At 36.0% G+C, this 487,587-nt stretch overlaps 1 protein-coding gene, 2 long non-coding RNA genes and 2 pseudogenes across 4 annotated transcripts, besides 11 other annotated features; 2 read left to right on the forward strand and 3 right to left on the reverse strand.

Moving 5' to 3' along the window:
• Positions 35,575 to 36,086: an enhancer, noted in NCBI's record as "H3K27ac-H3K4me1 hESC enhancer chr3:81373681-81374192 (GRCh37/hg19 assembly coordinates)". NCBI's record gives its function as "activates a minimal SCP1, AML or CMV promoter by ChIP-STARR-seq in naive H9 embryonic stem cells {active_cell/tissue: H9 hESC(naive)}" and the evidence as "EXISTENCE:reporter gene assay evidence [ECO:0000049][PMID:30033119]".
• On the reverse strand, positions 200,748 to 472,690 carry GBE1 (1,4-alpha-glucan branching enzyme 1). 2 transcript variants are annotated; one of them, NM_000158.4, is made up of 16 exons: positions 472,420 to 472,690; positions 416,489 to 416,658; positions 381,883 to 381,998; positions 360,841 to 360,966; positions 359,901 to 360,036; positions 357,437 to 357,527; positions 353,826 to 354,035; positions 304,953 to 305,068; positions 302,082 to 302,209; positions 297,137 to 297,235; positions 292,210 to 292,320; positions 288,970 to 289,141; positions 247,956 to 248,140; positions 246,240 to 246,370; positions 210,155 to 210,272; positions 200,748 to 201,508 (listed from the first exon to the last, which is right to left on the reverse strand). In NM_000158.4, the coding sequence occupies exons 1-16, from the start codon at positions 472,560 to 472,562 to the stop codon at positions 201,452 to 201,454; spliced, it is 2,109 nt and encodes a 702-aa protein (NP_000149.4). In that variant the 5' UTR covers positions 472,563 to 472,690; the 3' UTR covers positions 200,748 to 201,451. The 2 variants fall into 2 exon arrangements, 1 of the variants encoding a protein (NP_000149.4); XR_007095662.1 differs by lacking the exons at positions 200,748 to 201,508; positions 210,155 to 210,272 and adding an exon at positions 224,595 to 229,319 and having other exon boundaries at positions 244,611 to 246,370.
• Positions 201,789 to 201,838: a silencer, noted in NCBI's record as "silent region_14538". NCBI's record gives its function as "represses an Ori minimal core promoter by ATAC-STARR-seq in GM12878 lymphoblastoid cells {active_cell/tissue: GM12878}" and the evidence as "EXISTENCE:reporter gene assay evidence [ECO:0000049][PMID:35858748]".
• RNU2-28P (RNA, U2 small nuclear 28, pseudogene) lies at positions 220,521 to 220,709 on the forward strand (annotated as a pseudogene).
• Positions 259,013 to 260,025, forward strand: LOC124906198 (uncharacterized). The gene is made up of 3 exons (XR_007096260.1): positions 259,013 to 259,087; positions 259,180 to 259,230; positions 259,940 to 260,025. It is a non-coding gene; the product is annotated as an uncharacterized LOC124906198 (long non-coding RNA).
• Positions 323,291 to 323,851, reverse strand: SETP6 (SET pseudogene 6; annotated as a pseudogene).
• Positions 374,611 to 375,110: an enhancer, noted in NCBI's record as "H3K4me1 hESC enhancer chr3:81712717-81713216 (GRCh37/hg19 assembly coordinates)". NCBI's record gives its function as "activates a minimal SCP1, AML or CMV promoter by ChIP-STARR-seq in primed H9 embryonic stem cells {active_cell/tissue: H9 hESC(primed)}" and the evidence as "EXISTENCE:reporter gene assay evidence [ECO:0000049][PMID:30033119]".
• Positions 424,103 to 424,397: a silencer, noted in NCBI's record as "tiled region #13148; HepG2 Repressive non-DNase unmatched - State 15:Elon". NCBI's record gives its function as "represses a minimal TATA promoter and a strong SV40 promoter by Sharpr-MPRA in HepG2 cells {active_cell/tissue: HepG2}" and the evidence as "EXISTENCE:reporter gene assay evidence [ECO:0000049][PMID:27701403]".
• LOC124909490 (uncharacterized) lies at positions 461,211 to 464,869 on the reverse strand. The gene is made up of 2 exons (XR_007096259.1): positions 464,244 to 464,869; positions 461,211 to 462,517 (listed from the first exon to the last, which is right to left on the reverse strand). It is a non-coding gene; the product is annotated as an uncharacterized LOC124909490 (long non-coding RNA).
• Positions 469,363 to 469,657: a silencer, noted in NCBI's record as "tiled region #3128; HepG2 Repressive DNase matched - State 8:EnhW". NCBI's record gives its function as "represses a minimal TATA promoter and a strong SV40 promoter by Sharpr-MPRA in HepG2 cells {active_cell/tissue: HepG2}" and the evidence as "EXISTENCE:reporter gene assay evidence [ECO:0000049][PMID:27701403]".
• Positions 471,969 to 472,138: an enhancer, noted in NCBI's record as "active region_20107". NCBI's record gives its function as "activates an Ori minimal core promoter by ATAC-STARR-seq in GM12878 lymphoblastoid cells {active_cell/tissue: GM12878}" and the evidence as "EXISTENCE:reporter gene assay evidence [ECO:0000049][PMID:35858748]".
• Positions 472,239 to 472,318: a silencer, noted in NCBI's record as "silent region_14539". NCBI's record gives its function as "represses an Ori minimal core promoter by ATAC-STARR-seq in GM12878 lymphoblastoid cells {active_cell/tissue: GM12878}" and the evidence as "EXISTENCE:reporter gene assay evidence [ECO:0000049][PMID:35858748]".
• Positions 472,479 to 472,768: an enhancer, noted in NCBI's record as "active region_20108". NCBI's record gives its function as "activates an Ori minimal core promoter by ATAC-STARR-seq in GM12878 lymphoblastoid cells {active_cell/tissue: GM12878}" and the evidence as "EXISTENCE:reporter gene assay evidence [ECO:0000049][PMID:35858748]".
• Positions 472,479 to 473,163: a biological region, named in NCBI's record as "H3K27ac hESC enhancer GRCh37_chr3:81810661-81811269".
• Positions 472,555 to 473,163: an enhancer, noted in NCBI's record as "H3K27ac hESC enhancer chr3:81810661-81811269 (GRCh37/hg19 assembly coordinates)". NCBI's record gives its function as "activates a minimal SCP1, AML or CMV promoter by ChIP-STARR-seq in naive and primed H9 embryonic stem cells {active_cell/tissue: H9 hESC(naive and primed)}" and the evidence as "EXISTENCE:reporter gene assay evidence [ECO:0000049][PMID:30033119]".
• Positions 472,819 to 472,918: a silencer, noted in NCBI's record as "silent region_14540". NCBI's record gives its function as "represses an Ori minimal core promoter by ATAC-STARR-seq in GM12878 lymphoblastoid cells {active_cell/tissue: GM12878}" and the evidence as "EXISTENCE:reporter gene assay evidence [ECO:0000049][PMID:35858748]".

Genomic DNA, 487,587 nt, shown 5'->3' on the forward strand with positions numbered 1-487,587 from the left:
GCACTCCAGCCTGGGGACAGAGCAAGACTCCATCTCAATAAATAAATAAATAAATAAATAAATAAATAAATAAAAATAAACTTTAAAGTCAAAATTAGACCTAATTAATGGGCTGCAGAAATGCAAGCAGGCATAAAAACATTATTCTCCTTGTACAACTCCAGACTGCTGGGTGACCAGGTACATTGTCAATGAGTGATAATATTTTTAAAGAAAAAATTTTTTTAGCAGTAGATCTCAACAGTGGACTACAATAGTTAGTAAACCATGCTGTAAAACAGATGTCCTGTCATCCAGGTTTTGTTGTTCCATTTATACAGCTTAGGCAGAATAGATTTACCATAATTCTTAAATGCCCTTAAATTTTCAGAATGGTAAGTGAGCATTGGCTTTAACTTACAGTCACCAACTGTTTTAACCCCTAACAAGACAGTCAGCCTGTTCTTTGAACCTTTGAAGCCAGGCATTGACTTCTCCTCTCTAGCTATGAAAATTCTAGATGGCATCTTCTTCCAATATATGGTTATTTCATCTACATTGAAAATCTGTTGTTCAGCGAAGCCACTTCATCAGTTATCTTAGCTAGATCTTCTGGATAGCTTTCTACAGCTTCTGAATCAGTATATGCAGTTTCACTTTGCATTTTTACCTTATGAAGATGGCTCTTCCCTTAGATCTCATGAACTAACCTCGGCTAACTTCAAACTTTTCTTCTGTAGCTTCTTTATCTCTCTCAGCCTTCACAGAATTAAAGAGAGTTAGGGCCTGGCTCTGGATTATGCTTTGGTATAAGGAATGTTGTGGTCAGTTTGATCTATCCACAGCACTAAAACTTTTTCTATATCAGCAACAAGACTGTTTCACATTCTTATCATCTGTCTATTCACTGGAGTGGCACTTTTCATTTCCTTTAAGAACTTTTCCTTTGCATTCCCAACTTGGCTGACTGCCTCAAAATGCCTAGCTTTTTGCCTATCTCAGCTTTCAACAAGCCTTTCTCACTAAGCTTAATCGTTTCTAGCATTTGATTTAAAGTGAGAGACATGTGATCCTGTTTCACGTAAATACTTACAGGCTATTGCAGGGTTATACGAACTGGCCTAATTTCAATATTGTTGTGTTTCAGGGAAAAGGGAAGTCTGAGGAGAAGGAGAGAGAGGGTAGAAGAGCCAGTCAGTGGAGCAGTTAGAACACACACATTTATTGATTAAGTTATCCATCTTATAGGAGTGGTTTTTGGTGCAGTGCCCCAAAACAATTACAGTGGTAACATCGAACATCACTGACCACATCAAATTAATGTCAGTAAATTATTGAATAGTGATTGTGGAGATGAGGAAATGTTTGAGAGGTAAATTATTGTATAATTACTTAATAAATAAATTCATTAGTTAGCAAGTGAAAAAAATGATGACCACAGATCACTATAACAGATGTAATAATAATAAAAAGTTTGAAATATTGAAAGAATTATCAAAATGTGACACAGAGACATGAAGTGAGTGCATGACCTGCTGTTGGAAAAATGGCGCCAGTAGACTTGCTCCACACAAGATTGCCACAAACTTTGAATTGGGAAGAAAAAAAAAAAGCAATACCTGTGAAGTTCACTAAAGCTAAGGGCAATCAAATGAGGAATGCCTGTAGCTGAAGATAAATTCCATGATTTCTTAACAGATTGAGTATACGGAAGAAGTAGGAAAAGGTAAAAGAGAGAAGCACAGAGACACTAAATGTATAAGTAATTATTCATTTAGTTTTGTAAGTGTCCTGGTTTGCATTTCAGGAAAAAGAACAAAATCTATCAATCGACATTTTTGTGCCTATTACAATTGTCCCTCAGTATACTTGGTGTATCGGTTCCAGGACTACCTGTTTATACCCAAATCCAGGCACATTCAAGTCCTGCAGCTGGCCCTGCAGAACCTTCATATGTGAAAAGTTGGCCCTCTGTATACACGTGTTTTAGATCCTACAAATATTGTATTTTAGATCAGAGCTTGTTTGAAAACAGTTTGTGTATAAGTGGACTCTTGCAGTTCCAACCCATGCTGTTCAAGTGCTGACTGTACTCTCAAGCTAGTTCACATTTTCTAATTTAATCCTCAAAACGATGCCTTGAGGAAAAATAATAATGACAGAAGATGCAGAGAGAGGGCACTGAAGCTTGTCCAAGTTTACAAATAGGGTCTCCATGCAAGTGTTCACAATTTTCATCTTTTAATTTCAAAACCAGTGATTTTCCCCCCTACTTTTACCCACATATAATAATAAATTTTAGGGTTTAATTCATTTTCTTGTATTATATTTTCATCCTATAGTTCTCCATTTTAACCCTAAAATTACAGAAATATTTCCTGTGGCTGAAAGAAATTAGTTAGAAACTCTTAGGTATTTTAAGTAAGAAGAATGCTACATGCAAAAAGTAAAGTCTGAAGAATGTATTTCAACCTTGAAAAAAAAACCCTCAGACTCAGTCTGCAGTAAAGTTCATTCAACATTAAGAAGCAGAAGCTATTTAAAGAGTTTAATGCAGAACACGGTAGAAAAGATGCCCATTGCCAAGTCCTTCACGGCTCACCATAAATGTGAACAGCAAAGTGCTATCCATTTTAAAAATCAATCAAGGTGATGCAGTGCTTAAAATGCAATTGATTTTGGCTAATTTGCAAGTAGAAAGGTTTAGAACTTGAATAATTTCTTTCCCACTTTAGCTGGTTCAACAGCCTACTCAATGAGTTGCCTAATTATTAGTCTTGTTTTTTTTTTTTTTTTCATTTATTTACTTTAGACAATTCCTGAGTGAGACAACTTTTGATTTATTTCAACTGGCTTTGGGTAGATGAAAGAGACCACAAACCAAACCAAACCAAAACAAAACAAAACAAAAAGCCACCAGGCAGGCCAAGCACGATGAAGAAAAACTTCAAATGCAAGAACTATAATTTTCAAACTGTGAGTTTGGAATTCTTAAAAAGCAAAAACCATTAAGTGACTCCATTTCAGCTACCTATTAGTGATCAGGTTGAAAAACAATGAGAAAAAATGGAAAGAAAATCACTGCAAATTCCATTGGGGTAGATTAGAAAGATGTTAAATTACTCTTTTTATCTGCCTTCTCTGATTAGGAAGCCTAAAGAGCTTACCACCTTTCCAAGGAGTCAGCATGTCACTTTAATGTTTTGCTGCTGTTGTTTGGTTGATTGCTGTATATATATATATATACATATATATATATATATATATATATATATATATATACATATATATATATATATATATATATATATATATATATATATATATATATATATATGTATTCTTGCTCTGTCACCCAGGCTGGAGTGCAGTGGTGTGATCTTGGCTCACTGCAACCTCCACCTACTAGGCTCAAGTGATCTTCCCACTTCAGCCTCTCAAGTAGTGGGGACCACAGGCACACATCACCATGTTGGGTTTGTTTGTTTGTTTGTTTTTTGTATTTTTAGTAGACACAGGGTCTTGCCATGTTGGCCAGGCTGGTCTCAAACTCCTAAACTCAAGTAATCTGCCCACCTCAGCCTCCCAAAGTGCTGGAATTACAAGAGTGAGTCACTGTGCCCGGCCTTTAGTGTTCTTTTAAATAGCATTCATAATCTTTTAAAATATGTTTTACAAATGAAACATTGTGTTTGAGTGACATGATGGGGAAGGAGCCTGCAGTCCACAACGTCTCTGGCTTCCTTTCTTGCATTTTCTCAGAATTACTCTTACAAGAGGAGAGACAGGGACATTCTAAAACTGACAAAAATAATCAACTATGATAAATATTCCTGTGCACCCAACCAAAATGTATTGCATACCTGTGTGCACCAAAGAGAGAAATACACAAATACAGAGATGAGACCCTATGCAAACATGCACACTGGTAAACATAAACAGTTGCAGATTTGAATATTTGTATCAGTTAGGAAAATGAGAACTCAGTAAAACTTTTCAGCAAAGTAAGTGGTTCAAAATACCTGCTGTTTTCAGAAATGCCTAATTAATCAGGAATCTTTTTCTCAAATTGTATATTATGGAAAGTAATTGCCCTACTTTCTTTTGATAAAATTATTGGTTTATCTGAATACAGTTACTTTAAAATATGCTTGTGATAGGCAAGTGTGTATCTTACTTTTCAATTTAATGAGGTTTTACTGAATATTCACACAATTATTAAAATATTTTCATAGACTTGTACTTAGTTATCTTATAGCTAAAGTTCTAGCAGCATTTAAATATTTTTTTAGAAATTTTAAAACCTGGTGAATTGTTAACAATTTTCATGCTGAAAGACTGTCTGTCAAACTGAAATAGCAACACAATGCAAGCCATTTTGTGACTCAGTTCTTGATTGCAGACAGCTGAGATTCAATAGCTAAAGGGGGAATTGAGGACACCATCCAGACGTCTGTAATAATTTCCCTCCTTTTTTTCCCCAAACTTGAATGCTGCATCAGTGTGTCTGCGTATTTCTTGTCTCTATAATTAAACAGGAGAGCAGAACTGATACACATCTTGATCATAAAAATTTACCCGCTCACTAGAAGACTCATGAACATACCAGCATAGTTATCTGGTCAGAAAACTTTGCTTATCATAATTCTCAAGGCCCTGGTTCTGACACCTACAAATGAACGTCTAAAGCTACTGTGGCTCATCATGATAACCTCAAAGGTATCCTGGAGACATGAAGCACCTTCAGGATGAGAGGAGATGCAGCGAATATTAGGACCAATGGAACCTTCTTCAAAGCCTGGTCTCCTCTGAGGTTCACATTCCTTATGGACACGTACACATGTAAATATATATACATATACATTCATACATGCATGCATATGTAATTTTTTGTGATGAATCAAGTAATGTACCTTAACATAGATACAATTCTGCAGCACTAGGCTATGTTTTCTGAAAGATAAGTAATATACTAAATAGGATTCTGCAACATAGCTGAATTCATGGCCTAGACTAAAGAGTTACAGGCTTTTCTTGAATCTTAAAACAATTCACGCAAATACACACATACACACCAAAGCATCACACACTAGCCAGCACATGAACACACACAGCCAACACTCCAGAGTTTTGTTCACGTCTATCACCTTGATGCCTTTATTCATGCTCAAACAGTTTTCATTCTGATCAATACTGCCCAACGCTGCTTTGTGACTCTTAACTCAGGGCATCAAAGCTGGCATTTGATAGGTCCTCTTAGCATTCTAGCCAAGGGGTCTTTTTTCTTTTTCCATTTGGCTTTCAGTGTCCAGGGCAATCTCCTGTTTAGAGGAAGCAATCCCATTCCAAGTCCCTGACCCTGGAAAGGAACACATATACTACTGCTATTTCATGTTATTTTCAGGTTTAACTACCAACGAAAATTCTGAGGCTTCTTTGAGAATCCTCCCAATTTCTCCTGCAACATGTCATCTTCCACTGGGTTCCATTTCCTTCTTCTGCCCAGTAAATGTTTCCAAACCTCCATTCAGTACATCGGTAGTACCTGAATTCCCCACCCACAAGCCAAATCCTGTTGTCTAACTATGTAGAACACACAGCAGTATGCAGTTATGGCCTTCTATCTGAAAGCATGGAACTGATTGACAGGTGAAAAACCTGGGTACAGAATGATTACAGAATAATTCTAACTTTTCAAGTAATTACCTCGTGCCATTTTTGTCATTTCCCAACTGCTCCAACCCTGCCCAACAATATGTGTGGGAGATTCTCTACCAGCACCATCAGCTTCAGTTAATCTAATGCCTGGCAAGGAGTTAGGAGTCTATCCCTAGTGGGTAGAGGTTGAACATACTTTAGTGCTCCACCAATTTAGGATAATGACTGGGTGAATTCTAGATCCTCTTAAGCATTCAGTTGGAATTGAACTTGGCTGGTCTTTGTCATTCTCACAGTCAGGCATATAAATAAATAAATGTGGTCATCTATTGATCCAGATAGAAACATTCACTATACATCACTATTTCTAAGAAGCTCAACAAAGTTGACCTCTAATGTATGAATATCAAAAAGCAATCCCATTAGAAAGGGTACACTTCTACATCCACTGCCAGGTCAATGCTTCTAACTACAGCATTTTCCAGTCTGACCTTATTTTAAAGGCTGTTACTGATGTTCCCACACCTTTCATGGCCAAGCCCATACGGACTATTTATTCTCTATTCAAGGAGCATGGATACATAATAAACAAAGTAATACACATATCAGCCCTCATGGAGTACATGCTTATGAAAAACAGAGACACTAGAATAAATTTAAAAAAACAATATTTAAGGTATTATGGTAATGAATGTTATGAAAAAATATAATATTGGATAAGAAAAGAGAACACACATCAATGCACTGTTTTAATATACTCCCTGGTGATGTGATATTTGAGCCCAGGCTTGGGTGAAATGAGACATTCAAATATGTGGAAAAATGTTCTAGGAAGAAAGACCTGCAAGAAAAAAGACCCAGAGATATATGGGCCATATGGGAACAGAGCTCTCAGAACTTACTCTCATCCTTAGTTATTTGGGACTTTGTGACACTTAGACAGAATCCAATTGGTTTCACCAAAATTTTCTATAAAATTTTATTTTTAAAAAAATAGATTTTTTCCTTCTTTCCTTCCGATGGCATGCTCATCGCTCAGTTCTTTATAACATCTTACAAAGAAGGGTCTCCAGGGTGTGCTAGAGTTCATTATTGGACTCCAAAACTCCCAGTCATTCTCCAATCCAGTTCATTCTATTGTTACAAAAATTATCTTACAAAAACAAAGATGGTAGAAAGATACAGTCCAGAACACAATGCTACTTCTGAGTTCTGGCCTTAGAAGCACTCCATAATTTCACACTTGCCTCCCTCTGCAGGCTAAACTACTGAGGTATATTTAAAGTGTCAACTTGTCTAAGTAGTGACTATATCCCCTTTTCAAGAATCTCCTTGCCTGTATGACTCCAAGTTACAATTTGCCACAAGAGAATTCTATTCATCATTTGGAAGGCAAAGTAAAGATACAGTCATTCTTCTCCAAAGATCATGTCAGTAGGATATGAGAATAAACAGACACAGAAGTGCTGGCAGGCTCCACCTTATCCTTGATCTCCCTGTTCCACAGTTAGCTTTTTCCCAACTGCTGGCTCTGCTGATAGAATCTCTAACCCCTCATGATACATAAAGGCCGCCCACTTCCCCAGCTCTCCTCCATGGTGCACAGCATCAGCTGGAGGGACCTGCTTTTCCAGATCCTTTTGCAAGTTATAATTTGCCACCCACATCAGTGATTCAGAAGTCTTAGGAATTGACATTTTTCTGATTCTACATCTCCCCTTTTCAAACTTTCCCTTCCTCCTGTGGTTGGGTCAGGTCTTTTTCCTATAATAAATCCCTTATTCCACAATACTCAGCTACTCAGTGATTCACCATCTTTATTAAATGCAGACTCATTCAGCCTCTCTCTCTCTCTCCCTCTCTTATCTCTCTCTCTCTCTCTCTTTCTCTCTCTGTCTCTCTGTCTCTCTCTCTCTCACACACACACACTTACTTCTAAAACACTTTTATGTACACTTCTATTGAAGCACATATTCTTGCCCTGTGAGTGAGAAAAGGTTAACACTTTATTAACTTTTGACTTCTTTTTTTCCCTTCTAAATGTGACTGTGGAAATTGGTAGTCATGTAGGAAATGCAATTCCAGTACCACTTGCCTAGTGAGCAAATACGGTCTGTTCTGCTCCCACATGTACACTTCTCTAACACTGATTACCTTATACATAATCAAGACTAGAAAATAATGGAAGTTCACATGCAGGTTTTTCTAGGGAAAGGAGCCAGAATAGCCAGAGTACAATTGTAAGTTTCATCAGAAGAGGAAAAACTCCTTAGTTCAGCTGCTATACTGATAGAAGCACTTTCAGCTGTACTTCACGAGAGTAAAAATGAGTACCTGTGGCCGGGCGCGGTGGCTCACGCCTGTAATCCCAGCACTTTGGGAGGCCAAGGCGGGCGGATCACGAGGTCAGGAGATCGAGACCATCCCGGCTAAAACGGTGAAACCCCGTCTCTACTAAAAATACAAAAAATTAGCCGGGCATAGTGGCGGGCGCCTGTAGTCCCAGCTACTTGGGAGGCTGAGGCAGGAGAATGGCGTGGACCCGGGAGGCGGAGCTTGCAGTGAGCCGAGATCCCGCCACTGCACTCCAGCCTGGGCGACAGAGCGAGACTCCGTCTCAAAAAAAAAAAAAAAAAAAAAAATGAGTACCTGTGTGCAGGGCTCTCCCCAGAGATGTTTGCTGCCAGTTTTGCACAGCCTCCAGCTTGTGGCACGTTTCTCTTGATCCTGTGACCCCTAAATGGGAGCTCCGCTGGCTCAGAGCACAACTTGCTCTGCATCATCCCAGTACCCGCAAGCCAGGATATACAACCTATTGTTCTGGCAATTTTAAAAAAATTATCCTCTGTGGCCATCACCAATCACACTCATCTGCCTGCTTTGTCATTTGTGTTATATTTCCACATACAAATTAATATTTTATTTAAAACTTTAGTAACAAAGTTAAATAGGTTTTGAATCCCTGCCCATTTCTATTTCCAATAAGCCGTGTTATTTTTAGTGTGCAGTTTTGAAGAAAAAAAGATTATCCAATAACACACACATTGTTATGCCAGAAATATCTAGGCATGACTTTATCTCTTTACATGAATCTATAGGACAGTAATATTGATATTTGTTAACACAATAAAATTATGTGTTTTTATGAGTATACATATGTCTATGTATACGTTTATCTTATGTATTGATTTAAATACCTCTTATGTGTGTGAATCTTTGCCTCAAGTTATGGAAAAAATATTGAATAAAGTTGACAAAGTGAAAGTGAGAATTGACACTTGTCAAAGTAAAATTGACAAAGGAAAGTTCTGAAGCATAGCTAATTAAAGCTAAATTGTAAAGTAAAGTAAACTTGACAAAGTGTAAGTTCTATTAAAGCATAGTCTATTAAAGTGTGCTTTAATAGAACTTACAGTTTGCAAGAGAGACATACCATTGAAATTAAATACAATCCTATTTGCATAATAGTAGAAGTTGGAGATTTTTCCAGAAATCTGCTCTTGAGGGGACCTAACCTGTTCTAGTGGTCAGGAAGATTCTCCTGAAGAAAACAGTATTTATGATAAGATCTGAAAGGTGAGGAGGTCTTCAGAAGAATGAAGTAATGGTGAAAGACAAACAACATGTATGAAGGTGGTGAAGTAAGAGATGATGTAAAAATTCAAAGAACTAGAAGAAATCAGAATTTGAAACTTTGAGTTGAGGGGAAATATTCCCGGGGATGTGGTAAGAAGATACAAGTAGGACAAAGGTCCCAGACAGTCTTGCTAGTGACTGTAAGGAGTTGGAACTTTATCCTGATGGCAATAAAGAATTACTGAGAAATCTTAAGGAAGGGATTGTCTAAATCAGAATATGCTATTAAAAGATTACTGTCTTTATAGTAGATGAATTGCAGATACAAAATACTATAGTATGTAAGACATTTAGAAGCTATTACAGAAATTTAAAAAAAACAGTCTGATCAAGGACAAGAGAAATGGGGTTAGAAGAAAGTGGCCTTGTAGATGGAAGATTCAATAGGTCTTGGCAATTCATTTACTGTCATTAGTGGATAGGGAGTTAAGGCCTTCGGTGGAATCATCAATTACCCTTAGGTATATTTGTTTGAGTAACTGGAAGAATGAAGCAACTTAATGAAATGGGAAATCATGGAAAAGGAATAAATAGAAGGTAAAAAGGAAAAAAATGAATTCGAATTATAGATGTGCTCTATAAGCCTAAAGGGGAAATTTGTCCTGCAAGTATATATCTGGGTATTACAAGTATATTGATGGTATTTGGATCTCGAGAGTAGATGCCATTGCCCAATGAGAGTGTATGAAGTGAGAAAAGAATTCCTAAATTGAAATACCCACAATTAGGAAGTAACTCCAGGGGAATGAGCCTGCAAAGAATGTGAAAATGTAGGAAAATGAAAGGAGCATAACACCACAAAAGCTAAATGAATTATGTATTTTAAAGGTGAAAAATTAATCATTGTGGTTTAAAAAATTATGAATTCTCAGAACCCATTATGTGTAGTTTCATTGTCTAGATAGTGCATTGTAATTTCAATGAGATTGGCTTCAATAGAGGGGTGTGGTAGAGGTCACAATACACAACAGAGGTGTCAATAAAGATTGACACGGAAGCCAAAAATTGCAAAAGGAATAGAAGGTGACTTGAAAATTTGACTGTGAAAAGGAGACAATAGATAAGGCAATAGGGCAGGGTGGCATGGAAGATGAGGAAGGTTTTTCAGACACGATGCTATGTTTGTGTCTTCATGGCCATACGCTTGCCTTTGCTTCCTCATGACTTTTTTTTTCTTTTTTTCGGACTCTTGTTCTATTGCCCAGGCTAGAGTGCAGTGGTGCAATCTCAGCTCACTGCAACCTACGACTCCCTGGTTCAAGTGATTCTCATGCCTCAGCCTCCCGAGTAGCTGGGATTACAGGTGCCTGCCACCACGCCCAGCTAATTTTTTTTTGTATTTTTAGTAGAGACAGGATTTTGCCATATTGGCCAAGCTGGTCTCAAATTACTGACCTCAGGTAATCTGTCTGCCTAGGCCTCCCAAAGTGCTGGGATAACAAGCGTGAGCCAGACATTTTTTCTTGGAGTAGCAATATCAAATTACTAGGACATGACTCTCCTCTCCCATGTTTCTTTTGCTTTCAACTTTGGTTCCAGATCTCAACAGCCTCTGAAACCAATGTTACTGCTCTAGTAGATTTTTGTAATGCCTGCCCCTTCCATTGTTATTTCCTAGGTTGCCACATGTATCACAGTTTTTGTCACTTCTATACCACCCAGACTTCTTGATACTCACTGATATTTCTCTTCTGCCTTCTTTGCTACTGCCACCACTGTCATTAAGAGGTTTTTTAGCAGTCTTTTAGTACCCTCCTCCAACACGCAAAAAAATACAGATAGGCTCTTGAGTTTGTTATAGAAATTCTATTTTGGAACTTGTAATGGTTGATTAATTATGAAGTTTTATACTTAAAATTACCGGTGCTACAAAATGTGAACCTGAAGTCCAGCATAAAATTTCAACATCTCAACATTCTTCTACCTTGTGGTAACTTTTCTTGCTCTATGAAGAAATGTACCTGACCAAATCCAGGCTCACTTACAGGAACCATTGGCCTCATCCTCACCTACCAGTTTCTAAATGCTCTTAACCTTTCCTCCCAAGATCACAAGTGTGCCTGTTGATACTTAATTGTGTCCAAGGAAGGCACAGAAATTCGGTATCATCATTCCTAACTAACCACCACACAGTCATTTATCCTCTTGCAGATGAAAAACATATTGTTGACATCCTCCCCCAAGTTAACTGCCCCCTCAAATGAACCTTGGAAACGTGCTTTAAAGGAAACCAAGAGTAAACATCACTTGAAAAAGAGCAGTGTGAAATGTGCAGCATGTTTCTCAACATCTCATCATAGCAAAGAGTAATCATCAAAGGGAAACCAGTCAAGGTTAAAAGCAGCACTGAAAACTGATTCATTTGGTAAACAAGAATAGGTGTAATTATCACAAAAGCAAACTTTGCTAAGGGGATAACTGTCAGAGCTCTTGCAGTAAAAGGTCTCTTTACCATTTTAATCCGACAGGCTGAGAGTTCCCTAGTGAAAACAATTCTCAATAAAATCACAAATGTAGCTCCAGCATTCTTTTAAACGGTCGTGTCAGCCACGGCTACCAAAACAAGCTTAACATTTACAGTTCGAATGACACTCGTAGATTGGCTGATAACACAGATTATGAAAAATCCTTTAGCACTATGTTTTTATGTATTGGTCAATACTCTATCAGCAGCCACACTGTGAAAAGTTGTGTTTATTTGCTTACTGAAAGTCAGATGGGCCTGACCCTTGAAAGAAACCAAAATCAAATTTCAGTGTGGGATATAATCATGTATCCAGAACCTTTAAAAACAGGAGTGAACTTTCAGGGGACTCCAGGTGACTCTTGGCTCTATTCTGTAAAGGAACCCTTATGGCATTTTTGAATCACTACTGTAATATTTCTCATGGGTTTTCAAGCAAAACCCTCATTTGGAAAAGATGGTAATTGAATTCAAGAAAGGAGAAGTAACTTGTTCTAGGTCACACAAAATAATAATAAGCCTGACTCAAACCCTGGACTTTTGACACTCAGGCCACTGCTCTTTTTATTATTCTAGGATATCTTGCTATCTGTTGGAACTTGATGTGATGAAAGTCATATCCTAGCTCAGCACTATTCAATATGATATCCACAGGCCACATGTGGTCCCTGGGCAGTGGAAATGTTGTTAATGTGATTGAATTAAAATGGAAAATTTAATTGTTTTTAATCTTAATTAATTTACATTTGAGTTGCCATGCCTAAATCTAGATAGTAGCTACCACATTAGACAGTGCAGTAGGAGTATGCAGTAGTCAGCCTACTCAGTGTCCCGGCTATCTGTCTCTCCCTGTTCCCAGTTAAGCTGACACAGGAATGGAGAGGATATGAGATTTGACTGTTGACTCTTTGAAACAGTGGCAATGACTTGTGTTTCCCTTTATTTCATATAGATTCCAACACCTGGCTTTATACGAAGTAGGCACAAAACAAAAATCTGTTGATGCTATGTATATATTTGCTTTAACAAATGCCATGGGTAGAAAAGAGCACAGCTTAGAAATTGCTTCCCAGCCGGGCGCAGTGGCTCACGCCTGTAATCCCAGCACTTTGGGAGGCCAAAGTGGGCGGATTACCTGAGGTCAGGAATTCAAGATCAGCCTGGCCAACATGGTGAAATCCTGTCTCTACTAAAAACACAAAAATTTGCCGGGGATGGTGGCAGTTGCCTGTAATCCCAGCTACTCAGGAGGCTGAGGCAGGAGAATTTCTTGAACCCGGGAGGCAGAGGTTGCAATGAGCTGAGATCATGCCACTGCACCCCAGCCTTGGCTGCAGAGCAAGACTCCATCTCAAAAAAAAAAAAAAAAAAAAAAAAAAGAAAAGAGAAGAGAAAAGAAAAGAGAAGAGAAAAAGAAAAAGAAATTACTTTCCTAAAATTGTCCTACTTGTGCCTTCCAGCAGAGGGCACCCATACACAGTTGTATGATCTGGACACAATTCCCATGTAATACAACTGTCAGTGGTGTTCACCGCCTCCACTGCCCACATGGTGAAAACATGTCCCCTCTTTATAATAAGCCATTTATCTCTGTCTAGAGAAGAAACTTGGCAAGGTCAGTTCACTTTTTTGAAATGAAAAAAAAATAATGGACAGCATTATTGATTTGACTTTCCAGATGGCTATTTAAATGGTAAGTGTAAGCTCTCCATTATTAAAAACAGAAAGAAAACTGACAGGAAAGTTAAAACCAGACTACAACCACAGACTGGCCTTTAATTATCACTTGCTTTTATTGTAAATTTTTTTTTCATATTTCTTATGTAGCTCTCCCCTGAAGTCCCCTCAAAAACAAATGGAATCAGCTGTTGCTGCAGTGTAACCATGTTTTCCTGTTTATTTTATTTTTGTTTGTTAGTTTGATTTGTTTCCAGAAAAGCAGAGCCATTGATGCCATATGTTATCAAATAAATACCCTTTTTCCAGGGGAGGTCTTTTTATTTTCTTATTTTTTTAAATAAGTAAATTCTTAAAGATTTAAGGAAATAGATGGCTTAGAACAACTACCATCAGTCAAAAACTCTTGTTAAATAAATCTCAAGGGAGCTACTTTACAAATCCTTGCAATGCATGTCAAATTCCATCGACTTCTTAAGAGGCCAAAAGGTCCTTTGACAGGGGCTCAGAATGGTTTCATCTCCTTAAGCTGTCCTCTTTGAAGCAAACAGTTTTGATGCTCTGAAAACCAACATTTATATCTATTGCTCCAGTCCCCAAGGATCATAATTTATTTGAACTGAAGAATCAATGATGTTACCTACGTGGTTTATTTAAAGACAATTTTGTTGTTTCTATGTAACCTTAGTGCTGTCTCAGGAATTCTTTTAACTCAAATGATGATTTTACTTCATATATTTAGCTTTCTGTCTGTTCTGATATTCTAAATTCAAGAAAAGTGGCTAATTGTTAATTGGAATTTGTCCCTAACAACTGAACCTTATGCTGTATGCCATCGGTAACGGCCTTTGAGGAACGTTATTAAAACCAAGGTAACGTATGCCCATACACGAGGGCTAAGGGAAATGCATGGCGATTGTAAATATTTATAATAGGCCTAATCTGGTGGTACTGAGCAATCATTCAATTAATAAATCATGAATGGAAAAATATACCTGTGTAAATATTGTCTTCTGTATTTAAAGGCTACGCTTTTGCTTGTTGCAATAGCAGTGAGTTTCACAATGTTGCATTTGGAGATGATCTTAAATCACAGTGGCAATTACTGAGACTTTTAGAGTCTGTAGTCAGCAGTACCATAATTTTCATTTAATAGGCTTAAGAATTGGCCTGTCATCCATCCTTCAGAGCCTTCAACTGAATGATATAAGCCCAAGATACTACCCTTTAGATCTCAGGAACAGCCATGAAGAGAATATATATATACCAAGATTTGGGGGATTCTAAGATTATACTTAACACAATTTCTAAAAAAGGGCTAACCCTACCGAGCTTTCCAAATCCCCAAGGCCCAATTATATTTCTTTGCTTCAGCATCACTTTTCAGATGTTTTCCCCACTGCTGGTGAACACAGATAACATTGGGGTCACTGGTGATGAGAATTTTTGAAAAACAGGTAATTAAATATTAAGCTACTTGTAACTTATTAGTGATCACAATCATCATTTTCTGAAAATGTTAGTATTGTTCACAAAATCATGTAATCTTAGAGTTGAAAAGTCTTCAGGTGTAAAATAGTCTAAAGTATTTGCTGCAGTTTAATCTTTCTTCCATATTTAAGTTCTTCAACTATTTTAAAAGAGCCACCATACCTGCCCCTAGAATTTTCTCTCCTCCAAGCTAAATATCCCTGGTTTCTTTCTACTGTTTTAAATATGTGGTTCCCCTACCCTCAACCTCCATCCAACCTCAGTCACCTTTCAAATCTAATAGGCCTTCAGATGTATTAGATTTTAAAAACAGGCACATAACACCTGAATCATAATAAGCTTACAGTCACATTGGAATCTTGAGTCTTTTTGCATGTGCTTCACACAAGAAGCTATAGCTTCTAGAATCTCATTTTGATTAGATTTTTTGAACTAAGAGCAGTTTTTCATAGTTCTCATTACAAAATACAGATTATCTGTTGTTTCAAATGCTTTTATCTTTTTGTCTCTTAATTTGAGTCAATGATGTCAGAAGAATATTTAAGGTATGTGTATCTAAAGCAACAAAAACATGTTCATAGTAAGACATTATGAGAGAAAAGGGAAAAAAATAGACCAAATACTTTTATTTACTCTTCTCTGTAGGTTAGTAGAGATTTATGGATTCCAGTAAATACAGTTATGTAGTCAGAAGCTCTTTTACATAAAGATATATTCAAGCTGAAGTTTTCACTGACTGTAAAAACATTGAAGAATGATTTTAATACATTTAAAGTCTTACTTAGCATAACTAAAGTTTTATTTTTAGGAAAATGTAAAACTAATTACTTTTAGTAAGAGTATTGGTTAAAAAAACCTGGAAAATTAATTTAGTTTACAATGAGATCCAACAAGTAGTTTTGAGACCTATGATTTTTCTACTGTATTAAAAATCACTAACAACCATTATAATTTATTATAATATTTTAGAGAATTTTTCACAAGTTATCAAATTTTTAAAAAGCTTTTAAGAATTTACATGTATGTATATACCACAAAGATTGTGTCTAATCAAAATGATTACATATTTAAAGTCATTCATGTTCATTAAAGTAATCAATATTTTAAGAAATCTAAGCGGCCGGACGCGGTGGCTCACGCCTGTAATCCCAGCATTTTGAAAGGCCGAGGCAGGCAGATCAAAAGGGCAAGAGATTGAGACCATCCTGGCTAACACGGTGAAACCCCGTCTCTACTAAAAAATACAAAAAAAAAAAAAATTAGCCGGGCGTGGTGGCGGGCGCCTGTAGTCCCAGCTACTCGGGAGGCTGAGGCAGGAGAATGGCGTGAACCCGGGAGGCGGAGCTTGCAGTGAGCGGAGATCGCGCCACTGAACTCCAGCCTGGGCGACAGAGCGAGACTCCGTCTCAAAAAAAAAAAAAGAAAAAAAAAAGAAATCTAAGCATACAAACACAGTATTTGTCAATTTAATATTAGAAAAAACATATAACTATTTTAACTAGTACACATTTTTAATAAAACTGAAGAAAATGTTCTGATGAGAAAGAACATTAAAATAATGCTTACGGTTGAATTTGTTTTGTAAATATCTCAAAATCAGAAGATTTTGAACTTAATTTTGTTAAATATCATTTTACGAATTAATATCTAAAGATATCTCTTAAGCTAAAAATCCAAGGTTATTTTATTCCTTGAATGCATGTTTCACTCTACTATTTGTCACTAGAAACTTTCATCATAGTTCATTGATTTACTTATCCCTAACTCAAAATTGTGCTAGATGCTGACATGTCACTAAACTTTCAATGGATAACTGTCTTTAATTCCCCAATGGAAACGTGATCTATGAGGAATAGATTCAAAGTTTGCAAATTAACATATGTTTTTGGGGAATGTGTGGTGTTTTGTCAAACAGCAATACTTCCTTTGAAAACCCAGTGATAGTTGCTCTTCCTTCTCGTTTCAAATCTGCTCTATTCAAGTTTATATAATTTATGCAATGCTATTTGCAATATCCAGCTGCCTTGTAGTTCTATATATTTAAGCAATATAAGGAAATTTTCAGCAGCATTTTTACTTTTAGAAGTGCTACATTGCACATAAAGGCCTCATGTTTCAAAGTATTATAAATCACTAAACAGTCCTCCTATTTGGGTTGCGTTTGGAGGCAAATAATATTTTTAATGCATAAGCTATTTTCAGATACTATATTTTGTATTGATTAAATTGGAAAATAATCAGGCTTAAGCAAAATAATTCCTTCTAATCATTTTAAGTGATGTGGTAAAACATTTCACATGAGCTGGAAGTTCATTCTGAAGCAAAAGAAAGGTTAGCAAACCATCTAGTCAGTTTTACATACAAGTATAGAAAAAGACAGTCATACAAAACCATGCAGGTAGAAACAAACATAATTTGTTCTCTCTCTTCTGGGGCTTACCAGCTTACACCATATTGCTAACAAATTATATAAAATTGCAATCAGGTATGTTTTCCAGCTTCTCACCTATCCATAGGATCATAATAATTATTGCAATTTTTAAGCGTAGAATTGCAAAGACTACCTCAGGGGATCATACAGTTGTACAGCATCAATCAATAATTTGTAAGCATGTACATAAACTATTTTTTTAAATCAATATTTAGAAATTTATGAATCATATAGTAAGCCAAAAGGACAATATTACACAAGCTACAAATTTTTAACTACAGATATTGTATCAATTCTACTTGTGTAGGATTTTCCAAGGATTAGTGTAGTCTTTAAATATGGTCAACATATAACATTGAGATTCAGCCTGAAACCCCTCAAAACTTCAACCTACATGGTATCTTTCTAGACACAGATGTATGTCTGAACCTTAACACCTAGAACCCAGTGTCACAATGCTATATACCTAGTTCTTATCACCCAAATGTCTAATTCTCCTCATTTGGTTTACTGGCAGAAAATAAGTCTATCCCTAAATTAAGTAATAAATTTGTCTAGATCATTCTTATTTCAGATTGCAAAACAGTGTATTATTCTATTTTGAAAAATATACTTGTGTGTGTGTATGTGTGTGTGTGTGTGTCTGTGTGTGTGTGTAATTAGAACCTATTCTGGTTTTGGTTCTTGGGACTCCTGATAATTTTACTTTCTGTATTTTCCATCTTCCCCACTTGAGCCATGCATTATAATATAAATGAACAATAAAAGTTATTACTAACCCAATAATATAATAATAACCCTACTAAGTATCAGCAATGAACATATTCGATCTAAAAAAGTCCTGTCTTTCCCCTGCCTACATTCCTATACTAGCTGATAAATTTTTTGAAATGTTAAATTGCATCATAAAATATTTCCCTTCTATGTGTTCATATGCATAGAAATGCAGAGAAAAAGAGAGAACTCATGTGACGCATTATAAAAAATAAAATTATCTGTCCTGCAATACAGCATTATGGTTGCACAGCAACCATAAATCTGTCTTTAAACTACCTAGGTAACATCATTGATTCTTTAGGTCCTTAGGGACCAAGAGCATTAGATATAAGTATTAGTGTTCAAAGCTTCAAAAGTGTTTGCTTCAGAAATGACAGCTTCTACAGATGAAACAATTCTGAGTCCCTGTCTAAAGACCCTTGGCCTTTTAGGAAGTAGGCAGATATTTGATATGCATGGCAGGGTTTTGTAAAGTGGTTGTCTCAAGTGATATATAAATTAACCTTTTGCTAGATTTCTCCTGAGAGGGTGTGGACTTGGCAGCTGGGATTCAAGATCAGAGCCCCGTACTTAAAAAGATAACTCGATCATAAAGAGCATGAGACAGAGTGAAACCAAACTCTTTCAGCAGTGCACAGAGTTGGACATAGAAACATTAAAGCCAGTAACAATTGCCAAGGGACAGGGTACTGAGAGAGTTATCCAAAAGACAGGACATTAGCCCTTGATTGTTTCTTAAAAAGTAGGCAAAACTTAGATTTAGAAAATATCCCTCATTTTATATATTTATTTATTTAAGGAGACAGTCGCACTTTATTGCCCAGGCTGGAGTGCAGTGGCATGATCTTGGCTCACTGCAATCTCCGCCTCCTGGGTTCAAGTGATTTTCCTGCCTCAGCCTCCTGAGTAGCTGGGATTACAGTCAACTGCCAACACACCCAGCTAATTTTTGTACCTCATTTTAAGTCGAACATGTTGTATTCCAGAGTGGCTGGGCTACTGGTGTTTGTATTCAGTTGATCGGGTCATAGTATTATCTTATTCCATCAACATTTGATGTTTGTGAAATACAATTTCATGGAGCATAAAATTTCCTTTTTATAGGTTTTAGGTCTTAAACAAAGAAGCCATTGATGGAATGGAGATGGTTTTCACAAGATCTTGATCTACCAATATTAGGGCAAGACTTGGGAACAGACTAGAACCAGAATATCATGACATGTATATTAAACCAATATCGAGAATAGATAAAAATAAAAAAAACCTTGTTACAAACTGAATGTTTTATCTCCTCAAGATTCATATTTTGAAATCCTAACCCCCAATGTGATGGTATTAGGAAGTGGGGCTTTGGAAAGGAAATTAAGTCATGAGTGGGGAATCTTCATGAGTAGGGTTAGTACACTTACAGGAAAATACCAGAGAGTTAACTCACTCTTTTCCTACAATGTGAGGATACAGAAGTCAGCAGCTTATAACTTAGGAGAAATTCTTCAGCAGATTCCTACCACACTGTCATACTGATATCAGACTCCTAGCCCTCAGAACTGTGAGAAATAAATTTATATTCATTATAAGCCACCCAATTATGGTACTTTGTTATAGAAACCCAAACTGACTAAGACAAACACCTTGTCTGCTTTTCCCGTTCAGTGAGGTACTCAGAGCACACTGAATGCCCCAGCCACCTTTGACTCTCCTATCCCTCAATCTAGCATACTAAATGAGATAATCCTTTCAATTCCATGTTTAAATGCTGTTCAAATTCATTGTGCCTCTCTTCCAAAGCCTAGTTAGTAACCTCAAAAAATAATCTCCAAATTTTAGTAAGCTATACTGTCTCTACCATTCCTAATTTATCTTAAATAATTTTAGCATATAGTTCACTTCCCAAAATCCATATTTTACCTGCCCCTTCACTGAAAATTATTCTCCAATTCTTACAGGATAACATCTAAATTACCATTGGACTTTTAGTTTTATCTCTTATTCTTACCCACAAACAATCTCTGATTAGGAGTGAGCTTGTCATATTTTAATAACAGAAAGGAGGCCACAAACTGAGCGAATGAAGATAAACTACATAAGAAATAATGTCAAATAGGTGAAAGAGGAGCACATGTATGTCACCGAAGGCCGTGGGAAGGTATGGATTTAGTGTGAGTGTAATGGGAAGTCATTTTAGGCATTTGACTAAGGAGTGATTTGACTTGACAAGACAAGACAGGATCACCTTAGCTGCTTTGTGGCAAGCAGAAAGCAGGTGGGGAGAAGAGGGCAAAGGGATAGAGGAACAAGAGTGGAAAAAGGGGAACTTAGTAGGAATTATTATAAATTTACAAGGGAGATGGTGGTGGTGGTGGTGGATTGGTCAAAGTAGTAGTAAATGAGACAATTAGAAATGGTCAGATTTTGGAGATAGTTTTGAGTTAGAAATGCAGAATTTGCTAATGGATTGGTTGTGGTATTTGATAAAGAAAGATGAATTAAGGATGACTCTGAGTTGTTTGGCCTGAAAAATTAGAAGCATTTAGTTGCCATTTACTGATTGATATAGTGCAGATAATGTCAAGGATAAGTTTGGGAGGAAGATCAGATATTGGATATATTGTATCTGAGATATCTATTAGATATTACGCCTATTAGGTATTTAATTGGAGCTATTGATAGACACTTAATGTCTTATTTCAAAGGGTAGAAAAAAACTAGAATTATAAATATGAAACTATATTTAATGCCATGAAATTGAATGATACTACCAAGGAAGCAAATATAGATACAGATGAGAAGAAGTCCAAAAATCTGATCTCTGGGGCAATTCAATTCTACAGATTAGAATGATAAGAAAAAAATGAGCAAAGGAAACTAAGACAGAGAAGCATGTGAGGTAGAGCTAAGGCAACTTAAAGATGTTACAAGAAAGGGTGGCCAACTGTGTTTAAAGTAGGATGAAAATTGGACATGTATTTAGACATGAAAGTCATTGCCAATCTTGCAGCAATGATTTTGGTGAAGTGGTAGGGACAAAAGACAGATTAGAAGGATTTAAGAGAACCTGGGAACAGAGGACTTATAGAAAGACCATATTTTAAAAAAAGAAGCTTTAGTTGAATTTTGCTGCAAGGAAGAACAGATAAATGTGGAGCAGTAAAAAGGGGAAGATTTTTAAGATAACAGACATTATAGTATATCTGTATACTAATGGGAAAGATCCAACAAAAAGAAGAAAAATCATAACATAGGAGGATTTCTGGAGTAATGAACTTAGATACGTGAGAGAAAATAATATCTAGTGTTCAGAAAAAGGGATAGGAATTAAAGCATAAAGACTTCATCCATCATAACAGTGGCAAAGCAGAATATGTGTGAATTAATGTGTATTCGATAGGAAGATGAATGGTAAAGGTTTATTACAATACTCTAGGCAGATGAATGGTAAAGGTTTATTACAATACTCTTGCAATTGTTTCTATTTCCCAGTGAACTGGGAAATAAGATCATGTGCTTAAAGTAAGAGAGGAGAGTAGGGGTTGAGGTTTATAAAAAGAGGAAAGGGCATAAAACAGTCACATGGGAGAATAAATATTTATTCAAGAGTACTAGGGACCCACTTCAGGTTTGTGGTCAGAGAACTAAAAGGAGAGCAGGTAGATCGCTGGGAGTTTTCATACAGATCTGTTCAGCCTCAAGAGTTTAGGAATTAAGAAGGTAGATAATTAAACAGAATGGAAATTTTGTCTGATATTATGACAAAGTGAGATAGAGGCAGGGAGTTGAAAATGTGTGCAAGGGAGTGATTATGACAAGGGATAATGAAATTTAAATTACATGAGAAAAGATATGAGGAAAAGACTATTGCAGATAAATAGCAGACAGAAAAAAGAAAAATAAGATGTGGTAGACCACTTGAAAACTGGAATTACATGGGAGTTGGAAGTTTTCATAAGGACAAGTTCTAGCATATGGCCATGGTAATGAGTGCATGAGGAAAAGTAGAGGAAAACAAATCACTGGAAAAGAATTCAAATGAAGGTCTACATCATTGAAATAGTATCTATGTGTATAGTGGAATCACAAGGACTGTATGATTTCTGTATATTGGAAAGAATGACATGTAGCCCGAAGGAAGAAAAAGAAAAGAAGGGGGAGGAGGAAGAAAAGGAGGAAGGCAAGGCAAGGCAAGGCAAGGCAAAGGAAGAGAATGGAAGGGAAGGGAAGGGAGGAAGGAAAGGAAGGAAGGAAGGGAGGAAGGGAAGGAAGGAAAGGAAGGAAAGAAGAAGAGAGAGGAGAAAGAGAAAGAAAGAAATAGAAAAAAGGAAGAAAGAGAGAAAGAGAGAGAGAAAGAAAGAGAGAAAGAGAGAGAAAGAAAGAAAGAGAAAGAAGGAAGGAAAGAAAGAAAGAAAAAGAAAGAAAGAAGGAAAGAAAGAAAGGAAGGAAGGAAGGAGGGAAGGAGGGAAGGAAGAAGGGAAAGGGAAAGGGAAAAGGAAAGGAAGGGAAGGGAAAGGAAATGAAAGGAAAGGAAAGGAAAAGAAAAAAGAAAAAGGGAGGGAGGAAGGGAGGGAGGAAGATAGGAAAGAAGGGAGAGATGGGAAGAGTGTTGGAGTGTTTGGGGGATTAAAGTTGGTGCAGACAGTGGGAGGAGTGTGACAGAAGGTGTTTTGTCATGAGATTAAATGCTAGGAAATTTGTAACAGAAAGAATAAGAGCAAATGTCCCAATAGAAAAATAGTGTGGGAAATGTACAACATAATTCTAAATTTTGCCATAGTCACATTAATGAAGGAAAAAATAAACAAGTAAAATTAAGTTTAAAATATATATTTTATTTAATCCAATTTATCCAATCCAACAAGCGGTCAATATGAAAACATATTAATGAAACATATTACATTTGGTTTTGTGCAGTCTTTGAAATCCAGTGTATATTTTTCCCAGATAGCACACCTTAATTCACGTTAGCCACATTTCAAGTGCTTAATAGACACATGTAGCTAGTGGCCACCACATGTGACAGTAAAGATCTACGGCTATTAATTACATAAGGTTTGAGGTGGAGAAATCAGTTTCCAGGAAACCACCGATTAAGAATTTCTGAAGAAATAATGTCATCAGGGAGAAAAGTCAGACTTCTTTTAGATAAAAAAGATGAAAGAAACATTTAAAAAAGTGGAGGAGAAAACAGGACATTTTGCTGCTGAATGTCTGTGAGTGCCAGAGGACACATAGGAGGATTTTCAGGTCTTAAGAAAGGTGGCAGATGGTTAAGAAAAGAGGGTGAGCAGAGCTATATGAGGATTTGACTCTGCATGAGGACGATGACCCAAGAGTTTTGCGTGTGCAGGGGTGGCCAATAAAACCAAGAGTAAAATGAAATTTTGTCCTGGTTACCATGCAGAGAGTGATGGTAAAGGTAGGAGCCGTGGGGTAGGAGTAGGGGAAGAAGGGAGAGTATTGCCAGTTAAGTTCAGAATTTCAATGTCCTTCTTTACCCGAGCTGTTCAATGCTGAGGAGAAAGCTAGAAGACAATTTATCCAAACTTATCTGGGACTCCTAGCGAACTCCTGAATTAGAAAAACTTCTTTTGTTTTTTTCTGATTCTGAAGGTAGAAGACAGAGGTGAAGGGCAGGATTCTGCTCATTTTAATAGTTTCCTGCAATGTATTACTTGTAATGTATTATGTCCTACCTTGGAAGAACATGACCCAAGGCAGGACTTACAGAAATGCTAGATTGGGCTAGGTGCGGTGGCTCACGCCTATAATCCCAGCACTTTAGGAGGCTGAGGCAGGTGGATCACAAGGTTGGGAGTTCGAGACCAGCCTGACCAACATGGTGAAGCCCTGTCTCTACTAAAAATACAAAAATTAGCCGGGCATGGTGGCACATGCCTGTAATCCCAGCTACTCAGGAGGCTGAGGCAGGAGAATCGCTTGAACCTGGGAGGCAGAGGTTGCAGTGAGCCAAGATCGCTCCACTGCGCTCCAGCCTGGGCAGCCGAACAAGACTCCATCACAAAAAAAAAAAAAAGAGAGAGAGAGAGAAAAGAAATGCTAGATTGACATTTTCCTAAGTTTTCTGCCAATGCTGTTTATAAAAATAACACACGTTATTTCAAGCCCACCAGATTTTCTGAAGAAACAAAAATAATAATAGGTGCTTGCACTGACAGGAGTGGTTGACTCCAAGGAGAAGCTCTTAATCACCATAACTGAATGAATACCTTGATAATACCTTACCTTTGTATGGGTACAGGAATAGATATAAATAGGCTTAAACCTGAGATTGCTAACAGAATGGTATATCTGGGAAATTGATCCTAAAGATATAGTTTCACTCAAAAATGAACACATTAGAGCTGTTACCAGTCACTCTTGCCTGTTGAGCCAGCAGATAAAAAGCCAGAGCTGTTAGAAAAAAATAAAAGTGAGGGAGGAGTATTAGAAAAATGTAATGGTTTAGAAAGCAAATGGAACTTCTCAAAAGACCCTCTAGAATCCTCACCTGAATCAGGTGATCTTGGTGGCAGCAGGGCACCGTCAGGATGAAAGTCAGAAGGCTCCAGAAGGAATTGCTGCTATAGATTATGCTCTGTGTCACTGACTGCTAGTCTAAGTCATTTACTTACACTAAGGAGTTTGGGCTTTTTTTCTATACTTGCTGGAATTCTGTGACAACCCTCCTAAGCTGCTCTATAGTTTTTAAAAATTGTATCCGTGAACATTCTCACTTCATCTATTATTAGTCAAGGCTTCTTGGGTTGTACGTTAGTCCAGTCTCATGCTGCTTATTAGACATACTCGAAACTGGGTAAATTATAAAGGAAAGAGTTTTAACTGACTCATAGTTCCACATGACTGAGGAGGCCTCAGGAAATTTACAATCATGGCAGAAGTGGAAGCAAACATGTCCTTCTTCACATGGCAGCAGCAAGGAGAAGTACTGAGCAAAACAGGAAAAGCCCCTTATAAAACCATCAGATCTCGTGAAAACTCACTCCTATCATGAGAACAGCATGGAGGTAACTGACCCCATGATTCAGTTACCTCCCACCAGGTCCCTCCCATAGCACGTGGAGATTATGGGAATTATAATTCAAGATGAGATTTGCGGGGGGACACGGCCAAACCATATCAGGTTGCAAACAAAGAATCCGATTCAAGCTGATGTTGGCCAGAAAGAGATTACTATACAGAAGTTTCACGTGAAACCCAAGGACAGTGGGATTTCTAAGCATCAGAAAGGCATGGAAAACTATCTGAACTCTCACTCATGCCTCATCTCTCTAAGTTTGATGAATTATTCTGTTTCTCCTTAAATCTTATTGTCTTCTTTTTCTCTGCTCCATATGGTGGGTTTGGGGTTGTGTTTGGGGTTCTGTAAGTCCAGGTATAAGTATTTGGAGACAGCAAAACTATCCGTCACTCTTTCACCCTCAATTCCAGCTATCCAATAATAGAAGCCCAATTGGCTTAGCTAGGGTCAGTGGCTTACCTTAGTCCAGTGAATCGTGGCTGAGGGATGGTGCACTAAGGGGCAGACATACAAAATGGTTTAGGCCATACCATTAAGCAGATGGTCCAAATAAGATGGCCACAACAACCTCTGAACAAACCAGAGGGATCAGGCTTATCATTCTCATCCGGTATTTTAGAAAACTGAGACTGATTTCTCCAAGGGCACAAAGCTATTAAATGGAATCAGAACAATTGCCTCTGATTCCACATTCAAAGTCTGACATCTTCACCACCTGACTAAACTGATATATTGCCTCACCTTCACATATTTTAAACCGAACTAAAGAATTAGCCTTCAAAATTCAAATATAGATGAAATTGATGATTATTTTAGGAAGATATATTTCATTCATTGAAGTTTTAAAGCTGATATCCTTTCACCAGAATCTAAGTTGTATAAAAATGCAGATTTTTTCCCTTAAGTTTTATGTTGTCAATTGTCACATTATATGTGAGGATAGCTCATTTTTTAAATATACCAATGCTCTATCTTCAGGGTGGTGTGAGAATCAGTACATTTCATAAAAATTTGAGTGATGAACTACATATTCTTTCTTCTTCATTCCTAGGACACACTAGCAAAGAAAAACAGTAGGGAGTCCCCATTACTGTCTCCTTTCTATTTATTACTAGAAGTCAGTGGCATTGCTTTCATTTAATTTATGTTCAGGCTGTGGGAAAAGTTGTCATTAGTTACTGCAGACAAAAATAACAGCAATAGTGGAAGTCACCTTGATAATTCCACTTAAACTGTCATTTACCTTCAAAACAACTGGGATTTCATAAAATCCCATGAGATGTTTTGTTCAGGATTGTAATATTTTACAATAAAATGTTTGTAGGAATAATACATTTTAAAAATATAAACAGTAACAATTTTTTTACAGAATATCAGATGGACAATATCTAATACTTTTAATATGCTAGTTATAATACTGTTCTTAGCATTTGTATAATTTTTATTTTTAGAAATATCTAAAACATGTCCTTTTCGGTTATTTTTGCTTTTTCTTAATATAATTTCCATGTAAGCTCAAGTAGAGAATACAGACACCGTTCAGTCTGTAACAAAAACTTTCTCTCAGCAAGTCTACAATGTGCTAAACAAAAGTATGTACTAAGCCATCCTTTACATAGCACTGCATGTGAGTCAATATTCTGACCAATAAATAACCAAAGACAAAGAAGTACATCAGAAGATCCTCTATTCTTTTTTTTTTTTTTTTTTTTTTTTTTTTTTTTTTTTTGAGACGGAGTCTCGCTCTGTCGCCCAGGCTGGAGTGCAGTGGCGCGATCTCAGCTCACTGCAAGCTCCGCCTCCCGGGTTCACGCCATTCTCCTGCTTCAGCCTCCCGAGCAGCTGGGACTACAGGTGCCCGCCACCACACTCGGCTAATTTTTTGTATTTTTTTTAGTAGAGACAGGGTTTCACCGTGTTAGCCAGGATGGTCTCGATCTCCTGACCTCGTGATCTGCCTGCCTCGGCCTCCCAAAGTGCTGGGATTACAGGCGTGAGCCACCTCGCCTGGCCCAGAAGATCCTCTATTCTTATTCACTTTTCTTAAAACTCATAGAAAAGGCATTCTAGATTCTGGAGGTATGCATATGTCCACCCAACCCGTGGTCACTGGAGAAAACTGTCTCCCTTGTCACTTCTCTTCTCTCCCTTCTCAAATATTCTTTAGTAAGCGGCCTCTGCATGTTGCACCTTTGTCATTTATAATCACATTTTAATCCTGTTTATATAAATCTGGTTCTAGATGGAAACTGGGAAAGAGTTTGGGAGTAAGGTGAAGACCAGAGAAGGGATTTCAAACTCTAAGAGATGTGTTGATATATGACAGGGGGATATATACAGGATATTAGTGCTTTCACATGGTTAAACCTCACTTTAGACTTTCCTTTAGTGTTGTACATAGTCTCTGATCTATTTGCCCTAAAAATGTTTCTTTCTCTTCCCTGTATATGAAATTAGATGAGAGGTTGACAGAAGCTCAAAGCAGATATAGTACTGAATTAAATGACTGTTCCTGAGAGTAAAGAGAGAGAGAGAGAAAGAGAGAGAAATAGGCAGTTTTTGCATGGAAATCCACACCTGATTTCCCTCACTCACATGTCCACTGGTGTTTTCTATTTAAACTTATTTTCTCGGTCCTGGACCATCACAAGCCAGCATAGTCAATTGAATATACCTATACACACACACACACACACACACACACACACACACACACAAGCCACACAGTATTCAGGCGTCTGTGAATATAGGCTTTGTAGAACTGAAATAAATTATCTATACATTTCATGTTGTTGAATCAGTTTAATGTTTCTAGGCAGATCTACACTCCCACATTGATAGATAAGAGATTCTACATGAAAATCCCAAGTAAATTCTCCTAGGATTAAAAAAAAAAAGTTAGGAAAGAAAGAAATTCAGAATATCTGTCTTCAATCTTCTCATTTTACATATAAGAAATAAGACCCTGAGAGGTGATTTGGCCAAGGTCTCATCACACGTAGAGTGCGTTTTGAGGGGTTGTGCAGGGAGGGATAGGAAGCTTGATTACAGACTCAGAATGAGTCAACAGGCGACATAGCTACCTCAGAAGCTCGTTTAAATGATAGAATACATTATTCAACAAAGGCTGCCTTACTTTATTTTAGGTAGGTATATATCAGGCCTAGGCAGGGTAGCAGCAGGGACAGAGGAAGGGGATGAGACTAGGATTACTACCACAAGAATGAATGTCCTTTTAGCCAAATGCTTTGGAGCATCAAAAATGATTGCAGCTCTTCCTCTTCTTCTCTCATTTGGCAGAGAGGGAGTTGGGTATACGACTATTCCATCACTCCAGCTTGAAATTAGCCACCCGAGGGCATCACCTTTGCCATCTTGAAGTTATTAAAAGTATCAGGTATGTTCCTTCAATACCTATTTTACTGAGATATTTTTAACATGAATGGATGTCAAATTTTATTGAAAGCCTTTTCTGCATCTGTTGAGATAATCATGTGGTTTTTGTCTTAGTTCTGTTTATGTGATGAATTACATTTGATTTGTGTATGTTGAACGAACCTTGCATCCTGTGTATGAAACCAACTTGACCATGGTGGATAAGCTTTTTGATGTGCTGCTGGATTCAGTTTGCTAGTATTTTGTTGAGGATTTTTGCATCGATGTTCATCAAAGATATTGGCCTGAAGTTTTTTATGTTGTTGTTGAATCTCTGCCAGGTTTTGGCATCAGGATGATGCTTGCCTCATAGAATGTGTTAGGAAAGAGTTTCTCCTCCTCAATTCTCTGGAATAATTTCAGTAGGAGTTGTACCAGCACTTCTTCGTAAATCTGGTAGAATTTAGCTGTGAATTCATCTGGTCCTGGGCTATTTTTGCATGGTCGGCTACTTATTACTGCCTCAATTTCAGAACTCATTATTGGTAATAAACCTGCACTTGTACCTTCTGAAATTAAAAGTTAAAAAAATTAAAAATACTTTAAAAATAATAAAAATGTGATGATGAGCCTTAAAAAGCTTTAAATTATAGAACTAAGGCTAAACAACTATGGTAACAGTGAAAGAATATATATGCTAAAAACAAAGACAACATACAAATGGTAATATTACCAGTGATAGGAGAAAGACAGGTTAAAAAGAACATTCTTGAGGTTGATAAATAAATTACTGGAGCTATCAATGTGTTAATTTCAAGGCATAAAAATCCACTCTAAGAACCTAGAAATATTTAAAATAAGTACCCAAAGGGTCCCCAGGGCAAGTAGGGGTGATGGAGTTTGAAGTAAGCTTAAGGATATCTCTCTATCTTTTATAATGATTATATGTCTTTTAAGTGTTCAAATGTTACATTCATTGACATATATTTCTAGTGAGAAAAGTAAAATTTTAAAAAGAGACAAATACATATATGTACTTATGAGAAAACTGCTATAAAATGTATTTCTGTGAAGAAAGGAATTGGTAGATGGTGTAGGAAAGATACTTTTATAACGTGCTCCTTGCAATTTTACATCATGTAGTGAATTATTTTGAATTAAGAAATAACTGGTAAATCAAAGCTTTCTAGTTGAGATTCCTCTGGAAGGTAAAGGGCAGTTGTACCAGATGTTTTAGTCTTCATAAAGTAATATGATTACCAAGAGATAAATTCTCAATATTTATATTTTGATAAAAAGAAATCTAACAAAAGAACCTATTTAAAGAAGAAGATTAGGAGGAAGAAGAGGATGAGGAGGTGAGGGGAAAGATATTTCTACTTTTCAAATCAAATCATGTCTTGAGAGATTTTCACCACTGGTAACTACCCAGGTGTGACATTTTCAGAGGTTCATCCCTACTTGATACTGCTAAGATTTGAATATCTAGTTCCAAGTCAAGCAATGTGATTCTAGGCAAGGACTGGGGGGTTGTTTTATTTTGTTTTGTTTTGTGTTTTGGTATAAATCGTCTTCAGACAGTCAGCTTGTGTGGGAAATATTTTCAATTGAATGTTACTTTTTGTCTAAATACCCTCCACAATAGTGGGTCAGAGGAGCTATCTACTTGATATCCTAAGAACTATATACCCAGCTTATCCATATTTAGTCCCAAGTTATCCTGCATCCCTCTCAACACAATGGGCATGATTTCTCAGGCAAAACTGACGCTGCACACATGGTAGGATCCTGTGCTCACTTTCCCCTCTCTCTGTCCCTCTCTGTATGTGCACCTACATCTCCACCTATAGGTACACACACGCTCAGCTCTTCATTAATTAGTCATTGTTTTGCTCCCCCAAGAACGGATGACTTATTCTTTAGAAAAGGCTTCATTCAGTCCACCTCTTCGAAAGGACTCACTTCTCAACACTGCGGTTTATCGTTCTGAATTTTCCCACCGTGGATCTTTTTCTTCCGTCTATGACAGAAGGGATGCTTTTAGGGTTAAATAATACACAGCTGCCCACACTACCCACCCAGGACCCCAGTCCTTCTCTCCTAAATAGTCTGCACAAACTGTCCAGAGATGGTATCACAGACCTGGAATTAACACCAAAGCAACATAATTTTGGTACCTCTGTACTAAGCCAAGACTGATAATAAATGCTGTAATTAGAGACTACAAGAGCTTCTCAGCACAGCCTCACAAAAACCAATCTAACACTGTGAGGACACTGAGAAACGATTATCACTCCACACCTAAAAGTGTGTTTTCTCTCCATTCTTTTTGCACTTATTCAGCGTTGCTAATGTTAGAACTAAAGCATCTGCTTTCTGTTTGTTCGTTTTTTTGTTTGAGATGGAGTCTCACTCTGTTGCGGAGGTTGGAGTGCACTGGCATGATCTCGGCTCACTGCAACCTCCGCCTCCCAGGTTCAAATGATTCTCCTGCCTCAGCCTCCCGAGTAGCCAGGACTACAGTCACGCACCACCACGCCCAGCTAATTTTTGTAGTTTTAGTAGAGACAGGGTTTCCTCATGTTGACCAGGTTGGTCTCCAACTCTGGACCTCAGGTAATCTGCCCACCTCGGCCTCCTACAGTGCTGGGATTACAGGCGTGAGCCACCGTGCCCCGCCAAAGCATCCTCTTTAAGTGTGTTGTATGTTATGTGGCCATAAGATAGGCTTATTTTAGTGACGAGCACAAAATTAATTTCTCAAGATCTGCCTTGTGTGTATCCAACCCCCAACACACAAACACATATTCATGTGCATGTATACACACACACACACACACACACACACACACAGAGTTACAAGCTAGCATCAGTGGATAATATCAAAAGCTCCTGGAGTCAGAAAAAGTTAACAGAGTAAATCCACTTGTTTTGGGGTTACAGAAGCTTGGATTTTCCCCACCTCTTTCTAAATGGTTCTAAGGGACAATAGTTCTTTTCCCTGGGGCTTGTGGGGGAAGGTTAATTCTCAATAGGTGCTTTGAAACCTTAGGCTCCCTTTAATTACGTGGCTTCTGCTGTTCCCGATATTTCTTAATAAAAGAGAAACCCTAATAAGAATATATATGGGCTGATTCACAAAAAAATGTAACTAAACAGTACTTCATCTATAGGTCAAATCCTATAATGACAAAAACTAACATTTTCCATAAAACAAAAATACCCCACCTGATTATCCTTTATTTCAGAAAATATTTCATCAAAACTGTAAGATAAAGACCACAGCCATACTCTTGCAGAGTTCACCGCAATTGAACCTGATTTATTATGAGTCTGTGAATATCTTTATTCACAAAAGCTATTCACAAGCAATCCTCTGTTTTCTGTATTGACAGTTTCTCTATCAGGAATAGATGACACCAAAATTATCATTCTCTTTGTGTGGTTCCAAAACACATAAAACTCATTGTTTTTAACCAAGCCATTTCACTTTCCAATTCACAGACTCTTATTTGCTATGAGTCCCATTAGTCATTAGTATAAATTAGAATGGGTCTACAATTGTAATGACCCATGCCTTATTAACCTCCTCCCTTTATCAAGCACTGTGATTTAAGAGATATCAGTTCAGCCTACACAGGCTGCAAAATTAACATCAGCCACTCTGGAAATAATCATGGAAGAAAGCATTTAACAACATAAAAAGAAATCCTTAGCTATATAGGACCATTATTAATTTATAAGCTTAAAACTTATGGCAAATAAAAGAGTAGAGATCTATATGCAAATATGTGAGCATCTATCCAAGAATATGCCACTTCAGTTGTGTTGCATTTAGTTACTTCAAACACTGAATGCTTAAGCATGGAAAAGATCTGGTAATAGGTTTTAAATGGAGGTAGCATGGCTTAATGGACTAAGCTCTAGGACTTAATGGAATCAAGGAGTGAATTTTAAAAGCTGGTCTGCCACTAACAGGTTATATAAACTTTAGGAGTCACTTAAATTTTTACTAGCTTCAGCCTCATTACTTCTAATCAGTAACATCTGAAGTACTGTCTGCCAAAACCCACCCTGTTATCAGTTAAAAACATATTCAGATATGTGTGTGTTTCTATATGTGTCCACGTACTTATATTTTTACATAGGTATCTTCTCTTTACATATAGGCTTAATTTCAGTTATTGATAAAGGAGAATTTACTTTTTACTCTTTTTACCTTTCACACATCACTCTTCTAAATCCCTGGCTGCTGATGAAAGATAAAATCCTCCCTCTTCACCATTGTAAACTTTATATTGCTTGTGTATTTATACTGGAAATGGCACAAAAAGTTTAACTGTATTTTGACATTCTACTAGTCACATTTCCTGGTATACTAATGATTAGTATAGAAAGACCACCGGGGACTGAACATAATCATTAGGCAAGTTGTAATCATCCCATTCTTGCATGGTTACTTTTTAATCATATGTAGGGAAAGTGAGGGACTGCCTTACTTCTCTGACCCTGCAATTTATGCTAACATTAGTCATGTCAGCCATTGCTCCTGTCAATAGATGTCCTAGAGCAAACTAACAAAAGATGGAAATTGTAGAAAGAGGGAATGTAGATATCATGGATGAGATACCTTCTTGTTTATTTATCATTGATCCTCAAAATAAAAAAAAAAATCTAATATGTCAGTAGCACCCCTTCTTGTATTGTTACTTGTTTTCTGAAGTATGAAATCTCAAGGGAAGGGCCATGAACTGGCCTAAACACCCCTCTGCTACTCACTACTTCACATATTCAGCAAGACTGCTGATGTAGAGTGGGCCAAAACAGGAGGACATCTATCTGCATCTATTGGAAGAACAGACACATGGCCAAGTTGATATTACCATAATACAAAATATAACAAATCACCTTTTTACCATTTTCAAAGATCTAGGCACATTTTATCCTCATACTAACTCTACTGAGAAAGTTACTGTCATTAAATGATATTTTACAGTAAGAAAACTGAGGCAGAGAAAGGATAAGTTACCTTTTTAAGATCATATGCTAGAAAGTGGCGCAATGTGAACTTAAATTCTTGTAGTCTATCCAGAAGTGTGCCGTAGGAACTCAGATGAGAGCCTGCTGGCTGGAGCAATCCTGCTGCAATTGGTAATAAAACATATTTATTCTCAGAAAATAAAATCTTGGCTTTCCAAATGTCTCTTTAGTTGTGATATAGGTCTAAGTCAATCTATAAAACCTACCTTGCCTAGGCAGTATTATCTCATGGATTTATGTTTTAGTAGTGTGAGTAAATGCATGTCTTATGTAAAATAAGAAATTTTGAGGGAAAGGAAAGAGATGGAAGCTAGTATTCATTATTTATCTCTAAAGGCACTATGCAACATACATTAGTAAATCTTTAAAGTAACTCTAATATATAGGGATTGTCAAATTCATTTTTTCTGACAAGGAATTTAAAGCTCTAAAAGGTGTATCAACTCTCAAAGATTATCCTGATTGAAATTCAAACCTACATTTTTAAAATTTAAAAATATGTATGCTCTTTTTACCACATAAACACCATAGGCACAACCTCATTCCTTCCCTATTTCCAGTCCCACCATACATAGTTGGAGTTATTTATTAATTTTAAACTCAAGTTTTGTTTCATTTTGTAACTTCAATGGAATTATAGTGAAGGACTAATTTCACTGCTTAAGATGTAGTATCTCAAATCTCTAGTTATAAAGAAGGCTAAGCTAAGGGTTAAGGATCAAAAAGAGTTCATTTGACCATATAATCCCTGTCATTTATTAAAACAGATTGCATAAATTGCACTCAATAAGACAAAGGCTTATGATTATTTGATTTGTAACAACAAAACACATTCACTTGAAAACACTCAAGGTTGGCTCAGGCTCTGGCAGAATTATGTGCAGGTATCACAGCTAATCCTTTGAAAGAAATACAAACTGATGGCAAAACCCCTTAAAAGGAAGAAAGGAAGGAAGGAAAAGGAAGTAAGGAAGGAAGGAAAAAGGGAAGAAAGGAAGGAAAAAGGGAAGGAAAGAAGGAATTAAGGAAGAAAAAAGGGAAGAAAGGAGGAAAGGAGGAAGGGAGGGAGAGTTTGTTCAGGGAGAAGGAAATATACATATTGATCAAATTAGTCTTGAAATCTAGTATTTAATTTATAAAATAGTTCATGTTCCAGAAAACCACAGGAAATGAATGAATGTAAATGGTTAATACAAATATAACCCCCATTAATAAAGAACAGCATCAAACCTCAGGAAAGTCATTCTTTCAACTGTGTTTGAGTAAGGTGAACCCTCGAAGTTTTTATCCTTAATAATATTAAGTTTTCTAAGCACCAGCAGTGCTTAATAGGAGTATACTGGGAAGTGACTGGAAAGATCCATCAACAGCTGGATATGCACAGTGTCATCAACCTCAATTCAGACAGCTTGAAAGAAAACCTCTTGGAATTTTACACTGGTGACCATGAATCAGAGACAATGCCTTTAGTTCAGTGACAAGCATTAAGTTATGACCCTAAATCCTAAATTTGAAGGCTCGAATAGAAGATACCCTTGCTTCAGTAGAACCTGGCTCACCAAAAGGCTCACCCATATGGAGGTCTGAAACCTCAATTTTGTCCAGATTATACGCAGAAATTCCTCAAATCTCATATAATATTCATTCGCTGTAATGGAAACCATGCAGGTTCCTAGAAACTGTCAAGCCAGAATCTGAGCACAGAGTCAAATCTGGCAAAATAAGCTCCATTTGAGATTCATAATTCAAAATTAGAATACATGCAGCCTGTAGGCTAATTGTACCTTTGTGCAATCCAAGTTGATGCAGGGATGTCCGTGGAGCAGGTACATTGACCCAGAGTTGATACATGTGCCAAAGGTTTCTAGATAAAAATATGGGACAATGTCCTTGAGGTACATTATGGGAATGTGGATTATGGTAACTGGTGAATTAGCACATCCCTTGCCTTTTTTTTTCTGATAAAGCTTCTTTCTGGCAAATACCACTCAACATATTGTCAAGGAACAGACACCAGGCTGCTCATTGCAGAGAAGCTGCTAGGATAATTGATATCACATAAATGTAGGTTGGACCTTCTTGCAAAGGATACAGCTATCAGAGACAACGTAGTGTGGCAGAAGACATGTTGGGCTAGGAGAACAGAGACGTGGATCTATACTCCAGTATGCCATAAACTGACCTATTTATTCATAGGTAAAATGAGCCAGATTGGGGATGTTAATTTATTAACATAACACTTTCTAGAAACAAAACATGACAATATACATGTGTAGGTGCACACACAGGTGCGCACACAAACAGAGGTATTAGAATCGTTACTTTAATTCTATAGAGATCCTTAGGTAACTGGAAGCCATTTGCAGTTACTAAAATTCCTTTCAACTTTGTTATCACAAAATGTTGCATTTTTAACAATAAGAAACTATTTCTTTCCATTTGACTTATGAGAGAAAATAAAATAAGTAGGAACACCTACCTGTTGAAACACAATCCTGATGAGATCTATTGTTTTTACCAAGCAATGAACATGGGGAATGTGATTCAGGAGTCAAGCCTTATGACAAGGAAGAAAGAACGAAGAGAAAATAGTAAATGAGACTTAAAAGCAAAAGAACACAATCGCTTGCAGATAATGTCAACATCTCTTTCTAGGAGAAGCCAAGTCAAATATATCCCTCATATAGAGTCACCTCCTTTGGTTTGTCAGGAGGGAGAGGAGAGGGTGTTCTCTGTTCTGAGTGGGTCACTGAGTTACTAACCAGCTGAAATCCCTTCACCTGAAATTAGAGTTCCATATTTTCCCTGTGCAAAAACAAAGACTTAGATGTTATGGTTAATAGCTATATAAGCAATGAGACTACCTGCAAGATTCACTACTATTTTTATAGATTTAGGAGATACAGTGCACTTTTGTTACAACGACATACTGTGTAGTGTTGAAGTCTGGGCTTTTAGTGTAAACAATCACCCCAATAAGGTACATTTTACCTATTAGGTAATTCTTCATTCCTCACATCCTTCTCAACCTCCCACCCTTCTGAGTCTCCAATATCTTTTATTGCACTCTTTATGTTCATGCGTACACATTACTTAGCTCCTACCTATAAATGAGAGCATCCAGTATTTGACTTTCTGAGTTATTTCACTTATGATAATGGCTTCCAGTTCCACCCATGTTACTGCAAAAGACATAATTTCAAAAAAGATCAACACATTACAACACAGTTTTTCCTAGAAAGGTAAAAATAACACACTCCTTTGGCATTATTAGAAACCTCAAAATGAGAGGTCATTAAAAACCCACTTTTGTTATATACAAATAATAGAAATTACGAGGCTGCCCTAGAGATGTGAGACCCAAGAAATAGGATATACAAAATAGCAGAATGATAAACATAATAACAGGATAAATCCTGAGAACACAAAATAATTGCAATTGTGATGGGAGATATATGAAATTAGAAAGAGAAATATGCAAATTTAGAATAATTTTAATAGCAAAAGGTAACTAATTACAAAAGAAATACATAAATTTTACCCTTGATTCTGCCAGATTCTGACAAAACTTGGATGGAGTACATAATATTATCTCATGAAAAATTATTTAAGCTAAACTTTCACCCTTGGCCTATGTGTTGATCTTTTTACTAACAAGCAAAGTTTTTAAAATTGAATTCCCATATAAAATTTACTACTATTTGTAGCATGTGAAAAGCTCATTAAAAGTAGGTAAAGTTATTTACTCAAGGCACATACCTTAGAATTATCTATTAATATATTCTCATTAGTACACTGACACTCCCATTTATGTACAAGGAAACTAAGCCAAAAATTTCAGTTCATTTAATACAGCATATGGTATATGTGATGTCAAAAGAAAGGCATTCAAGGCCAGGCGCGGTGGCTCACGCCTGTCATCTCAGCACTTTGGGCGGCCGAGGCAGGTGGGTCACATGAGGTCAGGAGTTCAAGACCAGCCTGACCAACATGGAGAAACCCCGTCTCTACTAAAAATACAAAATTACTTGGGTGTGGTGACACATGCCTGTAATCCCAGCTACTTGGGAGGAAGAGGCAGGAGAATTGCTTGAACCTGGGAGGCGGAAGTTGCAGCGACCTGAGATGGGGCCACTGCACTCCAGCCTGGTAACAGAGTGAGACTCCGTTAAAAAAAAATAAAAAGAAAAAACAGAGAGAGAAGGAAAGAAAGAAGCAAAGAAAGAGAGAGAGAGAAAGAAAGGCATTCCTGTCATTTACAACAACATGGATGGAACTAGAAATCATTATGTTAAGTGAAATAAGCCAGGCACAGAAAGACAAGCATTGCATGTTCTCACTTGTTTGTTACATCTAAAACTCAAAACAAGTGAACTCATGAACATAGAGAGTAGGGTGGTTAACAGAGGCTGAGAAGGATAGTGGGAGCCTGAGGGGAGGTGGGGATGGTTAATTGGTACAAAAAATAGAAAGAATGAATAAGATCTACTATTTGATAGCAGAATAGGGTGAATTCTATTCAATAATAACTTAATTGTACATTTTAAAATAACTGAAAGGATGTAATTGGATTGTTTTTAACACAAAATATAAATACTTGCGGACACAACCCATTCTTCATCCTGCGATTATTTCACATTGCATGCTTGTATCAAAGCATCTTGTGTATCCCACAAATATGTACACCTACTATGTAACCAAGACAATCTTTAAAAATAGAAAAATGAATAAATAAATAAATAAATTTTAACATAGGGAAAAAGAGAAAGGCATTCCAGAGAAGGTAAAACACGAACTGAATGTTGGAAAACATGTAAGAGGTAACCCAGCCAAAGGGACAGGGCAGAAGGAAGCCTTTCTAGGCACATGGAGCTGTTTATAGTCTTTTGCACAGAACATGAGGGAGTGTGTGTGTGTGTGTGTGTGTGTGTGTGTGTGTGTGTGATGATATAAATCAGAGGTTGAAATGTTGTTGGAGAACAAATATTAAGGCATAGCAACAGAAGCAGCATGGAGAGACAGGCTGGATCTGTGTCATGAAGTATCAGGGTCATGCTTGGAAATGTATACAGTTTTCTGCAGACCACTGAGGAAACATTCAAAGATTTTAAACAAGAATATTTTTATTTGTAAAATAATCTTTCCAGCTAAACCACTGAAAATGGTTTAGAAGGGAATAATTCTGAAATCAGGGAATTCCATTATAAGGTTATTTTCCATAAACAAGATATTAATGAGAACCTGATTCAGGCAGGTGCAGAAGAAGTGACAGACTTGAAATATATGGAGGAATTGAAATCAATAGGACTTAGGAATCATTTCACGTGGCAGAGAGGGAGAAAACAAATATTATTGACAAGAATTTTATTTTTGTCACTAAGTAGAAGAGCAAATTGCAGGGCAAAAGAACACCAAGAAAGTTACAAGTTTAATGTAGAAGAAAAAAATGGTGCATCCAAGTTTTAGACACATGAGATAGGTAGTTATGTGTCTGGAGACTATGAGATAGGCTGGGCATGGATGTACAGGTGTGAGATTTACACGCATATAGAGAGTTATTAATCCATCAGAGTAAATGTGATCACTTAAAAGAGAAGGAAGAGAAGAGATCTATCTCTTGGGACTTTAATGAATACCAGTATTCCAAAATACAAACAAAGAGAAGTATATAAGAAAAGAAATTGAGACTAAAAGGCATACTGAGAATATAGGGGAATAACTGAGAGAGAGGAGAGATTGAGAGAAAGAGAGACTTAGATCATGGAAGCCAAAGGATTGCATGCCTGTATCAAAACACCTTATGTACCCAATAAATATATGCACCTACCATGTGCCCACAAAAATATACATTAAAAGAAAATTAAAAACCAAAGAAACAATGAACTTTGAAAAAGAGAAAATGGACCAATTTCCGAGAAAGGGCAAACAAAATAAGGAAAATTGAAAGTGCTTTGGATTTATAAACAAGGGAGCTATTTCCAGTCTTTAACCTAAGAAGTTTTGATACACAAGCCAGAATAGAGAGAGTTTAAAAATACATAAGACATTTAAAAGTGGAGACAATGAGTTTATATTTCTCTCTCAAGAAGTCTGAAGGAATTGGCAGTTGGTAGAAGGCTGAGCCAAGGCCAGCAAAGGGTTCTGGAGGCTCATTACGCACCCCCCTTTTAGAAACATTGTAGTTTTGAATGAGCTCAGTGATCTCAAAGAAACCTCACACAAGGTTTCTTACACAACCTGCTGAGCTCTAGAGGTTTTCTCATTCTTACAGTGCCAGGAAACTCTTATTCTCACATATCTAATCAACTGTTTCTTGTGTACAATTTCATACAACTATGCAAAGCTGAATGAGAGCATCATCTCTCTCTGCAACTCCTTGACATGTGCTTACCTGTGCTGTAAGGCTGCTTTGCTTGTAAATTCATGTAATAAACTTTTCGTTACAAGTATACGGTATGGCGAGGCACCAGTGGTGTGTGTCTGCTTCCCTTTGCAAATTATGGATGACCGCAATTAAAATATTCCACTTACTCTACTGCTATGATATTTTGAAAAGAACACAATTACCTAGGCCATCATGACAGGAGGAAATTTTTCCTCCTGGGAGCAGCAGCACATCATTTGGAGGACCACCAACTAGGTGGTCATGGCCTATCAGGACCTCGAATAGATCAGGGCACAAGATAATTAGGAGTCAAAATCCAAAGAGCACTGGATGTGTTGTTAAGGCTTCCAAGAGTCAATGAGAAGGAAGCCTGGCTCTACAATTCCTTAGAAGAACCCACCAATGTAAATGTGAACAGCTATGTTTGCTGTGATTATGGTTGCCGATGGGCCAGCTAAAATTTCAGAAGCAAGACATGCTGTGGACTGTGGCTGCTCCAATAAGGCAGGAGCCTGAAAGGTACCTAAGAATATTATAGAGCTAAACCCATGCTAGAGGCCCCAGGGACCATGCCTATGGGGCAAAAATGGAAGTGGGGAGCCTTTCTAGAGGTGTTTTCCTGTGGAATGGAAAGACTAGCAAGTTAGACAATAGGCCGAAGGAAAATCTAGACTGGATTTAGAAGTGTCAAGGAAGGGATAAACAGAAATAAAAACTGAGGATGGGGCCAGGAATCCTGCTCTTCGAAGGGGGAGAACCAAATGCTCCTGGGTTTGCTATTTATATCAGAGCTTCCATAGCTATTATTCCGGTTTGTTGGTTGATTCATTGGTTCGTTGGTAGGTAGTTTGCTGTTATTTTGTCAGCCTGTATAATTGGCATGTGCATTTGGAGCATGAAGGTGATTGGCTATGCTGGTAGGACGTTGCCTTTGTGACCCCAGCTAGGGAACTTAAAAGGGTCAGCCAACAGCATGACCAAGAACAATCCTAAACTGTAGTTGTTGGGGAAACCAGCCCCACACCACCCAGCAGGTACCCCAAGTCCAGTGGAGAGAAAGGAGTTAGAAAGAGACAGAAGAAGCATTTAAAAGGCAGGTCCAGGGGACCGGAGAGTCGGAGGCTTGCTCATGGCCCAGAGCTCTCGGGCTCCACCCAATTTATTGGTTTACAAGCTCTTTGTTCTTAGGGCAGATGGGAAGGGGAGGAAGGGATGAGGGAAAGGATTAATCAGTGAAGGAGAACTCGTGAGTCATTCGATAAGATGTATAGCAGTGGCGGTTTCTGTGAATTTCCTTGAGCAAAGGCGTGTGTCTAAATTACTTAAGATCATTAACTTATCAGGACTGAAATGGGTGGGAGCGGGTTTCAGGATGAGCCAAGATGTTTGATTATACTCCCTGCTTCAAGGGAGTGTTATCTCCCCCAGCAACCTGTGGAATGCCGCTGAGCGGTTACGCTCTGGGGGCATAAAGACATGAAGGCAATAAGGAGACTTTTCTCCTCAGAGGCCGCCCATGGCTCCCCATGGGTGTCTCACACAGGGCAGACCAACTCAACTGGCACCCCAGAAACTCTCTTTCCCACAGTAGTCTTTCTGGAGTCTCAACTGAATAATTAGTATATTCATTGAGACTTCTCTACTTGCCCATTTAAATCTCCAGCATCTCCCATCATCATTCAACTTCCAGAATCTTGTCTCCTCTCACAGCCACCAGTAGTTGTTCTCTTCCAAGACTTTTAGGTTTTTAAAACATGTATGACAATTCAGTGGTGGAGGGTACCTCCGTGCTAGTTCCTGGACTATTCTCTATGGTAACATGTGCGGATAAATACAGCTGCCTGGGAAGCCTCAAGCTGATCTGTGCTTTTCTCCATCCAAAGAGACTACTGACATCTACTTAGGCTCCACTTTTTAAACCACAGCTTGAAAAGTGGCTCCAGGCAGAATGCAGTGACTGTGAAGCTAACTTTCTGAGTTATCGTTAAGAATCACAGTACGGTCTTGGAATGTTGTCCAATGTCTAAAATACATGCTTTATATAATTTGTCTAGTTTCATAATCTTTGTGGAATAGAGTAAACCTTCTATTTGGTCATTTCTAGAATCAAACATTACAAAATTTTTAACAGCTACCACTCAATCACCTTCCCTAAACACTCACTAGGGATTTAGATAATATGTGAAAAGTTTTTAAAATGCAAGAAAGAAATAGAAAGAATTTTTATTAAAGAAAAGTGTAACCCAATAATTATTTTGTTTCAATCTTAATTATCAGTATTTAAAATATAATTAATATTTAATACTATTGCACTTTTGACTTTAACGTTTATTTTACTCTTGTGAAATGCCACAGAACAGAGAAGGAAGTGTATTTCAGGGTCTTCTCAAAGATGCATATGGCCTATTTTTAAAGAACAGGTACACACAACTGATATAAGGAAACAACAAGACAGGAAAAGATATAAAGTAAGATGTGGTAGCTGACGAAGGAAGACATGAAACCTAAGCTCCCAAATAGAATGTAATGTTTATATGTAATGAAATTGCTGTTTCATCTTGTCTCATTGCTAGAATGTCCTCTTTTATCATCCGATAGAGGAACAAGCTGGGGAGAACAGACTGTATTTAAGTCCACTCTGTATTAATCCTGAGTGAAAGCAAGGAGTAAAAAAAACTACCAAAGCACTTCTCAAAGTATGTTCCACAAAGTGCACTGTGCTCTTCCTGGAAAAGTTCATATATGGTCACAAAAAACTTAATAAATCTTGAAGACAATGAGAAATTCTACATTAAAATGACCTGATTAATTTGGCTTAATGTAGCCTTTCACAAAATTGCTTAACTACACAGAAAAATGTATGCAATCGTATCTACTAATATGATCTATGTTATTATATGGTTATGATGACTTGAAATGAGTAATCTTTGGAACACAATTTGAGAACTCCTGAGTTATTTTATTTCAAAATGTTTAAATGAGAGAAAAGGAAAGCCTGCAGACAACATGATGCAGTTTTTTTCCTGAGTCAAATTGATCAGTGGTGCTATTGAAAGATCCCATAACATGGTCTTCAAGACTAGAAAAATAATACACGTTTGACCCAATAACCATACAACTCAGGAGGAGACACATGAAAACTATGTTTAGGCAGATGGAAACATGAGTCGCAGAGTAACTTAGAAGTCAGTGTATATCAGAGAAAACAAAGTCAGGAGATATTATTCCACTGTTCAAAATACAAAGGTCAACAGACAAAAAGACAAATTGCAGTATTCTGGGTGAGATAGAGGAGCAGGCCTATTACTCAGCAATGTTACAGAAGGTGTATCTGTGCTAATGGAAAAGTCAGAAACAGGGTGGTGAAAAGAGCAATGTAATAGCAACATCATCAGCCCAGCTAGGCCTTTTATTAGAAAAAGAAAAATAGAATAGACACTTAAAGAAAAGACTGATAGAAGCCAACATTCCACTCAAAAAGGATTTTATAGCACACACCACAACGATCAGACACATTTCTACCAGCAGCAGAAGATAGCCAGCCATAAGAATATTAAAAGGTACTTGTAATAAAAATAGAAAAAAAAGTTTCTTTTTAAGAACCTGTATATCAAACAGTAAATCTATCTAGTAAACATGAAAAACACTGATGATTAAATAGGAGTGAAATCAGTATTATGTATACATGTAAATTATTTGCAAACCTGTATTGTTTAGCCAATTAACTCATAGATCATTCTCATTCATTCATTTATTATTTATTGACCAATAATATATAATTCTGATGTAATTCTCATTTAGATTGATGTTTAAATGGACATATTTAAACTTGAGTGAAGTCAATGTTATGATTTTGGTGCCTAAATATAAATTAACTTTGTGTCTAAGAGACGACAGCTTACCAGATAACCGGCCTTTACTTAGATATTTGTGTTTCATACTGTACCATCAAACATATGATGATGTTGATCCATCGTCAATAAAGGATGGGTTTCAAAGTATTTGCGAGCTGGGTTCTTTTTGCTGATTTTTGGTTTTATACGTTTGGAATATGGTAGATATGATCAAGTTGTATTATTAAAAAACAGATTCATGTCCTAATTATTAGTACAGTGTTCTAAAACAATGATGAACCAACAAGAGAGTTATCTTCATAGAGAAAATCTATACTTTCTAAGTAACATGTGTTCGGGGTTTTTTGTTTTTTTAGTTACACCTGTTATGAAATAGAGAAGAAGATGTTATGCTTGCATTTTAAAAAATTTCAATCTGGATAAATGTATCTAAAATATTCATAAAATTAAGCTTTTTCAGTATAAAAAACATGGTTTCCTAAATTGTTTACAGAGTGACTATAAGCTGATGGAGATATTTTGAGCACAAGGTGCAGCCGAATTTTAAATAACTTCCTCTTACTCCTCATCAGTATCTATATGATTTCTAATCATTCCTGTACACATCAGCTGTGATGAGGATGAATCCAGGTGTGATGAACATGTTCTTGTTATTCTGAAGGATGTTTATTTTTATTTATACCATTGTGTTCAGGCTGCTCAAGCACTGTTTAGAAGAAGTAGGCATGCAGAGCTTCCAAGTCAATCCTTATGCTAGCTGCATTTTTGGAGTGGATGTAGGCTCTCTTCTCTTTTGGATATAGATTTCCAGTTGGTATAGTATGAGTGATGCTAGGATACTAATTCTGAAATTGCCTTTAGTTCTACTGTGGTATAAAAAAAGTGTTGTCTATATAGTGGATCTATCTGAAATTTTAAAACTCTTTAGAAAATCTGAGAAAAAAGAAAACAGAAATTTCCCAATATCAACTTCCGTTAAAGAAAAACTTTCCAAGCCAGATGTCTGTCTGTAGAGTTGTATGTCAAGAACTTTGCATAATTATAGGTAATTATGCAAACCTTCTTGGAACACATATTCCATTTATTTTGTTGTTGTTGTTGTTGTTGTTCCTGAGATTAGAAACTTGTCAAAAAGGGCATTTTTACTTATCAATCTAACAGTAGATCCAAAAACCTTAGCATAATATAGGCTTTTTTTCTTAAGCATTTATTTGCCGACTAAACAAGCGATTCCTGTTTATTTCTACACGATAATAATTTTGAAGCTCAATCCACCCACAAGTCTAATGCTTCATATTTGCTGCTATGCAAACAGGAAAACTAAACAAGAGCCAACTAGAGAAACAAAGCTTAATGTTAGGAGCCCACCTGATCACACCCAGCAAATGGTTATATTTGGCTGATACTTATTAAAGCTGCATATTTGAGTCTATTAAGATGCATTTCATTACCTCTGACAAATGCAAATAGGCTTTCAACCTTTTCAGAGCAGCAGGATTTATTGTACAGTTGAAAGAATGATTGCATCTGCCTGTGGGCTTGGTGTAGTCTAATTTCATAATATATACACAAACAAGATTTGTTCTCGGAGTAACACTGCGACAATTTCAGAGCTGTAAGTCAGGTTCTTGATGAGCTCCTGAAAATATTTGTTTAGTATTCTGAATAATACATATAATTTACAGTGTTATCCTGAGATAACGAGGAAATGTTATTTCAAATAACAGCTTACTTGGTAAACATGGTTTTCAGTGAGATACTTCCCAGCTATCATGAGAAACCATACATTTATTTTAGGTAAGCTCATATCTATAACTCATGTGCCAAGAAAATTATGAATACTGCAGTGAATTGGCTGACATTCTGCCAAATAAGATTTAACTAGCAGCATCAAAAATACAAATGGATTAATGCAAATTAATTGCTTTGAAAATGCTTTATTGCACTGATAAAAACTACATTTTACTTGAAGTACAATGGGCAAACTATAACTCTTAAAAGCCACCAGAAAAGTATAATAAAAAAATTTGAAATAATTGTAATATAAAGTATTAAAAATATGTCCACTTTCAAAGTTTAGCTTACAAAAAAATGTTATTTCCACATGTCAATTTTTTACTTGAATTTTTAAATTTTTATTTTTTCAAATTTAATTATACTTTCCCACAAAGAATGAGATACACCTTGAATGTCCTGGTACACTTTACTTCAACAGTTAACTTAAATTTAGGTAGCTGGAGTACTGGTTCTCCTATTATTTAAAAAAAAAATTTATTTATCAAATCTGCATTTGCTTTTTCCTCTGCTCATTTGAATTTTGTATGAAGTTAGAAGATTTCAAAATTGATTTCTAATTATTTGTTTCTCTGTTTGCTTCTAGGGAACTGTAATGAATCCTTAAAGGTGTAAACATATTAGTCCACAAAATATAGACAGATGATAGATATAGACAGATAGATATACATATATGTGTATGTATATATGTATATTCTTATATAAATATAAGTTATATATAGTAGTAATCACAATAAATAGATATTCTTTTCCACACACATCTATCTTAGGCAATGTTTGCTGGAGTCTTGTAGACGTGAAAAATGCAACATAACTGCTTGTATTAGTAGGTTCTATTTCCTTGTCATTGTTTTAATAAATCAATTTTTTTCTGATCAATCTTCTAATGTGAGAATGATAGAGATGTTTTAAAATAAGAAATTAATCTAGTTAACTGAAAGAAAAACAGGTTGAAAAGTTCCAGGACACACATTCTGAATTAAGGCACAATTCCATATCAATGTTTTTTAGTTGTAAGTCATTGTTTATAGTATTAAATATATTAAAAATATGTGACCACCTTAAATTCCCCTAAAGATAAAAGCTTTAGCTCTTCATTGTAAACTTTGGAACTACATCAATTTTATTTTATGTAAAAACAAAATTTATACCAGGTTTTGTTCTTTATCATTTAGATATGTGTTATTATTAAATAAATATATTTCAAAGGAATATAGGAAATGAACAAGGGAACTGAATTATAATAAATTAAAAAATAAAAAAAGCATCAATAAGAGACATTTGTATAGTACAATGAGCAAATATACACACACACTACCAAATGACGTCAATGTTTTTTCTCTGACTTCTAGATAAATACTTTACTGACAATAAGAAAGAAAATCCAGTTCCTTTCATGGTACTACCAACAAGAGTGGAAAAGTGAATTAGATAACCTGAATCTGCCTCCCAGTGACAAAGTTCATATCTTTAAATAGCCCCCATCTCTTTCTTCCTCATCCACTTGACCACGCCTGTATCTGCCACCACATGCATGCATAAATTTCTCATTACCACCCACGGTATTCAGTGTAAAGAAAAAGTACTTTCCATAAAACAACAGCTCCTGGATACTGACACTTGTCTGCTCAGTATGTATCTCTTCTCTATAGAATAAAATGCAGGCAAGATCTAGAAAGCTTCAGGCCTTTTAAGTCCTCAATCTTACTGATTAGCAACAGGATAGGAGAGGTAAACTCCGTCTTCAACGTGCTCCAATCTCTAATTGAATCACAGGCAATTAAATATGTTCTCTTAAAATTGGCATTAGTTAATAAAAATTATTTCAAAAATATGAAAATGACTATTGTGATCCTTGAGTCTCATAACTAACGAAGCCGAATGTGTCATTCATGCAGCTGCCACACACTAGGTGTTCTCCATTTTCTAGGTATGTATCAGAGAACATAAAAGAAGATCCCTGCTCTTATTCAGCAATAATATTGTGGGGTGGGGGGAATAAAAATTATAAGAAAATAAACAAGATAATTTTAGCCTCCTTAGTCTAGATTAGTCAGAGTAAAGTTTCTATATTATCCCAGTCATCAAATATTTACTAAACGTCTATAAAACACTGGACACCGTTCCGGTAGTTGTGAATAAACAGAAAGACCTCAGTTCTCATGCACTTAACATTCTAATGGTAGAGGATAGACGATACATTAAATAAGCAGGTAAAACACAAAGTATGTTAGATGCTAATAAGTACTGTAGCAAGAAAATAACCAAGGAGAGTGCATAGAGAATGCCAAACCAATGGGGAAGGGAGTGTCAGGTTTTCATTTCAATTCAGATAGTCAAGAAATTACTCTCTCTCTGAATCAGGTGAGCAAAGTTCTGAATGAGGTGAGATAGCCAGGGCTGAGAATCACCATGGGGCAAAATATTATTGATGCCTTGCTTGTTTCAAAAACAGTAGGAAAGCAAGCATGCTTAGAATTAGTACTCAGGAAGAATCACAGCAAGAGAAGAGCTGAGACAGATAAAGACCTATGTTAGAGGGAGTATACTGATGGTGCAGTACCTTATAGGCTTACAGAATCTTGCAGTATCTTATAAAACCCTGTAGACCATTCTAAGGGCTTTGAATTTTAATCCTAGTGAAGTGGGAAGCATTTGGGCTGATATGGTTCGGCTCTGCGTCCCCACCCAAATCTCATCTCAAATTGGAACCCCCATGTCTCCAGGGAGGGACCTGGTGGGAGGTGATTGGATCATCAGGGTGATTTCCCCCATGCTGTTCTTGTGATAAAGAGTGAATTCTCTTGAGATCTGATGGCTTAAAAGTGGAAGATTCCCTGCACTCACCCTCTCTCCTGCCGCTGTGAAAGAAGGTGCTTTCCTCTCCTTCGCCTTCCACCATGATTGTAAGTTTCTTGAGGCCTCCCCAGCCATGCAGAACCGTGAGTCAATTAAACCTCTTTTGTTTATAAATTACCCAGTCTCAGGTAGTATCTTCATAGCAGTGTGAAAACGGACTAATATGTGAGCATTTTGAGGAGATTTCATGTGACCTGATGTATTAACAGGGAAGAGGATAACAAGACCGATTAGGGTAGTATGGCAAGTAGCTGGAGGAGAGAGGAGCATGAGCAGTATTATTATAGCAGAGGAAGTGGTGAAGAATCACTGGAATTTGAAGATACAGTCTATAGGGTTTATTGGTGATTAGAGCTAGTGTGTGAGAGAAAGAGAAGAAACAAGATTTTTGACCTGAGCCAGGGGAATAATGGAGTTGTTACTAACTGAGATGGAGAATCAGGGAAGGAACTGCTTTTGGAGGAAAGACCAAGAGTTCTATGGACACATAAGTTGTAAGACATCTATTAGGCATCTAGGATATCTAAGTATGAAGATGAACATAGAAATCTGGGGTTCAGGGGAAAGCTCCAAGTTGGAGATTTATATTTGGAAACAATTATATTTAAAAGTATAAGAATTGATGAGGAAAGTATGACAGTCACATGGAACTATGCCTCAGGGAATTTCTAATGAGAATATTCTCAGATATTTACAACGGATGTAACACAGAGTTAAGTCTTTAATACATATTAGCTGTTATTGTTTTTTAGGATTCTGCTTTACGTGCAGTTTCTTTTTATTCATAATAACCAGAGTAAGTAAATACCCATAGTCTCAAGCCTGACCAAAATATATTACTACCCATGTAGCTGAAGTTATATGTCACAGATTATAAGCAAGTTTCAGAACACAGGTGGAAATAAAAGGCAACATTCCTAAGATAGCAGGAGGGTGAAATGCTTAACAGACACTGGATTCGTGGAGATTTAGCCATAGAGCATCCCTTTCTGATAATAAGTAAATGTGCCATCAGATTGTGCCCCACAAATAGGTTTATATTGCTCTATATTGGGATAATTCAGAGTCAAACTCAGAAGTAACTTGGTTGGCATGTAAAAGTCATAAAATATTAAACTTGGCCATATTCTAAAAGGAAAGTGAAAAGAAAGACTAGCAGAAAATATAAAAATGTGTTGGGGTTGTGCTCTATGATTTTTTACTTTATGTTTGCCACTCAAGAAATTCTTCTAATTAAGCAAGAATAAGACACATGAGCATTTTCAGTTATTTCAAAATACAATTTTTTATATTGCTTTAAATCATAACCTTATTGAGCTCTAATTAAAAATAAGAGGCGATAGTAAGAGTAACAAGTGTTTCTGCAATCACATTACACTGATTTTAAAGAATGAGCTTTATGAGTAGCAAGAGATTCAGAGTGATTTCAGTCCCATCCCCAAGGAAACCCTGATAAAATCTATGGTAACATTTGCTGGTCTTTCCACATTTTTGCTTTTATGTTTCAATCATCAAATTCGGCAAAACAGATTAGTCACTCGCAAAAACTCATTTTTCAGTCAATATCCATTGTGTTTTTCTTGTATTTTTTTCTCATTTGAATCACTGTTAAATTGTGTAGCAAAATGAAAATTAGTATTTTCTTGGTCAATCATATTTCTATCCAAGTTCCAAGATGCAAAGCATAAACACTGAAGTGGTCAGTTAGGAATAATCCCTCATGAGCCATTGCTCCATCAGCATATTTGCACTTGAAGTTCCATTAGCAAACATTACTCAGAGTATCACATTATAAAATATGTTACACAGACACCTACACCTTAACAGATACTGGAAGGCTGCATCTATTATGTCACCTAGTGGATAAAAAGAAAATAGCAAGACTACACCCTATATATTTGGGGGCAGCACTCAGATCTTAAAGTATTTCTTGAGTTTACAGTACCTGACTAGAAAAATTGTAGAAGCAATTGGATAATAGATGTAGTGACTTCTGGTTCTCAGGAGAAAGGGGTCATAACTTAAACATAAAGTTATCTCCAGAAGTGAGAGAAAAGTTGAGGATCTGGTGATAAGACGTAAGCAGGATTTTGATTGTTTTTCATAAAAGCTAATCCAAGTCCTGTCCAAAGAGAAATATGGTATAGATACTACTGGCACATATCATGCAAGCTACTTCAAACTTCTCTATATATGTGAGTTGATATAACTGATGAGACTATCATTTTTGCTTTCAACAGCTATAGAATTATTATTTCCCTCAGAAATGAGGAAGTAAAGCCAAATCCTAATACAGCAAAATCATGACCAGACATGTGTTTTAAGGGTTTTGAAAATCAGCTTGTAAGGCAATTTTATAGATTATTCAAAAGTCTAATTACTCTCAGGAACACAAATGATTGAAATACTTTTCTACAAGAGATGAGAAGCTACCTAATCATTGTCAAACCTAAACTTAATTGATAGTCACAATTTTAAACCTCAAGGCCTTACTATTGGTTAAGGGTTTATATTTTTATTGAGTATATTTTAATGGAACTTGACTCTCCAAATTTTGACTGAAACTTGTTTTTCCTGACACAAGTATGTGACCTAGATATGTAGCTTACAACTCGCATAGCACAATCCTCAGAACTGACAGATACATTATGCAGTTTAATTTTTCTTTTTAAATAAAAAAGATTGGCTCTTGTTGGAAAGTTTTACTTACTGGAGAAACAACCAGCAAATTCAAAAAAGAAAAGAAAGCTCACATATCCTTACAATTCCAAAAGAAGAAAGATGCCCATATTCTAATCAATTTACGTGAACTTCTCACTTCATCCCACTGATGAATAGTTACACAGCTGAAAAACAGGCATAAAATCTGTCAACAATTGTAACATGACTAGTTAAGGAGAACTGCTGCTAGTTCCACTTACACTGATCTGAAGCATAAATATAGTTAGCTTGGGCAAGCTTGTCAACCAGGTCATCTGCCTTAGGCATGAACCTAGCGTACAGCAGTTTTGATGATTCTTTACTAGATTCCAACTGTTAAGCAACTCTAATGCTATTTTTCTTAGGTATTGGTGTAATTGTCCCTGACTGAGAAGTGACTTAGTTTCTTTGTGTTCCATGTATCTGTAACTTGTTGCCCAAGGGACTTGTCCCAGCCTTCACTCATGTCATGTTCCATTAGCTATGATTAACTAGGAGTAGATTTAAATAGCCTAAAATGTTTTTTTTTCTAAAAATGGAAAAAGTAAAGGAATTGAATTTTCAATTATTCATAAAGGTTTTTCAGGTGAGTGAATATGTGTATGGGCTCACGTGCATGTACAAATGGGTTAGCACCTGTTGTTTTCTTCTTTAACCTGTACTGGTAAAAATAGACATAAGATAGTGATAGGCACTTCAATATTTTCATTAGCCTTGGATTCCCCAGTTGGCCAGCAATAAGACTTACTCTAATTTTTTGGTATGTAATAAAGCCTAACATATACTACTATAAGAAGGAATCAAAAATTAACATTAAGGCAATAATATTGAGACTCTGCAATATTTACAAAGATTTTCATCATGACATTTTTATAATAGTAATGAATTGATAATGATTATTAAGCATCTCTTAAATATTTAAAATATGAAAAAAGGTCTAAACTCATTTAAATGGAAAAGTTTTCATTATATTTTGTTAAATTAAAAAGTAGATTACAAAGTCCATGTATGATATAATTGTGTTTGGAGGGAGAGTACTAAATATTCATAAGCAGATATGTAGGCATAGAAAATTACCTCAAGAGATATACTTTAAAACGGTAATCACCATTATTCCTTGATAAAAAGATTTCAAGTCAAGTTTTGTTTCTTCTTTATTACTTGTTATGTAGACAAATTTGTGGTATATCCATACAATGAAATGCTACTCAGCAGTACTAAAGAACTAATGGTACATATAACAACATGAATGAATCTCAAAATAATTATACTAACTGTTATTCTAGTCAGCCTGAATTGTCCATCTACAGATCAGTAACCAAATATATATCTAAAAGGTGTGTCATCTAGGAGCTTTAGTGAAGGTGAAAAATAATTAATTTCCCATCTTCAGAAATAAGCCATCTAATTGCACATTTTGCATGATGGAAACAAAATGTTATGTACTGCTGAGCTAGACTGAGAGGCCTGGTACAAAACTGGCATGTTCCTTAGAGTCAACATGAGTTGACTATTATCTAAAGACATCCTTGGTCTCTTCAAAATTATGTATGCTATGGTTCAAGACTGAGCATTATATTGGAAGGGAAAAAAATGACAAGTAGAATGAATTAACATTCTGTTTATTATTCTACTGTTAAAACAATAATTTATTAATTTTCTGTAAGATCATATGCTGTAATTACAGAAAAAAAACATTCAAATGTTGCCTTAGCTTTGATTCATTCTATTAAATACAAGATGCATGAAATTAAACCATTACAACATTGTGAATTTCCCGGTTTTGATAACTGTACGATGGCATGAAGTTGTTAATGTTAGAAGCATGTAAATTCTGCATTATTTTACACCATTTCTGTGAGTCTAAAATTGTCAAAATTTAAAAAATAAAATAAAATTAAGTCAAAATTAAAAGTTTAAAAAATAATAATTATGCTGAATTAAAGAAGCCAGACATTATACAGCATTATGCTACATAATCCATTTATGTGAAACTTATAAAAAGTGCAATCTATAGAAACGAAAAACAAATAGTTGGTTGTCTGAGGCTGGATGCAATCAGAAATTGACTGCAAGGGGCATAAGGGAACTTCTTAGTGATAATAAAAAATGTTCAAAACCTGTATTGTCATAATCATTGCATGACTGTATATGTTACTAAAACTCATTAAATTGTACACTTAGAATGAGTGCATTTTATGGAATATATCTGCATCCAATAAAGATTAAGAAAAGAAATGTGGCCGGGCGCGGTGCCTCACGCCCATAATCCCAGCACTTCAGGAGGCCGAGGCGGGCGGATCACGAGGTCAGGAGATCGAGACCACGGTGAAACCCCGTCGCTACTAAAAAAATACAAAAAATTAGCCGGGCGTGGTGGCCGGCGCCTGTAGTCCCATCTACTCGGGAGGCTGAGGCAGGAGAATGGCATGAACCCAGGAGGCGGAGTTTGCAGTGAGCCAAGATCGCGCCACTGCACTCCAGCCTGGGCGACACAGCAAGACTCCGTCTCAAAAAAAAAAAAAAGAAAAAGAAAAAGAAAAGAAATGTATGTAGATATGTGTATACACCTATGCAAAGATGTACATATAGGAATTTCATTGTAAAATTGATCATAAGAGAGGAGAAAAAAAAAACTGTGAAGACACCAAAATATCCCAAACCAATACATCGAGTAAGTTATTATTCAGTCATGTAATTAAACAATGTACAGCTGTGACAAGAAAGAGAAAGAACATATATGTGTGCAGATAAAGAAATATTTCTAAGATGTAAAATAACAAAACAGAACACAAAACAGTATGTATATTAAGGTACACTTTCTAAAAGGAGAAAATACCATAACTTGTATATTTTTCATGAGTATAAAAATATCTGAAATCACACAAAAATTAACAGACGGGCTGAAGGAATGGAAAACAGAAAATGAAATTATTACTTTCACTTTAAGCTCCTCTATTTAATTTTAATCTTATATATGTGAAGCTGATGATTATCCCCCAGTACCTACTTTCCCCTTCTTTCTGCCAATTTGCCCATTTCTAACAAGGATCATAGCTGCCCAGCTAAAGACTGTATTTCTCAGCCTGTCTTGCAATTAGGAAGGACTATACAACTAAATTCTTACAATGCAAAGTGAGCCAAAAGCAAAGCATGCAATTTCCTGGGCATTTTTCTTATAATAAAATTGCTTGACTTGTACCTCCTTATCTTTATTTTTCCTTCCAACAGGCTGTAGGATGGACGTTAGCCAGCTTTGGCCATGCAAATGAGAACAGCACCTAGGTGACAGTGCATTCTAGAGCTGAGCTATCTACTTTTTTTTTTTTTTTAGACGGAGTCTCACTCTGTTGCCCAGACTGGACTGTAGTGATGCAATCTCGCCGCACTGCAACCTCCGCCTCCCGGGTTCAAGTGATTCTCCTGTCTCAGCCTCCCGAGTAGCTGGGATTACAGGCGTGAACCACTGCACCCGGTCTGAGCTATTTTCTATCTCCTAACCTTAAAATTGTTATCTGAAAGATAAATGCCTGTTTCATGTAAGCTCTTGAATTTTGAGATCTTTTTATGGCAGCTTGGCCTATACCCTAACAATGACAGCACATGTTCTATTTTAAATAAAATTTATATTTTTAAAATTCAAGATCAAGAAAACACATATATTTAAAGTAAGATAATCAATGTATAAATCCCATTACTTATTCATTCACTGCTGATATTTCAATAGCATTTAAAACTTTCATTTTAGAAAGGTGCAGTAATTTACCAGTTGATATTTCTAACTTTTAATCTATAAATCCCAAATATTTCTTAACATTCTTGTGTAAAATAAAATGACCCATTGTTATGTCCAAAGGAAAAAGCCAGTTCTTTTCATCTTGTTTCAGAGATTTCTTTTATATTCACTTTTCTTCATTTTCCTAGACAACCCTCTCACAAGACTATATTTCATTTTGACAGCTATGATACTGTCACTTGTTTACTTCTCATCAGATAATGGACTTTGGTATCTGATTAGCTTTACTTTATTCTTGAAAGAAAAATGTCATCCTGAGGCTAACATACTTACTGATAGCTGTCAGTACAGTAACCTTTAGCACCTTCCCCAAAATACTCTAACAACTTTCACAAAGCATACTGCAAACAAAACTAGCTGTATTCAAAAACTGACATTTATAATTTGAAAAAGGTTTCTAATAATTATGGTCCAAAAATCTATAAAACTTTTAATTTGCAGGAAACTTGCATGGCTTATCAATCACTTTCATGATCAGGCACTGCACAAGGACTCATAGCTAGTGTCACTATCAAAATGATGAGTATGGTATGATTTATTTGTCCAATTCTTCTAAAAGGGAAAATACTTTTTATCTTGAAACTTATTCTGTACAGTGACTTCAGAGTTTTCAACATTAGCATTAGGAAACAGACAACTGACTGTTTCTAAAACTCAGTAATGTGTAACCAGATACACCATGACTAATAATAGGGTTAAGGACATGCTACCTCAAACTATGGCACCTTGGCCTTCGAGTAAACAGCAGAAGCAAGGACCCTACTCTCATTTTCTCCTACACTGCCGTCATGCAGAGTGTCATTGCTGAATTCTCTGAATATTGCTTGAAGAAAATATTCATTCCAGAAATATCACACTTATATCCAAAGGAAAATACACAAAGATGCCAAGAAGAATCTAAACAAAAAGGCCTGAGTTACCCCAGTTTATTACCATTAGATCACACTTCCTTTTGTGCAATCGTATTTCTTCATGACTTCCTAATCTTCATTAAAGCTAAGCATCAAAATACAATTTTTTTTCTCTTTCCTTGAGACTTTATTCTGGAAGGCTCTCATGTCACATAAAATTTATGATTAAATAAATGTGTATAAATGTGTATGGTGTGTATGCTTTTCTTTTGTTAATCTGTATTTTGTTATAGAGGCCTCTGCCATGAACCTTACAATGGGCAAGACATTTCTCCCTTACACTACGACTAATCCTACATTTTAAATGTGTTTATTTGTGCAGGATACTATATCTGGAAGTATTTTTTTTCCCTGAGCCATTGCTACTCTTATTTTGTCATCAATTTTACCATAAACTGACATAATTATGAAAAATTTTTCTGTTTATTAAAAAACAAATAAAACAGTATCTTACCCTAAAGTGCTGGTTTAGAGAGTTGGGTCTCTTCATGCTTGAATGAACCCGCCTAGTCTACACAATCATTTTGGCTTTGACGTGTTGAGTTTATTATTATATGAACTTTACTGGTGTTGAGGTTATTTTAGAACTTTCATAAATAACTAAAAATTATCTCTTGGCGAAAAGGGACCCTCCAAAGATGGGCCAACCCTAGTATGTGTTAGGTAATGAAGAAAAATAGACGAAGACTATTGCACAACCGATAGAGTTCCATCTCTATCGATCTTACTCTGATTTTGAGTTGACACCCAGAATAAGGGGAAGGTGGATGGAGATGGATGGGAAAGGATAGATGTGAGAGACACTGAGCAATAGAATCCATAATGACATATGACCTATTGGATATGAGTAATGATAATAGGAAGAGGTCAAGGAAGGCTATAAGGCCTTAGGTTTGACCAAGTTAGATAATGGGGAAATGTAAAATAAATTTAATGAATGAAAATAAAAGCCACATCTACCAAAGTTCAATGTAAAGTAGGCAAGGGCAGCAGGACTAAGTCAGTGGTTCAGTAAAGTTGAGAATATTGTCAGTTATAGACATTCAAACTCTTATGTTTGATTTACTTGGAATAAAGAGAGAATTAGCATTCTTATAGAAGGCAACTTACAGATTCCTGCTTTGAGACCCAGATTTGTCTGTGTTAGAATTAACAACAGTGGCAGGCTGGGCATGGTGGCTCACGCCTGTAATCCCAGAACTTTGGCAGGCCGAGGTGGACAGATACTTGAAGTCAGGAGTTCACGACCAGCCTGGCCAACATGGTGAAACCCCATCTCTACCAAAAACACAAAATTAGCTGGGCATGGTGGTGCGCACCTGTAATCCTGCTACTTGGGAGGCTGAGGCAGGAGAATCGCTTGAACTCAAGAGGTGGAAATTAGTATTCTGCATCAATTTTTAAAACCTAGTTCAAAAAAAAAAGATACTTAAGCAACTTTTGTTTGGCAAATAATTACTTGATGCTTTAGACCTAGATTTGAGCTCAAGTTTCTCTCAAGGGGAGTTATAATTATTCAAGAACCCTAAGATGGTAGAGATCAAATCGATTATTCTAAGAAAAGTAGCAGCATTGAACCATTGCTTTCAAATAAGCTTATAACGCTTTTATTTAGAGATATATAGAAGAAAAATAATTGGAAGAAATAGGATTTATGAGGAAAATTATGCTCTGCTCCTTACCCAATGTAAGTCCACTGCCTTAAGTCAGCTGAAAAGCTTGCCTCAGGCTTGTGAAGACCTAAGTATGGAGATTCAAAGGGTTTAGAAACATTTATAACAATTTTAAAATGTGTTTTGGAAACAATAACAAACTGGTCTGTATAAGTTCATATTTGCAGTGTTGCTGTTGTTGGTTTTTGTTGGTTTGTTTGTTTTGCAATGTTGGATTACAGCTAAATAGAAACTTTCAAAAACAGTCTTCCACCACAGGAAGTTTTTTTAGAAGCACTGTTAGAAAACAAATGACACGTCTAGCCAGGCACGGTGGCTCACACCTGTAATCCCAGCACTTTGGGAGGCCGAGGCGGGAGGGTCACCTGAGGTCGGGAGTCAAGACCAGCCTGACCAACATGGAGAAACCCCATCTCTGCTAAAAATACAAAATTAGCCAGGCATGGTGGCACATGCTTGTAATCCCAGCTGCTCGGGAGGCTGAGGCAGGAGAATCGCTTGAACCTGGGAGACAGAGGTTGCGGTGAGCCGAGATCGCGTCATTGCACTCCAGCCCGGGCAACAAAAGTGAAACTCTTGTCTCAAAAAATAAATAAATAAATAAATAAATAAATAAATAAATAAATAAAATAACATGTACATAAACATGGGGGGCATTCTAAGCTTTTTGTAAAGCAAAGTATTGTACAGGTTGCAGAAACTCAAAGTCTAGTTTCATTGAAGTATAATGTATCTAAAAGTTTAAAGAGAGAGAAGGTGTAAATTAACTTAGGAAGTCTTGAGTGCTATAGTTTAATTAGTAAGTAGTCCCAGAAATCTTTCCTAATCTTTAGGCAAGAAAAGGTTATTACTGAAAATGAGACCATAATGTAGATAAATATGCTAGTTCTAGTTGCAATTTTTTTGTGAAGACGCAGTTCTAAGTAGTGATCTTTCCTTCCTTCTCTTCTCACTCTCCCACCACCAGCACAAAGCTTGAAGGAACAACCAATAACAAATAGTCTGTTATATTCTGGTACATTTCCCTATATAGCCAATGACTTATAAAAAAATTATTACTTCAAACCCAAGTTTCACCAAACATCTCAGAAAATGAGGTTTTGAATAGCTCCCCATCAGGTATTAAATATAAGCTCAAGTCATCCCATTACTTTTTCATACCAGAGAAACATTGACCCCCATTCCTCTTCCTTATTGCTGAAAAACAACTTATTAATATGAAATTTTGGAAAAAAGGCTTATAATCTTGTCCTGGGAGGATTTATTCTGGTTTATTAAGATGTACTATATTTGACTGATGGGGGGAAAAAAACTACCAAGAAGGAAGGAGAAAAAACTTTTCAGGAAACCAGATTCCTAAACACTCATGATTTATCAGTTGAGGCCCTTAGCATAAATCTCATTCAAGTGAATAATTTGGTACGATGTAAACTTCAAAAATATGCTCTATGATATATTAGCTGAACTCAGATCTTTCCTTTACTCTTAGTCAAAAATACCTATTAGAGAATATGTAAGCTATAATGAAGCAGATGTCATTTAAAGAGCTAATTCAATAGTCCCCAATATTCATTTATTTTTCTTTTGTTCTAACTGTGATAACATTCATTACAGTGATGTTGCATCAAAGAATACAAATAGAAGGCTTCTTTAGAAGCAATCATGAAGTTTCCTACCTGAGTTACTCCTTATATTGTGAAGGATTAAAAGGAAAAAAATCTAATCCTGTATCTTTGCTAACCAATGGTTTTAATTATAATCTCAAAAGTCATGCCTTCAACTGAAAATGAATTTGCAAGAGACTCAGCACAGATATTATTTTGAAAAACTACAAAAACAAAACCAAAAATACTTCTGTATTGACGCTAATAAAAGATATTTTTTAAAAGTTGGTATGATAACTTGTATAAAGTTATAAAATGAATATGTGGCAAATATTTTATTTAATTCATTAGTGAGAGTACCAGTAAGATGTTACTATTGGTTCATAGAATTCAAAGTGTTTACATGTATACAGACAATCAAGAATGCTGAAATAAATTTGCAAATGAATGTAAATCTGATGAATATCCACATGGCAATAATCACTTGCGTTCTACTGGACAAAATTTAATAATTTGCATAGACAAGAATTATTTGTGTTACTAAATAGTTCAAAGAAGATGAAAGGTACAAGGCCAAATAGAACCAGATCACCAGGAAAGGTGTGTTACGCAGGACACTCAATACTTTTTGGGTTTTGTCCATTTCTATGCCATTCACAAATTTTCCCTACAAGGCTGTCAACTGGAACCGTCTGTTTTTGTATGTTGTGTACTATTGCTGTTCTTGTTGTTATTCTTTTCCCAGTGTATCCTAACACAAGAAGAGACAGATAGTTAAGCTTCCTTAAAAGTGGAATGTCCATACAATTGATTTTCAAAAAGCTTAGATGCAAGACATTTGAGAAGGGGATACATCAGGTCACCTGACTCTGTGCCTAACATCTTTTGATGACATGTATAAGCAGCCATGCGCTCTATGTATAGGTTTCTTTGCATTCTCTATATGAAAAAAATGCATTTTTTTAATCCACTATCATTAATTGGTGCTTAAAAGCGCATGTTTGTTTCAGGAAATCTGCTTGACAGTCTATGGTGGCAGAAGAAAAATTCCATAGACACTTTGCTCCACCAGTAGAGTGTAGAGTAAGCATATAGCCTTTCAGATTAGGAACTGAGTGAGCATCTAGCCTTTCAGTAAATGGGAGTGCTAGAAAGCAGTGGGATGTTAAACCAGCAAATGGCTTCTGTGGCGGTGGCCCATGCCTTACTGTGGCTACTCTGTCTTACACTGTCAATTTAAAGCTCTGACCAAACACAACTTAAAGGTGATTGGTGCCCTCTGAAAAGGAGCTACTCGTTTCCAGAAAGGCCCTATTAAGCAGGCATCAGTGTTTCCTGGAAACTTGAAAGGGATATCACAAGCCTGAGGGTCCTTGGTCCTTCTAGCTTACTCCTCTGAGCCTTCTTGGTTGATTAAGTCTGAGGTTCTTGTGTGAGGTGCTTTGGGGCAGTCCACACTGTGAGGTTGGCAACACAACACTTCTTTTTGTGATTAACCTCCCCAGGGCTCTCAGCTCAAAACCTTGCACTTGAACTCACTTCACTTAAAATTCTACAAAAGCCAGAACCCCTGAGGTCTCATTGGCTTCTAATGAAATTTGTCTTTTCTGCCAAAAATTTATCTTCTTTAACAGAAGCCTATTTCCTCCCACCCATCCTCCCTTTCGGAAACTGTCCAGCTGTGGGTCAGACCTCATATGCTCTTCTTCTGATACCCAAGATAAATCTGACTTTGTGCATACCATCATTCTGATTCAAATAATTACACGCTTGGTTTAGTAGGGGGTGCCAGCCACAAATGTGATAATTTCTTCTTCCTGCAGCCTCACACAAAGAGGTAATTTGTTCCATGCCCCCAGCAACAGGTGAATGGCACAAAACATGAGCAATGCATGCATGGAGAGAAAGCCACGTTTTATGGATAAAATGGGTGACAGAGAAATGATCCATGTGCACAATTACTAAATTTGCATTAATCATTTTGGGATGGATGCTTTCATTGTATGAGTCTTGGGAAATTTGGCAGAGGAAAGCTGTTGCCTAGAGAATAAAAATAGCTTTATTCTTGCCGTCATAAGCCTGAGCACTGGGGGATTCAATTCCCTTGCCAACTTCTTGAAACTCCAGCCCAAGGCATTGGAGTGTCACTTAAAGCTCTGCACTTCTTAATCAAATCCCAAGTTTTTCATTTCCCAATACTTAGGTTTTATTCGCTCTCCAACAACAGTATCAAATGAGCTTGGTTTTCATTTTACAATTATGTTCTTTTTCTAAACTGGTATGAAAAAAAGTTAAAAGGTATCCCAGAGGTAAATATAAAGAAGGTGAAATATAGTTATTAGTGTTGGTTTTTTTGGAAGAAAAGCTTTTATGTTTCTTACAAACCATTCATTCTAGTTCATAAATTGGCAGGAAGAAATGGTCACTCACTTGAATGTCATCAAAACTGATGCTTAAGCCAGGTGAAAGTGAAATAAAATCTATGCCAGCAAGCTTGTATGAAGAAAAATATATATTTCCAGCTGTACTACAACTAAATATAAGCATTAAAGGGCTTAGAGGAGAAAAAATGGAAACATTATGGTTGGTGAGTTAGGGAACAAATCAGTATTTACATAGTCATATGAATGAAGGTTACTATGGTTAACCCTCTCTTCCATTAATTATACCTAAATTGTATATCTTTTTTTTTTTTTACTTGGGGTATAGTTCTTTCCATGCTCACAAACTCAGACTGTCGTTTGTGAACATCTTCTCCATCACTCCTACAAGCTAACAGCCTCTTCTTGCCTTATCACGACCTCTCTTCCCTGCCCACACACACATACTTCTTTAAGGCTTTTTTTTTTTTTTTTTTTTTTTTTTACCTCCACCTCCTGTATTTGCTTGTATCATGTTTGTGAGCACTGGCATAAATCCTTTCCATTGGACCCAGTCTTTTTCCGTAGACATTCTCCTAAAAAAAAAGAAAGTTAAACTTTTTCCATTTGAGGCCACCCTCACTTGCAAACTGAACTTTGGTTCTTCTTTGTTCTGCCTGCCAATAACATCTAGAGTAGGCCAAGGAGATGTAGGGGTATGCCGACAGCATTTATTACCCCTTTCAACTCCAATGTGTTCCTTCCTCTATATCATTCCCCTCTTTTAAAACTTTTTTTCCCTATGAAACTAGCAAAGACAAGAAATATGTCCTGGTAGAAGGGATGGTAAAGAGGGGGAATGCTAATATTTTACAGAAGAAGTTAGACCTTATCTCCAGTAGGTAGAATAATGGGTTTTAGCCAACCTAAAAGTCATAGCTAAGGCCCACAGATGAAGGCACCCAGTTGAGTTCAGCAAAGCTGCCTGCCCAACCAGAGAAGGATGCAGATGAATGATGGAACCCGGTCATAACCAGAAGAACTGCCAAGCTAAGTCTCATCTAAATTGCCAAACTGCAGAATTAGGAATTAAATTCTTATGGCTGTAATTTACTAAATATTAAGGTGATGTTGCACAGCAATCGATAAATAATACGACATTTGCATCACTACCATATTACTCCACAGGAAGAGTTTGCATCCCTGGATCCTTGCATAGCTACTTCTTGCATGCATGGAATGTCTTCACAAGCAAGTTGGTAATCTTTGCTAGTTTAGCTCTCAAACTGTTCATCTGTAAAAAGAAGGTGTTTGCCAAGTGCAATGGCTCATGTCATAATCTCAGTGCTTTGGGAGGCCAAAATAGGATAAACATTTGAGGCCAGGACTTTAAGACCAGCCTGGGCAACATAGTGAGACCCCATCTCTAAAATATATATATATTAAAAATGAAGGTACTACCATGTGATATACAACACCACATTCAGCTCCATGACTCTAAGAATAAAAAGAAAAAAGGATTTTTAAAAATCCTTTTCTTTAAAAATAGAGCATGGCTGGTAGATGCACCAAAGATTACTACTTCTTATTTAACCGGATGAGTAAATTTTAGCAACTTTTAAAATGAAATTAATCTCTGAGTTGAATATATACATTTATTTCACACTTGCTTTTCTCATTATTTACCACCACAGCAAAAGAAACTGAAGGATGTGGTATAGTAACAAAAATAAACAGTGAACAATAGAAAAAGAAGGAGTGTTTGAATTATCAAGTAATGAGCCCCATTACTAACCCCTAATTAAAAACACACACACAGAGCACAGTAGTCTCTGTTTCTATATAATATAGATTTAATAACTTTGTCTTTATATTAAAAAAATCTAGTAAGTTACTGTGATAGTTAATACTGAGTGTCAACTTGATTGAAGGATACAAAGTACTGATCCTGGGTGTGTCTGTGAGGGTGTTGCTGAAGATCAACTTTTGACTCAGTGGGCTGGGGAAGGTAGACCCACCTTTAATTGGGTGGGCACCATCTATTCAGCTGCCAGCGAATATAAAGCCGACCGAAAAACGTGAAAAGGAGAGACTTGCCTAGTCTCCCAGCCTACATCTTTCTCCCCTGCTGAATGCTTCCTGCCCTCAAACATCGGACTCCAAGTTGTTCAGTTTTAAGACTCGGACGGGCTCTTCTTGCTCCTCAGCTTGCAGAAGGCCTATTGTGGAACCTTGAGATCATGCAAGTTAATACTTAATAAACTCCTCATATATATATGTGTGTGTGTGTGTGTGTATGTGTGTGTGTGTATATCTATATATCCTATTAGTTCTGTCCCTTTATAAAACCTTGACTAATACAGTTACTTTACGCTTTCTGAAGTAGGGTTAATCACAACAACTAAATTTAATAGATGCTTTATTTTAAATGCAAGATAAACATAAATTTTGTGTGTATTGTCAATTTATTTCCTCTCAGCTCCAAATTTGCATGTCTTGACTCTTACTTTGTGATGTTGAAGCTGGACTCTGACGTCAGTTTCCTCAAGGCAGCTGACACAATGTTAGGCTTTGTCAATAGAGGGTGCTGGAGGGATGTTGAAAGACAAAATAGAGGCAGGAGCTTCTCTTCCTGGTTCAGAAGTTTCATCTGGCCAGGTGCCATGGCTCAGGCCTGTAATCCCAGAACTTTGGGAGGCCGAGGCTGGCAGATCACCTGAGGTCAGGAGTACGAGACCAGCCAGGCCAACATGGTGAAACACTGTCTCTACTAAAAATTAAAAAATGAGCTAGGTGTGGTGGTGCACCTGTAATCCCAGCTACTTAGGAGGCTGAGGCAGGAGAATCACATGAACCTGTGAGGCAGAGGTTGCAGTGAGCTCAGATCCTGCGCCACTGCATTCCAGCCTGGGCGAGAGAGCGAGACTCCATCTAAAAAAAAAAAAAAAAAAAGGGTTCTTGGTTCTTGGTACAGCTCTCAGTAGTTGGGTATGCAATTGACCCAGCGCAGTCACTCTCTGGCTAGTTCCTAGACCACAGAGGTAGGATACACAATGAATGCCACAGTGGTGTACCTGATCCTATGGGTCAACTCAGTCTGCTGACTCTGCAGCCAGTCCCTGTGCTCCCAGCTGGCTGCTTTCTATGAATGAACTCCAGCTTTTAGTGTTTATATTAACCAAGTTACCCAATAAGCAATAAGTACTATCATATTGTTTTGATCACGTTTGACTAGCAGTCAACTATTACATCAAAAAATACATAAAAATTAACAATTCATATATGCTTTCTAAAGTTTCAAAAATAAACTTCAAAGTGGACAGTATAACTGCTCTATCAAATAATAAGCAAATTAAGAGAGCTACATCCAGTCTGACTTTTTTTTTCAGGAGAATATAAGTTCATTTACTATAGTCGAAAGATAGTAACATTATTCTCAATATGTAAAATATCAGTTATGGTTTTCAGAAGGTAACAATCTGAAATAATATCAGTACTGTAAACACTTATACAGTCTTATAAATGTCATGGAATTTTACTAAAGAGGACTAAATTCTCTAGAAATTCATTGTGGATGTGGGCCAGCAGCAGTTGCAATTTGGCTCATAGTTTTTATCAGACCAGGTTCCCCAGAAGCAGATTCTAAGAAGAGGATTCTTTTGCTAGTGATGTAGTAAAATTGTATTTCCAGAAGATGGCTAAGAATGGAGATGGAGGGATGATGGAATTCGAAGAAACATATGATAGAGAGGAAGCAAACAAACGGTGCTACTGCAGACAATGTCCCAGAAGGGTGATATCAGCCTGCTACCACAGAACTCTGGCATATGAATCATGAGCTTGGTTGTCATAATCTCATAAGTTCAGTAATTGGCTAAGGGCAATTGAGCAGAGCAACAGTGTGTGCTACTTAGCAAAGGAAAATAATTCTTCTGTCTTTCTCGGTGTCTTTATTTCAGATGCTTGTCAGAACTATTCTGAACAACATAGAACAGAGACAAGATTTGGAATCAAATAACTTATCAAAAGATCAGGCACGGTGTAAAATAGTGATGATCGGAGATGGATTTAGCAGTACAATGGCACTCTCCAAGTCAAGATCCCTTTCTCACAAAATAAACAGCCATGTTCGGAAGAAACAGAGTGAATCATGAAACTCAGATATTACATTAAGTTCTGTTTAAGTATAATAATTGGAGGCTATAAAGGTGGAGGGGTTTTCCAGGGACCTCTTGGGCCTCTTTTTCTTAACCGTCTCACCTTATGTATTTGTTTGAGACTCCAGGCTGAATGCAAATATTTAGGTATGTTTTCCAATTTTGGTTCAGAACATTTCTCTTTGATTCTATGCAGCCTGAATCTCAATCATGTCAATCCTCTGACAAAGTTGTAAACAATGCAAGTAAAAGAGTAGACAATAAACTGCTGAGCCAGAGAATAATAGCAGGGAAACAGGGATTTTTAAAAGGCTGCAGCTAAAAAGAAATTTGGCAACTGATAAAATTATGAAATGAAAAATCTGAATTTTACTGTCTCATAAATGAAATATAAGGACAAGCAAGATGGCTTCAGCATAGTTTAATATGACTAGGTAGGGATAGTTAAGAATTAGAGAGCACCAGTATCTGTATTTATGCCAGGTAATGAAACATCAGTCATATCCAGAAAGTGTATTTACCTGAAAATAAATCTCAGTTAGCTTAAAATTACATTCTAAGAAGTTAGGATATACAACGAACGCCAAGAATGATGTGTTACAATGTCAAATCGTTTTGTTTCTGCCAGATTTTACCCTGCATAAGGTAAATAATATATATTTACAGTTTCATCTTTGGCAAAAAAAAAAATGAAAATGAAAATCAGATTTCACTCCTTTTCAAGAGAATTCAGGATATACCAAGACTAATCAGGTAAGTCAAACAAATCAGGAAAAGCAGTCTCAGGTTCACAAAGGTAAAATTAAAGAAACATTAATGACCTAGGAAACAAGGAGAGTAGTTGAAATAAGAGAAACAGCAAATAGAAATTAAGTTATACTATAAAGAGACATTTATTTATTCTTTTTCTCTCTTTCCCCTTCTTCTTCCTCTCTCTTTCCTAATGAGGAATGAACTACATACAATAAAGTGTATTAAGTGTACTAATTTTTAGCATACAGCTCAACAATTGAATTTTTACACACGCACACATACACACACACACACACAGGCCATTTTCAGCATCCAGACACCCAGTAAATTTCACCAGATATAATGATTATTCTGATCTCTATCACCATACATAAGTTTTGTCTACTTTTTAACTACTTGTAACTTGAAGCATACGTATGTATTATTTGGGTCTGGCTTTTTTATAACCCAGGATTATATATTTAAAATCATCCATGTTGTTGCATGTACCAGAAATTTATTATTTTTTATTGCAGTGTGTGTTAAATTGTGTGGATATGCCACATTTTAACCATTTTAATTAGGAAGAAATTACAAATTGTTTCTTTTTGGGGGCTAATATGAATACTGCAATAAATATTTTTGTAAATGCCTATTAACATACATAAGACTCATTTCTGTATGGTATAATCAGGAGTAAGATTGGCAGGACAGCGGGGATGAAACTTGGATTTATACATACAGACAAACAGGTTTCCAAAGGGGCTGCTTTAATCTATACTTCCACCAGCAAAGTATCAGTGTTCTAAATATTTCACATTCTTTCTGGCATTGGTATTTCTCTCCAATTTTTTTAACCATTCTTATGGATTTAAGTGGTATAACTTTGTGTTTTTGTGTTTATGATTTGAATTTCCATTATGACTAATGATATTAACTGCCTTCTCATGTTTATTGGCTTTTTCTTTTTCGAGACAGAGTCTCACTCTGTCACCTAGGCTGGAGTGCAGTAGCACGATCTCAGCTCACCGCAACCACCACCTCCCAGGTTTAAATGATTCTCATGCCTCGGCCTCCCAAGTAGCTGGGATTACAGGCATGTGCACCCTGCCCAGCTAAATTTTTTGGTATTTTTAGTAGAGATGGGGTTTCATTACATTGGCCAGGCTGGTCTAAAACTTCTGGCCTCAAGTCATCCACTCACTTCAGCCTCCCAAAGTGCTGGGACTACAAGCATTAGCCACCACACTGGTGGCTATTTGATATCTCTTTTATGAAGTGCCTGTTCATAATTTTTGCTCATGTTTAAGCTGTATTGTCCAACTCTTTTCATGATTTGTTTATCCTGACTTGGCTAAGGGATGCCCAGACAATACATCAAACATTATTTCTGGGGGTGTCTGGTAGGGTATTTCTGGAAGAGATCACCTTTTGACCTGGTGAAATGAGGAAAGCAGATGGCCCTCCCCGATGTGGGCAGGCATTCCCCCACCACCATCCATTGAAGGCCTCAGTAAAACTATTCATAAAAGCCTGAGGATGGGCCAATTTACCCTGTGCTTCAGATGATACATCCATCTTCTCATTCCCTCAGACATGGATGCTTGTGTTTCTTAAGCTTCTGGACTCAGGCTATGACTTACACCACAGGCCCTCTAATTGCCAGGCCTTCGTAGTCAGACTAAATTACACCAATACCTTGGTTATCCACCTTGAAGAGAGCAGATCATTGAGACTTCTTAGGCTTCATTACTGAGTTAGCCAATTTTGGTATGCTATTTCACACTTTCAATAATTTTTTTGGAAGAATAGATGTATTTAATTTTAATGAGGTCTAATTTTCTTTTATGGATGGTAATTTTATTGCCCTATTTAAGAAAGTATTGCCTCTGAAGAAATCATGAAGATATACCTCTATTATTTCTTGCAGGTAGTTCTTTATAGCAATGTGAGAATTAATATAATAGAAAATTGGTACCGTGACTGTGGTATTTCTGTAAAGATACCTGAAAAATGTAAAAGCAACTTTGGAACTGGGTAACAAGAAGAGGATGGAAAAGTATGGAGGGCTTAGAAGAAGACAGGAAAAAGAGGAAAGTTTGGAACTTCCTAGACAATGATGAATGGTTGTGACCAAAATGCTGATAGTAATACAGACAGTGAAGTCCAGGCTGAGGTTGTCTCAGTTGCAGATGAGGAAATCACTGAGAACTGAAGATCACTCTTACTTTTGCAAAGAGACTGGCAGCATTGTGCCATTTCTCTAGAGATCTGTGGAACTTTGAACTTGAGATAGATTACTTTGGGTATCTGGCAGAAGAAATGTCTAAGCAGCAAAGTGTTCAACAGGTGACCTGGCTTGTCCTTAAAGCATACAGTTATACGTGCTCACAAAGAGATGGTTTGAAATTGGAACTTATATTTAAAAGGGAAGCAGAGGAAAAAGTTTGGAAAATTTTTAGCCTGACCATGTGGTAGAAAAGAAAAACTCATTTTCCGGGGAGGAATTCAAACCTGCTGCAGAAATTTAAATGATTAAAGCGGAGCTGAATTTCAATAGCCAAGACAATGGTGGAAAAATGCCTCCAAGGCATTTCAGAGTTTTGTAGCAGCCCCTCCCATCACAGGCCTGGAGGCCTAGAAGGAAAAATGGTTTCATGGGCCAGGCCCAGGGCTCCACTACTCTGTGTAGCCCCGGGACATGGTGTCCTGCATCCAGCCACTCCAGGTTCAGCTGTGGCTAAAAGGGGCCAAGGTACAGCTCAGGCTGCTGCTCCAGAGAGTGCAAGCCAGAAGCTGCAAAGCCTTCCACATGGTGTTAAGCCTGTGGGTACAGAGAGGACAAGATTTGAGGCTTGGGAGCCTCCATGTAGATTTCAGAGGATGTATGGTAACAACTGGATGTCCAGGTAGAAGTCTGCTGCAGAGGTAAAACCCCCATGGAGAACCTCCTCTAAGACAGTGCAGAGAGGAAATGTGAGGTTGGAGCACTCACACTTAGTACCCACTGGGGCACTGCCTACTGAAGCTATGAGTAGAGGGCCACCATTCTCCAGACCCCAGCATGAAGCTGTAAGGTCCACTTACAGCTTACACTATGCACCTAGAATGGCCACAGGCACTCAACACCAGCCCATGAAAGCAGCCACAGGGGCCGTACCCTTCAAAGCCACAGGGTGGAGATGCCCAAGGCCTTGTGAGCCCACCCTTTGCATCAGTGTGGCCTAGATTTGAAACATGGAGTCAAAAGATTATTTTGGAGCTTTAAGATTTAATGACTGCCCTACTGGGTTTCAGACTGGCATGGGTCCTGTAGTCCCTTTGTTTGGATGAATTTCTCCCACTTGGAATAAGAGCATTTACCCAATGCCTGTACCCCCCATTGTATCTTGGAAGTAACTAACTTGCTTTTGATTTTACAGGCTCATAGGCAGAAGGGACTTTCCTTGTCTGATGAGACTTTGAACTTGTACTTCTAAGTTAATGCTAGAATGAGTCAAGATTTTGCAGGACTGTTCATAAGGCATGACTGTGTTTTGAAATGTGAGAAGGACATGAGATTTTGGAGGGGCCAGGGCGGAATGATATGGTTTGGCTCTGTGTCCCCACCCAAATCTCATGTTGAATTGTAATTCCCAATGTTAGAGGTGAAGCTTAGTGGGAGGTGATTGCATCATGAAGGTGGTTTCTAATGGTTTACCACCAACCCCCTAGTGCTGTTTTGTGATTGAGTTCTCACAAGACGTATGGTGGCTTACACTTATAATCCCAACACACTGGGGGGCCAAGGTGGGAGGATCACTTGTGGCCAGGAGTTCCAGACCAGCCTGCACAAAATGTTTAGAACCTGCCTCTATAAAAAATATAGAGGCTGGTCTGGAATTCCTGGCCTCAAGTGATCCTCCCACCTTGGCCTCCAGTGTGTTGGGATTATAAGTGTAAGCCACCATACCTGATGCATATGAGCTTTAATATCCTGACAAGAGAAATAAGTATCTCATTGCCATTTTCTCAAAAGTAGGATAGCTTCATTTATGCTACTGAAATAAACATGGAATTAGGGTAGAAAATTGGATTTTTTTCTTTTTTTGTCCTTGTTCCCTTTCAACTCCTCACTTGACTGTGTATTAAAAAGGCATAAACCTTCATTTTATATTCAATATATATTAAACTTTACAGAATATGCCGGGCTGCTGGGATTCAAAAAGGTTCTTAAAACATCTAAGAACTTCCTACTGAATATTTAAACTTAACACTTTAAAATTTAATGTTTCTTAAATTATTTTGAGTGATTTTTAAAATATAAAATTATTATAATATATGAAAATGTATATGTATTAGTAAGAGGAGCTATATGAAATATTAATTTATTTTACTCTTATGTTTATCCTTTTCAGGACCTAAAGAACAAACTATAAAATACTGAAACACACCATGCAAATATACGCACATTACTCTGCTAAATATCGGAACCAAAGTAATCTATTTAGAGAAAAGGTTGGTATAATCCAATAAAAGAGATTTTTGGAATATAATAATAATTAGGCTAATAATAATAATGATGTAACAATTATTAAAATGATGAGGATAACAATAAAAACATCTGAAATCCATTGAAAGCTAAGCACATATATATTTTTTAAATTGTATCTGTACTGAACTTGTACAGGCTTGTTTCGTGCCCTTATTCCCTAAACAATACAGTCCAACAATTATTTACATGATATATTAGTTCATTCTCACACTGCTATAAATACCTGTAACTGGGTATTTTATAAGGAAAAGAGGTTTAATTGACTCACAGCTCCATAGGATGGACAGGAAGCATGGCTGGGGAGACCTCAGGAAACTTTCAATCATGGTGGAAGTTGAAGGGGAAGCAGACAAGTCTCACATGCCCCCTAGGAGGAAAAGAGAGAGAAGGGAACGTGCTACATGCTTTCAAACAACCAGATATCATGACAACTCTATCATGAGAAACATAAGGGGTAATTCCACTCCCACGATTCAATCCCCTCCCACCAAGCTCCTCCTTCAATACTGAAGATTATAATTAGACATGAGATTTGGGTGGGGACACACAGCCAAACCATATCACATGGCATTTACATTGTATTAAGTATTGTAAGTAATCTAGAGATGACTTAAAATATAAAGGAGGGGCCAAGAGCCGTGACTTACGCCTATAATCTCAGTATTTTGGGAAGCCAATGAGAGAAAATTACTTGAGGCCAGGAACTTGAGACCAGCCCCTAGAAAAAATTTAAAAATTTAAAAAATTAGCCAGGTATGTGGCACATACCTGTAGTCATAGCTACCTAAGAGGCTAAAGAAGGAAGATTGCTGGAACTCAGGATTTTCAGGCTTCAGTGAATAATGGTCATGCCACTGTACTCTAGCATCGGTGACAGAGAACCTGTCTCTAAAATATTTTCTTTTTAATTAAAGATTTAAAAAATAAGGCATACAGGGAGATGGGCATGGTTTATATGCAAATGCTACACTATTTTTTATGAGATGATAATCCACAAGTTTTGGTATCTGAGGGTGTTGTAGAATCAATCTGCCAGGATACTAAGGGACAACTGTGCCAGTATTTTATGTTGGTTCATTTATTTTTCCTACAAACCTTAAAGGTTATGTGTTATATAATTATTATATCTTTTTTGTATAAAAAGGAAAACTCAAGCACAGAAAGGTTAAGAAAGGTGTTCAGAGTCACATAGATACTTAATGTTACAACCAGGATCTAAACTAAGGATCTTACAGTATATAAGAATGACTTCACATGCCTATACTCTTAACCATCACTCTATATTACCACTATTGTTTTCTAACTTGTATCCATTGTTTTTAACCAGTAAATAAATAAAAAATACTAGCCAATGACATCTCCTGTTTGATGATTTCTCATAGAGAAGACGGTTTAAAAATTGTGTGTGTGTGTGTGTGTGTGTGTGTGTGTGTGTGTGTGGTGTTATTACAATAACCTGACCCTTATCAACTGGGTTTATAAAATCAAACATTGAACTCTACTTAGGGCTTTAAGAGCCTATTCTTCATCTTTTCTAAGCTTGGAAATAAATTTTTTTTTTCTCTTTTCCTTACAGGGGTGAGAGGTGGCCTTTTTACTAATCTCCAAGAGTGCTTGTGAATTAATTCAAACCTGGTAAAATCTTTCACTTGAAGGAATCAAGGTTGTTATGTTACGGGACCCTCCGTTAAAGAAACAGAGGCTTTGAAGGTACTGCCCTGTCTTCACAAGTTATTTATTCTTGGGAAGAGAACATCAAAACTGCTCCAATTCCTTTCAGAAAAAGTGCTTATTTTATATGTTTTATTTTGAGAACCAATCTGCCAAAATTACTTTAATCTTCTGAATCATTCTTAAAAACTTTAAAGAATTAAATTCTCAAATATTCTCTTTGAATAAGAAAAGAAAATGAGGTGACAGTTCAATGCGCCATCAAGGAACCCTTCAAATAGGACACTCAGGGAGACAAATGAGAAACATTGTATAATTAAAACTTTACTGATCTTTTAAAATTTGGTCCTTTAACTTCTATCAGTTTACAGATTTTCATTTAAAAATGAACATAACCAAAGAATTGAAATAAGATTTTTCAAAAAGACAATCAGTTGAAACCATATTTAAACAAATTTCCCAAGCTCTGGGGCGGCTACTTTTCAGTGTGAATTATTTATTTTATTTTTCCTTTGAATGATGTAAAAGTTTCCACATGCCTACTTTGAAATTGTGAGAAAAACACGAATGCTTCTGCTTTATGCTAAATGAAACAAAAAGGTAACTACAGACTTTCATTTTTAATACTACATATTCCCTTACAGTTATGTCAAGTGTTTTCTGCAATAAATTATATTCCTTCCAAAACTGAAAAGTACTACCATCTCTTGGGTATTCATGAAAGTTGCATAAACGATTAAAGTGCTCGTTGTAATAACTCCCAATATGTTAAATATAAACTTGTTGAGCTCTCATCCCAGTTAGCAAGAAGGCACAATGCAAAACCTGTGTTGAGACTTTCCCATCTTTTTCAATCAGCCTGTAAAATAAAGTGAAATGATTTCACCAGTTTCAACTAAACACTTCCAAGTAAATCAGAGTATAAAAGGATCGTTTTTAATCCCAAGACATTTTCAGGTCATGTAAAAAATGTTTGTCAAATATAATTGTTCTCTGTCCCTTTTTAAACATCATGGTATTTGGCTTTGAAATGTATTTGACTATACCAAAATTGACAGTACACAGCAATTTATATGTAGATTCCAAAATGGGAGTACAAAGACCCAGGACCTCAAAGAGAGCCTGCAAAATATAATTATAAACTGGAATAGAGAGTATCCTCAGTTTCTGCAATCTACCTAGAAATAGTACTAACTAGGAATATAGTATAGAATATTGTAAATATTCAAAAAACTACTCCTGGAAATGCACTTGTATTTCTAAGCTGCCTTTTCCCACTAAGGAAGCAATCACTGCACTTCAGGCAAAAATTATGTATAGAAAAATAATACTCCTGTATTATGTGTGCTGTACAAATACACTACACACACACACACTCATACATACACACACTTGTTTCTCTGTATTCGCAAGGAATTGCTTTCAGGACCCCCCTCCCCCCGCCCAGATACAAAAATCTGCAGATGCTCATGTCCTTTACATAAAATGATGTATGTAGTACTTGCATATACCTACATAGTTCAGATCGTATCTAAATTACCTATAATACCTAATACAATGTAAATGGTATCTAGATAGTACTGCATTTTTTATTTGTACTATTTTTATTGTTGCATTATGTTGTATTAATTTTTTGAATGTTTTTGATCATGTTTTACAGATCTGGAACCCACAGGTATGAAGGGTAAAACTGTATAAATGTAAAATTTAGGACTCAGAACAAAATTATTTGTGATTATTATTATTGTGATTGTTATTATTATTAAAATTATTGTGATTATTAATCTCATCTCCAGATGGGGAATCCAAGGCTCAGTAATAATAAATTGTCTAAAGTAATGTAATTAGTAAATGTTAGACCTGGATGCAAAGTTAATCCTTTACAGTTGAATTCTATGCACTTTCCAGTATACCAGTGAAGAAAAACTATCTTAGACTTACTAGTTTTAAAGACATGTTGATGCAAAGAGGCAACTCAGAAGATTTCTGAAATCGAGTTAAATATTTAATACTAAAATGTCACACTGAGGGGTTGCCACTGCTGAAATGTCCTTGTAAAAGCCACCTTTTTCTATATCCTCACCAATCAGACCTGCAGTCTAAAGTGATTGCACAGAAAGGTGAATGAGGTAAATCAATTCTTAAAACAAACCACAGGTGAAACTATACAAATGACTACTTTCAAAGGTTAATTATCTCTCCTGGGGAAAGACTAGAATCCCAGAAGGAATTTGGAAACCCTAATATATCCTGGATTAAGTTCATGCCTTCTGAAATTGCAGTGATTTTCTCCACCCAAAGATAAGCTAAATGGAAGAACACCAGAGGAAACAACAATAGAAACCGGATTTACCAATTTTTTAAAAAATAAAAAGATTGACTCTGCAAGCCTTTTACTTAATCATCTCCCATTGACAAACGTAAAGCTCTTAAAGTGTTGCAATGGGAGTCATGTTCAAAGATTTACAGATAAGCCTTGGTTTAAAGGCATAGCATATATTTCACATCATTCATAGTCTTCACTGTCAGAAGTTGTATTCTCATCTATTAGATCATCAGCTGGATGATATTTATTGCTCAGAAGTCAATCATTCTTCAGCCATTGTTCCCTTTAGAACACTTACAAACATCTTTCCTAGCTAGCCAAAAAGAAAGAGAGCTAAGAGATTTGAAAAAAAAAAATACTGGAGTAGCAATGTATTTGAAATTATACCAACAGTTTGACAATTCATAAATTTGTGTGAAATGATTCCAGTAGTGTCCAAGATGAAGTAAGTTTACTATAGCTTATAGCTTGCCATGATAATAACTAAAACTTTGGACGGAATACAAAAAGAAACAATGCAAAGACTTTAAAAAATAGACTGTAACAGACAGATTGGGTAGGAAGTCAAAAATTGAATAAAGTCCAGTATGGAAGCAAGTTAGTAGGGTTTTTTCCTCCTTTATCTCTGACATTTGATCTGAAAGCAAGCCGAGACCAAGAACTGCACAGAGAGCATGGGTAGCACATTCTCTTAACGAAATCGTATTTTTAAACAAAGGAAATGGGAAAAGGAAATTCTTCAGCTACAGAATGCAGAAGAAAGCTGGTGGGTTGTTTTTTCTTTATTTTATTTGGCTTTTGTTCCTTCCCAAAACCTGCTTTGAGTTCAGCCCAGTTGTTCTGTTACAGTAGCATAGACACCTAAAACTTGAAGGGAAATGTATCACTCATATTGCTGGTGAAAATGCAAAATAGTACAAACACTCTGGAAAGCAGTACAGCAGTTTCCCATAAAATTAAATATGTGCTTACCACAGAACTCAACATTTTCACTCTTGAGTAAATATCCTATCAAAATGAAAACATGTTTACACAAAAACTTGTAGAGGAATATTTATAGTATCTTTATTCACAATGGCCCCAAATTAGAATTCAAATATCCTTCAAAATAAAAAGTGTGGTATATCCATGTTAAGAATACCACTCAGCAATAAAAAAGGAAAAGGGTAGTAATAAATGCAACAAGCTGGATGGATCTCAAGGGAATCATGCTGAGTGAAAAAGCCAATCTCGGATTGTCACAAACTGTATGGTTCCACTTATGTAACATTTCTTCAATGACAAATTACAGAAATAGCGAATAGATTAGTGGTTGATAGAGGCTGGAAAGCAGGGGACAGTAGGGCAGGTGAAGGTGGCTATGATTTTTAAAGGGGTAGATTACAGATTCTTGTGATGGAATTGCTGTATATCTTGAGTGTTATGGTAGTCATATAAATCTACACATGTGAAAAAAATTGCATAAAAGAAATGGACACACACACAAATTAGTGCATGTAAAACAGGCGAAATCTGAAGAAGATAGGTAGATTATATCAATTTCCTAATTGTGATAATGTACTATAGTTATGCAAGATGTTACTATGGGGAAAAACTAAGGAAATAGGAAATGGTGTATGGGATCTCTCTATTATTTCTTACACATTCATGTTAACGTACAATTAGATCAAAATTTTTTTAAAAAGTAACGTCTGGGAAAAAATCCTGTATAGGTATATATAGGTAATTTCTTGGTTAGCATTGCCTTTACTGTATTCCATATGTTTGGGTAGTTGTGTTTTCATTTTTATTTGTCTCTGACTATTTTCTAGACTTGTGATTTCTTCTTCGAACCACTGGTTGTTGAAAAGTATGTTGGTTAATTTCCATGTACCTGTGTATTTCCAGCTTTTTCCTGTTATTTATTTTTAGATTAGTTCTACTGCAGTCAAACAACATAGTGTATATGATTTCAGTCTTTTTAAAAACATATTGAAACTTGTCCCATGGCCTATCGTTTATCTTTAGCATTTGAAGTTGTTTTCCTGTGACAGCATACATTTTATCCAATGTGACCATATCTATCTCTTAATTGGTGTGTTTCAAGCATTTACATTTATTATTACAAGCCAGTCCTCCAATGTATATGGAATCGGGCATAGCTGAAATAATCTTGAAAAAGAACAAAGCTGGGGGACTCACGCATCCTTAGTTCAAAACTTACTATGAAGCTACAAGAATCAAAACAGTATGGCACTGACATAAGGATAAACATATAAATAGATAGATTTGAGAGTCCAGAAATAACCTCTTACATCTATGACTAATTGAGTTTTTACATAAAAATGTGCATTTAATAACATCTACAATACATTAAGTTGAACTTACAGAAATAAAAAGTAAAACATTTGGAAATTAATCTGAGAATACAGACAGATCTATAGGAAACAAACTATAAACACAAAACCCAACAAGTTTGGTGGTGAAAAGAATCAATATTTAAAACTCAATTTATATTCTAATGACTCTAATTAGGTTAACTGCATCATACAATGGTCCATATTTTTCTTCTATGACTTGTATAATATTTATACTTTGAACAAATGTGAACCTAAAGGAGCCAATCATTCAAGATGGAGCCCAGGTGGCTAAATGAGCCTCAATTTTAAATAGATGCAAGTGGCCATTTGTTGACTAGACATCACACATGTATTCTTTCTCTGAAAAGAATTCTTTGAAAATCCAGACCTCTGTTTAACTTTGGAACTTCAATGCTGACCTTTACCAACCACTCAGGCCTGAGTTTTATCAACCAATCAGGGCTTAGCTGTATAAACCAACCATTCAGAACTAAGCACGTTTGAATTCTTTATTTGAATAAACAGACCTCATCGGGAACGTAGGAAGGAACTTTTGCTACAAAAACCGAATCCTCCCTTTGTTCTCTGGAACATGCACCTTCATCTTACATCAAAGGCTGCATCTCTGGTTTGCAAATTGTTCAAGGGAATAAAATCCCTTTCCTCCAAATTCCTTTTCAGAGAACTATTGTTCACAATACTGAGCAGAAAGTCTCTGGGTTTAACCAACAAGTAATTTTCCGTTCATGTTTCTTTGCAGTGGAGGTTTATTCATCCTTCCCCGGATGGACTGGAAAATTGGCAGTGCCCAGGTTCATCACAGGACAGATACTCAGGACATGCTGATCTCGGAGAGTTGAAGGAACAAAAAAACTGGATACAGTGGCTCCTCAGCAGAAACACATGGGTGTAAGGATTTGGGATCCATCTTCAGTTTAGGAAAATAATTTTTTTTCCATGTTCGTATACAAGAAAATCCCCATTTGCTGTAACGTGGGGTCCACACGGGAGATAGGCCTTGTGCTGGCAAAGAAGTAGCCTCCTGCCCTCAAACTCAGAGTCCAGGATAGACACTCTGAAGTGTAATCTTTCCTTGTTGATCAAGAGATTTTTTGCAAATTGCCAGCTCCCATTCTTCACCTGTTCCCATACCCACCTCCCAATCATGGTCACCAGAGGTAAAAGGAGGAGAGCCCAAGACACAAACTGTGAAGTCGAATCTCCCAGCAAGCTCTTGCTGATTCTATTTGATATGCTTACATTGGATGCTCCAGAGGTCATCAGAAATAATAAAGAAGTTATGGGTCGTGTCAACATCCAAGGTCACGTCCACTTGGAACTTCAGCATTCTAGGATTCATCTGTAGAAAAGCTCTCAGCTGGGGCTCCATTTCCTTGATATTGGGAATCTGCTTTCATAGCTGCCAGTTGGACCTGATGTCATTTTTCTGAGAAACCACTATGCAAAAGAAGAACAATAAACCTTTTCCATGAGGCTCTTTCTGCAGTGAATTGACACTGTTGAGGCAGAAGATGCATACACGTTTCAGGTTCATTGGTTTCTCAAGATAGTTTCAGGTACATTGGTTTCTCAGGATACGTTGACCAGATGGGAAATCTTCTTAAAGCTTGTAAGAGTTTGTCCATGTCCACTCTTCTGTGCTAGAATCTCTTCTATACTCTATTTACTTCCACCAGTAGTTTAGGTCTTGTGGGGAAGAGACACAGGAGAGCCTTTTATTGATGAGACTCCTTCCTGTCTCTTTAGCCACACCCTGCCATGCCTCTTTCTCCTAATCAGATTTTGATTTTTAATTATATCAGATAATTAGGGCTTATATTGTATTTTTTATTGATATATCATAGCTGTACATATTTTCAAAGTGCATGTAATATTTTCATACATATATACAATGTGCAATGATCAAACAGGGTAATTGTGATATCTGTCACTTAAAACATTTTTCTTTGTGTTGAGAACATTACAATTCTCTGCATCCACTTAAAAATATACAAATTATTGTTAATTATAACTTCCCTATTGTGATAATTTATTTTTAACAAATTTTCAAAGTTTATTTAATGAGGCAAGCATAGTGACTTCAATTGATGATACTGGGCCAACTGGATTTCCCCATGTAAAAGAATGAATGTGGATTCTCACCTCACCTCAAGACATATATAACATGTTATTACTAATGTAAGTGTAAAAACTAAAACCATAAAACTCTTAGAATAAAACATAAGAGTAAATCCTCATGACCTAGGTTTGGGCCATGAATTCTTAGATACGCCACTGAAAGCACAAGCAAAAACAACAAAAATAGATAAACTGGACTTCATCAAAATTAAAAATGTTTTTGTATTAAAGATTAAGAAGGTAAAAATACTAACCAAAGAATGGGAGAAAAAAATTGCAAATTACATATCTGGTAAGAGTTTCATATTCATTATAGGTAAGGAACTCCTACAAAACAATGAAAAACACAAAATCCATTAAAGTATGGTCAAGGAGCTTGAATAAACATTTCTCAAAAGAAGTTATACAAATGGCCAATAAGCACATGAAAAGGTGCTCGACATCATTAGTCATTAGTGAAATGTAAATCAAAACCATAATGAGATACCCATTTGATTCTTACTGGAATAGATATAGTTTAAAAAAAAAAAAACAAAGTGTTAGTAAAACTGTAGAGGAATTGGACCTTTGTACATTGCTAGTACATTAAAAAAATTGTTAAGAGGGTAGATCTTATGTTAAGTGTACTTACCACAATTTAAAAAAAAAAAGAATGTAATATGGTATAGCCACTGTGGAAAACAGTTTGCTGGTTCCTAGAAAAGATATTCAAAATAGCCAAAAAAAATAAAGTATCAAAATGTGTATCAACAGATGGATGGATAAACAAAATGTGATAAATAACATACAATGAAATATTACTCAGTCATAAAAATGAAGTTTTGATACACACTACAACATACATGAACATTGAAAACATTATGCTAAGTAAAATAGACCTTACACAAAAGGACAAATATGGTATAATTCCATTTATATGAACTATCTAGAATAGTCAAATTCCTAGATGCTTCAATAATTTCCAGAGAGGCTTCCTTCATTGTGTGATATTATTTTTGTTTTACTGGGACCATTTTCTTACAATATGAAAATCTTTCCAAATTATATGTTTCATTCTGGGGAGTCTTGGCCATCTTCCCAGTTTATAATTTACAGAAAGTGCACCCAACATATAGCAATTATGAAAATTGAACAAGAATATTATTATTAAGTAGCTCATCAAGTCAAAGGAATTTCATGATTTTCTAATGGAATGGGTTGGCTCAATCTCTAACTATCGACAGGCCAAGCCTATCATCACATTTAGACCTCTACTTTGCCTCATGTTCAGTTCTGTTCCTGTTAAAGGACAATGACCATTGGTCCTCTGACCCTTGCCATTAATCATTTTAGAAGTTATGCCACTAAAATTTTTAATAATTTCCATAAGATTGAAGAAGTGCTCTTTTTTTTTTGCACAATGATAAAACTCCAGCTATCTTCTTTATTCTGTTTCTTCTTGAAGATTCATGAGCCACATTAACTGTAACTATTTCTGATTTTCCATATTAGGAGTAATCATTTTTCTCCCAATGTATTTTTAATAAGTCCAATAGTGAGGAGTATTACAATTTCAATCCTTTCAAAGTGTCTAAAGCGAATAGTGGCCATGCCTGTCATAACTGTCTCTAGGACTTTGAGTTCTTTACCTGACTAGAGGTTCAGCTACTTGCAACTTCCAAGACGCTACCTTTTCTCAGGAAATTGTTCTATATTCCATCTTCCGATTCCACTAACTTCTCCTGCCTGTTCTCTGCAGCACAGCTTTCACTACTGATGTAAAATTCCTCTGCAATTGCCCCCTTGGACTTAATGTTTCCAAACTCGCAGGATATGCAAAAGTTTAGAACCAACATAATATATTCTTTATTTACTGTGATTCCTAATCACTCAAAACCAAAAATCAAACTTTTATAACTAAGAATTGCATTGAAGTCATAAATGTTCCTTTCAATACCATACAGAAACATCAATCATCGTTGGTCTCACAATAACCATACAAAATGAGATTTGGAGTTGCAGGTGTGACCTTGGTTGTTCTGTAGTAAGTATGTCGTATTTATTGAAATCCCATTGGAAAGAAAACTCATGTCTATCCCTTTCCATTAAGTAAGATCCTTTTATTTGAAACATTGTTCACCGAACTAAAACTCTATGCATAGTGATTTATTGTACTTCATGTATGGGTTTTTGCAGTTATGATCTAACGGTAATAGAAGCAGAGTTATCAACATGCACTAAAGGCCTTGTAATATTTTCCTCTGTCTTCTGAGGCATAGGCCTATTACAATGTATTTACGTCTTACATTTGAAATCTTTTAAGTTATGCATTACATATTCATAGGTTTTAAATTATCTGCATCTACTTGAAATAATGTAGACAAATCTTATGGTCCCTTTTGGGTTCTTAATAGATCTTCCTCCTCCCTACCATTGGGATTTAAACAAAGGTCTATAGCTAAAAATAATGTCTACCTTTATGTTCTGTCTGCATATGTCATTCATGGACACACATATACCACACCACTCTAAGTGTAAATGTAAAATAAAATAAGGTTTATTGGGGAAACTCACAAGCAGAGATGCAGCAGAGTACATGACTCTTCCATCCTCTTGATGGCAAGTAGAGAGGCATGCTTGGGTAGAGCACAGCTGGAGAGCCTCTGAGCTTAGCTTCTGGTATCAGGCTGTTGTACTAATTCAAAAGTGTTGTGCCAGCCACTTGGTAAACCACCAAAAGTGTGTAGGTGTTTGTGAGGGGGATTTGGGAGGAGGATGAGCCTCAAAACCATCCAAAGTTTTTTCTCCTCGGTCAATCCCGTGGCCCTTGGTTGTTCATTAAATGTGAGCCTTCCTACTAGCTCTAATGGATCCTGAGTGAGAGTCATTCTTGCATAGTTGTCTGGGAGGTCTCCTGCTGCCTGGATAGTAAGTCACTGCTTGAAACAATTGTAAAAGATCATTTTGGCCTTTGCATCCATATGTGATATGGGAAATTTACACCCACCACACACTTTCTGGTGTCAGAGATATTAATGCCTGAGGTCTGTCATCCCTTTTTGATTAAAAGCCAGGCTTTATATCTACTTTTAAGGAAACAAACAAAAAAAGTCCTGCAGGGACTCAGGAATCATTCTTATTAAAAACAACTTCTGGGGGTAAAAAAAAATAGTTGTAGAACCATAAGAGGCAATGTCACTATCTAGATTCATGTCTCTTCAGGCATCCCCAGACCGAGCGACATACACCACCCATCCACCCACCCAGGTCATACGCTGCCCATCCACCCACCCAGGTCATACGCTGCCCATCCACCCACCAAGGTCATATACTGCCCATCCACCCACCAAGACGATACACCACCCATCCACTTACCAAGGGTCATAAACCACCCATCCACCCACCAAGGTCATACACCTCCCATCCACTTACTAAGGACCATAAACCACCCATCCACCCACCCAGGTCATACGCTGCCCAACCACCCACCAAGATGATACACCACCCATCCACTTACCAAGGATCATAAACCACCCATCCACCCACCAAGGTCATACACTACCCATCCACCCTCCAAAGTCATAAACCATACATCCATGTACCGTTGTAAAAGCAAACATAAATTTTAAAAATATTAAAGATGGCCAAACTGCTCAAACTCTCCTGGCTTATTACCCTATGACTCCTGGATATACTGTTGCTCAGCTAAGATAGAGGAGATAGGGCAGTATACAACTTTTACAGAGCAGGAGGCAGCCAGTTCAGCTAACCTTTTAGATGTTATTAATGGAGAGGCTAGAATGGGTGGAAAATACAGGATTCTATTAATGTCAAGATATTTTCCATTGGTCATCCTAGTCAAATATGGTGGCTTTATTACTATGATGAGTGCAAACCTGGGTACAACAAGCAGGAGTAGAGACGATGGCCACATATGTCTGTTTGGATTTTTCAGCACAAACTGCAATTCTCTGCATCAGCCTCCTGAGTAGCTGTGACTACAGGTGCCCGCCACAATGCCCAGTTAATTTTTCTATTTTTAGTAAAGACGGGGTTTCACCATCTTGGCCAGGCTGGTCTTGAACTCCTTACCTTGTGATCCACCCGCCTCAGCCTCCCAAAGTGCTGGGAGTACAGGCATGAGCCACCACACCATGCCCAAATTATTTCTTTTAAATGTGGTCACATCACATGGACAGGTATACATGTAACACTAAGACTGAGTTCATGATTGAGTTGTTTCAATGAGAGGTAGCTGCTAAAGGCAGCACTTTCTTGCCTTTAATAGTCTAGTCATGAGTGACTCAAAGCCAGACCATATATTAATGTACCATGTCTATAATAACTATACCATGTATCTATATAGATTTTTATTTCAGTCAAGTATAATAATGTACCATGCATCTATATAGATTTTTATTTCAGTCAATTTCAGATGGGCTACTCCATGATCAAGATGACAAAAGTTAAGTTCATTGTGTAGAACCACCAATGCTGTGAGTTATCAACAATTTACCATCACTATGTATGGCAGATTGTGGTGGCATTGCATGGGATTTATCCACCTTGGAGAAAAGTTATTTCTTTTTTTTTAATCAGTGACTCATGCCTTTTCTAAGGTGGAAAATCTTATTGGCAAAACTCCTACTGTACTAAGGGTTTCAGTGAACAATATTTCAAATTTGGGTAAAGGTGTATGTGGGCCAATTTATGAGAAATGAGTAGGGAGCTGCCCGTTCATAAAGCTAATTAAGACTCAGAAACCAAGCCTAGCTGTTGATTGGTTGTATCATGTCCATTTTTCAATAGATTATTTTTGGGCTTAACTTACCTTAAAATTCTTACATAGTTTTTGGTTTGGTAAGAATGCTTTGCAGGAAAAAGTCACAAATCTTCCTTTAGTGAAAATGATTTGCCTTCAATAGGGCCCAATCACAGGCTAACAGCCGTTGATAAACATCGGAATAAAGTTCTCAAATCCAAAAACCCAGAAGCCACTGAACACTGGTGGAGGTTATTATTGTTTGTGTTTGTTTGTTTGTTTGTTTGTTTTTGGTAAGGCTCTAAATAGCTATGAGATTGGTCTCAGGAATAAGGAATTTGGGCCCTGAAGTAATTGATAGCCCAAGAATAGGGTTTGTCTTACTGATTAAGGAGGCTTTTCAAGGTTGTGGCCTGCCCATCAAGTTTGGACAGTAACCTGCAGCCTTGGGATAGAGATTGTAGTAACATGCACAAGTATAGAATTCATTTTCTCCGATATCAAAAGAGGTCAAACAATTGATGGGCCTCCTTCTTTCCAGGGGGAGACAGAAAGGCCATCAAATTTAACTTAATAGACTGAATTGTCTCTAAGGATTGAAGTCTAGTTAGCTCCCAAGTGTGCCAGTCTGAGTCTATCCACATTTAAGGTCCTATTCATATTTAGTCACTTGGGCTTAGATGCTATGTCATGCAATGAGAAGAGGTTTTTCTTTTTCATTGGCGACAACTATCAAAATAATATCCATATCCTGGAATGTTTAGACCTCATCTATTAGTCCACAATGTATTCAGATTTGTCCAGCTTCACTTGCCAGGGAAGCTTGGACAAAAAAAACATATTGTGTTGCTTGTCAAGTAAAGAGAAACCGATGTGGATGTTTTATTAAAGGGGTATGGAAAAGACAGCATTAGCAATACCCAAGGTTATATATAAAATATCATTGGAGATGGCTATTTATTCAGTCATTGTAATGAGATGCTGCATTACAACAACAGTTTCTTGTTTGTAAGCCTCAATAGTCCACAGTGAATCTCCAAGTACCAGTGACTTTTAATGACTTTCACTGGCCAGAATACGAGGTTGTTTTTATAGCACCCTTGCCTCCAATGATGCTTGGATGAGGAGAGTACCTTTTTTTTTTTTAAACATCTTGTCAGAGGTGACATTGTTTCAGCGTTACAACCATTGACACCTTTTAAGCTATTAAGCAGTTCTGAGCCATGCATTCAGCTACTAAAGAAGCCACCAACAACAGTCACAATGAATACATCTGATCAGTAGGTCCATGCACCCACTCACTCAGAACATTCATATGAATCAAAATGCAGGATAACAGAGAAGAACAAGCACAGTTCAGAGCCCCTTCCCTTTCCAGGATCCTCCTCCAAGAAAATGATCAGTAGCCAAATGAAATGTGATTTAATCAAAATTTCCTTAAATCAAACAGTTCAGGTTTTCACTTCAATTCATTGAGTTGTCTGCATTTTTCACGGAAGAGGCAGCCAAATACTTTCCAGGCATTCATGTCAATCAATCTGGATGCATTTCTGAGCAGCTTCTGTTCTTGGCTTATACCTAGTATTTTCATTCTCTATAAAAAGTCTCGACCTTCCCTCCACCAGAGTGTTGCTAGTTTTTGTAACATTTAAAAATATCTTTTAGTTCCCCTCATCCTCAGCCACTGCCCTCAGTGTAGCTCCTCTCTATAATTGTATCAGCCATCCGTCTTTAATCAATTTGCAATGAATGGGATTCTTCCCACTCCCAGCCTACCACCCTTCGCTAGCATCTCAACGCTCCTGGACCCTGCCTTCTTCCTGCTAGTTACCTACAGCAGCGTCATTATGTTGTGTTGTATCTTTCCCGGGAAATCCTCACTCTGAGATTTCAGATTGTGGATTTTGCTGCCACCTCCCAATCACTGCATAGATCTAAACAGACACTACAAAGAACCTACTGCCTTTCATACTTGGCACACATTATGGTTAACTCATCCAATCTGAGTCTACAGAATATTAAGTCATCAGCCCTTCCACTTTTCTGTCCCAGAGAAGGAATATAGTTGAACTCTGCTGATTCCAAGAACATAAAGCCCAAAATAGAGTCTCATGTTCCTTCATGGTTGCCTGTTATTATGCAAAAGAGTCATTGACCCACCACTGCAAATGTAAGATAAAAGTTTCTGGGGGAAAACTTGATGGCAGGGAGAGAGAGGAGGTGGGAGAATTGCAGGCCATTTGTGTTTAATTGGCTTTACCCAATTAAAGAAAAAGTAAACTTTCTTGTATCTTCATAAGAGGTAATAGTTTTACAACTTGGAGCAAGGTATTTTCTGCTTAAGTTAGGATTCAGCTTTCCCAGAGAGAGTGGGAAATAGAAGCAGTTCTATTTTCTTTTTTGATGATTACATTTCAAAGGGGTGGCTCCCAGGTCCTTGAGAAAGATATTCCTGGGTTGTAAAAATGGCAAGAAGCTTTAAAAAGATTTAGATCTGAAAGGAGAAGAAAACGAAATTACAATTACAATTTTCTAAAGTAAATGCTCTAAGAAAAGGGAGGTGGGGGCCTAGAGTTAAGAAGAAGCTTGTCTAAAATTAAGCTGAGGGAAATGTTAAGGACTTCTTGGTCACCAGGTGTCCTTCCTGGACCTAACAATCATCAACTTGGGGAGCTATGAATGAAAGGAGACTAGCTCCAGCTCTAAACTATTCAAATAAACATCTATTATTCAGACAGACACTATAGACGGAGCCAGTGACACTAAGCGTAGGAAATAAAATGAGTAAAGAAAAAAGAAACTAAGGAACGGGGATCCAAAAATTACCTTCTTTGGATAGACAATGCAATGTGAGTCAAGCAAGGGACCCAAATATCAACATGACCTCTTCCTGATTCAGGCCCCTACATTCTTCCACCAGCCATTGCAAACTTCATCAATGGCAGGTGTTTAAAGATGCTGGCATCAAAGTAGTTTCTCTTCCCAGGGATGTAATGATTCACCACCCAACAGCTGCATTTCCTTTGACTGGAATGTCCTTGACTTGAAAACCTCTTTGAAACACACTGGAACTGATTCATCTGCTTTATGCTGACAAAGTCCTCAATTAACTGAGTCTCACACATTTTCTACAATGCTACCAAGTAATAGAAACTGATGCTTTCCTCTGAGGCCAGCCAGGAGTCAAGCACAAGTCAAAGGGGCATTTGGATGGAGTAGCCAGAATTACTGGGAAAACAAAATTAGCAGATGGGCACATGAAGTCAAGCAGAAAGGGAGTAAGACATGCCAACTGCCACCCTCTTTTTTATGGCACTCATCATTACCAGTTAAATCAGTGGACACTGTAGTCATTTTTTTTTTACCATAAATGTATTAAAAACATTTAGTTTTACCTTATCAAAAATTGAACATTTAATAACTTGTCTTTCTCCTCAACTGACTCTCAGTGCTGCCATTTAGCTTTTTAAACCTTGGAAATAATCCCATCATCCATTTCTGTAAAAGTTTTAGTGGCTCTTCTCAACTTCAGAATAAAGTCAACACCAAACCCCTTAACCTAGCAAAGAAGATTTAAAAAGCTCAAACATGTTTCTTCCCAATTCCTCACTGGTGGGGACTTCATGTACTTGTGGACATATGAAAGGCAATCACTAGAATTGTGCTGTACAGTAAACACATCCAACAAATTTCTTCCAACCATTTCCAAATGGAGCTGCCTTCCCACTCACAAACTGTTACTATATTGTTATTTGAAGCCAAAAAAACAGTTTTCACAGTTGGGGGTCTAAGTCTCTCATATGATCACCCAACGAGCAGAATGTAACCCCTTTAGGACATGGATATGTTACATTCATTTTTATTGTCCACACTACCTATAAGACAGAGCCTGGCTCAAAGTTGATCCTCAGTGAAAATGTACCAAATGATTGAAATTAATTAATTATAAATAAATGAGTGGATAAATGACCATGAAACGACCACTTGGAAATAACTTACAGCTCTGAAAAGAGAAATGTAAATATGTACTAGAAGAGATGAAAGTTGTGGTGTTACCCTAGATTAATTAGGCTGGACCACTGAATTCATCAACCACAGATTTACCCTACACAAAAACACTATATAGGATACATGGCAAAAATGGCATGAGGATTCTTTTATCTTATTCATCAACTTCTCTGGTAAGTAGGAGAAGGCATTCTGTTTCCTGAAATTACTTTACTTCAGAATCTTTTTCAGTCTCTAGTATTGATTGATCTTCATCAATTTTAGCCTTGAAATGATGAAAAGGGTAAAACATAAACAAAGAGCCGCCTCCACAATTTAGGTGGAGAACATTCATCAGCGTGAACCGCTCTAACTTAAAAGCAGTGAGGAAGAGTAGTCTCTCAATGCCGAAGTATAGTTCTCAGCTTTAATGAAAAAGAGACAATTAGAACAAAGGCACTTGCTCTCTTCAAGTCACAATTCATCAAGCTGTCAAAGACAATAAAATGCTACATACCTAATCTTTCCTGTTAACCATAATGTAGGCAATGCAATTACATTGTTGCAGCAAATTGGCAAGAATTAGAGGAAGAATTAATGTAAAAACCCTGTGAAATTTTCTGTTCCAGTAAATGGTGTCATTCATATTTAAAAATCTGGTAAAGAAATATTAAGTATAAAGTGAATTAGCAATAAATACTTCTTATTAGGCCAATTTTCTTTCTCAGCAGTTTTAGAGACATATTTTTAAGTATATAAGCAAGGAAAAAATCAATTAGCACCACAAAATTCACTATTAAAATTAAAACCTAATGATAATTAAAACCTAGGTGAAATGGAAAGTAGTAACACACTTTATAATACATGGAAATGAGAGAGGACAGATAAATTTAATTTCAAAAGTAGTCAGAATGCTTTGAGTACACTTTTTCCATAAATGGTGGTTCCACATGCACGCAGAACAGGAAATTATAGATGACTATGAAATTATATTGTTAAATGTAAAAAGCATTCTAAATGACCTCTGTTTGCAAAACTCAGTTCTGTAAGGAACACAGAAAAATAAAACAAGGTTCCACTCTCTAAAGGCACAGTTATTAATTAAGGACCTATAAATGCTAGGCCTAGGGATTAAAAAGATGAGGACAGGGCCAGGCGCAGTGATTCATGCCTGTAATCCCAGCACTTTGGGAGGCTGAGGCGAGGGGATAACCTGAGGTCAGGAGTTCGAGACCAGCCTGACCAACATGGAGAAACCCGTCTCTGCCAAAAATACAAAATTATTTGGTCATGGTGGCACATGCCTGAAATCCCAGCTACTCAGGAGGCTGAGGCAGGAGAATTGCTTGAACCCAGGAGGCGGAGGTCGCGGTGAGCCAAGATTGTGCCATTGCACTCCAGCCTGGGCAACAAGAGCCAAACTCTGTCAAAAAAAAAAAGGAGGGGTCAGTTATAACCCAGATGAGCCCCAAATTCTCTGAGGATGTATGAATAAATCGTTGCAATTTTTAGCCTTCCTTTCATGTATGGCAAGAAATGAAAGACATTTATTTTCACATTTGATCTAATCCTGCCTTATATTTTCTTCTTGGTGCATAGCAGTGATGAGCCTCGTTCTCCAGGTTTATTTGACATTGTCATTTAAATTTATTCATTACGCAATTAATTCAAAGATTAACCCCCATCATTGCTGTTTCTCCTGGTTGCACCTTTCCCACCTCATCCCCCACAACCCCCACAAGAAACCAATGCCTGTTTAGAGACATGGGCTGTATTGCTGAATCTAAAGGACTCTAGTGATGCGGACACTCTCTGAACCGCATTGTGTCCAATGGATTCTGGCTTCACTTGCTGAAGGTTCAGCAAACTGATTTCTCCTTTGCTATTTCATTACTACTTTGATTCTTGCTGCCATTTGGGTTCTCTCTGTGTTCTCATGACCTTGGCCATGTGTGTACTTTGCCCCACCAGATCAAGCCTCCCCTTTCATTTCCCTCCATGGCAAGCTTATCAGCCAGCAGTATCAGCCACTTGCATCCTGCCAAAACCATGAAATAAGATCTATCTACCCTTTCCACATGCACCAAAACCACCACTAGCTCTAGCACTTTTTTTACTCTTACTTTCTCTGTCTCTCTTTCTCTTGCTCTCACTTTCTGTCTCTTTCTCTCTCCTTGCTTAAGTAGAACACATGTCTATTTCTACTCAGATATATCCACATCATGTTGAATTTTCATTTTTGAGTTCCAAATAGAAAGTAGAACAAAATCATTTCTTCCCTTTTTTGCTTTTCTTCAATAAAACAGTCTTATCTCTCTCTCTCTCTCTCTCATGTATTCTGTAATTCCCCTCCTTCTCTAGACAAAAAGAAGAGCTTTTTGATTATGTTTTCAGTTAGCAGATACATACCACATGCTATATTATTATTACGTTTCTTCCAGGGATTATAAAGCCACATACTTTAGGTCTTATTATAGACAGGTTTCAAGGAGAGGAAACACTTCTTTCTGGTGAGCAAAACATTTACAGAAGTTTATCATAAGAATTGTCGCTATTAGACTCATGATCTTATTACAAGTATGGCATAAGAAGAAAATGTAATGCTGTGAAAACATAAATAAGAGATTGGATTAATTTAGGAGACTGAAGAAGTTTCAGAAAAACCTGAGCATTTGATTAAAATAGTAAGGATGAGCAGAATTTCCAAACATTGAAAAGACATATTAAAAATCGAAGATCCATTTGTATCTATAGACATACCTGTATTGACCAACAAAACATAAAAGTTGGATGGTACAGCTGCCTGCCAAGATCCCAGCCCCCAAATATATTGTGTCCTGCCCAAGAGCCAATGCTACTGCTGCCGCCACTGCTGCCTACACTGGGCCAGGATGGAGAAGGGAGGCTGAGCATGCTCGTGTACCCTGAGGACAAGTATCACCACTGGTGCTATGGGTTGCTGTGCCAGTGAGTCATGGGCAGGGTATGTGCCCCCACAGCTGCCTGTCTGTGCTGCTTCCACTGAGAATGACCCTGCCCTCACCAGTGGCAGGCCTTCAGAGCAGCTGCCACTCTCCCTACCTGAGCACTCAACCAGCAGCCTAAGGACAACCTGCCCCTGCCTAAACAATCAGCACCTGAATGAACTACCAAGGGGCCTGACGATAAGTCCATTGGCCTGGTCCCATCTGCCTAGTACATGAGCATGACACCTATGGGCCTGGAAATAGCCCAGACCAGCCCACAACCACTGGCACTTGAGCAACTTTCCCAGAGTATAAGGTTGGGCCAATGCAACTTGTGGATACCACCAAAGCTGGCACCCGCTTAGATGTGCCACCAGCAGGCCACGGGACTTGTCCCCCAACCTGATACAGCCACTCCAACACCAGCTCGGACAGCTTGGGTTCCAGTGGGTTGCACCACCACTGGTACTGCCATCACCCACATTATGTACATTGCCCAGGAGCCCAAGATCACCCACCCACATGCCCAGCCCACTGCTGCCACTACTAGTATTTAAGCAAGCCACCTGGAGGCACAAGAATTGGTTCACCTGGACCTGTTAGCACTGGATCCAGTAAAGGATCCTGTCCTTCATGCTTGGGGCTGAAAGACAGGCATGCTGAGCTCACCACTGCCACCACAGGGGCCCAAAGACTAGGCCATCTGGAATTCCAGTCCCCAGCAAAACTTCCTCTCAGCCTCCACTAATAACTGCACTCTAAGCTACCAAAGAAATAGCAGATACCACTGATGCTGTTTACAGATAGAAAAGAGAATATACCACTGCATACAGCCAAAACTAAACCCAAAGTGCACTATCCAATCAACATCATAGATATATCTTCAGGAAAAAGTCCTCCCTAGATAGAATATTTTAAAAATTGGAAGAAGTGATTGTTACATCAGATGTGCAGATATAAATATAAGGACACAGGAAACATGAAAGTGCAAGAAAATATGACATCTCTAAAGGAACAATAATTCTTCAGCAACAGATCCCAATTAAAAATATTTGCAAAATCCCAGATAGAGAATTCAAAATACTCATTTTTAAAAAGGACTGCAAGATATAAAATAATTCTGAAACATAATACAAAAAAATCAGAAAAACCACCCAGGGTAGGAAAGAGATTTTATCAAAGAAATAAATTTAAATTAAAAAAGAAAACACCCACAGGAATTCTGGAACTGAAGAATTCATGGAATGAAATGAAAAATTCATTTTAAACATTTAACAATAGAGGGTATCAAGCAGAAGAAAGAACCTCAGAATTTGAAAGTAGGTCATTTGAGATAACACATTGAGATTAAAAATAAAGAAAAAAACAAATGAAAGAGAATGAGCAAAGCCTTAGTGACATTTGGGACAACATAAAGTGACAAAATATTCCAAGTATCAGTGTCCTTTAAGTCAAAGAGAGAATGAAAGGATTATAAGACCTATTTAATGAAATAATCAACAAAAACTTCCTGAGTCTCGCAAAAGAATTTGGCATTCAGACACAGGAGGCTTGGGGACCCCTAAGTAGGTACAGTGCAAAAAAGATCTTCTCCATGGTACATTATAGTCAAACTGTTTAAAGTCAAAGACAAAGATAAGATTCTGAAAAACAGAAAGAGGTAAGTATCTAGTCATCTACAAAGGAACTGCCATTGGACCAACAATTGGTTTCTCAGAAGAAACCTTACAGGCCTTACAGGAGATAATAGGATGGCATAATGAAAGTAATGAAAGAAAAAAGAATTGCCACACGAAGACACTACATACAGCAAAATTATTCTTTATAATGAAGAAGAAATTACATCCTTGCCAGACAAGCAAAAACTGAGAAGATACATTATCACTAGACTAGCCCTACAAGAAATGCTCAAAGGAGTCCTAAACCTGGAAGCTAAAGTGTGACATTACCATCATGAAAACACAAAAAACTATAAAACTCACTGGTAAATCAAACACACAAATGAGAAAGAGAAAGAATTCTAGTGGCACCACTATGTAAAACCATCACACTATAATAACAAATCATAAACTTTAGAAAAAAGAACAAAGAATATACAAAACACCCAGAAAACCATTAGCAATATGACAGGAACATAACCTCACATATCAATAATAATTTTTAATATAAACAAACTAAATTATTTACTCAAAATATATAGACTGGCTGAATAGAATTTTTTTTAAAAAAAGATCCAACTATATGCTGCATACAAGAAATGTACTTTACTATGAAGACACTTAGAGATCAAGTAAAGGGATGGAAAAATATATTCCATGCAAATGGAAACCAAAAGCAAGCAGGAGTAGCTATATTTAAATTAGATAAAACAGACTGTATGTAAAAAACAATTTAAAAAGACAAAGAAGATCATTATATAATGATAAAGGGATAAATTCAGCAAGAGGATATAACAAATCTAAATATATATGCACTCAACCCTGGAGCACTCAGATTTATAAAGCAAATATTACTGCATCTAAAGAGAGAATCCAATAAACCAATAATAGCAGAGAACTTCAACACTCCACTCTAAACCTTAGAAAGATCATCTAGTCAAAAAATCAACAAAGAGACACAGGTTTAAAACTGGACTTTAGACCAAAGGGACCTAATCGATATTTACAGAACATTTTATACAAGGCTGAAGAATACACATTTTTCTCATCAGCACATGGAACATTCCCCAGGATAGACTATATTTTAGGCTACAAAACAAGTCTCAACAAATTTTCAAAAATTAAAATCATATCAAGTATCTTCTCAGATGACAATTAAAAAAACTAGAAATCAATACAAAGTAGAACTTTGAAAACTGTACAAATTCATGGAAATTAAACAACATGCTCTTGAATGACCACTGGGTCAATAAAGAAATTAAGATGGAAATAAAAATTTCTTGAAACAAAAAAAAAATAACATACTGGTAAGAATATGTAGAAAAGGGAATTAGTGCATTGATGGTAGGTAGGTACATAAGTCAACCAGTATGGAAAACAGTATGAAGACTTCTCAAAAATCTTAAAACAGAGCTACCATATGATCCAGCAATCCCACTACTGAATATTTGTCCAAAGGAAAAGAAATCTGCATATCAAACAGATACCTGTGTATTTATCACAGCACTATTCACAATAGCAAAAATATGCCATCAACATAAATGTCCAAAACCAGGTATAGGACCTAATAGACCAAGTGGTTAAATGCCCCAAAACAAGCAAGGTTAAGTGCCCAACCAAGCCGAGTCAGTTTTGCCACATCAGAGCTCCAATTAGGAAAACCTTGGTTTCTGACATGTGAAATGGAGCAGCTATCCAAAGAGAGTTGAGGCAGAACCTAGTGAGAAAAGGGTTATGCTATAGTAGATGCGAAGATGTGCCACTCAGATCATTCTTAAATGAAAGATCTTCTGTGAAGAGTGTGCTCAGCACACTATCCAACTGTCAGTCTCTTCAAGGTTTGTCTCAACTGTAAAGAGCAGCCTAGTCTGGATCACACTCTTCCCAGGGCAGCCCACATGCAGTTACTGAAGGAGGAGGGGGTGTAAAGTTTAGACAGTTCAGCCTCATGTAAAACACTCTAACAAATTTGTTCCAGAGCCATCTGCTGAATTGCTGGAAGCTTTGTCAAGTCCGTTCCACTGTTTTCTTTGTCCAAACCAGTCTCCTCTCTTTTGCTTTAATGGGTGTTCAGTACACATATTGAATCCCAAACTCCAATGCATTTTTCTGATGATGCCAAGCTACAACTCCAATAGCTCACAAAGAAAACTATAGTTCAGGGATTAAAATGCAATTAGAAAGTATTTGCTTTGTTGTCTATAGATTAAACTTAATGAAATATTTGATAAGGAAATATATTTGAGATGATTTCTTACATATCTAAGAAACAGAATTTTTGGCATCTACAAAAATCCAATTCTTTTGAGTGCTAAAACAAAAATATTGCCTTTTAATCTTCCATTTCAATTGTCCTTTGGTGTATTTCTATGTCTTTAGTTCAGGCTTAATATACTGCTCATTCCTAGTCTGAAAATCAGCAAAATATATGGATTCTCTGTTGTATTTGAGCTAAGTGGAAAAAAGTTCATATTTATAAAGTAGATAATGCATAAGAATTGACTGAGATACAGTATCTGTTTATAAATCATCCAATTATTATTTATAATCATCATCTCTAAATATCTTATTGAGGTTCAACAAATGAAGCCATAAAATAGAACAATATTGCAAAGGGGGTGAGCATAGAATGAAAAGAGAAGAAATCTATGGTTTTTCATCATTAAAACATCAGGGAGGCCGGGCACAGTGGCTCATGCCTGTAATCCTAGCACTTTGGGAGGCCAAGGCGGGCAGATCACCTGAGGTCAGGAGTTTGAGACCACCCTGGCCAACATGGTGAAACCCCGTCTCTCTACTAAAAATACAAAAATTAGCTGGGCGTGGTGGCAGGCACCTGCAATCCTGGCTACTAGGGAGGCTGAGGCAGGAAAATCACTTGAACCCGGGAGGTGGAGGTTGCAGTGAACCGAAATCACGTGAAACTGAGGATGAGTAGCCAACGAAGAAAGGATGAACCAATAGAGAACGTACGTCATAAGCCAAGTGAACGAAATGCTTATAAAGGAAGGACTAGTCAATTATGTAAAATCCTGTGAGATGTAAACTAAGATGAGAATTACAACAGGTAATTGGATTTTGCAATGTAGAGGCCATTGGTGGCCTTCACAGAGCATTTTTTATGGTATAATGGGGTTAACATATTAACTGGAGCAGAAAAGAAAAGATAAATTAATGTATCTGTAAACATCTCTTTTTTGGATTTTTGTTATAAAAACAGGACGGAGAAATGGGAAAGTTTGCTGAGCATAAAATAAGGGAAAACACTTTCTTAAAAAAGATGGATGGAAAGATGCAATAAATAAACTAAGTTCCCTTGCAACTTCAAGATTCAGCATTCTAATAGTATGAAGAACAGCAATGCAATGCACTATGCTGCCTTGCTAGGTCATTTCTTTTTTTCATAAAGAAATTTTACCAAAGACTTTAATACATAAATGTAATTTTTAAAGATTCCTATTTTTCAGTCAAGTACTTTAAATTATGATCCGCTCTCTTAAACACCTGCTCACTTGTAATGTTCTTCAAAACAGCTCATTGTTAAACACCCAAGTTAACAATCTCTTAACAGGTTAAACACTAGCACTTAACTCCTAAAGTATATTAGCTACAAATTGAACATTAAGTAGAAAGCACTCAAGGCTATTTAAGGCTTTAGTGCCTTCTTATAAAGGTATGATATTTGCAATCAGGTATGGTTTTCATTAGCTATTATGGAAATAAACCACAGAATAAAGTTTCTAATTGGTATTATAGGAAAATGTGTCTCTGTAATCTGAGCATTTTGGGGGATAGAGGTGGGAGGATTGCTTGAGGCCAGGAGTTCAAGACCAGCCTAAGCAACATAGTGAGACCCCTGTCTCTCCACAAAATAACAAAAATAAGCTGGGCATGGTGGTGCACACCTGTGGTCTCAGCTACTCAGGGAGGCTGAGGCAGAAGGATCACTGGAGCCCAGGAGGTTGAGGCTATAGTGAGTTATGATCACACCACTACACTCCAGCCTGGGTAACAAAAGACCCTGTCTCAAAAAAAAAAAAAAAAAAAAAGGAAAAGAAAGAAAAAAAAAGAAAAAAGAAAAGAAAATATTTCTCCTTAGTCAAGAGCTGAATCTAAGCAAAGTTTTAGGTTAAAGTAAATAGATCCCTTGCCCTTTCAGCCAATTTATTTATGTCTCTCTCTGGTTATTTGGCCAGGAATATGCAGGGACCCTGGAATGCAGATTATATTTAATTGGCCATCCTTATCAGTGCTTGTTTGCTTTGGGAAGCAGGTGGGCGCCTGAGCACCTACTGCCAGAATTAAGTACACATCTAACTATTCCTTTGGCTCCTGGCAATAACTGCATTACCACTCACCTTTCCAATTCCCCACCCTGCCGCCCAGAGATGAGTTCTAACTGCCCAGGGCTCAAGGTGAAGAGATTGAAGCTGAGGCAAAGAGTTATCCCAATTTCCGGTGAATTTGTATTGTTAACAATTTAACTTTTCAAAGGATTTTGGAGTAAAGCAATCAACTCTCTGCTAGAGCTGGTCAGGACACACGGCTGAGATTGCTGAATCAATATGTGGAAACCTGACTGACAACTTAGGTAATTTGATGCAGGATTTGGGACAACAACTGGAGATAAATTACTTAACACAGTTGGGAACCAAAATTGTGTTCAGAAAGGGAGACGTGTTTTCCTCAGAAGAGTGAGGAGAATTGTACTGACAGGAAAGTGATGGGCGCAAGCAAAACTCTTACAAACATTATTCCATATGCAACTGTAAACGTTCTGGTGAATATCTTTGAATTGTCTTTGTAGGGGGTGGGGAAGTATTGTGAAATATATGTAAATCAACAGTGATATGAACATCTTCTGTTTAAAGAATGTAACTATAGAAGAGTTACATACCGAATTGTAAGAAAATGCTTATTTTGTGGAGAGAAAACTGCAGCATACAAAAAATATATTTTTTTCCTTTCTGAATCATAATGAAATCCTTTTAGAATTCATTTTGACTTATAACTAATCTGTGTAAAAGTTCTTTTATTAAAGTTTGTTTGAATTTTTAACAAGCTTGTATTTGTGTACTAAAGGAAGGTTCTCCCTCTTCACACCCCCACCCTCACCCACTAACCTAACATCCCCCTGTAATGTGATATATTCAGTATTTGCAATAACCAAGATGAATAGATCTGGCCACTTGGTCAACCCTGAATGTGTGAGGTGAAGAGGAAGGAAAGGAGAATGCAGAAAAGGGCAAGCTCAATTATTTTTTCACTGTCACAGTTACTGCCAACTCAGAGAAGATGCTTTCTTTTTCACATTTGTAAGCAAACAAATGTCAGAAAGTTTGCTGCATTTCTGCATTGCTTCAGTGAAGACTTAAAAGAGAGTAAGTTAAGTGCCTTCTGAGATGTAGCAGAGATTTGTTTGAGGTTTTTCAAATTTAATTTCCCTTTCTGATAGGATCCTAATATCGTTTCGAGGAATAATCTCCTCCAGTAAGGTTTCCTGCTTCCATATTTAAGGGATGATGACATGCGACCTGAGTTAGGCCAGTCAGATGCTTCCTCTTGAGCAGAAGGATAAAGAGACCAGAAATGACTGGAATTTCATTCTAGCAGCTGTAACCCACTCCGATTTTTACTCTTCCAAGACTCTTGTGTTTTTTGCTTTCTAGCTTTTGGGACTACCTGACCTGCTTGTTTCTTGTTGTTGTTTTTTGTTTGTTTTCGTTTTTTGTTTGAGACGGGGTCTTGCTCTGTCGCCCATGCTGGAGTGCAGTGGTGTGATCTCAGCTCACTGCAACCTCCGCCCCCAGGTTCAAGTGATTCTCATCCTCATTCTCCCGAGTAGCTGAGATGACAGATGTGCACCACCACACTTGGCTAATTTTTGTATTTTTAGCAGAGACGGGGTTTCACCATGTTGGCCAGGCTAGTCTCGAACTCCCGGCCTCACGTGATCTGCCTGCCTCGGGCTTCCAAAGTGCTGGGATTACAGGCATGAGCCACAATGCCTGGCCCCTGCCTGTTTCTAAGACCTATGCTCATGCCCAGCATTCCATGAATTCTGCAATCCTCCATTATTTTTCCAATAAATTTCCTTTTATGTAATTCACTCAGAGTTGATTTCTGTTATTTACAATCAAAGATCTCAAAACTCATACAGAGGATCATAGTTGACTGGCCCTGATGCTGGCAATTTCATCACAGTTCTCCAGGAACATATTTGTGTGTGTGTATGTGTATGTATGAGAAACCTCAATGGTAGCTCTCCAACACTTGTGTTACCTTTTGACCACTTCAGTTAATGTCTTTGGCAACATGTGCATATCATTATGGTAGCAAAACTGAATCATTTTCTTTGCTTCCTTTCTTTGTGAAATTGATCAAAAAGAGTACAGTTACAAATACCAAATACCAAGGAATTATCCTAAGACCTTCCTGTACTTCACTGCCTTTATCCAATACTTCACCAAGTCTTAGTGATTATAGCTTCTAAATATCTCTCTAGTCTACCTGCAGGGTCCCACCTCCACCATCGCTGCTCTGGATGATGGCTGTTTCTCTCCTGAGCAACTGCAAGAGCTGCCTGATAGCTCTGCTCATAATTACTTGTGTTCCTTACCATTCTGTTCCTCACATATGGCCACCAGAACAATCTTAATGGAATGATAATTTATACGTCTCACACCCTGTTTTTAACACTTTAGTAGCTTCCAGAGGCCCTAAGGCGGTGTCCAAAATCATTAGGTGCCCTCTAAGCCAAGTAGTCTGAGATCCCTCACTTAGATCCTTATTTCACATAACATCTGTAGTCCATCCACACCGTCTTTCACCTTCAGCAAGGAGCTATGATTCCTTTCTTTGCAGGGCCTCTTTAGCTACTTCTACACATTTTGCTTTATAGTTCCCTCTTTACTTTTTTCTAATTAAATCTTAAGCATCCTTCAGATATCAGCTAAATATCATGTCCCCAGAAATCACTTCCCACTCTTACTGACAAGATAAAATCCCCCTAGTATACTCTCTTTAGAACAATAAGAATTTATTGACACCAGTTATCCCAGTTGTATTTGTACTGTAGGATTCTTTGATTAAACAACACTCCTTTCCACTTCCCAACAATAGAGTACAACTTATGTAAGGGCAGGGACTGAATCAATCATTTTCATCATAACCCACCCAGATTGTCACTCTTCCAAGAATCCTGTTGTACTTCTTCCTTTACAGCTTTTGGGACTAGCGAAGTCCCAAAAGAACTAAGTTTAGTGTCTGACACTGGTGTTTGGTACTTGGTGATGAGTGAATAAGGTCAGTCTTTCTCAGGAAAATATGAATTCCTTGAGAACAGGAAATAAATGTCTAACACAGGTACTCAAAAATACAGTAGTTAATATATCTTCTACTTGGATTCAGTAAGGAAATTTTTCACCCTGACCACTGACAAAAGTTCTAAACATTTTCTTTATTATTCAAAGTCTTGTGTACATTTTGGACACAATCTGACTTCCCATAATTTTAAAAAACAAATTTAATATCAGACTCTCATCACTTAATCAGGGTCAACAAGCCAGCCATGGTAGCCAATAGTTTTTCTTAAACAGTCCATGATACTATTTTTCTTTCAACAGGGAACATTTTAGAAAATCTGAAATTATCAACTTTAGTAAAATGATTAACTTTTCCTCTAACAGACAGACTACTTTATTTTAAATGTTTCTTAATAAATTCTTAAGATATTTAAGGAAAATCCTAAATTATGTAACAACCCTACCTCAGTTAACTCTCAGACATGTGCCTTTGATTTTCTGGTGGCAATTCAGAATTATAGATTTAGACTAAAATCTCAGTCCCTACATCCACAATCCTCCCAAGGACCCCTGTGTTTGATGAGCCTCACTTGATCTGCTCTCATTTTCCAAGATTTGCCCTGGTCCTCTGATGCTAATGAGTGTTGGCAATTGTTTCTGACTGAACATTAGCCACTTTCCTTTGTAAATAGCAGTGGCTTCATCTGTAGACAGGCAAGTCTCCTTCTCTGGTAATATTAGTCCTCACTGAATTTCAGAAAGATTCAAAACCAGAAAACATTTAAGTAAACCAAAAGACCTTAAAATATTCATATGATGCTTAAAGCCAGGGAATATGTTTGTATTCTGTATGTTACATAGTAGGCTTTTAATTCATATTTGTGGGATTAATAAAGAATCTGTGAACTACGTCATGACTCCCACTTATTGTCAATTCAAACCTGCTCCACAGAACTATTTCCCAACACCTGGATGAAAGAGAATGCTGACTTTTTTTCCCCCACAACTCTTAGATAATAAAATATGCTATCAACAACCAATTTTAAAGAGCTAAACATATTTTGGGGTTCCATAGTCATTATAGCTTATCTATCACAGCTTACACTGATATCCCCCACCTGTCATAATTGCATTAGAGGGTATCTTCCTGGAGCTACTTTGGGTCAGCAGGAGTCAGACCTCCAGATGATGGGCACATTCTTAGGGACATTCAGTAGGCATTCAGGAAAATGAACCTTGGAACATTTGGCTGTGCTTTTCTATAGGAAATCTGGGAACTTTACTGGTTAATATCCACATGGCAGTAAGGGCAGATAACCCATTTGTAAATTGAGTTTTAGCTTTGCTTTTATCAGCAAGAAGTATGTGTAAACAGCATCTGCCCTCATTTTGTGTTGCTATAACTAGAATACCTGTGACTGAGTAATTTATAAAGAACAGAGGTTTATTTTTAACAATTCTGGAGGCTAGAAGTCCAAGATCAAGGAGGCCATATCTGGTGAGGGTATTCTTGCTGTGTTTTCCCATGGTGGAACGTGGAAGGGTAAGAAAGGAGAGACAGACAGACAGACAGACAGACAGACAGACAGAGAGAGCACACATTAACCCAAGAGATTGAACTCACAGCTTACAGCCCTTTTATAATCAGCCCTAATCCATTCATGAGGGAGGGCCCCTCATGATCTAAACACCTCCTGCTAGGCCCCACCTTCCAACACTGTTGCATTGGGAACTAAGTTTCCAACACATGCTTTTGAGGGACACATTTAAACTATAGCAGTATCTTTCAAGAGTGAATTAAAAATGACATTCTTCCCTAGTTCTTTATCAGTGCTGGACTGGACCCAGTGAAAAAGACTAGGAAAAACTTTTACATTAACTAGTTTTATAATTCATTGTACTAATTTTATAATTCATTGTCATTCAAGATTAAGCAACAAGCAACACAGACACTCTGTGGCATAGGCCTCAACAGGCACTGATAAGAAATGTGGAAATGGGGTTACAGCTGTCTCCCACAAATAGAGGGCCTTCTCCCCTATTGGAAGGGGATGACTGGCAGCCTGGGGCTTTTTCATCCTGGAAATCACAAAATCTATGATTTCACAGCCCTATATTTATTTTTGTTCCTTGCTACCCTAGATAAGGAAAGTAGATGAATAAAGTGTTCAGAAGGAAGATTCACAGTTCCAAGTAGCAAGAAAGAAGTAGTAGTTTTCTCTTAGTAGATGTGCCTTTTTTTTTTTTCTTAAGACAGAAGATATTTACCACAGAGACTGGAGTATTTTATAAGGCTACGGTTTTAGCATTGACAGCCATATTGTGACATTTGTACCTGAAGGAAACCAAAACAAAGATAAGAAAGTCAAAAATATACAGAATATTTAGTTCCTCATTAAAGTTTCAACTCCAGACAAAATTGTTCCCAGATCTATTCAATAATGTGAGCCAATATTGTTCCTTTTTTACGTACTGAAGCTTTAATTGGTATATTAGTCCATTTTCCTGCTGCTGATAAAGACATACTCAAGACAGGGTAATTTATAAAGAAAAACAGGTTTACTGGACTCTCAGTTCTACACGGCTGGGGAGGCTTTGCAATCATGGCGGAAGGCGAAACTCACATCTTACACGGCAGCAGGCAAGAGAGAAAAATGAGAGCCGAGCGAAAAGGGAAACCCCTTATAAAAGCATCAGATCTCATGAGACTTATTTACTACCATGAGGAGAGTATGGGGCAAACCGTCCCCGTGATTCAATTATCTCCCACCAGGTCCCTCCAACAACAGGTGGGAATTATGGGAGCTGTAATTCAAGATGAGATTCCGGTGGAGATACAGTCAAACCACATCGATTGGTCTTTTAGTTCTATGCATAACCGACTTATGATCAGCCATGAATGCCCAAGGGAGACATTTTCCAGTTGGCTAACTGCTGCCTAGTACATAGGTTTTACAGATATCTTACCCTCAACTCCAAAGACACAAACCCTCTGCCAGGCACAGTGGCTCATACCTGTTATCCCAGCACTTTGGGAGACTGAGGCAGGCAGATCACTTGAACCCAGGTGTTCAAGACAAGCCTAGGCAATATAGTGAGGCCCTGTCTCTTAATACATTTTTTTTAAAAGACACAAACCCACTCATGAGGAAAGCTAAATAGTGCTACCTCTTCCAAGAACTCAAAGAAGGCCACTAGAGGGAAAGCGTAACAGGAAGGAATCTTCCGCCCCTCTCCCTTTACTTCCAAACCCTGATGGTGAGGAGGTCTTTTGATCCTGCAGTTTGATTATTTTGAAAGATGTAGGCCTCCTACGTCTTTCAAACCACAGACACGAGGAATCATTTCTGTCAGTTCTCAGGTTATGCCTGAATCTATCCGGGATTTTCTTCATGACCTTGACATTAAAGCTCCCAGACAGGATGATGTCAAGGCCCTAAGATTCCAGCGAAGAGGACACAAACCACTGGATAAGATGTAGAAGAAGCCAGGGCATTGGGGACAGGGAGAGGTAGAAAACAATAACAGGTAGCAGAGGAGGAGATGGCTTCAAAGTGAGCATCTTATCTAGGCACCCCTGGAAAGGTGACAATGTGAAAAGGAAAGAGTGTTTTATATCAACTACCTGTCTCCATGTGCACCTTGTTTTGTGAAAAATAAGACTGTTTTCCCTTTGCTGACGAATTGTTCCTGCAAAGCCTTTCAAATTGTACCAAAAATACCAGAGCTGTTAGAAAACAAATGGTCCTGGAACTTGTTTAAATGTTTCTTTTCCATTCTTTCAGTCTTGAATCCTATATCTGGCTCCCTTTGGGGGTGACTCTGCCTCTTTATAATAAATCAAGTACTACATGTAAAGACTGTATATGTCATTCTTTCTAGTAAAGGCTTAAAGTGGGGAAAAAAAAAATACCCGTTGCAGTTTTTGGTGTTTACATTCTCCAGGTGTCCATCATAAAATCTGTGCTGGAATCTATACTTAGTCTAGCTTATGAAGGACCCACTTCTCTATGTTTTGGGCAAATTTCCTCTCATTCGTCTGCTTGTATAATACTTCCTTTCCACCCCTCCCTGCCTTTCATAATTGCTATGCAATGGGATTTTACTTAGAAGCTAAACTAAGTCATCAATATTTTATTGCTGGTTTTAACTACAATAATTATAATTAAAATAACTATATATATAATGTACATTAACAGCTCAACATTTTACAGAAAGGTTCTAAAGAAGCTTCTTTCCAAGGAGCAGTGAAAATTTAAATTACTTTCAAATACAGTTTCTACTGATTCCCAAAAACCTGGAATGGGAAGAAAGGAAATGGGAATATATTGTCTGTCCTGTGTCTAGAGGGCAATTGTTTTTTCCCCACTTGCCAAGAAGAGAAGTGAACTGGAAGAATGTGCTTACCCAAAGCTACCATGAGTATGCAAATGCCTTTGGAATGTTTCCAATGATTTTAACCAAATATTCAAACCATAACAAGTATTCCCTGTGGCATCGTTGAAGCATGCTGCAGTTACACATTATAAATGGAAGCCAAATCACACACTTGTGTAAAATGACTGGTATAGCAGAAAAACAAGTTATGTATTTAATAAGCAATCTCAACCTTGTAATGTAGTGAAACCCACTTGTAATTTCTTTCATATTTGTTTTTTTCCTTCTGCACACACTGTTCATTTTTAAAGCTCTCTACAAGGCTTTTATAAAAATCAACTTAGCCAATATGCCATCACTCCAATTTTCTTTGCCCATTCCTTTGAAACACTGTACCCCATTCACGAATATTTGTCATATCAAAATGCATGAAATGCAGTTGTACGGCATTCCTGAAAGCATGGTTTTTATTCATGAAATATGTATGTTAAAGAAAGAAGCCCTCAATATGTGTTTATACTCCATATAGGTATGCTTCCTATTTTTTCAACCTGTGGGACACTTTTACAAACAAAAGCCATTCATTCGTAGCTTGTCTACCAAATGAAGGCTGTTATAATTTCTCATACTGGCATTTACTGCCCCGTGATTCTGATTGCCTTAATAAAGTGGCATCATGGGCATTATTGCCGATTAAACATAAGGCTATTGTTAAACATTCAAATACTGGGTATGGCAGTCAATTCCAAAACAGCCTAACCTGAAATCTTGCCAGAAAATAGAAACTGTCCATTCAAAGATGAAACTGTCTATTGTTGCCTTCAGCAGACCCTTTACTAGTTGGGTTCCCTCTCTACTAAATTACTTTATGGATTCCCGTGACATTTCACATTTCTTTAATTAGATAATTATCTAACTCCATTTGAACTATTTGTAAATGTGTTTTCATGCATCCAACTCCTCAGAATGTATTGTATCGTTTAACAGGCATCCAAACACACTGTCCTGTACCAGACAGGTTTAAATATTATACTGATAATTTCCCCATGAGATAATGTTACATGAAATTTTTCTTTAATCAATGTTGATTGAAAAGAAAACAAGACAGTATTTTACCAGTGAGGGCATATTGGCTTAGGTATTCATTGCATTTTAGATCTATTTTTAACCTTGGCTTTATGTTTGAGCCAAAAAAATCATCAACATCCTGAGGATTTTTCTCCCCTTTTGCTGATTAGCTATAGAATGAGGAGAAGCACCTGACGGGGCCACATTAAGAAGGATGCTAAGCGGTTTATAAGTCTCAGTAATTAATGACTATTTTTATCACAAAGAATATAGACTGGCTTCTTCCATCTATCTGAAACTCAATGTGAGCCCTTATAAGCCTCAATGCAGCATAATTGGTGCAATAGAGCTGAAAATGAGATGGAGGATATAATGCAGCTTCAGTAATCCTGCCTTTAGCTAAATGGAACAGTAGAAGCCCCTGGCAGCCTCCAATGTGGCTCCCACTAACATTTAAAGCCAGCCAGCTGTCTACAGTTCCTTGTGAAGCACACATCACTGTTTATATCCTTAAATAGAGTTCAAATGTTCTAAATAATTATATTTATGAGAGTGATTTACTGTGGTAAACAATTTGTTTCTCAGCCTTTTGGCTGTAATTGGATATTTTCTCCAATTAGGAACCATCATGGACTGTGTACTTGTATCAGTTTTTATTCTGACCACTGTGTGCTTACAATGTGCTCTCAAACCTCTTGGGATGAACAAATGGGTTTTGCTTTCTCAGTATTGTTATTTAAAAAACCACTCTCTTGTAAATCATAATATGCTAATAATATGTCTGGGGACTCAATTGGGAAAATGAAAAAAGCTTCACACTCACGAAAGCATGCTAAGTGTGACCACAATAAGTGCTGGGCAATGTGTGTGTTTTAGATTTGTGACTGTCCCTTCAATAGCCTGGATAGCATCCCGTCAATAACCTGGATAGCATTTCATTGTCTAAACCACCCACAATCACAAATAAGCTCCTGACAGGTTTATACCACATGGCTGAAACACACACACAAACACACACACTCACACACACACAAGAGACGGGGATGGGAATTTCTTCTAGGAGATTCTGAGACTAGTCAGGGTTATTTTCAGCAGCCTGTTTGAACAGCATGTAAGCATTTCACTCATGTTCTTCCTCAGAGTACCAGCACCACCCACCATAAAAATAAAAGACTGGTTTCTTTAAAAGAAGGCTATGTCTGAAGATCCACTAGCCGTATCTTCCATGAGTATTATATAACAGCTGCATGCCACCTCTCTCGAAAGTTAGAAAGCCTTTCTGAAAAATTCTCTTGAGATATGCTAAATATCCAGAAATCAAAAAAATCATTGAAGAAACCAAATAGAATCAGATTAATCCGGGGCATGGTTAGTGTCATCTTAAGGGGTCCATGGTGGTCTTAGTGGTCTTAGCTAACCAGCATCACCAGGGGGCGACTTCCCCTTACATCTGATTCACTTTCAGAGTCTCAGGCACAGTCTGGTGTTCAGGCCGCTTATGCTGGCAGAACCTTTTCAAGACAGATGGTGGGAGCAGACCAGGGCACTGGGCCAGAAGCAGCCACAGGTCAGATGACCGCCAGTCACAGAAGAGTCTCCGTCTGGAAACCATTATCAAATTTGGAGGATTTTACTCCCTTTCTGACACCTGTATTCAGCCTGGGTCAGTTACTAGGTATTTCTTTCACAAACGGAGTTTAAGCTATTCTAGTAAGTGTGAATTTTATTTTAAGCTCCATGAAAGTTGCATTTGTGCTCAGGTGACCTTGTCTACAATACAAACAGGTCACACTGACCACATCGTTATAGAAAGCCCATAATCCTTGGGCCAGGGCTGGAAGTCTTTAGGCCAGGTTACATCATATTGCTAAGTGACACATAGTGTAGGCCCTGAGAGATATATTAGTGGGCCTTAAGGGTATCATTAATCTTAAGGCTATGATATGTCTCTTATAGTATACTACAGTTAGATTTAACATCACAATATGGATAAATCAAATGAGATAGAGAAACCAGTTGTAATTCAAATCTTTCAAGAATGACTGTAAATGATGAAATCTTATGCTTGAATAGGAGTCCAAAACACTATCTATTGCATTACATTACATGTGACAAGGGGCTTTCAACATCAGTTACAATCTTCTAATATTGTTTATTATCTACTTCATATAGTCTTTAGTAGGGGTAAAAAATTTCGTGGGATTCATAGATGAAGGTTCAAGAATGACTCCAACTGTTAAACAAATAGCAAAATGAAACAAAAGTAAAATTAGAATTCACTCATTGCAAGCAGGACACTAACCATAACAAAACAGATTAGGTATTAACTATTATTTTCTTTTGACTATTCTTACAAAGCTTAATATTTTGCTAATTGAAATTATACATTTTCCTGAAATCTAGATTTGGACAAACAATATTTTATTCCTCCTAAACATAAAGCTGAATAGTATTAAGATCCAGAGTTATAGCATATAGGCAATATTACACAGGTGATGTAGCATAGTGGTTAAGGGTGTTGGACTCTGGAGTTAGATCTCCTGGGAGTAATTTATAATTCTTGCAATTACTAGCTGTGTGATCTTAGGAAAGTTGCTCATTTTATCTGTAAAATGGGGATAATAGTGAAATGAGCAAATTAGTTGATGCATAGAAATACTTAGAATGGTACAAATGTGTAGGAATAACTCAACAAGCATTAGCTATTGTTACCTTTGCAAAAAAAGGTATTGCTAAATATTTCTGTGTTTGTGTAAATGTGTATATATGCACATGTGTGTATACTTTGTATGTGTGTGCATATGTGTGTGTGTATATATATATATATATGCTCACACACCCCCCCATTGCAAATCACATTTTACATATATTATTTGATCATCAACCAACAAACTTGCACGATAGTAAGGATCAATATTATTTAGTAAATGATTAAATAGAAACCCAAATATGTATGTTACTTTCCCAAGTTCTCATACTCAAAGTAATGGGGGCAGCAGTATTGGCATCCTTTCATTCCGACATGTACTTCAAAGTACTTTCACTTAAACCCTGTCAGTGGCTTTATTTTTTTTTAATTTCCTTAAGTTTTTGAGGAACAGGTGGTGTTTTAAGTTATTTAGTGGTGATTTGTGAGATTTTGGCACACCCATCACCTGAGCAGTATACACTGTACCCAATTCCAAACCCTGTCACTTGCTCCCTAAGGGTAGTGATTATTTTGGTAAGAGTGATTCTGGTGGTGACAAAGTACAAGTGAATGTTGGAACAAGCAGTTAGGAGGGGGAAGATTAAATTTCCCTGAAGCAAGTCAGAGAAACCAGAGTTCCCCTTCCCCAAGGTGGGTCATAGAAACAAGAACACCTCTTTCCCAAAGACAACCATAAAAACTACACGTTTGACTTTAACTTTTTCCTACCTTTGTGTTTAGGAGCTGGCTATAAAACAATTATCTGACCCACTCTTGTTTGATAGGTCATTAGACCCTCATTTTAGAGGGGTTCTGGTCTATACATGGGAAGAAGGAATGCTACAACAGAGAGGCCAGTACAGACAGGCTTCTCTGGGTTTATTCACTCAGTCAATTAGTATTAAATCATATCCCTTGTCCAATCACATTTCTACATGGTCCATTCTTCATTCAACCTAAGCATAAAAATGGATAGTTTTCCCTGTGTCTTTTTATCTTCATTTGGCTTCTGTGTCACACAAAACTTCAGTTAAATGAAGTTGTTGGGCTATTCTCTTGTTAATCTGTCTTTTCTTATAGGAGTGTCAACCATGACTCTTATGATGGTAAGCAAAGCTGTCACACCCTTTTCACTCCTCCACTATCAAACACTGTTTATGCCAAAAATAGATTTTATTGTTTTTTCTCCAATGTCATGAGACATTTTCAAAATACTAATTTTTTTCAGTTTGGTACCCCTGCATCCGATTTAAAGTTATTTCCTCACCAGATAACCTTGGCTACATCTGACACAGGTGCATTTTCTATAGGATTATCATAGTATTACATGGTTCTATTGCTACAATGCTATTGCGTTAAAATAATAATGCACCCCAGATAGGATTCTACATTATATATCTTTTAAGGCAAGGAAATAAAATCATTTTCTCAACCACTCTGGAATAGAAGATGCTCATACATTTATTGTTATTTGTGTTTAGAATACCTATACATCTAGGTTGAGTTTTCTCTATTCCCTTTTCAGTCTCACATGTTATATTAAAATACTTTTCACTTTTGTGAGTCTGGTTATTACAGAATTAGAATCAACGAGTGTTAATGAAAGCAAATATCTACCCAATAACAGAGGATTAAAAAACCAAAAAATTATATAGTGGTCCTTGATTGATGTATATACACATATGTCTTATCAGATCAGGTGCTCTTTGATACTGGGAATGTTTAGAAGAAGCAACACATTTATCTATCACCAATATTGTAGTGAGGATTCCCAACTCAGACAAAATATTAGACAAAGGAACCGCCGAGATTCCATGATTCCAAGGAAGCTCTCAGTAGATCTGTCTCATTATGGGCTAAAAACTTTTCAAGAAAATAAATAATAATTTTTGGTATATTTTCCATTTGATGTTTGAGGGTGAAGTTATTGGATCATAACTGTAAAGGCAATGGCCATGGCCTCTGGAGTTCTATGGACTTGGCTATGAATGTCCGCTCTGATATTTATTAGTTATGCAGAATTGGGAAATTTACTTAACCTCTATAAAACTCATTTGTAATTGGTAAAATGAGATTAACATAACACCTATTAGATAGGGTTAATGTAAATACTGAAACAACATTTTTAATGCTGATACAAATCTCAGCATAAAGTGAGTGCAAATTACATTGTTGCTATTATAACACATAAAGCAGTAGAAATAAAAGTTTTAAAGAGCTGTATTAGCCAGGCGCGATGGCTCATGACTGTAAACCCAGCACTCTGGGAGGCCAAGGTGGGCAGATTACCTGAGATCAAGAGTTCGAGACCAGCCTGGCTAACATGGTGAAAACCTGTCTTTACTAAAAATACAAAAATTAGCCAGGTATGGTGGCACACAACTGTAATCCCAGCTACTCAGGAGGCTGAGGCAGGAGAATCACTTGAACCTGGGAGGCAGAGGTTGCAGTGAGCCAAAATCGTGCCACTGCACTCACTCCAGCCTGGGCAACAGAGTGAGATGCTGCCTCGGGAAAAAAAAAAAAAGGTATATTAGTGAGATTGTTTGTAAAAGTCATAAAATGCAATTGTGCCATAGTTGTGTATAAAAATTATTCACTTATATCTGAAATGATTAAATCATTTTTATCAGATTAACATATTCATTTTTGTGTTTCAGTTATGACTTCTTAATCTGTTAATATTTCTTTCCTTGTTTATGGAATACAACTCATTTATCTTGACATCCTCTGAAATAACTTTAAAATGAATCAAGCAATGTGTTTTTCTTGTTTGGCAGTTTTACCTTTTTGAGCTATAAATTCAGAGATCATTACCTTTTGGTGGAGGATCTGAAGGAAGTAGGGTAGGCAGGGAAGGGGAAATAGAAGTGTTAACTGGGAAGAAATGTGTTTAGTGTTGAGTATAGAAAGAAATGTTAGCATATACAAAATGAAGATGCTTAAAAAAAATGCAAGGAGAAAATAAGCATTAAGACCCCAAACACTAGATAGAAAACTAAACAAACTGGGAACCCAACAAAAATAGCATAAAGGAACTTACTGGATATTTGGTTTAGGCTGGGGATTGTGATCTTTTGAAATGTGAATTTTAAATCCATTCACTATTATATTTGGGTCATAGAATCTTAGCATTAAGCTACCCACTCAGCCCCTCTGCCTACATCAAGATGGAGTGCTCTGTGGAGACTGATGAACGCCGGCCTCACAGTGGGTTACACAGAACATTCGCCTTGAACCTAAACCACTGTAGGAGTTACTTGTTTGAAGAAAAGCTACTTAATCTCAATTTTACAAATTACCATCAGATAACAGTTATTTTTTATTTACGTAAGCAGTAAACAATAACAACTTATTATATTTATAATTTTTTCATTGATCTTATTAGTCAGCCACTGTTGAAAAGAAGGGAGATAATCAGTGTCTCCAGAGAGCAGTTACCTAGTGTCCTCTATTAAAGAAAGTGAACTCCACTTAACCAGAATACAAACTCAGATTCATAACATTTTTACATTCTTAAAAATTCATTTCTTTCAGAGTTTAAGTCACCACATGTTAACAAAATGGAAATAATTTGTTCTCTCTGATTTATATTTCACTGAATTCCTTCAGTAGTCCATTGCTGATACCCACTGGCTTGCATAACCCAAATGTCCAACAATGATAAACTGGATTAAGAAAATGTGGCACATATACACCATGGAATACTATGCAGCCATAAAAAATGATGAGTTCATGTCCTTTGTAGGGACATGGATGAAGCTGGAAACCATCATTCTCAGCAAACTATCGCAAGGACAAAAAACCAAACACCACATGTTCTCACTCACAGGTGGGAATTGAACAATGAGAACACATGGACACAGGAAGGGGAACATCACACAGCAGGGCCTGTTTTGGGGTGGGGGGAGGGGGGAGGGCTAGCATTAGGAGATATACCTAATGTTAAATGACGAGTTGATGGGTGCAGAACACCAACATGGCACATGTATACATATGTAACAAACCTGCACGTTGTGCACATGTACCCTAAAACTTAAAGTATAATAAAAAATAAAAAAATACAAAATAAAGTGAGCTCCACTTAACCAGAATACAAACTCAGATTCATCTTTTTTACATTCTTAAAAATTCATTTCTTTCTGAGTTTCAGTCACCAAATGTTAACAAAATGGAAATAATTTGTTCTCTCTGATCCTATATTTCACTGAATTCCTTCAGTAGTCCATTGCTGATACCCACTGGCTTGCATACCTCTTAAGCTCTTCAACTCTGTTCACCCACACTGGTGCCTGAAGTTTGTGGATTTTAAAATAAAAATAACAATAATTCAAGTTTTTTCCTACGCCCCTCCCACTAAAGATGTTTCTGGCTCTGCTGCTAAGTTTGTTCCTTTATCTCAAACAATAAGAGACGTTCCAAGTCCAAGCAGATCTTCGCATTATTGTGATACATAATTATGGGAAGGTAAGAGAAAGAAATTGCACTAGAACGTAAAATATTAGGGAAGATATTTTTCAGGAAATTTGGATGTTGAGCTTTGGTAATGGGCTTACTAGAGGCAGATAGGAGAGGAAGTATTACGGTGGACCTTATATCTTCTTCATGGAGCTTGAGACATGTAATCAACTCACTTCTTTTCTCTATTTCTCTCTTTTTTTTGTCTCTCTTTCTCTTTTTCTTTTTCTTAATACATAAGGCTTTATTTTCTACATGTCTTTTATTGTATAAATTCAAGGTGTACAACATGATGTTTTGAAATATACATATATATACACATAGATGTATACATACACTATATATACCTACATATGTGTGTATATATACATATATGTGTGTATGCATATATATACATATATACACACTATATATACATACACTATATATGTAGGTGTCTGTGCGTATATATATACACACATATATATACATACACTATATATACCCGTGTGTGTGTGTATATATATGTGTGTGTATGTACATATATGTGTGTGTGTGTATACACACACGGGTATATATAGTGTATGCATATATAGTGTGTACATATGCACACACACATATATACACACATATATATGTAGATATATATATAGATATATGTATATAAAATGAGTACTACAGGTAAACAATTTAACATGTCCTTCATCTCATATAGTCATCCTTTCTGTGGCAAGAGCACCTAAAATACACTCTTGAAAAATTTCCAGTATATAATACAATATTATTAACTATAGTCCTCATGCTGTACTTTAGATCTCTAGATTTATTCACCCTACATAACTGTACATTTTTACTCTTTGACATATATCTTCCAATTCTCATCCCCCTTTCTTCTCAACTCCCCACCTCACCTCTGATAATCACCATTTTATTATGTTTCTAAGTATTCAACTTTTTTAAAGATTCCACATATAAGAGAGATCATGTAGTATTTTCTTTTTTTATTATTATACTTTAAGTTTTAGGGTACATGTGCACAACGTGCAGGTTTGTTACATATGTATACATGTGCCATGTTGGTGTGCTGCACCCAGTAACTCGTCATTTAACATTAGGTATATCTCCTAATGCTATCACTCCCCTCTCCCCACTTCCCCCACCCCACAACAGGTCCCTGTGTGTGATGTTCCCCTTCCTGTGTCCATGTGTTCTCATTGTTCAATTCCCACCTATGAGTGAGAACACGCCGTGTTTGGTTTTTTGTTCTTGCGATAGTTCGTGGAGAATGATGGTTTCCAGCTTCATCCATGTCCCTACAAAGGACATGAACTCATCCTTTTTTATGGCTGCATAGTATTCCATGGTGTATATGTGCCAAATTTTCTTAATCCAGTCTATCATTGTTGGACATTTGGGTTGGTTCCAAGTCTTTGCTATTGTGAATAATGCCGCAATAAACATACGTGTGCATGTGTCTTTATAGCAGCATGATTTATAGTCCTTTGGGTATATACCCAGTAATGGGATGGCTGGGTCAAATGGTATTTCTAGTTCTAGATCCCTGAGGAATCACCACACTGACTTCCACAATCACTGAACTAGTTTACAGTCCCACCAACAGTGTAAAAGTGTTCCTATTTCTCCACATCCTCTCTAGCACCTGTTGTTTCCTGACTTTTTAATGATTGCCATTCTAACTGGTGTGAGATGGTATCTCATTGTGGTTTTGATTTGCATTTCTCTGATGGCCAGTGATGATGAGCATTTTTTCATGTGTCTTTTGGCTGCATAAATGTCTTCTTTTGAGAAGTGTCTGTTCATGTCCTTCGCTCACTTGTTGATGGGATTGTTTGTGTTTTTCTTGTAAATTTGTTTGAGTTCGTTGTAGATTCTGGATATTAGCCCTTTGTCAGATGAGTAGACTGCAAAAATCTTCTCCCATTATATAGGTTGCCTGTTCACTCTGATGGTAGTTTCTTTTGCTGTGCAGAAGCTCTTTAGTTTAATTAGATTCCATTTGTCAATTTTGGCTTTTGTTGCCATTGCTTTTGGTATTTTAGACATGAAGTCCTTGCCCATGCCTATGTCCTGAATGGTATTGCCTAGCTTTTCTTCTAGGGTTTTTATGGTTTTAGGTCTAACATTTAAGTCTTTAATCCATCTTGAATTAATTTTTCTGTGTCTAGTTTATTTCACTTAGCAAAATGTCCCTCAGGTTTACCCATATTGTCACAAATGGCAAGATCTCTTTTTTAAAGCTGAATATTCAGTTGTGTATCTATACACTGAGATATATATGTATATGTACACTGTGATTTCTTTATGCAGCCAACTGTTGACAGACATTTAGATTTCTTCCCATACCTTGACCATGGTGAATAATGCTGCAATGAATATGAGAGTGCAGATTTCTCTATGATTTCATTTCCCTCATATATCTACCACCAAATTAATTTATTTTGATATTTCCTTTTAGTGGCCAGTCTTTGTTTTTCTTTGTCCATGACAAGGCTAAAGACTGCTTACTTGAATCATGACTATATTATTTATACAACAACTGGTTTCTAATGCCAGTATATTGAATACTATTATGTGTATGGGATGCATAGTAGGGGTTAGTGGAGAAGATTCATAGCCAAAATCTATCATATTGGAGCAATAGCAAAAAAAGAATCAAAATTGTTTAGAAAATATATTAAAAATTTAAATATGTAAATGAGAAACTGTACCAGTCAGCAACAATACAAAACTTGTGAAAATGATACAAATCCAAGAGAGAAGCAATAAGACACTGCATAAGATGTTTACATCCATACAATTTAAAAATAAAGAGAACCATAAAGAACGTAGAAGATGAACATGTTTGTGACATTTTCAGTAAAGACTTCCCAATGCAGACTCCACTCCCCTTGACTGTGACAATGGTACCCATCTGTGAGGTAATGCTTTATAACATTGCTTCAAAATTCAGTGTATAGTACAGGTTGAATCACGTGGGGTCTATTTAGATCCACCGCTGCAGGTTAGGTTTTGAAATGAGATAGTAGGGATTTGTGTTGTAGACAAAAATGAAAGTTCATTATGAAAAGATTTTGAGTTAAGTACAGGGAGGCCAAGTTGCATCTGTAAGTTCAACTGAGCTCCAAGGCACTGTGCACAATTTTCTTTGCCCACTGACTCTGGTCATAGCAGTACTCAAAATAAATCATGAGGTTGTATACCCATGAAGTTTTTCCTGACCTACTGTTTGGCATCTCTGCCTGGAAGGAAAATCGAAGAAATGAGAAATGGAGAGATTTATCTCTTCTGAGGCCTTTAGAAGTAGTCTAGGATGAGAGCAATTGGTGCATCTTAACTTTTCTATCACCTAAAATGGCAATGAGAATAGAAACAGACAATACTCCATACTCTTCACATATACCATCTCCTTTAACCCCTGCAACAATCAAATGCAATATGCATTGTGTTTTATATTTTATGAATAAAGAAACTGTGACTTTCAGGAGTATGTGCTCCAAATCACTCAGCTAGTTTAAGGCCAGGATTGAACTAGGTCTAACAGAGTGCTTTCTTTTTCTTTTTCTTTTTCATATTTCTTATTGAACTACCTCCTTTCGGACTGCTTTTCTTGCAATGCTTTACCGTCTATAAGAATATATTTCCCTAGACTTTATACTCCTTTGTGTCAAAACTGTTGTAAAAACAAGGGCAACAGTAGCATTGTTAACATAATATGCCCCAGACTAACTCTCTAAAAGAAAATCTAAAACTTTGATTGATATAAAACAAATTAACCTAACAATTAGGGTTTTGTCCCAAATGCAAATAGTCAGAAAACTTAAACCCTTATTTTTTTCCCCAAGATTACAATACTATTAACGAACATCCTAAACTAATGCAGGTTTTCTAAGTGACTTGGAAACGAATAAAATATTAAGGTGTCTTGATCTTGAATACAGCATCAGTGTTACATATATTTTATTGTGTGATAATACCTGGAACAATTTTCAATTTATTTATGATGCATATTGTTACTCTCAGCCAATTCCCTAATCATGATTTGTAAAGGAAAGTTTAATAGAATTGTCTTTGTTCAAAGCTACAGGGTGGATTGGCTCCTTTGCTGCTTTTCTGTACTAACATACCCACTTTTAAAGTCCTAGAAAATATAGTAGATCATGAGAAGAGAAACGTTTCTTCTACCAGGGTTAAAATGTTTCCAAATATAAATCTAAGTAGAATATGCATAAATATTTAAATGCTCCTTGGCCTATTACTATCCTTGTGTTCATAGTATGAGATTCATCTATGAAAGAAATCAAGGCGTGAATTTAAATTCTCTACAAGGATAATTACCCGTTGCATCTAATTTTAAGGGTAAGTTTTTAAAGAAACTGGGGCCATCTCATAGGGGACAGACATTAGCAAAAATCAAGGTATGGCCTGTCGTGTCATATCTTAAGAGTAATACCTTTATGAACACCCTTGTGGTTTTTTTCACTTGCTTTCTTGCCACATTAACCAACAAGTTCCCACAGTATTGATTGAGAACTGATATCTACTTGCATGCAGATTCTTACTGTGAAAAGTTATGTGGTCATGATTCTGAAATAATCCTGGTAGGTGAATGTGGATATACCAGTATTCTCTGGTGATGTTTTAAGAGATTCTGAAAGGGTCTGAACTCACAGGCTTTTAAAGAATTTCGAGTCTGTATCTACTCCTGGATGCTGACTGCCACCTTCAATTTCTTTACTTTACAGGACTAATCTCCTTTTAAGGAAGGGCATTAACTTACCAAAAAGGAAATGGTGTGCTTGTAATGACAAATGAACGTGACTCTTCTCTTCTATTTGATAGAAGGGCACTTGTTCTGTTTAAATTGTGTATTCTTTTGTAAACAGACTCTCCAGCCCTCCAGCTAGAGGAATCAATGCCCTGTGCAGATGGTGCCAGACCTTTACTTAGAAATGCATGTACTTCATTTATATTAAAGTTTTGATATTTAACCCTCTGTCTTTACTTTAAATCAGGGCCCTAGGGCAAGGACAAATGTTTTCATCTTTTTAAATTTAAAAATTTGTTTCACACTATAGAAGGGAAATTAAATCTCAGAATGATTTGAGTCTGTGAGCATAAAAATAGCCCTCTAGCATAGTATGCATTTAACAAGCGTCATAATCTGAGGATCAGTGTCTCAAAATGAGAATGAGAATCAAAAGAATTAGAGGAAAAAAGTTGTGTCTGTAGAAAGACATATATAAAGCCCTGTGAATATAAAAACCAAGCCAACCTAATTAAAATTCAAGCTTTTTAAAATATATCTCTATACCAATTCCTCCAACACACATACAAATATACACATAAAAAATACAATACAATCTAAAATTATGCTATTTAGAATTTTTTAAAAGTAATTATAGGACTTAACTCATATAGCAGCTAGAAAATTATCACACGTTGTAGCTACTGCCACCATAAGAATTGATTTCAATTCAGCCTTTAATGAGATCAGCAATTTCTATTCATTTTCATGGGCACCTACTCCTATAATGAAAAGGATTAATTTGAAGTTACTAGAAATGCATCACCTAGCTCATGTTGGAAGGTTGCTAGTCTGTGGGCCATAAATATAAATTTTTCAAGTACTAGGTTGACTATGTTTCATTAAAACTGATGATGTTTTAGTATTTTATATGCAGAGTCATGCACAGGTTGTGTAAAGCAGGGTTTTAATATAGAATGTATTTGAGGAGAAAAAGCTGTCATAGAAAGGTGATCGTCTGTTACTCACAGAGGCACTAGTGAGCACGCAGGAACACTTCCTTTGTGGAGTAAGTGCAGAATAATCTCTGAATCACAGAGATTATCTCTTCACGATAAAATAGGCCCAGAAAACATAGCCCCATCTCTAAAATAGACAGTTTAAAGTCAGAAGAAGGCCTCTATGCCATGGCTACTCTTTGAAGCCAATGATATTGATTTATGCTGTTTCTCCCTAAGTAAAAATCATAACGGTTGGAGGTCAGGGTTATAGGTTTGAGAGAAAGTAATATACACATTGTGAACTAGGCTACTACTTTGTCCCATGTGAGTTGGCCCCTGACTGTAAGCGAAGATTTCCCCGTAGTCCTTCTCCAACTCCATAACAAATGCTGTTCAAATGGACGATTTTGACAATGGCAGCCTACTGTCAAACTCAATGTGAGGCATGCTGCAGAATTTTCAGCAGGCCCACAAAGCACAAGTCCATTCAATTTCCTGAAAAATCAGCCATAAGCGATACTCCCTGGGTAATGTAAATTATGCACATATAATGACCAAGCAAATAATTTAATCCCAATTTGATCAATTCACCGAGGAAGAAAAAAAAAAGATAGCCAATTTGGTTTCACACAGAAACGCGAGCAATTCGTCTCCTGGACATTTCACATTTCAATTAGGAGTGTTATAGACAGGTTTTTCAGATTTCTATTTTATGTTAAAGGAAGAGTTCATTAGAATTTTGAGACTCAATCATTAAAAAGGCTCAAAATACCAAGAATTATTTGTAAAATGGTGATACTCTAATTTTTAAAAGTGAAAATCATGCACAAAATGGTTAAATGTATATTTCTTTGAAAATTATTTTCAAAAGCTGTACTGAATCTTAACATAGTACTCGTCATTTTGCCAGTGGAATAATAACATATAATGAGTCTCAGCCTTGCTGCAGAAATCTCACTTTGGGATCAGTATCCTCTGTGACATCCATGAACCAAGATAAGACAAGATTACCAATAATGATGTCCTGGACAGCAATCTGCCATAATGCACTGAAGTCCAGCCAGGGTTATTGTTCTCCCTGAGCCAGACGGGTGAGAAGGGGGATGCGTAAATGATGTATGAATCCTTGTGTTGTACCTAACAGAGGCAGGGTGTTTATCTTCCAAAATATGTGTAAGACTCCTGTCACTTAGACATATAACACTCCAGGAAGACAAAAGGAAGAGGAAAAAAAGGAAGTTTTTTTAAAAAGTAACTTTCAAGCCATTGTGCGAGGGAGAAGAAGAAGAAATGACTGCCAAGTTTGAGTAGTTCTAGCGAATGTGCTTATGTAAAATAAAAACCACAAATTAATTCAGTGAAGAGAAGAGAACAAAAAACTCTAACTTAGTTATTTCCAAAATTCAGCCCAAACCACTGGCTGATATTTTTTATTTTCAAGTTTTCACCTGGTTTGTTAGTGTCATCCTAATCAAAGCCATAATTGATAGAATATTATGTGCAAAGGAAAAATGTCCTTCTTTTCTTAATGTCCAAACATGTATGGATCTTGACTTCTAAAAGAAACATTTATTCTACCTCTTACTTAGCACAGTCCTTTTAATTAGTGACCATGACAATTTAGAATCTTTAGAGATTGAAGGGCCTATAAAATTCATCTCATAGAATTCTGCTGTTTGAAAGAATTTGAACTAATATTTAGATAACATATTGTGCCATAATATCTAACTCTATCTCAATCTAGAGTTGAGAGAACGGCACAATATAATATCTAAATGTAACTTTAAAAATAAATTATTTTTGCCCATGATATACAATGCATAAGGTAGATAAACTTTTTCTCAGTTAATGATTGTGTACATTCTTACACGTGCAAACAGTAGCCCAATCAGCATTTATGACCTCTATATGTCCAGTTCATTTAAGTGGCTCAGGATAATGTATGTAGTGATAAGATCTGGATTTGATGTTAGACCTAGTTTCCTAAAACTTTGCCCCTAGCTCCTAGGACTATAAGTTCAGGCAACTAGTTTATCACTCTGCCCCTTAGCTTCCATCATAAAATGGGATAAATAATTCATAGGGTGGCTCTAAAGATTAAGTAAAGTAATATATGTAAAGTGGCTAGTGCATTGCAAGCACTCAATAAACATTAAATGTCACTATATTTTTATTTCTACAGGCACAAAATATTTTAGCGAATGAATCAGTAAAAATCAACTTTTCCTAAATTTTGACTGTGAAGCACGTGTTAGTCACAGTTTGAAAAACATGGGACAGAAGATCAGAAGAAACTGAAGATCCAGATACTGTTACTCACTATAGCTGAATTTCCATTTGTGATTAAACTTCAACTTCCTAATAATTGACAACATAACATACTAGGATAATAGGTAATAATATTTGTTGTGCATATCTCCACATGTAAAGACTGGTTATTTCTGTTTTCAAGGCACCAACGTGTTTATATTGTACTTTACAATTAGTTAGAATCCTTAGATCAGTTCCTAGTTAATATGTGAATGTAGGAGAAAAACTTGATCGATTGCCATCCTAAATAGCTCACTTTCTTATACAGTTAGTCACTGCTTTAGCAAATGTATTTTGAACACCTACTATGTGCCAAACACAGGCTAGTGCTAGTAGGAGAGACAACAAAGTTAATAAAACAAGATAGGGTTTACAATTGACACATATATTCTCTCACACACATTTGTAATCAATTGAAAAACAAATACTGAACAAGATTATGAGCTACAGAATCCAGTGAGATTTTGACAGTAGATACAAAGGAGAAGGGAATTGTTAAGAAAAGTCACGTGAACAAATAACAGAGAATAGAAACATGAGGTCTGGTTTATTATTTCCCTCTTTATCTGTCAAAATCCTACTCTTCCTTTAAGGCCTAATACAAATTGTAAACTGACTTCTAATTTTCCCCCATACTCTTAATTTTTGTCTTCCCATATTGCCTTTTTTTTTTTTTTTTTTTTTGCCTTAGTAAGTTAAGTGTTTATCTAAATTAGGAACAATGACTTGGCAAGACTTACTTCCCTAGGACCTGACATGGTGCCTCTCCTCATATATTAGAATTCAATAAAAAGTTCTCATCCTAAAATATAGGAATTGAGGAAAAATAAGAAGTCAAGGTTGCTGCTGGAATTTAAATTTATGTATAGAAAGAGCACAGAAATGTGGAGTCCCGGAATAAAGGGGTAGTTTAAGTTGCTTTGGAAGAAGAACATTCATTGTGATTTTTCTTTTGATGGCAGCCTAACATCTGAGCAGAGGAGGTTCTGACCAATGTTTTCACATATAGGATTAGAATTTTAAAAGAGGCCATGATTTTAGAAAGAGATATAAGACTCATAACTGTGTGTAAAAAAGATGAGGAGTGCTCTAATTAAAAAACAAACAAAAAAACAAAAAAAGCCCTAAGGAACAACTCTACTTGGGGAAGAAAAGGAAGTTATTAGAACAGAAAATTGAGAAAAATTAGAAAGAGAACTAAGACAGCTTATTGTCAGAGGACTCCAGGGACAAAATGAAAGGAAAGGAGAGAGATCGAGGAAAGCTGAGAAAGAACTGTTAGATTTGTGACATAAGGGATCACTGGGTACCATAAAACATTATTTGGGAGCTGAATGGAAGTCAGTTTATCCAAAGAACGTTTATTTCTCATGTTGCATACACTTACACCTATGAACATCATCATATCACTGAATAGAATCCATACAAAGTAGTACGAGATATCAATGGCTTTATGAAGGGCAAAAAGCAAGTGCTTATTTGAAGCTATTTCAATATATAACTGTGATTTCCACGTAGTGGCCTCATTTTAATAGTACATTAAATAATTTTGCACTTATTTATGACTTTACAACATGAATTATTTAAAGCCTATCATTAACATTTCTAGAAGTTAGGAAATTTATACCTACTATCACAATTAAACTACAGCAGGAAGTCATTCTTGATGCAAGAATAAGAAGCCCACATACTATTCGAGAATCAGTGGTTACTATTTTCATGAAGAAAAGTAGATGTATTATAAAATACAGTAGGAGGAGAATCAGACTACCCAAAGGTAATTTAGCTTGCAGGTAGTATGAATGCTTTGTATTTTGGAAATTATGTATAGGTTTGGAGGGTTAAAGAAAAACATGAAGAAATGAATATAGATGACCAGCTTCCCAGAGAAACTGCCTGATTCAGTTTGCAGAAAGTATGTAATTACAAATGATGAGCTAGTTGAGCTAGTCTTAAAAAGACAATAAACGCATACTGAGGATGAAATTTCTCTCTATATTATTATATAATGAGAAAAGAAAACATTTGCTGTTGTAATATGGAAGTAAATACACTTTCATGTTGGAATTAAGTTGGTTATCTAGATTCATACTCTGTGAAACCATGTAGAAGTCAGTATATTATCCACTTCCTTTTGGAGTATAGATATTCATCCAACCATCCAGTAATTTATCCATTTAAAAAATAATTGAATGCTTATTATATGTCAAGCACTGTGATAGGCACTGATCACACGATCACAAATAAGACTTATCCCTTGCTCTCAAGAACTGAAAACCTAGTAGCATTCTGTATATATTTCAAAAATCAAAGAAAATTTATAGAGTGACTTTAAAAATCCAATACATATACTATTGAACACCACGTAAAGGTCTCATCATATGTTAACACCAGTTAAAGGTCTCATCAGCTTGACATCTATTCACTCTATGGTATTATTCATATCTGATATCCATATATCATATCTGGTATCCAAAACTTTTGGACTTACATCCAAACAAAGAGGGGAGGGGTAATTAACATGTTATTGGTTTTAGGTTAATAGAAAATTTCTAAAGAATGCACGTAACAAATTATTACATAAGTTCTCACTATAATCAATTTTTTTTTTTTGAGACGGAGTCTCACTCTGCCACCCAGGATGGAGTGCAGTGGTGTGATCTCAGCTCACTGAAATCTCCACCTCCTGGGTTCAAGGGATTCTCCTGCCTCAGCCTCCCAAGTAGCTGGGATTACTGGTGCCCGCCACCATGCCTGGCTACATTTTCTGTATTTTTTTTTTTTTTTTTTTTAGTAGAGAGAGGGTTTCGCCATGTTGGACAGACTGGTCTCAAACTCCTGACCTCAGGTGATCCACCTGCTTAAGCCTCCCAAAGTGCTGGGATTAATAGGCGTGAGCCACCATGCCCGGCCCAGATTTTTTCTTTTTTTTTATAGATGCATTCAATGATATTTTTTATTTCAATGTTCCACAAGACAATATTATAATACTTTTTAAAAATATTAAGTTTAGGCTACTATTATTCATTAAAAAACGTGCGTTAAAAGGCTGTTTTTGCCAACTTTCTTCTTTTGGTAAACTTTAACTTTCACATTAAGACATTGAAGATGAAAAACTGTTGGAAAAAAATCTTCAAATGTACAAAGTCATTTATTTTTCTTGGCAATTAAAAATACAGAGCAATTTAAAATGAATACACATTAAGTTAGTGTTTTATCCCTACTATACAATTGTTATTATATAAGGAACTGCTCTATTCAGTTAAAACCTAATGAATACCATCAACTTTTCCTAGCTTACTTTCCTCATCAGATTTAGTACATAAACATAATTTTGTTACCCTTTTGAATATGCTTAGAAAAATGACAATATAATAGTTCACATAAAGCCCTTTAAAATCTCATGTACAAGTAAATAACGAGAGCACTCTTCTTAGGAAGACCCTCTTGACAGAGAGAGTCAATACTAAGCAGGTTACATAAACAGAAAAAACAACCACAATTTTTAGTACCAGAACCATTACCAACTTGCATGAAGTCCAGCTGTCACATTTTTAAATGGTTTGAATTTGAAAATAGATGCCATGGCACAGAATTTCAAATTTCATGATTAAATCAGGTAACTAATGATAGTTAAGAATTATATCCTGAAAACAGAGGAACCTAATATAAGGCTTAATTTCAGATGTGAGTGTATGAGAGTATTTTATGGCATACACACCAGACCTTCATTTTATTTATCAGATTCATTTTTTCCTTTGCTAGACACTTAAACCACTAATGCTGCTATTCAAATTTGTAGTTTGAAATTGTTCAATTACTCTTAAAATTAAATCAGTTTTCTTTTGTATGTTTCACTTTTGGGTAAAAACTGTCCCCCTTTCACCACTGTTAATATTTAGAATAAGTTTTCCTCCCCAAATCAACTATTTATTATATTCTAAAAGGAAAAATATGACCACCATTAGGCAGACTTCAGAAGTGAATCTAGAGTCAAACATGATTTGAAAAGTGGAGTTCTAAAAATGTTTTGCATAAAAGCTGTATCCCACCGGAATGAATGTGAAGCCATAACACTTCATTATTTTGAACAAACAATACCCATTTAGTGCATAAGAAAAATTAGTTTTATAGTTATACCTTATAACTCTTAAAAGTCTCAGAACATAGCTGAGTGAGGAGCTTTAAGTGCCAGCAACGCCAATTTTTTTCTATTAATCAACCTACTAGCCATCTAATTTGCATTGGATAGAAGGCGTTTTGCTCTGTCAGCCACAGACCACAATTCCAAAGATGCAGGGATAGAGCATAAGGGTGTTACATACCAACTGCTTATATAGATGGATATCATTTTGCTACATTGAAACAGAAAAAGATTGTTTTGCCTCTAGGTTGAAAAAGGACAATAAGAAGGGATCATCCAAATTACAAAAAGACAATTCACAAGAAGCAAAACTACCTTACACACGCACATATGTCAATTATCCTATAGACACTAATGTATTTGATGTGCCACATAATGCCACCCAAGCTCTTGGAGATCACCAAATGTGGTATTTAAACTCAGTCTGTTCTTAGGTGAATATTTCACTTAAAAGTACAAGTTTCATTGGATAAAAATAAGAGCTTGAAACTTCATAGCCCCAAGGCCCTGTTCTTTGCTTGCTTCTTAAGCACAATACTTTTCCCCAGGTGATGGATAGAAAGTACAAAAGGGACTCATGAGTGGGGTAGCACGTCCCTGGAAAAGAATGAGATATGAAAGTTTGAAAATTGAGTTTCCTGTTGAAAAGGTGGCGTTCTTTAATTCTCAGTGATTCTGGCTACTGGTAAATGTTTTCACTTGGAATGTACATCCTTGAATATTACATTGTCAAGATGCCTAGAAAATGGGTTCTGAACAAAGCCATTTTTCTACCATTATATACTAATAAAACAAAGTAAAACAAACGTATTTATACACTCTCTGCTTTATAAAACTACCACGATATCAGTTTAGCCTACGGAATTTTTATGAGAACCTTTTCATGTTGTACTCACTTACACGAGACCACTTAATCATCCCATTTAGTCCCCAGTCATTAGCAGGCTTACTGACTTAACTTGATTACAACATAAAATTTAAAATAACAATTTATCAAAAACAAATGACGAAGAAAATTCTTTGGAAGGTTTTCTCTTATAAATCTCTGTGCAAAATGTGGAAGACCTGATATACTCAGTTATTTGTCATAAAAGAGATATACAATTCAAATTATGACTTCTCTCTTTCATTGTTACTCTTCTGTTTTATCCCAGTAGTGGACTTAATAAAATAGCCATCTTATTTAGCTACCTCCTCCACTTTAGCTTTAAATACAATTGTTGGTCAAGTTTCATTGACTCGTTCTTTTCTCATCTCCTTCACAATTCTCAAAGCTACCACCCAAGTCAAGGCCCTCCTTGTCTGACACCTGGATAAGGACAAAATATGTTGAGTATTTACTTCAACTTTCGTATCCTTTTGATACCCACAATGCACCACAGCACTTTCAGATGAATCTTCCTCAAACATTGTTTTCCTCAGTTCATTCTCCTGCTTAAGAATAAATAAAGTGGCCGGGCGCGGGGGCTCACGCCTGTAATCCCAGCACTTTGGGAGGCCGAGGCGGGTGGATCACGAGGTCGGGAGATCGAGACCATCCTGGCTAACACGGTGAAACCCCTTCTCTACTAAAAATACAAAAAATTAGCCGGGCGTGGTGGCGGGCGCCTGTAGTCCCAGCTATTCAGGAGACTGAGGCAGGAGAATGGCGTGAACCCGGGAGGCGGAGCTTGCAGTGAGCCGAGATCGCGCCACTGCTCTCCAGCCTGGGCGACAGAGCGAGACTCTGTCTCAAAAAAAAAAAAAAAAAAAAAAAAAAAGAAGAAGAAATACAGCAATCTAGTGATAACATCATTTATCGAAATGCCTCTTCTTATTCCAAGTCTTCCTTAATCTCCTTCCACCCAATCTTATAGTATAGTCTCTTCTAATCTGTTTTTAAGTAGCTAGTGGTTTGAATGTATAATTCCTTAAGATCAGCATAAATCATATAGCTTAAAGCAGGGATCTGGAAACTATGGCCTGTGGACGAAATCTGGCCTATCACTTGTTTTTATATGTCCTTATGGGCTGAAAAAAAAAGTCAAAAGAATAATATTTTGTGATGTGTAAAAATTATTTAAAATTCAAATATATATATAAATCATGCACCATCGATTGATTTTTATATATAAATACACACATATATCTTTTTTCTTCCTTATTTAGTAATGTATATCAGCCATGTTACATTCTACTATAATGAGCTATTATAAAGATGAATCTCTTTTTAGCAAAATTAGGAAAAGTATTTTCAGGCCGGGCGCGGTGGCTCATGCCTGTAATCCCTGCACTTTGGGAGGCCAAGGTGGGCAGACCACCTAAGGTCGGGAGTTCGAGATCAACCTGGCCAACATGGTGAAACGCCGTCTCTAGTAAAAATACAAAAATTAGCCGGGCATGGTGGCGGGCACCTGAAATCCCAGCTACGTGGGTGGCTAACGCAGGAGAATCACTTGAGCCCAGGAGGCAGGCTCACTTGCAGTGAGCCAAGATTGCACCACTGCACTCCAGCCTGGGCGATAGAGCAAGACTCCGTCTCAAAAAAAAAAAAAAAAATATATATATATATATATATATATATATATATTCATTAAAACCTGCTAATATTTCAGATTTAGTGAAACATAACAGAAGAAATGGGAACGGGAAGAGGAAACATATACATAGAGCAAAAGATGAATTTAGTGAGCGAGAAAGGTAAAAGAGAGCAAAAGGGAACAGTTTATAGAGACATAGATGGAGAAAAACCGAATTGGAATTGTTAAGGGCATATAGGAGCAGTATTCCCACATCTAGCCACCTCCTCCCCTGTTGCTTCTTCTCCTTATTAAAACAAAAACAAAAACATTACTTTTTGGCTCTTATTTGTAAGATTTAATTATTCATCTCAGTTAACCCTCACAGCAACCCTAATTAAGACAATAATACTATTGTAAGTTATAGATGAGGAATAAAACTGAAAGATAGTGACCAAGAGATGGACCTGTAATCCTAACTCTGGTACAATGCTAACAACGGTTATTCTAACACCGCCTTGCTTTTATTCTTCTTCAATATTATCCTTCTTACGAGTGTATATTTAGATCTTTAGAAAATAACACATTTCAACAATTACTGTAGAATGCTGTCATTTGAAACTCTGCTTGCCTCTTACACTTAAAGGCCTCAAGATCTTGTAAAATGCAGGGGTTGATTTTTACTTAAGAGTCTCTTGTCAGAGAGAGTAATAGAGATTTTTGTTGACATGAGGAAATAAACTACAATGGTAGGTTTCAAGGCTATTGACTGGTGAATAAATATCATTCTAACAGTGAACACTTATTGGCCTCTTACTAGGTTTCAGTCATCCTTTCCTCACAATAATCCTGAAGGGTATATACAGTTATTATCCCTATTTGCATCACAGATCATCGCATCACAGAAAGGTTTAAAGTAACTTGCCGAAAGTTATAGAGCTAGGTGGGTGGGGGAGCTGGAATGTGAACCTCAATGATCCAACTCCAAAGCCATGCAATTAACCGCTATGCTAGGCTAAGAACATTTTTTAAGCACCTAAATGTATGAGACTTATGAGCAGCTAAACATATTAAATTTGTGGATTCCATTTTCAAAAGACAACAAATTCCCTTCGCTTGCAGAGGCAACAATTTGAACTTACAAGACTGTTGAAATATATAAAATGCTACCTTTGAAGACAAAGCAGCAGAGCATCCCACCCAGCAAACACACATATATATGCACACATATACATGTACAAAAGAACACACAGATAATTACAATCACAGTGGTAAGATGCACGCCTGTAGTCAGAAAAACCGCACACTGCGTTATGATGCTTATCAACACCTACCAGTAAATAGAAACTCTTCCTATGATAAACTGCATGTTTTGACTGTAGAGGAGTTGCTTTAAGTTCAAGAAGTGTCTTTTCTTCAGGCAACGCTCACAACCAGCTCTCCTCATCATAAGATCTTGGTACTGTTAATATAAAATGGTTGCTATCATTAGCGGCTGTGAATAGTGTATAATGAACACACAGCCTCGGGTAGCCATGGTTCACGTAGTCCCCAAACACTGATGAGCACAGAGATTGAGCTATCTTCTCAACCTTATTACTGTTTTTAAGTCGATTCCAGATATAAGAGGTCCCTGGAATGAAGAGGAGGAACCTCACTGCTGCTGGCACAACGTTTGTCAGTAAATTGCCTTGGGTATTTTATCAACACAGTGCACTGCATTTCCCAGGAACTACGCTATTTTCAAAAACAAATGCTAAAATTATATTGTAATATTTAGACATTCTTTTCCTAGAGGTCAGTGTAAGGACACCAAGTACATTATACCATTACATAAGATGCTTAACGACAAAGGTACATGTTATCGCTATGAGATAATTTTATAGGAATTTCTCATTTGTAAGAAACACTCTTTCCTCCCATTTAGGGATTCTGACACCAGAACACATCTTAACATCCTGAAATCACATGTAAATGTGTACATTTAATCAGGTGATATCCTCCCCCAAACATTGATTTTAATTCAAAGGTACATCTTAAAAGAGGGTCTCTTAAAATGGAAGAAGTGAAATAATCTAATACTGGTATGGCATAGATGTAGTTTTTAAAAATTAAAAAGCACTTTTTCAGTGTTTTCCACTCCTGTTAAGACATAACATGTTTGCCCAGATCACATGGAATGCTCACCACCTCCTCTTGACAAAGCATGAATAATGGCAGCAACCGCACATCTTGTCTGTCTTGCTGCCAAAACAATCACCCTGTGATGTAGTGAGAATTAAAAGTTCAAAACCTTCAACTCAGTTGATTGGGAAGTTTTCATTTGAAGTAAATTCTATTGTGGCCCCATAACCTACATTTTAAAGCACATTAAACAAGGCTATTTTAGCCTTGATGAGCTGACAACTGTAAAACATTCATAATAACACAATTGCAGTCTTGATAAATGCTTCCACTGTGTAATCTATTATAGCAATGATCTACGCATTACAACTACTTCTTAAAGTACCAAAAACATCACAAGATCACATTGTTTACATAAACATACACATGCATGTATATTACATATCTATCTAAGGATGTAATACAAGCCCTTAAATCTCAGCTTTAGATTGATGCCCTTCACTTTTATTATCAGGGAATTTTTCCTTCCATACTGTTATAATTATTTAATATGAATAACTTTATTTTTTCATCCATCAAACAGCAATACTCACCAAGAACCCTAAAACAATCAGTCTTGATAGTGAAGAAAATATTTATCATCATATGCACACTATACACATTATCAACTTCTAATGTATTGTTCTTTTTCTCAAATAGTAAGAAAAAAATGTAAACTGGATTGCCTAAAAGATTTCTTAGAGCTACCAGAATGATTATGTAAGAAAAAAGTAGAAGCAACCTTGCGTTCTTTTAAGATTAAAGGTCCAAAATTTGCAATGTCAAGTGTAGATTCAGTAATAAGTGAAATGTTCTCTTTTTATCTTAATCTTCATTTAATACATTAAACTTATACATATCAGGACATTAGGTTATAGAAAATGTTTCTAAAAGTACTTTCCAAAGTATACCCCTATAGACCTCTAGATGGCAAGCTTTAGTAAATTTTTATGACTGGCCTAAATTCAGTTTCTTAGCAATTCTGTGTAATCCACCTATTGAAATGATTTTCAGTTTAATAAGCTACTCAGATATATATGTGCTTTTAAGGAACAAAGCATTAAAAAGTGAATTACATTTTTTTCTAAAATTTAATCTTTTTCTTTGTGATTACCTAATTGTAAAAAGATGGTGTTCCAGTGACTTCTAGCAGTGTCTCTTTGGTATGCTGGATGTTCTGGAAAAGTTTTGCCTAATTAATGATTTCAGCTAGCTTCTAAAACGAACTATTCCTTTATAATGATAAAGATTAGTTACAGCTTTTGTTATAGGAATTTTGCAGATCTCGAAGGATAATAATAAGAGTCCTTTGAGAAATATAAAGTAGAAGATAGGTGCGTGAGTCTGTCATTAGAATCTTCTCCACCTCAAACATGTCCTTTACAAAACAAATATCTTACATGGCCAATTTCCAAAGAATACATGTTTTTATAATACATCACACATATCTGTTTAATTCTATAATCACTGCTATTCCTTTAATCAAAGTTAGTTATATTTATTTTCAATGCTAATTATATTCAAGGGTTATCATGGATGAACTGAAATAAAATTAGTAGGAGATGATAATTAAAATAAGTGCAAGTGGCATCAAAATGGACAAGCTCACTTTGTGTGTAACATTATTAGCAATGATGTTGAAGAATAAAATCCAGTCATAGCTGGGTACATATGTTAAAGTTGTAATGAGGACTTGAACGATCTCCTAAAGTTAACACTGCTGTGAGAAACTCCTAGCATACCTAATATTGCAGAACCCTCTATTCTGAAAGATGATTCCTCCCCCATATACATGATAACTATGGGGACAATATTTTATCGTGATATAATACTGGCTACGGACTACAACTGGGTATCTGACCCAATTGGCATAAGCATTTGACAAAAGCTGGACAATGTTCTTTTCAAATTCCAGCCTTTGTGACCAGGCTGGGTCGCTGACCCAATATGGACCAATAAGAGTCTTTTCTAAAGATTTATAAAACTGTGAAAAAGGAGAACAAGTATGTCTCCAGTGGCTGAGGCCTCTCTCCAGCGACTGAAGCTGTAATATATATACATTTTATGAGTTAGTGGCAACCATATTTTCCTCCTGTGGGGGTTGGAGAAGTTGAGGAAAGTGAATGAAAGACAAAGAGAAATATTAAAGCAGGTGGATGGAGTTTCTTGGGAATTTGGCTCCTGATTTCAGTTATTTCTGAGGCTGAGCCTTCTTACCTTCCCAACTGTGAGAGAGCCTAGCAGCCACTTATTAAGTTACCAATTTACTTAAGCTTGGACAAGTTCTATTTTGAACACTTAAAACCAATAGAATCTTAACTAATGCTCTTTGTTCTTTTTTAGTTGTGTTTTGAAGGAAAATCATTTTAGAGCTAAATTAAGTTGCTAGGTTTCTAATTCTTAGTTATACAAATACTGACAGTGAACACATCTTTTAAAAATATGACAGATGTGAGATATATACCTTCTTATAAAATCCAAGCACTTTAATTATTAATGGGCAATAAATAAAATAGCACCTTTAACTTAAGAGACTTCCATGCAAAAACAACAACGTTGTGCCATAGAAATGTAAGGAGAACCCAAATAAAGAGAGATGAGATTTTCTTTAATTTACAATTATAAATATAAATCAGTTCTTTTGGAAAATATGTGCATTTTTCATCTAAGAAATATACAAAGATTGATCAAATAGTGCAGGTTAAACTACAATGAAATATAAAAGGAAAGTGGCTTGAGTTCGGCTTTCTAATTCATAAGCTGGATGCTCTTTCAAAACTCCTTATAACTCAGAGTCACATTCTTTTCAGACATTAGACTTCCTCTTTTTCAATGCAAAACCTTGAGTGTTACTTTGCAAATGCTTCTTAGATGCTCACAAAATTTCTTTTAATTTTGGATGGTAACAACTGCCGATGGTTTTTACTAGGAGTTCCTTAAGCCCTGCAACATAGAGAAAACCTGCCTGAGAACAAAGTCAATTCACGAGACGTGAAACAGGTGAAGAGAGAGGCAGTGTCATGAGGATATCACTTGAGCGCATGGATCCACTCATGCCTGAAGCCAGTCCTGCATTTTGTCTTTACGTTTACGTGAGCTAATAATTTTCTATTTCCCCAAAACTAGCTTGTATATGATTTTATTAGGAACCAAAGTAGGCTTGACAAATACAGAATCAAACCCTACTATCTGACTCATGCTTTTCAATGAAATCTCATTCTTCATGGTTGCAAAGGGCAGAATTCACAAATAGAAGAAAAGAAAAAAACGAATTGTCTTTAAACAATTAATATAGATGTATTAGTCCACTCTCACACTGCTATAAAGAACTGCCTGAGACTGGGTAATTTATAAAGGAAAGAGGTTTAATTGACTCACAGTTCCACATGGCTGGGAAGCCTCAGGAAACTTAAAATCATGGAAGAGGAAGAAAATATGTCCCTCTTCACATGATGGCGAGAAGAAGTGCTGAGCAAAAGGGGAGAAGCCCTGTATAAAACCATCAGATCTCATGAGAACTCACTATCACAAGAACATCACCATGGGGTTAACCACCCATATGATTCAATTGTCTCCACCTGGTCCCTCCCTCAACACCTGGGGATTATGGGAACTACAATTCAAGATGAGATTTGAGTGGGGACAGAGCCAAACCATATCAATAGATGTGTAGAGGAAACCTTAATATATTGATGTCTGGATGGAATCACATACATAGAAGCAGCACACATTTCCACAGATCACATACAGAGATGATTGTGTTCAAAATGTTATGGGCATACAGTGATTGACAGAATAAAGTTTTTGGACATCTTGATAAACTTAAAGAAAAAGTAGATTAAAACTTAAAACATAAAATATCAAAGAGATTTATCTTTTGCAACATAAGATTAGAGTCCCACCTAACAGCTCTTCAAGTGAAAAATACAGAGAAGTTTTAGATTACAGCAGAGATGTTCAGAATAATTAATGTGACTTAAGTGAAGTATACATTAATAACATTTTGACTTTTTTTCCTCGGTTTCCTTGCTCTGTAATGTGCTAAACTCCAGGTACCAAAATATTCATAAATTTAATCTTTGCAGAAAAGTATAATTGAAAGATTATATTAAGCATACTTAGGTAAAAACTGGCTAGAAAAAGAAATACCTCTGGGAAAAGTAAAAAGGAGACACGGGCCAGAGACCTGAACCAAACTTCTTGACCTATCAATTCCAAGACACTGTCTTGGATACATTGCCTCATATCTCTAAGTCTCAGCTTCCTCATCCCTAAAATTGGATTGATATAATAGATAATTGTGTGCTGTCTCCCCGGCAGACTTTCCTAGAAACTATCCACCAACCATATAAGATCTGCAACACTCCAACTACACTTGGTTGTTGCGGGTAAAGAAACATGATCCTGATTCGTATATCAGGCCCTTCACTGAAATTCGTGAACCAGAGAGGGCAGAGGGTCTTCAATAGTCAAAGCTGGAAGATGACATCTAAGAAGCTGCTCTTGATGATAGTTATTACCAAACAAAGAAAGGACACCCGCAATAAGAAAGATGCTGATAGAGAGATACAGTTAAGAAATAGTGAGTCATGTTCTGATATTCAAGTCTTTGTGAGCCCATCTGCAATACCTGTTACTTGGTTTTCCAACCTTTCCTAGGCAGCACTCTTCCTTTCCTTCATCTTATAAGTTGGTATCTATCACGTTCTACCAAGAAAATTCCTAATCAGATTATCGAATTTCACATAAGTTTTTTTTAGAAATAAAATATGAATGTAACAAGACTTTAAAAACTGTAAAATACTACCCAAATATAAGACAGTGTTACTGTGGTTATTATCTCTAACTAACTCCAAATGTTGGAGGGACTGTCACATTAAAAAAAAAGTATTTCTTATTATTAGCAGTTTCAAATGGCAACATCAGGGAAAATGGTTTGGTGAAATTTAAAGGAAAGAGGATTTAAGCTCTGTGTAAGAAAGGAAGTTTTAAAAACTGGAGTTTTCTAGTTTTTTAGTGTTCAATTTTAAGATTGTATGGCACTAGGTCTCCATGATTCGTTCCAAAGGCTGAATTCCTTCTAATTTACAAAAATATTTCTTCAGCTTTATTTTTCTTTAGACAAAAAGCCACCTTTTCAAGTTCTATATCACCTTTGTTTTAATATAGAAGTGCACACAGCATACATTATTGATAGATGCACATACATACATATTACATACATTTTAATTTACTCTAAATTTATTTATCTAATATACATATATAGTTTCTAAACCAGTGTTTCTTAAAATGGTAAAATCAATGATTGATTGCTTTTTTTTTTTTTTTCCAGCAACTACTTCCCCTTCTTGAGGCAAGAGCAAACAATCATGATTTGAGGGGATCATCCAACCCTATTCTTTGGCCATGTTTTGCAGGTGAAGGTGAATCCTGGGCTGGAATTGTTCAGGTATAGAGGATACAACCTCCATTAAGCCCATTTATGTACTGAATTTCCTGCTGATAGAAATTGCTACAGAGACAGACACAAAACCTAAACTAGACCAATTAATGCAAATTCAGAAAGTTGCTCTGGACCAATTAAAGGGGCCATCAGGAACTTTGCTGGGAATTCTGGGACCAAGATTCATTTTCTCCTGTTGTAACCATTTGGCCTTGAGATCTACAGGCAGCTTTTATGTGACCATTGGGGAAACAATGGCAGAGTAAGGGCTAATATCTTAGAAATGCAGTAAAGAAATGAACCCAACTGGGTCCTTGGTGACCAGGTTGAGTCACTAGATTAAACCTAATGTCAATCCTGACAAAGGTAACGCTTATATTCCCATTATGTGTTTAAGATAGTTTGAGTTTAGTTGTCTTTAACTTGTAACTGAAAGCATCCTAAATAATGCAAGTGAGCAGATTAAAGGACAGGATTGCTCCACTCATTTGTTTGTTTTATTTTAGACATGGGATCTCACTATGGTGCCCAGGCTGGAGTGCAATGATTATTCACAGGTGTGATGATAACACACTGTAGCCTTGAGCACCTGGCCTCAAGTGATCCTTCCACCTCAGCCTGCCTAGTAGCTTGGAAAACAGGCAAGTGCCACCATGCTCAGCTCATAAAGTTCCACTACTATATTTTTTCAACCTTTACATATCTGTGCACTCACACATTTTACTCTAGTGACAACATTCACAAAATCCACCATAGCAAGGGGTGAGATGGAAAATTTTTTTAAATAAATATTTAAAAGTTTACGTAAAATATTTACTGACCTGTCCATGAACTATGAATTGCCTGCTAAACTGACTGAAGAAAATTCTGAAAAGTCTGAAACTCTAGGTAAAATTATGTAATACATAACATTTGGCTTCAGAACCGTGTTCATCCCCTATCACTCTCAATCAACATCCTCCCCTCCAAAAAAGACATATACAGAGTATTTATCTTTGCCCATCAGTAGCCAGCACATGTTAGGAATACTTTATGAAATCCGACATTTTTTTTCTCTGCAAGATCTTCATCTGGAAAAGCACTGGAGTGGGGAAGGATTTTTATTTTCTAATTCCCAGAGTTATCTACACTCTGAGAGTAGATGCCTATGTATACTGATAGAAGATACACTCCTGTAACAAAAGTTTATAAGGACAATTGTAACAGAATATAGTACAAACTACTGTAGTAGATCTGAATCTCACAGACCACCAACTCAGGTATAAAATTTTTTTTAAAAAAAAAAAGGAACTTTCTTTTTCCATCACTTAGTTTAATTTCTACCTTCATTCCTCATTCTGTCCCATGACAAAAAACTGACTATATTTTTGCTTACTCTCTGCCTTCTAAAATTATCTTCCAGGAGCAGGGGAGAGGAGGTTGTAGATGCTGAAACTAATTTTTAAAATATTTCCAGGAGGCCGGGTGTGGTGGCTCATGCCTGTAATCCCAGCACTTCGGGAGGCTGAGGTGGGTGGATCACCAGAGGTCAGGAGTTCAGGACCAGCTTAACCAACATAGCGAAACTCCGTCTCTACTAAAAATACAAAAGTTACCTGGGTGCTAATTGAGTGCTAATTGAGAATTCTCAGTTAATCTTATTGGTACATCTAACTGAAGCTTTGTCTTAACCTAACATTCTATTTAAAGCCTCACTTTACCAAAATAGTAGGGGAGTTTGGATAGACTTGGAAGGACAATGCTCAGGAAAGTGAGTAATGCCTGAAATCTCCAACATCAGTGATTAGAAGACAGGAAACAGAAAATCCGCTGTATGCTAATGGATGATTCAGAAAAGGGGACAGAAAGGAAGGAATGGTTTTCAAAGAGAATGTCTGAAGACCTTAATTTGCATATAGTTTCCAGAAAACAGGTTTGATAAAGCAAGAATAGAAGATAATGAGCTGGGACATTTTCTCCTCTCCTGCAAGTCTGTGCAACCTCATCAAGATCAAACATAACCTGGCCTGGCTAGAAGTCAATTGGTAAAATAAATTATCAAAAATATAATTAAGTAAGCAGAGAGGCCTGGGCAAGCTTCTTGGACTTTCTCATATCAAAGCTGTAAAAATGGAGCTTTTTGGGGTCATTCCATCAAAATCACTAACAAAGCCTACATCTGGCTTGACTCTGAGCAAAGATCACTCCTCGGAATCAATTAGGGTAATTACAAACTAATGGTGCACAAGGGCACATCTGTGGTTAATTGAGTAACACAAGTTAATCAACCTTTCTGAGTAACAAGTATGTAGAAAATCAAAATCCCTGGTGTCCATTTGTGCTTTCTCTTAAGCCCTGCTACTTAAAATCTGGTCTGGATCTTTTATGGATATGAAAGAGAAAATGTTTGAAGGAGGAGAATGAACAAGACAGGATGATTTTTCTGGCATAAGAGGCCATTAGAGGGGTCCACTTCCTATCACCACTAAACATTTTCTGTCTCAGAAGACTGTCTTTGTGCTCTAGTAAGACAGCAAAACAAAATTAATCAATCAAAAGCAGCTAATCTAGAAAGTATATTGGTCAGTAAGCTAAATATGAGTTTTGATCCAAAACCCTAGCTCTTGGAAGTTTTTACAAGTATGCTAATTTATTATCACTCCCCTGCTGAAGATACATTCTAAAAACTAAGTTTAAAAAATAATACTTAAACGTTAACTTAGGTGAGCACTCCCTTTTGTTTCCAGGATATTTCAGGAGGCATGGTCCATAGAGTTCTTGCTAATGTAAGAGAGCAGAAAATGCAACTCATGATGGAATCCAGCCATCTCCAAACATGACATTTCAGAGTCACTCTCCAATGTGTCTGATTTCCTTGAGGACAGCTTTGTTACAGAAATAATAGCCAAAAACTATTTCTACTGGCCATGGGGGAGGGAAGCTAAGAGCTAATTACGAGTTTGGGTTAAACCATCAAAGTGTATAGATTTTTACCCAGCAACACAATTTCTAACCTAAACTACTTGGGGAGTGAGCTCCTGGTGCCTATGGAAAGTCCACCTTCTAATTGTTATTTAAAGCACTGGGCAAATAAGCCAGAACTATTTTAAAGAACCCAAACAGCTCACATCCTTCACCTGCTGGGTATGCTGCTAACAAATTGGCATTAGCACACACCTTCCTCTGAATGGAAGAGAACAAAGAAAAAGAACAAATGAGATATAAAACAGAAAACAAAAATGCCCTAGGGTTGTTCTGAACTCCGACAGCTCAGCCTAGGTGAATGGTGCTTCATCAGCACAGTGGGAAGTTCCCAAACACACAGGTCCCATGCCCTAGAAAATGCCTCTGATGTGGCTCTCTAATCAAATTAAACAAGAATTTTAAAGAGAGGATGAAAAAAAAAAGTGGCATGTCTTTGTAGGAAGAATATTACTTGCCCTGCCCGCTCTGGAATCAGCACTCTGGCACCACATAACTGTTTGGAGTGTTCTCTTCCAGCAAAGCAGGACTGGAATTATTTACGATTTCATCGTGTCACATAACATGAGGCTACGATGCATAATAATCCACAAAAAGACACCTCAGGTGACACAGATGGTAGCACCAATTGTTTAAGAAAAAAATCCTGATCACAAGCTTTGCATTAAAACTGCTCTGAAAAATGAAATCATCATAAGAAGAAAATAGAACTTTGATTGAATAATAATTCTAAGTAAATGTCAATTTTCCCCATATCCAGATTCATCCTTGCCATTAAAGATGGCTTCTGAATAAAATAAGAAGGAGATCCTTTCTTGTTTCACATGCATAGAGATTAAGCACTGTATGGTCTTTTAAGAATCAAGACTTCCTGCAGGGTATAGAAGGGGTCATATTTTAGAAAATCGGGGTACATGTATATGCAGCTTATAAACATGCCATCATACTCTTCATATATGCACTGTTTCTAAGTGTTCAGTCTCTCAGATATGTGGGAAACAGAGGCCAACAAGCTAATACAGAAACAGGGATGAGAAGATGCTGACTTCAGCTTAAGGATATTTTCTCATTTTTTTCATGGCCTACATGTAAGGGTTAGCATACATAAAAATAACAGATACATAGAGCATTTGAACAACCTTTTCTGAAATGTTGATGGTTGCAATCTCATGCTGAGAATGTCATTTGTATAACCTTAATATTTAAGATGTCTCTGCCACTCTTTAGTTTCGTGCCCTTTATATTCAACAATACACAGATGACAGTGAAAATATCAAATACAGCTGTCATGTTTGATACATAATAACCCTGGGTCCTTCTAAACCCTGGGTTCAGATGGATATAACCTTGCGTTCACTGCTACAGGCTTCCTGGGCAGGTCTTATCTCTGGGTCTGGCCCTGCCCTTTGCAAACCCATCGTAGCCTCTCTGTTATTCTTTTTCTGTCTGTCTGCTTCTAGAGAGCTAAGCCAAAGTTTTCTCTTTTGTGAGTTTTTTTAGGTTTTGTTGCCTGCCGTTCCCAGTCTGCCCCCTCTCTCATACTATCCATAAGCTATTTCAGCATCTTGCTGTCTTCCCTCCCTCGTGCGTGACTTGCCTTGTGAAGCTCACTTACAGCTCTACATTCTCCACACAAGTTGACAGTCTGAGCTGTAGGGTTTCATTTTTAGTGAGCGTTGTGGTACTTGATGTCCCTTTGATGTAAATAGAGCCCTGAAGTTTCTGGGGGAAAAATGGAGCCTTGTGAGTAATGGTAGAAGGCTTAAAGGAGATTAATGAACTAGTCCCACCCAGGAATTCTTCCCCAAATGTACCCAGAGTGAAAAGTTGGCATCCATGACCTGTTCAATTGATTCATTTTTCACCACGTTGAAGGGCAGTCTTGGAAAGGGGAATAATGCTTAATAACCCCAATGGATTTCCAAGCTATTTTTGTACCCCCAAGCACAGCCAGGGCCTCTTTTCTCACCTATTGCCATCAATAATTATTTGTCAGAAAGCTTACAAGGCAGCAGAATGTCCCATGTACAGACAGCTTTCATTTCTGCATCTCAAAATAATATCTTTAGTATTGTGAGTGGTCATCATGGTGTAAGGTGGGACTGTTATTTCAGTCTTCTTCCACATGAAGTCTCTCTCCTATATGTCTCTGGTGTGTATGGCTGGCTCCATACTCCCACTGAGTTATCATGTATGAAAATGGTTCCCGAGAGCTTTAAAGATATCCATAATTTTTTTAGCTGAAAGGGCTTTCCCCAGAGGCTAAATTTATAATCTAATAACATCATTTTTCATCTCCCTAAACAGGCTTTCAGAAAAAGATGTTTCTGAAGCCAAATCTGCAAGTTATGCATACTTCCACACCATTAGTAAAGGAGAATGGCTCTAACACAACTCCTGAGTTGTCATCTACAAGGCCATGTCCTCATGTACTAGCTTTGACTCATAATGAATTATACTCACATCCATATCTATTTAGTAGCACCACAATTCTGGCTTGCTAATAACTGGAAATATGTCAATGCAGAGTTCTGAGAGATCTATACAGACTATTCATATTATTCCTTGCATTTCTCTCCTATCAAGCGGATAGTGTTTTTACAGCAGGGAAAAACAACAAATGACTCTGGAACAGTAATTTAGCAGTGCTCAGTTACTGACTGAAAGCAGCTCATTCAGGGATTGTGCCAGTGCTGAAGAGAGATGAGAACTCCTGATGACTGCTGCAGTCAGCATTTTGACTCTTCTTTACAGATGGTGATGATGGTCTTCCTACATCCTGAGGCACATCGCCGATGCTTTATGGGAAGAATTCTTCCAGATGTCTATGAAATGATTTTCTTATTTAGGAATCCTTGGCAAGGATGTGGTAAAGTCCAAGGGCTTCACTGTGTTTTACTTTGCCTGCCTTGTCAAATTCCGTCAAAGTTGAATATTATCATGCTTTGCAACTTCTTGAGTATTCTGTATCATAGAGAGCCTCATGCATAATGGTAGAAGACTTTAAGGAGATTGATAAATTATTACTACAAAAATATTCCTTCTCCAAAGGCCCTCATGGTGAAGGGGCAGAATGCTTGCTCTTTCCATAACTTGATTTATAAGAGACTGCACAGTACCAATTAATGGCAACCCAAAAGATGTAAGTGAACGCATGTAAAAGCCAGAAATCACAAAAATGCAGTAGGTTCTAAGGTTAGTCTAAGGTTCCTTAACCCTTGAGGGTCTGTCAGGACTGATCTACCTGTAAGGAATTGCTCTCTGGATAACTTTGAGAGGAAGTGAACTTGGGCAAGGCAATTTCGGAGTGAGGACATTTGCTTTGCCATGAATAGGCTTCACCTTCTCAGCTCCTAAGTTTTCATATTTTGGTAGAGGATATCATGTGTGTCTATCTCTGAAAATTTCTGTCATCATTACTTTTATAATGTGCTGAACGATTTAGGATTCTGCCTAGTTCTGACTTTAAAAGAACCCTAATATTGAACAAAAATGATAAAACATTAATATTTTAACAATCCTTCATAGATATATAGAACCATACATTATGGTATAGATAAACATAGCAGAACATTCACCAAGGGACAGAGTAATGGGTAAGTTTATTAAACAAGATCCTATTTGCACATAAAAACAGTAAGTAAAAATTCTTAAGCCTTTATTCCATGCCAGGCATGGTTCAAAGTATTCTACATGTATTCACACATTTAATAACCATAACAAAACTTATGAGGTATAGGCTATTTTCCACATTAATAGGTAAGAAAACTGAGCCAAATTGTAGGTTAGTATTTTGATCAAGATCAAACTGTTAGTAAATGGAAAAGATGGGGTTAAAAGCCAAGCAGTCTAGCTTTGGAGCATGCTACCTGAACCATTATTTTATACTGCCTGTGGTCAACATAGGCAGTATAAAATAGCAAAGCAGTATAACTGCTTTGCTTTAATAGAGGTATTGCTGAACTAAGTTTACCAGTGACCATGGGTGCTACCAGCTATATTGTGGCAATAATGCTGCTTAATAGACTACCCAAAACTTCAGTGGCATGTAAAAATTAGCATTGGTTCTTAACATCACTGATCATCGGAGAACTACAAATCAAAACCACAATGAGATACCATCTCATGCCAGTCAGAATGGCAGTTATTAAAAAGTCAGGAAACAATAGATGCTGATGAGGCTGTGGAGAAATAGGAACGCTTTTATGATGTTGGTGGGAGTGTAAACTAGTTCAACCACTGTGGAAGACAATATGGCAATTCCTCAAGGATCTAGAACCAGAAATACTATTTGACCCAGCAATCCCCTTACTGGGTATATACCCAAAGGAATATAAGTCATTCTACTATAAAGACACATGCACATGTATGTTTATTGCAGCACTATTTACAATAGCAAAGACATTGAACTAACCTAAATGCCCATCAATGATAGACTAGATAAAGAAAATGTTGTACATATACACCATGGAACACTATGCAGCCATAAAAAGGAATGAGATCATGTCCTTTGCAGGGACGTGGATGAAGCTGGAAGCCATCATCCTCAGCAAACTAACACAGGAACAGAAAACCAAACACCGCATGTTCTCGCTCATAAGTGGGAGTGAATATTGAGAACACATGGGCTCAGAGAGGGGAACATCATACACCAGGGCTTGTTGGGGGTGGGGGGGTAGGGGGAGGGAACTTAGAGGATGGGTCAATAGGTAAAAAAAAGAAAAAAAGAAAAAAATGAGCATGAGCATTTATTTATCATGCATCAGTGAGACGTGGCTGATCTATACTAGGCTTGGCTGGCTTTGGCTGAGCTCATTCATCCTCTGCGGAGTGGTTCTGCTCCATATGCCTCACCACCATTTTTTGCTTGAATCTTGTTTGCCAACGTTCTATTGCCTAATGCAAGCCACATGGTAGAGGTCAAGAGTCAGAGTTGAAGGGCTCTATGAAAGGTATATGGCAATGAGTATGGGTACAGGAAGAAGTAAAGAATTGGGTGGTTATTTCAATCGAGTTTAATTGGTTACAAGGAAAGTGAATTGGGTTGGGAGCTAAATTTTATTCTACTCCATTCATTTTTTTTTCAGTAAACCCCCTTCAGTTTCATATATAAGCACCATCTTTACATCTTAGGGATACCAAGATAAAATTCAGGGTTGCTTCTTCAAAAAGACTTGCAATCTTATGGGTAAGATAAACAAGTCAACAGTTACAACACACCATAGTATTGCAGATAGCATTATGAGAGCAAAAAGCAGAGTTCCAAAAAAAGGTTGTATTTAAGCTGAGGAAAAGCGAAAGGTTTGGAATGACTCCCTCAAGACATTGTTTGTGCTGAATCCTGAAGTGTAGATGGTTTAGATTAGAGACTGAGAATAGCAAATGTGCCTAAAACATTTATTAGATGCAGCAGGATGTCAAGAGATGAAGATATGAAAGTCAGACCATAAAGGGATGTGTATATCACTCTAAACAGCCCAAAATATATCCTAAAGGCAATGGGAGGCTATGAAAGATTTTAAGCAAATGACCAAATTTTGTATAAAAAGTATACACAATGACTGACAATTTTCTGATGCATACTTAAATAAGAAGGTAAGTGGTATTATACAGAGGAAAGCCTTCTTAAATATGTCTTCATTTTTATATCCCCAAAGACTCTTTCTTTTTGATGTCTCAGAGTAGCATCAACCCCTGAAGGACTGATTCACATTTAATAATCAATAACATGTGAGATATATACCAAAGGGTTGATTTACTTGTATGCACTGAGAAATATCACTTTCACACAAACCACAAATATTTGAGTCAGAAAGGTTGGTACATTGACTCTCAGTGGCCAAATTATGTGGTCATGCAGTGATCATAATAAAAGCCTGTTTTATTAATTTACTGTGAAATATTATGGGACAAGAACCACGAAATAGAAGGGAGGCAGACTTGGGAATCTGATTTCTTGATGAGCGTGAAATCAAAATAATGACAAGTAGATAAATTAAATGTTTAATGGTAACAGGCAAGGATATCCGAGGTTTTCATCTCACTATAGAGTTGGTCTTTTCATTCAGATTAGAAAAACTTGAGAATTCCTGGCTCCAAATCCAAGATCTAGCCTTGCCAGTGGGACATAAATAACTTGATGTCCAATGACAAGGGTACCCTCTCCATTTCATGATCATTACCATTTCCTCAAATACATGGCCCCTTTGACTTTAGTTCCATGGCTGACTGATGCCCCTTCTGTGCGGCACCCTTTATCTTTAAATATGTTAATACTTCTACCAGAAGTCATTTGGCCTACCCTAAGTCTACTGATCTATAATCTAATATTGATTTTATCATTTATTTCCAAGACAGACAATTATTTCCTTCATTGTAAAATTCCTAGTGGGCTCCTTATCGTAGTCCCTTAAAATTTAAAAACACGGACACTAGAATGAGCTGTCTACAACTATTATATAAACATACACATGCAGTCAAGTGAAAAAAAAAGAAAACAGACATTTTTGGTTATTTAATGATGGTACTCCTCCAGTGAGTTTTGACCTGCAATAAAAGCACATATTTCCTCTAAGTTTTTTAGACCAATATATCCATGAAAACATGCCTTTAATACTTATGAAATTTTAACTTCAAGTCTTTCTAATTATAAAGGGCAACAGATCCTTTCAGTTAATCTTTGAAACAGAAAAATAAAGAATTTGTTTTTTCTCTGATTTCCCATTGTTTTTTCTTGTGTTCTTTATACCATAATCAAAATATTTGAGTGAAATAGAATGTTTTGTTTATGGGTGACTGTCTTTTGTTAATGTTGAGAAACCCTTCTGACACCTAAATAATACTTTGATTACAGTATTCCTGTTTTCTGGTAACAAATTAAGAAACGGAAATCATTACTCTCCAAATTACACACTGATATTGGGTGTATATGGCTTTAACTATGTTGAGGCAACATAGCAATTAAAATTAGGTATTGCATGCACCCACGATATATGAGTTAGGCAGAAAGTCAGAAAAAGTTAACACCCGTGTAGAAATATTGCTACTTTGGTTTCATTTCTGTTTTTTGTTGTGTTTTACATCTGAGTTAGGGATTGAAAGATGCAAGATTACTGTTTTTAACAGAATGCTTTTTTTTACAAGTAGTAGAAACAACTCAAACAAGCTTAATTAATATAGATAATTTATTGCTTTTGAGATTGAGAAGAATTTCAGGTAGTGCTTTAATCACAGATCAAAAGAAATTCTCAGGACGTGTCTTTATTCTTTTTGCATTTCTCAACTTCTCTTCTTGGGTGTTTGCTTCATTTCTTGGAGGCTTCTCTCTCTTCATTCAAGATGAATGGCAGTGGCTCCCCCAAATCACACTTCTGCATTGCCATGAAGCAAAAGCAAAGAAGGACATTTCTAGCACAGTCTCCAACTACATGCTCTGAGATTCACTCTGATCAAACCAGCTAAACAACAGGCCATCTGGGAACAAATATGGCTAGGGAGCCCACGTGCCATGACTGTTCCTAGCAAACATGTTCAGTTTCCTGTAGCACACGGTTGTCATGGGAGCAGGAAGGAGATGTTCATTAAAATCAGAGTAGTGTACCAAGAGAAAGGGAATAAATTTAGAGGTAAATAAATGACCTTACACTCCGCTTTTAATATCAAATATATGCATTAAAAATATTTCTGCCCAGAAATAAATCCATGCATTTGTGGTCAGTTGATTTTCAACAAAGGTGCCAAGAACACACACAAAACATATACAGTCTCTTCAATAAACGGCGCTGGGAAAACTGGATATGCACTTCCAGAAAAATAAAACTAGACTTCTTCTCTCACACCATATAAAAAATCAACTGAAAGTGGATTAAAGACTTAAACAGAGAACCTGAAACTATAAAACTGCTGGAAGAAAACATAGAGGAAAGTTCTATTTGTCTGAGAAATGACTTTTTATATGACTCCGAAAGCACAAACAACAAAAAGAAAAATAGATAAATGAGATTATGAAAAATAGTTTCTGCCCAGAAAAGGAAACAATCAGCAGAGTGAAAAGATAACTTATGGAACAGGAGAAAGTATTTGCACACCATACACCTGATAAGGCATTAATACCCAAAATATATAAGAAACTCAAACAACTCAATAGAAAGAAAATAAATAAAGTGATTTAAAAATGGGCAAAGGACCAAGATAGATATTTCTCAAGAGAAGAAATATAATGGGCAAGAAATATATTTAAAAATTCTTGACATTACTTAGCACCAGAGAAATGCAAATTAAAACCACAATGAGATATCACTTCACAACTATTTGAATGGCTGTTATAAAAAAGATGAAAGATAACAAGTGCTGTCAAGGATTGGAGTAAAGGTGACCCTTGTACACTGTTGGTGGGAATGTACATTTGTACGGTCATTATGGAAAACAGTAAGGAAGTCCCTCAAGAAATTAAAAATAGAGCTATAGTATGATCCAGCAAATCCACTACTGGGTATATATCAAAAGAAATGAAATCAGCATGTTGAAGAGATACCTGCATTTCTAGGTTTATTGCAACATTATTTATAATCACAAAGATAAGGAATCTACCTAAGTGTCCATCAATGGATGAATGAATAAAGAAAATGTGATATATAAATATAATGGAATACTCTTCAATCTTAAAAAGAAGGAAATCTTGTCATTTTTGGCAACATGGATGATCCTGGGGATTAAGTGAAATAAACCAGGCACAGAAAAACAATTACTGAATTTCTTCACTTATGTGTGAAATTTCAAAACGTTAAACTCATAGAATGGTGGTTACCAGGGGCTGGTGTGGAGGTGTAGGGGCTTGGAAGATTTTGATCTGAGGACAATTTTGGTTAGATAGGAAGAAAAAGTTCAAGAGATCCACTGTAAAACATGGTGACTATAGTTAATAACAACATATTGCATTTCGAAAATTGTATTTTTCTATTCTCACCATTAAAAAAATGACATTTGTGATGTAATGCATATGTTAATGACTAGAGTGAGCCATTCAACAATGTATACATATTTCAAAACATCACGTTGTACACAATAAATACATACAGTTTTTATTTGTCAATTAATAAAATATTTTTAAATTCCTATTCACAGTTAATATATTTAGGTAATATGAATAGGATACACACACCAAAAATATAATTTTAGTAGAGTTTTCAATTTAAAAAATCCCATTAATCTAGTATAAAAGGATTAACTAGATTGAAATTGTTAATATATACTTTCACCCACAACAGAATGCCATAACCACTGCTTTGGGCCCTTAGGATATCTCAGAAGTACCACTGCTAATCAAAAGCAATTGAGACTGCTAAGTTCAGCTTCTCTTTCTAGGAAGCCACAAGCTCACAAACTCCCTGTCCAGTTTGCTGTCTTCTGTCATTGCCCTTCTCCATAACAGTAATATGGTGAATAATAAGGAGCCAGAAAGAGCATGAACACATTACCAACAAGGAACAAATGGCTTACCCAGCTCCAGGGTGCTGAGCTTGCAACCCACTTGCGATATTGGGTCATTTAGAAACTAGAAAGCAAATAACACACGCAAATTGGAACATATATTTCTGCATTGTAATGTTCTCTGCCCGTGTGGTGTTTTCTCCATATTTTAACTTGTTTTATATTGGCTTTATTGAGAGATTTACATCTTACTTTTTTTCTAAAGAGCTACTAGTTATCCTTTGGTAGCAACTAAACCAAATATCTGAATCTCCTTCTCCAGGGGTCTTTAAATCTGTTGTATTTTTATATGTTTCTATTTTCCAGGAAGCATTTATTCTATTTCAAGTGGTGTAGAAACCTCACTGGCTTTTGCAAAAGTAAATATTTTATCCCCTTTCAAGATGAATTGCAATTTTCTACCAGCCTTGAGCGGTGAGAAAATTTAAAAATGTCCACCTTACAGCATCTAGATTTCGATGAACTGAACTACCAAATTGTTCTGTGCATTTAATAAATTGTTCATTGGCAATGAATATTTCTCTAGTCAAGGTTGGTGTTACAGGAATTTAAGATACAGAAGCTCAGCAATAAAATGTATATATAACCAATGGCCTTGGAAAAGAATTGATTGAATGTGGGTTTAAAATAAGGTTTTATACAATCTTATGAGTGTTTTAATGAATTATTAGGTATTTTATTATAACAAAAATTTAACTTTTATGCTAAATAGCCAAGGAAAGATATATTTGCTTCAGATTAATATTTCTATATAATGGAACTTAACTCACTTTCAAGAGCTCCTTTTTAAATGATTACCAGCTTGTACATAATAAAGGGGGAAAAACATATCGTGAGTTACAGTTAACTATTTGAACTAATAAAATATTCTATTGCTTAATCACGACATAAAACTCCTTATCTGTAAGTATTTGTTGTAATCCTAGTTGGCTTCACAGGAATTGTTGATATTAAAAATACTTAATTTTATATATAAGGTGAATAGTTGATATAAAGAAAATGCAATAAATGTAAAAGAAGCTTCATAGTACATTTTCGTAATAAATATTCAAATACTTTAGTTTTTCCTCTATGTCCTTCCAACTAAAACTGCTCTCAATATTTCTAACTCAAAATAGAAGGCATTGCCTCTTGCCTAGACTTTCTGACTTTACCTATTGATGAGGCAATGGTGTGACCCTCATTTTTCTCCTGCAGGAATGAGAGTCTCATTTCCCAGTTGCTGAATTACTGCTGGCAACTTTCAACTGAGTCTGCCTCAAAATTTCTTGAAGCCAAGGCTCCAAAATTTGAGGTGTATTGGGTGAGCTTAAAGCTCAGATGGCTGTACCCCCAGACTTCTGATTTAGTAAATCTGGGGTGGAGCCCAATATTCTGCCTTTCTAACAAGCACCAAGGTGATGCCAATGCTACTATTCTGGGAAGCTCACTTTGGAAACCAGGGTCTTAAGCTGAAGAGAGCTGCTCATCCAAGGTGACACTTCCCATCTGGCGCAGCTCAGATCCACTGTGGGTACATAAGCCAGGCCTCCTTGCCTCAAAGGGATAAAGCGAAAGGACTATCTCAGCTCCAGATCTCCCACTGAGACTGGCTGAGCCATTTGTTATCATTGTTTGGCATTTCAACAATTCTCTCTGTCCAATCCTATTTCCATTCTCCCCCTTCTAGGTTTTGATCCTGTGGGTGCAACGAGACCCAAATCAATCTGATTAAAACATTTATCTAATATTTTAATGGCTGATCAGCATTTGTAGAAAGCCATCCAAACTTGTGTCTATATTTTGTATTCTTCCCAATCCTAGGCTGATAAACTTCTCAGCTTCTACTGGCTGTGGAATGCTGCTACAGAAATGAGTACAAATTCATAATGTGCTGATCAAAATGAGCCCCACATGGGTGATACCAGAGTCCCTGTCCAGGTAGATTTCTCTCCTGCTCTTCACACTAATACCTTTTCAATTTTCTTCCTACTTCCTATTCCACCATTTCTTGACATACTGTCAGAAGATGGCCAGTTCATCTCTAGTTACCTAGTTACACAAACCAGATGCCAAAGTCATTACCCACCTCTTCTTTCCCCTTATTCTCCAAACCTCACCCAATATCAATTTCTGTTGATTCTACCTAGAAAATCTCTCTCCAATGTTTCTACATCTCTTCTTTCTAACTGTCCATTTAAACCCTAGTGCAGACAAATAACATTCATCACTTAGATAACATTCAAGCCTTCCTAACTAGATCCAGGTATTTGTTACCACTAATCTATTCTGTACTTTGGCAATGTCTCTAAAACAATAATCTGATTTTCTTTCTTCCTTTTAATGCATTCCTTTTATCCTCTTCTACTACAAATGTGCCCATGACCCACACAAATAGATCTCTGGATAAAGTTCAAAATTCTCAATTTAACGCCTGGTGTGGTGGCTCACGCCTGTAATCCCAGCACTTTGGGAGGCTGAGGCAGGTGGATCACTTGAGGTCAAGAGATCGAGACCATCCTGGCTAACACAGTGAAACCCCTAAAAATACAAAATTATTTAGTCTCTACTAAAAATACAAAATTAGCCAGGCATGGTGGCGCATGCCTGTAATACCAGCTATTTGGGAGGCTGAGGCAGGAGAATCACTTGAACCTGGGAGGCGGAGGTTGTAGTGAGCCGAGACCGTACCATTGCACTCTAGCCTGGGCAACAAGAGTGAAACTCCATCTCAAAAAAAAAAATCTCAATTTAGATTACAATCCTGCTCATGATCCACTCCTTCTTCTATCTCTTATCTTATCTTATATCTCCACATTCAACACAATATGCTCCCATTATGCTAAACAACTGGAAGTTTCTGAGCCTTTGCATAAGCCACTCATTCAGAAAAATGTCCCTGGGTTACCCAGACTAAGACAACAAACAAACGATTTTATGGAAAGACACTTTAAAGTTTTATTTTCCCTGATAATAAATTAGATCCTGAGTGGCTGGTCATAAAATCCCCAGCTGAGAAACACTGTCTTAGATACAATCCTTTCATATAAAAGCAAAGGCAAAGAATTAGAGCATTTGGGGGGCTGGAATGGACTTTAAATAAAAGCAAGGCCAACTCCCTTATTTTCCAAATAAAGAAAATGTTTACTCAGAGAAGCTAAATGGACTTGTCTGATGGATAGTAAAAGAGTTAGAACAAGATCAGAATGAGTGCGGGTAAAGTTGAAGGAAATCTGTAAAGTATCAAAGAACAAAAAAAAAAAAAAAAGGTGCTTATGGAGGTGTCACCATTAATTTTGAAACTCAACACAAATAAACCCAAAGTGTGTATGCTGGAGAGGGGGACAAACTAGGAGCACAGAATCCCACACTGATTTCCAAGGTTATCATCTTTCAGAAGGCATTGTTGCCAGAGTTTCTTTATTGAGGGCAACAGATATTTAGAATGAGGGGATTTACATATATCTTCATCTCTTTGAGTGTGCCAGTTGTAACTCTAATAGCTCATGTCTCAGGAAGAAAAGTATTTTATATTATTAACTGGTATACCCATGTGGAGCAAACATTCTCATCCACAACTAAATAATAAAAAATGCCACAAGCAACCTCTAATATTTTCTACTCTGTTTTATTATATTCTAAATAATTAAGAAAAGGACTGGTTATGATCTGCTTAACTGTTTTCTCAGTCCAATAGTGGGGTGTAAGCAATAGTTTGAAAAATAATGTGCTTGATTTCTCATTATTTGACCTCTGAATTTGCGGTCTTCTTTGTGTTCTTTTGTCCATAACATCAACGATGCTTTTTCAATAGCGCCAATATATTTTGCCTTCTTGGTAAATTGCATTGGTCAATTAAGATTAAGCCATATAGCAGGAAAAGAGAATATAATGTTTCTTACTCAGCTGAGACTGCCATAACAAAATACCATAAAGGAGGTGGTTTAAACAACAGATATTTTTCTTTTTCACAGTTCTGGAGTCTGGAGTCAGATCAGTGTGCCAACATGGTCTGGTTGTGAGAGCCCTCATCCTCGCTTGCAGGTGGCCTCCTTCTCACTGTGTCCTCCCATGGCAAAGAGAGAGTGAGAGAGAGAAAACTTCCTGGTGTCTCTCCTTATAAGGGCACTGAGTTCCTCCTGAGCACCCCACTTTCGTGACTGTAAATAAACGTATTCATCTTCTCAAAGCCCCATTTCCAAATACCATTAAACTGGGGGTTAAGGCTTTAACATATGAATTTTAGGGGGAACACAACAGTTCATGGCATAAGGTCAACCAGCATACTTCCATATGCAAAGGGCCTTCCAGTCCTGGAGGAGAAAAGGACCTGGAGAAAGAGGAATTGAAAGGTAGCAAGTAGTGTTTCATCCTTGAAATCAAAATTCGAGGAGAGGTTGTTAGAAATACCTTTATAAATGGAGGAGAGTTTATTCCTTATTTTCATGTTAAAGTTTATACAATTTCAAAAACCCTTGGAGAAGCAGCTTGACAACATAAGGTAGCTGCCACAAAGTATTAATGATGACATGATGTGATTTGGCAGAGAACAGATCCTGACATGGTGACCTCTCATGCTCCACAGCCAGGGAAAACGTGAAAGAAATTCAAAAGTTTTTACATGACACTCATTGGGTGTTTGGTAGCTAGCTCAAAGTCAGACACTTTGATATCCCAGTGTCATGAATCCTGGCAATAACGGAAGTGTGTGTCCTGGGTAACAGAAGGAGATTTTCTTGCACAGACAAAGGACATTTATACACTACACAGAAGACGTAACAAGGACAGAAGCCAAGGCCTGAAAGTAGGCAAGATTGATGACATCTCAACTGGAGGTACCCAGAAGCCAATAGATAAGGACAACATAACATTATGTATGTTCTCATGGTGCCCAAACATCACCCAGAGACAGAAGTAAAAGAGAATGGAGAGTGATATGATTTGGATATGTGTTCCCTCTAAATTTCATGTTGAGATGTGATTTCCAAATGTTGCAGGTGGGGCCTAGTGGGAGGTGTTGGATCATGAGGGTGAATCTCTCATGAATGGCTTGGCACCATCGACGTGGTACTGAGTGAGTTCTTTCTATGTTAGACCCCAGGAGAGATGGTTGTTTAAAAGAGCTTGGCACCTCCTCCCTTTCTCTCTTGCTGCTTCTCGTCATGTGACTGGCTGGCTCGCCTTCACCTTGCACCATGATTGTAAGCTTCCTGAGGCCTTCACCAGGAGCAGATGCTGGCACCATGCTTCCTGTACAGCTTGCAGAACCATGACCCAAATAAATTTCTTTTCTTTATAAATTAGCCAGTCTCAGGTATAGCAGAGACAAAGTCTCAAGTCCAGGTATTTAGCACAGAGATATTGAGAAAGGCAGAAAGAAATTGTTGTTAAACTATAATAGGCTGCAATATATTTAATTACCAAGTTTGTAACTTAAAATGTGACACTGTTATACTTCAGTTTTCTTTTCTTTTCTTTCTTTTTTTTTTTTTTGACGGAGTCTCACTCTGTCGCCCAGGCTGGAGCACAGTGGTGAGATCTCGGCTCACTGCAAGCTCCACCTCCTGGGTTCACGCCATTCTCCTGCCTCAGCCTCCCGAGTAGCTGGGACTACAGGCACCCGCCACCACGCCCGGCTAATTTTTTGTATTTTTTAGTAGAGACTGGGTTTCACCATGTTAGCTGGGATGGTCTCGATCTCCTGACCTCATGATCCTCCAACCTCAGCCTCCCAAAGTGCTGGGACTACAGGCGTGAGCCACTGCGCCCAGCCCTGTTTTCTTTATATACTCCCTCTCCATTAAAATATTTTGTCCTGTCACTATAATTTAAGAAATGTATAAGGTGATTTCTAAAAATATAACACAGGTTTTCATAAGGCGCTTGGGTCAAAAACTATGTGATTTTTGTGCTAATATATTTAAAACCAAGTAATTAACTCTTCCCCTTACTCTAAAGATGATAATAGACTGATCTATATGCCACATGTCGATATCACACTTGTTGCACAAAGTTTCACACAGTTATTTATTTATTTGAGACAGTGTCCGGCTTTGTCACCCAGGCTGGAGTGCAGTGGCACAATCTTGGCTCACGGCAACCTCTGCCCTCCTGGGCTCATGTGATCCTCCTACCTCAGCCTCCCAAGTAGCTGGGATCACAGGCATGCACCACCATGCCTGGCCTTTTTTTGTGTTTTGTTTTGTTTTGTTTTGTTTTGTTTTGTTTTGTTTTGTTTTTTAGTAGTGACGGGGGTCTCACCATGTTGCCTAGGCTGGTATCGAACTCCTGAGCTCAAGCGATCCACCCGCCTCAGCCTCTCAAAGTGCAGGGATGACAGACGTCAGCCACCCTACCCAGCCACAGTTCTCATTTATAAAACGAGTGTTCTTCGTACTGTTTTATATAAATACTACACTTTCCTTGGAGTCCTCCAAAGTATGTGAAAAGAAACATGTATAGCAAAGGCTAAGTCTGAGATAAACCGTCATTTCTGGATAAATCTGTAACTAAGAACAGGATAACCTTCATTTAGCCACGGAGAATTGTAATACCATAATACTATAATTGTCGTGCTATGCTTAGCTATTTTTAACTGATTGTTGACTTTTACTGTGTGCCTACCATATACTCATCACTGAGCTAAGTAGGCTCTGAGAATACAGACTTAACCGGGCAAATTTTTGCCCTATCAAACCTGGTTGCCTAATTCATGAAAGAAAATTAAACATTTACAAAAAACAATGCCAGCTGTGGCATGTTTCTTATGTTATAGAGCAGCGGGGAGGGTCTTTTTAGTTGTGCAAGGGGGCTGCATAGGGGAAATTGTGAGGGATAAAAGACAGTTCCCCAGGTGGCCTTGGACTGCCCCAGTTCTCCCTCCTTTCTCACTTATAGTTCTCAGGAGTATCTGTAGAATGTGTTGTGAATGTAATATCATGAGACAGACAGGGATTGGCAAGCCCTGGTTCCGTTCCAGTCTCCCCTACTAGAAACAGGATGTCCTTCAGGCTTTATAGCTCAATGAGCCCTGCGGCCCAGGACATAAAACCCAGGGTGGGCTGCTTTCCTGGGTCCCTTGGCTGCGGTGCAAGTGGGGCACGTGCAGATCAGACTCCATCTGCACTAGACAGCTTTCTTGAACCTTGGGGAGTGGCTTTTGAATCTTAGTTTTCTGTCATCTTTGCTGCCTATCTCTAAGTAATAAACCCACTTCAAGTAACTTGTATGTGACTGTTCTGTCTCACCAGACTCTGACCGCTTGGTAACCAGTGCACAGTGAATGTGCTTCACAGTAATAACTGGACTCGATCTTAACTTATAAATAGGAATTTGTTTGTTTTTTAAATATTCCTTTCTTACACTGAAGAGGCGTGACTGAATCTGGTAGAAATATTAGAATGGAGCAAATTGGTGCCACAAAACATATTTGAGATTTAATTTTGAGGTTTTACTCATGATTTCATATGCTGGGCACTAAAATAAGTCACTTAAACATAACTTTTAAAAGCCAGGCAGTGGTTGTTTATTTTGAGGAAATCGCAATATATACCTGTAAATATGGACAGATACCAATGGTCCTAACATTATCAGAATTGTTACTGTTGGCTTGGAAGAAAATATTTCAGAAAAGAGTAAACATTGAAATGATATAATGAATAACTTTTTCTCCCAACTAAATATAACCACAATGAATCACATAGCAATTCAAATATTTTTTTACTTCAGAATATTTGGACAGGTCTGAACATGAGGCAACTTGGAAAATCCCTTGATAATTCAAAAATTGACTCGTCATGTTGAGGGGATGAGATTACAAATGCATGAAACCCTGACCTAGATTAGACCAGTCAGATTCACTCTCTCAAGAATTTTAAATTCCAACAGATTCCAAGTGCTGGACTCTAAATAACTTGTAAAATAGGACTGGAACAACCATGGTTACCTATCAGCTTTGTTGTTAGGCAAGCAGTGAAAGCTCAACTGCAGAAGAGTCAAGTGCTGAGGAAAGTAGGATTAAAAGTCATGTGGAACCAAGAGAGGCAGGGAGAGATCGCGATAATTTGATTGTGTTGGTTTCTGGGTTGCCTTGATTGCCTTGTTTGGGTGCTCTCAATTTCAGTCCCTCACAGGGCCTGGCTGCCCTTCTTGTCCTTGGATTTTATGGGATCCACCAAGATTGCTCCGGGCACTGACTAGATAATTGTGAATGAGTTTTGTTACATCCAAGCAAATGATAAACACACTTGTACTAAAAAAAAAAAAAGAGAGAGAGAGAAGGCAGCCTAAGACCAAGTAAGAAAAGGCTAAATGTTGTGCAGCACAATATATACATGTTTATCACAGTGCTTACTTACTTCTTGACTCCATTGAATGAAAACAATAGAATATAAATCAATTCATATGCTGCCTTCATATTCCCCTGGGGTACACAGTAGTACTAAAATCATATCTAATTTAGCTGAGTGAGGTGGCTCCATAATTTCATCTATGATATTCAGTTGAGAGAAAAAGCTATTCATTTTATCATTTCAATGTTTACTCTTTTCTGAAATAGATTAATTTAAATTGCTCAGGGTGATCTTGGAATATCATTTGACATTATGATTTTTTTCCAGTCTGCAAAAAGGTTTAAAAAAAACAGTAGCTGTTAGCCATTTATTTCCAAATGTCCAGATATATTGGATGTCAGATTGATTTTTCTGATAATTATCCAGATGTTGAACATATGTAGAGTAAATGTTAAAAATAGAATAAGCGACTGCCACTCAATAAGTCATAGGTTAGGGCAGCATTCCGAATAGAAAAATCTTTGAAGAGGCAAAGTGTCCTTAATGACATCAATGACATTTTTCCATTGAATGGCTGCCCTCACCATCTTATTCTATTATGCAGTAACTTTATAGAGGCTTTCCTTGCCAGTGGCCCCCTCTAAATTCCTTTTCTTATTAACTTTTCAGAAATTCTTCTGCACAAAAGGGATTGACAGTTGCTCACTGTAAGGTCTCCCAGGAGAACTGTCATTTTAAGCCTTTAATTAAACAGAGCAATCTTTTACTTTAGGATTTTGCAAAACGTAGTCAATAGAAAAGGGAACGTTTGAGGAACAAAGAAGTTTCCTTGATTCTCTTATATCCTACCAGGTAGGTGACTGTTCTATCCATTATCCTTAGCAAATCAGGCCTTGCTTGGCAAAAGAAGTATTAAGTAAAGATAATTCCAAAACTTATTCAGTCTTATCATTATAATCATTATCATTGCTATTCTACTTTATGAATCATCTTTTTTCTTTGAAATCTTACATATTTTCCCCCAAAGAGAAGAAAACAAAAAAGTAAAATGAACTAAAAGAAGCATTAAACATATTCTATCCAGGAGATATGTTAGCAACAGCAACTTTTATGAACACATGTAAAATAAAATAATTACACAATAATGTACATACACTTATTCAAACATTCTCTGCAAGTTTTCATGAAACTTACAATATACAAGTCCTTAAGGCAAATAATGTTGGCAGAATGCTGGAGTGGTGAATAGATCGCCTATCTGCCACATCAAGATAGATTGCCTATCTATGGGATCTCATTGGGGGTGGCACCGCAGATGGACTCTAGTCCATGATTAAGTTAGGAGAGGACCTAGTGCTCCCTAAACTAAGGCGGTAGAAGTGGTAGGTCACGCCATTAGTTAATACACCAAATAGCTGTAGCCATAAGGGTCAGACTCCTGACCATGACAGGGAGAGGATCAGTGCTTCTTAATCATGCATCTTAAAACTAAACTAGGCCGGGCGCGGTGGCTCACTCTTGTAATCCCAACACTTTGGGAGACCAAGGCGGGCGGATCACGAGGTCAGGAGATCAAGACCATCCTGGCTAACACAGTGAGACCCCGCTCTACTAAAAATACAAAAAATTAGCTGGGCGTGGTGGCAGGCACCTGTAGTCCCAGCTACTTGGGAGGCTGAGGCAGGAGAATGGCGTGAACCCGGGAGGCGGAGCTTGCAGTAAGCCGAGATCGCACCACTGCACTCCAGCATGGGGGACAGAGCGAGACTCCGTCGCAAAAAAAAAAAAAAAAAAAAAGCTAAACTAAACTAAGGCAGCAGAAGTGGTAGGTCATGCCATTAGTTAATAGACCGAATAGCTGTAGCCATAAGGGTCAGACTCCTGACCATGACAGAGAGAGGATCAGTGCTTCTTAATCATGCAACTTAAAAATCACACAGCGTTAAGAGCTGAGATCTCTCTCCCAAGTCAGATATCTGTCCTAGCCAAAGTGCAATGGACCACACCAAAGCCCACATCTGCTGCTTCTATTACTTTGTGAATCTTCTCTGAAGAACTCTTCCCCCAGTAAGATGAGCATGTATGAGGTCTGGCAATTTGCCTTTGTTTTTATGAAAATATAAAAATATAACATACAATGAAATAATGTAATAGATGTATACCTATATTGATTTATCAAATACTTACTATTCATTAATCTTTCAACAAATAATTTTTGAGACTAAGTCTGTGCCAGAAACTGTGTATGTACAATATATACACAGCATTGGGGTACAAGATAAAGGTCAAGACTGGGCTTTGAAATTAGGATTACTGAGTTAGAATTGCAATGTTGCTTGTGATTGGTAGTGTGAGTTGAGCAAGTTCTACTCTCTGATTCACATTTTTGTTCCACAAAATAGATACATTTGCAAGGTTGTCATGGTGATTAATGAAAACGTATGAATAGTACTTAATATAAATATGACAACTATAGAATTCCACTTTGGTCAATATATTATCACACTTTTCTTTGACAAAGAATCCTGATAATCAGGACACATAAAAGAATTCTTAATTTCAAAAATGCAAATGATTAAGCAATAAGTTAGAAGAATATTAGAACCAGATTCAAAAAAAACAAACTTCTTAGTAAAACACGGGGGTGTCCCTTATTAAAATAGTCTGTTTAAGCATGGATGAATAAAACTTCCACAGTATCTGTAAATATCTTAGTCCAAAATTCACACCGATAATCATTAATTATTAGGCCATTTATCAGTGGGAAAAGATATCAGTTCTCAGTGACTAAAAACAAAATAGAGGAAAAAAAAAAGGCTTCTCAAGAAATCTCCTCCCATACAATTTCATAGAACACATCTAATAAGTCAGTTGTGTAGGCGGGTTGCTAGGGAATGCTGTAGTTTAAACTACTTATGTGATAGCTTTGAAAACATGAGTCCATGTAGAAATTAAATTTTAAGAATTAATGGTGAAATCCAGCCACAAGCACACATTTTGAAGACAGTACATAATGTCACAGATTGTACGGAATATCCCACTGGTAAGCTGTAATAACCAGGTGACTTTGGTATGATAGAGATACCCATGATAAGGCTGAGAGGATGTTATTAATAGAATAGCCTTTGCCATATCTCGCTGTAGATGCAGTTTAAAGTTCCTTTAATTTAAGCAAATAAGCCAAAAGCTTCTAGTTCAGAGCTCTGAACACAAGGATTATGCCAGGGATGTTATGTAATAAGTTAACTAAACTGGTTTGTTCCTCAGGATTTTATTCCTTTTCCTATACATTCCTGAGGAATTTACTTCCCTTCCATAACCCACCCTCAATAATGGAATAGCATAAAGTTGCTTTGAAGTATATGCAAGGGAAAGCATGAGAAAAACATGCATTTTTAAGAAAAAAAAACAAATGAATTACCCTGGTTTCCTATTTTATGAGTTGAACTTACTGCAAAAACAAGACAAATACTTTTCTAGTACGCTCTTTGGGGAAGAAATTTAAAAATTTGAATATGTAGAATACATCATCCTCAACTAAGTACTAAATGTAGAAGAATAAATGAATGAAGGAATGAATGTTTCCCAAGTATTAGATGCTTTAAATACATGATTCTATTTCCTATCCATCATAACTCCATTTTAAAGAGAATGAAGCTGATACACAATGACTCTTACTCCAGAAGGCAGAGATGGGATGCCAGAATTCTAGATAGAGCCATATCCTCAATCATCTTTTCAATGGGTGTGGGTTGAAATTAAAGGACAAATTGAGAAGATACATAAAATGTATTAATACAATCTATTCATGAAGGAAAGAAGATTACTAAAACATATTGCCTGTTACTGAGACAGAGTAAAGAAAAATGATCCACTAAGTAGCTTCTAACCTGATTGGTGGAAAATAGAACAGGATGGCAATAATTGAACTTCTATATGAATGTGCATAGGCTGTACTCGTAAAGGTATTAGGTATTACTTTTAAAACCAATGAGCTTCACCTTGAGGCATTGTCATCTATTCGGCTTCCCTCCTTAGCTGAAGATAGTTCAATAAGTTACTTTTTCCTACATTGAAATAAATTTTATAAAAAGGAAAACTTTTTTTCAATTAAAATCTATAATAATGAATGAATTTTACTGTGCTTCTGTAGTTCCACCATCACTTCTAGGGTATACAATTAAATTGCCTGAAGATGGAAAAAAATATGCTCCAGGGAGTCATTCAGTATTGGCTAAAGAAACACACTATGTTTTAATGTTTCTTTCACTGTTGTTGATTTCATCATGTGTTTCGAAAATGCTAACATCGAGCCCTTGGAAATCCCGACTTCTCAGTTTCTTTCTTGAATTCTATGGGACTGCAGAATAATTTAAGCTTTTCATCTGAGTTAGAATCTGTATTTCTGCAGTTCATCAACCTCATCTGTCACGTATATGTCACTGAAATTAGAAAAACCTTAGAAGGCAGAAAAAAATTAAAAACAAATTAATGTGGGAAGGTGATATAAATCAAGTGGTGAAGCCAAGAGTGAATTATCAAAAGATCTTTCATCAGAAGTGAATACATTTTCCTTTCTCTCAAGAGGAGCCCATTATGTGTTTTTGTTTGCACTATTGTACTTGAAGTGGCATATTAAAGGAATAGATTTATTAGGATTTAGAATGTGTTTCACTCTGATAGGAAAGAATGGTGGTCCTTTAAATTTCATTTGAAAAGACTTAAACCTTGAAAGTCGACACAGGCCCTGGCTAGTAATGAATGCTATGAAAAACAAATACTGTTTTTAACTTAAAACACATGCCTGAATCATCCCCCATAAGAAAAGAAAATATCACAACAAGACCAGCTTACAATTAACATTATTTATTCTATCTAAAATCCTTATAGTTTATTCAGTCAAATATGAGAGTTTGACATTTTTTAGCAAATTCATACTCTGTTTACTGAGAGGGAAAAGAAACAATTAAAACAAGGATTGCTTACATTTTCTCAGCTTGTTTCTCCTCTGAGTTAAACTAACTGGCTTTACCAGTGGGTTTTGAAAGACTCATCTATGTCAAACAGAAATCTCAATAAGGGGTTTGGGATTGCCAAACAATGAGGGAAGATCAAAGATAGATAGAAATTCAACTATAAAGAAAAATGTGTTTTTTAATAGCTCACCAATCACATCTGCTTTTTTAATCAGAGAAACATAACTTTCAATATTGTAGTTTTTTGGAAGAGTGTGTGTGTCTGTGTGTGTGTGTGTGTCACAGACAGACAGAGAGAGAGAGAGAGAGAAGAGAAGATGAGAGAGACTGACTTAGGAAAGCAATGTCTGAGCATTTACCTTGGCTTAAGATACCAATAAGTGGTATGATCTGGGGAAGGGCACCATTGCAATAGAAATAATGTTCTGATCATGACATCTGCAAATATCTATAACAATAGGCAGAAAGGGGTTTTTCTTTTATAGACAGGAATAAATAAGGCTAGAAACAACCAGGTTTGGAAAAATGGGATAAGGGGGGCCTAGTGAGATCAGAGAGGTCAGCCTATTCTTGGCAGGGGTGGGTCTTAAATGAGCAGTGGTATGCTGGCTCAGGTGGAAGGTGGTTCAAACAAGGTTCGAGGAAGAGTGAAAAAAAGTTCTTCCAAACAGGACACCATGGATTGTTACTGGTATACCCACTACTACCACCAAAAGCAGTGAAGTTACATCATAAATTCTATAATTAATTCCATAACAGTGAAAAAAAATTAGTTCTGCTCATCAGTGACAAAATGACAATAATTCTCATTCAAATTTGCTGTTTAGAAGCAGTCAGACCTTTTATCACTATTGTGATAAATTAGAGTGGGAATGAAGCCTGTGTTTTCTGTAATTAAGCAGTAATAATGCCATTTCTGACATACTTTGTCTCTGTCATCAAGGTGATATGATTTGCTTCTTAATTACATTTCTGGCGAAAGTGAAATAACAAAGAACCACACCAGTGAATTCATCTCCTTATAATACATGTTACAGTGAGTCTTGGTTAATGCTAAAGAGGTAGCAAGGAAAGAGGCTCGGCAAACCAGATTAGATTTTCCCTTCCTCTTACTTGTCCTAGTATACCGGATGTTATTATTCTGCATTTCATAAATTAAATGTAATTACATTTTAGTGTCATCTCCATTTCTCATAATGTTGAAATGTTCATTGAGCTTACCAAGAAGCCTTAAATGTGGGTGCATGGGAAGTGGGATGAAGAAAATAATGCCAATCCTGATTTCTATATGCTATTATCAAAGCTCCATTTAACCACTCTTCTAGAGGTGGGGCAGTCACACCTAAATTACACCATCGACTAATGGAGACCAACTATAGAGACTCCAAAAGTCTTATGAGCAGTAATTTTTAGAGTTATTCCATTATGCTTTAGGCAGCAATATTCACAATACCCATCTTAGCATTTGGTGAATAATTCTGAATCTGAAGCATTATTTTCCCCCTCTCACTTAATCATAACAGGTAAGTTCTGTCACCCTCCAGGTCTCCTCTAAAAGCTACCACGTCTTTGTACTGCTTACAGCTTTGTCTCAAGCAACAAGTCCCACCAACTAGAAAAAGATCCTCTTCCTCCTCCACATTCTCAATTTGGAAGAGCCAGCTGAGAGCAATATGGTGGAGTAGGTTGACCTCAGCTGACACTTCGCAAATATTTATTTAGCACTGTGCTACATGTGAATAGAAATAAAGATAAATAAAAAGAGGGCCCAAGCCCTTCAGAAGCTGACAAAGTATGAATTCACTTGGGAAGATTCTGATAAGTTTATTCACACTAAACAGTTATTAGCTGACAAGTGTTAGTTCCATCAGGTGTTATTACAACAGGTTCCTTAGCAACCCAGTTTCTTCTTCTGTGGTTGGTAGGAAGCAGGGGGAGAAGCTGAGGTACTAGGGTATTTCTGTGTGGGAACAGCTTTAGAAGAAATCTGTCAGAGAATTATAAAGTTGCCCAACTGAAGCTCCAGAGAATCACCTGCCAACCTATTTCATCCTGGGGCTTTCACAGAATGGGCTCCCAGGAATGTCCCTTAACAGATTTTCTGCCAACCAAGAAAGCAAGTATGCAGAGCTGACCTTGGAGCCAGGAGCTTCAGGAGACTCATTTTCTCATTAAGAATTGTATTCCCTTTAAAAGCACCATAATGTAGCCTGAAAAACTTCCTTCCTTTAAGAGCTTGTTTCATAGCCTGACACACTGTGGAGTAATAGCCACAGAATTTAGGTTTAATTGGCAGTGATCCTAAAGGGCACCACTGTATCAAATGTTTAGAATGTTAGGAATTTTAGGCTAGAAGTCAAGTGGCCTCCTGAGTGAATTTCACATTTCAGTAAGTGTATAAATGACATGTGCCCTGAAGAAAGACTTGGGGGTGGGGACAAATTCTAGACAGCCTTTTTACAGGAAATATTTGTACATACAGCATATGTGTGTATACATACATAATTTCTTATATTTAATTTGTGATTATTTAACAATAAACAATTGAAAATCAGGGACCAGCCTACTCACACAAAAAAATTATACAAAATTACTTTTATTAATTCTATAATCATCAAACAGTAAAAATGAAAACTTAGGGCTCAGAGTACTTACAGAAGTCTTCCTGCAGAAAATTATGGTGACTTCTACTATCATTTAGACAGGATTTTAGTAAGTTTGGGTTTAAAATATGAGGTGTGCTTTGAAGATCAAGGCCTGGGCCAGTTGGCTTAGAATAAGGTTCATCTGCAAACACAGAGATTCAGTAAACTGTCACTAGCCAAAGATAGATCTTGTCTTCATCTGCCTCAGCACCAGGAGAAAATTTATTTAAGGAGAAAGAAAACAAGAACAAGGAGTATTCTATAGCTTGTGTGTCTTGTAACTTGAGATGACATTTTCTGCATACTTGCTACTATGTAATATCCAGTAGAAGATATGGGATGCCCACATCTCAGTGGCTCAAATCACAAGCAAAAGGCAGTAATTGGATGTCCACACTGTCCATCATCTCAAGGACAACAGAGGCAGATGGGCCACCTCAGGTGCAGAAACCAGATATGGTGAAGGGACTTGAGAGGCTATGAACCATTCTTTATTGTGGAGGGGTGAGGTGGGGTGAGCAGCAAGGATGAGATTGGCAGATATTTCCCATTCTGCTTGCAGCCTTTCCCACCATGGGATTAGAAATTGGCATGGACCATATCTGAATGCTAGTAATTTTATCCATCAGAGCCTGATGAGAAGAAATGAGAGTCCTGGACCTTAACTAAGAAGTTCCACGGAAAAACAATATATGTAAAAATAAATAACACATGAGATAGGCACTCAAGAAATGTTTTCACTGATAATATGAATAATAATAGACAACATTTTGGTGGGAACTTACATGTGTCAAACACTTGGCTAACAATATACTCATGTGGTTCAAGCTCTGAAACTTATTTTTTTCCATAACTCATTTGGCAACAAGACCTGACTCTACCTGAATTTGTGTGATGCCAGAACTTGACCTGAACTGCTGTGCAGCTATTTCTTGTGTTTATTTATTCAACTTAGTGGAAATATTTCTATATTTTCCTGTAGAATTTTTGATGTGTTTGACTATGAGATGTTTCCCAAACTCTGTTATGGGGTATTGTTTAAGATATAATATATACTCCATATAATCTTTCCTTAAAAAATAAAAATTTCTTATTCCAGGGTACATCTGGTCTCAGAGGGTTTAGACAAGGGTTGTAGACCCTGCGTCTTTTCAACATCCTTTGATTTAGCAATATAAATTATCTTTATTAATTGAAGATAAATTGAGATTGAAGCACAGAGATTTTAAGTAGTTTCTCTAAGGTCACACAGTTGATACTGTTTGAAGCTACAACTTGATTTTAGTCAGTTTGCCACTAAGGTTATGGTCTTAAGTCACTGCTCTGTACTGCTTCTTATATAGATAATGATATATAATAGAGAAACAATGAAGTTTACTAGTAAGGTAACGGAAATGCCTACAAATAACAGTAAGAAAATACAGTATTGCGAACAAGCAAATATAGTTCCTGTCAGATATTTGACAACCAATCTAATGTGTTGACTAAGAGCTATAGGCACAAAAAAGCAATGCTGGATAGAAAAGGAGTGGGGCGAGAGTACCTTATCAGTGGCAGGGCTTGGGAAATTCAGGATGTCAAACAAGAAACAATGCCAAAGAGATATCTTTGGAATCTTTGTGTTAGAGCCTGGGAAAACCCCAAAGCAGCCACTGGGACGGGGATCATGGCAGTGGAAGTAGGAGAGCCACAGTCCTTGGGGGTCTCAAGAGATATTTGAGAATCTCTGCTTGCTCTGCCCTTCACTTAGAAGGGGATCTTCCACTTGAAGGAGCCTGTCACATTGGCAGTGTATGGGTCACAACCAGTTTGCTACTGGGGGCCCTTCCTCTTATTTTCTTCTGACTGGTAAACAGAGTTTGTGTTAAGGAGCGCTGTCAATGTAGAATGCTCCTCATTCCTTGCATATAAATACCATAATCTGTGAAGGCTGACACAGAGGTGACTGGGAGAAACAGAGAGAGTAAGAGCTTGCATGTTGTCTATATTTCATAGATAATATAAGACTATACCTAGAAAACCCCGTAGACTCTGACCAAAGGCTCCTAGAACTGATAAACAACTTCAGCAAAGTTTTGGGATACAAAATCAATTTGCAAAATCAGTAACATTTCTATACACCAATAACTTCCAAGCTGACAGCCAAATCAAGAATGCAATCCCATTCACAATAGCCACAAAAGGAATAAAATACCTAGGCATACAGCTAACCAGGGAGGTGAAAGACCTCTACAATGAGAATGACAAAACAGTATTCAAAGAAACCAGAGACAACACAAAGAAATGAAAAAGCATTCCATGTTCATGGATAGAAAGAATCGATATTGTTAAAATGGGCATACTGCCCAAAGCTATTTACAGATGCAATGCTATTCCTATCAAACTACCAGTGACATTTTCACAGAATTAGAAGAAAATATTCTAAAATTTATTCTGAACCAAAAAAGAGTCCTAATGGCCAAAGCAATCCTAAGCAAAAAGAACAAAGCTGAAGGTTTTACAACACCTGACTTCAAACTATACTACAAGGCTATAGCAACAAAAGCAGGTTGTTACATGGTACTACTACACACACAATCAGACAATATCGATCAATGGAACAGGTTAGAAAACTAGAAGTAAAGCTGCACACCTGCAACCATCTGATCTGCAACAAAACCAACAAAAACAAGCCCTGGAGAAAGGACTCCCTATAGAATAAATGCTGCTGGGATAACTGGCTAGCCATAGGCAGAAGATTGATACTGGATCCCTACTTTCCACCAGATACAAAAAATCAACTCAAAATAAATTAAAGACTTAAATGGAAAGCCTAAAATTAAAAAGGCCCTAGAAGAAAATCTGGGAAATACCATCCTAGACATCAGCCCAGGCAAAGACTTTATGACAAAAAAACTCTGAAAGCCATTGCAACAAAAACAAAAATTGGCAGGTGGGATCTAATTAAACTAAAGAGCTTCTGCACAGCAAAAGAAACTATGGAGAGAGTAAACAGACAACCTACAGACTGAGAGAAAATATTTGCAAACTATGACTCCAACAAAGGTCTAATATCCAGAATCTATAAGTAACTCAAATGAACAAGCAAAAACCAAAAAGCCCCATTAAAAAATGGGCAATTTTAAATAAACAGACACTCTCAAAATAAGACATACATGCAGCCAGTGAGCATGTGAGAAAATGCTCAATACCACTCATGATTAGGGATATGCAAATCAAAACCACAATGAGATATCATCTCACACCAGTCAGAATGGCTATTATTAAAAAGTTAAAAAAGAAAAGAAAAGCAGATGCTGGTGAGGTTGTAGAGAAAAAGGAACTTTATACACTGCTAGTGGGAATGAGTATTAGTTCAGCGACTGTGGAAAGCAGTCTGGAGATCCCTCAGACTTAACCCAGCAATCCCATTAATGGGTATATATATCCAAAGGAATATAAATTGTTCTACCATAAAGACACATGCACACATATGTTTGTCGCAGCACTATCCACAACAGCAAATACATGGAATCAACCTAGATGCCCATCAGTGGTGGACTGGATAAAGAAAATGTGGCACATATACACCATGGAATACTACGCAGTTATAACAAATGAGTTCATGGCCTTTGCAGCCACATGGATGGAGCTGGAGGCCATTATCCTAAGCAAACTAATGTAAGAACAGAAAACCACATGCTGCGTGTTTTCACTTACAAGTGGGAGCTAAACACTGAGTACACATGGACATAAAGAAGGGAACAATACACACTGGGGACTATTTGAAGGTAGCAAGTGGGAAGAGGGTGAAGATCAAAAAACTACCTATGACGTATTAGGCCGATTACCTGGGTGACAAAATTATCTATACACCAAACCCCCATGACACAGAATTAACCCATGTAACAAACCTACACATGAATGCCTTCAACCTAAAATAAAAGTTGGAAAGAAACAAAAAAATAAAAGAGAGGTTGAATGAGTCAAAGAGATGTTATTTAAAACAGTGGAGAAGTAAAGGGCTCTTTGCAACATAATTGATGAACGCGAAAGTCGCCAAAAGCGTATGAAAGCAGACACGGAGGCCAAGAAGGGGGAAAGCTGATAAAAGAGATGCTAATGGCAATGAGAGAAATGAGTGTTCCAGAGAGTTGTTATATTGTGCTGTGTTGTAAAGCTGGAAAGGCTAAGGTGAAATGACCCTACCAGTAAGAAGAGAATAATTGAGTTTGCTAGTGTCTGAGCTAAATGCTGGCCAAGTAGAATGAACTTTTTAATGCACCTTCTGGAGTGATTTTCACATTTTTTGGGGACTCTCAGGCCTTGGCTATGAAATAAGGAAGGTGATTTGTTAAAACTAAATAAAGTTGGTTATTGTGGTACATAATGTTTTATTTTCCAGCATGTTTTTACAAAGCAATGGTGTTAGAAGATAACCCTCAGATTATGAGGGTGGTGATATATTATTTGGGCAGTGATGTATTGTTGTAGTCACATTGGTCCACTGAAATATAAAACCATTTTGTCCAGAGATCAAGAGGTGATGTTAAACCAAGCTTGCTTAACCTTGAGGTAATGTTGGAGTTAATTTATATGTGGACCACAGGTGATTTGCATCATAAACTAAAATATAATTTCGAAAAGATTTAAACTCTCCATAATCTCTACACATATAAAATGACCCTTCTCCTAAGAACTCTGATGAGTTTCTAACAGCAAGTTCTTACAAGGCTTACAAATCAGCTAAATGAACTTTTTAAATCACTATAAAAATGAAGCATACCTGCAGCAATCAGAATGCCAATTATTTGATCTAAAATTTCTTTCAGATACGTTACATTATAAACTATCAAAACCCAGACTAGAACTGATTATAGCATAGTATAGCATTCATGGATCTCTCATCAATGGCCAGCAAACATTACTGAACAGTCAAAACATATAGTTTCATAGTCTACCACATGTCAGAAGTTTTGAGAAGACAACGGTGATATGATTTCAGTGTTTTCAGAAAAACTCTGAGGATTCATTTTATATCAGAAACCCATTGAATTATGTTGCAAAAAGAAACCTGTATTCTTCTTGTTCTGTGGTAGAAGGCAAAGAATAGAGGAAAAAATATGTGGCATAAGACTTCTTTTAAAAATAAGTACTTCAATATGATTATCTAATTTAATGTTTTGTCTGCTCAGCATGGATTTTTCCTTTTTATGACATTACTGTTCTATTTTTCTTTACAAAAACAATTTTGGTAAATCTGGCTCCAAACCATCTTGCTCTGAGGGATGGAAAGTAACCTATATCCAAACAGATTTGTAATGAGTTCAGGGACAGGCATGTGACTCTACCTGAACTAGGGTACAGTGAGTTAATCCCAATCCTCTTTTAATTTTTAATTTTTTTAGAGATGAACGTTTCACCATGTTGCAACCAGCTTGGTCATAAACTTCCAGGCTGAAGGGTTCCTCAAGCCTCAGCCTCCCAAGTAGCTGAAACTACAGGCACACACCACTGCATCCAGCTAAGCCCAAGATTCTTTCAGAAATCTTTCAGAAAGACAAGTGAAATTGCTAAGTCAAGACCTGCCACGGGTCTCTGTATAGTGAGAGCTCACCTAAGAATTGAGCCAACACAGAATAAAAGAGCTAAGAGGTGTATAGAGAGAGGGGGTAGTAGAGACAGGGGAAGGCTGATGAAGTACTGATGACATTCTTGGGATATAGATCCTCCTGAAGCTCTCTCTCTTACTCCTGGATTTTTCTATTGTGTGAGCTAATAATAACCCTTTTGTATGTATGTATTGTTATTTTTGTAAGTACGTTTATAATGGGAAATATGTCACTTAAAACTTAAAGATTTCAGTTTACAGAAATTGATACTTGAAGGTGGGATAAATTATAAAATTTTGAATTGACTGAGTCAAAGTGAAATATGAGAAAGGTACAATTTGTCTATCCCAGGGAGATCACTGACATTACCTATAATGCAACAAAAAAGTAGTGTATACTTTGTTATATTTTAGGACTCTGGTGATGTACCCACTGTAACTGGAATTTTAGGTTAGTAGGTATAAAAATGTCAGTAAGACAGCTAGCTACATCTTTTATCCTACATCCTTAAAGAGAGACCAAGAGTGTGTTTCCAAATCTCACACATCTGAAAGCAGAAATGAGGGGAAAATACGTTATTTTTAATTTTCTTTTCATTTAGTCATTTGTTTGTTTGTTTGTTGCTATGAAGCTACAATTATCAAGACAGAAAGATACTGGTAGAATAATAGACTAATAGGTTAATGGAAGGGAAAAGAAAGTGCAGAAATAGATTCTGCTTTCCCTCAAAGTCACACCCAGGCCATTCAGTGGAGATGGTAAGTCTTTCACCAAATAGTCTGGAAAACTTGGATAAACATATGAAAAAAAATAGCAATTTCAACCACTATCTCCCAATAGTAAAAATGTAATTTAAGACAACTGCAGACCTAAACATAAACTTATACTACAACATTTCTAGAAAACAACACAGACAAATATTTCTGTAAACTTGAGTTAGGCAAGGATTTCTGAGAAAAGACCAAAAAGAAAAAAGAAAGCACTAACCACAAAAGATGAAGAAATAATGCATTATATTTCATCTAAATTAATAAAAACATCATCAAAAGACACCATGAGAAAACAAAAAGGCTAGAATTGTATTTATAATACATATATTTGACAATAGATTTGCATCTAGGATATCTAAACTACTGCAACTTAGTAATTTAAAAAAAAAACCACAACAGTTAAAAATGGGTAGAACATGGAAAGACACTTCACAAAAGAAAAAATTCTAGTAGCTAATAAGCATATTAAAAGATAGCCAATATCGTTGGTCATCAAGGAATTGCCGACTGAAACCACATCACGCCAAGCAGAACACAATGGAAAGAACTGATAATACCAAATGTTGTCAAGGATGTGGAACAACTGGAACACTCACACATAGCTGGTGAGAGTGTAAAATAGTATAATCACTTTAGAAAACTCCTGGACATTCTTATGAAGCCAAACATTTGCTTGCCCTATGGCTCAGAAATTTCCCCCTTCAATATTTACCAAATAAAGAGGAAAATATATTTTTAAACACAAGACATTGCACATGAAATTTTAGAGCAAGTTTATTCAAAGGTAGCCTCAAACAGGAAACAGCCTAAATGCCCCTCAGCAGATATATGGAAAAATAATGTGTAGTCGTAACACTAGAATACTTTTCAACAGTAATAATAATACAATACAGAATTACTGATGTATGTAATAGTAGTAAATTACTCTCAAAGATATTATGTTAAACAAACAATAAAATCCAGACACAAAATATTATCTACTGTGTATTCCCATTTATATGAAGTTCAGGAAAAGGTTGTTTCTATGAATCATGTACCTCATAGCACTTAGCTTAACCCTAACTCTAATCCTAATAATGTTACTTCCATTTCAGGTTCAATTGCATTCAGGGACTTTCCTCTGCTTACTCAAATTAAAGTCTCCCTCCTGCTTCAATTCCACTCACTTCCCCATATGTCATGTCCTGGGGGAAAGGAGAAAAGGAAACAGGAAGCAATGGTTTGTATACCCTATATGATGGAGTTTGTAAGATGGGCAGCAATGGACAGGCTTCACCCTACATTAAGTAGACATGTTTTATAGGGGGTGTGAGCAGCAGTAAATCCTTACACCTTTACTATTTCTGACCTAGATAAATTGGCAGGAGTAGAAAGCAATAAAACTACTATGGTGATAAAACCAGAACAGTGGTTGCCTATGTTAGGTAGGGACTAACTTGAGAAGGGTTCAAGGTAATTTTCTGGGGTTATACAAAGGTTCTAGACTTTGACTAGGGTTTTGGATATGTAAGTGTATATATTTTCAAAACTTACTGAATTATAAACCTAAGATTTTTGAGTTTCCTTATATCTAATCTTTTCTTCACTAAAAAATGAAAACTGTTATGATTAACAATACAACCTTCCTTCCTTCCTTCCTTCCTTCCTTCCTTCCTTCCTTCCTTCCTCCCTCCCTCCCTCCCTTCTTCCTTCCTTCTTTTTTCTTTTCTTTCTTTTCAGAGGTGATCTCACTCTGTTGCCCTGGCTAAAGTGAAGTGGCACAATCATAGCTCACTATAACCCTGAATTTCTGGGCTCAAGCAATCTTCCCACTTCAGCCAAAGCACTGGGATTGCAAGTGTGAGCCACTGCGCCTGGCCATTAACAATATTTTTTCTCAGTGTAGGAAACAACAAGCAAACATAAGATCTTAAGACCATAGGTGGCTGTTTGTGGCCAGTAATCTGTGATTCCTGAAAATCAGGTAATCTTCAGTTTTATTGGATTGGAAACGTTGAATTATTTGTGAATAATATAGTTAGTTCTGGGAGAAAGCAGCGTATCAGGCTGAAATGAAGGAAAGCGGAGCTCGGATCTCCATCCTCACCCTTCCGGAAAATTCCTACTAGAGAAGTTGGTGAAGCACCACATTTAAATTTCTGAAATGGAAAGGCTTTCAACCTAACATCTCTATTCAGCACAATGATTAATAAAGCAAATGGCTGGAATAGAAACATTTTCTGACATGGAAGAAATGAGAATTTAACTCTGAAGAGCCCCTTCTTAGGAAGCTCTTTGAGGATGTGCTTCAGGCAAATGATATGCTTAGGAACACACAGGATCCCACCTGACCCCACACAGGATCAAGAAAAGAATACAAGAAAAGTCTCAGGATGGCCATTGTGTATACCAGGAGCAGAAGGCATCCAGTTTCAACTGAGCAGGAAGGAGGGTTGTGGGAGAGGATTCTCCAAAAGCAAAACAAGTGTGTACTGGGGGGGGTGGGGTTAAAGGAGGGGTTGGGTCATGAGATGACATCAGAAAGAATGTTTCTTATGTCAGACAACCGTGCAGGTTGCAGATTACCGCAGACCCTTCAAAAAAGCCTTTAATGTGATTCCCAAGAGGATCAGCCTGTGAATATCTGCCACACAGAAGACAGCAGTGGCTGGATTACAAAAGCACCAATGATATAAGACATTTGTTACGTTTCCCCTAAACATCTCACCCCTTTGCAGGACCCAGGAAGTATGGGAGTGGTAGGAGAGTTGAAGGAAAAGGGAAAGGACAGAGTCTATTGTAAGTCTCTGAGTCTAACCTGAGACAGCCTGAGCTTGTTCAGGAGGGAAACTGGGAATTCCAAATGATTCAGGTTTAAATTGGAGTAGTCTGGACATAATACCTAAAGATAGTCACAGTTAACTTTTTCTTCTACATGAAAGTAACTGGAAAGGGATGGGGGAAGGAGAGTTGACAGAGCAGAGGTTTAAACACAGTGATTAGAGAACAAATCCCCTCTACTCGCCCTCGTTTCTACCCACTGAGTTCGAACTATTCAACAATCTACTTACAGTCTCTGCCACCTGCCTGTTCTGATGATCAAAGAATAAGCATTTTTTTCTTCTGTTACAACCACCTGTGTTTCATTCCTGGTCACCAAATGGAGGTACACCACAGCATCTGATTCAACATATTGGTTGTTTACATCATGATGCCTCTGTAAATATTGTTCTTGTGTGAATCTACATAGACCAATATGATTACACTCTCAATCTGATAAAGCTTTGCACTTTCCTTTAGTTATATTTTGCCTTAACTTTTCAAGATTCAAATGAGAAATCAGCAACTATGTTTTTAGCACAATAAAGACTCTTTATAATTTGTTAAAATACCTAAGTATATATTAACTTACTTGTGTTTATTTGTATTATTTGCCTGTGTTTGAAATTATGGTGTTGTATATTCTGAGGATACTGTAGTGTTTGGATTTGGATTTTTTTTTAACTTCTGCATATTTTTGTTGGTTTATTGCGTGAAATAGAGTGAGTCTGCTTACGTAGACTATACTGTAGCCATGTTTAACCAGTTCTGTGTCTACTTACATTCTGTGGCCAGAAAAACAGACAGACAGATGGATGATAGGTAAGTAGGTAAAGATATGTGGGTAGATAGATATAAATATTTACATGTAACAATAAACATAAGTATTTCCTATATATGTAATATAAATTGTATAAAATTGAGGCAAGTTACTTCATAGTATTGTGAAGATTTATTGAAATAATTTACATAACAATATTGCCTATCGAACAAGTGCTTGCAAATATTGCTTATTATTTTCAGAATAATTATGCAAAGTTATTCTCTCATCCTATAGCACATTAAGAAATATGGACACATTCCAATTATAAAAAAGTGGAAAGCAAAGTATTGGGATTTAGAAGAACTCATTTTCAGTCCTGCCTTCTGCAACAAGCTAAATTTGTGACTCTTACCAAAATGTCCCAGTTCTATGGGCCGTAATTTCTTCATCTATAAAATTAAAGGGCTAATATACACTTTCTCTCTAATGTTTACTTCAGCCTTAAACGTCCATGATTATATTACTTTAATAAGTTTTCAGTTAGAGAAGTTTTGTAAAACCAAACTAATTAAAAGGGAAATTTGGAAACAAAGACTAAGTTAAAGCAATGTATTTTTTCATGGCCATATATGCAATAGACTTGGCAGAACAGATTAAACAATAGTTTGGAGTTGTTACATTTAACAAGTATTTACTGAACATTTACTATAAGCAAGATTATGTAGCAAAAGACTAGACTCAGAACTGGGACACAAAGGGATTTCTGCAAATTTGGGGGACCATATCTCCAGTAAGATAAGAGTCTATATTTATTAATAATTTCTCTGTAAAGCTATAGCCACAGCACAACACCTTCTCTGCACAGCTCAAGCACTTTATTTGTATAGCCCTCGTACCTTGAACTCACACTGCTATAGGAACTAAGTGCTACTCGGGAATATGTTTTTCTCCCTGGTAACATTTGGAGCCAAGTCCATCTATCAATGGCTGACTCTGTGGCAGCTGAAAAACCACTTTGGGAACCCTGCCAGCTCCTGCTTCTGGGCTGATTTCTAATAGATGTCCTATCTTTGTGAATCCCCAACTCTTTACTTCAGCTGCTGTCCTCTCCACTAACAAAAGGAGCCTCCCAGCTATTCAATATACGCGTGGAAAGCCAGGTAGCCCAGTAGATGGAAGCACATCTGGATTAGCATTGCTTTTTCCCACTGACATGCACACATGTCGTACCTCATTGCAGCTTGCTCGCTCTGCTTCAGAGCTGCTTGTTAAGGGGCAGGCAGTTTGATAGGTTTAATACAATGACTTTGGGTCATAGAACCACAGAAGTGACATTAAAGCATTAGGATGGATGTAAGATGTCACAATTCAAACACTTCACAATTGACCACACACAAAAAATTTACCTGGGATAACAGAAGTATTCAAGTGAAGAGACTGAAGCATTCAGGAGCAAGCCACATCTGCTCCCTTTGGAATTATATGACACCTTCTGATGAGGATGTGACTTCAGATTCCCATTTTTAGGGAGGTTTCATTAACACCACCAAATGTGGGCCAAAAGTTAAAATAAGACATGTTTATTTCATACGGCACATAATTTCATCTGGTAAATGCTGTGTTCTCCCACAGCTTGACAATAAGTACAAAGCTAAATAAAAATGGTAATTATTTTGCAAGCTTTCCTCCAGCTTCCAAAAAAATGAAAAAAGATACCTTGGGACTTATTTTCGAGATACAGATTCTTGAAATTCTTTATTCTTTTATCAGCTCTGTTGCCCAAGGGGAAATCTGTACAACAGGCATCATATGTCTTTAATAATGAAGCAAACTACTGTAGCTCAAATCTTTCGAGCAGCTAAGAAACTCAATTGTGTGTAGGAAATGCCGGAAGAGTTTGTTGTACTAGAGCTATAAATTCAGCAACATTCAGGGGGTAGGCTCATTTCAATTGAAGGCAGCAAGACAAAACTGATGAAAACATTTTAAAGGATGTTCCACATGGAATGAGTCTGAGGGAGATTTCCCATGAAGCAAACACCTTCCTTATAAACCAGGGATTCTAGGACTCTTCCACTCCCTTTTTTTCATTTGTTTGTTTAAAGGTTCAAACTCCATAGGACTTCTTAAAACCATTAAAGTTTCATCCTTCTTGAAAAAGGGAAAGGATATATATTTTAAGTGTCCTATAAAATTTCTTCAACTGATAGGTTTCCCCTATGATCTAATTTACAAATCTGCATTTCAGATTGAAATTGCCGAATTGCAGTTAGCAACGGGACAAGATGCTCTTTCTAATGACACTTTGTTACATGAGACAGCACATTATATGCCTTCCTGGTGAAGAACAATGGAAGACACATGGAAGATAATGATAAAAATAATTGTATTTAAAGCATTTTGTATACATTTTAGCCATCATTTCCATATGATCTTCTAGGATCTTCAAGTTGATGTTCTGTTAAGTACTATCCTTTAAGATTTAAACTAACATCAATCCAAAAATGTCAATTCAAGGTACTACACATTCTAAGTCATTTTTCTTTAAAAACATCCATTCAGCAGAAAAATGTGTAATTTTAATGAAAGAAAAGGAGCTGGTTTACTTAGATATTTTTATATGGGAGACCTGGGCACTATGGAAAGCATCGTACTGAAAATAGACCAGCTTTGTCCTTAGCTAGGTCAACTAGGGAACAGCATTGAAACTACTTGGGTGCCTTCGGTAAATTGAAAGATCATGTGAGATCTTAGCTAATGTGCTTTCTAGCTTTAAGACTCATCATGGGTCTAAAATTTACATGTCACTTGACAACAAGCCTAATTCAGGGCAAAATCCGAATGAATTCAATGTAAATACTGCTCAAAAAAAACCCTTATTTTGAGAGATTAATCAGATTTAAGATTCTGTTTACAAGTGACCTCTTTTATAACTTACAAATGGGAAGACTCTATCTGTCCTAAAGTATCTGGACAGCCCAATTGAAATAACTCAAAGTTCCTGTTTCAGAACTTAGTATATTAGACAAATATCCTTACTAAAAACTTTTTTAGATACAGTTCTAAAAAGCATGCTTATTTGACTTTCTAATCTAGAATAATTTAGAAGCAGAAAATTAGAAGGGGGCATGACCATATTGGCAGGCCATCAAAGAACAGCAAGAAATGACAGCTAACAGCCTGACAGAAAGGGGCATGTCAGAGGAACCATAATATACACAAAATCATTTTAAAAGTAAGGACAACAAACTGACCCAGATATTTAAAAAGCATGGCCTTTGGGACAAATGTCTCCTGGAATAATTACTTTACTATACACTGTACAATTGATATGCACAGTGACGACCGAGTTGTCAGAAAAGCATTAAGTTATGCACCCTGCTCCAATAAGGCAGGAAGTACTGAACAGGTCAGAGAAATAGTCTTATCAAAATACTTAGCTTACTTTTTATAAGCATCAGTAATTCAAGTGGTTTATTTTGTGGAAAATCTCATTCCCAATGATGTAAGACCACTAAGAACCAACTATGTTTACAGGAGAATATAAGATACTTAATATTCCTGCCAGATGCTGACTCATAGCTCAGGAAATAAAAGGAAAAACAGATGATTTATTTGTAAACTAAAAAGTGAAATATAGCTACGAAGTCTTCATAATTATAAGATTTGGTATCTTCAAAATATTTCTTTGAATATCTGAAAATTGATTTTTCACTCCTCTTTGGTCGATCACTTACGTTGTTTCCAACAGTATCCTAACTGAAACTATGTATCTCAGGATACTTTGTAGACTAAATACAGAAGAAAAGGCCCGAGATAAATCAGAAGGACATGTGTTTGTTTAGGTAGCTGTCCAAAGGAAGGACAAGCTTCCATTCTCTTAACACAGTGGTGCTGGCTTTGTTTCTCTGTAACTCCTCAGCTGTGCCAGGCCAGGGGCATTGGTTTAATCTCAGGAATGGCTCCCTTCATGGTTGCAAAATGCTTTTAGCAGTTCCAGCTTCCCATGTCCACAAACCAAGATGCGTCGCAGAGCAGAGAACATTTTCTTTTCTTAATTCTCTCTCATAGAGCCTCAGAAGACCTCTTTTCTGTTATCCTCAAAAAGACTCCCTCCAATTTCACTCTCATGAATTACATTAATCCATGTACCTGAGGCCTGTGGCCAGCAGAATGTCACTCAGTAATTGGCTTAGGTCTGGATCATTGATGTAATCACCGTGCCATGTGGCATGAGATTTGCCTGAGACATTCAATCCCACTTTTGAGGCTGTGGTAGGGGAGGTGACCCTGGAGGAGTCAACATCTGTATAAAAATTGGGTTTTTATGAATTTGAGGGGAATTCTAGGTAGCAACAATCATTGATTGCTGCAATAAAATAGACATTGTATGTATAGAATTTTCCCTTTCCTTTTGATTTTTTTCTTTGGTATGGTGTGCCTTACATAAGAAAAAATATTTTTGATTTAATAATGGAAACTTCTTGGGTCACAATGACTGGAATCCATTTAAATTGTTTAAGCAAATGAGGAGACACTGGAGTATAATTAAGATACATTGTCTTGTTTTCCAGAACAGTATACTTTCCCTTTTTCTAGGGAAAGTTTAATGGGAGCAGCCTTATTTCGTTTTTACATGCACTCACACTTTTCTGGTAACAAGAACTGGTTGAAGGATGAACAGCTGATTCAAGCTCAGCCAATCATAGTTCCTTCTGTCCCTGCCTGGATTGTAATTGAGGGGATATACACATGGTTCAAGCCAGTTCTGGCTGCCTTCCAAAGAGTTTTATAAGTAGGAATTATGAAACTTGAGGGAGGGTGATTGAAAGCCCATTTTTTTGTATCTTGAAAAACTGTGCATGTCCAGAGCTGCTAGTGGTCATTGCTCCGGCCTTGTGGAGAAAGCAGGTTTCAGAGAATAAAGCCAGAACTCAAAGATCAGCAGCAGAAAGAGGTAGAACAAAAGAATCCTGGAGACATCGCAGCACCTGATTCTAGTTGTTCCAGCAGCATTCTTAGCCTTCCAGTTTATTTGGGTAGGCAGTTTCCAGAATAATCTTTTTCCTTTGTTTCTTCTATAGATTGGCTACATATTGCTAATTTTCTTTTCCAAAATATGGAACTAATTTACACCATTACTGACATATTTCATGATAAGTCAGCATGGGTTTATTATTTAAAAGATTATATACTGGATACTTTTTTGAATGCAAATATTACAGAAAAGTAGTAGTTGTGAAGGAAATCTCCTGTAGCAGAAGATACATAGCCTTTGGGGTCAGGCAAGCCTGAATCCAAAAATCTTGTCCTCCTGTTTGCTAACCACATAATTTGTGGACAGTTTACTTGAGCTTCAATCACTTCCATTACAAAAATACACATATCAGTGCCTAGCCAGCATCCAGTTAAAAGCCCAGCATTTAATTAGTATCTCTTCCTTTTTTCCTGGAAGGTAGAGATCTGTTTTATTACTAATTTAACCACAGATTGTTTTATCTAGGGAGTTCATGTTACCCACCTTTCTGCACGTCATCTTAATTTTTACCTGAGAGATTTAAAAATCTCTGTAAAACCTATTCTTTAATAATGTTTAATATCTCAAGATTTTTTAAACACTGTTATATCTTAAATTAAAAGTGAATAATTTGGCCAGGCTCCTGTAATCCCACACCTATAATCCCAGCACTTTGGGAGGCCAGTGTGGGATGATCGCTTGAAGCCAGGAGTTTGAGACCAGTCTGGGCAACATAGTGAGACTTCATCTCTACAAAAAAATTTTAAAAATTAGCTGAGCATGATGGTGGGCACCTATAGTCCCAGCTACTTGGGAGGCTGAGGTAGGAGGATCACTTGAGGCTACAGTGAGCTATGATCACGCCACTGCACTCTAGCCAAAGTGACAGAACAAGACTGTCTCAAAAAAAATTTTTTAAGTGAACAATTTGTAACAATGCAAAAGAAGTAGCTCTGACCTTTAAACTTACCATTTAGAGAATAATAGTACTTTTTGTTATTATTCCATTGCTCTTTGAACGATTCATGAGTTAGACTTTTTTTGGTTAGTGGCATTAAGCCAAGTACAAGGTGACAAAACTGACTGAGGCTTTGGTATTTCCAAGAAAGCCATTCCCAATAGTCAACCAGAAAAAAACCTCAGAGATAGGCTCTCCAGAACAAATTAGCTTATTTGGGAATAGCAGAGGGTTGCAATCCAGGATTTCATACTGTAACTGAACATAGGCATATTCAAGGGAATAGGGGCAAAAGGAAGATTTGTAAAGCCAAAAAGAATAAATGCACTTAAGTTGCTTTAAAACAAAGTTCATAGGTCACAGAAGTCATTGCAGGTATTGGCATTTGGTCAAAGGTGCACCCAGTCATTGCTAGTTAAGTGACGCTGTGCAGGTGGCTTATCTGGAATATTGCAGTCTTGAGGAAGTTCTTGTGGTAAGTGCTGCTACTGGTCCGCATGCAGAAATGTCTTGTGAAGAGTCCTGTTATAGGCATATATGCATGAAAACTCCCTGCCATGGCCTCTCAACTCCATTTTGTTAGAATTTGAAATAAGCGACTCCATTTTGGCACCAGCAACTTTCATGTCATCTTTATATTCTCTTTGCTTTGTTCAGTAACACTTTGTTGCAATAAATTTATATCTTTGGAGATTTAAAGGTATACTTAGAATAATGGAAAATCTACCTGTGTGAAATCATTGGCTTTGTGAGGCTGCCAATTATATACTAACAATGTATGCAACCATATAAATGTCATGTGTTAATGAACTTTTATAGCAAAATCATGACTCTGTATGATTTATCAGAATTCCTATATTGATAGCTATGTCTTTGTAGACTTTTTCAACTTAATTTGCAAGCTGTGTAGGAAATATTCATTAGTATATATTCTTGCAGTTTGAATTATTTTTAAGGGTTTAATGAATCATTTCAGCAAGTTCACTTTAATTCAAAGAGAATACTTTATTGCTTAGCCTTAAATTTTAAATTTATATGTATGCTCACTTCAGAAAAGCACCTTAATTATTTAAAGCTTTTCTTAACATATGCAGATATAAAACAATAGTTTTTTGAAAGTCGAAACATTTTTACATCAGAAGAGACTAGAAGAAATGGATAAGAGTAGAAACACTGCTGTTTTTCATTTCCTTAACATGGATTTGTCAGCTAAAGGTTACTTTTCAGGTCAGGAAAACTTGTATGCTAATCCCTTCTGATGAGAGAATGAAGGAACCATGTTGGGACTTTGGCTTTTTTAAGTAAAAGAATATTGTAATATTCAGAATGGTAGAGACATGTGTAAATATAATCTTACATTCAATTTAAAATTCTTTTCTTACTTTTATATTTTGGGGAGGTATAAATATCTATAACCCACAAATATATACACACATACATCTTTAAACTTATCCTTATTTTTTTCATTTACCAAATTTTTCTGAACAAGGAGTAAAGTTTTCAAATTTCAAATCTCTTTGTAATTATTGCACCATGACACTTAATCCAGAAAGCCTCTAGACACTTTTATTCTAGGAGGAAAAGGATCAGATATTGCATAAGGCTAGAGTTGTACTCAAGAAACTTGAGAAGTAAAAGGTATTAGAGGAAATTGGAAAAGAGCAGAATGTTGAGTGTTAATTTACAGTAAAATAAGCAATTTGATTTCTCTTTCATTTAATCCTTATTCTTCCCTAGGAACACACACACACACACACACACACACACACACACACTTATACACATGAACATGAACACGCAGAAATCACTGTAATTATAGAAACCTTAGCCAGTTGGCAGTTTGCTGCTCTTTTTCAGTGGGCAGAGATAACAAAAGTGAAAGACATTTGTCTTTATTTTTTGCTCTAGACCTGTTCTTGAATTTGAGGAACCCGCTGAGGTTAACAATCATGGATATTCTCATACTATATATGAAATAGGTAAGGAGGAATGGTAGATTATGGCACACATTCAGGATGGGAGTTTTGTTTTGTTGGTATGAGGGGAGGTTTGTGAGGAAGTTAAATATTAAAGTAGTTATGAGTGTTTTTGGTAAAGGCAAAAGCAACTGGTAGTCACTGAGAAATTATTAGCATCAGGAGGAATATAGGTGTGAGTGAGACTGAAAGAATGAGAGACTGTGATCATACAGGGGTATATGGGATTTCAAGATTTCCGAGGGGTAGCAGCAGCTCCTCTTCCCAGATCTCAGTATACAGAGGAAGCAATGACTATGGTATCTACGCTTCAACACTTTTTGAGAGTAATAGAAGATTAGAAAATGACAGCTATGAGGAGGGGTGAGATATGGTATGAAACTCAAAGAAGTAAGGGGTTTTGCGCAAGGGTGAAAGAATAAATGTTGGGAAACTGCCATGCTTTCTATCATAATGAAAAAGATTTAATCTCTGTTTTGCAGTCATGAAGGGCATTCTGTAAAGCATAATGGGTATGCATTCTGTTGTCTCAGAATAGTGTCAGGTGAGGCCACTTTCCTGTTATTTGCTAGCCTCCTACATGCTGGCTTGACGTTGATACATTACTTTTTAATGAATAAATTCTTTGAACAGTCAAGGTGGCAAAGCAAAATAAACACACTGAGCATTTTATTACTCATTAGAGATATTTGGTCATTTGTAAGGTTGGCATATGGCTGTGTTTTCACTTCCATTTTCTTCAGCTAAGTCATAATGCTCAATTGTGTCTTCCTTCAAAATGTCTCTTATATTTATACATTCCTCTCCATTCTTTTTCTCAGGAGTAGTCCAGTTGGAAATCTGAAACTATTTTCTCCAACTCTCACCTTTCTTCTCTTTCAATCATTTTAATGCATCAGTATGATTAATCTTTGCAGACGGATGATGTCATGATCTAATTTTATTGCTCAAGAACATACACAGTATTGATTCTCCACTGGGTACAATATTCAGTTCTATTAAGGCCCTCATAAATCTATGTCTTCAGCCTTGTTCCCCCCGACACCCCACCAAGCATGGTCTACTTTACTTTGGCTGTTGCTTTCTATGTCCTGTGCCATAAAATGTTTACACTCTCATTTGTGCCTTTCCTGATCCTATTTCATCTCCTTCAATTCACCTTGCTTTTCCCATCAAGGAATTCAAATTCTGCTCTATTTTGTGGCCAAATTATTGGCCTGTCTAAAAAAATTCATTTGTAATATTCCCTCCTACCATAACCTTGTCTCAATTTTATGCATATAACTATTTCCTTGTTTTGTGTCTCCAAATAGGTTTTACACTATGTGAGGGAAAGTGCCATCTTGAATGGCACAATCTTGTCTCCTGCCATTGTGCTTAGGAACATGATATTGGTGATATATTGGCAATCATAGGTAGCCATCATTGTGTTCTCAGTATGCCATTAAAAACATAACATACTTCTTGACTGATTGCCTTGATATTTTTCAATGAGTTTTATCAAATGTCGACTGCTTAGTATGACATTTTTATGTTGCTTGATCATTTTCCATATCAGGATTTGCCAAACACTACTGCCTCTTCTGAATTAGTCACCTGCTAAAATAAGCTCATAAGAAAGCCATCACTAAAATTATCAAAGCCAAAGCACAAATGGACTTTGATTACAGGTGGATGTTAACATTCAGATAAAAAGTTTTGACTATTCAATTTGTAAGTCTCTATTAAAAGACACTCCAACGACCTCAGCCTTAAGCTTCAGGAAAGCCAATTCAATTTGTAGTTTCATAACCTAAGAAGCCAACACTAGGCTACTCAGTTCTGTGGTAGAAAGTAATATTCAGAATCATCTGAAGGTCAATCATGAGTAAAAACTCCAGTTCAATAAAAGAAATAAAAAATGAATAATTTTAAAGCGATGCATAACATAGCATTTCGCTGCAGTTAATTCTATTTTCCACCTCTTTACTATAAGACAGTCCAAACATGAGAAATTATAATTCTCTTTAAACCCTGGAGAACATTTTTATGAAGAATTAAGTGTGAAAGTGACTTAGGTTCAAAAGTAATGAAATTATTCCTATGCCGCAAACTTATATTGAAGAAAATTCAGACAAACTAAATTTCTACAGTCAGGGGAAGGGAAGTCAGGCTACATGTTTTAAGGTAGAAGACAACCCTGATTAAGTTTTGTGTGGCTTTTGCTCTGGCTGTTGCCATTGTTTTTCTCCATTGTGTTCCACAAGTTAAAGTAATCTGAATAAGCATTCTTGTGTCCTCACCTGCAACATGAAATAGTTAAATCTGATCAGCTCTTCTACAATGAGCCACTACATAACAAAAATTTGATTATCATTTCAGTATGTTGGAGTTAGTGAACTGCCTTGCATGAATCTTTTGTAAAACAGGCAAGTAAAATACCAAGGGGTAAACGATATGTTTGGGTACAAATTCTTCTATGGGAAAAATTATTTGTCACACTAGAAATTAATTGAGCATATTCTCTGTACAACCATGTGGCACTGATATGGTTTGGCTCTGTGTCCCCACCCAAACCTCATCTCAAATTGTAATCCCCATGTGTCAGTGAGGGAGGTGACTGGATCATGGGGGTGGTCTCTCCATGCTGTTCTCGTGATAATGAGTCAGTTCTCATGACATCTGATGGTTTTATAAGCATCTGGCGTTTTTCCTGCTTGTACTTCTCTCTCCTGCCACCACGCAAAGAAAGTCCTTCCTTCCCCTTCGCCTTCTGCCATGATTGTAAGTTTCCTGAGGCCTTCCCAGCCATGTGAAACTGAGTCAATTAAATTTCTTTTCTTTATAAATTACCCAGTCTTGGGTATTTATTTATAGCAGTTGAAAATGGACTAATACAGATATACTGCTTTGTGGTTTGAAAACAATGAAAGCAAGCCATGAAATACAAGGACTTGAGCGCTAAAGAAGCAAGACACACAAACATGAAATAATCACAACAGTGAAACAACATTGCATAAAGATAAGTCACTGGGAAATGTAACATGCTATGAGTTCATGAGTACAGGAAATCTGTGGGTCAAAAGATAAAATTCATTTCAGCTATTGTGTTGAAACATAGTATCTGTCTATGTGCTTGATGCTTATCTTATCTCCTTTGAGGGAATTTAAAGTGGGCTTTGAGCAGGAAGACTTTTCGCACAAAAGGAGTAATCAAAATCTGAGGTCTGTAAGAGGGAGAACAGAAACATAAATAGGCTAGGCAGAGAAAAGAAAAGTTTGGAAATCAGGGGAGTATGGAAATTCATCAGGAGGCGAATGCAAAAACTGCCAATTCCTTCAGTGAAGCCAAATGATTGTCCTCCTGAGGCCCCTTCACCAGCTCATCAACTTTGCTGTTTAAAGATATATTCCTGGATTTCAAATGCAGCATAGACTGAGTGTCCTTTCCTTGGAGCTTTATTCAGCACACAACTAGCAACTGACACATCCAAGGCAGCTTCTAACCAAAGTTTTGACTACTTGTGAATTGCTGGGTAACCCAGTGGTGAACATGGGAGAGGTTTAGGGTTGCACCTAAATAGATTTACTGTGTGTGCATATTCACATATAATTTTATTTATTGCCCTTCACTTAAGCCATTTCTTTTTTATGCCAAGTCTCTTGGTCCACGGCCTTAGCATGGCCATCTTTTCTTCTCCCATTTTCACTGTCATTTCACTGTGCTGTGAAAAGGATTTCTCTACCCACACACAAAATACATTCTGGGAACAGAGTCGTTAAATATGAAAGTCACTGTTGTATCGGCTTCAGCAATTATATGAGGTCCTTAGGTGGACCATGACTTTATTTCCACTTTTCTTGAATATATTAAGCTTCTAGTTCTTTTAATTCTGATTTTAAATAATTTTTTTGGTCAATCTCCAGTTTAGGACTGTGATGTTTTAAAAGAATTAATTTTTCTTTATATTCCTTGGCTCAGAGCTTAATTCAAGTTAGGTTTCTTCTTTTAATCAAATATTTTCTTTTTTCTAGGCAGTTCCAAAGCAAGAATTGTACCTTAGCTGATAGAACTGACGTGTGAGCATCCACACCAAACTCACACAGTGAACAAATAAGACTCAGACCCAGTTCATCGTTTATTAAGAACCATATGCCCAAATGGAAATAATTATGTAGAAAGAAAGATACTTGTAATTTTTCCAGCTCACTCACCAAAAGGCACCAAGCTATTAGGTTTTATTTCTTTAAAAAAAATGAGGCAAACTCTTTTCTTAGAATAATAAGTTGGATTTTTTTCTCCACTCTGGAAAAATCAATTTGATAGAAAAGAAATTACACACTGAATAATGTCAGAAATGAGCCCATAGGAAAAAACCTTCCCAAGAAAAAAAGCAGAAGATCCAACAGTCTGACAAAATTCTCAGAAAAAAAGATAAGTACAGGTAGGGCTGAAGAAGCATGCTAGAGTATGAATCTAATTACGTATTTGAATTTGAAGATAAAATATTCGACACTGGTAAATATCTACAGAACTCTTGTAAAGACAGAGACTTTTTTTAAAAAAACAAAGAATTGCTTGCCACTCCTTAATAAACTTGATATTTACCATCACCCTATACTACAGTCACTATATATTCTCAATTCTTTCCAACTGGTTTTACTCTTCTTATGCAGACACCCTTTTAACAATGCTGTTTCTAACACTAAAAGATTCTTTTCCTTCATTCCACCTCTCAGAAATTTTCTTAGCTAAGAACTAAAATAGAAAAAAAAATAACAAAAATTTGGCTTATCCATGGGTCAAGTTCACGTGATCTAACCTATCAGTTGAGATAAAACAACAAGACAATTATTTTAGGTATGTTTTATCAGCTCCTGTACTGAATGTTGCAAACCATTCTCAGCTCTTCACAAGTTCTCAATCTGGCACTCCCTCTTCCTCTTGGTGCAATGGACCTCTCCATTCAACTTTAAGGTGAAGTGACATGCCAATGAAGCCTCCACTCATTTCCTGCTTCATCACCTAATAATCTGAGTTGATACCTCCTCCCTTTTACCTCCCTCTCAGGAAGAATTGCCCTCCTCCTGTCCAAGTCACCCTCAATCTGTTCTCCCAATCCCAACCCTCTAGCTGGGCTCAGTGGACCACACTGGCAATCCCAGCTACTCCAGAGGCTGAGGCAGGATCACTTGAGCCCAGGAGTTCCAGGCTGCACTGAGCTATAATTGCATCACTACACTCCAGACTGAGCAGCAGAGCCAGGCCTCCATCTCTAAAAAAGAAAAAAAGAAAAAAGAAAAAAAAAAAAAAGAAAGAAATTTTAACCCTCTCAACCTCTGCTGAACTGTCATCCTCAATTTTTATCTCTCTACTAGCTCAAGGTATATTAGATTTTCTCAAGGTGTATTATAAAGCTATCCTTTCTTTCTCTAAAAAAAAAAAAAAAACAAAAAACAAAAAACTAAAAAATATAGTCCACATTTGCTAGTCATCAACTGCTTACTCACTTCTCAGATCTTTCCAACCTCCTTCTTTTATTTCCAAGCGTTTTATCCCCTGTTTTCTATAAAGAATCACCATTAACATTCTAAATGGTAGATTTAATGAGTTTTTACTTAGGACTTACCCTACTTCTCAGCAACATTTCTTACCATTGCCTGTCTTTGTTACTGTTGCCATTACTTCTGTTCTAAAATTCACTGCCCTTTGTTACATAACTTTGCATTTTCTCCATTCCTTATGTCTCTCCTCATGCTACCATCTACCATTCTCTGAGCTTATCTGCTTCATACCATGTACCTGGGAGCTACTGGAAGGGTCTGAGTTCAGCAATTTTATTTCCTAACTTCACTTACCACTTCTTTGTACACGGCATTTTCATTTGTAGCTCTAGTTCCCGAATCTCCTGAGATGGAGATTGAAATTTTATCAGCATGCTGGGTGTTTCCATATGGATTAGCCTCATGCACTTAAAATTTAAGAAGTTCGTGCCAGGCGCGGGGGCTCACGCCTGTAATCCCAGCACTTTGGGAGGCCGAGGTGGGTGGATCACGAGGTCAGGAGATCAAGACCATCCTGGCTAACATGGTGAAACCCCGTCTCTACTAAAAATACAAAAAATTATCCGGGCGTGGTGACGGGTGCCTGTAGTCCCAGCTACTCGGGAGACTGGGGCAGGAGAATGGCGTGAACCCGGGAGGCGGAGCTTGCAGTGAGCCGAGATCGCGTCACTACACTCCAGCCTGGGCGACAGAGCGAGACTCCATCAAAAAAAAAAAAAAAAAAAAAGTTCGAGATCAGGCTCCTCATTGATCCTCGAACTTTTGTACTGCTTGTTTCTATGTCAATTATTGGCATCACTATTCTTCACCTTTAAATTTTACAGTTATTGTTCATTTTTATTTTCCTCAAGACCTCTTCTTGACATATTTTATACAAAGAAAGAAAACAGGCTAATTGTCATTGTTCCTGATGTTTTAAACTACTATGTACTAAATAAATGTTAGTTTTGCTATTTTTTCATTTTTCTATTTGATTTTAACTGATAATAACAGACTCTTTAATAGTTTGACAAAAATGTTAAAAGGTTGTGAAACAATTATGTTTTTTTCTTTTTGATTAAGATCATTTTGCGTGGTTTTAGCTTATACTGTCATTTTTATAATTCCTCATTACTCTGCAAAGCAAGAAGGCCTGGGTGCACTATGAATTCAGTTTCAATAGTCTTTGCACATGCACTGCACTGTGCATGGGGTGCTCTTCCTCAGCAACTTCATTTCTCTTTTTAGAGTAAGGGCATCTGCAGATGGCTGAAGGGAAGTTTCGCCGTTGGCTTTCAGCCATCCTCCTGAGAATTAACCACTTCAGTGCTGTAGGCAGCTGTGATAATCAGCGAAGCTTCCAGCAATATCTGGGTATCCTCCTGAGAATCACACTGACTTTAGTGTTTCAGAGAGCTACATTTATTAGCAATGGCTTTTCTGTAGTTCTGTCATTTCTGGAATTTCTGAAAGCCAGAAGTAACTTCCTGACATTTGCTTTACCAGCACTTCCAACATTTGTCTCTATGCTCCTATAATAAATCATGTTGTGTTTATAATACCTTTAGTGATGTCTGTTTTCTTGTCTGCCCCTGACTGATAAATCATTTGGCACCATAAGCACTTCCTAGGTAAAGAATCACCTGAAGATAATATTTTTTATTGGCTATTTCATTTAGTGAGATTTGTAGGCAGTAATGACTTTACCATCGGTGGAAAATGAGATGAAAGTCCATAAAATGCAGACAAAACAGTTACTTAAATTGTCACTTGTAGTTACCTGGCATACAGAGCCTAATGAAAGTGAAGCTGGAGAGTCCAAGTGACTTGGAAAAGAATGACAAGAAAGCGATGAGCACAAGGACTGTGGGGGAAGATGTCCACACTGAGATTAAAGAACAAGAATGCTCAGGATTTTAAACTCTCAGCTCAAGGCATGATCAGAACACTAGAATGCCTATACCTGGACTGGAATCATCTTTTATCTTCTGTAGCCTCAGGACTTATGCATTAAAAAATCAGGCCCAAACTTTGAGGCTGCAGCCTGCAAAATTACCATGCAAGTTAAATTCACAACCTCAACAGTTCTCTTCAGTAAAAGGTAGGGCATTGACCATGAATCAGTCAGGATGCAATCAGAAAAGGAGAAACTGTTCTGAGAGCTTAAAGCACAAGGAATTAAAAGCAGAGGTTTGGTTACACTGTTGACAAAAGAGGCTTAGAATCTATTAAGGATCACTGATACACATCCCTACCTGTGTAGCTCTACCGAAACTTCTCTGGTTTCAGCCCATCACCATCTCTGGTGTAGCAACTGAAGTAGGTTATAACTGGTAGCCCAGCCTCTGACATTTATTTTCTTCAAAGCACATTTCAGAAGATCTTAAAGCACATCTCTGATTTGCACCCTACAACGAAATACAGAAACTGGCTAGTGTTCTGTAGACTTGTGGTCAAGTCCTAACTCATAGTGGGATAATGGGCAAAGACTTCTCTGAGTCAAAATTTTCCAATAAATAAAATTTTAACATTGGCATAGATTGGTAGATTTGAAATACTATTCACTTTGGGATATTTTGTTAAAAGCATTACTATGTGGGATTATAAACAGATTAAAATAGAGTTCCTATGAATGAGGGCTCTCAGCGCCACGAAGCCATGCCCAGTAAGCAGCCCCAAACTCTGCTCCAGCCCCCTCCCTGCCCACCATGTAGGTGTTAATGAAGATGTCTCATTGCATATTTTGAAAATCACTACATTAGAGGATTTTAAGGTTTCTTCAGCTCTAAATATTTTTCTCTCACTTTGTAAACAATTTTTAATGACTCTATAATCCATAAGAAATTAAATTCAGTCTTCTTAGCTTAGACATTGAAGGCTATTTATAAACTGGTTCTAACTTACTACACCTTTATTTTTAAATCATTTTCTTCACAGATATTGTGCTTCCATCATTTTGGACTACAAGTTCATGTTGAAGGAATTAATGTATGTTTAGAGAGCATTCAATGTAATTTCCTAGTTCTAATATACTAATGTGCTTCCTTTCTGTATGTCTAGAGCCCTGCTCATATACCTACTTGAATCTTATGTATCCAAGGCCAACTTCTTGATTGATTTATCAATTGAGATCATTTAGTTTCATTGATAAGTGAACCATTTAGGATTGTATTGACTGCAAGTAACAGAAAATCCTAAATATATTAGTAAATATATAAGGGCTTTTTTTTTTACGTGAATAAAGTGAGTAAAGGCAGCTCAGAATTGTATGATTGGAAATTATTGGAAATCTGCATCCTTCTTTCCCATCTGCCATCAAGCATGTAAAGTTGTCTCATAGCTAAGATAGACGCAGATCTCCAGCATTTTATACACATTCCAAGCAGCTGAAGGAGAAGCTTGTTAATAGTAAATGTTTGAGTTTTCTGTTTTTCCTTTTAAGCAGGAATCCCAGAAGTCCCACCCAACTTCCTCTTTTGTCTGGAATTTAGACACATGGGTGAAACTTGTAATTTGGCACCTGAATAATGGTTCTATTACTGTGGAAGACAGAAGAATGGACATTAGATAGGTGACTCTTAGACTCTGACACAGTAACAAATCTATTTGCTCCTTTGTGACTACAGTCAATTTACTAAGCTGTGAAATTCTATCTTATTTATCTTTACTTTCCAAGAACCTGGCACAGTATCTCAATATATGAACGAATAATAATGAATCAATAACAACATTGTCTATTTTAAACTGACATTTGGCTAGCTAGTCAGAATGTCAAGAATAGACCCACTTTATGCTCGTACTAGTTCTATGAGAAGTACTAGGAATAACTGGCCAGGAGAGACAAAAATAATTTTTGAGAATGATCCTTCAAAAGAACAAAATGAAAGCTGAACATTATTAACTTCATTTTTATGACTGCCTGTCAATAAAGGCAGGGTATAATATATATTCCTGTATCCAATATTATTTTTTATTTTGTCCCATATTAAGAGCTTCTCTTAACTTTTCACATGTATCTATGTAAATGATATACATTTTTTAATGATTTAGATATATAAAGGAATGGAAGTTTGATTAAGTGCATATAAGCATTTATTATTTTGCCACACCCAGAACATTTATTATTTTTTGTATAGACTTTCCAATGTTTTACACATTAGAGTGAGAAATAACATCCTGTTTTTACAACATTAAGCAGAAATCTCCATGAATTTAGAAAATCCAGGTTTTATACTAATAAAATATCAAGGGAAGCTTCTGCACTTCTCACTAGCTTTAAGTGGTTCCTCAGCAACCAGTCACAAAATATTGAAACAGATCACTGTGGACTATGCCATCACACCAGAAGCCATATTTAAAACATCTATTCATCTATCTATCTATATATTTATGTACTTATCTATGATCTGTGTATCCATCATCTATTTACTGCCTTTCTCCAAAAATAATGCAAATAGTTCACAAATATACATATACTACAATAAGTGATATAAAAATGAATTTTAAAATATAGGCAACAGTAATCAGCAAGAAAACATTAGGCTGAAAAAAAAGCAGATCAATCCAGCAATTAAATGAAATGTTTATCCTAACATCCTACTCTGTTTCTAGAAGTTGGTCGTTAATCTGGTTTTCAGATTTCTCATAACCCAGAAACATTCATTCAAGAGAACTCTGAGGTCAGTACTTGGGGATCCAATTAAACACCTCTCATGATCCCATGGAGATAGAGAGTAGAATGACAGGTACCAGAGTCTGGGACGAATGTCTGGGGGTGGGGCAGAGAGAATGGCTAATGGGTACATACATACAGTTAGATAGAAGGAATAAACTCTAATGTTCTATAGCAGAGTAGGGCGACTCTAGTTAACAACAGTGCATTGTGTATTTCAAAATAGCCAGAAGACAGGACTTGAAATATTCCCAACATATAGACATGATAAGTGCTCAAGGTGATAGATATCCTAAATTCCATGACTTGACCATTACACATTCTATGCATGTAACAAAAATCACACCCACTCTGTAAATGTGTACAACTATTATTTATCAATTTTAAAAAACCTATCAAGAGATTTCTGGATCTAAAGAAATAAGATCGTCCATTGACAGTTAATCACGAGATCATCATTTTAATAGAAATGTTGACTCCTAGACCAGGTGACCATGGAGGAAAATGGATGGCAAATGCACAACACACACACAAAAGGGAGTTAGAAGGAGGGAGTTATTGGTCATAGACACATTAAAAAAAAGGAGAGATAAATTTATCTTTGTGTTACTGTATACTGTGTTTAGGCAAATAGAGCTTTTTCCCCTAAGATGTTATTGATGTTCCCTGTGAATGAGAACTGAGTTGAACACTGTTAAATGAGTTTGGGAAATACTGAATTAAACAATGCTGGATCAATTTCCTTATTTTAGGAATTTTCAGGGCCTTTAATATTTAATTTGCATCATGATTCTGTAAGGGGGAATAAAGTATATAGGATTTCCCAGACTTTGTTGGCAATTACGGCAGATGGCATGCTGTTTTCATTGCACTGTTCTCCCTCTTGGACACAGGAAGACCCAGCCCGCTCTGCAGTTAGGTCAGGGCAATATGAATGAATTTTGACTAATAGGATGGGACAGAAGGGACAGTGAGAAGAGGATAAACCACTTCCGTGCCTGGACATTTTTTTTTTTTTTTTTTTTTTTTTGCAGTTCTTCAGTTTTCTCTTTTTCCATTATGACTTTGGAGGCCACAGGTTCAAGATAGCATAGCTACAGGATGGATAAGAGTCCCTTGCTATTCTGTATTGAGATGTGATATAAATGAAAAGTAAACTTTTGTTTTGTCCAGTCATTAAGATTTTAGGATTTACTCGTAAATTGGTCCTAGCTTCTCCCAGCTGAGAATTGCAGTCACAGCCCCTAATTTTTGAACGTCTACAAACTTCTTGTTTCTTAACATGAAATGTAGCTCCTAGATAGATGGCTGAAAAGTATACACCCTAGAAGCTGTTACTGTTTATTTAAGTTACTTAAGAGTAACTTAAATGTGAAAGAAATTTTACCAAATATCCTGAGTTTTGTTTCAGAATGTTTTTATTTATTCACCTGTAAACCAATACCCAAATAATAAGCGCAATATCTTACAGGAAGTAATCCAATGCAGATCAACAAGAGACCTACATTTTAGACATTTGCTTTCATGCAATCATGGTTTTAGATCTTTGCTTTGTCTTTTGGTCAGGGAAGATGCTGAAAAACAGTGGGCTGTCATTTTTCCAGTGACTTCAGAAAACTGCGTTGAGGCTCCTGATCCCAGTGTCTTTCAGCCCTGGTTTGTTTCCCTGGGACATCGGATGTAATTTGTTTTAACACTATATTTCTCCAGTAAAGGAGAACTATCTATTCAGGTATCTGTTTTTATTTTTCACACACACACACACACACACACACACACACACACACACGACTCTACATCTGATTTGGATTTCACTAGTTTTTCCACAATGTCTCCTTTTTGATCCTGAATCACATCTAGGATACCACATTACATTTAGTTGTCATGCCTCCTTAGCCCCCTCTGGACTGTCTAGGACAGTTTCTCAGACTTCCTTGTCTGGCATTTCCTTGTCTGGTCATGTATTCTGCAGAATATTCCTGTGATAGTTACTCTTACGTGTCAACTTGGATAGGCTATCATGCCCAGTTATTTAACCACATCCCAATCTAGGCGTTGTTGTGAAGGCTGACACCAACAATGTTGTGGCTAACATCAACGATGAATTGGCATTAAGTAAAAGATATTACCCTCGGTAGTGTGGTTGGGGCCTCATCGAATCAACTCACCAGCTTTATTAAGCTGCAATTAATAAATAAATGAAAATTGTATATATATTTATGATGTGCAATGCGATGTTTTGATACATGTATACATTGTGAGATGATTAAATCAAGCAAATTAACATATCCCTCATCTCACAAACTTACCATTTTCTTGTGGTGAGGACATTTAAGATCTACTGTTTTAGCAATTTTCAAGTATATAATAACTTGATATTAACTATAGTTACTATGCTATACAACAGATCTCCAAAACTTATTCCTTCTAACTGAAACTTTGTACACTTTGACCAACTTCTCCCCGCCCCGCAACCATTGCCCCAGTCCCCAGAAACTACCATTTTACTCTGCTTCTATGAGTTCAACCTTTTTAGATCCCACATATAAGTGAGAACATGTAGTACTATTTGCCTTTTGGTGTCTGACTTATAATTTTGTTTCTTTTTAAATGAGTGGAATGGGGACTTTAAGTTGAGAAATAAAGATAAGATAGAAGCATCATGCTCAAAAACTTTTTAAGAAATGATGAGGATAAAGGAGAAATATAAACAATAATTCCTAGTTCTCCTTATGGCAGAGACAATAAAGAAAATGATAATGACTTGCTGAGGAGTCAAACGACAGTATACAGTCATCATGAGGCAAAATACCCAACAAGGAAATGAGGGAGAGTGCGAGAGCAGGGGCCAAAAATGGCGAAATAAATGCAGATAGAGGATCACCCCTGGCATGAGCTCTCACTCTTTGGGGCAGTCCTCCAAACTCATGCCTCATATCTTACAGCAAAGTGGGGCATCCCATCCTCCCAAGTGGCTTCAAGTGCCACCCTGTCCTCCAACATAGACATTCAGATTCAATTAAAGGCAAGCAAGCAAAATAATACAACAGAGAGAGCCAACTTTTGATCCCTGATTTAGAGATTTCTGGTGATCCTTTGTGTAACTAGCATAAAAGACAGCTGAGAACAGTGAGATCAGCACAGACTAGACAAAAGGGGTGCAATAATAATAATTTTGCAGTTTGAGAATAAAAATGTGCTCAGCACAGGACACAGTAAAAAGAAAAGGCTTAATACATGGTAGCCAATATAGTATGTCTTTTAAAAAATAGGGGTTTCAGTAAAGAATTAGGTATTGTACTGCTTTTTCTACATAGAAAAGTCCCACTGAGTGATGCCCACTTACCATAAGAAAGAACAAGAGGGAATAGAGAGTGACTGTGTGTTTGTATGTGTGTAATATCATATGATCAGTTGTAATCAATAATTGACAGCGTGGCTTGGGGTGTGTGTGCAATTTCATTGCACACAGTATTTTTCATGTATATTACTGGAGTCGATGGAAAGTGACACTACAAACAGTTAAAAAAGAATCCTTATTGGACATAAATAAAGAAGGGATAAAGTTATTTCATCTCCTCCTCCTTCCTTTCTAAAGGAAAAATAGAAGACTCATAGCTAAATAGTGTGAGGTGAGAAATTCCTAAAGATTTGAAACATATGTATTGCATTTCATTGCACAGATCTAGAACATTCTTTAAATCCAAATAAAATCATGTGTTTGGGTTTGATGCTTGTATGTAACCAGAAAAATACCTAAAATTGAGAACAAGTATCACATACAGAGATCAAGTGATTCACTGGTTCAAGCCAAATATTAGAATTAGTGAACTTTGTGTGTTTTCAGTTGACTTACAAATTATATATGTGTTTTTTCACACATTCATATGTTATAATATGTATATGTTGGATGAGTTTATTCACACATTTACAGCTTTCTATTTCCTGTATTACCTTAGACAAGTATGCATAAAGAATTTGAACACTTACTTCATTTAATTCATATTCTTGTGTGGCAAAGTAATTTGGTGTGATAGCATTTTTGTCGATTTTCTGTTTTGTATTTCCTTACTGTTACTACCAGACAGCTGTTGAAATTTCAGGCCAATGGTTGATATCCCTCCCCCATCTTCAAGAAATTAACATCTAGTTGTATAAACATTTATTAATAACAATGTGTGTTCTTGAGAGTACAGACTTTCATAACAAAAAAAGATGAACCAAACTGTTTCTACCTATGAGCTCTCTTTTGCAATTCTTGCTTCCTCTGTCAATTATTCCTTCTGCCTGTAGTCTACCTAGGTTGCGAGTAGGAGGGGAAGAGGGAACGAAATAGAGAACCTCAACACTTGGTTGCTATGATGGGATCTAAGGCTATTTCAGTTTGTATACAGTTTACATTGCCCTCTTGGTTACCATAGAGATATTGTTAAATGTCATTCACAAGGTTGGGCTATATTAGTGCAAAGCCTGGAGTAGCTGAACACTAAGGGGGCATTACATCGACCGTAGGGGAAAGGAATTCACTGGGACATCCGTATGTTCCAAGAGGAAACATAAGCAATGAGGCACTGAGCATGAAGAGCTGCAACTTGAGCCCACCTCTCCTGACCACTATATCATACTATTCTTTTAAAATACAGTTCAGGTTTCTGGGTAAAACAGTTTACACAGCATATATAAGGGCCAAACACCTCTCTCTGGTCCAGCAGAAATGACAAGAAAAACTGTAAGTCATAAGTAAGCTTCTGAAAGACATGTTGTTAGCATAAGCATATCTAACACAAAATACATTTTTTTAATGTACATAAACATTGCTTTCTCTGCACAGTTTTTGCCAAGAGTTAAAATCCAGATGTAACACTTTATGGAGACAAAAACACTTACAGCTACTGTATTATAATTCCTCACACTACCAATTAAGAAATTCTGCCCTGAAGTATGAACGTTTCTCTGAAATTCTCTACAAATCACCATTAATAAGATAATAGGGCAGAAAAATTAGCAGGGAGTTCATTTGATTTTTTTCCCCCCTAAAGGCTGGCTTTAGTTAGAAAATTTATCTACATTTCTATTCTAACACATTGTGAATGATAAATGAACTCTACTGCTTAAAGGACATGACATTGCTATGCTATTTTCTTTCATCAGAATATTCTACCTAGCTCAGTGCTTGTCCCCTTGTAAGGAATAGAGAGGGAAATGAAACTCACTACTCTGAAGACCTCAAGTTTAGGGCATGACTCAAAATAGTAAAAAGAAATAGTCTGAGAGGCACAAGGCCAGCCAGAAAGCTGATTCACTGTTTTGGACTCTATCAGGTCTGTCTGTTCCAGCTCATTCTACATAGGAAAAGCAATAAGGAAGCAATTTTACATTGCTTTCATCACCAGATTCAATGGCTTCACGACCAGAGACAGAAAAGATACTTTTCCAGAAACTGAAAGCTGAATGCGAGAGGGAAACACATGGCCTTTCATCGCTTCCCCCACGATCTGTCTGCACTCGCTTCCACTCTCTTCTGTATTATTTGAAGAACAGGCTTCTTATTCAGACAACCTCCTGTATGATCCCCATAGCAATGGCTATAACCCTGATGGGTGACAAATGTTGAATTGGTATTGCTAAGGGGAGTGCTTCAGTCAGAGAAAGAAAAAAAAACTTGCATTCTTTTACAGCTGTTACAAGAAAAGTCAATTTATTATCACTGGTTAGTTTTTGAACTTGAGGAACATGGTGGCTAACTCCCTCATTTTAGGTTAGAGATACACACGTCAGCTAAGAACAGGGCAAAGTGAGAAACATTACATTTATAGAAAAGAGAATATGAGAAAAGTTGACCCTCAGAGTTCAAGTGGTATAAAGTGGGAAACATTCTAGGAGAAATGTTTACAATTCAGTTTTTGGCTATTATGAGCTATGGTATTTTCTGAGTAGGCTATTTATTAAATGAAAACCTTATGCATCACTAGCATTAGGTGTAAATCCTATTATGCATAATAGGGCAACTACTAGAACTCGTTTGCTAATATTAGAAAATGATAGCAAGAAATCTGTACTCATGTTTTCTAGAACATAAAAAATTGAAACAGCAAAATATTTATTTTTAAAAAGTCAACAAAGACAGGTCATTCATTTCTGATGTTGGTAATAAACACGTCAGAGAAAAAACATTGTAAGGCACATTACAAGAGTAAAATTTTGCAATTCTCTTGATTATTGCAACTCTTTTTATTTTATTTTATTTTATTATTATTATACTTTAAGTTTTAGGGTACATGTGCACAATGTGCAGGTTAGTTACATATGTATACATGTGCCATGCTGGTGTGCTGCACCCATTAACTCATCATTTAGCATTAGGTATATCTCCTAATGCTATCCCTCCCCCCTCCCCCCACCCCACAACAGTCCCCAGAGTGTGATGTTCCCCTTCCTGTGTCCATGTGTTCTCACTGTTGAATTCCCACCTATGAGTGGAACATGCAGTGTTTGGTTTTTTGTCCTTGCAATAGTTTACTTAGAATGATGATTTCCAATTTCATCCATGTCCCTACAAAGGACATGAACTCATCTTTTATGGCTGCATAGTATTCCATGGTGTATATGTGCCACATTTTCTTAATCCAGTCTATCATTGTTGGACATTTGGGTTGGTTCCAAGTCTTTGCTATTGTGAATAGTGCTGCAATAAACATACGTGTGCATATGTCTTTATAGCAGCATGATTTATAGTCCTTTGGGTATATACCCAGTAATGGGATGGCTGGGTCAAATGGTATTTCTAGTTCTAAATCCCTGAGGAATCACCACACTGACTTTCACAATGGTTGAACTAGTTACAGTCCCACCAACAGTGTAAAAGTGTTCCTATTTCTCCACATCCTCTCCAGCACCTGTTGTTTCCTTTTTAATGATTGCCCTTCTAACTGGTGTGAGATGGTATCTCATTGTGGTTTTGATTTGCATTTCTCTGATGGCCAGTGATGGTGAGCATTTTTTCATGTGTTTTTTTGGCTGCATAAATGTCTTCTTTTGAGAAGTGTCTGTTCATGTTCTTTGCCCACTTTTTGATGGGGTTGTTTTTTTCTTGTAAATTTGTTTGAGTTCATTGTAAATTCTGGATATTAGCCCTTTGTCAGATGAGTAGGTTGCAAAAATTTCTCCCATTTTGTAGGTTGCCTGTTCACTCTGATGGCAGTTTCTTTTGCTGTGCAGAAGCTCTTTGGTTAAATTAGATCCCATTTGTCAATTTTGGCTTTTGTTGCCATTGCTTTTGGTGTTTTAGACAAGAAGTCCTTGCCCATGCCTATGTCCTGAATGGTAATGCCTAGGTTTTCTTCTAGGGCTTTTATGGTTTTAGGTCTAACGTTTAAGTCTTTAATCCATCTTGAATTAATTTTTGTATAAGGTGTAAGGAAGGGATCCAGTTTCAGCTTTCTACATATGGCTAGCCAGTTTTCCCAGCACCATTTATTAAATAGGGAATCCTTTCCCCATTGCTTGTTTTTCTCAGGTTTGTCAAAGATCAGATAGTTGTAGATATGCAGCATTATTTCTGAGGGCTCTGTTCTGTTCCATTGATCTATATCTCTGTTTTGGTACCAGTACCATGCTGTTTTGGTTACTGTAGCCTTGTAGTATAGTTTGAAGTCAGGTAGCATGATGCCTCCAGCTTTGTTCTTTTGGCTTAGGATTGACTTGGCGATGCGGGCTCTTTTTTGGTTCCATATGAACTTTAAAGTAGTTTTTTCCAATTCTGTGAAGAAAGTCATTGGTAGCTTGATGGGGATGGCATTGAATCTATAAATTACCTTGTGAACTCCCATTCACAATTGCTTCAAAGAGAATAAAATACCTAGGAATCCAACTTACAAGGGATGTGAAGGACCTCTTCAAGGAGAACCTCTTCAAGGAGAACTACAAGCCACTGCTCAATGAAATAAAAGAGGATACAAAGAAATGGAAGAACATTCCATGCTCATGGGTAGGAAGAATCAATATCGTGAAAATGGCCATACTCTCTGTTTTGATTATTGAAAACATTTAGCCAATAAAGAACTTCCTAGAAGATGACATAACAATGAGAATGTTACTGATACATAAATGAAAAGTCCTACAGTAAAAAATATTAGAATATTAGAATGTTCCATAAAGGTCCTCTATTCTGTGATATAACCCAACTGCTTTCCATTTTGGACTCTTAATATTTTATTTGTTTGTATGGGTTTTTGTAATTCCTACCTAGCAACATGCATTTATTGCTCTTCTGGGTGGGGGAGAAGGGCACTTGACAGGGGCAATTAACTTACATTACATTGTTAAATCCTAACTTTAGACTGTGAAATCTAAAGAACCTATTAGCAAAATCAATCAATATAATGAAAATATGGCATATAATTAGTCCGTTCTTCCTCACTTTGCCAGAGGTCAAAATGAAAAGTAAATGTGTTCCAGGTGTTAAATAATTTATTATAATTTAAAAACTATACCTAATAAACAGTATATCTCTTCATATAGAACACATGCAAAATTAAGGAACTATAAACTACAACATGAAATATCATGCTTCATGATTCTGCGTTGTGTTTTAATCAATAACTCTCACAGTACACAGACCATGTGAGTGCTAAGATATTAATAATGTCCATGCAATGGGAAAACCATTACAGATGACTTTCAGTAATTTTCCCCAGCATGTATCATTATCAGCTGGCACTGCTGATTCTTTCAGGAAATCAAACTACTATTCTGTTTAGAAGTTAAAGTAAATAACACCTTTCACACTTAGATGCTCATGGCTTTATTTTAAAACAGTTTAAGGATGATGTTTAATATACAGTACAGGCTTGGCTGTAAAAATGTTTCTATTGCTTATCTCTCCTACTGAGTTTTTAATGAAAGAACTCATTTCTAATTAACTGCAAATAATCAGGCTAAAAACAAAAAACAAGCAGTCAGTATTAATATTAGGGAAAAATTTGTTCTTTTTAAAAAAGTAACAGATACTTTATGTCCCATAAGTGCATTATAATCTCTCAGTTATGAATCAATTATCTTAGACCTGTGACCTGGTATTTAATTAACCAAGGGGCAAATTCATGAAGAAGTATTCTACTGAGTGGAGATACTTAGTTTAGCTTCTAAAAGTGTTCAGGTTTACAACGAAGGAGTAGCTTAGATATCAAAATTGGTTAGTGTGATTTCAAGTTACAAAATTGTGCCTAAAAAAAATATTAATCTCCATGCTTCCTAGTCCATCATGTAGATGTGAATGTATGTGGAGAAGGTATTAGAGTTAAGAAGGTATTAGAAGGTATAAGAATACAATAATATTCATTTATAATCAAGCCCTATAATAGTATAGCAAAATAAACATTAGCAAAGGCAATTTTACAAAAGCTTTTTATTGATTGAAATGAAAGACATTTTCTGAAATGCTACAATTACCATTTCAGGGCTTCAGAAAGACTGAGATACTGGCATTTAACAAGATACTTAGTGGACAAGAGATCACAAAATAAAACACAAAATGAGACACGGATGAGTTCATACGTAATGGCTTTTATATTACCTTGGATATAATTCTTTATATCACTACTGCATATTTATTACAGTATTTCTAAACACAATTTGAAAAAAAGAAACAAAGAAACAATCTTGGTACCTCATAATTTAGACCAAAAGATATCAGAACAAATAGAGCCACCAAATATCCATCTTAAATACTGTGTACATTTAACAGAAATAATCATACATGACAAATGATTCAAATTTGAATTTAAAAGGATCAAATAATTAGCCAGGAAAGCAAAATGTTTTTAACATATTATATATAACACTTCCATTTGAGAATCCTAGCTGCTAAGATGACTTGAAAATATGGTCTAGGATTCCTAATATTTTAAACATATTCTCCCATCTACTTAAATAAAAGTTTGCTGTATTTGCATAAACCAATATTGAATTTCAGACACTTGATGGCTTGGCTAGACAACTGTATTCTGAAAAGCATACATGTTATAAGCTGTGTGACAGTGATAACAAGAAAACAAAACACAAATCTGCATCTGGTGGAGCTGAAATCAGGCCTCTTCAATTCGGCAGATCCACATTCTGAAGGATGAGGGCCACTCTGCTTGGAATGTACACCTACGTCAAAACAATTATGTCAGTGCAATTGAAGAAAGTACCAAACGGCCTGTCATTATGTCAAAGAAACATAGGCATGACGCAGTCTCACATCTGCCTAAAGTTACAGTTACCTTTACAATTTTACAAGCTCTTAGAAGGCTCAATTTCACAGTTCCAACAGTTCTGGCAGCAACATGACTACCATAAAGCAACCACCACTAGAGGGCGCCATACGACTTAATGAAAACCAATGCTCCTTACACAAGAATGACGTGAATGGCCCTGTTACTGCCATGTTGAGGCTGTATTAGGTGGTGAAGGAAGGCTGCCCCACAGTTTGCAATGTTACTACTTCATTTAGATGAAGAAAAGCAATATACAAGGCACTGGTTTTCCATCAAGACACTTTTATTTTTAATCTTGTTTTTTTTTTTCCTTTCAAGAACAAAAACTGAAATGTAATACAAGGAATCCTAACTCTCAATTTAAACCAATGAATAAGCTTGCCACTGCACTTAAACTAGGATTCAGATTCTCTCCATGGCATGCAAAGCCCTGACTCGCTCCTCCCTGCCTACATCTGGTATCCCAGCTCAGCTCCTTGCTTGCATCCTCACCCACTACACTCCAGCCGCAGGAGCCTTTCAGTTCCTTGGACACAACAAACACTCCCCTTTTGTTGGATCTTTGCCTATGATGTGCCTTCTGCTGTAAACACTCTTTGCCTTGCTGGTTCCTTATCTCTTGGAAAAATCCCAGCTATGTGGAGAGGCTTTCCTTGACAACCCTAGATATGATAAGTTCTTCTTTTCCAATCATGGCAGCTTTTTCGTTTCTTTCTGAACACTTAACACAATTTGTGAATGATTTTTCAGGTTTACCATCTGTTTCCCTCATTAGACTATGAGCTTTACAAAGGCAAAAGTCATACGTTTTATTTCTAACCCTCAGTTGGTGCCACTGAACAAGGTAGATGTTGATGACTGAATTAAAAAAATGAACAATGAACAAAGGAATAATAGTGGATCAATAGGTGCATATTTAACAAGATATTCTCTAATATATCTGAATTTTTTTATAAAATTGAGAAGTGATTTGAACTGCTTAATGCTTATTTATATGCTAGTTCAAACAACTTATCTAAGTATTAACAAAGCAAACAGTAAAAATAATATTGTAGATGGTTGTCATTGTGACAATCTGTCTTCACTTCTGACTTTGCTGATATTTTACTATTTTCAGTCACTTTATCTCTAAATGAAAGCTTGCCTGATGGTTTAAAAAAAAAAAGCTTTCAGAGGTTAGAACCAGAATGAAGGTGCAAAGCAAACATGACTTTAGGAAAAAACTCAAACAAATAGAACAGTTGATTTTCACTGAATGAGACTTGTATGTCCAATGCATCTCAACTCTACAAATGTTTTCTCTTAAGGTTCCACAATAAAGAACCCATACTACTCTTAAAAAAATCAGACATATTGATACAGCTGGTTAGTTTTTAACATCAAAAGTTAAAGCAGTTTTAAAATGGTGGCACTTATATTCTGGATTTAATGGCTAGAGAATAGTTTTTCTAATCTTCAATTCAAAGTAATAGTGATTTAGGAAATGAAAGTCATCTGCAAAAGATTAACAAATGCCAGCAGTCGCTGTGTAACTCAATGTCTCATGTTCTGTTTTGCAATACAGTATTTCCAAAAAGATAAATATTACATCCATGTAGTCACTAAGTGTGAGAAAACCATGTATTTCAGTGCTACAAACTGTTTCCCTAGAGTTTACACATTGTATTTAATATCTCATAACTATCATACCACATCAGAATTTCACTGCTAATGCAATCCTTTCCATGCAATGTTTTCTCTTTGTCATACGTAAGATGTTACGAGACTGATTCAATAAAAGGAAGCTGGAGTTATCCACGAATAAAGCAGGACTATTACCAAAGATCCAGACAGACCCAGTCCAAAGGAGGGCACATTTCCATAATCAAGCTACAGACAAAATGAACACAAACCAAAGCAAAGAAGGAGAAAAAAAAAACAGCCTGATTCAACCCATTCCCTCCCTACATCTTAGCAAAACATGTACAAATTGAGAAAGTGACCTACCCTTCTAAAGGAGTTTCCCATGTACTTATTAGGATGTCTAGTCTACATCTTTCTTTCTTTCTTTCCTTTTCTCTTCCTTCCTTCCTTTCTTTCTTTTTCTTTCTTCCTTCCCCTTCTCCCATTCTCCCTTTCTCCCTTTCTCCCTTTCTTCCTTTCCTTCCTTCCTTCCTTCCTTCCTTTTCTTTCTTTCTTTTTTTTTTTACATGGAGTCTTGCTATGTCACCAGGCTGGAGTGCAGTGGTGTGATCTCAGCTCACTGCAATCTCCGCCTCCCAGGTTCAAGCCATTCTCCTGTCTCAGCCTCCTGAGTAGCTGGTATTACAGGCATGCAACACCACACTCAGCTAAATTTTGTATTTTTAGTAGAGATGAGGTTTCTGCATGTTGGCCAGGATGGTCTCAATCTCTTGACCTCGTGATCTGCCTGCCTTGGCCTCCCATATTGCTGAGATTACAGGCGTGAACCACCGCAGCTAGTCATAGTCTACATATTTCATTTTGGGGATCACAGTAACTGGATTTAACTAATCAGTGGGACAGAAGGTTACAATTTGAATGGTTCTGAATTGTTCTGCCATGAGCAATCTAAAAGTGAAAACCAATCTAAACATTTCAGTAGAACCAGAAACTGGACAAGAGAATTTCAGTTCCCTCTACATTGAAAACATTTCTCTTATAGAGTATTGTCCTACAATGCAGGTAAAAAGACCCTGATAAGTCCAAGGTTCCTGGGAAAGTTGCAATGAAACACATTAGACAGGCCTAGGATAAATAATGACAGGTCTCTGTTAGTGCGTGTTATAGTGACATATCTCAGATTTGGATCCTATGCAATTGTGATATCTACTGTTTCATTCATAACCTCATTATTTCATTAATGAAATATAATAATAATTACATAATGATAATTTAGAACCAGTCTTACTCTTTGATGTTTTGGCATTTTAGCTTGTCTAAATTTAGCTTGTCTAAATTTTTTTTTTTTTTTCTTTTTAGAAGGAGTTTCGCTCTTGTTACCCAGGCTGGAGTTCAATGGCACAATCTTGGCTCACCGCAGCCTCTGCCTCCCAGGTTCAAGTGATTCTCCTGCCTCAGCCTCCTGAGTAGCTGGGATTACAGGGATGCGCCACCACACCCGGCTAATTTTTTGTGTGTTTTTAGTAGACACGGGGTTTCTCCATGTTGGTAAGGCTGGTCTCGAACTCCCGACCTCAGCTGTTCTGCCTGCCTCGGCAGGCTGGGATTACAGGTGTGAGCCACCACACCCATCCGAGAGGGTTTTTTTTTTTAAAGGATGCCATAACAAAGTTCCAGGTTTGTAACATATGCACTGCAATATATTCCCATTGTGGCACTTAATGGTTAAAAAATGCTCCAAGAACACTCACTAACTGATGCTGGTCTTTTTATGTAAGGAGGTTTATAATGACAGTTCCATCATACTTAGAGACCTCTTAATGCAATATGCTAAAAAAAAAACCCTTTGGTTCACAATTGTACAGTATCATTAACAGAAATACTTTGTAATAATATACATATATTTCACTGCAGTGTTAATTACCAGAATGTGTTTATATTGCTCCAGAGCCTTTGTGGTATAGGCAACATGGAAGAATTTCCCTAAGCCAGTGATTTTTCTTAACTATGGCTATTTATGGAATTTTGAGTTTTCTTCTGAGTATGTAAATCAATTTTCTTAGTGGTTAGAAAACTACTACTGATTATACTAAAGAACGTAAGATAATCAGAGCTAACCCTTATGATGAGACAATTACAGACATGAACAATTTGGGGTTCCTAAAATTTAGCCTAAGTATTGGCTCTGTAATTCTCATTTTATCATTTTAATTTATAAAATAGTTTTGATTAATGTGGCAAGAGAAAAGAAACATGAACACATTTAAGTAGATTTAAACACAATCATTTAAGTATATTTAAATATAAAAAGTATATTGATGTACCTGTATATAGAAGCCACTTATCATTCATGATAATATGCATGCTGATAAACATATCTCATATGCTCATTTATTAGCCTGTAAGCCCTAAACATTTTATACCTAGAATCGCCTTAAGAACATGAGACAACGTAGTATACAGCCATGAGTTTCATTTTTTTCTAGCTATATTAATAGTCTGCTCTTCACAAAGAGTCAGAATAGCACAGTACAATCCAATTCATTTATGAAGAGAGTCAAATGCATGCTAATCTACTCAGTTATTTTGACAACTTTAATGACTTAATTGACTCACTAACCATGAGTGTGGCTAAGACAATAACTGCTCACACAATGCTCTATTTTATGTCATTCAGGCAAAATGTTATTTTCCTCTAGGACTGTATTTTCCTCTAGGACTAATAATTGACTTGCAAAATTTAATTACACAGTTTTTGAAAACACAGTGTCAAACATTTAAAAAAAGAAAAGTTTAAAATGAAAAAATATTTAATACTTTAAAGGGCAATTTAAAAAATTCCCTTAGAAATTGTTAAGTTTAGAAATAGCACATACACATATAATTCTGGTAGAATGAAAACATCATTCAGTGGGTCGGGCATAGTGGCTCACGCCTGTAATCCCAGTACTTTGGGAGGCCGAGGCAGGTGGATCACCTGAGGTCAGGAGTTTGAGACCAGCCTGGCCAACATGATGAAACCTCGTCTCTACTAAAAATACAAAAATTAGCTGGGCGTGGTGGTGTGCGGCTGTAATCCCAGCTATTCGGGAGGCTGAGGCAGGAAAACTGCTTGAACCTGGGAGGCAGAGGTTGCAGTGAGTCAAGATCACGCCACTGCACTCCAGCCTGGGCAACAGAGTGAGACTCCGTCTCACAAAAAACAAACAAACATCATTCAATGAAAAAGTCATCAGATTCTTTCATAGTCTACATAAACACTTTTTTATAATAAAAATCACAGTTTTTTGAAAAATATAAAGATGATATAAATTAATTTTAGTTTTCACATACATGCTTTAGTTCATAAAATACTTTTCTAAGAAAAAATAAATTTTATTCTTGTATTCTAATTCTCATTATTTTGCATTGGGGTTAGGAGAAAAGTGACTCTAGTATTTCTGTACAGAAATGTATATTAGCTCATCTAACTTGTATACATTAAAAAAGTAAACTAAAAATCAAGATTTTCTTTCTTCTAAAAAACTATTTTCATAATTTTGAATAGAGCAGAAGATATTTTCCAATTGTTAAGCTGTATTAAAACTTACAACTGAGGGGCAATAAAAGTGATACATCTATGCCAAATCCTGTATTTAAATCAAGTCTACTTTTGAACCTCCAAATTTAGAATGAGAGTAAATACATCTACTTCTTATTGATAAGAAACCTAATTGCCAAAGTAATTAGTGCTAAACCTACTGCTTTATTCTCATTTTCAGCATCATCATTCAGTTACCGTAAAGAAATCTAATTCATTTAAGGCTCAATAATCTCTTATCTCTCATTTGTGCTATGGAATTTGGTTTTATGAATCAGAGGAGAGAAAGGAAGTCCCCTGCCTCCAGTGCACTGATTAACATATAGGTTAACATATTAAGTTCCGGTATCAGGAATCAAAATATAGAGAAATGATTATGCTAAAATGGAGTTTCCAATAACTGCCAGTAAAGCAGACTGGCAGAGCTCTGCCCTATCGCTTTTGGACATTTGTGACATACTCTGACCTTAGCAAATACATTTCAATGGCGGTATACATGCAGTTATCCCCAGCTTCACAGTTTCAACTGAGGGAGCACACAGAGACAACGCTAGAACGGTACCTGCTGATGCTGCAGCATGTATGGCTATTTTAAGATTCCTTCGGGCTGTTTGTTGCTATCTTTGAAAACAGATTTGACACTTATTCAGCAGATCCTTTGGATTATTAAGCTTGCAAATTAAGCTTTAGCAAATGCTGTGTACTAGTTATGATGGGCAAAAATTTCATGGAAGAAGGAAAAGTTGCGTTTTGTTCTTCCTTCCTCCTTTTAGTCTGCAAGTATGGGAGGTATGAGTGATCTCACTGGAAGTGGTATAAGACCTACAGCACTTATGATCATGTTCAAGCAACTCCACTGGATCCCAGCACATATGACTCAGTTTAATAAGGAGTTCTCTTATAATGAAGCATTATTAGAATAGGTACATTTGTTAATGTGATTTTTCTTCCTCTGGCTCTTTGCTGAATAACTTAGGTAAAAAGAAAACCCGTTTGTCTAGATTTTCTGTATTTTACTCGTCTGTGTGGGCTCCCTTAATCTCACATTAAAACGAGTGATCTTATCATCTGGAGCCTAAAGGTGTATTTAAACGAGTAATTCCTGAAGCACTGTAGTCATCCAAAACAAGATGTTGCTGCTGGGAAGAGAGAGCTAGCCCTTATCTCACGGCTGTGTTGGATTACAATTCTGTTGCAGGCAGCATTCAGCTCTTTTCTGTTTCCCATGTCCTTGCAGTGCTGTCCTCCTCTATGTATTACTGATACTTATGAGACATTCTTTATTCTACCTGATAATTTACAACTGCATTTTCCACACTGGTGAGATCAATTCGATTAGTGATTGAAAAGTAATCTCCTGATGTTGCTGCCACTTGTTGGTTGGCTTGTTTTAATTATGCCAGCAGATCTTTACTCTCACAAAATTGAAAGGATGCCAAGATATTTTCTGCCCACCTCAAAAGAGTCTGAGCCGTCGCCTAAGAAGATCATCTCCCCAAAGCTGGGAGAAGGTATTCTTAATTGTGTGTCCTGGAAACACTTAGTATATTGACATGTTTAAACGACTGAACAATAATTGCCTCTCCATGACAAGTACAACTTTAAAATACATGTGCAATAGCATTTTACAGTTTCCAAAAAGCTTGGGCATGTTAAAGAGTTTCTGCTTCCTAAGAATCTCTTGCTGTAGGGAAGATAATATGAATCATCTTCATTTTACAGGTGGGGGAAACTGCAGTGCAAAAAAAGTTAAATTAATCAATTTCTCAGTGAGTAAATGGCAGACAAGGGTCAGGATTCCAGGTCCTGTGCCATGGCGTTTTGTGATCTTTTCACTATACCTTCAGGTTCTTCATAACAGAACCCTGTTGGGGTACACGGACATTTAGAAAAGCTGGCTATGTAAGAATTTTGCTGTCTGAGTCTTTCCAAGTCCTTTCAGTCTAGTTCCATCAGTGAAAGTTCAGTTTGCTTGCAATCAGTTGCTCCTTCCCAATGACTCCCCTTTGTGAGCTGAATCATCTTTCCTAACCCCTAAGGGCATCTAACTCTTTTGATTATTTCAGAACTTTATGGTAATATTCGTATTCACTTCCAAAACTATTTTTATCAAACTTATTTTACGTGTCAAAATTGAATGTTCTCACAGACTACAGTAATAATTCCTTTAAGAATGTGATAGCACCCTTGAGCCCTCTCTCTTAAAAATATATATCTTTCTCCAAATATATCTAAAGCTGTATCAGTGTCATCATCAACATACACCCATATGCACACACATACATTTAGGGCAACACCTAATTCTCATAGGACTTTCCACTGCACTTTCCTCACAACCCATAATCCAGCAACTCACTCTTTGTAATCCCTGCTCTTTTCAATGATTTTATGCTATGATCTTTGGCATATCACTTTTATATATAATATGGCAGCTTACAAAGTGGAGTGCTGGCATCACTCTGAGAAGTGGGAAAACAGTAGAAAGATGGAAGACCTAGGGGTACCACAGAGATCCTCATGCCTGACTCCTATCTAAACCTTTGAAAAGTGAGAGAATTTAATGAAATAAGAACTTTAACAGCTATGGTAAAGTCATGTATTTGTTAGGTACGTCCTAGAATTAGGAATGGTAGATGTGGTTTTGAACCTACTATATGGCCATAAATTAAATAATGAATTCCTCTGAATCTAGAAACTTACTAAATTCTACATATTTTAAAGAATTTAAACATAGTAGTTTAAAGCAACATTCTAACATTCTATTTGTGTGAACACCACAATGCAAAAATTAGTTATGTCATATAATGCTTCATTCAGTAATATAAAAAATCCAGAGAATTTTATAACTAGAATGAATTCAGCCTTCAATTTACTACATGAAAGAAAAGAAAGATACATTTTTCATTGACTCCTTTAAGGTGTTTTAAATTAAACTTCATCTGCTAGTCAATAATGTAGAAATCTGCTTAATATAAAATGTTATGGAGAAAACAAGAACAGAAGGAAAGTGAAATGTTGCATAAAGAATAGAAATGTTCATAATTGAAAGAAAAATAAAAAACTGCCTTCTGCTCATTTCTTGAGAAACAGTTTTGAATCCTATTAATATTTAATTTTTGCCAATTGTCCCCTAAATATCCTTTACTATTAGTTTTTCCAAAACCCAATTTTTACACACATTACATCTGGCCAAGCGTAGTCCCCTCTCCCTAACCCCTTTCCTTCATGCTTTTTTTCCATGTTGCTTATTTGAAGAGTTGTTTATTTGAACAAAAACATTACTATAATAAAAGAGTAAATTAAAATAGCAGGAAATATGTTGAGAAACTTACTTACCAAAAGAGAATAGGGACGCCCATTATGTTCAAAAGCCTCAGAAAAAAAGTCAGTGCTGTGGTCCAGTCTCTGATGCCCTCCATATTCCGCTGCATCTGAATCTAGCACAATTTTGAATGTACAGCTCTTAAGGAATTCACAACAGTTGAGGAGTTGAATGAGACATTGTAAAATACGTGCTGAGAGAGCAATTTAGAAGTGAGTTTTTGAGCAGTGTTAAATCATAATTTGTGCTAAGAACTCATTTCTTCTTTTATAGTTTTATGTCTGAAAGGGGCTTTATAGGCTATCTACTGCACACACTCATGAGATCCCTGTTATACTTCCATCACGACTCACAAGTGATCACCCAGCCTGGGACGAAACATACCTAATCTACTTTTCTCTTCAAGCAACCCATTCCACTTGTTATAAATTCTTCTCCATATTGAATAGAAATTTTGCTCCTTGAGATTATATTATTTCTACCAAGACAAGCCATAAAGAATAAGTTCAACATGTAGTCATCTTTTAAATATTTACTAATAGTTATACTATCTCCATGTGTCTGCTAGATATATTACTAAATACATACAGTCAGTCCTCCATATCTGTGGATTTTGCATCTGTGAATTGAATCAATTTCAGATAAAAAATATTCAAAAAAGAAATGCATCATTGCATCTGTACTGAACATCTGATTTTTCACAATAAGTTGTTAGATAGTATTAGCATATTACAGCAAAATTAATAAAAGCTATCATTATGTTCAAATTTATTAGGCTCAAAATGTCTAGAAATGGTACTTGATACAAAAATCTATAATTAAATATGCATTGGTACCTTAGAAATCTTGTTTCTTCTAGCCTAAGTAGAAATACAGATAATTTAAGTGCTTTTTGTTTTGATTTCCTGGAAAATATATCATTAATCTCAGAAATGTTAGTATATTATCATTACTGCAAACATTATCACATTAATAGAAACTGTGAGCAAGGAACAATGAGCCATCATTTTCAACCCTTGAAAATCTTTGTCTAAGTCAGAGATGAAGATGGACACGCTACAGAAACTTTTTCTAGTAGTGTTGCCTCCATTTTAGTCAATCCAGGTCAGCCTTCTCTAATTCAAACTGAAACTGATAATCAGAATATTACTGAGTTGAGAAAGAGAGAAAGACTGAGATGCAAATGATGACTACCAGGCACAGGGACATTTAAAGTCACTCAATATAGCTGAAAATGATTTCAGCCTACCAATATATTTAATGCTGAAATATGGATAATGAAAATAAATAATCAAAGACATGGCAAATAATGAAATATTGTGGAATTTAAAAAAAACTATTAACATAGAAGTTTAGCTTTTGTTCTTCAAAATACTTTGACAAATCTTCCAAAAACTAAAACAGTACAGTTTAGAGAGTAATGTTCTAGAATACTTTAAAAAACAACTGAATTAAAATACCAATTAATGAATTACTGGTTCACAACGTAGGCTTTTGATAGCAGTGGCTAAGTAAGGCAAGCATATCATCAAAAGCAATGGTTCCCAACCTAGGTGTTAAGAATCACTGACTGGTAGTCATGTTATTGTAAGTTCTCACTGAGTAAGTAGTTATGTTATTACAAGGGGTTGGGAATCTATATATGCATTAGGCATTGTCTAAAGACTAAACTATGTTGTTATACACGTTTGACACTGTATTTCAAAGAACGTACATGTTTTTACTATTAAAATGCAGATTATATTGTTCCCTTCTTTGTGTCCATGTTACTCAATGTTTAGCTCACACTTGTAAGTGAGAACATGAGGTATTTGGTTTTCCGTCCCTGCGTTAATTCAACACACACCAGGGCCTACTTGAGGGTAGAAGGCTGGGGGAGGGTGAGTATGGAAAAACTACCCATCAGGTACTATGCTTATTACCTGGGTGACAAAAAAATCTGTGCACCAAACCCCAACAACAGGCAGTTTGCCCAGTAACAAACCTGCACATGTACCCCCTGAACCTAAAAGTTAAAAAGAAAAAAGGAAAGAAACCATTAGACCCAAACATTTAATGTGCCTTTTACACAACGAATGATCAATTATGGGAATGTGACAAGACACAAGAGCTTGTGCCGGGGGCAGTAAATTGTGGGAAAACAACGAGGAAATATATGGGGGAAACTGATGGAAGACAGGGGTTATTTTAGTAGGTTTGTTTGTACAGGTCTGTTTCGGCATGGCTTCCCAATGTCTGGTGACGAGAATGTCCTCCTATTCCCGGCACAGGAAAGACAACTTTTTCACGGGCAATTTTATGATTTGCTTTTAGGTAGAAAGGAGGGGATCAAAGAGCTCTTTCTCCATCTCTTGTTTCTCAAACAGCTTCAGCTCAAAATAATCAATAAGCCAAAGTGGCATATTTTGGGGTAGCATGTTCTGAACCCGTTCCTAACCAAATTCAACTTCTCACTAATAGTAGAGATGATTATTTCCTCCTATGAACACTTTCATTTTAGTCACCTGAATTACAATTTTTAAAATGTTATAGGAAAATTATTTAAGGTTGCAAAACTAAAAGTAAGAATTCCCTCATTTACTTAGGGGCACTTTTTTTTTTTTTTTTTTTTTTTTTTTTTAAGACAGGGTCTGGCTGTCACCCAGGCTGCAGTGTAGTGGCACGATCTTGCCTCACTGAAACCTCTGCCTCCCTGGGCTCAAGCAATTTGTCCCACCTCAGCCTCTCAAGTAGTTGAGATCACAGACACAGACACATGCCACCAGACTGATTTTTATATTTTTCGTAGAGATGGGGTTTCACCATGTTGCCCAGGCTGGTCTCGAACTCTTGAGCCCAAGCAATCTGCCCACCTCGGCCTCTTAAAGTGCTGGGATTAATGAGCTACCATGCCTGGAATGCTTTTTTTTTTTTTTTCTCTTAATAAAGGAGAATGTTCTCAACAAAATTATTTCTCTGACACAGAATTAAATAATATTTAATCGTTATTTTCAATGTTATAGTAAAATAAAAATCATGTGTCCATCATTTTACATGCTTTTCCCACAATAAAGTACAGACTGAGCTTCACACACCAAAAAATGCAATTTTAAAGTCACAAAATTTAATAGTTTTTGTGTATACTTTTCTCAATCAAAGGACAGTAAAAGAACAATTGCTATACAAGGATTCATTTCTCTTTGACACTGAAAGAGATCATCATATTGAAAGTGTTAGAATCTACTTACTTTATATAATTGGTAGCCATAAAGGAAAAGCTTATGAAAGCCATAGAGAAAGTTTCAAAACATCAATTTAGACATGTTTCTCTGGCCTATAATTTAAAGAAAAAAATTTTCTGTGTCCAATTGTGCAATCACCCAGTTCTGTGTCTACATTGCCCAGGGAACACAATAGCTTCCTTTAGAAAATGTGGCCTTTAAAATCCAGAAATTTCTACAAATTTAAACACTAAGTGAAAGGTAATGCGTGTGAAAGAGCTTTATAATTGTGAATTGCTATCATATATTATTCAAGTATCAGGAAACTACATGTTTTAGGAATACTGCTTAGAATTAGAACAAGCCTTTTCAAGCAGGTTATTTGAGCAACTGATTTGTTTGTTTTACACATTCTCTCACTTGGGTACTCCCTCACTCTCTCTCATGTGCACACACATACACACAGATGCACACATATGTACATACATGATATGGGACCCACACAGCACCACAATTCCTACATCATCCTTTTTCTGTGAAAATTTATCTCTGAAAATATGACTCAAAGCCAATGTATACTTATTTTAAACTACCTTCGTTATATGGTTTCCAATACATAGCACACAAAATAAATTTAGCAGGACACCTTAAAAGGTCATCTGTTATCCATAGCTACCTCCCTATGCCTAGCAGAGGACCTTCTCCTAATAGGTTCCCAATTTCCCAATAAAACTTTGAAACTGATATTCAGAATGACAACACTGACTTACCAAGAAAAGCCAAATTACATATATTGTTTTTTATAATTGAGGAAAGTACAATAAATTATCTTTACTCCCCCATTCATTTACTAAGTACATACAATGTACAAGATATTGTGCAAGAAACAAAAATAAGGAAGACATGGTCTTCATGTACATGTGACTCACAGCCTGTAAAGGGAGATTAGGCATGCATATGAACATGCGTAAATAGAGCAAAAAGCAATATGCAATGAGAGGGAGAGTCAAGGAAGAAAAATATGAGGGACGAGCCATATATGAAGACTTTTGAAGGCTGGGTTAGGGTCTTAAGACTTATTTTATTAGTTAAGTGTGATAGTGTTTAAAATTCTTGAGAAAGTGTATCACAATAAAAAAAAAATTAACCCGGAGGTTGTAAACAGTATAAAACAGACGGCGGAAAGACTAAGTCGGGAAAAGCAGTCAGGAGTCTAACAACAGTCCAAGGATAGTTAAGTATGGCTAATCTCTGACTGTGGGAAAGGAGAGACATAGACTGAGTTTCAGAAGTACAAGTGACAGTATTCAAAAGTAAGGAAACTGAGACTGAATTAGGGAATCAGAAGTGGAAGGGAAGAGCAGTTGTGCCCAAAGGCAGACAGCTTGTTAAGTGGTAGAGTTGGGAGGTGCGCGTAAGTCAAATGTAGATCTGATTACTTTACTCTCTATATGCGGCACCAATTTTATGCCAAGAATACGGCAGTGTTTTCATATACAGTTTCTTGTTTATTTCTCAGGTTGAAATTCTTCATATTGTTATATTTGAGATAATTCATAAAGGAAAGAGGTTTATTTTGGCTCACAGTTCTGCAGACCATACATATAGGAAGCATGGTGCTGGCATCTGCTTTTGGTGAGGGCCTTAAGAAGCTTACACTCATGGCAGAAGGAGAAGGGGTCCAGGAATGTCACATGGCAAGCAAGGGAGCAAGAGAGAGCAAGGAGGAGGAGTGAAGCTCCTTTAAGCAACCAGCTCTCATGTGAGTGAGAAGTCACTTGTTACCATGGGGAGGGCATCAAGCCATTCATGAAGAATCCTCCCTCGTGTCCCAAACACCTCTACCAGGCCCCACCTCCAACACTGGGAATCACATTTCAACATGAGATCTTAAGGGGACAAATATCCAAAACATATCACATTCCAAGCATAAAGAGGACAGAATGAAAATGACAAGAGAAGAATAAAAATAGAAAAATCAGATAAAATGATATCCATCTAAATTACTGACATAATTAGATATACAAGATTGCCATTCCTAAAAGTAATGTTGAGGTCTGAATATCTGAGATTTACTATACTTGTTCTAGTCCATTTCTTATTTGGTCCATTTGATCATTTTATTAGTAAATACAAAACACTGGATCATAAAATTTACCTTGTTCAACTGGAAAAAAATACAGTGGGAAAAGAATGAAAATTTTTTAATAGTTTTTTTTTTTAAAGGAGATCAAATAGGTCCCTATCAGTTTGGATAGCATTTTAAAATATTATGATTTCTTATTTTAAATTCAAGAGCTTCCTAAGTATTTGATATATCTATCAACAGGTTGAAGTAGATAAGTTTTCAGCCATTATTTTATAATCCATGTCCTTAAATTTGAACCAAGGAAGAGCCAGTGTTCTGAAGGAGGCCTGTACTAATAAGATTAAAGAACAGTGAAGGCATGAAGACTCTTAAATTCAATGGCTCTTCAAATACTTCAAAAGCTGCTGTGTTTGCTCAGGCACTTGATAAAGTGTCTGTTCAAAGTATAAGGATTTTGATGTAAGAAGTACTATCATTTATATCATTCTGCACTAAACTCACTTCACTCCCACTGATGAAGCTAAGGAAATTTATTGTAAGGTACAACCCTTGAGGTTTCAAATTGAGTGACAAAAAGAAGAGTTCTCCAGTGACTAGACGACTATAACGATGGCAGAGCGGGTAAGTTACAATGTATCTTCAAATCTAAGACATCACCCATTTCAAGATGAATTATTTTATATATCTCTAATAAAGTGAAAAAATATCACTACCACATCAATATTGTAAGATACATTCCAACTGAAGACAGGCTAAAATGTGAAATAATGTAGGTTTTTGGAATATGAATTTAGCATGTTATTTTATATTTAATTCTTTAATCAATCCATTCATATTACCATGATTAAAATAATGCCCAGGAGCTAAGTGACCCCAGGAAAGAGAATTTATACCGAAGGCAGAAAATATCAGGTTCAAAATTCTAAGGAATGTTTTAATTAATGGAAATGTAAACAAATGTCTGGTAGGGTAAGAACAGTTGCTGAAAAGCAAGGAGAGTTTCATGATTTTAGTAGTCTGAAGAGATCTATACAGCACAGGGCTTGCCACAATGTTCCAACACAATCCTTCCCTTTTTATGTTACATGGATTGAATTTTATTTATTGCTGGTTGTACTCCAGAAAACCTAAGGTTATAGCTATCTAGCATCTCAAATAGATCTGTCCATTTATTTTATAAACATAGCCAAATTATGCCTACTTTATTGTCCTGAATCACAGAAAAGGCTATGAACTACAACTTTCAGTTTCTTTCTCTAGTCTCTTTCCAAATGCAGGAGTGGCAAAGACTTGTGATATATTACTACATAGATAATGTGCAGGTCTGTTAGTGTGTGGTGGAGGGGTGTCGTGGTCGGGGGGTGTGTGTCTATGTGTGTGTGTATTTGTGTATCTTATTTAGGTAATTCTATCTTTACTTCTGTGATCTAGAGTACACATTAAACTTAAGCAGTCATCATTAAAAATGACAGTTCTGCTAGCTAGCCATTTGTAGAAGACTGAAACTGGACCCTCCCTTACACCATATACAAAAATTAACTCAAGATGGATTAAAGACTTAAATCTAAAGCCAAAACTATAAAAACCCTGAAAGACACCCTAGGCAATACCATTCAGGACACAGGCGAGGGCAAAGATTTCATGACGAAGACACTAAAAGCAAAAACTGACAGATGGGATCTAATTAAACTAGGGAGATTTTGCACAGAAAAAGAAATTATCAACAGGGTAAATGGACAACCTACAGAATGAGAGACAATTTTTGCAAACTATGCATCTGACAAAGTTCTAATATTCAGCATCTATAAGGAACTCAAATTTACAAGGAAAAAAACAAACACACCAACAAAAAAGTAGGCAAAGGACATGAACAGACACTTTTCAAAAGAAGATATACAAGCAGCCAACAATCATACGAAATAAAGCTCAACATCACTGATCCCTAGAGGAATGCAAAACTACAAAGAGACACCATCTCACACCAGGCAGAAGGGCTATTATTAAAAAGTCAAAAAATAACAGATGCTGGCGAGATTGTGGAGAAGAAGGAACACTTAAACACCATTAGTAGGAAAGATATATTCCTACCAATAAATTAGTTTGAACATTGTGGAAGACAGTGTGGTGATTACTCAAAGACCTAAAGACAGAAATACGATTTAACCTAGCAATCTCGTTACAGGGTACATACTCAAAGGAAAATAATTCAGTCTATTATAAAGACACATGCAGGCACATGTTCACTGCAGCACTATTCACAATGGAAAAATCAGGTAATAAACCTAAATGTCCACCAATGACAGACTAGATAAAGAAAATGTGGTACACATACACCATGGAATGCTATGCAGCTATTAAAAAGCATGAGATCATGTTCTTTGCAGGGACATGAATGGAGCTGGAGGCCATTATCCTTAGCAAACTAACACAGAAACGGAAAACCAAATACTGCATGTTCTCACTTAAGCAGAGCTAAATAAGGAGAACACATGGATGCATAAAGAGGAACGACACACTCTGGGGCCTACCAGAGGGTGGAGGGTGGGAGGAGGGAAGAGGATCAGGAAAAACAACTAATGGGTACTAGGCTTAATATGTTGGTGATGAAATAATCTGTACAATGAACCCCCATGACACAAGTTTACCTATATGACAAACCTGCACTTGTACTCCTGAACTTAAAACATAAGTCAAAAAAAAATGAGAGTTCTGATATTTTAATTACTTTTCAAAACTATTTATGGCCATGTGACCTTTATGATTATATTTCTTTCAATGGAATATCCAGTTAGTTTTTTTTTTAATCTCCCTGACTTTAGCTTTTAAAAATCCCCCAATATTATAATATTTCTAAAATAAAATTTATAAGAAAGTAATGTGGAATTAAACAGAGAACTTGCCCGGGCGCAGTGGCTCACGCCTGTAATTCCAGCACTTTGGGAGGCCGAGGCGGGCAGATCACGAGGTCAGGAGATCGAGACCATCCTGGCTAACACTGTGAAACCCTGTCTCTACTAAAAATACAAAAAATTAGCCAGGTGTGGTGGCGGGCACCTGTAGTCCCAGCTACTTGGGAGGCTGAGGCAGGAGAATGGCGTGAACCTGGGAGGTGGAGCTTGCAGTGAGCCAGGATTGCACCACTACACTCCAGCCTGGGTGACAGAGCAAGACTCCGTCTCAAAAACAAACAAACAAAAAAACAGAGAACTTACTAGCGAATGTAATCAAAGCAAATTTTAAAATATAAAAAAGCCAAATGCAACTTTTTTCTTTATACATATATGTGTGTGTGTATATATATATGTGTATATATATATATTTGTTGTTATTAGATTACCTTAAAATTTTAATGACCTTGAAAAAAGCAAGATCTTCATGCATAAGCTAAATATGCATTCAAATGTGTGAACACTGTCTTCGTTAAAAGTTTAAATGACAACCGTACATTTTAATTAAGTGCAAAACAGAAGCATATTTCTATTATAGTCTAGGATGTGCTCATTTCTTCAACAAAAGGTTTCTGGTTTTACACTACAAAATAAACTCCAATCCCTGCAAGTATGCTTCTTCGGCCATACATTTTTAGAAACTGTACAATGCAAAATAGCAATAAGACAAGCTCAAAGGATGAGGGGCTCAAATGTCACTATCTACCAGGTTAATTATTGGATTACTATGCTTTCTGAAATGTATTTTCATGCAAATTATTAGTTTATTTTTAAGCATGCTTAATGACACACATCAGTAAATAGCAAATCAAATGGTAATACAAAATTTTGAGTACTACCTATTTCTCTATGTAAATAGGACATTTATTCTAAATACTTTACGGAATACTTCTGACTAACCTACTTAGAAACTTTTCTGTATCCTAGAAGATTATATAACTTAAACTAAAAAATGTCACTGTTTCTCAATAATTTGAGAAGGAAGAAAAATAGAAAAATGTGCTCACACTTCTGCACTAACCTCTCCCTAAAACTGCTGCTGTCTGTCTGTGCCTTTAGGATTATCCAAAGAACTTGTAAATTCAATTATCTGATGAAGCGATGGCAATTATTTAAAACTGAAAAAGAAAAAAATAACAGATTTTTATTCACCTTTTTAACCACATCTTTTATTATCAAAATGAGTTTACACCCTGCAGACTCAACACTTTTTTTAAAAAAAATTGTGCTTTTAAACTCAAAATAATTTTGATTCAGGCTATAAACACCTTCCCCCAAACAAACTTACTCTGGGAACAGCCTTCAATGCAGTCAAGTGCAATATAGCTAAATAAAAACATAATTGGAAACGGGGACGTCTCTGAAAAATAAAGACAATCATAAGCAGTAAGAAAGCATTATCTGAGCCATTTCAGGCAGAAAGACAGGGATAGGAGACAGCATTCTAAAACACTAAAATATGGTGAGTATCTCCATGAGCTTTAGGGTCTAACAACTGCATTCTAATTCCAGTCCTACCAATTGCTAACTGTGTGTCTCTGAGTAAGTTACTTACTTCCTGGAGGCTCAGTCTCTCATCTGTAAATGGAGGTAACACATCAGAGGGTGGGTGTAGAGATTAACTGAAGCAATCTATTACTGAGTGCTTAACACCCTATGTAGCACTGGGAAAAGTACTCAAATTACTAGCTGCTGTGGCTATTATTACTATAGACCCTGGCTCACTTAAATTGCTGTCTCAAGAGATGAAAAATATAAAAGTGGGTCTATTAATTCTTTATTTTACTTTTTATACTTGACTTGGCCTCTTCTTCCTTTATGATCTTTATTTCTATTCCTCTTTCTCTGTGTCTTTGTTCTCACTAGAATTTGCTATTTAAAAATTTTTACATTAAAGTTTAATCATACAGTACATAGAACTCTTTGAGGACTAGAGTCTTTTTTTAAATTTTAGGGTTTGTCTTTTTTTTTTTTTTTTTATAAAAAAGAAGGTACTTCTCAAGTTTATGAGAAATACTGAGAGAGCTTTTGGTGACAATCCTACCTGAAAATTAAATACCTACACACACTCTCCTGCACCTGCCTTGATTTTTCACCATAGTATTATCAGCTTTTAACATATTATAAATTTAATTATTACATTTTTGCTTCTCAGCCTTTTGGCTAAGATCAAGTGTAGTATCTGTTCTTATCAGTTGAATTTTTGTCTCTCACTATTAAAATACAATCTATATAAGAAATTCCTTTTTTTTCTCTGCCATATAGGACCTAGATTAGAATCTGGCATTTGAGTGAGTGTCTTTTCATTATTTTCCTTTGCAGTCTCCTCCTTGGGTTTTAATTTTTAATCTATGCATGTTTTTGCTAAACTTTGAGAAATAATTTCATACTACTTTGGTCATCAAAGACCAAACTTGAATTTTTCCCTTTGTTTCACAGAGTTAACATGTAAGATCTGTATAAATATAACTTCTATCACAATTCCATTTCATTATCTATAAAGTTTAACTTAGACATTTTAAAAGATTTCATATTCTTTATAAATTTATAACAGAATATTTATAATATAAAAATCCTTCATTTTGGATAATTTATAATAAATGCATGTTAGTTGGAAGCAATTAATTCTCAAGTTAACTATTCTGATTGGTATGAGCCTTGAAGAGAAACATTTTATATAATTCTTAGTTGACATGGATACATGATTCCAGGTTTATTCAAGTCAGCACAAACTCAAAGACTTTCCATATCTACTTTACTGGTTAGCTTTCTCTATAAAAATGACTGAACTTAAGCACAGAACATCAAAGGGGTTTGTCAAAATAATATATCTAATATTTTGGCAGGGCCAGAATATGCTCTTAGGTATAACAGTTTCTACCACTCTACCACCATCTTGCAGATAAAGCCTGCAAAGTGCATAAACTTTAATATATTTAAAATCTGGAAATCTGATTATTTTAGCTGTGGTGGTAGAAACATAATTTTTCTTTATTTGAAGTCTTAACTTACTTGGCGTAACATATAGTTAATGTATAGTCCTCTTTCTCTTTTAAGACTAGATAGAAAATCACAGTACAGGTCTCACTCAGTGCTTTAGAAAGCCGAAGAACAGGGGCTAAACTAGTGTCCCATGAAAAACTGTAAAGCAAAGCTTGCAGGTGTGCATATCTGCATCATCACTTCAGTCTTTCCTGAGCACTTCTGGGCACATAGCCCATAACTACATCAGATTAATTATTGTGAGGAGAAAGATTCAAAGTAAACATTTCCCCATATGCATTTAAAAAATTGGGTACATTTTATACTGTTTGGGTGATGGGTGCACCAAAATCTCAATCACCACTAAAGAACTTACTCATGTAACCAAACACCACCTGTTCCCCAAAAACCTATGGAAATAAAAAATAAAAAATAAGCAAAGGGAGTTTTAAACACACATGCACGGGGATATTTTATACAAACTTTCAGTTATAAGATGAATAAGTTCTGAAGCTGTAATGTACAATACAGTGACTACAGTTAATAATGTGTTATATACTTGAAATCTGCTGAGAGCTGACCGTAAGCATTCTCACACACACACAAGAAAATGGTCACTATGTGAGGTGAGGAATATGTTAATTAGCTTGATTGTAGTAACCATCTCACAAGGTATATGTATATCAAAACATCACACTGTACTTTAAATATAGATAATTTTTATTTATCAGTTATGCTTTAAAACAAAAATAAACAATGGGGAAAGGACTCCCTATTTAATAAATGGTGCTGGGTAATTGACTAGTCATATGAAGAAGAATGATAGTAGACCTCGACCTTTCACCATATACAAAAATTAACTCAAGATGGACAAAAGATTTAAATGTAAGAACTCAAACTATAAAAACCCTAGAAGAAAACCTAGGAAATACCTTTCTTGACATCAGTCTTTGCAAACAATTTATGGCTAACTCATCAAAAGCAACTGAAACAAAAACAAAAATTGACAAGTGGGACTTAAACTAAAGAGCTTCTGAACAGCAAAAGAAACAATCAACAGAGTAAACAGACAACATACAGAATGGGAGAAAATATTTGCAAGTTATGAATCTGACAAATGTTTAATATCCAGAGTCTTATGGAATTCATAAGGAACTTAAACACTCAACAAGCGAAAACCAAATAACCCCATTAGAAAATGGGCAAAAGACATGACCAGACACTTCTTACAAGAAGACATACAAGCGTTCACCAAACACATGAAAAAAATGCTCAACATCACTAATTATTAGAGAAATGCACGTCAAAACCACAATGAGAGACCGTTTTACACCAGACACAATGGCTATTATTAAAAAGTCAAAAAACAACAGATGCTGACAAGGCTGCAGAGAAAAGGGAACACTTATATACTGTTGGTGGGAAGTAAATTAGTTCAGCTCCCGTGTAAAGCAGCTTGTAAATGTCTCAAATAACTGAAAACAGAACTACCATTCAACCCAACAATCTCACTACCGGCTACATATCCAAAGGAAAATAAATTGTCCTACAAGAAAAAAAAAAAAAAGACATATGCACTTGTATGTTTATCACAATACGATTTACAATAGGAAAGGCAGGGAATCAACGTAGGTGCCCATGAATGGTGGATTGGATAAAGAAAATGTGGTATATGTATGCCATGGAATGCTACACAGCCATTGAAAAGATGAAACCATATCTTTTGCAGCAACATGGATGTAGCTAGAGGTCATTATCTTAAGTGAATTAACACAGGAACAGAAAACCAAATACTGCATGTTCTCACTTATAAGTGGGAGCTAAACATTGGGTACACATGAACATAAAGATGGAAACAATAGATACTGGGGATTACTAGAGCCGGGAGAGTGGGATGGAGGCAGTGTCTGAAAAAATACCTACTGGGTGCTATGCTCACTACCTGGCTGATAGGATCATTCACAACCCAAAACTTCGCAACACACAAACAAAAACAAAAGCAAGCAAACAAAAGAACCTCATGTAACAAACCTGTACATGTATGCTATGAATCTAAATAAAAGTAGAACTTAAAAAGATATATATACATACAGCTGGAAAAAATTTTTCCACTAACATTCATCTGTGCTTTTGAGTGTCAGAAACCAGGATGGTATTACCCTGCAGAAAAACATTTAGTCAAAGGCATCATTAACCTCTACAAATATAAATAGAGAAAAAAACCAAAATTAGTGAGACACACTTCATGTACTTCAATGGCATTTCTAGAGGGCAACAAAAAGATGAATTATCTGGTGACCAAATGTAAAACTGTACTGAATTTAGAGAAACTAGATTTAAATCACATTTATTCAATGACTAGAAATACGACCTTGTGAAAATTATAAATCTTTCTGATCCTCACATGTAGATTGAGGACAAAAAATGCTTGCCTAACCAGTATCACTGGAGATGATGTGAGGATAAGATGGGTTAATGTAAGTAAAAGTATTCGCATATTGTAAATTGCCATGCAAATTTAACTTTTGGTACTAATTTTGATCTCTTAAAATAAGCTTGTATTTCAGACACATGATTCATACGACTAATTAAATTCTCATAAAAATTGAAAAAAAATAAGCTTATATATATCTTAACCCAAGTAATTTTGTTTAATTTGAATGGGCTGAGCTAGGTTATACTAGAGTTTTTCAGTTTCAAAAATTTATAATTCCATGCTGCCCAGTTTTGCCTAACAGTCATTAAACATCACAAAATTGCCCACTGCTTGGTGAATAGGGCATAGGTCAAGGTGGGGAGAATCATTAGGGAACATCTTCATAGAGCTGATAGCTGAAGGGTGGGTGAATTTTTCAGGGAAAAGTGCAAGAAAAATGAATAAATGGATTTAGATCTTAAAAAAGATAACATGAAGAATAGGTGGAAAGAAAAAGAAATCAAGACAGTGCTGCAGGATACAGAGAAAGGGAAATAAGAAAGAAAGGTGGGCAAATAGTACAAGAGTGAGGAAGAGATTTAACAGGGAACAGAAGAGTTTCAATTCCAGTACTGCGAAAGGACTGAAAGGAATCACTGTGTCGTGGTGAAATGGGAACTAGGACATGCGAAAAAACAAAAATCAAAAAACAAAACACTATGTGCTAGAGGGCAAAGAGTTGGAGTTCTGTCTTAGGAAAATCAAGGCCCGGAAAGGCAAATATATCCTCGTTTTGTCTTCACCCATGTAATAAAGGTGTTTATTGTTTTGTTCCCCCAAAAAAAAAACAAAAAACAAAAAGTAGGACAATAGAAAAAAGACAACAGACAGGATTAGTACCTATTTGTCTTTCTTTTTTATAAAAATTCATTTTTATTATAAAGTTTCTAATGCATTTTTAGAAGATGATGACAGTAAGGATGTCCATTACCCTTACTACTTGCTAAGCTCAAACGTGGGCGACACTGTTGTTAAGCCTTGCATGCATGTTAACTAATCATGAACTAATTTAATTCTGACAACAATTCTATGAATAGGTGTTCTAGAGATAATAACCAAGAAACAAAGAGGCTATTTTCAAAACAAAACTAAGTGGCAGAGATGGAACTTGAACCTCAGATAGTCAATATTCTAGAGCTCAAGCTAACCACTATCCTTGCAATGAGAGCAAATTTCTTTATGTTTACAAATATAAGAACAAGAAATACCTATTACCTCTGGAGACCTTTGTTACATGAGCCAATGGGAAATAAAAATGTTAGAAGTAGAGAACAAACTGAAGAAAATAATGTTTCAGAATTAGAAAATAATGCTACTACAGGAGAAAATTGTTTTTCCTTTGTTTTCTTCAGCTGGCAAAAAGGACAGATGTTAATAGGGAGGCTGGCAAAGTGAAAATTGGCTCTCTCTCTAAATAATAAAGAACACATGAGAAAAAAAAACCCAGTAATGTTTATAATTTTACATACAAACATAATAATTTTTCATTTTAATTAATGTTCTTGAAATAAAATGATCATTGTGTGACAATAAAACGTACTGAGTGTAATCATTTCATTCAGTTATATGTTAATTAAATAATTTTATTTGATATTATCTAAACACTTTCCTTATTCAACAGCTGATACCACATAACTACAAAAAATAACCATAATTAATTTTGTAAATTAATGCTTATTTATAGGAATTAATTAGGCATTTTCCCATCATTAGGCCAACAGAAACTACATTAATAGAATTAGAGATGGTTCTTATGCATGATTACAACTGAATCCACTGCTTCCAAGAACACACTGTTTTTGGCTCTAATATTTCCAACTTTCTCTGAGAAACAGAAACTTCTTTTGGTTGCAGCTTTCAAAAATGCTTAGGAGCCCGTAGGTAATTTTAGCGAGCCAGTAATTATATCACATCTTAATTTTAAGAAATCATCTGGGATACTCAGGTAATACTTTTATGTAAATAAAACACTGACCACTCAGTTTGATCCTGTGAGATTCTGATTAAGAAGAGCTTCACGGAAAATGTCAGAAACACGAATAATATCTCACGTAGGCAGGCAGGAGATACTCATTGAAAAAGGTAATTTCTACTGGCCAGAAGGAAAAGTAATATAACATCCATGTCATAAATTTAGTTTAGACATAGAATGCTCTATTTAAAACACACTGGTATCAGGTATAAAGATGACTAATACAATTTATTTTTTAAATAGAAAAAAAAACATATATTTTGGATAAATTAAGTAAAGCCTAACTTTAAAAGGAAAGGCTCAATGTGAAATCTTTCAGGCCAATGATACTACTGCACCAGCATAGCTCATTTTATCGCACTTTATTGCACTTTACAAATACACATTTTTACAAATTGAAGATTTGTAGCAACGCTGCATCCAGCAAGTGTATTCGTGCCATTTTCCAATAGCATGTGTTCACTTTGTGTCTCTGTGTCACATTTTGGTAGTTCTTGCATTATTTCAAACTTTTTCATTATTAATATATATTAATATATGATTGTCTATTCATAATTATATTATTTTTACATTATCATTATGTCTATGATGATGATCTGTGACCAGTGATCCTTGTTACTATTGTAATTGTTTTGGGGCACCACAAATCATGCACATATGCAACCACAAACTTAATAAATGTGTGTGTTGACTCCTCCAACCTACTGGCCGTTCCCTTGTCTCTTCCCCTTTTCTTGGGCCTCCGTATTGTCTAAGACCATATAGAATTTAGCCCAATTAATAACCCTACAATAGCCTCTAGGAGTTCAAATGAAAAGAAGAGGGGCATGTCTCTCACTTTAAATCAAAAACTAGAAATGATTAAGCTTAGTGAGAAAGGCATGTTCAAAGTTGAGACAGGACAAAGGCTAGGTCCCTTATGCCAAAGAGTTAGCCAAGTTGTGAACGCAAAGGAAAAGTTCTTCAAAGAAATAAGAAGTGCTACTCTAGTGAACGCATGAGTGATAGGACAGTGAACACCAGCCTACTGCTGATAGGAAGAAGTTTTTGGTGGTCTGGATCTAAGATCAAACTAGCCACAACATTCCCATAAGTCAAAGCCTAATCCAGCAAGGCCCTAGCTCTCTTCAATTCTATGAAGGCTGGGAGAGGTGAGGAAGCTGCAGAAGAAAAGTTTAAAGCTAGGAGAGACTGGTTCTTAAGGTTTAAGGAATAAAGACATCTTCATAACATAAAATTTTAAGGTGAAGTAGCAAGTGCTGATGTAGAAGCTGTAGCAAGTTTTCCAGAAGATCTAGCTAGGATATTGATAAACGTGACTACACTAAACAATGGATTTTCAGTGTAGATGAAGCAGGCTTCCATTGAAAGATGCCATCTGGGACTTTCATAACTACTGGGAAGACAGTATCTGGTTTCAAAGTTCCAAAGAACAGGATGACTCTCTTGTTATGGGCTAATGCAGCTGGTGACTTTGAGTTGAAGCCAATGTTCATTTACTGTTTCCAAAAACCTATGCCCTTATGAATTATGCTAAAGTCTACTCTGCTTGTGCTCTATAAATGTAACCACAAAGCCTGGATGACAGCATGTCTGTTTACAGCATGGTTTACTGAGCCTGTAAGCCCAAGCTTGAGACCTATTTCTCAGAAAAAAGATTCCTTTCAAATATTACCTGATTGATGAAAGCATCTGGTCACCCAAGAGCTCTGACTGAGATGTACAAGGAAATTAATGTTGTTTTCAAGCCATCTAATACAACATGCACTCTGCACCCTATGGATCAAGAAGTAATTTCAACTTTCAACTCTTATTAAGAAATATATTTTGTAAGACTATAGCTGTCATAAGCAGTGATTCCTCTAATGAATCTCGGCAAAGCAAATTGAAAATCTTCTGGAAAGGATTCACCATTCTAGATGCCATTAAGAACATTTGTGATTCATGGGAGGAGGTTAAAATATCAACACAATAGGAGTTTGGAAGAAGTTAATTCCAACTCTCATAGATGACTTTGAGAAACTCAAGACTTCAGTGGAAGAACTAACTGCAGATGCAGTGGAAATTGAAAGATAACTAGAATTAGAAGTGAAACCTAAAGACGTGACTGAATTGCTGCAGTCTCGTGATAAAACTTTAATGGATGAGGAATTGCTTCTTACAGATGAGCAAAGAATATGGTTTCTTGAGATGGAGTCTATTACTGATGAAGATGCCAGAGATGGCAACAAATGATTTGGAATATAATATAAACCTAGGTAATCTTTATCAACTAAGTGGTGGGGTTTCAGAGGATTCACTCTAATTTTGAAAGAGTTCTACTGTGGGTAAAATGTTACCAAACAGCATCACATGTTACAGAGAAATCTTTCATAAAAGGAAGAGTCAATCCATGTAATAAACTTCATTGTTGTCTTAGCCACCACAACCTTTAGAAACCCCACCCTGATCAGTCAGGAGCCATTAACATCAAGGCAAGAGCCTCCATGAGCAAAAAGATTATTACTTACAGAAGGCTCAGATGACCATTAACATCTTTTAGCATACAGTATTTTTAAATTATGGCATGTACATTTTTTTTTAGACATAAGGCTATTGCACACTTATTAGACTACAGTATAGTATAAACATAACTTCTATATGTATTGTGAACCAAAAAATTTGTGTGACTTGCTATATTGCAATATTTGCTTTATTCCAGTGGTCTGGAACCCAATCTGCACTGTCTCCAAGTTATGCCTGTAGATTGCCTTCTTCCATATTTGCAGTCTAGGAAAAGAAATGGTTAGCTAATGTGGTAATGAGTATAAAATACTTTCAGAGTGCAGGACATATATTAAGTTTATAAGAGACAGTAGATCTTATTATGAAGATCTGCTCAGCAAGCACATCATAGTATAATAATATATTAATTGTGAATTCTACAAAATTATGATGTATTTTATTGATAATAGCTTATCAATTTTTATACCATTTAATTAAATTACTGTTTTAAGGGAGAAGCAAATCATTTTAGTACTATTTGTCTTTTAATTACATAATTTTAAACCTTCAGGAGTTATTTCACCACTAGGTAGCTACATACTCCATTTATCCATCCATCCTTCCATCTGTCAGTCAGTCTATCAGTTCATCAACCCCTCTATCCATACTCCTATCAGAGATTTAGCTCTCTGTTTACAGGTACCTAGTGTATTCTAAGTAAACATATCATTGTTGATATATAGGTAATACTCTGTCTTATCATCCATCTCGAAGTTTACAAACACATAATAGTATCTCCTTTTTAAAAATTGATGAAAATGATCACCTTGGGCACAAATGTTCCTCCCCCCCAAACCCCAATGAAGGATACTATTACTAGGTGATTATGCACTGTCTTCTTTAAAGGTTATGACAATATTTCTGATATATTTTTCCTCCAGAAGGGCAAGAAATAGAAGACAGAAATTTTGACTGGGCTATTGTTAGATGACTTTCTGAAGTGAAGAGACCATCATTGCACAACTGAGCTATGAAACAAAAAAACCAGAACTGCTGTTAAATATTTGACAGCACCGTGATGGCTATTCAAAACAACAGGCCCCTGGTCCCCCTTCAAGAAAAAACCCCAAAACTAAATACATTCGTGTGCAGTAAGGACTTGCTCACTATTCATTACTGCCTATAATCTTATGAATATATATTAAGGCAATCTAAAAGTGTTATAGCAGTTGCAATATTTTAATCATGCAAAATATTTTTCTTACTTGGTGATTCATCCCTAATTCCTGGGTAGAGAAATGAAGCTAAATCATAGGCTTTTTATGACCAGGGAGGTGAGGGTACTGGTCTGTCATTATCATTAAATCATAGGGATTGTTAGACAGTGTTTAGCAATGAAAAAATGATCAAAAGGACCTCTATGTTTAAAAGTATTAGTCATTTCAAAACTAAAGAAAGTGAACCTAAGCAATGAGCATGCATCCATTATAAAGCTATTTTAAAAAAGGAGGACCTATATTAAATATAAAATTGTTAGTAGGATCATCTGTCTCAGCTCTCATAAAGCTCATCATCAATAAATTGCAGCATAACATAAAGGAAAAAGAAACATGCCTGTATCTGGTGAAAGTCACTGTGTAGAACTTCTGGAGAAAACCCTGAATTTGCTTTTTTACCAAAGTATCTAAAACCTGGAAAACTAGAAAGTTGAGATGCTCTATTTAGTCAGACCAGAAATTATCCTTTACATATATAATCTGGATAGAATGTGGTAGTTAGCTAATCCTAAATTAAGTCCTTTGTTTTTATTTGTTGCAAAAAGCATAGATTCTAATAAACACAGTGTTACATCACCACACTTCAAAGCCTTCTGTAAACCAAGCAACTCATAGCAACATCTCTGCCTTCAGCAATCACACTGCAGTAAATCATCCAAGTGACCTTATTTGCTTATTAGAAACTCTGTGTACAGGTTGCAAATGTCAGAGTATGAATTTACATTTTAAAAAGTGCATCTTGCAGTGGTTTAATGAAAATATTTCAACTATCTCAGGTCAAATTCAACTATTTATACCTCTGCTCTCTTGGGTTTAAAGATTTAGTCCTAGATTCACATATTCTTCACAAGCCATACCTCATGAACACTCCTCTTAACGTCACAACATTGTAACAGTTTGAAATGCCATTTGGAAAGGGGGCTGTTACTACACTATCATTTCCACTCCCACCTCAAAAGTATGCTGATAAATAATTTAAACATTTGATTCTTGTGTTGTTTATGGTCTCAGAATGATATTTATCTGTATATACCAACACAAACACTTTATAAATAAGCTGGGGGGGGTTAAAATTTCTATTGTATATCATGTATTAACTTAAACTGATGTAATACATCAGTTTAACTCTGAAAATAGAACCATGACACATTCATATTCTACTCTAGAATACAGAAAAAAAAATCACAATAATTGAACTTCACATGTAAGTTTTGCTTTAAAATTATTTTTCTTCTTGTGGAAGATGGCAAACAAGATCACCAAGAAGAATTTCTGGGGAAGAATTTGTCAGAGGTTATGGCAGGGCAGTGAGAAAAGTGAGTTGATTAGAAAGAAACCTGCCTGGGCCACAAGTCTGTATGTAATTTTCTTATTCTACTTATATTCCCAGAAGTATTTTCAAAATTATTTTGAACATTACAGAAATAAATCATCAATAATACCACCATTGCTACCACCCCCAACCACATGTACATACTCCAGGAACAGAAAGAGGCACCAGGGTGTAACAGAAAGAATATGGGCTATGGAAAACACTGCTTAACCTTTACCTGCCATGGGCTGGAGGGAAGGCTTCAGTTAATTAAAGGCCTCAGTCTCTACAACGTGCCTTATAGTGTGGCCCAAAATACAGTCACAAGTTGCTTTGTGCACTTCACTTTATTGTGCTTTGCAGATACTGTGTTTTTTTCAAATTGAAAGTTTGTGGAAACCCTGGCTGGGCAACTCTGTCGGTGCCATTTTTCTAACAGTATATGCTCACTGCATGTCTCCGCATCACATTTTGGTAATTATCGCAACGTTTCAAACTTTTTCATTATTACTATACTATATTAAACTGAATACTTTATAAAAATGATTAGCAAATAGAAGGCCCACAAAAGAGGGGCCCTAATACTCACATTCTCCCCACATCATTTAAAATGTGGTATAATCATTTGTATTGTTCAAATGCATTAGAAAGAGCACTCTGGTCTTGGGAACAGAGTATTCTTTCTGATTTAATGCCAACTTGATAATGTTCTAGGTGAAGAAATGCCACTAAAGAAATATAATAATGATTCTGATGATATAAAAGGCATTATGTTTCTTTCTTTACAGCTAAACAATGTGAAAACTTAAGTGAATATAATACATCAGGAAAATGTATTTTATCTTTCTAAGCATGAAATATGAAACCTGCCTATTTATTAAGTACATGTAGGTCTCAGCATTACCCACATTTCTATCTATTGCATTAAAGAATATTGGTGATTATTACACTGAAGATTAGCAGCTAAAAAGACAAATGTGAGAGTATACAGGCAAAAGGTTTTTGTTGTCGTTTTGTTTCTTGATTTTTTTCCTAGAATATGGCTGTAGATTCTACTGCAGAAACAATTATAAGATGTCCTTTGGTAGTCACCATGAAGGCCACATTCAAAGCTTTATTGATACAAATCAGTCTTGCCTCTCAGTTTTCCAAACGTATTCTCTTATTTTGAAGAGATAGTTAAAAGCATCCTTAGTGTTTCTTCTACCTTGCCTGGCATTACCTCCAAAACAGCTCCCCTTCCAACAGTTTTTGGGATGGCAGTCACCATCTATTCTCCACAGGTTTGAGTGAAAATTGATGTCTTGCTATTTGATATACAAGATCTACAGGTTCAAAAAAATTGAACCTGTTCAAAAATTCAGACATGTTACCTATAGCAGGGTTATATTTCCTAGGGACAGAGGAAGTTTAAGTGGCTTCTTTAGAAAAGTTAAATTTATTCTGGCACCAAATCCTGCTTCCCAGGGAATTAAAAATTTGATGAATTTTATTACTTGATTAACACATGCAATCTTGCCATGGTAGACTCTTCACAGTAAAAATCTGTATTCAATTCACTTGCTCAGTAGTTAGAAATACCAATGGCATAGAATATTTTGCTAAAGACAGAAAATATACCATTGAAATCCTAATTTTTAATATTTTGTATATCTGAATTCATTCTATAATATTGAACTACACTGTAGGTTAAAAGTACAAGAATAAAGTCAGAAAGATAAAAGGCCAAAATGAGACAAAAAATGCAAGGGAGAAGAAAAAGGACTCTTAAAGCTAAGCTTGGAACAACAAAAAGTTAAAAGAAGAGATCCATTTGCTGGTTATGGGAGATGCTACAATCCTAACAGATTAATAACAGAGAATTGTCCTGTAATATTCTTTTATCTTTTCTAATAGGTTAGAGGGTCAAAGTTAATATTGTACTTTTCCAAGTTTAATGTTAAATTTGGGATTTTAGGTTGAAATTATTAACTGAATAAATAAAGAAAAAGGAAGATATGACACAATACTAGGATACAAAAGAAAAACCCAAGATTTTTGTTTGGATGGAAATACAATGTGAAAGGAAAATGTGATGGCTGCCAGGAAAGCTAATGCAACTTTAACTCCATGAATAAGAGAGCAGCATCAAAATAAAGGAAGGTAATGGGGCTCTGTATGTCATACTTGCCAGACCGTATCTAGAATACTCTGCTGTTAGTGTAGGAGGAATGTGAACAATGCTGGGTGCATTTTAATAAGGGAGATGCAATGGTAAGAGGTCTGGAAAGTATCATGAGAATCGATTTAAGAAACTAGCCATATCTGGTCTGGAAGAGGAAAAAGCAGGGAGAGGTGGTAATCTAAGAAGCATGTTAAATGCCTTTCTGATTTGAATAGCTGGCACATAGAACAGGTGTTAGCCTCAGAGTACAGAACTAATGCGTTGATTTTAAGATAACATTTTTATTTATTAAAAAACAATACTGTTTATCTTGTGAAACAGTGATATTCTTAGCACTGCAAAGTATTCGAATAACAGGTGATTATTTGTAAGAAATTTCTAGATGGGACTTCTGCACTGAACTGGGAGGGTGGAGCAGAGTACCTCACAAAAGGAAGATGTTGTGATTTCAGTCTCAGAGTTATGGCTGGTGTTATTAAAATATACTTAATTAGAAGGTGCGTTGTAAATTATGTTGGAAATGCTCTCCTGCTCCCTTCCTGCCCCCCCCAAATTTAAAATATATAAAGTAAAAAACATGATACAATTCTCCCATTACCTATTTAGACCATTACATCTTCAATACTTTGTGAGTATTCAAAGAGAATTATTAAAATGCAAATATTCTCAGAAAAAGCAATAATGTATGTGAATTTACTACTTGTTAACAGAAAGACATGGAAGAGATGGGTGGTAAGAATAATTAAAGTCCAAGTGGGCACAAATCTGTAACAGGCAAAATGTGGGAAATAGGTCAACAATATTTCTTCATGGTTCTCTTGGAGACCAATTAGATGACTGAGGATTCAACTATAATTTCTATAAAGAGACGACTCAGTTTTCCAATGTCTGTATCATTGCAACTTATAACTAGTATAGCTTCCAGAAGAGGTGACTAATGTAAAAACATTGAGTATTTATTTATTAAAATAGAAAATTTTCATGTAAAAATTACCTATAGACATTTAAGCAGATAACTAAATTTCAGAAGACCCAATTTGTGTCAAGATTTTCAAAACCGAACCAGGCTTTCATATACAGTGTAATTCTGTGTCAGTATATATAAACTAACATTTGGGGGTCTTGCTGACTTATGGGGGTCACAGTAATACACTATGCTATATAATATATATAATACATATATTATTATGTATGCTTTCATAATATTCAATATTTGTTAAAGTTAATATATTAATATATTTTAGATAGATCCTTATAGCTTGACCCAGGATTTTTCTCCTAAATATCATCATGGAAAATTCTATACATTTCCATTTGTTGACAATGATAAAATGATTTTTTAATTTAAATTTAAAATTGTTATGGGTATATAGTAGGTATATATGTTTATGGGGTACCTGAGATATTTTGATACAGGATACAATATGTAATAATCACATCAGGGTAAATAGAGTATCCATCATCTCAAGCATTTATCCTTTTTTTGTGTTACAAACATTCCTATTACACTTTTAGTTATTTTAAAATGTAGAATAAATTACTGTTGACTGCAGTCACCCTGTTGTGCTATCAAATATTAGGTCTTATTCATTCTATCAAACTATGCTTTTGTAGCCATTAAGCATTCCATTTCCCTCTCACTACCCCACTACCCTTCTCCAGCCTCTGGTAACCATCCTTCTACTCTCTTATCTCCATGAGATCAACTGTTTTAATTTTTAGCTTCCATAAATGAGTGAAAACATGCAAAGTTAGTTTTTCTATTCCTGGCTTATTTCACTGAACATAATGACCTCCAGTTCCATCCATATTGTTGCAAATAACAAGATCTCATTCCTTTTATGGCTGAATAGTATTCCGTTGTGTATATGTACTATATTTTCTTTGTTCATTCGTGTACTGATGGACACTTAGGCTGATTCCAAATCTTGGCTATAGTGAACAGTGCTACAATAAAAGAGGAGCGCAAATATCTGCTCCATATACTGATTTCTTTACTTTTGGGTGTATACCTAGCAGTGGGATTGCTGGATCATATGGTAGTTATATTTTTAGCTTTTCTGAGTAATCTCCATACTGTTCTCCATACTGGCTGTACTGATTGACAACCCCACCAACAGTGTATGAGGGTTCTACTTGCTCCACATCCTCACCAGGATCGTTACTGCCTGTCTTTTGGAAAAAAGTTATTTTAACTGGGGTGAGATTTCTCATTGTAGGTTTGATTTGCATTTCTTTTACAATCAGTGATGCTGAGCACCTTTCCATACACCTGTTTGTCATTTGTATGTCTTCTTGAGATGTATATTCAGATCTTCTGCCCATTTTTAAATAAGATTATTAAATTTTTTCCTATTGTTTGAGCTCCTTATGTATTCTAGTTATTAATCCTTTGCCAGATGGACAGTTTGCAAATATTTTTCCCATAATGTGGATTGTCTCTTCCCTGTTTCCTTTGTTGTGCAGAAGCTTTTTAACTTGCTCTCATCTCATTTGTACATTTTTGCTTTGATTGCCTATGCTTAGTTTAGGCATAAACTATGTCTAAGATTTCAGTCTTTAATCCACTTTGATTTGTTTTTTGTATATAATGAGAGATAGGGATCTAGCTTCATTTTTCCACATAAGGATATCCAGTTTTCCCAGCACCGTCTATTGAAGAAACTGTCCTTTCCCCATTGTATGTTCTTGGCACCTTTGTTGAAAATGAGTTCACTGTAGATACATGGATTGATTTCTGGTTTTATATTCTGTTCTACTGGTATTTGTGTCTGTTTTTATGGCATTACCATGCTGTTTTGGTCACTATAGCTCTGTAGTATAATTTGAAGTCAGGTAATGTGATTGTTCCAGTTTTGTTCTTTTTGTGCAACATGTCTTTTGCTATTCTGGGTCTTTTATGATTTCAAGTAAATTTTAGGATTGTTTTTCCATTTATTTGACAAATATCATTGGTATTTTGATAGGGATTCTTAATTTCGTTCTTGACCTAGCCTTGGATTGGTATGGTCATTGGTATACGGCCATTCAGGAATATATTGTTCTATTTGAATGTGTTTGTATAGTTTCTAAAATTCTTCTTGTTATTAATTTATGGTTTTATTCCATTTTGGTCAGAGAAGATGCTTGATATTATTTCAATATTTTTGAATATTTTAGGATTTCCTTTGTGGCCTAACATATGGTCTATTTTTAAGAATGTTCCATCAATACCTAATTTATTGAGAGTTTGTAGCATGAAGGGCTGTTGAATTTTGTCAAAGGCCTTTTCTTCATCTATTGAGATAATCATGTGGTTTTTGTCATTGGTTCTGTTTATATGCTGGATTACATTTAGTGATTTGCATATGTTGAACCAGCCTTGCATCCCAGGGATGAAGCCCACTTGATCATGGTGGATAAGCGTTTTGATGTGCTGCTGGATTCGGTTTGCCAGTATTTTATTGAGGATTTTTGCATCAACGTTCATCAGGGATATTGGTCTAAAATTCTCTTTTATTTGTTGTGTCTCTGTGAGGCTTTGGTATCAGGATGATGCTGGCCTCATAAAATGAGTTAGGGAGGATTCCCTCTTTTGTTATTGATTGGAATAGTTTCAGAATGAATGGTACCAGCTTGTCCTTGTACCTCTGGTAGAATTCGGCTGTGAATCCATCTGGTCCTGGACTTTTTTTGGTTGGTAAGCTATTAATTATTGCCTCAATTTCAGAGCCTGTTATTGGTCTATTCAGAGATTCAACTTCTTCCTGGTTTAGTCTTGGGAGAGTGTATGTGTCGAGGAATTTATCCATTTCTTCTAGATTTTCTGGATTATTTGCGCAGAGGTGTTTCTAGTATTCTCTGATGGTAGTTTGTATTTCTGGGGGTTGGTGGTGATATCCCCTTTATCATTTTTTATTGCATCTACTTGATTCTTCTCTCTTTTCTTCTTTATTAGTCTTCCTAGCGGTCTATCAATTTTGTTGATCTTTTCAAAAAACCAGCTCATGGATTCATTGATTTTTTGAAGGGTTTTTTATGTCTCTAATTCCTTCAGTTCAGCTCTGATCATAGTTATTTCTTGCCTTCTGCTAGCTTTTGAATGTGTTTGCTCTTGCTTCTCTAGTTCTTTTAATTGTGATGTTAGGGTGTCAATTTTAGATCTTTCCTGCTTTATCTTGTGGGCATTCAGTGCTATAAATTTCCATCTACACACTGCTTTGAATGTGTCCCACAGATTCTGGTATGTTGTGTCTTTGTTTACGACAAACCCACAGCCAATATCATACTGAATGGGCAAAAACTAGAAGCATTCCCTTTGAAAAGTGGTACAAGACAGGGATGCCCTCTCTCACCACTCCTATTCAACATAGTGTTGGAAGTTCTGGCCAGGGCAATCAGGCAGGAGAAAGAAATAAAGGGTAATCAATTAGGAAAAGAGGAAGTCAAATTGTCCCTGTTTGCAGATGACATGATTGTATATCTAGAAAACCCCATTGTCTCAGCCCAAAATCTCCTGAAGCTGATAAGCAACTTCAGCAAAGTCTCAGGATGCAAAATCATGTGCAAAAATCACAAGCATTCTTATACAACAATAACAGACAAACAGAGAGCCAAATCATGAGTGAACTCCCATTCACAATTGCTTCAAAGAGAATCAAATACCTAGGAATCCAACTTACAAGGGATGTTAAGGACCTCTTTAAGGAGAACTACAACCACTGCTCAATGAAATAAAAGAGGATACAAACAAATGGAAGAACATTCCCTGCTCATGGGTAGGAAGAATCAATATCATGAAAATGGCCATACTTCCCAAGGTAATTTACAGATTCAATGCCATCCCCATCCAGCTACCAATGACTTTCTTCACAGAATTGGAAAAAACTACTTTAAAGTTCATATGGAACCAAAAAAGAGCCCGCATTGCCAAGTCAATCCTAAGTCAAAAGAACAAAGCTGGAGGTATCACGCTACCTGACTTCAAACTATACTACAAGGTGACAGTAACCAAAACAGCATGGTACTGGTACCAAAACAGAGATATAGACCAATGGAACAGAACAGAGCCCTCAGAAATAATGCCGCATATCTACAACCGTCTGATCTTTGACAAATCTGACAAAAACAAGCAATGGGGAAAGGATTCCCTATTTAATAAATGGTGCTGGGAAAACTGGCTAGCCATATGCAGAAAGGTGAAACTAGATCCCTTCCTTACGCCTTATATTAAAATTAATTCAAGATGGATTAAATATTTACATGTTAGACCTAAAACCATAAAAACCCTAGAAGAAAACCTAGGCAATACCATTCAGGACATAGGCATGGGAAAGGACTTCATGTCTAAAACACCAAAAGCAATGGCAACAAAAGCCAAAATTGACAAATGGGATCTAATTAAACTAAAGAGCTTCTGCACAGCAAAAGAAACTACCATCAGAGTGAACAGGCAACTTACAGAATGGGAGAAAATTTTTGCAATCTATTCATCTGACAAAGGGCTAATATCCAGAATCTACAATGAACTCAAACAAATTTACAAGACAAAAACAACCCCATCAACAAATGGGCGAAGGATATGAACAGACACTTCTCAAAAGAAGACATTTATGCAGCCAAAAGACACATGAAAAAATGCTCATCATCACTGGCCATCAGAGAAATGCAAATCAAAACCACAATGAGATACCATCTCACACCAGTTTGAATGGTGATCATTAAAAAGTCAGGAAACAACAGGTGCTGGAGAGGATGTGGAGAAATAGGAACACTTTTACACTGTTAGTGGGAATGTAAACTAGTTCAACCATTGTGGAAGACAGTGTGGCGATTCCTCAGGCATCTAGAATGAGAAATACCATTTGACCCAGTCATCCCATTACTGGGTATATACCCAAAGGATTATAAATCATGCCGCTATAAAGACACATGCACACGTATGTTTATTGCGGCACTATTCACGATAGCAAAGACTTGGAACCAACCCAAAGGTCCAACAATGATAGACTGGATTAAGAAAATGTGACACATAAGCACCATGGAATACTATGCAGCCATAACAAATGATGAGTTCATGTCCTTTGTAGGGTCATGGATGAAGCTGGAAACCATCATTCTCAGCAAACTATCATAAGGACAAAAAACCAAACACTGCATGTTCTCACTCACAGGTGGGAATTGAACAATGAGAACACATGGACACAGGAAGGGGAACATCACACAGTGGGGCCTGTTGTGGGGTGGGAGGAGGGGGGAGGGGGGAGGGATAGCATTAGGAGATATACCTAATGTTAAATGACGAGTTAATGGGTGCAAGCACACCAACATGGCACATGTATACATATGTAACAAACCTGCATGTTATGCACATGTACCCTAAACTTAAAGTATAATTTTAAAAAAAGACAATCATAAAACAAAACAAAACAAAACAAAAGAATGTTCCATGAGCTGAGGAGAACTTGCCTTTTGCAGCCGTTGGATGAAATGTTCTGTAAATATGTATCAGGTGCATTTGGTCTATAGCACAGATTACATCTCAGGTTTCTTTGTTGATTTCCTGCCTGAAAGATTTGTCCAAAGGTGAAGGTGGGGTATTGAAGTCTCCAGCTGTTATTGGATTGAGGTGTATCTCTCTCTTTAGCTCTAATAATATTTGCTTTATATATATGGATGCTCCAGTGTGGGGTGCATATCTAGTTGTTATATTCTCTTGTTGAATTGACCCTTTGTCATTATATAATGACCTTATTTGTCTCTTTTTATAAGTTTTGTCTCACAATCTATATTATCTGATATTCATGCAGCTACTCTTGCTGTTTTATGCTTTCTGTTTGCATAGAATATCTTTTTCCATCCCTTTATTTGCTAGTCTATGAGTGCTTTTATAGGTGAAGCATGTTTATTGTAGGCAGTAGATATTTAGGTTTTGTATTTTTATCCATTAAGGTACTCTGTTTTTGATTGGAGAGTTCAGTCCATTTACATTTAATGTTATTTCTGATAAGGACTTATTGCTGCCATTTTGTTTTTTGTTTTCTGGTTGTCTTGTTGTCTTCCTTCTTGTCTTCCTTGTTGTGAAATTGATTGGTGATATGTTTTAATTTCTTGCTTTTTATTTTTTGTCTATCTGTGGTAGGCTTTTTGATTTGTGGTTCTCATGAGGCTTGCAAGTAACATCATATAATCCACTATTTTAAACTGATGACAACTTAACTATGATTGCAAAAACAAACAAGCAAAGAGAAAAACTGATAAAAACTCTACCTTTTAACTTCATCTTGCCAGCATTTTAACTTTTTGTTTGTATTTATATCTTATTATAATTTTGTCTATGTCTTAAAAAGCTGTTGTAGTTAGTTCGTGCAACACAGTTGAGGCCTTATCATATTCCATATTTGTCTGTGTACTTATTATTACGAGTTTTGTGACTTAAGGTTATTTCTTATTGCTTATTAACATCCTTTTCTTTAAAACTGAAGTACTCCCTTTAGCATTTCTTGTAGGTCAGGTTTAGTGTTAACAAAATCCCTCAGCTTTTGTTTGTCTGGGAAAGTCTTAATTTCTCCTTCATATTTGGAGGATATTTTTACTGGATATAACATTCTAGGATAAAAGTTTTGTTTTCCTTCAGCACTTTAAGTACGCCATGCCACTCTCTCCTGGCCTGTAAGGTTTCCACTGATAAGTATGCGGCTAGATGTATTGGAGCTCCTTTGTATGTTATTTGTTTATTTTCTCTTGCTGCTTTTAGGATCCTTTCTTTATCCTTGGCCTTTGGGAAATTGATTTTTAAATGTCTTGAGGTAGTATTATTTGGGTAAAATCTGCATTGTGTTCTACAACCTTCTTGTCCTTGAGTATTGATATCTTTCTCTGGGCTTGGAAAGTTCTCCGTTACTATCTCTTTGAATAAACTTTCTACCTGAATGAATCAGTCTCTCTCTCTCTCTCTCTCCATCCTCTTTAAGGCCAATCACTTTTAGATTTGCTTTTTTGAGGCTATTTTCTAGATCCTGTAGGCATGCTTCATTCTTTTTTGTTTTTTGTCTTTTCTATGCATTTTCACATACCTTGTCTTCAAGCTCACTAATTCTTCTGCTTGATCAATTCTGCTCTTGAGAAACTCTGATGCATTCTTCAGTTTGTCAACTGAATTTTTCAGCCCCAGAATTTCTGCTTGATTTTTTCAAAAGCATTTCAATCTCTCTGTTAAATTCATCTGATAGAATTCTAAATTCCTTCTCTGTTAAATTGCATTTCACGAGCTTCCTCAAAATTGCTATTTCATTTTTTTTTTTTTCTGTCAGAAAGGTCACATATCTCTGTCACTCCAGGATTGGTTACTGGTGATTTATTTAGTTTGTTTGGTGAGGTCATGATTTCCTGGAAGGTCGTGATGTTTGTGGATGTTTGCCAGTGTCTGGGCATTGAATAATTAGGTATTTATTGTAGCCTTCATGGGTCAGCCTTGTTTATACTGATCCTTGGGAAGGTTTTCTAAGTATTTGAAGACTTGGGTGTTGTGATCTAAGTCTTTGGTCATTGCAGTGGTATCCGTATTAAGGGGCTCCACTCTTGTTGACTCATAGAGGTACTACCTTGATGGTCTTAGTTAAGATCTGAGATAATTCACTGGATTATCAGGCAGAATCTCTTGTTCTCTTCCTTTACTTTCCCCTAAACAAAGGTCATCTCTCACTCTATCCTGAGCTGCCTGGAATTGGAGGAAGGGGTGATGCAAGCAAGTTCATTGCCAACACCACTGGGACTGTGCTGGGTCACACTTGAAGCCAGCACACTACTAGTCCTCACCGAAAGTCTCTGGTGACTATTGTCTGGGTACCAGTGATGTTTATTCAAAGGCCAAGGGTTCTTTAGTCAGCAAGTGGTGCATCCTGCCAGGCCTGGGTCCTTCCCTTTAGGGCAGTATGTTCCCTTCTGGCCCAGGGTAGGTCTAGGAATGCCATGCTGAAGCTATGGCCTGGCACTAGGAACTTTAGAAACCTACTTCATGCCATATTTTACTGTGGCTGAGGTGGCACCCACATTGCAAGCAATGTCCCTTTCACTCTTCTCTTTCCTTTCCTCAAGCAGAAGGAGCCTCTCTATCCATGGCCACCACCACCCCAAGGCCATGGCACCCACTGCCTGGTTACTGCTGATGTTTGTTCAAAGCCCAAGGGCTCCTTAGTCAGCAGTTGGTGAATCGTGCCAGAACTAGGTCTCTCCTTTCAGGGCAGTGGGTTCTCTTCTGGCTCAGGGAAGGTTGAGAAATGCCAGCTAGGAGCTAAGGCCTAAAACTGGAGGCTTTAGGAGTCTGCTTGGTGTTTTCTTTTACTGTGGCTGAGCTGATCCCCAAGTTGCAAGATAAAGCCCTTTTCACTCTTCCCTCTCCTTTCCTCAGGCAGGAGTCTCTTCCCATGGCCAACACATCTGGGAATGTGCCGGGTCACATCTGAAGCCAACATGGTTCTGGGTCTCATCAAAGGCCTGTGGCAATTGCTACTTGGCTACTGTTGATGTTTACTCAAGGTCCAAGTGTTCCTCCGTCATTAATTAAAGAATCCTGCCAGGACTGAGTTCTTCCCTTCAGGGAAGCAAGTTCCCTTAAGGCATAGGGTGGGTCTAGAAATGTCTTCTGAGAGCTGGAGCCTGAAATAGGGGCTTCAGATCTCTGCTTGGTGTTTTATTTTACTGTGGCTGAGCTGGTATCCGAGTTATAAGAAAAAGTCCTCTTTACTCTTCCCTCTCCTTTCTTGTGTACCCCATGTCCACTGGCTCTAAGCCCAGTACAACACCAGGACTTGCTTAGGAACTGCAGTCCTTGTGGTCTAGACTTTCAAATTTATCTGGAACCCCAGGGTACTTTAGTGTGCAGTGTTGGGTCTAGCTGGAACTCAGGTTCCAAATGCTGGGACAGCAGAAAATATCCCTCTGCCTAGGGCTGGTCTAATGGCTCTCTTTGCGGGTGCTGGCTGAATTCTGCCCATGTTACCTTCTGCTGTGACAGGGCAGCAATGAGTTCCAATGCAAAGTCCCACAGTCACTGTGTTTTCCCTCCCCTAAGCAAACAGATTCTCTTCTTCCATGTGCCATGTGGTGCTGCCAAGGGGTGGGGGAGGGTTGGTATAGGGAATTCAAGACTGTCTTTCTTACCCTCTTCTGTGCCTCTTTGCTTGAAATAATGTTAAAATGAGGTACTATGATTGCTGACCTGATTTTTGGTTCTTATGAATGTACTTTCTTGTGTGGATAATTGTTCAATTTGGTGTTCCTGTAGGGAGGACAATGGCTGGAGAGTTCTATTCAACCATCTTGCACGAATTTATATTTTCTACTCCCGCAACTGGCTGCCTCTCCTGGCTTTGCTATCCTCAGGAATAATACCACCAGCATACTTTCTATTGTTCAAAGTGAAACCTTACATTTTCCCTTCTATACTCCATGTTCAAACAGATTCTGAGTTCCTTCACTATAAGAAAGGGTTTCGTATACTTTTTCTATTCTATTGACATTACTTTAGTTCATGCCCTAATTATCTTTTAGGTGTACTGCAATTTCTCATAATTAATATCTGTACTTCCAATCTCTTTCCTCATGAAAGCTCCCTTACACACTGGTACATGAGAACTTTTACTAAAGCCTACATTCTTATCAAGTAGCTCCCTAGTCAAAAACCTGCAGCAACTCACTATAAAATCATAGAAAAAAGACTAATTAATATGGCATTAAAATCTTCTATTATGTGATCTCCATCTGTTTTCAGCTTTATCTCTTAATACTTCTTTCTATAGTCATCATTCTCCAATTAATCCATTGTACTGTCCATTATCTAAGAATAGTCTACGATTTCTAATAGCTGAAATGGCTTTCTTCATTTGTTCCTGCTATAATCTTGTCCATTTCCCAAGTCTAGGCTTAAAAGTCTTTGTCTTAATCTCGTTATCTCTCCCCTCCTCCCCTGCCACTTATTTTTTCATTTTTCTTGTCCTCTGTTCTCCCATGGAACATTCTTGCTCCTTGTTCCTTTTCCATTTATTGCATTAAGACTTACGTCGCAGTTTGGGTTTTATACATCTCTTTCCCTCCACTTAAGGGTCAAGGAAAGCGCTGCAAAGATATAACAAAGATTGAAGTAGATACTAGTATTCTGTAAATGTATTTTGGTTTGATTATATTGCACTACCAAGTATAGAAGGGTTTAGTCTAGGAGCATTACTTTAGCACTCTGGAGGTGAGAAGGATCACGCACAAATTGCTACATGTCTAGTATTTGTTTGGATTTCCTCATGGAAATGAAGAGGACATTTGTTTCCCAGAATAGTACTGTACTTCTTTAGTGTAGATAACCCATCACATTGATTTATCTGTAGGCATAAAGAGACAGACAACACAGCGCATTCTGTGGGTTAACTGGAGCACATTTGTGCTATCAGTCACAACTACAGCCTCCTCTCCTAGATGCTCTGATGTTATGTGGAACAGTGATTGGCTGGGTGGGAAGAAAGTAGGGAACCATCTCTCTTTGCCCTCAATGTCACTGAGCAGCATGGGGTGGTGACAGATGCTGCAGGCTACTTACTAAAAAGCACTGTCTGTTTTCTTCTTACTGTCAGAGTAAAATTCTGTCTGGGTGTCCACTTCATCAAGGGATGTCTTCCTGAGACTCAGGGGTAATTCCTGATTAAGCCACTCATGTTAATATCATTCTTCTTCCTAGAAAATTTTTCTGGGAGATGTGAGACCCAACTCTGGTCAATAAAATATGAAAGAAATTTTGCTAAAGAAGTAAGTTTATTCTTGAAGAGATGCACAAAAAAATCTGTTTGCATTTTGTTGTATCTGAAGGTGGGTGACACTTGGAGTCATGGCTCTTATCTAATGATTAGTAACAGGTGCCACCATTTGGACATTGCTGGCACCCTGAGAATTGAAAGCAAAAAGAATGAACTGGGGAACTTGATACTGTCACAAGTGCTGGGGAAACTAGACGTTAGGGTTTTTATTATGTGACAAATACATTTTCCTTATTATTTGAGCCAGCTGAGTAGGAGGGTTTCTTTATTGTAGCTGGAGCCACCCTGACACATAGGACTTCATGTTGGCATCAGGCACCTTGCTCAGGTGGCAGATGCTAATCATTGTTAGGGCTTCAGGGGGCAAGCACATTATTTCTATTGCCTGCTTGAAAAATTGTGCTGATTTATTGCTAGGTCCTGAATCTGTCATTTTTTTCATGGATCTAGTAACATGTCTTTAAAATGTACTGTACATTTCCTTTGTAATAATTATCAAACTTACAATGCCTAATATTTATCTTCTTTACTAGTTTAAAAGCTCTATGACGGCAGTGACTGTATCTGCTAGGAGAATTCCTATATTTACAGTAATCAGCTCAGAGCTGTCACAGAGGTGTTCAGTAAATAGGTACTCAGTAAGTATCTATAAGGTGTTCAGTAAATAGGTACTCAGTAAGTATCTGTAAAATGCATGAAAAAAGGAGTAAATGAATACATAGAGAACATCAAAAACATTCTCCCTGGTTATTTCTACTGCTCACACCTCCCCTGCCTTGCCTTCTTACCAATTCAGGCCTACAAAGGTATGCTGTGTCTTGAATTTTAGGAGAAGAAACAGAAAAAGGAAGGACACTATCATTACAACTACTGTTTGCTCTCTCCCACTGAGTGGAGGAAAAGAAACAAGTCTCAGAGGTAACTTACAAAATATTTTCATAGAGTAAAACTACAATCGTCTCCCATATTGCTGCTCTAAATATTATTTAAGAAATATTATTTAAGAAATATTCAGTTATACTTTTTAAAGCCTGGTCCCCTAAGTCCAGAGCCTCTGCTATTATCTCAGAAGACTTCATTTATTGTCTTCTGTATTGGTGGATGTGGGGACCTGGAGAGCAGGGCTCCATAGTGAAACCTTCAGGACAGCAAGATCCACAGCTCTTTCCTTTGATGTGAACCACGTCTGCACTAACCCCTCTGTTTAAACCCAAAATGAAGCTTAGGAATAATTCAGTATAACTGAGTCGAGCAAAGATTTATCCATCAACTATTTTAAGTTCCTCATTTTTCAGATGAGGAAAATGAATGTTTCTGTCATCAAGATCAACCTTAGTCTTTTTTTTTTTTTTGTCCTATAATGTAATAAAGAAGTGAATGTGGACAGTCATATTCACTGGTAACAAAAAGGATATTTCCCTGGCAATGCTGTTCCAACTCGGTAGTCAGTGTAGCTCTTGCTTGGATGGAAGTTGAAAATGAAAAGAAGACCTGCTCTTTCAAAAGCAATGATCTTATTGCCTTCATGTTTTTCACTCACGTAGGCCTGCAAGAATTAGCACACATGTTACATTTAAATAATACCTAGATGCTGCTACAAGTACATTATTTTTTGTCTTTCTTAATAGTCTGGTTATTAAACCAAAAATGAGTATTTCAGAACACTATATTTTTTTGAACATGTTACAATTTTGCTGTACCTAACTGTGAGCCAAGAACAGTCTCAAAAATTGTTTAGTGGAGTATACAAAGCTCACCAGCCACTTGCTACCCTCATAGCACAAATAGAGAAACAGTGTTGTGGCTCAGGTTTTAAGTAAAACCATGGTACCTATACATACTACAAAGTGTTCGTTTGTATATATTAGATCTACTTATAAGTGAATTTTCTGTAAGACTTTTAGTCTCCAGCTTAATGCGGTTAGGTACATAAAATTACTTTTCAAAATTTAATGTAACATTTTTATTTTAATGTAGTTTCTGAAATTACAGTTCTCTTAAACATTTTACATTTTTACCCAACTTTGTCAGATTCAATGGCAACCTAAAGTCAATTACAATACTTTTTTTTCTTAATAAAAAGATAAGGTCTGAAAAGAAATTACATCTGTAAACTCTCTTCTTTTCTTCATCATCATGTATTTACAGTTGGCTGTGAAAAGCCTTGGCTTTTTCAACACCACCCTCACTCAGCCCCAGCTTTGAGAGGACTTATTGCCATGCATACCCGCAGCACCACTCTTGGTAATTTAGAAATGTGAACTACAGCTCTAGAGTAAACAGGGTGCCTTTTGGTATTCAACGTTGTTCCTATTGAAAAGGAGCATCATTTTGCTCTCTCTTCTGGAAATAGCATTACTAATAAACGTGATTAGGGCATTCGTGTCATGGAACAAATCTTACTGAATATATAAATACCTTTGTTCAGCCATTAAAAAAAAAAGAATCATAGACACCAAAGTAAAAACACATCAACAGTAATTTCAAACAGCCCCAGTATAAAGTAAATGGATTATAACGAAGACATATTATATGTTAACTTTTGCCAGGAAAAAAGAAGCCTGTATAAAATTTTCACTTGTTAATTACATTTTCTAAAATTTGTTGAAAACTGAGACATTAATTCCAGAGGACAGACAGGCTCATGAAAAATACAAAACAGCATGCAGGTATAATGGCATCTATTGAAATGACAAGTTAGAGGCCACTAAAGAAGAGAAAAAAAAATGAATAAAGAAATTTACATGTTGTCAAAGTAGTTTCTTTATGACAGCATAATTATTTACATAAAAAAGTGTTCCAAACAATTAAGATGTTTCCACAGCAATTTCCAAAATGGGTTCCCTGCAGAGCTTTTATTGTTTATTTTAACCAATAAAAATACAAATTACTAAATTTAAACAGTAACAAACAAACCAGGAAACTAAGCAGGGCATTATGTTTAAGATTTTCATTATCAATTGAAGAGACTTCAGTGACATGTTTTGACAACCTGAAGTATGGTACAGGACACTAGACACTGAATAATAAATTGCTGTTTAAAAGATCTGCATAGAGATTTAAATTGGTTGCCATTCTAGGCATGTACCTCATTGGTGACTAAAACACAGCATCCAGAGTGAAGAGCTTACCTGTGGAGCTGCAAGCCAACCATATCTTTCTTCCAATCTATTCATATCCCTGTCAAAATTATTTAGGAACTTGTAGCGAAGAAGGTCGTCGTCAGTTAAATGAAACTGCCGCCTGGCATAATGGTAACTCTCATTATTTCCTTTTCTTGGGAAGTCTAACCATTCAGGATGCCCAAATTCATTACCTGCATTACAAAACACATGCAAATATCAGCCTATTAATATTAGAATTTCTTACTAATAATAAATCAATAATTATATGTTTTTAATGTTTTTTAAATTTAGTTTAGGCTATCATTTACTAGACCTGTGTCCTGTGAATGATGTACAGGTGTAGCTCAAAAATAGCACGGTCTAGCACAGGAAGTACCACCTTTGGACTCAGAAGCCCAGGGTCCAGCTTCAGTTTGGCTGCTCATTACTTGTTGCACATCTTGGTTTCCTCAAGCACAAACTGAAGACAATTATCAATGTCATACTTATTTCATTTCTGAAATAATCTCTGCGATCTCAGAGTAATTTCTGAAATATCTATTTCTATAATCTCTGAAATCTGTACAATTCTTGACAATTTCCAAAGGCTTTGTATGTAGGTTATTTTTTGATCCTCAAAGGAACTCTCTATTATATTCATTTCACAGATGAGAAATCCAAAGCTCTGGCCAGTTAAGAGACTTGCCCAACTTCACATAGTGGGAAAGCAACCATTAAAATTGAGTTCCTCTCATTAAAATCCAGTTTTTCCTACCACATCACATTAGGCAAATATCTTGTAAACTTCAGGTGCTAAGGAAACTCAGGTCATTACTTTTATTATGAATTTTCCGTATTTCTTTTTCAGATCTATTTTTTACTACTAGAGTGTGTACCTTTCATTTCAAGTGTGCCTGCATGCTTATGCTTATTCTTCTGTGTGTTTAGCTGAGACCCCTGGCTGGGGATCTATATAATATTATCTCTCACTATAATGATCAGAACCAGAAACCCAATAAACTTAAAAATAAAATAAAACAGTAACAAATACATAGTTTCCATTTTGAGAATCAATTTTAGATATTAGTCATCTAACCGATTGGTTTTTATTGTTACCCTTAAGTTCAATTTCTACTTTAAGCCTTCTTTTCTTTCCCTAAAAATTAAATGCTACTTTCCAAACTTTTCTTTCATGTGCTACAATTAATTATTGCTGTGATTTTCTAATTAGTGCTACAAATTTCTAATTAATGCCGCAAATTTCTAATTAATTTTATAAATTTCTCCAATGAGTTAGAAAGTATCATAGCCAATACAAACGTATCCTACTTCAAATACACTGCATATTAATATTATAATAAATAAAAACTAATAAGCTAGGATGTAATTCAAAATAATTTACTGCAGAGGTGCTTTAAATAGTGAACTTTATGCTAAGAAATTCTGCAACTTACATTTAACTTTTCAGGACCACATTCATCCAAATAAAAATATCATCCAAATAAATAGGTGTATAGCAGTTTCTTAAAAATTAATAAGTGTCTACAAACATTTTGCTCAATTCAAATTTCAGTCTAAATGATAATATTTCTTATGATGTTGTCCACAGTGTGTCATAGCAGAGAGCCGACTTTATGAGGCTATATTAGGATGCTTTAAATTGACACAAGGAATGTCCCTCTGCTATATTTAAAGGTCCTGTCTAGGTCTAAAGTCTGATTCACATCAGCCCAAGGTATACCGATGGCACAGCTTACTCCTTCAACCATGAAACTAGCAAAATAATGTACCTGCAGAATTGCAATTGGAGCAATCTTTACTGATAATGAAGGGATTTCCAGTCTGGGAACAAGTATATGTCCACATACCAATCCAAGGACTAGCGGGATTTTAACTAGTGGATGATTTACAAGAGACTAGAAATGCCATGAGGTAGCGATAGTATATTAGCCTACAAACTGGATCCAGGCTTCCCATAGGCAAAATACTTTTCTTCTGGGACAGCCGTGGATCTCTGGGTTGATCCCAGTATTAATAAACAATTCCTTTAGCCCTCTTCCATGGAGACTGTCACATCATTGTCATCACGATGACAGTAGAAGCAGCAGCACATGCTTAATTTCTGTTTATTATGTGCCAGGCACGATTGTAGGCATTGCACATGAATTAACCCTATCTTCCACAATTGTCTAAGGTAGGTAATATCATTATTTCAATTTTACAGATAAGGAAACTGAGGCACAAAGATGTTACACAGTAATTAAGGAGTTGGGCCTGTGAACCCAGTTAGTCTGGTTTCAGCCCCCTGACTCTTAATTACTACCATAGCATGTTGTGCACAAGTAAATTCTATGGAAATACAGGGCTAAGAATGACCAACTTCTCATACCTGGACAGAGATTCCAGGTATGTATCAGATGCACAAATGCATCAGAGTGAGAAAGTGAGATGTAGTAAAAAGTTCAGTTTAGCCACAAAATAAGACTTGTGGTAAGGAGATAAAGCAGGATCATTAGGATGAACCGTATACATTTTGTACCTTATATTGCAGGCATTAGGGAATCAAAGGCTATTTTAAAGTAGGGAAATGAGAATTCCAAATGTGTTTATTATTAAAATATCTCTGGTACCATGTGGAAAAAAGACTGGATATCAGGGAAAGTTGAATGATAGGAAAACTGGTATGGAATCCAATGTATAACAGATGATGAGATTCTGTGGAAACACAGAAAAGAATGATCGATTCAAATGGCATTTCTGAGATGGAAATAACAAGATTTGATGACAGACTGACTGAATGGCGACAGTGAGGAAAAGGAAAGTCGGAATGCAATTTTGAAGTTTTGAGTTCAGAAGGCTGAGTAGTGACAGTGTTAACTACACTAGAGGAAAACGGTGACAGAAAGTTTGGGGTAAGAAGATAATGAGTTCAATTTTAGGCCTGCTAAATTTAAGACACGAAGGAAACATCAGCATCTGTAGATTTAGAAGAACGATAAAAATAAGGTACTGAAACTCAAGAGAGAATTGTAGGTGGGGAGAAAGAGTAATTTATAAAGCCTCAATAAGCAAAGATAATGAGAGCCACCAGAGAAAAAACGCCATGGCCAGCATACCAAGGAACTGAAGGCAGAAAGAAGCCATGTTAGGGAAGACTGAGAGCAATGGTTAGCAGGGTAAAGGGGACATTAGAAGAAAACATAGAAGGCTAAGAAAAGTCCCAAGGATGGTGGTCAGTAGCATTAAATGCTACCGAAAAATAAAATCATAAATAAGAACTTGCTACATGATCTCCCCTCTGATGCAGAAATAAGATGGTGTAAAGCTATGCTTTTCAATCTATATTACATTCCAGAATCACCAAGGAAGGCTGTTAAAAATGTTCACCCCTACCCTCAATGATATGGATACATTACTTCTGGAGTGATTAGTAGGCTGGAATCTACAGTTTATCAACTTCTCCATAATATTTTAAAAGTAGTCAGTTAGACAACATGATGCCCATGGATACAGATTTCCAAGTTAGCAAGACTTGGGTTTAAATCACAGCTATGCCACTTATAAGTGATGTGAATATAGGCAATTTAATCTCTCTAGTGCTTGGTTTCCTCATCTGTAAAATCATCATTCTGAGGAGAGAACCAGCTGCCCATACAGGTAACAAGGATGAATCCAAAGGGTTGCTAGCTATTTGGCTCTTGTTCATACAGGTTTTCATGGAATGGCCTTATTCCTTTCTTTAAAGTGCTGAAGTTCTGCACAGATGCATTTATTCATATTTTAATAATACAAACATATATCCCAAAGCCAAGTATTAATGTGCTTTGAATCATCTACTGTTTTAGATCTTAAAAGACAGAATTGAAAATGAAAATAATGTTGTTACAAGACACAGACTGATTGGGTAAATCAGATTACTATGTTAGGAATCCTATATCCACCCTCATGAAAGCCTCACTATTCTACATGTTCACCTTGCAAAGCCTCTGAATAAGCTCTCAAAGGTTATTTGTAGTTTAACTGACAGTTGATTATATACCACTTAAAATTAACATTTTAGGCACTATCTAAAAGTAGAGTTCTGCTCTGGCTAGAACACTCCTGGCACCTGATGACCTCCCCAACTCCCATTTCTTCCTAGCCTGCTTGAAAATGTGACCTGAGGTCACGCTGTTGCTGCTTGCTATCTTTACCAACTGCCTTGGGTAGATTAATGAGGTGAAAACAACAAATTCATTTTCACTGTATAGTTTTGCTTGCTGTTAGTATCTTGACTTTGTAGTGGAGTTTTCAATAGTACAGAAATGAATGGTGAGTTTGACTAAAACTATCAGAGGACGATATTAACTCATCGCACAATCTGATTAAAAGCTAAGTAACTGCTCCCCAGGAAAACACATACACACACACACAAACACACACCCACCCCACGATACAGCCTCAGAGGGTTCATGGACTCCATAAAAATGTGAAATTACATTATTATCATTTATTTCTAACATTCCAGTGTGAAAAATTCACATGCTTATAATCTACAGCATAAATAATGGTGATGGGCTGCAAGTTGCCCCCCCCGCCACCTCGCCCAAATTCATATGTTGAAATATTAACTCTTAATGTGGTGGTATTTAGGTGATGGGGCTTTGGGAGGTGATTAGTTCAGGAGGGTTGAGCCCTCATGAACAGGATTAATGTTGTTATAAAACAGGCCCCAGAGAGCTGCCTTGTTTCTTCTGCTGTGGAGGATACAGTGAGAAGACAGCCATCTGTGAACCAGGAAATAGGGCATCACCAGATATCAAATCTGCCAGTGCCTCGATCTAGGACTTCCCAGCATCCAGACTATGAGAAATAGTTTTTGTTGTTTAAGCCACCCAGTCTATGGTGGTTTGTTATAGCAGGACAAACAGGCTAAGATAATAAGGACTGAAGAGTAGCATAATTACAATTAAATAGGTAAGGCATGTAAATTATTTAGAAGCATATACGATACATAGTATGTGCTTAATAAATATTGACTTCTATTACAATGTTTTATTTTTATTTTATTTATTAATTTATTAAGTAATCCACTCATAGAAATATTTTTAAAAATCACAATTACACACACAGATGTTACAAAATAATCTGTTTTTCTTTTGATAAACATTGTATTTATTTTTGTCTATATCCACATCTGTATATTTATATCTATATCTATATTGATACCTATACATACATTCATACCTATCTACCAACTACCTACAACTTGTTTTTGAACAAAGATAGACTTGCATTATATATTATTTTGAAATTTAAAATGAGCATTTTGCATATCAATAGGTATGCATCTCCATGATGGTATTCCATTGTGGACCATGTAATGAAATTTTATTTAACCAATCACCTTAAGTTGGTAATTTTGACTTTTTCTAATATTTCTGTGTTATAAAAAATCACCAGTCTTTTATATGTATCTTTGTACACCTGTCTGATATTTCCCTAACATAAACTGAATAAATATAATATCTGCTCAAAGGTAAACAGCAGATATTCTAGGATCAAACATTTCCCAAGTTTTGAACACTGCTCATGATTCGAAGATACAGGCACAAGTTAGTAGATTCTCCTGAAAATAATTTTCAACACACAAATTATATTTCTTAATGTATATGTTTAGGATTCTACTTTAAAAGTATTTTTCATCATGTATATTTAATGTTTCATTTTAGTGCCCTCTAAGATACATCAATTTAAAATATTTGTCATTTCAATACCATATAATGGTATTGAAAAATTAGTAAGCATTAAGAAAAAATTCATCTGGGGACTACTAGAGGCAGGAGAGAGAAAGCAGGGAGGGCTGAAAAACAACCTATTGGGTACTATGTTCACCACCTGGGTGACAGACATTCACACCCCAAACCTCAGTGTCATGCAATATATCCACATAACAAACTGCCCATGTACCCCATGCATCTAAAATAAAAGTTGAAATTATTTTTAAAAAGTAACTAATTTTTAAATGGAGAAATTTAATTACATGAGGTTAATTTCAGTACTTAGAAAAATCTGAGAAAAAGAAAAAAGCACACAAAATATTTGGTAATATTTGGTAATGTAACTCAATTTAAGATTTTGTTTATATTTTAACTTTTATTTCATTTATCTTTTTAAAGTATAAATTCACTACTTTAAGAGCATCTCAAGAAGCATATTCATATAATATGTAATATGAAATTAAATTTCTAAGTTAGAAAATAGAACTTTAATTTAAAAAATTCAAAATACGGTAATGATTCTATTTTATTAGAAAATCATTTATTAATCTCTATTAGACATTTAGATTTTCTGAAAATGTTCCTTCAGAGAGGCCTCTTTTTAGACTGAAAAATATAGAAAGTTGCATACAACAAAGAGAGACAGAAAAATTGTATCAGTGATTGTAGACAAAACATTCTACAGGGTGGCTCTGAATGTTTTCTCTGTTGTAAACGAGCTGACAAGGGGCAAATTAAGTTTAATGTAGACAAACGCAACATTAAATTTCATATTTGGTTCAAAACCATAAACACAAGCATAAAATAAATGGAAGCAAATCACAGAAAGACTTTCAAAGTGACCTTGGGATAATAGTGAACCATTCTTAAGGCCTGAGAGAGAAAACTGGAAAATGCCTGTTAGTATCTTCCACTAGCTCAAAGCTCACAAACCTAATGAAGAAAAATATTATCATTAAAACAAGTTAAGAATGTCCTTCTCAGCTATGGGCTACAAATTACTTAGGATATATGGCAGTAATTCAGACAGTACAGTGAAATATGGTGACCCAAATGAGCCTATAAGTAAGGGTGCTGTGTATAAGGGCTACTGTGTATAAAAATGGATCAGAAATCTAAATTTATTCAGGTGATGGCAAATAATATAATTGATTTATTTTAGCATAGATGACTTGACAGAATGCAAACAATATGATCTGAATCAGCATTTGAATTTAAGCAATATGTATATTCCTAAATTATATATGAATATGATAGGTACACATATGTACATAATACATTTATATGTTCCTCAATGAATGCAACAGGTGTTCACAACTTGGGGCTCATGCATTTCTAATGATTTTCTAATATTTCATGCAAAATGTTGTATGTATGTTCACATGCATTTTTCAGAGGAGAGAAATGTGTTCTTTGGATTCTCCAGGCATCCAAAGATTAACTGTATTTGTGAAAGAACCATTCACTATATTAGAATGCCAGCAACTAGAAGAATGGGTCACAAGTAAGGGCTTTTAAGCAAAATAAAAAAGAAAAGTAGAAAGCTAAGTTAAAGGAAGCATTTTTAAAACCTTTGGCTGGTTTATTCAACAGATAAGAGGCTTAGAAAAGTCACATTTAAACTAACTGTAGCGCACAGAGGCAATGACTGTGACAGTTAAGAACAATAGTTCTGAGTCCAAAATACGTATTACAAGTAATCTGGCACTAACCATCAAAGCATGATCGTTCTGCTCATTAAATTATGATTATGATCAGTAGTGTAATAGATAGAATGTTCCTCGATTCAAAATGAAGAGAGGATAATCATTTTTTGAGCCATCGCTTGGGACCCTTTCTAAGAGAATTCAGAATTCATGGTATGATTCATTGCATTCAATATAGTAACAGAACTGGGTGCTTCTAGAAATGAGAAATCTGAAAACTTTGGCTAAACCTTAAAACAAAATCACGGAAGCCCGTAACTAACATTGCTATAGTTAATGATTCTAAAAAAGTCTACCAAGTTCCTTCTCTCTAGTTCCATTTCCTCCTTACACAGCCCCATTCATGTCTGGTTAATTGTGAAAAACCTCTAAGAGCAAAATTCCAATTGGGACTCCTTCTCCTGTAATTAATTTTTTTGCTGTTTGATGTAAAGGTCCAAACTATAACTTGACAAGAAGCCAGCTGGTACAGTGATGAAATTCAAGGCAATATAACTAATAAAAAAGCCCCAGCTCTGTTGGCTGAACATTTTGATTAGCAGGTTTGTGTATTTTTTTTCTGTAAACTGTAATGCATACTAATTTTACCTAGGAATTAATTAAAGTATATCAAAACCTCCATGCTGTGGATTTTACATAATTTGTTATTGTTCCCCAGTTTACATGTATATAAAAATAATGTATAGTCCTAATGAGAATATAAAAACGTTAGCGCCTACTCCTCTTTCCTGTACTAAAGACTAACTTTTAAAAGAAAATATCTACATTAAAATGAAATTCTTTGGCTTTTCTCTGGTATTGCAGTGAGTACTTAACTCACCAAAGTGTGAGGCACAGCACAAAGCAATTTTTTAAACCAGGGCCTGTGATTTTTCTTTAAAAAAAAAATAAACTTGTAATCACTGCCCCTGCTGCCTTTGATACTAATCAGTGTGGTTATGGGAAGGGGCCACATCTAATGTTTCTCTGTCATTCTCCACAGCAAGCTCCAGTGCACTGTACCTGAAACAGTCTCCTTAAATATTTGTTAAGATTTGACGTTTTCCTCTATAATTATTAAATGTCCAACATAATTTCTCTGGAGGTACAGAAGCAAAATATAGTGATCAGATCCAGAAGATGAGAGAAAGGATGACATGCTAGATGAGGCCAACAAAACAGAACTCAGTGCTCAAGAGAACAGGATTTATCATTACAGTCTATCACAGCCTCCCTTTTGCCTCCAGACTGTAAATGGTATGTAATTCTTTGTTGATATCAAGCATATGTGTGTGTGTGTGTGTGTGTGTATGTGTGTGCATGCCAGTTGTATTCCACCAGTCCACTCTTTTCCATGGTTTCACTTTCCATGGTTTCAGTTACCCATGGTCAACTGTGGCCTGAAAATATTAAATGGAAAATTCCAGATATAATTCATAAGTTTTAATGCATGCCCTTCAGTGTAGCATGATGAAATCTTGTGACGTCCTCCTGCATCCCACTCCAGATGTGAATCATCACTTTGCCCAGCATCTCTGCACTATCCACTACCTGCTCATTAGTCACTTAATGGCCATCTCAGTTACCAAACGGACTGCCATGGTATTGCTGTGCTTGTGTTCAAGTCACCTTTATGTTATTTTGAATGGCTCCAAAGCACAAGTAGTGATACTGGCATACTGTTATAATAGTTCTATGTTATTATGCAGTATTGTTGTTAATCTCTTACTCTGCATAATTTATAAATTAAACTTTATTATAGTTATATATGTAAAGGAAAAAAAACAGTGTATACATGGTTCAGTACAACATGAAGTTTCAGGCATCCACTGAAGAACATACCCCAGTGGAAAAGTAGAAACCACTGTACATGCACACACACACACAAACTCACACACACACACACAAACTCACACACACACTAACTCACACACACTCTCACTTTAAATACACACACCTGTACACACTCATATTATAGGCAACAGTCCTGATGAGAATATTAAAAACAAAAAACAAACACCTAACTCCCATTCCTCATAACTGTACCAGGTTTGTCAGGGGTGTCTGAACCACAGCAACTCCATCTTGAAGAGGGGCTGGGTAAAATAAGGATGAGACCTACTGGGCTGCATTCCCAGATGCTTAGGCATTCTAAGTCACAGAATGAAATAGGAGGTTGGCACAAGACACAGGCCATAAAGACCTTGCTGATAAAACAGATTGCAGTAAAGAAGCCAGCTAAAACCCACCAAAACCAACATGGTAATGAGAGTGACCTCTGGTCTTTCTCACTGCTATACTCCCACCAGTGCCACAACAGTTTACAAATGCCATGGCAACATCAGGAAGTTACCCTCTATGGTCTAAAAGTGGGAGGCATGAATAATCCACCCCTTGTTTAGCATATAATCAAGAAAATAACCATAAAAATGAACAACCAGCAGCCCTTGGGGCTGCTCTGTCTATGGAGTAGCTATTCGTTCATTCCTCTACTTTCTTAATAAACTTGCTTTCACTTTACTCTATGGACTCTCCCTGAATTCTTTCTTGCCTGAGATCCAAAAACCCTCTCTTAGGGTCTGGATCAGGACCCCTTTCCGGTAACATCTTTCCGGCCACCATGGAAGGAACAATACTAAGGAAACTCCTGACCCAAAGACTAACTTTGGGTAAGTGCTGGGGTCCAGTAACATCTTTCTGGCAGACCATGGAAGAAATGAAACTAAAGAGACCCCCAACCCAAAGGAAAATCACCTGCATGTACCAATTGGCGAACTTTCGGCACGTGGGGTGCATATACCCGAGTGAAGAGTGGGATTGCATTAGACGCCCAATTTAAGGGAGGCAGAGTCTCTCCTAAGACAGATTTAAAGGCTCCTCTCAGAAAAAGGCAAGGACGCTTGACTGAACTTGGGTTCGAGGCCCAACTTAGGAATGTTAGAGTCCTTTATAAGATTTAGGGGGTTAGTGGACCCTCTTAGTAAAGTCCTCGGATAAGAACGGGTTCAGCACTATGGGATGTTAACTGCTATGCTCTTTGGAGTAATCTGCTTTGCAGTCTTTGCTGACAGTTGCAGGTGACAGAATTACACAAGTAAAGGACCATGGGAAATGGGGAGCTTTTTCCTCCCTCAAAGGGGAAATTCGATAATTTTCCTCTTTGTTGCAGCTTGGCAGCCAGGGCTTTGGTGCAGCCAGCCGGGTCACTGGGGCCACTCAGGGCAAGGGAACCCAGAAGCCCGGCATGCCAGCAAAAGGATAAGAATTTCTTACTAGTCAGGCTTCTAGGTTCGTTTGTTCTCTCTCTCTCTCTCTCTCTCTCTCTCTCTCTCTCTCTCTCTTTCTCCCTCTGGGCAAACTGGTTGAATGAATGGTAAAAATCACTGTTTATCTCCTCTGTAAAGGTTTGATTAATGGGAAAAAAGGATCTGTGAGGCTAATCTTAAGCTGTAGCAAATCTGGTGTGCTTTGTGTGCCTTTCTGTATTGTTTGGTCATAAAGAGGGGTATCTTAGGATAGAATGTTGGCCTAGGACACCATAAGCTTGCTGTTCAAAATGGCCCAGAAAACTGGTCGGTTACAAACTTCGCTGCAGGTCCCTGAAACAAAACTGGATGAAGTTCTCCTCTTCTCTTGTTCTATATCCTTGGGAGATGACCTTTTAACCACATGGCAGTACTTTCTCTTGGTCTCTGCTGTCACAATGGCTGCTCAGGTTCAGGGTTCAATTCCTGGCTTAGGAAATGAGTCCTTTCTGGTTTGATATCAGTGTGACATTTGCCATTTTTTAATTCTCTTCCCCTCTAGGAACCATCTTTGGAGTAATCTGCCTTGCAACCGGAATTTGGCTCAAAACAGGTTTTTCTTAGAGCACTAATCGACACTTTAACAAAAAATTGTAAAGGTTATAAAAATTGTAAGGGTTAAAAAAGGTTTATGAGTATCTCACCTTATGGTCAAACATTAAATTTGGGTAGACATGTCAATGAGTTTTATTAAGAATTGGTTTTAACATTAATAGTACACTAATGTAAAGGTGAAATTTGGCTTATTTGGTACAAAAATCATACAGGAAGCACTGTCACATGTGAAATAGTGTTTGGCTTTCTTTGGGCTATATTTGTTTAAATATGTTGTTGGTATGTGTTCCAAAATTACGTAAAACTCCTCTAATTCTAATAGGACTTAGTGTATGTTATTATAATTGTTACATAAAATCATATGCCAGAAAGGTAACCAAATTTCTTTGTCAATCGTGTTTTTAACTGTGGCTGCCCTAAAAGATTTTGTCATTCACAGAAAATTGTTATGTTGTTTTGATCCTCTTCAAAAGATTGTTTCATAATCAGTGACAGGACTTTGATAGTTGCTCTTAAATGCAGGTTTCTGATTACTTTGAATAACTTTGGAATAGAGAAAAAACATTAAGGACTCTCATGGAGAGCTGAAATGTTTATGACTATCAAGCAGAAGATGAGTTAACTGCATGGACTAAACTAATGTAAGATTAAAGAAACTTTTTTGACATTTTGCTTAAAAATTGCTGATCATTTGCTTTGTTTTTCAGAGTCAAGGTAACTTCTTTTAACCTACTTGCAGCTTTTGACAATTAAGTAAAGTATACTCCTGTGAACAAAATTTGAAACATATTTGTTTCTCTCTACCTAATTTCTCCAGAATTTGGAAACTATTTGTGAGTATTCTTTTTTTTTTTTTTTTTTCAGATGGAGTCTTGCTCTGTCACCTAGGCTAGAGTGCAGTGGTGTGATCTCACTTACTGCAACCTCCGCCTCCCTGGTTCAAGCAATTCTCCTGCCTCAGCCTCCTGAGTAGCTGGGATTACAGGTGTCCACCACCATGCCGAGCTAATTGTTGTATTTTTAGTAGAGATGGGGTTTCACCTTCTTGGCCAGGCTGGTCTCGAACTCCTGACCTTGTGATTCACCCTCCTCAGCCTCCCAAAGTGCTGGGATTACAGGAGTGAGCCACCACCCCCGGCTGGGTATTCTTAATTTATGGTAATACAGTTATTTGCATAAGTGCAATAAGAATCTGTTTCCTTTTGTAACAGGACACAATTGGTGAAACTGGTTATCAAGGCATTGACCAGAATGGTGTGCTTTCCTTTAAGGAATTGAGCTTGACTTTAAAGCCAATAAAAGCCTCTTGAGAAAACTGGCCTCATACCTTGTCTACACAGTCTCTGTACAGGGTTCTTGACCCACAGTGATAAGCAACGAATGTCACTTTCTGATAAGCCCAGGAGCCCCAAGCTATCTTGTGACTTCAAGAGTAGAGGAATTTATCCAACTCATAGATGTCTGAGGTTACAAACACAAGGCTGGGCTCAACTTAAAAAATAAAAGTCTTATCTGAGATTCCTTATGCAACAGAATTCCATCAAAGCCAACCAAAAAGTTTATATCAAAAATAATTATTCTTGCTGTACTTTATACAAATAAACAGGCCAAGTATAATAAAGCAAATCAGTCTTACCATAATTTGTCTCTAGTAAAAATGGGAAACTGGAGAGAGAAATTAAGTTTCAAGAACTATAGTACACTTGTTATTAATAGATTCTAGTCTCATCGGTTGTTTTTGAGTTTTTTCCTGCAATTTAGGCTGACCCTGCTTACTCCTATAAACCAACCAGTGATCTCTGGATGCTGCTCAAAAGAAATAAAAAGGATGAGTAATATAAAAATCTGGAGTCAATATTCTAACCCTGGGCACACTGGAACTGGCTAGCAACCCCATAACAGCTTGGTTCCAACAATTGCCCAGTTCATGGAAAGCCTTCTAATTCAGTTTACTTGAGATAATTTTACTTATTTTACTTTACTCTTTTGGAATACATCGCTGTTTTACTCCACATGTAGGAATGCAGGATAAGCTTACTCAATGTTCTCTGAAACTGGACAGTTATTAATCTTCCAGATATCACCTTTTTTTCAGCACTCAATAGTTACGAATGGCTATCACCATACCAATGCTTTCTGACTGAGCTCCTCTCTACCCTGAATGCAAGAGACCTAACAGTTAGGTAGGAATATCATTGCCCTTATTCAGCCTGAAGAAGTTACAGAAGATGGATCTTCATCCCTCTATAACCTTTAAGAGTTCTCTTATAAAATGGAGGGAGAATATATGTCAGAGGTGTTTGAATCAGAGCAACTCCATTTTGAATAGGGACTAGGTAAAATAAGACTGAGACCTACTGGGCTGCATTCCCAGATGACTAGGCATTCTAAGTCACAGAATGAGACAGAGGTTGGCACAAGACACAGGTCATGAAGACCTTGCTGATAAAACAGGATGCAGGAAAGAAGCCAGCTAAAACCCACCAAAACCAACATGGCAATGAGAGTGACCTCTGGTCATCCTCATTGCTATACGCCCACCATCACCATGACAGTCTACAAATGCCATGGCAACGTCAGGAAGTTACTCTATGTGGTCTTAAAAGAGGAGGTATGAATAATCCACCCCTTGTTTAGCAAATAATCAAGAAATAACCATAAAAATGAACAACCAGCAGCCCTTGGGGCTGCTCTGTCTATGGAGTAGCCATTCGTTCATTCCTCTACTTTCTTAATAAACTTGCTTTCACTTTACTCTATGGACTTTCTCTGAATTCTTTCTTGCCTAGATCCAAGAACCCTCTCTTGGGGTCTGTATAGGGACCCTTTTCTGGTAACAGATTCACTGTTTTAAAACAAAATGCTTTGGTCTCCACGTTCTCTCATGTCTTTCTCCTGCACACTCCTCCCTTAAAAGATACAAGCCAAAGAATATATTCTAAGCCCCATGTTAAAGTGGTCATATGTTTAACTATAACAGAAGAATACAACTTTAGAACTACTTAAGTGTATCTGTGCATCAGATAACATGCTTAATTGCTTAATATACATCAGCATCATCCCTGTTCTCATAGAACTCACAATTTAATAGGAGAGATTTTACACAACCATAAAAATATCCATTTCCTTAACATGATGGGGGGTGCTGGACAAGAGGGATCAAAAGAAGGCTTAAAGGATCTGTAAAAGTTAAAGAAAGTAGTAGGAGAGTATGAAAGGAAAACAAATCCTGGGGCCCCAGAATCACTAAGCTAAAGGGAAAAGACAAGCTGGGAACCGCTTCTATTCAAAGTCACCCCTCTGCTCACTGAGGTCAATGCATATCTGATTGCCTCCCTTGGAGAGGCTAAGCAGAAACTCAATGCAACCATTTTCCTCTCATCTACCTATGACCTGGAAGCCCCCTCCCCACTTCCAGTTGTCCCACCTGTCCTTCAAGTTGTCCTGCTGCTTTGGACTGAACCAATGTTCATCTTACTATGACTGATGTCTCATGTCTCCCTAAAATGTATAAAACAAAACTGCTCTGACCAAGCTGGACACATGTCATCAGGACCTCCTGAGGCTGTGTCCGGGCACACATCTTCAACCTTGGCAAAATAAACTTTCTAAATGAACTGAGACCTGTCTTAGATATTCAGGGTTCACAGTGATATGAGACAAATGCTCCTGTTCCATCTAATCATGCCATGGTGACAAATATCCATACCCCCAATTCTAGAAGAGCTGAAAGGGGCCAGGAATGTGGTGCTGAATGTTAGAACTAGGGAAGCATGCTGGGTCCATACCCTCACTCTACCCCTGCTCTCCCAGTCCTCCCCCTGATAAATTATGTGTAACATCTTGAAGTAATAGCTGAATGAGCTATGGGCACTTGGAAAACAATTTTCAACTTGAACTTTGGTTGATCTGGCCAAACCCATCAATCCTTTGTGTTATCTACATGATTACAATTGCTTGGGGTGGTTAAGTTCTCATCAATAAGGCAAAGACAGGATAGTGGGTGAAGTAAATTCTTAGGTCCAATGTTAAGAAGGTTGTCAAAATAGGCTGGGCGTGGTGGCTCACGCCTGTAATCCCTGCACTTTGGGAGGCCAAGGCGGGTAGATTACCTGAGGTCAGGAACTCAAGACCAGCCTGGCCAGCATGGCGAAATCCTGTCTCTACTAAAAATACAAAAATTAGCTGAGCGCGTGGCAGGCACCTGTAATTCCAGCTACTCAGGAGGCTGAGGCAGGAAAATTGCTTGAACCCGGAAGGTGGAGGTTGCAGTGAGCTGAGATTGTGCCACTGCACTCCAGCCTGGGAGACAGAGCAAGGCTCTATCTTATATAAAAAAAAAAAAAAAAAAAAAAAAAAGAAGGCTGTCAAAATAAACAAACAAAAAATAATCTTCATCAGCAATGTCCATAAGTGCAAAATCAGATTTCTATATTCCACATAAATGTGGTAGAATGAATATAAACACACTTATAAACAAGTTTTATTTGAAATGCTAAAGACTTATTAGCATTACTGTATTGAAGGGTAATTATACATCTCTTAATTCCTTTTTTTAAAATTGAGAAAATGGAAGATGATTTTAAATAAATGAAATGTAAAATAATCACAATATTAAAATAAAAGCAAAGTCATTTATTGAGAGCCTCCTATATACACAGGCTTTGTGCTACAATTATTAACAGTTACTTTAAAAAATAATCTTCACAAAAACCCTTCAATATGGGAGGGAACATTATTTCTGTTTTCAGATAATAGATCAGGAAAGTAATGTGACTTTCTAAGGTTATACAGGTATGAAGTATCAAGACTAGTATTCGAACTTAGATGTCTCTGCGTACTTTTCATTGTATCTGGCACTAAGTACATGATTTGAACAACATTAACTAGAAATCTATTATGAATGTACAGGCATTAGGGAAGGTAATGAAAGAGCTATAAAAAGAATGTACTTCCAATTCCACTATCAAATGTACGAATGAAGTGTATTTATTACTGACCTCTGCTTTCTTTGTACCTTGCATATGCTGCTACTATTGGTGTTATGATTCCACGTTGTAGCTGTTTAGCCTCTTCAGAGTTTTTTTTTTAAACTCCTGCAAAAAGGCTTGAGTGTTCTCCTGTGCTTCCACTTGCACTTGGATATATATTTTTTTCTTTACTAATGAAAGTATTTAAATAGCATTATGCTGTGTTTTGTATGTGTGTGGTTATATTGTTTTTGCCTCTTTCTATTAGACTGGGGACAGATATCCTGTATTTTCATCTATTATTTCTACTACAGCAAGCATTCAGTATACACTCAAAGATTTATTAAATAAATGTTGAAAGAAAAAAAATAAAGTCAATGATGTCTGCTTCCATTAGTAGACTATGTATTCCTCATGGAAAATGTCTTTTTTTTTTTTTTTGAATACCCAGTTGAAGTATAGAGACAGATAAAAAAGTGTCTAAAAATGTTTCTTTACAGATGCAAAATGGGTTTCTATGAGAGCCATAAGAAAAAAAAAAAAACAGACAGAAAGTACAATGGGGTAGAAAGGGGGTGGATAAAGAGGAACATATCTATACCATCAGGGAGAGAAATATTTAAATCAGAAGAGAACAGATAAAGCACTTCAGTTGTCTATTTATCAGAGGTTAGGTTTCCTTTTCTGAATGCCAGACTAATAGGAGATGCAATTTCAAATGTTCATGTTGCTATTCAAACTTTGACCTATATGCCATTTTTTGGCACATTTTTAAATTTAAAATAAATAATAAAAATATAAGACGAGGATAAGACAATGAACAAAGCAAATGAGACTAAATCGAGAATGAGTGTTATACTTTTGCACACAATGTTGTAAGAACCAGATATTATTTTCTTAATACAAATTTTCATAGCAACAGTAATGGGCTTTCACCAGTCATTTTGAGGCCATTTTGATGTTGCATGGAACAGGAGACTCAAAATACTCTATTGGGAGAAAATTAGCCACACAAAGGAAATGGTGGGGGGAAAAAAATGTTATTTTATAAAATTCAAACTGAATTCAGATTTTTTGCAAGTAAGTTAAAAATAACTCAGAAAATAATTTGCTAATGGAGAACCTTGTAAAAATGTATAAATGTTTTGCATGTGAATAAGGCACCAACTGAAAGATTCCACACCATTTTAAGCAGTAGAAAATAAGGCAGAAAAATGGGATATGAAAGCAAGGAATAAATTAGCCAACTATGAAATTGATTCTACACATGTGGCTTTGTGGCTATTGCAACTTTAGGTTTAGACTCAAAAGTTTAGTAGTGAAGACAGACTGTGCTACTTTGTTTGCCTATGATTAGGATATGCTACCGCTAAGTCAGAGTGAGTTCCTGTGGTCACAGCAAACACACATAGTGACAGAGGTTAACAAACTTCCCTAGTCAATTACTCTTTAAGAGCTAAGCACAGACATTTAAAAAGAAAGCACATAGCCACAGGGGAAAAAAATAAAAAAGATTAGTAAGAACATGTTTCCTTAAATACTCAGAATTTGATAACTGACATCAGTTTAATTGAATACTGGTATCATTCCAGGCTGGTGGAGTGTTTTTGTAAGAATCCAAGGCTTGTTCAAGGCACAGCCGGCTGCTACTTTTCTAGGTTTCCATCTCCCACAGCCTTTCTTCTGTATCAGAGCTCTAACTCCCCAAGTAGAGAGACGTAACTACCTGCTTATAACTTAATCAAAGAGCCTGTATTGGTTTGCCTTTGGATGATGCTTCTATTGCTCCAGGTTCCTGCCAACAGCTAGTTAGCCTTGTCTGCTTCCCTGCTATCAGCTCTTGCTTCCTCTCAGGCCACTGGTGCCAAAGAAAGGAGAAAAAAGTTCCATAGCAGCATGACAGCTGGTGGGAAACACTGTGAACTTCTTCCCACAATAAGAAGAAAAGGTTCTCAGTGTTTGTACTTGCTTGCTTCAGCTCTCTCGCTTTGCTCTGGGTAATGCTGATTTTGATTTTTGAAAAATGTGACTATAAAGTTATGAATTGGGCTATCAAATGGCTTTGAAGGCAATAAAAGGGAGAATTCAAACATATATAGGTTGAACATACATAAACAAACAATCTAGTATCTTTAAGATAATGGCGCTTAAACACAAATCTTTTGTCACAACCTACAAACTACCACCCTCCATATAGGTAAACCATAAACTCTTCCATATGGCTAACTCATTCTTTGTACATCTACAGGAGACAAAGTTCTAAATGACAGAAATAGTATAGCAAAGGAAAGAACACAGACGTGAAGCAATATAGTTAGTAACTTAATGGGTGCTGCATTTAATTTTTGTCATATCTAACAGTTTCATTACTTAAATTATGCCATCTGGAGGTGCTCATCTCTACTATTCACACCTGGCTGAGTAAAGTTTCTTTGCTATCTTTTGTACTTCATCTCCCAATATGCAGACCCTGCTTCAAAGAGCCAGATGACATGTAATAATCTGATCAGGACCCAGGTTTCCTGCTTCGAAGCCTTCTGTCCAGTTAGTTCTTTGACTTGCAAAGCCTGATTTTGCCTACAGAAATTCTGTCCATTCTTTATTAACCAAGTTAAATATCCCCTCCTCTGACTGAGAAGTATCTTTCCTTCAGTCAGAAAAGCATAATTTTTTTAGCTGGATAAACTGCTTTCTAGAGAATAGACATTTCCTAACGTCCCTTTATGGCTCCTTGTCTTCTTCAACGACACACAAACAGGGTTGTTATGTGAAAATTATTTCAAAGGAGCTAAGTCCAATATAAATAGTCTCTTTTTGCTCCTCTTCTTCCTTCTGGTTTAGAGCTTTGATCTGGACTATGTAGGAAGGACTTTTCAGTTGTGTGCCTTACTTTGTACAGTGAGATGTTCTGTACATGTAGATATACAGTAAAGTCTATTTAACGTAATTGTACCTAAACTTGTAAATTTCCAAGTAAATTTCCAAGCTTCCAGTAAGAAACCTGGGTAGTGCAGAAGGAGACTTAAAATAAAATATGCTATTATCACAGATCAAATATCTTACATATTTAATGTTTACTTAATGTCAAATAAACATAATATATTCAACTTTAAACAATATAAACAAAGCTATTCATAGATAAATGAAATTCCTCACCTAGAGAGTAAAAAAAAAATCCAAGAGAATTTAATTACCCTAAAAAGATTAAAATAAGAATCCAGAATTATGGCACAACAGTTATTGGAGTCCCTCATAAACTGGCACATGAATGTATAAAAAGGAAACTTTATTTCTTGAAACTTTACAAAGAATCATTAAATGTGTCAGGTATTTGGGGGTAACGAGAAACTTTTAATACTCCAAGTGACAGATGTCAAGACTCATGAATATCTAAATATTCATAACTCGGGAGACATTCTAGACTACTATCCAGGAATATATACATACTTACTTTAATGTTCTTCCTGAGACCCATTAAAGAAATACTTTTTAGGAATGGTGGGAGCACAGGGTATAAACATCAAGAAGGTAAACCCTGTGAAATGATGTATTTAATTACAAATTATATTGCAGTTTTACGCTTTCTAATAATTCTCTGAATATAAATTAGTCCAGTCTCCAGTTAAATAAAGAATTTCTCCTATAGAATTTTTTAAAAGGCACAATGATGTGTCATACAGTGGGTGAAGCATGGAATATGGATACAAAGGACATAAATTTTAGGACAACTTAAAATTTGTAATATGTCACTTACAATGTGTAACCTCCTGCTGTGTAACTTTTTGTTTATCGAACATTTATTAAATAAAAAGCATCAACATAAACTCTTAACATAATTAAATATTTTCTTACAAATGCCCAGTAAAATAGGTACCATTATAATCCCCTTTCTTAAACGATGAAGTTGAGGCACAGAAAAATTGAGTAACAAGTCAAAAATGATACAGCCAGGAAGCAAAGCAGCCAGGATCAGAATGTAGACAGACTGGCTCCAAAGCTGAACTTTTAACCATTAATTTTTGCTGTCCCAAAATAAAAATTATAAAAAAGATACCGACCTTGCACGTTGTTTGTAAAAAGTGACATTATGCATGCAAAAATGCTGCATAAACTGCAAAAGCCTAAACAAATGCAACAGACATATAAAATTATGTGGAAGTGTATATGGGGAAAAGGTCACGAAGAATAAGGATACTGTGACTTAGCTATGGCTGGATGTTAAAAATAAACAAATAAAAGGAACAACTAAAATGACTCCCAGATTTCAATGGTTAATTACCAGAATAATGAGGATAAAGAAGAAAGAAGGAAGAGGAAGAGGGAAGGAGGAAGGAAAAGAAGAAGAAAGAAAGGAGAAGGGAGAAGGACAAAAAGAAAGAAGAAGAAAGGGTATCAAGATTTATAGGGAGGATGACTTCAGTTTTGGATTTAGTGACTTAAAGGAGCCAGCAAGATAACCAGGTAGAGATCTCAGGCAGCTTCAAAATTTATGTTTGTAATTCAGAATAAAAGGTTGGATTTTGAGATAATGATATAGGAGTTATTTACATTAAAGAAATGGTCAAAGCATAAAAGTAGATGAGTTTTCTGAGAGAGGTAGGGAAGCAATAAAAGAGAACCAGTAGAACACCTGAGAAAGATGTATTAATACATTATAGAAGAAACTGAGGAGAAGGAGTCTGTGAAGCAGACAGGAGAATCATAACATAACAAAGAAGAAAGAGAAGGAGAACCTGAGGAGTCAAACTGAACCAAGAGGTCAAAGGAGTTCAGGTAGTGGGTGCAGAGGTCTGCAAGTCAATGATGATCTTGGAAACCAAAGTTCCTGAATTGTGAGACGGCATCAGGGAAAGTACAAGAGTTTGAGAGGTGGGTAGCGTATGAGGAAGCAGGATCAGCACACGTAACTATATAATGAAGTTTGGCAAATAAGAGAAAAAATGATAAAATAGTAATGAGCTTTACAGGTTGGTAACCTATTTCTCAATTTGTAAAGTATGTATTTTAAGTCAATGTGTGTGTGTGTGTTTATAGTTTCTCAGGTTCATTTCCTAGTTCTTTTATTATAATTACCAAAATAATTAAAACAAATGAGTATTAAAATCATGGTTAAAAAGAACCATGTTCAGTCCAATGCTTACTGCTGATATTGCATATTTTAGCCACCCTAAAAAAGACGACATTTACTGTTTTATTTAATTACAATTTAAAAACAAAAACAACTTAGGTATCAAATATATATCATCTATCTATCTATCTATCTATCTCATCAAGTTGCAAAGGAAATTCTGGTTGTTATAAAATATTTTTTGCTAAGGGTCAGAAAATAGCAAAATGTCTGCTAATTAGCAAAATTCAAAAATTCAGTTTTCTAACTGTAAGTCCTAATAATTATATCAGCTTCTTACAATTGAACTTTCCAAGACAAAACAAGATAGCAGTTATGAAAATATTTGTGACTCATGAGGAAACAAGTCTTGTGTGTACCCAAGGTACTGATTTTAGGAAACAAAACCATGCTTAAACATGCAGATTTCAATATATTAAATGTTAATGTGTATAATGATTATTTTCTTCACTAAAAAATAATTTTCATTATATCCATATAGTAATATTTCTATATTAGACCTTTTTATATTTAAACATGTGACCTTGAAGTCAACTGATTAAAATGAACAGATGTCCTTGTCTTTTACTCAAAAAATGATGGGTGTCTGTAGGAAAGAAATCAGAATTTAAAAGTATCAGCTCTTTATCTTAAGCTGTCTGGCCTTTGATGTTATATTTGCCCAGGCAATTCTTGCCCTCATTTAGTTGGGGGCAGCATATACTGGCAAGAGAAGGAGAAAAAGCAAGGAAGAATAAAGGAATTAAGTTGGAAGTAGGCTGGCAGTCATAGAAAATTTTTTTTCATTTTCAAAACAGTAAAACATATCTTAACTTTTAGCTACTCGAGAAGTATTTTCAAGAGAATAAGTATTCTCAATGCCAATGTAAGGAACAATATGGGGACAAAGTCTTTGTTTTATTTTACAAAGTAGAACATTTAGTAAAATGCGAATGCCTAGGCTAGGACTAAAATCTTACCCTTCTGCCCTAAAAGAAAAATTTACACATCAAACTAGAAAACTGAAACAATTATCATTAAGGTACTATTTTGAGGTAATCAGACTCTAGTGGGCAACCCTGGTGTAGAAGGCCCAGAAATGACAATATGAATAATGCAGTGTTGCTCAATTCTTTTTTCATTATGTATCCTCCCTACCTACTCCCTCACTTACCCTGCAGAAGCCTCTTCAGCCATTTTTTTTCCAAATTGTACCCACCCCATGAAGTTTTGATGCTCCAAATACTATTGCATATCTGTTTATATGCTGTGGCACTCTGGAGAGCCACACACTATTGTATCTAAGGTTTTATTTGTTCTACCAGAAAAATCAATTTTTGCCCCTATTGGGGTTGATATCACCCCGCCGAGAATGCACAGATGATATACACTTGAAGATAGCCACGTTGCTGGAATTGGTTTTATACACTCTGCTTTATGTGTAGAGGAGGTGCTCTGCCTGTATCAAGCAATCAAGTAATTGTTTGATTATACCTCTTCAAAGAGAATACAAAAGGAGTACACCATCAAACTCTCTTTAGAAGCTATCAGAAAAGTCTGCTCCAAAAATATTTGGAATGACTAATGAATAACAAAACAGTAGCTTTCCAATGTTGCAAGCAAAATAACATGTTCAACTTTTCATTTATTCTACTAGTATCTATTTGGCCTCATTTATAGTACAGTCCATACACAAAGGATTTTAAAATATCCTAATTAAAAGAAAGAAACAAAGAGACAGATCCTTATATGTTCACATAGCTTTCATGAGAGTCTTGCTTTAATAAATAAAATGTCCTCTAAAAAGTCAATAAATGGATTTCTCAGAATGCACCAGGCTTATGAATGTTTATTTGTTCAACACATAATAATTAAGTTCTCATCGTACCACAATTTTACAGTCTATAGGTGAGTATAAAATAAGCTGATCTAAAAAAAAATTTTTAAGTGCACAGCATTTCTACATTATAACAAAAAGGTAAATAAAATTTCAAATGTGGAGAAAGTCATAGCACTTTAAAATAACATTTTTAATCACATAGATCAGATAATGTTTCTTACTAAACTATAAAAATCATATTGGAATAATCTAAGATATCTAACTGTCTTCTTGTTTATAGAAAGTTGATAATACAGCTGCCTACTATGCTGGGAAGGAAAGACTATAAAAATGACTCAGTATAACAATTTCAAAATAAATTTATCAATTTGTTATCAATTATACCATGAAAATTTTATCTATGACCCACATAAAATAAAAACATGATGTATAAAAGATTAAAGTTCTGAAAAGGTATGAATTACCTAGGTTTTCAAACTTATCTTTGTCATTTCATCTCTTCACCTCCACATGGTCATCTCTGCGTATTTCAAAATGGTATCTCTGAATTTTGGTTTTGTGTGTGTTGGTGAAGCTCAGGCACCTATCACATTTGGCTTTATTAAATTTAACTTGGAAGAGTCTATCAGATAATTGTGTGCAAACGAAGTTGAAAAGCTGTTTCTGGGTTGTTTCTCTTATGCTATAAAATTCCTTCGTAAAAACTGAAATAAGGCTTATATTTTTAAGCTTAATAGTATAGTCTTTTTTTGTTAATTGTAGACGTATTTCCTAAGTGTATTTTTAGGGGAAAGACAAGTATTATAAGCATTTCTACAGAACTGTTTATGGTTTTAAAAGCTATAGTATTATTTTTTCTCATTTATAACTTATACTTCTATGGGTACAACTTACTTTAAGACACATAGTTATATAAAACCTCTTTTACAAAAGATGAATCAGGTGGCAATTTTTGCTGTATTACAAAATTCCTTAAAAAATAAACACATTTTTCAACTGCACCTATCATTACTCAGTTTACAAACACCAAATTAAAAAAAATTACAGATGATAACGTATAAAGTGTTACACCTATACTACCTTATGTTTTTAAATTGCTTAAATCAAGTAGCTGTGTCAGTTTTGAGTTGTGAAATATAATGCAGAAGTTGATTCAAACTTGTACAGTCAAAGAAACACAACTCTTGTCTCATGGACTAAAACAATTTTCCAGTGTTTGATTACCTAAAATATGAATATGCAGTAAAAATAATTTACCTGAAACAATGGAACAGTATTTCATTTTGTACATGATAAGTTAGGCAGAGTTAATGAATATCTCTTTTATTTGAGTCAACAGAGGGATAGAAACTTTACTTCCCTCGTAATCTTTAGCAAGACCTTATTTTTTTAAAAAAATGAAGTGGATGATTTCAAACTGCTCCAGAGTGGCGGTATATAAAATTTACTGACTGACATGACAAGTGTGGAAAGAATTTAGACCTACAACTTTAAACTAATATGAAAGAATTCTGGTGGCAAAAGGTCATTTCTATATTTAGTTTGAGGTGACAGCCCCTTCAAATCCATCTTTTACATTATCAATCAAGTAACATATCTAAACTGGATCTGACCATGCCAATCTCCTGCAAAACCCTTCAAAAGCCCTCTACGACCTGGCCTCTGCTTCTAGGTTCAGCCTTCTCTCTCATCATTCATGATCTAAATTAGTAAGGCCCTCATTCTGTTTCACCTTCTTAGCTTTGTGTAGCCACCATTCCAGTGATGGGACTACACAGAGGATCAGCATGGAGGTGAAACGGATACTTTAAACTTAATCTCTTCTTCCAAAGCAGGCCTTTCTTCATGGCCTGCAACTTCCTTGCCTAAATATTGGTTTCGTGATCTTTCTTGAAGTACTCACGGTGCTTTATGCAGATCTTGAAGGTGAAATTTATTACCGAACACACTCGCATCTGTCTTGCTTTGTTTCCTCTCTGGATAGTGAGCTCCTTGAGTTAAGACTAAGTGTTCTCTTTTGTTACCCAGTTCCTAGGATAGTGCCTGGCTCAGCAGTAGGTGCCAAATTAGTGTAGAATGAAGAAATAACTATCACAAGTAAACAAAGAGGACCATTAAGTAATTTGTAACATTGGTTCATAATTTGGAAACAAATTACTTTCTCCCTTGATTTGTTTGATAGACCACAGTACAATACAAAATTTGATCTGTTGTTTTCCTCTTTGTTGCATCTCCTCTGGATGAATGACTGTAGTTAGAGCTGCACCAACACCACTACCAACATTAGCATTCATTTTTGGGCAAAATAATACTACTGTCTTATATAGGGTAGTGATGCAGAGCCTACATTTTGGAGACAGACCAGCTGGGTTCAAATTCTGGCTCCTTTATAAATCTGAAAGCCACTTAACCTTACATTTCCCCTAGGTGTGAAGAGAAGGGAATCATATCTACCTCTCAGGAGTATGACAAAGTTTTAAATGAGATATTATATGTAAAGCACTCAGTGCACTGCCTTGCTCTGAGTAAATTTTCAAGAAATTATAGCCATTTTTACAGTAGTAGGGTGCTAAAAGACTGTTAAGTTGAGGCAAGTCATCTAAATAATCTGTATCCCCTCAACCTCTCAAAGAAAATATATCGCCAAAGAGAAACCTATGTCTCTCTTAGTGAGAAGGAAAAATGAAAACTAACTGTATTTTCTAAGTAACTGAGAGATTCTCTTTACTATTTTGAGACGGTATGTATAGGTCACTTTCATCTTTTTTTTTTTTAATGGGAGGGGGACCAAGTTGGGATGGAGAAGTAAGGACTCAGGTAATAATCTAAAATTTTAGAGGCAGAGAAATTCATCTTTTAAACTCCTAGTCTCCTATTGTCGAGTTGTTCAGGAGAAAGGTTGCCAGAGCAAGATATCTGTGTTTAGAGCACTCATCACTACGTTCTATGAGATGACAGCCATATAGCTCACCAGTTTGACAATACATCTCACATTTTTCAGCCTATGGATCCTTCCAGCCTGCATGAATAACACTGGCAGAGTCCGGTATTCAGTCTTTGAGCTAAAATGAAGCCTCTGATCAATTCTTTTTGGAAAGAAGATCTGTAGGTTTTCTGGTAACCTCTAGAAACTTACAGAAAGTGTGCTAAGTGGCTGTGAGCCAAATAACAAGCATTACTAATATAGCAAAATTAGAAAGGCGAGAATTAGTGAAGGTGAGAGATGATTTAAGAATTAACAACACGGCAGAAATACTGTGAAGAAAACCCATACCATGGTACTCTGTAGAGTGATGTCAGGAAAGGGTAGGGCTATTCATTTGTTTGCATGTCCAACAATAAAGTGAGGCTGTCACTCAGGTGGGTCTTTGGGATCAAATCGAGGGAAGGCTTAATTGAAGATGTAACACCAAATTACAGACTCAAGGCTAGAATTAATGCCCATTGTATATTAATTTATCTTTATTCCTAGAGTAGCAATCTATTCCCCTGCACCAGCCCTTAAAGGTGACCTATCCAGTTCCCTGTATTTAAGGGAATCTTTTGTGAGTCACTGGGGCTCACGGTTAGAAAATGAAACTTTGAAGTGCTTATAAAATGCTAGGTAATTAAGTAATAAATAAGGCTTGATAAAAGTTTATATATTTCTATATAATGTTAAAGTAAACCATACCTCCATTCTGCAAACTCAATTGTCTATAACCTAACAATGGAGCTGGAGAGGTTTAGATATATAAGTAACCTTCTAAGCCAGAGTTGTGTGGATAATGAATACATTCAGGGAGGGAGAGACGGAGAAAGGGAGGGAGGGAGGGAGTGAGGGAGGGAGGAAGGAAGGGACGAAGGAAGGAAGGAAGGAACGGAGGAAGGAAGGAAGGATTGTTATGGTTTAAATGACAATATCCCCTCTAAAATTCCTGTAGAAATTTAATCACCAATGGAACAGCATTAAGAGATGTGGCCTCTGGGAGGTGATTAAGTCATAAGGGCTCTTACATCACGAATGGAACTAACACCTTTATAAAAGGGCTCAACATTTAAAGGAACACTTTCCTGCACCTCTGTCCATTTCTCCATGTGAGGATACAATGCCCATCCTCACATGGACATTGCCTCAGAGGCATGAGAACAGAGGTGGACCTAGCTTAGATGGATGAAAAACAGAGAATATCTGCACCTGGTCACACCTGGGCACCGCAGTGGGTGTATTCCTATGGTTCTCACTCCATCTTTAAAAGGGCCTCAGCTGGATACAGCCCAACTGAGGAGAAATTCAAAAGGAGTCAACACCACGGCCACTGACAATCACAAATATCCCAAAGGAAGAAATGTAGCAGTATTTCCGGGGCATCCTATCCTAAGACCAAGACTGAAAGAATTAGAGATAGTTAGGTTCAGTTGCTTCTTTTTTTCCTCTCCAGAATATTAGTATAATCTTTTTATATTTGTAAAAGATTTTCTGTATTCAGTTTGGTAAATGTGGGTGGGTAGAAAAAAATGTGGGTAAGTTACATAAGCAATGTTCTCTAAAGTGACTCTTCTCAAAGGTTATGGTCATCAGGAAGGATCTGAGGTGAAATTGTTCTTATGAAAGCTAACCTGGCAGGAGTTTTTCCAGTAGTGGGCATTTAAGTCACCTGGGAAAGAGGGCTGAGGACATTCTCTCGCCTGGCTTCCAGTGACTCCGGCACAGTCCAGGTCAATCTGTCTCTCTCAATCTTCATTTTTGCATGTTCTTCCATCAGTGGATCTCTATGTTATACTTTCACAAATTAAAATTATTTGGTGAGATTTTTCAAAACAACTACTGCCAGAGCCTTACACTCAGCGATTCTGTCTCAAATGGTTGGGGTCAGGCTCTTGGGCTTCAATATGTTAAAGCTCCCCAGGTAATTGTAGCAGCACTTCCTTAACTCCTAGTGCAATGTCATGCTCATGGTAGGTTCTCATTAAATGCCAGCTAACCCTGGTTAACAGTGTGCTGTGAATCAAATCAGGGCCATTGCTTTTAAGTCTGTGCCATTTGGAATATACGCTATTTGTATCTCTGAGCATTTTAACAGAACTTCAAGCCATTTACAACTGCTCATATTGAGAATTTTGCAGTTTTTCACAGCTCAGTTTTATAGACTTCTATGAGTCATGTTACATTCAGCAAACTTGCCTCAACAAGCTAAAAGAAAATGCCAAAAATTAGCATTCCCACTGTTCAGGAGAGTGTATTTTGTCTTTCTATAACTGCCTTAATTCCAGCGCTTAGCAGGAAGACATTTAAATCTTTATTGTATTCCTATCTATCAGAAAAATAGAAGAATTTACAAGTTTGACACTAAACAACCACAGATGGAAGATTTGAAGTAAGATCACACATTTTATACTGAAGTCTAATGTAGCGATCAACAAATGCAGACTGACACTTAGGACAAAATCCATCCAACTTCCCCTGTGGCTTTGGGGAGAATGTAACATATTCATTAAAGAATGTCCTACAAAATTATCAAATGTCAAAATACAATATAATTATATTGAGAAAATCCTTTAAATTTAGTAATGGAAATTTCATAATACTGCTGAGAGAGAAAATTGCCAGTTTGTAATTATGCCTTTTTCTCCACAGGTATCACTCATTACAGAAACCAGAATAACATCATGATAATAAGAGTGCTAAACAAGAAAGCAGGAAAAACATATGTACACATATCAGATGACCTACATTATAAACAAAAAATACTTTGTTCTCTATTGCCATGATTTTTGTTTGCATATAAATCTATTTACATACATTTTGTATATATTTGTATACAAATCTATTTATATACAAACAATATAAGAAAGGCAGAAAGGCTTCTGATTTAAACTTTATTTACTGATGAAAATATATTTTAGAAAGCTTCTCAATAATACCCAGCAGCAGCCCCATTCGGGTTTGCTTTGTTTGTTACGGGAAATCCAAGTTCAGCCTCCTGGCCAGGCACTGATAGTTGAACTCACCACATACCACAATCTGAACTTTTCTTCTCTTCCTCCAAAATCCTCTTGCTATGCTCACTACAACTTCTGTTCTAAAACAGGAGAACTTTCCTATATCTTTTACGACCTCTTAAAATTCTCTCTTCACTTCCTAGCCTTAAGAATCACCTGGGAATCATTTTAAGATTCTTTTTCAATGCCCGAGCCCTAGCCAAGACCAATTAAATCACAATTTCTAGGTATTTGTCATAGACATCAGTGGTTTTGAAAGTCCCCAGGTGATTCCAATGTACAGACCATTTTGAGAACCAGTTGGCTATTGGTTCTTTAATATGTTAGTTATTTGCTAGTACTTTCAAAATCCTTCCTTTTTTTGACAGGTGCCTGACAAAACTACAATCCTTGATCAACACTAGCCCTCTAGGAAAAAAGGCACACAACCAAGAGGCTGGATCAATTTGTACTCCTGATTACAAATATCTAACGAACATGCAATATTACCTGGACACCCTACTATAGTTCTCTGGTATTTTCACTCCTAGAGATGTCTATCTCATACCTTCTATTTTTTCAAACATCTCTTATTCCTTCCTCCTTTTGCTCTCAAATGATAATCTCACTGAGAATATAAAAGTTATCAATCATGAATTTTTTCATCTTCACAAAACCCCACTTACAACCAACCTTCACCTGTATTCATTTTTGTCTTTTTTCTGGGGGGAAGGAGGACTTCTGTATAAACATTTACCTTTCCACTTGTGCTTTGGAACTACAGTTCTCCTTTAGGCAGCCCCTTTCCCTTCTATGTTGATCTTGCTCTCACCACGGAATCATCCCCTTTGAATAGGCCTTTTCTGAACACAAACATGTTCTTATATTTCATAAGAAAACAAACCTCTCTCGATCCCCATCCCACTCGAACTGCTATCTTATTTATCTGCTGCCTTTATTAGACAAACACCTCAAAAGAGCTGTCTGCAAAAGCATTACTTGACTTTCACTTTTAAACCCACTCCATTCTGGCTCTCACGCTCATCATCCCCTCAGAATCAGTCTCGTCTAGTTCACCACTGGCAACTTATTTGTCCTCATTTCATTCAGCTGCTTAACATTATTCAACATGGATGGCCATCTCCTCTTTTTTCAAATACTATATTTTGGTTTTCAAGGTGTTGAAATCTCAGGATATGTCTTCTTTTTTCCCTATCATTCCTTCTCAGTCTGCTTTTATGCCTTCTCTTTGTTGAGATATCAGTGTTCCTCTGGGATCCTGGACTTTCTTTTCTTCCTGGTTCATGGTTCTCAATTGCAGGAGCTGACCTCATTAGTATCATGGCTCTAGCAAAATTCATATGTTGAGAAATACCAATTTTATTTATCCAGTTCTCTGAGTTCAAACTGTTTGCCATTTCATTTGAGTCTTTCAAAGAAACATGAAGATAATATACCTAAAACTAAACTCCTCACCTTCACTTCTAACCTGACTCTAGCCTTATTTGTCTCATACAAAGTGGTACCAACAGGTAATGGCTGCTTAAGCCAAAAACCTGAAGTCATTCTTTGATTCCTCTCTTTGTCTTATGGCCAAAGACTATTACTAAGACTTCTTGATTAAATCTACCTCCAAAATTATATCTTGACTCTTTTTGCCTCTTTCTATCTCCACTGCTATCATTGTCACTCTTTTGACTACTTCAACAACCTCCTGAGTAGTATCCCTGCATTTACTCTTGCCCTAGTCAATCCTTAAAAAGCAACAAAGGTTATCTTTGTCAAACAGATTGCACCTTCATATGACTCTCTTTAAAATGCATCTGAAGTTATAATGCAATGTCCACTTCTTTACCAAGACCTATAATGACCTTTATGATCTAACTCCTGCCTGCCTTTCCTATTTCTTGAGTACTAAGTTACAGTGACACTAGTCTCCTTTAATTTCCTTGAATTCCCCCAGCATTTTCCCACCCCTGGGCTTTTGAACATTCTGTAACCTCTCTTTAGAGAGTGTTTTTCTGTGATCTTTACGAAGTATATTTCAAGTATTTAAAGATCTAGCTTACAGCCATCTTTGGATTCTCAATTTTTTTTTTTGAGATGGAGTCTCGCTCTGGCACCCAGGCTGGAGTGCAGTGGCACGATCTGGTCTCACTGCAACCTCTGCCTCCCGGGTTCAAGTGATTCTACTGCCTCAGCCTCCCAAGTAGCTGAGACTACAGGTGCGTGCCACCATGCACAGCTAATTTTTGTATTTTTAGTAGAGACGGGGTTTCATCACGCTGGCCAGGCTGGTCACCAACTTCTGACATCAAGTGATCCACCGGCCTCAGCCTCCCAAAATTGTGTTCTCAATTTTAACAATGTTTTTGTTTTCTTTGTGTCACTTATCATTTGCAGGTTTTTTATTTGTTTTGTTTTGTTTTGCCATTTCTCTCTGTTGCCCTTAACAGAAATTAAGCTTCCTGAGGAAAGAGGCTATATTTATCCTGACCACTTTGCATGTCAAGCATTTAGTAGAGTAACTAAAACAATTCCTAGTACGGAATGTGTACTTAGTAACTACCTGAGTTAATGAATGAGTGAATGAAAGCAAGCATTCCAAAAGTTCCCAAATGCGTTAAGGATTGTTCTTAAAAGGTTGACTTAAGGGAGGAAAAAGACTTAAAAAATATTGTGTGTCTGTATCTGTGTTAGACACGAACGTGTGTGTGTGTATATATATATATGTGCATGTGAGTATATGTGAAGACATATATATGTATGTGTGTGTATATATATACATATATAAATGGAGAGATAACATTTATACACAGATTGTGAGCTAAATGGAGAGATAACATGTATACACAGATTGTGAGCTATCTAGGAGAAACTATTGACTATTAAAATGCCATAAACATTCCAGCTACCACCCCCCCAAAATATGAATTGACATTTTAAAGATCTAAAAAAAATACCAAATTACATGTGACCAATATTAGAAAGGAGCTATACTTAACATCTTACTTCAATTCACTAGTGACACAACTGTTTTATGGAACATTTATATTTATATGATAAAAATTTAATTTTTCCCAAATGTCCAAATTACATTTGAAAACTAATTTTTTAATGTTTTTAGTTATTACTGACATTAGCACTAATAAGGGTAAACAATAGGGGAATTAAAAAAACTAATTTAAATGTAGGACATTAGGAATTAAATTTTACTTTGGTTTCAATGCTAAGATAAAAAATGTTACAGGACATGTAAACTGTGAAATATGCCATTTAAAAAGATTTCTCTTATAGCAGTAATACATAGCAATATGTAAAGGCCAACTAATATTTTTTGACCTTGTTGTTCTGCCATTTACATGATATGGCATTCCACCAGTGAGTAGAAGATGTGGCAAGGGGTCAGAGATGTTCATGCCCTTGCCATTTAAGAGCTTGACCTGTGAGTTGCTTATACAGCACTACCATTAACATCCTTCTGGCCATAACTGCTGGTCACATGACCTCAGCAGGCTTCCAAAGAACCTGGGGAATGTGCTTGTTATTCTGGCCATCCATGTACCCAGTTAAAATTTGGAGGAAAAGTGTTAATGGAGAAAACTAGCAGTCACGACCACAGCTATGAGAGAGCAGACGGAGTATCTATCACACAAATACAACACATTAGTAAACACTTAACTGAAAAACTGTTTCAAACATTGATTTCTAATAAAGAAAATAATTGCCACTTTTCTTTGCTTACTTATTTTATTTTATTTTTTTAATTTCAAGATTTTGCTCTTGTTGCCCAGGCCGGAGTGTAATGGTGTGATCTTAGCTCACTGCAACCTCCACCTCCCAGGTTCAAGAGATTCTCTGCCTCAGCCTCCCGAGTAGCTGGGATTACAGGTGCCTGCCACTACACCTGGCTAATTTTCTGTATTTTTAGAAGAGATAGGATTTAACTTGCCAGGCTGGTCTCAAACTCCTGACCTCAGGTAATCCACCCACCTCAGCCTCCCAAAGTGCTGGGATTACAGGTGTGAGCCACCATGACTGGCCTGCTTACTTATTTTTATAAAGCCAAAGACAATATTAATTTTCAGACTAAAATATACGGTCACTAGGTGTTTCTTTTACAGTGATAACTTCTAATTAACCTAAGAAACAGAATGTTAAATTAGAAAAAAAAATTCTTAAAGGCATGCAGTTGACATATTTTACAGAAATCTATGGGATTAAGAATTTGTACCATTTGTTCAAAGTATCCTGATTGCCAACACAGATTCAGAACTCATAACTGATCTATTGGCTCTCAGGATATGATTGTTGTACTAAAATTACAGATGTTTCTCATAAGTGTGAGCAAGATGTTATGAATCTCCAAGCATGAAAGATATTCCCAAATCTTAAGAGGGAGAAGATGAAGGTTGATGGATTTCACACAAAGTAAAGTTGCATAAAGTTACCACAGGTATTTTCAAAAAGTGCATGATCTTTATAATTTAACGCCTGCCTACTTTTTACTTCCTGTGTATCAGGAAATGAAATTGGAGACTGGTGTAATTGTAACTTAGTACTCAAGAAGTAGGAAGCAGAGATATCTGGGTGGAAAGGTAGGCAGTAGTTGGATCATAAAGGATGTTATAGGCCTTCATAAAGGGGTGGGCATTGCACTATAAGTTCATTGATCATGTGTATACAGTATGTCTTTAAAAGCCTGAATTGGAACACCACTAGTTCTTAATTCTCTTAATTCAGTTAGAATAAAAGAAGGTATGGGTTTCTAAAGAGCCTAAAAAACCATAAACATAATTATATCTGTAAATGTGTCCCCATACATGCTGGCAAGTAGAAAAATAACTCCATGTTTATTTTCTACCAAGTGCCCTATATAAAAGATAATGATAACATGATTGCTTTTAATAGTAGGAATTAGGCTTTTAAAGTCAAGACAGTATACACTCAGGATCTAAAGTCTTCTTTAACAGGAAAAGCAACATATTACTCTGAAACAAACAAAAATAAAATGGAGGGAAAAAGGAGGTAAATTCAAGGTGGAAGGATAGGAAAAGAGACAGAATTCCAGGAGTCTGACTTCCTACATCATGTCCCATAGCGTTATCTGCACACACAGCTCCTCATATACCTTTTTACTTATTTCCTCCTTTTATTACTTTTCTCCGTTGAAGAGGGAAGACATTAGACATGGAAATAATGAGTTTGATTTGAATGAATTAAGGAATGAATGAGCAAACAAATAAACCAATGGGTTTAGTTGATTCCAGATTTCTTCTGATATTTCAACTTATGTGTTAACATCTCATGTCATGGGGAATATGTTTTATAATGACAACACAGGTTTTCAGTTATATGGAGCACTGAGCTACATTACAGAAGTGAAATGTTGCTGGTTTTCTTGATTTAAGTCTGCTAGTTCAGTATTTTTTTAAATGAGAAATGTGAATCATTTATGTTTCGAGGTATACCCGGAGAGTTATATAAAAAGCATTAAATTTCAAATAGAGTGAAGCTATACTCATTTAAAAAGTGCTCTTCTATAACACTACAATCCCCAGGAGGAAGAAGAAAATGACAACTGATGAAAGTAAAGCTTCTGTTCCAAGAATAATTTTTACTTTAGTTCAAAGTATTCTGAACAAGTGGAATATTAACATGACAGTACTAAAAGTGATTCAGGTCACTCTACATTTGAATCTTTACCTATACGTTATGAAACTAAAGAAGAAGTCAAACCAGGGTGGAAAACAAAACAACTTTTTTTAAAACAAAACTGGCAGTAAGCTATTGATAAAAAAGATTCCAGTACCCATAAAGAAATCTAAAGGTTATTTTTAAAAAAATTCTTAAAGTTAGAGACTTGATTACTTGAGAATTGACATGGTTAGGCTTTGTGTCCCCACCCAAATCTCATCTTGAATTGTAATTCCCATAATCCCCACATGTCAAGGGAGAGACCAGGTGGAGATAACAGAATCATGGGGGCAGTTTCCCCCATGCTGTTCTTGTGATAGTGAGTTCTCACAAGATCTGCTGGTTTTACAAGGGGCTCTTCCACCTTTGCTTGGCATTTCTCCTTCCTGCAGCCTTGTGAAGGTGCCTTGCTTCCCCTTCACCTTCTGCCTTGACTGTAAGTTTCCTGAGGCCTCCCCAGCTATGCTTAACTGTAACTCAATTAAACCTCTTTCCTTTATAAATTACCCAGTCTCAGGCAGTTCTTTACAGCAGTATGAAAATGGACTAATAAAAGAATGAATAAAATATGTGTATTTAGCTGTCCAGTATAACTTTCTCCTTACTATTGCCCAATGTAGTATAAAGTTACAAAGATCTTTCTGAGAAGCCAGAAAATGTTTCACAAAATACCATTTGTGTCTCAATGATGGCAAGATTTTTAAGCAGGTTATTTTTTAAGTTCACATTTAAAAAGTCATTAGACATTATTTCATTTTCAAATTTATGATTAATTTTTAAATTTTGTTTAGTTAGCAGATTCTTAAAATTACATTCTACCTTGCCTGTCAATATTTAAATCAGAAAGATATGTTCTTAATTCTTATATTTTAATTTATGCTTTACTTGATATTTTAAAACATCTGTACATGTTTATATATTTAAAATGAATTAAATATTTGGTTTCTTCTCTTGTTTTTTATAATTCTATGTAGCGTTTAATAAGAAAATCCTTTAATGCCCTTATTTTCATATTATATGGAATTAAAATTGCAGTATCAGGGTTGGTGTTTTTTTCCCTAATGTGATCACTGGACATAGTAGTCAATTTGCCTGCCTAAACCAGCATGTTCATAGCAACATTCCTGGGTCACATGATAAGGCCATATGACTCTACTCCCTCTGCCTCAGCTGACTGAATTAGGAAAGGATAGCATTTCCGTGATAACCAAATAAGCACCAGAAAGCTGAGTAAAATACATTCACTGAGGTCATCCTATGCATAAAGTTGATGTTTTTTATTTTATATTTATTTTTGAACACGAAGCATACTTAGCCAATGATTATTTAAAAAAAAATAAACCATAATGTCACATAACCATTAATACTAGTTCTAACTGAAGAGTTAACAATATTTTAAAGTAATTTAAAGTGATTGAAACTCATCTTTTCATTAAACTTGCCAATCAGAATGGCATGTAAATTGTTTTCTTTAGGCCCCAGTTTTTTTCATTTATTCAAAGTTTAATAATCTTAACTGGCTGTAATCTCAAATTATCAGTCAATTGCTTCAAGCCTACTCTTACTTAGACTATTACTGATCTCATACATAACTTTCCTGTGGCTTCCTATTCCAAGCTGGTTTGGCTAAAGCATATCATATTTTTACCAACAATCTCCAAAACAAGTTTCCTAAATATTTACACAGCATTTTCTGCTTATCTGTATCACTGAACCTAGTGCATGCATTACTATAAAGGTATTTGTCTATCACTTGCCTGTATTCCCTTTTGGGTTTTAAGGCCTTGAGGGCAAGAACTATTTTTCATCTCTGAATACATACCACTTAGTAATACCTGGTATATCATAGATACATATAAATGTCTTAAGCATAAAGAAATCTTACAACATTTTAGAATGCATTATGAATATATTAAATTTATAGTTTAAATTAATATACACCTCAAATACACTAACTTTTCAGACTGAATTTGCTCTAAGTCAATTTGCCTTCTCTCTCTCTCTCTCTCTCTCTGTGTGTGTGTGTGTGTGTGTGTAGAAATTCTGTGCACAGGTACCATAAAAACAGTAAATTTCATCTGATGCTCTATCTGATGCATATATACACACATAATTATATACACACAAAGGAAACAGTCAATTCATAATAAATGTTAACTGAGCAATATGATATTGGCTTATCCCAAAAATAAAAACAAATTGAGGCAACCCTCAGACTTCCTCACACATGAAAGCTAAGGCTGTTTCAGCAGCATCGTTCAGTAGACATCATTATGACTAAAAAACTCAGAAGGTAAATTGGTGAGACTTAATGCAGAAATGGCTTAATTTATCACATAACATAAATTAGGAAAAGAACATTGATTTTTAACAAATCACTACATTTACTGATATTTTAAAGTAGAAATGAAATAATCTTTTATTTTAAACAATGTACTATCAGACAACATTCTAAAAAACACAATTAAATGGAATTAGGACATCAGCATTCAGGTACCATATAGTTAATGGAGTAACTGATAATATTAAAATATAGTAACCGTCAATTTAAATAATAGTTAACTATAAGCTATATGCCTGCAAATACTTTGTGTTTTATATAAGTATAACAGTATTAAGTCATTTCACCCTCAAAACAATCTGACGAAGCAGGCACCCACTTTATCACTGAGCCGATGAAGGCATAGTTGATGCATCTTACCCAGATCACACAGCCAAAAAGGGAAAGGCACAGATTCCAACCCAACAGTATTCTTAACCACTATGCTGTACCTTTTCTCTAAAAAGTATTCATAAACCATGTATTTGTGGCTAACTAATCTAGATACTGATCTCAGAGTAATTTTCATTACAATTTTTCTCAAATTGGAAATCAGAAGAAAAAGGCAACTGACCAGCTGCCGAAATTTTCTGGTTGTGCAAACTGAGGCATGTCCCTATATGTCTCTGAGTCGAAGTTTTAGCAAAATGGACTTAGAATGTCTACGTAGCATGCCTTATTATTCTTATAACTTTTGGCCCCAGGTTTCTTTTGAACAAATATCTGGTATAAAAAATAAAAAGGAAATGGAATGTTCATTTAGATAATAGATATGAAGTGTTTTAGAAAGTATAGAATGAGGCCGGGGGCAGTGGCTCACGCCTGTAATCCCAGCACTTTGGGAGGCCGAGGCAGGCGAATCACGAGGTCAGGAGATCGAGATCATCCTGTCTAACACGGTGAAACACTGTCTCTACTAAAAAATACAAAAAATTAGCTGGGCGTGGTGGCGGGCACCTGTAGTCCCAGTTACTTGGGAGGCTGAGGCAGGAGAATGGCGTGAACCCGGGAAGCAGAGCTTGCAGTGAGCAGAGATTGCATCACGGCACTCCAGCCTGGGCGACAGGGCGAGACTCCATCTCAAAAAAAAAAAAAAAAGTAGAGAATGCTATGTCGATGTTACTGACAAAAATAATTTAGTTATTGCTGATCTCCCTTCTATATTCAATTATTTCATATATGATAGAATAAAAAAATACAAATCTATTTATTCATAAAACCATTCACAATAACCTAGCAAATCAAAAAAGCATAGTAAATATTTCACAGCTATAACCAGAGTGAAAGAATTTTTTTGAAATTCAAAATTAGAATACATAAGACAAAAACAAAACAAAACAAATCAGCCAAACTGGTATTCTGAGAAAATCTACATTAATCTTAATGACTTTTGATAAACAGAACATATATCTGAATGCCTGACAAATAAATTTACGTAAACATGTTTTTATAAAAATATGTGCTATACAAATGTATAGTTGTTTTATTTCTTTTGACTCACTGTTTCTCTCCTGGAGGAAAATAAAAAATAAAATTCCAGAAAATTAACAAGTTTAGAAATGCCTAAAAGATAAGTAAACAATCAAGTTGTTTCTTAGTTTTGAAAAAATTTCTTAAATTGCTCTTTTTAAATATTAATTTCTATATGCCATTAGAAAATATCACCTTGCTTATAACTAAAACTGGTTATTGCAGCTAATGAACTAATGCTAAAACAGTATTACTATCTGTAGTTTTACTCAGAAAACATACAAACAAAGGAATATTCTTTAATACATGGGAAGGTAGCCTTGTATTTGTTACTTTAAAAAAAATGCTGTAGTTTTCAATTTTCTCACCTTGGTATAAGGTTCCTCATCAGCCCCATCTCTTACTATTTCTAGTTTTTTCATGTAGACTTTTTTTCCTCACAAGTGACAAATCTTACTTTTTAACCTCCTGCTAAAAGCCTTAATCATTCTTTGTTCACATTCAATAATGTTTTAAGGTGTACGTCAACCTAGAATTATTTTTCAGTCAGTAATAGCACAAAGTGAGGTATTTTCTCTCTGAGTATTCATGGCAGCTTAAAAAATTGAAATTTAACCTAATAAACATTTTATTACATTGTATGATGAAGGTAATGCATTAGGCAATGTATCATACTTACTTATTATACATGATAACTATAATAATCATAGTTATCAAATAGAAAAATATTTTATCCTAAATTTAGGATATGACCATCCTGTTTTAGATTGTAAATTCTCTGAAAGCAGTTATCATCTTCTATTTTATGTAATTATGTATCTACAGATACATAAGGATTTCCTTCTGTAGATGATAGTAATTTTATACTTTTGTACATGAAATAAAGCATTTAAAATATCTCACTAGGTCCTCAGTTTCCTTACTTTACATGGTGACATGGTTATTTGCATAGGTTCATACAGTTTACTTATTCATCAGGATATAGTTACATAAATTGGCTGTATAACTAAGGCCTTACGGAGTGCCCATATTGGAGAATGATGCATCCTGAGTCAGGTAGAACCATTGCTTTTAAGGAACTAAGGCTGACTTTATTTATGGAACCAATCATTGCAAAGTCCATCCAGGGAACTTGACCTGATACCTGGCTGATGCGATACAGTCTCACAACTCAGGAAGGTCACTTCCTGGAAGGCTAGGGATGTCAACAAATTTCAGTGACCCTGAGAATAGAGGATACACCCAAAGGTACAGGTAGTATACGTGAAATCTGTGTATGCTTTCTCGGGGTTGGCTTCCTAACCTCCAGTTAGTAAAAAATAAAGGCTTTTAAAAGTTCAATCTGAGATTTCTTACAAAAATTTCCAAGTAGAAGTGAATAATTCAAAGATCCAGGGCTTTTTAAAAATTAGAGATAGGGTCTTGCTTTGTCACCCTAGCTGGAGTGCATGATTATAGTTTACTACAACCTCAGACTCCTGGGCTCAAACAGTCCCTCTGCCTCAGCCTCCTGATTAGCTAGGGTACAGGCACGCACCACCACACCCAGCATTTTTTTTTTCTTCTTTTGGTAGAGATGGGGCTTTTCCATATTGTCCAGGTTGGTCTCTAACTCTTCGCCTCAAGCCATCCTCCTCCCTCAGCCTCCCAAAGGAATCAGATTAAAGGTGTGAGGCACCACCCACCCTGAGTCTTTTATTGTAGAAAAATAAAACAGCCTTTTGTATATATTCCCCAGTCTTTGTGTCTTTCTCTAGTCTAAAAGCTGTAAAAATTTCCTAAAACTCGAATGTTTCAATGTCTGCTGTTCACCAACTAGAAGTCAATTTTTATATTTTATTTCAAGAGCTTTCAGACAAAAATGACCTTTCAGTATTCATATTTTTCTATTTTAAAAAATAAATTTCTTTTTGTCCAACACAATATCTCTGAACCTAAGTTCACACATTTATAACACAAGTATACTGGTATAAAATTATCTCAAAGAAGACCAATAATACTAGCTTGCTATGTTATAATATGATAATTATATCTTTCTTAGATTTAATGTGCAAATACTATAACAATAAAATTAACTCAGAATGATTAAATTCAGAACCATAATTCCGGATGTTAAAAACAGGTAAGCCCGCTTGACAGCAATATTCAATTAAATATCAGCTTTTAGACTATACTTTTGTATCATATATTAATATAATAACCTTACAGTGATTTAATTTTATTCTTGCAATTTACACGACAGTATATGAAATAAATAGTTGTAATTTTATATTCTAAATCTGAAAAGCCAAATCAAAATATTCTACATGATTTATGTCATTATAAGTTAACATTTTAAACACAAATTGCATATGTGTTTAACTCACACTTACCCATGAAATTGAGATAGCCTTCTCCACCAAGCCCATGCGTAATGAGTCGAATCATTTTATGAAGCTGTATTCCACGATCAATAACTGGAGTAAAAGGAGTCAGGACACTCATGTTTGTATACATTTCGGCATCCATCAACCAAAATGCCAGCGACTTATCCCCAACCAATGCCTACAGAAATAAAAGTAATGGAGATAAATGAAAAAAAAAAGTGCTAAGTAGTTGTGATTTACAATAGAACAATGCATGGTTACAAATGTTAGGAAACATCGTAGAAGAGGTGTGTAGATTAATATTAATTTCAGGTATTTTCCACTGGTGATTTTCTAGGCTCAAGGCAAGCTGGTAAAATATGTTAGACTTCAACACATTTGTTTTCAGGACTGGACTGATTTTTATTTTTAAAATAGGTTGGTGAAAGATTCATGATAAGGTACCTGAATATCTGTTATATGTGAGCTGACACCTCACATTTTCTGAAACATTTATTATAATGTTGAGAATATTAAATAGATTTTTAAAATAGATTGTATATAATGATTTTATTTGCTTTGAAAGAAGTTTCTGAAAAATCATTGATATATAATATATATATATTATTTTGCTCATATATATGAGTAATATAATATGTGTATAAATATATCACAATAGTTCCTTCCTGCCCTCAGCAGAGAAAATAAGTTGAGAACATTTATTTAAGTGTAAATTTGCTTTCTCATTGTATTTGCCATTTAATCTAAATTTAGTTTGTTTTACCTGAAAATATAATAATTATTAACTGAGGCAGGTAACTCAGAAATGCCCTGAGTAACAGCAGAGAGACCTCCTAAAAATCTGAATTATTTACAGTTCAAAACAGCTAATGCAGTGTTCATCATGGACAAAACAATAACATAGAGTAAAATGTAAAATAGAAATTAATCCATAATCTCAGTACCCTATTACAATTCTTTTCATTTTCTAGAAAAGAAATTTGTTTACAATCTTTTCTATCTTTAACCTACTTTAATTAAAATGATCTTTCTTTAAAAATTGTTATAGGATTTATATCATTACTTCTTAAACAACTCACCTTCTCTACTTGTTTTGAATTCTTTAATTATGTTTTTAGCTATAATTATTTATTTCTACAATCTCTGATTCTATTATAAAATTATTTTAATAACTTTGGATCAGGTTCATAGATAAAGCTTATTCTCATACCAAGTTGCCCTCTTATAAAATCCTGTTGAGATACTGGTGAAATTAAGTTAAGTTTACAAATTTAATTGTTAAGGATTTATCTAAAAAGTTTAAAATAACATCCACATTTTTACTATAAATTATATGTTTATTTATTCATTTTTATGTATTCATATACATTTATATTTTTTATCAGGCTTAAGAATCAAAGTACATTTGCTTTTAGAAAGAACTAGGCAACTTGCATTATTTCTGCTATCCTGAGAATTCCTGAATATATAAGATAGGATTGCCTGAATTTTTAAAGTATGAAATAATTCTTGGTAAATCTTTTTCTTTACAGATTAGGTAGAAATTTACGTAAGAAATCTATCTTTTTCATCTTCCATTTGTTCATGCCACTTATTTGTTTACTCTTTCATTCATATAAAATAAACATATGCTGGGAATTCACTATGTGCTGCAACTTCAAGGAGTTTGCAATAGAAAGCTATAATTTATGCATATATTTTAATTTCCAAATTGTTATGTATTTGGTAAGAGTTTCCCCCTCCCCACCCCCACCACTCACCTATTAAACAAATATTATTCTTTTCTAGATTGGGTTCTTCTTTTTTAGATAAGTATTTATCTTATCTGCTCTACAGACAAGGATAATGTAAATTGAAGTTGATAAGAAAGCACAGCCCCAATTTGGAAGATGCAAAATTTAACATGAGTTTACTTCAGAGGTCATCAAGTTTCTCTAAGGGTGGGCCACTTTCTCTGTCTCAGCTACTCAAATGCATCATTTTGGCACAAAGGAGAATACGTAAACAAATCAGCATGGCTGTGTTCCAAGTAACCTTATTTACAAAAACAGGCAGCAGGTAGGATTTGGCCCATGGGCCTTGATTACCCAACCCCTGCTTTACTTACATTTTCTTAACAATTAGAGGAGACACCTGAAAAAATCATGTTTGCGTTAAATGGCCAATTTCTGCAAAAATGATAGAGAAACTTATTTAGTTTCAATTTTTTAATAAAGATACTTTAAGTAACTTCAAACATTTTATTGTCTACATTTTAATCTACAAAAAGTAAATTTTATGTTGATGTGTATGAGGATTAATATGACCTTAAATAAGTGACCTTTTTTCTCCATTTTAAAAATATTTATTAAGTGATTACTAGGATCAGTCACAGTGCTAAAGGCTGGAAATAGAAAGACAATGAAAAAAAAATTCTGTTCCTAAAACATAATGGAAACTTGGAGGATGGGACAACTAATTTTTCCCTACATGACCCAAGGAAGGCTTTATATAGAATGTGTCAGAGCCAGACAATTAGGTCTGAGTAGGAACTTCCCAGATGCAGATGCGTGGGGAAAAGCACAAGATTGGAAAAAGCTGACCTATTTGGAATGGGTAGGGATTTCAAAGTATTGAAGAACAGGAGGCTTGGAGAGTTGGGCAGAGAATAATGCTGGAAACCGGCTTGAGCCAAAATAGGAGTGGCTTTGAATTACAGGCTTCGACCAGTATATCTGGGTTGACAAGACGAGCTTTCCTCTTTAGAAAATAACTTAGGCTGTATTCGAGAAGACAGACTAAGGCTGGATGGAACAGGGGTCAGGGAGGTCAATTAGCAGGAGATTTCAGTGACTGAGGGGAAAAACTGAAGAATGCTTGTCAAAAGCATAAAAGAATACCTCTAGAAGGCAGCCTAAGACGGAAACTAAAATAAACCTGGTCCAGCACCAATTTTCTTCATTATGACAAGGGAAAACATATAATACTTGCAACTGCAATGTATAATCTATTAATTATAGTTTGGCAGGACAAACATACTACTGCATTTTGAAACTGGAGTTTCTCCATCTACAAATTTAACATTTTTTCCAATATACGTAGTTTTCCTGTAAAGATATATATTAATACACACACACACATACACACATTATAGTAACTACAGAGGTTTATATTTCGATATGTTTATATTTAAATATGTTATTAAGGAGAGGGAAGGAGGAAGAGAGAGAGAGAGAAATAAATGAATTTATGCACATATTCATTTACCTGATCATGGCTCTCTGCATAAGCAATGCACTTTTCAAGGTAGCGCCTGTTTGTGAGCGTGTATACTATATCGCCCATGTTCCAGTCTTCATCTTTAAACTCTTTAAGTAGCTAGACACAAGAGAGAAAAATAAGCTTCTGAGTAAAGCATTATTTTTCTTATTTTTAAATCACAATCTGAAGTTATGCATTATATCAGTGCAAACTATTTGATAAGCACATATTAGTCCACCCATATAGCAAAGTTATCACTGTTTAAACTTTTACTGAAATCACAGCTTTTATACAGAATGTCCAAATGACAGTGGTGTAGAGTGTGTTTGTGTGTGTGTGTGTGGTGTTTGCTTTTGTGCAGACAGTTTAATCATTATATTTTAGGATCTTTGCAACTATTTTTCTGTAATAACTGCCACCTCTTGATTAATGCCCACAGTAATGTTATTGCACGGCATGTCTTCCTATAACTTGTACATGGTAGAGATACACTTGTTATATTTATTTGTTTATATGAAAAAAATTAGTAAAAAGAGTGTTTCGCTTCATTTTTACAAAGTGATAAAACAACTGTTTCAAAATTTAAAGTTAATTATCATCAAATAATTACCCTCTTAACAGACCACACATTTTGTGTCTGCATTTCAATTTCTAGTCGGTGTTCAGTCTGGCTCTGTCCCTCTAACACTATACTTTTATGCAACTGAACTTGCTGAGGTTAAGCTTGTGGTGTGAGCTTAAGTTAGTAATTGCTCTCCCTTAAGTAGATACTTGCTATACATATTGACACTGCTGATCCTATCTCCTGCCCCTGAACTTTTCCCTTTATTAATCTACCACTGTGAAACTCTTGCTTTATATTGTTTTGTTTCTTCCCGCCACTCCCGACATACTATAAATTCTCTTCCTCTGTTTGTCCTATAAAGGCTGGTGTTCCTCAGGATTATGTCCTAAATTTACTCTCCCTCTTTAATTCAACACACTGTCATACAATTATGAGAACATAAGCAGTTCTGATCATTGCAGTGCGAATCTTTGGGCACCAGAGGGCAGAACGTGGAAGGCAGAAGAGCAACCATCCATAGATGTTCACAACCTAATCCACGAGCATCTTTCTAAAAAGCAGGCATGAGTGTCAAAATAAGAGAAAGATTTGAAGATGCTATACTGCTGCTTTGAGGATAGAGGAAGGAGCAATGAGCCAAGGAATATAGGCAGCTTTTAGAAGTGAGAAAAGGCAAGGAAATGGCTTCTCCCTTACAGCCTCCAGAAGAAATGCAGCCCTGTTTACACTTTGATTTTAGTCCCAGTAAAACCCATTTCATTTTTGTAACACATAGAACTGTTGTGAATTTGTGCTGTTTAAGCCACTAAGCTTGTGGTAAATTGGATATGGGAATAATAGGAAACTAATGTATAGACCTACACAAATGGGCCAGACTAATTTTTGATAAAAGGGCAACAGAAATTCAATGGAAGGTGGGCGGATGTTTCAACAAATGATGCTTAAAGAATTGGATACCCATGGGTAAAAAGAGAACGATAAAGAACCTTGAGCTAAGTCTTATATATTGCACAGAACTTAACTCAAAATGGATCATGGGCTTAAATATAAAAAATAAAAACTATAAAACATTTAGTAAAAACCATAAGAGAGTCAAAAATTTCTTAAACTTGATACCAAAAGAGAGACCTATACAAGGGAAAAAATGATAAACTAGCTTCATCAAAATTTTTAAAAAATTGCTCTGTGAAAAGCCAATGTGAAGAGGATGAAAGAACAAGCATCAGACTAGGAGAAAAAAATTGTCAACCATGTATCCGGCAAAGAAGTTGAATCTAAAATATATAAAGAACCCTCAAAACTCCACAGTAAATAAACAATGCAATCAAGAAATGGTTAAAAGATATGAACAGATACCTCACCAAAGAGGATATGCAGGAGGCAAATAAGCACATGTTTGGTATCCAGCATCATAAACCATTTGAAAAATAATAAAACCACAATGAGATGTCACTACACACTGATTATAATAGCTAAAATAAAACATAGTGACAACACCAAATGCTGGTGAGGATGTATAGAGGCAGGTCTCTCAAACATCACTAGTCAGAATGTAAAATGTTACAGCTACTTTGGAAAACAGTTTAGCAGTTTCTTAAAAAATTAAACAGGGAATTACTGTATGGTTCAGTAATTGTAGTGTTTGAGCATTTATCTCATAGTTATGAAAACTTATGTTGATAAAAAATGAGTACACACATGTATACAGTAACTTTATTCATAATAGCCATAAGCTGGAAGCAACCTGGATGTTTTTCAATGGGTGAATGGTTAAACTGTGGTATACCCCTGCCTTGGAATCCTATTCAGTGCTGTTGAATGCGCTGTTGATATATGCAACAAGAATGCTGGATATAACAACATTGGAGGTTTTCTTGGATAAATCTCGAGAAAATTTTGCTAACTGAAAATGCCAATCCAGAAAGGTCACAAACTGCATGATTCCATTTATATAATATTTTTGAAATGACGAAATTATAGGAATGGAGATCTCATTCGTGGTTGCCAGCGGTTAAGGCATTATTAGAAGCAAGCAAGATGAAAATAAGTAGGCGTTACTCTAAAGGCAACATGAGGGAATCTTGTGGCAATGAACGTGTTTTGCACCTTGAGTATATCAATGTGAGTATCTTGGTTAAAAGATTGTTCTATACCTTTGCAAGAAGCTACCACTGGGGAAAACTGATGAATGAGCATACCAGATCTCACTGTATTATTTCTTACAGCTGCATGTGAATCTACAATTATCCTAATATCTCAAAAATGTTTAATTAGAAAAACTATATTTATTAAAAATACTAGGTGCTCAATAAATATTTGGTGGAATTAACAGATCAATGAATGAGTTCATTAGACACATACATTACCTTAACATAAACACTTCAAAAATGATCAAATAAAATGAAAGGAAATACAGCAAATTTGGCATAATTTAGATAGTCAAATATTTGTTCAGTAATTGATTAAACTAAGAATGATATTCAAAACTAATGATATTGAAATAATACAACTAGGAAATGATACATAATTTGCTTTTGAACAACAAAAACATGAATAAAATCTAGCATTCTAATTTAACTCATACTGTATGGGTAGACAACATCACAGGCCATATACATTCTGAGTACAGTTGTCATCTGATTTAATAACTCTTGTGTGTTTTATTGACATATAGGGAGAATGGGAGCCACTTATTGAATTGTTTTTAAATGCACCAGTTACAAAAGTAGAGGAAAATCACTATGTCTAAGGGTTTTATTGTAATACTATTTTAACTTTAGTTTTATTAACTAAGGGGGGACCCAGTTTGGTGATACAATAAGAATTTTAAATAATTACATAAAATAGAAGATGATAACTGCTTTCAGAGAATTTACAATCTAAAACAGGATGGTCATATCCTAAATTTAGGATAAAATATTTTTCTATTTGATAACTATGATTATTATAGTTATCATGTATAATAAGTAAGTATGATACATTGCCTAATGCATTACCTTCATCATACAATGTAATAAAATGTTTATTAGGTTAAATTTCAATTTTTTAAGCTGCCATGAATACTCAGAGAGAAAATACCTCACTTTGTGCTATTACTGACTGAAAAATAATTCTAGGTTGACGTACACCTTAAAACATTATTGAATGTGAACAAAGAATGATTAAGGCTTTTAGCAGGAGGTTAAAAAGTAAGATTTGTCACTTGTGAGGGAAAAAAGTCTACATGAAAAAACTAGAAATAGTAAGAGATGGGGCTGATGAGGAACCTTATACCAAGGTGAGAAAATTGAAAACTACAGCATTTTTTTTAAAGTAACAAATACAAGGCTACGTTCCCATGTATTAAAGGAGAATATTCCTTTGTTTTTATGTTTTCTAAGTAAAAATCTTTATAAAATACTTGCTTTTTGACCTGATAATGTTTAAGGAATTATTATAAATGTAGAAGCAGAAGTTATGTTGGTCCAAGTTTAATGTCACAGCTATGCATTGCACAAATTGCCCAGGGGGACAGGAAAGACAGCTAAGAAATGATTATAGTAACCACTTCCTTAAGAGTAGGCGCTACAGTTTTTCTACCCAAAATTAAGCCCTTCTACAACTGTGGTCTCATGGCACCAGTTCATGTCTGAAATAAAGGGCTCATCAGAAAGCTATGATTATTTGTATATATATCTGACTCCTTATATATATTCAGCCCATGAATGTCGACATGGCTGCAAAGAAATGTTCTATATCAAACCTAAGTCTACATAATGACTTTAGTCCTTTAGGCAAACATTAAATGAAAAAAAAACAAAAAACACCAAACTACTTGAACTGTCATTAAAGTTAATAAAATTTTATTGATAAATGATGTGCAAAGTACCATGTACAGTTATTCATTCCTAGTGTCTGACAAATGGTAAGGACTTTTTAATGTTGAATAAAGGAATGGATGAATCCAATCCAAATTTGTTGAGGAAAAACCATACTATTAAGCAAGTACTGGGAATTAAGGAGTAACTTTTACATTAATGCATGATCTGTAGGCATAAATGAATGCTGTAATGAAGTCTAATATGTATTAAATATAGAGCACTGAAGTTTCATATAATTGCATTGATAATGCAAAATTCCATTTATACAGCTAACATGATATTAATCATATTTTCCCTTTGCCTGAATACGTATGAATACTTTAAATCAGAACTTTTAATATTTTGAGAAGCACCTTATTAAAAAGCATAAGAATCGACAGACTAATGAAAGAATTTAATACTTCAATTATAATATCTGTAACTAATGATTACAACTAAGAAATAAATTAAAGATAAATGAAGCAACACAGTATTCACAGAAACAAAAAATATTTACATGGACTCTTACCTGAATCCACTTATCTGGAATTGCCATGGCTAGTCGATAGTCAAAACCACCCCCTCCCTGGGAAATTGGAGAGCACAGAGCTGGCATTCCTGATACATCCTACAACAAAGAACGTCGGTTCATAATGATCAAACTTTTAGTAAATATTCTGACTGTAAAGCCCAGGTCAATAAATGAAAACAATAATAGGGGAATATATTTTTGGGCTGCTTTGGTAACATAAAAGTCGATAAAATTGTGATAGCATATCTCATTTCCCAGAAAGATTTTTGCTTAATGTTTTCACTCCAGGCAAACTTTGATCTCATGAAGCTATTTATTTCTTTTCTTCAGTATCTCCTAGAGAACACAAAATAGCAAAACTGTTATTGCTAAAACATAGTTTCTTATTTTTGAACTACTGTAAAACATTTTTTATTAGTTTTGTTGCTTTCACCAAGCACAACAATACATGTGGCATAAATCTGTTATAGTTGTTCTTTCTGTATGTAGCCCTGATAGGGAGTGTATTTTTGTGAACACTAGCTTTTGATGAAATGGAATGTAGAGTTAGTACATTAACAGTGAAACAGTACAATAGCTTTTACTAGAGTAGGTTACACTTAGAAGGGGTTTTTGAGATTAGGTAGGGATTATCTTCATTTAGCAGATATAGAAACAGAGGTTTATTGAGGTGAAGGGATCTCTCAAGATAGAGAATTTTTTTTTTTTTTTGACACAGAGTTTCACCCTTGTTGCCCAGGCTGGTTTACAGTGGCATGATATCAGCTCACTGCAACCTCTGCCTCCCAGGTTCAAGCAATTCTCCTGCCTCAGCCTCCCGAATAGCTGGGATTACAGATGTCCACCACCATTCTCAGCTAATATTTTTTATATTTTTGATAGAGATGGGGTTTCATCATGTTGGCCAGGCTGTTCTCGAACTCCTGACCGTTCGAGACGGGAGTCCGAACTCCCATCTCGGCCTCCCAAAGTGCTGCGACAACAGGCACAAGCCACCACACCCAGTCGAGAGAGAGGATTCTTAATGGTAGAGCCGGATTCAGATATCAAGCTTTTTGACAGGGGGTCCTTTCTACTCTAGACAATAAGTATCCAATAATTAATCAAATAAATAAAAGTAATTTAAAAATGGGTTTCAAAGATAGGTACAGGGACCCAGATGTAACAAAAGATATTAAGACAACTTTAGGAAAATATGTGCTAAGTATTATCAATTCTAATTCCACAATATCTTTCAAATAAGTTACTTTCCTTTGCTCCATTACCACAACCACAATCTTATTTAATCTTCATTACTGCTTGCCTAGACCATATCCAAATGGCATTCCCCATCTCTACCTTCTCTTTATACTAACTGCTGCCAAATTCATATCTTATGAGACAGTCCGCTCCTATTACTGCCCTTCAATGGATTTCAATAGCCAACAATAGAAAATTCAAATTCCTTAGCTTAAGATTCGATTCAACAATTACACATTAAGCATTTACTATATGATTTACTATCCAATTAGCTACTCCCCTACTCCCTGTTATAGTGTAAGATCCATGAGGGCAAGAGTTTATAGTTGTTGTTCACCGATATACCCTAAGAATCTAGACTAGTTTAATAATACTTGGCACAAGCAGGTTATTCAGTATCTGTTGAGTGAATGAGTGAGGTGCTCTGAGGGATTAAAAGATAAGACATAATATCTGACTTTCAAAGATTAATAAACTAGGACCTAAATACACACAAACATAATTATGAAATGACCATGTGATGTAGTTGTGATCATTAACTAAAGTGCACAGAAAGTGAAATGGAAAGACATCTTTCCACCATTATTTCCTACTATTTCATTTTAATTACTAAGTACTTCGGCCACTTTGAAATATTCCCTCTTGCATGTACTTGTTACGAGCTTTTCTGCATCTGTCAATGCCCAAAGTCTTCCTTAGATTATGACCCTTACTTCCTATAAAAGACTATCACATACCATAGGCTCTCTAAGACTCAGGTCAAATGCTTCTTTTTTTTTTTTTCTTATGGAAGGAAGGTATAAGTAAATATATTATATGGTAGAATACATCCATAAGAAAATAAAATGTTTGCCAGTAATCTTATTTCTGCATAGTTCTTCATGGTTTATAAAGTAGAAAAAAGATCAGTAGAAAAGAAGCCATTTCAATCATTCTATTTATCAAAATATAAGTCATATTTCCACAGACAGGATTGGATAAATATGCATTAAATATCAGGCACCATATTAGGAACTAGAATTACAGACACAATGCCTTCTGAAAAGAGTTTTGAAAGACCAAACTGTCAAGAATGACTGGTGATGGACTGGTATTAAAGATCAAGATGAATTTTCTCAAGAAAATATTAAGGCATGTTCTGTATCCAGTCCCAATGTTGTTTTAGGAAATAGAATCTGCTAAGAAAAACATATGGTAATCATGAAACCCAAACATCCCATAGACATATTTTTTTGGATAAACATAGAATTGAATCCTTTTGAAAAGCTTGAAACCTACATTTGTCCCTCAAGTCTTCTCAAAAAAAAGTATCAAAGAACTGAAGCTCACCAAATCATGGCATGCAATGAGATGCCAGACCGGTCATTCCTCATGATTGCTTCCTTACCCCTCTCTAGTTCTGTTTTCTTACACATTGTTACATTTATTTCTTACTATATAAACCTCTAATTTTAGTTGGTAAGAGAGATGGATTTGAGACTGATCAAAGCCTTCTTCTACGGCAATAATCATTGTCTCCGTGATTGGCTTTCTGTGCAGCAAGCAGCAGGACCTAGACTAAACCCCTGGTGATTTGGTAACAATCATATAGTCTTGACTCCTAAATCTGACTTCTAGAAAGTTGCCTCATTAATGCATATGAGTTGTTTCAGCCCTCCTTTTGAAGGTGGAAAGTTTGTGACTGTTCTTTTAAAATTTTTAAGAAAAAAAAGGTAAATCATAAAGGTCATCAAAATAAACATACTCTAAATATAAAACAATTGATGCCTATTCATATGGCATATGAAAATGATTCTGTGTTTGGGATGAAATTAAAATAGTTCTAATTTTTTACTATCTAAAGAGCACTTATAACCATTCCAGAGGGAAAGATACATCAATCAAAAATGTTTTAATTAATATAGCAAATATAATAATGTAAAATGGTAGATAAACTTGAGCAAAATAAGGTTGCAATTTTTGTAATTGTCATTATAAATAAATTCATATTTCTACTAAAGGAATTTAAATAAAATTACATTGCTTATTCGTTCAAATACATTCCTTTTCTTAAAAAAAAAAAAGTTCATGGGGATCAATTCTACATTTGGAAGAGACTCCCGCTAGACAGAAAAGTGACGTATTGAAATTGAAGTAGTTTTCAATTTAAGTGGAATAAATTGAAGGCACATCTTTTTTTAAAAAAAAAAAAAATCTAAAACCAAGTAATATAAAGTAGGCTAAAGTCTCAAAGTTTCATTGGTAGAAACACTGATAATCAGACCAGAGCTCCCTAGATGATGAAACTATTTTACTTGAAATGAATGGAAAGATCAATGTAACAATTTTAACTTTCATGTATTAAATCATTGCTTCTTTTTCTTCAGTACTCACTTTTGATTTGTGCTGTCATTAATTGTTTGTAGTAATTTGTCATTTGTAATATCTCTGCTTTGGATTGCCATAAATATCATTGACAAAATAATTAATTTTTTGATGTTTGACATATAAAATTCAAATATACATAAGGCAAAAGTTTAAAATACACTCTGATTGATGTTAAAGATATTCAGCACAAAAAATATTAGCACAAGTATTAGTAAGATGTGCTATGATCAAACGTAGGTAGGTCATGACTGTGAAAAAATACTGGGTGTCTAAATTGTATGGTAGGTTGTTTGTTTTTTAATTGTATATAAGAACGAATTTCAGGAATTTAGGGCTACTGCTTTATTCCCAGAAAATACTTAAAAAGTAAAATGCCTGAAGGGAATAAAACTATTCTCCTCTATCCAAGCGGTGAAATCATACCATTTATAAAATTGGAGATTTCTGATTTTGAGAAATGGTGGATATAAAAACAGTCTATACAAAAAATAAATACTACAGGAAGGAGACTATTCCATTTCATGCCAATAAGCTAAACACCAACAATGTAAAAACACACCTTAATTCTAACTATTTTTAACAGTAGTCTTACTATTTTTATATCTCAACCACTATACTTTGTATAGAACAGTTTTAACATGCTAAATTCAATTTTAATAATAATTCCTAGTTAGAGAACTTAGAAAACCAGAGGGATTTTAGCACTAAATCTAAATTAGCATAAGCATTTAACAAACTTCTTAATTTATCACATTTATCACCAAGAGGGGAATTGTCAATTATGCATATATGGAATTATATCATTACAGTGCAGCTTTGGGACAGTTAATCATGAACCTTCAACAATCATGAATAACTAGTGAACATTTGGCAATCTGAGAGCAATAACATAAACAAGAAAGGTAATCACATCAGAACAAGAAAGGCTTCAGAGAAGCTTGCAGGCAGCAATCCATCCTATCTTTAATGATTGAGCCAAAAAAGAAAAAAATAATAATAAATGGACAGACACACATTAATATTCAATTCTTTTCTCTGCTGAAGGTCTCATAGCGAAGGGCCTGTCCACTGATTAGGACATTTAACTCTCCAACCACTGGCATTTTCTTTTTTAACAACAGAATGGTGACAAGTAATTAGTATACATTATCTTCTAATAGGGAAACAGTGAATTCTAAATAATGTGCCACCCATACAAGATAGCTGCACTATACTCAGGGTAGAATTTCATTTACGCAATTATTGACAACATGAGATTGATTAATCAAATACTGTATGCTGACAAAATACTCTCTATTAAAGGGGGTCAGAAGGTAAGACTTCACTATGGCTTTACCTCAGCTATTGTTATAGAATCGGGACACAGCGTGTGAACCAAATGATTTGCCAACATGAGGTAAGTCAAGGCATCTTCATCTACTTGTAGTCCGAAATATTCACTGTAATCACCTGAGAAACCTTGACCTTAGAAAAAGAAAATCAATACGGATATATTATGTTAACAAGCAAGTCTTAACTCTGCACAAATACATTCACCAATTAGTTTGTTTATATGAATTTTGTTATTGTAGCAGTTTAATAACATAAGCATCAGCAAATATACTGACTTAGAAAAGTACTACATGTCAACATTCAGAGTTCAGACAATTCTGCAAATCAATTTTGTTTGACAAATGCACACGCATGAGAAAAACAAAGCACTTTAAAGATTTAATTTAATTTTAGCTAAATTATATGGCAAAAAGTGAAATCATACTAAAGGGAATTCTAAATATCAAATAATTGTCAATACATTTTCTGTCACATTAAGATGTTAATGTTAGTTTGTATTAGATCCCTCTGAGGTAAGGAAAAGAAAATAGGAAAACCATCATAAAACTGAGACATAATATTTATATATTATTTCAAACACACACTTCAATTTATGCAATATGGAGTTCCCTATGATAAAGAGATTATATATTCTCAAACTTCCTCCTACCTCCTCTTCTCTCACATCCTAACTTTGGTTGGTTATAGTATATTTCACTTACTTGGGTTATACCATTTACTTTCTATTCTTTCAGTAATTTACTCTTATTGTTATAATAAAATCAAATTTGTGCTCAATATCAGCCTTTTACCATTTCTCTACATCTAAGTTCTATTGATTTTTTTTTCTCAGTTTGCTGGATTCTATCACTGAGGGATATTTTCAAGTATAATTATGGAAGTCTTATACTTCAAGTTCTTTCATGTTTATATTTCAGCAGCAATATAACTACCAAGTTTCTCATTTTTGATGCTGTCGTTCTTTAATTTTAAAATATTTAATTGACAAATAAAAATTGCATATATTCAAGGTTTCCAAGGTACTGATTTGATATTGGCATACATTGTGTACTGATTACTATACTCAAATTGACACAACTGTCACCACCCATAGTTACCACATGTGTATGTGTGTGTGCGCGCGTGTGTGTGTGTTTAGGATACTTAAAGTTGGCTCTCATCAAATACCAAGTAATATTATTAACTATAGTTACATTAGATTCCGCCTAGCTTATGCACCTTAAAACAAAAGTGCGCCCTTTGACCAACATCTCTCCATTTCCTCCACTCCTCAGCCCCTGGCAACCATCATTCAACTAGCAAATGTTTGAGTCACACTTTGTAAGAATTTGGCAGACATTGCTTCTGTAAATAGAATACTATGAGTCCAACCATTTTTTTTTCATGCATGCAAGTAAATTGCAGGTAAATTCATGACCTCCTGATAAATTTCCCTTTATTACTGAGTTTATAAATCAAATACTGTGTCTTGATATTAACTGCCTTAAATCTCAACTTTTCTGGTATTCTATTTGATCTTCTGCTGTGCGGTTTCAGGGATTTTGTTTGTTGCTTTCTCTGTCATTCCAAGGAAGAAAAAAATGTTAAACAACTCAGAATGTTTTTCTTTAACCATTTCTTGGATTCTGTATCTATAAAAAGCACATCCCATATCCATAAACTTTGGTTCATTTCTCTAATACCACAAATTCTTGGAAGATACTCCTCTCTCGGTGAGGTAGTTTCTGCAGGGGCACGTAGGTGTTTAAATCTAGGAAAAGATTTTTCTTAACTTTTGCCTTTGCATACCGTAAGTCAGCTTCCCCGAAACTGGAAAATGGATATCAATAAAATCTGTTGTGTTTTACAGATTCAACTTCTTTCCCAGGAACATTTCAAGTGGGCAGCATCATGAGTAAGATCAAGCAGTAGCACACTTTGAATGTTTAGCTTCTTTCCTTGGCAGTCACTTTTCAAGATTTACAGTCACGTTTTTCACCCCCTTTGTTTTTTTCTTTTTTTCTGTTTATTGCTAGTGAACATTTGGCCATTAAAAAATAATAATAATTGGCTGGGTGTGGTGGCTCACTCCTGCAATCCCAGCACTTTGGGAGGCCAAGGCGGGCAGATCACCTGAGGTCAGGAGTTTGAGACCAACCTAGCCAACAGGGTGAAACCCCGTCTCTATTAAAAAAATACAAAAATTAGCCAGGTGTGATGATGGGCACCTGTAATCCCAGCTACTCGGGAGGCTGAGGCAGGAGAATTGCTTGAACCCAAGAGATGGAGTTTGCAGTGATCTGAGTTCACACCACTGCGCTCCAGCCTGGGCAACAGAACAAGACTCTGTCTCAAGAACAATAATAATAATAATAATAATAATAATAATTGTTCCCATGTCATCTATTGAGGGATTAGTATTCTGTGATTCTACTTCTTTGTACAACTTTTAAGCTGAGAGTCTGATAAATATTTTTAATTTCAAATTAATTTATAATTTAATTTTAACCAGGTAAATCTGCAATTAAAATACATATTTTATTCAATGTGTAATATGTAAAAACCTATGCATTCACAACTGTTCTCATCTATTATTTTTTATTTTCATTGGAAGTGCTGTAGTGTTCACATCCTGAGAGTGTTACAATAAATGGTTTCCTCAAAAAAATTTTAAGCTACACACGAATTATAGCATATTCAGCAGATATATTTCAAAGGAAATGATTACCTTTTGTTTACTTATAAAATGTACTTATAATCTACCTTTTGCCAAAATGGGATAATAAATTACTACAGAGAAAGCATATGTAATGGAACTAATAAAAACCAAGACACCAGTAATGGCTATTGCAGCTTCTGCAATTAACCCCAAACCTGATTATATCAGGTTACCTACCCACTCCATGGTGATGATAAAGCATGGACGTAACACCATCAAAACGAAATCCATCAAAGCGATATTCTTCCAACCACCATCTTATGTTTGACAGAAGGAATCTTAAAATTTCCCAGCTAAAATATAAGAGAAATATGTATTTAAGCAAAATGTGAAGAGCATTTTCCTTAACTGTTATAAATGTTTGCTATTAACTAAAATTATAGGGCTCTATCTCAAGAATCATAATGTTCAAGAAACATAACATATATAAAAGTCACAAAACTAACAAGAATCTCAGTTGGTTGATGAAACTCATTCTAAAAGGAAAATTATTAATTTTTATAGTCCACAAAGTCACTTAATATCTAAGAAAATTTAGGGAAAACATTTTTTAACATGAATTCCAAAACCAGAGACCCTGCCTTATTCAATGCTGTGTTCTCAGCAACCGGAAAAGTGATTACTACATAGTAGTGCTCGAAAAAAGCAAAGGAATAAAATCTATTACCAGTCCCTGAATTTTTAAAAAGGATTTTCATGTAATATAACCATAATTATGTGATTTTTCTCCTTTCAGAAAATGCATTTTCATTATCAGTAGAAAAAGTACTTTCAATGACTTTTTGTTTAAAATATTTCCTCATGCTACAATTTCAAATAGATATGATTCAGAATAAAAAGTAAAAGATAAAAACAGAAAATCAACCACATGGTAAGCAATATTACATTGACTAGACTGTTGTTTCGTGAAGGTAAAAAAAGAAAACCTAATTACCAAAAACCACATGTGTAATAAAGTACAAAGTTTTATGAGTTTAAGAGTCCTACATCCATAAAAAGAGAGGGAAAACAAAGAAACTGTGTAACTCAATTAAAAACACCACACGAAACAAGTCTGTTTTGGACAGTTGAAATAAAGGCATCATCAATTAGTATTTTCTTTAGTCATATAGTTATGGTTGAGTTCTCTATCTTATTATAACTGTGGTTTTAAGACTTTAATACCTCATTTAGTTTAATGACAAAGCTCCGTAATAGTGTACACAAATCTTTACCCCAGTCGAAATTCATGTATTTTTAAAACCTTCCATATATTAAAGAATAATCTGACATAAATGAAGATTAAGTCATCAAAATTAACTTCAGAATTGTAAATCCAAACTTTGGGGAAAGATGAGTGTTGTTAGTAATTAACTGTTTTAAATAAGTTACTTTGAGTTTCGAAAATTTACTAAGTTAAAAAAAAAAAAAAGAAAAGAAATCCAAGCAATCTAATAGATATAAAAGGGAGACAGGAGGTTCAAGATTTTAAGGTTAAGCAACCTTGAAGGTAGTATTTGCTTATGATTCTATAATTCCATGTTCATACGGTTTAAGGGGGAAATCCTGTTTAACAGAAGAAATGAATAGAAACAAGGAGATATAATAGAACTGTATAAAATCAAAATCACTCTATTTTGCATAGGAATTTTCATTACCATATTGTTTATAGTTTTCTTATAATTAATAAATTTTATTTTTCAGAGTTTTAGATTCACAGAAAAATTGAAAGGAAGATACAGAGAGTTCCCTGTCCCCAAGCATATATCGATATTTTGTAACAAGTTTGCTATATGAGAATTTCAGAAAGAAGACTTGAATAAAATTGCATACAAATAATCCTTTGAAATTAATTTTTTGAAAAGAATATACTCTTCTAAGTAAAGGGAAAGATAAGTGAATTATATTGCAATTCAGTGAAACACAGAAGAGGGAAAGGATGTGAACCTGATCACTGAATAGAAAGAATTGCCCAGTGTCACAGCAGGTTTCACTAAAGTCAAAGGTAATGCAAGTCCTGTTGATTCCTTTTACTACAATATTTAATCTATTCTACTCTTGACCAAAACAGGAAATAAACTGTGTTTAAAATATTAAAATAAAAAGACACATTTGGGAATAACTATGTTAGTAGACAGATTCTTAGCATGTATGAACAACAAAAAAATTCCTGTGATAATCAGAAAAGAAACAATAGTGACAATGGAGCACCTAATTAAAAAGTTCTCATGAGTTAGAAACTGTATTCTATTCTTCAGATCTCTGAAATACTCTTACACATTGTCTGAAAATCATAAAGTCTTTTAAAAACTACTACAAGATTAAAGTGATAAGTCAAATTTCTAGTGCTTTTAATTTCTTTTATATTTTATGAATCATTAATGAAACACAATAGACAAAATTTTATGAGAGTAAACTATGTAGGACAAAATAGTAAAGAATAAAAATTTAGAAATTTTATTTTTTAACCAAATATCAGGAAATGGATCTAGGAAAAAGCCAAATATAAAATTTAAAATTAGTAGCAGCAAGTGCAAAGCAAAAGTTAAAAGTATTAATTCTCTGGCTAAGTCAATTTTCTTTTTTTTTTATTATACTTTAAGTTTTAGGGTACATGTGCACAACGTGCAAGTTAGTTACATATGTATACATGCACCATGTTGGTGTGCTGCACCCAGTAACTCATCATTTAACATTAGGTATATCTCCAAATGCTATCTCTCCCCGCTAAGTCGATTTTCTAAAACTAGATTATTTGTATCAGTTATGCAAAAAATAACTAGTCTTATAAGGGTAACATTTTATAAATAACTAGCCTTTGTTGCATAAGAAAAAATGAATTGTCAGTTTCTAAGGATAGTAGTCTTAGTTATGCTATGTTAAATTTTCTGCACAAAAGCACAACCTTTTTGGATATAATTATAAAATACTTAGGACACATTACTGGAGAAAAAACTTCTTCCCTAATCATTTTGTGTCACAGATACCCAGACCTCAAAATCAAGTGGAAGATTCTCAAATATACATTAAAGATCCAAGTATGTAAGGACATCCAGCAGAGGTACCCTGTTCTGCACCCTACCCTCCAGCAGTCACATGGAGAATGAAAACAATAATCTCATACAGGAATGAACTAGATCACTGAATCTAAGATTTGTCTTTGAAATAGAGCAAGCTTAAAGAATACGTCACCAGTGAAAATACTGATTTCTGAAAGATGTTCAATATTATTTCTACTCTCATAATTTCCAAATTCAAAGCTCATAAATTCCATTTTTCCTTTTTTGGGGTGTTGAGAGAAAGAGGAGTTATGAATTATTCCAGATTGTGACTGAATTAGAAATATTGTTCAATGTTCTCTCTAGTAGTAAATGAACTGAATCACCTCAACTGAATGGTTTGCCTTGAGTCAGAGTATAACAATGTCTGGTAAAAAGTACAATAAAAAAGGCAATTTACTTTTTCTACCTCAAAATGGCATCAAACAGCCCATAACACAGTTGATATATCCAGTTGATTAGAATCTCATAAAAATATACAGCAGAATTTAAGACACAGTTTTATTTTGGTGCGTTCCAACAGACAAGCCAGGACTTAGATTACTCCATTGGCTTACAGCTTTTATAGCCTGTCTTTACAAACCACTTACTGTCCAGAAGCCTAATTTCTGAACAATTGGAGGAGCTAGATGCTAACTTTTAGATGGTGATGTCAAATATATATATATATCTCAAAAATATATATATATCTCAAATATATATATATATCTCAAAATATATATATATATATATATATATCTCATTGGTCACAATGAATGTGTTTAAGAAGTAGCCCATTTTAGCTCTTAGCTTTATATCTTAAAGTAATTAACACATATATTAGAAACTAGCACTGTGCTATTCACACTGTGCATAGTCAATTGATTAGCACACTCCCAATTTATTTTTTGGAGCAAAACAAAATCTGTAATATCCAGAAAAAAAATAATGAAATGCAGTTGACTTTCTTTTGAATCATAAACCACTAAAAAAATGTTTAAGTCAAAGGTGCCTAATATAGAAACTGAATACATCGATGGATAATACATACATTTAAGGATTTCTGGCAATCAAAACAATCATGATTCTAATTGGCTTAGATGTCTGAAATATTCAACCTGTAATCAAGTAATGAGGATTTATTAAGGAAATTTTGTCACACACAGATAATTCCAATATTAAGGTTTTTAGGAAATATCCCTAAAATCAAAAACTGTTGATTGTCTTACATTCTGCCAATAATCTTTATAATGAAACATAGACAAATTTTCTCAGTGAGCAACTATAATCAAATATAATGACATTTATTTAATGACATTACATTTTGTAATCCAAGCTTATTTGCCTAATGTTCTATTTATTTGTGGTCCAAAAATACCTCTGAGATTTTCAAAATTTGCAACTTAGTTCACTGGATGTTACTAAACCTACTAATATTGTATATTAATAAATAAGAGACATTACTAAGCAATGGCTAAATATCAAAAAAATATAAAGGAAAAAATGATGTTCCTCTTAGATATTCCATAGGCTTTTAGGCTGAATGGGTATTAAACAGTACATCATAAAACCACGAATCAAAAACCTCATGTTTTGATCTATGTATTTCAATCGAGGCAGTAGATTGTGAGGAAAAATGAGAAAGGTATAGAATGCCAAAAAAGTCTTAAATTATAATAAAAATGACATTTTTACAAAGGTATTCTAAAATGTCAATGTTTAATATAATAACAGGTAACATCAAACTACCTGGTTTATTTTTTAAAATTAAAAGAATTAATCAATTTTAATTAAATTAACCAACAATTAAAAATATTATGTTTTGCTCATAATTTGTATAAGTTACATTACAAACTCAGCCAATTGGAATTAAGAGAAAACTTGAAATGATTGAAAAGTAGTAATTCATATCTAGTAGTAGATAACAGTATCATCAATAATAAAGTGTATCTGGATTTTAGACACGAGAATTATATAGAGGCTATTGTATATATTAATTTCAAATACTGTTAAATAATGAGTAGCACAAAACTAGTGAGATAAATTGTTCATTCAACTACTAAAAATTTGTAATAATAGAAATTTCAGAATGTAGGTAATTATAAATTATGGTTTTGAAGTTTTCTTTTCAATATCACATAATTTTCTGGATTTTATTCTGTGCAACTTTATTTTATGTAAATTAATATATTGTTTAATCAGATTATATCCACTGAGCTCCAGTTATCTATATCCATTAACAAAATAAAGCATTTTCTTCCCATAAGGCCTAAATTGTACTTAGCATATTAAATACTTTATTAAAATTAACTCTATTTGTATTATATGTAATTCCAATCAGGTATTCTCTAGGAAATAAGTAGAAAAGGATGATATGGTGCTTTTAAGGCTAAATGATTCCAATTAGACTTTTACTAAAAAATAAAATACTTGAGAAATTTCCAAGTCATGTTCTTCTCTAATTTAACCTGCATTCTTAAAAATTGGTTATCTGCCACGTAAGATTCACAAAAGGCAAACCTGAAGTGTCTGTGACTGTGAGTGTATGTACATAAAGTGTGTGTGTGTGCTTGTGTGCGTGTGTGTGTGTGTAGGAATTGACAGTGGACAGCAGTGAGAACAAAAGTGAAGGCTATTAGTCGGATAGGATGGAAAAAGACAAGTGTAAAAGAAAAAATAACCCACTCTAATAGAGCACACCTATGTAAACTTAGATGGGAGAGCCTACTACTACACACCTAGGCTATATGGTATACAGCATATTGCTCCTAGGCTACAAACCTGTATAGCATGTTACTGTACTGAATACTGGAGGCAATTGTAATGCAAGGGTAAGTATTTGTATATCTAAACAGAAAAGGTACAGTAAAACACAGTATTATCATCTTATGAGATCACCATCTTATATGTGGTAGCTTGTTAAAATGTCATGTGGTACATGACTGTACATATATACAGACATAGGTATATACACACACACCCATGTTTTTCAAACAAGTTTAAAAAATTCTACCTTATCTATAAAATAAAGCTAATGACTAGTTCAAATCAAGTGGCAGTGACTTGAACATAGGTAATATACATCATGACAAATGTCATATTAATACCATAATTGGTAATCAGCTTTAAAGAGCTTATTTTAAAGGTAAAAGTTTGGAAACATTAACAATTCATATACTCCTTTTTCATTTTTCCCTTCTGATTTATTTCTAATAGATTAACTATCATATTTAGATAAGCGATTGGCTGGGTGCAGTGGCTCATGCCTGTAATCCCAGCACTTTGGGAGGCCAAGGCGGGTGGATCACGAGGTCAAGAGATCAAGATCATCCTGGCCAACATTGTGAAACCCCATATACAAAATTTATCTGGGCATGGTGGTGCATGCCTGTAGTCTCAGCTACTTGGGAGGCTGAGGCAGGAGAATTGCTTGAACCTGGGAGGTGGAGGTTGCAGTGAGCCGCGATTGTGCCAATGCACTCCAGCCTGGTGACAGAGTGAGACTCCGTCTCAAAAACAAATAAATAAATAAATAAATAAATGACTAAATAAGCTATTATAATAATTTTATGATTGAAAAAATACACCCCTCGATTTGATAATTTCCCATTATCTCACTTAAATTTATAATTATGTGTATGTATTTATTTACTTATATTTAGCCAGTTTTATTTTAAATGATGACTTGAGGCAACTTACAGAGATACATACATCTAAACAGTATCAGCCTCCCAAAGTGCTGGGATTATAGGCCTGAGCCATGGTGCTTGGCTCTAATCAGCATAAAAAATAAATTAGAATAAAGATCTTATACAAACATAAAGTATCTGGGAACTGATTTTTATTCCAGTCTGAAACAATTATTTTACAGACTACTGACTTTAAATATACTACAACAGGATTTTCCTTCACTATCACCTCAGAACAATATTTTAGGACAATATTCAAGGAAAACACTACTATAATGTATATAAAGATGCAGATATTTAGGATAATACTACAGAAGTTATTTTAAAGATGCAACAATGTACTTGGAGACCAAAAAATGGATAAGCATTTTAGAGAGGAGATGAACTGGGAAAAACTAGCTGTACAGCAATTGAGGTAGGGAAAGGTGAAAATATAGAGGCACCTAGTTCTTCAAAAAATGAATGGTGTGTGTGCACATGCATGCGTGTGTGTGTGTTCTAGGAGTGGGAAATCAAGGAAAATATATAGGGTCTGCTATTGATTATATTTAAATTTCGAACATCACTCATCAATGGTATTTGAATTTGCACTAGCTTTGCTAAATAATATATATGTTTCTAATTATATTTGGATACATTCCCACAAGCAAAAGGAGCTAGCTTTCAATGGGCTGACTGGAGTGGAGCAGAATAGAAAGGGGAAATGTGATATTATATAGAAAAGAAAAAGGAATTCAAAGTCATCAAGTGTCTACTAGCTTCCAGACTCCACCTGTTACACAGCCTCATTTAATAAGGCTGTGAAATGATATTTTATGGTTTGGGAAACTGAGGCTTAGAAAAGTTAAAAAACCATGTCCTGGATCACTCAGGTAATAGGTACAGGTGCAGCTCAACCTTCTGAATCTAAAAACCTCACCTCTTAACTGCAATTTTATACTCCACATTCAGCATGACTACATTAAAAATTATTTCTTGTTTTTGGCAATTGTCCTGGTACAACATCTTTTAAAACCCTGTAATTCCCACATATCTATAATTTTAATATGTGGTCATACTAGCTGTATTAATCTTCTCTAAGTTTCAGTTTTCCACAACGTAAAATGGAAGATAATTTCTGCACCCTCCTGAATGGGGATTAAATGGAATGGGTATAACGTGATGGCAGTGCTTGGTATACTGCCAATCCATGAGAGTTCCTATTAAATAATAAACAAATTTTGAATATTTGTTTAAATATTACATATAAATTACATTTATGGCTGTAATATATCAATGTGTTCTATTAGTTGTGATTTTCTCATACTGAAATAAATCATAAAGATAAGCATGTTTAAGCTAACATCAAAGCTAAATAATCCCTTTTTTAAATTCAGCATTTATTTTTCCTAGAGTTTTATTTTATTTACCTATTTGTACATTCAATATGCATTTCTTAACTACCTGCTTTGTACCAGGCACAATGCCAGGTGCTAGGGACACAGCTATGAACAGCAAATACAAAGTATCACTTTGTGTGGAGTTTAGGGTCTAACAGGAGAAACAGACATTTTACAACTACTAACACAAACACATTTAATTACAATAGTGATTAATAACACAAAGAATAAATATGGGAGTATGAGACTGTATTGAGAGAGAAACAGTTAATCTATTCTGAGGAAGTGAAGCTAAGCTTCTCAGAAAGTGAGAGTGAAAGTTGAAACCCACAGGATAAATTGGACAATATAACACTCATTCAAAGTTATTGGAAATCATCTTACATTAGTTCCGAAAAGCCCTCAATCCACTTTTGACAGGCACAGCAGGAATATATTTTTATTACATACTATCAGTTCACTAGTGTAGTCGTTAACATAGGACTTCCTTTAAAGATAGATTCAACATGGTCAACAAAATCAGATTTTGTGGAAAGGTATCTATTAAATTAACCATTTGTCTTAGTTTAAGCTCCTATATCAAATTGCCATAGACAGAGTAGGTTATAAACAACAAAAATTTATTCCTCATAGTTCTGGAGGATGGAAGTCCAAAATCAGGGTGCCAGCATGGTCAGATTCTGATGAGGGTCCTCTTACGAGTTGCAAAGTGCCCACTTCTCACTGTATCTTCACATGGTAGAAAGAGTGTGAGGGAGCTCTCTGGGGTCCCTTTTCTAAGAGCGCTAATCCCATTCAGAGCGTGGAGCCCTCCCAAAGGCCCCACTTCCTAATATGATCACCTTAGAGATCAGAATTCCAACATACAAGTTTCAGAGGGACAGAAACATTCAGAAATAAAAGGAAGAGAGGATGAAGAAATAAGAAGAGGACATTTTTCTTTATGTGTTAATTTTGTGTGACTGACTCCCTACATAATGCTTAACTATTCTTTCTTGTTTTAATCACATTTCTCCAGAATTTTTCTATTCAAAGAAAATACTTTTGAGACAGTCTTTCCAGCAGCACACATATCTAGAAACTTCTCACTCGATACTCCTTCTGCACCAAATCTCATCTTTTCTTGGCTGACTCATGCCCCAATTCTTGTCGTCTTCAGCCCAGACTCTGCTTACTCTCTGCCTGGAGAATGCATTCCTTTCCTCCTTACTCCCTATGGCTCCTCTATTCCTAAACTAGCTATCCATATGGTCTCTTATTCTCTTTCCTTCCATTTTCCTCTTCTAACCTCTTCTCCTCTCTCCCTTTCCTCTTTGTTAGCCTCTCTTCCTTCTTAAATCTTGATTGCAGAAGCAAATGTAAAAGCCTGTCAAGCAATCCTAGGAATTGCTTATAATTCATTAAATATACATATTTATATACGATTTTGCAAAAATAAAGATATCAGGTACTCTGACTTGATGAATTTCATGAGAAAGTTATGTCATACTTCACTTAATGAAAATTAAGCATTTGTAATATATAATGAAATAACACTGAATTAGAAGTCAAGAAAATTATGTTCTAGCCAATTTTGAAAAATCAGTATATAAACAGATAATCTCTCTGAAAATCAGTGTGATAATTTTTGAAAAGAGGGTACCAGATTATTTGATCTCCATCTTATATATTTTTATAAATTTAAATTTATTTTATTTTATTTTGAGACAGTCTCTCTCTGTCACCCAGGCTGGAGTGCAGTGGCGCAATCTTGCCTGCAACCTCTGCCTCCCAGGTTCAAGCAATTCTCTTGCCTCAGCCTCCCAAGTAGCTGGGATTACAGGCACCCACCACCACGCCCAGCTAATTTTTTGTATTTTTAGTAGAGATGGGGTTTCACCATGTTGGCCAGGCTGGTATTGAACTTCTGACCTCAAGTGATCCACCCACCTCGGCCTCCCAAAGTGCTGGGATTACAGGCATGAGCCACCATGCCCAGCCTATAAATTTAAATTTAAACTGAAAAATTAATTCAAGGCTAACATTTCTGAGTTTTAGCATACAGACTAATTTGAATGATTTTACTATATTCTACTAGAATACAGACACAAAAGTTTATGACATTAAATGTGCCTTAGAAAATGATAGAGTAATGGCCTGAAAAAAATGACATCCACACTCAAAAATATTATAAAACCAAATTCAACCAGCACCGAATCCCACAATCTCAATTGATAGCCCAGCTCAAGGTTCACAAAATCTTCTTATTTTTTATATGAATGCCATGTGAGAGACAATAAGAGACAAACTGGTTCATGCAAGTAAGTCCTGTTTTCCCAACATAATCATAAATTATTGTCTAAACGTTAAGAACCGTATCTTGTGCCTTTTCTTTATATTAGTTTCAAACAAACTGACCTGAACTAAATTAATAATGTACATAGAAAGCTAAGACATTCACATAAAATATTAACTTTTCTTTTCTTTCTTTCTTTTTTTTTTTTTTTTTTTGAGAAAGGGTCTCACTTTCTTGCCCAGGCTGATATGCAGTGGCACCATCTCATCTCACTACATCCTGGACCTCCTGGGCTCAAGTTATCCTCTCACCTCAGCCCCCAAGTAGCTGGGATGACAGGAGTGCACCACGACGCCAGGCTAATTTTTGTATTTTGTGTAGAGGCAGGGTTTTGTCATGTTTCCTAGCCTGGTCTTGAACTCCTGGACTGAAGCAATCTGCCCACCTCGGTCTCCCAAATTGCTGGGATTAATTTATCTTTTAAATACAACATTAACTCTGAAGCAGTAAAAATAAACAAATTGAAAAGTAATATATAAAGTTAAATAATGTTTTCATAGTCGTTGGAAATGGAACTGGAAATTAAGAACAACAAAACTCTTTACTTCACTAAAATAAAGGCACATAAGCAATGATTATGATACTTTTTGGAAACCTACAAAAGTGGTATTTTCATGAGGAAAACTTAAGTAAGAAATTATTTAACTGAAATGTTCAAATAATAGATTTTCCTCTTCTTTTCTTCCTTTCCCCCCACAGCTTACAATTTCTCTTTAGAGACCTTTCATAACATGTTTAACACCATAAGAAGTAAAATCATTAAATTCTTCACTGATCATCTTTCCGTATTGTTTATTAGAAGTTTTAACACACATGGGCATTCATGCAAACATATGCCTCAATTTTTTTTAAATCAAAAAAAAATATGGCCAGCCTCTAGTGAGAGTAAGCTCATATTGGTGAATGTATGGCCTACATTGGAATAAAAATGCTTATGATTAAATATTGAAAATTTCCCCAAATGTAATATAAATCTCTGGTGATGACAACAAAAGGAAGAAACCAAAAAAACATCAATATCCTTAAGGAATCATCAGCTTCTTTTTGTTTGCTCCAGTTATAAATTTTGCATTTGCACATTGCTGCCTAGACTTTCAAAGGGTTCTGCAATGATTAATTTAACAATCTACCCATATTGCTCTAATATAACCAAAAACTTTTACATATATATAATTTATAATATCCGAATTAAGGATAAACTAGTGGCCAAAATAGAAGTTCCAACATCCAGGCATGTTATTAATGCAGAAATGGCCAAGTGTCACCAAAATATGGCTACTTAAACAAATACTTCTCAAGCTTGGGTGCTTTACCTCTAAAGATACATGGAAACGCACATAACAGTGCATATTTATGACAGTCAATTTGACCTGATTGTTTGACAGTAAAAAATGAATGTGTAAAAATTCTAATACTTACAAATATATATTGAATGCTTACTAAATAAATGGCAGGCCTTGTACTGAGTGCTTTGCATGAATTATTTCATGTAATTCCCTCAATAACCCTCAAAGGTGCACATAATAATAGAGATTGGCACACTTTTTTGTACAGAGCTAGAAAAAAACATTTTAGATTTCGTGGCCATGTAAGGTCTCAGCGTTGCATGGCTCAACTCAGTTGTGGTAGGGAGAAAGAGGACATAGGCGATGTGTAAAGGAATGGGCATGGCTATATTTCAATAAAACATTATTTACAAAAACAGGCAGCACTCACACTTGGCCCACAAGCAATATCCTTTGCAGACCCCTGCAATTAAAATTCTCATTTTACCACTGTTAGTATGTAACATTCATATGCCCACACAGCTGGCCAATGAATTCAGGTCTCTTATTGCAGGATCAAAGCTGTTAACTACTACATATATCTGCTTCTTGCCAGCAATTTACACAGATATTCTATGGTAAAATAAAAACAAATATATTCTGGAGTAAAAGGCAAACTGATGTGTTTATAAAAAACAAAACAAAATACTAGAAGAAACCTTGCGTTTACAATGCTAGTGATGCACACTCTAGGAAATAAAAGTCTATGCTCCCCAAAACATCAAGATATCTGATGAAATTTAGAGAATTCAGTCTATGCTTTAAAAATGAGCCTTCTTTCAACTGTTATATACTTTTTAAAGTTCCATGGAATCTTTTAGGGTTTTTCTTCATATATAATGACACGGAGGAATTGCTAAAACCATGCACCAGGTGCTATACATTGTCATCAAAGTCCATGCCCATTTGCAAATGTACAGTGTATGGCCAGACTGAGAATAATGATTTATGTTCAGGTCAAAATCCTGCCCAGGCAGGAAGACCCTGCGCTATTTAACACAGTCTGATTTCACTTGGAATAAAATCCAGTCCACAGTCCTGGTTACAGGTCCAGTATAATCTGATCCAGTCTAATATTTCAACTACTGCCCACTAAGCACCAGCTATAGTGCCCTTTTTTCTGTTCTTGAAGCACAGACAAGCTCATTTCAGACATAGGTATTTCTTACCAGCTATACTCTCTGCCTAGAATTCTCTTCCCTTGAGTCAGACCCTAGCCAAATGTCAATTAGATTTCACGCAAATATGATCTCTTAGAGGACTTCTCTGGACACCCAGTTACTCTGCCAACCATATCACTTTTGGTTATGTTTTGCTTAGCATTTATGTGACACTATGATCATTTCGTGGTTTATTATTATTTACTTTAAGTTATGTGCTATTATGTAGCATTTTTAAATTGATTATCAATCTTCCTCAATATAATAAATCTATGCTGTAGATGTACAGATGTCACGTTTATTTAGTTGTTGCTGTATTCCCAGAGCCTAGCAGCTGGCCTGGTGCTTAGAAACCATACGGTAAATATTTGTAAACTGAAGAAATGAATGACACATATTGTTCTGCAGGCTACACCATATTGCCATTTATGGTTTTATTCACTTCATTTTGGTCAATCATGCACAGAAAAGAAAAAGTTGTTTAGACCTCACAAAATGATTTAAAATTCACAGTGCCTTGTTATTTTATTCAAAAAAGTTTCTTTTTAGAACTGATAGTCATTGCTGTCTAAAAATGGGGGAAAAACTATTGTTTACCTCTTCATAAAGTTTATTTAAAAAATAAATATGGCAGGCCAGGAGTGGTGGCTCACACCTGTAATCCCAGCACTTTGGGAGGCCAAGGTGGGTGGATCATGAGGTCAGGAGATCAGGACCATCCTGGCCCACATGGTGAAACCCCATCTCTACTAAAACTACAAAAATTAGCTGGGCTTGGTGGCGCACACCTGTAATCCCAGCTACTTGGGAGGCTGAGGCAGGAGAATCACTTGAACTCGGGAGTCAGAGGTTACAGTGAGCCAAGATTGAGCCACTGCACTCCAGCCTGGCGACAGAGCAAGATTCCATCTCAAAAACAAATAAAAACAAAAACAAAAAATAAATAAATAAATATGGCAATTAATTCTGCTAACTATTCGTCTTGTCATATTATTTTAATTATTTGAAATTTGTGTATTTTATCTTTAATTTCTTTTGCATAATATTACCTTATTTATGTAATTTTGTCAAAATGTTTCCCAGTTTAAAAATCGTTTTATTTGACCTTAGTCAAGTCTAAAATGTCATCCATTATGCAATTGGTAACAATTTAATTCTTTTTTCTTAACTCTTTTCTAATTGAATTTCCCAACACTTAAGTTTTATTTTAATTCAACTTTTATGTTAGAATTTTTATCATTTATTACTTTTTTGTATTTGTTATTATTTTCTAAATTTTATCGTAGGACAGCATAAAAAGTATAGATAAATGAAGATCACAGATAAGAAGAGCCAGATTTACACAAGAAATGTTATGCTCCTGTTCATCTAAGATTAACTGTGTATTAACCCCACAAGTCCTTAGGACTAAATCCACTTTTACCAAAATTCATGTTGTTGAAAGTCACTAAACTGGATACTCACTGAAACTGATGTTCTCTTTGTCAGCATGTCACTATTCATATAACTATCAAGGGTTTTCTGGGTCAGTGTTCAACTTTCCTATGCTAAACCACTGATTTCCAATAAGAAGGAATTTGTAACCTCAACCCTACCACCTCCTCCCCTGTCATCTCTGCTTATGAGCTATGCCATATGTCAGTACTTTGCACAAGGAAAGAAAGGGGAGGCACCATCTAGTTAAATCCACGGTGCTTCTTCCATTGAAAACCCTTCTTGAGAAGTATTTTATTTAAGAAATATAAATTCTGAATGTTATTACTTGATTAAATCAGGCATTTAGGAAAGCCGCTTATTTGTGCAACACTATCTTTCTCCTTTTCAGAAAAGCCCTCCTAAATTACATTTTCAAAACCTCTTTCAACCTTCACTAAAGGTCACGGAATACGTTTGTGATATTTGCTATTTCACTGACATGTAGAACTGTCATTGTGAACACTTCCCACAACATTATTCAATGACCCCCAAACAATACATACATGAGATAATAACTGTCAGTTATGATATATCTGTTAACTCCTTAAGATGATTTCCTCTCCCCTTTGGCTGCTGGCAGTCTGCATGCTGGGATAAAAAAGAGAAAACTATCCTTTATTGGGAATCCATAATGTGTCCAGTGCTTTATCCATATAATCATATTTAATTTTCTCACTACACTTTTGGTAGGGTAGAGGGTAGTCAAAATCTTTACTTTTACCTGTTTAGGGTATCCAGCTGAGTCTGAGAGTTAGATTGACATAAGACGGATTAACAGGAGAAAAGCATACAAATTTATGTAATATAAGAGCCTTCATAAGGAAACGTTGACTCAAAGAAGTAGCAAAACCTGAATGCTTATAGGCTGGGTTGAACGAAGAATCACAAATATGGAAAAGTAACTAAAACGAATGGAGACACTAAAGGAAGAGTAGAGTTATTTTTAACAAGGTCTGTTTGTACAGAATCCTCTAGTCCCACCTCTGGTGATAAGAACATTTCTTTCCTCCTGGCATAAGGAGGGCAGCTCTTAGGAGTTACATCTGCTTTCAGGAAGAAAAAAGGGGAATGAAAGTGTCCTTCTTGTGCCTGTTTTTCAAGTGCCTTTTACTGAAAACTCAAAACCAGTAATATGCCTACGTGGCCAATTTTGGGATGACATATCCTCAACCCCTTCAAGGAGTTATTATCCTCTAATTACTAATGAGGAAACTGAAACAGATATTAAGTGATTTTCCAAAATCACCTGGGCAAACAAATGAAGGACTGGAACATTGGTCTACATCTGTCTGTCTCTTCACCCTCAAAAACACAGCTCAAAGCCAAAAAAAACTTTAAAGTCAGATTTTACTCTCAGACACGGAAAATATACCAATGATTACAGGTAATATATTTCTGTACTTCTAAAATCTTATTTTCTAATGTTTGCTCCCTAGGATTTTGGGGGTTTTTTTTTGGTTTTTGTTTGTTTTTGCTTTTTTGCTTTCTTTTGTTATTTTGCTTGTTATTGATATATTAGTGAAGTTAATAAAGCTTTGGATGTTGTCACAAGCAGCTCATGGACTTTATGGCAATTGCCTTTTCTAGAGCCCACTTATTCACAAATTTTCTCTTTTGATTTATACCTTTACAAAGTGTTTCACTGTTAATATTGTTGGTTGCTAATGGTCAAACCTACTTTGGAAAGAATTGCAGTATTAGAACATTTTAGTGCAGACGTTAGAGATTGTAAACATATAAATTGCTCACAATAGAGTCTCGTAGAGCTCAAATTTGGCACTCAGACTTGTTACTAACATAAAAACGTGATTGAAATTTATTCACAGCCAGTTACAAGAGGGATAAATGAGGAAAAAAGAGTAAAAAGGTATTTAAAATCAATAAAGATACAAATGTGAGGAAATAATGCAATAGGCACAGAAACATGTGAAAGTGTCAAGAAAATAATGGATTACACAAAAATTAGTATTGCTCTGAAGTATAAAGTCTTCTCCAAATTATCTTACTTTTCCAACTATTATGATGCTACATGATGCTACATGTCTGGCCCACTGGTTCAAATTTTGAGTTTTACCCTAGAGCAATAGCAGTACTAAGTCAGCAACTCTCCCTATCATCATCCAAGGATACAACCCCTTGACCTTTGATACAGCATGTTAATCAGTGAAGTATTTTAAAAATCCTTTTACAGACACTTGCTAGTCTTTGGCAATAGTTTTAAAATAAACTGAAAAGTATCTCTTTTAAAGTTGAAAGAGTACTAAGTAGTTGAAGATAAATATGTTCTTGTGAATAAAATTTTGTCCATGTTCATAAACAAAAGGTCTACATTTGTTTCTCATAATCCATAAACACTTCATAAGAAAAGACCTATTTGAAGGTTGATTATCTTATTAAAACAGGAAAAAGAACACCATTTTTGAGAAATTGGGGGTGGCATATATATTTCTAATGTGGCTTTTGAGAGACAAGGTTTGAATATGGCCCAGGAACTTCAGAGGTACTGTCATCACAATGGCTGGCAGAAGCAAAAATACCATAGCTCTCTGAAGCGCCAAGGCTTGCGGAGAACACCTGTGACTGCAGGTGGCTCTACTTGAAAAGAACTGCACCCCTTTCCTCTTCAATGGGGGGCACCGTGTTCCACAGTGGGTCAGAGGTGACCAGGGTGCTTTCAAGTTTAGTTTTATAATTTTGAAGAACTGGATTGTGAGCACTGACAAGTTCCCAATTTAGCCCGTTAAAAACATAAAAGTGGTTGGCTTTCCCTCCTTTAACATAAACCTTCATTCACTAACTACAGCAAGGGATTTCATCTAGCGACCTTCTTTTGAAATCCAATTTAAATTAAATGATTGATTTTAAGATTTTGCCAGACATATACTGGGGCTTTAAAAAAAAAAAGTAATCTTTATAGTACTCTCAATGGAGATTAAGTCAGGTTAGAAAAAAAAAATTGTCACTAAAGAGTGATTTTTTTTCCCCTGCTACCTTGTATACAAATTATTTATAGGAGTCTAGAAGACAGAACAGCACCAAATCTTAATACACTGAAAATATTTTGACACAATTGCACTTTTCAAGTATAAAATAGCAAACAAGGATGTGGCGGATGCATTCCTGTACTGGGCAATGGCTAAGAAATTTCTGACTAAAATATAATATGAAAAGTCAGAACTCATCTGGTATAGTACATTCAGTTCAGTATTCTACATTTAAGAGGGATATAGACAAATTCAGGTTTGTTAATAAATAAGAATTCAAAACCAAGTAATGCAATAGGAAAAACAATTGGGGGAAAATGGAAATACAAGCTCTGGAAATAGAAGCAGCCCAGGGTATAATATTCAAAGGCACACGATGTAGAAAAGTGATTGGATCGGCTTTGTGAGCTTCCATGGGTTACAAATTGGTAGACAGATTCTAAACTCAATATAAAAAAGAATTTTCTAATGGAGAGACCCGTCCAAATACGAAATGAGCTATCTTACAAGATCAGTTTCATCTTCTGAAGACCTTCAAGGGAAAGGTGAATTAGGGATGCTAAAGAAAAGACTAAAGATTAAACTATAATATTGAGGTCCTTTCCAAGTCTAGAGTCTGAATTTTTTAGGATGAGAATTGTCTATAATTGGACAGCTCTCAAGCTGATAAAGAGGGCATGTCAAAGTAAAATACAAGCATATAATGAATAGCATTAGTTAGTAGAAGAAATAAATATAACTAAGACATAGTTTGCAAATGCTTTTTTGATGAAGAGTCAGGGAATATCCAAACACAAGCAACGTGACAAGTTTTTGAATTATGAAAAACAGGATATACTGAAGAAACACAAGAAAAACCTCAAGAGAAATCATATTGGAAAAAAGCATTTTTGACATCATGCCTAGTAAAAGCAAACATTATTACTAATCTTACTAATATGCATTAATCAGTACTAACTTAGCAGTGGTGGGAAGAAACAAACACTAGTTTAAGAGCGCAAACTTTCAAATTATAGGAATATTAGAACTTTTTAGGCAGGAATGGTTCATAAGACATTTTCTTTATCAAGATTACGTATCTACTAAAATCATGCCACTTTTACAGTGTTAAATCCACGCTCCTTTAAAAAAAAAAAAAAAAAAAAAAACTTAAAGAAGCTCTCTGGTTCCTCATGTTGCCTCTTCCTGCTGGCTTTATTCTGCGTTTGACTTTAATGTTTCGTCAAATCCATTCCAGATTTCCATTTGATTTCGGTGGACTTTGAAGATGGATCACCACGCTCATTAGGATGAAATTCTTTGGGAATAATTTTATTTTCAAAGTAAGGATTTTCATCAAAATAAAAATCTATCCTGTAACCTGATTTAATATCTTCAAATTCTGTCACTTCAACTCTGGTCAAATAATGCAGTGCATCTTCGTCCTTCTCCCCAAGCAGTGCGAACACTGGTGGATGGTTGAGAAATGTTGTTACCCCCAAATTTGGGATGTTGGCGATCAGTTCTGACCTCTTCTGAAAAAGTGGTTGGCGGAGTTTGTTACATTTCTATTCGACTTTCAAAATCTCCTCACATTAAGTCTATTTCATTTTGTACTTCATCACTGTGTTCAATTGCTTCTTACTGTTCTTCTTGTCCCTTTTTAGGCAAGCCTGCAGGAGCAGATGTCTCCTTGGGTCCCACAGCAGGAGGTGGTCCAGAGAGCTTCTTTACCTGATTTGCTGACTATTCTGATGCAGGTGTGGATGAGTTAGGAGAGTTCATCAAAGACAATATTTGGCCAAAACCATTACAGTACTACTTGGTTCCTGATATGGATGATGAAGAAGGAAAAGGAGAAAAAGATGATGATGATGATGACGATGATGACGCAAAGGAGGAAGGATTAGAAGATACTGATGAAGTAGGGGATAAGGATGAAGGTGAAGAAGATGAAGATGATGAAGGGGAGGAAAGAGAGGAGGATGAAGGAGAAGATGACTAATAGAACACTGATGGATTCCGACCTTCCTTTTTTAAAATGTTCTCCAGTCCTTGGGAGCAAGCTGCAGTCTTTTTTTTTTTTTTTAATCTTGTCCTCAGTCACCCTGTTCTTGAGGTCTCTTTTCTCTACACCATGATTCTCAACTTATTTTGGAGAAAATACCTTGAGCAGAATAGAACAGGAAAAGAGTCTCTACCCCTTTCTGTTCAAAATTCATTTTTATCCCTTCCTGTCTGAACTATATGGAATCAACACCCCCAAGCTCTGTGGGAAAAAAGAAAAAACCTGCTCCCTTCACGCTACTGGAATCTGGAGGGTGCTAAGTCCCTGTGTAGTAGTGCATACAATTCTAGTTTTTTCCTCCTTTCTCTGTATATTGGGATCAGAGAGCACACTGTGTCTCTATGTGAATATGGACAGTTAGCATATACCAACATGTATCTGTCTATTTTCTCTTGTTTAAAAAAAGAAAAAAAAAACTTAAACAATGGGGTTATAGAAGGTCAGCAAGGGGTGAGTTTGAGACGTTTCAGTGGGTTAAGTGGGCATTTTGACAATATGATTTCTCCTTTGGCATGTTTAATTGTGATATCTGACAGACATCCTTGCAGTTTAAGATGACACTTTCAAAATAAATCCTCCCCTAATGATGGCTTGGGCCCTGCCACTCAGTGGGAGAATCAGCAGAACCTGTAGGGTCTTACTTGGTATTAACATTCTCTATTGTAATTATGTTCTTGTTTATTTTTAAATTTTCTCTTTGTTTCACTGGAAAGGAAAGATGATGCTCAGTTTTAAACATTGAAAGTGTACAAGCTTTGTTACAATAAAACTAAACGTGTTCACACACACACACCAAAAAAAAAAAAAAACCCTTAAAACTACTGATAGCATTCATAAACTCTGAAACAAAGGTAAGTTGCTTAGTGAACCCCAAAATCTGAGTTACTTTTTTTTGTTTTTTTAGAGTCAGGTCTGGCTCTGTTGTCCAGTGGTGTAATCATGGCTCACTGCAGCCTGAAACTCCTGGGGTCAAGTGATCCTCCTGCCTCAGCCTCCCAAGTAGTTGGGACTACAGGTGCACACCACCACTCTTGCTTCACAATTACTTTTAAAGCATCTATCTCATCTAATATTACTAGGTCAACAATTTTTAAAATATCTTTCTCTATAAATTTGGTGTGTGTCCCCTATATCTCAATCTAATCTAGGGGGGGAAAAAACCCTACCATAATTTCTGAACTGCGAAATTGAAGATTAGTTCTCAATCAAAATGTTCTTAATTGGCATTGATGTTCTAAGTGACTGCATAAGCAGCAGATGTCCCTGATTTGACTAAATTAAAATACAAGTTGCTTTTTAAGAATCTATTTGAGGCCAGACATGGTGGCTCATGCCTGCAATCCCAACTCTGTGGGAGGCCAAGGCGGGGGCTGGGGTGGGGAGTATTGCTTGAGCCCAGGAATTTGAGACTTCTTTTCTACAAAAAAAATAAGGAAAATCAGCACGGTGACTCATGCCTATAATCCCAGCACTTTGGGAGGCTGAGGTGGGCAGATCACAAGGTCAAAAGATCCAGACCAGCCTGGCCAACATGGTGAAAACCCTTCTCTACTAAAGATACAAAAAATTAGCTGGGCATGGTGGCACGTGCCTGTAATCCCAGCTACTCAGGAGGCTGAGGCAGGAGAATCGCTTGAACCCAGGAGGCGGAGGTTGCAGTGAGCCAAGAGATCATGCCATTGCACCCCAGCCTGGGAGACAGAGTGACATTCCATCTCAATAAATAAATAAGGAAAATTAGCTAGGTGTGGTGGCATGTGCCTGTGGTTCCAGCTACTTGGGAGGCTGAGGTGGGAGAATCGTCTGAGCCCAGGGCCCAGGAGCTCAAGGCTACAGTGAGCTGTACTCCAGCATAGGTTACAGAATGAGACTTTTTTCTCAAAAAAAAAAAAAAGTTTTGTATTGTTTTAAAAATAAAGAATCTATTTGAAAATGTATTAGCTATGTCAATAGGTTTTTGAAAATGAAGACTACTGCCAAATGCCGTCAAGAGGGAATACTTAAATAATTATTAATCGTGGGTATATTTTCTTCCAGCTGCTTTAGAATTTGTATGCAAAACCAAAATTCTTAAACTTTTTATCTTGAGAAAGCTGTAGATTTATATGCAGTTATGAGAAATGATACAGAGGGGTACTGTGTTCACTTTACCCATTTTCCCCAAATAACATCTGGAAAACTGTGGTACAATATCACAGCCAGGATATTGGCATCAATACAGCCAAGATACAGAACAATTGTGTCACTAGAAGGAATCCTCTTGTTCTTTCATAGTTGCATCCAGAGCACTCCTGTTTTCTCACCACCACCCTCAGCCCTGGAAAACACTAATTTCTTCTCCATTTCTTTGTCACTACAAGAATGATAATATAAATGGGATTAAACAAAATGGAATATGTCCCTTTGGGGACGAGCTTTTGCTACTCCACATAATCCTCTGGAGATTCATTCAAGTTGTGTGTATTAACAGATTACTCATTTTTATTGCTGAGTAGTACTCCATGATATGGATGTACTACACTCTGTTTAATATACTGAAGAACAAGTGGGTTGTTCTCAGGTACTGGCTATGATGAATAAAGTTACAATGAACATTTAAGTGTATGTTTCTGTGTGAAAACAGTTTTAATTTATCTGGAATACATATGCAGGAGTGCAACTGCTTGCTGGCATGTATGACAACTGCATATTTAGTTTTACAAGAAACTACTACATTGTTTTGCAGTGATTATAGTATTTTACATGCACACCAGGAATGATCCAGTCTTCTTGAATCCTCACCAGCATTTGGTGTAGTTACTATTTTAATTTTAGCAGTCTGATAGATATGTAGTGATATCTCATTGTAGTTTTAGTATCCATTTCCCTAATGATGTTGAATATATTTTCATCTGCTTATTGGCCATCTATATATTCTGTTTTCTTGCCATTTTATGATTATTTTAATTGTAGCGTTTTGACACATTTATGTATTGTGGATTTGAGACCTCTTTGGGTATATGCTTTGCAAACATTTTCTCTGAGTTTCTAGCTTGTCATTTCATCATCTTAACAAGAACTTTATATCACAATCTTGAAGTAGTCCAATTTATCAATTTTTCCTTGTATTGACAGTATTCTCATGTCAAGTCTAAGAACTCTTTGACTAATCCTACAGCTGAAGATTTTCTCCAGTTTTATTTTTCTAACATTTTCACATTTTACGTGTTAATCTATAATCTATTTTAGTAAACTTTTGCATAAGGTAGAAAATTTAGGTTGAAGTTTATTTCTATGGATGTCCAACAGCTCTCGTATCATTTGTTGAAAAGTCTATCATTCCTCCACTGCAATGCTTTTGTGCTTTTGTCAAAAATTAGTCGTGCATATTTGCGTAGGTCTATTTCTGGGTTGTCTATTCTGTTCCATCAATATGTCTATCCCTCCACTGATACCACACAGTCTTGATTACTATAACTATATAAGAGTAAAAATTGGGGAGACTGATTGCTCCCACTTTATTCCACTTTTACAAGATTGTTTTAAGTGTTCTAATGTTTGTCTTACCATATAATTTTGAAATAATCTCTATGTCTACATCTGTAAAAATGTCTTCCAAGAATTTGATAGGAATTGTCTTAAACAGCTTTTGATTTGGAGAAAAATGACATCTTTACTACTTTGAGTTGTCCAATCTGTGAACACAGTATGCATCTCCATTTATTTAAATTTTCTTTTTTCATCAGTGTTTTATAGTTTTCATTATACATTCCTGTATATATTTTATTGGATTTACATCTTACTACTTCTTTTAAGAGAGAAACAACTTCAAGGAAGGGATGTAGGAAGGGAAAGAGAGAAGGAGGGAGAGAATAAGTGTTTATAAATAGTATATTTTTTAATTTTAATAACCACCTGTTCATTACTAGTATATAGAAATACAACTGCAACCTTGCTCATCTCATTTATTAAATTCTGGAGGGGTTTGTTTAGATTCCTTGGTATTTTCTATATTCTATATATACAATCATGTCAACCACAAAGAGAAAGGAAAGTTTTATTTATCCATTCTGATCTCTATGTCTTATTTTCTTTTCTTTTTATTTATTTTTGGCTTTATTTCATTAGCCAGAATTCCCAGCACTGTGTTAAATAAGAATGGTGATAGTGGACTTCTTTGTCTTGTTCCCAAAGTTAGAAAGAAAGAATTTAGACGTTAGCCACTAAGTATATTGTCACATTTCAGTTTTTAACAGATCTTCTTTATTAAGACTTGACAGTTCCCCTCTGTTCCTATTACTCTGAGCCATTTTATTTCAAATGGGTGTTTAATTTGGCAAAATACTTTTTCTTCATCAACTAATATAATTTTTTTCTTCTTTAGCTTGTTACTGTGTTGTGTTGGGATTTTAAATACAAAACAAGCTTAATATTTCTAGAATAAACCCTACTTGGTTATGGTGTATAATTCTTTTTATATATTGCTGAATTGTATTTGCTAATATCTTGTTAAGAATTTTGCTCCTAATTCACGAGGAATATTGACCCGTAGTTATCTTCTTATTACTATCTTTATCTGGTTCTAATATTAGGGCAATACTGGCTTCATAAAATGAATTGGGTAGTGTTCCTTCTTTTTCTCTTTTCTGGAAGAATCTATACTAGATTAGTGTGAATTCTTCTTCAAATGTTTCAGAAAATTGCCCATTGAAAACACATGTACATGTAGGTTTTCCTATGTTACATGCTTTTAAGTTACAAATTAAATTTTATTAATAGTTACAGGGTAATTATAGTATTTCAGATTTGGTAAGTTGTGGTAGCGTTTTTTTAGAAATAGATCCATTTCATCTAAATTACCAAATGTATGTATGTAGAGTTATTCCTAGTATCCTTTTACTGTTATTTTGATGTCTGCACAGTGACATAAGTTAAAAATTAAAGAGAAGGAAACTTTATTGTATTTAGCCGTACTTTTACTCTTTCCATTTTTTCTTCTCCATTTCATAGAATGTCCATTAACCATTCTAGGATAAGTCTGCTGGCAACAAATTATCTTAGTTTTCGTTCATCTGAGAATGTCTTAATTTGATCATCATTCTAGAAGAATATCTTCACTGTTTTCTAATTAATAAACTTGTAAGAAATATCTTAATGCACAAAGCATTTTTAACTTATAGTTGGCCTACAGCCTTAGAATAGATTACCTTATATTTAATAATTCAATGATCATTCTCTAGGACTTATTAACGTAAGTACTCACAAATTGTTTTCCAGAAAGCTTGCAGAAAATTAGACACCATGAAAAAACTGTAGAGAAGTGATCCCTAGTTGACCTCAGAAAACTCAACTCCACACTCCATGATTCTACATGATCCCACTGAAAAGGATCATTTTCGTGTTAATTTTTAGGCAGGACAAAGAGGAATAAACTTTGAATAGCAGTGAGAAGTTTCTTTCGCCTTTGACATTCTAAATCAGGAACTGTTTCCTCACATGCCGTTTCACCTTGGCATTTTGCTTCACTTTTCTCTCACGGTTCAGAAATTTCATTGAGGATGCATATCCTATCCTGAATCTCCCTTTGTATTAAGAGGTTAGAAATGAATTTAGGCCAACTCTCATTTTACACATGTAGAGTAAATCCTTGAAAAAGAAGCATTACTTAGTTACTTGCATACTTACTTGAAAAATTAAGACTACAGCTAAAGTTATTGATGTTCCTTTAGTGATATTTGCTCTTCATAAATCTACTCATCAGTCATTTTCTCAGCCTGGAAAACTGCTACACACCCAGAAAAGAAACACTGTACCTAATATACTTTTGGAAATCTTTGAACTTATATATGAGATTCTTTTTAAAAAAATGACTCTTTAAATTATATCAAAATAATGCAAACATGCAGAAAATTACTATAATTTTGTCATCTATTGCAAGGAACATGTAATTTTCATTCACTTATTTTTAAAACGGTATCTCTGGTAAAATCATCAATAATATTGATATATTTAGCATTTGTCTCTGCCCTATAAAAAGAAGAATAACAACGATATTCTGCAGACCCCTCAGCACCATGGCTAAACTATGCATGTAGTATTCATTCTATAAAAAAAATTGTCCTTCATATTATCCAAGTCTTTATGAACTTGATCCAAATTTATCTTGTAAATATATCTACACATACATATATGTTAAGATAATCTACCATTTTCTCACTTAGATGGAACAAAATGGTTTTATGGTCTTCTGCTATATCTATCCATGTTGAAATTAGAATAAAAAGAAACATATTTCACATATATTAAGGGTACAACTATAGATTATCATGCTAATTTTTTAAAACTGACAATTAGATTATTTATTTCATTTGAGTGTATATGTCCACATTTGCATTTTAATATAAATTGTTTATTGATTCCATTAATCAAGAGAAAATAAAATGGGAGGTTGGAAATTATTAACACTTAACACATCATTTCATGGGGGCTCATTAAAATAAAGGCTCAAAATTATGACTATGTGGGATGGAAGAAAATTATAAAGCAAATAATTATATACATAATTGTTTTAAAATTATCCTCTAGGTTGGAGACACTCACATTTAAAAATTCTTTAGGGACTTAATTAAAATAGAATTATCACTTTTCAAAAATATGACCAAGAGATTTAATTTTGGCTTTTCACATTTATTTTGACATTTTAAAATGCATTTTAATGTGAGGAAACAAAATACCATTTTACATTTAAAATGAAGTTTTTCTTTTTACCTTTTTTTGTAGATCTCTTAGAGTAAAACCTTTTCATAGCAAGTTAAAAAACGTAGCATTAAAATGTCATCACCATTAAAAAACATATACATTTATGAGCTAAAATATCTCCATATTTAAAAAAATATACTTTGCAAATTAATTTATTTAAAAATAAATCATAATTTTTATTTAAAAATATTGCTTTCATAAATTCCTCAGGAAACTAAATTAAATCAATGACATAAAACAGCAATTTAAAAGGCTGTCATATATGACAGCATGAGAAGGTCAAATTATTTTTGACATGGAAATAATTTTTTTTTTTTTTTGAGATGGAGTCTCGCACTGTCATCTAGGCTAGAGTGCAGTGGCACGATCTCTGCCCACTGCACCCTCCACCTCCCGGGTTCAAGTGATTCTCCTGCCTCAACCTCCTGAGTAGCTGGGATTACAGGGGCCTGCCACCACGCCCGGCCATTTTTTTGTATTTTTAGTAGAGATGGGGTTTCACTCTGTTGGCCAGACTAGTCTTGAACTCCTGACCTCGTAATCCGCCCGCCTCGGCCTCCCAAGACATGGAAATAATTTTTAATAACAAAAGCCAAAATTAATGGCAGACCATCTTGTTTTAATATATGAAATTTAAAGAGCACTTAGTATATATACTTTTATTTTAGAAAGTATTCTAATAGTTAACGAGCATTTATTTGAGCACAAGCATATGCTATGGAAATAAAGTCAAAAGGCAAGTCGCTGAAATGACGTGGTCCGGTAAAAAGAGTAAAATGGGGAGGGTTTTTATTTTGGGAAGTGTAATTTATACAATATTAGATTTGTTTAAGTAGATTATACTTAAACAGTATTTAAATAAAAAAGGAACGTCCTGATTGAGTTGCAGTGAGGTGGCGGGAAGAATGTCAACCAGGCAGGAATGAGGATGAGGACAGGAGATCTTCTATGAAAGTTTCTTATAAGGTAAGAAAGATATGTGGTCTTAAAATATAAGATAGTCCATAAAGCAGAGGAGGAAGTGCATTCCAAATGAAAGGAAATGTCATGTGTAAAGTCACAGAGACTCAGTATACGAGAGGACAGCAATACCTAGGAACTCTGCAGGGAGACGCTCTCAGCAAGAAGGACCTCACGGAGGCGGGCCCCTGACCTTGGAGTTCTCAGTCTCTATCACTGTAAGAAATAAATTCCTTGTCTTTATAAATTACCCAGTTTCAGTTACTCTGTTATAAGCAACAGAAAAGACACCACTGAATGTTTTCCATTTGTGAGTCACATGTCAAATTTGCATTTTAGAAAGCTTACTCTGCACTTTGGAGAATACATTTGGTGATGGATTGAGTGTATTCGAATCAACTGTCTCTCAAGGTTACCTTATAATTATACCTCCTGCTGTGGCTTATTATTTAATGCTATAATTTAATAGATTCGACCTAGAAAATTGTGAATCTTTTTATTGTTGCTATCATTTTGGAAAAGTTAAGTATATGAAAATGTAAGGGAAATGGAGAAACACCATTGTCATTCAAACATTTTTGAGGGGATCCTAAGAGACTGCCCTCCTCCTGGCTTTCAAAGAGCCCTCGTTGTGACTTAAGGGAAGTCACAGCATGCTTTGGTCTCCTTATAAGGCTGTTCCACAAGCCAAAATATTCAGTACCCTCATCCAACAATTCTTCACCCCCCAACAGAAAATTACTCCTAACCACATCTTTTGTACCTACTATCCTTCTTCGGCTGTCCTGTCCACACTTATCCAAATTAGAATTCTCACGGTCTATTACCCGAATCATTCCTTTACATCACTCTCCTAGTCCTAACAAAACTCCACCTTAGTTGAATTTGATCCCTAAGGAATCCTATCACATTTCCTTAGTGAACTACTCTCCCACTCTTGCAGTGGACAATACCATATTTCCTCTCACCTGGAATTTCCAATACCTCTCCCTCATTCACTTTCACTGGATGGTCTTGCCTTTTATTTAAATGAGAAAATGGAAGCAATTAAAAAGCATCAACACCCAATCAAATCTACCTCTTTCCCTGCAAAAAACCAATATACTTCACCTACTTTTTTATTACATCAGATAAATTGCCCCTGCATTTTTCTAAGAACCCTATCAGCTAAATCCCATCAGCTGAACTATCACCTACCTTAAAAGAAACTTTTTGACTTTTGACCTCCATTCCAGCTACCAAACCCACTTTTCTACTACTTTGTAAATATCCTCTCTCTATACATAAAAGTTTTCTACACTTGCTGCCTTCACTTTCTCACTTTCCATTTTCTTCTTAACCCATATGAATCAGAATTTCAGACCAATCATTCCAACAAAACCATTTTTAGTCCAAATAAATGACCACCATGCTAAATCAATGGCCAATTCTCAATCCTCATCTAAATTAAACTCTGCAAATGCAGCTGGCATTTTGAGCACTAACTCCTTCTAAAACATGCTTATTTAAATAGGTCCTCCCATTTCACCTGCATATCCTTCTTTATCTTCTTAGCTTCCAGCTTCTGTTTTTCTTCCTGACCTCTTTATGTTAGAGTAACTTGGAGCTCAGTAGCTCAACCACATCTTTCTTCACACACACTCTTCAGATGATCTGATACAAGCTCACTGCTTTGAATGCCCTTTACAAACAGATGATTTCTGACTCAAATTGCCAGTCCGAACCTCCCCACTAAATTCCAGGCTTACATTTTTAAGTGCCTACTCAATATTTCCACTTACATAGCAAACATGCATCTCGCACTTGTGATATCCAAAACTAACCTCTTGATTTTCCCCCAAGTCCTTCTCCTCCCAGTTCCCCATGGATTTGTGAATGGCTACAGTGTACCTTATGACAGAAGTCCCATTTTCAGAGGCCTTTTTACCTCTTGGTCAAAAACGTCGGAGTTAACTTCTTTCTTCCCCTCATATACAACCAATCACTCAGCAAGTTCTTTTTTTAAATCAGTTATACCTTCAACATGCACTCCATATTTAATTTAATTAATTATTAAAGCCCCTGATGCTACTGCACTGATCTAAGACAGCTTCTCACTGGACTATTGCAATACAAATATCTTAAATCTGCCCACCAGTTCTACATCTGCTCAACATCTCTCTTCCTTCTAGAACAGAAAAAATGATCTTTTCAGTAATGTCATACCATTTCCCTGATCCAAACCTTTTAAAAGCTGTTAAAACAGCTCCCCATCAAACACAGAATAAACTGAATAAAACAGAAGAAAACTGAATCTCCTTACAAGGGCCTACAAGGTTTTATATGATCTGACAACTGCCAAACTCTCTGGAGTCTCCTGAAATTCTCCCTCACTTACCAATCTACATCTCCCTGGCCTTCCTTTAAACACACCAACCCCACTGCCCCTGCAGGGACTTCACAATTGCTTTTCTCCTCACTGTTTGCTTATTCTCAGAATATGATATTGCACGTCACTTCATTCAGGTCTCTGCTTAAATATCACCTTTTCAGAACGCTTATCTTGACCACACACTAATAGACAGCCACTTTACAACATAACACTGAATCTTTCTAGCTGGTTGCCTTTTTCTTCATAGTACTTGTTGCTACCTAGAAATGTACTTTGTATTGTTGGTCTTCCTCACCAAAGTATAGGGCTGTGAGGGTTGGTGTCTTATCTGTTTTCTTCACTGCTTCATTCCCAGGGTTCAGGAAGGTTGGGTATCCAGTAGGTACTCAAACTTTTGTTAAATTAGTTAATTTAGCATATATGGTGTGCCAGACATTATTATTATTATCTGAGACAGCGTTTCACTCTGTCACCAAGGCTGGAGTACAGTGGCATGACCATGGCTCACTGAAACCTCCTGGCCTCACTGCAGCCTCCAGGTTGCCTGGGCTCAGGCAGTCTTCCTGCCTCAGCCTCCTGAGTAGCTGGGACTTCAGGTGAGAGCCATCATGCCTGGCTATTTTTATTTTCATTTTTTAAATAAAGATGGGGGTCTCACTATGTTGCCCAGGCTGCTCTTGAACTCCTGACCTCAAGCATTCTTCCTGTCTTGGCCTCCCAAAGTACGAAAATTACAAGCATGAGCCACTGTGCCTGACCCAGACTTATTTTTAATATAGGATCTGTATTAGTCCATTTTCATACTGCTATAAAGAACTGCCCAAGGCTAGGTAATTTATAAAGGAAAAAGGCTTAACTGACTCACAGTTCCACATAGCTGGGGAGGCCTCAGGAAACTTACAATCATGGCAGAAGGCAAAGAGGAAGCAAGGCACCTTCTTCACAAGGTGGCAGGAAAGAGAAGTCCCGAGCGAAGGAGGACAAGCCCCTTATAAAACCATCAGATCTTGTGAGAACTCACTCACTATCATGAGAAAACATGGGGGAAATGCCCCCATGATTCAATTACCTCCACCTGATCTCTCCTTTGACACGTGGAGATTATGGGGATTATGGAGATTACATTCAAGATGAGATCTGGGTGAGGACACAAAGCCTAACCATACCAGGATTCTCACAAGCATATTACTTAGGCATCAACATTTGTTCATAAAGCCTCCTGCTCCTAACATGTAATATTCATATATTTAATACAGAAACAGTATTTCATATCTATTTTTAAAGTAAACTTCCCACTTGCACAGTCTAGAAATGTGTATTCTTGCCCTATTGTCTATAAATTTTAGGTGTGTTGAGATTATGAATTTCTGAAAACCAAAATATTAAATAATATATGATCAACCGGTATAAACTTTTGGACTTTAGATGTGATACACACACATGCATACACACACACATAACATGTAAATAAATAAGAAAATAACCTAGTAGATATTTATTTGAGCCAGTTCATATCTATAAGGTAACATAACTTAAAAACACACACAATACAAGAAGCATATCTCTACTTTCTATGGGATGTTAATGTACCCTGCAGAAAGAATGGAAAAGAACCAAGTCTCCTTCTGGTTTGTTCCCAGTGTGTCTGAATTAGCTACGTTTATGCTCAAATAGCCTAAAATATTCACATTTCTTAAGGAAACTTTCTAGCAGCAGCCACTTTTTTCTACCTGCTAAAATAATCAGCATAGCAGGGAAAAGAGCCAACCACAGGGAAGACAAAAGAGTAGGGTCCTAAAATAAAACCACGGCTACACTTTTCCTGACATAGACTCAAATCCTTCCCTGCCTCAGAATCCTGCCTGCTTTTATGTTATGAGGGAGGGGGAGGGGGAGGGGGAGGGAGAAGGAGGGATGTGTGGTGTGGGGAAGAAAAACACAGAAACCAAGAATAGAATGCTTCACTCCTGCCTTGATAGAAGATATTTTCAGGTCTTTATCAGTTAAGAGAATACTATCTAAGACTCTAGACACTACTGATAGCTTCTTCTCAGGATATTTGATTCTGACATTCCTATTTTTGCATTGGCTATGATCTTTTAATATTTTACACTTCAGTCACTGGAGGCACCTGGAGTCTGTAAATTAAGACTTTTAGAAAGAACATAGAGACAACTATTCCCTTACATCTTTCCTAAAACTGATAAGTACCAATAAAAAATAAAATCCTGGACTGTTTTTTTTTTAGACTGTGTCTCACTCTGTTGCCCAGGCTGGAGTGCAGCAGCATGATCATAGCTCACTGCAGCCTCGGACTCTTGGGCTCAAGCAATCCTCCCACCTCACCTCCCAAGTATCAAAGACTGCAGGCATGCACCACTATGCCCAGGTAATTTCATTTTAATTTTGTTGTAGAGAAAGGGTTTCGCTATGTTACCTAGGGTGGTCTTAAACTCCAGTGCTTAAGTGATTCTGCCACCTCAGCCTCCCAAAGTGCTGAGATTACAGGACAGTCACCATGCCTAGCCCTTGACTTTTATTTCTGGTTTTTGGCTATCTTCTTTCAAATATCACAAAGCTTAATCACCAAATGTACAGCTGATATCTATTGGAGTACGGGGAGAAAAGGAAAGGTAATGAGAAAGAAAGAGAAGGAGAGGAAGAAAGGCAGCCAGAGAAACTTCTGATGGGCTGATGAGGAAAAGGTGAAATTGTGTTTTATTTTAAAAAGCGTAAATACTGAAGCAGGTTGTGCTATTATCTTCTGCTAGAGGAAATAACCATAAAGAGACTTCATTTCCTTAACTTGTATGTTGTAAATAAATAGTACTACATGTTGATGCTAGTTTAGGGGCGGTAAGATTTCAATAAAGTAAACAACAAAACAATGCCGGCACTGCTCAGTAAGGAGCAGCTCATGCTCGGAAACAGCAGAGCCTGAATGCCAAAGCACATCTATTCTAATTTCATCCACTCACTAGCTCAAGCTATTATCACTATATCTGTATTGGTTAAGGTAGTAGTAAAAATCTTCATTTTCTTTCAAGGACATAAGGTTCAAACAGGATATTCTTTACAAAACAAAAGTAAAACGACCATTAACAATGTTTATAGCACAGAATTTACATATGTACACTTATGCAATGAAATAGCTCCTAAAGGTAAAATCAAAAGAAAAATAGGTAAGTTGTATTTCAGAATATAAAACACAAATACAATTGCAACTTTTAACTACAGATTATAAGTAAGTAAAGGATAAAAAGAGGAAGCCTTGAGCAAGCGTTCCTGAGGAACTGATTTTAGACCAGCGAAGATAAGGAGAAGGGGCTTTTACACTGAGGACCAGAAAATAAACAGGAGATGGATACCAGGGAACTACTCCAGGCAAAGATAAAAGCATGCACAACAGCCCCAGTGCATGAAAAGCACTGGAGTGGCTAGAGCGTAGTAAGCAAGAGAAAAAGGATGTCAAGATGAGACTAGAGCCAGATCCTTCAAAACCCCATAAGCCATGTTCAGACTCATTAAAAAAAAAAAAAAAAAATCTCTTCTATGTGCATTTGAAGTGTTTCAAGGTCTAATACATTTGAAAAATGAAGTATTATTATATAGCACTTACTTGGAGATTCAAAATGTATATTAGCTAATTAGATTCCAAGAATTTTGATTCTAAAGAAATGTGCTGAATTTGATTTAATTTGGGGTTTTCCAAGTGCATTTGATCACTGAACACCTTTCATGTATCACACTTCCTAATTTCCTGCTGAACTTTCCTCCTTGGTGGATTATTTCCCACTTTCCCAAAGAAATTATATGGAACGAAGAGCTATAATAAACCTGGATGCCATTGTTATTTCGTGAATGAAGTGAAACACCATTTTCTATATCTGGGTATAAAAGGATCTAAACTATTCAAAAAGTATTACTTCATAGAGATAATGGGCTTCATTTCTACTCATCTGGACAAACTTTGACAGTCTATTCTCTAGCAGGTTCTGAGGTACTTGCTTAAGGAAGAGGATTATAAGATCTATATTCTAATTTGGGAGAATTAGCATAAATGTATTCATTTATTTATTCATTCAACAAATCTGTGTTTAAATGTGTCAAGCACCATTCCAGTCCTGAGGAATAAAGTGGGAAACAAGATAAACATGGTCTTTGCCCTGCTGAAACTTTTATTATTGGCTTCGTATAAAGGAGAAAAGCAAACTATGATAATAATGCAATCCAATAACTGGTATAATAAAACACATACTCACATGGAAGAGAACAAAGAATGGAGGTGAATAATAACAGCATTTTTAACACAGGGTGGGGAGTAAGAAAGAGAATCTGGATTTGAAAAATCATGTGGAAGTAAAATAAAGAGGGAAGGACCTGTAACAGTTAAATGTATGTGTGTTGTTTATGTGATACATCAATTCGAGCTCAACTGAGAAGTCTAATTTTAGAATAAACCATGGCAGTTATAAGAAACAATACTAATTCTTATAATATGCCAAGAACTGTTATAAGAAAATTATATATTTTACATATATATATATATATATATAAAAAACATATATATTTGTTGTTGTTGTTGTTCTTGTTATTTTCACTTTGTCACCCAGGCTGGAATGCAGTGGGCAGTGGTGCAATCATACCTCACTGTAACTTCAAACTCTTGGCCTCAAGCGATCCTCCCACCTAAGCCTCCAAAGCACTGGACTACAGGCTAGGATTACAGGAGTGAGCCACATTGCTTGGCCACATATTTTTAATATTTTAAATCTTATAATAGCTCCATGAGATAGGCACCCTTTAAATTAGTATTTTAAAGAAGAATATGAGACACAGAGTTTATGAGACTTGCCCACTCCAAATTAGAGACAGGGAGGGGCCATTTGTTCCAGAGGCTTTCATGACAATTCCAACCCCTTTCAGACTCAGGCGGCCCCCTTATATGTGTCTTCAACTATCAATACGTCACCCTGGGTTGCATTAGCATACATATTGTGTATCATCCTCTTTAGACTTTTAATTTCCTGAAATAGGGGCCATGTCTTTCTCTTCTTCAAGGTGACCAGGTGCAGCATAGTCTCTACAACAAAAAGTTACTGAATTCTTGAAAGAATGAATATCATGGCCATGAAGGAGACCTCAGGAAAAGCATACAGATAAGAACATGAAGAAGACCCTAGATGGAATCTTGTGGACTCTAACAGTGAGGGCAAGAGCTCTGGGAAATCTGAAAACTGATTTATTCATGTGATCATTGTGGAAGAATGGCAAATGATAGAAATCAAAAATTCTGATCAGAGTTAGGCAAAATGCCAAAGAGCCAGTGATGAGTTTCTTCATTACTGCTAACATTGTTTTCTCTATGTAAATGATCATGTCATATTTACAAAATTTAATTAATGAAACTTCTTTGAAAATTCATGACAAAACTCAATTGAACAGTCTGTTTCACCATATATTTATATATTCTACCCATCATTTAAGCAAATAGCCTACCCTTTAAAATATAAAGGAGAAAGAACAATTGCATATATATATATATATATATATATATATATATATATATATAGCAACAGAGTATGTTACTAAATTATTTATTTCATCTTAATCCCAGGATAACTAAATTTTATACAACTAAATCATTCATTCTAATTCACTTATGCCTGAGTCATATTTGAGAGGTAAAAACAAGCCAAAATAATTACTTACATGTGTTTACTGGCTGACAAATTGGTGATTTTACTGGTAGTTGTATAAAACAATTCTTGGCAACTGATTAATAATTAGTGACTATTATGTTTAAGTTTTTTTTTTTTTTTTTTTTTTATTATACTCTAAGTTTTAGGGTACATGTGCACATTGTGCAGGTTAGTTACATATGTATACATGTGCCATGCTGGTGCGCTGCACCCACTAACGTGTCATCTAGCATTAGGTGTATCTCCCAATGCTATCCCTCCCCCCTCCCCCGACCCCACCACAGTCCCCAGAGTGTGATATTCCCCTTCCTGTGTCCATGTGATCTCATTGTTCAATTCCCACCTATGAGTGAGAATATGCGGTGTTTGGTTTTTTGTTCTTGCGATAGTTTCCTGAGAATGATGGTTTCCAATTTCATCCATGTCCCTACAAAGGACATGAACTCATCATTTTTTATGGCTGCATAGTATTCCATGGTGTATATGTGCCACATTTTCTTAATCCAGTCTATTACATGTTTAATTTCTTAAGAGACATTTAGTACTTTTCATAAAACATACACTTTTTTAGTTTATTGCTACTAAAAGGGTTTATTGAAAAATAAAATATTATAACCACCTAACTCAATAAATGGATGTAGATTTACCCAATGTAATGATTACAAAGCTGTTAACAGCAAGAGCCTTCAGACTACTTGCTATACCTGTGTCATTCAATGCAGTTCACATGGGGCTACTGAGCCCTGGAAACCTGGCTAGGGAGGCCACAAAACTGGATGTTTAATTGTATTTTTTATATATTTTTTATTATTATTATTATACTTTAAGTTTTAGGGTACATGTGCACAACATGCAGGTTTGTTACATATGTATACATGGGCCATGTTGGTGTGCTGCACCCATTAACTTGTCATTTAGCATTAGGTATAATTCCTAATGCTATCCCTCCCGCCTCCCCCCACCCCACAACAGTCCCCGGTGTGTGATCTTCCCCTTCCTGTGTCCATGTGTTCTCATTGTTCAATTCCCACGTATGAGTGAGAACATGCAGTGTTTGGTTTTTTGTCCTTGCGACAGTTTACTGAGAATGATGGTTTCCAGCTTCATCCATGTCCCTACCAAGGACATGAACTCATCATTTTTTATGGCTGCATGGTATTCCATGATGTATATGTGCCACATTTTCTTAATCCAGTCTATCATTGTTGGACATCTGGGTTGGTTCCAAGTCTTTGCTATTGTGAATAGTGCCACATGCTTCAAAGAGAATAAAATACCTAGGAATCCAACTTACAAAAGGATGTGAAGGACCTCTTCGAGGAGAACTACAAACCACTACTCAATGAAATAAAAGAGGATACAAACAAATGGAAGAACATTCCATGCTCATGGGTAGGAAGAATCAATATCGTGAAAATGGCCATCCCCATCAAGCTACCAATGACTTCCCCATCAAGCTACCAATGTCTTTCTTCACAGAACTGGAAAAAACTATTTTAAAGTTCATATGGAAACGAAAAAGAGCCCGCATTGCCAAGTCAATCCTAAGCCAAAAGAACAAAGCTGGAGGCATCACGCTACCTGACTTCAAACTATTTTATATTGATGTAGATTTAAAAACTGGCACCCAGTTCCATTACTACAAAATTTAAGTATGTTTGAAACAACTCAGGTAGGTGAATCAACTTTTTGCTGTAAAATTATGAATATTAAATACACATCAACTATTTCTGATGAAAAATTAACATCCAAATTGAGATGTGCCCTAAGTGTAAAATACACACCAAATTTCCAAAACGTAATACCTCTAAAATACGTCAAATACCTTGTTTCTCAACTGATTTTTACATTGGTTTACCATTGATTACATGTTGAAATAATACTTTAAACATGTAATCAGTAGAGTTAAACTAGCCAATGTTATAGAAAATAGCTTAAAATCCTGTTTTCCTCTCAGAAAAGAGCATCATAAAATAGGATCCTAAGAAATATATAAGATGTTCCCTAGGCTGTGCATGGTGGCTCATGCCTATAATCCTAGCACTTTCAGAGGCTGAAGTGGGAGGATCACTTGAGCTCTGGAGGTGGAGACCAGCCTGGGCAACATAGGAAGGCCCCATCTCTACAAAAAATAAAAATAATTAGCCAGGCATGGTGGCATTTGCCATTGGTCCTAGCTACTCAGTAGGCTTAGGTGGGAGGATTGCTTGGGTATGGGAGGTCAAGGCTGTCACGAGCCATGACTGTGCCACTGCACTCCAGCCTGGGCAACAGAGGGAGACTCTCTCTTTAAAAAGAAAAAAAGAAAGATATTCCCTGATATAAAATGCAAAATAAGCAAGGTAGTCAATTCAATAACTGATTAGTAATAGCCTTTGGCACCTGGACACTTAAAACATAAGTGGAGGAATGCTTCATTTATTCGACATTGGAGGGAAACAAAGTAGTCCACATAAAATCTACACAGTAATCCCTCATTAAAACACAGTAGACCGGTAACTTTAACTTAATCTCTAAAACAACATTTAAAAATTTAACAATGACCAGGCGTGGTGGCTCACACCTGTAATCCCAGCACTTTGGAAGGCCAAGGTGGGCAGATCACAAGGTCAGGAGATCGAAAACATCCTGGCCAACATGGTGAAACCCCGTCTCTACTAAAATACAAAAAAAAAAACAAAAAATTAGCCAGGTGTGGTGGTGTGCACCTGTAGTCCCAGGTACTCAGAAGGCTGAGGCAGGAGAATCACTTGAACCTGGGAGGCAGAAATTGTCGTAAGCCGAGATTGCACCACTGCACTACAGCCTGGCAACAGAGCAAGACTCTGTCTCAAAAAAAAAAAAAACATAAAAAATAAAAAATTTTTAATGGAAACACTTTGAAATTATATTTTACTTTTTTTATTATACTTTAAGTTCTGGGATACATGTGCAGAATGTGCAGGTTTGTTACACAGATATACATGTGCCGTGGTCATCTACATTAGGTATTTCTCCAACCTGTCATCTACATTAGGTATTTCTCCAAATGCTATCCCTCCCCTTGTCTCCCACCCCCCAATAGGCCCTGGTGTGTGATGTTCCCCTCTCTATCCTCATATGTTCTCATTGTTTGACTCCGATTTATCAGTGAGAACATGCAGTGTTTGGTTTTCTGTTCCTGTGTTAGTTTGCTGAGAATGACGGTTTCCAGCTTCATCCATGCCCCTGCAAAGGACATGAACTCATTCTTTTTTTATGGCTGCATAGTATTCCATGGTGTACATGTGCCACATTTTCTTTATCCAGTCTAATATTGATGGGCATTTGGGTTGGTTCCAAGTCTTTGCTATTGTGAATAGTGCTGCAATAAACATATGTGGGCATGTGTCTTTATAGTAGAATGATCTATCTATCTGACAAAGAGCTAATATCCAGAGTCTACAAAGAACTTAAACAAATTTACGAGAAAAAAACAAACAACCCCATCAAAAAGTGGGCAAAGGATATGAACAGACACTTTTCAAAAGAAGACATTTATGTGGCCAACAAAGATGAAAAAAAAGCTCATCATCACTGGTCATTAGAGAAATGCAAATCAAAACCACAATGAGATACCATCTCATGCCAGTCAGAAAGGTAATCATTAAAAAGCCAGGAAACAACAGATGCTGGGAGGATGTGGAGAAATAGGAACGCTTTTACACTGTTGGTGGGGGTGTAAATTAGTTCAACCATTGTGGACAGTGTGGAGATTCCTCAAGGATCTAGAACTAGAAATATCATTTGACCCAGCAATCCCATTACTAGGTATATACCCAAAGGATTATATATTTTACTTTTTCCTGGCATCTTAAAAAGAAATTTTGAACATGACTTGAAGTTTATTTTTTAATGACTCAGACTCATTATCATCAATTATTATACTATACTGCAGTCTAACAATGCCCAGAGGGACAATTACACTGTGCGGAGCTGTTTGCTGCTGCACGTAAATGGCCTTACAATGCTGGGCATTCAGTTTTGGTTTCTGACCTTGAGGCACTTTCTCTTTCTTCCATTGTTTTTTGCTGTGACTTCTCAATACTGTTAGATATTGATCACAGTTGGTCAGTTCCACAATTGTTCTGAATTTTGTCCTTCTACCAAAAAATAGCTTGACATCCTTTTAAAAATAGTGTGATACAACAACGAACAAATATCCATAAACATTATGGCACATGGTTTGGCTCATGAAAAAAATATTATTACCTGTTTCAATGCTTGTAGTTATGTTTCAGAGAACGAGGGTGGCTAGTAAGTCTGACCACAGATAATCATGACAATGATATTGTGATGACAGTGACAATGACAATTATCACAACTATAATTGAGACACTGGGGGAAGTGTGTAATGAGCCCTTCACAATTATACAAGGTAGATAAACTATAATCTTATTAGTATTTTACAGAGGGGGAAATTAAAGTTAAACTTAGAAAGATTAACCTGGCTGTGGTTACATGCTAGTAAGTGATGAACTAGTATTTGAGCCCAGGCCTATACCTATTCTCTATACTGCCTGCAAGGTCAGTATCTATATTTATATTTTAAAAACAAATTAACAGCAACTTAGATGCAAAGCATTAAAAGAAACAAGGTTACCAAATTTTAACTATACAGATTTCTTTAATAAAGTTGTATTCTGCTTTACTGAACCTGATATTAAAAGACATTTATTTTGTTTATTCCTCTACTACTTAAAATCAAGGAGATATTACACAATTCTGCTAGGTGATAATATACTAATAGTTGAGGTTTATAAAATTACCATTGCTAATACAAAATAGAGTATTAAATACTATATTTAATCTATGAAGGTATAGTTGTCCTTATTAGATTTGACTTATGCCTTAATTTATTTGGTAGTTTGGTAGAATCTGATTTGTTGCGTGTCTCCTAAGGCACATTTTGGAACCCAGAGATAGCCTTAGTGACTGGTTTTTATCCATCCTGCATGTATGTTGCTTTGGTATGCACAGTGAATGAACATTTTAAACTAATTGTATGACATTTTAACATAGGGAGGTTTCATATAAAATGTGGGCTCCTGACTTAAATAACTAGAAGATGTGGCTCCATGGGTCCACATTCTCAACACGAAAGCAACTGACAATTGTATTCGAAATGGTTTGTGAATGGCAGCCACCTCAGAGGAGATCCGTTTGCCAGGTTGCCAGTAAGAACCACCTGGCCTGCTTCTCTCAGTTACCTGCCTCGTTCGCGAGTCCTGCTTTTATCCTTTAGTAAAAATCTGAAAGTATAACTCCAAACTTTCCATGATATTCTATATTCTAGTTGTTGCACATTTTCAATCGTATTATTTTATGCAGTCTGAACCACCGCCCTATGGCACATAAATAATATCATTATGAGTTCTTTATACATGAAACTGAAACTCAAATGTAAGCAGCTTGGTTCAAGAGCAGAGAGGTAAAGATCATCCAATTCTAAAACCACCCACTTTATATTGTGTATTAAATCAATTAATCTTAATTCTATATAGTATACATGATTATTGCTATTATTAGTGTTGTAATTAGCATTTTGGGGGGAAACATCTTGTGTGGCTTTCTTCACTGTTTTCAGTACTAACGAACAGGAATCTATCACATCACTTTGCAGTGTTGCCGCCATGGCAAGCATGATGGTGAAAAGTTTATGACAGAGACTTGAGAGAGAGAGAAAAAGAGAGAGAAGGAGAGATCAAGAGACAGGGGGAAAAAAGAGAGGTATTTTACTTTACATAAAATATATCCCATGAGAAACAACAAATTATTAACTTTCCTTTCACATTTAATATGGAAACAACAAATATACCACTAAAATTTAAAAATAAACAACTATTCCAAATGTCACATGGTGGGAAAGACAATGGAGAAAAGTTAGTGAAGGAACATGTGGCAGGGAAGCATGGTAGGGACTAGATGAATTATTTTATATCAAGTGGCCTGAGAAGCTTCTAAAGCACCTAATGCTTCAAAACTGCATGAATGAAGGTATGACAGTAACCATCATGAATATCATAATCTCACAAAGGCAAGGGGAACCCACCTGGACAGCTCATCGGCCTCCTTCACTGTTCTTAACACAGTGTTAAGAACAGAGCTCCAGTCTCAGACAACTTGGCTATCATGCTGTTTTGTTTCCTAACGTGCTATGAGAAAATGTAACTGTAACTGCCCCCAAGTTTTAATGATGCTTTCAACAGACAGAATTTGAAAGGCTATACAGGTAAAAGTCTAATCTTGGGGAGACAGTTAAACCTAGAAGTAGACAAGGAACCAAATCCTGTGGCTATCGGCTTCTCTTACATATGGTGAAAGAAACAGAAGGAAGACCGAAGATCCAAGTTACAACTCAATAGTGATGCCTCAACATTATAAAATGTGGATGGGAAATGCAGAAGTTAGATAAAAATCTGCCTGCTCACTAATCTAAGTTAATGGGAATAAGGTCCTCAAAAATGAATAATTTTATATTACTTATATATGGATGCTTTCGAAATTATAAGAAAAACCTATATTTTCTGAAAGTAAGTGACTCAATGTAACATGAGTTATTTATCTGCAGCATAACACTAAGGAAATCATTCAGCTAGAAAACCATGAAATATCTCTTCATAACTTCAAAACTGCTAGTCTATTCTGTAGAAAATAGACATGTTTAAACAAGCTGTTTTGCTACACCCAGATAAAAACAGAAAAATTGATTTTTTCCCACTTTTAACCTGCTTATTTAAAAAGGTCATAAACAAAACCATTATTATTATAGATACCACATAATTCCCAGACTTAAATGGATAATCACTTGAATAGGGACCTTAGGACCATTTTCACAAGCATGCACCAACCATTGTTTTAAGCGAAAGAAAGAAAATAGAGAGATGTTTTAGGGCAATGAGCAGCATTTTTAAACTTAAGGTAAATTACCCAGCAGAACTGTCCTACTTCAGCATGAGTTTGGATTTGAGAAGGTGAATGTTATAGGTGAGTAAGACGTAAATACTCAAGATACTTTCAAAATATCCCTGTGCTCCTAAATTTTAGGCTTGTGGGGAATAAACGAGGCAGATAATACCAGGAACAAAGTTTATACAAAGACGGTAAATCCTTACTCCTGTGCTACACTCTGCATCAACAGAAACTTTTCTGCTAGACTGAGTAATCTCATAAACCCTGTGAGAGAAGTTATATTTCTACCATTCAAACTCAAATCCAGACAGATTGGATTGATATAGCAACTTTCTTAATCTCTTTTACAGAAGAGAATTAGTCTGTCTGAATTTTGAAGCTAACTCTACTTTATTTGAAAGAGTAGTAGATTTAACTGTTCTCCTTAATCAAGCTGAAATAAGATTCTGGTTTTAACAAGGAAGAAATGCTGAAAGGGAAAGAAAAAATATTAAGAAAACAGGAAGACTTTTAATGGGACACTCAGTACTCTCAAAAGTTATTAACATACTGTGAGATTATAATATTCTTAGTGAAGAACAGGCTATAAGTTACTGCTTATTTCTTACTGTCTGACTTCCTTTGGAATAGTTAGCTGTTTGCTAAACTATGTCCAAAATGTCTTTTAATCATCCATCATTTGTTTTTTGGCTTTTTTTTTTTTTGAAATGGAATTTTGCTCTTGTTGTCCAGGCTGGAGTGCAATGGCGCAATCTCGGCTCACTGCAACCTCCGCCTCCCAGGTTCAAGCAATTCTCCTGCCTCAGCCTCCCAAGTAGGTGGGATTACAGGCATGCACCACCACACCCAGCTAATTTTGTATTTTTAGTAGAGACAGGGTTTCTCTATATTGGTCAGGCTGGTTTTGAACTCCCAATCTCAGGTGATCAGCCCCCCTTGGCCTCCCAAAATGCCGGGATTACAGGTGTGAGCCGCCATGTCCAGCCATCATTTGTTTTTGTAAAGCATATAAGGCAGGTGTTTATATGTCTAAAATGATGCTATATTACTTCAATTATAAAAAAATTCAGTGCTTTGAAATCTATCCAGTGAAATTAAAAACAAATACATTAGCTCTCCCTTATTTTTAGGAGATACAGTCCAAGACTGCCAGTGGATGCCTGAAACCATGGATAATACCAAACCCTATATATACTGTGTCTTTATACATACATACCTATGATAAAGTTTCATGTATAAATTAGGCAAAATAAGAGATTAACAATAACTAATAAAATAGAACAATTATAATAATATACTGTAATAAAATTTATGTGAATGTAATCTTTCTTTCTCTCAAAATGTAATACTGTACTCACTCTTCTTCTTGTGATGCTATGAAGATAAGGTACCTATATGATGAAGTGAGGTGAATGACCTCATTGTGACATAGCATTAGGCTACTATTGAAAACTAATAAAAAACTTATGAAATGCTTATTTCTGGAATTTTCCATTTAATATTTTCAAGCTAAAGTACTATGAGTAACTGAAATCACAGAAAGCAAAACCACAGATAAATGGGGGCGCCTACTGTTCTCTGAAAGGAGTGATTTTTTTAAGTCTATCTCTCCAAAATTTCTGACAAACATATGCTCCAAGCATATATATTGAAAAATGCAGCATAGTATATGTGTATCTCTAACTTTACCAAATAATACCAAATTGTTTTCAAATGTGGTTGTACATATTTATCCTTTGTATGCTATTTTTTCTGTATTTTTTTTGTTTTTGTCATTGGGTGAATTGTTCTCTTTGTAATTCAATGACAAAATCAAAAAGTAGTGTATGACTTAAAAATCCTCTTAAAAATAATTTTAGAATTTTCCATTCATGTCATGGTTGCTTAGTTTTTAAATAATCTTGCTAATCATGATGGTGTCATATACTCGTTAGCTAGTATACTGATGCATAATAACCCTCAAGTTAATATTTATCATTGAGAACTGATTTGGTCATGATGTAATATCATATATAATTAAGCTAAAATTTTGTTTAGAATACTTACATCTATGGTCATGAGGGCTTACCTCAGGAATGCAAGACTGGCTTACCATTAAAAATCAATTCTAATTAACCATAGAAAAGCCATATGGTAAGATATCATAGAATAATTACCTCAGATACAAAAATCCACTCTGAGCAGGGAGAACCCCTTGAATTTCCTTCCACATACTAACTTGTAGAAAATGCCCACCATGGTTAAGAAGTCCCAAATATTATATATAGTGTCTATCCTAAGAGTACTTTATTCTACATACTTATGACCCTAAAAAGACCAATTGGACTCACTTTTGTTTCTGAAAACAACTCTAGTTGCTCAAGAAAAGAGAGTATCTTTTAGCCTAATGGTTACCATATTATGAACTCAAGCTGATGAAATATAACTATATTAATTTTGTGTCCAAACATAAGTTTAAGGAGGAAAAACATGAGCATTAGATCTACTTTGCTATCTCCTTTAGAAGTCAGTATTTTATCTTTGAAAGAAATATTTAACGAACAAAAGATATTCATTTGAAGATTTAGTAATGGTTATGGCATAGCAGTTATTTAAATCCAACAAGTTTTCATTGTCTTAAAAGTGCATTTATGTAGTGCCAGAGGAATATGCAAACAGAATTTAAAACTGGGACCACTACATTATATTCATTATTACTAATTCTAGAAACTCCTGAAACTTATGGGTGACACACTTGTCAGAAAGTTCTCTTTACCAAATAAAGGACAACCCAATCTCTGTGATGAACTGTCATTACTAATTTAGCAAAGCTAGAAGGCAGTTCAGCTGAGTAGACAGAAAATTAAACATGGGCAGCTCCTGATTGGAAATTTATTCATAGCAGGTAATGAAATAGCACAGTCAGGATCTCTGGTATTACTCAGAGTAAGAGATTTAATTCTGGTAACTTTGATGATGGCACTTGAATCACAGATTCTAAATGGTGACAGGTTGTGACATATAGATAGGATAAAATGAGCATCAGCAACATATCTCTACAGAAGCAATTCTATAACATCAATTTTTTCAAACAGTAAATATAATAATTTCAAAAATTATGACAAAAGTTTTCAAAGAAGAGGCTTAGGTCTTAAGCAAGCCATGTGCCATATTTATGTCTGTTTGTCAATGGGTTATAAAATTAATCAGCCTAACAAATGTAAGGGGTGGAAAAATTTGTATTTAAAATATGAAACATAAATTGTAATTTCTGATTTCATCTGAATAAGGAACAAACTCAAAATTACAGGCAGAGTAGCTATTTTATGAAGAGGGTGAAAGTGAAGGATTGGGTTATGTATTTCTATGCATGTAAGGAATATTCATTAAATGCATTCACATATAGCTAAATACAAGTATGTTGTTCACATTTTTCAAATATAGTTTTTTTATTTTGAATTTTGTGTGCCTTTTTAAATTTTCTAATTACAATGGCATTATTTTATAATGAAAGGTGTATTTTTTTTTAAAAAAAATGGCTATTTCAGACATAACTCTCTGATAATTCTCATAACAGAAATATGGCTGAGTAAATAATATTTCCACATGAACAGGTATTTCAATACATCTATTTTGAATTTGTAAAGTAGCATATTCGTTGTGTGTGGTTAAAATTACTTAACGCCCCTTCGAAGGGAGGGGCGTTAAGGAATTTTAAGGATATGTGCAAAAATTCTCTTATCTTTACCTAACAAGTTTTATTAGATAAACTAACAAGTTTTCAAGTTTTCTTGAAACTGTGATTGACCAGTAGTTTTCAACAGAAATGGCACTCTGCCATGTTCTAAACCCAGACCATATAAAATGGCAGCTTGCATATCCTGTCTTTTGGGACTATCGCTCTTGTGAGAAAGCCCAAGTTGTCTGTGGAGTGGGCTAGGAGGAGGGGATTTGGGGTCCTCAATCTCACAACCAAGGCTGAGCTCCTAGCTGACAGCCAGCACCAACCGTAGGTCACATGAGTGAACCATCCTGAAAGCAGATGCTCTGTCCCCTATATGAGCCACCCCAGGGGACACAAGGTGAAGAAAAGAAGAGCAGTCCACACTGAGGTATACCCAAATTGTGAGTTTGGGAACAAAATAAATATTGCTGTTAAGTCACTAAATTTTTGGCTTACTAAGCAGCAATAAATAACCAAAAGAGCAAAGTAGGACTTTGATCATGATTGCTAAGAAGTATTTGTTTAAATGAATTTATATACACTGGCTTTGGAGGATTTTATCTATATTGTTTAATAATGTCATGACTAATTGTGATGGTTTATACTGACTGTCAACTTGATTGGATTGAAGGATGCAAAGTATTGTTCCTGGATATGTCTGTAAGGGTGTTGCCAAAGGAGATTAACATTTGAGTCAGTGGACTGGAAAAGGCAGACCTACCCTCAGTCTCGGTGGGCACCATCTCATCAGCTGCCAGCACAGCCAGAATAAAAGCAGGCAGAGGAATGTGGAAAAACTAGACTAGCTTAGTCTTCCAGCCTCCATCTTTCTCCTGTACTGGACGCTTCCTGTCCTCGAATATCAAATTCCAAGTTCTTCAGCTTTTGGACTCTTGGGCCTTTCACCACAGACTGAAGGCTGCACTATCGGCTTCCCTACTTTTGAGGTTTGGGGACTCAGACTAGCTCCCTGGCTCTTCAACTTGCAGATGACCTATTGTGGGAATTCACCTTGTGATCCTATGAGTCAGTTCTCGTAATAAACTCCCCTTGATAAATACATATAGCTTCATATATAAATATATATATATATCCTATTAGTTCTCTCCTGCTAGAGAACCCTAATACATTAATAGTATAAACCTATATAGAAAATACTAATTCTATAAAATGGGAAAATTTAGATATTGGTCAAACAGAATGACATGTAGAATAATACAAATGCAATTTAATAAAACTATATTTACAGAGGACTAAGTCTATATGACAGCAGAAAAAAAACAAATAAAATGGTCACAATAAAAAATAAATTAAGCTAAAACTATAGGATGCTTTATTTACCAAAAGCATGCACATGAGAAAGATTAATAGTTAATTCAATAAAAAAGAAGCCGAGTATTAAATAACAATGTTAAGTTTGTCTCAATTTCTGTGATAGAAATGTTTTTGAAAACAATGATGTATGATCCCTTTTGTTTAGAAAATTGGCTAAGTTTAAATGCACTTTGGTACAACAAGGTACACTACAATAAACATGTGAATAAAATAAAAATGTTGTATAACATAAAAATCCATCCACTTAATGTATTTCTTTTTAAGGTATAATTCTACAGAAGAATTGTTTTAAAACATAAAAATCTAACTATTTAATAAATATATTTCTTTCATAAGGCACAGTTCTACAAAATAGAGTCAACCCTCCTTCATCCAATTATAAACCAGAGAGTTCAATTAATTGAATTTCTTGGGCATATTCTACTTCTATAAGATGTACTCAATGTAATTAGTAGAGTTATGTAATTGCAGTTTTTTGCCAATAAAAGTAAGGGCAAAAACCACAATTACTTTTGCACCAACCTAATATATCACAGAATTAACACAGATTTAGTCTTTTTTATTTGCCATAAATCTGTGGCATAATAATAAATGTTCAAAAGGTGACATGAATACAAAATACCTTCATGAGCAAAACTATATTAGTCCCCAAACTCTGCCTCCTTCTATAATAAAAAGCCTGAGAATAAGAATGATTAATCAGTTTGTACCAGAGTGAGTCTAGGCCAGGAACCCAGCTACCATCTTGTTTCTTTTCTCACCTATTACACTGTCTTATCTGGCATGAGTGATTCCTGAATGGCTATGAAATATAAAATAATGTATGATATCCAGAAATAATGTATGAATTTCCTTCATATATAAGTCATCTAATTTAGGTTGAAAAATGAGACCTCTTCATTTTATAAAATTATTTGCTGAGACATTTTTCTATACAGCCTATTTTCTAGGTATATTTATGTTTATGTATGATGCAACACTGGAAAGAAAATTCATTAATTTTTTTCAAAAATACATACACATATATAAAATATATATAATATGTATATAATACATATACATATTTCAAATATGTATATGTATTATAAAAATATGTATTATACATTACTTGATACTTTGCTTTTAATATGCTTGACATTTTCATTTTTTCACTTACAATAAATAATAAACACAAGTTCATGGTTTTTTAACTTGTCTTTTTAATTTTTGCCATATGCTATTTAATCACGTAAAACACTCTTCTCCTTAAATGGTAGAAGAGGTCAGAGATCTGTCTGATCTTAACAAATGGTTTCAACACTAAGCCTTAGTTTATTTATCTGTAAGATGGCTATAACAATAGTGTTTACCACATGTAAGTAGAGTTGCTGTGCAGATTAAATAAGATAAAATAGGTAGCTAATATATCTAAAACACTTGGCACCATACATGAAACATATTATATACTAGTAACTGTTGTTTTATAGTTATAAATTAATTTAGCTGTAATCAAAACCATGTAATTTTAAGATATGAAGCAATGAAGTATGATTTTTTTAAATGGCCTACTTAAAACAATGTATTTCTCTAGTAAAAGGAGACTGGCTATGGTTTAAGTCAAATTGATAAAGTGGCCTTTTAGATATTAAAAAAAAATGATTCACAGTAAAATTTTTAAATGATTATATAACCAATATATTTTACATGGCGTAAGATATGTAAAATTGAAATTTAATGAAATATACCACAAATACATGTGCTATACAAAACAAGGTAAAATCCCCTGTACAACAAAAATAAATCCAATTAAGAACATTAAGTACCAGTGAGAGAGTACACACACAATGAATTTAGTGAAATTCTTAAAAATTAATGTTAAACAGCAACAATAGAAAACATTTCTATATTGTATGTACCTACCTGGAGTAGGCAAACAATCTGCTATCCCAAAGATCATGAGTCCCTCTAGGTCCAGAATGAAAATAACAGGAATCTGTCCCATCAAACATATTCAATCCATCTGCTGAATTTTTTGAAGCATGGCTGTGTACCACATCTAAGAGGACTATGATACCCATGGAATGAGCTGTGTCTACCAGTTCTTGTAGCTCTTCAGGTGTTCCATAACGGCTAACAATGAAGAACACAGCAAAAAGAAGATTACATCACATTTAGAGGAAACAGCCGATTGTGCAGCAATTGTTTCACCATCGCAGTACTAGATACTTTAAATATCCAAACAGCATGTGACATGATACCTGGATACAACTCAAATTTGCTTAATATCAAATATTAAGCAAATTTAAAACCATCAAGTTAGAAAATAATTTAAATCGGGTTATTAAATGTAGATTTATACCCCAACCAAAATTCACATTTTGAGGATGTAAATAATAAAACTCTGCTTCTCTATTTTCAGAGCTTCTGATTTCCACCTGAAGCAAGTCATTCCTGCTCTGTTTGCCCACTGCCCATTACTTACAGGGTGTACATTTGAGATTGAGGGGCTCTTCAAGAATTTATTTGAATATCCATGGTACCTTGATTGAGGTTATCCCTCCTGCACTTATTCCAAAAACAGAATGCCCACAGTTACCAGTGGGCCAAGACAATGTGCCACGTTTGTCACCACCCAAGTAAATAAGATGGGTAGCTCACAAGCAGGTGTGTTTGTGTCAAAGGTACCCCCTAGTCTGAATGAAATAGGTAACAAAAATTACTCACAGAAGAATGCCTTTCTTAACCTGTGTAAAATTTTGACATTATAGTCATCCACAGCATCAACTTTGCCCTTTAAATAGTCACCTTTGCCTTCAATTGTTTACTGTCTCTCTTCCTCACTCGACTATATGCTCCTTGAGGGCAGCGGCTGTTACTATCAGGCTCCTCATGATATGGTACAGTGCTAAGTATACAGCAAGTCTCCCAATAGCCAACTCCACTGAGCAGCAAGAGCTGTCTTTTTAAACTGGAAATAAGATCATGTTACCTACTTAAAATCATACTTGTGCTCCCATTCATCCCAGGGTGAAGACCATTGTCCTGATCGTGGCCTACTGCACCATCTACTGGCTCTTTCCAATAATGCTAATTATCTTATGACACTCTCCCACACCCTCTTTTTATTCCAGCCACCTATCCATTTTTATACTCATTGAACATGTTCAATAATAAACAGCCTTAAAGTTTTTTTTTTCATTCAGCCATTCACTCATTCCTTCATTCATTCCTTTATTTGTTTGCCACTTACTAAAGTCATCTACCACGTACCATGACATTTTCTATGTTCTGGAGATACACCAGCGAAAAAAATAAACACCACTGATCATATGGAATTTACATTCCCATTGGGAGACAACAAACAAGCAAAATACATAGAATGTCGATAATAATAAGTGTCCTAAAGAAAACAAAGAAAAGCCACTGGTGGGGAGGGAAGGTTTGCTATTTTAAATAGGGTCATCAGTTAAAGTTTCATGGAAAAGGCAACATTTGAGCAAGAAAAAAAGTAAGAAGCAAGGCATAATAATATCTAAGGGTAAGAGCATTCAGACAGAAAGGAACAGCAGGTGCAGGGGACTGGGGCAGGGTTGAGCTAAGAGCATTTGAAGAAAACCAAACAGGCTACTCTAACTGGAATGGTCAAGAAAGAAAAGAGGTGAGCTCTAAGAGTCAGGCAAGAAGCACATCAAGTGAGGCCTTGGGAACCAGTGTGAGGCCTTTTGCTTTTATTCTGAAGGAGACAGGGATTCATTACGGTTCTGGGCAAAAGAGCGACATGATCTGACTTTAATTTTTAAATGATTACTCTGGCCACTGTGCAGAAAAATTGACCATTAATTGGTAGAACAAAGGTAAGAGAAGGGGAAAGACAGCATGAGAAAACAGAGTGACCAGTTAAAGAGCTATTGAAATAACCCAGGTAAAAGATAATTGCAAGTTGGACATGGGTGGTGGCAGTGGGGGCAGTTGAAGCAGCCAGATTTGGGATATATTTTGAAGTTACAGATGGCTAGATTTTTTAATAGCTAGCGTGTAGGGAGGAACAGAAAGGGACAAGTCCAGTATAATGCCAAGATTTTTGGCTTGAACAACTAGAAGATGAAAATGTCATTTACTGAATTAGAGAAGATGGCAGGGGGAGGAAGTTTGAAGTTAAGATCAGAAATTTAATTTTGGACACATGAAGTTTGATATATGTATTAGATACTCCAACATCAAATATATACTTTCTGAAGTTCATAAGATAGGTCAGAGAGACTTAAGTTTGGGAGTTAACATATAGCATATATTTAAGCTACAAAACTGGATGAGACTTGATGAGATCCTCCCGAATATTTCATACAGATGAAGAAGAGAATGGAACTAAGTTCTGATTATTGGGACGTCCAATATTTAGTGGTAGTAAAGATGATGAGGAAAGAGCAAAGGAAATTAATAATAAGCAACAAGTGAGGTGGGAAAAGCAACAAGAGGAGGTTAAAATATTCTGGAAGCCAGGGAAAGAAAAAGGTTTCAAGAAGGTGACAGTAACCAGCTGTACCAAGGGGTGCTGACAGCTTAAGTAAGCTAAGAATTGTTCATTGTCCTCAACAATGTGAAGGTCACTAATACCCTTGACAAAAGCAACTTCAGTAAAGAGGCAGACCGCATACTTGGAGTGGGCTCAGGAAAGAACCAGAGTGGAGGATTTGGAGACAGTATTATAGATAACTTATTGAGGGAGAACTAATATAAAGAGAAACAGGTAAATGAACCAGTATCTTTTTTCTGTCTGGAATGTCACCTATTTACGCCCACTTCACCGCTTTCCCCAGTTAACTCTTAGTCGTGTTTTAGATCTCACTTGCAGTATTTGTTCTGATCTATTCTAAACTGATCAGACTTCTGATTATAGTTCCCTGTCATTTTCATTTTAGCTTTTATTACAGTTAAAAATAATAATCTGTATGAATGATGATGGGAGCAATGTCTATATGCCATACATCATAAACTCCATGACACTGAGTGTTGGACTTCTTCGGTCTGTGGTCTTTTAGGTCAGCACCTCTTTAATTGCATAGAATCCCTTGGTGTCTTTTCTGTCCAGAGAGAATTATTCCATCCATTTCAGTCTGGAGGGAAGGGCAGCCCTTCTGTGAGTAGTAATTGTTGTACCAAGGGACTCTTCGGTGACCTTCCTAGATGAGTCAATCTCTTTCCAGAAAACGATGTGCTCTCTCACAATAATGGCTTTCATAGGAAAAGATTTTCTGACTAAAACGTGGGCTCCAAATGAGTGACAATTTCAGCAGGTAACTGGACATTCTATATCACAAATCATCCCACGAGGAGTAACATAAAATCAAGGACAATTTCTAAGGCTGGAGGAGAAGAGAGTCTATGACCTTAGTAAAAGAAAATGTTCAGCTTCTATTAACTCTGTTAACCCTAAAAGGTTACACGATGTTATAAAAAATGAACAATTTCATTTTGTTTCTTTAAATTATTGGCTCAAAATAAAAATGAACACAATGAGTCTCTGATTTTACCTGGAAGCTGCAAAGAAGCTTGTGATTTGGTAACCAAAGCTGGCATAGTAAGCATGCTCCATGATTGCCATCAACTGAATGCAGTTGTATCCTATATAAGGCAATGGTCAAATCTAAATTAAAAGCCACATTTAAAAAAAAAGTAATGGGGAAAAAAAGCATCCTTATTCCAAATACATTAAAATTTACAAACAATCTAGAAGCTTTGGTCGTCTTGAAAAGTTCTACTACTTTAACATTTTTTTGTTTGACCTTCTAACAACATTGGATAGTCTCTTAGAGCTGTATTCTGACTAGCTATTTGATATAGCTTCATTTTAACAAGCAATAAATAATATGCAAATTTACTTAATTTGGTTTTAGCATATTAAAAACGGCAATCTCCATATGCTAAACATCAGTTACACTTGCAATATTCATATTGAAGATTATGAAAGCTAAATAAAAATAACCAATTGCATGACATACGCTTTTTATTTTGACTCTATGTATTTCTATATATTTCAATCCTTTTTTCCATATAGCATAAGAAATAGCACCAAACCCTTATTTTCCATAAGGTAGCTTTTTTTTTTTTTTTTTTGAGATGGAGTCTCGCTCTGTTGCCCAGGCTGCAGTGCAGTGGCTTGATCTCAGCTCACTGCAACCTCCACCTCCCAGGTTCAAGCAATTCTCATGCCTCAGCCTCCCAAGTAGCTGGAACTACAGGTGCGTGCCACCATCCCTGGCTATTTTTTTGTATTTTTGGTAGAGATGGGGTTTCACCATGCTGGCCAGGCTGGTCTCGAACTCCTGACCTCAGGTGATCCACCCACCTCAGCCTCCCAAAGTGCTGGGATTACAGGCGTGAGCCACCGCGCCCAGCCTGCAAGGTAGCTTTTATACAGTCAGCATTAATGCTTCTACTTTCCACTACATAATTTGCACCTAAAAAATTATTTCCAAGTTGCATATATGCATGTATGTGCATATACAAACACACGTCACCTTCCTTTCTCCATCTGAATATGTTTTGCTCTAACAGTAAATAAAGTGACTCAAAAAAGTAGATATTGTGTTTTAAAAATCCGTAACATTAAAAAAATTCTAATATATTTTTAATATAAGCAAATGATCAGAAGAAAAAGTATTGGTCTTAAAAAAGCTAAGAAAAACAGGTTTTTCTTCTTGAAGTATAATTTGGTAAAATGTTCGAATATGATTTCATTACTTTGGAAGTTACAGTTCTGTAACATACATAGTAAATATTCTTATTCTGCTCTCAAAGTCCAATTCATATAAGCTTTATAATTTTCTTAAGGTTTATATAAGCTCATTGTTAATGGCAGTTCATGTAACTATACAACTATATTTGTAAATACACTTATAAACAAAGATATTAGTTTCATTCTTCTTGGCTGATACCTTGTATCAAGCACAAATTTATAGTTTTATTCTTAATTTTTATGGCATTAATCATTCCTGGATTCACTTTCATTCCAGGTACTAGGCTAGACAATTCAAACACAAAGATGAGTAAGAGAATCCTTGTGCTGCTGAACGTTCTGCAAGAACTGGGTCATAAGCAATTTATTACTCCATAATATGAAAGAATATCTCAAATATAATAATTTAGCATAATATCTATTAATTATAATTAATACTAAATACTCTATACATTTAATTAATTTTGGTTTCTGGAACCTGACTTTACCATCACAGATAATCCATACATAACTGAAAACTTTAACCATGCCTTACAAACCTTTCTTCTAGCCAAAATTTGGACTCTCTAGCAGAAGCAGCATAATTACATGTGCTTTATCCTCCTGCCTAGTCATTGAAGCAGGTGTTAAATATACTGTTGTATTATTTTAAATATCATTACCTATAAAAACAACAGATTTAAAGCACACTGAATCAATAATTCAGCAATATATTCTTTACTCTCCTGTTTGTTATGAAGACAGGATCTGTGCCATTACAGTTCAATACATGAACATCTAGCAAAATGTGTCTCACATAGATATTCTATAAATGTTTGTTAAATAAATCATCCAGGCAGGGGCTATATAAAATAACTGATACAAAATGAGTTCCGGTCACATTACAGATAAAATATTTTTTTCCTTAACAGACTAAAATGAACAGGCTATAGTCAATAATCACTTAAATTGATAAAGGTTTCCTCCAGTAAAAAAGTAATTATGCTTACATATTTATCTATAATTTTGGAAGTCATCAGTTCACATTACTTAAAATTTAAATTGGAATAATATCTTTAATTCTTATGCTCTATCTTATTCCATTTCTCCTTTCTATGCTATCACTATTACAGGGCAATTTGAGAAGCCTAAAATAAAATGCCTTTCTATTACATATTTAATCTCCTAACACAAAAAAGAGACACTTGTAATTAGCTTTTCTAATAAGAGAACAGACTCATTAAAATTTTATCTGAATAAAAATCACAGTTATTACTTACCAAGGCCTTTGATTCTTGGTAGTACATTGCATGTAAAATGTTTATAAGAAGCTACTTTTCCTTCATGGGAAGAAATTCCCACATGAGATTCATAAATTCTTAGACTCCGTGGCTTCTTTGGTCTGGAATGCTTAAACTACAGAATATAAAATTATGTATAGAGTTAAGCCAGGAATTCTGGTATGACACTACCTGATCAAGTATATTTTTAAAAAGTGGTGAATATACTCAAACACTTGGAACTATTCTCACATATAAAAGGCACCAGCTACACTCACTAAATTTTCTCTCAGGAAAAAGTCCTTATGGTCCTGCTAGTGGACCTATTTTAAAAGATAAATCATGTAATAGCTTATGCCTTATCATTGAGTAAATTTTTTTTTAACTTAGGCCTTAGAGAAAATGTAAGAGCCATGAAATACATATGTAATTATCTAATGCAAAGTATATATCAACAAACTCCAATGATTTAAAAGACAGAAAGTGAGTTCAAACAATCACAGAACACTTGTCACTAATATGGCGGTAAAAATTACCCTAGTTAATACATTCATGAGATGGTCTTCCCCATTCCGTGTTTCTAAGGACATTGATCCTAATTCAAACCCTGAGAAATACTGCACTAAAGAGTCTCTGATCAATCAGAAATTGTAGTTTAAAAAAAAAACCAGTATCCCTTATAGATTAGTATATAGCAATTTAGTATTCTGTTTTCTTTAACCTCAAAAACATAGACAACACAAAAACTAACTTCTATATGTTACTGGCTACAGAAGACAGACTATGATACTCATACAGTATAAAAGGAATACTATGATGTAAAATACGCAACTGTCAGTGAAGATAAGCATTGAACATTACTATAAAAGTTATAAAAGTAAAAATTAACTTTCCTAGAAATATTGGAACAATAATTTATTTAAAGATTTGTTGTTCTCACCTCATATGAGTGTTCTGGATCCCAGTGTATCCAATCATAATTCACATTATCACCTTCACGAACCACATACTTTGCCCACGGTGAAATACGATACAAGATCTCTCCGCTTTTACTAGTAATAACTACCTAAAAAGAGAATGACATGTTATTGCTTTAAAATACATCCAGAACTCTGATAATACATAATGGTTTAGGAGCACTGCTACAAGTAGGAAAGGAGGACTGATCTTAAGAATCTAGACCACCATACAGATGTGTGACCTTCAGGAACATAATTCTATCAATGTTGGTTTTCTCATCTGCTGTTACTATATCATCCTTAAAGTAACTTCCAGCTTGAACATTTTATGGCTTTCTGGCAATTTCCACCACTGCAAACCAGCCATAAGAGTGCTTACTTAAACGAACAGTAGATACTAAAAAGACAAGAATATTATTTGGAAGCTTCTGTCAATTAATCAATCAATGGGAGAAAATCATCCTACTCCATTAAAAAAAGCAATTAGTGAGTTATATAACCATCTCTTTCATTTGCTTTCTATAGCAACTAATGAAAACATGTTCAGGAAGCTAAAGAAGAAAAACAGGTTTGATTAACACAATGTGCACGCACAGACACATACATTTTCCACACCTTCTCAACTTCTTTTACCTCCTATTTGTTGTATTCTTTACCATATAAAACCAAACATTATCTCCTTTAATCATCCGTTCACATATTTGCCAGCAATATGACTATTTTTGATAATAAAAAATAACAAATTTATTTTTTTAACTGAATCTACCATTAAGACTTAGAACTGAATAAATGATTTTGAATTTATCCAGCCATATAAATGGAACTTCCAAATGATTGAAATGATAGCTTTTTATTTATTTTATTTTTTTGAGACAGGGACTCACTCTGTCACCCAGGTGGAGCACAGTGGTGCGATCGCAGCTCACTGCAGCCTCAACCTCACAGGCTCAGGTGATCCTCCCAATTCAGCCTTTCGAGGAGCTGGGACTACAGGCATGTACCACCATGCTCAGCTAATTTTGGGGGGGTCTGGGGTTTTTTTGTAGAAATGGGGTTTCTCTGTGTTGCCCAGGCTAGTCTTGAGCTCCTGGGCTCAAGTGATCCTCCTGTCTCAGCCTCCCAGAGTGCTGAGATTACAGGCGTGAGCCAATGCAGCAGGCTGAAATTGTAGCTTTTACACAAAGTTGCCTTTTTTACTAAACTTTCTAAAAGGAGGTAGAATACAATTTTAAAAATCCAGATTAAAAGCTATATTATGTCCTCATCATTGAGGAGAACGTATTCTTCAGTCTCCTCTAATAGAGAAAGGTTAAGTACTCACAATTCTTAGTAATTAAATATTTGTATAATGCCTTATAGTTTATAAAGACTTTTACATTCTTATCTCACTTGATTCCAGAAAATCTTTGTGACCTAAATATTAAGTGAGATTACATAAGTTGCCAGAAGTCCCAAAATAACCAAGCGGCAGAGCCAAAAGCTCAACGCAGAGCTTCTAATACTCACTTCTCTTCTCTGAACAGGCTTCCACAGCACTTCCTTCAGATGCCAAAAAATAATAAATTATGGTTTATGACGGAGAGGCCAAGTAAGTGGTGAAAGGAATGTCTAAGTTACATGAATACAATTATTTCTCCTTCATTATGCCTCCCACCTATTAAAGCTAATCATCGCCAGGTGTTGCTATTATTCAAGCCATTATCACAAAACATGAATCAATAAGACCAATCTATTTCAACTATTTTAAGCTTAAAAAAAAAACTCCCTTAAGCTACATGAATTTGTAGCATAATATGCTACAGTAATATGTTTAAGAAAGGGCCTTTTGCTCACTCATCAACCCAGAACAAGGTATGAGGAAACAAAATACTATAAACCAGTTTTCCGTGACTACCACTTTGGCTAATCTATCCACCTATGCTTTCTCTGTTTTGTAAACGGCTCTATAATACCTCCAAAGGCCCATCATAAACTAATAATAATTTCTAAAGGTGTCTGTTGGCAGAGAAAATACTTGCAATTTTAAGACATGAAGAATCTACTTCATGCTGAATTTAACCCCCACATCCTTTGGAACACTAATCCATTCATCTTGCTGTACACACAAATGTCTCCAGAGGCTACTGAGTGATGGGTGTTGAATGTTGAAAGGAACAATACCTGCATGGTTCTCTGATGCTCCTATATCTTTTGCTGGGTATGCCAAGAAGGCAAGGCCCTGACCATTGTTAATGGGAGCCATTTCTTAGGGCTGTCCTTCTAGCAAGCAGCCTTCAAGGATAACATAATGATGCCCTTGAAGACACAGAGCTGCTACAAAAGAAGGGATTCTCCAGGCTCAATATTATCCAGCTATGATGTGAACCCAACGTGTGAGCAGCAGCCATCTGGGTCATATAGTGTCACCCCTATGGGGCTTGGAGGACAAGGGGAGCCAATGAAAATATGATACCTACTGTGCCATGAGTAATAAAATAATTGTTCTCTGTTCTAGGAGTCCTGGGCCAGAATCGACAATATGGTAACAGGTTAACTTCTAAGTTTGTAGGTAGGGTAAAATCAAATCACAGACTTGACAAAGGAGTATTTGCTCATTCACTGAATAACTTCAATATTTTGTTTCCAAAGGTTCTGTCTTCTGCTACTCTAACAGTCATTTCTACTAGGGTTGCTTGTTGAGTGGAGTATTTTAATTTCTCCATTTTCTCCTTCTCTCTTATTCATGGAATTGCAACCAACTGTTAAGGAGAGCAAAGCTTTCTACCAAATCCGGAACACTGACCTGTGATTGTTACATAATAAATATCTCTACTCTTTAGGCCCCTGGATTTTGCAAGTATTTTTGTTATAGTAACTTAGGTTTTACTTACTAGTACATTTGTCTATAGTAGCTGTCTCACCTTGCTTTTCACTTTCTGTTTCTAAATTCTTGTAATCTTCATAACCAAATAAGAGTATCATAATAAATCTAAATAAATTTAATTTGAGAGACAATGCAAAGAGTAAAGACTATAGCCTTTACGGACTAAACTTTGCTCACAAAACTCTTTTGGTGAGGGGGAGGGTACATCCTGCATTTGTGTTATGCTCCAATGAGTTCAAATTCCAGTCGGAAAAATTTTTAGAGAAAACTTTATGTCATTTAACTCACAACCTCAAAATGTCAGCATGCTATGGAGCAAACTGAAAGAAAGAACTGGCTTGATTGATCTTTCAACAATAAGTCTGGTAGCTAATGTTTAAAAGAGTTCACTTGATACTGTCAAATGGGAGGTCTGATACACTGCTAGTGTGAGTATAAAGCAGTATAAAATTTCTGAATAGCAATTTGACAATCTGCATCAAAAATTCAGAAAAATTAATTCCAGGTCAGGCACAGTGGCTCACACCTACAATCTCAGCACTTTGGGAGGCTGAGATGGGAGGATCACTTGAGGTCAGGAATTTGAGACCAGCCTGGGCAACATAAGGAGACCTGGTCTCTACAAAAGATTAATGAAAAATAAAATAAAATTAAGCTAAATTAAACGGCATGATGATGCATGCATACAGTCCTCGTTAATTAGGAGGGTGAGGCAAGAGGACAGCTTGAGCCAAAGAGTTCAAGGGTACAGTGAGCTATGATCATGACACTGCACTCCAGCCTGGACAACAGAGAAAGACCCTGTCTACAAAAAAAAAATAAAGCTAAAAGAAAAAAGTAACTTCAATGAATCAGCAATACTAATTATAAAAGCTTGCCTCATGGAAACAATCAAGATATGTGCTCAAAAAACAATAGCCTTGTCTATCAGTCTTGGTGCTACTTCTATTAGCAAACACAGAGTGACTGAATAATGTATAGTTGTTAAAAAATATACTATTTAAGCATATTAAAGGTTGCAGAAAAAGTCTTCTAAGTTATATGAAAGAATATATTGTATCTTTCTAATGTAAATGCACAAAAACTCACAGCCTAAAGTATTTTAAAAGATATAAAAATATCAATATGGTTACCTATGGGTAAGGGGATTGTTAGTAGTTTTTATTTTTTAGCTATACGTTTTGATATTATCACTTCATTTACTTGTACAGATTCTAGATTCCAAAAATATAAGCGGTTTAGTAAGGATTACAAATATATGAATCATCTAATCACACATACATCTGCAGAGTGTGCTACTTAAGGTGTACATCTTGCGTACCTTAAGTATATTAACACATTAAGAAATACAACTTAACAAAATATATCAAATTACTTGAAAGAAATATAATGAAAATAATACCATAATAATACCAAATAATACCATAATAATCCTTTTTAATGAGCCAAATTATTTATTTGACTTATAGGAGGTTATCATCAAAAGACATTATTAGATTACATAAATAATTTAATAAAAGAAACTTCTAACTGTGTAAAAGTCAAATTAACTTAGTGAATGGTTTAAAGTCAAATTTTATTTAGAACATGTCATTTAAAACTCAAATACACAATATAAAAAACAGTAAATGTTGAAGACAAAAAAGTGTGTGTGTGTGTGTGTGTTCATTCATGCTTGGAATATATTTTAAAGTGCTTCTTGCAAAACACAAATTTTCCATGTACTGGAAAATTACTGAGATAATATGTTCCTTAGGTGGCCAACAGTTTTATATAAAAAATCGGATGTGTTCAGCTGGTTAGAAGTAACTGTTAGCATATTTTGAAAGATGGTAATGAATGTAGCTCTAGGCTTCATGAAGGAAAGTGTAGCAGGCTAACAGAAAACGCACAGTTATTGAATCATATAATTCAAATTGCCCCAATTATACTACAAATATCTCCTAATGTTGTGAGGAGAAGCTTTTCTTTAAAAAATTTTTGCTTAAAGCAGAGTGAAAAAAAACATATTGATCAAGATAACTATTTGATAGGCTACAGGTCAAAGTGAATTATCAAACAAGTGATTTCTAATTTATAGAAAAATACTACTTCCACTTCTTTTTTATTTCACTTTTAAAATTTCAGCTTTATTGAGTTATAATTAACAAAAATTGTATATATTCAAGGTGTAAAACAATGTTTTGATATATGTACACATAAACCCAACATATTTTAACAACATGTATATTTTTTGTTTCTACCAATCAGATGAGATGATGGCCACAGAGTATTTGCCAGCTGTTAATCCTTTAATAGCTGAGTTGTCCCGAGTTCTGGAAGTTCTGGAAGAAACATGAGGGTGGTAGGAGTTGTACTCACAAGTCCCTGAGCAGTACCTATTTATCAAATATTAAAATATTTTTATTTTAATAATAAGTATAGCCATACCAGTGTACAATGCTGAATATCAGTATTCTGTGTGCATATATATGTATATGTGTATTTCCAATAAGACTGAAACACACACACAGAGACACACAGACAGGTCTGGCTAATTGTTATTTTTAGTAGAGAAAGGGTTTCACCATGTTGGCCAGGCTTATCTTGAACAACTGACCTCAGGTGATCTGCCCACTTCAGCCTCCAAAAGTACTGGGATTACAGGCATGAGCCACTGCACCCGGCCTATAATTAATTTTTAAGTAATTTGTAGAAGAGGGTGGAAGGAACATAAAAAAGAAAAAAGTAATCAAAAATTTGTAATTAAGTAGAAAAATAAGTGATATTCCAGATGAAAAGCTAACAATTCTACCAATGACCTGAATCCCGAAGAAATAAATGTGTGTTTTTGTTATTGTTGTTGTTGTTGTTGTTGTTATGGAGTTTTACTCTTGTCGCCCAGGCTAGAATGCAATGGTGCCACCTCCACTCACTGCAACCTCCACCTCCCAGGTTCAAGCAATTCTCCTGCCTCAGCCTCCTGAGTAGCTGGGATTACAGGCACCTGCCACCACGCCCAGATACTTTCTGTATTTTTTTTAGTAGAGGCAGGGTTTCACCATGTCGGCCAGGCTGCTCTCGAACTCCTGACCTCAGGTGATCCACATGCCTCGGTCTCCCAAAGTGCTGGGATTACAGGGCTGAGCCACCACGCCCAGCCAAATGTGTGTTTTTAATAGTCACAAATATCTAGTGTAAACATTATTTTAAAATGCATAGATAGAATTTATAATCGCTAAAACTTTAAAATAACTTAATACAATTTAAAGTAAAGCTCATAAATTTCATTTCAACCAAACTAATCTTTCACTACTTATCCTTGTTTTTGTTTTGTTTTGTTTAAAACAGGACCTATTTGTATAAATTCTATCCACAGCTCTGCTTGTCATTTCTGCTGAGCCAATTTAACATTAATGAAGCTTATGTGAAGAGTATGTGGGCAAGAATCTCTTTGCCATTGTGTGAGGCTGAAAATGGCCTCCCAAAAGATATCCACACCCTACGCCAAGAATCTGTGAATGATACCTTCTGTGACAAAAGAAGGTCTTTGCAGATGTGATTAAAGTACAAATCTGGAAATGGAGAGATTCTTACTCCATTTCCAGATTCTGCAGGGGGGCAATCACAGAGGGAGATTTTACATATAGAAGAGGAGAAGACACTGTGACCCAGGAGGGAGAGAGTGGAGTGACGAGGATACTAGCGAAGGAATGCCAGCCACTTCCAGAAGCTGAAAATGTCATGGAACACATTCTCCCCTAGAACCTCCAGAGGGACTATGGCCCTGACAACAACTTGATTTCAGCCTGGTGATACTGATTTTTAACTTCTGCACTTCAAAGCTATGAGAGAATACATTTACATTATTTAAAGCCAACATATTTACACAGTAGCCTTAGGAAACTAATACAGCCAATAAGGGAAAATTTGGAAACAATAATTTTTCTATGAATAAAATGGAAATAAACTTAGTTGAAATTTGTCAGTACTGGAAAGAGTTTAAAGATATAAGTTATCTTCATGAGTAGTCTAAATAATACATTTGTCTTGTGTTCTTACTCCCAAAAAGTAGACAAATATGTACTAATACGTTACAGTGAACTTCACTAAACAAGGTAAGTCTCCTTGACGATTCCCAGGTAAAGCAAACTCCTTCAAAATAAACATTGCTGAGTTCCAGACTTGAGAGAAGGGACTTTAAAAATGTGAATTTGTGCCCGGGTGTGTGGCTCACGCTTGTAATCAAAGCAATTTGGGAGGTCAAGGCAGGTGGATCACCTGAGGTCAGAAGTTCCAGACCAGCCTGATCCATATGGAGAAACGCCGTCTCTACTAAAAATACAAAAATTAGCCAGGCGTGGTAGCAGGTGCCTGTAGTTCCAGCTACTCGGGAGGCTGAAACAGGAGAATTGCTTGAACCTTTCAGGCAGAGGTTGCAGTGAGCCGAGACCACGCCACTGCACTCCAGCCGTCTCAAAAAAAAAAAAAACAAAACAAAAAAAAACAATAAATTTGTAATACACAGTTTTTATACCTAGCCTTCTTCCCACGTAAGTATTTTCAAAGATTAGACAAAAACAATCACTGCATACGTGATGTAAATGAAGCCTCTAAATTTACCATATGGAAAAGCAAAGGGAATATTTTTTCCTACCCAATACCTGACATATTTGCTTCATTAAACAGAGATGAAACTATTTAAGTAAACAGATAATCAGTGAACAAAAAAAAAATATCTATTGAAAAAATTGCATTCTGAATTTCCTAACTAGGAAGATGAAAATCAGAAACACTCTTCATCGTAACTGCTAGTTCATTGTGAACTTTGAGTTTATATTTCTATTAATGGGGAATTAAAATAAAGAGATCACTAAAATTAAACAGACCTTAATATATAAAAGACCACTTCCTGGGTGAATTTTTCTAAAACTGTACATAGTTAATCGGTAAGATTATATAAATTAGGGTAATATTTAGGCTACAAATGACATTATATATTATTTAATTAAGCCTGCTATGGGTACCAAATAAACATAACTGTTTTCTTGAAATTATTTTAATTTTCTGTTAATTTTATCTGGATAATAAAGTTCATATATTTTAGAAATCTCTTTCTTTGCCTCATAATTTAGTTCATAGTTTTCAATTAATCAAATAAACTTATATAAGACATATGCATATAAAATCATCCTTGTGAGGCTCTTTACATCTACAATGTTCAGGAATTGAGAGAGGTGGATAGAGAGAGATTAAATGATTAGATTTTGCCCCTGAGCTCTTATATTATGCAAGACTGGACACTACACAGGAGAAAAGAAGATATCCTGGCTAGTAGCTTAACTAAAAAAGGATAGAAATTAGTTAAACTTCTAAAGCAATAACCTATAGATCAAATTTCACTAGATACCATTATTTTAGATTTCTTATTTTAAAACATGCCATCATAATGTATTTTTTTTCTTTAATAAAAAACAAGAAACCTTTCCAAGGTTGAATCCATAGCAACAGCTTGAATAGGACAAAGGGTTTCTCTAACAAAAATAAATACTAACAAATCATAATTTTAAAACTTCATTAAAGGAAAAGACTGAGTATATTAGCTATGAAAAATAAATCTGTAATGTGATACAAATGAGTGTCAGACCAGTTTATACAAAACTTTGGGATAACAGACACCAATGTATAGAACAAAAAAAAAGACTATTTTTGAGGTATAATACACATAGCTTCTTTGTCCCTGACAACACCAATTAGAGAATTATAAATATATTACAATCTCATTTCTGTAATACTTACACATGAGAAAGAAGAAACTGCAGAATATTGTGAAAGTAAATAAAGGTCAGTAGTCACTTCTGAAACCAGGTCCTGACTTAGAATGATTTAGAGAGACAGAAGCTTCTGCACCTATAAAAAGGAGTATTATCCCCCAAGGTTTATACCCTAGTTCCCCTATCTTCTAGCCTAGTTAAGGAGTATTACAATTGTAATATGGTTTTCTTTCTCTGCTTTTCTACCGAGGCAAATCTTTAAAGAAATAAAGAAACAACTAAGTAGGACTGATAAAGTGTTTGCTTCATTTCAAGTACATTACCTGAACAAAAACCTTACAAAGTGAGGTCACTACAAAAAGACAAAGTCCAAAGGGATTATTTGAGATTTACGAAGCAGGCATTGAAAACGATATCCCTGAACAAGTGAGAATAAACACTCCTAAGTGAAAAGAAAAGGAACAATGCTGAGATGTTGTAATCATGTAAAGATTGATTAGGTGTCTTAGACTAGAAAACAAATGAATTACACATGATACAAAAATATGGGATTTAAACATCCAAGATATTGAAAGATCAATATCGTAATAAAAGAAAAAGGCTATGAAAAGGGGAAAAAATCAGTGAGTTTTCATTACTGAAAGAGTGTGCTTCAAAGAGACTCATCCATGTGCAGTGAAGGTTAGAATTCTATTAAGTAAACAGAGTTATAATCTGGTATAAAGCCAATAAAAAAAAATCTAAGAAGTATTTTCAGAAGTGATAGGATAGGGGAAGCACTATCATAGGATGAGTTGAAGTTCTTTTAAAAATATTTTATTAAGTATAATTACAAAAGTCTATGTGGTAATAAATTCAATCATTTGAAGAAAAAAATATGATTCCTAAGCAATCATTCTTTTTTTATTTTTTTTTTATTTTTTTTTAGACAGTCTCAGTCTGTCACCCAGGCTGGAGTGCAGTGGCGTGATCTCGCCTCACTGCAACCTCCACCTCCCAGGTTCAAGGGATTCTTCTGTCTCAGCCTCCCAAGTAGCTGGGACTACAGGTGCATGCCACCACGCCCGGCTAATTTTTTTTTTTTTTTTTTTGTATTTTTAGTAGAGATGGGGTTTCACCATATTGGCCAGGTTGATCTCAAACTCCTGAGCTAGTTATCCGCCCACCTCGGCCTCCCAAAGTGCTGTGATGACAGGTATGAGCCACCGCACCCGGCCCCTAAGCAATCATTCTAAGTGCCATTGCAATGAAGTAAAATATAAAGCATGGAGGGAAAAAAAAGAAATAACTCAACCCCTAAAAGAAATCTAGAGAAATTCCGAAGACTACACACAGAATACATAATTCTAAAAATTATAGGATCTTTTAAGAAAACATACAATTACATATTCAATAAACATTAAGACTATTACATCCAAGAATATAGTTAATGACTATTAAATAAACAGTTAATGATGAGATGAATTCCTCTTGAATCTTTAAATATTCTTTACAAATTAAGGTCTCACAGGTTGGAACACTATCATTCTTTTCTCTCCTTTCTTCTACAAAAAATCTGTATTTTGCCAGGTATAGGTGATTTTAGAGTAAAAAGAACTGGAAATAGATATGTATGTACAATGATGAAAGTAAATACAACCATCAAGAAATAAGAAAGCGATGAAATAGTTTGTATTATGGGAAAGAGATAATGACTATCAGTAAGAAGTAGCACTAGATATGCATTTGGATAATTTCTTGTCAATTGATTTTTTTAACAGCATTCCAGTAGGTTATAAAAGATGGTCAAGAATTGGAGTGACCTTTGGATAATGGACTCAGGCACTAGAGGTGGAAACAGTGATGATGGGAAGAAACAGTGGTAAATAATAGGATTCTACACAATGAAGCTTGCTACTTTCATCCTTCCTTGTTCAGATATATCTAAATATTTAAACATAAATGCCCCCATCTTGTGTAGATAAAGCCAAGGCACAAGGCAGCAAACTTTGAGCTTGATCTCTAAATGTGACAACTCCTCTGGAAAAGTAGAGAAAACTACTGAATAAACTAGTGAATATAATTCAGTCAATAAAGCACAGGTCTGGGAATTACTCACCTGACCAATGAGTGAGGCATGGGGAATATTCGTAAGATGAGACGCAGTGACCTATGGCTGACCATTTAAAAAAAATTATATGTTCATGAGAACATATAATTTTCAATTTGAGCACTAGTCACGTGGGGAAATGTAATGCTACTGACATATTAGGATGGATAAAGATGAACATACTGAAGTGCAAAAAAAACACACACACATACACTGAACCACACACTTTAAATTGAAGAAAGTTAAACATTAATTTTGACATTTAACAAAAACTTAACTGTGATATTCAATAAAAGAACCCAGCTTAAATGTAAATGTTTAAATCATGAATGAGATTGTATAGTATGTACTTTATCAGGAGAAAAAGGTTATTTCCTGTAGGCATACCTTTATTCATCATTATTTGAAGGTATACTTGGTCAAAGTGCAAATACTTTTATTAAACATAACCAAAAATAATGCCCACCTAAACAGTCACAAACTGTAATTTTCTTCCTTTTTCTGGCACACCAATAAAAGATCAAATACCAAACAAAAGCTCTCTTGAAAAAAAATTGGATGACTACATAATTTAGAAGAAAAAAGCATGAAACATTTTTATTTTTTAAAAAAAGTATTTCTAAAAAAAATGTGAGAAAGTGTTCAATTTTCCAGATTTTATAATCATATTTAAAATATACTATGCCCACATTGAAGGAAGAAAGAAAAAAAGATGATAAAATACAACATATTTCACAGTACACAGATACAAGAAAAGTAAGCTTGCTAATACATTTAAAATATCTATGGAATCAATGTTTACATTAAGGGATCAATCAGGAAACAGAACTTTATGGACAGTATAATTTTTTAGATAATGGTGATTCATTTGTACAAGCATTAAATAAAACAGAGAAAAAGAATGCTTTTTATAATTATTTTTCTAAAATGTATCCCACAACCACCTGTCGCATTAAACACTTGTTGAGATTGATTTGTATACTCCGACGTGCCTGGAATACAAACATTTTCCCCTTTAATTCAGTAAGAAAATATTAGGCTTTTATATGTATCTTGGACAGCAGTTTTCAACCCTGAAAAGCAGTAGGAACTCCTGAGGAATATCTTAAAGATGCCTTAGACTGATTTCTAACCACTGCCACCATCCTACCAATTGTTCTTGATTCAGATTTTGTGACCTGCAGTCTAATGCTTTAGGAGATAAAAGCTAGACCTGAGAAGGTAAAAGACAGAGTAGCTACAAGTACCAGTGTTCCAGTAACAAAATGATAGATCTTTATTTTTAAAAAATAATAATAATAAATTATCATAAAGGAAAGAAAACATCAGGTTACAGGGAATATATTTCCTAAAACCCTGGTAATAATACTTTTGCAAATCAGAAATATTTCACAATAAAATTTGTCTCAATCTCTACTTTGCATTTTAAATATATTTATGTTTTAACAAAAATTTACAATTATATTTAATCCTTCATTGCCTAATCTTCCTACTAATTTATTCATTTTTTTAATTTTATTTATTTATTTTTAGACGAAGTTTCGCCCTTGTTGCCCAGGCTGGAGTGCAATGGCACAATCTCGGCTCACCGCAACCTCCGCCTCCCGGGTTCAAGCGATTCTCCTGCCTCAACCTACCGACTAGCTGGGATTACAGGCATTCCCCACCACACCCGGCTAATTTTTGTATTTTTACAGAGACCTGTTTTCTCTATGTTGGTCAGGCTGATCTCAAACTCCCCACCTCAAGTGATCCACCCGCCTCGGCTTCCCAAAGTGCTGGGATTACAGGTGTGAGCCACCGTACCCGGCCCTTCCTGCTATTTTATTATTCTCAAATAATAAAATTTAAATATCTTTATAAACTTAAGTTAATCTCACTCAAATCATTGAAGGCTTCCATGCTGGCTCAGAAATTTATCCATCGGTGGTCCTGAGCATACCTATGATTGTCCTTAAACTCACATCATTTACTTATGAAAAAGTTTCCACTATACTTGGGAATGCTGTCATAAAAGAGTCTGGTAAATTTACTCAAGCCTCTGATCTTACCCTGTTGTTCTAACCCATCAATATTTTTTAAATTTTGCAATTTCCATACTATGCATCACATCAATCATTTTGCCAAACATTAACAGTTTTGTAAAAAAAAAAAAAAAGAAAAAAGAAAATGAAAGTTACCAATGTTACTTTAAATGCCATTACTAAAACTTGATACTTTTCTTCTCAATACATAATTTTTATTTTAAAATTGTAGCAGATAATGGCTCTTTAGTCAGTCAAACTGCCTTTCTGCTTTCTTTCCTTGTATTAGAGAACATGGAAAGCTTAAAAATCACATTTTTCTCCCTCTCTTGCAGCTAGATTTCAACATGGTTAATGAACTCATATAAGAAACGGAAGGAAGAAGCAAGTACGTGAGGTAGATCATATAGGGATCAATTGGTTTTGCCTGAGAATGCAGAGTGATGCTTAATGTAATAAAATCCATTATCTACATAGTCACAAAGAGTGGAAAACTCAAAGATAATTATCGAGCTGATATGGAAGTGCTAGGAAGGGAAAAGTATGGTCCCTTTAAATAATACAGAAGAGGGAAGGGAAGTGCTGGGTAGAGAAAGCTGGGTCCCTGGCTAGGGCTCCACTCTCATGGACCTAGGTGAGGACAAGCACTCCTGCCCTTCCAGCCGAAATGTTGCATTTTCCAATACCACCCTGGCCCGCCAGGAACCATCATGGGCCTATAAAAACCCAAGACCCCAGTGGGCAGACACATAGGTGGCCAGACGTCGAGAGGACCACATCAGCGTAAGCAGCTGGAAGGCAGGAGGACGCGGAGGGGGCACGCCAGCTGAAGAGCACCCTAACAGACATCAGCATGCCCGCAGGCCATATACTGGTGGGACAAGACAGAGTTTGGCCGGGGCAATCTGAGGAGAGCCAGAGCCACTGAAGGGCCCAACTCCAGGGGAAAACCACCTCCCTACTAGCTCTGCCATCAGCAGAGAGCTACTTCCACTCGATAAAACCTTGCATTCATTCTCCAAGCCCAGATGTGATCCTATTCTTCCAGTATACCAAGGCAAGAACCCGGGATACAGAAAACCCTCTGTCCTTGTGACAGGGCAGAGGGTCTAATTGAGCTGGTTAACACAAGCAGCATATAGACAGCAAACTAAAAGCACACGGTAGCACACGCCCACTGGGGCTTCATGAGCTGTAAACATTCACCCCCAGGCACTGCCGTGGGGTTGGAGCCCCACAGCCTGCCCGTCTGTGAGTTCTCGCAGAGGTTTGAGCAGCGGGGCACTGAAGTAGTGAGCCACACCCCCATCGCGCGCCCTGTGAGGGGACAAGGGAACCTTTCCCATTTCAATGTCATCATTAATTAGTTCATGACACTAATAATTTCCATTTGTACCTTCCTACACATAATTATGTGCACATTCGGAATCAGCTTTTTCATGAGAAATAATCATAAAAAGGGGCTGTGCATAGAAAAAAAAATATTTTCTCCGTGCATTTGGTTTCAAAATTCAAATTTTAAAATTTATTTTTTATAAGCAGAGTTTATTACAGTTATGCAAAAAGACACAGAAGTTGGCAATACCTAGGAATGCTAGGGGCAGAGAGGATGAAGAGGAGGGTCAATCTGTATTTCAACTAAGATGAGAAGCAGTACTCTTTTTATGAAAAATAAGAAGAACATAATTTGACTTAACCTAGGACCTCATTTCAGAAGAACACAACACATCTGGAATATCAGAAAGTTTGGAATCAAAATAAGTTTGAGAGAAGAAGTGGAATAAGGTTCACATGAGCAAAGCTGGAGGCAGAACCTGGATTGAAGGCTTAAAGAATGGTAAGGAAATGACAGAGCCTGGAAAATTAAATGGCAAAAATAGAAAACTTGAATGTGTCAAAAAAAAAAAAAAAAAAACCTGCCAGCACTACGAAGACAAATAGTACAGATATGTCCAAACCTGAGAGCAGCTGGGCCTAAAACGCCCCAACATTTTGAAAAGAAAAAGAAAACCAACAAAATTTCTTCAGATGTTAAAATTATTTTTATATAATAACTCATTATTAATTTTAAAATGAGTTCATGTCTCAGGATCAAATGGAAAGAGGTGCTGCTCAGCTGAGAACAATGTGTTCATGAGATTGCTTATAGTTCTATTCACATGAACAGATATTTGCAAAAATCACCCACTGTAATTACCAGTGCAAAACATTACGGATTATTATTTCATTATTATTATCACTTCAAACCTCTCAACATGACTGTAAATGTGACTTCTTAAGTCAATGACATAGAATTGGCAATCACAAACTAACTATATTTAGCATAATGACAGAGTAAACCTTGTTTAATATAAGTATGCAAATGTCAATGGCATTGTTATTTACAAAGGCAACAAACAAAAGCCATCACCTGTATATTCTTCAATTTATATTATTTCATTACATTCTAGTTTGTATATGAAATAATGCCTATTCTGAGAGAATTTTTTAATTCAAAGGAAGTTTGCAACAGTGTTTCATAATAGTAATACACATTTATATATACACACATATATTCACATATATTATACTACACATCCATTTAATTTCTGTGGGTTGAAGTAGTGTTTCTAACCTCTTAGAAATGCTGATTAAATAAGTTCTTTAAGTAATTTATGAAAATTAAACAAATGAAAATTACTAGATTGATGTTAGACATGAGATTTGTTGGCCGGGCGTGGTGGCTCACGCTTGTAATCCCAGCACTTTGGGAGGCTGAGGCGGGCGGATCACGAGCTCAGAAGATCGAGACCATCCTGGCTAACACAGTGAAACCCCGTCTCTACTAAAAATACAAAAAAAAATTAGCCGGGCGTGGTGGCGGGCGCCTGTAGTCCCAGCTGCTCGAGAGGCTGAGGCAGGAGAATGGCGTGAACCCGGGAGGCAGAGCTTGCAGTGAGCCGAGATTGCGCCACTGCACTCCAGCCTGGGGGACACAGCGAGACTCCGTCTCAAAAAAAAAAAAAAAAAGACATGAGACTTGTTAAACTAAAATAACCTACTGTTAGCTCTTGTAAACATTTTCTTTCTACATTACATATAAGTGGTCTTCTTGGGATATGTTAATGGTTAATTTTAAATTTTAAATCTCAAGCACTTCTTTATAATCTGTAGGCAAAGTTACAAAGGAGTACACAGAAAAAACAAAAACCACATCCCGCAAAACACTCAACATTGTTGAACAATTTACAGGGTAAATTCAGAGCACTTCTATGACCCAAATGCAGGAAGCAGGGAGGGTAGAAAATGAACATTTTGTTCTTCTAAGCAGTGGTAATGAAGGTGCAGCCCTGATTTTAATACCTCAAGAAAGCATACAATTGTTATAAAATTATGTTAGCTATTATAAGAAACAGACTTGAGTGATCTAGAATGAGTATATTAATACATTTTATTTCTTTTTATAGTCGAATGCTTAGCCAGAATAAATGCTAATTTATACCTTGTAGACATCACTCTTATTAGTAATGGGTATGGACTTGATTCTTCAAGTAACTAACATAATAATGTACCTTTTGAGATTTGCATGATATATTAGGAGGGGTGCAGCAAACTGAAGACTAATAGGCACAGTATAATCATATTTTTATGATAATAAAAAGCATATAAATACAGGGAGGCAGAGGACAAGGGCAAGGACAGTTTACAAATGCCTAAAAACTGATGAGCAAGAATACCCATAAAATCTGTCAAGAGTGGATGGTAGCCTGGAGGGCCAGGCCATTAATGATTATAAGAAGGGCTACTTTTCTTTCCATATTTTTTAAATTAAGTCCTATTTTTTAAACAGACATTATGAATCATGTTGCATAATTACAGAAAAAGTAAAACTGACTCTCTTCAACTAAAAATAAAGGCATTTCAAATATCAAAATAAAAAGTTTTCCTGGGTTGAAACACATGTCAAATGTCCTGTTGTTTTCCACACATCCAAAGAAATATACATGTGCATATATGTATGAAAGTTTAACTTTTTATTAATGTAAAAAATTTCAAAGGAAAATCTATTCCAGAGAAAAATATTATTTTTCAATCTGTAAGTTCAGGAAACTATGTAAACTGAAAATATGAAAAGAACAATTTAAACTCAACCAAAATGCCATGCCTTGGCTTTCCAAAAGAGGGAGATATAACTTCACTGCCACAAACATATCAATGTGACACATAAATGATCTACTCAAATACAGAACTTATCTAGAAAATAATTTTAAGGAAAAACTCTAAATTATGTGTTTATTTTAGCCTTATGATTTTAATTGCCTAAAAAGCACAGTTAAATCTATGAAAAATATCATGATCTACAATAATAAAATGAAAGCTGTTCCAGCTCCTTTAGAGAGCTCAATTGTAGAATAAAAATGTGACAAAAGACTTATAGTATTTAGATTTTGAAAAATAGGTTTAGAGATGACAGATGTCAGCTACTAAAATTTGTACCTTCTGATTGTTATTTGAAAATTAAAATTTAATATTATTCTGAACTAGAGACAGAATGCTACTCATTTCTTACAATGATTATTAAAATTCTCTTATTTCCTTGAGCAGTGGTTTGTTGCTCTCGTTGAAGAGGTCCTTCACATCCCTTGTTAACTGTATTTCTAGGTATTTTATTCTCTTTGTAGCAATTGTGAATGGGAGTTCATTCATGATTTGGCTCTCTGCTTGTCTATTGCTGGTGTAAAGGAATGCTTGTGATTTTCGCACATTGATTTTGTATCCTGAGACTCCACTGAAGTTGCTTATCAGCTAAAGGAGTTTTGGGGCTGAGATGATGGGGTTTTGTAAATATAGAAACATGTCATCTGCAAACAGAGACAATTTGACTTCCTCTCTTCCTTTTTGAATACCCTTTATTTCTTTCTCTTGCCTGATTGCCCTGGCCAGAAGTTCTAATACTATGTTGAATAGGAGTGGTAAGAGAGGGAATCCTTGTCTTGTATCAGTTTTCAAAGGGAATGCTTCTAGCTTTTGCCCATTCAATATGATATTAGTTGTGGGTTTGTCATAAATAGCTCTTATTATTTCTAGGTATGGTTTATCAATGCTTATTTTATTGAGAGTTTTTAACATGAAGGGATGTTGAATTTTATCAAAAGTCTTTTCTGCATCTACTGAGATCATCATGTGGTTTTTGTCCTTGGTTCTGTTTATGTGATGGATTACATTAGTTGATTTGCATATGTTGAACCAGCCTTGCATCCCGGGGATGAAACTAACTTGATCTTGATGGATAAGCTTTTCTGATGTGCTGCTGGATTCGGTTTGCCCGTATTTTATTGAGGACTTTTGCATTGATGTTCATCAGGGAAATCATTCTACTCTAAAGACACATGGTCATATATGTTTATTGCAACACTATTTACAATGGCAAAGACATGGAACCAACCCTAATGCCCATCAATGATAAACTGGATAAAGAAAATGTGGTACATACACACCACGGAATACTATGCAGCCATAAAAAGAAATGAGATCATATCCTTTGCAGGGACATAGATGAAGCTGGAAGCCATCATTCTCAGCAAACTAACACAGGAACAGAAAACCACACACTGCATGTTCTCACTCATAAATGGGAGTTGAACAATGAGAATACACGGGGAGGAGAACAACACACACCAGGGCCTGTTGTGGGGTGGGGGTGAAGGGAGGGAACTCAGAGAACGGGTCAGTAGGTACAGCAAACCACCATGGCACACGTATATCTATGTAACAAACCTGCACGTTCTGCATGTGTATCCCAGAACTTAAAGTAAAATCAAAATAAAAAATGAAAATAAAGCTATATTAATCAAAAATAATAATAATTAAGATAACAGGTATACACTGGTACTGTTCAGGCAAAGCAGAATGTAGGGTGAGCCAGTAATAAAAGTACTTACTGTATCGAGTTCTTGTAATGAGTCAATGACAAAATATATGTAAATTAGTTAGCTGTCAATGGGAAACATTCAGTAAGTGGTAGCTGCTTATGTTGGTATTTTTCATGCCTCCTACTTGAGCTAACAAAGCAAAAAAATCGATGAGCTGTTTATTCTTATCTTTTAATAGATGATGCTGGGTCTAGTAATGAGGTAATGAGTGTTTAATAATATAATCATACAGAGCCCTCTTTGAGAGGGAAAGGAGCTTTATGTCTATTTAGTTATGTTTATTACAGTGATTCTCCACCAAAAGAAGGAAAATCTGTTTTTCAAATTTAAAAACTTGAAACAGCCCATCCTGCCTCTTCCACACACCTAGCTCCTTAGCTTGATAGTTACTTCCACAGGAAGCTGCTTCTACTGAGTGGACTGTGTCCTAGCTCTTAGGCTTATTGGAGCAGATAAAAATTAAAAATAACTCATTTATTAGATTATTTCCTTAAAGGCAGTAATTTTTAAAATTCTGATTCCCTATGCATATTACAGTACCAGGTACACAGAAGATACTCAACACATATTTGTTGAACTAGTGAAAATATGAATAAATAGAACTCGGCAGCTAAAAATCAACCTTATGAGGTGATAGACTGTAGTGTAACCCTGCAACCAAAGCTCCACTATGATTGGGAACTTTCCTCGGCTTCAACTAGAACATTTGAGGGTCACAGAATCAAGGAATTCAGAGATTTCACAGCTGCAGCTGGTGCCAAGGAGCTGTTTGCTATTTAGATTAGTTCTCTTAGTTAATTGATTGTAACAAGTAAAAACTCAGTAAAGTTAATCTGCCAATTATCTCAAAAAAATAAAAAGGAAACAGGCAGAAAAAATTCCTGCAACACTTTTTAAAAAGTAGTAAGTTCAGTTCTCAAAAAAAGTTCCGAACCTAAAACAAAGGTTAAAAAAACAGCCATTAAGACTTAAAGCAGCAATGAAAACAATAATAGTTGCCTTGCCACAGTTTCTATAAAATTAGCCCTTATAAACTATCGAAGAATCAAATTATTTGATTTACTTCTTCAAAGACTGAGTCTCAAAATGGCTTTAACACTCAATAAATATCTTTTGAGTGTCTACTCTGCCAGGCACTGTTCAAAGAATTGAGAGTATACAGGAGTAGGAAAAAAAAAACACACACACACACAGCAAAGGCCATGCTCTCATGGAGCTTATACTGACATGGAAAGGGGATTATTTATATTAAATTTTAATTCCTCTTATTGTATACTGTCAGTATTTTTCTCTTTTTCACTATAGATTAAAAGGAACCTTGACTGCCATCTCTTGCTAAACATCTTCTTATCCCAAACAATATTCTTCTCTGCTTACTATTATAATGTGTGGCAATATCTTATTAAATTTTACATACACTTATAATTTCATTATTTATAAAATATTTTTAACAACCTACAAAATAAACATACTGTGCATTTTGATTTAATATATTTAAGTAACTCTGAGTTAATATTGTTAAATAACAAATACCAATAAAAACAACTCAATCATAGGATTTATCATGGTAAATGTCTAAGGAAGGAAGACACAAGGGACATGGAAATATTATATAATTATATGACCATGGAGTAAAATCAAGTAAGTGTGAAAAGATTTAGATCGCTTCTCTTATAATCAAATGCCTTAAATCTGTAATCCAGACTTTGGAACCCATCCTTCAGACATCCCTTGATGAGACAAGAGCAGCCGACTCTAACTGCTCTGCAGACCTTGAATGCAAAACCACATGGTCAACGAAAGCAGAGGGAGTGTGGAGGACGCTCAGCCTGCCTCCAACAGGGAGACCCCTGGGCTAATTCAGGTGGCTTTATCACAGAAGAATATGATAAACAAGACCATACCACCAGCATGTCAGAGGCCAGAAAGAGGAAGAAGCAGAAGAAGCAGTCTCCAAAATGCATGCGCGTCCAACACAGCATCCCCTCCCACATCAATTTCACCCGACCTCTTTACAGATAAAAATCCTCTCTACATTGGCTGATTTGAAGACAGGTTTCATTTTTCCATTAAACTTTCCGTTTCCCAAGCTAAAGTTTTACAATTACTCAAAATCACTTTTAATATATCATTTCTTATATAATGTTTCCAAACTTGTGATAATAATACAACTAAGTTTGGTTCCTTACCAGCCAAACAATTCTAATCTAACCCAGTTCAACTCAAGACTTCCTCCTAAATTTCCCTCTATTTGTACATTTAGACTGTTTCTCCCACAATTATCATGCATCAGTTGTACATTCTAATAGTTTAAATCAAACTTGGCAAACAAGATAAAAAGAAAATGATAAGTTCAAGAAAAAATAGGAGGGAGGAAAGTACCTTTAATTTGGATCCATGAGGCACGAGTACAGATTTATTCTGCTTTGGTGGGATATACAGCTCCCATTTTCCATAATCCAGTTTTTTGTATGGGTACGAAAATGGATTCCAACCATCTAAAAAAATGAAGAAGATCAGTTAACAACAGCATGATAGGACTAATAGTTAATGAATTTCAAGAAAAACAAAATACTGCTTTACTTGCACAAAAAATCAAATTGTCTAAAATAATTGTTTTCTGAAGTGTTAATCAAAATACTAGTGGTTTAGAAAAGGCAGGTTATTCTTAATTTATTTATAAAAAATGCATTTTAAAGTGTGCTTTTGCATTTTATAATTAAATTAAGACTATAACATTTTCAGTTGTGGTTTCAACTCTAATACTTCTGTCAATAAACAGAATGCAAAAGAAAATGATGGATCCTTTTTTTAGAAAACACCATCAACAAAGAGACATATTATGAACAAACAAATGTACATGCCATGGTAGAAAAATAATGACAAACCATTAAAATCATATAACATTTACTGAATTTCATAAGAGTGTGACAGAGCTGACATAAAATCTAAAGAAATGCCTTAAGCAAGAAAGGTAGAAGGTTATATAAAGTATAGGAAGTAAAGAAAAGGTGGAATGCAGAACGTGGAAGAAAGTAAAACCAACAAGAGCAGACTCACACACACGACACTTAACGTATCATAAGGGAGGCATTAAAAACCAGTGAGTAAAGGACACACTATTTAATAAGTGGTGCTGGAAAAATTGGTTATCCTTATGAAAATAAAATAAAATAGATCTCCACCAACTAGTATGTCCCCAAATCATTTGAACATGGATTAATACTTATACATGATAGGCAGAACCATAAAATGCTTAGAAGAAAATACAGAGAAATATATTTACAATATTGGAGTATAAAAGGTTCTTTAAGTAAAATGTTTTTAAAACTATAAAACTTTTAAGACTGATAATTCTGACCATTAAAACTATAAACTTGTCATCATAAATAGATGAATCGATAGAATGACAAGACAAGCTATAAATTGGGAGAATACATTTGTAGTGAATATACCAAAAGAGAGAGAGCATCCATAATACATGAAGAACATTGTAAGTCAATGAGACAAAGAAAACAAATCAAGAGAAAAATTGATAAAAAATATATTCAGGAGAGGACACTTGAATGGCCAATAAACATGTAATGATACTCAAGCTCACTGTTTAATCAATCACAAATTAAAACAACAATAAGATATCATTTCGCACTCAGGACATTGGCAAAAATTAAAAGTTTAAAAATATCATCTAGTCAGCAACGATATAAAACATTGCTGCTGAGGGTATCATTGGTAAAAACAACTTGGTATCATATGTGATGCGAAATTGAAGATATCTTAACCCCACAGCCCGACAATTCAGCTCCTAGGAAATAGTTCAGAGAAATTCTCCTAAATGTACACAAGAAGGCATTCAAAATTATTCCCTGAAGAATCTTTTGTCATAGCCAAAAAACTGGAAGCTATCAAAATTTCAACAGCCACAATATGGGTAAAACCTTGTAGTATAATTAAACAACTGGATGCTATACAATGGTATAAAATGAATGGATTATAGTACCAACATATGCAAATATCCCACACACAAAAGTTAATTTTAAAAGAGTACAGAAGAATAGCATTTATATCAAGATCAAGAACTATCAAAACATTATATGAAACTTATTGATACATAGGTATGTAGTAAAAATATTAAATCAGAAATATGAATATGAAATACCAAATTCTATGGTGATTCCCTGTGGGTAGAAGAAAGGGAACACAAGAAGCTTCAATAATATCTGTATTATTTTTTGTTAAAGTGAGTTGTATACACATAGATGTTTATTACATTATTTACTATTTGTTTATGCCTAAAATATTTCATGGCATTAACAAAAAATCAAGCAGCCTTGTGGCATATACTGGGTCGCTAAGACATTACATTCTCAACTAAGGACATAATAAAGGAATAATCAGGAAACTCATTTTATGCCATTTTTTCTTCCATTACATATTTCACTCTTCTCTCTCAGCCAGTCTGAATACCGGGGGTAAAACAGGAGTAAGAAATAAGATTTAAATAAAGGTTCTTCTAAACAGTTACCTATTCTCCATCATGAAGACAACCTGAAAATGTCTAACAGCAGTTTATCTTCAAGGGCAGCTCTACAAGTTTGGTGCTGCTATACTCCTCTTCACCTAAAAACCTCAAATACATCTCACCTATACATGCTGTGACATTCCATTACCAAAACAAAGAGTTTAGTCCATAATTAGAGAAAAAATAATAATAAAAGCTTGGAATATAAAAATCTAGGTACTAGAACACTATATGATTCCTGCATTTCTTTTTAGCTAATCACTTAAGACAAGCAGCAGATCTTTTCCCGGTTAGGTAGAACTGAAAATAAAGGGTATAGTTCGTTAGTTCATTCATTCATTCATTAAATATGTACTCCGTGCTTAATGCAGGCCCTGTTCAATGCCAAACCAAATTTAGTGCTCTAAATTCGTCATATCTCATAAAGAAAAGGTTAAATTGAGTTATAATAGACCAATATAAATGAGAAAATGTACAATGGTGAATCCACTAAAAAATTTATTAAAAGATTTGGATATTTTGAAAGTGAAATTCAATGATATGTGAAATTTAGATATGCAGATTTATTTGTAAGAGCTGTTTTCAGCACTGTGAAAATGGTTTCCAATATCAGTTTTTGAAAATTGATGAACTAGTTCTTTAGCTTGGTATCAACTATTGTTTCAAGATTATTTAAATAAGCAAAGTATTAATATTTGATAAAGAAAAATACTTTAACTATGTCGCATTTTTCTTTTATAATAGTTTAATTATATAAAACTCCAAAGCACATGCTGATTACTTGTAATTATACACTGTAAAAAACTTTTTTTCTTTGCATCTTCAAGAGTTTCATTTTAGTAATGCCCCTTTCCTCATGGGAACTCAGGTGTTGGCTTTCGCTGCAGGTACTCTTTTCTTGCCAAACACAAATCTTTAAAGCAAGACTTAGAAAATCTTTACAATATTTACCCCCACCCAAAAAAATCCAGTACATTAGCCATCATAAACTATGTAGAGCATACTAAAGATTTCATATGGGAGAGAAAGAAGGTCTGCAAGCATATATGTATGAAACTATTTAAGACTTTTCCATTAGTCCGTTTTCTCTCCAAATAAATCCCTCTTCAGCTACCCCACCATCAGTTTTTCCATCTCCTTGGCTCTTTCTCCAATCATTGCTAAGCCCTAAATTCTCCTCTTTCTCATTCCTTTATTAGTGTTTCTTCTTTCCATTAAAAACATGGGCACCAACCAGAATATCCACTTCTACCACACTACATCACACAAAGGATTTTTTCCAATAAAACCAGTTCCTGCCTTATATGAGTTTCTCAAAATATCTAATAAAAACAGCTTTACTCCACAGAATACACATATCTTAATATCCAGAAACAGAATAATCAGGAAAATCATTGGATTTGGATCTGTGCTTATAAACTTAACATTAAACACTTAGCTAAGAAAGAAGGAACTATCATTAAGGTGTATCCAGGTGTAATTGCAGGAACCAATCATGGAAGCACACAGTTAAAAATAAATACATAAAATTCAACCTCAAATTATTGGTATAAAATACTGAAAATTGATTTTAAGTAAAATTTGATTTAGAAAAACACAGAAGGCAAAATAATATAAGCTGGTAGACACATTTTAGGGAAATGCATGTCTTGTGAAATAAGTCATGTGACTCTACTACAGAATATAATTGAAAATAAAGTAATAATATTAATAATAATAAATAGTACCAAGCCATATCAGAGCCTATCTAAAGACATATTTATAAAAAAATCAGGTTACTCAAACTTTTTTTCATTTAATCCTACACAACTTATGCTGAGTACATGAGAGAGAATTAATTATGTAATGCAAAGAGTTTGCATTGCTATGCAGACCTGAGGATGGAAATAAACATGACTCTTCATCATGTGTGACAATCATTTGCTTCTCTACCAAGCATAGAACTACACATAGAACTAGAAAGGTCTCTATCTAGGTCAGTGGGTTCTCAAACTATAGTTTACATGAGAATCACATGGATTTGTTAAAATACAGATTGCTGGGTCCCAGTCCTAGAGTTTTTTATAAAGATCTTTGGTGAGGCCTAATAATTTGCATTTCTAAAAAGGTCATAGGTGATGTTGATGCCAGTGGCCTCAACTTTAGAAACCAGGGACTACACTTTAGAAACAACTGCCCTAGTTAAATTGATGTGTTTGCGTGTTCTCTACTTAACAGTTTTGTGAGTAATTTTCTAGATGAAGTTAAACTAAAAGGCTATCAAATAATATAATATATCAACAGGTCAAGGGACTTCTGAAATCAAAAATGTCATAAATAATCCTTTGAGGCTAGTGTTAATCACATGAAATATAGGATTTAAGATTTAGGATTGACTGGGGTTGTAAAGCCCAGGAAGGATGACCAGTGAGAATCAGATTAAACACACAATCTCAGAGATCAAGGAATTTAAATGTATTAATGTGAGGGAATAGAAATGATAATCAGAACATGAGAAGACAACATGCGTTAAAACCATTATTGAATATACTATTATTAGTGTCTACAGATAATATTCTCTATGATATTCACACCGAAACATTGCTTGGTTAAAAAGTATAAGCAACTGATAACAAAATGAATAAAAATTTAAAGGTTTATTTTTCCCATAGAAAAGTGATATTAAACCTTTTAAATGTTAACAATATTAACTCATATTCCTGTCTACTCTTCATTATCTACCATAACCTAGATATTGCTAGGCTCAAAGTTAGGTACCCCCAAAACAATGTGTGCTTATTATTTCAGTTTTGGCAAAATTTTAAGAACATGTTTCCTATACGCATAAATTATTTTATTACAACATCTGCTAAAACATTTGATGTTTATCAAGTAAAGAAAACCTGATACAGTTCTCTGTTTTAATGATAAAATGTTAAAATGTATTAAAACTTAGGTATACAAATAAAGACCATACAGGCACTATTTACAATTGAGATAAATGTAAACAAATATAAAGATCTTTATGATGATCCACTTTCACTTAATGAATAGTAAATATATTTTCTGTTTCTTATGATTTTCTTAATAACATTTTCTTTTCTCTAGCTTACTTAGTTGTAAGAACACAGTATATAATACATATAATGTATAAAATAAATGCTAATCAACTGTATGTTATTGGTAAGGCTTCTTGTCAACAGCAGCATATTAGTAGTTACGTTTTGGGGGAGTCAAAATTTATACTCAAACTTTTGAGTATGTGGGGAGTAGGCACGCCTAGCCCCCACAGTGTTCACAGGTCAGCTGTATAGTCTTGGAGCAACATTTAGGAACCTCCAAGAATGTAGAAAGGATTCTGATACTCTTATGCTTGTCTAGTTTCTCTTGATAGAAACTTTTGGGGTGGCATATTAATGTTTTTGTTTACATTGTGACTAAGTGGCATTCTTGGAGTCCAGCGTATTTTAATTTGCAGTCTTAAGTCTGGAATAAAGGTAGATTTTAATTATAAATTAAAATAAAATATTTCTAGGAATCACTCGGCAATTAATATGTACTAATTACTCTTTTAAAATAAAAATATAATGTATATAAACATAGTATTTGAACATCTCTTACTAAAGAAGGTCTTACAGAGCTAATTTACAATAATTAATTTTTTTTGGCCTTCTGTATTTTTCTTTATTTTCTTTTTTATTTTACTTAAGTGCTGGGATACATGTGCAGAACGTGCAGGTTTGTTACATAGGTATACATGTGCCATGGTGGAAAACCTGATATATTTCTAAAGCAAATATTTTAATAGGTATTTTATTAACAGGTTTAAATTCATCATATCTGATAAGGCATAAGATTCTATTTGTCCACAGACTCAAAACAAGCTGACAAAATTTAAATCGAGATATGGAAAAGAAACAGTGTGATGCACAGTTTAATATGAACTGCAAACACACATTCGGCAAAGGTGATCAAACATTAACTAAGGTCACTGTATCAGGCACACAAACTCTATGTTTATCTCATACCCAACAACCTTTCCTTTTCAAATGTACTAATCCTCACATAAAATTCTCAAATGTCAGCCTCCTTCAAACATTCCCAAACTCTTTGATTCACAGTGGAGCACTACTCTTCATCAGCACTTAGCCACTTCATTTCTGCAGCGTTTTTGAGTTTAATATAAATTTTCCTTAAACATGGCTGAAAAGGTTCCAATTTAGTATGTAGGGCCTTCCATTTTTCAGGAAGATTCCAATGTGCTAAAGAGTTTGGTTTGCACTTGGGCCAATCCCTGCCACACCCAGACAAGCAGTGAGGCAAGATGTCTGGCAAATGCAATAGGCGAGGCTAATATACAAAGGCTAATATAAAGTCAGTACTAGCCCATATGGCAGATATCAATCCCATCCCATCTGAAAGGATATCCTCGGGTCAAAACAGTTGTTAAATATCTGGAATATCACCACTTTGGAGCAAGGAAACATCCTTCCTCATCATATGATGTCATTTAATTACTTTGTATCATGCAGAATGTATAAGAAATTATAATGCAAAGGCTTATAAAGATTGAAGTTTGGCTACTTAACTTGTATCAAGGAAGAATCTTGTCATAAAGTATAGAGCTGGAATTTCCTATGGCATTGTTCTTACCCAGGATTATGAGAGAACCACTCAGTGTCTGGGGGGTGACTGACAGTAGTCCTTTCTGACATATTGCCCTGTGCTGTTTGATTTTCTCTCTTCCCCTCCAGATAATTCTTCCTCCTCTCAGTTGGGTGCAAAGGAATCACCCTTCTTCAACTTCTACTGGCAGCTAGTACCCTGGGAAGGACCTTAGTAAGACACTTCCCCTCCCTATCACTATTACCTTGGGGAAACTACTCTTAACACATATTAGTTTAGCTTAGGTGTGGTTTTCAAGAACAATCTCTAAAGTATATCAGAGTGCCACTAAATTCAGAACCAATGGAATACTAATACCTCATTATTTAAACAAACATAGTGCTCAATCATGTATATCTAGCTTTCTGGAAATTAGAAAATAAATCAAATACAGTCATTTGTTCATTACTTAAAAATGGGGATACATTCTGAGAAATGTGTCATTAGGTAATATCATTATGGTGTAAACATTATAGAATATACTTATGCCGGCCTACATGGCATAGCCTACTACACACCTTGGCTGTATGGTATAACTTATTGTTCCTAGACTACAAACCTGTATGACATGTTATTGTAATGAATACTGTAAGCAGCTGTATCACAATGGAATATCTGAGTATCTAAACATTAAAAAGGTGAAGTCAAAGTAAAGTATTATAATCCTATGGGACCACCTTTGTACACGCAGTCCCTCATCAACCAAAATGTCATGCAGCATATGACTAAGACCTAGAGCTTCACTTACTAAATTGTTATTTAAGGGATTTATGGGAGAAAATAGTTTTATTATCAAAAAACTGTGGTTTTAAATAAAAGTATGTGTCTTTATTTCTAAAACAGTATTTACATTATGGTACTTTCTATGTAACAAAGGGGATGATAAATGGATATACCTCATTGCTTGTAATTTTAACAATGTTTCATCAAGAAACAGTATTTATACTATGATTCTTCTCATGTAAGAAAGGGATTGATAAATATTCTTGTTTATGATTTCCAAAAGCACAAAATACAGCAAAGAATGCATAGAAATTATTCTGAATATGAGAAGAAAATGCACAGATTAGTAGTCTTCCAGGATTGTACTCATTATATTTTGACTACAAAACCATGTAAATAATTCATAAAATGGGAAAACTTAATAAGTTAAAAAGAAGAAAAAATAAGAAAAGCCCTTAAAATATAAATATGTGGGAATAAATGAATGTAATTGCATATCAATAGTAGCATATCAGGCAATCTGACTCTAGACTGAATATAAAGAAAGTATTGATAATTTTAATAAGGATGATAAGAGTTATTATGTTACCAAAAACATCTACTGATAGTAGGAATTCCACAAAAAAGTATTAATGACGAAATTGTACATTGCCTGAAGTTTGGTTTAAATTATGAAAAGCAAAACAACTAATGTACATCGGGCAAGGGAACAGATGAAACAACACTAGCTAAATATTGATAAGTGTCAAAGCTGGGTGAAAAGAATATAGAACCTTATCTCTATTATTCTACAGAGTAAAATATTTCTGTAATAAAAAAATAAAAATGAATGTTATGAGGTCTCTGTGCACAAATAGGTGTCCAAATCTCTTTTCTTGCTATCAATTATAAAAAGTGATATTATAAAGCACAGGGCATAAGGTTTAATACACTTATGGTTCTGAATACAGATTAACAAACTACTTTCTGGATAGGTAGTTTCCATTCATACTCCAATCAGCTGGATATGAGGATATTCAACCACCCATAACCTCATCAACTCTGGGAATTATCATCTTAATAACAGGGTATGCCTGCCTTGATCAATCAGGGTTCACTAAGAGAATTAAGCCCTAATGTGTTAAGAATCCATTGTATGCAATAAATTAACTTCCCTTCAGTGCATCTAGAATTGTATTAGTTACATATGGTCCTTGGGATAATTTGGAAAATAGGCACTCAAATAATTTTCTGTGTTCTGTGGATCAGATGCAGAATCTTTCATTATTGTTCTAGCTGTAACCAATAGCTTTCGATACAGTTTTCATTTCTTTTCAAAACAGACTATAATTGTAACTCTGATTATTCTCTCCAATGCTATTGTTGCTTGTGAAAAACTGTATGGTGGGTATTATATTTTCCTTAAGATTTTTTCATTAATTTCCAGTTTTATTGAAATGAAGTTCGTCAGGAGGCTTACTTTGTAGCTCAATACAGGGGCAATCAAACTATTTACTTATTTACCAACCTATTTACTTGCAGGAGTAGAAACCATTCAATTATCTCAAAATAGATTTTATGGAGAACTCCAACACTAAAACTATGCAAAGCATATAAAAACAGAGCTGATCTGGCTGAAATGCCTCTATCTGGCCGCGCTTTCTCCTCATTTCTTACCCTCCCTCTCAGAGCCCACCACATGGAACTCAGTTCTAAAAAGTGCTCCAGTGTATAATCTATCTTTGTAGACGTTCCACAGATCCTTGAAAATATGTAATTTCATTTCATTCAAATTCTCCATTTATTTTCAGTTTACTTGACCGGCTGCAAGCTAACAGTATATTAAATACTACCATGACAAGTGAGTTTGAAATGTTACCCAATTTTCGGCTGGGTGCAGTGGCTCACGCCCGTAAACCCAGCGCTTTGGGAGGCCGAGGCGGGTGGATCATGAGATGAGGAGATCGAGACCATCCTGGCTAACATGGTGAAACACCGTCTCTACTAAAAATGCAAAAACAAAATTAGCTGGGCGTGGTGGCGGGCACTGTAATCCCAGCTACTCAGGAAGCTGAGGCAGGAGAATGGCGTGAACCCGGGAGGCGGAGCTTGCAGTGAGCTGAGATCACGCCACTGCACTCCAGCCTGGGGACAGAGCGAGACTCCGTCTCAAAAAAAAAAAAAAAAAAAGAAAATTTCTCCAATTTCACACAATTCATGCCATCTATAATTGACCAAAAATAAACATTATTTAGGATCTAAGGATAATGACATTTATCTTTGCTGTGACTTGCATTATTGATCTCTTTTTACCTAGTATTATGGACTGAAAGTTTGTATGCCCCCCAAATTCATGTTAAAATCCTAACCCCAAATGTGGTAATATTTGGAGATAGGGACTTTCAGAAGGAATTAAATCATGAAGGAAAGCCCTCATGAATGGGATTAGTACCTGTATTAAAGGAATCCCAGAGAGCTCTCTTTCTGTCTCTTGGTCATGTGAGAATACACTGTGAGAAGACAACAGTTTGCAACGCCAGAGAGGGCTCACACCAGAACCCAACCATGATGGCACCCTGATCGCAGGCTTCCAGCCTCCAGAACTGCAAGAAATAAACGTCTGTTGTTTAGAAGCCATCCAGTCTGTGCTACTTTGTTGTAACAGCCCAAATCCACTCAGATACTTGGGTTTGGTTTTGGTCTGAACCTGACTATCCTTTCATTTTGTAATCTCTCAGTAACAGTAAACCAGAGGAAAACTAATGATTACAGCTGGAAAGTGAGACATTATTTGCTTAGAAAGAACACAGAAAGGATAAAGCATGAAGGAGAAGAAATTGTAAGAGAATTGTGAATGCCATATGGTCTATAACCAGAAGTAGCAACAGTCATCCTATGGGCCAAGAATGGCTCTCAAGTATGTTTTCAGTAGCTAGCTAGCTATCCATTTCAACAAACATTTGGGGGCCAGTAGGGGGGCTCTTTTTAGACAGGGAGCACACTGTAGTTCCCTGTTACATGCCATATCACTATCAACTGCAACTTAACTGATTCATCACTTCCTTGGTTTCAGCATGTATTTGAGGTTAGTGACTCTCCTCTATACCCTAAAACACAATCTTCTATCTTAAGATATCCCACCTGACCCAGTCCATGGTGTGGGAGCATGGCAATGGTTTACAGCAATCAAGAAAGCACCTACATAGGTCTCCCTCCTAACCCTATAGCCACTTATGAAAATATACCAATAAAGTTAAAATAATGGTTTCTAATATAGCTAGCAATGTAACAGATAAAAACTCATGTGTCTATGGCCAACTGGTTTTCAACAAGGATGGTTCAATGGTTTTCAACCATTGAATGAGGGAAAGAATAGTCTTTAAAACCAATAGTTCTTTAGTCTTTAAAACCAATAGTTCTGGAACAACTGGATCTCCACATAAAAAAAGAATAAATTTGGATTCCTGCCTCGAAGCATATACAAAACTAACTCAAAATGACTCATGTCAGAACTAAAACTAGAAAACATACGGCAATCTTTGTAATCTCTGTTCTTTAATATCACACAAAAAGTACAAGTAGCAAATGAAAAAAACAGATAATCTGACATCTTCAAAATTAAAATTTTTGCATGTTAAAGGACACTATCAAGAAAGTGAAAAGGCAGTCCACAGAATGGGAGAAAATATTTTCAAATCATATATTTGATAGGGGATGTGAATCTAGAATACAAAAAGAATATTTAACAATTGAATAAAAAAGACAACCCAATTTTTAAAATGAGCAAAGGATCTGAATAGACATTTCTACCAACAAGATGTACAAATGGACAATAAGCATACAAAAGGATATTCAAGGGCTGGGTGTGGTGGCTCACATCTATAATCCCAACACTTTGGTAGGCCAAGGCAGGAGGGTTGCTTGAGGCCAGGAATTCAAGACCACCCTGGGCAACATAACAAGACCCCATCTCTACAAAAAATAACAAATTAGCTGGGCATGGTGGCACACGCCTGTAGTCCTAGCTACTCAGGAGGCTGTGGCAGGAGGATTGATTGAGCCCAGAAGGTCAAGGCTGCAGCCAGCCATGATCACACCACTGCACTCCAGCCTGGGTGGTAGAGCAAGGCTCTTTCTCAAAAATAAATAAATAAATAAATAAAAATAAAAATAGTCATAAAAAAGGGTATTCAACATTATTAGTCATGAGGAAAATACAAATACAAATCAAAACCACAATGAGATACCACTTCATGCACACTAGGATGGCTAATGGATAATAAGTGTTAGCAAAGATATGGAAAAATTTCAAACCTTATATACTACTGGTGGGAAGATAATACAGTGCAGCCCCTTTGAAAACTCTGGAGTTCCTCAAAAGCTAAAGACAGAGTTACCATTAGACACAGCAATTCCACTCCAACCTGGATATCCAATTGAAATGAAAACACATGTCAACACAAAAACTTGAACATAAATGTTCATAGTAGAATTACTCATAATAGTCAAAATGTGAAAACAATCCAAATGATCATCACTAAATGAATAAACAAAATGTTGTATATTAATAGAATGAAGTATTATTTGGTCATTAATAGGAATGAAGTACTAATACACACTACAACATGGAACCTTGTACACATGCTAAGTGAAAGAATCACATCACAAAAAAACACATATTATATGATACCATTTATATGAAATATTGAACACCAGCAGATTCATAGACACAGAAAGTAGATCAGTGGTTGCCTAGTGCTGGGGAAACGGTAGGATGATAGCTAAAGGGTATGGCATTTCTTTTGGGGCGTTGAAAATGTTCTAAAATGAACTGTAATAATGGTTGCACAACTATTTTATTATACTAAAAACCATCAAATTGTACACTTTAAAATGGTGAGCTGTATGCTATGTGAATTATATCTCAATAAGGCTGTTAAAAAATAAAACTTTTTTTAAAAGTCAGGTAGCCTTTATTCATTCACTTCTACTGAGCTTTTGCCCTAGAATAAAATCAGGTTCTGTTGGAGATACCGTAAAGGAAAAGACCACATAGTGAGATATATAAAAATTTAATGCTGAATAGTTAGCTTGCTCAATAAGTAGAATAAAGACTCAGGATGGATAGCTGAAGACTCTATGAAGAAAAAATGATTAAAAATTTTCAAGGCTTTTGCCAAGGTAGAACAACTTAACAACATTCAAAGCTATAAACAACAGGCTTTTTACTCAAATGAAAATAGGTATCCTCTTCTCAAACCCAGATTAATTAGTGGTGGCTTCAGAGGTGATTACCAACTTAAGCAAACTAGGCTAATGATGATGATGTAAGAACTTATCTTTTACTCTGAATGAGACCTATAAGGAACACAGATCTGAAACTTTCACATGGCTCCTAAATGTTTTGCTATCCAGACACATGTTTGGTAACCAATGCCCTATGTTATTATTTAAGAAACCTGACAAAGAATTGAGGGAGGGATTTTCTTTCATTTTCCATATACATTTCATATATATTTGAGGAAGGAGAGCTGTGAACAACTTTATATCAAATAATATACTCCCTTTAAAAAAATAATTTGAGCAAAGGCCATCTCAAAACTAATGATATAGAAATGAAGAGTCTTATTATGATAGAAATAACAAAATCATTACAACAACAAAAAAAATAGGAAGACTTGGTGACACTGATTCCAGTAGCAGTAGTTATGGATTGTCCTTAGTGCTTGACATTCGACATCTAATTCGATTACCTCAAATGTCCTATAAAGTATCACAATTTTCATTTGATGGATGAGAAAATACACTCCAAGAGGGAGAGTAACAAAGACCAAATCACAGAGCTACTACATGACAGGGCCAGTATTTGAATCATGTTAGTCTGACTCCTGCTTCTGTCTGTGTGTGCTCTTACCCTCTATGACACGTATACAACAATCTAGATTCAGCCCAGCATCTATCTACTGGGTAGAAATGTGGATAATACCTGTCTTAGACAACTCAGGCTGCTATAACAAATACCACAGACTGGGTCACTTAAACAAAAAACATTTATTTTTCACAGTTCTGAAGGCTTTGGAAGTCTAAGATCAGGGTGGCAGCACGGTCCAATTCTTGATAGCTCTCTTCCCAACTTGCAGAGTACTGTCTCCATGTTGTCTCACATGGTGGAAACAGGAATCCTCTCTCTGGGGTCTCTTACATGGGCACTAATCCCATTCATGAGGGCTCTCCCGTCAAGATCTAATTACCTCCCAAAGCCCCCGCCTGCAAATACCATCACATTGGAGATTAGGGCTCAACATATGAATTTTGAGGAGACGCAAACACTCAGTCCACAGCAGAAATTTAACTAGATTTTATGTTTGCCCTCTCAATTAAAGCCATCCTGGAATCTCATGCTTTAGCAATCAAAATTTCTCTATGGAATTTTTTTTTCATAGAAAAGCTCACTAGTACATTTTTGCAAGCCCTGAAAACATTAGGCATGTCAATATAGCAGCTACACCAGAACTAAAGCTACATCAGTCTGTGAAAACAGAGGATCCCCTCAACCACACTGCTGCGATAAGTCACCATCCCCAGCCAAGTAAGTGACAGAGCATGACTCAGGCTACTCTCTCGATATTCAACCTTAAATGACAACAAAGTGTTCTGTTAATGATTACAACATGCCTAGCATTAACCTTGGTGTTATAGCCTTGTGGAGGATAACAACAAAAGTATCATAAAAGAGAATGACAGCAAGCCAGAGAGACACATAGAGTAAGAAAATAATAAAAATCATGCATTGTACCAAGTAGCTTCCAGTATCTCCACAGAGAGGTAAACTTGTATACTCTACTTCCTTGCAGCAGCAGCTTTTCTATTTCACAGAGAAAACGGGAGCCAGCAGACAAGAACTCCCTCAGCTTTCCACTCTCAAACCTATGCACTGATAAGTGCAGGCACCTTTACCTCCTCTCCTTCAGTCCGTGAGAAAGACAAGTTTTTTGTTGTTGTTGTTGTTGTTGTTTTGTTTTTGTTTGTTTTTCTCTTGTTCAAGGCTAATTCCTTGATTCCATTTTTGTTGTTGTCTTCTGTTTGTTTGTTTGTTTTTTGGTTTGATCATGCAATGGCATGATCTCAGCTCACTGCAACCTCCACCTCCCAGGTTCAAGCAGTTCTCCTGCCCCAGCCTCCCAAGCAGCCGGGATTACAAGCACCCGCCACCATGCCCAGCTAATTTTTTTATTTTTAGTAGAGACAGGGTTTCACCACGTTGGCCAGGCTAGTCTTGAACTCCTGATCTCAGGCGATCCATCTGTCTCGGCCTCCCAAAGTGCTGGTATTACAAGCGTGAGCCATTGCGCTCAGCGATTCCAATCTTTTCTTTTCTCTTTTGTACATTTTTTTTCTAATGTTCTGATGTTTTCAAACATGCCCTCAAGCTCTTTAGTCTCAGCATTCAAATAGGATGAATTGATGCACTGGCTGAAAGAACATTAACAACAATGAAGAAAACCTCTCTTTTTGATCCAAGTCATTCTCTGGCTATCCTACCATTGATAGACCAATTTCCTAACTGCCATCTCTACTTCCTCATATCTCTTCAGCTGCTAAAATGTGTCTGAAATACTCTGGCAAAGGTCACCACAGACTTGAAAATTTCGAGTCCCAACAGTTCTCTCCAGACTTCAAGTGGCATGCATTTTCACTGGCATTGGAAACTCCTGGTTCCCCCTCCTTGGGCTTCAGTGATACCCATCTCAACTGGTTCTCTCAAACCACAACAATGAAGATGGGGATGAAAACGAAGGAGTGCATTTGAAAGCTACTTCCTTGGTAAGACAATTGTTTGGTTATTAGGGGTGGCAGAGAAAAATAATGTTTCGCTTTTGTGGTTCTTTAAATGGGACAGAGAATATGAAAGTAAGAGAGAAGGGAATTTTAAGAAACTAGAAGTAGTCATCTACAGCATCTACTACAACATCTACTACTGCAGGAAGATAAAGGAAGAAAAGATACCTATATGGAGGCGGGAGGGAAGGAAGGTAAAATAGGGAATGCAGGTACATGGGGTCCTAACATCTACCATTATTTTTGTTTCTTATTGCAAAAGAAGGATGTATTCTGCATAGAAAAAATATATAGATAAATTTTAAAGACACTGGCCGGGCGCAGTGACTCACGCCTGTAATCCCAGCACTTCAGGAGGCTGAGGTGGGTGGATCACCTGAGGTCAGGAGTTTAAGACCAGCCTGACCAACACGGAGAAACCCCATCTCTCCTAAAAATACAAAATTACCCGTGTATGGTGGCGTATGCCTGTAATCCCAGCTCTCTGGAGGCTGAGGCAGGAGAATCGCTTGAAACTGGGAGGCAGAGGTTGTGGTGAGCTGAGATCACACCATTGCACTCCAGCCTGGGCAACAAGAGCGAAACTCTGACTCAAAAATAAAATAAAATAAAATAAAATTTAAAAACACTAAAACATACGCAAACCACATCCACCTCTACATTATTAATGCCTTAGTATAAAATCTTCTCATTCTTATTACGTAGGTATTTATATGCATATGCATGTGTCTATATAGTATAAAATATATATAAAAGTATATACATACACTTTTTTAACTTACAATTTTGTAACCTTTTGTCACATACTACACGGTCAGCATCACCCATATTAATACATATTCATTTATTACAGTATTTCCCCAACCTGGTTATCTTTAAAAGTTCGAAAACAATAAATACTCTACTATAGATCCGTCAATCAGATCCAGGAGTGGATCTTTACTTTTATAAGCTCCCTACATGTTTGCTATGCACACACAGGTTTTCTAACCGATAGTCTATGGTATCATTCTAGAAATCTGACAGAGAAATGAAAGAGGTATGTCTTTCGTTCTAATATATTTAAGGAAGAAGAATGATGAACAACTTTATATGCAGAGGGAAAGAAAGCAGCAGATGGAGAGGCTGAGGGGAAAAGAAGAGGCAAACAGATGTACAATATTAAGGACGCAAAAGAAAATGGGATTCAAAGTATGGATCTGTGACAGCAATTTCTTCTACCAACTTTTGAAAGCACATGGAAAAGATAAATATATAGAGATATTTTTAAGAAAATGATTGGGAAGTCGAAAATTTTCCTTTCTGGTGGCTTCTCTTTTCTCTGAAAAGTCAAGGCAACTATTACGTGAATGAAAAATGAGGAGGTAGTAAAATAACAGATTCTGAGGAGAGCAGTGAAACTGAAATAGCTACCATGGAGAATGTAAGAAAGAGCAGGCTCGGGGTGTGCAAATGATTTCTGTGGAATGTTGATGGCCATGATTCCGTAGAAGCAGCAGTTCACATCTCTATGTGATTTTCCTCACTGTTCCCAAAAGCTATGCAAAAGCAGAGAAAAAATTAGACTTTACAGATTTACAAGGTGAGCACGGTGGAAGCTCAAGGTTCAAAAGAGATGAAACGTTGAAAAAGAGATCAAGGAGTCTGGAGTAGCATCAAAGAAAAGTAGTCACGTCACAAAACATCGTAGATCGAGACGCCCCATTCAGTCTGGAGTATTTAGCATCATGGAGTTTAAAACAGAAAAATTCTGCCACAGCAATCTTTATACCTTTTACACAATAAAGTTTGATAATGCTTTCCAAAAATTCTGCTCATCACTCACCAGCAGCTTCATTCCACACCAAAAAATCTTGCTTGCTACCCCATCACCTTTCCTAAGCATATCAAAACCTCTAAAAAGCAGAGCCATTCTAACAGATCTGCAGATGCATGAGTGGAAAATAAATGCTTACTATTGTTACACAAAGTATGGAAATAGTGTGCTACTCCGCACTACAGTGGATATAGCTGACTGGTGCACCAATTAAGAGTGATAACTCCCTCTGAACTCCCACAAGTAGCCTAAACCTACATCTACCATAGCACTTACTAACTACACTTAATACATTTGCTTATACATAGCACTTACTAATTTGTCTATATTGATTTGTTCTTCCCTTGACTGCCAGCTTTCTGAAGGTAGGGATCAAGTTTTATTCTTCTTTGTACCCCAACGCCTAACACAGAATCACCCACAGAATAAGTACTCAACAAGGATTTACTAAAAGAAATTTTCACCTTTTTATGCCAAATGAAGATGATATTAAGTTAACTTGGCAACTGAACAGGTAATAAAGAATACAATTAACCCAAAAAAACATTTATTTTTAGTTTTGCAAATAAGCATAAATAGTATTCTTTTAATAAGACTCCATTATATACTAAGATTATATTAATAAGAATTATACCTGTGTTTAGCAAATAATATAAATGATTAAAATGCACAAAAGATTTAGGTGGTTCCTTTTGTTAATCTTTTCAATTACTATGGGTCACTAACCAATTGTGTAGACCAAGATTTAAAAGCAAAATTACAGTAATTTCAAAAAACATGAATGACATGAATGTATTTACTTGTATTTTAAAACAGATCTTAATTTTCTCTTTTATGTCCTAAATGCCAAAAATATTATATATACTATATATATTTAATGCTATATGTAAATTACACAGGCAATTACTATTATGTATATAAACTATATCCATTCAACATATTAAATATCACCATTTAAAAAAAGGAATATTCTAAAATGTTCAATAGGCTATTAATCTAAAAATTCACAAAATGCCAAATTATCTATGCCCAAACACTAGTAGCATCTAAAATAAACCTCTATATGTGATTTCTACATTTATAAGACATATAGGACATAATTTATTAGACTATGTTCCTTTTTTTCTGAAATCTAAAATCCAAGAAAATTGAATCACTTTTAAATGAACCAATGTGTTTATTAGATCTGTAGGGTGTAAGAAAACTTCAATTGCTACTCTATGTCATGCTGATACAGGCATAAACTCTCAGGTTAAACTTCTCTCTTTGTAGTACAAGTTTCAATTTGGATTTTAAAAAGCTTGAGGCCATCAATTTTCACATCTTTCCTCACTCCCATTTCAGAAATCAGGGACCCAAGTTTAGGAAAATACTGGCAAGTTATATGGAGGCTTAACATGTTCAAGAATGAATCTGACTGCCATTAGGGCAATTCCGTTAAAATAAAGAACATTTAATCCACCAACAATTGTCATGTTTTCTGTCTTTAATGTAAGAACCATTTGTTTAAAGTCAAACAAAGTAAATAGTCATGTTTTTTATTAACTACTGATTAGATTTTAAGAACTCTTAAATTTGAAACAAAATCATTAAAATGTTTTTGTCACTTTTAACTACTTCATAAAATAGCCCGCAAGGCCCTGCGTTATCATCTCACACACAGCCTCCCATCACTAGCGGGCGAGTCCACTCCACCATTTTGAACTAAGCCTCTTCCAGCCTCTCTTGATCATTGGCCATATTGAGATAGCCAGGAGGGAAGGGGTGCCCAGAGAAACTCCAACCAGTCTGGGCCCCGGGAGAGGTATGCTCTGTGGCATGTTTGGCTGGGAAGTTAGTGTTGTTTGCAGTGGGGAGGAGCCCGGCCCCTCCTCTTCCTGGGTGGAACCAGGGATTCAATTCAAAGCACACCAGCGGGGATTCTAGCTTTGTGGAGGATCCCTATTTCCCATTTTTTCCCTTTTCACCCAATAAAACTGTGCCTTACTCACCCTTCAAATTGTCTGTGAGCCTAATCTTCCGTGGCTGTGTGACAAGGCCCTGTATTTAGCTGAACTAAGGAAAAGTCATGCAACAATAGGTCCACTAACAAACATTATAAATCTAATGCTCTAGAGACAGAGAACTATGTGCTTTATCTGTGCCTACCCCAGTTTCTAATGAGCACAGTAAGATCTTCACAACTATGAAGTCCTGCCAGAAATAATTGGGTCCTCCAGAAATGAAGTGGACTTAAGTTCTCTGACATCCACTAGACACTCAACACCAACCAAAGTCATATGTTCATCCCCTCAGCGCTAACACTGTGTGTGCATACTTCGTCTCTAAATTCCTCTTACTAAGCTTCGCAAAGAAATGAATAAACTATATCTCAGTTGTAACACTATCAACCAAATAAGACAGGAAGCACTAGATACAAAAATACCAACCAAAAAGTAGTAAGACAGATACTTGTCCAGCTCTGGTACTGGATCAGGCACACAGCAAACAATACATGTGCATTAAATAAACAGTTACCAGAACTACTCACTATTTTATAGTTACATGTACATGCCTGTTTAAAACTACAATAGTAAATTTTTCCAATATATTTATGAAACATTTGCTAATCAATTAATTGGGATATCATTAGCACTTATCCTAACAGAATGAATAACTCCAAGCCATTCCATAACAGCATCGTCACCATGAAACACAAATTTAAATGACGGAAATCCTCTTTTTTGCTGTTGTTGTTTAATAAAAGGGTTAAACCATTTATGACTGTCTTTATTTTGTTTCTATTTTATTCTACTTTTTATTGTCTTTATCATCTTGCTGTTTTCCTCATTGTTGTCTCATTTTATTTATGATTCCCTTTATTGTCTTGCTATATTATTGTCCTACGCTAGACATTACTATTGTCTGTAAGCATGATTAAGTCCTACTAACACAAAGCAAAAATGAATTAGTAAAGAAACACAGTGAACATACTAGATTTTAGGAACTATGCTAACAGCTCTAGCATACAAAATTTCATTTTATCGTACTTCCTGTGGAGCACTGTACACAGGAAGCTCTTCCTATATGGCCGATGATGAAGGTGTAAAACAAAATAAAGTCCAGAGGAGGATAATCCATCTGCTTGCAACAAGGGACTCCAATTTTCTGTATGCCTAACATGACCATGCCTTCTTGTTCAGCCTCTGAAAGTGAATGAATCTCGATCTTAAATGAGAAAAGATTAACAACTCTATAATGTTGCAATTTCCTTCCAGTTAATGATAATATATTTACAGGAGATTTCAATTTGTGATTCCTCACCCTGTGAAGAGGAAGAAAAAGGAGAACAAAAATGGACTATTTTATACAAAAGCTTTTCCTTTAAAAAATGAAATGAAAATTATAGTAAACGACTTAGCTTTTAACAATGTATTTTGGTTTAATATGTACAATTACTCTGAGATACTTTGTGCTAGTCAGCATGACCTAATCATAAAAAAAATAATAAAGTTTGAATTCTAAAGTTGGTTGGATGCAGTGGCTCACACCTGTAGCCCAAGAAGGCCGAGGCAGGAGGAGGCCTTGGAGAGGGGATCACTTGAGCCCAGGAGTTCGACACCAGCCTAGGCAACATACCAAGACACTCCTCTCTATAAAAAATAATAAAAATTAGTGGCGTATGATAGCACACGCCTGTAGTCTCAGCTACTCTGGAAGCTGAGGCAGAAGAACTGCTGGAACCCAGGAGTTGGAGGCCGCATTAAGCCATGATCATGTACACCTTCCTAGGTGACAGAGCAAGACCAGGTCTCAAAAATAATTAATTAATTAATTTTTTAAATAAAATAATACAGTTGAATCAAGCACCTAAGGTAATATTATTATTCATCTGGGTAGATCTTAGGCAAAAGTAAACCAATAAAAGAGAAAACCCCACTTCTGACTTAGTAACTCTTAGAGGAAGGGATCTGTAACGAGTTGACGGACAGGAGCCAAGGGCGTGATCATAGATTGGGGCTGTGGCAAATGCTCTAAACCTTATTACCCATGCCTTCTCCTATGGCTTTTCTCAGGTGGGAAAACTGCCATGACCTACACAGCCCAGACTTCAGCATCTTCTTACAACAAGGGACACTCACATTCTGAAACCAGGTGATACAGAGCCAGGGCTGGGGCAAGTACAGTGAGGACTGGTAGTTGGCCAACACATCCTTCTATATTCACCATATTTTTATTTTTAATGCCTTGGATTAAAAGTGCTCAATTAGATAGAATCACAGAATAAGTTTGGAGCCCTCTAATTTCTTCTAATTAACCTAAAATGATTACATAAAGGGGAAGTTTGCAATTTGGCCAACTAATGTGCACAATATACAGTCTCGTTTATGTTTGCTTTTCAACCTCAATAACTTCATGCTTCATATGCTTTAACTTTAGAAGAACAATGTCCATTGGGCAGTATTATGAATAAGGACCTACCCCATCAGGTGAAAACATTAAAACACCAGGAAATATAGCCAGCTGTGCTAACGAGGTGTTAGGAGTTGAGAATGCAGAGCCCCCTTTTGCTCTCAGTTTTTAGTTTGGTTTGTTAAGTTTGGTAACGTTCTCCATCAAGAAAAAAGTGAACCATATTTTGATCCAATATACTGTTATAAAATAGTTTCAGAAACTTTCTTTATATGTTCATTGTAATAATTCAATTAAAATGTGCCTTTTTTGGACTAAACTTTATAAAGAATTCCTATTAAAGGCAAGTACTGAATACAAGTTAAATACAAACTAACTATAAATTTAATTTTTTAAACCTATTTCTAACTTAAAGAAAGGTTAAAGCAATCTACTTTTAATTAAATATATCTATGGCAACTTAATTTTAAATCTTAAGGTTTTGCAACCCAATTTTTCATGATAAGAATATTACTAAAACTCATCTGCATTGAATGACAATCTTCCATTCCTCTCGGCTCTGACTCCATTATCTCTCTCATGGGAATGAATGCTTTGCTATGACTGATGATGAATAAGATATATAGGACAAATGATGCACTTTTTCATTTAAAAGACTAAAAAGGAAATTCACTTTAGTCTCCTTTCTGCCTAGTTTCATTAAACTCTAAATGCAGCTATTCTAAGAGATTTTTTCTAGCTCAGATCAGCTTGACAAAAAAGGTCTCATGTATCATTTAAATCAATTACAGATTCTCTGGACATATACCTCAAACTTTCAGTCCAACAGTTTTGGTTTAAAAATAAACACATAAAATATTACCAAAAAAAATATGCAATCAAACACGATCCTCAAAAAACAGTATCCTGAAGGAGTATATTGTTTATAATTATTATTAAATTATATTCCAAGAGTTACTTTTTGACTTTAGAAAGTATTAGGAAAGTATTGGTAATTACTTCCTAACGTATCTTTATAAAATTGTATCTATTTTTATACCAAAAAAATCACATAATGGCCACAACTACTTATAATAACATCAAAATTTCAATTTAATGTTATTAATATATAAGCTCAGGCAATGACTGCTGGTTAGGAAGAAACCATCCATTTCCTCCGCTAGAAGAGAAGGTTATTGTCCCTCTTGTGCATTGCTTGAATTTCCAAGACTTACTTAACACAGTATTTGGCACACAGAAGAGACTCAATAAGTACTGTTACTTAAGGGAAGGAAAGCAGGGGTAGATGAGAAAGAAGCTATTGAATTTAAATTCTGGATCTTTCATATAGTCTTCTAATATCAAGAACCCTGACAGATTTTTGAAACACACAAACACACACACACAACCACCTATATATATCATATACATATAAACTATATGTATAGTGAATTACATGTGAATATCAACACTATTTAGAGGAAAATACAATTTTAACAGAGTAAGCACCTTATTTTAAGATCATATTCTGTAACTACAGAAAAAAAAGGAAGAGAATAAAACTTTGATATTACTTGTCTAGAGTTTAGATGTATTGGTAATCATGTATAAACTGTTTTATGATATTTTAGAAGTCTGTAATAATTGCTACAAAGTTAATTGCTTGTTTTATGTGAATTAAGAAATAAAGTACCATCTTTTTTCCCTAAGAACTCAGAGCCTTTTTGTAAGCCTGAAACTCTCTTTTTAACACTAGTAACTAGGCTTGCTGAGGAATAAGACGATCAAAGCAATATCTAAGAAAAAGGAAGGATGGAAGGAAATGAGGGAAGGGGGGAGAAAAGGAGTGGGAGGTAGAGAACGAAGAAACTGAAAGAGAGAAGGAAAAGGAGGAGGAAGGGAGGGAAAAAGGGAGGAGAGAAGATAGGAGGGAGGAACAAATGAATCAAAAATGTTTTCTTCCTCTTTGAACAGAAAGATACATAATAGTATGTACAAATGTAGCCATTTAAAGAAAGTAGGGGTCACTTAGAAGCAAATAAAATCAGAAATGGCTCTGGTGATTTATGTTCTTTTGACACAGCTGCTTCAAGAGGCACAGCCTTACTCTAGATTGCAAGAGTGGGCAAAGGAGGAGGGGAGAATTCTCCAGCTCCCCGCCTCCTTCTACTCTCCAGTCTTCCACTAGTGCTACCCACTAAACCAACTCAACAGAAGCAGAAGCCAAGGGAGCTCGGCTTGGAAATGTGGAGAGTACGGCAGAGAAGGATGAGTGAAAGGATCATAGGGCAAATAAGGAAATGACCAACACAGCAAAATATTGAATTTGGTAAGAGCATCAATAACCAAGACAACCCAAGAGAATCAAAACTATATTGTTACCCAGTGTAACGCCTATGTGACATAGCTGAATTTCTACCCTGCCCTAACTCTGCTTATCCTTAAGAAACAGGATGCCTATGATACAGTTTCCTTTGTAGCCAGACTAGCTGAGACTGGTTAGGACTAAGACAGCCGACTGAAGGACGTCAAAAAGACCTCAGGCTTCATTATAATCTCATTTCCATGCTAAATGACACTCCCATCAGTGCCATGACAGTTCACAGTCGCCAAGACAATGACTGGAAGAGGCCATAAAAGGACAAAAAAGGCAGCACTCCAGTTCTGAAATGTTCACTGCCCACTTGCAGAAAAATCGTGAATATTCCTTTTGCTTTTAATGTCCAACTCCTTCATTAGAGAAACACTACATTTTAATCCCCTCAACCTTCACTAGTCGAGAAGTTGATTGGTGAGCCAAGCTCCCTCTTCTCAATTTCACGGCCACTGAATAAAGCCTGTACTACTTGACACACATTTTCATAACAGTAAAATTCACAAGAAATAATAGAAACAACCCAAATGACCATCTACTGAGGAATGAATAAACAAAATGTGGACTACCTATACAGTGTAATTTTATTTGGCCATAAAGAGTACTGTTACATGCTACAAAACAGATGAACTTTAAAAATATTATGCTAAATGAAAGAAGCCAGACACAAAAGCCCAGATGTATGATTCCATTTATATGACATGTCCAGAATAGGCGAAGCCATAGAGACAGAAACTAGATTGGTGGTTGACAGGGGTTGGTAGGAAGAAGAGGGGAATTAGAACTAACTACTAACAGGTATGAGGTTTCTTTTGGGGTGACGGAAGTGTTCTGAAACTAGATAGTAATAATGGTTGCACAACATAAAAATATAGTAAAAACCACTGAAGTGTGTACTTTAAAGAAGTGAATGTTATGTTATATGAATATCCCTCAACTTTTAAAATATTAGAATGAAAAAGAAAGAAATAAAATAAATACAAAAAGCGAGAGTATTAACAGGCCTTCAAGATTTGGGTTAAAACTCACTTATGTGTCCATGGTTGTTAAAAGACAATGACATCAATATTGAAGGTCATTCCTTCTTGCTGAAAAAAAGTGTGGTATTATTTTCAGCTTCCTGATCGCTAAATAATACATCTGAAGCGATTCCGCCACTGATTTACAAGCAAGTAAGATGGCTAAGTCATTTTTTCAGGAGTCCCTAATGAGAGGGGGGTCTCTGGCAGTCATAATTAAAATGAATACTTTCATAGTTTTACATGATGAACTGGCAAGCTATAATACAAAGAAGCAAGTTTCCTTTTTTTCCGCCCCCCCAAGATCTATTCAAGCTTAAAAGTACCTCTAATTTTTTTCCTTAAAAGGAAATAGTTCAACAGGGGTTGAAAATATAAAGAATACAAGACAGTAATAGGGAAAAGAGGAAAATAATCTGAAATGAAGAGAGAGCTACAGATTCAAAGCCTGACAATAAACCAGACCAAGCGTCAAGACTAATCAGTGAATTCCAATTCACCTGCATGAAACAACTGCTTGGATGAGCAAAAACAATGCTGTACAGCTTTGACAGATTTACCACATTTCTGTAAACCTCTCCACAATGCAAAACGATACTCAGATAAGCTACCTGTGGCATAAGAAAGAAATTATCAACAAATTAAATGGAAGTTGCCTTAAATGTCTATCATAAGTGACAGCTTCTTAGAATAATGCAATTTGAACTTAAAATGAATAGTTTTGTTGTGATCACGATACAAAAAATTTGATATATGTTGTACTCAGTCACACTTGGGGCTAGATGTGACTGTTATAAAACAGAACATCACTTCTCTAAGAAAACATCTAACTTGATAAGAGAATATGAATAATGCACTTTGTGTAAGTAAATGGCGAGCTTAACAAAGCCAATTTGATAGATAAAATTATGAAAATTTAAAGACAACTGCTAAAGAACAACCATAAACAAGATAATTTTACAGACATTAACTGCAAGTGGAATACCAAAACTGAAACCTAAGAAAAAGTACTGTATTAACAGAGCATAAATTTTGAACAAAATATTTTTAAAAAGCAATATGAGGCTAGGAAATGTATATTTATGTTACACAATTCAAAATCTACTTTCTAGCATTAAGGTCCATACCAGGAAAAACTCTCTCAAACCATGTATTTCCTATATTCTGACACCACAACAATCATCAACACAGAAGAGGACTTCTGTGACCAAAGGTATGGGAACTTCTCCCCACCACCAAGCAGCAGACACCAACTGGGTGTCCTCCAATTCAATCCTGACACAATCTACCAGGAGACAGTGTCAGATCCCACAGGTTGGGGGCTCAGTCCCCAAGACTGCCCCCCACACCAGTAAACAGCAGTCACAAGTCTGGGCCTCCGGAACTTCAAGTTGGGATTCCCATGGTCCCCTCTTTGGGTTCAATTAGTTTGCTGGAGTGGCTCACAGAATTCAGGAAAGCACTTACTTACGTTTACCAGTTTTGTATAAAGGATATTGCAAAGGATACAGACAAAGACACGCATAGGGTAAGGTATGGGAGAAAGGGCAGACAACATCTTTTTTTTTTTTTTTTGAGGCGGAGTCTCGCTCTGTCATCCAGGCTGGAGTGCAGGGGTGTGATCTCGGCTCACTGCAACCTCCGTCTCCCAGGTTCAAGCGATTCTCCTGCCTCAACCTCCCCAGTAGCTGGGCCTACAGGCACCTGCCACCATGCCCAGCTAATTTTTTTGTATTTTTAGTGGAGACAGGATTTCACCGTGTTAGCCAGGATGGTCTCAATCTCCTGACCTCGTGATCCGCTGGCCTTGGCCTCGCAAAGTGCTGGGATTACAGGCGTGAGCCACTGCGCCTGGCCCAGGGCAGACAACTTCTATGCCCTCTCTGGGCAAGCCACCCCAATGTGTTCAGCTATCAGGAAGCTCTTGGAACCCAGTTCTCTTGGGTTTTTGTGGAAGCATGCCTTCCCCCAGGGTATGAGGCAGGACCCTCTCAGGGTAGAGTCTTAACAACCACAATCAGAAAGGTGGGGAAAGATTAGAGTCCTGCTTTGGAGCAGGTGGAAGGAAGAAGGAAGAAAGATTCTGTTTCCTGAGGCCTACCCTTAAAGTCTAACACACGCAGCATTTTAACGAAAGACTGTAACAAGGGACATGGGAATTGTGAGCCATGAACCATGGATAAAAACCTAATATATAAAATATCTATTACATTTTAGGTATTATATATTATATTAGGTATGATATCTATTAGGTATAATATATTAGGTGTTATATATTATATATATAATTTTATATATATATTAGTTTTATATATATATATGTGTATATATATATATATATCTTACAACACGACAAGGTCTCTAACAGCAATCTCCTAAAATCCCAGAAGGTAAAGATGCTTTTCAGTAAAAATAATCCCATTAGGCATTATAGCAAAGCTCCATGATCCAGCACAATTGGGGCCAAAAGTTGGTATGTATGTTGAAAATATTAGTTAAAAGAGGGAGTAATAAAGTACACACACACACAAAACAGTAAACATGTTATTTTAACTTAAAACCTAAATAGAAATATACATTCGCCCATCTTGTCACATAAAACTAAAGTTTGGGCCCTCTGATAAGGATTTTGTAGCATCTGTCTTATATGAACATACATCTCCAATGCAACGTTTATAATTCCCAACTCCCTCTGGACAAAAATGAATGAAAGCTAAAAGGTTTATGTAAAATAATCTACATGCAAAAGTCAATTAGGTTTATATCTTTTCTTTTTAAGTTCATACTTAATTCAAAATACTTTTTAAAACTTGTCCTTACTGAGATTTTCCCAATATTCAATAACTTTCTTTCCTGTCATAGTCATAGATCATCACTTTATATAAAATTATGATATAGAATTATAATGGGAAAAAGTAGCATGGATGGGATTGGGGGAGGAAACTGACACACAGTATAACTGGTAGAAGCAGAACTGTATACCTGTAGTAGACTATAGTCTACTACCTGTGCTCAGTATTCTGTGGGAATCAGTCAGCGGCATTTACAATGAAATCTGTTAAGCAAAAGTAAGTTCACTATGTCTAGTAAACAGAGATTGGTTAAGTAAACCTCCATTGTACATATACTCCATTGAAAGTGAACAACCCATTAGGTAAAATAAACTAAGGTGGTGAGAGCAACGAAATCAGGTTGGAAAGCCAAAGGAAGTACTGCAAAACTTTCTACAAAACACTGTTTGCTGAATGCTTACTTTAGGTTCACATACGTCAAAGAGGTCACTTCTCAGCATAGGTACTGGTTTGGTTAACAAACCTAAAGCCTTGTGCCTTGTAGTTCGCTATCACTTTGCCAAAATAAACAGTTTCTAGAATCCCAAGGCTGCCTCCAAAAACCTGCTTTCTAGGAAAAATTTCCAATAAACTTAATTGAAGGGAAGCCACATAGCAAAAATGCATTAACAGAGAACCCAGAGGGAGTTGAAATGTCTATTGAACAAACGACTCCTTGAAGGTCTCTCTGAGTTCAGAAGTCAAGAAATCTTCTCAACAATCTGTCTGGATCACTACCCTGCCAAAACAATTCTCTTCCCACAAAAACTGTAAGATATCTAGAATATCAAAAAATATGGAAAGTTTACACTGTATACCACAAAGATGGGTCATACGTTATTGTTCCCAATTTTTCATGAGCCTTATATTAGTCAGGGTTCTCTTAGAGGGACAGAACTAATAGGATAGATATATAAAGGGGAGTTTATTAAGAATTAACTTACGCAATGGCAAGGTTCCACAATAGGCCGTCTGCAAGCTGAGGAGCAAGGAGAGCCACTCCAAGTCCCAAAACTGAAGAATTTGGAGTCTGACGTTCAAGGGCTTTAAGCATCCAGCATGGGAGAAAGATGTAGGCTGGGAAACTAGGCCCTTATCTTTTTCAAATTGTTCTCCTGCTTTATATTCACTGGCAGCTGATTATATTGCGCCCACCAGATTAAGGGTGGATCTGCCTTCCCCAGTCCACTGACTCAAATGTTAATCTCTTTTGGCAACACCCACACAGACACACCCAGGATTAAAACTTTGTATCCCTCAATCCAATCCAGTTGACACTCAGTATTAACCATCACAAGCCTCCATAAAAGATGATTTGGCCTTCATGCCTCATTGACATAAGGCTTGGCCATGTTATTTGGCTAATGAAATGTAAGTGCAAATCACATATGTTACTTACAAGCTGAAGTTTTTAGAGCCATCCTAGAGTTTCTTCATTGCTCTTTCTCTCTCTCATGTGATCAGTGGCTCCCCATATTGGGGTTACTCCATTAACCTGTATTCTGGAGTGAATTTGACAGTTGCGGGAGAGCCACAGCTGACCACTACAGCGAAAATGAACAAGAAAGAGGCCTTTGTTGTTGTAAGCCATCAAAATGTTGGAGTTGTTTGTAAAATGTCATGCCACAGTGAAAGCTGACTAATAGAGACAAAAAAGATTAGATGAAGAAACAGAATCCAAAAGAAGCTGGTATCAGAATTATACCCCGAACCAGAAACGGCTTCCAACCAGTAAAAAATGATCGCTAATTTTCGTATCAGTGTTTCTCAGACTATGGTTATGTACCAATTACCCTTCTTAAAAAACTTTAATTTCACTATAGACCAATAATTATGTAAATAAAATTAATTATTCAAAAACTGAAAGAAAAAATATTTAAAACTCAAGCCCAAGTTTTTGTATTGTAATTATTAGATTCTACAGAAATAAAATGACCCTGCCAAATTGCTATCAACATTCCTAAATGCTTATTCCCAATTTCTGACAATATCACTGAAAACAGATTACAGTTCACAGAACCCACTGGTCCACAGAGCACATGTTGAGTAGCACGGTTTCAGAGCACGTGGGATTAAGAAATATGAAGGCTTTTATGACACTGAAAACTTATATAACTGAAAAAAAAATTATAGACAAAACTGGCCCAAAAAAACAGTTAAAAACTTCTTCTTGCTATCTTTCCCACTCTGCAAAAATATCAGTGGTTCCTTTTTCTATAGGCATAAAAATCAAGGTTTGTTTCTTTTTTCCTTTCTTTCAGTCTATCAGTGATAGACATTTAGGTTATTTGAAAGGTGCCTACCTCCCAGACTTAGTAATTTTAAATGAAATGCTTTCCGTTATAGCAAATAAGAACCCAATTATTTTATATTGACATATGTAGTTTACTGCCTTTCTCTCTTATTATCATCTAGATACTGGAAAGCAGCTAGTTATTTTCAATTATTTAGCAACCTGCAATAAACATGATTGAGAACCAAAACTCCAAGTGTATTTTAAATCACATCTAATTTTCTAAAGAATGAGTCTTTGCTGTATTGCAGATGATTCAAAGTTTTAGAAATTCATCTCAGCCCTTTAAACTAGTTTCTAGTTTAACCAGAAAGACTTTTTCAGTGGTAAGAGTCCAATCCTGATGAATGTCAATATATATACACCATCCTTCTAGGTTGCTGCGGCAGCTGTTAGCTAAAAAAACTAGTTGTTTAAAAACGACTGGACGAAAAAGAAATGATTGTTTTATTTTCTCTCAAATAAAGAAAAATATAAGTACTATATTTAAAGTGAAGCTGTTTTCCTACTAGTTTTTTAAAATGTGGATGGCAAATCTGCCTTAGTTTTGGCAAAACAGACTATTTTACTTTTGCAAGGTTCAAATGCCTTTTGAAATTAACAGTAATTTTCTGAAATAAATAAAAAGACCTTTGCAAATAAGAGGGTTTTTTTTTTAATACTGCCAATTAACATTTCTGTAGCACTGATTAAGGTACAAAATTTCTCACATTCACAATCTAGTTAGTACCTAGAGCAAACCAGTCAGGCAGTTAAAACAATTATGATCACATTTATCCCCAACAAGCCAGAGGAAGAACCATTGTTTAGAGAGCTCAACTGTGTTTTCAAACTCTAAATCCCATCATTTTTTATTTTACACACCAATTCATGATGATTTATTTATTTTTTATTTGTATTTATCTATTTATTTTCTGGTAAAGATAGGGTCTATCTCTGTTGCCCAAGATGGTCTCAAACACCTGAATGATCCTCCCACCTCAGCATCCCAAAGTGCTAGGATTACAGATTATAGGTGTTAGCCACTGAACCCAGCAGGCAATTTCTTTCTTAAATAGCATTTATATTTGATTATTCTAAGTACCTGTAACTAAAATAGTCTCAGGTCAGTAGGCACAAAAAAAAAAAAGAAAAAAAATCTTTCTTTTTGCTCAACTATTATTAGGAAAAAACGGATTTTATGTTAATAAGGGAAAAATAAAATACAGAATCCCTGGAGAGAGAGAGAGAGAGAGAGTGTGTGTGTGTGTGTGTGTGTGTGTGTGTGTGTGTGTGTGTGTGTGTGTGTGTGTGTTAAGGCATGGTTAGTTCAGTTATCTAAGAGTATATTTTCACGTAGGTTGTCATCACAATAAAAATTCTGTGTTCACTAAAGTCATACTGACCCACGTGTATATCTTTTTTTACAAAGAAACCTTCTAAATGCATCATTGGCTCAGAATTCAGGCTCCACTCTCAATTTTCAAATTGTTTGTTTTTGAAAGTCAAAGCCCATTAGTGAAAAAAAGTTGAGATCCCATTCACAAAGAGACTTTGAGATCCTATAACTTTGGACATAAAAAAGACATCCTTTCTTCTAAAAAAAGAAAATAAATTAGACATTTAAGTTTCCCAATATACTGCCTGTCCTTAACTATTTTCTGTCACAATTTCATTTACTGTAGTCTTTTCTTATCTCTTCAATAAAAATAAAGGCCCACCGATTACATCTGCTGCTTTTCATGCCCTTAGTTACTAAATATTTGTTGATTGAGAATCATTAAATGAATGTTATCACAAGGATATGGAGAAATTTGAAATTATGCAATACATCTTTATAAAGAGTGGAATTTTAAAAGTCAATGTAAATTGGGATAAAAAGTTAACAGAGGACATTTTTACAATAAAATATGGGCCAGGTAATTTTAGTTTCCTGTTTACAAAACATTTTTTTAATTACTGTACTTTTAACAGTTAAGCATTAAGTCCAAGAACATAAAATTTTTAAATGCAATTCTACAAACACACACAGCGCAACTTTTAATAAATGAGCAATAGTCATTATGACAGTTCACAAATCTAGTTTTCATATAGTCCCTTTCCTATATTTTTATGTTTATAGAAACTATTAAGTGGATTTCATCATAAATATGGGGGTGGGGGAACCAAATGCAACTATCAGATATTAATGGTGGTTCTTATAGTAGTTGGGTATCTTTACATAAAAATTTAACTTAAACATTCTCAATATCCTCAACCTCTGCATGGAATTTTAAAAAAGAAAACTAGTGAAATAGAATGCCTTGATTATAGGCAGATTTCTAAATGGTCTAGTAACAAAAAGTCAAGGCAGTCACTTAGAGAAGATGGGGAAATATTGTGTTTATGTAAAAGAAAAAATTATTAATAACAACCATGACTTAAGTGAGTAGTCTCTTATCCTCAAAATACATTTAATAATTACCATCAGGCCAAGCTAATCTGAATTATCAGATCTCGTGGTCTTTTACAAAAGTGTCCATGAAATTTTCTAACAACTCTCGAGACACATCTAATTTTTGGGACTACACCATGAATTATTTTCAGTCCTTAGACCTGTACTTTCCAGTAAAGAAGCCAGTAGCTACAAGAGGCGATAGAGCACTTGAACTGAGGCTAGTGCAACTTAGAAACTGAATTTTATATTTTATTTTATCTTAAGTTATTAATTTAAATTTTAAAAGTGTTATTCAAGTCAGTTACTGGAAACCTCTTAATTTTGTTTGGAAAAAACTGGGTATATGAACATACTTTTAAACTGAAAATTTTATTAAACTTAAATTTAAATTAAGTGCAGTCTGCCCTCAAGTTGCACATCTACTGATTCAACCAATCTTAGATTGAAAATATTTGGAAAAGAAAAGTGGATGGTTGCATCTGTACTGAACACTTAAACAGTCTATTTTTTCTGGTCATTATTCCATAAACAATACAGTATAACAAATATTTATACAGCATTTACATTGTATTGGGTATTGTAAATAATCCAGACATGATTGAAAGTATAAGGGAAGATGTGCCTAGGTTATATGCAAATACTACATCATTTTATACAAGAGACTTAAGCATCCTTGGATTTTGGTATCCACGAGAAGTTGTAGAACAAGTTCCCCATTGACACCGAAGGATTACTGTATTTGCAATGAAAACTTACCATCTTAATTAAGACTTGCTGTACCCAGATTTCAAAGATGTGGTACAAGAAAAGAATGAAATTCTCATCAATAAAATTTACATTGATTAAATATTAAAATGATAATATTTTATATACTAGGTAAATATAATTTATTATTAAATTTTACTCTACTGTTCTCCTTTCACCTTTTTAATATTGTTACTAAAATTTCTGAATTACGTAAGTGGCTTGCATTTTATTTCTGTTGGACAGTGCTGTCTTAGACAATGCATATTAATATAAAACCCAAAGTTCTGTTAAGTCAGGTTCCTTGAAGAATAATTTACATTGCATTAAAATTTGTTCTTTATACATGTACAGTTCTATAAATGTTGATAAATTCATACAATCAGGTAACCAGCACCACAATCAGGATATAAAACATTTTCACCACCCCAAAAATTCCCTCACGTCCCTCTGTAATCAACCTTTACCCACCACCCCAACCCCTGACAACAATGATCTGTTATCTGTCCCCACAGTTTTGCTGTTTCTAAAACGTCATAAAAATTGAATAACACAGCATGTAGACTTTTGAGCCCAGTGAAATCAAATTTTAAATATTATACCATTCTATGGTATTAAAGGATTATGATCATTTTGATATTCCTTTTCCTTGTATCAAGAACCTTTACCAAGGCCTATTTTTTCCAGTTATTCCACTTTCAAAACTGAACTTTCATCCTTGTCATCATTCTAGTAATGTATTTACCCTTCAAGAATAAAACTTAGTAGATTGTATTACAGTTATTTACATTACAGTCCTTCCTCCCACCAGACTCTAAGCTAGAAACCTGACTTTGCTTTCCATAGCGTTAACTCTGTCTAGTGGAGTTAACAGTGCAAATGACAATGCTGACAAGATATTTCCCACTGTGTTCTAAAACAAGGTAAAGGAAAAAAAGAAATGAGTGATGGAGGTTACACCCCAGATTAGATATCTACTTTTACTGAAGACTCCGAAAAGAGTATAAGGCTATACAGAGGATCCAAGAACTATGATGCCAGCCAGCCAGGTGTGAATGCTAGCGGAGCTTTATGCCAATATTTTTACCTGGATTGCTATTGGTTTTGTCAGAGCTTGCTAACAAAGTTAAGTAAATTTGGAGTTGTCTTCCTAATAGCATTTTTCTCATAAACCTTGTTATTTCTAGTACATGATTTTACAGAACATAAAGTCTTTCAAGAATACACATATCACATTATAACAGAAACAGCTGCACCATACAAAGAGCTTAATAAATTCTAAGGCTCTATCTGAAAAGTCTGATATTTATTTGTAATCATTAAAGTTCATATGGTTAAATACATGAAATATAAGAAATATATGTATTAAATAGTTAATAAGATATTACTATTTAGTTCAATGCTTTCAAGTACTTACTAAAATCTCCAGTAAGAAAAACTCCTTCTGCTCCCGGGGCCCATTCTTTGCAGTATAAACCACCATCAGCACATCTGTGGACGCCAAATGATTCATAGCCTCTGGAAAACTTATCAATACCACCTTCATTTTCTCCAATGTTCTTCAAAATTTGGCTAAACTGCTTATACCTTTGAAGAAGTATGAAAGAAAATGAGTTAGAAAATTAAATAGTCTTCTAGAAAAGCTACTGTAATTAAGTAACTGCTTTAGTCTTATTCAGGGAAAAAAAGACATTATTAAAGAAGAATAATATAAATAATTTCATTTATTAGTAGAGGCTACCTGGTAGGATAAAATCATTCTTATTTAAAATAAACTGAGCTAATCTAACTAGCATTTTTTGTAACTTCAAGCACTGGTATGAGAGAGGAAATATGATGGTTATACTATTTCATGAATTTTTTTAAAAACTAGCATTATAGCAACTTCCATGTCAAGACAGTGTAATGGAACAGAATCTCTACATCTCTCTCCTCTGATTCCTAAGAAAATGAAATAACACAGTCAAAATTCAGCAAGAAAAATAAAATTAGCCTACTGCAGGGTTTGGCAAACTTTTCCTGTAAAGGGGCAGACGGCAAATATTTTAGGCTTTGTCAGCCATATGGTCTCTGTCACAGCTACTCGAGGGTGTCTCTGAAGTACGAAAGGGGCCATGGACAAAAAGTTAATGAGTGGGTGTGGCTGTGTTCCAATAACACTTTATTTACAAAAAACAGGTAGTGGGCCAGATTTGGCCTGCAGCCTTTTCCTTCCCTAAAGCAACTAAGCATGTCAAGAACATACACCATATCAAAGCACAAAAGCCAGTGGCCACAAGAAGAAATCACAGATTCCTAAGCAGGGCAAAGAACAGCACATGCCTGCTCCTGACCCTCTCCCAGTTCCCCTGGATCAGGTACTGGTACACCAAAAAGTACTACCCTATTTTCATTAGTATCCCCTATATCCAGTAAGAAACAAACTAGGAAAAACTTGGTAAAACTGGAGAAGTAAACCATGTGCCAGGTGCTCTATGTCAGAAGTGAAGGTTCCAGAACTATACAATGAACTAGGCAATGCCAATAAGCTTCTCTACACCTCCCCATACCCTCAGGGGTAAGGAATCTTTCCCAGAAAGATGGCAGGAATCGAGGCACGGGATGTCCAGGGAATATACAAAATTTGAGATGCAGAATAATGAACCACATCTCAACTTAGCTACATAGAAAATGGACCTTTTTACAAATACTTCACATTATACAACTTAATTAAAAATAAACTCAAAAGAATAAGAGCTGAAAGATTATATGACAACAGAATGAAAAGTAAAAGACTGCAGACTTAAGGAAATAAATGGAGGAATAAAGTATATCAATAGATAATGATGAGTTAGACTCAACAAAAAAAAGTACATAAGTATAGCAAAAATAGCAAATTATTAAATGAATAAATAATTGAGAATTGAAATAATTAAAGAAAAACAATGAATTTGAATATATTAAAAAGAACCTAAGAGATACCCAACATAGACAAAAAAAAATGATCCAAATATGGATATAGCTGCTGACTGAAAAATAAAACCAAATAAAATGAATATGGAAGATATAAAACTGGAAAATTATCCTAAAGAATTAAATCCACATATTAAAAAGAGCATACAATGTTTTAAGAAAGGTTTGGGAAACAAACACACACAAAATGTATCCCAATTTAAGCAACTGAAATTCAAAAGATAAAAGAAATGAGTCTATAGACAACCAGGCAGAAAAAGGCAACATTAATTAAAAACCAAAAGATAAAGCCAACTCCACACAATTCTAAGAAGGAAAAGTAATCTAGGAATATCCTAGGAGACAAGTTTCTATTCATATCTAAGGGATTTTTTTAAATATTGTCAAATTTAAAATTGAGTTTTAGTCAATGACACTAATGAACCATTCTAGAAGAAAAATAAGCTACTTTCCATTTTTCTAAATGGCAATTAAAAATTAAAAACAAACACATACAAGACTGAACAGTTATTGTAGGAGTGTGTCTAAGAACTGACTCCTTAAATATAGAACCTTGGCTAGACAACTGTGGAACTGTATGAATGTGATCATGAAAAAAGGATCTCAACTGACAAAGTAAAAATATTATATTAAAAAAAGGCATGAGTGAAAGGGGGATGAAATTTTATAGCAGAGAGTCACTCAACACAGAGTAAAATTTAAGGTTGTCATCATTATACTTTTTAATTTCTTTATTAATCTTAGATGAGCATTTAAGAAATAACTATTTAAGGTAAAGAAATTTGTATACGAATTCCAATAATTTCTTCTTTCCATTTCACTTTAGTTTCATTGTTTAAAGTTAACAGACATTTATTTTCTCATGTCTCATTATAGTATTTCTATCAAGCATTTTCTTTAACCTGCTATCTAAAGATAGGCATATAAAAATATCAAGAATGATATACCCTTAATATCAGTGGGATTATTTTGGTGAGGTTTCTTTTTACTTTCTCTGTTGCATTGTTCTAATCACGTATAACAAATAACTACCATTTTAAAAAATGAAGTACAGTTTTCCTAAAACTATAATTTTTCACATTATTAAAACAGTAACATAATTTTATATAATATTCATAGGAATTTTACTGAGTATGTAAAACTAGGTTTATAAAATTTGAGGAACTGAAAGCATTTGAAATAGATCTATGGAGAAAAACTGAGTTTCTGAAATAGTATTAAGCAGAAGCAAAAATTCAGTATGTGATGAAAGGGCATTTCAAAACCATAAGGAAAGGATGGCTTATTCAATAAAATATTGAAATCTATAAGTTTGTCATAAAAAAGTAGATCTCTAAAACCAAAATAACTTCCAGAGAAATCAAATTTATAAACTTTAATATTTTAAAAATAAGTAAGTCCAAGAGATCATGGAAAATGAAATACAAGTGGCCAATAAACATTGGAAACAATGATCAAACTCATATATAACTAAAGAAGTGCAAACCTAAACTTCAAAATTCAATTTTCCACCTAAAAGACCCAGAAACATATGATAGTCTATATGGATGGGATATGGTTCAGGAGAAAAGACATTTTTAAATGCTCTTGGTTGAAATATAAATTAGAAAACAATTTGGCAACAGCTATGAAAATTTCAAAATCACACTCTTCAAGTAACTCTATTTTTAGAAATTTGTTCTTTGGATATACATCACACAAAGATGCAAAGACATCTATGTATATAATAATATTTATTCTTTATGGCACTATTTATACTACAAAACCATGGAAAATAACCCACTTTTGCAACAATGGGAAACTAGGTGAATAACTGTGGAATATCCAAATAATAAATTATATGACAACCATCAAAAAAAATGAGGTAGGGCAAAATGTGCTGATATGGAATCTTGCCCGAAATAATCCCAGTCTCACAGATAGTGTTATTCAAGGGGACATAAACTGAACCACCCCAAGGAGCCAGGCCAGGCAGGTGTAACAATTATGAGGAGCTGACCCCACACAAGAAACACAAAATTGCAAAGCTGATGATAACATAATTAAGGAAAACAAGGCAGAAAGAAACTGTTGAGATGGAGAGTACAAGCCTCATCTAAAAGCACAGCCTCTATTTAATAGTTACACCTCATTGCTGCGTAGCATAGTTTGTCCAATCATGTAATTATTCAAGAACATAAAAAAATACAGATTTTTCTATGAACTCTTCCTAATTTAAACAGTGGCAACTGTTTCAAAATACTTAAAATACTTACCTAGACGAACAAACTAGATATGCAGGCCTGATGGAATACCATATGCAAACTCTTTAAATCATATGAGAAAAGGTTCTTTGTGTGTGTGTTTTTTTAACCTCTTCCCAATATCAGTCATCTATACTTCTTGGAATATGGAAATGCTAATCCATATTAAGTTATGTAAGTAATAACAGGCAATAAAATGATCAGTGTGGAACAATCAACAAAACAAAAACTGAACTTAGGGTAAAAAATATACACACACATACACCCTCATAATACAAGGAAAACTACTGATTTTCCAAAAAGGTATAACGTTGGGAGGATAAACAAATGTGGTAGTAATTTTACTTTCAATGTTGGTATCATACCTTATGATAAATTTTTAGATTTATGTAAAGTTTAAGTTTAAAAAATAATCATTTTTAGGAAGTTTCTTAAAGTATTTTCAAACGTCCCATTTAGTAAAATTTCCATGGAACCACGATTATAGCATTATATTACTTTAACTAAGTATCTTGACTTCCCTCAAGGTCAGCCCTACAGCTTCTGATACAGAAATACACATTGTACTTTGAAATCATTGTGGCTCAAAAAGGAAAATGCCTGAGGATACAGCAAGCTCATCATGCCTGTGCCCTCTCCTACTACAGTCATCTCTCCTAATATTTTGCTATGGATTTACAGGATATTTAAAAACTAGGTCAAATTTCTGGTAACCAAGAACATAAAATGAAACTACTACAGGAACTAGCATTTTGTATAGATATAAAGAACTGTTATAAAAATTATCAGATGTGACGTCTATATCAATGTTTTAAATCCTCTGTTACATAGGAAGAGACAGAGGCAAACATAAAGACATAAATTGTCCAAGATCAAGAAGGTAATAAGCAATAAGGACATCACACATCATTAATCACAAAAGGTAGATTTCAAGTTAAATCTCAAATTAAAAGTCATATTTCACTTTTAAAGAAAGTTATTTATGTTGTTTTACTCTTAAGGTAATTAATCTTTTTTTTTTTTTTTTTTTTGAGACGGACTCTCACTCTGTTGCCCAGGCTGGAGTGCAGTGCCGCGATCTCGGCTCACTACAAGCTCCGCCTCCCAGGTTCACGCCATTCTCCTGCCTCAGCCTCCCGAGCAGCTGGGACTACAGGCACCCACCACCACGCCCGGCTTATTTTAAGGTAATTAATTTTATAATTATATTTAGCCTTATAATTATATTTAATTAATTTAATCTTATATTTAAGAGAATCAGGGGTAGCTGATATTAGCTTTATTTCTAGAAATAGTCCACGTTCAAATCCTAACTCTGTTACACACCAAATGTGACTCTGAATAAATCCCTTAATCTCCTTTTTCCTAATTTTTTTAACATGTTAATTGGGGGCTCGGGGGAACCTCATAGATTGTAAGGAATCAATGAAACAGCAGGAGCATTACCCGCAATATTCAATAAATGGTGGCTGGAACTTTTCTCCACCTTGAAGTGGCAACACTATAGTATACTTTTTACTTTATCAATGTTCTTTTACTTATTACACTTGCTTAGATTTTAAAACACATATTAGCTATTAGCAACATTACGATTTTTCCCAAGTTCCAAAAGTGTTTAAGAATGCTTTCCATTTTTTTCCTGGAATAGAAAAATACAAATATAAATACACTAACACATATCACACACTCCAAATTGATTTGAATATGTGAGTTATGGAAAGTCTGGAAGAAAATAAAGTTGACTGGACTACCCAGGGTGGGACGGAGGGGCGGCAGGGAGTTACTACTAGGCGATAGGTATGAAAACAAAATGAAACAAACTAAAATCTTTGCTCTCCTGGAAGGCAGTTGGTTCATCCCAGATCAGTACTGAAGCTCTAATTACAGAAAGGACTGTGAACACAGGAGACATCTCAGCGGAGATGGATCATCCCTTACCTGGAAATGTATTGAGTATAGAATCCATTCTCAAGTGCTTCTGAGCAGGCCAGAAACCCAAGAAACACACGAGGAAAACTCCTTTCTTAATAGCTGATTTTTAAGATTTTATTTTGTCATTTGCTTCCTATGGGAGGCTTGGATTAGAAGCAAGAAAAAGCACAGAAGTAAAACTTCAAGAGAAATTTTTAATAGCTCAAAAGGGGGAAAATAGGGTTAAAGGAGTGGAGAGTTGAAAATTTTTGGAAGGGTAAAAAAGCTCTCCAACTTTCCAGCACCATTTATTAAATAGGGAATCCTTTCCCCATTTCTTGTTTTTGTCAGGGTCGTCAAAGATCAGATGGTTGTAGATGTGTAGTATTATTTCTGAGGGCTCTGTTCTGTTCCATTGGTCTATATCTCTGTTTTGGTACCAGTACCATGCTGCTTTGGTTAGTGCAGCCTTGTAGAAAGCTGAAACTGGATCCCTTCCTTACACTTATACAAAAATTAATTCAAAATGGATTAAAGACTTAAATGTTAGACCTAAAACCATAAAAACCCTAGAAGAAAACCTAGGCAATACCATTCAGGACATAGGCAGGGGCAAGGACTTCATGTCTAAAACACCAAAAGCAATGGCAACAGAAGCCGAAATCGACAAATGGGATCTAATTAAACTAAAGAGCTTCTGCACAGCAAAAGAAACTACCATTGAAGTGAACAGACAACCTACAGAATGGGAGAAAATTTTTGCAATCTACTCATCTGACAAAGGGCTAATATCCAGAATCTACAAAGAACTCAAACAAATTTACAAGAAAAAAACAACCCCATCAAGAAGTGGGCGAAGGATATGAACAGATACTTCTCAAAAGAAGACATTTATGCAGCCAAAAGACACATGAAAAAATGCTCATCATCACTGGCCATCAGAGAAATGCAAATCAAAACCAAAATGAGATACCAGCTCACACCAGTTACAATGGCGATCATTAAAAAGTCAGGAAACAACAGGTGCTAGAGAGGATGTGGAGAAATAGGAACACTTTTACACTGTTGGTGGGACTGTAAACTAGTTCAACCATTGTGGAAGACAGAGTGGCGATTCCCCAAGGATCTAGAACTAGAAATACCATTTGACCCAGCCATCCCATTATTGGGTATGTACCCAAAGGATTATAAATCATGCTGCTATAGACACATGCACATGTATGTTTATTGCAGCACTATTCACAATAGCAGACTTGGAACCAACCCAAATGTCCATCAGTGATAGACTGGATTAAGAAAATATGGCACATATACACCATGGAATACTATACAGCCATAAAAAAGGATGAGTTCGTGTCCCTTGTAGGGACATGGATGAAGCTGGAAACCATCATTCTCAGCAAACTATCACAAGGACAAAAAACCAAACACCGCATGTTCTCACTCATAGGTGGGAATTGAACAATGAGAACACTTGGACACAGGAAGGGGAACATCACACACTGGGGCCTGTCGTGGGGTGGGGGAAGGGGGGAGGGATAGCATTAGGAAATATACCTAATGTAAATGACGAGTTAATGGGTGCAGCACACCAATATGGCACATGTATACATATGTAATAAACCTGCACGTTGTGCACATATACCCTAGAACTTAAAGTATAATAAAAATAAATAAATAAATAAATAAATAAAAAAGCTCTCCAACTCAGTCTTTAAAAAGACTGCATGTGTCTCACAGAAACTTTCTTTCTTAAGTGAAAAATAACCAAAATATACAAAATTATTCATATATTAAGGCTGCCAAATGAAGGTTAACCACTCGAGACTTTAAAGTGAGTATTTTATGTTCCTCAATCAGGGCAATTATTCGACAAAAATACCCAACATACTTATTGCAGGATAAACATATTTATTGTGTGCTAATAATTCAGTTACGTGAAACAAGATCCTTCTTGTAAGATGTTCATCTGTGCAATGGGAAACAATGTCCAACTCATGACAGGACAGGCCTGAGATAAGCAAGTGTTCACAGAAGAATGAGCAAGACCAGGAAGGAACTAGTGATTTTGACTGGAAGAAGAGATTAGGAGAAGGCTTTAGGGAGTAGCTGGCATTTGTGCTGTATCTTGAAGGATGAGTAGTACATTTTGACAGCTGGAGAAAAGACAGAGAAGCGCATTACATGTGTAAAAATTGGATGCTTCTTGACGACATGACGACTAGCTGTGTGTAGTCAGAGCAGGAGAAAGTGGAGTATTCCAGTGGCCAATTGGGATGAAAAAGATTGTCTGCAATCAGATAATAAGTGGAATAAAACATAAAATCCTTAAAAACTTTACAGAGGAGATAACTGATATGATCAGAGACATGTTTTACAGGGAGCAGTTTGAACGATGAATTTTATTAGGCAGAGTCCATAAATTAATAAAGTATTTATTAAGTAAACGATTAAGCACAGATATTGGCAGATCCTCCTCTTAGACAAGAGTGAGCAATGAAAAGAATTTTTTAAATGACATCATGGTACACATGGTTTCTTATTTTTGAAAACTATTTCTTATTTTTAAAATGTTGTAAATGTCATCAAATCACCAAATGCATCTATTTTCAAAATCCTACATAAATTTTCAGTGACATTTCCAATCTGTATTCAACTTAGCATACACTCTTCACTTCATCTATCAGAAAACAGTAGAAATGAAACTGAGCAAAGGTGACAAGGAATAGTGAAATCCATCTATTTATTATACAAGCATTACTGAGAGTCTACTGTATATCCAGTACTATGCTAGTCACTGAGAATATAGAGATAAAAGACATTATAAAGTCCACAACTTGAAGATATTCTCTGTTATGTATGGGAGACCGTAGAAGAGAAAGCAAGGAGTAGGACAGCATTACGTAAGTTACTGATAAAGACAACCAGAAAAGAGAATGTAATTCTGAATGTAATTCTTTCCTTTGAACTAAACTAAATGGTATTCTTCGCTTTGAAATTCCACAAAGACTGGGAAAATTATCTATTTTGAACCCTGATGTCTTCCTAGTACATACAATACTGGCACATAAGTTTTCAATGAACAAATATTTAGTGAGCACCAATTATCCATCAGATTCTTTCAATGGTGAGAAAATGGTTAGAGTTAGGTTTAAGATTATGATTATTATGTTTAAATTTGAATCCTAATCCTACTGCTTACCAACTGTAACTAAATTTTCTAATCTGAAATAAGAATAATAATGGAACTTACAAGTCTGCTTTGAAAATCAAATGAAATAATGTACCTAAACTTTTTAGCACAATATCTTTCATGTGAAATAATGAATACACTATTAATTAATGTATTCAATAAGATTGATGGAAATGAGATAAACAGAAAAATTAATAGACTATTAGAATATAAACAAGATATAATTCCTGTAACTATATTAGATATAATATAGGTGGCTTCCTGATTTAGTCAGTCCCACTGGCTCTCCTTGTACACTTGCTTGACTGGCCCTATAGAGGTTGTGGCTTGCAAGCAGCTATCTGAAGAGGCCAGATACTGCATGTCTTGATCAGTTTGAACTGTTATAACAAATAGACTGGACGGTTTAAAAAACAAGCATTTATTTCTTATAGTTCTAGAGGCTGCGAAGTCCAAGACTGAGAACCAGCAGATCCAGCGTTTGGTGAGGGCACTCTTCCTTGTTTTCTGATGGCCACATTCTCATTGTATCCTGACATGGTAGACAGGAAAGGGAGGAAACAACCTAAACACTCCCCAATCTCTTCTTATAAAGCCACTAATCACGTCAGGAGAGGGCCGCTCTTGTGATCTAACTAATCACCTCCCACAGGTACCATCTCCAAATATCATCACATGATGGATCAGAGTTTCAACATTTATGGTCTGAGTGGATATAAACATGTAGTTCATAGCAAAATAAAATGAATGTGTAGAAGAATAAAGGCTCCAAAGGACAAACTTTGACCATTACGGGACAGAAAATGGGAAGAAGTCCTTAGATAAATTCCTCACTCTTCTTCTTTAACATCCTGTGTGACCAAATGACCAGCTATAAAAGGAGATATATCGTCTCACTTGAGAATTCAATGCATCAGCTCAGGTGTCTATCAAGATCAAATGTATACAGATCTGCACAGGTGAATAATAAACTGGGGATGTGATGACCCAGTGGAGACCGCCTGTTCCAGGAGTGAAAACACAAACCTCTCACTGTTCTTCAAAATGACTGCAAACTACTCTGTGCAAACTACTCCTAACTGATTAAAAGTGAGTTGCAGACAGTTAATTCCCACCATTTCACTTCTGCTCAAACTGCAGGTCGGTGGTTTTTCACTCAAGCAGCTTTTCCCACTATTATAATCTTTATCAATGCCTAGGTTCACGAGATTTGAAACTAGCTATTAAATGAGTTGTTTCATATATGGAATTACTCTAAGACTAATTGGTATATACCACCTACTATGTGCCAGGCATGGTACTACACAAGAAAGAATAGATTCACAAATAAAAGACTGAGTTATATATTGCTAGTCCCATTAGCAACTGACCTTCAATTTTCACTTAACAATCTCAGAATTTCTGCTTCCTCATTTATAAAAAGGAATGATAATATCATTGATGTCTAGGTGGCTGTGCTTATATATAACCAGCCCACAAAAAATAAATTATTTTATGACACGTTACATCTTTCTTTTTAAAAAAAATAAGAAATGAAGATCTCATTTAGTTGTAAATTATTAACTACTTTCAGCAAATCATTAGTCTCCAATTTCTAAGTAGAAAACTTAAAACATGAAAAAACTGGAATTGCTCTGCTATGCTAATTTTAATACAAAAATAAAATTTAAACATTAATCCCATTACAAGCACACATTGTGTTATTAATTTTAATCTTTTTAAATTTTATTCATATTGTACCATCTCTAAAACACAATCAAATGCATTGTGACCAATCTAATAAACACATCCTCAGTCCACATTTAAGAAAAAATTGTTAGTGTCTTATTTTCTGATGTGAAGGAATAAAAGCTAATTAAGTCATAGTTTTGTTCTTACTTAGTCTAAAGTTAAGTGCAATGAAAATTGGCTACTTTCAGTCTCAAATTAATAAAATATATAGAGAAGTTATGGTTATGAAGAGATCATTAAGTATTTGGTGGGGGAGGAAGTATGAGGTAAATTCAAAATTATTATCTTTTAAAAGTTGCTACTATTTAAAAGAGTGTCCCAAAAGTAAATAGCGGCTATTATTTGTTAAATATTCTTTCTTAATTTCTGGCACTGGGCCATAGATGTGAGGGGGTCAAGGGAGATCACTGCTAAGATCTTTCTAGGTCTAAATCCTATAAAATCAAGAAAAGAAAAAGAAATGTTCTTATTCAATTAACAAAAAACTGGACAAAGCCCATTTAGTGGTACCATTTAGAAATCCTTAAAACTCCATTTCTTTTAACAATATTTATTTATACTACATTATTCTACATTCAGAATAATGGAAATACTATCACGTTTAATGACACAACTTAAAGAACCTACTATAAAGCCATTAATGTAAACATATTTTGACTTAACAGATTAATTAGAATAAATTTAACAAAATATAGCTAGAAATTAATTTTAATCACTGTGCCTTGTCTCTTGGTTGCAAGCAAATTAATAATATATTGACTTTACAGTTTACTGAGGTATGATTAATGGTCAATATTAAAATTTCTAGAGTCTTCTGGCAAAGTGAAAACCTGACTGCCTAACAAACGCTCACACATACACACATCTGAATGCAATAAATCAGAGTTACTGAAGGTAAGCCCTGTGAGATGGCCCATCTGGTCAGGCCTGGAAGTGTCAAGTATTGTCCCAAGCACTTTAAGCTGCCAGCCTCTTTATCAGCCACTCTCTTTCCAGTCACGCTCCTGTTCAGGTCTTTGCTACATGCTCTGCTGATTACCTTGGAAAAGGGCAATGCTGTAACTGTTCAACTGACCTTTCAGTTTATTTTCTCTTGTGTAATATGAAACATGAGCTAACACAGTCTTAGTCTACTGATTTCTAGGAAGCATTCTGACTTAATGTTTCACCAGCTCTTGGCTCAAATAACACTCTGCTCTTCTGTATTCAGGTTTCTCTTTTTGGAAAAATTACGTGGCAAAGACCAGAGGTATGGGCTAGACAGACAGAAGCTTTAGGTCCTCTGCAAGGTGGACCACATCTGCACAGTAGTATGCTCCTGAGAATGTATGGTCAACTAACTTGCTGAGAAGCAATCCCAATCTTTTAAGTCATCACTAGGATATTGTTCTTAATGTGACTTTCATTGTATCCATGAATAGTTTCAAAGTGATGATGCTTATGTCTTTTCTGTCTTTCAATATGGATGTTACAGTTACTCAAACACTGTCAAAAATGCTATCCTCACCACGGGAAAAACAAAATGGAGAGGGAGGTTAAAGAATCGAAAGGTCCACACTCTAGACCCAACTCTAAGATACTAGCAATGTGACCTTTGGAAAGATGAATATCCAAAGTTTTAGGTTCTTCTTCTACAAAATGAAGAAGTTGAATTGAAAGGTTCCATCCTATAATCTATACTCTAAACTTCTTTGATTCTTATTTGGGTGCTAAAATTTTCCCAACCCAAAAAGAAAAAAAATGTACCCCAACACAAAGGTTATTTTGCACATTTCCCACAAAAACCAAAAAGTACATATTTTACCATGTACAAGAAACATGTTACATTTATATTTTTTCTTAAAATAAAATGCAGGGTATAAACCACTTATGAAATATAAAAGACACAGGAAATTTTATTTTATTTATTTATTTATTTATTTATTTATTTATTTATTTATTGAGAAGGAATCTTACTCTCTAACCCAGGCTGGAGTGCAGTGGCACAATTTCAGTTCACTGCAACCTCCACCTCCTGGCTTCAGGCGAATCTCCTGACTCAACCTCCTGAGTAGCTGGGACTACAGGCGTGCGCCACCACGCCTGGCCAATTTTGTATATTTTAGTATAGGTGGGGTTTGACCATGTTGGCCAGTCTGGTCTCAAACTCCTGACCTCAGGTGATCCACCCGCCTCAGCTTCCCAAAGTGCTGGGATTACAGGCGTGAGCCACTGTGCCTGGCCAACACAGAAAATTTTAAAAAGAGAAATAATCTGGACAGAAAAAATAATAATAATTTATAAATATTACAAATTGTAAATTATAATGACCAGTATCTTATGGAGTACTTACTATGTTCCAGGCATTGTTCTAACTTACAAATGAAAGCTTACTTAAGCTCTCACAATAACCCAACACCGGGAGAAGTAGCATTATTCCTATTGCACAGATGAGAAAACTGAAGAGGTTAAGCAATCTTGCTCAAGGTCACACAGCTAGTCTGTGTGTGAAGCTGAAATATAAACCCAAGATTTTACCTCCAAAGCATTGGTCCTTGACCATTCTTAATATCACTCCAATAAGTTTGTTTTGTTTGTTTTGTTTTGTTTTGTTTTTTGAGATGGAGTTTTGCTCTTGTTGCCCAGGCTGGAGTGAAATGGCACAATCTTGGCTCACCGCAACCTCCGCCTCCTGGGTTCAAGTGATTCTCCTGCCTCAGCCTCCCTAATAGTTGGGATTACAGGCATGCACCACCACACCCAGCTAATTTTGTATTTTTGTAGAGACGAGATTTCTCCACGTTGGTCAGGCTGGTCTCAAACTCCTGACCTCAGGTGATCCGCCCACCTCGACCTCCCAAAGTGCTGGGATTATAGGAGTTAGCCACCGCGCCCTGCCCACCCCAGTAAGTTTTGCAGTTTACAGTTTACCAGCTGACTTAATCTTGTATACTCAGTTTAAATTACTTGTTACTTAGCATGTCTTAAATAATTTTAATAAGTTGAACCATTGAAGAAAAAAAATTCTGCTCTAGGTAAGTGTGATACAACTGGTCAAAAATAAAATTGGTGGAAAACTCACTTGAAAAACATTAAAATGTATCACTTACAGTAAGTGAACAAATTCACAAAGTATGTTAACTTTTCCTATTTTATTTTTGGGATTTCGGTTTTTTTGTTCGTTTGGTTGGTTGGTTTTGAGACAGAGTTTTATTCTGTCTTGCAGGCTGGAGTGCAGCAGTGTGATCCTGGCTCACTGCAACCTCCTCCTCCCTAGCTCAAGCGATCCTCCCACCTCAGCCTCCCAAGTAGCTGGGATTACAGGCACGTGCCACCATGCCCAACTAATTTTTGTATTTTCAGTAGAGATGGGGTTTTGACATGGTGGCCAGGCTGGTGTCAAACTCCTGACCTCAAGTGATTCACCTGCCTCAGCCTCCCAAAGTGCTGGGATTACAGGCATGAGCCACCATGCCCAGTCTTATTTTATTTTATACAGTCAACAAAGAGAAAGAGACACATATGATTTTAATTGCCCAGAGAATTTTTATTTGGGGAGTGTTCCTGTCACAATAAACTTGAATTAATTGATCTGAAGCAAGATCTGGAAACAAATACTTTTTGAATATATAGTTTAAAACATAGTTTGAAGTATTATTTTGATAGGTAGTTTGAAACTATATATCAGAGATATAAGAATTTATATCTTTATGATATATAGTTTCAAACAAGATGGTTATATCAATAGTAAAGTAAAAACTAACAAACACTAATTTTTTTACCTAAAACAATAATCAAAGATCAGAAAACTGATATAAATTGACACTTTGCATATCAACAAACCCAATCACACTTATGAATTTATTAAATATAGCCAGAGAGCCATGGATGTTAGCCTTGTGAATGTTTTTATATTAGGAACAGGATAAATGAATCAGTTATCACTTTGACAATGGCATAGGACACACTACATTAAAATATATCAAAGAATCTCAGGAGATATATATATTTCCAACAACAAAAAAATCCACATCTTTTGGACTAAATAGCAGTGAAATATCAAAGATCTATCAAACACTCTGACAGTTCTTTGCCTTTACTGAGAGAGACAAAGGTTTCAAAATTCTGTCAGGCACAAAACTACAAAGATCATAAGAGCTTTCATAGTGGCTGCCTACATATTGGCAAGATCTCTTTTAATTTATAAAAATTCAAGCCTTATATCTATATCTATCTATCTACATATATATCACATTGTATAACATATGCATATACACACATACACACACGCACACACTGTGTGTGTATGTGTATGTGTGTGTGTGTGTATATATATATATATATATCTTATATACACAAACCCATTGATTTTACAGCCAATAACCTAACTCCGATGAAACAGAATAGGTCTGAAAGCACAGGTACAGTTTGGCAAGTACAGTGGTCCTCTGCATTGTGTGCATGTCTCAATTTATTACATCTCCTCCATTACCTATTTTATTCTTTTAACTATTTACCCAAATTGAAATTGAGATAAGGTATTTAAATGTTACTGAGCAACTCTACTCTGTAGGTCTTGTAATGATGTAATGTATGAATGTAAAATAACACTGATACATTTCACTTACCATATTATCAAGTTCCTCACCAAATGAAACTACTATAACCAAGAGCATAATGCTACAAGCAGATTTAAAAGAAAACCCACATGCACACGTATGTTTATTGCGGCACTATTCACAATAGCAAAGACTTGGAACCAACCCAAATGTCCAACAATGATAGACTGGATTAAGAAAATGTGGCACATATACACCATGGAATACTATGCAGCCATAAAAAATGATGAGTTCATATCCTTTGTAGGGACATGGATGAAATTGGAAACCATCATTCTCAGTAAACTATCGCAAGAACAAAAAACCAAACACCGCATATTCTCACTCATAGGTGGGAATTGAACAATGAGATCACATGGACACAGGAAGGGGAATATCACACTCTGGGGACTGTGGTGGGGTCGGGGGAGGGGGGAGGGATAGCATTGGGAGATATACCTAATGCTAGATGACACATTAGTGGGTGCAGCGCACCAGCATGGCACATGTATACATATGTAACTAACCTGCACAATGTGCACATGTACCCTAAAACTTAGAGTATAATAAAAAATAAATAAATAAATAAATAAATAAATAAAAACACATGAAAAAAAAAAAAAAGAAAGAAAACCCAAAGCTAAATTTCATGTAAGTACAACTAAATCTGTGTGCTAATAATGTCATACTGATACTTAATTTAGTAGCCTATTCAACATCAGTAAAATGGAAACTTTAAATTCACCTAAGCCTTGTATTGCTTATGGGGAACAGTTTTTCAATTCTGTGATCCCAAAGTGCTCTGACCAGACATACTGATACAAATAATTACTGTTTTGGCCTATTCATAATTAAAACAAGTGAAATAGTGAACTCACATAGGCACCTCATTACTTATGGGTCAACCTTTCCCAAGACTGAGTTCACGGAGAGCTTTGACCAAACTGCTCAAATGGTATATAATTATACAGTATTATAAATTTATCTGCTGACATATTTTCCCTACCAGATTATAGGTGCCATAAAGCCAAGGATCATGTTTTGTTTAAAATTATGTCCTCAGCATCTAGTACAGCAACCATTAAGAAACAGAGCTAGAACAAATGTTTCTCTCAGCATGTTTCACCATGAGATGCTTGTAAGAGTAGAAAATTTCTTAACAATCTGGGGTGATTTCAATAACTGATACTGATTATTGCATTTACTATGTACCTAGCATTGTGCTAAGTGCCCCCCAAACAACATCTAATTCTTTCTATTCTGTATGTTAAAAATTCTGTACTTGTTGCACAAATGAGGAACCCAAGAATCAGAAAAGTTAAGCTACTTTACTAAGGGCACTCAGCAAGTTATTAGCAGAACCAGAATTTTAAAAGAGCTTTTTATTTTAAAGTACCTTAAAAACAGTAATCATCATCATTGTAATAACTTGTAACAGTGGCTAATTCAACACAATTTCAAATCCCTCTTAAGAATTCTCAAAATTCTTATGGGAAAACTTAGCCGTTAGAATTAATACTCATGTATAATATTTTCAAATTATTAAGCACTGCCCATGCGTATCACAGATATTATGTATGTGACATTCATACATTTAATATTGAAGTGTTGGATCTACATTTAGTGACATAAAAAGATGTTCATGATACACTAAGTGCAAAAAAGAATCAAGTTTAAAGGGTTGCCCATTTAATTATGGATGTATACTAATATATAGAAAAGTTATCTGATACACTGTATATCAGAATGTAACTATGGTCTCTTGATAATGGGGTTAATGATTTTTCTTTGCTTTTATCTCTGTTTTTCTATTTTTTCCTACTATAAACATACAAAGACAAAATATTAAGTAAATTATGAAAGGATCTATAATATTACTTTAAAATTTATTATTTAAAAATAATTTAAAAGTTTTAAGGTAGAGCATGTTTAATCAAATTGTCTACTTTAAGAAAAGTTTGAAAGTTTATTGAAAAGTAGATGAGGAAGAAATGAGGACAGCCAAATAATGAAAACTTATATCTCATTAGCAAGTCTACTGTTCAAATCACTGTAATAGTAGTCATAACTGTCCTAATCCAAAATATGGCCAGCTAAACCTGACCATTCTGCTGAAATGGAATGTATGAGACCCTTCAAGGCTTCGATGGCTCTGTCTATATTCAGTTTTCCCACCCCCTTTAACCCACTTATTAACTCATTCAAAAAATGTTTAGGCTCTAGGGTATGTGCATGGGCACACACACGTGTGTGTGTGTGTGTGTATATATATATATATATATACACACAAGTAAATATATATGTACTTATATACACATATATAATCTCATACTTGCATACATATAATCTATTCAAATCTCTAATACCTAATCAGATATCTAACAATAGTAGGCACTCCTGAATAAAATATCACTGGAACAAAATAAAAATGAAAAAAACGTGGTACCTGTCTTCAAGAAATTACAGGTTGGTAAGGCTTCTCTAGTGTTATTTGCTCATAGTGTCATATCCTCAAGGATATAACATATCTAAAGCTTTCTGATACTTCCTTATTCATTTTCCAAATGTCAACCCCACCCTATACCAGAAACTGACATATATCCTTGGTATTAAATAAAAGTTGTTTTGTTTTTTTTTTTTTGTATTTTTAGTAGAGAGGGGGTTTCACCATGTTAGCCAGGATGGTCTTGATCTCCTGACCTCGTGATCCGCCCGCCTCAGCCTCCCAAAGTGCTGGGATTACAGGTGTGAGCCACTGCGCCCAGCCAAATAAAAGTAATTTTTAAAAAGAAGTCTGCAATATCAAAGATGCCATATTTAAATAAAAACTACCACAGAAAGGACAGTAAGATAAACCATTTAATTTTTTCACCTTAGATTTTTTTCTTAAAAAGAAATAGTGAAATACATCTTAAATTACTTCACTGCCTGTTGCACAGAGAATCCCAGTGATCGATCTATTTTATTATTGTTTGCTTCAATACCTATTTTCCTTCTTTCTTCTTACTTCCAGCAACATTCTCACAACCACGCTCACAAACAATAAATACTAAAAGTAGTGGCACTGAAGCATGACGTACTCATTCTCTGCTAAGACTGGTTACCACCAACGCACAAAAGTCCAGCTCTGCACCCTCAAGAACAACATTATTTCCATTTAAAAACTCCCAGAGAAGACAGAGGCAGCCATGTAATTATGTATCTGCAGCCACTCTATCTGCTTTGCTTCCTGCTCACGGCCAGTATGCAGTACTATGAAAAGCATTAGTCATGCGGCCTCAAAAATCAACTTCAAAATCAAAGCTTGAGCTTTGGTCCTGTGTTTGCTTGTTTTGCTTTCTTTGTTTTTATTTCTAATCCTTGGAAAACACAAGGTTTCAAATTCCCTCCCTTTAACTTGCTACTAGAATCAACACCTAAACAATAATTGTACCCCATCAAGAACTGGGCAGCTCAACAACTGCTGAGAAAAGTATATTTGACATTTTTCTCCACAAGACTCCATTCTCAGTTCCTGTACTGGTTCAGTGAACATGGCTATAATTGAGAAAAGCCCAAATGCAACAAAAGATTCATTCCACAGGAAATATATATGTTTATCTTTAAAATATTTTATATAACTCACTTTAAGTGGAACTAGGTTTGTCTCCAAATTCACATTAAAGGTCGTATTTACAAGCATTTTCTTATTAACATTCTAAATTTAAAAGATGGAAATGCTTCCCAATATGATAATAAGTGCATTAAGATACTGTTCACTAATTATTTCCCACAGTTCTATAGTACCAACATGTGTATTAAAATTATGATCTCTAATCAAATTCACCCCTGCTCCAAATCTTTCTAGTCAATAAAAAGAATCACAGATTTTTCAGGAAGGAAAAACCTTTTCTGAAGAAAAATAAATAAATAAAAGCTCTAACTCACTACAAAGTATTCCAAAATTTCTATTTCCCGTTTCCACAGCTCCTTTACATCATTCCAAACCCCTTTAATAGTCACAACATCTTAGCTTAACAAACAGTGATTTAATGATTTCATCCTTATACATGAAAATGTGATGTCTTTCATTGAAAGAAAAGAAATTTCATTCACCAAAAGCAAAAATTAGTTTTACTAAAAATAAAAAAATGCAAATCTAAAATTTGAAAAAAATAAAAAATGTCTTCATATCTAAGCCCTCTAAAATAAAATGCTAATCACATAAAGTCTATAAAGCCAACAACTGCATTTAAACTTACATATTACTCTCAAAACGTGTGTTTCTGTGTTGTCCATCTGCATCTCACTCAACTGAGCTATTTGTCGAAATCAAGATTTCTGAGATGCTTGCCAAAATGCCTGTTACTGGACTCAATTTTTGGACACAAGGCCTACAAATAGACATATAAACAAAAAACCTTTTCATATAATTAGTATGTACACTAAACTCTTTTAAATGTCTGCTGGTAGACGTGTTGCTTCTGTACTCTACTAAAGGCTTTATACACACTGTCACAGGCTACGCTAAATTTATATTTAAACATTTTTTATTCTTCAATAATAAATTAACCTTAGCTTACAGTAACTTTTCTATTTTATAAACTTTTTAATTTTTTCTTAACTTTTGGACTCTTTTGTAATAATATGTAGCTTACAACACAAGCAAGTTGTAAAGCTGTACAAATATATTTTCTTTCTTTAAATTTTTATTTTCTTTCCTTATATCTTTTGGCCTACCCCGGGTCAGGATTATCAATATCACTGTCTTCCACCTCCATATCTTGTCCCACTGGAAGGTCTTCAGGAGCAGTAACACACATGGAACTGTCATCTCCTATGATAACAATGCCTTCTTCTGGAATCCCTCCTGAAGAGCCTGCCTGAGGATGCTTTATAGTTAATTAATTTTTTAATATACATAGTAGTAGTACACTGTAAAATAACAATTTAAAGTATAGTATAATAAATACATAACTGGTAACATGTATTATCATTATTAAGCAGTATATACTGTATATAATTGTATATGCTCTACTTTTATATGACTGGGAGCACAGCAGGTTTGTTTTCATCAGCATCTCTAGAAACACATTAGTGCATTGCACTATGGCATTATTGGTGATGTCACTATGTGATAAACATTTTTTCAGCTTCATTATAATCTTATGGAACCACCACTGAAGATGTGGTCCATCATTGACTAACAAATCTTCAGTGGTTATAACTGCATATAGAAGATTCTAAGCAACACTGGGGCATGACATGAGCTGTGTTTCAAGCTTGTACCAACAGAGGGATTCTTCCAAATGTTCCAAGCAGTCATTCCCCAGAGTTGATGATGCTCTCTTGGCTTTGGGCACCCAACAAAGTGATGCCCAAAAATGCTCAACATATTTCTTCTTAATAAAGGTTACTTAAACTGATAATCAATAGGCCTTTTTTTTTTTAGCTTTTTAGAGGAATATGAACCACATTAATAACTCAGTTTTACATGGTGTCCCAAGTTTGATAAAATTCAATTATATGTATTTTTCATAAGATCATATTTCTCCTTTCAGGATTAGAATCTCTAACAATACATCCCCCTTCAATCCCCCTTCAGGATGTTGCTCTTGAGGGTGTGGGAGCTGGGCTTTTGTGCTTTGGTGGTAACCAGGCTTAGAGGAGAATGAAGATGAGTACGTCATGCTTCAGTGCCACTGCTTTTAGTATTTATTGTTTGTGAGCGTGGTTTTGAGAATGTTGCTGGAAGTAAGAGGGAGACAGGAAATGGTTATTGAAACAAACAGTAATAAAACAGATCTATCACTGGGACTCTCAGTGTAACAGGCAGTGAAGTAATTTAAGATGTATTTCACTGTTTTTATTTTTTTTAAGAAAAAAATTTAAGGTGAAAAAATTAAATGGTGTATCTTATTGTACTTTATTTGGTAGTTTTTATTTAAATATGGCATCTTTGATATTGCAGACTTTTTTTTTTTTTTTGAGATGGAGTCTCTGTCTGTCTTCAGGCTAGAATGCAGTGGCACAATCTCAGCTCCTAGCAACCTCTGCCTCCCAGGTTCAAGCTATTCTCCTGCCTCAGCCTCCCAAGTGGCTGGGACTACAGGCATGCGCCACCATGCCTGGCTAATTTTTGTATTTTTAGTAGAGACAAGATTCCACCATACTGGCCAGGCTGGTCTCGGACTCCTGACCTCGTGATCTGCCCTCCTCAGCCTCCCAAAATGCTAGGATTATAGGCGTGAGCCACCGTGCCCGGCTGATATTGCAGACTTCTTTTTAAAAATTACTTTCATTTAATACCAAGGATATGTGTCAGTTTCTGGGGTGGGGCTGACATTTTGATTATGGGTCTACGTCATGGTGACTTATTCAAAGTTAGTAATGATGGGTGGAGGAGGGTATGGGGTCCTGTTTCCTTTTGTTCTCTTCCCTAAGGCAGAAATGATACCCATAGTAACATCCAGTCAACCTAATTTCCACACTGAGACAGTTCAATGTCCAGGATACTTGATATTCCTTCATAAAAATATGAAAATGCAAACATGCTTAATTCCTGGGCAAAATTCTCTTCATAATTCCTTTAATCCTGCAAATGTTACACATTTTCTTCCCTTGGTGCAATATTTGTAAAACTTCCTAAAAGGGATCCACGGATCTTATCACTATTGAAGAATAAACAAAAGAGTCACAAATTACTAATCTACCATGAGAAAGGGGAAAAAATCATTAATCATATGGCATCAGAAGATCTCTAATCCTACAGATGAGAATTTGACCAAGGCATTCCTAGAACAGCTACTTTTTAAGAAGGGTTATCAATCCAGACTTGTTAAATTTCTATACTTTTTAATTTGAATTGTTATAGATTTTGGAGGCACAAGTGCAGATTCTTACATGCATACATTGCACAGTGGTGATGTCTGGGCTTTTAGTGCACTGAACAAATTTCTGTAGTTAAGTGTTTACAATTAACTAATTATGAATCAGCTGTCAATTAGCATTCATTGCATAATGTAAAGCCAAATGTCTCCAGTGCAATTCTTCAAATTATGAGAAACTTTAACAAATTTCAAGCTAAAGTACAAAAGAGAATATGAATGTCAATATAAAATGAGACTCCAAGTAAAAATAGGGAAAAAGTAGGCAGTATATTTTTAAGCTTCTTTTGGAAAATAAATTCATGCTGAATAAATTGAAGTGACATTTGGTTTCTCATAATTCCAGCCTGTCCTGATGGCCTCCAAAGTAACAGATTCTTAAATGTAGCCTTCTTTCTCTAAAACTGACACCTAGCCAGAATTGCCAAGGCAAAAGATTATTTTTAAAGCTGCTCCTATAATATTATTTAGAATCAAATTATATAATTATATAGAATTATCAATTAACCCTCCCAATTACCAAAAAGTCAGCAATAAAAATTGGTTGCCTGGCAGTACCTATTTTATTTGTATACAGATTAGCTGTTCAATCATTAACATTATAAAACATGACAAATGAACCAAAAGATATAATAATACTGAGGGTAAAAAAAACGATGTCAAACTTCCTGAATTTAAAATGTCTCCTTGAGCAAGAATCTGCCTCATATACATATCATAGAATCAAAAACGTCTGTCATCCTAAAGATAAGTAAATGTATTGAAAGTAATTTAAACTCTGTAAAAGGAAATACAAAAACTTAGTAATTTCTGAAGTAGGACTCCTATAGAAAGGCATAAGGAGGAACTATAATAATGCAAAAAATGATATAATCAAATTATAGTTATATACTTTCTAGTTACTCTGACCACAGATCTATCCTAACAGAGATAGATAACAAAAATAATGCAAAATCACATCATCCAACTTTTCCTCTAAGAGCCAAGAGAGGCAGGTAATAACAGAAAAGAAACTGGACACAGTAAATGTGGCTAGCAGTGGATAACCAGTCTAGTCTAGAGCTGAGACCTTTAGTTTAGCCATATATTGCAATGGATTATACAACAAAAATATATTCTAATTACTACTGGAAAGAGAGGAGGAGGAGAGAGGGGAGAAGAGAGAGTGAAAAAAGGACAAGAAGAAAAGGAAAAAGAAAGAAAAATCCCTGACAAAAGAAAAGTACAATGTGAAAGATCAATACAATGAAATTAAATCAAATTCTAATCCCAAATCAAATCACTACTGCTGCCTTCTTATACACAAAGATGTATAACAGAAAAGCTAATTAAATGTTTCTCATTAAAATTCTTCAGTGTTCAAAGTCTATCAAGTATCGTCCATCTGCCCCTCCAAATTCACCCCCCCTTTTTTTTTTGCACACCACTCTCTGACTCAAGAAGCTGGTATGTGGGGACTGCATTAGAGTATCCATGCTTTTCTCTGTAGACAGCTACTCTCTCTGAAAAGCAGTTTTTAGCTTACTAGGTGCTAGCAGAGATTAACAGCCTGCCCATTAAATATTAAGTGACTATTTAAACTGCCTGTTTGGAACTGATTATTATCTGTTCTATCAAACAAACCCTCAAAATGAACTTGCAAAATGGAATTCCACTATAAAATGGAAATAGTATATACAAGACCAGACCAAAGCATGTTTAGAAGGCACAAGTAAACTAAACTACCCAAACAAGTGACTTGAACTCCAAAGTCACTTGTTCCTACTGTTTCCGCCTCTCCCTTAAACCCACAGGTTTGGTGTCATGGGCAGGTCCCAGTGGCCAGGAAGTTAAGAAGGAAAATGCATGAGCCTGTAGAACAGCTCCATCTGCACAGTATGCCTGCATAAGCTAGGAGTGAATTGTAAGCCCACTCAGTGACAGCCTCTCCAATGAGCAGAACTAGGTTGTACATGTGGTTTTCCACTTTGGAATAAAAAGTAACTAGAAGTACAGTTCTACATTGACTTATGAGCTAGTAAGTGCAAGTTCTGGCAAACAGGGCATAATCTTGGGAAGAAAGTAACTTAGAAATCAGTGACAGGTATTGACCTCTAGGAAGAAGTACAGAGTAGGATGATATTCATGCCCATATAAATACCCATCATAGAACACACAGGCAGGAGTGGCCTCTTAGACATCAGATGAACACTGATGGTCAATTCAGTGGATGTCAGTCAGCCAGTTTCCCCAGCCAATACATGCTTTGCTTATGTACAAAGCTGCTAGGGTTGCAAGAATGGATGCTATCCATGGGTTCATGGTCTTTCCCTCACCATGTTCTTCCCCTCACCATATCTGACTACCATATATGCTAAGCATGCAGCCAACAAAGAGCAGGATGCCCCCATAAACCTCAGAATGTTACCATTCTATGGACTGATCAACCAACTGTGTGGGAGCAGGCTGATACCACTGGATACCCCACATGAAGGAAGGGGAATATTTGTGTCCTCCCAAGAAGAAATACTTATTCTGGGTGTAGATTTGTCTTTGTTGCCTACAGTGTTTCCAATGCCATCAACAGACTTAACTTATCCTTTGTCAATTGCTGTGTTACATGACACAACAGGGCCTGTGACCAGAGGGCATACTATATAGATGATGAGCTTACACTCAAGTAATTCACTGGTATTACTATGTGCTCCATCACCCAGAAACAGATGGCTTTATAAAATGGTAGAAGAGTCTGCTGAAGTCTCAATTATAATGATATTGGGTAGGAAACAGCTTGACGGGTTGAGGTTCTGACCAGTAAGATACAGTATATGCTTCAAACTAGCAGCAAATATATAGTGTTATCTCCCCATAGGCAGAATGTGGGTCCAGGAATGAAACAAAAGAGGTGGGACTAGCCCTTTTCACTGTAATAATTGATAAGCTACTGGAAGAATTTTGCTTCACTCCCCAATTTTAGGCTTGGTGAGTTTGGAAGTCCTCATGTTCAAAGTGGGGAATTCTTCCACCAAGGAACATGATCATATTTTCAGTTAATTGAAAGCTAACACTACTGTGTGGCCATTTTGTGTTCTTCATGTCACTGAAGCGTGGAAAGAAAAAAAGCAAATTGGGTGGCAGTTTCACAACAGAAGCCAGGAGGACTGCTGAGAATCAGAAAATATACCAGAAAGCCTTCTAGTTTCAGTAAAGGAAAACTGCAGCAACCTAATAAAAACACAGCCGAAGACTGAGATCCTGTAGGAATGAAACTCTTAAAGGTTAACTTCATAAAGAACCCCGTGTAGCCAATACGGAGGCAGCTGTGATTACAAACTGAGCCTTGTGACCATCTACAGACATGGAGTCTGTAGCAAATATGTTTATATGACTTAAGCCAGTTATTTTCTCTGTTTTGCTGTGCTACCTTATATGAAGAGTACCAGTGGTAGCCAATATGTTATGTTTCAAGTAAGGTATAACCGGTTTTACATCACTTGATGATAGGGTAGCTGATGGGACTTTGTGGATTACCTAAGTCAGGATCCCAAACTTTTAACCCTGAAAAAAGGTAATATAGGCTGAGAGGCAAAGTAGAAAGGCTGTACCATACATCTTTAATTTTACATCTTTAATTCCAACATCCTATACCATTTTCTGCCCTGGGAACCCAACCTCTATGGACTGTATCACAGACCTCTGGCCTGAGCAGGGTTTGGCCATTTGAAAGGTCCAGGAAGAGATCATGGAGAAGTGGAGTAGATCACGACACTTATTCTCCAGGTCCCTCCCTGCAATTGAGTTGACTATGTCCCCTGAACTAAGATCACTGCTACTATCAAAATGGATGACTGTACATGATTTTCTTGTTTCACATTAGGTGAATGGCTCCTTCTTTTATTCCTTCAGGCCTACAGGTATTAGCAACTCAAAAGCTAAGCCACTGGAATTATCCACTATGGATTCCCTATTACCATATCTTTACAAATACTCACTTTATAAATTAATACTCCTTAGATGATAACATTTTGATTGTCATTTGCCTCCTGTTGAAGCCTGATATGGTTTGGATTTGTGTACCCACCCAAATCTCATGTCAAATTGTAATAATACCTAATGTTGGAGGAGGGGCCTGGTGGAAGGCGACTGGATCACAGGGGCAGATTCCCCCTTCCTGGTCTCATGATAGTGAGTTCTCATGAGATCTGGTTGTTTTAAAAGTGTGTAATACTTCTCCTTTCACCCTCTTCCTCCTGCTCCAACCATGTAACACATGCCTCCTTCCTCTTCACCTTCCGCCATGAATGTAACTTTCCTGAGACCTCCCCAGCCATGCTTCCTGTACAGACTGCAGAACCATGAGCCAATTAAACTTCTTTTATTTACAAGTTACTCAGTTTCAGGTATTTCTTTATAGTAGTGTGAGAACATACTAATACAAAACCCTACATACATAAGTCTAAAATCTCTTCTTAATTCCCAAAAAAACACTAATTTTTGTTTCTAATTATTATACAAAAACTATTGTAATGGGAAAAACAAAAACAAAACAATAACAAACAAAAACTTCAGACAATGATTACATCACCATGAAGACAATTGTCTGCTTTGTTTATTCCTATAGCCCAGCACCTAACACAATGTCTGACATATACTAAGCATTAAAATATAGTTGTTAAATCAACGAATATACATAACACTATGAGAATTACATTAAGCCACGTCAAAAAATAAAATGAAATAGAAAGGCTGCTATTAATCAAGATGACTGTCCCTCAAAAATATGATATACTAGACTATAATACAGCATATTTTATATTAGGCAAACATATGCAGCAAGTCCACATCCGACTAAAATCCCAGATTCACATATATTAAAAAATTCCAAATAAGTGTGGTCTTTGTCCTTACAATCTATGAGATTTATGCATTTAAATCTGCAAGCTATAAATATTGAAATCCAAGCTATAGTACTGTCCCTATATCTAACTAAATGATAACCCGGGCCCAGGTCACTTAAATTTTTTCCTATTGTTCATTCCAAAAACTTTGAAGTCACCCTTGATTCTTCTCTTTCTCTCACATCCAATCCACCAGGAAGTGCTTTTGACTCAGCTTTCATAACAGAATCAGAATGAATTCAATTTTATAATTTCTTACCATCACTCCTAAGATACTGATTCAAGTCACCATCATCTCTCATTTGGATCACATAATAGCCATAACTAGTCGTCCTGTTTACATCCTTGCCTCCTACAATCTATTTTCAATATAGTCACCCAGAGTAATCATTTTAAGTCATAAGTTCATGTCATTTGTCTTCTCAAAACGCTTCAGTGGCTCCCCATGTCACTCACAGTAAAAGCTAACCAAAGTCTTTACAGCAATCTACAAGTATTTGTGGTGTCATCTGATCCTTCCTCCCTTATCTTTCTTAATGTCCTTTCTTACTGCTCTGTCCCTAGCTCATTCTGTCCCATACAAACTCTTCTATTTGCTGTTTCCTGAATACTCTAGGCCAGGGGTCCCCACCGGTCCATGGCCTGTTAGGAATTGTGTCGCACAGCAGGAGGTGAATGGCAAAAATAAACACAAAGAAGCTTCATCTGTATTTATAGCCACTCCCCATTGCTTGCATTACTGCCTGAGCTCCACCTCCTGTCAGATCAGCGGTGGCATTAGATTCCCATAGCAGAATCTAACAGGGTTCACATAGAACCCTACTGTGAACTGCACATGCAAGGGATCTAAGTTGCGTGTTCCCATGAGAATCTAATGCCTGATGATCTGTCACTGTCTCCCATCACCCCCAGACAGGATCATCTAGTTGCAGGAAAACAAGCTCAGGGCTCCCACCAATTCTACATTATGGTGAGTTGTATAATTATTTCATTATATATTACAATGTAATAAAATAGAAATAAAGTGCACAAAAAAAATGTAATGCACTTGAATCATCCCAAAACAATCCCCTGCCCCCCATTCATGGAAAAATTGTCTTCCACAAAACCAGTCGCTGGTGCCAAAGTTTGGGGACCCCTGCTCTTGGCAAACCCCTGTGTAGAGGCTTTTGCACTGGCCATTTCTTAGGTCTGGTACACTCTTCCACCAGACAGTGCATGACTAATTCCCCTGCAGGTCTTTCCACAAATGTCAGCTTCTCAATAGTTCCTAACCTGAAATACGCCTATTTAAAACTGCCCCTCCACACTCAATTCCCGTTTTTATTATATTCTTCTATGTTTTCTTTTTGCCATGGCATTTATCATCCAATATTTGTGATGTTTATTGTGTATCGCCTGTCTCCTGCTGCTGGAAAGTAAGCTCCTCAAATGTATGAGCTTTATAGTCTCCTTGTTCACACCTATATTCCAATTATCTACAACAGTACCTGGCTCATAGTAAATACTCAATAAATTGCTGGCATGGATTCTGTTTCTACACTTGAACAAAAGGTGAGAGTTGTACAAATTTGCCTTTCCTATCTATATAAGTACTTATTTTCTGAAGCCATCTATTATTTTGCTAAATACAAACAAGATTTTATTTGATTAAGAGCATTAGGTATAATCAATCATAAACAACTTGAAGGCAAAAACTCTGGTTTATTTCTAAAGTTTTCCAAAATAACTTTTATTCTTACTTTTATATATAAAGCATTAAACTACAGAGTTGTATTTGTAAATGTTATGTTAACTTTTACATATGAAAGTATGTGTGTAAAATAAATACACTAAATTTCCTAAATGTATTTTCCAGTTGAAAAACTTCAATTAAAAAAATCTCCATTCAAAAATGAAGCTCAAGTCAAAACGCTACAGAGAAATTTGTATTTTAGAGGTCTGATACTGTGTAAGTTGTTCAAAGCAAGTACCTTCTTTTCAAATTACTATCAAGTTCTTTGTTTTCCTTATTTAATTAAACACAAGTCATTTGGGGAAAAAAACCTATAGACTCAATAGTGTTGAATCAATATTTGAACACAGTATTAAATTAAGTTTTGCAAGATTACCAACTTTAAAGCACAGAGTTTATCATCCAACATCTGGCACGTGTGAGTCCTACTAAACCACCTACTTGCTACTTCCTGATCATCAGATTCAAAAGCATGTTTGCTTTAGGGTACTAGTTTGAGATGTTTTCTACATATCTAGATGGTCAAGGTCTCCATGAGCCATATTATGATGAGATCAGAAGACTTTTATCACCCTGCCCTAAAACAATGAAGGTGTTCAGTTCTTCTCACTAGCTGAAGACAATGTGCCTCTAATCTAACTGGCACAGCAAGAAAAAAAAGATGCCGTATCAGTTGTGGCATTCCAGGTGCAAAGGACTACAGGAGTCACCCACTTTCTGTAGTTTTAGTTACCTGAGGTCAATGTGGTACAAAAATATTAAATGGAAAATTCCAGAAGTAAACATTCATAAGTTTTAAACTGTGTGTCATTGAGAATAGTGTGATGAAATCTCACACTGTCCCAGCTCCATCTCACCTGGGATCTGAATCATCCCTTTATCTGATGTATCTACACTGTCTATTTTACCTGCCACTTAGTCATTTAGTAGCTATCTCAGTTATCAGATCAAATAAATAGTATATGTAGGGTTCAGTACTATCTGCAGTTTCAGGCATCCACTTGGGGGCCTTGGAACATATCCCCCATGGACATGGGGTGACAAATGTATACTGATACTACATTTTGGAAAGCAAAGCAACTAAGAGTCACTCTCTGATTAGGATTATGTTACTCCATATTTGATCTCCAAGATCCATTCATCCAATCAGCAAATCAAAAAGAGATGTTATATTCTCCACTGAGATTGAAGTCTTTGAAGGTAGCCCTGCTCTGTGCAATGTTTGTAGGGATGTAGCACTGCTTAAAGTTTTGTCTTTTGTTAGTGAAGGGCAGTTTCAGGGGCTTCCACTTAGTCTTCCTAAATAGTCCTCACTCCACAAGGGGTCAATGTGAAAATTCTGCCAATTTCCAGGCTTGATGCAATCATGCATTCAGGAAGTGGGAAAATCACAGGACTAGTCAGCCAAGCCACTGGACCCATGGCGATGCGGATGCAGCTGGAAGTCAATTTTCCAGGCGACTTCCATAAGCCTTGACTCGAACTGATATGCCAGAGTGGCACTGCGGTCCCCCCAGGGATTAATCCAGGACCCATTTTTATTAATTTTCAAAAGTCTGGGCTTTTTCCCAGTAAACAGCAAGTCCCTTTAGGAAAGCCTTGGAAGATTTAAAGTGTACATTTGTGGTAGTATTTCATGTCCTTTCTCAAGGGAAATCAGTCTCACCTTCAATCAAGGGGCTCCAAAGGGCTCCTATTATCAGTAGCAAATGTCAAGTTTCTACTCCACACAGCTAGAATTTCCCCAGTTATAGAGATCAAGTAAAAATATGTTAAATGGCCAATTTATTGTATGCTTAAGGACATTATAACCAATTAGCCACGACCACTAAAGGCTGCATTTCAAAACACTGACTGCCACTCCACATCTAAGCCTACTATGAAAATGATAGCTACCTTATCCATGAAGCCAAAGCACTGCCAAAAAAGCCCTTTGCCACTCCAGAGCCCCGTGATCCCCACTGAAATCAATTCTAGCTCAATGGCAGCATATCCCAGTAAGATTTCCCAGCTGAGAGATACCATACAGGTCTGCTCCCCTCACCAAGACATTTCTCAATTCTTAATCATGGGTATGTCCTCTGGAATCTCAGAAGGGTTGGAGTGAGGAGGTACAGGAGAGGACTGCATATAATAAATGTATTGTGCCATTTCACTTTCCTCCTACCTGCACAGCTAGAAACGTTAAGGGATCTCAACCACATTGAAATGTTGGCCATTGCTGAACCCAAGTTTGAATCAAATAACCAGGCAAATTGCTGGAGCCATTTCCAGGTGCTGAAGTTAACACATTAAATCCAGACTCCTGTTAACAACACTCCTATACATAAATTTGGCTCCATCTGAATTAAGTACACACATATTTGTATGTTGCATCCTCCTTAGTCTACTTAGAATTCAACCCCACAAGTTACTTCCAGATTGCTGCTAATACAAATTAGCCTGCTACCTGATATGTCAATTATCCCCGTGAAAGACTGGGATCTGGCTCAGTTTTAAACCGGAAGGAAATGAGAGGTAAATGTACAGTTAAAGCACTAAGAGAATAGTATCCCTTTGGCTACAGGGCTTCCTAAATATCTCCAGCCTCTGATTTATTCCTTCTTAATCTTAATATCTGGCAACCTCTCAAATCAGAATTTTTAACATTTACACAACCACCACCCCAACTAAGCTATTAAACCACCCATCTAGAGTACTGCCTCTCAACGACTTGAAAATGTAATTGTTACATACCATTCACCCAAGGAAACTGTAATTAAAACATGAAGCCAATAAAATGTTATAAACAGATTTACCTTTTTAGAAAACTCATTCTTGTAACTCTATGCAGAATGGAAGAAAGAGGATGGAGTAGTAGAAGCAGGAAGGCTGGTATTAAGTTGTATCAGACATTGGTGGCTTTGGACTAAGAAGCTAGCAGTAAAGATGTACAGAATAGCAAAATTCAATAGGACATAAATGATGGATTGGTTGGACAGGTGAGGAGGAGAAAGAGATAATAATAACAGATTTCTCCTGAGTAGAAATAATGCCATTAACTAAGAGAGAGATGGTAATCTCCACGTGTAAATCAGAAGGCCAGAGAAATGGTCTGGGGTATAGATATAAATTTTGAAGTAAATGAATATTTATATATATATTTATATAAATATATATATTCATGTACTTCAAAATAAATATTTATATAAATATATATTTATATATATTTATATATATTTTTATATATATTTATATAAATATATATTTATATATTTATATATATTTTTATATATATTTATATAAATATATTTTTATATATTTATATAAATATATATATTCATTTACTTCAAAATTATATATATATAAAAATTTCATATTGATATTTAAAGCAATACTACTCAAATGTGTGCCACAGACCACTGCTGAGTCGCCAACTGTTTGTCACTGGTCCATGATAACATAAGTACTGAAATTGAGAGTAAGCATTTAGAGACTTTTATAGCAGTTTTACAGAGAATTTTTGTATGTGTTGAATCTAATTTAAAAACTGGTACTTTTATGTCTTCTTTTTTTAAGTTAATTTTTCTAGTAACTCATTTTTGTTGAATTTTATGTATCAGTCTCTCGTAGATTAAAAATGTGTGTTTTTTATTTTTTTATTTTTGTTTATTATTATACTTTAAGTTTTAGGGTACATGTGCACAATGCGCAGGTTAGTTACATATGTATACATGTGACATGCTGGTGCGCTGCACCCACTAACTCGTCATCTAGCATTAGGTATATCTCCCACTGCTATTCCTCCCCCCTTCCCCCACCCCAAAACAGTCCCCAGAGTGTGATGTTCCCCCTCCTGTGTCCATGTGTTCTCATTGTTCAATTCCCACCTGTGAGTGAGAATATGCAGTGTTTGGTTTCTTGTTCTTGCGATAGTTTACTGAGAATGATGATTTCCAGTTTCATCCATGTCCCTACAAAGGACATGAACTCATCATTTTTTATGGCTGCATAGTATTCCATGGTGTATATGTGCCACATTTTCTTAATCCAGTCTATCATTGTTGGACATTTGGGTTGGTTCCAAGTCTTTGCTACTGTGAATAGTGCCGCAATAAACATACGTGTGCATGTGTCTTTATAGCAGCATGATTTATAGTCCTTTGGGTATATACCCAGTAATGGGATGGCTGGGTCAAATGGTATTTCTAGTTCTAGATCCCTGAGGAATCGCCACACTGACTTCCACAATGGTTGAACTAGTTTACAGTCCCACCAACAGTGTAAAAGTGTTCCTATTTCTCCACATCCTCTCCAGCACCTGTTGTTTCCTGACTTTTTAATGACTGCCATTCTAACAGGCGTGAGATGGTATCTCATTGTGGTTTTGATTTGCATTTCTCTGATGGCCAGTGATGGTGAGCAAAAAATGTGTGTTTTTTTTTTAAAAAAAAAGACTCTTCACAGGTTGGAAGGCACTGACTTAAAGCTATTGTAATGAATGTAATTACTTGCAGAAATAAATCTAAAGAAAAATTCTAAAAAAATTCCATACCCTGGAATGTAATTCCTTGGGTCATTTTATTTTCCGTATCTCCTAATCACAATTAATAATATTTACAGAGCACGTACTTCTTGCCAGCCAGTCTTTACATGGATTATCCCATTATTTAATCCTCATAAAATGTTGATAAAGCTGGTATTATTATCCTCATGTTATAGATTACAAAATTAAGGGTTAGGAAAGTTAAATTACCCATAGTGTCAGTCCATTCAGGCTGCTATAACAAAATACCTTAGACTGGGTAGTTTATAAACAAAAGAAATGTATTGCTCATAGTTCTGGAAGCTGGTTAGTCCAAGATCAAGGTGCCAGCAGGTTCCATGCCTGGTGAGGGATCTCTCATAGTTTCATAGTTGGTGCCTTGTTGTTGCTTCTTCATGTGGTGGAAAAGGTAAATGAGCTTCTTCGTGCCTCTCTTATAAAGGTACTAATCCCATTAATGAGGGTAGAACCCTCAGGATCTAAACACCGCTCAAAGGCCCTGTCTCTTAATATTATCATCTTGGGGGTTAGGATTCCAATATATAAATTTCGGCAGAGGGAATACAAACATTCAGACTGCAGCACATAGCAAATAGTTAGGGAGCTAGGATTTGAACTCAGGCCAGCTGACCCAAGTCTCAGCTTTTAACCACTGCAGGATACACTGTCAGCCTACCCAGCAGTGATTTTATATATGTAAAGCAAAATATTTCATGTGAAACTCATTAAAACTTCTAACTGTGTGATATCCAGACCCAGAAATTTGAGTGTATAACATCTTAGTTACCAGGTAAATTTTATATACTACAATTTATCACTGGATTATTCCTATTACCTCCAACTAGCCAGTAAATTACTCAAGAACAAAAGACAGGGGTGCACTTTCTAGAAGACAACATATTGCCTGGCAAATATTGAGTGAGTTAACGCCTGTCTCAAGAGCACTGGGACCTAGGAATTGATCTTTCCTTAATAGAAAAATAAAATATCTTACCCTGTTCATCAGCTTAGGTAACACAATAATGTGGTCACGGATTCTCTAGTTACCTTTTTTTATTGAGAGGTTTCATTACTGACTTGAGTTTTTCCATGAGGCTTCCAAAACTGGTTAAGCCAATTTTACCTTGGCTTATCATCCTTTGAAAATTGACATATATTCTATTCCTTTAGAAAGTATTTCTGCTAATTTTCTTACATTTTTTAACCAAAAACACATATCCAAACATTAAATAAATTACACATGCCTTTGATTAAGTTTCTACAATTCCTTTCCAAAGTCCATAATAAACAATTAAAAATAAAAATCGGGCCAGGTGTGATGATCACACCTGTAATCCCAGCAATTTGGAAGGCCAAGGCAGGAGAATCACCTGAGCCCAGGAGTTCAAGACCAGCCTGAGCAGCATAGCAAGACCCCATCTCTACAAAAAATTTAAAAATCAGCCAGGAGCAGTGGCATATGCCTGTAGTCCCAGCCACTCAGGAGGCTGAGGCAGGAGGATTGATTGAGCCTAGGAGTTCAAGGCTGCAATGAGCTATGATCTTGCCACTGCACTCCAGCCTGGGCAACAGAATGAAACCCTTTCTCAAATAATAATAATAATAGATTAACCAATACATATTACAGTGTATTGGTTATTTATTATTTAATCTATTCTTTTCCACTTTTGTCTAATTCACACCTGAATTTTGTCTTAGCACCAAGAAAATAAGATTTTCAGCTATACATAGAGGATCTCTCTCTTTTTTTTTTAAGCTGGTATCTACCCATATGTAAAGCTGGCCTTTAAGAAAAGCCAAAACAAAACAAAACAAAAAACAAATAATCATGAATTACATGGTCTCATGTTGGAGACCACTTAACTTCTAATTATTATTTTTCTCATAAACGCAGTACGGAGAAGAGAACTAAACCTGAGGGAAATGGCTACAATAACCAGCAAAGGCCAGTCAATAAGGCCCAGAATTGAAAATGAGGAGTATGAAATACTTAAAGCCATTATAAGATTTTGCTGTCTTTCTCCAACTATACAAACTGCTAAGAATAGTGCCTCCGGATCACCTGTTTAGTGGCTGAATCTGGAAATTACAACAAACTCCCACTGTACTGCCTAAGAGTGTTAGAAAGTGCACACACACACACACACACACACAATTTATTTAAAATCAAATTTTGTCTAAAAGAATCCATCACAAACATTAAAAGCTAAAAGGAGTCTTAGGGAATTCACCCTCTCAGTAACTGAACTGAGGTCCAGACCACTAATTATTCAGCCCCAAAATCTCTCTCTCATACACACCCGTACAGAAAATGCCAACTGACAGGGATTTAAAAGGTTAAGAAAAAATAGAGCACAGAGCCAACATAAGTCATACAGCACCAAATCTGGCTATTTATGGCTTATTCAAATTTTTAGTATTTCCTGGGTTATAATTGAGCCTTAACTAAAAACCAAAATAAAATTAAACCACAATGTCATTAACAAATAACAATTAACAATACCGTCTATATAAAAACATCTTTGATGCCATAAAATATTAAGTGTCTAAAACCTTAATATTTATCATTGTATTTTCAGCCAGATCTTTCCATTAATGCAAAAGTGGTTGTTAATAATGTATAATAATCAGTAAGTTTGCAAGCTTGAGAAATATTTAGTTCAACAAACCATTTGATTTTTTTTTAAGCCAAAGAAAAAGTATTCAGACCTGGAGTGAATCACAATGCAATAGAGCCTTGGTTGTATTTAAAAGTGTAAATTCTGTTTTAAGCATTTCCACTCCACTTGAGAAAGAGCAACCACAAAATTCCCAAATGTCAACACAGATGGAAGTCGAGAGGAACAGCAATGAAATCTAAAATGCAAACTATAACCTAAAAAAGAAGTACTCTTCCTTTCTCCTTAATGTTATGATGAGTATCCCCAAAGAGAGGAAAAGCCCCATTTTCTCCCATGTTTGTACACAGAAATCAGCATAATTAATGGGAAAACATTCCAACTAATACAAGGCATAATATAAAAGCCATGCATACATCACACAAGTTCTATGTATATGTGGTGTGTATACAACACAAATATACACACATATAACATGTATGATATATAAAAAGTATAATACTCTATATAATATATAACACTCTACATAATATATAGAGTATTATACTCTACATAATATAGAGTATTATACATATTATATAGATTATATATAATATATAGTTTTTTATATATAATATATAATATATATTATAACTAGAGCTCTAATTTTAGTTTAGCCCTCCACCTCCCCATCTATATTCCCTAGAATCTCTTGAAAATCTTGATACTATAAAAAGATATTTCAAAACCTACCTCAATGTAAACCAGTAGTGCCTTAAAATAAGACAGCAAAGGGTTTCTCTTGCATGTTTCTGTTTGCCAGACTTCCCCCCATTAAAAACCTAAATCCTTCTAGATTATGTCATTATAGCCAATTTCAGACCCAAAGAGTAGCTTCGAGAGCCTCTACTTAAAATGCTATCTCCTCTCAAGCCAAAAATTATACCTAATTCATATTCATTTGGGATGGAAAGGAAGATAACCTGTTTCATTCACTTTTAAAATAGCACTTTAAAAAGAGAATTTGCTACCTACTAAATGAACTTGAACGTTATAAAAAAATCAGCAAATCAGTCTCTTATTCTAGTGTGAATACTGCTGTTCAGGAAAATGCTATGAACAACTTTAAAAGTTCAGGTGGACAATTAAAATTCTATTCATTAAAAAAGGATGGTTTATGACATAAATAACTGAAACAGATTTGAAATAAATATGAAAACTGGGCATGCATGTCTTCCCCTTAGTAATAAAAATGAAATAATATTTTTGTGAACCAAATAATATCAAAGAAGGCATAGGCGCCCCATCATTTGCTATGCCATAAACACAAAAAGGAAACCTTCTTAGGAAATCCACATCGAATTTTAACAGTGAAGGTGAATGAAGCCAGGAATGATAGAAATTACTACTGGCCTGGCTGGAAAATCATGTTGGGCCTGAGGCGAAAGAAGTTTTTTAAATAGGAGAATGTTCTGAAATAGAAAGCATGTTAAACAGAATTGCCCGAGGACTGTTAGGAAATGAAAAATTACACTAACTGCATTGGGAACAGCAACCTGATAAAAGCACAATGCACAAATTACAATCTTCTTCATGAGTAGTATTAGACACGAGAAAGGTTAAGCGGTATGTGAGAGAGGTTTTGCCCACCACAGGCCACTACATGATAAAAGAATTACTCCCAACTGTTTCTAGGGACCCTCCAACAACGACAGTAATAAATATTTCTAGATTCCTAATATTACAGAACAAGCTAGACCAGACCCCTAGTCAATACACATTTGCAAAACACCCCTGAGTACAAATCTCTATTCTAAATTCTATAGAAAATACCAAAAGACAATAATGTGTCCCCTAACTATATTCTTCTCTTCTTAAATTCAAAACACACAGCCAGCATCCCAAAGATGCTCAGTGAGTCAGCACGTACTAAACAGCATAGTGTGGAAAACACAACATGGATGAGAGCAGGAAAACAACATTCCACTGGAAGAATGTGACTGATTGCTCATGAAGGCAAATACTTCTAAAAATGGCAATGTTTTCATTATGAGTATGAGGTTAACTATTATTTAAAGTTATATATGCAAATATAAATAAAAAGTATGAACACTGAAGAAACTACCATCTAGAGAAAACAAGAAAAGCAAGTCATGAAGAAAAGAATATAAAAAGACACAAGGCACACACACAATCATGAACACACATACACCCCCACAATATTATCACTAGTTTTAAGTTTTAACAGAGAATCAATCTTTCCAACCCCCCTCTCTTACAGGCAAAGACCAACTCAAAAATAATGCAAGTCATAATGAGTCACCTCACTTTAGCAAGATTCATGGGACAACGAAGTTAGAAACAGCTGTTAATCTGGGCCGAATCCAAGTGAAATTGGAACATCCAGAAAGGTCTAGGGCTATTAAAGCAGACAGCAGTCACCTGATCTCAGTCATTTTATCAAGAAAGACCAGATTTACTTTGTCTGGCCCATGTTTTTGTTTTGTGTTGTTTGTGTTTTTGCTTTATAGGACGGACATGATGCATTTAGCATTAAAAAAAGACATGAATAAGAATTACCTCAATGAAAAGGTCAACGTGGACTAGCCATGCCAAGTAACTTAGGGCAAACATGACCACCTACTTAGCCACTGTTAAGTATGTGGCATATCTCCATGTTTACACTTAACATATCATCTACTTATTTATCTTCAAATATAAAAAAGTCACTGGTCAATAATTGCAGAGTCCCTATCTTAGGCTAAGTCAGAATTTCTTTGGGTCTAATTACCTCTGTTATGAACACAGGGCTGACTGAACCATTCTCCCTCCTTAATCTTCCCCTTGAATCTCTTTGTGGAGTGATACCAACTTTTTCCAAAAGCTGTTATTTCAAATACCCACCTGCACTGTCTAATATGGTAGCCACCAGCCAAACATTATTATTAAGCACTTGAAATATGACTAGTCCCAACTGAGATGTGCTATAAGTGTAAAATACACATCAGATTTCAAAGACTTAGTACAAACGACAGGTAAAATATCTCATCAGTACTCTTAAGTTACATGTTGAAATGATACTTTGAATACATTAGGTTGAATAGTGTAAAAATTAGTTTTCTTTCTACCTTTTTTAATGTGGCTACTAGAAAAGTTTAAATTACCTGTGTGATTTATATTACATTTCTATTGGATAACATTGGTCTGGGCAGGACACCTAACATGGAATCAGGAGGAGCATGAGCATTCAGTACTCATTTGCTTTTCTGGAAACCTCTCCAGATAACACTCATAATGTCCCTTGACTCACTCAGGAATGCAGCCACTTAGCTTACTCAGGAATTGCCTCATTCCCATTAAAAACAGCCCACTATCCCTTCCAAAATGGGCTTATCTGTTATAAAGAAACATGTTGCTGTGTTTTCAGATATGATTTGCAAGCTATTTTAGAGGCTTCAGTGCTCACACAATGTGGCAATTCTTACACAAGCACATTTTCCAACTGAACCAATTTTGCAAGTAAACTTTCACTGTAACCAAAGCTGTATAAAAGTTCAAATGATACCTTCATTAAATGTTTTAATGAAGATTAATGTCTTAGCTCTTACATTATTTATTTCCACAAAACCCACAGACTTCCACATTCTTAAAGACTCATTCTAATTTTAATAGAGAAATAATTTTGAGAACTTAAAGCAATTCAAAAGAACTTCTTTGTCATATATGTATTATCCCCTTCCTTAATAGAAGAAGATATGCTTTCATCTGTATTACACTGAACTTTGTGATTAAATATCTACTCTGTGTTTATTTGCCTAACTGAGCTCCTGTCAGGTAGGACGCCTATCTTACTCATATTTGTTCTGCTATCATATAGAAAAGTGCCTGTGCCAAAGAGAGTGTTAGGAATAAACTTCTTACAAATCTGCAACAGTAAAACTCATAGTACAGATGTAAGAAAAAGCAACTTTGATAATATTAACAATAAAACCCTTTTTACCTATAATAAGAGTTAGAAAACTTACTGTGACCACCAAAAAATTAAGTAACTTGGTTAACCTCATCAGTATATACATGTATTACTTATTTTTAAAAATTTGAAATACATACTTATAGCTTACATATTTACAGAACAAAATTTAGCCCTTTGCTAACTCCATTTTGAACAGAGGTATGGGACTACCTACTACTGAAAGTATCCTCTGGGAAACAGCAGCATCAGCATCACCTGGAAACTTCTTAGGAAGGCAGACTCTGACCCCAATGCACATAAAATGATGTATATGTAAATTATAACAATAATAATTATTGTAATGATGGTGATGATTATTATTATTATCAGTAAACTTGGTAGAGATCACTTTTGGATGTTTAGTGCTTCAAATTCATTATAATGAGTTACAATTGTAGAATAAATATTTCCTCAAAAACTTAGCACAAATGACAGGTAAAATATCTCATCAGTAATCTTTTAAGTTACATGTTGAAATGATAATTTGAATACATTAGGTTGAATAGTGGAAAAATTACTCCACTTTACCTTTCTGTTTAAAGGCAGATAAATTTTTAGCTATATTATTCATAAATTTTCTAAATTTTGCCAAATAAACGTACAAACAACTTCCATCTCTCAACAACTAATCAATTTCTATTTGGAAAGTGGCATGCTATGATTTCTAATATATTTATAAGATAATGAACCCTGATAAATATCAAAGAAAATATTAATATTGGAATAAACTAAAGGCTAATTTCATTTAGATAAAAGAAACTAATTTTGTAAAATACTGACATTAGTTAAGATTTAACCAATTCATTCTTACAAATAAAATTATAACACAAAATATTAGATTTACTTGTCATTTAAGTCAAATAAACAGACAAAATGAATGAAACTTATTTTTAAAGTAATAGGTGTTTGTTTTTTCTCTGTACTTCAATGTATATAAATAAAGGCAATCGTTTTCATAATGTAGAAGTGAAGACTGATACTGTGAAATGAGAGGGTTCTGAGACTAAAATATAAAACGTTTTAAGTTTTTTTTTCTGAGACAGGGTCTTGCTCTGTTACCCAGGGGGAGTGCAGTGGCACAATCTTAGCTCACTGCAGCATTGACTTCCCAGGCTCAAGCAATCCTCACACCTCAGCCTCCCAAGTAGCTAGGACTACAGGTGCTCGCCACCATACCTGGCTAATTTTTATTTTTGGACAGATGGGATCTCACTGTATTGCCCAGGCTGGTCTCAAAACTCCTGGGCTCATTCAGTCCAACCACCTCAGCCTCCCAAAGTACTGGGATTACAAACATTAGCTACCACATCTGGCCAAGAAATGAAATTTTTAAAAATAAAAAATCAAATTAAAATGATAAGTCAAATTAAAATGATAACCACTACAGTTATGCAGTATACATGAACATATACATTCATACAGATTCATATGAAGAAATATTTGGAATATAAATCAATAATGTGACACGACAGAAAAATATGAAAATCAAAAACTGAAAAGAAAAAACCTTAACATGAGGCACCTACTTGAGAATAAATTCCCATATATATCACAAATTTTTGCCTGGCTTCCTAAAGTTTAGGGTTTGTCAAAGCTTAAAATGAGATCTCATAAATAAGAAAACTGACAGTTTGTTTCCATGCTTTCGATAACCTATAATATGTGTAAAAATTTTCATTGCTTGTACCTTTCAGTGACACCTGATTAAAGATGAGGGTAATTTTGGTCAGGTCGCTTCTCAATACAAGTTTGTCAGTTTATGATCATTAAAAGGAAGCAAACACACATAAGCAATAAAATAAACCTGGACTTAAACCTAAAACATTACACAAAAAATTAATGCACAATGGATCACAGACTTAAATGTAATATGTAAAACAACAAAACTTTTAGAAAAAAAAATAGAGAAAATGTTCAGGTCCTAGAGCTAGGAAAAGAGCTCTTAGATATGGCAACAAAAGCATGATTCATCAAAATAAATGAAAAAATTGAAATTTTTAACTTCACTAAAATTTAAAAATTTTGCTCTGTGAAAGACTCTGTTTAGAAGATAGAAAGACAAGCCACAGACAGAAAGAAAATATGTGTAAACCACAAATCTAACAAAGGATTTATGTGTAGAACATATAATGAACTCTCAAAACACAAAAATAGGCCAAGCTCAGTAACTCAAGCCTGTCATCCCAGCACTTTCGGAGTCTGAGGCAGGCTGGTCATTTGAGGTCAGGAGTTGGAGACCACACTAGCCAACATGGTGAAACCCCATCTCTACTCAAAATACAAAAATCAGCTGAGAGTGGTGGCACATGTCAGGTCTCTGAGCCCAAGCCAAGCCATCACATCCCCTGTGACTTGCACGTATACGCCCAGATGGCCTGAAGTAACTGAAGAATCACAAAAGAAGTGAAAAGGCCCTGCCCCGCCTTAGCTGATGACATTCCACCATTGTGATTTGTTCCTGGCCCACCTTAACTGAGTGATTAACCCTTTGAATTTCCTTCTCCTGGCTCAGAAGCTCCCCCACTGAGCACCTTGTGACCCCCGCCCCTGCCCACCAGAGAACAACCCCCTTTGACTGTAATTTTCCATTACCTTCCCAAATCCTATAAAACGGCCCCACCCTTATCTCCCTTCGCTGACTCTCTTTTCGGACTCAGCCCGCCTGCACCCAGGTGAAATAAACAGCTTTATTGCTCACACAAAGCCTGTTTGGTGGTCTCTTCACACGGACGCGCATGAAAGCACGCACCTGTAATCCCAGCTACTAGGGAGGTTGAAGCAGGAGAATCATTTCAAATGGGGAGGCAGAGGTTGCAGTGAGCCGAGATCACGCCACTGCACTCCAGCCTGGACAACAGGGCAAGACTCATCTCAAAAAACAAAAACCGGCAAGTGAAAAAAGAAAAATCAATCCAGTTAGAAAATGGGCAAAAGACATGAATAAACATTTCACCAAAGAAAACGTACAAATAGAAAATAATACTTTAAAAGATCTTTAAATGTAATTAGGCATTAGAAAAATGCAAATTAAAACCACAATGACATAGCACTATATACCTATTAGTTAACATAAAAAATAGTGAAGGCCGGGTGCGGTGGCTCACGCCTATAATTACAGCACTTTGGAAGGCCGAGGAGGGCGGATCACCAGGTCAAGAGATTGAAACCATCCTGGCTAACACTGTGAAACCCCGTCTCTACTAAAAATACAAAAAATTAGCCGGGTGTGGTGGCGGGCGCCTGTAGTCCCAGCTACTCGGGAGACTGGGGCAGGAGAATGGCGTGAACCCGGGAGGCGGAGCTTGCAGTGAGCCGAGACCGCGCCACTGCACTCCAGCCTGGGTGATAGAGCAAGGAGACTCTGTCTCAAAAAACAACAACAACAACAAAAATTAATGATAATACCAAATGTTGGCAAGGATGCAGATCAACTGCATCCAGTGGAATGCAAACTTGTACAGATACTGTAGAAAATATCTGGAGGCCGGGCGCAGTGGCTCAGCCTGTAATTCCAACACTTTGGGAGGCAGAGGTGGGTGGATCATGAGGTCAAGAGATCGAGACCATCCTGGCCAACATGGTGAAACCCCGTCTCTACTAAAAATACAAAAATTAGCTGGGCATGGTGGTGCGCACCTGTAGTGCCAGCTACCAGGGAGGCTGAGGCAGGAGAATCGCTTGAACCAGGGAGGCAGAGGTTGCAGTGAGCCAAGACGGTACCACTGCACTCCAGCCTGGTGACAGAGCAAGACTCTGTCTCAAAAAAAAAAAAAAAAGAAAAAAGAAAAAAAGAAAATATCTGGAAATTCCTTATAAAACAAATGCTTGCCACGTGACCCAGCTATCACAGCATTCTGTGCATTTATCTCAGAGAAATAAAACCTATACATAAATATTCATATCTTAGGTTTACTGTAATATTTGTAATAGCCAAAAACTGGGAACAATCCAAATGTCCTTCAACAGGTTAATAAACAAACTGGATGGATGGTACATCCATACAATGGAATACCACTAAGTGACAAAAAGGAACAAACTATTGATATATGCAACGTGGAGAGATCTCAAGGGAATTATGCTGAATGAAAAAAAAAGGCCAAAAAAGCCACTGTCAAAAACTGATATATGATTTCATTCATAGAACACTCCCCAAATGAAAAACATTACAGACATGCAAACCATATAACTCACTGGTTGCCAAAAGTTAGGGATGGGTGGGGGAGGGGCAATGTGAGTATAAAGGAATAGCAGGAGAGCATTCCTTCGTAGTGATGTAACAGTTCTATATCTTCATTGCAGTGTCAGTTACATTAATATACACATGTGATAAAATTGTATAGAAGTGTAGACACACACAAATAAGTATATGTAAAAACTGGAGAAATGTAAATAAGGTCTGTAGTTTGCACCAATGTCAATCTCCTGGTTTTGATACAACCACTGCAGTTATGCAAGATATTACCACTGCAGCAAACTTAGTGAAGGGTAGAGGAGCCTTCTCTAAACTCTGTTTGCAACTTTCTGTGAGTCTGTAATTATTTCAGAATGATTTTTTTTAATACGGTCTAACACAATTTACAATTGTCTAAACAATCTCCACTATGTTTTCAAATGTCCTCTGACTTTATAGGTACTTGGAACCTGCTAAAACCAACCCTTAGGTTTGATACTACTCTTATTTCTATGTACTTCTTGTTTATATGTTGTATTTGTGAGTAGAGGTTTGCCTAATACTGCATGGGTACCATACAGTTTTTAATTAAAGGCACTTTGGAGAAGTAAAGCAAAAAGAAGCCTGTTAGTTTCACTACACTCCTATTACTAGTAAGCACAACTTAAACCACAAAAATAACACTGCCAATCAAAATGGTCAAGAGGATGGAAGACTCCAAGGTGTAGGCAAAAAGCAAACAGGTAAACAAAAGTGTCAGAGTATTTTAATGCAGAAAGAGAAAAGCTGAGACAAAATAATAATAAAAAGCACAAAAATGACAACCATGAAGACTGATAGTTACACATCTTAAGCTTTAAAAAGAACAGCACGGAAAGGTACAATGTTAAAGCCTCATAAGCTTGTGTGTAGTTACGTAAAAAAATAATTCATGCTTTAAAGACTTAGCATAAATTAATGGACATTTTTAATTTTGTTCTCCTTTTCTTTTTAATCACACAAATTTTCTATTCTCCAAATAACTGAAAACTGACCATTTTTTCATGAGCCCAAGATAAGATGAAAAAATTATTAGTAATTAAGAAACCAATTTCATCTCAAAACATTCATATATATATATACGTATATATATATGTATATATATATGTATATATATATACGTATATATATACGTATATATATATGTGTATATATATATATGTATATATATATACGTATATATATATATGTATATATATATATGTATATATATATATACGTATATATATATATATATATGTATTTTTTTTTTTTTGGCTCTGTCGCCCAGGCTGGAATACAGTGGCGCGATCTTGGCTCACTGCAACCTCCTCCTCCCCGGTCCAAGCGATTCTTCTTCCTCAGCCTCCTAAGTAGCTGGGACTATAGGTGCGTGCCACCACGCCCGGCTAATTTTTGTATTTTTAGTAGAGGCAGGTTTCACCATATTGGCCAGGCTGATCTCAAACTCCTGACCTCGTGATCTGCCCACCTCAGCCTCCAAAAGTGCTGGGATTACAGGCGTCAGCCACTGCGCCTGGCAACATTCTTATATTTTCTAAGAATATTCATGAAATTAAAAAAAGAAGATAGTGGAGCTAGGGCCAAGTAGCTGAAGTGACTGAATCACCTTAAGACAGAGCAGTGAAAAGTCTCTGTATACCCCCGGCCCTCCGCCAAAAAAAAAGAACCCAGAAAAACAAAGATCAGGTCTAGCAAAGTAAAATCCATAACCAGCGGCTGGTAATACTGAGGGGTGTTACTATAGACTCCTCTCAGGAACAGTAGAATGCCTGGATCCTGCACAGAATGATTTGTGCATAGATGTGATTTTAGAGGACTACAGCATGATCTCACTGGGCTTTTCATCTTCTGCCAGATGTAGTTTCCTCTTTGGAGAAAGGAAAAGAGCCCTGGGAAGTTGTGATGGATGAGACAAAAGGATACATTTCAGGAAGATGTGTGTGCCACTGAAAGCCTTGATGATCCAGGCTCACTTTCAGCTAAGGATGACCATGGGACAATTCTGATCAATAACCTGTAAATGGGAAGAACCAGTTGAAGTTTACAAGAAAGCTAACATATGCTTCACTAAAAAAGACATAGTAAGCTAGCACGTGTTCCAGCTAGAAACATGGATGTGGTGCCAAGCTGTGCCCAATCAACCTCTAAGCATAAGAAAGGAGACCATATGCTAAGGATAATATAGCAGAAGATAAAGAAGGATGTATTTAAGCTAAAGCCCAAACCACTGACCTTCGCTTTTCTTCACAAGCCTCTATTTCTATAATTCATTGCTTGTGGGATATTCTGTTAATTGAAAGTGTGCTGGGTTTTCTATGACATGAACCTAAATGCATAACCAATTTTATCATGTTTCTGTACTGGTGTGTATATCTGTATTGTGCAGTTATTCATAATTAAATATAACCTGTGGCTAGGTGTTATTAATGGAAATGAAAACAGATTGATGACACTGAGTATCATGTGATATCACCGGTAAAACAAACAGTTAATTCTTTTTGCTGGGTATTTGGAAAACTTCAACTTTATGCAAGAAATACATTTGTATATTTGGTTTCTGATTATCATATTTTGGGTTGTAGAACTAGTGTATAAACCCAGAGATTGTGTCTCATTAAAATTAATCATTCAATGGATCTACTAAAATACATATGAATATTCTATTCATTTGTTTTATGCATCTTATGGCAAAATCAAACCCATTGAAAATAACTGCAGCCATCAAATATCAAAAAGCAAGAGAGGAAAAAAAAGAGAAGGCAGAATATTGGATTTATAACTTTTTCTAATTAATATGCACATATCATATGTTCAGACTCCACTAGAATAATTATTTCATTTTCAAACTTTTATGCTGCTATTATATATTTTTTCTTCTTCTACATTAGTCTTATTTTCAAAGTTACTCCTGCTATTAGTAAACTCAGTATGACCATTCCTCTAACCATCTACAGTTCAGGAGGAAGAAAATCCCTGCAGCTGTTTGATGCCCAAGAATATGAACACTTAGCAGTCAGATGAAAGAAAAGAAAAAGACAGAAAAGGAAGATCAAGAGAACAGTGATTTTGAATTTCTGCAGGCTAGCATTTACCTCTCTCAATAAAAGGAGCTTTGTGCTCATTATATCCCAGGACTCATCTTGCCTTCAGCTTATAGTAAACTGGCAATTTCTTTATCATTTCCTCTCTAAATTAAGGATCAAAGTTTAAACATATTCCTTTCCTTCTCTATTAGATTATGATTAAAATTACCACCTGCCTCACCTCATTCACACAATCACTCCTACTAACAAAAAAAAAGAAGGAACCCCCTAAAGTAAGGCACAGTTAACTAGCAAAACAAAGAGTTGTGGGGAATTTCTGGTCATGGTATTTATCTGATGATTGATTTCAGAATACAGTGTTAAAGAAGCAAACAGTAAAATCTTCTGAAAGTAATATCCTAGTAAATATTTAACTTGATATATTAGTTTGCTAATAATATTATCATCAAACTATTATTTGTTTACTGAGCATCTTCACATGTATTCTTAGTCCTCAAGACACCCTACAAAGTGGATTCTATCCAACTTTTATGGATGAAGAAATAAGTTCACAGAGGTTGATTAATTTTCCCTAGGACTCAAAGCTATTTAATAGTTATAAGAGCTAAAATTTAATTGTATAATAAATCAATGAATGTAAGATGTATAACATATTTTAAAACTCTACATAATCATGTGTTTAACATAGAGTCTTACCTTTTGTCAAGGTACCGGGTTCCTGTTGCCCTAAACACAAAACACAATGGGGATTCTTCTGGATATTAAACACAAAGGAGCCCTGGATTCAAAACAGTGGTGAACATAAACTGATGAGCTCATATTGCCATAAGAAGAAAATCAGCTCACTTTACAATGAAAGGTACCTGGTAGTAGCAATTTTCTCCAAAGAATACACTTTCATATTTTCCTTTAATACCTATAAATGTATAATCAAAGTTTAATATGTGCTTTCAAATAACAGCAGTATGATATACTTATCAGTCTAAAACTATAGCATATTTCACAGAGACAATATTATCACCTCACTAGCTGACCAAGGCCCAGTTTGATGAGAGCTGAAAGGAATCCTGTAAGTTACAACACACACAGTCATTTCTCAGGAGGTGGTGCAGCAGGTGCCAGAGCCTAAACTAAACCAAGATGCTCCACGAAGTCATTTGAAGGCACTTTGAAAATGAGAAGAGGTCAGAGCCTGTTGACCATCACTGTAGAGAATTCAGGAATGACTGGAGTTAGTAAAGATCTCAGCTGCAAAGGGCAAATGAATCTAGTAGTGCAGAAGAGCAGGTCATGTACATCTTGTCATCTTCAGATTCTTCACTGCCTTCTACAGTCACTGACATCTGACTTCCTTCAGAGCCCACAACTTGGCCAGGCACTGAGAAAAAAGTACCCCATTCCACTGTGATATAAAACTTCTGCGCTGTGGGAACCAATTTTTGGTGTGGTTGGCCAGAGCAATTAGGCAAGAGATACAGCTAAAGGGCATCAAAACTGTAAAGGAAGAAGCCAAATTAGCCTTGTTTGCAGACAACATGATTATATACCTACAAAAACATAAAGACTCCACCCAAAAGCTGTTAGAAGTGGTAAACAAATTCAGTGAAGTTGCAGAATACAAAATCGAAATATAAAAATCTGTATGATTTATATATGCCAACAGAGAACCATCTGAAAGATAAATCCAGAAAGCAATCCCATTTACAATACCTACAACGAATACAAAATACCTAGGAATCAATATAACCAAAGAAGTGAAAGATCTATACAAGGAAAACAATAAAACTCTGATGAAAGAAATACAAGAGGACACCAAAAAATGGGAAGGTATTCCATGTTTACGGATTAGAAGGATTAATATTGTTAAAATGACAATACTAGCCAAGCAATTACAGACTCAATGCAATCCCTATCAAAACGCTGATTATCATATTCTTCACAGAAATATAAAAATAAATCCTAAAGTTTAAATGAAACCACAAAAGACCCCAAATAGCCAAATAAATCTTAGCAAAAAAAAAAAAAGGAAGAAAGAAAAAAGCTGGAGGCATCATACTACCTGGCTTTAAAATGTATTACAAAGCTATAGAAACCAAAACAGCATGGTACTGGCATAAAAACAGACACATAGACTAATGGAACAGAATGGAGAACTCAGATCTAAATACACACATTTGCCACCAACTCATCTTCAACAAAGGTGCCAAGAACTTAAAATGGGGAAAGGACAGTCTATTCAATAAATGGTGCTGGGAAAACTGGATAACTATATGATGAAGAATGAAACTAGACCCCTAATATCTCATCATACACAAAAATCAAATCAAATGGATTAAAAACTTTAGTCTAAGACCTGAAACTATGAAAATTGTAGCAGAAAACACTGGGAAAATGCTCCAGGGCACTGGTCTCTCACATAAAGATTTCTTGTGTAAGACCTTAACATAGGCTATCAAAGCAAAAATAGACATCAGAGTATAAATCAAGCTAAAAAGCTTCTGCACAGCAAAGGAAACAATCAACAAAGTAAACAGACAACCCATAGAATAGGAGAAAATATCTGCAAACTATCAGATAAGAGATTAATAACCATAATGTACAAAGAACTCAAATAATCAGATAGCAAAAAAATCTGACTTTAAAATGGGCGAAAGATCTGAACAGACATTTCTCAAAAGAAAACATATAAATGGCCGACAGGTGTATGAAAAAAATGCTCAATATCACTAATCATCACAGAAATGCAAATCAAAACCACAATGCAATATCATCTCACTACAGTTAAAATAGCTTGTATCAAAAACATGGGCAGTAACAGATGCTGGTTAGGATGTGCAGAAAGGGAACACTCATACACTGTTGGTGGGAATGTAAATTACCATAGCCACTTGGAAAAAAAAACAGTATAGAAGTTCCTCAAATAAGTTAATATATGACTATGATATAATCCACCAATGCTACTACTGGGTATATATCCAAAAGAAATAAAATCAGTATGTTGAAAAGATATCTGCACTCCCATGTTTATTGCAGCCCTATTCACAATAGCTAAAATATGGAATTAACCTAAGTGCTTATCAACGGATGAATGGATAAAGAAACTACAGTATATATACACAATGGAATATTATTCAACCATAAAAATTAATGAAATCCTATCATTGCAGCAACATGGATGGAACTGGAGACCATTATGTTAAGTGAGATAAGCCAAGTACAGAAAGGCAAATATCACATGCTCTCACTCATATGCAGAAGCTAAAAAAGTGTTTCTCAGGAAGACAGAAAGTAGATTGGAGGTTACCAGAGGCTGGGAAGGACAGTGGGGAAGGAAGATAAAGGAGGAAAATATATATAAATTTATTTATTACCACTGAACTGTGGTTAAAAATGGTAAAAATGGTGAATTATATATGTACATTTTACCTCAATACAATTTTTTTTTAATTTCTTGGAGTGGTTGCTAACGTACCAAATCCAAATTACTTTCTAATTTTAATAGATACCAATGTGAAAATTATTTTATTTCTAACCAAGTAGAGCTCTTCACTGTAATTGTAATACTTAACATATAATATTTATCATAAAACCCCTTCTCCCATTCTTGGACACACAGCTACAACTTGACATCAGATTCTCTCAAACTGACTATTCCTTCAGAGATCAAACTTTTAGTCTCTGATGAGTATGAAAGTATCTAATTAAGAAGCTATTTTCTTGATTTATTCTGGTCATCTTTAGCTCTTTAATTGAGCATATATTCCCCTTACCCAGATTGTCACATGAAACCTCTAGTAACTACTCCTGTTCCCTGTTCATCTACCCTAGTAATCCAGACATTTTTAGCTCCAGGTGAATTGACCATAGACTCACTGGTATGGCACAAAGGAAAAATGAAGTCAGAAGATATTCACTCAGCCACTGGCTCATTCAAGTATTACACTAAGTATTTACTGTGAGGCAGGTCCAGTTCTACAGACTGAGGAATACAACAGTGAATAAATAATATAGACATAGTACCCACTTATGAGAGCAAACAATCTAGTGGGGGATACAAAGAGTAGAAAGACAACTGTATTACAGTGGATGAGCATGCATAGGATAGTGGTCCAAGGTGGCAGAAAAGAAGAGGGACCCCTCAACCAGCCCAGAAGAAGCTTTGAGACAGGGCGAAGTCAGAGAAGGCATATAATATATCTCTAAGCTGTGTCCCAAAACATGTATAGGAACTATCCTAAGGTAGAAGCAAAGAATGCTTAGGCAGAAGCAATAGCATGTACAAAAGCACAGCTTCACTGAGGGCTAAACCAAAACATGTGGCATCCAAGACAGGATAATATGATGTCACACTTTCCAGCTGATACTCAAACATTTGTTAAATGTTTCTCTTTCATGGGGTAGAGAAATTGTTTTATATTAAGAAAATATTAAATACAGGAAAAGATTCACTTATTTAACCCACTCCTACTAAGCTAAATCTGTCACTCTTCTGATAAAGATTAGAAAATTTTTCTAATTCTTCATCTTTCTTATCTTTTATTCAGTGATTTTTCCAGATGCCCCAATTTCTTGTGTGTGGACAAAATAAGAAATGAAAATCTTCAATATTCAAGAAAAAAGGAATGCATGTGGGAAATGGATATCATGTTTCTAATTTATTTTACTGGTATTCTGGTACCTTTACAGAATGGTCCCCAGAGATCCAAGCTGCCCTCTCCCTTTATGGCCCTCTGGTTAGATGGTACCGAGAGGGAGGCTGAAAAGGTCAACAGGGACCAGATAATGCAGAATCTTCTAAGTTATGGGAAGGAGGCTGTACAGAACTCAAGAGAAATGAGGAATGGTTGAAAGGGTTTAAGCAGAGGAGTACCATGATCAGATTTGTTTATTTCAAAATCCATTCTACTTACTCTGTTTGGAATGAAGAGGAGTGGAGAAGTTAGAATGGAGTGAAGATTTGAAAAAAGAACAACAGCTATGAGGTTGTTTCTGTAAACCATACTAGAGATGCTAGCAACCTGAACTAGGATGGCAGCAGTAGGAAGGCAGCATGCTACATACTTAAAAGTTAGGGGCTACAATTGACTAGACTCAAAGGTCTAGGAGGAGACGGGAGTAATTAGAAATCACTCGTTACCTTTTAGGTTTGAGCAGCTGGTAGAGGAAGATTCCAGACACTGCGATTGGGTTGACAGGGACAAACATGTTTGGAATGAAAATCTGTTAAGTTCAGTTTTATACATGTTGAGATTTGTATTTATAAAACATCAAAATGAAGATATAAATAAGTCCAAGATAAGGAGAAAGATCTAGAGTGGAGACAGATGTGGGCAGCCTCAGTAGATAGATGGAATCCATGGGATGGATGAGAATGTCTAGGGAGAAAATATACAATAGAAATACATAAATGATCCCAGGGAAGAACCTTGAAAATCTCTTACATTAAATGGTCAAAAAGAGGCTGAGAAAATGAAAGAAAAGCAAGATTATGGCTTCAAAGAGCCAAGAAATAGTCCAACATGTACAATGCTAGAGATAAAGAAAAGAGGGATCCCTAAATTATCATGAAGTTGTCTGTGAACTGGTTGAGAACAGTTTCAGTAAAGAAAGATTAATCACAGTTGCAGCACTTACTTATGCCATATATGCTCAAGCCCATCACTTAGTTTCTTCATCTGCAAAACAGGAAAAATGCCCACCGTCTGTCTACCTCATGGTTTTGTTATGAGGATTACATTAAATACCGGATCTGAAAGTACTTTATAAACATTAAACAGAGGGTATAAAGTAGTATTATTAAATTGTGTTGTTTTGACAATGTTCACAAATGCCAATTCTCTGTTTCACCCACATGGCAAGCTGATGGGCACTGGCCAATGTAACGTATCAGCAGAATGGACTCACTGCTAGGCAAAAGCTGTAAGAAATAGTGCATAGTTCAACATGCTTCTCTTTGCACTGTGACCACCTCTACAGAAGCATGTTTCAAAACAAATCCTTCATAAGCCTAGATTTTTGAGTGACTGCCATGAGGAGGGCCCTCTGGCTGACTCATGCTGACATGTAATATGGGAACAATTAAATGTTGTTTTAAAGCACTAAGATTTTGGAATTATAACAACTAATTGTAGTGTAACAACAAGTAAATAACTAAATAAAAGGTAGAAAAATCAAGTGGAAAATGCTATTTTGGGAGGTCATCAATGAGACAACATGGAGGTGGTCAGTCATGCTAATAATGTACTAATTTTTATTTTATAGCAGAGTAACTCATTAATCCTCTACACTTGATTCAAAATTCTCACAGGTACAGAAGGTGAAAAGAACAACTAATGAAGGTGATATGGTTTGGTTGTGTCCCCACTCAGATCTCATCTTGAATTCCCACGTGTTGTGGGAGGGACCTGATGGGAGGTAACTGAATCATGGGGGCAGGTCTTTCCCACGCTGTTCTCCTGATAGTAAGTAAGTCTCACGAGACCTGATGGTTTTAAAAAGGGGAGTTTCCCTGCACAAGCTCTCTTCTCTTGTCTGCCACCATGTGAGACATGACTTTCACCTTCTGCCATGATTGCGAGGCATCCTCAGCCACTTGGAACTGTAAGTCCAATAAACCTCTTCCTTTTGTAAATTGCCCAGTCTCAGGTATGTCTTTATCAGCAGCATGAAAACGGACTAATACAGAAGGGGAAAAGGCCAAGGTAAAGAAGGGAAGGAACATCCAAAACATCCTAAGGGAACATCCAAAAAATTTCAAATCAAAAGATATCTGTTGGGGAAGGATGAGACAGTCCATCAAAGAGAAATTTCCTTCTTCATCACCTTAATTATATACTGTTGTTTGTACCTCAAATTTTCTTCACTCCTTAGTAAGCATACTTTGCACCTAAGTGTTTGACTGGTTATGTATTTGTGTTAGGCCAAAGACACACAGTCCAAATGGATTATCAGAAATAAATGGAAAATTGGACAAGGAACTAAGACCAGATTGTATGAAGGAAAAATGTTTTATTCTTCAAGTGTTAACAATAGAAGTTACCACTAACAAATGCCAAATTACTATTTGATATGCCTAAATGGAACATGTATGCTAGCAAATGGCCATTACTCAGAACCAAGGACAAAAGTAAAATCCGGGTCAGAGTGAGGCATGAGGGCCCACTGGACGAGACTTTTCACCAAGCACACTGGATTCTCTTCCCTTCTTTATCTTGGCCTTTGTTCCCTTCATTAGTTTTGGCAAACCATGAAAGAAGATTATAAATGCTTCAATCCCAGTGGAGTTGGAAATAAAGTACATGAAAGAAACACTTAATAAAGAATGTTAATCTGTTTGTGTCATTTAAAAAAAAAAGGAAGGGGGTGTAGATAAAACATTTCCACAACTCTTCTTTAATAAATATCTTAAGTGTCCTTTTACAAAGCACACAGGTAAATTAATGTCATGGTTACAAGGACATCAAAAAAAAAATCTAACCACTACCTTTAATCACTATCTTTTGTTCTAAATTTTTTCTGACTATTTCTAAATCAAATCCAACCTTAAACCTATGACGATTATGCACTAAGTTTCTCTGAAAGCATATACTGTAAATTCTGAAAACAATTTCACAAGGCTGCTCCTCATATGGTTTATATAAGAGCATAATCATCTGATTAAGTGAGGGACAGCTCAAGGTGATTATTTTACAGAGGCCTCATTCACTACTATATACAAGCTCAAGAATGAAACTTCACATCCCTTACAATCCCTAGAGCAGTGTTTTATTTATAGGAGTTCCTCAATAAACACTTGCTGATTTGAATGCATTTAATACCTGAAAATGCTAGGACACAAACAATTTGCTGGGCTTTTTTCAAACTCCAAATCAACCCATTTTCATTACTCTCAACGCTCCTTCATGCCAGTTAACTAGTTGGATGTTTTCCATCACTCGAAAAATTGGCCATGTATATTCTGTTGCCAGGATAGTTTCCATTCTGCAGTGTCTCTCCTAAAAGGGGAGAAACTATTAAATCAAAATGGGGTAACCTCACAAGTATAACTATTACAACTTGTATAATAGCTCTTTTACTTCAAACAACAACGACAACAGAAAAAGACCTGTACCTTTTTAGTGGAACTTATGAATAGAATTATTAGCCCAGTAACTAAAGTTGTATGGTACACAATGGTAGAAGACAAGCTAAAACGACATTGGCCTGTAAAAGTTGCTTTCCTGACCTTTCTCCCTCTTCAAGATGGTTAAAGTCACACACGGACAAATGTTGATGTACATTTAACTTCTCAATGTTGATCCAAGGGGAGAAAAAATTGATCAATGTAGGTGTAATCTTCCCCTAAATGAGGAATATTAGCAAGGAAAAAACAAAAGGATATAGTGTCTGCCTGAAGGAATCCTCTTAGATATAAAATCACAACATTTGCTATGAAATAAACTAGAAAGTTTTAAATGCGTAATTACACGTGCCAGGAGTTATGCCCACGTTACTCCACAGGCCCACGCTAGTGGGTGCCAAAGTCAGAAAACCTGCAGCGGCGGTGAGTCACTCCCCAGCAGCACTCTGGGGAATAAGTGTTGGAGCCACAGCACGTACCCTATGGCGCAAGACCGCTGATTAGAACAGAGGGGAAAGGGGATGAGGAAAGAAGTTTCTTCAGCGCCCGCTCCGGGCACCAGCGCTGTCAAACCTGCCACTACGGAAGCCACAGAACCCGGTTACCCGAGTCACCCCGAGCCCCGCCCACTCAGGTTCCTCCCCGCCTGGGGCGGGGTTGGCGCGCGAGGGCCGAGGGGCGGCCCGTGTCCCGAGACGGCTCCTGGGAGGCGGGCTGCCTGTCTAAGTGGGGGTGGTGGGATTCCGGCGGTACCTGCGCTGGAAGTCCACGGCGTAGGGCTTCAAGTACGGGTCGATCTCCAGGAGTCTGGCCAGTTCGGGCACGTCAGCCAGGGCGGCATTGAGCGCCGCCTCGTAGTCCTCGGGCCGAGCCGCGGGAGTCATCGGAGCCGCCATATTCCGCCGCAGTCCAAGTAGCCGAGGCCCGAGAGGTCGAGTGGGGCCTGAGCGGGCGCTGGAGCTCTAGCTGGGACGCGGCGGCTAGGGCGGAGCCGGAGGGCGCCTAGGCGTGTCGAGGCAAGCCGAGGCGAGCCGCGGCGGTCCGGGGCCCTTTATAGCCGGGACGGAAGGCCTCCTGCCCTTTCTCCCCCCGCCAGCGGGGAGGAGCGGATCCCGGGGTGATGCCGGGACGCACGTCCGGAGCGGGTAGGAGGCACCGAGGCCTCTCCGCCCACTCACGCGGCTGGCACCTGGAGGCCGCAGGGACCTGCCCTTTCCTCCCCTTAACGGTTTTTTCCTGCTGGCGGAGGTCATTCTAGGAGGTGGGTCCCAAGCTGACCTCGCTCAGCCTTGGCCTTCCTCACCCTGACATATTCTTGGCTTTTCTTTACCCACTTAAGCACCCACTGACAGCGACCCCTTCAAATTGGACATAAGGGGTTTTTTTGGAAAGGACCGTATTTCTCAAAGTTCTGAGACTTTTGAGGGGCAGTATTTCAAACATATCATGTAAATTCACAGAGAGGGGAACAGTCAAGTGTAGCTAGAGTACTACTGCTGAAAATGTTAATACCTCTTACAACCAGGACTCTCCTAAGTTTGCCAGGTCACGTGAATTTAAAATTAACCAAGACACAGAATCCTGGAATACCGTTGGAATTCTGCTGTTCTGGTACTCTTTTCTGCATTACCAACAGCTAAGAATTTTAGCCATGGGAAGAACTTTTCTCATTCTCCGTAAGGCCAAAAAGGAAAAGGCATTTGCCTGTGTTTATAATTGTTAACAAGCTTTTCAACGATTAAACTACCTTTGATAACACAAATGATATCATTGAATTGGAACTCCACTCTGCCACTTACAGTGATAAGGCAAGAAACCTCTCTTCCTCTTGGCTTGGGAAGCTCCCACTTGGAATTCCCTTCTTTTATTGCCATTAACTGACTAGCTTCTATTTCAATAATTGCTTTTTAGGAATACAGAGTTGGACTCCAAGAGAGATGGACCCACCAAACCCAGGAGGGTCCAAGCTGCTTTACACCTAGAAACTAGAGAGGATTGAGGATATTTTTCTTGTTAAAACCCAGAACTGGAGGATCCTAGGGGTTATGGAGGAGAAACAGTATTAATCAGCCGTGGGCCTTGAATTTTAAAATATTTCAAAGGAAAGTTTTTATAAGGGGTTTCATAGACTTGAAAGATAAGTGGATATGAAGACAGACCTCAGTGTGAAAAAGTGAAGGACTTGAACGACTTTAAGACGTGCCTTGTTTTCCATAAAGATGACAAAAAACTGCTGCAGACATTTGTAAAATATAAAGCACTAAAAAAGGAAGAAAATTAAAAAAAAATAAAAACCCGAAGCAGGACAACTATTAATAACAGACCCACAGATCTACATCTCCAAGCCTAAACTTTTTTCAGAAACCCAGGCTTGTATCACTGCCTGTCTACTGAGATTTCCATTTAGCTGGCTAGGAGACCTAAACAAACTGTCTGCAAAACGTGACCTAGAATCCGTCTTCTCATCCTTCCTGCTGTCACTCTTATGCAGGCCACTGTTTTCCTTCACTTGGACCAGAATGTAGCTCTCTAACTGACTTCCCCTCTTCTACTCTTTCTCACCTCTACTCCATTCTCTGTACCAGTGTTTCTCACACTTTAATGTGCATATGAATCACCTAGGGATCTTAATTGAGTTCCGATGTGGTGCTTCAGATTGCATTTTTAACAAGCTCAGAAGTGATTCTGATGCTGGTGGTTGGGGACACAGTTTGGTGAGACTCTACACTGAGTAAATCAGACGATGTCATTTAGCAACTTAAATAGCATAGTATTTCACTTAGGGTAAAATAGAAACAGCTTATCATTCTCTAACAAGGCTTGTATAATCTGGACCCTGACTACCTTTCCAGCCACTTTTCTCATCATTTTCCAGTTTTACTATGCTCTAGTCACACTGACTTTCCTGGAACTCAGTGAATTTGTTGTATAATAGCCTCTAAGATTATTTGCTTGCTGTTCTCTCTGTTGGAAATTTTCAGGGAGCTGAGCTCTACTTGCTTAATTTTTTCCAAGCCTTCATTCCAGCCTCAGCAAAAATGTCACCTCATACCTGAGAAACTTCTGATTATAGACTCCTCAGTGTCTTCTGTATAACTTCAATCTCTTCTATGCAACAGTTAACAGAATCTAGGTGTTTGTTTTTCTCCTATTTATTGACCTTTCCCTTTAGAACCTAAGCTCCCCACGAGCACGATCCTAGCGTACATATCTGCCTACCTAGGTGGTTCACCATTGAGCACATATTTATTGAAGTCCCATGTGCCGGCCATTTTCCCACGTACTGTGGATAAATGATAAGACAAGTCCCAGTTGTCATACTCTATTGGGGGTAGGAGGGAGAGGAGACACAATTACCAGTGAAATACATAAAATAATACAAAACAATGTCAGATAGTGGTAAGTGCATTGTCGAGAATTAAAACTGAGCAAATATCTGTGTTAGTTCCGGTCGTCAAGAAAGGCCGTTCAGAACTGACATTTAAGCTGAAGTGTGATGACAAGAAGAAATGAGCCATGAGAGGAAGAGCATTCCAGAATGGCAGAGTTCGTGCAATGGAGGAATTGAATTGGTCTTTTAAAAAAAAAAAAAAATCTAGCATACCCGGTGTGTAATGAGGAGTGGCAGGAATTGTGGTGCAAGAGCTAGGCAGCTGTTCGTTCATATAGGCCCTTTAATGTCCATTTAAGGGATGCTATTGGAGAGTTTTCAGCAGAACACTGATATGATATGGTTTAATTATTAAAATATTCTATGTGGCAAATGAATTATAAGGATACAAGAATGGCAATAGGGGTGCCATTCTTGTGGGAGACAAGGGAGACAATTAGGAGGTGATTAACATTGCCTAGGCATGAAATGATGATGGCTTGGTCTGGGGTAGCAGATAAAATGATGAAATAAAGATTTGGGATGCATGATATAATGAATGCCTAAACTATTATGAAGTCATTTAGTGTCTGTATTAGTTACCTAGGGCTGTAGTGATTAAGTACCACACACTAGGTAATTTAAGCAACAAAAATTTGTCACCTTACCCTAGTTCTAGGGGCTAAAAATCAAGGTGTCCACAGGTTTGGTTCTTTCTGGGGGCTCTGAAGGAGAATTATTCCATGCCTCTCTCCTAGCTTCTGGTGATGGCCAGCAATCTTTGGCATTTCTTGGCTTATAGTTGCATCATTTGGATCTCTGCCTCCATTGTGACATGGCATTTTCCTGTGTCTCTGTCTCTTCACATAGTGTTCTTTTTATTAGGTCACCAGCCTTATTGAATGAAGGACACACCCTATTTCAGTATGACCTCATCTTAACTAATTATATCTGCAATTATTATATTTCCAAATAAGGTCATATTCTGAGGTAATGTTAGGTTAAGACTTCAGTGTATCTTTTTGTGGAGAAATACAATTCAACCCATAACATTTTTGACACACCAAAACAGAGAAAATATTTGAGAAATAGAGTTTATAAGATTTGGTGACTGATTGGATATGAAAGTGAAAAGGGAATTAAAGATTGAACTTCTGAGCCTGGGGGAATTCTGTCTAGCAAAAATAAAGAAGGCCTTGAAAGAGGGAGAACTAAGTTCAAGGTGTCAGCTCCTGGATACCCAAGTCAATATGGCAGCTGGAAATGTAATTCTGGTGCCTAATAGATCATGTAGGAATGAAGATAACAATTAGAGAATGATCCATATGCGTTTACTAGCTAACGGTGGCAAATAGGAGATCCTCAATAAATATTTTGAAACCTTTCTTTCTTGGTATTTGAGTCTCATGTCACATGTTTGCTTTTCAATAGTTTGCATTACAAAGCCAAAGAGTTACTGATAATGTGCTACATCACAGTTGAACCTTAAAAACATAGCAAGTGAAAGAAACCACTCACAAAAGACCACATATTATATGATTCCATGTATATGGAATGTTCAGAATATGCAAATCTACAGAGAAAGAAAGCAGATTTTTAGCTTCCTAGGGCTGGAGGGCAGGGGAAACGAAGAGTGAGTGCAAGTGGATATGCGATTTCTTCTTGGTACACATTTTCTAAAATTAGTTGTGGTTATGGTTTCATGGCTCTGTGGATATACTAAAAACTAATTGTACACTTTAAATGGATGAATTGTATGGTATGTGAATTATGTCTCAAAGCTATTTTTAAAAAGATTCTGAAGGATAAAATAATACTAAATATGCTTTTTAAAAGGCAAATGATTTATACCAACTAAAGATAAACTAGACTATATAAATATACCTTTTAAAATTACATATCCCCCTCGTTGAAAATCATTAGCAATGAAAAAGAAAATCAGAGAGCAGAAAGAAAAAAGAAGTAACTTTTTTTTTTTTTGAGACAGGGTCTAGCACTGTCCCCCGGGCTGGAGTGCAATGGCGTGACCTCGGCTCACTGCAACCTCTGCCTCCTGGGTTCACGCGATTCTCCTGTCTCAGCCTCCCGAGTAGCTGGGATTTCAGGTGCACACCACCACACCCTGCTAATCTTTTGTATTTTTAGTAAAGATGGGGTTTCACTATGTTGGCCAGACTAGTCTCAAATTCCTGACCTAGTGATCTGCTGGCCTTGGCCTCCCAGAGTGCTGGGATTACAGGTGTGAGCCACTGTGACCAGCCAAATAAGTAACTTTTAAGAACAAGGAGTAGTGTTAAAGGGGAATGTGGCTTCTGACAAGAAAAAGGAGAACTTTCAGAAAAAAAGAGAGTGATCGGTGTTAGCCCTACTATCTTTTAAAATGTGATGGAGGACCCAGGGTCTATGGTTGTTTCATTTTCTCATCGTATGTGCTTTTGACCTCAAGTTTGTCTCCTTATGGTCATAAAATGGCTGCCACAGCTCTACGCATCACTCTCCTATAATGTGTCCGGAACCGGTGGGTTCTTGATCTCACTGACTTCAAGAATGAAGCCGTGGACCCTCGCAGTGAGTGTTACAGTTCTTAAAGGTGGCGTGTCCGGAGTTTGTTCCTTCTGATATTCGGATGTGTTCAGAGTTTCTTCCTTCTGGTGGGTTCGTGGTCTGGCTGGCTCAGGAGTGAAGCTGCAGACCTTCGCAGTGAGTGTTACAGCTCATAAAGGCAGTGTGGACCCAAAGAGTAAGCAGCCGCAAGATTTATTGCAAAGAGCAAAGAAACGAAGCTTCCACAGTGTGGGAAGGGACCCCAATGGGTTGCCACTGCTGGCTCACAGCCTGCTTTTATTCTCTCATCTGGCCGCACCCACATCCTGCTGATTGGTCCATTTTACAGAGAGCCAGGTGGTCTGTTTTGACAGGGCGCTGATTGGTGCGTTTACAATCCCTGAGCTAGACACAGAGGTTCTCCACCTCCCCACTAGATTAGCTAGATAGGGAGTGTTGATTGGTGCATTCACAAACCGTGAGCTAGACACGAGGTGCTGATTGGTGTGTTTACAAACCTTGAGCTAGATACAGAGTGCCAATTGGTGTATTTACAATCCTCAGCTAGACATAAAGGTTCTCCAAGTCCCCACCAGAGTAGCTAGATACAGAGTGTCAATTGGTGCATTCACAAGCCCTGAGCTAGACACAGGGTGCTGATTGGTGTGTTTACAAACCTTGAGCTAGATACAGAGCACCGATTGGTGTATTTACAATCCTTACCTAGACATAAAGCTTCTCCAAGTCCCCACCAGACTCAGGAGCCCAGCTGTCTTCACCCAGTGGATCCCGCACTGGGGCCACAGGTGAAGCTGCCTGCCAGTCCTGCGTCCTGCGCCCTGCGCCCTTCGCCCGCACTCCTCAGCCCTTGGGTGGTCGATGGGACTGGGCGCGTGGAGCACGGGGCGGCGCTCGTCCGGAGGCTTGGGCGGTATAGGAGCCCACTGAGCAGGGGAGGCTCAGGCATGGCGGGCTGCAGGTCCTGAGCCCTGCCCCGCGGGAAGGCAGCTAAGGCCCAGCGAGAAATCGAGCGCAGCACCGGTGGGCCGGCACTGCTGGGGGACCCAGTACACCCTCCGCAGCCGCTGGCCAGGGTGCTAAGCCCCTCATTGCCCGGGGCCGGCGGGACAGACCGGATGCTCCGAGTGCGGGGCCCGCCAAGCCCACGCCCACCCGGAACTCCAGCTGGCGCGCAAGCGCCACGCGCAGCCCCGGTTCCCGCTCGCGCCTCTCCCTCCACACCTCCCGGCAAGCTGAGGGAGCCGGCTCCGGCCTTGGCCAGCCCAGGAAGGGGCTCCCACAGTGCAGGGGCGGGCTGAAGGGCTCCTCAAGTGCCACCAAAGTGGGAGCCCAGGAGAGGAGGCGCTGAGAGCGAGTGAGGGCTGTGAGGACTGCCAGCACGCTGTCACCTCTCAATAAGGCCATATAAAAGGTAAAGAAAAATGCATTTCTCCTGTGTCTTTGCCAAGAGGAAAACTTTTCCCAGATGTCACTATCAAACTTCTTGTATCTCTTTGGCCAGAACTAGGTCACATGCCTACCCTGAAACAAGTGGCATAGAGTAATGTAACTTTTATGAGTAGCTTAAACTAATTGTCATTCACTGCTTGAGTTGGGACCACCTTCCATTACTGTCCAACATATGAATAAAATGGTGGTTCTGTTCCCATGGAAGAAAAGGGATGGCTAATCAACATGTGTGCCACATTTTTCTTTTCTATTCATCATAGATTCCACTACCCATGAAACTTGCCAGTGCTGTTAACTAACTTGTCGCCTTGTGATTTTGCCATACTCACATGACAAAACCCCAATCTGGGACCAATCAATTTGCCTTCTCCATTCCTGCATCCAGAGTACTATGAATGTCACACATACACACACAGAGATGCACACAGACACACACACTATAATTGTAGGAACTAATTTCATTAAAAATTTACCTTAGCTTTAAAAATCCTCTCCTCACACAAGGCCACTACAGTTTTACAGGCCACATACTACGTGAGCTATGCCCAGCAATTGAAAGCATTCACTCTACTCTCAGAGAGGAGCCTTCCCTTGCTCCACCACAGAAGTGCATCCTGCTTCTCAAGACATGAATTCCTTAGAAGTGTATTAACCTGCCAGGCGCGGTGGCTCACGCCTGTAATCCCAGCACTTTGGGAGGCCGAGGTGGGCAGATCACGAGGTCAGGAGATCGAGACCATCCTGGCTAACAAGGTGAAACCCCGTCTCTACTAAAAATACAAAAAATTAGCCGGGCGCAGTGGCGGGCGCCTGTAGTCCCAGCTACTCGGGAGGCTGAGGCAGGAGAATGGCGTGAACCCGGGAAGCGGAGCTTGCAGTGAGCCGAGATTGCGCCACTGCAGTCCGCAGTCCGGCCTGGGCGACAGAGCGAGACTCCGTCTCAAAAAAAAAAAAATAAATAAAAAAAATAAAAAAAAAAAAAAAAAAAAAATACAAAAAAACCAGGCATGGTAGCACGCGCCTGTACTCCCAGCTACTCTGGAGGCTGAGGCAGGAGAATCGCTTGAACCCAGGAGGCAGAGGTTGCAGTGAGCTAAGAACATGCCACTGCACACCAGCCTGGGCAACAGAGCAAGACTTCATCTCACAAAAGAAAAAAAAATGTGTTAACCAAGAGAAGGCACCTTTTTCTATTCCACACAATGGCACAGTGTAGGTGATAGTAGCCTTGTCCTTCTCTTCTTTTCTCTCTCTCTCTCTCTCTCCCTCTCCCTCCCTCCCTTCCTCCCTCTCTCTCTCTCTTCCTGTCTCCTCCTCTCTTGCCCCCCTCCCCTTTGCCCCTTAGTGATAACACTCTTCTTTCTTCATTTCCAGGCATTTGAGATATTATCCTATTTCAGTTTTTAGTGCACTGTGGGCTGTCTGGGCTGTGGCTATGCATGGCCACTGTGGGAGAGGATAAAGAAAACAAAACAGAAGATTCCTGAGCAATGGGGAGAGCCCAGCTGAGACTGGACATCAAACACCTCAAATAGTGCTGTGTGGCTGTACCGTTAGATTTTGTTCAGCATTGCTTAATAGACTGAGTATGTAAGCACCAAGTATAAATATTTTAATGAAGTTAGGGTTAGAAATGCACAGGATGAGTACAGCAGAAGGTCAGTAGGGCTGAGAAACTTCTGGCACTCGTGAACATGCCATACAAATGCTTAGCCATGGAATTCAGCTAGTGAGGATGGTTAAAACAATAAAGGAATTGGTGAAAATCTTTATTAGCGCTGGACCATTGATTTAGCAAGGATAAGAAAACTGGTTGGTAAATGAAAGTTGTTCTTAGATGTTAACAAAGACTCTGGATCCAGACTGCCTAAATTCTGATTGGCGCTTCATCATTTGTAACCTTGTCAAGTTACTTTATCTCCCTATGGCTTCGCTTTCTTAACTGCAAAATGTGATAAGGATTAAATAAGAATATTTAATAATTTAATAAGTTCTTAGGATAGTGCCCAGCATATTGTAGATACTATATAAGTGTCAGCTATTATTATTATTAATGGACTATGAACTTACTTTAAAAGGAAATGTGGCTTTTTCAGCAATGCATATATAACAGACACTCAGATTTTCCTATAATAGTATTTAAATTTATTCAGTGATTCTGGATATGAAATACTTAAACATGGAGGAATTATGAGGATGGATAACTTTATTTAATATTAAGTACTTAATATTAAATACTAAATGAAATATTGAAGTACCTACCGTGCGTATGGCATAATGTTAAAGCATTATGATGATATAAAGACCTGTGATATGATCCACTAAGGTCTTCACAATATGAAACATTTTGTAAATAAAATGTCAACAATGACAGCTCCAAATCCTATACAGTTGTATTAAAATTGTATTTTAAGGTGTAATCATAATTTTTAATCCCATTATTTATCTCTCTCTTGCTCTTTTGTTCCCCTCCCTTTCCCAAATGTATTAACTTCTTTGAAATTAAATAATTTGAGTATTTATTCCTTCACATTCCTCCACGAAAAGATCTAACACTGGATAAGGCAGTGGTTACACAATTCTATAAATTTACCAAAAATCATTCCATTAGACATGTAAAACAGGTGAATTTTATGTATGTAAATTATACCTCATAAAGCTATTTGTAAAATTTAGCCATGAAACTATCTCAGAATCTCCATTGAAAGGTAGATTTAATGCCTAGTAAGTGTTGGTTCCCCATCTACAAACTAACAGCCACTTATTTTCTTAATCCAGCAGAGGTTGTGACCACCTAAACTTCCTCTCTAACCTTCCCCTCTTAGCACCTACCCAGCTTCTCAAGAGAACCCTGGGGAAAGAGACTGTCATTCCGTCTTGAGACCTATTCATCCTCTAACATCTCTACTTAGATGGCCAACTGACGAGTGTTCAGGGTGATGGGGATTTTTGCCACCCGAAAACCAGAGTAAAGCAAACAGCCTTTTCCTGAGATGGTACTGAATAGTTTTTAAATGATAATGATTTTCAATTACTTTTGTCCTACATTGAATGAGAACCAGTAACCTCAAGGTGAAAGCCTCTAACTGTCAGGACAAATCCTCTGAGCATCTAGTCCTTTCCATTAGAATAGAAACAACTTCCCTGAATCTCAAACCTACCTGAAAAAACTGGCAATTTTTATTTCACTCAAAGTAACAGGCTTCCTTTATGCCTCTATGTTATCTCTAGTAATCATTTTATATCTGAAATTTTAAGTACTCCTTGGTTGTTCCTTATTTGAAATATTTGCAAACATTTTAGGCATAAAATTATGTAAGAATGGATTTGATAACTGAGCTTATCAAGAAGAAGCTATTTTGGAAGGAGACTAGAGTGACTCTTTAGAATAAAAGCTAATAATACACAGTGTCTTCTACAATCTGTGCACTGTTCAAATGTGTGTGTGTGTGTTAATATGAAGTTATGTATGTGTTTGTGTATTTTAATATAAAGTTGTATTTGTGTGTGTATTTTAACATAAAAAGGTGTGTGTGTGTATGTGCATGTGTGTATGTATGTGTAAAATCCTATGAGAAAGGTACAGAGCCAAAGAAAATTGCGCAAAGTGGTGCACCTAGCAGGAGTCAGGATTTGAACCCAGGTAGATCTTTTGCACAGTGCATGCTCTTAAGAACTGTTTTATACTGCCTCTCAGAAAGATGAATATGAAAGATAATAGCATGTTTGCTAAGTATTTAAGACAAAAGTCAGACAAGCAAAATTTAAAAGACTATGAATCTATTAACTTTACCTGAGTGAAACCCAGGTCCCTGACAAACTCAACCAATCCAGAATAAAGCAAAGATCCAAGAAATGTGGTGGTGACGATGTGTGTGTGTGTGTGTGTGTGTGTGTTGGGTGGGGGGGGGGGGCGGTGAATTATCACATAAAATTTAAGTCATGAAGCCCATGGATTAAATCTTCATTCAATGTACTAATCAGAAGACACTTCCAACTATTGTCACTTATTGTGTAGCTGGAATGATGATCCCCTCAAAATATATCCAAGTTCTAATTTCTAGAACCTATGAATGTTACCTTGTTGTTTAAGCCTCCATGGAGTCAAATTCTTACCTTATTTGGTATAAAGATGTAATTAAGTTAAAGATCTGGAGATGAGATCATTTTGGATTATCTGGGGTGGTCTAAATCCAATGACAACAGAAGAGACATGCAGAGGAGACAGTTACAGAGAAGACTAGGAGACAATCAAAGATTGAAGGGGTGCAGGTACAAGTCAAGAAATGCCAACAGGCACCTGAAGCAAGAAGAGGTAAACAACAGATTCTCCACTAGAGTTTCCAGAGGAAATGTGGCACTGATAGCACTTTGGTCTCTGACTTTTGGCCTCCGGAAGTATGAAAGAATATGTTTCTGTAGTTTGGCAGCCTCAGCAAACTTAATACATGTGTTTAGTCTTTTTGAAATGAGTTCTCAGTGATTGTAAGACAATCTGTAGAAGTGTACCAGCTCAAAGCAACTCAGTGAATTTAGGAGGGAAAAGCAGAGTTGCCCTATTATAGCTATTAATATATCTAATAAAAGTCACAGCAAGTAATCTTCCTCGTCTCTTGCTTCACCCCAATAGGAGGATTCGATGTAGTGCTCTAATTGGCCTGCTAAAAGGACAAGCAGCTCTGATAATATTGAGATGAATTATAATTATGATAGATCAAAATGTGTTAGAATACTGCTTCTGTGAAAAATGAATCATAATCATCTCCAGAATCAACTTTCGAACATTACATTTCTAAATTCCACATAGCTTATAGTAGTGTTTTGCTCAAGAGAATTCTCTTTAAAACTATATTATCACTGGAGTGGAGAAAAAAAAGCTGACCAAAGTAAACTTTGGAAAACAGTGTTTTGACTGGATACTGGAAGGCTAAAAGCAAGAAGAAATGTACATAAACACTGTATTCTAATTGGCAAATTTAGTTTTCACAGGGGTATGGGCTAGGAATTCAGAAGCTACTCTTCAAGTATACTACAGTTGAACAAGTAAGATGGACATGACAAATAAGCAATAGGAGAAAAATATTATAAACCCTGTGGTGCTAAATTAGAATCAGATAGCTGTATTAACTCACATACACACAAATAGGTAAATACAGAAATATGTGTGTGCATGTAGGTGGATGGGTGGGTAGGTGTGGCTGTGTGTACATGGGTTTGTATAGTACGAATATTTCTTAGCTCTGTCTACTGAGACAGTATAGAAGCAGTGACGAAACAGTGAAAAGAAGCATACCCAGCGCCCAGCCCTTTACACCATATTCCATTAAAGGAAATGGCTAACTCTAGGGTGAGGTAAGGAAAGTGAGAGATGAGTTTGGATTTTATAGTGACAGAAAGTAAAACTAAAAAGTGTTTATATATATTTATGTATATCTTCCATTTGGACACATGGGGCATGAACACAAGAGTCAACCCAAAAGAGTCCCCATGGTCCAAGCAGAAATCATTTGAATAACAAAATAAATAACAGTAGTATTAGATTATAGCCTCGAGAGTAAAGTAAATATCTATGAGTATACCCTAATATAAATAATAGATTAAGCACATCAGTAAATTGGGGAGAAAGAAAAACAATTACAGAAAAATTCCAAATTTATATAGAGCCTCCCCGCTCAGGAGATGGAGCTTAATTCTCCTCCACTTGACTGTGGGCTGGACTTAGTTATATGCTTTCAAATAATAGAATATGGAAATAGGAAAACAGTAAATTTATAGGGGAGAAACCTGTCAGACTCACCTTAACCAAATGTCAATAGCACCAGTGATAAGACATGATATGACATAACCTTTGATGTGATGAGAAACACATTTCGCCTCTGAGATATTCTCCCTTGAAGTTCATTGATACTTTTTTTTTTTTTTTTTTTTTTTTGAGACAGAGTCTCCCTCTGTTGCCCAGGCTGGAGTGCAATGGCATGATCTCCGCTCACTGCAACTTCCACCTCCCAGATTGAAGCGATTCTCCTGCCTCAGCCACCCGAGTAGCTGGGACTACAGGTGCGTGCCACCACTCCCGGCTAATTTTTTGTATTTTTTAGTAGAGACGGGGTTTCACCATGTTAGCCAGGCTGGTCTCGATCACCTGACCTCATGATCCGTGTGAGACAATATCAGACAAAACCAGACTGAGGGAGATTATGCAAAACACATAACTAGTACTCTTAAAAATAGTCAAGTTCGGCCAGGCACAGTTGCTCACACCTGTAATCCCAGCACTTTGGGAAGCCGAGGTGGGTGGATCACGAGGTCAAGAGATTGAGACCATCCTGGCCAACATGGTGAAACCCCGTCTCTACCGAAGATACAAAAATTAGCTCAGTGTTGTGGCGTGCACCTGTAGTCCCAGCTACTTGGGAGGCTGACATAGGAGAATCGCTTGAACCTGAGAGGCAGAGGAGGTTGCAGTGAGCCGAGATCGTGCTACTGCACTCCAGCCTGGCAACAGAGCGGGATCCCATCTCAAAAAAAAAAAAAGTCATGTTCGTGTATGAAAAACACAAAAGACAGAAAATGTCACTGATTGAAGGAGACTAAGGATGCATGATGAGTAAATGTGAAGCACTGTCCTGAAATGGATCCTGAAAGAGAAGAATGTTAGTGTTGAAATATAAATAAAGTCCATAGTTTACTTGATAGTATTGTTCCAATGTCAGTTTCTTCATTTTGACAAATGATTAAGGTGCTAGCAGAAAAAAAGTTGTGTGAAGGGCATATGGGAACTCTGTGCTATCTTGCCAACTTTTCTGTAAATAGAAAATTATTCCAAAATATATTTTAACCTATAATATTAACTATGACAAAATCTTAATATTTATCGATTTTGGAGAAAATACATGCAGGTTTAGAAAAATATTATTTCATGTATTTTTCTATAATTTTTTCTTAAACAAAAGATATTATAATACTAAGTTCCCCCCTTTTTCCAATGATAGTTTGTCCTTACATAAACCTTAGTTAATATTTAAATGAAAAATATACAATAATATTTTAATAATGTCATAGTTAATCAAAAATTTCTCTCTTCTTGCGGAATTAAGTGTAATGGATTTTCTGAGTTTCTATTAACTCTTTTGAGTTTACAAGGCTGCCACTTAGTTATCCGGTGGCATAGTGTTCTGAGAAATTTAAAGGAACTGCTACAAGTACCTAATTAATCCTTACAAAGTTGAGATAATCTGATTCATTAAAAGAACAATGTGTGCCTCGCACTGAACTAGAAATTTTTAATTACCATTTTGTACTTTGCCGATAACTTGATCTTCAGTGAAAGAAAGTGACTGTCTCTAGGTGATATACCAAAATGTTTAAGGCGCTGAGCTGCAGGAAATATAGCAAATCACAGGTAAATGACCTAAATTTTAAGAACTTATTTTTCACATGTTGAAATTGTATTCCTAGGCTATTTGATTCTTAAGACACTTCGAATAAGAACTCATTCTACCTATCTTTTTAAACAGTTATTTCATTTTAATAGTTGATACAAAATTTTCATAACATTGAATCACTTAAGTCATTGAACAATCTGACGTTACTTTCCAGTCTGAATTAATTCTTCCACTGTTTGCTTCCACCTATTTTTATTAAAATGTTTTCTTCTTTTCTAGAAACATTTCCCACTTGTTTAAGATTTTTTTTATTATTAGCAGTTGTAATAATGCCTTTTAAACTTGAAAATATTTAGTGTGCTCAAAGAGAATGCAGTGAAAACTAGGATATTGGTCTTGATATTGAATATTAAAGGTTTTTTTTCCCCAAAGATTCTGTTCTTACGTAAAACTAACAATCTAGGTATAAATTTACCTATATCAAAACTTCTTTCAAGAACTTTTTTAGAGATAACTAATTTTGCAGATATTCCTGCATAACCTACATTTAAAAACACCTACCAAATTAACTCTCATTGGTAAGATAATATTTCAGGAGACGGCTTATCATTTTACCTGAAAGAGTACCTGAAAGAATTACACTGTACTTTTGAGAGAAAAAAATGTTTGACAGAGGAAGGTTGAAACTTTTCTTCAGTAGGATGAAGTCAGAAAATTCAGTAAGATCTAAGAATAGCTCTCATATAAAAGGATCACAGAGGCTGGATTTGAGGTACACATTTCTGTGAAGTTCTCACTACTTATTAAATGGCAGATACTCTTACAGTATCTGTTTGTTTGTTCTTTCTTTAGTGAACAGTTAGGATTAAATTTCTTGCTTATTAAAACTGATACTTCACCAGAGTATGGGATTGTAATTAAATTAAAATATATATTTTATTTATATATATATATATATATATATATATATATATATATATGCATGTGTATGTAGAAGAAACTTTGATTCAGTATTTTACCATAAGCTGGATTTTCTACCCAAGACCTATATATAGAGTGTCTTGACCTGCCTATAGCTCATTTCCATTATTAAGATCAGCTGAGACTTCAGCTTTCAGCCAAGATGGAGTAATAAGGACAGGATTTATCCTA

Source organism: Homo sapiens, chromosome 3 (assembly GCF_000001405.40).
Source record: "Homo sapiens chromosome 3, GRCh38.p14 Primary Assembly".
NCBI classification, from domain to species: Eukaryota; Metazoa; Chordata; class Mammalia; order Primates; family Hominidae; genus Homo; species Homo sapiens.

Coding starts and splice junctions, on each gene's coding strand:
- GBE1 (NM_000158.4), bottom strand. CDS start 472,562: ATGGCGGCTCCGATGACTCCCGCGGCTCGGCCCGAGGACTACGAGGCG. Junction 381,999..416,488: donor TTTTCTTACTGGAGATTTTA/GTAAGTACTTGA, acceptor TCATTTTTTTAG/ATGGTTGGAATCCATTTTCG. Junction 210,273..246,239: donor GGAACAGCATTGCCAGGGAA/ATATCCTTTTTG, acceptor TAAGAGCTGTAC/ATTCAAAATTGTGCTAGATT.